At 36.1% G+C, this 576,716-nt stretch overlaps 4 protein-coding genes, 1 long non-coding RNA gene and 4 pseudogenes across 18 annotated transcripts; 6 read left to right on the top strand and 3 right to left on the bottom strand.

Annotated features, from left to right (window-relative positions):
* Window positions 1-32,343: 32,343 nt before the first annotated feature.
* Window positions 32,344-38,293, top strand: LOC100975844 (small ribosomal subunit protein eS4, X isoform-like; annotated as a pseudogene).
* Window positions 38,294-60,369: 22,076 nt separating this feature from the next.
* On the bottom strand, window positions 60,370-111,192 carry C10H12orf50 (chromosome 10 C12orf50 homolog). 8 transcript variants are annotated; one of them, XM_055095966.1, is made up of 13 exons: window positions 110,849-111,187; window positions 108,735-108,854; window positions 108,272-108,392; window positions 79,925-80,080; window positions 78,460-78,537; window positions 78,265-78,378; window positions 76,529-76,639; window positions 71,166-71,273; window positions 69,751-69,867; window positions 68,213-68,317; window positions 67,751-67,954; window positions 65,001-65,093; window positions 60,370-62,223 (listed from the first exon to the last, which is right to left on the bottom strand). In XM_055095966.1, the coding sequence occupies exons 1-13, from the start codon at window positions 110,900-110,902 to the stop codon at window positions 62,198-62,200; spliced, it is 1,407 nt and encodes a 468-aa protein (XP_054951941.1). In that variant the 5' UTR covers window positions 110,903-111,187; the 3' UTR covers window positions 60,370-62,197. The 8 variants fall into 8 exon arrangements, with proteins under 8 accessions (XP_054951941.1, XP_003828373.1, XP_054951942.1 ...); XM_003828325.6 differs by having other exon boundaries at window positions 111,120-111,180; XM_055095967.1 differs by having other exon boundaries at window positions 61,227-62,223; window positions 67,751-67,951; window positions 110,849-111,184.
* A 4,216-nt stretch (window positions 111,193-115,408) lies between these two features.
* On the top strand, window positions 115,409-131,469 carry RLIG1 (RNA 5'-phosphate and 3'-OH ligase 1). Its single transcript, XM_003828324.7, has 7 exons — window positions 115,409-116,955; window positions 121,425-121,542; window positions 124,108-124,203; window positions 124,877-124,993; window positions 126,865-127,062; window positions 128,095-128,264; window positions 129,540-131,469. Exons 1-7 carry the CDS (start codon window positions 116,866-116,868, stop codon window positions 129,726-129,728), a joined length of 978 nt encoding a protein of 325 aa, XP_003828372.1. The 5' UTR covers window positions 115,409-116,865; the 3' UTR covers window positions 129,729-131,469.
* CEP290 (centrosomal protein 290) lies at window positions 130,325-223,271 on the bottom strand. Of its 7 annotated transcripts, XM_008953703.4 has the most exons (56): window positions 223,020-223,271; window positions 222,326-222,454; window positions 222,076-222,153; window positions 220,601-220,670; window positions 220,252-220,298; window positions 217,753-217,896; window positions 212,262-212,315; window positions 211,642-211,662; window positions 211,365-211,517; window positions 210,793-210,975; window positions 210,045-210,134; window positions 207,351-207,473; window positions 206,286-206,409; window positions 202,033-202,202; window positions 201,150-201,312; window positions 199,678-199,778; window positions 199,518-199,605; window positions 198,072-198,184; window positions 196,824-196,916; window positions 196,440-196,524; window positions 195,762-195,904; window positions 193,032-193,196; window positions 192,539-192,688; window positions 190,393-190,508; window positions 188,327-188,429; window positions 188,006-188,236; window positions 184,169-184,342; window positions 178,232-178,343; window positions 175,073-175,278; window positions 173,980-174,131; window positions 172,031-172,142; window positions 170,704-170,785; window positions 170,330-170,595; window positions 169,083-169,247; window positions 167,677-167,784; window positions 167,325-167,459; window positions 165,880-166,146; window positions 165,134-165,241; window positions 164,318-164,517; window positions 161,465-161,678; window positions 160,379-160,516; window positions 158,985-159,206; window positions 158,510-158,632; window positions 153,072-153,217; window positions 152,585-152,740; window positions 149,807-149,930; window positions 145,282-145,416; window positions 143,991-144,077; window positions 142,128-142,292; window positions 141,199-141,321; window positions 140,153-140,325; window positions 136,881-137,022; window positions 135,648-135,721; window positions 134,958-135,052; window positions 131,668-131,747; window positions 130,325-130,721 (listed from the first exon to the last, which is right to left on the bottom strand). In XM_008953703.4, exons 2-56 carry the CDS (start codon window positions 222,425-222,427, stop codon window positions 130,494-130,496), a joined length of 7,422 nt encoding a protein of 2,473 aa, XP_008951951.3. In that variant the 5' UTR covers window positions 222,428-222,454; window positions 223,020-223,271; the 3' UTR covers window positions 130,325-130,493. The 7 variants fall into 7 exon arrangements, with proteins under 7 accessions (XP_008951951.3, XP_063449250.1, XP_008951950.3 ...); XM_063593180.1 differs by lacking the exon at window positions 196,824-196,916; XM_008953702.4 differs by having other exon boundaries at window positions 170,330-170,785.
* Window positions 223,272-223,403: 132 nt separating this feature from the next.
* TMTC3 (transmembrane O-mannosyltransferase targeting cadherins 3) lies at window positions 223,404-281,075 on the top strand. The gene is made up of 14 exons (XM_008953701.4): window positions 223,404-223,607; window positions 229,457-229,673; window positions 234,464-234,682; window positions 235,460-235,559; window positions 241,286-241,401; window positions 241,851-242,023; window positions 247,495-247,747; window positions 253,785-253,933; window positions 255,795-255,915; window positions 257,399-257,510; window positions 269,961-270,064; window positions 271,573-271,742; window positions 273,736-273,962; window positions 275,978-281,075. The coding sequence occupies exons 2-14, from the start codon at window positions 229,485-229,487 to the stop codon at window positions 276,787-276,789; spliced, it is 2,745 nt and encodes a 914-aa protein (XP_008951949.3). The 5' UTR covers window positions 223,404-223,607; window positions 229,457-229,484; the 3' UTR covers window positions 276,790-281,075.
* A 27,448-nt stretch (window positions 281,076-308,523) lies between these two features.
* On the top strand, window positions 308,524-314,398 carry LOC129393586 (uncharacterized; annotated as a pseudogene).
* A 15-nt stretch (window positions 314,399-314,413) lies between these two features.
* Window positions 314,414-314,913, top strand: LOC106635390 (suppressyn-like; annotated as a pseudogene).
* A 150,936-nt stretch (window positions 314,914-465,849) lies between these two features.
* On the bottom strand, window positions 465,850-466,972 carry LOC134728449 (uncharacterized). Its single transcript, XR_010108852.1, has 2 exons — window positions 466,355-466,972; window positions 465,850-466,016 (listed from the first exon to the last, which is right to left on the bottom strand). It is a non-coding gene; the product is annotated as an uncharacterized LOC134728449 (long non-coding RNA).
* Window positions 466,973-479,705: 12,733 nt separating this feature from the next.
* On the top strand, window positions 479,706-479,807 carry LOC112436849 (U2 spliceosomal RNA; annotated as a pseudogene).
* The last annotated feature ends 96,909 nt before the right edge of the window (window positions 479,808-576,716 follow it).

Genomic DNA, 576,716 nt, shown 5'->3' on the forward strand with positions numbered 1-576,716 from the left:
CAAACAGGCTTTGTGTGAGCAACAAGGCTGTTTATTTCACCTGGGTGCAGGCAGGCTGAGTCCGAAAAGAGAGTCAGTGAAGGGAGATAGGGGTGGGGCTGTTTTATAGGATTTGGGTAGGTAAAGGAAAATTACAGTCAAAGGGTGTTGTTCTCTGGTGGGCAGGGGTGGGGGTCACAGGGTGCTCAGCAGGGGAGCTTTTGAGCCAGGATGAGCCAGGAAAAGGAATGTCACAAGGTAATGCCATCAGTTAAGGCAGGAACAGGCCATTTTCACTTCTTTTGTGGTGGAATGTCATCAGTTAAGGCAGGAACCGGCCATCTGGATGTGTACATGCAGGTCACAGGGGATATAATGGCTTAGCTTTGGCTCAGAGGCCTGACAAAATACACGTCCTTTGCAGCAACATAGACATACATGGTGACCATTGTTCTAAACAAATTAACACAGGAACAGAAAATCAAGTACAGCATGTTCTCACTTATAAGTGGGAGCTAAACAATGGATACTCATGAGGCTGGGTGTGGTGGCTCATGCCTGTAGTCCTGGTACTTTCAGGTGCCAAGGAGAGGCCCAAGAGTTTTAGACCAGCATGGGCACCATAATGAGACCTCCTTTTTTTTTTCTTTTATTTATTTATTTATTTATTTATTATTATACTTTAAGTTTTAGGGTACATGTGCACATTGTACAGGTTAGTTACGTATGTATACGTGTGCCATGCTGGTGCGCTGCACCCACTAACTCGTCATCTAGCATTAGGTATATCTCCCAATGCTATCCCTCCCCCCTCCCCCCACCCCACCACAGTCCCCAGAGTGTGATATTCCCCTTCCTGTGTCCATGTGATCTCATTGTTCAATTCCCACCTATGAGTGAGAATATGCGGTGTTTGGTTTTTTGTTCTTGCGACAGTTTACTGAGAATGATGATTTCCAATTTCATCCATGTCCCCACAAAGGACATGAACTCATCATTTTTTATGGCTGCATAGTATTCCATGGTGTATATGTGCTACATATTCTTAATCCAGTCTATCATTGTTGGACATTTGGGTTGGTTCCAAGTCTTTGCTATTGTGAATAATGCCACGATAAACATACGTGTGCATGTGTCTTTATAGCAGCATGATTTATAGTCCTTTGGGTATATACCCAGTAATGGGATGGCTGGGTCAAATGGTATTTCTAGTTCTAGATCCCTGAGGAATCGCCACACTGACTTCCACAATGGTTGAACTAGTTTACAGTCCCACCAACAGTGTAAAAGTTTTCCTGTTTCTCCACATCCTCTCCAGCACCTGTTGTTTCCTGACTTTTTAATGATTGCCATTCTAACTGGTGTGAGATGGTATCTCGTTGTGGTTTTGATTTGCATTTCTCTGATGGCCAGTGATGATGAGCATTTTTTCATGTGTTTTTTGGCTGCATAAATGTCTTCTTTTGAGAAGTGTCTGTTCATGTCCTTCGCCCACTTTTTGATGGGGTTGTTTGTTTTTTTCTTGTAAATTTGTTGGAGTTCATTGTAGATTCTGGATATTAGCCCTTTGTCAGATAAGTAGGTTGCAAAAATTTTCTCCCATTTTGTAGGTTGCCTGTTCACTCTGATGGTGGTTTCTTTTGCTGTGCAGAAGCTCTTTAGTTTAATTAGATCCCATTTGTCAATTTTGGCTTTTGTTGCCATTGCTTTTGGTGTTTTAGACATGAAGTCCTTGCCCATGCCTATGTCCTGAATGGTAATGCCTAGATTTTCTTCTAGGGTTTTTATGGTTTTAGGTCTAACGTTTAAGTCTTTAATCCATCTTGAATTGATTTTTGTATAAGGTGTAAGGAAGGGATCCAGTTTCAGCTTTCTACATATGGCTAGCCAGTTTTCCCAGCACCATTTATTAAATATGGAATCCTTTCCCCATTGCTTGTTTTTCTGAGGTTTGTCAAAGATCAGATAGTTGTAGATATGCTGCATTATTTCTGAGGGCTCTGCTCTGTTCCATTGATCTATATCTCTGTTTCGGTACCAGTACCATGCTGTTTTGGTTACTGTAGCCTTGTAGTATAGTTTGAAGTCAGGTAGTGTGATGGCTCCAGCTTTGTTCTTTTGGCTTAGGATTGACTTGGCGATGCGGGCTCTTTTTTGGTTCCATATGAACTTTAAAGTAGTTTTTTCCAATTCTGTGAAGAAACTCATTGGTAGCTTGATGGGGATGGCATTGAGACCTCCTTTTTTTCACTTAAAAAATAAAAAAAAAAAGTACTCATGGGCATAAAGATGGCACCCATAGGCACCAGGAACTACTGGAGAGGTAAGGGAAGGAGGAGGTCAGGGTTGAAAAACTACCTGTTGGGAACTATGCTCAGTAACTGGGTGATGGGATCAATCATACCCCAAACCTCAGCATCATGCAATATAGCCTGTTAACTAACCTGCACATGTACCCTCTGAATCTAAAATAGAAGTAGAAATAATATAAAAAATAAAAAAACCAAGAAAGAGTTTATTTCTGGGATATGGGCCTGGAAAGAGAGGAGGGAACCTCTTATTTTTCTTAGCTCTACTGTAATATTTAATTTTTTACTATATGCATAATTTCCTTATAAAAAATACTAATAAAATGAGAAATTAAGTAAAAAAAGAAAAGATAAAATATGTATCCTGGAGAAGGTGAAAATTCATTAAGCCACTCACTTTTTAGACATCCTTTGTAAATCATAAGTCTTCATAGCTAAAGTAAAATCAAAGAGAAATGAATCTATGAGCTACTGAAGCTATGTGATGCACAAAAAGTTTGGGAAAATAAGAGCGACAGTGCCACTCAACATCTTGATATTCTTTATGGTTGATATGGTTTGGCTGTGTGTCCCCACCCAAATCTCACCTTGAATTGTGATAATCCCTGCATGTCGTGGGAGGGATGTGGTGGGAGGTAATTGAATCATGGGGATGGGTTTTTCCCCTGCTGTTCTCATGATAGTGAATAAGTCTCATGAGATTTAATGATTTTATAAAGGGGAGTTCCCACACACATGCCCTCTTGCCTACTGCCATGTAAGATATCCCTTTGCTCTTGCTTCATCCTCCACCGTGATTGTGAGGCCTCCCCAGTCATGTGGAACTGTGAGTCCATTAAATGTCTTTCCTTTATAAATTACCCAGTCTTGGGCATGTCTTTATTAGCAGCATGAGAACACACCAATACAATGGTGTTCACAGGTCATAAGACTGAAGCTATGCAAGAAGCCCCATGTAAGAATTCCCAGTGCTCTTGCTGACCTTTTTATAATGTGATCTCTTTCTACTTCTAACTTTGTAGTTCTTATTTTACTTCGCATTTCTACACACAGAAATTCAATCTTTGTGAAGACCATGAATTTGTAGGTCAGCTTGCAATCAGCTCAATTTATTTCTAACCTTAAAGTACAAAACATTTCTCTGGAATTTTATTTAAAACGTAATTTTTATACTAGGTCTTATGACGGTCTATTGTCTTATGAACTTTAGAATTGTTAATTATGTTGTTCTACCTCCCTAAACTTTTCTTTCTGGTTTTGCATTTAAATGGAAAGAACCTACCCTCTGAAACTCGGCGGGGCAGTAAATTTATTGAGTGTTTTGACAGGCATAAGGAATTTATTTAATTACAGTAATTTTATTGAAATTATTAGGAAATGGAAAATGAATAGGAATAGGGAAAATTGGCAAGATTTTATTATTTCTAGTTAGTCAAAAGATATTTTAAATTAAATAAATAACAAAACTGATGCACCACTAAATACAGTATGGCAACCCGGATTGGATATTGGCATAGAAAAAAAAGATTGGGATGGGGGAAAAAGTAGATGAAATCCCAATAAGTCAGAATTTTAGTTAATAATAATGTGCCAGTGTCAACTTCTTAGTTTTGAAAAATGTACCATATTTATATAAAATATTAACATTAGAGAAACTGGGTGAAAAGTGTTTAGAAACTGCACTATCTTTGCCAATACCTGGAGTCAGGGAAATGGGGGAAGGAACTAAGTATTGGTGTAACTTTGTAAAGAAAATATTTAATACAAGGGCAAAATAATTAGCCTATCAGATCCAACAGAAGCAAGAAACACAAAGCTTTTCGATTTGGCCCAACATTTACATCTGCCCCACTTAATGTGTACAATAAAAGAAAAACAAAATCACTTATATAGAAACATTTATTTTCCTATAGACCATAAGTGTCATGAACCTTCAAATCTTGCTCTATCATTGGTATTGCTGCTACATCATTGGTATTGGAAACATAGTAGGCATTCAGTTATTTTATAATAAAAATTAATTTCTCATTGCTATTGTCTTTATGTTCATGGTGTATTAAGCTTCTAACATATCCCAATGACTCAGAGTCAATTGACTAAATGGAATTGGTTCTGATTTGTATGGTCAAACCACAGAGACAGAGTTAGTTATTATGTATTATAATTATTAGTGAATTTCCATCTAGATAGGGTGGTATTATCAGGGTTTTTAATGATAACAAAAAGTCAATCTGCAGGAAAATATCTCTAAAGTTTTTCAGTTGCTACTTTCTCTATGAAAAATCAATAGCAAAAACAGTCTATGTCAGCCGGTGTGGTGGCTTATGTCTGTAATCCCAGCACTTTGGGAGGCCAAGGCAGGCAGAACACGAGGCCAGGAGTTTGAGACCAGCTTGGCCAACATGGCGAAACCCCGTCTCTACTAAAAATACAAATATTAGCTGGGTGTGGTGGTGCACTCCTGTAATCCCAGCCTACTCGGGAAGTAGGAGAATCGCTTGAACCTAGGAGGCAGAGGCTGCAGTGAGCCGGGATCACACCACTGCACTCCAGCCTGGGCTACAGAGCAAAAGCAAGACTCCATTTAAAAAAAAAAAAAGAAAAAGAAAAAAAAAAACTTTTCCTATGGTAATAAAGAAATATTACGTTTTTAAATATGAAAGGATTTAGCTTTGTACTATGCTGGTAATTTAGTGCCTTAGACTGAATATTTAACACATCTCTGAAAAGTAACTATACATGCTATTACCAAAAATAATATAACTATGATTTGATTACCTTTGTTAAGAAAGCTGACTTTAGATTGTGGAAAATCATTTCTCCATTAGGGTTAGACATTCATACACTTAAAATGACAACATTTAATTTAATATATCCATTTGGAAAAATAATAGAAAATATCTGGCTTTGCAACCGTTAAAGCAGTTGAATTATTCAGAAAATTTTTAACAGTACAATATATTTCAATGATATGGAGATTATTAAATGTTTTAATGGAATTCATTTGGAAGAAAGACTTTCATCTTACAATTAATTTTCCAGTTACCAAAATGTTAAATTAATAAAATGTTCAGATCTTTTTCATGTAATTAATCATGTAATTGAAATTCACAAAGCCCAATATCTAGTGCTTTTATTTTTGCATGGTTTACTTATTGATTGAACCAAGAATATATGGTTATATATGAGAAATTAAAAGGATACACTGTTCAATGGAGAGTGAGGACATATCTATGGTTCTTCATTTCTGGTATACTATATTTGTGTCCACTCTTTATCTTATTGCTGTCTTTATAAGCGATACTCCAAACTACTTGAAAGAAAGTGTTGCTACTACTAGGTACTTCCAACATTTGGAAAAAAAATAATAATTGGCACATAAAGGTTTTTGAGAAATATTTTATAAATGTCCTTTTTATTTCGTTCCTCTAAGTTAGAACAAAATTCTACATCTGGTAAAATGCCTTTAGACAATATTTTCTTGTTTGTTTTTGTTTTTACCAAACAACTAATTTTGATCGTTCAGACCTTTATCCACTAAAAATAGTACTTAAATACAATCACTCCTAGTCTTCCCTAAATATACTAAAACAATAAATCTCTACCTTTAATCATTGGGTGGCATAATTATATTTTTATGGTCCAAAAGTTAAAGAACACAGCAGGATACCTTATATTTTTAGAAATCTAAAGCATACAATGTGAGACCTAAAGACATGTACCAATTTCACTGGAGAAAAATAAGTGACTACAGATTGTCTAGGGAGTTTAAATTACTTCAGCATTGATAAAATGCAATAAGAACAATTCAAATGCAGCATTCTTCTTTAATCCTGAAAAGGAAAGCTCTTTCAAATAAGAAGATAAAGGTAAGGTATAAATACTGAATGGCAAACGGCTTCCAAAGCATCTTAAGGAAAAAGTAATGAAGAAAATTTAGATATAAGAGTCTCGTATTAATTTCCTAAGGTTGCCATAAGAAATTAACACAGATTGCATGACTTGAAAAACAGAAATTTATTTTCACAGTTCTAGAAGCTAGAAATCTGAAATCAATAAACATGTCATCAGTTCACACTCCCTCTGAAGACCATAGGGGAGAATCCTTCTTCTCCTCCTCCTAGTTTCTGGTGGTTGCCATCAATCTGTGGCTACATCCCTCCAGTCCCTCCCTCCATTATCTCATGGCTTTCTTTCCTATAAGTGTATCTGTCTCTGTTTCTCTGTTTCCATGTCTTTTCTTACAAGGACACCAGTGATTGGATTTAGGGCCCACTCAAATCCAGTATGACTTCATCTTAACTTACATCTTAATTATATCTGCAAAGACCCCATTTCCAAATGAAATCACAGTCACAGTCACAGGGTTAGAATTTGAACACATCTTTTGGGGGAATACAATTCAAACCATTATAGGCTCTGAAGGAAAGTAACATCTCAAAACTTTTTCTTAAGAAAGATGTGCCATGCCAAATAGAAATAAACTTAGGTATGAGAACCTTTCTGTGAGTATTATTCTTCTTTGGCCATTTAACTCAATGTGATCATCAAGAAAAGAACTGAAAATATTTGTTGGGCCACAGATCTCTCCAGGGAAAAACTGTAAGGCTATGGTAGATATGATGCATCCTGGAATGGTAGCATTCAAAGTGTGTGCCTCAATTTCAAATCCTTTACAGGAGCTAACAGATAATCTAAAGGAATAAATCAAGTCAATGATAGAGCAATAATGGGAGTGTTGGAGACTGGATAAAATTGGAATGTCCTGTCTAAAGGGACAGCGTTATTCAACTCCTTCCTACTACTTCCTACTATTGTCATGCAGAAATATGGTTCAGTGCTACCAGGCAACCCATTTTCAAAAAAGAGAAGTATAGGGCTAGGTGTGGTGGCTCCTGCCTATAACCCCAGCACTTTGGGAGACAGAGGCAGGAGGATTTCTTGGGGTCAAGAATTTGAGTCCAGCCTGGGCAATGTAGTGAGACTCCATCTCTACAAAATTAAAAAAAAAAAATAGTAGGATGTGGTGATGTGTGCCTGTAGTCCAGCTACTTAGAAGCCTGATTCAAGGCTGCAGTGAGCTGTTATCGAGCCACTGACTCCAACCTGGGTGACTCTAGAGAGACCCTGTCTCAAAAAAAAACCTTAAAATTAAAAAGTTTCAAGAGAAGTGTGAAATTTTATTTTAACATAAAATTCTCTGATATTTAAATAATAAAAATAAATTGTATAATGCTTAAACTACAGGATGACTTCAGATGCTGAGTCTCTAATTTGCAATCTCTGATCCAAGTATATCTTCCTCACATTATGGGAGTTTCTCATACTAACAATTCTGATCTTAAATGGGAAAAATTAAGAAGACTTTAACCCAAATGATGGCATAAGCTATAAACTTTCCACATAGGCATAAGTGTGCACTAATGACTTGCTTTTAATTTCACTGTGAAATGGAAGTAATCAGAAGAGAATTCCTCTAGTGCTTACCACAAAACTGCCATCTGTCCCTGTTTTCCTATTTCTTCTGCCTTCCCTCCGGTTACAATGGATGAATGATTTATGCTGCTCTCTAAGGCCATCCCCTCCACCTGTGTCATGTATCATATCCCCTTTTTACCACTCAAAGCCATTGCCTTTGCAATGCAAAGATACTTTTCTCTCTCTCTCCCCCCCTCTCTCTCTCTCAGCCAAATTCCTTAGAAGAGCTGTTCTTCCCTCTGTAAAGATTTTATTCCCAAAATTTACTGAAAATGCTAATATGCAAGGTCAACAATGACTTCTACTTTTCCAAGTTTTATCAATTCTATGGCTTCATTTTATTCAATCTATCAATACTTGTTTATCATCCCTTTTTAAACTCATTTTAACTCGACTTCGATATCACCTTGGTTATCCTCCCATTTCTTAATCTATTTTGACAGTTTCTCCATTTCATGTCACAGAATGTTCAGGGACATGAAAATAAATGTTCAGTCACATCTTTGACTTGCCTGGGGCCCGGGAGTCCTGTGGGTAAGAAACTTGAACACAGCTCATAAATAAAATGTAGGTACATAGAGACCTATTTAATGAACCAGAAACCCTAACGGAAGCTGATTTAGATAAAGAGGGGAAAAGAGAGCTCAGAAAATTACATATATAATTTAATTTCCCCTCTTACCCTGCATCTGAGCAAGACAATAAGAAGGCCCAGGAACTCTGTCTCCTGGTGCCAGTGGGGAAGTTCAAAACATATTGGGCTGGGCCTTGCGCAGAAATGCTCACAGCAGCCCCACTCTATAACCACAATAAAAAACAAAGCCATTAACTATCCCTTTGCTCGAGCCATTCCAAACTGGTTTGAGTGTCCACCCTGCTCTCCCCAGAAAGTCTCATTATGTGAGAAATAAATCTTTTCATACTGTCTTGGTACATGTGTGGCATCCTCAGTCTCTAGTTCAAAAGAAATTGTGAATGGGAAAGATTGACCCCCGCCCTCCACAGGTAACCACAAAACAGCAGTGATTTTGATAGAGCTACCAAAAAGTCCCATTAAAATATAATATCTAAAAATAACAGGTAAAAGACAGAAACTGAGAGAAAATAAAACAATATTTGGCAGAAAGTGAAATATAATGGTCAGTTCCTAAATTCCCCATCTCTTTCCATTTCTGAAGGATATCTTCTGAAGTTATACCTCCCTTATTAGTGTTAAGTTATAAATAAATAAACTCTTGGGAAGTTTCTCAATGAGCCCTTATAAAGCCGAAAGCATCTTTAGGAATTCACAGGATATTTTCACTCAAATGCCGTCGGTGTTCCTAATACACTTAGAAAGAAACAGTATGTAATGAAATAAACACTTTGAAATGACATTTTATTACCTCAAGAAGCATCTCCCTTTAATCTCTAGCACGTAATCATTCATCAGGTGCTATTCAACGTGAAGCACTCTGATTTCTGAGAGTGTTCACGACTCTTTGCATATGAGCACAATCTATACTTCCCAATTGACAATTGTTGCAGAAATCTTGCTGTCTCTAGGGCAGATAGAGTGAGCATGGCAAAACGATTAAGGGCTCCTTGCCTAAGGGAAGAGAGAATTCCATTGACAAATCCTTAGAGATCATTGATTTTAAGTGAAAAACCAAAAAGAAAAAGAAAAAAAAAAAACCAGAACGGGACAGAAAATTAAAGCCTGAAAACAGATGTGGAACATTGTTTGCATGTAAAAAAATACATGTTTTCACTCAGAGGATCAACCTCTCGAGGCTAAAATGTTACCGGCTTTTGGTAGATTCTTAGTTTCTTACAGAATGAAACCCAGCATTCTGCTTGCCGTGAGCTACATTCTGAATTTTATTGACTATTTTAAAGTTCTGACATGATTTTGATCTTTACTTAGATGTTTAAAAAGATGTCTGAGCAAATAGCAGGGTAAAATTCACTCTTTAACCTCTGAACTGAATTCAGATTTGGTAAGACATCAATTCAAGGGTAAAACAACTTTAAAAGTCCATTAACAATGGTTGCTAGTTAAAAGCATCTTTAGGGCTATGACAGGATGTATACTGTGTCTGGCAGAGAGAAAGGAAGTAAAATAAATAATTTATCTTCCCCAAAATTTTCATTCTGTATCACTGAGGAATTTTAAGAACTAGAAGACTTTTTGGAGATGGTATTTCACTCATACTTAAGCACTACAGTATTTACAACCCCTTACTTTTAGCCACGACGTGAGCTCTCAAGTACATTATATTTAATTAGAGTAATTTATACTATTATCAAAAGTCTTTCACACACGGTGCCCTTATTGGATACCAAATTACTCTACATACTTGATACTCTCCTAGAACAGCAATGTGGGAAAGTACTTCGCTTAGTGTTTTGAAAATACACAGATTGTTAATAATAATAGATAATAGACAGATCCTAGCAAGTGAAGAGTAAGATGGTGAACTGGTTAAGCTGCACTCCATTAACAACCCTTGAAAGACCGATACATTTTATGGTATTTTAATAAATGTGGCTATTGGAACAGCCTCTAGAAAGCTTCCCTTGGATTTTTTTTTCTTAGTTGAAGAGGAATGTATAAAAGCTTCTGAGGATTCAGCAAAAAGCTATTTCAGCTGCCTCTTTTCCTGGCTCAATACATCACTCCCCATAATTGTGTCAGCAAAACCAAATTGTAGTTGTGGGAATTAAGGAAGAGGAGTATAGGTTTTCACAAAAGACTAAGAGACTAAGACTGAGACTTTTCTGTGTCTCTGGACAACGTTTGATGGGAGCAGAGGTTTGCCTGCCATCTCCATCAATCAGGCATGGCAAAGAAGAAAAGAGGGAAACAGGAAACTATTATAGAAAAGATCTATTGTTCCAGGGTAAAAGTCTTCTTAATTATACAGAAGTATTTCTGGTTTTGTTTCATTTTTCCCACTTCAGCTACAGAGACAAAATTAAAAAGCTTTTCTAGGATTCTAAGAAGGAAGAATAGCAAACTAAATAGAACAAGAGCGAACACAGGCTATGGTACTGGGTCCTACAAAAAAAAAAAAAAAAAGGTCAGTATAAGGCTATTATTGGCCATAAAGCTTTAACTGATGATTTAGATGTCTGTTGGTGGCCTCTCCAGAAATCTTCCTATTCTACCATTTCCCAAATTATTCTAGGAAGTGAAGTAGAAGCAGGAAAATGGACTTCAATCCTCACATAATCTCATTGCCTCCTGCTGAGCTAGGATTTAGTTCACCATCAGGCATGTGACCGAACCCAGTGCCTAAAGCTATGATTCTCCTTGGTCTTGTTTCAAGAATTCTAGACCCAAACTTGCCCCTTTGTCCACTGGACATAAAAGAAGGATGTCCATAGTTCTGGTAGCTATTCAAAATCATTTCAAGACTGTGGGAGAACCATTACTGGGGATATGTTGACCGTGCAGAGGGCTGGACAGAGAGACAGGGAGAGAAACTGATCCTTGGTAACACCTAAAACCTGCTCTACTTTTCAGTTGGACTTTTCAGTTATATGAATCAACAAATTTCCTCTTTTAAGTGTGTTTCAGGTAGGTTTTCTGCTATGGGCACAGAAATGTAGTAAGAAACTGGCAACACAATAACTCCATTAAATTTTTCAAAAAATATCTCTTTACACAGCATTTACTTATTACATGTGCTAAAAATCTGTGCTAAGTCCAGAGGATGCCCGACATGATAAACAAGACAAACGTGGTCTTTGCCCTTCCAGAATTCAGAGCCCAGTGGAGTATTTACAGATATGGCAAGATAAAATGTTAAGTGCCAAGATGTGGAAAGCTTAGAGTACCATGGAACAATGAGAAGGTACAGCAATGTGGACATTTATAATTATAAAGGCTCTTACTTTATTTCCCCTTCCTAAAGCTTCTGGATTTTTTTAGAGAATTATTTTTCCACTGAGTATTGGTAGAATTGTAAATTCAGATGCCTGACTCATACTACATAAATGGAAAAGTTCAAGTTCTTTTTTTCCACAGCCCAATTAATTCATGGCATGGGTGTATTAGCTTAGCTCAGCTAATCAGCTGCTTTCTCCCAGAGCATACATCTTGAGTGAGTATCACAAATATAGAAGAAGCAGTTGGAATTCATTATTCATCCCCATGAAGCAGCCAAAACAAATGGTTCCTGTTACAAGATAGTTGCTGAGCTTCCTGCTTTCTTAGCCTCCAACACTTCTTTCCTATTGGTAAATTCTGAGAACCTTAATAGTCATCCCATAAACTCTGTAGTGCTTAAATTACTTAAATGTAGGTGTTCTTGTTTGTGACCAAGGAATGCTAACTGGTACTTTGGATGTTAAGGAAGGCTCTCTGATGAAAGTGACAACTTGGTTGATACCTTTTTGTTGAATATTAGATATTTATCAAATATTTATCTGTCTTTGAGGATGTGGCTGATTAAAGGGCAGATATGCCTAAGATTGGTTTGAAGTGATCCAGGTAGAAGAGTGTGTGCTTGTAACTTTGTGAATTTAAGCAAACAGAAAAGGGCAAAGGGAAACAAGACCCTATACAGAGTAAAGAAATGCAATATATACAGAGTTCAAGAAAAGGAAAGGCATCAGGAATAGTGAAGTTGTTATGGAATAATTTGGAACTATGAGAAACTGTGAGAAAATGCAAAAAGAATTCAGAGATCTATGGGACTCAGTTAAAGAGTAACAGAATATTCCACAAGTAACAGACAAAAACAAATGATGTAGAATAAAAAGGGAAAGGTGAAACTAAGTCACTGGCTCTAGCCATCAATAATCAGAAGAGTTTTTTAATCCCTTTGTGAAGGAGGACTCATGATGAATCAAGAGCATTTTTATTATTCAGATGGCCGAAAGAGTATGTGTACAAGGACATATTTAGCTACAATGTGTAACATATGGACATAGATTGGTTTTTAAATAAATATGCACATAGCCCATAGTTTGTTTGGGACTCTTCTCAACAAATGTATTCCCTTATGTTCCAGAGCTCCAAGTTTAAAAACCACAGTGTATCAGGATTGCATATACCTAAGATTTGGATCCAAAAAGCCAGCTAGTCGCAGTTTGGTGCCAAGATTAGAATAATTATGTTTGATTGACTCTACCAGGTCTCCTGTTATGGTGATGTTTGTAATGAACCTGGCAGATGTTACTATACAGTAGCACCATCCCTTGTCTCTCACTACTTCCAGTGAATTCTATTCAATCAGGTCAAAGCTGCCTGACTTTTAAATAATAATAAAAAGAATCACAATTGTTCATCCGAGCAGTTAAAATTTCTCTGGCACTGAATTCTAGGAACAATTTGTGTCAAGAATTCTTAACATAAGAGCCACAGAATGTGTCCCCAACAATAATTTTGTGATTAAGGATTAATACTAGAGGGAATGAAACCTTTTTCCTAAGGACATTTTTATGTCATATATGACTAAGATGTTTTTGTTGGTATTTCTAAATGTAAACTTCTTTTATATGTCCTAGTTTCTCTCATTTAAATCTTTAACCACTTACTAAGGATGTAATTTGTGCAAGGCATTATGCCAGGTGCTAAATGAGAGTAGCATCCCACTGTGGATCATCAACTTGGTGAAAGTTAACTGTATCTAAATAATTTTGGAAGGCTTTGGAAATACAGATTCCCAGGTCTTCATGAAGGCATTCTGATTCAGAAGTTCTAGTGTAAGTAGGGAGCATCGGCATTTTTAAAAATCTCCCAAAGTGATTTTCTTGCAGAGGTAGGTTTTTTTTTTCCTTTTTTTTTTTCCTGACAGTAAGTTTTAAGAGTAGTGCTGTAAGCCAGAGATATAGATGGCATGGTTCTCTCCTTTAAGAAGCTTACAATCTATTTTTCACAGTTTACTACATAGTTTCATATTCAGGTTATGGAAATACTTTAGTAAGTGCTTTAAGAAAATTACAACTGAATCTCTGAGCTTGTAATCCTTCATGTCATAGGTTTTTGTTGATTTCCTAAAACAGTCCCCTATGACAGTGATTTTTAATCTGGAGTCCAGAGAATCCCAAGATGCCTGTGGATAGAAATCAGTAGATTCATGGACTAAGATAGAGAAAATAATTACATCCTTATCTTTATTAATTTCTAACTGATATTTGTAACTTTTTTGAAATTATTAATGGAGGCAAAAATCCACAGTATCATTAGCAATGTCTGAAATAGAGACCTCAAACTATTGTTTACTCTTATCACTACTTCAAAGTTAAGAGTATTTATTTTTATATAACGTGTCACTAAAAACCACAAAGTTACTATACATAATATTTTGGTGTTTCAGTAACTACATGCTGAGAAGGCATTTTTACTTTGTAATTATTTGAGGTGTCCATAGGCTTTACCAGACTTCTAGAGAGTTGCTGAAAATGGTTGATAATCTCTGCTCTCTGAAAGAAAACCACAGAGTATAAGGGCTAGAAAAAAAAAATCAATCGTTTAATCCATCCTCATTTTATAATTGAGAAATGAATTATGTGGTGAATACTGTTGTCAACGTCCTAATATCCTCTCCCTTATGAGAAATAGCAGTGTAGTTTTTGTAATTGACCTCACATGAAAAGTAGAATCTGATTTCTTAAGAGAAAATCACTCCTCCTATCAGAGATTCTTCTGGAGTCTGCTAGTGGGCATTTCAGAAAAGAGGAATGTTAGCGTTTTCTGGAAAAAATCTATATTATTTCTGAAATAAAAGAGAGGGATTACCATGCTCCCTCTTCTTCTTAAATGAGTGTGGGAAAATGTTCTTTTGCTTTTGTTGGTAGTTAGTTTTCAATTATGATGGGAGCCATCCTAAAGACAAATCTACATATAAAACAAAACAGTAATACCAAGAGAGAAGAGAGAAAAGGAACTAGAACCCTGAACAAACTGAATGGTGCTGACTCAACTCCACTTTCAAATTCCCAGATACAAGTTAATGAACTCTATTTTGTTTTTTAAGCCACTGTGAGCTGATTTAAAATTGCCAACACAATTGGTGTAGCATCATTTTACTTGCATTTTTAATTCAATATTAACTGAGCTCTTACTGGGCACTAGATACTGTCTGTATTAGTCTGTTTTCATGCTGCTGATAAAGGCATATCTGAGACAGGGTAATTTATAAGGAAAAGAGGTTTAATGCATTCACAGTTCCATGTGGCTGGGGAGGCCTCATAATCATGGCAGAAGTTGAAAGACACATCTCACATGGCAGCAGACAAGAAAAGAGAACTTGTGCAGGGAAACTGCTCTTTATAAAACCATCAGATCTCGTGAGACTTATTCACTATCACTAGAACAGCATGGGAAAGACATGCCCCCATGATTCAATTATCTTCCACCGGGTCTCTCTCGTGACACATGGGAATTGTGGAAGCTACAATTCAAGATGCGATTTGGGAGAGGACACAGCCGAACCATATCACTGTTCCAAATAATTTTTTATGTCGAATCTTATTTTTTTCCCACAAAAAAACTATTATTATACCCATTGTTTACAGACAATGAAATCAAGATGTTGAACAGTTAAGTCACTGCTGAGGTGGCCAGTTAGGAAGGGATAGAATTGGGATCTGAAATTCCCTGAAGACGTCGGATCTATATTGGTTATGGAGCTTCCTGCTGTCCACCCAACATGACACTATACCGAGAATAAAATAGTATCATAATATGAAGAAAATGACAGTAATTATATTAATATAAATTTTCTGTCTCTCAAGGAACTTACTGTGATGTTATGTAGAACCATGGGGAAATATTCAGTTATTTTACTTATGCACTTAAATTCCCTGAGAGGAGACTATAATTGAAAGTGAGAAAAATCTTGCATTTACTTAAAATGCAATAGATGCTTTTATATAGTGCCAGCATCTATGCTCCCACACGAATTGCTGTTTTGTGACTCAGGAACAGCTGGACATGAAGTAAATTAAAAAGCTGCATTCTGCATTCTACATTCTGCATTCTGGAAAGTGAGGGGCTTCATTGAGTTGAGGTTTAATTTTGGAGTATTAGTAACAAGGGGGAAAAACAAATCAACACCAAGCAGGGTCAGCTTCAAAATGGTGATGTGGTGAGTCCAAGAAGGAGTCACCATGTGAACACATGAAAGAGTTCTGGAAACTGGGTTGTGAGAAAACAGAAAACAGAAAACAGACTGCTCAGCCATAAATAAGGCATCAGAGCTAGTTCTGGGCAATTCTAGCAACAGGGTCATTAATGTAGTTTGATTTAATTGGCTTTACAGGCAGACTAAAGCCAAGAGGTAGGATTCACGTGTGCCAAAGTCAATCCTATGTAATCATTTTAAACCACTGCTTCCAGACTTATTGAATCAAGAAACTCGCAAGAAGTATTGGTTAAAATAAAAGATTCCTAGGTCTTCCTCTGTAGAGCGTCACACAGTGAGTATCAGATAGGTAGAAACATTTGAATTTTAAACAAAAATCCATAATAATGAATTTTGAAGACTGGCAATTTAGGAAACACTGATTTTAGACAAATCGAATCACAGAAAAATCATGATCATAACTACAAAATGGAGGATAGAACATCAATCAGTTAAATGGAGATTTGTGTATTACTCCTTTTAGTTTGGAAACATACAACTTCCATTCATGAGATATTTATTGACTACTAACTACATGCTAGCCATTGTGCTATGTGTGGAAATTTAATAATGGAGAAATTGTGGCTGCTCTCCCCAGAAGTGTTTAGTCTATAGAAGAAATAAACAAGTCAATAGTCAATTACAATACCCTTTAATGAATACAATGTTAATTAAACAGTATCACAGTAGCAAATAGAACAAGCTTGTAACCTAAATTTAGGAAGCCATGACTAAATTGAGAATTGAAAGGCAACTGGGAAAAAATGGAGCATTGCACAAAAACTGAAGAAGTTGTACCATGGGGTAAAGCATCATTTGAGGTGGGGGCAAAGTCGTGAGCAGTAGGCAGGAGAGGTACATAGGAAAAAGGTGGTAAAGGCTCTGCACAAGGAGTATGCAGAGTCACTAAAGAGATTTAAGTAAGGCAGTGACATAATGAGATTTTTGTTCTAGAAGGAATAGTGACTACAAAGGGGAGGATGAGAGTAGCCAAAGAGGTCATTTAGGAAGCTAGAGCAGTAATTTAGCCTTTGATGATAGACACCTGTTGCATTAGCTTTCTTTTGCTATCTAATATTGCCACAAATGTAGTGGCTTTAAATAACACATAACTATTTCTGTGGTTTAGGAGTCTGAACATGGCTTAGCTGGCTTAGAGTCTTACATGGTTGCAATCAATGTGTCAACTAGGACTGTGTTGTCATTTGGAGGCTACGAAGGGAAGGATTTGCTTCCCCACTTTCATAGTTGTTGGCCACCCTTAGTTCCTTGTGGTTGTAGAGCCAAGAGCTTCAGTTTTTGCTGACTTTTGGCCGGAGGCCACCCTCAGCTCCCAGAAGCTACCAGCATGTCCTTGCTATGTAGAGATCCCCAATATAACTGGGGTGGTAGGAGCATCTTCAGATGTGTCCATCACACCTGAGTTAAGAAAAGGCCAGTAGGGATGAAGAAGTAGATGAGTTTTAGCTATACTAGACGGTGTTGGATAAGATTACATTGTTTGCATCAATTACCAGTACAACTGGGTCACTTAAGAACCTGCATCATATTTACTAAACTGAAAAACAAAAACATCAAGACCTTGCCTTTGGGGAAAAAATTGGCTCTGCAAATTCTGGTATTATATAGAATAATTGTTTTCGCTACCATGCAATGATTATAAATTAGGTGTTTGTTCTAAGTAGAGAAATAGTCTTGGGAGGAAAATTCCACCCTATGGACAGTGAGTTTGAAGATATTATTTAATTACCAAGAAAAAATACTCAAAGAATGACATCCTTTACCAGCAGCAGTAACAGCAGGCATGAGTCAGAGTCTTGGCACATGAGCAGATGCTCAAGCCCTGAAACTTCACTTGTAAGCAGTTGAAACCAAGCACATCATTTCAACATGTCACAGTTATTTGACATTTCAGGAGAAAGATTACCAATTAGTTTAAGTAATTTAGCCAAAACCTTAGGAAATTTTTTCACATTATTTCCACCTTGTAGCATTATCATGTGTCTCCAATTTCTACTTTTCCTATATACTTCCCAAGTGTGTTATTCAGAGAGATCCAAAGCCTGTTCAAATAGTTCACGGAAATCCCATAAGCTCCAGCAGTATCCTGGGTAGGTAATAGGACTAAATTAGGAATCTGTCATTTATCTTCAGTGCCGAAAGTTCAGATTCTCAAGTGTTGATCTGATTGCAAAATATTCCCTGCAAAATGTTCCTTGACAGTCACACAGGTCAAGTATTATTTTAAACTACAATCCCACATTATTGTTACTATACAAGAATACAAATGGTCATTTCTGGATATTGGCATTGCTGGATGATGTAAATTTGAACTTTAAATGTATTCTTGGTCACAATGTGTTCCATCAGACATGTAAATTGAATTGGCCCACATGAGCACCACCCCAGCAGGTGAGTTTAAACTGAAGACAGAATGCTGCCCACTGGCATGTTGGCACTATACAGAGCAGCTGCCAAATAGCTTTGTGCTTGCTTCTCTTGTTAGAGTTTTATTTTCTCCAGCTTGTTGTTCCCTCAGGCAAGACACATGGGCAAGGAAAGCAAGAGATGCTTTTAGTCTCCAAGAGTAAATTAAACTATAAAGTAATAATCGATACAACTAATCAAATAATTATAAGAATGTCATTAATTATAATACTAAATACTAATAATGATCAATATAATAATTGTAATTGTTATAATAATATAGCTAACAATAATAATAGCTAATGTTTTGATAGTATATATGGACAAGTCAGGATGTTGAGGTAGTTAGCCACTCTAAACTTTTTCTTATCCACATTTTAGAAAAGAAACTGAAGCTTGGACCTATTCAAATATTTTATCCAAAGGATCTCACTCCTGTCAGAGGCAGAATGCACATTCAATTGTATCTTCTTTGGAGTTCCTTGAAGTTATTAAAGATACATATATGCCCAATTTTATTCTAAAGGTGTGGGAAAAAATAAAACCATAACAATCTGAATATACTGCTGGTTAAAATAAAAGAGAATAATTTTGAAGAAAAATATATTTAAGATTCAGTTCTTATTGTTCATAATTTTATGCTATCACTAAAATATGGCATTGATGTAATAGAAATCACAATTAAAACAAGAGTGCTATCTCCCATTCTGTAACATGGACAAATGGATCTGGTGTCCTGTAACTAGTTTAGTTATTCATTCTTTTTATTTTTCTATGGTGTATTATTTCCTTTAAAGGTCTGAGATGATATATTTCCCAGGGTTTAAAAATAAGTTTCATCTATTGGGTTGATTTCACCTTACCCTTCTTTGTTTTCACCCCTAGTACACAGCGCACAATGGTCTCTTTATTCATATCTGTGGAAAAGAACACTTACTGGTAGAACTGATACCTCCTAATCTCAATGAAGTCTAAGCCAGCAGCACTCCAGCGATGATTTTCTTTTTCCTTTTTTTCTTTGCTTGAATTCTGGACACATAATCACGCCATTATAAATACTGCCTATGGGATATGAGAAAGCGAAGTCATTTGTGTGCTACACCAACTGACATACCAGATGACATCCAACTGCGTAACATTCAGGCCGGTAAAACAGAAACTATGTTGAAGCTTCCATGCATGCAGGAGAATTGCAAGCATATGCTTGCCATGCCTTTCTTAATCAAACATGCTCAGATTATTCTAAGTATTTTATGCATTATGTTCCACTCAGAACACTACAGTGAGTAGTGAGGCATAGGTAAATACACAGAAAGTGTATGATGTTGGGGAAGTGAGGACAACTTGCTCTGTGAAATGATCGCCTATCTTTCTTCTCTCTTTTTATCATTTTTTTCTCATTCCCTACATACTGAGAACTTGGCTAACTAATCTGCAATATTATCTCAAGTTGAAAGTGAAATCAATGCTTACCACATATCTACATCTCCCTCCAAAGACCTCTCCTCTTCTTTTCCTTTTCTCTTCTTCACTCTTGGATAATCTAATGGTCCACAGTACAGTGGGGAAATATTGTACCCATTATCATTTCAATACAGTTAATGAAAGAAGGACAGAGCACTGCAGAGAAAATGATGATGCCACTTATTAAGTTATTGTCTCTCACCTCCAAACCCACCTCTCCAGCTTTGCTTTGTGACGGGACTCTGCAAACAATGTTCTTATACACAATCTACTGCCATGCTTAGTTTGACAATGTGGAGTGCTAAAAAGGAAACTGCTGTGTGGAGGAGGAGAAAAAGATTTGCTCTTTCTTGGTTCTCTGTTGGCTCCTGATGGGCTTACTGAGTACTATGGTTCCTGGCAGAGGAAAATGGTTCCTGACTTCTTCACCCTGACAGAGGCAAATCCTTCTCATAGAAGGATAGAAGACTGAGAAGCTAGAGATAGAAAAGGAGACACGGTCCTTCCATGGGTCCCCTTTGTGCTTCTTGTGGGATTCCTGTCTGCTTTGGTGTTGGGGGAGCATCAATTCAGCAACACATCTCAACCCCGGCAGAGGCAGTTCCTTCCGATAACAGCAACTGAATCCAGTTTTCAGCTTTCCCAGCACAGAATCAGCTTCATTGATACCAACACCATCTGACTGGCACCCCCTCCCCAAAAGTCTGGGTTGCAGCCCCATGGGACCCTCTTCTCAGCTCAGAGATGGCAGCACCAGCTGAATAGCACCCTTTCTTCAGAGAGGTGTGGAATGTCAGATCCTATCTTGCCAAGGGCCATGAGAAATATGACTGAATGACAAGTTAACAGACTCTCTCCAAAAGCTCTAAGGAACTTCAAGCTTTTGTGGAGTGTTCTAATAGAGCAGATGGGAGATGTGGGTCATAGCTTTAGAACTGGATAATTAGTTTTTCAGATGCCCTTAGTTGAGCGTTTTTGGACTCTATTTTTAGAGCCTGTTTTATTGCTGCCTTCACTAATTTTAACTGCTTTTTTTCTAAGAGCTTATATATCTTTGAAGGTCAATATAGTAAGCTTGTAGAGGGTAGGGTACTTCTGTTTTGTATGCTCAGTACATTGACAGTACTTAATATGTCTGAAATGAAGACAACAAAGGGATAGCTTCTGATGTATTTCCTGATTTGTGTGTCGTGAACAGCAGGTTGCCAGAAAGGTTCTACGTACAGTGTATAGAGAGATAGGATTGTCCCAAAGGAATAGAATGGTAACTTAATAACAACCTTAATTTACAGTGTCAGCAGGGGAGAAAATGTAAGTAGCAGCAAGAAATGGCAAATTGCAGCTCTATAGGGCAAAGGGAAAAAAGAACCAAACAAAATTTTAAAAAACCAAGAAACTCAGGAGAGTTCTACTAAGATTGCTATAGTACAGCCTTCTTAAAACAGCACTCTCTAGGGCCTGCCTATTGGCATCATTAATATCATAAGCTTGGAATGGATGCTGTGAAACCCTATGAAGCTACCAAAGAATGAGGAAAACTGAAGGGATGAATAATACAATGAAAGCACAGAAGTCCTAAGCTTATGAGGCTATTTATTCTGCAGCAATTTCATCACAGAGCGAGCAGATCACTTTTCCAGTGCCTTAAATCAAACAGCAGGTATCTACGGCCTCAAAGTAAAAAGTATTAAGTATTAACCAACTTTCAGATTTGAGACATTGCAGAGGCAGAGATGGAAGATTTCTCAGGATGGTTTCTCTCCCACTTTTTTTTTTTTTTTGCTTTCTTTACCTTCATATCTTCAAACTTGATAGTAATAAAATTTGGTACCATATCTTTCCTATGTGGATGTCATTGTTATCTTTCCTGTGAAGAACAGAACAGTTCTCATATGAGTCATGGCCTAAGTTTTAGTCCAAACCAATGTAAGTATTTTGGAAATGTTTACGTTGAAGACACTTCTGTTGCTTTTTTTTTATTAATAGAAGTATAAAATAGAGACTCAAAATCAAGACAAAGGAGGCTAAGGTATTTTTAATTTCTCTTTATAAATCAAAATCTTAAGGAAGTGTTAGCATTAGTTCTGGAGAAGTCTCCAGAGGAAAGTATCCTGGACCTCAGATTCATAAGATCATAAAATCTCAGTATTGGAAGAGAACCAAAAGGTCATCTATACAAGAAAACAGCAAGCTTTTTCTATAAAGAGCCAGTTAATATTTTAGGCTTTGGGTGTCACAGTATCTGTCATAATATTCAACCCTACCATTGTAGCTTGAAAGCAGTGTATACAACATATGGAGCATGGTGAGGTTCCAATAAAATTTGATTTACAAATATAGGCAGAGAGATAGATTTGGCCAATGGGTTTTGGTTTTGCCACCGATGATCTAGACTATCCAGCTATGAGAAGGAAAAAAAAAAAAAACGAAGGAAAACTTCTTTAAGATGAAACTCAAAATATGTCTGCCAGTATTGAAAACAGCATGGAGGAACTTCAAAAAATTAAAAACAGAACTAAAATATGATCCAGCAATCCCACTACTGAGTATATGTCCAGAGGAAATGAAATCAGTATGTTCAGTATGTTAAAGAGATATCTGCACTCCCACATTCACTGCAGAAGTATTCACAGTAGCTAAGATAAAGAATCAACCTTAGTGTCCGTCAATGGATAAATGAGTAAAACAAATATTATATATATATACACACACACATAAGCACATATGTATATATATACACATACACACAACAAAATACTATTCAGCATTAAAAGAAAAAATCCTGTCATTTGTGACAACATGGATGAACCTATAAACATTACATTAAGTGAAATAAGCCAGACACAGAAAGACCAATAGCACATGATCTCACTTAAATGTGAAATCCAAAAAAGGGGAACTCATTGAAATAGAGAGTAGAATGGTATCTACTCTCTACTGGGGCTGGGTTAGGAAGTAGTGGGTTGCAAAGATGTTGGTCAGAATATATAAAATTTCAGTTATGCTAGATTAACAAGTTCAAGAGGTTGATTATGCAACATGGTGACCATAGTTAATAACAATGCATTTTGAAAACCACTTAGAGAATAGACTTTAAGGGTTCTCACTACAAAAAAAATTGTCCCCACCCAAATCTCACCTTGAATTGTAAACCCCATAATCATCATGGATCATGAGAGGTACGTGGTGGGAGGTAATTGAATCATGATGGTGGTTTCTGCCATGCCATTCTTGTGATAGCAAGTGAGTCTCATGATTTTATAAAGGTCTATCATTTTCCTTACTGACACTCATTCTCTGTCCTGCTGCCCTTTGAAGAGGTAAGTTCTGCCATGATTGTAAGTTTCCTGAGGCCTTCCCAGCCATGCAGAACTGCTAGTTAATTAAATCTCTTTTCTTTATACATTACCCAGTCTCAGGTATTTCTTCATAGCAGCATGAGAACAGACTAATATAGTAAATGGGTGTATTAGTCTTTTTTCACACTGCTAATAAAGACATACCTGAGACTGGGTAATTTAGAAAGAAAAAGAGGTTTAATTGACTCACAGTTCACATGGCTGAGGAGGCCTCACAATCATGGCGTAAGGCAAAGAAGGAGCAAAGTCATGTCTTACATGGTGACAGGCAAGAGAGAGCATGTGCAGGGGAACTCACTTTTATAAAACCATCAGATCTCATGAGACTTACTCACTATCACAAGAACAGCACAGGAAAGACCCACCCCATCATGATTCAGTTACCTCCTATCAGGTCCCTCCTATGATGTATGGGAATTATGGGAGCTACAATTCAGGATGAGATTTGGGTGGGAACACAACAAAACCACATCATTTGGTGCTGAGGTAGTGGGGTGCTGCTGTAAAGATACCCGAAAATATGGAAGTGACTTTGGAACTGGGTAATAGGCAGAGTTTGGAAGAGTGTGGAGGGCTCATAACAAGACAGAAAGGTGAGGGAATGTTTGGAATTTCCTAGAGACTTGATGAATGGTTTTGACCAAAATGCTGATAGTGATATGGAAAATGAAGTCCAGGCTGAAGTAATCTCAGATGGAGATGAGGAACTCTTGGAAACTAGAGCAAATGTGACACACACTATGCTTTAGTAAAGAGATTGGTGACATTCTGTCCCTTCCCCAGAGATCTGTGGAACTTTGAACTTGAGAGAGATGATTTAGGGTATCTGGTGGAAGAAATTTTTAAGCAGCAGGCATTCAAGAGGTGACAGAGGGCTGTGTGTGGTGGCTCACACCTGTAATCTCAGCACTCTGGGAGGCTGATGAGGCCAGATCACTTGAGGTCAGGAGTTTACTCAAGACCAGCTTGGCCAACATAGTGAAACCCCATCTCTACTAAAAATATAAAAATTTGCTGGGCATGGTGGCACACACCTGTAATCCCAGCTACTCAGGAGGCTGAGGTACAAGAATCGCTTGAACCCGGGAGACAAAGGTTGCAGTGAGCCAAGATCATACCACTGCACTCCAGCTTGGGTGACAGAGTGAGACTCTGTCTCAAAAAAAAAGGGGGTGGGGGTGACAGAGCATAAAAGTTTAGAAAATGTACAGTAGAAAAGAAAAGCAGTAGAAAATACAAACCCATTTTCTAGGGAGAAATTCAAGCCTGCTGCAGAAATTTGCATAAGTAACTATGAGCCAAATGCTATTCACCAGGACAATGGGGAAAATATTTCCAGGGCATGTCAGAGACCTTCAAGACAACCCCTCCCATCACAGACCTGGAGGCCTAGGAGGGAAAAATGATTTCCTAGGCGGGCCCTGGGCCTTCCTGCTATGCGCAGCCTCAGGACTTTGTGCCTTGCATCCTAGCCATTCCAGCTGTGGCTAAAAGGGGCCAAGATACACCTCAGGCCATTGCTTTAGAGGGTCCAAGCCCCAAGCCTTGGCAGCTTCCATGTGGTGTTGGCCCTGTGGGTGCACAGAAGACAAGAATTGAGGTTTGGAAACCTCTGTCTAAATTCCAGAGGATGTATGGAGATGCCTGGATGTCCAGGCAGAAGTTTGCTGCAGGGGCAGAGCCTTCATGGAGAACCTCTGCTAGGGCAGTGTGGAAGGGAAATGTGGAGCTGGAGCCCCCACAAAGAGTCCCCACTGGGGCACTGCCTAGTGGAGCTGTGAGAAGAGGGCCACCATTCTCCAGACCTCAGAATGGTAGATCGACTGACAGCTTGGACTGTGCTCCTGGAAAAGCAGCAAACTCTCAATGCCAGCCCATGACAGCAGACAGGAGGGGGGCTGTACCCTGCAAAGCCAAAGGGGTGGAGCTGCCCAGGGCTGTGGGAGCCCACCTCTTGAATCAGCATGCCCTGCATGTGAGACATGGAGTCAAAGGAGATCATTTTGGGACTTTATGGTTTAATGACTGCCCTGTTGGATTTTGGACTTGCATGGGGCCTTAGCCCCTTTGTCTTGGCCAATTTCTCCCATTTGGAACAGGTGTATTTACCCAATGCCTGTATCCCCATTGTATCTCAGAAGTAACTTACTTGCTTTTGATTTTACAGTCTCATAAGTGGAAGGTGTTTGCCTTGTCTCAGATGAGACTTCAGACTTGGACTTTTGGGTTAATGCTAGAACGAGTTAAGACTTTGAGGGACTGTAGGAAGGGCATGATTGTGTTTTAAATGTGAGGACATGAGATTTGTGTGGGGCCACGGGCAGAATGGTAGGGTTTGGCCATGTCCCCAACCAAATTTGATCTTGAATTGTAATCCCCATAATCCCCAAGTGTCATAAGAGGGACCTGGTGTAAGGTAATTGAATCATGAGGATGGTTCCCCCATGCTGTTCTTGTGATAGTGAGTGAGTTCTCACAAGATCTGATGGTTTTATGAGTGTCTGGCATTTCCCTTGCTGGCACTCATTCTCTCTCCAGCCACCCTGTAAAGAGGTGCCTTCTGCCATGATTGTAAGTTTCCTGATGCCTCACCAGCCATGCAGAACTGTGAGTGAACTAAACCTCTTTTCTTTATAAATTGCCCAGTCTTGGGTATTTCTTCACAGAAGTGTGAGAACAGACTAATACAGTATGTGAGACAGTGGATATGTTAATTTGCTCAATTTAGCCATTTCTTAATGTATACACATTTAAAAATATCACATACAGGATAAATATATACAATTTTTATTCATCAATTAGAAAACAAATAACTGTATAAATACATAAATGCATAAATAAGAGGTCTGAGATATCAGACCTCCATTTGATTATTCATCTTTTTATATTTTAAGTATAATAGTTCAACCGTTAAGGGCATAAGTCTTAAATGATACATTTCTACATATGTATATACCCCTGTAAACACCAACCAGATCAAGACAGAACACTTCCAATACTACCAAAACGCCCTCTTGTTCCCCTTCAGAATCAATTATACACAAAAATAATGCCTATTCTTACTTTATCCATATGAATAAATGTTGTTTCTTTTTTAACATTATATAAATGGAGTTGGGCAATTTCTCAATTGTTGTATGAGGTTTCTGTTGCCCAACATTATGACTGAGGAATTACATCATTTTATAAAACTCATATTCTAAAATGTGCAATTTCAAACGTTTATTAGAGCATTATCTATCATAATATACTAAATATTCAATGATAGCACAATGTTTTCTTAAGTGACGTAGATATTTTTGTGTCCACAGTATTTATTTATAACTTAAATTATATTAGAATTGTCTTGAGCCCCCATCTAACACACTGGCAAAATCCTTATTACTGAACTCTTGGGGCTCCTGCCCTTCCCATCATCCAGGCCCTTTACCCCTCATCTAAGATCCATAACTGCTTTATGAAGTACCAAAGAGGGGTAAGTCAGACATCCTTTCCCAGACTAGAAAGGAATCAAGTGTATACCAGTCTACAGCTGTCATCACTGCAGTTTGTCCTCCCCACCACAAAGGTGAGCTTTGCAGAATGTTTCACCCCAGCCCTGCTGACCCATGCCACAAGGAATTAACTGCCCAGGTCTGTCTAAGTCTCTATTGCTGAACTCCCTAATCATAATCCTTTGAAAAAGAGTCCCTCTGCAGGCAACTCCACACTCTACATTTTGAGCTGAGCCACAGGTGACCCTCACTTAAGGAGTAAAAGCTTTGTAGTGCTAAGTTTTTTAAGCATCCACACAATTACAGCATTTGCTTTCTCAGAACACCCACCTAGAGAAGAGTTGGGCCTCTGAGAGGTAGTTGGGTGTAATAGTTAACATGAACTCAAGGTTCAGATAGCTCAAATTCAATTTCCAACCCTTTAACTTACTAGCTGTGTGACTTTGGAAAGCCGTAATCTCTCTGTGCCTGTTTTTGCATGTGAAAAATGGTGAATTGTAGTAGCACCTACCTTATAGAATCAACGTTAGGATTAAATGAATTAATCAGGTAAAACTCTTGGAATAATGCCTGACATGTAATAAACTACACTATATAGTTATAGTAATTAATTCTGAAATGCAAAACCTTTCTACCCTACCCTAGACATTATTGTCTACCCTAGACATTATTATTCTAGTCCCCATAGGAATAAAACCTAATTGCCCAGAAAGTTCTAGTCAAATGTACCAAACTGGGCTGACACAGAAATGAAAAGACCGAAGACAAAATTGAATATATTTTATGATCTTTACTGAAAAAAAGATAGACATATGCATAGAAATCGTACTGGAAAGAAATATATAAACATGTTAGCAATCATTTCTAATCTGTGAAATTATGAATAACTAATTATCTTCTTTATAAATGTTTATAATTTCTATTACAACAAACAAGTGTAACTTTTTTTTTTTTTTTTGAGACGGAGTTTTTGCTCTTTCTTGCCCAGGCTGGAGTGCAGTGGCATAATCTCGGCTCACTGCAACCTCTGCCTCTCAGGTTCAAGCGATTCTCCTGTCTCAGCCTCCCAAGTAGCTGGGACCACAGGCACTCGCCACTATGCCTGGCTAATTTTTGTGTTTTTAGTAGGGACAGGGTTTCACCATGTTGGCCAGGCTGGTCTTGAACTCCTGACCTCACGTGATTGCCCACCACAGCCTCCCAAAATCCTGGGATTACAGGCATGAGCCACTGCGCCCAGCCAAGCAAGTGTAACTTTTAATATTAACTTTAACAATGAAATCACCTTTGTGTGTAGCTTATTTAAAATAATGAATAAAGCTTGTATATCTGTGCCAGAACTTCATCCAGTAGATTTATATCCACAGGATTTAGATGTCAGTACTTGACTGACATATCCAAACTATGTTTTGCTAGCGTCTAAAATAAGAATGATATCCCTAGTTAAATTGGTTGTCAAAATTAAATGAGAAATCGGATGATAAAGCCCTTTTATAATGTAATATACTACGCAAATGTAAGAAATTTCATTGATTTTATTATTAGATTTTAAAAAGGCATATAAGGTAATATTTTCAGAAACTCAAAGTGCTCATTTATACCAAAAACATTAGGGAAAAATGAACAAAACTTCCAGCTAAGTAAGTGATTTAAAACTTACTGAGACAGTGCCCCTTTGCTTGTATTGTGAATGAACACAGTGGGCTATTGGCTAGCTTGTATCTGCTCATATAAGAGACAACCTACATGAATATACACCAAGTGCTAGAAGATTCCATTACCACAAAAAATTATTAAAAGCTGGGTATTGTGCTAGCCATTCGGGACATAAAAATAAGTCACACAGACTGTTGTCCTCAAAAATTTCACAGTGTAGAAAATTTGGAGACAATGTCATGCACATTTATGCTAACTTAATCTAAGATCGTACATACTTTTTAATCTTCATGCAATATTATCTTATTATAATTACTTTTGTTTTTCACAAACGTAAAAAATTTACTTGGATGTTGTACACACACACACACACTCCTATTGTTTTTTATTATTAATATTGGTAGACAGATCAATGAATGTAGGCTCTGCTGCTTAATTCGATGTTCAGTTTCAGATCTTATGGACATCAGTTTGTTAAACAATAAGATAATGAGTCCGGAAAGTAGTTGAGTTGAAGTTGGAGTGAGCTAATAAAATAAATTTCCCAATTCCCTCTGCTCTATTTTTTTTTCTTTTGTTTTCTTTTTTCTTTTTTTTTTTTTTTTGTTTTTGACAGGGAGTCTTGCTCTGTCTCCCAGGCTGGAGAGTAGAGGCGCGATCTTGGTGCACTGCAACTTCTGCCTCCTTGGTTCAAGTGATTCTCCTGCCTCAGCCTTCAGGGTAGCTGAGATTACAGGGACCCACCACAACACCGTTCTATTTTTTGTATTTTAGTAGAGACAGAGTTTCACCATGTTGGTCAGGCTGGTCTCGAACTTCTGACCTCAAATGATCCACCCGCCTCAGCCTCCCAAAGTGCTGGGATTACAGGCATGAACAACTGCAACCAACCTTTACTGTAATTTTTTAACTCTTTCCAGAATTCTTCTTTCTTTGGTCTTTCTTTCATTTTTCCCACAAAGCCAAATGTAGAGACTACCACACCAAAATTTAAGACTGGAATTTCAAGGAGGAATTCAAATAATTCTTCTGTTTGTTTTACTTATCACCACACTACCTTTTGTTACAAACATATGATCAACAGAAGTAGATGACTCTCAGAAAAGTACAGTCAATGTGTAGCCAGAGGACTGCACTTCATTGACTGGGAAGACAGTAGGATTCAATAAAATAATTTTGGACACAGAGTCACAAGACACAGGTCCTGATGCCATCCAGTGGTCCCTAATTTCCTTAGTGCAAAGTTGAATGTTTAATAAATACAAGGCTGCTGAAATGCATTTTCTTTTACCCTTATCCAGATTAGTCATTGGTGATGCATATATAATACCTTTAATCTATCCATTTTCCTCATAATAGAGTTTAAAAATAGCAAAGAAGGAATTAAAAGAGCTGGGATGGAATACATTTACCTCCTTCATAAGGAAATACCCCTGAGGAAAAGGGAAGAAACAGGGGACCCAGTCAGTTTAAAACTTTTGTCAAGTGAACCTCTGGGTAAATAGACCATTAACATATATTAGAAAGAAGAGATTTTATCTCTGAAATGCCCTTATATTTCATTAATATCCCTGATATCACTGGGTTGATTATCTACAGTAAATAGGACCCAGGTTCTAGGAGGCATAACCCCCTGAGGGATATCATGTAAGCTATGCAATTCCCTGGGGTAGAGAGAAAAGACGTTTTGTAATTGCAGCACTCGCCACCATGTGAGGAGACAGTTAACCATACTTAAAGACCTCATCTGTTCTGGGCCAGGGGGATGTCCAAGGCGGAAAGGAAGGATTCTGAGAAACACACTTGATGTTACAAGCCTCTCTCTGCTTTCTCTGAGCCTTTTTCTGGGCCTTCATCTTCATAATTTTGTAGCAAATATTGATACCAGGTAAGATCTCTGAGTCCTTTGAATCTAATTTGGCAATGCAGTACTCTGTGTGAGCACATAAATATTTCAGAACTACTATATCAATAGCAATAATAGCAATTATTAAGAACTCAAACATCATTTCCTCTGAGAGAATACTCTGACTTCACCAGTATTTTGACATAATACCATAATCATGAATGTGTCCTTTGTTTTCATCAGGTTCTATATTAAGTAGTGCAATTGTGCCATAGTTAACAAAGAGGTTCCCCAAATTTAATAGTTTTAGGGACAGGAAATACATTTATTTCTCTCATAAAAGTCTCAAAGAGGTGTTTCCTGTTGGAATGGGGAGGAAAGGTCTGCTGCATATATTGATTTTAGGACTCAGACTTATGGAGGCTGTCCCATCTTCAAAATATGTGGCTTCCAGATTCACCCTGGGGCTTGTGATCCTGTTCAGCCAAAAAGCAGAGAGACCATGGAAGAGCAATTTGAGGTATTTTATGTGCCAGGCCTAGGAGTACATCCATCACTCTGGTCACTTCCTTGGCCTCAAGCTTAGTCACATGGCTTCACCTAACTGCAAAAGAGGCTATTAAATGTAGTCTAGCTTTATTCTAAGAAAGAAAGGGGAAATCGATTTCAGAGGACAGCTAATAGTCCCTGCCACAGGCCCCAGACATGGATTGATTCTTTTCTGAAAGTTTAAAAAAATAATCAGACAATTAAGAAAGGTCAGGCCAAGGATTTCTTGAGAAGTCTCTATTTTATATCAAATATAATATTAAGTAACAACCATATATTTATTTCACTGTTTGCTTAGCCCTCTGCTAATGAGGTTTCCTCATTTATTTAAATGGCTGAGGAGTGCAAACTTCTCCCCAACCTTATTCACCTTAGAAAAAGGAGAGATGACTATGGCTAAATAGTCATTTTCTACAGATATCACCTGGCAGCTGCATTCAAATAAAAAATATATCCTCAGTTCTTCTAATACTTGACTCTGTCTTTTATAAACAGATTGATAATTGGGTATAATGATTCAGGACAAGCAAGTCTCAAAAGTGTGGCTTAACTCAGGAGGGTTCTTGGCTTTGCCTAGGAAAGAATTCAAGGGCAAGCCAGTACTATTAAACAGCAATCTTTTTTGAATGCCACTGTTCTTTGCAGGGCGGGGCTAACTCACAGGCAGTGCGCCCAGAATGGGCAACATATGGGCTGTTGGCAACTGTATTTATGCCCACTTATACCTACTTTCAGTTACATGCAAATTAAGGGGCAAGCTAATGCAAATTGATGGGTGGGTTATTTAGAACTTTTTAGGAAAGGGGAAATAACTTCTGGGTCATTGCCATGGAAAGGGTTGGTAACGTCTATGTTACAAATGCCATGGCATTTGTAAACTGGCATGGCATTGGGTGGGAGTGTCTTATGCTAATGGACAATAAGGGCAGCTATGGATATCTTTCATTGCCATCTGCTGGTTCTTGCCAGTTTCTTCACTTCATCCTGTTGGAATTAAGAAATAAGTCCTGTTGATCCTCTACCTCAATAAGATCCAAGAACAACCTCTTTTTAATATTCGAGGCACTGTAAGGCAGTGGCATAGTTTATATTCTCTAATGGAAAAATAGAAAACTAGAAAATAGCAAAGGTAAATTCTGACTAGAGGGAGATATAGAAATTTAAAAGAAGATGACTCATTTCTTTTATCCTTTTGTTGTAACATGTACAAGTTAATTTTTAAGATGTAACAGCTGGAACCTATAGTACCTAACTCCAGGAACAATGGTGACTATTTTTTAATGTTGAAGGTAAAGGAAGAGCTATCACAAGGCAAAAATCCAAAAAGTTTCTCAGCACATGAGTAGCATCTTCCACGGACCCCTTGGGATCCAGAAGGGGTCAAATCCCTCAGTTATATGTTATAGCTCCACGTAGCTTGCTTTATGACAACCACAAACATGCAGTATATTTTGTGGTTATTTAATTTGTGCCTTTCACACCTCCTCAACAATAAGCTTCATAAGAGCAGGAACCTGTTTGTTTTGGCTTACCATTTAATCCCCAGTTTCTAGCAAAGGAATTGACATATAATAGAAACCCAATAGTAGTTGGTAAATAAATAAATGGAAAAAAAGAGATAATGGTAGTTAACATTTATTGACTCTTTCTATGCCTACAGCAACCATGGCTTATGGTCCCAAGAAGCATCTGACATTGGTTGCAGCTCCACCATGGGATTCTGGATAAACTGACTGGTGTGTTTGCTTCTTGTCCATTTACTAGTCCCCATAAGCTGAAACAGTCTCTCCCCGTCCTCACTTTTCCTAAGGAAGAGACTTACATATACCCTGACAATGCTCCAATTAAAAGACACAGATTGGCAAATTGGATACAGAGTCAAGACACATCAGTGTGCTGCATTCAAGAGACCCATCTCACATACAGAGACACATATAGGCTCAAAATAAAGTGATAGAGGAAGATCTACCAAGAAAATGGAAAGCAAAAAAAAAGCAGGGGTTGCAATCCTAGTCTCCGATAAAACAGACTTTAAGCCAACAAAGGACAAAAGAGACAAAGAAGGCCATTACATAATGGTAAAGGGATCAATTCAACAAGAAGTACTAACTATCCTAAATATATATGCACCCAATACAGGAGCACCCAGATTCATAAAGCAAGTCCTTAGAGACCTAAAAGGAGACTGAGATTCCCACACAATAATAATGGGATACTTTAACACCCCACTGTCAGTATTAGACAGATCAACAAGACAGAAGGTTAACAAGAATATCTAGGACTTGAACTCAGCTCGACACCAAGCAGACCTAATAAACATCTACAGAACTCTCGACCCCAAATCAACAGAGTATACATTCTTCTCAGCACCACATCACACTTATTCCAAAATTGACCATATAGTTGGAAATAAAGCACTCCTTAGCAAATTTAAAAGAACAGAAATCACAACAAACTGTCTTTCAGACCACAGTGCAATCAAATTAGAACTCAGGATTAAGAAACTCACTCAAAATTGCACAACTACATGGAAACTGAATAACCTGCTCCTGAATGACTACTGGGTAAATAATGAAATGAGGGCGAGCATGGTGGCTCATGCCTGTAATCCCAGCACTTTGGGAGGCCAAGGCAGTCAGATCACGAGGTCGGGAGATCGAGACCATCCTGGCTAACACAGTGAAACGCCGTCTCTACTGAAAATACGAAAACAATTAGCTGGGCGTGTACTCCCAGCTACTGGGGAGGCTGAGGCAGGAGAATGGTGTAAACCCAGGAGGCAGAGCTTGCAGTGAGTGAGCAGAGATTGTGCCAGTGCACTCCAGCCTGGGTGACAGAGTGAGACTCTGTCAAAAAAAAAAAAAAAAAAAAAGAAATGAAGGCAGAAAAAAGGATGTTCTTTGAAAACAATGAGAACAAAGACACAACGTACCGGAATCTCTGGGATACATTTAAAGCAGTATGTAGAGGGAAATTTATAGCACTAAATGCCCACAACAGAAAGCAGAAAAGATCTAAAATCGACACCCAACTTCACAATTAAAAAAACTAGAGAAGCAAGAGCAAACAAATTCAAAAGCTAGCAGAAGGCAAGAAATAACTAAGATCAGAGCAGAACTGAAGGAGATAGAGACACACACAGAAAAAAAACCCTTCCAAAAATCAATGAATACAGGAGCTGGTTTTTTGAAAAGATTAACAAAATAGATAGACTGCTAGCAAGACTAATAAAGAAGAAAAAAGAGAAGAATCAAATAGACACAATAAAAAAATGATAAAGGGGATATCACCACCGATCCCACAGAAATACAAACAACCATCAGAGAATACTGTAAACACCTCTACACAAATAAACCAGAAAATCTAGAACAAATGGATAAATTGCTGGACATATACACCCTCCCAAGACTAAGCCAGGAAGAAGTTGAATTGCTGAAGAGACCAATAACAGGCTCTGAAATTGAGGCAATAATTAATAGCCTACCAACCAAAAAAAGTCCAGGACCAGATGGATTCACAGCCGAATTCTATCAGAGGTACAAGGAGGAGCTGGTACCATTCCTTCTGAAACTATTCTAATCAGTAGAAGAAGAGGGAATCCTACCTAACTCATTTTATGAGGCCAGCATCATCCTGATACCAACGCTGGCAGAGACACAACAAAAAAAGAGAATTTTAGACCAATATCCCTGATGAACATTGATGCAAAAATCCACAATAAAATACTGGCAAACCGAATCCAGCAGCACAGCAAAAAGCTTATCCACCAAGATCAAGTTGGCTTCATACCTGGCATGCAAGTCTGGTTCAACTTATGCAAATGAGTAAACGTAATCCATCACATAAACAGAACCAAAGACAAAAACCACAGGATTATCTCAATAGATGCAGAAAAGGCCTTCGACAAAATTCAACAGCCCTTCATGCTAAAAACTCTCAATAAACTATCTATTGATAGAACATATCTCAAAATAATAAGAGCTATTTATGACAAACCCACAGCCAGTATCATACTGAATGGGCAAAAACTGGAAGCATTCCCTTTGAAAACTGGCACAAGACAGGGATGCCCTCTCTCACCACTTCTATTCAACACGGTGTTGGAAGTTCTGGCCAGGACAATCAGGCAAGAGAAAGAAATAAAGGATATTCAATTAGGAAAAGAGGAAGTCAAATTGTCCCTGTTTGCAGATGACATGATTATATATTTAGAAAACCCCATCATCTCAGCCCAAAATCTCCTTAAGCTGATAAGCAACTTCAGCAAAGTCTCAGGATACAAAATCAATGTGCAAAAATCACAAGCATTCTTATACACCAATAACAGACAAACAGAGAGCCAACTCATGAGCGAACTCCCATTCACAATTGCTTCAAAGAGAATAAAATACCTAGGAATCCAACTTACAAGGGATGTGTAGGACCTCTTCAAGGAGAACTACAAACCACTGGAATGAAATAAAAGAGGACACAAACAAATGGAAGAACATTCCAGGCTCATGGATAGGAAGAATCAATATCATGAAAATGCCCATACTGCCCAAGGTAATCTACAGATTCAATGCCATCCCCACCAAACTACCAATGACTTTCTTCACAGAATTGGAAAAAACTACTTTAAAGTTCATATGGAACCAAAATGGCCCACATTGCCAAGACAATCCTAAGCAAAAAAAACAAAGCTGGGGGTATCCTGCTACCTGGCTTCAAACTATACTACAAGGCTGCAGTAACCAAAATAGCATGGTACTGGTACCAAAACAGAGATATAGACCAATGGAACAGAACAGAGCCCTCAGAAATAACACCACAAATTTACAACCGTCTGATCTTTGACAAACCGGACAAAAACAAGAAATGAGGGAAGGATTCCCTATTTAATAAATGGTGCTGGGAAAACTGGCCAGCCATATGTAGAAAGCTGAAACTGGATCCCTTCCTTACACCTTATACAAAGATTAATTCAAGATGGATTAAAGACTTAAATGTTAGACCTAAAACTATAAAAACCCTAGAAGAAAACCTAGGCAATACCATTCAGGACATAGGCATGGGCAAGGATTTCATGTCTAAAACACCAAAAGCAATAGCAACAAAAGCCAAAATAGAAAAATGGGATCTAATTAAACTAAAGAGCTTCTGCACAGCAAAAGAAACTACCATCAGAGTGAACAGGCAACCTAGAGAATGGGAGAAAATTTTTGCAATCTACCCATCTGACAAAGGGCTAATATCCAGTATCTGCAAAGCACTTAAACAAATTTACAATAAAGAATCAAACAACCCCATCAAAAAGTGGGCAAAGGATATGAACAGACACTTTTCAAAAGAAGACATTTATGCAGCCAACAGACAAATGAAAAAATGCTCATCATCTCTGGCCATCAGAGAAATGCAAATCAAAACCACAATGAGATACCATCTCACACCAGTTAGAATGGTGACCATTAAAAAGTCAGGAAACAACAGGTTCTGGAGAGGATGTGGAGAAATAGGAATGCTTTTACACTGTTGGTGGGACTGTAAACTAGTTCAACCATTGTGGAAGGCAGTGTGGCGATTCCTCAAGGATCTAGAACTGGAAATACCATTTGACACAGCGATCCCATTAATGGGTATATACCCAAAGGATTGTAAATCATGCCACTATAAAGACACATGCACACATATGTTTATTGTGGCACTATTCACAATAGCAAAGACTTGGAACCAACCCAAATGTCCATCAGTGATAGACTGGATAAAGAAAATATGGCATATATACACCATGGAATACTCTGCAGCCAAAAAAAAAGGATGAGTTTATTTCCTTTGTAGGGACATGGATAAAGCTGGAAACCATCATTCTCAGCAAACTGTCACAAGGACAGAAAACCAAACACTGCATGTTCTCACTCACAGGTGGGAAATGAACAACGAGAACACTTGGACACAGGATGGGGAACACTACACACCGGGGCCTGTTGTGGGGTGGGGGAGTGGGAGAGGGTTAGCATTAGGAGAAATACCTAATGTAAATGATGAGTTAATGGGGGCAGCAAACCAACATGGCACATGTATACATATGTAACAAACCTGCACATTGTGCACATGTACCCTGGAACTTAAAGTATTATAAAATAAAATAAAATACTTAAACAAATTTACAAGAAAAAGAAACAACCCCATTAAAAAGTGAGGAAAGGACATGAAGAGACACTTCTCTAAAGAAGACATACATGTGGCCAACAAACATATGAAAAAAAGCTCAACATCACTGATCATCAGAGAAATGCAAATCAAAACCACAATGAGATACCATCTCACAGCAGTTGGAATGGCTAATTAAAAAGTCAAAAAACAACAGATACTGGCAAGGTTGTGGGGAAAAAGGAACACATTTACACTGTTGGTGGGAATGTAAATTAGTTCAACCATTGTGGAAGACAGTGTCGCGATTCCTCAAAGACCTAGAGGCAGAAATACCACTTGATGCAGCAATCCCATTACTGGATATATACCCAAAGGAATGTGAATCATTCTATTATAAAGGTACATTAACACATATGTTCATTGCAGGACTATTCACAATAGTAAAGGCATGGAATCCACCTAAATGCCCATCAATAATAGACTGGATAAAGAAAACATGGTACATATACACCATGGAATACTATGCAGCCATAAAAAGGAATGAGATCATGTCTTTTGCAGGGGCATGGATGGCACTGGAAGCCATCATTCTCAGCAAACTAATGCAGAAACAGAAAATCAAACACTGCATGTTCTCACTTATAAGTAGGAGTTAAATTATGAGAACACATGGACACACACTGGAGCATGTTGGAAGTTGCAGGATGAGAGAAAGGTGAGCTTCAGGAAGAATAGCTAATGGACGCCAGCTTAATACTTAGGTGATGAGATGATCTGTACAGCAAATCACCATGGCACATGTTTAACTGTGTAACAAACCTGCACATCCTGCACATGTACCCCTGAACTGAAATAAAAGTTGGAAAAAAAGAAAGATTTGCATGCAGTGGTTCATTAAGATCAATGGCAAGGTCTGAACTGATATAACCTATCCTGCTGGATTCATGAATGTCATCAGCATTGATAAGACTGAAAAGAATTTTTGTCTCTTGTATGACACCAAAGGTCACTCTGGTGTTCATCATACCACACCTGAGGAGGCCAAGTACAAGCTGTGCAAAGTGAGAAAAATATCTGTGGTCACAAAAGGAATCCGTCATCTGGTGATTCATGATGCTCACACCATCTGCTACTCGGATCCACTCATCAAGGTAAATGACACCATTCAAATTGATTTGGAGACTGGCAAGATTACAGATGCATCAAGTTGAACACTGGCAGCTTGTTGACACTGGTATCCTGTGACTGGAGATGCTACCTTGGGAAGAATTGGTGCGATCATGAACAGAGAGAAACATTCTAGATCTTTTGATATGGTGAATGTGAAAGATGCCAATGGAAACAGCTTTGCCACCCAGCTCTCGAACATTTTTGTTTTTGACAAGGGCAACAAACCATGGATTTCTCTTCCCCAACGAAAGGGTGTCCACCTCGCCATTGCTAAAGAGAGACAAAACTGATGGCCAAACAGAGCAGTGGCTGAAATGGTCTCTAGACATGTTAGAGAGATCTTAGTACTTAATTAAAGTTAATACAGCATGAATAAAAAAATTGAAAGTTTCCTACATACCAGACACTGTACTGAGAAGTTCACATGCAGCTGAATGATAAAACAGACACCTCATTATCCTCCTTACTTAGATGATGAGATAGGCTGGGTCACTTGCCCAAGGTCACTCAACTAGAAAGGAGCAGAGTTGGAGAGGTTCAAAAGTTAGTCTTGATTACTCTGGACACATGCTCTATGCACTCTGTTCTTTGTTCTTCTTGTTTTTAATCTCATCTTATTGGCTGAGTAGCCCCTCTTCTACTGTAATAGCACATTATAGAAAAGAATAATGGTTGGATTTCATAAGTTGTATTCACATCGAGAAAAGTGATTTCAAGCTGTAATGTTGGTTCTTACTTAATTATGACTTCAATCCTTAGGAGTGAGGGGAAAAGCTCAACCTATCTGACATTCTCTCTAAGAACCTAAGGCCACAGACACCTTGTAGAACACTGACACAGGAATTTCTGACGAAGAAAGGACATATGAGTGTGTCCATAAGTATTAACACCTAAGTGTAAAGAGTAAAAACAACATTCTGAAACCAAGAACCACTCCAAAAGGAGTAAAACTTGCAACTATAAAAGGGGAACATTGGGAAGGTTTTCTCTCTCTCCTGTAGTTTGTTTACCAGGTTCAGTGTTTATAGAAATACGATCATCCCAGGCCTAATAACACTTACATTATAGTTTTTTATTGTTTAAATAACACTTTGTGACAGGGGTTTTCAACTTTTGTAGTACTGACATTGGAGACTGGGCAACTCTGTTGTGGGGGATGGGGGCTGTCCTATGCATTGTAGGATGTTTAACAGCAACCTTTAGCCACTAGATGCCAGTAACACTCCCATAATTGAGACAATCAAAATGTTTCCAAACATTGCCAAATATTCCCTAGGGGAGCAAAATTGTTTCTGATTAAGAACAAATGCATCTGGGGAAATTTATACCAAAAATTTTTTTTTTTTTTTTGAGAGAGAGAGAGTCTCACTCTGTCACCCAGGCTGGAGTGCAGTGGTGCGATCTCAGCTCACTGCAACCTCTGCCTCCCAGGTTCAAGTGATTCTCGTGCCTCAGCCTCCTAAGTAGCTGAGATTACAGATGCCTGCCCCCACTCCCAGCTAATTTTTATATTTTAGTAGAGACAGGGTTTCACCATGTTGGTCAGGCTGGTCTCGAGCTCCTGACCTCAAATGATCCGCCCACCTCAGCCTCAAAATTCTGTGTCTAGAAGAGACAGGGAAATATGATTGAAGGGAGAAACAATGTGTAACTGATTATACAGATGAATAAAGTAAGGGAAAAATGGGGACCTTTGAGTGAGTGCGGATAATGTGTTTTAGTAGTTATGGTACTTTGTAAGTACATGTTCATAATTTGCCTTCACGGTTTTTTGGTCTATTTAGTCTATTGTCCTTCAAGATTTCAGGGCAGTAGATTATTATGTCCTAATATCCCTCTATAATGGTATAAATAAATATTTATATCCTTCTCTATTCCAAAGAGAAAGCAAGACAGTAATTTTTTACACATGACATCATCCTATGAACATTATATTTATAAATACCATTGTCAAGAAATATACCTTGATTGAATATATTTCTAGCTATAAATAGCAGTTTAATAGAGGATGAAGCTGAAGCAGTACTTGGAGAAACTGTTTCTCTCTCTCTCCCTCTCTCTCTCACACACACATGCAGGCAAACACACACACACACACACACACACACATACCTTTTCAACTTGCCAAAATAACTACATTTCTCCAATACATAATCCTCCTCATCTCAAATTTAAAACTAGTTAGTTAGCTCCTGACAATTTATCCATGTCAGTAGCTACCTAATTTTTTAACAAGAATCAATATATTACCAGTTTTACACAACTTTATGTGTCTCTTTCACTCATATTCAAATATGTAAACTTTTTTTCTCATCCTAAGGTTTTATTAGTTTTGCTTCAACTCTGCTCTTTCTTCCTTTGTGCCCTATTTCTTTTCTTGTTTTATTTCTTGCATCCTTCTTTATTCCCTGGACTAAAGGAAGATTATCATTCCTGACTCAAGCATTCATGACCTGCTGGCCCCAACAGCTACACTTGATTTAAGTAGGGCCTCGGGCAGCAATGTCACCTTTGTGAGGAGGCACACATACCAAAGCTGCAGCCTAGTCCTTGGGAGGAGTACCAAATTTGAACTGGGGCAACCTGGGCTGCTCTCCTCTCTACCCTAATGCAAATCATCGCCGCCAGCATGATTTCAACAAGGGCATCAAGAGAACAATATGCCTTGGAGTGTCCCCTGCTTCCTCTGGCTTTATGCTTTTATTTTCAAAAACTGTAGAAGCCCCCAGTGACAACAGAGCTTCTGTGGACCCTTATAAACTGAAATAAATTACTCTTTCTCTCTAAAACCTGTCTTTGATGAAAGGTTATGATTTGTTTATTTTCATTTCTGAAGACTCCTACTGCTAGCGTCAGTGAGTTAGAAGTAAATGTACCCAAATAAAATGTTTTACTGTGAATGCTTGCTAGATTCCTGTTCTATTCCTGTGATCATCTTGCCCTCTAGTGTTCAGCACACTGATATATTTCCTCACTTATTTGTTTGTATCTTCTTATCAAGATTTCTTCAGGGGTTTGCCTCTTCTATTAGTGAAATTTGATAAGACGTCTATGCTCAGCAATAAATAAATATTTGTATTTTAATTAAAGAACTGAATATAAGAATTAAGGTTTAGGAACTTTTAAATATATGAATACTTAAAATAGATATAAGCATTTTCAATTGTCATCATAGGAATTCCCTTTGAAGCATCTCAAACTGGACACAGGTCAAAACCAAACTCCACACTCCTCATCTCCAACCTTCCATTTGTTCAGACTAAAAGCCTTGAGTTAATCTTGACCTCTTTCTTTCTCTCATCCTACATATCTATGAGAAAACCTGTGGGTTCTCCTACTGAATAAATTGGAATACACCCTTGTCATCACTACCAAGACATGAGTTCTCTCACTAGTGTTATGGTGACAACCTTCTCACTGGTCTCCCTAAGGCCATGGCTCCCCTCCCACATGGAGTCTCTAAGCCTCACCAGCCACTGTAGTTCTTTAGAAATGGAAAGCAGATTGCGGCATGACTGCTCAAAACTTGAAATTGCTTTCCACACCTCTCAGAGAAAAGGTCTGTAATTTGGCCTACAATCCCTATCTGACCTGCCTCCACAACCCATTGCTCTGACTTCCTCTTTTACAACACACACACTCTCTCTTTTAGTTTTGTTTATTTGTTTGTTGGGGTTTTTTAATTGATTTTATTTATTTATTTATTTATTTATTTATTTATTTATTTATTTATTTATTTTGAGCCTGAGACTCACTCTATCACCCAGGCTGGAGTGCAGTGGCACAATCTCGGCTCACTGCAGCCTCCGCCTTCCGGGTTCAAGCGATTCTCCCACCTCAGCCTCCCGAGTAGCTGGGACTACAGGCGCCGGCCACCACACCTGGCTAAGTTTTGTATTTTTAGTAGAGACAGGGTTTCACCATATTGTTCAGGCTGGTCTCGAACTCCTGACCTCAGGTGATCCAACCACCTTGGCTTCCCAAAGTGCTGGGATTACAGGAGTGATCCACTGTGCTTGGCCTGCTGTTCCCTCTTGCTCAGAATGTGTTGACCCTAGGTATACCTAGGAATACTATACCTAGAAATACTACTAGGTATACCTGTATAACTTGCTTCCCCACTTCCTTCACAGGACTCCTTTCAAAATGTTATAAGTGAGCCCCCTTACCCATCATAAAACAGCAAACTGTACTCCATCCCCCCGATATGGTTTGGCTGTGTGCCCACCCAAATCTCATCTTGAATTGTAGTTCCCACAATCCCCACATGTCCTAGGAGGGACCCTGTGAGAAGTGATTGGATGATGGGGCGGTTTCCCCCATGCTGCTCTCATGATAGTGAATGGATTCTCACGAGATCTAACAGTTTTATGAGTGTAGGGCATTTCCCCTGCTTGTACTCATTCTCTCTCCTGCCACCTTGTGAAGAGGTGCCTTCTGCCATGGTTGTAAGCTTCCTGAGGCCTCGCCAGCCATGCAAAACTGTGAGTCAATTAAACCTCCTTCTTTTATAATCTCCCAGTCTCAGACAGTTCTTTATAGCAGTGTGAGAACAGACTAATACATCCTCTCTTGCTATCTAGCTAACATGCTTCATCCTTCCCCCTGAATTTGTCACAGTCCCCTGAATTTATCATGGTCTAAACTTATTATAATTAAATGTCTGGTTAATGCCTACTCACAGTTTGCCAGTGGATTCCTGAGAACCATGGGAATTAAGATGGTTTATGGTTCCCTTCTTATATTTATTTATTTATTTAATAATTTAAACTTTCATTTAAGATTCAGGGGGAACATGTGCAGATTTGTTACCTGGGTATATCGTGTGATGCTGAAGTTTGGGGTACAATTGCTCCCATAACCCAGGTACTGAGCATAATACTCAAAAGTTTTTCAATCCTTGTCCCCCTTCCCTCTTCACTCCTCTAGTAGTCCCCAGTATCTGTTATTGCCATGTTTATCTCCATGAAAACCCAATGTTTAGCTCCCACTTATTAGTGAGAACATATGGTATTTGGTTTTCTGTTTCTGCATTAATTCACTTAGGATAATGGCCTCCTGGTGAATCCATGTTGCTGCAAAGGACATGATTTCATTCTTTTTATGGCTATATAGTATTCAGTGGTGTATATGTACCACATTTTCTTTCTCCAATCCACAATTAATGGGTACCTAGGTTGATTTCATGTCTATGCTATTGCAAATAGTGCTGTGATGAACATAAGAGGGCATGTGTCTTTTTGGTAGAATGATTTATTTTCTTTTGGATATATACCCAGTAATGGGATTGCTGGGTTGAATGGTAGTTCTAAGTTCCTTGAGAAATCTCAACTATTTTGCATAGTATCTGGACTAACTTATATTCCCACCAACAGTGTATAAGAGCTCCCTTTTCTGTGTAACCTCACCAGCATTTGTTGTTTTTTGACTTTTTTTTTTTTTTTTTTTTTTTTTGAGACAGAGTCTCGCTCTTTCGCCCGGGCCGGAGTGCAACGGCGCTATCTCGGTTCACTGCAAGCTCTGCCTCCTGGGTTCACGCCATTCTCCTGCCTCCGCCTCCCGAGTAGCTACGGCTACAGGCACCCACCACCACGCCTGGCTAAATTTTTGTATTTTTTTTAGTAGAGACGGGGTTTCACCATGTTAGCCAGGATGGACTCTATCTCCTGACCTCGTGATCTGCCCGCCTCGGCCTCCCAAACTGACCTGAGATGATATCTCATAGGAGTTTTGATTTACATTTTCCTAATGATTACTGATGTGCAACATTTTTTCATATGTTTTTTGGCCCTTGTCTGTGTTCTTTTAAGAAATGTCTGTTCGTGTCTTTTGCCTACTTATCTTTGTCTACAATTTTAAATGGGGTTATTTGTTTTTTGCTTGTTGATTTAAGTTCTTTATGGATTCTGGATATTAGACCTTTGTTGGAGGCATAGTTTGCGAGCATTTCCTCCAATTCTGTTGATTGTCTGTTTACTCTGTTGATAGTTTGTTTTGCTGTGCAGAAGCTCTTTAGTGTAATCATCCCACTTGATTTTTGGTTTTGCTTCAATTGTTTTTGAGGACTTGGTCATAATTTCTTTCCTAAGGCCAATGTCCACAATGGTGTTTGCTAGGTTTTCTTCTAGGATTCTTATACTTTGAGGTCTTACATTTAAATCTTTCATCCATCTTTAGTTAATTTTTTACATGCTAAAAAGTAGAAGTCTAATTTCATTCTTCTGCATATGGCTAGCCAGCCACCCCAGTACCATTTATTGAATAGGGAGTCCTATCCCCATTGTTTATTTTTGTCAACTTTATCAAAGATTAGGTGTGTGACTTAATTTATGGATTCTCTATTCTTCTTCTTTGGTCTGTGTGTCTGTTTTTGTACCAGTACGATGCTGTTTTGGTTACTGTAGCCTTATAGTGTAGTTTGAAGTCAGGTAATGTTATGCCTCTGGCTTTGTTCTTTTTGCATAGGATTTCTTCAGCTGGTCAGGTTCCATGGCTCCATATGAATTTTAGAACAGTTTAGAACAGTTTTTTCTAGTTCTGTGAAAAATGACATTGGTAGCTTGATTAGGAATGGGGTTGAATGTGTAGATTGCTTTGGGTAGTATCGTCATTTTAATGATATTGATTCTTCCAATCCATGATCATGAAATGTTTTCCATTTTTTTCTGTCATTTATGATTTCTTTCAGCAGTGTTTTGTAGTTCTCCTTGTTGAGCCCTTTCACCTTCATGGTTAGATGTATTCCTAGGTGTTTTTTTGTTGTTGTTGTTTTGTTTTGTTTTGTTCTTGCAGTGATTGTAAATGGGATTGCATTCTTGAATTGGCACTCAGCTTGAACATTACTGGATGTATAGAAATGCTACTGATTTTTGTACGTTGATTTTGTATCCTGAAACTTTATGGAAGTTATTTATCAGTTCCCAGATATTTTTGTTGGAGTTTTTAGGGATTTCTACCTATAGAATCATATTGTCAGCAAGAGATCATTTAACTTCTTCTGTTCCTATTTGGATGCCTTTTCTTTCTTTGTCTTGCCTGAGTGCTCTGGCAAGGACTTTCACCATTATGTTGAATAGGAGTTATTCCAGTTCTCTGGGGTATTGTTTCCAGTTTTTGCTTGTCAATATCATGTTGGCTGTGGGTTTGTCAGAGATGGCTCTGATTATTTTGAGATATGTTTCTTTAATCCCTAGTTTCTTGAGGGTTTTTATCACAAACGGATGTTGGATTTTATCAAAAACTTTTTCTGCATCTATTTAGATAGTTGTATGGTTTTTGTTTTAAATTCTGTTTATGGAGTCAATCATATTTATTGATTTTTGTATGTTGAACCAACCTGGCATCCCAGGACTGAAGTCTAGTTGATCATGTTGAATTAACTTTGTAATGTGCTTCTGGATTCAGTTTGCTAGATTTTTTGAGGATGTTTCTGTCTATGTTCATTAGAGATATTGGCCTAATATAGTAGTTTTCTTTCTTCATTTGTCTTTGCTGGGGTTTGGTATCAAGGTGATGCTGGCTTCATAGAGTGAGCTCGGGAGGAGTCTTCCTCCTCAATTTTTAAGAATAGTTTCAGTAGAATTAGTACCAGCTCTTCTTTGTACAGCTGGTAGAATTCAGCTATGAATCCATCTATCTGGCCCAATTCCCTCCTTTTACAACCAACAGTAAACTCATACAAATCCTGTGACCAACTTGCCCACTTTAAAGAGATCCTGTTGTCAATGGTAGAGCATCTTTTACTTTGAAAAATAATCCTAATCACTCATCTTGCTTCTGTGAATTGCAAAGCATCAACATGGAAATGTGAACTCTCCATGATTTATACTATTTTGAAAAAACCGAGAAAATAATAAGTATTTAGGAGACTGATTAGGAGTTAAGAACTTACATTCAGTGAGAGGTTTAGGTTCAGAATGGAGCCTAGCACTTACCAGCAACTTACTTGAGCAAGTTTGTGAACAATTTGGAGCTGCAATTTTCTCATGTATAAAATGAGAAGGTAAAATTAGTGCATATTGGAAATGATATTATAAGAGGTAAATTCAATAATACTGTATATGTTATTCACTTAGCATATTCCCACTTTAGAATAAGCACTCCATAAAGGTTTGCTGATGCTACTGATATTGGCATTCTTATTCTTTGCAGAATCACAATCAACATATAACATGTTTTTCAATGAAATATAATGTTAGCTGGATGTATTACATTTTTATTAATATAGCATTATGGAATTTTTATGGTTTAACTTTAGGAAACACTGAGACTTAGTAATTATATGATTTAGTTTCCCTGTCTCCTTAAAAATCACCTGGTTTAATTTTCCGATAGACTGTGAGCTTGTTGACATTTGAGTCTCCTTTGACTCAAGAAATCTTTATTCATTGTCTGCTATGTGTTAGCCATTATTCTAGGTTTAGAGAAATCAAAAATGAACTAAACTAAAGTCTTTGCCTTCATGAGGCTATTACTCTTGAAGGTGAAAACTGACAATAAACAAATACATACACAATATATATAAATATAGTTGGAGGGGTAACCCCAATATCCTGAATGGAAATTGGTTCGGAATAAGCATTCAATTAATATAAATTAAATTTAAGTTGATCATTTTAAATTATGTCATTGTAATATGGAGAATATGCAAAGATGTGCTGGAGTGAGTTTTTCCAGCTCAGAAGAGCCAATTGTGTGCATTTATTCCCAATTTTGAGATCAGTGACTTCACCTTAGTAGCTTTAAATCAGTCACTGTAGGCGTTTTTACACTATGGAAATTAGCAATGCTACACACAGGGTCTGCTTTTTCTGAGAACCATTTTATTAAGCATTTACCAGCACATCACTGAATAAAGTCTGGCAAGGAGTAAATTCTGAATTTTATGCACTTCTGAAAATAAATAATCCTTAGCATATTATATTAGTAAATTAACACATATTAATATAATAGTACATGAAAATATTATATTAATAAATTTCAGAGAGCCAAATTAACAAATTATATACACAATGTTAGTATGGAGATGATCCAGAAAGTGCATACTTATGTAAATGAATGGTTTCTTCCAATTAATAGCCATCTCTTGATTATTTAGGCCCAGGAAAGAAGTGTAATGTGGATAATGCAGACCATTAACTAACTAAGAAATGTTTGTATTTAATTTAAAATATATTTTTTGATAAAAGTTTGTGTTTCTATTAGAATTTACTCAGTATGTTGTTAAGCAATTTATATCCTTTAAGTATAATAACCCACCAGCTGTGGAGGAAAAAGAGAAGCTTCTGGGTGTCAGGAGGAAGCAAATTTAAAATTATTTTCCTGTGGAAAAACCATGAAAATCATTTAGTTGACTATATGCAGAGCTACAATGCTCTGGGCTAGAAATTTCCCAAGGCTGCATGCCTGGAGGGTATACATTATTAAATCAGAATTTTTCGAAAAAGGAAAACATATTTTAAATTCTACAACCTGTGTTTTGTTGTTTAATTTTTGGTGGTGTATTAAATTTATTTTGTTCTTTTATGTTTTAGAAATGTGTTTCTATTAAAATATTAGATATAGATTTGATTCTGAATCAAAAATGTAAGAAAGGGAAAAATTCATGCATTCTCAGTCATCAGGGAATCCCATGTACAAGGAGCAAGCGAGTGTGAGAATTACTAATCTGTTCTCAAAAACATCTTCAAACTGTATTTCCAACCCATGCCCCAGCAGAAACATCCAAATCTTACTTATATTTAGTTCCTGTTTAATATCAGGCAAATGAAATATTAGATTATGTCCTAAAAGCACAATCATATTATTTCTATTATATTGATCAGTAAGTGATAATAACCTGTCAAATATTTTTCAATAATAATATATGGGTACCATTTACTGAAAACCACTCACTAGCTAGGCACAACTCCTGGTACTTAATATACTATCTCCAATCCCAGTGACAACATTATCAGAAAATTATTATTATAAATGAGGAAATTAATGTTCAGAGAGATTATTTCCTCCAAGGTCAAACAACTAGCAAATAGCAAAATGAGGACCCTTAAAAAGGCCATTTTGGCTCAAAAGCTCATGGAAGTTTACTGAATTTATTGGCAATTACCCAACCTTCCTGCTAATCGCCTTTAATTTGTTCTATGGCAATCTTTCCCCTGGGGGAAAAGAACATAAACATATCCTGGCAATAGGGGCAATTATCTTCATAAACAGGACCATCTAGCAAAGCCAATTCAAAGCACATTAAATTGGAACCCAGAGTTCTGCCTGCCTTGCTGTGTATAATCTGTTTTGATTAACTTACAAATGGCACAAATTGTCCTTTTGAGTTTATGCCAGGAGCGAAGTAGAAGTTGTGGCTTTTATTTTTGCCAGGCAGTTGAAGCTCCAATTTGTGGCAAACTAAGTGTAAGTAAAAGGAAACTGTTGAGCTAGAACTTTCATCTCCATGTCAAATGGCAGCTTATGGTAAAAGGAGCCAAAAAGCATTTTCAAATAAGTAGCTGTCTATAGTAAACTTTTCTTAAAGATAATGTAGACATATCCTAAAATTAGAGTTAAAAACAAGCTATTTGGGTCCCTCAAGTAAATTGAAGAAAAGAGAATTTAGGTACAAATTTATAATAGTTGTATTGATAGCTAAGTTTTATACAACCAAGAATAATGAATTAAGTAAGAAGATAAATATCACAAAAACACAGCCTGTAAGTGATAAATGCCAGAGGTCTAGTGCCTAATTTCTTAGAAACATGTCCTTGTTTATTTGGAAAGTGTATTTAAGGGGTTCTATGTGACTTTAGGACTGGAACATGTTGGCCTCTCTGTTGGCTTTCTTTTCTTTACTCAAATATTGGGAAGCATAACAATAATTTAATTCAGTGGTATGCTTGTAAATTTGCTATAACTCATGTATACATTCAATATATTGTTTTTGTAAATGTTAAAGTTCTGCCCGTGACATTTGAGTGCTTGATTTATCTGAAATTTACCTTCGTGTGAGATTTGAGATTCATTTTCACTTTTTTTCTATATGGATACCCATTTCCCCAACATATTTATTTATGTATTTATTTATTACTTTTAACCAACACATACTAATCATACATATTTATGGAGTACAGTGTAATGTTTTGATACATGTATACAATGTGTAATGATAAAAATCAGAGTAATTAGCATATTCAACACCTCAAACATTTATCGTTTCTTAGTGTTGAGAATAGTCAAAATCCATTATTTCAACTATTTGAAAAATCTACAATAAATCATTTATTGTAGTCACTCTACAGTGCAATAGAACATTAGAACTTAGTTCTCCTACCTAGCTGTACTTTTGTGTCCATTAACCAACCTCTGGCTGTCTCCCCTCTCCCCAGTCTTCCAACCCTCCAGTAACCACTATTCTACTTTCTACTTCCATGAGATCAACTTTTTGTGCCTCCCCGTAGAAGTGATAACATGCAATGTTTACCTTTCTGTGCCCTTATTTCACTTAATATAATGTCCTCCAAGCTCATCTATGATGCTGCAAATGACAGAATTTCTTTCCTTTTTACTGCTAAGTAGTATTATATTATGTATATATACCACATTTTCTTTATCCGTCTGTTGATGGACACTCAGGTTAATTCCATATCTTGGCTATTGTAAACACTGCTACAATGTACATGGAGTACAGATATCTATTCAATGTACTGACTTTTTCCATTTTTATATATATACCCTGTACTAGCTTTACTGGATCATATGGTAGTTTAGTTTTTAGGAACCTCCATAATGTTTTCCATAATGGCTGTACCAGCTTATATTCCCATCAACAGCATATAACAGTTCCTGTTTCTCTGAATCCTCACGAGCATTTGTTATTTTTTGTCTTTTTTATAATGGCCATTCTAAGATGAGATGATATCTCATTGTAGTTTTGACTTGCATTTCCCTGATGATTAGTGATGTTTAACATTTTTCCATACATCTGTTGGTCATGTGCATGTGTTCTTTAGCGAGATATTTATTCAGCTTATTTGCCCATTTTTAATTGGAATATTTGGGGTTTTTTTCCTGTTGAGCTGTTTGAGTTCCTTGTATATTCTCAATATTAATCCCTTGTTGGGTGAATAGTTTGCAAATATTTTCTACCACTCTGCAGGTTGGCTCTTCATTCTGTCATTGTTTCCTTTGCTCTGCAGAAGGCTTTTAGTTTGATATAATTCCAATTATTTGTTTTTCTACTTTTGTTTCCTGTGCTTTTAAGAATTTTTCCATAAAATGTTTGCCCAGACCAATTGCCTGAACTGTTTCTTCTACACTTTCTTCCAGTAGTTTCATCATTTCTGATCTAACATTTAAATCTTTACTCCACTTTGGTTTGATTTTCATATATAGTGAGAGATGGGGATCTAGTTTTATTTTTCTGTAGATAGATATTCAGTTTGCCCAGTTCCATTTATTGAAGACACTGTCCTCTACCCAGAGAATGTTTTTGGCAACTCTGTTGAAAATCAATTGGCTGTAAAAATATGGATTTATTTCTCGCTTCTCTATTCTATTCTATTGTTCTATGTCCAATATATTTATTTAATAATATTTCCATTTTTTACTGATCTGTAATACCACCTGTTGTATCAGTTTACATAGATACATAAGTTCATTTTCTGGGGTCTCTACTCTCTTCCATTTTGCCTCAAATATGATAACAATCCCAATACTATGCTGTAACAAATATTAAATATAGCTCTATAATATTAGATAGCTTTAGGATAAATATTGATATTTGACAGGGCAACTACACATCACTCTTCTTTGTTAGTTGTGTCTTGAATATTCTTGAGACTTTGGAAGTTTATATGAATTTTAGAATAAGCTCATCAAGCTTTGTGAACAGAAAAAAAACCTGTTAGAATTTTGATGGACATGACATTGAATAAGTCAAGTTGCAGATAATTGACATTTTTAATATATTGTGTCTGTCTATCCATGAACATGGTATGGCACTCCATTTATTTTTTTGTTAACTTTCATTAAAGTTTTATAGATTCCGCACAAAACTTTTGCAATTTTTTACTAGTTTTATTCTTAAATGTCTTATATTTTTGTTGCATTTATAAATGTATTCTTTTTTGCCTAAGTTGCTTGTTCTAAATGTATGTTAGTATATAAGAAATACAATTGACTTTTGTATATCAAGCTTATATGCAAAACTAGCTCATCACTCTTGATAAATCTAATTTGTCCATAAATATTTGGGGATTTCCATATAGACAATTATGTCACCTAAAAACAATGTCATTTCTTAATTCCAATTATTATAGGGTTTATTACTTCTTTCTCATCTTGATAGTAAGCCCCATTGTTTTGATCTTCAACTTATAGGAATTTTTTAGAATTCACGATTATTTGTTGTGGGATTTTATAGATGCCATTCATTAGTTTAAAGGAGATCAAGAGTTTAAGGGAGATGCCATTCATTAGTTTAAGGGAGATTATTTATATTCCTAGGTTGCTAGTTAGCTGCATTCCACAAATTTTGATATGTAGAACTTTTAACATTGATTACTAAAAATATTTTAATTTTTATTGCTTCCTTCTTTGACTCACAAACTATTTAGAAATATGCCTTTTAATTATTACATAAATGGCTATCTTTATTCATTTTTTGTTGATTCTAACAAAATTGTATTATCACAAAATATGTTGTGCATATAACAAAATTCTTTGAAATTTGTTGGGACTTGCTTTATGGTCAAATTTGTGGTCAGTTTTCATAAATGGCCCATCTGTGTTTTTGAAAAATGTAAGCTCTCCAGCTGTTGAACATAGTAGTTGTACAGTTTGCCATTGCTGTGTAACAGATTGCCATAAACTTACCTACTTAAAACAAAATTCATTTTTTAGCTCATAGTCTGGTTCTGGGCAGAGGTCTATGGTATGGCGAAATTGTCTGAGCAGTGTCTTAGCACACTTGCATTAATTTCTGGAGAATTTAGGGAAGAATCTGCTTCCACGTTCATTCTTATTGTTGACTGAATTCAATTCTTGTTGTAGGACTGAAGTCTCCATTTTTTTTTTTTGTTGGCTGTCAACTGGATGCCACTCTTAGCTCTGAAATATCACCTACATTACTTGCCACGTGGCCTCTTCCATCTTCAAAGCCAGCAACAGAATCTCCCTTGCACTGTTTCCCTTTCGTGATGATAGTTTCATTCTGCAGGATAAAAACTCAGAATCTCTTAAAGGCCTATTTGATTAGATTATATCCACTAAAAGGGTAATATCCCTTTCTTAAAGTCAAATGTGCTATATATCAGAGTGTAATCATGGAAAAGATATTCCATCATATTCACAGTCCTGGGGGCTTTACAGGTCATGTATACCATGAGTGGGAGCAGAAAGCCTGGGGAACATCTTAGAATTCTGCTTACAACAGTAGTCTATGTATTATTAGGTCAAGCTTGCTAATTGGTTGAAATCTTTTATATCTTTATTTATTGTGTACTTGATCAATCAGTTGCTGAGTGTGGTGCTTTAAGTCTTTCACTATGATAATGGTGAAAGGTTAATATCTACTTATAGTTCTGTCCTTCTATTTTTATATATGTTTAAACTTATTGTTAGGTACATATGAACAGCATTGTTTTTGCTTGATGAACAGAAACTTTTATGCTCCTAGTCTAGTCATTTTTTTCTGTCATAATGGTCTGCCATAATGGTCTTTTACATTACATTAATACAGCAATATTAGCTTTTTTCATTAGTATTCATCAATATATATTTTTCTATCACTTTTCTGTCAAACATTCTGTTTTGAAGTTTTACGTGGGTCTCTTTTGAATATCATACTGCTGGATATAAAAATATTTATCTATTAGAATTTGCCCCAGTTACATGATGGCTACTAATACATTTTATTTTTGCTACTTTATTTTGTGCTTTTTATACAACTTTTTATTTTTTATTTCTTTTTTATTCCATTTTCTTTCTACCAATTTAGCAGCAATATGATATGACTTATGTTTTCTTGCAGTTATCCCATAAATTTTGGCATGCATGGTAAATTTAACAACATCAAGATTATATCTTACCCCTTCAGGCTCACTGTGTATAGTTACACAGGTAGCACACTGTGTTTGATTATGATCTATTTCCCCTTGAATGCATACAGCACAATCCACACAACATTGCATGTTCAACTATACAAAGAACTCAAGTTGACTTAACTCTGGTCACCCATTGTTATAACTTGTATGTAAATGGTCTGAGATTTTAATTCTACCTTGTTTTTTTTTTAACTTACAAAGTATTATTATTGCTTTATACAAGTGTTGTTTTGTTAAATTAAACCACGTTACGTTCATTGGTAACTATTCCCTATGCCTCTCAGATTATTTTTGTAGATCACTTTTCTTTTTCCAGAAGAATATAATTCAGAAGTAACTTTAGATTTCGATTTGGGGGAAAAAAAATCTCAGTTTGGATTTTTCTAACAGGTTTTAATTTCTATCAAATTCTTGAAAAATGACTGGACATTTTTCTAGATTGCTAATTACTCTATTTAAGTGCATTGATTGTTCCATTACTGTCTGGCTCTGTTGCTTTTGAGAGTTTAAATATCAGCATAATATTTCTTTCTTTGTAGTTAAACTCTTTTCTTTCTGCTGAAGATGATATTTTTGATGTACTGCAGTTTAAAGATGGAGAGTAGAGGTGAGGGTTTCTTTTTTATTTTTTGATCCAGCAGCCTTCCTGTGTCTGAAGATGGTGTTTTTCAACAATTTTTACCACCATTTTCTTTAACGTATCTCTCCCGTTTTCTCTTTTGTCTTATCTAGAAGATACAGGTTGATAATCTTACTCCATTCTCCATCTCTCTTTACCTTTCTTTTGTATTTTCCATTTTTAGTCTGTGATACATGATGGCAAATTTATTCAAATATATTCTTCAACATGTACTCTCTTCAGCAGCATATCTAATCTTTTTACCCAATCTTTTATTATCACACCTATGTTATTCCTACTATTTTATTTTCACTTTCAAATGTTCTATATGGTTTCTTTTCAAATATTTCTGGTCAATGTTAATAGCCTTTTATCAATTCTTTATGTTTTCAATGCATTCTTTACCCTTTAGTTACTTTTTGCAGGTCTGATTCTGTCATTTGTTGCTACTCTTGACTCAATGGCTATTTCTACATGTTCAATACTGGGGAGTGGGTTATACATTTATGTTATTTGGAACTTTATCTTTGGTAATTCCTTGAGGCCTAAGATTAGAAGCCAGAGACTACAAATTATTTAACTTTGCTTCATCCAGGTACCTGGAGGCATGATCAATTTCAGAATACTTTATACTACATTTTAGGCTTGAAGTTTGTTAGGACATCCTGATCATGTGAATTAAGCTCAAAATTCACCTGAAAAAGTTAAAATCTTTAGAAATGCTAGGAGAAGAAGATATATACTAATACTGCCTCTGTCTGCAAAGTAAGGGTTCATTTTCTACTTCCCTCCTTTGTAGTTCACCATTAATGGGTCCTGGCATTTTGTGGGTTTTGCAATCCTTCCCCCAAGTCTGGTCATGCCCTAGACTTTGTCTCTTATTCCTCTATTCATGGACCATTGAAGTTCAAAATCTATGGCAGAGACGTACAAATACCTGAGGACAAACACCAGCTCTAATTCTTCCTTACTCTTCTGGATTCTCTGTTTGTCATTGTAGCCTCTGAGGTAATCAATCCCTTTTCTCCCCAACCTGTTCTGATATACACTGGAAAAAAGGCTTTTGTTTCATATTGTTTTGTTTCTAAATATGACATATTTGGGTGTGTTGTTCCAGAAAAAAAAAATCTCTGAATATATAGTTTACCATATTACTGGAAACTGAAGCCTCATATTTTCATTATTTACAGCTATTTTTTTCATATCATCTACAAGTTACCGGGTAGTTAGTTATTACGTGCCAGGCACTAAATTCTATCTATCTATCTATCTATCTATCTATCTATATATATGAGTGAGTGTCTGTGTGTGTATGTGTGTGTGAGAGACAGAGAAAGAGAGAGAGAGAGACCTTATTTTTACAACAAATAGTAATGTGATAAGAGGAAAGTAGCATGGAAATTATTGAGGAAAAAATAATCACTTAAGAGAATCTTATACTGTCCCTAGGTATAATTTATGAATTTATTCTAGATCTTAAGCCTATTTTTCTATAGATTTTCAATATTAGAGATTATAGACTAAACATGTTTGAATCACTTGTCCAAATCACTCTCTAGTTAATAGCAAAGAACAATGGTATGCGTTACTTTTAGCCGAATGGTACACAGACCTAAGGGTTTTGCCCAAGGCTTCCTTAATAACTACAACAGTTTCATATAAAAACAACCCCATAAATTACCTGGGATGTATAGAATAAAAAATAGAAATTATTTAGAAATTATACTTTTGTGTGGTCCATTCTCCATCTGAAATACTCTGGAAATGTAATTAACACAGCCTCTCTGCTCAGCCTAGCTTCTTTGCTATGATGACAAGTCCCTGGCAAAAAGCCAGACTCTTGTTACAGCCAGTCTTTCTCCTTCTGTCCATGGTTTGCATAATAAAAGAAACAAGAAACAACCCACGTGAAAATTGCAAGTGTTACAGAATTGACAGGAAAAAAATGATAATTAGACAGAAAATGTTGCTCTTTTGCCTGTGTGTGCTAAGTGGATTATTTGCAGAGCCTCAGGCAAGAGTAGATATGAAGACTTATATACCATATACCTAAATATTTTAAAGTTATAAATAAAGCTACCAAATATACCCACATAATGTTATAGAAAACCAGGTTTATATTTAGAATCCTGGGACAACTCAGAGTTCTACTCTAGGAAGTAAAACATGAAAAGCCTCAGGCTCCTGGGATGAATGGCATCCTGTTTCTCTTCCCATTCCCTGCCATAATATGTCCCAAGGCTCAAGAGACCCTGTGCACATGTATGGACAGAACAGCCCACATTCTCTGCCTCCTTTGACATCCTGCAAACAGTTTCTCCTTCTCCACCCATCTGATAGCAAGGTTTACACTTTGAAGCACTATTTTGGGGGAGAGGCTCATATAGCACTGCAAATGACCTCAGAGTAATTACAACAGAGGAATCCAGCATCCCTGGTTCTAGAGCATGCCCTAGAAGGAGGAGCATATCTCCATGGCCCTGAGGAGTTCTTAGCCAGTGCGAGTCACTCAAAACACAAGGTTCATGGCAATTATCCACATTTCTATTGACTGTTCTGGTTGATCCAAGGAAAAGAAACTTCAGTGACAGGTATTAGATCACTCAATAAATATTAAGTATCAATTATATGTCAGGTACGAGAAATATAAAGAGGGAAAGACATTGTTCTTTTCTTAAAAACACTCATAGACTAATGGAAGAATAAATAAGCTAATCACTATGCATAGTATAATCACATAATGGAATGCAGGTGGGTGTCCAAGTAGAAAGGTTCACTCTAAAACTAGTGTTCTTAGCAACATTTCTCTGAGGAACACATGAGCACAAGTTCTCTGTTTTAAAGCAGAAAGGAAGTGCTCCTTAAAATTTAACAATTCCTCCTTTATCCCACAGTAGTCCCAGTGTCCAGACAGGCCACCACCACATGCAGGACTATAAGTCGACACAACTCCTCATATAGAGGAATGCTAGCAGCAAGAAAATGTTTAAGAAATCTTGCAAACCACACAAAGCCAAGCAAGACTGTCAGGTGAAATATCTGTGAAACATGCCTTCTCTTATAGTCCCATAGCACCTATTCTGTGCTTCCACTATGGCACACAGTACATCACATAAATGATTAAATCACTTGTTTGCATCACTCATTATATTAGAAGCATTTAGAGAGAAAGATCTGATTTATCTTTGTGTCTGTAACATGTAGCCGAAGGCTTGATCTCAAAGGTGCTCTTTTAACATTTATTGAATGAATTTCAGTTAGGTCTACACAAAATGTGTTTCATTTCAAAAGTAGTACTATAAAAAAAGGCTTTTGTGGAGCATTAGTATAATTTTCTGATATAACTATGTTTTCTTTCTTGTCTTGGTTGCCAGAAAACTCAAAATTAAATGTAATATTCACAAGTTGTATATTTTGATGTGTGCTTGAGGAACAGATAGGAAGATAAACAGCATATCTACACTACTCTTACAGAAGCGAAAAAGGAAGGTAATGGGGAAGAAACCTTGATGAGGAAACTTACCATGATGGCTCCAAGATTGACATCTCTAGCACAGGTTGGCTTCTTCCTATCTCATTGTTTGTTTAGGTGAAGAAGAGATTTAATTTTTTAGTGAGTTATTTGATGTAGTATAGTTTCTGCTACATAGTAACAACTATTTTTTATTATGCATATGAAAGGTAGTCGTGTTAGGCAGAAAAAAATGGCTCCCCAAAGATGTCCACATCCTGATCCCCAGAACTTGTGAATATATTAGGTTATTTGGCAAAGGGAAACTAAGTTTGCTAACCACCTGCCCTTATATAGTGAAAATACCCTGGATTATCCAGGTCCAATGTGATGGTTAATTTTATATGCCAACTTGCCTGAGCCATGATGCCCATATATTTAGTCAAACATTATTCTGGATGTTTCTGTGAGGGTGATTTTGGATGTGATTTACATTTAAATTGGTGGGCTTTGAGTAAAGCAGCTCACCTTCCATAATGTGGGTAGGCCTCAACCAGTCAGTTGAAGGCCTGATTAGAATAAAAGACTTGACTTCTCCCCAGCAAGAAGGAAGTTTCCAGCAGACTGCCTTCAGACCTGGACTACAACTATCTTCTGATTCTCCAGCCTGTTGGCCTTCCCCATGAGATTTTAGACTCACTAAGCCTCCACAATCGCACAAGCCCATTTCTTAAAGTGAATTTCTTCCTATACATGTACACACATCCTATTGGTTGCATTTCTCTGGATAATGCTGACTAATACAGATTTTCGTACCAAGTGTAGTTCTAGAGGAGTATAATCCTAAGGATGAGTTTTCTGAATCGGTTCTAGGGTTTCTGGAATTGGCTCTATAATCTGATTAAACACACTAATAACTCTATTTCCAGTTGTAGAAAGAAGATTACTAGTTCATGACATGATGTGGCAATAGAAATAGGCAAAATATCACCACTGGAAACTCCTAATCAACCACTTATAAGACGCAAGGATCTGTTGACATGTTTACGATACCTTTGAATATTTTTGTCAAACTAACAAGTATAATGAGCTTTGCTGCTTGCCCCTAGTACCCCTGAAGACAGTGGAGAAAGAAAAAGATGAGCTCAAGGATTTGAATTTCCAGTTCAGGTCATTTCCATTCCATAAATGACCTGAAAGTTACATGCCTACCCTGAAAAGAGAGTGTTATTTCCTGTAGCCACAAGGCTGAAATTGCTGAAAACCAAACTCAGGATTTCCTCTTGCAAGTGGCTAACTTAAAATGTAAATAGAATTCCCAGGCTTGCAGGGGGTGTCAACTAGTGAGGACATTGATTGGGAAGGAATGTGATGCTGAAAGTTGAAATAGGGATATTTAGCAAGACTCTGATAAAGATGGGGACGTTCTGAGTCTTCTTCACCATTAAAAATAGTAGCTCCACTCCCAGTAGAAGCAACCTCTCCACCCCTATCTGAGATTAACCCTGACAGTTGCCTTAAAAGATGCTAATTCCCCTCAAGATCCACCCCACCATCCTTCTTTGATACTAGACCTATAACTAGACTCAGCACCCTAAAGATGAGGTACAAAGTGTGATCCATGAGGAGGTATGCTACACTCCAAAAGAACTACTTGAGTTTTCTAATTTATACAGATTGAAATACAGGGAATATGTCTGAGAATGGATACTAAAGGTGGTGAATAGTGATGGAAAGAAAATAAAGTTGGACCAAACCAAATTTGTTGACATAGACCCATTGTGCAAAGATTCTGCATTTAATGTGGCAGCTTGGGCAGTTATAAGGAACTCTAATTGGCTGGGCATGGTGGCCCATCCCTGTCATCCCAGCAGTCTGGGAGGACAAGGTGGGTAGATTTCTTGAGCCCAGAAGTTCAAGACCAGCTTGGACAACATGTTGAAAACCTGTCTCTACAGAAAATACCAAAATTAGCCAGATGTGGTGGCACATGTCTGTAGCCCCAGCTACTCAGGAGGTGCAGGTAGGAGGATCACTTGAGTCCAGAAGGCCAAGGCTGCAATGAGCCATGAACCTGCCACCGAATTCTAGCCTGAGTGGCAGAGCAAGATGCTGTCTCAAATTTTAAAAAAAGAAAAAGGTAGAAAGAAAGAAAGAGTTCTGTTTGGTTTGTTGGCTTAAACATGGGCCCAAAACATGGCCAAGAGTGAATGAGATAGAAATGCCAGATCTGCTTTGTTTACTGTAGATGAAAGGATTTAAAGGCATAGGGAGACTGGAATGTTAACAGTGAATTTGTCTAAGATCTACTCAAAACTATGTCCCCCTCAAAACTCATATGTTGAAGTTCTAATCCTTGTTACCTAAGAATGTGACATTTGGAGACAGGGTCTTTACAGAGACAAGTTCAAATGGGGTCATTAGGATGGGCCCTAATACAATATACTGGTGTCTCTATGACAAGGGGAAATTTGGACACAGAGACATATATAGAGGGATGATCATGTGAAGAGACACAGGGAAAAGACAGCAATCTACAAGCCAGGGAGAGAGGCCTGGAACAGATCCTTCCCTCACAGCCCTCAGAAAAGAACAACCCTACTAGCAACTTGATTTCAGACTTCTAGCCTCCAGAACTGTTGCTTAAGACACTCAATTTGTGGTACTTTGTTACAGTTGTCTTAGCCAATTAATATACTAAGCATTTAACAGATGCTACCTTTATTATCATTTTTATCAATGCTGCATGTTGAAGAGTAGAGTCATGGAACTCTAGTGAAATGTATCAAAAGCTTTTAGATGTGACACAAAAGCAATTATCCACCCACTGGCATTGTGAAACTTAACTTTAAATGCACTATTTGCATGTTCAGGAATCAGCAAGAATAGGTTTTTGCTAACTAATTTTTTGATTGTTCACTTATTTTGTTGTCTCCTATATATTCTTACTTTGGGGTTTGCTACCTTCTTCCTCCCTGGTTTGTAATTTACCCCCATTTAAACCAATTGCCTTTTTCCTAAATCACACATATAGAAACACAGTTCGCTAATGCTGTCATCTATATGTTCCTTTAGACAAAGCTTACCATAATGAACATTTCCATTTATTCAGGAACAACATGTGTACAATCACGTTCAGGACTTCCTTCAGATTTTTCTCATTCCCCATTGATTCTTCAGCATTTAATATACAATAAAGATACACACTAAGAATTTGTACTTCAGGAAGGTCTTTTGGATTATCTTCCTAAGAACTTTTCCTCTTCATAACTAGTTGAAGTTTTAGAAGGACAGAGATCTGTTCATTAAATAGAATTATGTCTCCCATCAGCTTCAATCTAGACAGCCTGTCAACTCAGCTATTTTCTTACATCCCTCTCAAATCTATCTCACAAAGATATTTTGCTGGCAAAGTTTTCATTTATTTTATTTATTTATTTATTTTGTTTTTTGAGACAGGGTCTCACTCTGTCACCTAGGCAGGAGTATAATGGCACAATCTTGGCTCACTGCAACCTCTGGCTGAAGTGATCCTCCCACCCCAGCCTCCCGAGTAGCTAGGGCCACAGGTGTGCACTAACACACCCAGCTAATTTTTGTATTTTTGGTAGAGACGGGGTTTCACCATGTTTCCAAGGTTGGTCTCAAACTCCTGAGCTCAAGCCATCCACCTGCCTCGGCCTCCCAAAGTGCTCTGATTGCAGGCATAAGCCGCTGCACCCAGCCCACAGTTTTCATTTCTATCTGCTCCCTTGTTAAAAAATAAATGACTATATCCCCATTTTCTTGAAAGTGTGTACACAGAGCACCATTAGAAGCCAAAACCTAGGCTTCATTACTCCACATATTATAAAGATACTGTAAAATAAAGTATTTCTAAGAACCCTGATTCCTTCCCCCCAATAAATATTGAAAAAGACGGTATCGATAACCACAAAATTCATGCAAATATAAATATGAGATATCCCAAAGTCTTAGTGAATTTCTAAGCTTTAATAAACTCAGAAGTATAAATACTACACTTACAAAAACATCATTTTAAATGTTACATCATTTTAAATATTAATTACTTATATTGCTTTCAAACATGTTTTTCAATTTAAAGAATAAATTTTTAAGTTTTTGTTTCAGTCACTGTGGGTGGTTCACTTTGATGAAGATTTTAAAAATTAATTTAAAAGTACTATTCAAAACACAATTCTAAAAAGGGCAAAAAGAAATCGAAATTAGTTTTCAAATGATGTCTCTCTTTCACTTGTAAATATTTATGCTTCTGGAGTTACTAATGCCTTAAAATATCACTAAGACATTTGGAACACAATGTTATTAATTCACTTTTTTCTTAAACATGTCCTTTTCTCCAATATAATCATGTAATTTTTATTTTCATGGTAGGAAAATGTTTATTTTTCAGTTTGAATCTAGCAAACCTCAGCAGACAGATTTTTTAGCTGCCAATTAAAACATTGTTCAACAGCTGCCCTGAATAATAAGCCAGTCTTTGTCTCTTTCTACCACGCATTAAAGTGTATTTCTATTGGAATTCCTCTAGCATATTCATCACCAAACTGTAACGCTGAAACTTCATTCAATGTATTTACATTTTATATGTTATCATTGCTGAGGGCCCAGCTTAAAATCCAGGTAAAGAAATAAGAAGTGAGGTTTCTTCCATAAGGAATATTGCAAAACAGAAATTAAAGGCACAATTTTACTTCTCAATCTGTGTAATCTAACTTGGTTTACAATTAAAGAATGATTTTAATTGTCAAACTTTTAAATTTTATTAAAATGTTTGGAGTAATGCACGGAATGAATTCCAGACCTACATAAATACACTGGCAGCTGTTGGTAATTTGCATTTTTATCAGTTTTGAAAGAGCACAATGTACTTCCTGCATCTTATTTTCAGAATTTGCATTTTTATCATCTTTGGCTATCCACTACATAGCATGGAGTACTTGAGTATCTCATTCTTTGAATTTTCATTTTTGATTGTAAATCAGATGATGTCTGGCAATTTTTTCTCATTTTTCTCTCTCTCAACCTCCAGGTTTACTTGCTCCCATTTCTTCTTGGCTCTAATAATAAAATACACAAAATATTTCAATTATTTTCTTGTTTAGCGCACTGATATTTTGTTCTTCTTTTGCTAATTACTTGCCGTAAATCTAAAGGCAAAGAAAAACTAATCTTACTGTTTTAATTTATAAATTTTCAAAATGCCATTCAAATAGTCCACTTCTTTTTGATTCTTACTATGTTTTGCATTTGGATGGAGGGGTGGAAAAGAATGGAAGTGACACCGTATATAAGGCTGTGCTATGGGACATGCAGAATGAACAGAACGAAGGCTCCATCATATGGAGACAAGCACCTTCACTCGCACCAGCAATATCCCTATTACAAAGGACATGTGGCCTCAAGAGAAGGTCACCAATGAGAATGACATCTCCAGTTGCCTTCAGCTTCTGCCCCTAATTCCCACAGACATGTGCATTCTCCTCTATTATTGCATTATCCCCACAGTATCCAACAACATTTTTCCAAAAGGCTTCTCCTGTCCGTTTACACTTCTGTGGTCCTGGCTGCCAGTGCCCTAGAGGAACAGACTCATGGCAGCTTGTGTTTTCTGCTTCCTTTCCTCCAGCAGTCCATCTGTCCACTGGGAAATGTTGAAAATGTTGCTCTGTGACCTAGCATGAATATGTGCAGGAAGAAACATAAGCTAATCTTTCTCTTCCTATTCTGGTGATGACAACAATTGGGAAGGATAAGCATTGTGAGGTTATGCATTTCCCAATCAAAAGAAAATAAGAAAACAAACTATTTCATTATAAAATCTAATTTCTTAAGTCCTCATTCTTCCTCTGCATGTAAATTTAGTCCAATTCAGTGATTTATTAGGCATCTCACTTTTACATTTCAGTCACATTCAGATTTAAAATTTTTTCTCAGGGTGTTCTCTGTACCCCACCTCCCTGCTACTGATCCTAATTTCTGGGAATTGGAACAGGAGAGAATGGTTGTGGTTGTGAGAGAGCTAGTAAGAGAATATAATTTCAACAGTCCTGACATGGATGGGTCCTGTGCTGGGCTCTTATTTTTCTTTAATGGTGGTCTAGATACCCAGTCTAAGGTTTCTTGAAATTTAATGTGTATCTTAATCACCTGGGAATGTTGTTAAAATGCAGATTCTGATTCAGCAGGTCTGAGATGGAGATTCTACATTTTTAAAAAGCTCCCAGGTGATGTCACTGCAGCTAGTCCTCAGACCATAGTTTAGTTAACAAGGATTTGGTCAGTGGATGCTGGCTCAGTTTCTCCTTGGCTCTCTGACAGAAGCAATCTGTCAAGATTACAGCTAAATACTGACCCACCCCAATATGGCTCAACAAAATCCTCTTTCTGGTGCTTATCCTTTTAATCCCAGCCAGAAGACTTCATTTGGACCCACTGGTCCTCTCTCCCATGAACTTTCTCCCACTTGAGGCTCACAGGAATGTGAGATGCCCTCCCACGCAACCTTAGCACTTGAAAAATCTCAAGAAGCTGTCTCCAGTCCTCTCATATTAGACATGGCTTGTCTTCCCCCTAACCCAGATAACAGCAAAAAATTTCTCTTCAAAGCTTTTCTCCCTAGATTGCATCTGGGAACTGCAACACAGCCATACCTCTATGCATTGATTCAGTGCTAGACATAGATGGTACCTGTATTATGTGCTGAAGTGACCCTTCCTTTCCTAAATGTCTTCTGTAATTCATATTTAACTATCTGGTATGGGAGGTGAGAAGGCTACTGAAATACAAGAGAAGTCATTAAGACAGGGATAAGGGAGAAGCACATCCCTTAATACTCCAAATATCACTTCACCCATAGGAGGGCCATAGGAGAAAAGGCTATAGAGCTCAACAATTTCAAGTTTCACCCAGGATTTTCATCAACTCTTCACCTCTTTCCCCACCCCCCAAATTCAGTGCTATCACATGTGCAAATTCACACAAAGTTAAAAGAAAGTATGATCAATTAAATAGCACTGCAGCAGGGTTCTCTTGCAGCACAGTATGATTTGGGAAAGATGGGGGGAAAATGGAAAACAGTTATCCCCAGTATATAAACATATAACACATATCTGTGCCTTGAGTCACAGTTGTAGTCAGTAGGAGTTCCCTAACTGGAAATTTTTCTGAAATGTTCAGTTGTCTGAGAAGTAATCGAAAGCATTTTATCCCCTGTAGATTTCCAAACCTACTGAACCAGCCCAGGAGAGTCTGGGAAAAGACACCAAGCTGTTTAGCAAAAGAAAAACCTGAGGTCAGGGATACAACAAACCTCTACCCTGAGGAGGTTCCAAGGAACCCCAGTCTCCCAGAGCACAGAGTTCCACAAGGAGGAGACCACAGTCCCTCAGAAACTACTGGCTGAGAAATTTCATCTTGGATGTCCTGTCAGCCTATACCAGCCAATATTTGTCTATGGTAGATATAGCAAAACTTTAATGTCTTGTGTTAAAATACAGTTTTACACATTTGCTTCGCAGCACAGCAAAAAAAAAAAAAAAAAAAAAATGCATCTTAACATATTACATGATTGCTGCAATTACTGTTTGTTGTCCAGGAAAGAACTATATAAAAACGTTTTTGGGTAACACATAAAAATAGGCAAAGAGGAACACAGTAAAACAGTAAAATTACATTACTAGTAGACAAGATATCTACTAAACTCCAAGTAATTAAGTGTGCATGTATATCTTGAAATTTTTATTTATCTTCATGTTTTCTAAAACACTCCTTGCACTTAAAAACTTATTCATTTTCAGAATTGCATGATACATTAAAACCACTTATAAATAGTTACCTGGATATATCTTTTCACTTTTTGAATATGTTTTTGAAAAAGGAATTCGTTTTCGCCAGGTTGAATCATTATATGATGTTGACGTATATTTGTCTGAGGGAAAAAAAATCCAGAATTAAATATTTTATAACTTTAAAATCATATTCCAAGGGTGTTTCAAAGTTATAAACATCTCAGGGGTGAAGCTATTCTCTAAGTAATTCATTTTACCATTTCAAAGCTAAGGCATCAGGGATACAAGTGAGTTTATTAAGACCATTTAAGTTATAAGTGAGCATGGTTTTTTTGTTTTTTTTATTATTATTATACTTTAAGTTTTAGGGTACATGTGCACAATGTGCAGGTTAGTTACATATGTATACATGTGCCATGCTGGTGTGCTGCACCCATTAACTCGTCATTTAGCATTAGGATATCTCCTAATGCTATCCCTCCCCCTTCCCCCACCCCACAACAGTCCCCAGAGTGTGATGTTCCCTTTCCTGTGTCCATGTGTTCTCATTGTTCAATTCCCATCTATGAGTGAGAACATGCGGTGTTTGGTTTTTTGTCCTTGCGATAGTTTACTGAGAATGATGATTTCCAATTTCATCCATGTCCCTACAAAGGACACGAACTCATCATTTTTTATGGCTGCATAGTATTCCATGGTGTATATGTGCCACATTTTCTTAATCCAGTCTATCATTGTTGGACATTTGGGTTGGTTCCAAGTCTTTGCTATTGTGAATAGTGCCGCAATAAACATACGTGTGCATGTGTCTTTATAACAGCATGATTTATAGTCCTTTGGTATATACCCAGTAATGGGATGGTTGGGTCAAATGGTATTTCTAGTTCTAGATCCCTGAGAAATCGCCACACTGACTTCCACAATGGTTGAACTAGTTTACAGTCCCACCAACAGTGTAAAAGCATTCCTATTTCTCCACATCCTCTCCAGCACCTGTTGTTTCCTGACTTTTTAATGATTGCCATTCTAACTGGTGTGAGATGGTATCTCGTTGTGGTTTTGATTTGCATTTCTCTGATGGCCAGTGATGATGAGCATTTTTTCATGTGTCTTTTGGGTGCATAAATGTCTTCTTTTGAGAAGTGTCTGTTCATATACTTTGCCCACTTTTTGATGGGGTTGTTTGTTTGTTTCTTGTAAATTTGTTGGAGTTCACTGTAGATTCTGGATATTAGCCCTTTGTCAGATGAGTAGGTTGCATGGTTACAGATTCTTAATTGGCTGTTCAATGCTTCAAATAAGGATAAGCTACAGGAGGGTATGATATCTAAATGTAATAAAAATTTTGACTGCATCACTTCATCATAGTTTTGCATAAATTCTGCTAATGTTTATTAGAGCTTTTATTTTAAAACTGTGAAACTATGAGGTACAGCCCAAGTCCCATGTCCTTCCATGAAGTGACTTCCATGTTCGCAGTAATTGGCGTAATGCAATAGCGACCTCACTGCCCCAGATAGCCGAAGCATTTATATCCTCACCTGGTCCTTAAATACTTATTTTTCTCTGACATATCTACATTTCTACTACTATCTAACAATGTTATATTTGTGTTTTCAAATATTACTATGCAGCTGTGTTCTCAAAGCATGATCCATAATACCAATAATTTGCATTTCTCTTGTGTTGACATTTGCACTAATGGTGCAAAAGCAATATAGAGTATGAATTCTGGCACCTTCACACAAACCTAGACATTGGCAGCTCTTCTAGTACTCATTGTATTCTTCACAGCCATCCAGTTGCAGTAAAACGATAATAACAATAACAATATCAGTAAATAAGATAATAGTAATAAATAAAATTAAAAGCACGTTTCACCTAAGAATATCCTTATTTACAAATACGCATCCATATATCATTCTATTTTAAAGCAAAAAGAAAAATAATTTAAATAAGCTAATGTATATTTAAATTGTAAAAGAAATATATATACCTACTGTGTACCCATAAACTTTTTAAAAAATTTATTAAATTATAAAAGAAACTAAGAAAGATATAGTCTTATGTTTCCATAAGTTCAAAATATTCAGAACTCCACTAACTAAACCGTGAACTTAGAAAAATACAAACATGAAATCATATAGAATTGAGCAGCATTTTGTTAAGTTTAGAGAACTGAAACCCAACTTCAAAAGAACAAAATCCATCTGAGACATAGGAAGAAAAAGAGATAAAGAGATTTGGTTCTCTTCTCCCCTGTAACCTTGTACTTCCTGACATATACTATGACTTTGCCTATTACATGATGAAATGATTTAGAAGCAATCTATCCATGGTGAGAGAGATGAGAGGTTGTCAAAAATATGGCAGTTAATCCCCAAACCAACCCTTTCAGAAAATAATCATGAAGGCCTACAGAAAAGTCAAGGCACTAGCCTGACAGTGAAAATTGAACAATGCAGTTAGTGGAACAAGAAAATGTCAGCCATTCAAAAACAGTCCTCCTGAGTGACATGAAGCTGTCCTGGAGGAACGAAGTGCAGTGCTCTGAGAAAAAAACTCCAGGGAGGTGCGATCTGAAGTCATCTGCACACAACATGAGTTTTCTTCCATATCCTTTAAATCATGTGCAGGACTGCACATGGAAGAAATCCTCTCACTAGTTTCTATGGTGGTGATGGCCAGGGAAAAGAAGAGAGGAGTAGGTAGTAGTGAAGATTAGCCAAGCTGTCGGGAAATTCCATGGGAATGCAAACCACAGACAAGAGTAAACCACATCAACAAAGGACCTCACCTGGACTGAGGTTGGGTTTGGGTTCCCTGTTAGCATGGACTTTATTGTAGGACCCATGCGTGGGCCTGCTGCGGGAAGGTGCATTCAACGTGACAGTCCTGACAGCATCTCTTTGAACGTGGATATAGGACGCATTCTCCGCATTTCGATTTTTATTATTGCGGTGATAACTCATTTTATTTTGGGGTCTTGGGGCCTGTACTGCTGTAAAGAAAGGTGGGAGGGAGTGAGGAATAAAACAGGCTGGTTTCACACCCATAAATAACATATTGCACTGTAAATACTTGATAGCATAATGGAAGCCAATAGAAGCCAAAATAATTAAGTTTAGAGAAGTTGAGTTGACCCCTAAAGTAACATTTACATCACATGACAGTAAATTGTTTTTCAGGTAGAAGATATTTGATATTTAATCTCTTTTAAAATTACAATTTAGAAATATCAAATATATAGACACCTTACCTCTCTGCATTCCAGAGTTAGGAAAGTTCTTTGGTTCATCATAAATCCATTTTCTTTTTTTCACACCTTTAAAATGAGGCTTCTTCACTGGCTGGACATCATTCACTTAGAAAAGATACAAATTTTACAAATTTTTAAGAGATGCTTTCATCTCTGAAATTACTGTAGGTGATAATTACATATCTGTGCATTCACATGTCAAGCAAGAGGAAAAAATAAATGCACCATCCTAACACTTTACTTTTTAGAACAAAAGGTGATTTATTTTTAAGTGCCAAAAAAATCTATCTTGGAAATAGATTGATGAAATAACTTTCAATAAGTAGCTTTCCTCAAAGAAAAACACTTTCCTCCAAAGGAATGTGTGGATTCTTTTAAAGGAACATAAAATTGCATTCAAAATATAATTATAAATCTCATTATAATGCTATTGTTAAATAGTTTTAGAACTCTTATTTTCAACATGAATTTTTTGTACTTTTTTAGCCAAAACTACTACTTCTTAAGAAGTTGGATTAATGTAAAATACTTTCAGTGAACTTTACCTTATTATTTTAAGCTCTTAAATTGGGTGTACAGACAGTTTGGTCAAGATTGAGCAATCAGAATTTATAAGTTCTAAGAATATTAAATTTTTCACTTTGTATATTTTTACATCAATATTTTATATGTATTCTCAATTTTTCAGGAATTTCTATGGTACATATCTCCAGAGAATCTTAAAACAATTTTTCAGAGGGGGCATTCTGTTACTTCACTGTGCAAGGCTCCTGAAAATTCACAAGTGACCGCTGCACAGAGAAACTGAACATCAAGTGTACAGTGTAGACTACATTAGTTCTCTACAGTAAACTAATTAATCTTTCTGTGCCCTAACTTTCAGCTTTAGCTTTAAGCCCTCAATAAAGCTCTGATTCAGTGTCTCCTCCTCAAACATCATGCCCCTGATCCACTCCCAAGCTCCCAGTGCAAGGATTTGGAATCCATATTTTTAACAAGTGCCACTAAACTGGGCTTCTTGAGGGCAAATCACAAGTATTCCCATCAGTGCCAGGCTGCGATCCAAGAATATTATAGGAGTTCAATAAATAAAACAAGGAACAGAAGGAAGAAGGGAAGGGATCAGGAAGATTCACAAGTCTTAACTGTATCAAGAGAAGTAGCTCACTGAACCGAATGTCAGTGAGAAGCCAAACTAATAAAAAATAATCCAAAACATAATAAAAAGCTGCCAATGTATTATTCCACTATGGGCGCAATTTAAAAGGTTATGCTAGTGAATCTTCCAAAAAGGTAGTGTATTATTCATTTTAATACCAAAAGTAAACTAGTGGGAGAGCATATAATTTACTAGGACCTACATCACAGCTCATTGTCAGAGTTAGTTAGTAGAGGATATTGTGTCTTTAATTCTTAGTTCCGAATAATTTTTAAACCTTTTTTCTTTCTTTTTTAAAATTCTATTTTAAATAAGCAAAACAAATCCATGGTAAGACAAATATATCTAAGGCCAAAAAGTGATAGAGCTAATGTCTCACTTGAAGAGGGGTCCTCTCTGCACTTCATACTGATATTCTCAGTAGCATTTAATACATGCGTTGTAGGTACTAGTCGGGTAGTTAGGGAATGCTTTGGATGAGGACTGTCCTTGTTATCTTTTAAAGCAAATTAAGAAAATAAAATGTCAATATTAGTTTTTAAAAAAAGCATTTCAGTTGTTATTTCACTATTCAAACATTACATAATGGGAACACCTCTTTAAAATAATATATATATTTATGAATTGAGAGAAAAGCATCATTAACATTCCCTAGTTGCCACGTGGATTTCGAAATGTCATGAGTAACAAAACAAAACTTGGAAACTATAGCCATTATTTTCAATATGTAAATAAAAAGTCGTGGCAGTATTTTTACTATCTCCATACAAAAGATTTAAAAGGTTTTACATTTTTACATTGAATGGTCCCATTTAAATTGGGGTTCTGAAAATATTTCAAATGTAACAACTTTAACTTGCTATATGCTTTGGAGCAGGACTCCTTAGCAGGGCTTTCCACAATGATGAAAATGTTCTAAATCTGTGCTGTTCAATATGGCAGCCACTAGCCTCCTGTGACTATTGAGCGCATGGAATGTGGCTAGTGCCAATGAAACACTGAATTTTTTATTTTATTCAGCTTTAACTTAAATTCAAAGAGTCATACATAGCTGGTGGCTACCATATTAGTATAGCTTTAAGAGTTTCTTTGATGGACTGGGGAAAACCTTTCCATCTCTGAGTGAGAAAATGAGAGAAAGATTTACAATTTTCCACGAAAATGATTTGATCACAGGCAACCTTTCCTATGCTTGGGAATATTTAATGGTAGAGATGGTAGATAAAATGGGTTTACATTTTGATTGAAAGTATGTGAAGCCCCCTAATTACAGGACAGCTGTACTTTTAGTCTGCGACTGAGAGGCACTCAGCAGAGAGATACCAGCTGGTGGATTTTAAGTACAGTTAAGGGCAGTGTAAAACTATAGAGGATGTATTTTATCATATCTCTTGATTATTCACAGACTAGTGTTAGCAACAATTATAAAATACAAAAGTCTTTTTGAGATTAAACTCTTCACAATGTTCACAAACAATTTTTTCTAACAAAATTCATTTATACTGATATTATAAATTAAATGACTTGGTATTGCCATTTAAAAGAACCAGTAACTTTAGAACTAGCAATACTAGAAATTATACAGTCCAACAGGCTATTTTTCAGGTAAGAAAACAAAAAAATGGTCATACAATTAGGGGCAGAGCCAGGAATGGAACCTTAGAGCTCTTGACTCCTATTCAGTGTATATTTTGATTTATTACCATTCCTCTATTGGTTTTTATAACAAGCAAGCTTGTCTTTAACTTGCCTAGCCAAATTACAAATGAATCAAAATTATATAATATTCATTACCTTTAGTATTTGAACATTTTGATATGGTGATTTCTTTCTCTTCAGTTAAAGCTTCACTTTCATCGACTCCAAGAAATATGACCCTCTGTGGAACATAACAGTCACCTCCTATGACAAAACCTTACTGTCAGTGGCAACAATGGCAGAAAGTGATACAAACTAGCTTTCAATACAGGAACATTTTCTACAATACCCCTTTTGTTCACCTTTCTTTGGACACTTCTCAGTGATACCATATCCATCTCCATACATTTATATGCTTAGATTAATACATGAGTATTAATATATATGTATATGAATATGCAGTATGTAAACTTACATATAGATAATTGCAAGAAAATTCAGAGTCAACAAAATTTTCCTTAATGTATAATAATATTTAGTCCCACCATTTAGAGATACTCAGAGTAAATGTAATTTATCTTCCATATAACATCTTCAGATATATTAAAGCAGTTTCCATATTTCCCCAAGAACTTCTATTTTCCAGGATAAATATCCATAGTCGCTTTAAACGTTACATACAAAATTCCAAAATTCTTCACCATACGTTACCTTTTCTTAACATATTTGTTTCAAATAACCTTATTTTAAAATGACACCCAAATGTGAACTAAGCTGTGGAGAAATCAGCAGAACTAGTAAAATAATACTTGCCATTCATGGAGTAATTTTCTAGGAATCTGACCCTTTACTGAGTACTTTAAATCACATTTAACTATCTTTCTATACTGCCTCTAATAATCCAATGTGACTTTACCATCGCTATTTGGTAGTGAAAACACACGCCTAAATTGTTGTAAAACATTGTGGCCAAAAAAACTCACTCTATTTTCCCCTCAAAAACGCCATCATACTGGGTTTTTCCCAAATTAAAGAAAAGCCACTATTTAATGTTTTGTACCTAAATGTAAGAATGTATGTTTATCATTGCTTGAAGTTACCCTGTAAGATTTGGCTCATTGTTCCAACAGATTAACCTCCAGTTAACTGTAAATTTTATAAACATGTCTACATTCACCCAGTCATTCAATGCATTTGAACATATCATCCTTTATTCTACAAGTATTTACTGAGTGCACATAATGTGCCAGGCATTCTACTACAGAGATTTATCTATAGTGATTGATTATACACAGTTCCTAGCCTCAAGGAGCTTACACAAAACCAGTGATAAAAATGTCAAAAAGATTTTTGGTTTCTACCATGACCAAAATGGCTTTTATTAGAATAACTTTCATCCCCAAAACAACTATAAAATACCAAAACAAACTGATTGGAAAACAACCCAATGCATGTGACTGCAATGCCTGAGAGCAATGGAAGGACACAAAGTCAATTGTATGTTCACATTCACCCTGGCTTTTTTCCCTGAAGGAGTTACGCTCCACACTTACTACAGATTTTTCCCTGAAAGCATGTCTAATTCATCATGTAAGGAAATAACAAGCAGAAAGCGACACCAAGGAGGTGAAAAAGAAAGAGCCGAGAGTCTGGGACTATCTAATTGGTTTGAAATTGAGGGGGAAATGAAAAAAGAAGAACAACAAAGAAGTTCCTCTGAAATAGGCATAAAACTCCCTTTAAACTGTTATCTGACTCCCATACTTTTCAGGTACACTGTGGAACCCTAGGAAATAAGCAAAAACTGCATCTGGGAGGCTAAAAACTGGTCAGAGATTTCAGCATCTACATACTGCTTGGGAGGTAAAATTTGGCATTCGAGCTTTACCAGAGTAGAGGTATCTTGGTGAACATCCCATGTCTCAGTTGATAACCCAGTAAAGCAATGCTTTAGGGGTAAGGGTCTTATCCGAGGAATAAGGACTATACCTTCAAAGAAAGGAAAAATAATGTATCATCTACGGCATCATCCCTAATAAAGCCCAAAGCTAGTCCTTCACAGAATCAAGGTGGTCTGCTGATAGTCTAGCTGCCTGCCAGGAGAAAAGTTTCTCTGTGGAGAAATAACATCATTCATACACTATGTAATTTTTATCCATATTGTTCAGCATCAAATAAAATATTAGAAGGCATAGTAAGACAGGACAATTGAGCAAAAACCTGAGGAAAATGAAAGATATCCAAGCGTAATCAAACAGGAAGTTGCAAAAAATAACAAGAACATTATCAAAATAGAGAACTGATGGAGAATTTAAGTAGAAAATCAATAAGAAGGTCAAATAGAAATTTAGAATTTAAAATACGGATTAAAGAGCAGAGAGGAAGAGAATTAGCGAACAGGACAATAGGTTGTCAGAAAGTATCCAGATTTATCTAGAGAAGTCAATAAGAAAAAAATATTTTAAATGGGCTAGAGACTTAAAAATGCACCAGACAAAAGAGAAAGTCAAAATGGCCAATAAGTTTATGAAAAGGTGCTAACATTATGAGTCATCAAGGAAATACAAGTTAAAACTACAATGATGTACCACTAGCCACTCACCAGAAAGGCTAAAGTTAAAGGACTGAAAATACTAATTGTGGGTAAGGATACAGAGCAAGCTAATCTCAAAGAAAAGGTGTGCATATGGCCTTTAGAAGACATGTACAAGAATGTTAATAATAGTCCCAAACTGGAAATATTGTCTGTCAAATCCCAATATCAATACTCATGGTGCTTTCATGCATTGTTTTTATGTTTGTTTGTTGTTTGCAAACGTATGCAGAGTGGTGAAAATTTTGAGTTGCTGGACCCGCACATTCCTAGCTGAAGTCTAACAATGGCAGTGCTCAGCATTCTCATTTCAATTCATACAGAGATGATCAGAGAATGGCTGGAGACAGGAGAGGGCAGCACAGCATGGTGGAAGAAGCTCTGGCTCTGGGGAGAGGTGGAAGGGGTTTGAGTCCCAGTTCTGAGGCTTGTTAGTGAGGCAACCTCAAGAGAGTCACTTAAGACTTCTGAACTTTGTTTTCTCTTTTGTAAAATAAGGAAAACAGAATATACCAGGATGAGTAATTTCTATGATTTAAGATTATAATCTGTGTGAGATGTAGGTATATGTGTGTGTGTACATAGTTCCCCGAGGAGCAATGGTTCAGTGTTTGCTAATTCAGTGTTCATGTCAACTTTATATATAGCAACCAGGAATAACAAGAATCAATTGTGTGTGTGTTTGTGTGTGTATCAACTGTGTGTATATATATACTATATACATAGAGAGAGAAATGCCCACGTTTGTTTTTATATATATGTACACATATACAGTATATGTCTTACATGTAGATATGTGTGTATATATGTGGTATATATCTATCTATCTATAGAGATTTACTGCTACAATCAACATCATGGATCAGTCTAATACAAAGAGCATTAAGTAAAAGAATCCAAACTAAAAGAGTTCAAACTGTATATTTCCACTTATATAAAGGTCAAAAAATGCAAAATTAGCCTATAGTAATAGCGACCAGAGTACTGGTTACCACTGGGAGAAGACTATTGACTTGGAGAGAAAGAGCCATCTGGAGTACCATAAATATGGTTATATTGATACATACACAAGTAAAATTTTAACAAGCTATTCACTTCAGATCTGTGAACTTTATTAAAGTGCAATAACACATTAAAATAATATTAAGACAAGACAATGCCTCAAGTATTTTTCTTGAAATGAATACTAATTCATTAATTATAATTTCAGTTTTGATCATCTTCATTTCAAAGATGTCTTATGAATGCAGGAGCCTAAATATGTTTAGATATATCTATCATATACACATACCCAGAAGATTATTTTATCTAGTGACACAGAGAACATTATGATGCCTGGAAAATCAATAAGCTTGACTATACCAGAACTTAGTATACCAGATAATGGAATTTTTAAAATATTCTTTTAGTATGGTTTTTCAAGTAGTTCATTACTCTAACAATATTATTAATATTAGGCTAATGACAGTATAATGACATTCTCACATTTTCTAACTCCCAACAAAGTAGGAAATATATTATTAATGTTACAACGTGAAGGATAGTTTATTTTTATATGAAACCATTAGTCTATCAATGGTTAAAAATAACCTTTTATTAACCAAAAAAGCTATCTGATTTAATGATATTTCAACAAACTGTTCAATTAGAACTGCTCGGGTTAAGTGGGTCCCACTTATATAGGTTAAATAGACAGTGGGAACTCCGTTGGGAGAGACTGCCAGTGTTTCTAATTTGTAGCTAAAACTTATTGCTTCAAGGCAACCAAACAATTACAGCTAGACTAAAACAATTACAGCTAGACTAAAACAGCTAGACTAAAACTGCTGCAGATGTAAGAAGGGAGAAAAAATAATCAAATTACCTTAGCACCAAAAAAAAAGGGCGGTGGGGGGCACACAGAAGAAAATGGCTGACACCAGGACAGCAGAAAGTATCACCAATATGCCTAAGAGATACTGGTACTTACTGATACCTGCTCTCAACCTCCTTCCTACTCTTCACACACATTCTTCCCATCAGCCACACCTTTCGACCTCCCCACAAAGTCTCTATATATTTTCAAAACAAACGCTTGGAATTTTCAGTCAAAAGACAGATTTTCCAAGATGTTTGTGCTAAAAAACAGTTCCAAAATATTTAAGCTATAATACACACTTAGAATGTGATGACAAATGATATATATTTGAATATAGCTCCTTTAAAGTAGACTTTAAGTCCACTGGGCTCGGTGGCTCAGGCCTGTAATCCCAGCACTTTGGGAGGCCAAGGTGGGCGAATCACCTGAGGTAAGGAGTTTGAGACCAGCCTGGCCAACATGGTGAAACCCCGTCTCTACTAAAAATACAAAAATTAGCCGGGTGTGGTGGCACGCACCTGTAGTGCCAGCTACTTAGGAGGCTGAGGCAGGAGAATAGCTTGAACTCGGGAGATGGAGGTTGCAGTGAGCCGAGATCGCACCACTGCACTCCAGCCTAGGTGACAAAGTGAGACTTCCATCTCATAAATAAATAAATAAATAAGTAGATAAATAAAAAGTAGACTTAATCAAATGATTTATTAAGTGCCTCCTTCATTTATAGCTCTGTTATAGTATATTACAGCACATACATAACACCTGAATTCATTATAGTCTGGAGTTGAGCCTACACACAGACACACACACACACACATACATGCACACACACACACAGGTTTCTCATTAAAATATGAAAAATGGAATGTCTTATACACTGAACACAAATTCGCACAAGGTATTTGGCAGAGATTTTGGTCTCTGAAAGCAACTGATTTTGTGATATACCTCCGAACTCTTGTGTTAAACATGACATGGACAAAAAAAGAAAATTAGTTGTAAAAGATAAAATTCAGACTCATTTATTATGTGGTGATATATTCAGAGTCAATCAGTAATAAATTAACTCACCTCCATTTTCAAAAGCAGCAATGTCAGTCTTTGGTTTCCCATGCAATGATGTTTTTATTTCACCTTGCCTTTCATATTGGCTAAGTTTTGTCAGAACTGTAAGACTATCTCCTAGAAATAAGAAGAAAAAAAAGTCACCCCAGAAATTATTAGATGCTTAAATAAGAAATTTATGATAGAATTCATGATGAAAGTAAAAAAGCTTTAAAGTTAATGCAAGTATTGTTTGCACAGTGATCTGATAATAAATTAATAAATACATGAGTTTTAAATTCTGTGTCAACAAAGAAGTAAGCAAGTATATTCTCCTATTTGGATTATTTATTCAATGGCAATTAAAAATTGTAAGCAATCTAACACTATTGTATATACATAATATATCTAGTTTGATATGTTTCTCATATAAGGAATTTTGTAATATTACTTTTGATTTTATCTGTTCACCATGAACAATCAGATAAAAAGTATTAGAGTCACTATTGACTACAAAATGCTAACTACACTGATAATTAAATAATACTCTCAGCTTTCCCCATGCATTTCTGGATAAATTTCTTCTAAAATAAACTATTAAAAGCAAAATAAAAGAGACATGACAACCTAATGCAATGTGTGATTCTGGATTGGATCCTAGACTAGGGGAAAAAATTTATTTTACTATAAAGCACATTAATGGCATAATTGGTAAAATTTGTGGGAAAAGAAGGTTATAAATGTATTCTATCAGCGGTTATTTTCTGATTTTTATATTTATACTACAGTTAATGTAAAAGCAAAGAGGTATCATGTCTGTAACTTATTCTCTCGAACAATTCAGAAGATTATAATAACAGTGTGTATATTTAGAGAGAGTGAAAATTCAAATGTGGTAAAATGCTAACGTTTGAAGGAAATCTAGGTGAAGGGTATATAGGAATTAACCAAAACTATTTAAAAATAAACAGCCTTTTAAAGCATAATATAAAGCAAAAGTACATATAATTGTCTTTATAATCTGCCCTTTTTAATGTTCATTGCTAACTTGTTTTCTTCTTTTGTTTTTGTTTCCTTTTGTTTTTTCTTCTCTGAGCAGTGCTGGCCTGCAATCTGTCCTTCCCTATATGGTTCCCAAGGTTTGCGGGCTCTTCTCCGTCTGATGGTGCGTTGCTGCCACCTATCGCCACGTTTGAATAGTTCGCTACAAAACAGACTTGCACAACATATTGCAGATGTTCATCCACAGTAAATCAGATTCTCCAAAGGTAAGCGCCATAAAAAGCAGAGCCTTCGATTTGTTCTCCAGCATGGCCCCTGAAATAGTCTGGTCCACAGAAGACTTTCATGCAATGACCAAATAATCTCTGTTCTGCCACTAGCGTCATTCTGTGATCTCTCTTTTGTTCTTCTTGGGCTAGGCTTACTTTTCTATTCAGAAAGAAAAATCTAGACCTCTTTGGCAGGGGGATTTATTTCAAAGACAAATAAAATGGTAAAAGCAAATTATTTACAGCATTACCCCATGGAGTGTGTAGTGTCATTACGTGTTAATGAAGTCTATTCATTCTGTCACTTCTCTAGGATAACATAATCCCATTAATAGCAGCTTTGGGTCATCCAATACAAACACTTTCTTCTAGTGCTCAATTACGATGTATTATTTATCACTTTATTCTTCTGTACATCATACTAAATAATTCAGTCTATCACACCAAGTATATGTTATAGATCACTATAAATGCTGCCTTTTCATTTCTTACCTTCTTGCAATTCACTGCCATTTTCCAAAGGCTTTTCTAACTGTTTTTCTGCTGTAGGGGTCATGCTTTTTGATGACAAAATATCTGGAGGAGTATGAAATCTGTAGTATTCCCCTAATCAACCATAAGAAAAGTAATGGTTACTATATGTATCACATCAAGTATTAGAAAATACAAAAATGTTTGATTTCTTACCAGATTTATAACAAATCTCCTTTATTGCTCTTTTTTCTTCAATTTCTTCAGGAGTCTTTGTCCATAAACTAGAAGCATCTATAGGATATAGATTTTTTAAATTAAATTGTCCCAAAGCCAATTAATCTGAAAATTTATAAACCAGAAAGGAAAACCCCAAATACTGTTCTCATGGATAGATTACTTTTTTATATTTCTAAAATCAATAATTTTACATACTAGTAAATGTTTCAAATTGCTACATTTTAAGTATTCAAAACAATGTCAAGAGAAAACAAAGGGCTATGTATTATGTACTTTGAAATGAGACGCTGAATGTACAGACTCAATGTTGAGATGGTGTATGTTTATTTCGAGGTTGATGTAGGCATGAGAGACATGGAGCTGCAGCACACAGAAATAGTAATAAATAGCTCAGTGTACTCCTAAGCACAGAAACTATGGTGGCCCGTAGTCCATAGAAGGACATATTCCAGCACAAAGACAGATCGAGAGTTTTTCTTCATGTTTATCTTGTATATACACACTTTCTGGCACCACTGTGCTGGGTTGATATGGGAGGCAAAGGATAAACTAAAATGCAAAGACATGGGTCCTAAGCCTGTTCATACTCTCGTGAGGATGACTTAGAATAATGCAGATGACAGTGATTTATAGATTATTAACTACTACATAGATCTCTATAACTTCCAGGATTAAATGTGAAACTGATATATTATTAATACATATGTAGATAAACAGATACACTTGTGCATCAATGTTTTAGAAACATATATAAGAAACATAGCTTATTAGTATCTCTGTAAGCATCTGTAGATATATAAATATCTATATATATACATTTATATAGATATACATTTTACTTTAAGTTCTGGGATACATGTACAGAACGTGCAGGTTTGTTACATAGGTAAACACGTGCCATGGTGGTTTGCTGCACCCATCAACCCGTCATCTACATTAGGTATCACTCCTGATGTTATCCCTCCCCTGGCCCTCCACCCCACAACAGGCCCTAGTGTGTGACATTCCCCTCCCTGTGTCCATGTGTTCTCATTGTTCAACTTCCACCTATGAGTGAGAACATGTGGTGTTTGGTTTTCTATTCTTGTGTTAGTTTGCTGAGAATGATGGTTTCCAGCTTCATCCATGTCCCTGCAAAGGACATGAACTCATCCTTTTTATGACTGCATAGTATTCCATGGTGTATATGAAGCACCTATATATACTTAAGCATCAGATCTGTCTCCCAGCCATCGTACAACAAAAACTTTCCAATCCAAAAGATCATAAATATGTAGCAAATTAGAACATAATGAATTAAATTAGTTTAATACAATTATAGTTATTTTCTCAGCAAAATCTGCCTTATATATTACATCATAAACCTTTACAGTTAAACACATATGTAGAAAATGTGAGGTTTTTGAATGTGCATTTTAAACCTGAAAAAAGTTCTACTAACCATTTTGTTCATCTACTTCCTCTTCTTCCTCAAAATTAGTTTTTAAAACTAAAGGATGGTGGATGGGTCGTGATATATTTTCCTGAGGTTTCAGAGGTTCTTGACTCTGGGACTGGAGTGGAATTCCTTCCTGAATTTCTTTCTGTAGTGTGATATCTGCAGAGAAAATGCAACATTTCAGTCTGTTCAAGATATATGTGATGATAAGTAGATGTAACAATCAATCATTGCCCTCCTAATTAACTATATATTATTTTAAAATGTGTACAATAATAATACATTAATGGATTGTGTGTCTACACACTAGCAATGATTAAACTGAAAATGAAATGAAAAATAATCCCACTTACAATAGCATCAAAGAGAAAAAAGTATTTAGGAATTAATTTTAACATAAGATGTGCAAAATTTATATTCTGAAAAAGATTCTGAAAATATATATAGAAAAAATTTTTATCTTATTTCAATAAAATAAAAATATTGTTGAAAGAAGTTAAAGAAATGTTGAAATGGAAAGATATCCTTGTTTATGGATTGATTTGTATTTGGTATGGCAATATTTTCTGAATTAATCTATAGGTATGATACAACTCTTATCAAAATCCCAATGGACTTATTTGCAAAAATGGAGAAGCTGATTCTAAAATTTATATGGACATTACTACAAAACTAAAGTAATCAAGACTATCTGGACTAGCATAAAAATAAAAGTAGATCGATGTATCATTGGAATAGGACTGCAAGACCAGAACTAAATCTTTATATGAATCAATTTATGCTCAACTGATTTTCAAAAAGGGTACATAGACCATTCAATGGGGGAAATAATAGTATTTTCAACAAATGTTGCTGGGACGACTAGATTGCCACATGCAAAGTAATTAAGTTGCACAACTTCATCACATTAGAAACAAAAATTCATGCAAAGTGGATCTAAGAACAAAATGAAAGATCTGAAGCTATAAAACTCATAGAAGAACCCTTAGGTCATGAAAAGTTTTTTAGATATGACACCAAAAGAAAAAGCAGTCAATGAAAAGTAGCCAGCCCCCTGGCACATGGGGGTGAGCCATGATAACACCTGCCAACAAGTCCCAGATTTTGCTGGAAAGCAGTTCCCAGCCCTCTCAGCCAGATAATGAAGAAACACTCAGAACCCCAAGGTGACACAGAAAGAATAAATAAGATCCAGCCTGGGCAACATGGCTAAACCATATCTCCACAAAAAAATACAAAAATTAGCCAAGTGTGATGGCGCACACCTGTAGTCCCAGCTACTCAGGAGGCTGAGGTGGAAGCATCACTTAAGCCTGAGAGGTTAAGGCTGCATTTAGCCGAGATCATGCCACTGCACTCTAGCCTGAGCAACAGAGCAAGACTCTGTTTCAAAACAAAAACAAAAACAAACAAAACCAAATGAGATATCACTTCATACTACAACGATTACAATGATTAATTTCTTTACTAAAAAGACAATAACAAGTGTTGTCAAGGATGTGAAGAAACTAGAATCTTTGTACACTGCAGATGGGAATGAAAAATGCTGCAGCTACTTTAGAAAACAATTAGGCAGTTCCTCAAAAGGTTAAATATGGAGTCATCACATGTCCCATCTATTCCATTTTTAGCTACATACCAAGAGGTGTGAAAATATATGTCTATATTATACAAATGTAATCATTTGTACACAAATGTTTATATCAACATTATTTATAATAGTCAAAAAGTGGAAACAACCTAAATTTCCATTGTCTGATAAATGGATAAATAAAATGTGGCATATCCATAGAATGGAGTGCTATCTGGCTATAAAAAGTAATAAAGTACTGTTGCATGTGAGAGCATGGATGAATTTTGAAAACATGCTAAGAGGAAAAAGTCATTCACAAAAAATAATATATTATATGATTCCATTTATACAAAATATCAAAAATAGATATATTTATAGAAACAAGAAGTAAAGTAGTGACTGTGTAGGTTTTGGGAATTGGAAAAAAATGAGGAGTAACTGTTAATGAGTGTGAGTTTGTTTTTTGGAGTGATCCAATGTTTCATTGGAAAGAAATGAGAGGTAACCGTTAATGGGTGTGGATTTCCTTTTTAAAGTGATCCAATGTTCCAAAATGGAATATTGTTCTTTGATCCATTTTGAGTTAATTTTTGTTTATGATGTGATGCAGTTGTGCTACTTAATTACTTTGCATGTGGCTATCTAGTTGTCTTAGCACCATTTGTCGAAAATACTATTCTTTTCCCCATTGAATGATCTATATGCCCTTGTTGAAAATCAATTGAGCATAAACTGATTGATATAAAAGTTTATTTCTGGTCTTACAATCCTGTCTCAATGACATATAGATCAATTTTTATGCTAGTCCAAATAGTCTTGATTACTTCAGTTTTGTAGTAACTTGTAGATTTTGAAATCAGGAAGTGTAAGTCCTCCAAATTTGGTTTCCATTTTCCTGATTTTTTTTTCACTATTCTGGGTCCCTTAAATTTCCATATAAATTTTAGAATCAGCTTCTCAATTTCTGCAAATAGGTCCATTGGGATTTTGATAAATTCTACATTAAACCTGTGGATCAATTTGGAGAATACTGGCATACCAACCACAAAGTCAGTCTATGAACAAGGATATCTCTGTTTTTCAAGGTTTTCTTTAATTTCTTTCAACAATCTTTTGTAGTTTTCGAATATAAACTTTGCACATCTTATGTTAAATTAATTCCTAAATATTTTTTCCTCTTTGATGCTATTGTAAGTGGGATTTTTTTCATTTCACTTTCAGTTTGTTCACTGCTACTGTAAAGAAACACAATCCATTACTGTATATTAATATTGTATCCTGCAATGTTGCTAAATTTATTTCTAATAATTTTTAGATTTCTAGAATTTTCTAAATAAAAGATCATGCCATATGCAAATAGAGATAATGTTGCTCTTTCTTTCCAATATAGAGCCTTTTAGCTGATGATGCTGCAACAATTTCCCTGTCTTGACTGCAAATGACAAGAATGAACAACCTTGTCTTCTTCCCAATCTTAGGGGTAAAGCTTTCAGTATTTCATCAAGTATGCTATCAGCTGTGGATTTTTCATATATATTCTTTATCAGGTTGAAGAAGTTTTCTTCTGTTTCTAGTTTGTGGAATATTTTTTATAACGTATGTGTGTCAAATTTTTATCAACTGTTTTTTATTCATCTGTTAAGATGATCATGTGTCTTTTGCTCTTTATTATATTATTGTGGGTATATTATTATTATTATTATTAATTACAGAAATTGATTTTGGGAAGTTAAACCAACCTTGTTTCTGAGTTAATCTCACTTAGTTATGGAATATAATCCCATTTTAAAGCTGTCAGATTTAGTGTAATCGAATTTTGTTGAGTATTTTTCAGTGTCTATATTCATAGGAAAAGTTTGGTCTGTAGTTTTCGTCTGATGTCATAGAACATCTCATAGACATGAGTTGGAAAGTGTTGCATCATCTTTTTTTTTTTTTTGGAAGAATTTGTGACAAATTAGTACTAATTTTTCTTTAAATGTTGGTTACAATTCAGTATTGGAGCCATCTGAGCCCAGATTTTAATTGTGGCAATGTTTTCAAATACCCAATCAATCTCTTTATTCCTATAGATGTATTCAATTTTTTTTTTCTAGAGTCAGTGATGGTAGTTTGTGTCTTTCTAGAAATTTGTCTATTTTATATAAGTTATCTAATTTGTTGAAATATAGTTGTCCACATTATTCCCTTTTAATTCTTTTTATTTTCATAATATTGGGAGTGATGGCTCATTTTTTATTTCTGATTTTAGTAATTTCAACCTATCTCTTTTTTTCTTGGTCAGTCAAGTTAAAGATTTTTAATTTTCCTGATTTTATCAAATAACCAACTTTTGATTTCCCTGATTTTCTCTATTGGTTTTCTTTATTCATACTCTCTAGTTCATTAATTCCTGCTTTAATTTTTATTATGTGCTTCATTCTGTTTGCTTTAGGTTTAATGTGTTTTTCTTTTTCCAGTGTCTTAAGGTATAAGTCTAGGTTATCTATTCGAGATTTTTAAAAAATATATAGGCATTTACAACTTATATTCTTCTAAGCACTGCTTTACTTCATGTCATGAGTTTTGGTATGCTATGTTTTACTTTTACTAAACACAAAGTATTGGCTGATTACCCTTGTAATTTTCTTGTGATTTCTTGGTTATTTACATGTGTGCTATTTAATTTCCATATATTTGTAAATGTCTCAATTTTTTTCTCTCAACTTTTAAAACCATTATATTCAGAAGACATACACGGCACAATTTCAATCATTTTAAATTTATTCAGGCTTACCTTATCACCTAGAATGTGATCTATACTGGAAAATGTTTCTTGTGCACTAGAGAAAAATGTGTATTTTACAATTGTTAAATGGAGTGTTTTGCTGATGTCTTTTAGGTCTAGTTGCTTTACAGTTGTTCGAGTCTTTTATTTTCTTGTTTATAATTGTTTGCATGGTATATATTTTCCATTCTTTTATTTTCAGCTTGTTTGGGCTATTGAATTTAAAAAGTGTTTTCTGCAGAGAGCATATAGTTTTATCTTTAATTTTATTCTCACAATCTCTGCCTTTTGATTGAATTTTTTACCCATTCACATTTAATATAATTATTGATATAGTTGGATTTAGGTACACTATTTTACTTTGTTTTCTATATGTTTCATGTTCTGCTGTTTCTCTTTCTTTTACACTGATGAATATTTTCTAGTATAATATTAAATTCCTTTAATCATTCTTCATTTTTATAGTATTTTCTTAGGTTGCTCTGTGGCTTACTATATGCTTCTTAACATCAGAATCTATTTCACTTTTATACTAATTTAACATCAGTGAGATAGATATAAGAGGTTACTCCTATATAGCTCTATGCCCTCTTCCTTTCTGTGCTACTATTGTAACATATATTACATTTCTATACATGACAAACCCAGTAATACATTGTTATAATTATTACTTAAGATAATTGTATGTTTCTTAAAGGAGCTAAGAGGGGAAAAAGATCAAGTAGGTATTTACAGTTTGTTCTATAAACAGAGACTATTAACCTTTTTATTTATAATTTCTAATTCTCATCATTTGTTCCTATGGATTTGTGTTACTATCTGGTGTCATTTCTTTGTCATCCTACAGTTTTGCTTCCATCTGCCTCTTTTGTGTGGCTATTATTAAATATATTACATTTCTAAAGGTAACAGACTAAAAAAAATTGTATGTATTGTTTTATAAAATTTTAAAATCAGATTATAGAAGGAAAAGAAATATGCCCTTATGATAGTTTTATACTTACACAACTACCTTTATCAGCATACTTTGTTTCTTCATATGGATTTGAAATACTGACTCAGGTCACTTGCTTTCCACCTGAAAGTTTTCCTTTAGTATTTCTTTTAAGGTAGACAAACTGGCAACAAATTCTCTCAGTTTTTGTTTTCTTTGAATGTCTTTGTTTGCCTTTTTATTTTTGAAATACAGCATTTAAAACTAGTTTTCTGGACAAAGATTCTCGATTGCCACAATTTTTTTTCTTTCAGTCTACAGTGATTACTGCCTGTATTGTTTCTGATGGGAAGGTAGCTGTTAATCATACTGGGGTTCTATTATATGCAATAAAACATTTTTATCTTGCTGTTCTCCAGAATTTGCCTTTATCACTGGTATTTATCTTTTTTCATATGATGTGTCTGGCTGCAGGTGTATTTGTGTATATCCAACTTAGAGTTTGTTGAGCTTCTTGTATATGCAGATTAATTTTTTAATTAAATCTGGGGAATTTCAGCCATTATTTTTTCTTTCCTTACATTTTGGTAAAATGCCTCATATTTCTCTTAGGCTTTGTTCATCTTTTTTTTCATTTATTTTTCTCTTGATTTTTCAGATTGTATAATCTCCGTTGATTTATCTTCAAATTTACTGGTTCTTTCTTTTGCAGTTCTCAAATCTACCCTTGATCCCTTATAGTATTTTTTTCCCATTTCAGATATTGTGTGTTCAACTCCAAAATTTCAATTTGTTAGGGTTTTTTCGTAGTTTTTACCCATTGATAGTCTCTATTGTTGAGATGTTGTCATAATACCGTTCTTTACTTCTTTATGCAGGAGTTTAGGTCTTTGGACATATTATAATTACTGCTTTAAGTCATTGTCTGCTCATGAACACTTTTCAAAAGAAGACATATACGCAGCCAACAAGCATATGAAAAAATGCTCATAGTCACTAATCATTAGAGAAATGCAACTCAAAACCACAATGAGATACTATCTCACACTAATCAGAATGGCTATTATTAAAAAGCTAAAAAAATAGCAGATGCTGGCTGGCAAGGCTGCAGAAACAAAGGAATGCTTATACACTACTAGTGGGAATGTAAAATTAGTTCAGCCATTGTGGAGAGCAGTTTGGCAATTTCTCAAAGAACTTAAAACAGAAATACCATTTGACCCAGCAATCCCATTATTGGGTATATACAGTCTACCATGAAGACACATGCATGTGTATGTTCATCACAGCACTATTCACAATAGCAAAGACATGGAGTCAACCTAAATGCCCAACAATGGTAGACTGGATAAAGAAAATGTGGCACATATACACCATGAAATACTACACAGCCATAAAAGAGAATGAGATAATGTCCTTTGCAGCAACATGAACGGAGCTGGAGGCCATTATCCTAAGCGAACTGACACAGTAATAGAAAACAAAACACCGCACCTTCTCACTTACAAGTGGGAGCTAAACATTGAGTACACATGGACACAAACAAGGGAAGAACAGACACTGGGTCCAACTTGAGGGTGGAGGGTGAGAGGAGGGTGAGGAATGAAAAACTACCTATCAGGTACTATGCTTATAACCTGGGTGACGAAATAATATGTACATCAAACCCCAGGACATGCAATTTATCTTTAGAACCAACTTGCACAAACAAACCTGTACCCCTGAAGTCAAAATAAAAGTTAAAAAAAAATCAATGCATAGTTGAACATCACAATCCCCTCATAAGCATTCTGTTGCCTCCTTTATTTCTGTATGTGGATTATAATTTTCTGTTTCTTTGCATGTCTTATAATTTTTATTGAAAGCTCAACATGTGTGATAATACATTGTAGCAACTCTGAATATTGACTTCTCATCCTAAACCTGAAGCTTGTTGTTTGCTTTTTAATTTTTGAGTGACTTTGTTGGAATATTTTAGTAAAATTTATTTTCTCCCACAATATGCAGCCTCTGTTGTCATTCCTCAGAGGATGTAGCCTTGGCATGTCCACAGTTAACAGGGATAACACGGACTTTAGCAGGGCTCATTTTGCTCCATTCCCTGGTTTCTCTGTTAAGCTGTCCACCTCTGTTGGTATCACACTGAGATGTTAGCTTCCATTCATTGCTGGTGTAATGCCCCATTGTTTTCATCAATGCACTAGGGCATAAATTGCTCCACAGTTTAACCCAAGTAAATTGACTCCTTTGCAGAGCTAAGCTTTGAGGCCAATCTTTCAAGTTTGTTCCAATCCCAAAAGAACTCTTTTTATTTTATTTTATTTATTTTATTTATTTATTTTTTTTTTTGAGACGGAGTCTCGCTCTGTCGCCCAGGCTGGAGTGCAGTGGCGCTATCTTGGCTCACTGCAAGCTCCGCCTCCCCGGTTCAAGCGAGAATCCATGTTTTTAAACACCAGGCGAAATTGCCTGCCCAGTAGTTACCTGCAAGGTGTTCCAGTATCCCCTTCTGGGATAACTAGAAATGGAAGGCCAGGAGCTGTTAATAGATCAGAAGTAGTAGACTAAAGATTGACAAAGGACTATGTTTTTTTGTTTTTTTGGTTTTTTTTTTTTTTTTTTTTTTTTTTTTTGAGACGGAGTCTTGCTCAGTCGCCCAGGCTGGAGTGCAGTGGCACAATCTCGGCTCACTGCAAGCTCCGCCTCCCGGGTTCACGCCATTCTCCTGCCTCAGCCTCCCTAGTAGTTGGGACTACAGGCGGCCGCCACCACGCCCCGCTAATTTTTTGTATTTTTAGTAGAGACAGGGTTTCACCGTGTTAGCTGGGATGGTCTCGATTTCCTGACCTCGTGATCCGCCCACATCGGCCTCCCAAAGTGCTGGGATTACAGGCGTGAGCCACCGCGCCCGGCCCAAAAGAACTCTTTTTAACTGTGTCTTTACCGGGTTGTCTTTGGTAAACTTCTAGCTGGTTTACAGTTTAGTTTGCTGCTCTCATGGAGCTACTAGCCTCCTCTTAATTGCTTATCCCCAATCACCATTGTTTTCAGAGCGTCCCTAATCTTAAACTTCCCCACACTATGTTCTATTCCAAATAAATTCAGTTCTCTTTCCGAGAGCTTCAGAGTTTTCTACTCTCTGCCTGCACAAAATCTTAGTGCTGATGCTAAGAGCAAGGACAGTCACTTAATTCTTTTGGAGTGACGCCCTGTTTTAAAATTAGGGCACAAAGCAGGGGTGGTAATTTCTGGTGTTTACAACTTGTGCCTCCTGGCATGGGACCTCTATCCATGCTCCAACTGAGGCAAAGGTAATTGAGGTCCTGTTATTCCTAGCCTGCTGCACGTGGGATAGAACTTTTGCTTTATGCTTGGGGCTGGATGAAAACAAGATTCAGGCCTGAAAAATAGAGCTCTAGCAACATGGAGTTGGGAATTGGAGAGGATGAGAAATGTTAGCAGCTTTCTCCCCCCAGAAAGGTACTATAGTTCTTGACTGGAAGCTGGACGTAGAAAGAGCTCTGTGTTCTTGGCTGTATCCATTCAGAGTAGAGCTTCTGTCACACTAAACAGAGAGGTGGTGAAAGGAGTGGGTGGTGGTTCCAATACAACTGACTTGCCATTTTTACTGGCTTTAGTAGATTTTATTGAATTAATACGATTTCATTTGCTGTATGCCCTTAGGACAATTTCTTAACACTTGGAAACATTTTTAACATATAATTTTCATCAACCATTGAAATCAATTGTTATTTCACTAGGGAACAGGTTCATGGAATTCTTCACAACATCATTCTGAAAGTAATCTAGTCATCACAATTTTTTAAATGCAAGTAGAATTATTTACAAGTTTGCCAAATTGTTCACAATATCTTAGAAAAAAACCCATAGATACAATTTTCAAATAAAATCTTCCAATTGAGATAGTTAAGACCTCTTTTATAATATTGTGAAATCTTCTAATTGAAGTGAGTCCTCATCTTATTTAAGTTTATAAAATGTTTACTATATTGTAACTGACTTAGCAAATATTAGAACAACCTGCTCGTTCTGAATATTAGTTTTTAGCAAGTGTCTTAGTCCATTTGTGCTGCTGTAACAAAATATCTGGGTAATTTATAAACAACAGAAATTTATTTATCACAGTACTGGAGGTTGAGAAGTCTAAGGTCAAGGCACTGGCAGGCTTGGTCTCTATTGAGGACTCCCTGCTTCCAAGATGGTGCCTCGTTACTGTGCCCTCTGGAGGGGATAAATGCTGTGTCCTCACATAGAAGAAGGCAGAAGGGCAAAAGGGCAAAAAGGGCCAAGCCCTGTGTGAAGCCTCTTTTATGAGGGCCTTAATCCTATTCATATTCAACATGGATTTTGGAGAAATACAAACAAGCCATGGCAGCAATATATACCTTTTTTTGTTTTATAAACAGATAAGAATAATTTTGATCATCAATTCACCTAATTAAGAGGTAATTTTCTTATATAATTGTACTTTGATATGCAATAATTATCAATATTTGTAATGTAATTGTTGTTTTAATAAATTAAATGCCAGTGATAATTGTAATAATAATTCAATCCTAAAGGCATGTTAAAGACCATATGGCTTTAAAAGTGGAACTTTATCATCGCTTAAAAAATGAAAATTTAAATTTATGTATATTTTTGTTATATTAATTTTAATAGGTGATCAATAAACTCAAGCATAAAAATATTAGGTTAGGGTAAAAATATGTGAAGAAAGTTAAACAGCAATAGCTTTTTTTTTATCTTTTCTTTTCAGTTCAGGGGTACACGTGCAGGTTTGTTATATAGGTAAACTTGTACCATGGGGGTTTGTTGTACAAATTATTTCCTCACCCAGGTATTAAGCCTAGTACTCATTAGTTATTTTTCCTGATCCCCTCCCTCCTCCAACCCTCTACCCTCTGGTAGACCCCAGTGTGTGTTGTTCTCCTCTATGTGTCCATTTTTCTCATCATTTAGCTCCCATTTGTAAGTCAGAACATGCAGTATTTGTTTTTCTGTTACTGCATTAGTTTGCTAAGGATGATGGCCTCCAGCTCCATCCGTGTCCCTGCAAAGAATATGATCTCATTCTTTTTTATGGCTGCATGGTATTCTATGGTGTATATGTATTAATACCACATTTTCTTTATCCAGTCTATCATTGTTGGGCATGTAGCTTGATTCCCATGTCTTTGCTATTGTGAATAGTCCTAAGTGGCAATAGTTTTAACAGAAGGAAATAAAGAATTGTTTCTTAATATAAAGAATTATTTATATAATTCTTAAATAAAGAATTGTTTGCTTAAGCATTTTTTACCTATTTAAAACTGTGAAATATAACACATACACAGAAAAGTACAGAAACTATAAAATATATATTGTAACAAGTATCACAAAGCCAACACCTAAGTCATGTAATAATAGCCTCCTAAACATCCTCTTCATTCACACAATTTTCTTTCCCCATACCCACAATAGGTATCTTCATCCTAACCTATTGTAATCACTTTTTGTTTGTCCTTATGATCTCACTACCAAGTATGCATCCCTAAACATAAAGTTTAATTTTGCTTATGTTTGAACATTTTATGAATAGAATTAAGCCATATCTATTCTTTCTTGCCTTCTTTCATTTAATTTTATCTGTTAAATACATCCTTACTCACCTGTTTCTCCTATTTTCATCACTGTCTAGTATTGAATGAATGTACCACACTTTATTTATGCATTCTACTGTTGTTGTACATTTGACTGTTTCTAGCCTTTGGCCATTACAAACTGCTGTTACGTGCATTCTTGTATTTAATACATGTATCCAGATGTACACAGTAATGAATTTCTCTAGGATATATGCTTCAAAAGTGGAATTGCTTGATCCTAAGTTATGCATAATTTTAACTGGACAAGATAATGTTAGGCTGTTTTCCAAAGTACTTGTATCCATTTATATATCCTTCTACAGTGCACAATAATTCCTAATGTTCTTTGTCTTCACCAACAATTGATAGAATTTTTGATATTTGCCAATAATATGGGTATATTATATCTCAAAGTGCTTTCTGTTTGGATTTCCCTATTAATAAGACTGATCATCTTGTTTGTTTACATTTTAATTTCTTCCTTTTCAAATGCCTGTTTATATGCTTTCTGTTTATTGTTCTATGATAGCAGTTCTCAAGCAGAGACAATTTTACTCCCTACCTACTAGGAAATATTTGACAATGTCTGGATATATTTTTGGTTGTTACAACGAGGAGATTTCTATTAGAATCTAGTAGGTAGAAGCTAAAGATGCTGCTAAACAATCCACAATACATAAGATAGGTTCCAACAACAAAGAACTATCCAGTCCAAAATCTCAATAGTGGTAAAACAGAAAAACCTATTCCATTAGGTTCTCTGGCCTTTCTTGTTGATTTGTATTCAAGTATTGACTTCAGATCTTTCCTTGGAGTCACATAAGCACACATGCTGCAAATATTATCTTATTTGGTGGTTTATCTTTTTACTTTTTTATGGTGTTTTTGATAAATATAAATTTTAATTTCAATGCAGTCAAATTTATTCATATTCTCTGAAATGGTCAATATTTTGTGACCTTATTATCTTTTGAAGTATTCAAATATTGGCCTTTTACATTTTGATCAATAATTGACTTAAATTGATTTGTATCTATTGTGTGAGAGAGAAGTCCATTTTTCCCTCATTAACTGAAAAGACCACCCATTACTCATCCATGCTACCTACTACAAATCAAGTGTCCAATCCGTTTCCATAATGTAGTGGTTATCACATTCACCTAACAAATCAAGTGTCCATCTATGGAAAGGTCTGTTTCCATCTACTCTGTCCCAGTCACCAATTTGTTTAGCCTGTGGCCAATGCTAGACTGTCCTAATCTCTATCACTTCATAGGCCTTGAAATCTGGTTGAACAAGTTCTATTATTTTGCTCTTCTTCAAGCATCTCTTGACTATTTCTGGCTCTTTGCACTTCCATGTAAGTCTTAGAACCTGTTTAGTTGTAATTGAGATTATTATTCTTGTATTTTTAAATAGATTATAAGATTAAAATTATTATAATCTTATAATAAGATTATAAGATTATTCCATTTATAAGATTATAAATGGAATCATTATGGTAAGATGTCATTAGATACATTTATAATGAGAAAATTTTTACTTTTAAAGTCAATATTGATAAAATGTTGAAAGTTACACCATTTCAACTAAACTTATAATGAAAAAATTTAATCAAAAATGTTGTAGTGGATATTTCATCAAAAATAAAGACCACTGCTCATCACACCTTTCTATTTAATGTGTTTAAATACATATCAGAAGGAGAAAGAGATAGGATGGGAAAGAGCACATATAGTTAACAGAAACTACCCAATTAGAAATATGAAATAAATAATTCAAGTGCATTACTTGACAACCAAGTAATGCAGTAAAACTTCAGACACTGGTTAAGTTTACCTCTCTACAATGGTTGAAACAAAAGTGTGCTGAATTTGACATGTATTATTATATCTTCATTGATTTGAGCAACTTTCCTATGAGATCACAAATACTAATGGTCTTTGCATTTTAAGAAACTACTATAATGTACTTTACATGAATTTACACATAGATAATTTTTGTCACCTTGATTTTTCTACCAAAAGCATAACTTCATGTCACTATGATCAACTTTGGGGTGATCACATATATTTCATATGATTCTTCTGAAAGACATATTTTTTATATATTATGTAGTGATTACCTATTATTTTTGCTTGTCCTGTAATCATTTTATTTCTCTTAGGTAAAGTATATCAGAGTTTTTTAAAGGGAATAACCTTTTTCCCATTTTCAATCAACTTAGTGTGAGTGAGGATGACCCCTGGGACCCAAAGATTAGCTCATCCCCTAGCTTGAACAACTATTAGGGATGAGCACATTTTCTACACCATTAGATGACATTCAATAATTGGGCTTTAGTTGCAGAAGGACTTACTTCTTCTGAGATTAATTTAGAATCATGATGATAATGATAACACTGATTACTCACTCTTTGCCAAGAATTCTAAACAATTGATAATGATAACACTGATTACTCACTCTTTGCCAAGAATTCTAAACAATTGAGTATTAATCTGTTAAATGTCTAAAACCCAATGCAGGTACTATTACTATCTCTACCATACAGATGAAGAAATTGGGCCAGAGAGACATTAAGTTGCCCATGTTTACAGTGGCAAATATGTGGTAGGTTGATATTTCAAGCTAATCTGAGCTAGAGCTACTATTCTTAATATTTGCCTATTCTGCTTCCAAAATCTAGTTCTGGAGCTTCTGGAGTAACTGTAGTACATAGAGAAGGACACCTAGCTCAGAACCAAGGGTTGGTGAAGGAAACACGGATCCAGCTGGGTCTGAGGTCAGTTCTGTCCCTAATCTCTTTAATTATATAAGCCAAGAATTCCAGTTTTCCCTTAAATCGAATTGAGTTGGGTTTCTCTCCTTAAAACTGGTAATATACTGGAGTGGGCTCAGATAAGCACGTAGAACTGGCAAATTTTCAGGAATTTTGCAAGAATACTGACGTCACATTTATAGCTTGAAATTGGCCGTAGAGAAAATATTTGCTTCATGGCAAATGGCAAATGTGAACCACCAGAGCTGTTTTGTTTTGCATTTTTTCCCATTTGTTTCTTGGGGTAGGGGAACAAGGTGGGGGAAAGGAGCCAGTTAAAACATTTAGCACTACTCCACTCTTTATGACCAAGGGAGTCTCTACAAGGGAGTACTTATGAGAGACTACTATATCGCATCATGCCAGGGCATTTCATACATGAACATCTACTTTCTATGCTTTGTCAATTTTCAAAACAAATTCAGTTTTTTTTTTAAACAGATGTCATAAATGCAATCATAATGCAGTATTTCCTACTCCCATAAATACCTCCATAGCTAGAACACACATGTAGTACAAAACACATAGGTTAAAAGAGCCTCTTGTATAAACGAATTATTTATAACTAAACAAATTATTTTTATTTAGACTCACAGGAATTGGGCACTGTTCTTCTCTTGTCCTTCAAAGAGTACAAGAAATGCTAATTTTTGTAAAATTCACAGAGCAGAGGTTCTTTGCAAATTATTTTTCTTCCCTTTTCACTAATTCTTTAAGAGCACCTCCATGGAATAGTTTGGTTAGGGCATTAGGGCAAATCTATACAACATTTGTGTAAATTTTAAAATAACTGACTGATCTTGTTTGTACTATTTTTGCAAAACAAAAGTTTAATCTAAAAGTAATTAGGAGGAAATAAATGAACAAATCCCCAATTTAAAAGATATCCTACAAAGCAACTAACCTGAACTCTTTTAAAATGTATATGACATGGGGAAGGGTGCAGTGGTTCATGCCTGTAATCCTAGCACTTTGGGAGGCCAAGGTGAGTGAATTGCTTGAATCCAGGAGTTGAGACCGGCCTAGATAATATGGTGAGATCCCATCTCTACCAAAAATTACAAAATTAGTCGGGCATGGTGTCATGAGCCTGTGGTCCCAGCTACTCAGGAGGCTGAGGTGAGAGGATCACTTGGGCCCAGGAGGAAAAGGAAGCAGTGAGCTGTGTTCACACCACTGCACTCTGGCCTGGGCAACAGAGCAAGATCCTGTCTCCAAAAAATACACATGTATACGACAAGGAAGAAAAAAAAAAATCCTGGGATTTTTTTTAAAGAGACATCAGATTTTTAAAAAGAGATTAAATAAAGAGACATGACAACCAATTGCAATGAATGATGCTTAATTGTAAATTGGATGGGGGAAAAAAAAATAAAAGTAACAATTTTAAGGCTGCTCTACCCAACGCTTGGTCCCAAGAACCTATGAGCTTATTAGAAATTCAGAACCTCAGGCTCCAGCCCAGATATACTGAAACAGACAGCAGTTTAAACAAGATTGTCAGGTGATTCCTATACGTACTAAATTTTGAGGAAGCATTGCTATTACAAGTATTATTGGACAATTAGGAAAATTTGATACAGATTGAATATTACACATTGTTGATTCTATCATGTTAAATTCCCTATGTATGATAGTCATGTGCAGTTATATAGGAGAATGCTCTTGAACTTAGAAGGTACATGCTGAAGTATTTAGCAATGAAGTGTGAGGATATTTGCAACTAACTCCCAAATGGTTCCAAAAAAACAAAAATAAAGAAATGTATATTTGTACCTTATATGCAGATATGTAAATACAGTAAAGAAAAAAGAGAAAGTAAATGTGACAAAATGTTAATTGGTGAAGATAGGTGAAGAATACATGGACAGCTGGTGTTCACTGAACTATTCTTGCAAATTTTCTGTAAGTTAACAAAATGTCTTAAAAAGTTGGGGGGAAAACAAAAGTATAATGAAGCATCAGTTTAATTGGTGGTCTAGGTGGTGGCTGAGAACTGTTTGGTTTTTGGTGGTTGTTGTTTTAAGCTCCCCAGGTAATTCTAACGTGGAGCCAGAACTGAGAGCCTGTGGGTGAGACAAACTTCAGATTGGGTATCCGGGCTTCTGAGCTTCACGTGATATAAGAGAACAAGTTTCAGAAAAGACAGGGAAATATAAATTGAGAAAGAGAAAAGAAGCCTTATTTAATGGAAGTACACGTAACTCAGAAGTGCTAGAATATCTCACTCTATACTGTAAATTAAAGGGGAAAGGCAGTCTTCTATAAAATATAAAAAACTTTAATAGCTTTGAAAAGAAGTCTATGGGGTAGAGTGGAATAGAATTAGCCCCTCAGAAGGCAGAAGACAGATCAGGAGGTCTGATGCATGGGTCATTCAAATGACAAAAAGCATTGGAGTATACTTTAAATGTTATGTCTGATTTTTGTGAGATACTTTTTTTTATTTTTATTTATTTATTTATTTATTTATTTTTTAGAGACGGAGTCTCGCTCTGTTGCCCAGGCTGGAGTGCAGTGGCGCGATTTCGGCTCACTGCAAGCTCTGCCTCCCAGGTTCACGCCATTCTCCTGCCTCAGCCTCCTGAGTAGCTGGCACTACAGCCATCTGCCACTACGTCCAGCTAATTTTTGTATTTTTAGTAGAGACGGGTTTCACCATATGAGCCAGGATGGTCTCGATCTCCTGACCTCATGATCCACCTGCCTCGGCCTCCCAAAGTGCTGGGATTACAGGCGTGAGCCACCATGCCTGGCTGAGATACTTTTAGAGTCAGACAGCACTATGTTTGAATTCAGAAACTGCCACTTATTGAGAGGTATTATCTTGCCTAAGATATCTGGCCTCTGTGGACCTCATTTTCTTCATCTGTAAAATCGGGAGATTAACTGTATCTATTCGGCCAGTTTTTAGGATGATTAAATAAAATTAGGCATGAAAATTATCCAGCATAGTGCTGCCACACGTAATACACTTAACAGATTATTCTAAAACACTGGGTATGCAATTTTCTAATCTCTTATAACTCCACTTCATTTTTAAAAGCCATAATTAAACTGCAAGTTTATAAGTCCTAAAAAGCAAAATGTGGAGGTCTTAAACATGACTAACAAATGTTAAGCCTGAAGAAGTAATATTTGAGTTCCTGCCTTTATTTTTTTGCATGTTTTGATGCTCTTTGGACCTTGGATGAGAACAGACGCAGTATGTAGTCAGGATAAAGAATCTGCCATCCAACACAAATTATCTCGGGGGCTACCATTTCATGTGCTATGGCATTTTCTTATCCCCTCTCTTCCTTCCCCAGAGAGGAAAGAACTAAGCTGAAGAACTTTTATCCTTATAACCATTATGAATTTTCTTCTTTTCTAAAACACACACGCACAAAAATTAGTCTGTGTGTACTGACTGAAATATTCAAGTCAAAGTGTTTATTAAATTATTTAAAAACAATTTATTAGCAAGTGGCTTTTCAAGACTTCAAATAAAAGGCAGATAATAAACACAGAGGCTAGACATTCTAAAGAAAGCTGACCAAAGTTTAATTTAAAGTGACCAAATCAGTTGTCCAAGGCATCACTGGACACTGACCTAGAATAAATAAAAATCAAATGATCCTATTCAATTGTTCATTACAGAATAAAGTGGCAACTAGCCAAGGAAACATGAGCAATTTCCATGTTCCAGCTAGCTACTGTGTTTGGAACAAATTTTTCTTCAGCAAAATATAAGAACTTTTTTAAAACAATAGTTTGTCTAAGAGATTACACTAACTTCTAGTGCATACCATAGGAGAAAGAATAAGTGCCTACCAGGCTTGCAAAAAAGTACGAACTGTACTCAGAAAATGTCTAGGGAATTTTTATGGTAAATATTAACAGAATTATGTTTTCTTAGCATTCTCAATTGGTTTAGCAGCTATTTGCTTTTAAACTTAGAAATGATAACCAGAGAGATTATGTCTTTTAAAATTCCATGGTTTATAAACATGTAAATAAAATATCTTTTAAAAGAGTCCAAAACCTTTTAAAATTCACTAGCAGGTTGAAGTTTAAATTGCAAAGAGAGTAACTGGCAGTTTTATACCCCTAGACAAAAAAATGTAGGACTCCTGATAATTGCACTTAGTGCTTAAAGATAACAACATACAATGGCAAATCATCTAATAGGAAATTGCCTTTGGCAAGTGCCTCATACTGGAAGAACACAGCCGGTGATTTAGATAGCACTGCTGTGGCTCCAACTCATCTACTTAATATGGACTATGTGACAGGTCTCAATTCATCAAGCAGAAGCCCTAAAGTTTCACAGGTTGCACATTTAAATATCTAAATTTTATCTTATTTTAACCTGAGACAAAATTACACACATTTGTACAATGCTCTGTATGAACCTGTACTTAGCCAGTTATAGTTTGCTATGAAATGGTTTGTAATAACCTCACCCTAAATTTATCAATTAATCATATGCATTTACTGACACTCATAAAGGTAGATATTCACAAAGGTATTACTTTATAATTTAATCTTTGTCTAAGGTGAAAAGATTTAGGGCCCCAGTTTTGGTTATTATGGGCATTGGTAGATAGAAGTTCCTGGAAATATCATAGGAAATATTAGGTCTGCCAGGAGTCAAATTATTACTTCTGAGGTATTGAAATATTTCCAAATAAAGAAGCAATGCAGTAGTTCAATACATATTTCAGCTGAGCTTGTTAGTTTATCTACAGTCTGGAAATTGAATCCTTTTTCCTAGAGTACAGAAATGTGTCAAGCAGCAGGAAAATAGTTAACAGATTTAACATAAATAAACGCTGTTCATGGATTCCCGGAGTAGAACTGGCCACTATGTGAGAGCCAGTACTATGTGGCTATGTTAGGTGCTTGAGATTCATTAGTGAACAAAATAAAGATTCTTGCTCTTATGGTACTTTCATTCTATAGGGAGGAGTCACACAACAAATAGACATATTAAACCAGTGAATTATATTGTATCTGAGAAATCATAGGGAGTATGGCAATAAGAAAGTAGAACAAGGCGAGGAAGTTTGGAAGTGTGTAAGGCATGCATGGGAAGGCTGACTACATCTCAAATACAGTGTTCAGAATAGTCTTATGTAAAACATATTTTAGCAAGGCTGTGAAGAAATAATGGAGTTAGCCATGAAGATATTGAGGGAAGAGTGTTTTGCACAAAGCCCCTAAAGCAGGAACATGCTAATATGCACTAGGAAAAGCAAGTATACAGTATGATTTGAGTAGAGCAAGCAAGCATACAGGTGTGTGATATAGTTTGACTATGTCCCTACCCAAATCTCATCTTGAATTGTAACTTCCCAAATTCCCACATATCATGGAAGGAACCTGGTGGGAGGTAATTGAATCATGGGGGCGGGTCTTTTCTGTGCTGTTCTCATGATAGTGAATAAGTCTCATGAGACCTGACAGTTTTAAAAACAAGAGTTTCCCTACACAAGCTCTCTCTCTTTGCCTGCTGCCATACATGTAAGATGTGACTTGCTCCTCCTTGCCCTCCACCATGATTGTGAGGCCTCCCCAGCCATGTGGAACTGTAAGTCCATTAAATCTCTTTCTTTTGTAAATTGCTCAGTCTCAAGTATGTCTTTATCTGCAGCATAAAAACAGACTAATACAGTAAACTGGTGCCAGTAGAGTGGAGCACTGCTGGAAAGATACCCAAAAATGTGGAAGCAACTTTAGAACTGGGTAACAGGCAGAGGTTGGAACAGTTTGAAGGGCTCAGAAGAACACAGAAAAATGTGGGAAAGTTTGGAACCTCCTAGATACTTGTTGAATGGCTTTGACCAAAATGCTGATAATGATATGGACAATGAAATCCAGGCTGAGGTATTCTCAGTTAGAGATGAGGAACTTGTTGGGAACTGGAGCAAAGGTGACTCTTATTAAGTTTTAGCAAAGAGACTGGCAGCACTTTGCTCCTTCCCTAGAGATTTGTGGAACTTTGAATTTAAGAGAGATAATTTAAGGTATCTGGCAGAAGAAATTTCTAAGCAGCAAAGCATTCAAGAGGTGACTTGGGTGCTGCTAAAGGCATTCAGTTCTAAAAAGAAAACAGAGCATAAAAGTTTGGAGAATTTGCAGCCTGACAATAAGATACAAAAGAAAATCCTATTTTCTGAGGGGAAATTCAAGCTGGCTGCAGAATTTTTCATAATTAACAATAAGCCGAATGTTAATCCCCAAGATAATGGGGAAAATGTCTCCAATGTATGTCAGGGACCTTCTTGGCGGCCCCTCCTATCACAGGCCCAGAGACCTAGGAGGACAAAATGGTTTCATGGGCTAGGCCCAGGGTTCCCATGCTGTGTGCAGCCTATGGACTTGGTGCCCTGTGTCCCAGTCACTCCAATCATGGCTGAAAGGGGCCAAGATACAGCTCAGGCCGTGGTTTCAGAGGGTGCAGACCCCAAGCCTTGGCAGCTTCCATGTGGCGTTGAGACTGCAAGAGCACAGAATTTAAGAATTGGGGTTTGGGAACCTCTGCCTAGATTTCAGAGGGCATGTGGAAATGCCTGGATGCCCAGGCAAAAGTTTGTTGCAGGGGCAGGGCCCTCATGAAGAACCTCTGCTAGGGCAGTGTGGAAGGGAAATGTGGGGCCAGAGCTGCTACACAAAGTCCCTACTGGAGCACTGCTTAGTGGAGCTGTGAGAAGAGGGCCACTGTCCTCTAGACCCCAGAATGGGTAGATTCACTGACAGCTTGCACCGTGTGCCTGGAAAAGCCACAGACACTTAACACCAGCCAATGAAAGCAGCCAGGAGCAGGGGCTATACCCTGCAAAGCCACAGGGGCAGAGCAACCCAAGACCATGGGACCCCACCTTTTGCTTCAGTGGGACCTGGATGTGAGACCTGGAGTCAAAGGAGATCATTTTGAGCTTTAAGATTTGTCTGCCCTGCTGGATTTTGGACTTGCATAGGGCCTGTAGCCCCTTTGTTTTGGCCAGTTTCTCTCATTTCGAATGGCTGTACCTACCCAATGCCTGTAACCCCATTGTATGTAGGAAGTAACTAACTTGTTTTTGATTTTACAGGATCACAGGCAGAAGGGACTTGCCTTGTCTCAGATGAGACTTTGGACTGTGGACTTTTAAGTTAATGTTAAAATGAGTTAAGACTTTTGGGGAATGTTGGAAAAGCATGATTGGTTTTAAATGTGAGGACATGAGATTTGGGAGGGGCCAAAGAGGGAATGATATGGTTTGTCTGTTTCCCCACCCAAATCTCATCTTGAATTGTAACTCTCACAATTCCCATATGTTGTGGGAGGAATTCGATGGGAGGTAATTGAATCATGGGGCAGGTATTTCCCATGCTGTTCTCGTGATAGTGAGTAAGTCTCATGAGATCTGACGATTTCAAAAAGGGGACTTTCCCTTCACAAACTCTCTTTCTTTGCTGCTGCCATCCATGTAAGATGTGACTTTCTCCTCCTAGCCTTCCTCCATGATTTGGAGGCCTCCCCAGACATGTGGAACTGTAAGTCCATTAAACTTCCTTCTTGTAAATTGCCCAGTCTTGGGTATGTCTTTTGTAAATTGCCCAGTCTTGGGTATCTCTTTATCAGCAGTGCAAAAGCAGTGTAAAAGCAGACTAATATAGTGTGGTAGAAAACCTCAGAGAGCTAACAGGGCACCAGATCAAATAGAGTCTCTTGTTACATTTGGGAGTCACTGACATGTGGATCATATTCAAAATCATAAGGCTAGATGAGACTACCAAGAAAGTAAACAGAGAAAAAAAAGAACCAAGAACTAACTCTGCACATGTAAGAGATTGGGGAAAAGAGGAAGAACAATCCGGGGAGAGTGATGATAAAGCACTAGGAAGGTAGAAGAAAAACAAACCAAGTTTGAAACAAAAGAAAACAAATGTTAAAGACAGCTGGAGAGAAGGGTAGGTCACCTACAAAGGGAAGTCCATCAGGCTAACAGTGAACCTTTCAGAAGAAACCCTACAAGCCAGAAAAGATTGGAAGCCTACATTCAGCATTCTTAGAGAAAAAAAATTCCAACCAAGAATATCACATCCAGGCAAACTAAACTGCATAAGTGAAGGATAAATAAGATCCTTTTCAGACAAGCAAGTGCTGAGGGAATTTTTTACCACCAGACATGCCTTACAAGAGGTCCTGAAAGATACACTAAATACGGAAAAGAAAGACAGTTACCAGTCACTACGAAAACACACTTAAGAATGCAGACCAGTGACACTATAAAGCAACCACACAAACAAGTGTGCACACAAACCAGCTAACAACATGATGACAGGATCAAATCCACACATATCAATGTAACCTTGAATGTAAAGGAGCTAAATGCACCAATTAAAAGGCACAGAGTTGCAAGCTCGATAAAGAAGCAAGACCCACTAACATGCTGTCTTCAAGACACACATTGCACATATTATACAATGATACCCATAGGCTCAAAATAAAGAAATTGTGAAAAATCTACCAAGCAAATGGAAAACAGAAAATATCAGGGGTTGCAATCCTAATTTCAGGCCAAAGAGACTTAAACCAACAAGATTAAAAAACATAAACACATTATACAATGGTAAAGGGTTCAATTCAACAAGAAGACCTTACTATCCTAAATATATACACATCCAACACAGGAGCACCCAGATCCATAAAGCAAGTTCTTAGAGACCTACAAAGAGACTTAGATTCCCATACCATAATAGTGGGAGACTTCAACACTCCACTGACAGCATTACACAGATTGTCAATGCAGAAAAGCAAAGATATTAAGGACCTAAACTCAAAACTTGACCAAATGGATTTAATAAACATCTACAGAACTCTCCACCCCAAAACAACAGAATATACATTCTTCTCATCATCACATGACACATACTCCAAAACTGACCATACATTTGGACATAAAACAATACTCAGCAAATTAAAAAAAAACACACATCATACCAACCATGCCCTCAGGCCACAGCACAATAAATATAGGAATCAATACTAAGAAAATCACTCACTACCATACAATTACATGGAAATTAAACAACCTGCTCCTGAATGACTTTTGGGTAAACAATGAAATTATGGCAGAAATCAAGAAATTCTTTGAAACTTTTGAGAACAGATACAACATACCAGATTCTCTGAGATACAGCTAACTCAGTGTTAAGAGGGAAATTTATAGCACTAAATGACCACATCAAAAAGAAAGATCTCAAATAACAACTTAACATCACAACTAGAAGAACTAGAGAAGCAAAAGAAAACCAACCCTAAAGCTGGCAGAAGACAAGAAATTACCAAAATTAGAGCTGAACTGAAGGAAATGGAGACACAAAAAGCCATACAAAAGACCAGCAAACCCAGGAGTTGATTTTTTGAAAAAATTAATAAGAAAGATAGACTGCTACCTAGACTAATAAAGACAAAAAAAAGAGAAGATCCAAGTAAACACAATTAGAAATGACAAAGGGAGGCCAGGTTCAGTGGCTGACACCTATAATCCCAGCACTTTGGGAGGGCCAAGGCAGGCAGATCACTTGAGGCCAGGAGTTTGAGACCAGCCTGGCCAATATGGCAAAACCCAGTCTCTACTAAAAATACAAAAATTAGCCAGGCATGGTGGCGCATGCCTGTTATCCCAGCTACTTGGGAGGCTGAAGGAGGAGAATCACTTGAACCCTGGAACCAGAGGTTGCAGTGAGCCAAGATCGCACCACTGCATTCCAGTCTGGGTGACAGAGTGAAACTCTGTTTCAAAAAAAAAAAAGACAAAAGGGACACTACCACTGACCCCACAGAAATACAAAAACCTATCAGACACTAGTATAAACACCTCTATGGGTACAAACTAGAAAATTTAGAAGAAATGAATATATTCCTAAACACATGCAACCTCCCAAGACTGAACAAGGAAGAAACTGAATCCCTGAAGAGACCAATACTGAGTTCTATAACTGTATAAGTAAGAAAAAGCCTACCAACCAAAAAAAACCCAGGGCCAGATAGATTCATAGCCGAGTTATATCAGATTTATAAAGAAGAGCTGGTGCCATTCCTACTGAGACTATTTCAAAAAATTGAGGATGAAGGACTCCTCCCTAACTCATTCTATGAGGCCAGCATCATTCTGATACCAAAATGTGGCAGAAAGAAAACCAAAAAAAAAAAAAATTTCAGGCCGATATTCTCAGTGAACACAGATGTCAAAATCCTCAACAAAATACTAGCAAATCAAATTCAGCAGCACATCAAAAAGCTAATCCATCATGATCAAGTATGCTATATCCCTGGGATGCAAGGTTGGTTCACCATATACAAATCAATAAATGTGACTGACTACATAAACAGAACTAAAAGTAAAAACCATATTGAGATATGATTACCTCAATAGATGCAGAAAAGGCTTTTAATAAAATTCAACATCCCTTCATGCTAAAAACCCTCAATAAGCTGGGAATTGAAGAAACATACTTCAAAATAATAAGAGCCATCTATATAAAACCCACAGCCTACATCGGACTGAAAAAGCAAAAACTGGAAGCATTCCCCCTTGAAAACTGGAAGAAGACAAGTATATCCTCTGTCACCACTCCTACTCACCATAGTATTGAAAAGTCCTGGCCAGAGCAACCAGGCAAGAGAAGGAAAGAAAAGGCATCCAAATAGGAATCAAGGAAGTCAAATTATCCCTGTTTGCAGATGACATAATTCTATATCTAGAAAACCTCATAATCTCTGCCCAAAAGTGCTTTGATCTGATAAACAATTTCAGCAAAGTTTCAGGATACAAAATTAACATACAAATATCAGTGGCATTCCTATACAACAACAACATCCAAGCCAAGAGTCAAATCAGGAATGCAATTCCATTAATAACTGCCACAAAAAGAATAATATATCTAGGAATACAGCTAACCAGAGAGGTGAAAGATCTTTACAATGAGAATTACAAAACACTGCCCAAAGAAAGCAGAGATGATGCAAACAAATGGAAAAACATTCCATGCTCATGGATAGGAAGAATCAACATCATTAAAATGGCAATGATGCCCAAAGAAATTCACAGATTCGAAGTTATTTCTATCAAACTACCAATAACATTCTTCACAGAATTAGAAAAATACATTTTAAAATTAATGTGGAACCCAAAAGGAGCCTAAAGAGCCAAGGCAATCTTAAAGCAAAAAGTTCAAAAAGGGAGGCATCATGCTACCCAACTTCAAACTATACTACAGGGCTACGGTAACCAAAACAGAAAGATACTGGCACAAAAAAAGACACATAGACCAATGGAATAGAATAGAAAGTCTAGAAATAAAAGCCTCATGCCTGCAATCATCTAATCTTTGACAAAGGTGACAAAAATAAGAAACAGGGAGAGGACTCCCCTTTCAATAAATGATGCTGGAATAACTGGCTTGCCATATGTAGAAAATGGAAACTGAACCCCTACCTTATACCACATACAAAAATTGACTCAAGATAGATTAAAGACTTGAATGTAGGCCAGGCACGGTGGCTCATGCCTATAATCCCAGCACTTTGGGAGGTTGAGGTGGGTGGATCACAAGGTCAGGAGATTGAGACCGTCCTGGCCAACATGGTGAAACTTCGTCTCTACTAAAAAAAAAAAAAAATTTAGCCTGGCATGGTGGCATGTGCCTGTGGTCTCAGCTACTTGGGAGGCTGGGGCAGGGGAATCACTTGAACCCAGGAGGCGGAGGTTGTAGTGGGCGGAGATCACACCGTTGCACTCCAGCCTGGCAACAGAGTGAGACTCCATCTCAAAAAAAAAAAGACTTAAAAAACCCTGGAAGATAACCTAGGAAATACCATTCTGGATATAGGACATGACAAAGATTTCATGACAAAGATGCCAAAAGCATACAACAAAAAAGTTAACAAAAAGGATTTAATTAAACTAAAGAGTTTCTGCACAGCAAAAGAAACTACCAACAGAGTAAACAGACAATCTACAGAATGAGAAAAAATATTTGCAAACTATATATCCAACAAAGGTCTAATATCCAGAATTTATAAGGGACTTAACAAGCAAAAACTAACAACTTCATTAAAAAGTGGGCAAAGCACGTGAACGCTTTTCAAAAGAAGACATAAATGTGGCCAAAGCATATGAAAAAATGCTCAACATCACTAATCATCACAGAACCACAAATCAAAACCATAATGAGATACAACCTCATACCAATAAGAATGGCTATTTATTAAAAAGTCAAAAAATAACAGATGCTGATGAGGTTACAGAGAAAAGGGAACACTTATATACTGCTGGTAGGAATGTAAATTGGTCCAGCCACTGTGCAAAGCAATGTAGCAATTATTTGAAGAACTTAGAAGAGAATTACCATTTGACCCAGCAACCCTATTATCGGGTATATACACACAGGAATATAAATCATTCTACCATAAAGACACATGTACATGCATGTTCATCACAGCACTATTCACGATAGCAAAGACATGAAATTAACCTAAATGCCCATCAATGGTAGAACGAATAAGGAAAATGTGGTATATATATGCCATGGATTACTACACAGCCATAAAACAAGAATGACATCATGTCCTTTGCAAGAACATTGATGGAGCTGGAGGCCATCACCCTTAGCAAACTAATGCAGGAACAAAATCCAAATGCCACATGTTCTAACTTATAAGTGAGACCTAAATGATAACCCAAAGCGAGGGACAACAGATACTGTGGCCTAATTGAGGGTGGAGGCTGGTAGGAGGGAGAGGATCAGAAAAAATATCTATCAGATACTATGCTTATTACCCAGGTGATGAAATTATCTGTCCACCAAATCTCCATGACACACAGTTTACCTATATAACAATCCTGCACATGTACCCCAGAACCTAAAATAAAAGTTAAAGAAAAAAAAGAAAGAGAAATGAAGAGAATGTGTCCTGCAAGCTAGATAGTAAAATTATGTCAAGAAGGAAGGGGTGATTAAATGTGTCAAATCCTGCTCATGGTTCAAGTTACATAAGGACTGGAAATTGGCCGCTGGATTTAATAATGTGTATGTGACAGGTGAAAGGAGTGAATAAGCCTGATTTGCATGGGATTAAGAAAGAATGGGGGAAGGATTTGGTGACAGCAATAATAAATAACCACTTTGAGGAGAATTATTGCAACGGGAAAAAAACATGGGGTGGTAGCTTGTGAGAGAATAAATCAAAATGGAGAATTCCATAAATAAATAAATACATGTTTGTATACTGATAGAAATGATTCAGTAAGAGTGAATAATGTTTATGTAGAAAAAGAGGGAAGAATCATTAAATCAATGTCTTAGAGTAGACAAGAGAAGGCAATGTCTAGTTACCAAGTGGAAGGATAGGCTTAGATAGGAGTATGGATGATTCATGGTAAGAGCAGGGAAGAAGTAAATACCGATGCTACTAGGTGGGTGGATGTGGTGACAGAAATATGCAGAAGTTCTCTTCTTATTAAAAGTTTCTCAGTTCGTAAGACATAAAGTCATCATCAAAGAGGAGGTGGCAATGGAGGTTTAAGGAGAGGGAAGGAGGTACAAAAAGCAGTCTGGGAGAATAGGAATGAACTGGGGGAGTACCATGTAGTGTTATTGGCAGTCAGCAGTAAGGGCTCATTTGAGATTTGTGATCATGAATTTAACCCAACCAGCATGGTTGTGTATTTTTCTGCAAATACAAAAATTAGCTGGGTGTGGCGGTGCGTGCCTGTAGTCCCAGCTACTCAGGAGGCTGAGGCATGAGAATTGCTTGAACCCGGGAGGTGGAGGCTGCAATGAGCTGAGAGCGCAGCACTGCACTCCAGCCTGGGTGACAGGGCGAGACTCCGTCTCAAAAAACAAACAAACAAAAAACCATTCCATCAGAGAAACTTGGTGGCCATAGAAGGAAAGTAGAGTAGTTACAAGCATCAGGGAAACCTAATAGCCCCACCTTCTTCAGCAAGGTTCTTACCATTCACTGGTTTACACTGTGGTGTCTTCTGTATCCATTTCCCAGAACCAACTTTAAGGTACACCACATGGTAGAGTCTCAGTACCATTTAGTTAGACTGAATTGTGCCACGGCTTTTGTAGCAATGGCATTGCATTTTTTCCACAATTAAAGTGTTAGAAAGAACCATCACACATAGCTGTTCTGCTAGAAACAGAAGTGTGTAACCCAGATCCTGCCCTTGCTCTCTCCACCTATGAGATAGCTTTCTGCACATTCACAGAGACCACCAGTGAAGGTATGACCTCTAAGCTTGGCTTCAGTTGTGCGATACTTTGCTGAGACACAGACTCGTTCTATTTAGTGAGGTCAGTAGCTGTCTTACTTTTCATATGAATAAAATCCATTTTAGATACACATAGAGAAAGTTTAACTTGCTCTTTGTTCATTTCATCTTGTTAGTTACTTAATGGTTCATTCTAAGCTTTCTCTCATCTCATGTAGAATCATTCCAAATTACCCATTGGCTATTAAATTGCATTGCTCACCTTGTCATACTTTTTAAATGTGTCATTCTATGCTGCTACTCCAAAACCAGATTAGAATATGGTAAGTCTATGTTACTCAAAAAATGTACTCACTGCTACTTGGTGGCAAAAATAATCCATTGATATTTCGAGGTTTGCTGTGATAAAAGATACAGCTGATCTTCACACAACCAAGAGGCTGAGTTTCCCAGAAGCATGAAATGCTGCAGTTTTGCTAGATAAAAGGAGATTGGGGGAAATGTAATGATTAGATGCCATATTTACAACAAATACAATGTGCTACAATACAGCACAAGGACACAAAAACAATTATAGTTAACTGATTTAAGATCATGTGTGTCTTCCAGCTTTCAGTGTTTCTAAGCCCTGCTATTCAAAAGATGGAATGGGTATTTCTAAAACATGTTCCTCCATTAAGTTGAAAAAATTGCAAAATGCCTAAAATCAAATAGTAGAAGGAAGAATGATTTCTTCCATATTGTTTTGTAAAAGTATAATTCAGCATTATTGAAGGGAAATACTTTTTAACAAAAATGATGACGCCAAGTAATTCTACCTGCATTTCCATGTGTCTAAATCTGCAAAGTGGATCTAAACATTTCCTCTCTCTCCATAATGAGCACACAGTGTCACTGCCAAGGGCTTCTTCACAGTGTCGGAATCGGCACTGGGAACCCTAAAAGAAAAAGTAAACAGTGTAGAAAGCTCAATATGTTGACATTAGTGTTCAACAACAATAGGTTGCTAATTAGTTAAACGAAATATGAGTAGATTACACTAGAATCACAAAGATATACACTATCAATTTTAGGCCATAAGTCTAAATTTTAGCAAATTAGTCTAACTTTAGTGAGAAAGCAACAAGATAGTCTAATGGTTACATAGTACAACATGCCACAAATCACTGATAAAATGCTACCTTTTGTTATTCGTTAATCCATATGGTTCACTAGGAATAGAGATGTAAGAATCCAGTGACACTTTGATCACAATTCAATGACAGAACAACTTAATTTCTCTTTCGGAAGAAAGCCAGATGAAATTTTTAAGAATCTCTACCTACATTCTAATTGTGAAAATGATTTCTATTAATCAATCCTTTTATTAGATAATCTGTTTTCTCAGTCTGTGGAGATACTGTTAAGTTTTTATGGAGCTTAAAATTTATGTTATTGTGGAATTTTAATTATTGTATTATGATATACTACATTAAATATATGTGCTTTGTGCCTTTGGCTTAGAAAGATAAACAATTGCCTATACATATACTCACTGACTTGTTAATATGCCAACAAAAGTAGATGTGGATTGTTTTAATGGGCCGCTATTACTTCTTAAAAATTCTATGTTCTTTTAAATGTAAACGCACATTTGGTAAAAACTACAAGCCCCTGTTGTGTGGGAAGAGAGGTGGATAACATTCTTCCCTCTTTTGACACATGTTCCATGGTCGTTCTTTATCTTTTATCTCTCTCCTACTTCCATCTTCACTCTCTCCCCCTTGTTAAAGTAGATCCATATACTCTCATAGCACGGGTTAGTAGGCAGGGGTTTTCAAGTCAATAAACTGGTATTTCAAACCCTGGGCGCCACCACTTGCCCATTGTCACAAAGTTAATACTTAACTCATACTCTGTGTGCTTCAGTTTTCTCATCTGTATACAGGAAATAAAAACTACTTTCCTTACAGGTTAGCTGTAAAAATGATGTGATATAAGGTATTGTGAGCTATTATTATTATTTATTCATTTAATTATTTACTGGTAACTTACTCATTAGCCACTGTACTAAGTACTTGGGGATACAGCAGTGAAATAGACAAAACACTCTGCCCACCTGGGACATGAAATCTGTTATTATTCTTTATTATCCTAGCATTTAATCTAACAGGTAATAGAAGTGAATCCAATTTCTGTGGTCAGAGAGGTTGACTCCATTCAGGTTTCCTAACAGAGAGGAAACACTTGAAACCAGACATATCATCTTTTTCACTGGATTATTTCTTGCATGAGCACAAAGCTCCAAATATTGAGTTTCTACCTTTATCTGGTTTTACTAAGATCTATACATCCTAATACATTGGAGGAATTCTCAGTTTTTCCCATTTAACTTTATAAAGTTTAATTTATATGTGGCCAATTTGTTTATATTAATTTTCTTTTTTAATGATATTTAAATATTTGTTATTACTTAGACTTTTGACAGAGGAAAATTCAGTAATTGGGTTAATAAATTTCAAATAGGAAAACATTTATTACACTAAGTTTGACACTTACCTGAATTCAACTATTTGAATTATAATGACTGGAATCATATTAACTAAAACAATATCTTGTAACATATGATGTTTTAATATTAGGAATTTAATGTCTCAAGGTGTCATAATATGGGCAAAAGTGCCACATGAAGATTCAAAAGCTATAGACATATAACTGGTATATATAAGGGTAGTTTCAAACAAATAATAATTTTAAATTATCTCAGATTTCTTCAGAGAAATTCAGTATGTCAAAAATACATGATAAGCTGTTACTCCAGATTTTACATATATAAGATATCTTGCAAGAAAATAGTAAATTTTTGTTCAGCAATACAAGTTATTGCCATATCTTCCTTCATTCTACTAAAAAGATTAAGCATGTGAAGTACTGTCAATTGTACAATATTTACCTTTATGCATGTGGAATTAAAAAAGAAATAGCAGTCATTCCCAACTTCTGCCATTTTCAACTCTCTTGCTGCTAATCCAATGGTTTTCTTTTTTGAAAAATATATATGAATTTCAGGAATGCAAATACAAGAACTATCAGTGTGTAAGGGGAAAAATAATTTCTTTTCCACAGTCTTTCAGGCTATCAGTAGTATTCCTTTAAAACTGACCTCCTGTTGACAGTATATTACGCAATAGATAATTCTTAAAGAAATTTAAATTAGAAGATACCTTCTCTAGCTTTGCAGAAACGCTGAAAGTGATTGCTAGTAAGCACACAAACTCAAACTCAAACTTCTAGAATTTTCCTCATTGTTACCTAATCCATTGTTTGCTCATCATAAATGACCTCACATGTAACTGTAGGCCAATGTTCACTCAGGTAAACTACAGTTTACCTGAGTGAACACTGTATTTCCCTTACTCAGTTTTAGCATATTAACTACAAAGGACTAGCAAAAATAAAATAGCATATTTTAATCTTTCAATGTTCTGGTTGAATATGGACTATAAACTAGTTTATACTTTTATAATAGAAAGTGATAAGTATTTCACAAGTAAACAGCTATTTCTAAATCTTCGTTTCTATAGAGGTTTTGGGAATAACACTAAAAATTTGCCATAGGTAAATGAGCTACTCATATTCTAAGATAATAAAAACAATTATTTAAATATGTACTCTCTACTATCCATTGATTTGGGAAAAATCATATTCAAATTGTGATATATTAATACGTACCTGAAAATATATTGGGCTACTTATTCATCTTGTGGCTATATTCCATTTATTTTTCATCCATCATAAAAAGAGGAATATCTTCTTCCTATAGCAGAAAGTTTCCAGAGTGCTTGAAGGCTTTGAGAATTTGTCGAAAACAAGGGAAATACTCTGATTTCCAAAATGAAACATTTCAATCAGCAGTTATTTATATCTTCCTCTTAGTATCTTTAATCAAATAATTAAAACCCAGCAGAAATTAATAAAAAATATTCCTCATAAATGTATTAGTCCGTTTTCATGCTGCTGATAAAAGCATACCCAACTGGGAAGAAAAAGAGGTTTAATTGGACTTACAGTTCCACATGGCTGGGGAGGCCTCAGAATCATGGCAGGAGGTGAAAGGCACTTCTTACACTGCGGTGGCAAGAGAAAATGAGGAGAAAGTAAAGGTAGAAACCCCTGATAAACTGATCAGATCTTATGAGACTTATTCACTATCATGAGATTAGCATGGGAAAAACCCCTACCCATGATTCAATTACTTCCCCCTGAATCCCTCCCACAACATGTGGGAATTCTGGGAGATACAATTCAAGTTGATATTTGGGTGGAGACAGAGCCAAACCATATCATTCCACCACTTGTCCCTCCAAACTTCATGTCCTCACATTTCAAAACCAATCATGCCTTTCCAATAGTCCCCCAAAGTCTTAACTCATTTCAGTATTAATCCAAAAGTCCACAGTCCAGTGTCTCATCTGAGAGAAGGCAAATCCCTTCCACCTATGAGTCTGTAAAATCAAAAACAAGCTAGTTACTTCCTAGATACAATGGGGATATTGGTATTGGGCAAAGCCACTGCAAGTGGGATAAGTTGGCAAAAACAAAGGAGTTACAGGCCCCCTGCATGTCCTAAATCCAGCAGGGCAGTCAAATTTTAAAGCTCCAAAATGATCTCCTTTGACTCCAGGTCTCACATCCAGGTCATGTGGATGCAAAAGGTGGGTTCCCATGGTCTTGGGCACTCTGACCCTGTGGCTTTGCAGGGTACAGCCTCCCTCCTGGCTGCTTTCACAGGCTGGCATTAAGTGTCTGTGGCTTTTCCAGGTGCATGGCACAAGCTGTCAGCAGAGCTACCATTCTGGGGTTTGGAGGATGGTGTCTCTCTTCTAAAAGCTCCACTAGGCAGTGCCCCAGGAGGGACTCTGTGTGGGGGCTCCAGCCCACATTTCCCTTCCACACTGCCCTAGCAGGGGTTCTCCATGAGGTCCTTACTTCTGCAGCAAACTTTTACCTGAGCATCCAGGTGTTTCCATACATCTTCTGAAATCTAAGTGGAGGTTTCCAAACCTCAATTCTTGCCTTCTGTGCTCCTGCAGGCTCAACAGCAATGTGGAAGCTGCCAAGGCTTGGGGCCTGCACCCTCTGAAGCCACAGCTCGAGCTCTATGTTGGCCCCTTTCAGTCATGGCTAGATTGGCTGAGACACAGGGCACCAAGTCCCTAGGCTACAGACTGCACAGGGACCCTGGGCCTAGCCCATAAAACCACTTTTTCCTCCTGGGCCTCTGGGCCTGTGATGGGAGGGGCTGCCGTGAAGGTCTCTGACATATCCTGGAGACATTTTCCCCATGGTCTTGGGGATCAACATTAGGCTCCTTGCTACTTATACAAATTTCTGCAGCTGGCTTGAATTTCTCCTCAAAAAATGGGTTTTTCTTTTCTACTGCATCATCAGGCTGCAAATTTCTAAACTTTCATGCTCTGTTTCCCTTTTAAAATGGAATGCTTTTAACAGCACCCAAGTCACCTTTTGAATGCTTTGCTAAGCATTCAATCTTCCAGATTCAGCAATACCAGATACCTGAAATCATCTCTCAGGTACTTTGTTCAAAGTTCCACAAATCTCTAGGGCAGGGGCAAAATGCTGCCAGTCTCTTTGCTAAAATATAATGAGAGTCACCTTTGCTCCAGTTCCCAACAAGTTCCCCAACTCCATCTGAGACCACCTCAGCCTGGACCTTATTGTTCATATCACTATCAGCATTTTTGTCAAAGCCATTCAATAAGTCTCTAGGAGGTTCAAACTTTCTCACATTTTCCTGTCTCTTCTGAGCCCTCCAAACTGTTCCAACCTCTGCCTGTTACCCAGTTCTGAAGTCACTTCCACATTTTTGGGTATCTTTTCAGCAACACCCCACTCTACTAGTACCAATTTACTGTATTAGTCTGCTTTCACACTGCTGATAAAGACTGGGAAGAAAAAGAGGTTTAATTGGACTTACAGTTCCACATGGCTGGAGAGGCCTCAGAATCATGGTGGGAGGTAAAAGGCACTTCTTACATGGTGGCAGCAAGATAAAATGAGGAGGAAGCAGAAGTGGAAACCCCTGATAAAACCATCAGATCTTGTGAGACTTATTCACTACCATGAGATTAGCATGGGAAAGACCCACCCCCATGATTCAATTACCTCCCCTTGGGTCCCTCCCACAACACATAGGAATTCTGGTGGATATGATTCAAGTTGAGATTTGGGTGGGGACACAGCCAAATCATATCAATAAATAACATAAAAGGTGCCATGAAAATCACAGATTACTCTAGATAAAAATATATTTTTAAATTGTCATGTATGTTTAATTAGAAATGTAAAAGACTAAGACAAATATGAATTCCCACTTCGGTTATGTAAAACAAGCTAAGCTGCTGGGAACTTTTTGAAGACAATGTTTTAGGATAAAAATCTGATATGTAAAATAAACTAAAATTTAGAAAAAAGTTTTTAAATGTAAATTGAACATAATTAAAAAAACGAGGTAGTGTGAGAGGTAAATGAAGTAGAGAATAAAGATTTGGCTAAACCCTTGAAAATATTGGCAAAGATACATAGAAAAATATAACTACATTTTGTTTTGCCCTATCTTCTAACTCTAGAACAAAGCACCCATGAAATAAGTACTTAAGCTACTGGGAGAAACATCCCTAAGAAATATTTTAAGTGGGTTTCGCCTCCAGATAAACACTGTCTACACCTGTGAACTTGTAGCTTCATTGGACTGTTTTCAAATATTCTTACCAAACACTATTATTGCATGTTACATGTAACATCATGATTAAAGTCATTGTGAGAATTTCTGTTTTACAAAAGCTTGGGTGATAGAGCGAGACTCCGTCTAAAAAAAAAAAAAAAAGCTATTACTGCCCTATGAGGATGATTACTCCTGTAATGAAGAATGATGGGAAATTTGTCTCCAGGGCTGGGAGTAGGCCTGAAAATTCTGTAAGTACTTTGTGTTGGCCAAAGCAGGCTCACATTGCGTGTCTTTCATCTTTGATGCTTACTAGAGCACTAACATATTAGTCAGAGAAGAAAGACTTTCTTCTATTTTGTAATCCTGTGACACCACTTTAAGTACAGTGGCTGGTAGCAACTCCTTGGTGACCCTTCAGAATTATGAGAATTGGGCAAAGGTGATGGCTGCTACCCGTCGGAGCAGGAGTCCAGTTTATAACCGTGAATTGATCCTGTGCCTCTCCCCTGATGAGGATTTGTGTTTCTGCCAGAAGCTTTGCTCCAGGTACTGATGAAACCAAAGTTTTGGAAATAGAAAGTGCTTCCTGAGAGATGACTAGCTTTGCAACTACTATTCAAAGAATAAGTAGAGTGTGTTTTAGAAGATGAGTATTTCCCACAAATGACAGAATGTTGGACTTAAAAGGTTCTGTGGCAGTTTGGGAGGTGACAGTTGATAGTTGTGAAAGTTGTTGTCTCTGAGATTCGTGAAACACGCCGCTTTTTAGAATGCCTCTGAAAGAACAAAGAAGTCACTGGCACTCGACTATAATATGCTAAAAAGTTTCTGGTTCCAACAGCACACAGCCAGCATCAGGTGTTTTCTTTTTTGATAAATGTAGGCGGGGTGTGATGTGGGAGAACATTTTGTGTTTTCCTGTGAGAAAAAGATAGTAGAAAAGAAAGTAAACACTTTGAAATGGCAAATCTCTTTCTTTCTCCCTCCCCTCTGAATCCAGTAATCAAAAAACTGTGAACTTTTTTTAAATTTTATTTTTTTCACTGTCAGTATTCAATATAACTTAACTTTTTAAAGGAAAATGTTTTATTCTTTGAGAACCCCCTTACTAGTTAGATACCTCTAAGTGAGATATAGTTGTTTAATTTTTCCAAGGGCTAAGTCAGTAACATGCTGGACAGTTGAGTACATGCAGATAAGACAAAGAAATGAGACCTGGGCCTAGTCCAAGCCCATAAAGGATGGCAGTAAAGTCAAAATTCCCCTACAACTTCAGGCTAGGAACTACTAGATTCAATGAGATGGAAAGGCTACTATTCCTAAATATTTAGTATTTATTTTATTTAGTCATTGACCATCTTATCACTTACCCTCAAAATATTCTTTTGAGCAGTAAGTTAAGGCTGTTTTTAGCTCGCAGTTGATTGACTACCATTCTCAAGCCATTTGGGCTTTTGGAGCTCACCTTTAATTAAACAAGATTCTTATGAAAAACTTGAGAATGAAATCTGGTTGTAGGTATTCCTGTACTTTTGGATTAGTCTAAGGCTGAAATTTCGCACTCACTCCGAAAAGAACATCAGTATCATTTCGACCATGCTATGCTGCACAATAAGGCGTAGTTCAAACGACAACTTTTTTTGATCCCAGGTGTTTTATTATAGGGTTTTCTGATAGTCTTACCGGAAAGAAAGTTTTCATTCTGCTTGGGAATCTGGGGATGTCTCTAGCCATTTCTAAACTTCTACAGTGCTTTCCCCACGAACTAAAGATAACAGGCAAGCAGTTTCCATTGGAACTGTGTTAAATCGACATCTGAAATGTTCATTGCTTATAATTTGATCTTATTTAATTTCCAAAAAAATCATTAGTTACTAGGTATTGCTAAGTACCCACGTTCGGGAAACGCATCTGTTTTTTTTTGTTGTTGTTGTTCACGGTTATTAAAACCGAGGGTGGGGGGCGGAGGACGCACGTGGGAACGCACCAGGCGCCTCAGCTTCTGCACTACAACTCCCAGAAGGCGCCGCAGCCAGGAAGCCGCTTCTGGCCGGGCGTTCCCGCCCCTCGCTGGGCTTGGTAGTTGGGGCGCAGCCGCGGTGGCTGGGCGCGGAGTGTGAGTGGCCTGAACCGTGCGGGTGACTGTTTCAGGGCTTCTCCGCGACTGCACCGGGCGCCGCTCGAAAGCGCGCCCTCCATTCGCACTGCTTGTTGGGCTCATCATGAAGCGCTTGGGCTCCGTGCAGCGGAAAATACCGTGTGTGTTTGTGACGGAGGTGAAAGAGGAGCCTTCCTCCAAAAGGGAGCATCAGGTACGAAGGAGCGCCGCGCAGGCTTGGCGGCCCGCGTGGGCTCCTCCCCGCGGCGCTGGCTCAGTGCGAACCCGGCGAGGGCGGCTGGGCGCTTTAGAACTGCCCTGCAGGCCAGGAGCCTCTGTAGGTTTCGCTGGGGAGGTCTGGGGTGGGAGTTCCGTACGCCCTGAGCTCCAGGTTCTTGTACTTTTCTTAGTTGTGAGGGAGGGAATTTGCGAAAGAATTTTCCTTATCGGGAGATTCAAACTTGTCCTCGCAGGGAAATGGATAACTCACATCCACAGCATGTCCCTTTCTTTTCAGGTCAGCACCTTTTGGGGAAACCCCCTAATCAGGTAATTGCCACAGTCCAAGCTTTACTACTTTTCAAGAGTGCAGTAAGAAAGGGTGGATATTAGAAGACTTGCTTTACCTGTTCTGTCCGAACCAGTGGCGGTGTTGACAGTAGCCTAATTAGGTCACTGAAGTTCACACCTCATATTACCAGTAATTACTTAATTTATTCTAACTTTGGTGTTCTCAAGGTTTTCTATTGCAGCAACGTGTTTTCCATAGTGTGCCCTCGGTAAATGCTAGTGAGTAACCTATATTTGGGTAATTTTTTCATATTGTACTATAAAACGTTGTAGTCTTTGATCAGTAGAATCCGCAGTGATTAGTTGGGTGCTTCCCAGCTTTGCTGATTTCAAACAAAGCCAACATGTCCATTGGAAATCCACCTCACTTGAGTTTCATCATTGGCACTGGCTTTCTCATCTTCTGGACTAAAACTTGTTTAAGGCAAAGATTGCCCTGTTATCTTTAGTCCCAGCTTCTAGGACCTGGCACGTGGTAGGCACTGGATAAATATTTGTTGAATTAAAGAATGAACCCTGGAATCATTTCATGCCAGTTTTCCATTCACCTTGATGCTTTTTACCTTATAGCATCTGATCTTTTCCTGCTTTCTATTGCTGTCACAGCTGTTACAGTTAATATTTCATGTCCTGCTCACTGCACCACCTAACTGGTCTTACTTGCCACTCAGACTGATCATCACCATGTTCTTTCCTCGTCAGAATACCACAGTTATTACTCAATGTTTGTAGCAGTAATTGGCTTTTTTTTTTTTTTAGCTGTAACAAATGTAATCCATATGAAACATTATCATCTGTTTTAGTATTTTTTTTTTTTAGCTGTAACAAATGTAATCCATATGAAACATTATCATCTGTTTTAGTATTTCACTCTACTGTGATTTTCAACTTTGTATGTTGGAGGGGAGTAGTTTGTGAAAGTATTCTCCACCAGGGAAAATAAGCAGCCCCTTCTCTTACCTCTCTGCAGTTAAGAACAGCTTACAGTATCGCTTATAGCATAGCATCCACATTCTTAATTATAATTCAGGGCCTCCCACTAATGAGGCTCAATCTACCTTCCATCGTCCTTAAAGTGGATTCTGTTTTAACCATCTATTTCATCCTGTGAACATATCAACCACAATCCTGTCTCATATTTTTGCTCAGACTGTTCACTCTGGATCACCTCTAGAGTGTTTTTAATTTTTCAAGTCAGTTCTTCTCCATAAAATCTTAAATCAACTTAGCCATTTCAGTGATTTCCCCTCCCCAGAAATTGTAGAGGGCCACTTAATTGATATTCACTATTTTAATACACGTACCTTGTTTTTCCGGTAATAGTCTAAAGCCTTTTTTGACAGGTGGAGAAGGAGAACTTTGTGTACCCCTCAGTGTCTCGTGCTGTCCTTTGGATATGTCGATAGCAAAGAGCAGATGATTGATTTTTATGGAAGGAATGTTTATACTCATCAGGAGCTCCATGGGGCAGAGTAATCTTCCCCCCCACATAGGATCTTTGATAAATTTAGATACACACACACTGCTATTGGACCAGACCCTGTGGCTCTACCACCCTGGGTTAAATTGATATCCTTTGAAACCAGCATCATAAGTTAGTGAAAACCAGTTGTATTTTTAAAGTACTGAATCCCTACTAGACGATTATATTTTAAAAGTATTGAATCAGTACTAGAAGGGGCTAATTTCTTAGTGTACCTGTTTGCAACAGTGCATAAGTCTTAAGCTCACACACAACAGTATGTTTATATTGTACAGTGTTGTTTCACTTTGTAAGATGATGCTACTTCAGATACAGACTATAGAAGTGGCATAAGTCTTTTTCAGAAATGAAAATGAATTATAGATAAAAAGTAGGAACCCAAGAAACTGTCTTTTCCTCATCCTTGGTGCCCTTCTTCTTCCTGACAGTAGAAAAACCATAAATTAAATATGTAAACAGCTCACTACTGATAAAGCTGAAAGGGACAAAAAGTGAGTACTCTCAAAGCTAGCAAACTCAAAGGAAAAAAGGCAAGTGATTCTTACTAGTTTTAACGGTAAAAATTGTTAGGGGAAAAACATGAAAAAAACAAAATCAACTTCAAATCTTGAGTACTCATAGTGCAAAGACATAGAAATAAAATGGTTCTGAAGTATACGGTATAATATCTCTAAGATGGCATAGTGGGCCAGCTTGTGCTATCAGTGGGGCTGTATTTACAGGAGTGCTAATATGAGATCTCGTCAAAGAGGTGATGCCAGCGGGTTTTACTCCTTTTTTATATTCTGCCTGCATAGTCTAGGACAAGGCCGTTCACAAACTAGATGCTCAAGCTTTGTTGAATGAGTTACCACAAAGATTTTTAGATCAACATAGACTCCTAAATACAACTTTCAAAGTAAACAATTCATCAGACTACATGGGGATGTCAGGTAACTGTGAAGAAAACTGTTGTCAAAGTGAAGCCTAACTCAAGAGTCAAGAGATTTGTTTTATAGAGGCAATTTTTCTTTTGCCATCTTGAACATTTTTTAAGTAAATAAACCATAGCTGATACAGCTCAGAAATTTAAGTTTGTAGTACTGTCATGTCTAATATAAATCACTATTAATGGTAGGAAACCATCAGGGGGTGAACTTTCCTTTCAGGCAGATAATATAGTTTCCTAAGAGTATTTGTTGAACTTTATGATGATACATCTGAAGATTTTTAGGATATAAAACTGAATCAAGGATAAAATAGTTCTGAAAATTAAGATGCTTTTAAAGTCTGTGATCTGTTGTGTTTAGACAGAGATGCAAGCTCTGTGACAATGAACGTATACTAATGATAATTGCTTCATGAAAAGGATGAAAATCATTAGTTTTTCAGCCTGTGCTTATAATAGCAGTTGTTTATCATGCAGTTGAGGAGGAAAAACATGAAAAAAGTAAATCCAGAAACCATTTGATTTTGGCTCTTAAAGAAACTTCTTGGTAGCAAATAGAAACTGATGTCAATTATATTGAGAAAAATGCACTGAAAAAGAGACAAGAAGTATGCCAAAAGGTTCTTTGTGATACATCTGAAGGGTGATGACGTGGGTGATTCATTTATGCCTTTGTATATTTCATTTACAAATTTTCTATAATGAGCATCTATTAGCTTTGCAAGGAAAAAAATGTTAAAAAAGGCAAAAACAAAGTATGAACTATCTTCCGTCTCTTTTGCCTGCTCCCTGAGAATGTGACCTGAGACAGGAGTACATTACCACATCCTTGCTAAGACTCCTTATGAACCAAGTCTTAATTAAAAAACAAGTTTTGTAAATCACAAAAATGTTTGTGCTTATAAAACAGGGGGAAAGTCTCATGTACTGAAGAGTAGATTGACTCTTGGGAAAACTGAAAATTACGATTGAAAGATACTTGTATTGAACTACCAGAAGCACTTATGAAGTTTAAGTTAATTAAGCATACAATCTAGTTTTACCTTCACGCAGATCCAGACTCAATGTCTGCCTTGCATTCTTCAGACACATAAAGAAACCTTACCTTTTGTTTTTTTCCTCAGATATTTACATGGTATTCCTTTGCTTCAAATTTGGTTAAAGGTTGCCTCCTCAAAGTTTCCCTTTCCACCGTATCCAAAATAGCACCTCATCCCTCTTTCCTTTACCCATTTGTTTTTAGCACTTGCTTGTCATAGCTAACATTATATTATGCATTGTGCTTCTTTTGTCTCCCTCATTAAAATGCAAGTTTCACCCAAGGCAGGTACTTTTTTGTTCACCTCTGTATTTCCAGTGCTGAAGACAATGCTTAATCTTAGGCATTTAGTAAATAATTGCAGGTATATGATTAAATATACTGAATGCCTGTGCTAGGGATGCAGCATTGCAAAGAACAAAGGTGGATAAAGAAACGTAAATAATTACAGAATTGTGTAGAAAATCAGGTGTTGCTGTGATAGCACAGAAGGGAGCAAACAATTCGGAACTTCACAGAATAAATATTTTTAAATCATTCTGAAAGATGAACCGGAGATCATCCCTTAAAACTAATGAAATTAAGAAGATTTCAGGTGAGCATGTGTGCAAAGACATAGAGGCTATCTATCTTAAACCGGTTTTCTCTCTCTCTTTTTTTAAGCCATTTAAAGTTTTGGCAACTGAAACTATAAGTCACAAGGCATTAGATGCAGATATATACAGTGCAATTCCAACAGAAAAAGTGGATGGAACATGTTGTTATGTTACTACCTATAAAGGTAAAATAAAACTATAATATTTACTACAAATATTACTTATTTTTCTTAATCACTTTACAGTCTATCTGAAATGAGGCATTTGCTCTTCATAAACCCTTGGAAACCTAAGTATAGTAGCAAAACAAAAAGGTCACAATTGTTATAGTTCACTTATGTTACTGTATTTTCTTCCTGGTGGAAAAAAGGAAGGTAACTAAAATATTTACTTAATACCCTTAAGGGCTCAGGCAGTATGGTGCTTGACATATATTATCTCCAATTTGTACAAGTAGCCTCTCCATTTCACAGACAATAAAAATGAGGTTTAGCAAACTTAAATAATTTGTCCAAGACCCAATAGTGACTGAATGGCTGAACTGGCAATGGGACCTATGTTTGTGTGACCCTTAAGCTTGTTCTTCCTGCACTGATTCCAGGGGCTTTATTCCTCTTGGCAGTGTCTCTAATTAATTTCACTTTAATGTAGTTTAAAAGGTAGAAATGCAAATAGAAATTGTCAGTCATTTTAAGAAGAAATGTATGGAAAAGAGATTTTTTTTTTGCAATTATTTTTGGACGGTGAGATTACCTCTCACTTCCAGAAAAAACTAGCATCTGGACACATTCCTGGGGCATTAAATGGACATCTGGACACATTCCTTGTATCAGGAAATTTATTCTGAAATGCAGTAAAATAACTGGGCTAAAGCGTACATAATATTTGCCATCTTAACCATTTTTAAGTATGCAGTTCAGTGGCATTAAGTATGTTTACATTGTTGTGCTACTATCATCACCTTCCATCTCAAGAATTGTTTTCATTTTATAAAACTGAAATGCTACCCATGAAACAACTCCTTATTCTCCCACCACCAGCCCCTTGTAACCAGCATTCTCCTGTCTCTATGAATTTGACTACTCTAGGTATTTCATATAAGTAGAATCATACAGTGTTTATTTTTTGTGACTGGCTTATTTCACTTAGCATAATGTCCTTAAGGTTCATTCATGTTGGTTGCATGTATCAGAATTTTATTCCTTTTTAAAGCTGAGTAATATTCCATTGTATGTATCTAGCACATTTGTTTATCCAGTCAACCATTGCTGGACAGTTGGGTTGCTTTCATCTTTTGACTATTGCGAATAATGCCACTGTAAACAGGCATGAACAGATATCTGAGGCTGTGCTTCCACAGAAGTGGAATTACTGGATGATATGGAAATTCTAATTTTTTGAGGAGCCACTATACTGTTTTGCATAGTGGCTGCAGACATTTACCTTTCTACCAACAGTGCACAAAGGTTCCAGTTTTTCAATTTCCTCACCAGCACTTATTTTCTGCTTTTTTCTGTTTGGATTTTTGTTTTTGTTTTTGGATAGTAGCCATTCTAATGGATGTAAATAAATTGCATTTTTTATGTTTACTGGTAAAAAAGAAACAAAAGGTCCATTGAACCAGAAACGATAATACAGTTTTAATCTGGTTCTTCATATTATTTATCTGGATAGCTAATAAGTAGTACAGAATATTTGGACCACTGTACAGCAGTTTCTTTATAAACCTTGGATTTGTATACTTGAGAAAACTGTAAAAGATTTTTCAGACTTTGATGTCTATTAAGAAACTATAGTGTGTATCATTATGCATGAGGACGGCAAACTGGATTAGAATTTAACTGCTAAAGTCAAGTCACAGAACCCAAAGTGACAATGCTTACAAATCCACATTTATTACTACTAAAGAATTACTACTAAATTATTACTACTAAGGCATTAAAAGTAAAGATGTGTATTATAGCCAAGGACTGTCTCACAGTAAGGAGTATGGAGAGGCCAAGTAAAAGCTACTATTGTTCCCTGCTTTAGAGCCTTGGCAGGACACATTTTCTTAGATCAGGAACCACTTATGTGTGCAGGCAAACAGCTTGGAACCAGGGAATGCAAAATGGACTCATAGCTGGAGATTTTTATATTTTTGCTGGTCACGTAGGTAGGCATCTTGATGCTAAGTAACCAGCTTCAACAGCAGAGCCCTCCAGGGTTCTCAGACCAAGCTATCAGTCTCACTCCTACCAATAAAGAATACTAGCACAGTGCCCTGCAACTCCTCAGATCCATGAGTACAAATCAACATTATTAGTATTTTCATGCCTTGATCAGGGGTCAGTGCCATGCAGAACAGCTCAGCCTGATTCCAGATGTGTCAGAATTAACCCTTACAGCACAGTGTTATGTTTGGGGGGAAGGGGTGGGGTAAATACAGTTATCTGGTTATGTTTCCATTTTGTAGAGGTAGCTTCAGTTGTCCATAAATGCTGCTAACTCATACAATATGACTATGCAGTGTCCTTATAAAAAAGATCATATATTTACTTTTTGTCTCATCCCCCTCATTCTTTAACCAGAGAAATAAGTCTTCTCATAGCATCAGGTACTGCTAGGAGGTATATATTCTTAGACTGCATATTTCCCTTTGTCTTCTTTGAGAAATTAGCCTCCTGTTTATTGACAAACTGTATTCTGAAATGTCTTTCAAGATAAGTTTTGTTTGCGTCATACTTTCCCTTTTGTTATTACTTTTTTAGATCAGCCATACCTTTGGGCTCGACTAGATAGAAAACCCAACAAACAAGCTGAAAAAAGATTTAAAAATTTTCTACATTCAAAAGAAAACCCAAAAGGTTAGTTTTTTTTTAACTTTTCATGTTTAAATAGCTGAAATTTGTGGCATATTTATTGCTGTGGTATTTCTGTACATTATATCCTTCTGTGTAATTTAAGCAATTTAGGAAAACTATAATTGAATACTTTTATATATAAAAGGATATTATTGAAAAATATTGTAAAATATTTTTGTAATATTTGTCACTCTTCTTTATAGTATGAGTCTATTAAAACATATAAATTACTGCATATTGAAATGAGTGACACATTTTGTGTAAGAGACAAATACGTAATTTTATAAATCAAGTACAAATCTCAGGAAATTAATGTTTTTAATTATTAAAATGCTTTTAAATATCTGTAGTAGATACTCATTGTATATCTATGCATTCATGTATTTATGTTTATATTTGTATTCATAGTATATTAAAAATTCATAAATCTAATACTTAATGGAATATGGTTACTTTAGTTTGACTGTTAAATACTGTATACAAATGGCGTATATGAAATTGAATATTTAAATTGTTAGTACCCTAATCTTAAGTACAGTCACGTTGTGGTGATAATGAATGGAGAATAATTGTATCACACCTGATATTATGAGGTTTTAGTAGCTGTTCCCATTTTGAGTCTGTTTAGTATTTTATGTATCACCACATACAATATTATCTTTTTAATATTTTTTAGAATTTTTTTGGAATGTTGAGGAGGACTTCAAACCAGCTCCAGAGTGCTGGATACCAGCAAAGGAGACAGAACAAATAAATGGGAACCCAGTGCCTGATGAAAATGGACACATTCCTGGTATCATGATATCTCTTCTAGTGCAGTTTTGTGTTTACTAGTAAAATGATCAAAATATCCATTCAATCAGAAATTACAGAATTTTAATCTGGGTCTTCATTAATATGTATAGCACAGAATTTCTGAATCAAATTTATGTAAAGTCCTACATACATTTTATATCAAAGATGTTTCATATCAAGAATGTCCTCTTAGGTTTAGAATCTTTTCTAAGATGGGCATTTTTTACTAGCTGTAGTCTGTGACAATAAAGCGTCAAAAGAGAATAGCCTTGAGGCCAGGTGCAGTGGTCACACCTGTAATCCCAGCACTTTGGGAGGCTGAGGTGGGTGGATTGCTTGAGCCTAGGAGTTTTAAGACTAACCTGGGCAACATGGCAAAACCCTGTCTCTACCAAAAATACAAAAAATTAGTTGGGCATGGCATTGTGCGCCTGTAGTCTCAGCTACTCGGGAGACTAATGTGGGAAACACCTAAGCCCCAGAAGTTGAGACTGCAGTGAACCATGATCGTGCCACTGCACTCTAGCCTGAGTGTTGGACTGTGACCTTGTCTCAAAAAAACAACAAAAGAAGAGGGAATAGCTTCCAAGTTCTTGTCAGGATAGATGAGATGATCTAGTCTGAAATGAGATTTCAAGAAGTGGCTATACCTTTAGATTAGGGATGGGAAAATTTTGCAAAGGTATGCTGAATAGGAAGATATCCCAGATTAAGGTTATAGGTTCTCAACTGGCATGTCTTGAGTGCCCATTATGTGCAAAGTCCTCTTAGTTTCTGGTAATACAAAAATGAAGATCAGAACCCTTGTCCTCAATGATCTTTAATTAGACATTGGGAGAAATTAACCAATAATAGTATGATTTAAGAACTAACAGGAATGAATACATCAGGTACCACTGGAGAAAAGAGGAATTCCTCATTCAGCTTGTGGTTAGTGGAGGCTCCCAAGAGGAGTAGACATCTTTACTGAAGCTTAAGGACCAGGAAGTCAGCTGACAAGGAAGAGGGAAGATCAGCTTAGGCAAACTCCCAGGAAGAGGGAATATCAGCTTAGGCAAACTCCCAGGAAGAGGAGAGGGCATGGGGTATTTTGGATATTTTATGTAACACTTTATTGCAGCTAGAATGTTCAGGGTATATGACATCATGAAGTGGCTGTAAAAGTTGAGGCTTAGAAGTGTGGTGGGCTCAGATCGGAAAGGCCCTTTTATTCCATCTAAAGAAGTTTGAAGTTTATCCTGAAGATAATGGTTTTTAATCAGTGGTACAGCAAAAGCAAATTTAAGTTTTAGAAATAGAACTATGATAAAAGTGGGTTGGATTTCACTGGAGGCTAGGTGACCAGCAAAGAAGTTATTACAGTAATCTAGTGTGAGTAATGAAGGGAGCCAGTTCTGGCAATAAGAATGAGAAGGGTAATAGCAATAACATTCAATAAACGTGGCATCAGTAAATTGTTTGGTATATATTGGAACATTTTAATACACTTGGAACACTTACTGCATTATGTCCATTGTCCCTGAAGCTTGAGAGAAGGTAGAGAGAAAACTTATTTTATATAAAAAATTTTGAGTGCTGTGTCTTAGAATAATGTTCAGTTCTTAATGAATAAGGGTGAATTTTCTAGTAAGAGAATGCTAGGTGCTGTGTAGTGAATAACAGGTTAATTCTACAGAATAAAAAATGAACCCTTATGATTTTTTAAAAAGTAATAAACTGTTAACTTTCCCACTGAATTTTAAAGTAATATCTCTTTGCGATAGACACCCAGGAAACATGGGAAATTTACAACAAAAATAGAAATTACCTGTAGTGTCAGTCCAAAGAAAAACGATCTAATAACAAATAATTTTCTTCTTTATATGATAGGTTGGGTACCAGTGGAGAAAAACAACAAACAGTATTGCTGGCATTCCTCTGTAGTTAATTATGAATTTGAAATTGCCCTGGTACTAAAACATCATCCTGATGATTCTGGACTTTTGGAAATTAGTGCAGTGCCACTTTCAGATCTCTTAGAACAAACACTGGAGCTCATAGGAACAAATATCAATGGAAACCCATATGGTGAGTGAAGACTTTTTCTTGTTCAGTTATTGTAACTGACATTTATAAAGAGAACTTTCTAGGTCAACTTAAAAAACATACACACACTAAAGAAATGACTAACAAATTTGAGTTAGTTTCCTAGGATTATATCCATTTCTGTTAACTTTACATTCACAGAGAAATGAAACCATTTTATTAATCCAAAAGGTTGATTTTTACCCTCATTCTTTCCTGTAATAACATTACACAACTATATATGAAAAGTAATGACTCAGTTGTAACCCCCTTGCTTTTAAAAATTCAGGTGAGTTGAGTCGATTGATGAAAATGCACTTTTCATGGTTATTATAGCATCAATTTAAATAGCCAACGGTATAAAGAATTGGCAATGAATAATACCATGTTAAGTATCAAAATATATATCATGATGAATTGAGTGCAAGTACTGAGAGCACTATGGGTTACACCTTGCTGACAAGGGGATGGGAAGACAGACCTAAGGATGCTAAAGCTATAATAGAAAAATCCTATATAGAGATCAAAAGGAGACTGCCAGGTGTAAAGAAGCTAAGATGGTAGTTAGACAAGTTATCAGAGATACAGTGCAGCTGTTTGGCAAATGTTGAAGAATAGTTGAATGTGGCCAGTGCCACACTGGTACCAAAGGTTGGTAGACTTTTTCTGCCAAATGCCAGAGTAGGTATTTTAAGTTTTGTAGGCCACTCTTCTGAAAGGAGCTACAGACAGTACTTACATGAGTGGGTGCGGCTGTGTTCATGGAAAACTATTTACAAAAAAAGCTATCTGTCCAGACTTGACCTGCAGGTCATAGTTTGCTGAACCGTGGTGGAGAGTACACCAAGGTGGAATTTAGAGTTATTGGAATAAGGTGCCAGTGCACTGGGTTATATTCTTTTTAAGGAAACCAACCAGCCTTTCTACCTTTATTCCTAAGTGTTTCAAAAGACTTTATTTGAAGAGGTACGTTTTCTAGTTCTTTCTGAAAGTTCCTTTAAATGAATATGGCTAATGGCAAATTTTCCCACTTAGGGTTAGGGAGCAAGAAACATCCATTACATCTTCTTATACCACATGGAGCATTTCAAATAAGAAATCTACCTTCATTGAAGCACAATGATCTCGTGTCCTGGTTTGAAGATTGCAAAGAGGGTAAAATTGAAGGAATAGTGTGGCATTGCAGTGATGGCTGTTTAATAAAGGTAATGGCAAAAATAGTTCCGGTGGGGTTATGTCATCTTATATTCCTACAATAGAGTAGAAGTGACACTAAAATTCTCTCTACAAATGGCAGCAATTCTTATTTGCAGTAAAGAAATTTAATTTTCTCATCCCATGTACCACCATTTTTTAAGAGGTAAAACAGTGCTTCCCAGTGTGTATTGTGTGGGGCATTGATCATAACAGGTGTGCTTCAGAATTAAAGTGATAACTATATATCCCCTGCATGGAAATTCATGTTGCACAGTAGTGCTCTCAGAGACATCTTGTACTAACTTAACTCAGCATCTCCCAGACTTGAGTGTAGAATCTGTTGAGTAAAAAGAGTGCCAAGGGAGCAGTTGATATATACAGAATGAATTATCTTATACTTTGTTCCCTTTCTGTCTCCTGGACTTGTCTATTTGATTTCTCACAAGTACCTGAAATTCATAATATTCAAAACTGGGCCTAGTTGTAACTCTCTGAGTCCACATAATTCACTGAAGTAAAAACTTGGATATTAATTTTAACCCCTCTTTTCATTACTTCATACATCCAGTTATCAATTCCTAACAGTTCTAATCTATGTACTTCTTCCCAACTGTTAATTTTAATTTAAGCCAAGATTCATGCTTTAACTATCATATCACCCTCCAAAAATAGTATCTTTCAGTTTTAGCCCTGTCCTCTCCATTCTTCACAAATGAATGAGCATATTACTTTCCTGCATAAATCTGTTCAGTTACATTAAATATTCATGATCTGGCCCCTACTTAATTTCCCAGAACTGCTCTCCACCTCTGCCCCCGCAAACACACTCACATTGTGTTTGCTGTAACCATATTTACATGATTGCAATTAGAGCAAAAAACTCCATTCTATCATATAACATTCCTTTCAATTAGAATGCCTCCTTGCCCACATTTTTCAGGTAGCTAGTCTGTACTCAGCAACAGGCTCTATGATTCATAACATTTAATGGAGCCCCTGATAATGTTCTTGGCATGTTTCCAGGTGCTGGACATACACAGTCAACAAAACAAGGTGTCTGCCTTCATGAAGCTCACATTCTAATGGGGAAGATAGATAGATAGATAGATAGACAATAAACAAATATGTAATATGTCAGGAGAAGAACAGCTATAAAAAAAAAAAAACAGTAAGATAAAGTGGAGTCTTACCCAGTACCTGGCAGACAGTGGGCACTCAAATATTTCTAAGTGAATGAAGATAGCATCTGTATGCTAAAGCTAATACCTTTTTTCTCTTTCCAGGTCCATCGCCATCATCTTGGCTTATGCTGGCCAATTCCAGATACTTACATGAATTCAAGACCAGTTATTATCAACATGAACCTGAACAAATGTGACTCTGCCTTTGATATTAAGTGTTTGTTTAATCATTTTTTAAAAATAGATAATCAGAAATTTGTTAGACTCAAAGATATAATATTTGATGTATAAAATGCAAATAAAATTAGTTTATCATTATATTCTAATCTTGAATATTCTACCATATTTAAAAATATCTCAAGGTTTCTGTTCATTATGAAACATCAATATGTTTTCTACCATTTGTGAAGAAATGAATTTTCCAGTTTCAAGTACCTATTCAAAATTTTATTAAAAACCAGCAAATTAATTTTAATCTCTAGCCATAAAAACATAAGTAATAGTAAGCTCCTAAGCTTGTACAAAGGCTGGATTCTCTCCACTATAACTGAGTGGTAATTTAAAGACAACAATTTAATGATGTCACTCATTTTCAAAATTAAATAGTTTAAGCTCAATTTAATTTTGCTAGATATTTAACAAAACATACGGCTCAACCTCATAACCTATATGTGTGTATGTCTACATCTGTATATATATCATAGGATTTGAGAATCTTAACACATGTATAAATAAGTATATATAAACTCCAATTTTAAATATTAAAATTGCTGAATTTACCCTCATATTCTTTAAAAAACTTAAAGCATTATGAATGTAGAGAAATTCACCATAGCTCACTGCCTATTTGATGGCCGTAACAAGTCTTCAAGTATATACTTTTATAATAAGTTAAAAATTTCATATAATTTTATTTATTAAGAATTCCAATCTAAGTATAAAGGTACAAGGTAGTGAGAAGGAAATACTACAGTTCAGAGAACTGCTTATTTCCAAGTATATTTTAATTTATAAAGTTAATAAATAGTTAAATGAAACAAAGTTTATAGGTGACCTTTAGTAAATGGGGAAATTAACAGGACTTTCTTCATCTTCAAACTCTTCAGAAGCAGCAACAGGGCTAGTTAATTCAACTCCCAATTGTTCTGAAAGTTTTTTTACCTTCTCTTCTAAGAGAATATTCTTCTTCACTTCTTCCTTGTAATTATACTTAAGATCTTCAATTTCTTCAAAAAATGAAGGATCAAAATTTTCCAGTTCTTTTTTCAGCTTCTTTATTTCCTCCTAATGGAAACATTATCTTTAAAAGTTGCATATAGGAAATATACATATTTTACGTTTGAACAAGGAGATTTAATTGTAAATATGAAAGCCAAAGTATTCCTGAATGGTCAAATACAGCAATAAAGGCAGAAGAATTAAGATTTTTCTTTGTTCCATTGTACAGTGTAAATAACTAAGTTGTTAACTGTCAAGTCCAGTTATGTATTCCGTAAGTTGTGTTCTAGTCTTTGACTAAAATTTATCATCTCTTATAATGGGACTTAATCTTTCTCTAAAAGCATATAAGAGCTTGTCAATAGAGCAATCAATCAAAAAGATTTTGATTCATAACATTGAAGTTAGTCTAGTTAAGAGTTTTGGTTTAGACTTCATTTATATTTTCCTTACGAATATCTAATATTTAATGAATAATGATCAACTTTTTATAAAGTTATTAATATGATCAGGGAAACCTTTGGGACTTCTGACAATTAGGCATCTGGTGAAGAGACAATTCAAGCCTTAGTGACTATTTAGAATAGCCAGTGATCACTAGCTAATTCTCATATCCATGCCTTTTTGTCCTGTTTACAGTCTTAAAAGAGGTAAAACAGCAAATATTTTTTTAAGGGAACTATAACCTTAGGATTCCTGAAAAGAATTTCAAAAAAAAAAAAAAGACACTGTTGCCAATGTGACCCAAAACTTAAGAACATACTAATGGCATATATTTGTTACAATTAAAAAATAAATTTACTACTTAATCCTATGTTGAGTCTGAATTTTTTGTTAACTCTTATTTAATATGTTAGGAATAGTCAGATGAACATAATTAACTTTGCAATATAAAGGTCAAATATAAGATGTTATTACTGAATTTTTTAGGATACGTAGTTAAAGATGGTAATGAAAATGGTTTTCAACAGCTGTTTTCACAAAACGATACTAAAATATAATTAAATATTACCTTCAAATGCTGCTTTTCTAGATCTGACATTTTGAGCTGTGTCTCTAGATCTTTTATTTTTTCCTTTAGTTGATCAGCATCTGTTGAAAAAGTCATACAAATTAGACTCAGCTTTTTCCCACTACAAATGAGTTCAAGGTAATGGATTTGTTCCAGAGAACAGAGATACGTTTTATGAAACCTAGAACCTGGAAAATACTGGATGTTATGGCTGAAATACTTCAGGATGTAAACACTTAATGCTGCCTCCCTCCATCAAGTATTATAATTTCATAGCAGGCAGAAAGAGGTATGTGCTAGGTATTAGAAGTGTAGGCCAAGTTATTTTTTCTTCACATGATAGAAATTTTACATGGAAAAAATCCTAAAGCCAGGGAAACTTGTTAGGTACTAAAAGTACAACAGAAGAAAAGCAGACTGTTGGGTAAGGGACTATAACCATAAGCTAGCCAAATGCTCCCGCTATCCAACACAACACTGGCTATTCCATGTAGGTTATTACACATTTACTGTGCAATTACTATGTGCAAAACGTGTCATGCAGGCTGTGTAATACAAAGATAAGTAAGACATAGCCCTGATACTTTGGTAGGAAAACAAGTCTCCAAATATAGCAAAAAAGTTCTAATTTATTGGATTCACCCTCCAAGTTAACACCTCTAACTTTATCAGCAGGCAAATAGGATTTTTGCTTTAATGCTATCTTTGCTAGATATCTCTTTTCTTTATATTATACTACATTTAATAAGTCATATTTTACAGCCATTGAAAAATAATAATATACTAAAAGTTTGCGAAAGTAAGGGGCAGCAAACATTTTCATGGCTGGGACAAGTATCTTTTTTTTTTTTTTTTTTTGAGACAGTCTCACTCTGTCGCCCAGGCTAGAGTGCAGTGGTGCAATCTTGGCTCACTGCAACCACTGCCTCCCAGGTTAAAGCGATTCTCCTGCCTTAGCCTCCCTTGTAGCTGGGATAACAGGCAAGTGCCACCATGCCTGGCTAATTTTTATATTTTTAGTAGAGACAGGGTTTCACCATATTGGCCAGAGTGGTCTCGAACTCCTGACCTCATGTGATCCGCCCACTTCAGCCTCCCAAAGTGCTGGGATTACAGGTGTGGTGTGCTACTGTGCTGGGCTTGGTATAAATATCTTAAAAGTTATCTTGCCATTTATATAGACAGTGATTTAGAATTTCCAAAACAGTTCTGGTTTATCTTAAGCCTTAATCTTTGAAAAATGACAGGTAATCTGTCTACGTAGGAAATAAGGAATTTTGAGGGTTCAGAAATTCCCTTAAGAAACTGAGGATTGGAAAGATTAGAGAACTATCTATGGCCATATGACCCTTAATGCACATGCACCTGATCTCTGATCTCAGAAGCTAAGCACTGTTGGGCCTGGTTAGTATATGGATGGAAGGAAAATTATAAAATTTTCCTCACATCAACAGCATTAATACTGTGTCTAGTGTACATACCAAGCTGGCTGCTATGAGACATATTTTGAGAGTATTTAATATGTACTTTTAGTTACCAAGACATAGCATAGCATAGCGGGTTAAGGACTAGGAATGCCAAGGAGCTGTGGAGTTTCATACATTTAGATTTTAATCCTGCCTCTGTTTCCTAGCTGGCTTAGGGAATGGTTACTTAACCACTTTGAATTTGTTTATCACATAAAATGGAGACAGTAATACCTATCATATACGGTTGTAAATATAGAATGCTTGTAAGGCAATTAGCATAGTGTCTAGTACAACTCACACACGATGGCTTTTATTACAAATTAGTAATAGGACTACATAGCATATTGAAAAAGCTACAAGAGATAGTCAAAGATAGTTCAGATATAAATTGGTATAATCCTTTGGAGAGAATGGCATCTCTATCATCCTATCACAATGGCATAATTAGGTCAATAGATTAATCATATTTTATAAAAGCAGAAACTTGGAAGCAAACTATCCATCAAAACATAAATGGTTCAATGTGCTTATACATGCAATAATACACTATGGAATTATTAAATGGATGAGATAGATTTATGAACAGACCTCAAAAGATGTCCATGATAAACTGTTAAAGGCAAATATGCTAGAAATGTGTATAGTATTAGTTCAATTTTATGTTACTTGCCAAGAAAATATATATATGTATATGCAAACAAAGTATTCTCTATCCATAGTAGTTTTGGTCTATAAAGTTAGCCCAATTAGTGAATATCAAACCACTGCTGCTAGGGGAAATATGTACAGACATGCATATATATACATACAGGCATATATATACATACACGCATATATATACATACACCTACATATCTCACACAGATGATAATCTTAAATCATAAAGATAACTCTTCCTGGTAAATTCTATTTATTTACATAAGAAAACAAGATTCAGAAGTGTTACGTGACTCTCCTAAGGCTAAAGCAGTAACAAGCCTCAGAATTGGGATTCAAATCCCTTCCACCAGGCCCCAGAGCCACAGCTTCTTGCACTATGCTGTGCTGCCCTCTACTGTCTCCATCCTCTGCTCATTTCTCTATGAAAACTGAAATGAGGATACTGAGCACTGCCTTGTTGGACTTCTGCTGGGGACATGTAGGTTGGATTATTCAAACTTTCCAAGGCTCTGTGGATGTTTGCAAATGTGCTGCGAGTGTTGATTTGGGATTACATACATACATGCTTTAGTGAGGAGGTGATTTAGAAAATATAGAATCCACAAATAATGAGGATATGTACATTGTACATATGAACATACAAACACATGTATGCATATGTGTGATATATATGTATACAAAATATGTGTATGTATATGCAGGAATGAGGAATGATTAGTAATCACTTTTGAATGGGAATGGAAGGGAGCAGAAAGATTTTCTTTTTACTTTGTAAAAGGAAAAAAATATAGGCAGTATTTACTTATTTGCAGTTTTTAAAAATGTTCAGAGGACTTGAAAGAGCCTATACTTAGAAACTGGAAGCAACAGATTTAGTATTCATTGCTTAGCACTGTATTGTGATTAAATCTGTAACACCCAGATGGAGAACAAAGAGAAGAACACTTGGGTACTTGCTACTCTATAGTATAAACAACACAAAGAGAAAAATGGGAATATTTTTATATTAATAGCACAGAGAGACAAAAGACCCAAAGCTTATCAGGAATTCAATTTTACAGGGAGACAATGATCAGAAATCTGAGCCAAAAAAAAAAAAAAAAAGGCAAACCCAAATTCAAAAACTTGGGGGTAGCTAACATGTTTTTTAAAATACATTACCAGGTATGGTGCTTTCAGCTCCACTTTGGTCCTTGTTAGCTTCTATCTGATGGATTAATTCTGCTTTCTCTTTATCCAGCTGATGATTAGCTAATCTAGAACACAATGATAATGTGTTAAAAAAATAAAGCAGATATTGCTTCATAAAATATATGGGCTTTTCTTATGAACTAGTGATGTACAGTAATCAGAACAAGCTAGTCTTTATCAAAGTAAACATTTACTCTCAATGCTACAATGTCACCATTCTCAAACAAAAAGCCTGGAATACAAAAGCCTTCACGTTTTTCTTAATATCTGACCTGATGGCATTTGCAAGTGTGGTTTTGTTATAAGAGGAGCTTAATGAAAGCAGGCTACAGAGACCCCTGAAAGTAAAAAAATTACTTGTTCTCTTTCATTAGTATTTTCCTCTGGGAAGCTAAGGTTTAACTCATTCTATGCTCTTAGAAAAGTTTAAACTAAATTACAAACTGGAAACTTAGAGTTGGGTTTATCCTTTTTTTCTAGTGTGTATTATGAAAAAGAGAGTGATTAGCATTAGAGGGAAGAAATAAGGACCTAATAAGCCTGTTAGGCAGTAAAGTCGAAAAATGCTTGTCTCTAGTTGTAGCAATTCGGAGTATATAAAAACTAATAATTTTTTTTTTAAAGAAAAAAACAAAGTAGTCATATGAACACATGATGTACCTAAGAACTTGAAGCTCCCGTTTAAGGCCTTGCTCTGTCTCAGCACCTTCAGGAACATGTTTAAGAATCTTAATCTTTGGGGACAATGAAAAGTTAGAAGATAAGGTTTGCCATGGAAATATGAGGATTTATAAAGATACACATTTTTAACAAAGCGTAATATTAAAATATGGTTTTCAAAAGCACGCATAGGCAAATTTCTATGTTCTATTCACCATTCATTCAACAAGTATTGAGTAACTACTGCATAACTGGCATTGTCCTAGGCACAGAGGCTAACAGCAGTGAACAAAATGGCAATGTTCCGTCTTGCATGGTCCTTGTTTAGTGGGGAAGCACAAAGAATGCATGTTTAATATGATATGATGTAATATAGTGCCAGATGGTAGGAAGAGCTATCAAGAAAAAATAATCCAGGGTAAGAGGATAAAGAGTGATGGCAAGTAGTATAGGGTTAGGGTTAGGGTTAGGGAAGGTCTCTCTAAGGAGCCTCTATTTCAGCAGAGACATGAAGTCTGGGAGCAAGCTATGAGAATATTTGGGTGAACAGTATTCTAAACAAAGGAAACAAGTGTAAGGACTTGACGCTTAAACGAGTTTGGATTGTTTAAAGTACTGAAAGAAGGTTAATGTGGTTAAAACATTGTGAGTGAAATGAAGGGAAAAGTAGTAGAAGATGAGACTGGGAAGAAAACTGGGTGCCAGACCTCATATGTTTTGGGATATGAAAAGAACTTTTAAGTTTTATTTTAGGGTGATGGAGAACCACTGGAAGATTCTGAGGATAGGATTTTGTGCTTTGTGATGTGCTTTATGTTTTAAAAGGGTTACCTGGCAACTGTGTGGAGACAGCCCAGAAATAGAAATAGGGTGAAATAATCCAAGAGTGGAAGCTGAGATACCAGCTTGGAAATTATTGCAGTTATTCAGGTATAAAACAATAGCTTGGACAAGACTGGTAGTGATGTCTCAAGATGCCAAGAAGTGGTCATATTTAGGACATAGTTTGAAAATAGAGCTGACATGATTTAATGATAAAAAATGTGGAGAATGAAAAGAATGAAGTCATTGATGATCCAAAGTTTCTGGCTTAAGCAAATGGGTGAATGGGGTGCCCTTCAGTTAGATGGGTCTTCTTAATAGAGTCCATTTTTATCTATATAAGACAATGCAAGGAACATCTTGCGATATTATGCATTATTTTATCATGTAAAGAAAAATTACGTTACTTACCTGTTGTTCAAGGTCTTCATTGTATTTGTTAACTTTTTGTTCTCTCTCTGTTGCTTCTTTTACAAGCTGTTTAAGGTCAGTAATGCTTTGATTTTTTTTGGCAATATCAGTTTCCAATTCTTTTAACTTGGTTTCATACATTCTAAAAGTATAAGGAAAAAAAGTATAGACATGGCAAATAATTTATGTCAGTGATTTAAAAGTCAGTTCAAATAACTGTACTAAAAATAAGCAAGAATATCTTATTTTACTGTTTCTTCTAGTCAAAGTTTTAGCTACATATTTATTTAGCATTAAAAAGTGGTGGCAAGAGATAAGGTATCCCTAATTAACAGATGGCCCAATCAAAATAAAGGATTTGGGTATTTTCCAAGGATGGAGCCTGATTTGACCATTTTAAAATTAATACCTTTTTTCAATCACAAAATAAGAAAATGCAAAGTAAAATTCTTCAGAATATAAAATTCTGTATTACTAGATATTCTTAGAAATATAAAGATGGCAAATAAAAAGCTTTTCTCACATACACAGACACACATAGGAGGTATCTAGGTAGGAAAACACTAAGGGAGAGGAAAAAATTGTGCAAAAGCATGGGTAAGAAAAATAGTGTATGATGGGAGAGGGATAAATCTTGTAAAAATCTGAATAGATTTATAATCATTAAAGAAACAATTAATAGTTCAAAAAAATACAGACTCCAGAAAAAAAAAAATTCATAATTGAACCAAACAGTTCTGCACGTTCATCATACCTAAAGAAAAATAATGCTTACAATATCCAAACTTTTCCAGAGAAATGAATAGAATGACTGCATTCTAAGTTAAAATGGCAAGTATAGCTTTGGCAACAAAATCTGCTAGGATAATACAAGAAAGGAAAATTATGATTGTCTAAATATATTCAAACAGCTTTTGATAGATCTTAGAAACTTAGATTAGAAGGGAATGTTTTTAACCTGACAGAGATTATCACAGATCTACCACAAGTAAACAGTGAAATATCAGAAGCTTACTCCTTCACTTCATCTAATTTTCTATTCAAAAGCCACCCAAACAGAGAGGCCTCCTCTGATCACCCTATCTGAAACAGCCCCCACATCACCCTGGTTTGTCCCAGTAGTCAGGAAAAGGCCTGACATAGAATATGTGTTACTAAGTTTGTTGAATAAATAATAAAGCAACTATAAAGATGTCAGCATGAGCAAGACCTGTGTCATGGGTCCCAAAAGAGATCTCTCTAAACTGCTTTATTGAGAAGGGTATATAATCCTCCCAGATTTAAACTTTAGTAACTTTTTTTCTTTTTCTTTCTCTTTTTTAATGGATTTAGGGAACCTAAATTTGAGGTCAAGGATCAAAACGAGCCTTCTCTCTGTCAAGAGATTTCTACTTAGACTTATGTCTTCTGCAATGTCTTCTGCAAATGATTTACTGAAGGCTTATGGTATGCTCAGTGACCTGTATCGTTCTCAGACGAAAAACACGTATATGATCTAAAATGCAAAGTCATCTTCAATTATGGTTAAATATCATCATCACCTCTACTAACCATGTATAAACCTTATAAACTCTTTTTGCACTAACAATTTCTTTTGTAGCCCCATAGAGCCCTCTTAGAAAGAACTTGAGCCCACAGAAAGGATATAATTTACTTAAGATCATAGTAAGAATTAGGGTCTTTCAAAACCAGGGAAGCCACCTGGTCCTTTGAGGAAACCTAGGCAAGGTGGGCTTTTAAAAAATAATATCCAACATAAAGCAGAGTCTGGCAATAGGAGGTACTAAGTAAATATCTGTTGAATAAATAGATTTCAGAGTAACTCAAAATTCATTCTGAGTCCACATGTGATTATAGAAGAAAACGAAGGAACGGCCAAGAAATCAACTGACAGGACTGCTGGCTCAGAGCCACTGCTAGGGTCCAATAAGACAGTAGAAGAGACCCCTTCTCCCACTCCATATCATCACATTTGTTATTTGTTCTCACCTTGACACTGGCTTTCTGACAGAATAATTTTTCCCAGTTTGTAGATGGGAAAAGTGAGAGCTAGAGTGGAGAAGTGTGGATTCTGGGTACTCTAGGTTTAGTATTAGGACAGGAACCAAGGACTCCTCCAGGACTTCATGTCCATCTGGGCTGTCCTTTAATATGCCTGCTTAATCTTTCTCCTTAGACTTGGTTGACAGGGGCAAGTACAGTGCAGCAGGCCCTCTGTGGGACTTGCTGTAGCCTCACGGTACTAAGACTCCCATCCTAGTTGTAGTGATCACTATCTTGCCTCCCATCAAGACCATTCAAATAGCAGACATGGAAGATGAAAACCTCAAAGACATCAAAGGGGACATTGGAGGTGCATGGACATAAGGAACTGTATGAGAATGTTGAGATAAAGATGAGTATGCCTTTTGAAATGGGGGCGGCAGATGTGCTAGATGGTAAAGGATACCACTTCATACAGGATGGCTTTAATGGGAAAAGACACAGGCAGGATCCCACTGGTCAATGACTTCCAGACTCCTTGAAGCAGCTGCTTAAAATTGGAAATGAGAATGACACAAAGAGCCTTTTACCTACTCATCACAGTCATGATGAACCACACATGATGATAGTGGCAACAGACTGAATGTTTACTCATAAACTACCACTACCTCTTTCATAGCCACAAAAATTAGTTTCACAGGTTGGAATCCCATGTGTTCAGGGTGGGAGAAAATCAAGTACCAGAAAGCAGAAGCTAGTAAAACATCAAAGCTGGTGCTGAATTCATCTCTTGGGGCTATCTGAAGAGAAAGTTGCCCAGGATATAACTCTAAAAGCATTGCAGCACAGCCTAGATCCAGTATGCCACACATTGTGACAAGACAGCTCAATTATTCCTGGCTCATACTTGAGGAAGCAAATTATACAATCAAGAAGCTGAAGCTGCAGTTGGAGAAAAATAGCACCCAGGAGAAGCTGAGCAGCCTCAGCCCAGGCTCATAGCTGATGACAGCTTCATGACGCACACACAGCTCCAACTCCTTCGCCCAGCCCCAGCTCTACACTGTTCCATGCCCTGCCACCCAAACAAGGTTAAACAAGTTAAACATTTCAAGGAAGAAAAAGTCTCCAACAATACTACAACAGAAAAAAAGTATTATGTTAAAACAACAACCAAACAAACTGTTCATCATGAAGAAACCAGGTTATCCAGAATAGTGTTGTCTTTTAAAACAATGCCAAAATTTGAAATGATTAAACTTTGTACAAGTTTAAAACTCTGTTCCTACCTTGTAACCACAATGGATTTCCAGCTCTTACTGTCAGCACCTTCAAGCTGTGGACCTCTGCTTTCTGCAAACTGCAATCTCTTACCAGTCTCTTCTAGTTGAACTGTCATCTTCTCATTTAATATCTCTAAATTATTCTTTGCTATCCGTAATTTCTCTGCAGCATCAGTTTCCTATCATTAAATGCTAATTAGTATTTTATGAGAAAACATAATACTGTTCTCATAGATTCAGTGTATTCAAAATTATCATTACAAATTGGAAAACAAAAATAACCTGGGGCTCTAAATGCTGATTAAAATTTCAACAAATTCAACATCTCTCCTTTAAAGCAGCAATATGGCCAATAATAATTAGAACAACAGATCACGAAAATGAGGTCAGAGAAATACATTTAGTTACTAGTGATTACTTTAAATTTGACACTTTGTTCCTCTATATTTTTAGAAAAATGGGATAGTTTATACCTTTACACATGTAAAAGATTCTTTGTTTTGACTTCCTAATGCTTACGAGACCTAGCTATAAGTATAAAGTATGTGTAAGTAACGTAGATCATTTCTTTTGTTTGTTTGAGATGGAGTCTCGCTCTGTTGCCCAGGCTGGAGTGTAGTGGTGCGATCTCGGCTCACTGCAACCTCTGCCTCCCGGGTTCAAGCGATTCTCCTGCCTCAGCTTCCCGAGTAGCTGGGACTACAGGCGCCCGCCACCACGCCCGGCTAATTTTTTGTATTTTTAGTAGAGACGGGGTTTCACCGTGTTAGCCAGGATGGTCTCGATCTCCTGACCTCGTGATCCACCCGCCTTGGCCTCCCAAAGTGCTGGGATTACAGGCGTGAGCCACCGTGCCCGGCCTAAATGTATTAACTTTTATTATCAATGTTTTTCATGGTGGAATGTGATGACAGCAGGCATAGAAACACAATTCCTCAATCTCTTAATATCTACCTTTACAGACACTCTCATCAAGGATCTACTTTCAGTTTTTCCAAGAGGTATTAAGTAAAATAAAAATCACAAGTTATAATCAGTCATAAAAGTCATACTTTTTTAAGTTCTTTACGAAGCCTTTCATTTTCAGCAATAATTTTTTCTGTGCCTTTGGTCTTGGATTCATAGTGCATGCTCAACTGATGCCCAAGATGAGCTTTAAGTTTTTCTAATTCAGCCTAGTAAAAAAGCAAACAAAATAAAAAGTATACATTATCAAAACAAGGAAATAAAAGATAATCTTATAAACTCATAAATCTTACTTCAAAGTAGTTTTAGAAACCATATTTGACATGATTAGAATTAAAGTCTTCATTTGAATATTAGTGAGAACGAAGTTCCCAACGTTGGCTACATATTAGAATAAATTGATGACTTAAAATAACAACAACATACATATCTGTGTCAGGACCCACCCTAAAATAATTAAATCAATTTCAGGGATGGGAGCTTGGGCATCTGTATTTTCACAAAGAGACACAGAGGCCGCAGTGGGCGGATCACGACGTCAGGAGATCCAGACAGTCCTGGTTAACATGGTGAAACCCCGTCTCTACTAAAAATATGAAGTTAGCCAGGTGTGGTGGTGGGCACCTGTAGTCCCAGCTACTGGGGGAGGCTGAGGCAAGAGAATGGCATGAACCCGGGAGGCAGAGCTTGCAGTGAGTCAAGATTGCACCACTGCATTCCAGCCTGGGTGACAAAGCAGTACTCCATCTCAAAAGAAAAAAAAAAGAGAGACACAGGTAATTATGCTGTCAGAGAGAAAAGTGAAAAGTATTGGTCTTGAAATAACAAGAAAGATCAGGTAGACCTACTCTATAACCCTTAGCCTTGCCTCTCATAAGTTTTTTTCTATATTTATAAAATATGTATTGTATTCATTAAAGGCATTTTATGTAGTAATGAGCATATTTGAAATTTTCCTAAATAGTAACAAAACGTAAAATATTCCCCTAAAAATGATCACATTAAAAAAAATTACCTTCAATTTTTCATTTTCCTGCTCAATATTAGCCATTTTTTCACTAGTCAGTATTCCTGATGCTTTTTTCAACTGTTCATTTTCTCTCTGGACTTTTTCAACTACTTTTTTCATTAAACCAATGGTTTTTTCCAGTTCTGGGATTGTCTTTCCACTTCTACCAGACTACGAAAGAATATGTTAAATCTTTAATCAAATATTTTAGTAAGTATAATACGAAGTACCAACAATACAACAGGCTTATTATACTCAATATTAATAATTCCTAATATTTGAAGTCAAAACTGTATTAATTCAATTCATTCTTAAAACAATTCTATGAGATAGGAATTATAATTTCCATTTTAAATACAAGAAAACCAAGACTTAGGAAATTTGACATTCCTAAAATCATGCAGCTAATAAGTAACAGCTTAAATAGTCTAGCCTTGATGTCTGATCAAAATGATTAAGTCTAAATATTCTATTTAGCTAATGTTCTCTCCAGTATATCAGAGTTTTTCTTTATATGAAATAAAACCACACAAGAGAAATTGTGTCTTTAAAGAGCTCATGAGTAATTAAATTTTAATTGCAACATAATAGAGGCAATTTTCTCTAAGAAATGCTATTGCTTAGAAATACAGTTTCTGTTTAATATAAGTAGAAGAGTTATCTGAAATAAAAAACCTTGCATAAATATATCAGCAGAGATGAGTCATCACTTAATAAGTTTAACTGCTTATCATTTAAAATAAAAATAATTTTTAACAGTTTAGCCAAACAGTATGCTTAATTTCTTTTTGCATTTTAGTTAATCATCCATGAATAAGAATAATCCTGAAATATAAACTTTTACATCATTTTAGTATGCACTTTCATAATTAACTTAGAAAAGGTCAAATTAACACATATTTTCATTGATGAAACAAATGTTGCTGTCAGCAAGATATTGTTCTGAATATTTTTCCTTTTTTTTTTTGTTTTAAAAGATGGAGTCTCGCTCTGTCGCCCAGGCTGGAGTACAGTTGTGTGACCAGGGCTCACTGTAACCTCCGCCTGCCAGGTTCAAGCAATTCTCCTGCCTCAACCTCCTGAGTAGCTAGGATTACAGGCATGAGCCACCATGCCCAGCTAATTTTCGTATTTTTAGTAGAGATGGGGTTTCACCATGTCGGCCAGGCTGGTCTTGAACTCCTGACTTCCAGTGATCTGCCCGCCTTGGCCTCCCAAATTGCTGGGATTACAGGTGTGAGCCACTGCCCCCGGCCTGTTCTGAATATTTTTCTAATAACACATAATATTTTCACTGAATCCATCATATATTTAATATTACTACCAGAATGACTCTGCATTATGATTGCTTCCATTTATGACACTCACCAACATGAAATCAACAGGAGCTTAAGTCTTTGGCCTTGACCTCATAAGCAACATTTATTCATTATATAAAATGAATACAAAATAACATAGGGAGAAAATTACAAGAACACAAAAAAAGAGGGGGAGGAACAATGTAATTATAAAACATTATACCAAGCTGGGAAGATATCATAATAAATGGTTACAAAATGGCAGCATTGGACCAAGGACCAGTTAGCAGTTACCTCCATAAACAAAAGGATTCCTGGAAGTTAAATGTTTTCAAGGTATGGAGGCATATTCAATAAAAAGAGAGATGAAAGTATGTAAGGTATAACAGATGATAAAATACTTTGAGACACATAGAAATGCTTACTGTTTTATATTACAGATGCAGAATAAACACTGAAACTACAGGGCACTTGTAGAGGCATATCAGTACTTTTACAACATATCTAAACTTTTCATTTCTGGCTTATCACTGCTGAAACCAAAACAAATGTATGGTAAATTCTCACATACCCCTCTAACATGGCCAAGTTTCCGCTGAATTTCTGCTTTTTCTTTCTTAAGAAATTCACACATTTCCTTCAAATCTCTGACTTGATTCTGAAAGATAACAAGCAAACATGTAATAATTTAACATAGCTACAGCCATTGAAAAGAAAAGGCAAACAATTCATGTGAACCATCAATCTCTTCAACTGTATTGCCAAACCAAATAATAGGGTCTCTATATTAACGAGGAAGATTTTGAACTAAGACGTTAAATTAATACAAGAATATTGTGTATATGAAATGTCAAGGTATTTCCCACATTATTGCCTGATGCAATAATACAAATTTAGAATTCTGATTTTAACTGTCCCATATATTGCACATATAGATCCTTACCCAAATATACACAGCAAAAGGCAAATGAACGTCTAACATTGGTTCTATCAATGTAAAAACCAGAATAAGAAGCAGTACCAAAAAAAAAAAAAGGAAAAAAAGTGCGAAAAAATGGCAGATTAGTGCCCTGAGTAAATAAATAAATAAATAAATAAAGTGTGAGAAGCAAGACATAGCTTAACTATATCATTACCAGTGGAATTAACAGATTGATAACATTCTAGATTAGAAAACAAAACTGAAGCAATTAGCTAGCCAAAAGAAAAAAAGATTCCCATAAATAGGGTAAGACTTGGAAAACCAAAGATTAAAAAATCATTATTAATATCAGAATAAAGTAAAATTTCTAAAAGAAACAAATTATTCTTATATTTTACAGTGTGATAATTTTTAATGAAATATACCACGCATCCTCCCACCTTAGGACATCTGAACTTGCTATTTCTGTTGTCTGTAATTATTTTTCTAGTATCTGTATGACTCACTTCCTTTACCCCTCCTTAGCTCTCTGTTCATATATCATCTTATTAAGGAAGACCTCCCTTACTACTCTATTTTCAGGTACACCCCTTCTCTCTCCCCATACTCTTTACACCAATCATGCTTTATTTCTCTCCTTAGCACTAACATCAGATGACATACTATTTAGTGACTTATTGTCAGTCTTCTCCACTAGAACGTAAGTCCTATGAGTATAAGGAATTTTTTGACTGCTGTTTCCCAGCATCTGGAGGAATGTTTAATACAAAGTAGGCCTTCAACAAATAAATGCTAAAGAGCAAATGTATAAAGTATACCATCACCATGATATATTAGGAATATGCATTTTTGACTTCTTAATAAGCTAATAAAAGTAAACATAACAACTAAGGAAGGAGTTTTAGGCATTAGATTTCCTAATAAAAAACATTAAATTCACCTTTAATCTTGGCAAATCTTTATTTGCTTGTTCAAGCTGAAATTTCAGTTCAATATTTTCAGATGACAACTTCAAGTTTTCCTTCTGAAGCTCCTGTTCTCTCTGACAATGATCATCTGACCCTATTCCTGAAATCTTCAGGGAAATGAAATTAGGAATATTTTTAAAATTTAATAAATAAAAGCCATAAAAGACATACTGGATAAGAAAATACTGTCAAAAGGTAACTTTTTTTCCTCAAAGGAATATGAGAAAATCGGAGTGTTCTGGTGAAAGCCAAAAATAAATAAGTTAGAATACAAAACTTGCAGAACAAAAGGTAATATGGTTTGTTTTAATTACAATGGAAGCAAAGCAAGTATGACTTAATAATGTCCATACATATAATGCCTTCATGTATAATTTCATAATGGTTAAACTGATCTATGGTGGTTTTACTAGTCCAAAATAAAGCACGATTGTTATCTAACCATTATGGGTTGAACTGTGTTCCCCTTATCCTCCACATTTATATATTAAAGTCATAATTTCCAGTACCTCAAAATGTGACTTTATTTGGAGACTGGGTCTTTACAGAGGTATTCAAGTTAAAATGAGATTTCAGGGTAAACCCTATTCGACTATGACTGGTATCCTTATGAAAAGAGAAAATTTGGGGATTTAGACACAGAGACATGTACAGAAGGAAGATGATATAAAGAAACAGGGAAAACATGGACATTTATAAGCCAAGGAGAGAGGATTGGGAAAGATCTTTCCCTCTGATTGTTCAGAGGAAATCAACCCTGCTGATGTCTTGATTTTGGACTTCTAGGTCTCCAGAACTAAGACCATAAATTTCTATTGTTTAAGCCACCAAATCTGTAGTAGTCTGTTACAGCCACCTTAGCAAATGAATACACTAGGCTACAAAAGAACTGCCATAATTCTTTACTCCTTCGGAAAGCCCTCCTTCATTCTTTGAGCTAAAGTAATGGTTCCCTCTTTGAAAACCATTAATATTATATTTTCATTTCTTTTGACCTGAATCTACATTGGGTCATTATTTATGTTCATTGTTACTTCTCATTCTAAACTTTATTTTTTTAAACTGTGCTTAATTATATTTTTCTATGCATTTTTTCTATAAATTAGAATACCACCTACCTCATAGGACTGTTATAAGCATCATAGGAAATAATTTTTTTTAATTATTCAGCACAACTTTCGTTTTTTTCTCCTTTCTCTCTCTATTGGCTTGATGCGCTGTAAAGTCAGTTACTCCACCGACATTATGGGTCTTAAAATATATTATTATAAAATACCTATTATACACAACTTTATAACATCTTTTAGATCCAATGACTGCATGTGTCCATCTGATTTTTGTTTGAGGAGATGTGTGTGCACATGCACATATGTAGTAGCAAAAAAAAGAAGACAAACATTTTTGTTGATATATGTAAATCACAGGAATACATTTCCACTTAATAAGAAAGCCCAAGTATACATTCAAATGCTACCACTATTAGGTTAATACTAGGCAAATTCTACCACTACAGTTTATAAGTGAAGGTATTAGACAGGATAACTTTTAAGGTTATTTCAGATATGGACATCTGTGATTTCCTGTCCCTGAGCTCTTCTATCTCCCAAACTTCCTGTCTTCTGTGGTACCTATTTGATTCAGCAAATGATAAACACCTATGAATATCACTGATTGGTAGATATAAAATATATTAAATATTACAGTAGAGGGTAATTCTATCTAATGAAGATCTCACATGAGGATATTTTTAACACATTTCTCACTAAAATATGATGCAGTTACTATTAGTGATTATGGATCATTTTTTCCCTTGCATTTTGAAATAATAAAACTAAAGGTATTCGTTGAGATAGTCCAAATTTCTGAAAAACAAATTCTAATGTAATGCTCTCTTGTAAACAGAATTCTTGTATAACAAACTTCACGAGACTTCCAAACTCTTACAGAAGAATAATCCGGTTAAAAGCCATCAACTACTTAAAATCAAATTCTTAGTGGATAGGAGTTAGAGATAATGCCTAGTGGAAGTCTCAAATTCTTATTTATTAGCATGTGAAAAAAAGTGTTATGAATTAAATCACTTTCAGCCATTTTCTCTTAACATAGATATTTAATTTTAGTTGATGTTTCCATGACTTAGGTGACTGGAATATCTCAGGTAGACAGTATAAAGAAAAAAACGATAAATGCTATGAACAAACTTTTATTCTGTATCTCAATGTAAGCTAGCCAAAAGTAGTACGTACATAAAAAGTCCATAAACTTTAGAGTTAGACTGATATTCTGCAAAGTGCTTTTCGTTTGTTTTTGTTTGAGACAGAGTCTTGTTCTGTTGCCCAGGCTGGAGTGCAGCCTCTATAACCTCAAACTCCTGGGCTCAAGTGATCTGCCCACCTCTGCCTCCCGAGTAGCTAGGACTACAGGTGTGCACAATCACACCCAGCTAATTGTTTTTTTTTTTTTTTTTTCTGGTAGAGATGGGGTCTCTCAAGGCTGGTCTTTGACTCCTGGCCTCAAGTGCTCCTGCTGCCTTGGCCTCCCAAAGTGCTGGGATTGCAGGCATGAGCCACTTTACCCAGCCTATGTGAAAAATATACTTAGGCACAGAGCCTAACACCATTTATCATTATCATTATTACTATTTTAGAGACAGGTCTCACTCTGTTGCCCAGTCTGGAGTGCAATAGGGCAATGTAACATCGAACTCCTGGGCTCAAATGATCCTCCCACCACAGCCTCCCTAATAGCTAGGACTACAAATGTGTTCCACCACATCTGTCTAAATTTTTTGTAGAGACAGGGTCTGGCTATGCTGCCCAAGCTGATCTCAAACTCTTGGCCTCAAGCAATCTTCCTGCCCCTGCCTCCCAAAGTGATTAAATGAGTAAGCCACAGCATCCTGCCTGAGCCTAACACAATATAGACAGCAACACATCCAAGTTTCCTTTTCTCATTATAACAAAATTATCTGTTATAAAACATGGCAAAAAAAGCCACTGAAGGAACTTAGTATACATCTTAGGACATTGCACAACACTGTAACAAAATTTTACTGATATAATTCACTGTAGTGAGATCTTACTTCTAAATACAGCTGGATGGATTAGAAGTTTGTAAGGCAAAACAATCAACTCTAAAGTACCTTATTTTTGCTATTCATTTATCTAATATAACATTAAGTGAACACCAATTGTAAAAAAAAAAAAAGCACCAAATTAGAAAATGCATATTCACTAATTTTTGTAGGAACTAATCAAAAGAGCTTAAGATAAAGTTTACTAATAGTTAATGCTTTTTCTAAATCTTACACACTTTCCCATTTGCACTATATATGTACGTAAGCTACTTACTATAAGAAAATTCAGTTAACAAAGAAATAAAGGACGGCCACGTATCCAAACCAGGGACACGTCCTTTCTTGGCTGGACTGACACATCAGTTTCATCGCCTGCCTGTGCATCACCCTCAGCTCACTGAGCCATGGCATCAGCAACTGTCACATAATCACAGTCCTCCATAGCAGATTCTACGGATCTATGTAGTTGTTGTGACTCACATTTTCAGCTATGTGTCTCTTTCCTTTCTCACTCTTGCCTATCTTATTCTCTTCCTCATTTTTATCTTTATCATTTTGACAACATTCTTGATTAATTTTACCAACCTTAGGATCATGGTTCATTTTCAAAAAGGGAGTTAAAACCTGCCAACTTACCATTTGTTGACGTAAATTGACTTTATTTATTGTTTGGTCTTGACTCTGATTTATTTAACTCAATAGGATCTAAAATGTGTTCTAATTTGTATTTTTCATCATTACTGTAATACCATAGAATATTTCTAGGTACCCAATTATGTAAGTCATCTGTGGCACCTAGTCTTTTACCATTTTTAATTCTGAGTGTTGCTATGATCTTTTTTGGTTCTGAACAAAGTGTTTCTTTTGTGAAAAATATCATGCCCTTGTATTTATTAATAATGGTAACAAGGATAGAAAACATAGTTGTGTCACACACCTGATTCTGCTTAAGGTGGAAGAATGAAGAAACATGAAAAGAAAAAAGAAACAAAAATAATGCACTAAATATTTAAAAAATCCAACAAATAATTTTACATTAATGATTAATGAGTTTTTATAAGCTAAAAATATAGCATAAATAGTTGAATGAAAACAGTCTTGGAACATGTTTTCCTATTTTATTTTACCGTATACTGCTGCTACAGCAAAATACATAATGATAACTACATATTTAAAATTTCTAGAAATCATTTATGAGCTTTATGAAAAGCTTAAGAATCTTAAGTTTACTGTTATTATGTTAAAAAGGATTAAATAAATTATTACACTTCACTACCTGTTAAAAATAAAAGTTGAATTTACTGTATTACTATTAATGAGAAAGATGTAATGCTTTTGGCCAGATTAAGAAAGAAGTTGATTTCACTTTCATGCATTTTAACATGGAAAAAAGAAAAAAATAATAAAAGATATACACTTACTGAAGGCTTAGAATACGTATCCTTTGAAAACTGTTTTTCTAAAGCATGAAGTTTTTCTTGGAGGTATCTATTTTGTAAATGTAAATCTTCTACAACAGAATCTCGAGGAAGAGCTTGGTGGGCCCTATGAACAACAATCACAGACTCTTTACTATTCACATTTCATCTTTTTTCTGTTGTACTATATAAAAATACAAGATAAAAAAAGAAAAGTTCAGTGTGTTTATTAACACTATATTTTAAATTCTTCAAACCTTCTAAACTTTATAACAAATAAATTAGGATATCAAAATTAGTATTATAAAATAATCCTCTACAGAGCATTCACTGAAGGCCTCCTTTAAATGATGAGTCAAAAAGTATATTTTGATTTACTGAAATACATTAACATTTTTAAAGAACATGCATCCATTTATATGGAATTACATAAGACAGTTAAACTAAAATACTTACTATTTTAAAACATTATATAATAACTGCATAATATCCATGGTCTTCTCAAGAAGCTCAAGGATCTAAAAAGACTCTTAATGATTTCAGATAATAATTTAACACTTCAAGTCTAAAAACATCCACTTGACCTACAAGACCCTCCATGGTTTGCCACCTCCACATCTATCCAACCTTATTGTCCAGGAGTCTACCTTTACTTAGGTAAATACAAATCCACTCTTACCCATACATGAAACATTTACTCTTGCCTCTTATCTCTGCTAGGGTTCTCCTCTTTGATATGCCCCTCCTCTTTAATATCTAGATGATTCATAAAATTTAGAAATTCAAACTAGAGTTCAGAGAGAAGACAAATTCAATCTTTTCTATAAAGTATTCTCCAATTACTTCAGCCCGCATGAACTCACATTATTAGAGAAAAAAAAAATGGCCTCTAAAAGTAATAGCAGGTTTCAAAACTAAAATTTGATCCTTGTAAAACCTGCAAAGAAGAATAAAAGTGTTTTGTTTTGAACATATGTTTAGACAAAGAAAAACATGGAGGGGAAATATCCACTGCTGGAATAAGAGAGTAACTATAAACAGATGTCAAGAGAAAGAAAAATTCCTCAATAATTTGTTTTTTCCCTATCAAGGAAACTTCTAAAAGATTTTTAAGAAATGGTAACTTAGAAGGAAAAGGAAGGAATGTGGATTAGAAGCTCATGAGAGTGTTCGTTTAAATAAGTTCAACTTCGTATGTTCACATCACATTCATAATGACACAATAGTAAACAGACATTAACACAGACTAATGAATGGTAATTTTTGAAGATAAATAGAAAATGTGTATTTACAAAGGGTAAATACTGTCATATCCAAATGTTGCAGGTAGATATTAGCCCTTTACAAAGATCAGTAATATGATCACAGATCATTTGTAAATGCAAAGAAGAAGAAATAGCAAATCACGTAAAACCAACTGAAGTTTACCTTGGAAGAAATGAGCGAAACAGAAGATTAAATAGTTTTAGCTGTTGTCAGAAGAAAATTAAAAAGTTTTAAATGTTAACACATGATTTTATTTTGCTTTTCACGACCATGACTGTATCAGAAGATATAACTTGGAAAGAGATTGCAAAGCACACACACACGAAAATCTCAAAGGCTCTGCTAAGAAATGACATGGGGTGATGCAGGGCAAGGGCATCTGGTTCCAGGTACAATGGAGTAAATACATTCAATCTTCTCTCTCCTAAATGCATGGAGCAACCATTTGAGGACTTTGCAAAGGAGTAGAAGGCAGATTACAATAGAATACCAGGACTTAAAGTAGCAGCAAACAGGTGATGAATTTACCTTTTCTTTTATTCTGTTACTGCCTGCCCTGAAGACAACATTATTTGAAACCTGAAAATGGGTGTCTGCACTGACGGAGAAAGCTCCAGGTAAACCTTCTAATTCTAGCTCAAGTAAAGAGAAAGGGAATCTTTTAACACTCAAGAGACAATATGAAAACACCTCACTTTTTTTTTCTTCTATCTGTTCTTTCATGCCCCAACCCTTAAGCCATCCCATAGCAGTGGTAATAGAGGCTGCAATGGGAACTCACAGAAGCGAATTATTTTTTGGGAGGGAAATCTCCAATTGGTAGAGCTATGATACTAAGAGGGTAAGGTAAAAGTCGTTTTTTTCTTCCTCTTTCTACTCTCCTCTTGCTTGCTTGGCTGCAGACGTGTGCAATTCCTGAAGTACATGGCATCACTGGGTAACTAAAGCCCCAAAAGGAAATCCCTAGGGAAACAAAGTATCAGAGAGATGGTAAAGAGGGAGGAGCTCAAGAAAGGGACCCTATAAAGTTGCTTATGAACTTCTGGGCTCACTCTTGAGCTGCAAATGTATGGATCGATCCTAATCAGAATACCAAAGTTTCTAAGAACTGAACTAATAGTACATAGCTCACATACCAGACCACCTATTGTGAGGTACACAGGCAGGACAGATCTGAAGAGTATTGAAAAGGCTTTGAAAAATGGAACCACAGCCCAAGAAATGAGGTTGGAACTTGTGGCCTGAACCTAATTAGACCGATTGCATGCTAAAACAAAAGTATCTACATTTTCCCATAGAATTTAAACAAGAACCAGAGTCTCACAATATAATATTCAAAAGATCAAAAATACAATCCAAAATTATGTGGCAAATGAAGAACCAGGAATATCACAATTCACATGGGAAAAGACAACATAACCCAAGCTTAAGACAACACACATTTATTATTTCAATTTCTAGGGGTCAACCAGTTTTTCATCACAATGGGTGGCACATTTCCACATAATAGCTTACCTCATATACAATATATCATTTTCTAAGTCAAGATTTCTCTTTTTTAATTCTTCCAATTCTTTTTCTGACTCCAAAGCTCGTATTCCCAAAACCTGATCAACAGTCATGCCAGTTGTTTTTAGTTTCCTCTGCAAAGTAAGTTTCTCTTTATCGGCTCTGTGGAATTTAATATAGAATCATGAAATATACCATTCAGTGTTTGGCTTTTCAATTGCATACTCATTACCAAACCAAATTACAATAATTGTAACATCCTATATTTGTCATAAGCTAATTTACAACGAGATCACAGGAAAATCCATCTATAATTGTTACAATATATTTAAAACAGATTTTAAAGAAAATAAAAAGTAAGTAAATCATAGATAATAAATGATCATTTAAACTAGACCATTTCTCATATTATCAACTATGATAAAGCTATATAATTTCCAGGTCACTAAAGGATTTTACACATAATTAGTTTTATAATGATATTTAAACTCACTTGGCAAAAAGATCCTTCAAAGTATTCAACTGCTTTGTTAAAGTAAAGACTTCCCCCTCTTTCTCTTTTAACTTGTTTCGAATTCCTTCTATTTTGGCTTGCCATTTTTTACCTTCTTCCCACCTAATTAATTCTTCTTTAGCATTCTGTAACAATAATGAAGGAGGTAGGTAAATTACCAGTGTTATTTTAAATTTTCTTTATGATTTCTCAATTATAATTTGCCTAGAAAAATTGTAAACTAATATTTCCTAGAGAATACGTAAATATGTTCATTTTGCTATACAGGTTGAATATCCCTTACGAAATGGTTGGAACCAGTAGTGTTTTAGAATTTGGATTTTTAAAAAAAATTTTTTGGAATATTTGCATATACATAATGAGATATCTTAGGGATGGCTCCCAAGTCCAAACACAAAATTCACTTATCTTTCACATACACCTTCTACACATAGCTTGGAGGTAGTATTATACAATATTTTTTAATAATTTTGTACATGAAACAAAGTTTTGACTGTGTTTTGACTGTGACTCATCATATGAGGTCACATCAGAATTTTCCACTTGTGGCATCATATTGGTGCTCAAAAAATTTTGTATCTTGGAGCATTTCAGATTTTTGGATTAGATGTTCAACCTGTATAACTCCTAGAATCTTTGGGCATGCCGAGCTATTAGGAAAACTGCTCTTTAGGCTAACTATGCTTTATTCTATCACAAGACAAATAAAATTCTGGGAGACAGTTCTGACTAATGCCAACACCCTTCAGGAGTCTTTAAATGAAGATTCTAATACAATCATGACTAGAGTAAGCTTCTAACAAGAATCCTCTGTACAAACGACCAACCTCATCTATTATCCCATGACAATTTCCCAGCATCAGAGCCCCTTCAAGTCTTCAATGTACATTACTTCACTCATTTGACAGGTACTTATTTAGTGCTAACCATGTGCCAAGTACTACTCTAGAGGCAATAGGAATAGAACAAATGAATAAAATCAGATAAAAAAGTGTATCTTCATGAATCTTACTATCTAGTTTATACTAGTTGGTTAGATAGATTGGGGAGAAGGGAGCAAACGATACAGATAACAAAATAAGAAATAAATCTAAATCTATTTTGTAGTAAGTTAGCTAGTTTTAAGTGCTAAAAAGAAAAAAGAAAAAGAAACGGAAGGGAATTAGGGCATTTCAGGGGTAGGTGTCATGGTTTATTATAACTATGATAAAGGAGCCAAAGAAAGCCTATCCAATGCAGAATAGTCTCATGCACTGAACAACTTTCAAATGTTCTACTGGATATTAATACAGTAAAAAATTCTGCTTACACTGGTCTGAGCTAAGAATTTATCTCCAACTAACATATTCACACTAAGTAATTTTTTAATGGTTTTACTATACACTAAGTTTTCTAGGAATACAACAGTCTTATAAAAGGTAAGATTATAGACATTGTTTTGCTGAGAACTGCACCAACAATTTGTTTACCATTTTGGAAATCAAATTACAAATGGCAATACCATCATGAACCATCAGTTGCCAATAGAACACATTTGTGTCAGTCTGCAATCGTAGCTTTGAATTCACATTAATGAAGGTGCAAGCACATGACTAGTTGATTATATTTTCCAATGGAGTCATGCCAAAGCATTTACATGTTGAAATATGAATATTCCTTTTGTGTCCCCCCTATATATTTCATTTAGGACATTCATAATGACATTTTTGAAATTATATAAGTAGGTAGAGTTTATGTTAACTATGCATTTCAATTATAATAGTAAAGGGGAAATTATGAAACATTATATTTTTTATTAAAGGGAATGTTGAATCTGAAAGGGTTGAGAACCATGGTTTAAAGTCAAATTCCTGGGGAGATGGCTCATGCTTATAATCTCAGCACTTTGGGAGGCCAAGGCAGGAAGATTGTTTGAGCCCAGAGTTCAAAGACCAGCCAGGGCAACATAGTAAGACGTCATCTCAAAAAATTAAAAATATGAAATAAAGCCAAATTCTCACTAAGATTAGTTGTCCTATCAAAACGACTTTCTCGAATACTAGAGAACTATATTTTCCAATTCTTGTTTCTAATACTAGTCAATTTTTTACCTTATTTAATTCAGCTAATACGTGCCCTTTAAAAAATGTAAAAACTTCAGTCTGGGTGTGGTGGCTCATACCTGTAATCCAGCACTTTGGGGGGCCAAGGCGGGCAGATCACCTGAGGTCAGGAGTTTGAGACTAGCCTGGCCAACATGGTGAAACCCCATCTTTACTAAAAATTCAAAAATTAGCCAGTTGTGGTGCCAGGCACCTGTAATCCCAGCTACTTGGGAGGTTGACGCAGGAGAATCACTTGAACCCAGGAGGCGGAGGTTGCAGTGAGCTGAGATTGCGCCATTGCACTCCAGCCTGGGTGACAAGAATAAAACTCCGTCTCAAAAAAAAAAGTAAAAACTTCACTAAGTGGTTGATAGTTATTAATTTCATTTTTTCTGAAATATGTACAAGAATTTTTCTGTACTCCCAGAAATGTAAATACTAGTGGGGGACATAAAGTATGTCATTAAATAATCCTGCAGCACACAGTACTTTGTTGGGTTTGGGCAATTTTATCCCACCTGGCATTACTTGCTAAATTAAGATTAAGGGAACCAAGACTGAAACAACAATTGAAAAACAGAAAAACAACAAACGTGAATGGTACCATGGGTATTGTGGTGTTATTACATATAGGCTTTTTTCCATGGTTCCTGCCTTATGACTCTCATAGCCCTTGTCCTCATCTTTAGTTATAATACTGAGCGTGTTAGGCCTTCCGAGCACACCTCAGAAAAGAGTCTCTCTGACCTTCTCCCATCCTCCTTTCACCTGCCCTAAGGCAGGACTGTAATCTTCCCCTGCCTTTCTAACTGTGGGTCTTAAAACCCTAATATGAGGGGGTCCTGCCCCATACCCTAGGAGAAGAAATACTGATGTCATGAAGCTTCCCTAAAAACCAAGAGACCTGGGTTCAGAGAGGTTCTGGAGAACTGAACATGTGGAGGTTTCTAGAGGAAGGTAGCACCCCAGAAAAGCATGGAAGGTCCACACCCCTTCCCCCATATCTCTTCTTACACATCTCTTAACCTGTATCCTTTGTAATAACCTTTATTATAAACTGGTAAATGTAAGTAAATGTTTCCCTGAGTTCTGTGAGCCACTCCAGGAAATTAATCAAACCCAAAGCTGGGGGCTGGGGATGTGGGAACTTCGAAAGTCACGGAGGCCTGGACTTGTGATTTGATCGGAAGATATCTGTGGGATCTGACACTATCTCCAGGTAGATGATGAATTGAATTGGATGACACCCAGTTGGTGTCTTCTACAAAACCAACTGCTTGCTTGCTGATGTGGAGAAATCCCCACATATTCTGGGGGTCAGAGAAGTCTTTTGCATTGATTGTTGTTATGGTTTGAGGGCAAGATAAACATATGGTTTGAGAACTTTTTCCAAAACAGGTATGTTCTAGACTGAATGAGAAGAGGGAAGAAGACTGGATGATAAGGCAGTAGTTCTCTTTTCATGTTTTCTGTACCAAAAGCTTCGTATGCATAGATTTCAGAATAATATTATTATAACATTTAAAAATTTATATTCATTCAACAAATACTGAGCATCTACTATGTGCCAGTGATTGTTCTAGGTGCTGGGAATACAATAATAAATAAAATAGGCAAAGTTCCTGCCATCAAAGTTTATGGTCTAATAAAAAAAGAAAAAAAAAAGATGAACAAAAGACAAGTACATGTCTAGTATGTTAAGATAGTAATAAATGTTAAGGAGAATGAAATGCAAGGCACAGGGGTGGGCTTTGTTACATAGGTAGACTACAAATGCTGTTTACAGAGAAAAGGGTACTAAAATTTCCAAACAATATGAAAGCATTTCTTGAGTATAAATTAGAAATGCCCAAGCAATGAACCTGAAAAAATATTCTCACTAGATTCCTGAATGCCAATTTTAATACTGGGCGTAGACCCCTGTTTTCTCTTTCTAGTTAGTAGTAATATCTTATACTGCTATGGACGTGATGGCTTACAAAAGACTTCCGCATATCATATCATTTTATGTAAAATAATCCTGAGAAACTGGCAATACAGATAGTATTATTCCCACTTTAAGGAGGAATAAACTGAATAAATAAACTAAATAAACTGTAGCATAGAAGAGTCCAGGCAAAGCCACAAGGCTCTTAAAACATTCTGATAGGAATCAGGTTAGAAACTGGTATAGAAACACACCAGTTAGGAACAAACATACCAGTTTCTAACCTATCCCCATTTAGGGATAAGATCAGGCCTATCCCCAATTAGGGAGTTAGAAAGATGGAAATCCAAAAGAGTAAGGACACTTTGATCTTACAGTTTTCACCAGCAAAGCTTCTGACAGCAAGCATGTTGTGACTCCACGCAAATAGTGTCAATAAATTACACTGACATTAATGAATTTTCATAGAAAATAATTTTTGGAGCATACTCTATTAAGAAATTTGAATTCCATTACCTATTTTCTATTCAATGCCTTTAAAGACAGAATTTTCTTTTCCATTTTCATGTGATTGAAATTATTTTATAGACATTAAATATTTTCTGGGTAAATTTTATAATAAAAATTTTCCTAACCATAGTTCCTCCATACTGATTTTCTTCAATGGCAAATATTACTGCTAACATCAACATTTCCCAGTTCACTTTCGATATTTTGAATGTTACCAACAAGTTATCTCCAATTTATTGTCCATAACAAATTTAATTACACGCATTTTAGCCAATTTTAGTTTTTTGGGGGGTTGATTATTTCAATCAGTAATTTTTATTACAAAACAGTTTACTATGAACTATAAAATTTTAAGCAATTTCTCCCACAGAATTAATCTATGAGCAGATTGGTTACTGATTATTACTGCAAATACTGAAGATATTCCAAATAACTTTGCTATCTGAAATAACAGCCTAGTCTCCTGAAGGATTAAAAAGGACCTATTTGGGTCAAAGTGGGGGATCTTAAAATGTCTATCTTTCTGTCCCAAAAGTCAAAAGCACCAACCTGTGTAAATGATTACTTTGGAGAGAAATGATACACAGTTGAATATGTTAAGGTGTGAAGGAACTTCAGAGGTACTCTAATGTCAGAAAGATGAATGAAATTGATGTAGTAATTTCCAAGTAAGAGTTACATTATAGGTATCTCCTCAAGTAGACTCTAAATTCCTACAGAACAGAAACTTAGACTTTTCTACGTTATCCAATACTGCTTATAGTCCTCAAAATTAATACAGAATTAATACAGCCAGGTCATCAAATTAAGGCAGTATATTAACTGTTAATCAGCTATGTATTTAACTTACTCTGTCACTACCTTAAGCATATAAGTCAGTATGTTTCTTCACATACCTTTTCTTTCATAGGTTTTAGGTCTACTTCATCCACCTTTCCTTCTAATTGGTTCTCTAGTTTTTTAACTTTCCTTTGGAGTTCTTCAATTAGACTTTGTTTATTTTCTGTCAGGGGTTTGCCCTAAAAAATAAAATGTATCTTTATATTTTTACAAATAAATGTAAAACAAAATAGACAGTAAATATTTCAATTATATAATAGCAACTTTCTGAAGCTATCATTGACCATACTTTCTAAATGACACTTAATACATAAGATAATCTGGTAGCTGCTTCTGCATTTTAATACAACATACTAATATGCTACTCTAGAACTATAAACACAATAGAAGTCACAAAAGAAATTAATTACATTAATCAAAGTGATTTGAAAGTCAGTTTTAACAAATACCATAGATAAAATGATAAAGTAGAAATAAACTACTACCTCTATATTGTAAATCAGACATTATCAGAGTTAAATATAAAATTACCTGTAATCCACTGGTTAGTCTTTTAATTTGCCTTTTCAGTTCATCATTCTCTTGATCAATTTCCTCTTTCTCTCTAAGTATTTTATTATAGGCTTTTTGTTTCTTTTGCAGTTCATTATTTAAGTCATTCAAATTATCAGTTAGTGAGTTTTCTCTGTTTTTACTTGTTTTAAGTGCTTCTTTCAAATTTAAAAGATTTTCATTTAAATCTTCAACTTGTGTCTAATAAGAGAAAAAGAAAGGTATTATTCATGAGTCTTCAAGAAGTATCAATGATAAAAGGAACATAAAACAGAAAATATACCATTATAAGAAAAATTCAGTCTGAATTTTTAAGTACACAAGAGAAAAAAAATAACCACAAACTACATATATTTTTCCATATTCATGTCAAGTCTACCGTGAGGAAAAAAGTCGACTTTGAGAAAAAAAAAAAAAAACTAGTGTAAAGCAATTCATCTTCAACAAACACCCACAAACAAAATTTTATCAAATATGCACGTTTCATTTTGGCTGAATTAATTAAATAAACAAGTATATAACAATATATATGACAATGTTTTAAACACTATGAAGCATAAGAGTAGTACAGAACAAATCTCTGACTTGAAGTAATTTCTAACCTAGTTTACAAAGATAAGATATAAAAGGGTAACTTACAATACTAGACAATATGTATGCCACTAGAAAGGAGTTCCTAGCTGTCCTATGGTGAGAATGATGGGGACACACTGTATGTTTCCATCTACAACGTATTCTGGAAAAGGTGAAACTATGGAGACAGTAAAAAGATCACTGGTTGCCAGGGGTTTGGTGAGGTGCAGAGGAAGGAATGAAGAAGAGAGGCACAGAAGATTTTTAGGGCAGTGAAAATACCCTGTATAATACTATAATGATGGATACATATCATTATACATTTGTCTAAACACACAGAGTGTAAAATACCAAGAGCTAAAATAGAGGTAAACTTGGACTTTGGGTGATTATGATGTATCAATATAGGTTCATCAATTGTAACAAATGTACCACTTTCAGGGTAGGAGATACACGGGAAATCTCTGTACCTTCCTCTCAATTTTGCTGTGAACCTAAAATTGCTCTAAAAAAATAATAAAGTCTTAAAAAAAATCCTAAGTAAAATATTTCTTAAATTTAATTTCATTAGAAACAGTAGTTCATAGTGGCCTATCCTTTCCTAATCCCCAAGATGATAATCAGTAAATGAGTATCATAAAGAGACTTATTGTTGAAAAATGCATGTGTGTGTCTATGTCTAGCCACCAACAGTGCATTATAAATTCCCTATTCATCAACAAAATTACTATATCATAGTGAATTCTCTTCCAATAGGAATTATCAGAAATTTTGTTACATTAACACGTGTTGATGTTCACCTTTAGCTCTCTAGTACGTCGATCAACGATTTGTTGAACATTGAGATGGGCCTCTTTTTGAGAAGTTGCAGAAATAATACGTTCTTCAGCAGCTGCTGTCATTTCTGCCCGGAGTTCTAAAAGTGCCCGACTAAGTGCCTAAAAATTAACCAAAAAAAAAATGTAATTTTTAAAGGAAAACTGACATTTTATATGAATATATGATATAAAAAATAAACAAGCTTTATTACTTCCTACTATTTTTCTAAAATATTATGAGTTTAATGGAACATATTTCACAAATTAACAACTTTTTCAAATAAATCTTTTGTAATTACACTCAATTCTTTCCACATTGAATGTGAAAGTTCAAAATCTTAATAATGATTTTGAGAACTCAGCATTAAATCAAGCTATTACAAAAATCAGGTATGTTTTGTTTTCAAACATCCAAGTTTAGATATTTATATTACTCACTTACTACATCCTTCCATATGAAATTAATTGAATTTAGGTAGACAACAAAAGGACTAGGAAAGGCTTAAAGTTTACCCATAAATTTCATAGCTAGCACAGAAAAACACCAGCATCTTCTAAAACAATTTAAATAGATCAAATCTGAGATAAACTAAAAAAAACCCTAATAAATCAGAATACACTGACCAACTCCTTCTCACAAAAACATCTCTATGACCCCCTTTTTTCATCCCTTTTTGTCATTATCATACTTCCCTCAATCCCTCAAATTGTTCAAAATTGTTCATTTGTTAAAAATAGCCTCAGTAGCATAAAATTCCAGTAGAAAAAAAGAAAATACAATGTAATGTATATTATATTTTTGTAATGTACATTAAGATTTTTCCTAACTTCATATAGATTAATTCACAAATCAGATTGACGACAACATAAAAAGATAAATTGGACTATATCTGCCCACAAAAACAGCATTGTCTAAAATACCCTGTTTAACAGCATAAGATAAAGCTCATACTTTTTATTACAACACGGAGATTTATACTACCATCTTTTATAAATTTACAAATCTTCTCTAAAAGCAATCTACCACATACTTTTCCTAAATGTTGATAATTTTCTGTTGTTACTTACTTTCTGTTGTTTCTCCTTCACGGCTAATTGGCTCTTTAGCCGTTCTACTAGATTTCTCATTGTAGTTGTTGGAGATCTTGAATTTGCTTCTTTTTGAGCCTGAAGTTCAGATTTTAAACACTGTGACTCCTTTTGTGACTGGTCCAGAAGATACTTTAAATCCTCTACTTCCGCTTTTACTTTTTTCACTTCATCTTCATGGTTTTCTTGAAGCCTGATGTAAATAAACATATGTGTGTGTGTGTTTTTTAATTTTTAATTTTTTTGAGACCCAGTCTCACTCTGTCACCCAGGCTGGAGTGCAGCGGCGCAATCTCGGCTGACTGCAACCTCCGCCTCCCAGATTCAAGTGATTTTTTTGCCTCAACTTCCTGAGTAGCTGGGACTACGGGCGTGCACCATCAGGCCCAGCTAATTTTTGTATTTTTAGTAGAGATGGGGTTTCACCATGTTGGCCAGGCCAGTTTGAACGCATGACCTCAGGTGATAAGCCCGCTTTGGCATCCCAAATTGCTGGGATTACAGGCGTGAGCCACCACACCTGGCCAAACATATGTAATTAATAGAGTGGTTGCTGCAATTCATACCTTGATTAATACAACAAATTTCATATAGAGCAAATGTTCAGTCCTAAGTATCCTTACAATCTAAATCTTGATGCAGGCATCCAAATCCAAAGAAGAATAATTCTTTATTTCATTTAACTACTCTTAAACTTAACAACACATTTTTCTCCTAGTTTCTAATATTTTTGGCAACAATCTTATCAAGTTATTTTGTGACTCTAGTCAAATATACAGAGAATGAACAAAAAGGCATTTTAAATATTATGGCTCTTGTAAAATGTGATTGCTTCCTCTATATGATAGTTTCCTAACCATACTACTAGTAACATTTTTGACTGGATAATTCTTTGTTGGTGGTGGGGCTGCCTTGTGCATGATAGGATGTTTAGCAGCATCTTTTGATTCTACCCACTGGATACCAGTAGCACCCCCAAGCCATGACAATCAAAAATGTCTCCAGACATCGCCAAATGTCCCCAAGAGGGACAATGGTGAAAAACTGATCCTCTATATTTGAGAAATACTGCCCTATATTGACATATTGAAAAGACTAATATAAATTTTCACAGAAATCACAGGTATTATTAATTTGTTTATGGTTCAAATTCACTAGCATTATATCTATAACTATATATATGGAAGTGGATACTATCAAAAGATTTAGTTAATTCAATTAATCTTATTGCTTATTCAGCATTAAGTCTGTTAAACTGAATTAATATATTGTTGTGCATATGGACACTGCATCCATACTGAGATTCTGACCAATAAGAGGGAGATAGTGTTAAGACATGAACAAATGTTACTCTTTGAGGCTTCTTGCTTTTGGCAAAACTTCAGTCTAACTTTAAAGAGTCATCATCAAATTGTGAAAATATCAGGATTTACTTAAGAAATCACACAGATCCATAATTTCCTAATATATATCAAAATATGCACACAGAGAACACAAGTATAATTTTGGGCTAAAATGACATAAGGTACACAACAATAACTTCAAGTATTTCCTGTGGCAAAAAAATGTATTATATAAGGTATTTCAAAAGATTATGATTTTCTACACCCACAAATTGGATGCAAAAGCACAAGTAATTTTATACTCCAAAACATGACAGAAATTTACTAGACCTAAAATAACATCTCTTGTACAAAATTTAATAGAGTGAGGAAAAGAGACTGAAAATACACATATGCTGTTGCCAATTTTCTTTCTTTTAGAGAGTAATTTCTTAACAGTGGCAGCTCCTTAGCAAAGCAAAAATAGTGTTAATTCTGTCAGAGGCATTTGAATAAGTGAGTAAAGAATCAAAGACTCTAGCAGGGGCTTGAGAGCTGAAATGGAATTATAAGTCAAGCAGTTCAATTTTCTCATGTTTTTTCAGATAATAAAATTTAGGCCCATAGAGATAATATTATAATGATTAGAAACTACCTAACTATAAACCTATTTTGAGTTTAAAATCTACGTTCTGATAAAGTGGTTGAACAATGTTTAGAATCTCTATTATATGACAGACACTCTTATAAGTGTGTAATCAAAAGTTTTCTATCTGTATGTTATTTTACAGTTTTCAAATTACTTTCATACACGGTATAATTTGACCTTCATATAACCACCCTGAAAGGGCCAGGGTAAGTACTATTATTTCCATTTTAAAGATGATGAGGCTGGGTGCAATGGCTCAGGCCTGTAATCCCAGCACTTTGGGAGGCCGAAGTGGGCGGATCACTTGAGCTCACGAGTTCAAGACCAGCCTGGGCAACATGGAGAAACCTTGTCTCTACAAAAATACAAAAAACTACCCAGGTGTGGTGGCACCTGCCTGTAGTGCCAGCTACTCTGCAGGCTGAGGTGGGAAGATGGTTTGAGCCTGGAAGGTCAAGGTTGCAGTGAGCCGAGATTATGTCACTGCACTCCAGCCTAGGAAATAGAGCCAGACCTTGTCTCAAAAATAAAAATAAATAAATAAGATGAAACTGAGGCTCAAAGAAGGTAAAAATGAGATTCTGGAAAAGAATTTGTATTGGCTTTTGAGTCAGACTGACTAGTTTCAAATTATGGCTTTCCCATCTACCCCCAGACATGCTATTAAGCATTCCTGAGGCCATATCCTCTCTTTAAAATGGGGAAAATGATAACATATGTAATCAGTAGTCCTGAGGATAAAAATGAGACAATATACTTAAAAGTCTTAGAACAGTGCCTGGCATAGCAAACACTTATGTTTATCTTCATTATATCACTATTATAATTTGCCTATTTTTACAATTCATTTCGAAGACTTACCGTAATTTGATATTTTCAAATTCTTTTACTTTTAATTCAGTGATTTCTCTTTGTCTCTCCAAATCTTGTGATACTTTCTTTAGTTTGACCAAGAGTGAGGAGAGAGAGTCATCTTGTTCTGCTACTGTCTGTTCCATCTCAGCCAGACGAATAAAATGCTTGTTGGTAGGAACTGGAGTGGGAGACTGTTTCATTAAATCCTATAAAATATGAATATATTAGCAATAGGCATGTATAATTCAATGCCATACTTATTCCATATTTTTAATTTGGTTCCTCAAATGATCAAAATATAATATCTAATCTAAAATGTAATGATTTAATAGGCAATGAAGGCTTAAAGAAGACAGGAAATGCAGACTTTATTATTTGTATTTACAATAGCTAGCAAAATGTCTGCACGTAGCAGGAGATCAATAAGTGTTGACTGAATTAACGAGGTAAGGCTCAAATATGCTAAGGTTACACATTAAAAGATGAAAGACATGTCATTTCATACATATGGAACAGAATGGTCAAAAGAGGCAAATATGAGCTGAATTCTGGAAGTTAGATATAGGTAAACTCACAGTGAGTAGAATTTGAAAAGAAAGGCAGGTAGGTTCATAGAAGATTGAGTATATGGCTAAGAATTAAAAATATAATTTTGTGAACAGCGGTGAGCTACAGGAGGAAGAATGATCAGAGCTATGTTTTCAGAAGATTATTTTGGCAACAAAAAGGGTAACTTCCATTCCAAAAAAGAAGAGAGCTGAATTTTAATTTACATGGTCACAAAAATCAATAAAGAACGGAACAAAGTTCTTAGAATCTTACCCAAGCCGTTTGTTTGAATTTATTTAGTGAACTATCAGCCTGTAGTTCTAATCTGTGATGAAGAATATGAAGGTCTTCCTCATGTTTCTTCACAATTTCTCTTTGCTCCTGTTTTACAGAAAATCGAAACTATATCTTAAATTGTGATTAAAACAAATTCACATTTTGAAGACCTTATATATTTTCTCTTCAATCTTCTAAAATTCCTTTGAGATGAGGAAGAAACAGTATCTCCATATATGTATGTATCTAGACTGGTATGCATGTCCCCTCAGACAATGTTCAAGTTGACAAGCCCAGCCTCAGTTCATAATTTATTCTTAACATTAGAATAACATGTATCTATCATCTTTTAACTTACTTCTAGAAAAAATTAAATGTTAGCTTTCCCCCACAAAGTTCTAACAAATCTGATTTCTACTGATTACCAGTGTGATATATTTCATTCCACCCTATTGCCTCAATCCTCACCTATAAACTCAATTAAAATATTTTTCAAAATCATGTGATTTCACCATGATAGCTACTCGTGGTTTAGTCAGTGTATAATAGAAAGATACATGTACACAAACTTCCCGTTTTACTGACAGAGGTGTAATCCAAAATCCAATCACATGCAAGTAACAATTCTTAAATAGAATCATTTGAAAGCAAGAAAAGAAATACCACTTTAGGGTAAAATAATATTTAGCATTTGCTTAAAAAAACTAATGCATAACAGCATAACTCATAATATAATAAAATACCTCTCTGGCTTTTTCTAGAAGACGTTGGTACTTCTTTAATACTTCTTCTTTTTGATTTAACCTTGCTTGCATGTTTGCAATGGTTTGATGAGCAATTTTCAATGTGTGGTGAGATTTTGGTTCCATCTCTTTTCTGCCTAGCTCAGCTATGAGCTTTTCTCTTTCTGCAGTGGCAGGCAATCGAAGCCTCAGTTCATTGATTACTTTGTCTCTTGACAGTATATTTTGTTCTGCTAACCTTAAAGCAGATTCTTTCTCTTTTAGTTTCTGCAATTATTAAATTATAATAAATCATTAAAGTATCTTTTTTTCCTTTAAAATGCTTCATCTGAATTTTAGATTAGTTATTAGCCAAAAAAAATTCACTTTATTTTTCACATCATATGTACAATAGCCATTTGATACTTAATAAGGTTAAACTGACTAATTTAATTGACAGCAGTTATTTGCATGCTTATTTATAAGACTATTACATATGTTAGAAACTTCATTGTTATGATGAAAATAAAATTTAATTAAGGTACTTTATTGAGATATTACAGTTTAGAATTATACATGTATGGTGGTACTAGATTCAGGAAGAATATGTAATAAATTATTTCTTTTATTTTGGTCCATTGACTAGCAGAGCATTAGGAGACTAATCTATAAGTTAAGTACAAAACTGGAATTTTAGAGGCCCAACTCAATAAATTACGATTATAAAATCCGCAGCTTATTAAAACAAAGAGAAAAAAACAGAAAAATTTTTACTCTTCAAGAGGATTAAGGTATTTTAAATTAAGTAATTCAATGGCAATTCACATAAATGACAAATCTTACAATTACTGAAGAAAATCTAAGTTTCCTGAAATGATTAAAAATGTACAGTTTTACTTGAAAAACTTCTTTATGTATATTTTAAATGTATTTGCAGTTTATTTAGATGAAAACTAAAATGAAAACACATTCAGTTTACATTATTTTCTGAATAATTTAATGAAGATGATAGATTTGATCACCTACTAATCAAATTCAAGATCTAGGTTAAAACAGAAAGTAATTTCTAATTTACCTTCAACCCTTTAACCATGCATTAAAGGCAATGAACTGAAAATTGATTCATAGATTATGTAACATGCACTTCAAAATAAAACCAAAAAAATAAGAATAAAGAGATCATATAAGAGAATATATTGCTCATAGAACTACAATTAAATGCTTTTTATTTCCTTTCATATTCAGTGTACCGAAAGGTACCAACTAGTAATTAAATAGTGAATTCAAATTAACTATATCTGCTGTTCATTATTGGCTATTAGAAATATTATAGGAGAATAGAAAAATAGTGAAATTAGCAACAGATTCATCATTCTATGCATTGCCCTCATAAAGAAATATTATTTAGAAAGCCCCCCAAACATACCAAATAATACACTAATCAAAATGCAAATTCTTCTAATTACCTCTTCTAGTGATTTGCAAGTTGCCCGTGTTTCTAGGATTATTCGAATGTTCTCCTTAATTTTCCTTAGAGCGATCTCAAGTTGATTTGGAAGGGGCAAACTAGGGTCAGGGATTGATCCTGTAGCTTCTTCAAACTATTAACAAATAGTATGTTTTTTAAAAAAGCAGTTGCAGCATTGAGAGTAACTATTAATTTTTACAGCTGTATGATAAAACATAGATTAAACCCCTCTTACATTTTAAATATACAATATAACATCAATTAAAATTACATCTGATACAGGAAATATTTCTGTGAGTTAACACTCTAGACTATGCTACAGAGTAACAAACAAGATTAATCATTCATACCTTTTGTGCCTCATTTAGTATTTCATTTTGCTGACGGTCAAAAATGTCTAGTTGGCGTTCCAGGTCAACTTCTCTTTGATCCCAGGCCATTTGTCTTTCTTCATGAAACTAAAAAAAGGACAATTTGTGTCAGACACATACACAAAGACATCAGGCACATAACAGGCATTTTATATATATTTTCTTATCTAATCCTCACAACACATTGAAGAAACTGTAATTATTTTCCTTTTATGGAAAAAAATACAAACTCAGAGAGGTGAAGTAACTTGTGTAAGATCACAGAGAAAGGCAGATATGAAGTAAGGATTTCAGTCTCTCCATCCATCCATCCATCCATCCATCCATCCATCCATCCATCCATCCATTCAGCTATACGAAAGATATTTGATGACATATATTATGTGCCAAGCATCATTCTAGGAAATACAAACATGGCAGTAAACAAAACCAAGTCCGTGTCACCATGGAACTTACATTCTGGCGAAGGAAAGACAGTCAATAATAAACCAGTAAGTATGTAATACGTCAGAAGGTTACAAGCGCTTTGGAGAAAAATTAAGTTAATTAATCTCTATTTAGGGAACCTGGATAGTAGGATTTACTGTTGTATATTAGGTGGCTGGTGAAGGATACACTGATAAGGTAAGACATTTGAGCTAAGACCCGCAGGCACTGACAGTGTAAATACCAAAGGTATCTAGGGTAAGAACAATTTAAGCAGGGGGAACAATCTCTGAGACAGTCATATGTTTGACGAATTTCATCTGTCTCTGAAGCATATACTTTATTCTATAAGAAGCTGCCTTCTTACTCTATCAGTGAGAGCCAGTAGAAACGTGGAACTGTGAAAAGTCAAATAACCAATATCAAAATAAAAATTAACTTACCAAATGAGGTTGCTTATGTATTGCTGTTTTTAAGATTAAGACTACTGTTATAAAAGCTAAATAAATATGAATTTTTAGAATAGTTTAGAAAATAAAAAACAAATTATTATATAATCAATTAGTAATGGAAGGTGCACTTAATTAGAAGGATAACATAGTCACTTGTGCAATATTCTTGTTTAAAATCTTAGGGGCTCACGCCTGTAATCCCAGCACTTTGGGAGGCCGAGGCGGGCGGATCACGAGGTCAGGAGATCAAGACCATCCTGGCTAATACGGTGAAACCCCGTCTCTACTAAAAATACAAAAAATTAGCCGGGCACGGTGGCGGGTGCCTGTAGTCCCAGCTACTTGGGAGGCTGAGGCAGGAGAATGGCGTGAACCCGGGAGGCAGAGCTTGCAGTAAGCCGAGATCACGCCACTGCACTCCAGTCTGGGTGACAGAGTGAGACTCCATCTCAAAAAAAAAAAAAAAAAAATCTTAGGGAAAAAAACGAAATAAATATAAAATAAAACCTTGTTCTGTTGCACAATTTCTTCTTCAAGACTGCTGATTGTACGTTCATATTCAGAAATTATGTTATTCAAATATTTTATTTCTTCTTTATCCTTGACTAATTCCCGATTTAGTTTAAGTTCTTGAAGATGAAGTTCTTCTATTTTCATATGCCAGTTGATTACCTAAGATTTACAATTTATATACACAAATATAAATGCTATATTAACAAATAACATTCCTCCATTGATGACAATGATTTTAATTGAAAGTAATGGACATTCTAAAATAAAATAAGACACAATGTTATCTTTTGTCAAACTACATGACAAAATTTTATTTAGGATTTCCATAGACTTTTCTACAAATATGTGGGATTTTACAATAAAAATCTTCAAATTATGTTGGAATGGACATCACTAATATTCACTTTCATTTGTTATACGTTTATTGAACACTGACTATAAGCAGGTCATTGGAACTTTGATATTACTTTCAAAAACAGAAATCCTAAATGTTTCTAGCCTAGAGAACAGGATGTAGTTGCAAGATAATTATTTTTCATTTAATTCTTTCTAAATGAAGATAAAACCATATTAAAAGTAAATGTGGGCCCACTACTTGTAGATCAAAGATAATTATGAACAGTAGAAATCAACTGATAACTACTACAATGTTTAAATATAATAATTAGTGTTTAATTAATATAAATTTTTCTATAGTAATTAAAATTCTTTGCTATTATACTGAACATTCCCACTAAAATCTTTGGTTAGAAAAGCCTAATTTTATTTTTACATATAATAGACATTCAAATAGCCAACACTGCTAAGTTATAAAATCTAAATTAATGAATCATAATTGGAATTTGTATCTTAAGCATTTTTCATATAGGCATATATTAAGAAATTATCATGTAACTCTTTTGAAGATAATGAATTTAAAATTGGCTGGGCACGGTGGCTCATGCCTGTAATCTCAGCACTTTTGAGAGACCAAAGCAGGAGGATTACTTGAAGCCAAGAGTTCAAGGCCAGCCTGGGTGACAAAGTGAGACCTTGTCTCTACAAAAAAATCTAAAAATTTTAAAAAATTAGGTAGGTATGGTGGTGTGCACCCATACTGCCAGCTACAACTACTCAAGAGGCTGAGGCTAGACAGTCACTTGAGCCCAGGAGTTCCAGCTAGGTTTGCACCACTGAACTCCAGCCTGGGAAACAGATCAAGACACTGTCTCTTAAAAAAAAAATCAAGTTTAAATGTTTACCTTCTGGGCTCCTTTGGTATCCTTTAAAGTGCTTATTAACTCTTCCAGGCCCTTTAATTTTAATTCCATCTCCAGTGTTTTGTTCTCCATATTTCTATGTTCTTGTTGAGAATTTTTCATTTCTTGCATTATCTTAAGTTTGTCATTTTGTAGCTGAATCATTGTTTTGGAGAACTTTTCCTGTTGTGCCAAGGGTAAAGCTCCACTAAACTGTCGTCGTAGAGACTGAATTGTTTGGCGCAGATGTTTTGCTCTGTTTCTTCCCTCTAAACGAGCATAATAGAGAGACTGTTCTTTTTCATCAAGTTTCTGCTCTAAGCGCAAATTGTAGGCCTCCATCTTCTGCAGTTTAGATGTAATTGACTCCAACTTACCAAGAGCAGTAGCCTCACTCAGTTGAAGAGAGACATTATGTTGGTGCAACTTGGCAATGAGCGCCTTTTCATCAGACTGTGCCTGATATTAAAAAAATATATATTTGTAGTAAGTTTCAAATTTTTCCAGTGAAAGTTATCACAGATTTAAAATTCACAATTTACTAAGCAAAGTTTTAACACAGTGGCACATGAGATCTACAAAAATGTAACTTTGCTTTAATATAAATAATTACCAAAGAATTGTAAAAGAAAAAACCTAGAACTAAACAAACTTAAAATCCAAATGTAACTGAATAACAGTGGGTATGTTACTGGTATTTTTTTTTTTTTTTTTTTTTTTTTGAGACAGAGTTTCACTCTGTCACCCAAGCTGGAGTGCAATGGTGTGATTTTGGCTCACTGCAACCTCTACCTCCCGGGTTCAAGCAATTCTGCTGCCTCAGCCTCCTGGGTAGCTGAGATTACAGGCACATGCCACCACGCCTGGCTAACTTTGGTATTTTTAGTAGGGATGGGGTTTCACCATATTGGTCAGGCTGGTCTCGAACTCCTGACCTCGTGATCCGCCTGCCTCGGCCTCCCAGAGTGCTGGGATTACAGGCGTGAGCCACCGTGCCTGACTGTTACTGTTTTTTTTTAACCTCCGTTGCAAGTAACATAATACTGATCAGGACAATGTGTATGTTTTTATAATTCCCAACATATGTAAGAATATGTAAAAAGTTACATATAAATACAAGAGAAAATATTGTTATTAAAGATTTACTAACTACAATTCTCAGTGTCCTAATTTTGATCAGCAGCATAATTCATCTATAGGCATTTAAATGCTGTACTGGATTACTGAACAATATTTCAAATTAAAGAGCTTTCTAATCAGGTTCCAACTAATAAGAATAACAGCCTCTGGTTGGTATATCTTTTGATTAAAAATGTAACAATGGCCCAGCATGGTGGCTCACACCTGTAATCCCAGCATTCTGGGAAGTCAAGGTGGGCAGATCATTTTAACCCAGGAGTTTGGGACCAGCCTAGGCAACATGGTGAAACCCTGTCTCTACAAAAAATGCAAAAAAATTAGGTGTGGTGGCACGTGCCTGTAGTCCCAGCTGTCTAAGAGGCTGAGGTGGGAGGATCACCTGAACCCAGGTGGTGAAGGCTGCAATAAGCCTTGAATGTACCACTGCACTCCACCCTGGGCAACAGAATGAGACCCTATCTCGAAACAAACAAACAAAAAGTATAACATATCCCACTCCCAACATCTAATGTAAATTTAGGGAAAAAAGTGGATTCTATATAGAAGAGCCAATACTGCACATACCTGATAGTCTAGCAGTTGCATTCTGAGGGACTCTACTTCGTTTTCCCTAGATTGTTGTTGTGCATTCAAAATTTCAACTTGTCTTCTGGCAATATCAGAAATCTCTCTCAGTCTAGGAAATGACAAGGTATTTCAGGAACAATTAAGTACACTTTCTAAGTAAATGCCAAAATTCAAAATTTCTAGACCCTTTTTCAAAAAGCCATTCGTTTTCAGCATCTATCTCTTCTTTGTATGAAATATTAAAACAGGATTTCCTAAACTGTTTCATGAAACATAATTCCATGAGAGGTTATCATGTTTGCTATATAAAAAAAACTTCATTCCCAACATCCCTCCTCCCTCTTGAATATTCCTAACATATATTCAGTGCTCCCAGAGGTTCTATCATATATAATTATCTCAAATCATACTTACTATATAGTATTTTCCAAATGTATATAGCCAAAGAACTTCTGTTCCCACACTTTTTTCCATAAAACATTTATTGTCATAATTTGGAATATGCTAGGATAAGGTATTTAGTACATTTATCTAAGACCATCACACAGTTAAGAACACAGAAATGTAAAATTTCTAGGATCCTTAGATGGATTAATGCATGTTTTGATTTGTTTTAATCTACAAGTTATCAGTAATGTGAAAAGAAACAAAACATGCATTTAATAAAATTACAAAAAAAAAAAAAAAGAGATAGCCTAATGGTAATAAGTCCTTCAAATTCCCTCATGAATACTGTGATAAGCTAATACAGGCAAAGCAAAATGTAAAGTTTCTTTGCTTTGGGTTAGAATAATTTTAGTTCAGTATTATAGATAAGGCAGGTTTCCTCATACTGATCAGAGGCTCTCATTGCCAGTTGCATGATTAACATGATTAAAATGAACTATTATAAGTTAGTTTATATCAAAAGAGGTCCATGAGAAGAAAGGATCAATTTTTTTTAAAAAAAAGGTCTTTCATAGTGAAAAAGATGTCAAAAACTGGTATTCCCAAGAGAACTATCAGGGCTCCAAAGGAATGGTTATATTTTTATGAGTAGGCCATAAAATATTTTTACTATTTATGCTTGACAGATTAACTAAGTGCTCCTTATACTTTTCTACTGAAATATCACCTAATTACAAAACAGAATGAAAATACAGCATATAGCTGGCACACGGTTTTTTTGTTTTGTTTTTGTTTGTTTGTTTGTTTGTTTGTTTGACAGAGTCTCGCTCTGTCACCAGGCAGGAGTGCAGTGGCGCGATCTCGGCTCACTGCAACCTCCACCTCCCAGGATCAAGCGATTCTCCTGCCTCTGCTTCCCGAGTAGCTGGGGCTACAGGCGCACGTCACCACGCCCAGCCAGCACGCAGTATTTACTCCTTATATATATTTTGTGTTCTAAACTAGCTGGGCATATTTCTTCATGTAAAATGAAAACAAAAATATAACCACAAGGTTAAGTATAATTGTACAAGTCAATATATGTTTAATACCTTGCACCGTGACTAGCACATAGTAGATGCCCGATAAATGTAAACTAAATCAAAATCTGAATTTTTTATTATATTCTTACAGCAACCTTATGAAACAGGTAGAAGAGGTACTATTAGTCCCTTATTAAAATGAAGAAACTTAAGTTTAAATACAATAAACAACCATTCCTCCTCCATCACCCCTTCCCCAAAAAATCAATATGTGGAGGAACTGGACCTTTCTGCAATAATATTCCTGAACTCTAATAAATGCAAATCTTGAGAGGTCACTTCCTCTTTAACAATATTATTCTCATCAATATTATTTAACCCTGTTAAAACCGATCTTAATATTACTTAATCCTGTTCTTATAAAAAGAAATCAGTATCAATTACTACTAAGAATTGTATACCTGTAATTGGGTTTCTTAAAGACAAATTAAAGAAGATACATCTAGTCAAACGGCTAAAATGCCTATATGCACTTACTTTGACACTTCAACTTTTAGTTCCATTTCATTCTTCTCTAATTCTAGAATCCGTTGCCTATCAGCATCACTTACTGCCTTGCTCACACTATCAGCTAATTCATCTCTTAACATCTGTTCCACCTTCTGTGCATCCAAATTGATTTTGGTAAGCTAAGGAAATGTAACAAAAAATGTTCAGATACATCAATTTTTGGTGAGGTTTTCTTTGTAATTTAGCTTTTAAAGTACTGCAATCCTCTTTACTTGGCCTTAGTTCACATATTATATTAAGTGTGAAGTGTTAAGAACAGACTGAAGGAGGGTAAAAAATATGAAAGAATCAGAAACAAACTATGGAAACTCTGGTTATATTCCAATCCACCAAAAGTCATTTTTATTAGGCAACTCATTATCTAATAATATCTGAACTTGCAATAGTCTTACTTTGCTTAGAGTGCAATCTGCTCATTATATTTTACTTCAATTGTATCATCTATAAATAAATCCAAATGAGTTAATAAAATCTTACTCATATAGATTTAGTGACATAGTTAAAACAAAAATGATATAAATGCTTTGAAAATATATTAAATCCCAAGGTAAGCAAACACTGTAAGAGTTGTGTTTAATCATAAATTGTTAAATACTTGCAAACTATATTTACTGCCACACAGTTTAATGATTCTGACCACATCAAAAATATATAAAACCACCAATTAGAATGTAAAGTCCCTGAAAGTAGAGATTATTGTCTATTTTGTTTCTTGCTATACTGCCAGTCCCAACACAGGGTCTGACATGTAATAGGCAATGAATAAATATTTGTTAAATGAAGGGATGGTGGTGAAAGGCAATTCCATTGTTTAGTAAATAACATTTCATAAATTAAATCTAATAATATAACATTGGTGAGAAACAAGAACTTACAGAAATATCTGCTTTCCTTTTAAACAATTCAGATTTAAATCTTTTAGTTATTTATTACACGAAACATAGGCACTATATTAATAAGATATTTCAGAGATCCAGACAAACCTCTTAACAATAATACAATGTCTACCAAAACTAATTCTTTATTCTATAATTGTATGATAAAACTTATAATATCAAACCTCAGCAAATTTGGTTTCCAATTCAAAATTACGTTCCTCCATTTGCTTTAACGAAGTCCGTAAGTGTTCATACATTTTTTGACAATGTTCAGCCCGCTGCCTTTCATTTAATTCCTTCATTTCCAGCATAGTTATTTTTTTTGAAATGGAAACAATGTCACTGTTGGTTATTGATTTCTTTGCCTTATCCATGCTAGATTCATTACCTACATGCAATAATATTTAAGTCAATCTCATGCTGTTTATATTAAAATTACCTCAGATATTTTAGATGCTGTATATTAGAAAGCATTATAGTTCCATGGAAAGCACATTAGCTTTCTGAATTCCATCAGACCTGGACTCTAATCTTAGCTCTGTTACTTCCTGCCTGTGTGATGCCTGTACCATTTAATCTCTGTGGAACTTAATGTTCTTCATCAATCAAATGATTAAAAAAAAAACCTATTCCTCACAGAATTGTGGAACTAACAACATAAAGGACTTAGTGTAGAAGTGTCACATATAAGAAATTTTAAAAATGGCAAGTAAACATTTTACTGAAAGGAGATAAACTGTATGAGAAGCAATGCAGTAAAGCAATGTGACTTTGTGAATATAAGTGCAATGACTTGATTTTTAAAGTCTCACAAAGCCAAGCTGAAAAGTAAAATCTGAAGCCATATGATGGATAGATTCTACCAAATATAATCTTGTCTAATCATGAGTATTATTTGGTCTTTGTACAGACCTAATATCAAATATTTTACATTCTTTTATTAGTGGTTATGCCTTAACCTTATATATGCAGTTATGCAGCTTGTCTTTGGACACAAAAGTCTGTGGCTAAATGGAAAGAGAACTAAAAGCCTCAATTTACCATAAAAAGGCATCGCATAGGAGTGTCATTAGTTAGTCATTTTTTGAGTGGGGGGAAGAAAACATACTTTTGCTTTGTAAACATGGTCTAGAAAAAAAACAAAATTTGGTAGAGTGTTTTGCTTTTCAGCAACTTAAAACTGATGTGTTTAGGGTAGCCAATTACTTAAAGGAACTAAGCAGCAACTCACTTTGTAAACAGCCTTTTACAATACCAATAATGCCCCCTCCTGTTTTTCCAGCTTCATAAGTTCAAGTTTTATAACTGAGTTTTCTCAAAGTAATATACATTTCCTGAAAAAAAAATTGGTCTCTATCTCAGTTTTAAAAAGTACTTCATTATGTTCTGTATTTATCTTTAAAATGTATTATTTTAGAATAGCTGTGGCAAGCAGTAATCAAGTAACTAACAATAATGGATCACTAACAGGTGCTAAAAGCATTAGTAAATCAGTTCATTATGGAATAAAGACTCATTCAAGTAACCTTAGGCACCATGTAGAAAAATACTGCAATAAATACCAATATATAAAGGAGTCCTTCTCCATTCTGTATTGTGCTAAACTCTGATTAGAAGAGAAAAGCACATCACAAAGGCTGAAGCAGACTAGCCATCTTCTATGTTTTTGGGTTTGGAGTTTTCTTAAAGAGAGGGTAGAGCACAACAGCCCAACACTAACAAATTCCTAGATGAAAAAAAGCTAATCATGTGACATTTTTAAACAAAGATATAAGGGCAACAGGGAATAGGGAAACACTCTTAAAACTTCGGTGATATAAATCCATATATGAAAAAGATCAAGATATGTAAAAATTAAAGAATTTCTGTAGGGAATTCAGCATTTATTAAAAATAAAGATGATAAAATAAAAAGAACCTACTAAAATTGTACATAATACTCTCATGTATTTAAATGGTACCTTTAAATGGTACTCTCTCATTTAAATGGTACCTTCTTCCATGTAAATACTACACAAAAGTCAATTCATATTTAATCTCTTATTGAGCTAAAAATTACATTTCTAAAAGTAGCTTATGTAAGATTTCCCAGTGTTAGGCTTCTCTAAACCAAGTATCTCATTACCAATTTAACAGAACAGCTCTATTTAGTAATAAAAACCTTGAATAGCTCTAACGTCTAGGAAACAAATACATGAAAACACATTATCGAAAGCAGCAAATTTATTTGAAAATTATGAAGCACAATATATGAGATAAAATTATGAAAATCTTATAAACTAGGATAACTGTTTGAAAAATTAATATGGAAAACTCTAATGAGAGCAACAAAGATTTCAATACCTTCTGAGACAGTAATATCTCTGTTAGATATACATGAAAATGTTCACTGTGGCACTATAAGCAATAGCAAAAATATACAAAGCTAGTGATTTAATCACTCAAACACATTAGGCTATTGTATAAGTATTTATAAGTATGATGAATAAAACAAATTTTTTTTTTTTTTTTTTTTTTTTGAGACGGAGTCTCACTCTTATCGCCTAGGCTGGAGTGCTGTGGCATGATCTTGGCTCATTGCAACCTCTGACTCCTAGGTTCAAGTAATTCTCCTGCCTCAGCCTCCTGAGTAGATGGGATTACAGGCAACTGCCACCACGCCTGGCTAATTTTTGTACTTTTAGTAGAGATGGGGTTTTGCCATGTTGGCCAGGCTGGTCTCGAACTCCTGACCCCAGGTGACCTGCTCTCCTCAGCCTCCAAAGTGCTGGGATTACAGGTGTGAGCCACTGCGCCCGGCCATAAAAATATTTTTGATATTACTATCTAAATACAGTATAAAACCATGTTTATAATAATTTAAAATATATAAAATACGTAAGCATATAGGAGCAAAAATATACAGTAATATAATAGTAAAACTATGAGAAATACAACTTCTTTTCACATTTTCTTTGCTGTTTCCTGGTATCTTTTAATTTAAAAATATCAAGTGATATATAACTAATATAACTTGCACTCAGTGAAAGAACTCATAATACCATTAATAAAATATCATCAGTTTTAATTGTTAAACGGTTCAAAGTAGCTAATACTTAGTCATAAATTTTTAACATATATGATTTCATTAGAAACAAATCTAACTTAAGGACTGAAAACTAAACTTTGGTGGGGTTAAGTACAGGATTATTCATCTGCCTAAGTTAAATTATTAGGCAGAAAGTTCTATCTTTTTTTAGTCAAAATACTTCCTTTTAATCCAGCATAAAAAAGGAACTTTAAATAAGAAATATTCATTATTAGATGTTAATCATTTTATATTATCAGAATCATAAAACTTACCTAATTTAGTTTCCTGTTCCCAGGCTTGTTCAATAGTGTGAAGTTTTTCCTTGGTAATCTCCAGTTCTTTATTTATAGACTCCACTTGTTCTTTTAAGGAGATGTTTTCACACTGAATAAAGGAAAAATATCACTAAGAAACTACATTGTAATTCAGACCAATACCACAAAATGACATTGTCTTAACTTCATATAACATCTTAAACCTCACAATCCAGTTTTTTACAAAATTAGAATTTCCTCCATATATAATATATGTATGCATACAAACACATACATATATATATAATACATGTATACATATACATACTGATATGGTTTGGCTGTGTCCCTACCCAAATCTCATCTTGAATCATAGTTCCCATAATCCTCATATGTCATGGGAGGGATTTGGTGGGAGGTAATTGAATCGTGGGGGTGGTTTCCCCCACGCTATTCTCATGATAGTAAGTTCTCACGAGGTCTGATGGTTTTATAAGGGGCTTTCCCCTTTGCTCGGCTCACATTCTTCTAATTCCAGCCACCATGTGAAGAAAAATGTGTTTGCTTCCCCTTCTACCATAACTGTTAAGTTTTCTGAGGCCTCCCCAGCTCTGTGGAACTGTGAGTCAATTAAACCTCTTTCCTTTATAAATTACCTGGTCTCAGGTATTTCTTCATAGCAGCATGAAAACGGACTAATACACATACATACACATATATATATATATACACACACACATATATACAATGTAAAATATTATTTTAAAATAATCATCCAAATCCTGTGTTATCCAATATAAATCCTGTGTTATCCAATATACAGCCTCAATTTCTGAGTATTAGCTTCTGCCACTAAAGCTGTACATTCATTTTGGCCAAAACTCTTAGAATACTCAAGAGTTTTGCAGCCTTCACAAACTAGTGCTTACTTCCTTTATGCACACAGTTGCTGAGCATCCTAGTGTGCCATCAGTGACAGATGATGATGTTTATAGTGAAAAGAAATATAAAATTCTGGCCTTCAGAGTTCTGCCCATTCAGTGCCTATGTGTGTGTGGGTGGGTGGCAGGATTTCGCCAGAGTGTGGAAAGCAGCAGATAATAAGCAAGTAAACAAACAAAAAGTCTATTAAAAATGTCAATGTTGGCCGATTATGGTGGCTCACACCTGTAATCCCAGCACTTTGGGAGGCTGAGGTGGGTGGATCACTTGAGGTCAGGAGTTCGAGACAAGCCTGGCCAACACAGTACTAAACATAGTGCTAAAAATACAAAAATTAGCCAGTCATGATGGTACTTGCCTGTAATCCCAGCTACTCAGGAGACTGAGGCAGAAGAATCCCTTTAACCTGGGAGGCGGAGGTTGCAGTGAGCTGAGATCACACCACTGCGCTCTAGCCTGGGCAACAGAGCAAGACTCCATCTCAAAAAAAAAAAAAAGTCAGTATCGGCCAGGTGCAGTGGCTCACACCTGTAATCTCAGCACTTTGGGAGGCTGAGGTGGGAGAATCACTTGAGTCCAGGAGTTTGAGACCAGCCTGGGCAACAAAGTGAGACCTCATCTCTACAAAAAAATACAAAAAATTAGCTGAGCATGGTGATGCATACCTGTAATCCCAGCTATTTTGGAGGCTGAGGTGGGAGAATTACTTGATCCCAGGAGGGCAAGGCTGCAATGAGCTATGATTGTGCAACTGCACTCGAGCCTGGGCAACAGTGAGACCCTGACTCAAAAAAAAAAAAGTTGACATGTAGAAAGAAAATAAAAACAGGGTACTGAGCCAGTGAATAATAGAAAGGAACATTTAGATAGAGTGGTTGAAGGATGTCTTAACCACCAAATAAGTGATATTTAAGCTGAACTGTGAGGTACGAAGTATTTATTAGTAAACCCAGATGCTCCAAAGGAAGAAAGCATTTGGAATACTATAAGATCTGAGAGGAAAAAATGATTGAAATGATTGGAGCAGGAAATGATTTGGAGGACTGGAGCACCCAAGCAGAGTAAGCAAAAAATAAGAATCAATAGTAGTAAAACATGAAGTTGGAGAGACCATCAGGGGCCACACCAGGCAGGGCATGGCATGCCAAGACAAGGAACTGGAATTTAACTTAATGTATAAAAGAAAACAATCTAAAGATTTTAAGGAGGAAGTTTTAAACAATCATTCTGGCTGCACTGTGGGGAATAAAGGGGTCAATAGAGAAATCAGGGAAACTAGCCAGAAAGACATTGTGGAACTCCAGATGAGTGATAATGCTGGTTTGGACAAGGGTTAGAGCTGCGAGGATGAAGAAGACACATATAAATTACATTTGGAAAACAAAAATGGTAGGGAAAAAGAATGACTACAGAATAACTCTAAAGTATCTGCCTTGACTAGCTGGTTAGGTAACTGAACATATATTGAAATAAGAATGACTAGGAGAGAAACAGACATCAGGAGTTCATTGTGGACACGTTAAATTTGAGATCCCCTTGAAACACAGGAATTGTAAAGTAGGTAATTCTGTACAACAGAATAGAGCTGTGAGGAAAAAGGCTGGAGATATAAATATATATCTTAAGTTCCTTTATTTTTTATTTGAAAAAACAGAATGCCTATTTACTACATGCCAGGTACTCTAAGCAATGGATTTCAGTGATAAATAAATTATATCCTAGAACTTATATTTGAGTGGAGTACCTGGAAAATAAGCCAATATATAATACAATGTCAGGTATTAAGTGTTATGAAGAATAATACAAACAGGGTAATGAGACTAAAAAGAGGACATGCTATGATTAAATAAACAGGATAAGGTAATAATAATATATTGTTTAAGTAAAGTACATAATTATAGTTTTATATACTATGAATACACAGGAGGGAAAACAGGAGGCTGAGGGTGTTTTAAATATCTTTCTATCCATTTTTTTCTTCCTTTCATCCTTTTTCACAGGATAATCCTATTGTTTGTTACAAATCTCTTTTTCTCCCACCTACCCTGATATTTTGCTATTTCCCTTATTACCACTTTCATCTCTTATCTTCATCACTCTCTCCCTAGTAACTCTAAATTTTCTTTCCCTCCTCCTGAAACTTCACCGGTCTCCTTTAAAAAAAAAAAAAAAAAAACAGGCTGGGCACAGTGGCTCATGCCTGTAATCCCAGCACTTTGGGAAGTTGAGGCTGGCGGATTACCTGAGATCCAAAGTTTGAGACCAGCCTGGCCAACATGGCAAAACCCTGTCTCTACTAAATTAGCCGGCCGTGCTGGTGGGCACCTGTAATTCCAGCTACTCGGGAGACTGAAGCAGAAGAATCGCTTGAACCTGGGAGGCAGAGATTGCAGTAAGCCAAGATCACTCCACTGCACTCCAGCCTGGGCAACACAGTGAGACTCTGTTTCAAAAAAAAAAACAACAAAAAAAGAATCCTCTTCTTGATTCTACCTCAATCTATATCTATTTCTTTTTTCTTCTACTATCAAATTTCCAGTTTTTCTTTTGCTTTATTACCCATCCAGTTTTTGTATTTCCTTATTATCTATTCCATTCTTCACACATGAAATCTGATTTTCGTGACCTCTAGTCTCATGAACCTTTACCTCTCAAAAAGCAGCAATGATTTCCTAAGCACCATATTTGACACCACGTGCACTGTGGCTCTCCACCACTAATCACTCTCATGTATTAGCTTGAACTCTGTGCCAAACAGGAGATACTCAACACACAGAAACAAATTAAATAGTTCCTTATATCAAAAGGCTTATATTCCATTAAGGAAGACAGATATGTAAACATATATAATTTGATGTGATATAAATATGTACTATATACAAAACCTATGTATAAGATGCAGAACTAGTGTAGACAGGAGTGACTTTGTTCCATTAAAAAAAGGATGCTTAAGAAAAAAAAGGTAATGCCCGAACAAGTTTTGAAACAGGAATAGAAATTCACTGAGCAAAACAACTGGAAGAGAGAAATGGTTCCCTATATATAGAAAAGAGCACGTACAAAAGAACATACATAAGAAAGAACACTGTGGTCAGAAAACTCAGCTAGTTCATCTCTTGCTCTAGATGACATGAGGTAAGTAGGGGACTTGACTTTTACCCTTCAGGTAACCGGTAGCTTTTGACAGTTTTTAAGGCGGGGAGTCACATGGGAGTCACAGGGTAGGATTCATGTTTAGAATGATCATTCTTGTGGCAGTAAGGAGGATGTAAGACTGGAGATAGAGACAGGAATAATGGCTGCCACAATAAAGATAATAAAAAATAAAACTAAGACACTGCCAATAGGGATAGGTATGAGATATGCACAATTACAACTGGGGCCAGGTGCAGTGGCTCACATCTGTAATCCCAGCACTTTAGGAGGCCGAGGCGGGTAGATCACGAGTTCAGGAGATCGAGACCATCCTGACTAACAAGGTGAAACCCCATCTCTACTAAAAATACAAAAAATTAGCCGGGTGTGATGGTGGGCGCCTGTGGTACCAGCTACTCAGGAGGCTGAGGCAGGAGAACGGCGTGAACCCGGGAGGTGGAGCTTGCAGTGAGCCAAGATGGCGCCACTGCACTCCAGCCTGGGTGACAGAGTGGGACTCTGCCTCAAAAAAAAAAAAAAAAAAAAAAAAAAATTAGCTGGTGTGGTGGTGCACACCTGTAATCCCAGCTACTCAGAGGCTGAGGCAGGAGAACTGCTTGAATCTGGGAGGCAGAGGATGCAGTAAGCGTAAGCCGAGATCGTGCCACTGCACTCAACCTGGGTGACAGAGTGAAACTCCATCTCAAAAAAAAAAAAAAAAAAATCTTTAGGAAAGATGAAAAATATTCTTTGGGAAAATGATAACGTTAAAAATCACTCATTGATACATTATCTACAAGATGTCTCTTGCCTAGGACTTTCTAATGCTGGAGAGGATAGGACAGAGGACATGGAGAATGGAAAAAAATAAATTATCACCACACTAAATAGGCATAATTTTCTATAAAAAGTAACATAATCACCTCTCTTTGGCAAAAGCAGCAGAAAGCAAACTGATTATGATTACTTCTAAATAATATTGATAAACATGACTCATAATTTAGTAGGAATCCTGAAAGCTACTCAGAACAATGTTTTCATTTACTGAATGTGTCTCTATGAGCCAGCAAAAGCTTTTGAGCTAATAGAATTAGATCTTATTCTACTCCTGTGAAAGGATCTTAGATAAGAATAATCCAAAATCCATAAGCCTCTATTTCTGATGAGGAAGATGAACAAATCAGGAGCTTGTTCTGTCCTCAGTAAAAGGTATGGAGTTCAAGTGTCTGTAAGATAACTACAAAGGGTCTGGTCCATATTCACAGATTGTAACTTGTGATATTCTACTCCAGTTTTTTTATTTTTTATTCAACATTAAATAAATTTATTCTACATTAAAATTCTACATTTATTCTACAATAAAAAATGATGAGAATTTATAGAGTGCATCCATGGTCCAGGAAGAGCCCTTAATATTTCAGCTACTGTTGGCTACATCCATTCCAAGGAACAAAAGCCAGGGACCATGGGAGAATAGTTTGTTCTGGGTACAGGGGTAAGAGAAAGGGATGGGCACTTAGTGAGTGCTTCCCTCCTTTGATTACAATATTCTACCTGTTTCATGCTCCTTTTTCTCTTAGATGTCTGGTTGAAAGAGGTTTGATTCAGCTAAATCATGCAAGTGACCTAAGGAGAATGATCTAGATAATCATTCAGAAGTCATTCAGCCACTATAAATAGATAATATGTTGTGTGTGTGTGTTATGTGGGACAAAATATTTATAACTAAACTGAATGAATAATATGGATAATTATATCTCTGTTAAATTTATATAAATGCAGGCAAACTTTAATTAAAATCTGCCAAATCCCCCCAAACACAAAAATATTGAAGAAAAATGGCTAATTTCACAAGGTTCAAGAATCACACAAACTTACCTCCAGGTGTTCCAAGTTACTTGTTCTTTGAACAAGCATATTATCTTTTTGCAAGATGTCCCTGTACTTAGCAGTCAGTTCATTGTATTGTTTATTAGCCAGTTCTAGTTCAGACAAAGAAACACTATTATCTACAACTTTTTGGAGAGCTGCAATCTTGAAAATGGCCATTTCCTATGTAAATAAAGATACACTGAGTTATGCTGGTGTCTTTTTTTCTAGTCAAGCACTAGCCACTTTTGAGAAAGATAATACAACTTAAAGTAAAAAGAATTTTAAAATCATTTTTAAAATATATGATTTCCCATGTAAGAAAAATATGCATTAACATAATTTCTTTCATATAAGAAATGTTACTTTGAAAATCTTAATCATAATAAAAATAAAATACTTTAATAACTCCTGTCATTGTAAAATAAAACTCAATTAATTTGAGAAAACATAACAAACAGCAGGAATATATCACTCGGAATGTATCTTTGGATGGCTTTTCTAAATTTCTTATGATCGGAAAACAACTTGCCTTTTAATAAATGGGAAAATTAGCATTATCACAGGTAACTTTCACAGCTTAGCTATTTATGCTTATTGTAAGTTAAACGGACTAGCTTTAATAACAAAAGAAAACTTTTTGTACACATGATGGAAACATTAGCGGGAGAGCTTCTATTATAATTCTCTGTAATAAATAACATCAAGGACTTTAAGTTACTTGGTTCATGGTTCTACTCATCAACTATAGAACTATTCAAAGATATTCTATTGTCAACACCAAAATGAAATGTCCGAACTTACAGTTCTCTTAAGTTGCTGTATAATAGGCAAACATTACATAGAAAAGTACAATAAAGAGTGATGAAAGCTGAGAAGTGGTATAAGGAATAATCAAATTTATGAATGAGGAAGTAAAAAAACTTACGGTTGTAATTCATTCTGAAGTACAGTAACGATGGAAATATTTGTAATAGCGCTTCAGATCTCATTTTGGCAGCCTTTCTTCTCCATCTAAGTTAAGTACACACTATTCTATCTTACCCTTAAGATTCAGTTTCACTGTTCTGGGGAAACAGGGGTAGATGAGATTCTATTTCCCATCTCTTAAGAATCTCCCTTTTTCTTGGCTCTTCAATTGTTGGGAGAAAAAAATCAAGTTCATGAGCAGGTAGAAGAGGAAGAAAACTAATTCTTTTCTCTTTCTATCTCAAACACTAACTGTATTTATAAAACTCTAAGAAAAGTAGATTCTAAAAAAATCTAACACAAAAATAAGACATGAACATTTCCTTATTACATGTCTGAATAAATATCACTTATATTTATTAAAGAATTTCTTGATGCTCAGTATTAAGCTTTAGATCAAGCTGAAAATAGGTTTATTAGCCTGACATCACCCATTACAACCTTTAAAGTGGAAAGTAAAGAACCCATGCCCATTTTAATTTCACTTTGAATTCTGTGTTCCTATGATCCTGTCTAAATTTAGTCATGTACATTGAACATTTACATGCTTAAAAATAAACTACAAGGTAAGGTATAAAACTAGGTGCAGAAGGGTATACATGTCATGTAACCTGTCTTGTCTTTGTTTATGTTTCCAAAAAGGAAACATGAGAAAGATAATAAGTTACCTACAGAGGGTAGAGCAGAATAATATGAAAGGCGTAAGACCAAAATTAAGATTTCTCTGATTAAATATTTTGCATATATAAATATTGTATATATTAAAATTCAATAAAGGAAAAAAATCCCTAAAATAAAAAAATGAAAAACAAATGAGCCTAACTATATATCAAATGTATAACATAACCGCATGAAGACAATTATTTCAAGTAAGTGTAGAATACTTTGCCTATACATTCTCAGCAAGATATATTCTGAAGAAAATAAGACCTGAAATAAAACTTTAAACTATGTTTGGCAGCAGTGCTGTTGTTGTTACTATTAATATCAATTCAAGTATTATTTTCCAAATTATTGTATGTATATTGTAGGATAAAACAAATATTTTAATGTTAATAATAAAGGTTTTCTATGTAAGAAAAAAATACAAGTGCAAAATCAAAGAAGCTTAGTAAAAATCCGATACTATTTACTTACCCCATAATGTTATAATTAAACTGGAAATAACAATATGAACTCATAGTTTAAATATATACATATTTTTCTAACTTGTCTACTGAGAGACTAGTGGCAATGATACTCTGAGAGCAATGATGCCCAGTGGCCAGTTTTTGGTATCTAAATGCCTTCTCCACTAAAAGGAACCTGGGCTCTTTAAAGAAATGGTTTATTCCAAGTATGGGCATGAAGTATGTAGGTAAGTCTAAGACATCTTATGCTAGAAAACAAGTCAAGCTTTGAGGCTTCGTTCAAAAGACTAATGAATTTTTGTCAAGACAATATAAGAGTCAACTTTAAAGGACTCTCTTTGGCTAAAGTTGAGACAAAAGAATATGACTCCAACTAAAACACATGGAATATTTAAAAATCTGTGAGTCTAATCTGATACTTAAAAAAGAGAAAGCGGAGGGGAGAAAAAAAAGCAGGTAGTGCAGAGCACACCAAGTGTGTATTCTGAAAACTGGTAATTAAAGAGAAAAGCATTTATCTTGCCTTTGTAGTAGGAGCTAAACTTCAAGATAAACAAATAGCCTGGGCTAATGAGGAAACGCTATTTATTTTACAAAAGCATGTCTGTTAATAAATGTAAGTGCATAATATAACTAGAAAATTATGATGTTTGCAACTTTTAATAATTGGGTTAGGCAACAATCATCAGCAGATGCTAAAATCATTAGGACTGACAATAATTTGTTATTTGTATGGTACCAAAATATCACCAGTTAGCTAAATTGCTTAATAACGGAGGTATATGGTTATCTTTTCTTCTTCTTCTTCTTCTTCTTTTTTTCTTTTAAGAGAGAGACTCGCTCTGTTATACAGGCACATAGGCTGGAGATCAGTGGCACATGATCACAGCTCACTGCAGCCCCCAACTTCCTGGGCTCAAGTGATCCTCCCACCTCAATGTCCCAGGTAGCTGGGATTACAAGCATGTGCCACTACACCAAGCTAATTAAAAAACAAACAAACAAAAAAACACATTTTTTGTAGAGACGGAGTCTCACTATATTGCCTAGGCTGGTCTGGGCTCAGGCAATTTTCCTGCCTGGGCCTTCCAAAATGTTGGAATTATAGGCATGAGCCACCACACTTGGTCTGCTTGTCTTTTCCTTAATAGAGTAATCAATTACAAAACATGGAACAACCAGATACTCTTGAAGTGATGCAATATAAAGTATAGAACATTACTTATGAAGTATTCTTGCCAAAAATGTTTAAACCTGAATGTAACTTAGGGTTCTGACCTAACTTTTAGTAATACAAGGGACACAGGAACAAGTAAAATGACACACACACACAAAAGTTAGATACATCTTCAAACATTTTTTGGAGAAAAAGAAAACCAAGGGGATTCTATATTAAAAAGATTTATGAGATGTAACATCCAAATGCTTATTCTTTGATCAAAAAATGTAAAAAATGTGACTATAATCAGGGTATTAGGCGATATTAGAAAATTACTGTCATTTTGTTAGGCATAATAAAGTTACTATTGTTAAAGAAAAAAGCCTTTTTCAAAAGGGTACATTAAATATTTAGGGGAGGAATGTCTGCAATTCAAACATCCCACAAAAATCAGAAGAAGCAATTATGACAAAATGTTAATAAATGTTAACTATTAATTCAGGTGATGAGCATTATTGATACCATCCTATCTTCTGCATATTTGAAATTTTTCATAGTCAGAAAAAGCAAAATAAGAATCAGATGTACCTTAAATCTTTGCAAACACCCAATTTTTTCACAAACTTCAGCCTCCATTGACAACAATTCATTCTTTTGTTTCTCATTTTCTTTTCTAAGTTGTCGCTCCAATTCTACTAAGGTTGTATATTGCCTTATAAGTGATTTTTCATTCACTTGCAAAACAGTAATTTTCCTACTATTTTCTGCAAGTATTTTTTTCATTTCATCCGAATCCATCTGAAGAGCATTGAGCAAATTCTGCACAAAGACACATCCATATTACTTGTTGAATCTAGCTATCCTAGTTTGTACAATATTGCATACTAATGTTAAAAATGTTTTACTTACATTATATTCTTTTACTTTTATAGCATCTTGTTGGACTTGATCCTCAAGTTTTCTCTTTTCCTCTTTTATTGTTTTAGATTCTGTTTTCCAGGTCTCCTTTTCACTAAAAACAAAACAAAACAAAAAGACAATACTGTAAACCTAATAAAATGTTTATAAGAAAAGATAACTTCAGATTATGCAAATTTAAAGTTTTCTCAACACAAGAGGTATCATAGCTATTCAGTATCTGAAAACACAAGAAGTTAAACTTTCATTTAAAAAGGGTTTAGCCTAGAATTAAAAATTTTTTAAATAAATGCAAGGCAACAAAGTTATCAAATTATTTTCATTCTTCCCTGATTCACCACTAAATGGGTTATAATATAATTGAAACTGAATCTTATAAACATTTTATTGAACACAGAAAAAAAGTAGGAAAATAATACCCTATACTAATTCTAGAAATCAAATTCCAACATTCTGACCCCACTCTCAAATTTGGGTGTTAAATGCTTACAAAATAATTTGAATACAAACACATCTTAAGTCTCATTAAAATAGTGACCAAAGTTAATAACAGTATATTATATACTTTAAAATTGCTAAGAGAGTAAATTTTAAGTGTTCTTACTACAAAAAAAAAAAAATAAGAAGAAGAAGTATGCTGCAATCCCAGCACTTTGGGAGGCCAAGATGGGCAGATTGCTTGAGGCTAGGAGCTTTGAGACTAGCGTGGACAATATGGCAAAACTCCGTCTTTACCAAAAATACAAAAATTAGCCAGGCGTGGTGGCACATGCCTGTAATCTCAGCTACTTGGGAGGCTGAGGCAAGAAAATAACTTGGACCCAGGAGGCAGAGGTTGCAGTGAGCCAAGATAGCGCCACTGCACTCCAGCCTGGGTGACAGAGCAAGACTCTGTCTCAAAGAAAAAAAAAAAAAAGTATGCGAGGTAATACATATGTTAAGTAGCTTGATTTAGCCATTCCACAGTATATACATATATAGAACACCATGTTGTATAGCATAGTATATACATATATAGAACACCATGTTGTATAGCATAGTATATACATATATAGAACACCATGTTGTATACCATAAATTCTTGTGAATTTAAAAAGTAATTTAAAACATATTTATATATAAATTATTTTTTTGAAGTTGTGTAAGACACTGTTGTCTACACATGAGCATTCCACAAACATCTGTAATGTTCTTGGCATAAACCCAGTATAGTGGTATCATTCTCTTTGCAACTGAATGGTTCAGACTTGGACATGTGATCCAATTCTAGCAAATGAGATCAGAGTCAATGTCTGCCAGGTATCACCAGAAAAAAATGTTTATTTAAAAATAAAAGCTATGTAGAAAAAAATGCTCCTCTTCTTCAATGGGCACATCATCTTTCTTGAATTCATGCAGCTATTTTACAACCATCATAGGCGATAACAACAACCTTCAAATATGACCTGCCCTACAACTAGCTTTGTGGTTCTGGTTAGGTCAGATAATAATTATTCTTAGTGTTTAAATCACCTTTGATTAGGTATTCTAATTCCTATTAAGGAAATCATTCTATTGATTTAGATGAGATGACAGAAATAAGGAGAAATATGTTAGTTCCCTAAAAACATATATGAACAATGATGATGATGATGATGAATGATGCTAACAACAGCTAACATTTACAAACTGTTCATATGTGCCACACACTAGTCCGAGCATTTTCATCTAATAATTCATTTATGTTTTACAATAATCCTATGAAAAGGGTATTACTTACAAAGTAACTTACAGATAAGGAAACTGAGACACAGATAGGTAAGATGACTTGCTCAAGCTCTTACAAAAAGCAAACGTTAAATGACTCAAACCCAGGCAGGATAATCCCAGGCTTAATGTAATCATTAAGCTACACTGTCTCCATAAATAAGTTCCTAACAGTAGTTACCAGAGTAAAAAAAAAATACAATTGCAAAGGAAGAGGAAGCGAAGAACAAAACATAAATTATTCTTACGTTACTTTCACAATTAACAAGAATATACTGCAATTATATTTATAGTTTTGCTAATACCTATACCTTAGGTATTCTTTATACAACAAACTTTGTTGATGACGAATTACAGCAAATTTTCTGTTGTAATCTTCAAGAGAATCTTCTAAATTCTTTAACTTTTTTTCTTTATTTTCTAGTTCCTGAAAAGTGGTTTAGAAATAAGAATGCAAAAAAAAAAAACACAATAGAATAAATGCTGAATTTGAAAGTATAAATTCATATTCTGACAACATTATAGAAAAGTTAAAAGTCACCAAATCTGTAAGCAACACAGATCATTTTTCCATGATATTTTGAACACTTTAGTTTAAGGCATAAAAAAAGAGTACTATACAACAGGTAAAGTTATTTTTAGCACACAAATTACCAGATTACAAAGTTTTATTAGATAGAATAGTTACAAACTCGCCTCTAGTCACTCGGCCACATACCCTCTCTTATGAACACATAATTTCATACCCTCACTCAAATTATCCTTTCCAATTATTTCATTTTAAAGATGAAATTGAAATTTAAATAACTTACTCAATATCCAAAAACTCATTAACACTACACTTGGCAATCATTTTTACCAAGTACATATGCTAGGCTTGTTGTCAGGTGCTTTCCATATACATGGATCCAACATTTGAGGTTGGGTCTGTCTGACTCCAAAGGTCTTGCCATGTTTATAGCTCTATACAGCCTTAGGATTGAGAGTCTAAGTACCTGTTTTGCCACTTTGGACAGCTTTTCAGACTCCCAGTTGGTACTCTCTAATCTACTACAAACTTCTGATATATTTCTTATACAAAGATGAAAAATCATGAATTTTATCTCAAAAAATACGACAATGCCATACTACCAATATTTGCTGATAGTGTTCCTACACCTCAGGTAAATAAGAGAAATAATAATGTTAAAATTATACATTTAAAAATAATAATATCACATATAAAGCAATATTCTAATAAGTAGTTAAGGCTGTCCTCAGACAACATAAAATAATAATAAAAATCCCAATATTGAGAAAAAGATGAATTACTGTAATTTCCAAAATAAAAATGAGTACTTAATAATTATAACTCAAGTATACTCACAAATGGATCACCTAGCAGAGAGAAATAGTGGCCCATATAATCAAAAACATATTTTCATTGATTCTGAACATATATTTGTAATTATATTTATAATGTATGTGATGTTATAGATAGTCAAATTTCAAATAAAATAATGAAAAGGATCTGTCATTAGGACATTCATAACGACCATTATATAGACAGCAAAACTGAGAAACCCAGGGCAAGTAGTATAGTAGAGTACCCTTTCCTCTTTGGTGGTAGATTAACTAACACTTTATTGCGTAAAGGGAAGACAAAGATGAAGAATAATTTGGTTTAGAAGTTTTTGCTTGTGGCTGGGTGCAGTGGCTCATGTCTGCAACCCTAGCACTTTGGGAGGCCAAGGCAGGCGAATCACTTGAGACCAGGAGTTTGAGACCAGCCTGGCCAATATGACGACACACCATCTCTACTAAAAAAAAATACAAAAATTAGCCAGGGATGCATGCCTGTAGTCCCAGCTACTCAGGAGGCTGAGGCATGAGAACCACTTAAACTCAGGAGGTGGAAGTTGCAGTGAGCCAAGATAGTGCAACTGCACTCCAGCCTGAGTGACAGAGTGAGGCTCTGTCTCAAAAAAAAAGTAGTTTTTACTTGTGAACGCAAAAAGGGGAACAATTCTATCATGACACTAAAAAGCCTTGACAGACTTTATTCTTTTGTTTTCCACCCAGCAAGAAATAAAAGTGCTCATTTACTTAACACTGCTTTATAATAGCTGCTTGTTGTTCTGCTTGTGAACCATATATTTCACATGAATGACAGGTGTGAGAACAAGATGTATGAACATGCTGCTCATGCAGATGAATGGAATGAATGGTATAAATTGCTTTTATTTATAATATTCCATCTAACATCAAAATCCATACAAAATATATTTCACTGTTACTATTTTGAGAACTCAGGAATACATGAAGACTAAATATTGAGAAAAGTACTATCTGCATGCTTTGGTGATGGAAAAATTAAAATAAAGTAAAATAAAAATAAAAACATAAAGAAACATACTACCAATGATTTTTGTTATTCACATGTAAAATTTTCAATACCTGTAACAAAATTTTCAATACCTGTAACAAATGTATTAAATATTCATTCTGAGAATTAATGATACTGGCACTAGATGGTGCTATCCCATCAGGTAAGTCAATTCTTTTAAAAACAACATTTGATCCTTCTGATTGTCGTAAAAGACTAGTTTCTTTTTCAAGATGGTCTATCTGGAAAAAAAAATCCAGCAATGAGAATCACAACTCTTACACCCAAAGAAAGACAAATTGACAGATATGTGAATGCCCTGCCAGAAATTTTACCTCAACCATACTTCAGTTTCTGCTTAGAAATGCCTAGGTATGAGATTTAGAATTTTTGTATTCTTTTTAATCTTATAAGGCACTTATTTTCCACTTATAATTTTATAAGAGAAATCCAGTTTCTTAATATTGAAAGAATTAATTCAAGGAGAATTTTCTCATAAAGCATTCTTTTAAAAAAAATTAAAAATTTCCTATTAAATCTACATTCTTATGTTTAGCATTTTCTTTTATTTAATAAAATTCTCACCTTTAAATTAGCTTTTGCCAACTGCTGTGAATAATTTATAGCCTCTTTCCGAGATTCCCTGAGCTCCTGTCTTAATTCTTCATTTCTTCCGGTAAGCTGATCAACTTGGGCTTTCAAATGCAGACTGGCATCAAAGATTCCTTCTGCATTCTTTGATTCTATAGCCTAGCAAATTTATATTATATATTAGAAATGTGGAGAAAAACAGTAAAATCATAGTAAAAAAGTCTGTCTTTAAATAAAATGGACATTTAAGCATTTTCCTATTTTCATTGCCAAGCATGATAATAAAGTATGCCAATTCAAATTCTTATTTATGAATCTATAAAACTTTCATTTACATTACCAAGCATAGTAATTACTTCATTAAAACAATTAAAAAACACCTAGCTAATCTTAATAGACTGGTAGACTAGAAAAGCAACCAGACAGGAATAAGATGACCAGGGTTCAAATTTTAATCAGTCACTTAACAGCTGGGCAAGTGACTTAAATTCTCTGTATCTTAGTTTTCTTGTCTCTAAAAAGGGGAAAACAATGTGAGCTCTGCTCCCTACACAGGGTTTTTGTACAGTCAAAATGAGGTATTTTTCTCTGAAATTATATAGCACCTGCATTCAAAGCATGCGCAAAGGAATGGAATACAATACAATATTGAACAATTGATCAATACAACATTCAATTAAGTGAATTTTTCAGTGCTTCCTCTCCACACAGTTGAAGCATAAATAAAAATAAAGGCAAGGTATCATAACATGATATTATCTAAGAATAATGAGTAAGCAAAAATAATATGTCAAATATTAAAATATTATCAGAGTGGCATTACTGGCCTGAAATCTCCAACAGTGGCATACCTAAGTATATACACACAATGCACACATCTAATAAATATATTTGGACTTTAGATGAACTGTATGGAAAAAACTGTTAAAGGCAAAGTAAGTCTTAAAAAATGAAGGTAGAAGCCAAATAAGGTAAAATGAATAGAACCAAATGCAATCTCCTACTCAGGAAGGTGATCTGGGGTTTAACTCTAGGTAGTAGATTTATAAAAGCCTTCCCCTGAAGGAGATTAGAGCAGGTCATGCAGAGTAATAACTTATACTAACTCAAAGAGGATATAAGGAAGATAAAAGTAGGTAGAGGAAGGTACTCTGACTGACAACAAGGTGGGCTAGTTAATTGTCTCATTGAGGAATAGTGCCTTGTCTACATGGACTTTGGTAAAATGAGAATGAGTTAAGATAGCTGTTGGGGGCACTGAAAAATACCTTGTAGTAACAAAAAGTGAACTGAAGTGCATAATCCAGCATTATCTGGTCTAAATTGTCATGGATTCTGAAGATTTCTTAGAGAAGTATTGCTAGGTGATTTGTGAATTTCAGATAGGGCCTATGAATCTGAAAAAACAATGACAATCCAGGATAAAAGTAAATGAAGTCTATGCAAACAGTGGCTTCAGGAAGGCCCAGAGATTGTCAACATAAATAGAAGTTAGGATTTCTTGGGCTATTCACTGTGTTTTCATTTGGTCACTAAGTAGAGCTGCCCTTGGAAAATTAAGTTTGATCTGGGACCCAGTATCAGTAGTGGGCATCATCACAGACAAAAGATGTTCACATAAAAAAAGCATAAAGAATCATTTTAGACATTCAAAGTGAAAGAGGCAAAACAAAATCACTGATCAGAGAAGGAAAGTCAGAATGAGAAAGATATAATGGGAATCAAATTATTTTCTTGCCTCAGGAAGTTTTTAACATACCAGTATCACTCTCATTCTCTGTTAACAATTATAGTGTTATTTTAAAAAGTATCCAATTACTGATTAATCATGATTTTTTAAAAAAAACAATTCAATAAATAATAAGAATTTTTTTCCTATTTGAAATAAAGCACAAATTTGGGAAATAATATGACAATGTATGCTAAATATGTTCAGATAACATAAATGACATATACTTAAATATTAACAATCTAAAATGTGTATATTATTCAAGTTTATGTACAGATACTGAATCCTGTGAAATTCTCAAGTCCCTATATGGTAAATATATATAGAATATTAGTGATGGCTAAATCTTTCTTGTAGCAATGAGTAAGTCTTTAAACATTTAGAATAAAGCCATTTCATAATACTTCTGATGGCATAAGTTCCTAAGAGATCTACACTCCCATAAATAAAAAATGAATGAAAAAAAACTACCTAGATGTTCTAGAAAATGAACAAAAGCAAGCAGATTTTGGGGAAAAAACCCTCAAATACTGAAGACAGGACCAGCAAAGATTGACTTTGCCATTTTTAAAGATTTAGTCATAGGGCAGGGTGCAATTGCAGTGATCTATCATCTTTCTCATCTAGAAAACCACAGGATACAGCCCAAAGCCATGGGATAAGTGAAAGGAAAATCCCAATAAGAAAAGAGTCAGCAAAAACGAGCTCCAAAGTCGGTGTAAAAAACTCCTCAAGGTCTCAAGCTGACCCTTGAACCAAAAGAACAGAGATAAAGAGGAAAATGTCAGTGAACTTGAAGACAGATTAATAACAATTATCCAATTGGTAGAAGAAAAGTATTGAAAGCAGCTCAAGAAAAACTACACTTTACATACAGGGAAACAATGATTCAAATGACTAAAAATATCTCATCAGAAACTATGGAGATCTGTACACAGCAGAAAATCTCTCTAAAGTGATAGGGGAAAAACATTAACATGAAAAAAATAACTTACATTAACTAGTCTTTCAAGGCTAGGGATAATTAGAGATGTTTCTTCTCCTTTAACATCAGGATCTTTCTGCATTTCCTTAATTGCCTGCAATATTTCTTTCATACCTTCTTCAAGTTGCTTATTTTCTTCAACTAATTCTTTTACTGTAATTACACAGTTTTCTCATTGGATGATCAGATCTTTTTCACAATTTACACTATTCTATACAGATGACAAATATTTCACATATACCAAAGACATCATTGGAAAAATGCAAATGTAAATAAACATACAAAAAAATTCAACTATAAATCCAACATGAATAGTTGAGTTAAATGACAGACCTATTTATAGCACATGCATATACACACGTATATAAGGCATACTTCTGCCTTAACTTAAACTATGCTTTATATTAAAGTATTTTAAATTTGGTGTTCTAACTTCATTTTGATTAAAGAACACACAAGAAAAAGGAGTTATATATTCTCACAAAAAATTCATATTAGTAACATTCTCTGACAATGAAAACAGCAAGGCAAACCAACTGGATAGTGACAGACTGAAGTATATACAGTACAGAGGTAATTAGGAGTAAAACAGATTAGAAAACAGAGAATGTGTTAACGTCCTTTTAGGCCCATGATTTTAAGTATAGGAAAAATAAGAATAGAAAAGTAAAAGATAATTGTAACTTACATTTATTCTGAAATTTGGCTATCACTATCCTACTTCTTTCTAAATCTCTTTCTTTTTCAATTAGTTCTCTTGAAAGAAATTCATTCTGAAAAAAGCAGAGAGAATAAAATTGATTTTTTTCAACAAAATATCACAAGTCTGTAATTTTCAAGTTAAGAAAAGTTTGATCAATTAAGTATAACAAAACAAAACAAAAAAAAAAAACGAGCTATGAAGACATAGCAGCAATCATAAAAATAAACTAAAATCTAAACAGTAAAGCAGATGGTGATCTTAATCCCACTTTCTCCCTCTCCCAACGTCCATGGTAAGAGGCAAAAAGATACAACGGTTTTTGTCTTTAGTACCACAATCATCTCTTTCAATGTTCTGCCTTTACACTACCTGTTCTGCCTGGCTTCTGTGATGTTCAAGCTCTATATCTGCATTTCTACTCTCTGCTTCTTTGATCAAGAATTCCTGTGCTATGATTTCATTCTAAAGAAAAATTTAATAAATTAGACAAGTCAATGAGTTCATATCAATGTACTGCATTTTAGATTTTAAAAAGTACAATGTGTATAACTGGTGTTAAAGTGCAAACAAAAATATTCTAACTATAATTGTTACAGAACTTTGTTAGAGACGTCATAAAAGAACAACCACAGAAATATAATTTGGAGAAAAACTCACCTGAGATCTAAGAAATACTAGCTCTCTCCGTAACTGTTCTATAAGATTTTCAAGAGGATTTATCTGAGATAATTTTGATTGTGCAGTAATAGACACAGGGTCTGGAAGATTAACCTCAAGCTTATTTTTCAATATCTCTGTCTGTAAGGGTACTTCACTTTTTATTATATCTTCTTTCAAATTGATATCAGCATACTTTATTTGGGAATGAACCTGTTCTTCTTCTAATGTTGCTACTTGTGATTTATCCATGTCAGCTCTATTTTCATGAATTTGTTGACAAAATATTGCAGATTTTTGCCTAAGTGATAACTTCTGCATTTTGTCTGAAGCTGTTGATAAGCCATGAAAAGATGAATTGCTTTTTTGTACAAAACTAGTCTTCTCTAGTGCTTGATGGCTTCTTGACACCTTCTTCATACAGTCATCAGAAAAAAGGCATATGTCATTTATTTCTTCATGGCTTTCCCTACTAAAGGAGCTGACTAACGTTTCTAGATTTCTTGAAGACTACAGACATGGTGCTTTAAAAATCTCTCTTATTGTAATAGTTTCTGGAGTTGAATTCTCTTTAACTTGCATGGATGAAGAAAGTCTAGTTAAAGGGACAAAAGGATGCATTCCACTTTCTACACTATGGTGAATTTCAGATAACATTCTTGATAATGATCCTATGGTCATATTCTCTTCTGTCTCATTCTGATCTGACTGTGGGGTATTGAATGATGATCTCCTATGCAGCAGCTCTGCTTTATCTGAACTCCTAATCTGTATTCAGAGTAAATAATGTCTCATTAATCAATCTTTGAATCAACAGGTTATTTAAATAAGCAAATATTTCCCTCTACTTATTTAACAACAATAATAAGATTAGATGTTCAAGAATGAGATAAAGGGGGAAGAAATGAAAACACAATAAAAATATTTTCCTTTACTCTCTTTGCAATACTTTACTGTTACCTTTGATTGTGCTTCACTCATATTTTTGAGGCTCAATAAATCCAATTTTCTTTCACTTATTCTATCTCCTTGAGAAATGTTTTCAGTTAGGTTCAGGTCCTCACTGGTTAATCCTATACATAAGAGAATTAATAAACTAAAAACATTAAAATAACCCTCCTACTATTCCAACACTTTAATTCTTAAAAACCTACAATCAAGTTTTAATGCAAAGGTAGAATAATTGTTTCCAAAATCCCTCCAAAATTCTACATAGCCAATACAACCTTCTCATTTAGCTCACTTTTAATGAACTATTAATAATGTGAGAACCTAATTTTTGAATTTCATCTTCTCTATCATTCTTTGCCTATTCTATATTAAAGTGCTACTTAATAAGCACCAGTTAAAAGACATATAAAGTAAATATAAATGATGAGTAATGAGTAAACTGATTATTGTACTAATAAATTATGAAGTTTTTTCTTCAGAAAGTTTTGGATGTATTATAGAAATCATAATGCTAAAAAGAACCACTCTGCTATTACTCATATATGTGCTTGGGGATTTGGGGCAAGTGAAAAAGACAGTCCTTCCGTGTGGTCTTCTTACAAAAAAGCACTGCAATGGCTATTATAAAACTTAACCAACTGTTCTCTTTAGCTCAAGTAAAATAAACCCAAGAAAGATGTTAATTTATATTCAATAAAACATTACTTTCACTTAGAAAAGAATAATTTAAGGCCAGGCATGGTGGCCCACGCCTATAATTCCAGCACTTTGGGGAGCCAAAGTGGATGGATCACTTGAGGTCAGGAGTTCAAGACCAGCCTGGGCCAACATGGTGAAACCCTGTTTCTACTAAAAATACAAAAATAAGCCAGGCGTGGTGGCTCATGCCTGTAGTCTCAACTACTCGGGAGGCTGAAGCACAAGAATCACTAGAACCCGGGAGGCAGAGGTTGCAATGAGCAAGATCGCACCAGTGCACTCCAGCCTGGGCAATAGAACAAGACAGACTCCATCTCAAATATTAATAATAATAATAATAATAATAATTTACAAGAAAAGCTTTTCAATGCATAGTCCTTAAGGGAAAATGTTGAGTAACATATATTAACATAAAAACTACTAAGTTTTATTATTATTAATAACATATTGGTGCTGTCTAGAAATTAGAATACTATACTATAAAACTTTTCAAAAATTCCATAATTCTAAGGTTTGTTTTTTATTTTTTGTTTGCTTGGTTTTTGTTATTTTGTTTTGTTTTGTTTTTGTCTATTTCAGATTCAGGACTGAACCCACTGACACTCACTTATCTCCTTCAGGTTATTATTGTCATTTATTAAATTTGTAGCAGATCCACAATAGAACGGCAAAAACAGCTAAGACACAAATAATTTCATATCCAGACAACTCACTTATCAATAATTCTTTTTAAAGGTTTAGAATAACTGAGTATACCTGAAGTTGCACTTCTTTTTCCTCTTTCTTGAGCCATTTGACGAATTTTTTTTTTCAGATCAAGTCGTTCTTCCTCTAGACTTTCAATCTGCAAAGTATAAATTATTAGTATTTCTCTATAGTTCAGCCAAGAAAATAATCAACTGACTACCACACTTGCCTCTTTCAAAAGAATCTGGTTTTCAGCTCTGTACTGCTGCTGTTTTAAGCGTTTGCTATTTCTAAATTCAGTTAAATCAATCATTGTCTTTGGTTCAAGGCCTAAAATAGAAAGCAATATAATTAAAAACTTAAAAACATTCAAATAAGCTGCAAAAATGTCATATACCATCAAGCAACTGGTTATAATTCACTTAGCCAATATCACTGAAGAATGAGGTAACTTTCTGTGAAAGAATTTTCCAGATATTTAAACTGTAACCCAAGTTAAAATTTTATCACAATTATTAATGGAAATCCTAACAAAAACCTAAAGGAAATTATAAACCAAGATTTGGAGCTTTTTAAGCACAGAAAATATGATGTCTATGACAGCTACCTAGACGGGCCAGAAGTCATCTTTAGGAACTTCCAGATTCTTGGCTGTGATCTGATAGTCCAAGTTGATCAGAAGGCTGTGATCTGATAGTCCAAGTTGATCAGAAGTCTAACTTGGGGTCCTAGCACAACTACGGATCCAAGTTAGATACTTTTCACACATATATATCTGTATAAAATATTTATTTGTCTATTTGTCTTTTCTTTAGATAATAGTTTTTACAAATGATCATTTTTAACTAAGAAAGCATTAAATGAAATTTAGCAATAATGAAATCGATATTTAGATATTTATTTTCATTTTAAAGCAGCAACTTAGTCTGCACTATCATAACACTCAAATTAGTAATATTAACTAACAGGCTATTTATTAAAATAAATATATAAACTCTCAAGCTATATTACTAATTACTCCTTAAAATACTCGAACAAAGTAAAACGTAAGCAGTCTGAATTATAAAAATCAAGTACTTAAAAATCTTAAAAAGATTTTAACAGGCCAGGCGCGGTGGCTCACGCCTATTATCCCAGCACTTTGGGAGGCCCAGGCAGGTGGATCACTTAAGGTCAGGAGTTGGAGACCAGCCTAGCCAACATAGTGAAATCCCATCTCTACCAAAAATACAAAAATTAGCTGGGCGTGGTGGTGCACATCTGTAATCCCAACTTCTCAGGAGGCAGAGGCAGGAGAATCACAACACAGGGCAAGAGGTTTAAACATCTCATCTGTTACAAGAGCATTTTGCAAACAAACATGGGTAATACAGACCCTACTTTTGTTGGGGAAAAAAAAGGTTAATCTCTGATATGTGGTATTAATAAACTTTCATCTTTTTAAACAAGCAGCTATTACTGAGGAGATGCTAGACCGAATAAAGCAATGTTCCAGCCCTGCCCACCCACCACTCCAACCCCATAAAATCTGATTCCACTTCAATCAGGTTAGCTCCACTTTTATTTGTATTAAATGTTTTATAAAAGTATTTGAAAAAAGCATTAAACTACTTAATAAATAATAATAAACGAAATTTAAATTAAAAAAAAAAGACTTGTAAATCAGGTTGCGCAAACTATGTAACTTAAAACATGGCTTACCCACACGCTCTCTAAGTGCCTCATTTTCATCAAGGAAATCATTGATCTTCAATTCAAGTTTATTGATTTCCTTTGTTAATATTTCAATCTCTCGATCTCTTATTTTAATTTGGTTTTTACAATTCTTTATTTCAACGACAGCATCTTCTAAACCATATACTCCCTGAAAAATATCCAATTTAATTTCAAATATAACATGGTTTACTTGAATAAATTTATCAAGTTCATGATTTTTTTTTTTACTAAGTCTAAAGGAAAATGTACATATGCCTATAATTTATATCATTACACTGGTTTTTTATTGTGCTTTTATAAACCAAATCCAGTAATAATAATGATGTAATATGCAACAGTTAAAACTTCCCAGTATAATATCCTAAAAGCAAAGTGACTCTGAATATGCATTACATATAAAACACTCACCAAAATACTAAAAGAATTAGTAAAAGCAACTCAGCAATACCAGTAGAATAAGTAAGTCATTAGTTGCTTGAATTAGTTGTAACCAATGAAAAAGTATAAAAAGTGGACAGCAGGTTGTACTGACACAGTATGTTCCTGTCATAAATTCTGTCAAATTGGCCAGTGGTGTCACATCTACATGGTGGCCCAATGAACACAGATAATAAAAAAAAAGTAATCCTGCTGCTTCACCAAAACTGATTATTTGGACAAATCACTGTGATCAAAAGTTTGAAAACAATTCTGGCAAAAAGGAAATGTTCAAAGGTTTCAATAGTTTAGTATAAATTAATGAGGATAACCTTTATCAAAAGATACTTATGGAATGTTTTTTAAATGGTATGCAGTAAATAGCACAGAATAGTCTGTGAATGGCAAGAATAATTCTAAGCTCCTTGAATGACAAGATAAAAATACATACCGATTCATAATCTTTTAACCTCTTCAGAGCCTCAACTAATTCTTTATCCTTTTCCCTAGCGTCAGCCTCAGCCAGTTCAGCTGTTCTCTCAGCCTCTTTAGTTCTCTCTTTTAAAATGTCTAACGTTGACTGAATTTTCATATGAGTCTGTTGAGAAAGGGTTGAAGCACCTACAGAGTAAAAACAAAAATCATGAATTGAATTGACTACTTATTCCTTCAAATCAGTGATCCCAACATGGTGGCAAGAAAAGTGGTATGCCATTAAAAAAAAATCCTTTACAGTTGTCATTTTATATTTGTAAGATGAAAGTTTTGTTTTGGTTTTACTAATACAATTTACTAAAAAACTGAAGTTCAGTAAAACCTTCTTAGCTGAAGGGGTATGGATTTTAAAAGGTTGCAAAATACTGCTTTACAAAAAATGATCATTGTGACACAGACTGCTAGCTGTTCCTAATATTTAACCTCCCTTTTGTCCACTGTACTAAAACTATGGATTTTTAGCTTGACACATGGCCATTTGAAATAAAGAACTAAATTTCCACTTACACACAAGCAGCTATGTGTGGTCACGTCAGTAATGGAATATAAATGCAAAGGTCATATGTGAATTTCAAAAAAAAAAAAGTTTTTAAAATAAAGCAGTAATCTCTCTTCTCTTTCCTCCTTCCTGCTAGCTGAAATCCACATGGATATGAGGGTGGCAACTTCACATGAGTTAGAAACCACATGTTGAGATAGGCACAGCAACAAGATACAGGGTCCCTGATAGGGGATATTTGAGCATCTGTCACACAAATCCTGCCCTAGTTGCTTCAACTTTGTCTATATTATAGAGAAATAAATTTCTATCTTGTTTAAATTATTGTATTATGCTTGATTTTTCTGTCACTTGCAGCTAAATTTAATCCAAACTAAGCTAAAAACTTCCTAAATGCCTACTTGTAATATCTTACTAAATTGTTAAAAGACCAAAACATAATATTGCTATCATTCCAAAATTGATTGACACAGATCATTCTCACACTCATTCATTATAAGCATTTACTAATATATAGGTTATATATTTAATATTGGACTTAGGCATAAGACTAGTACGTTTGAGATCACAAAAGTTTTTAAGAAATGAGCCCAGCTGTCTGGAGCTAACAGCTAAGCTGCGGAACATGACACAGGCTGAGTTGTCCCCCAGTATCTATTCTCCCTTCCGTCCACATATCTATTCTCCTATCATTCTTCCACATGGCCCTACACAATAAACACTATATTTACCTGCCTATCCTTCAGCACATGCTTTTAACTCTTGCCCCTCTTCCTCTATCTTGCTGTTTGGGACACAGACATGAGATAAAGCTGCATTCCATCCATTTTGGATGGGGCAGATGAAGGCAACACCCTGGAATGCTTAATTCTAGGCCATTACATAGATGAGAAATAAATGTCTATCTTGATTTTGCCATTATTCTTCAGCTCTCTGTTCCTGATAACTAAACCTAATCCTAATCTTATGAAGGAAGAATACCATTAGCCATTACGTTTTACAAGTTAAGTTCAAGATATAGAGTACAGTCTAGTACACACACCTTCTGCGAGCTTTAGGGATTATATAACTACGGACTGACTAAAGTGTTATCAGATAAGTCCTTTTCCTTATTTGACAGCAGAGATCAATTGCCACTTTTTCTCCTAGTAATTAGAATATGCACAATCCATACTATTAGTCATCCTTTTAAAGCAGTTTAAACTACTTTCAAAGTGTTCTGATACAAATATAATAAACACATATATAGAAATACATATATATATCGTGGGCTCTTGAAGTTACTCAACAGTCATACCACATTCTCCACGTCTTCAATCTTTCAGATGACCATTTTATACTTTCACTTCTCTTCTTTCTCCTCAAACTTATGAAACATCTTCTCCTATCCTCACCTTCAGCTAAGAACCTTGCTCCCTTGTTCACTGAGAAAAAAGCAGCAACCAGTTTAGAACTTCAACAAATTCCCATTACCAGGATGTCTACCAAGCCACCTACATCTATATCTATACACTCTACCTTCTTTTCTATAATTATGGATGAACTCTGTGTTCCTAGTTAAGGCCAACCTCTTCACTGGCACACTAGGATCCCATCCCATTGCATTCTTAAAAATATTATTGTTCCAGAAGTTCTTTCTCTCCACTTCATTGATTCATCAATGTTTCTTCTTTAATGGAGCTCTCCTATTAACCTAAAATCATGAGTTATTTCTTCCATCTTAAAGAGAAAAATGTTTTCTTAATCCCTCTTTCCCCTCAAGCTACCACCTTGTTTTCTCCTTCTCTTTATAGAAACAGTCCTGGAAAAGAGTTCCTATATTTCTTTATTACATTTCCTCTCTACCCATTTTCTCTTGAACCAAAAATGACCATTGCTAAGTCCAATAGTCAACTTTTAGTGATCATCTTGACCTATCAGCAGCAATGAACACAGCTCTGAAAGCAGTTGTTTCTTCTTCCTTGGTTACATTCCTCATGTGGTTTTCAGGGCTCTCCATACTCCTGCTTTTCCTCCTAGCTCTCTGGGCTTTCCTTTTCAGTCTCCTTTGGTAGCTCCTTTTTATCTCCCCAGCTGCTAAAGTAGAAGCTCTTTAGATTTTTCTTCTTAACCCACATTTACTCCCTTGGTGATCTTAGCCAGCCTCATTACTTCAATTACTTTTACAGAGACAGTTACCAAACATATCTTTAGCCTAGATTGTTGTCCTAAACCTTAAACTTTTATATACAAGTGCCTACTTAACACCTTCACTTGAATGTCTAATAAGCATCTCAAACCTAACATGTCTAAATTAAGTACCTGATTATCTCTCAACCTGCTCTTCCCACAACCCCACCATGACCAAAACTTTTGGTTCAGACCAAGAGTTCTCTCTCTCTCACATCCTACATGTGATCTGTTAGCAAATTCCATTTTTATCACTTTCAAAATATATCCAGAACTGCTGCATCCAGTAACTCCACTGCTACCACCATGCCCCAAACCACCATCACTTTTCTCCAGATTATTGCAATAGTCTTCTAACAGGTCTCCCTGATTCTTATTTACCACTCCTACAGTCTACTGCAAACACAGCCTAAGTCAAATTATATCATTTCTATCTTCAGAAACTTTCCCCGGTGTCCCTTCTCACTTAAAAGCCAAGTCTGCACAATGAACTATAAGGCCCCATATGATATGGCCTCTGTTTACCTCTCTGGTCTTATCACTGCCTCACTTGCTGACTCTACTCCAGCCAAAAAGACTTCTTTGTTGTTCTCAGACATGATTGGTACACTCCTGCTTTACTGCCTTTGAACTTATTCCCACTGCTTAGAGCCATCTGCATGTTTCACTCCTTTACTTCCTTTAAGTATTGGTTCAATTATCTCCTCAGCAAGGCTTTTGCTTCATTTTTGAAATTACAACCGTACCTGCAAACACCACATCACTACACTTATACACACATACGTGCACGGAATCACTATTTCTTCTTCATGTCATATATATAAATATATATATACACACACACATATGACATGTATATATATGTGTATATATGTATATATATATGACATGAAGAAGAAATAGTGATTCCGTGCGCGTGTGTATAAATGTAGTGTATACATATATATATATGTATATATAGTCACCAATTATAATAAACATGTCCATGAATTTCCCATGAACAGTTCGCACTAGTGTGCCCTGGCATAACTATAGTATGTAGTGCTATGGAAATATAACAACACAGATATTGTAAGAACTTATATTCATAGAATTTGATGTGTTAAAAAAGGTAATATGGCTCAGGGTAAGGAGAATATGATGAAACATTAATTTGGGTAAGATTAATGTGAAATTACCTCTGAAAACTATCTGCAATGCTGTTACACTGGTCAAAATTTTATTATCCTCCGTTCTTTGTTAATTATAAAAAGTTAAATAAAAATAATTGTATCACAATTTTTCATTTCTTTCATACCAGTGACCTGGTAATAAACGTTAATGTAATTTTCACCAGAGGAGAAAAATAATAGAAAATGCATCCATCATTTACAAATGTAAGCACCAGTAATATAAGTATAATAATAAATAATATCTTGTACAATTTTTTGAAAATATAAAATTCAAATGGAGAAAACTCAATATTGACTTGACATTTTATTTTAATAAAGTACGTTAAAAACATAATGGTATATAAAATAACTATATATTTATAAAAATACCTTTGTTTCTTTGGAGCTCATTTTTCAAATCTTCAATAATGCAAGTATTCTTTTCCATTTCTTTTGTATATTGTTCTACTTGTTCGGTGAGCATCTTAATTTGACTGTCTCGTTCCTGTATACCCTATAAAATATTTTAAAACAATATATATCCCTTCATGAATATTAACCTAAAAAGGTAAGGAAAAAAGTACATCTGATTTTTTTCAACAAGACTGTAGAACATATTTTCTTGTGGGTACAAGTATGTCTTTTACCATTTTGTACACTTCAACTGTAATACACAATGATAGGTACACTGCTGTTACTCCAATACTGAAAGATGGATATAATGGCAAACACTCTGGAAAATAGGATTTCCAGAACTCCCTAATGTTTGTGGCTTCTATACTTCCTTATATGTTACTTTCCTCATCCTCCATTCAATTCCATCTTTTTACCATTTTGTATGTTTCTGTTTTGCTGTGCTTTCTCTTTTATTCAACTTAGCTTTTTCCCCTTTCGTACTTTATTAAAAAATATTGTCCCCTGTAATTGTTCTTATTCAGCATACACTTTTCAAATCATCTTCTTACTTGTGGACTATAACTACAGCACAAATAATAAAAGTATTCCTTTTATTTGGGTTATTTTCACTAAAAATAAAATAGGTAGCACAGTCAAATTATAACCATGCTTTTAGCTTATTTCACATTGTATAGGGTATGTTAGGACCAAGATACAGTAAAATAAACCTTAAAAGAGTATAAAATTATTTTTAAATTTCTAAAAGTTTTCAATCATTTCTTGTTAAATAATTTCTAACCAAAACAATGTGTGTACTATCCACATAAACATAGAAAAATAAACACAGTAACTCTAGTTCTAAGTCTAATCCGGAATCTAAACTTAATTCTAATTTTTTATTGGGACCAGGTGGTAGAAGAAATTTCAAAAGACATTATTATACACTTGGTAGTACAAGCCGCTACATTAGGCACTGATGATATAATAAATAAAAGACATTGTTCAGAGTTCCAACTGTAATAAAACTGGTTGATAAACCAAATTCTGATAAGATTTTACCTGCTGTAGAGCCATAACATTACTTTTATCAGCATCAAGCTGAGTATTCTTAAGTTTCTCCCTTAGGTTATGTAACATTTGCTGATACTCAATAATTTCATCATCTTTAGAAGACAAAATTAGCTAGAAATAAACACAATAGAATCTGTTATGCAAAAGGAAAGTTAATAAAACATTCTTCATTATCATAAATAATAAACACCATTAGTAGATTTATGATACAGAAAATAAAAATTATTTGAAATGAGAAAGTATGAGCAACTACTGGCATTATCTCTGTTCCTTTTGTATATACAACCTGAAATTCAAATAGAAAATGATTTCAAAATATATACTGAATTTTCTTTTTTTATAATTCAATCTTTAAAAATATTTCAACCTTTCAAAACTCATTTATAAACAAGAAGTACTTCCATACAACTGTGAAAAGTTTTATACAATTGATCTTTATGAAGTATGCATTAAAATGCAACTAAGAGGCATAAAATATCTTGAATGAATGAAAGAAAAGGTATCTTGTGTTCCTTAGCTAGAAGGACCAAATAACATAAAAAGGTTTATCCTAAATCAATCTATAAAACAATTTATAACTTTAACACATACCCAATAAAAATCCACAAGATATTTTTTAAGAACTGGACAAGCCAGTTCTATAATTCACATTAAAAATATTCATAAAGAAGTCTAAAAGCAGAAAAATAATAACGTTTTTAGATATTAAAACATACACAAATTAAAACAAGTATACACTGCTAGGAAATAGATCAATCAATTCAATAAAAGAGACTCCAAAATTAAATTCAAATTCAAAAGGAGTATATAATAAAAATGAAATTTTATTTCAACAGGAGAAAGATGAAATAATCAATAAATGATGTTTGGACAACAGAGTAGCTCTGTTGCATCCATATTATACTCCTTACATCAAAATGAATTATATGTTTCGAAGATTTAAATGTAAAAAAAGGCCATGCAGAGTCACGCCTGTAATTCCAGCACTTTGGGAGGCCCAGGCAGGAGGATCACTTGAGGCCAGGGGTTCGAGACCAGCCTGGCCAACACAGTGTGACCCCATGTCTACTAAAAATACAAAAATTAGCTGCGCATGGTGGCACATGCCTGTAATCCCAGCTACTCAGGAGGCTGAGGCACAAGAACCACCTGAACCCAGAAGGTGGCATTTGCAGTGAGCTGAGATGATTGTACCATTGCACTCCAGCCTGAGCAATTGAGTGAGATTCTGTCTCAAAAAACAAAAACAAAAACAAAACAAGATATTAGGAGAAAAGATGAGAAAACAAGTTTATACTCAGAAGCCTTTCTCATTATAACAAATGTCAAAAGTCATTAAAAAATTATAAATTTAACTAAGCATAAAAAGAAATATTTCACAGCAAAAAATGCCATAAAGCAAAAAAAAAGTGACAAACTGTTAGAATGTATTTGCAACATACATGACAATTACAACACTTGCAGCAATTTATTCCACAGATATACTTGTACATTTGCAAAATAACATATATAAGGATATTCATTAAAACAGTTTACAACCCCAAAATTGGAAACTTCATAAACTTCACAAATTATCAAATTAACACCTGTATAAAAAGAAAAATTACATAGCCTTTAAAAAGAACAGCAATACTATATGTACTGATATAAAATAATTATGAAATGGTATTAAGTCAAAACAAAGTACAGAATACATATAACATGTCACCATTTACCCCGCCAACATTCAATCTGGTAAAGACAACTGTTTTTTCCAGGGGTTGGTAGACTATGGCCCACAGGTCAAATCTGGCCTCCCATCTGCTTTTGTAAATAAAATTTTACCGGAAAACCACCTTGCTCACTCATTTACGTATTGTCAATGGCTGCTTTCATGCTATAAGCAGAGTTTAGTTATAGCAGAGACCAGGTGGTCTAAAATATTCACTCTCTGGCCCTTTATATAAAGTTTATGGAGACATGACTGATTCTATAGGCCTTATTTCCATTGCTACTGCTTTTGTTTAAAATATAGGTTATCTGAGCTCCCTAGATGCTAACCAATTCCAAACTGCCCACAAGATTTATGTGAACCATACTAGAAAGCAATGACTCTAGAAGTGATAGTTTTTAAAATTAGAATTATTCATTCAGAATAATCTCTGATGTTTTTCAAGTATACAACCATCATAATCACAGCTTCTAATATGGTAAGGCCTGACAATTTGGTTAAGGTTGGAGAGTGGTGGTGAGGAAGAAAAGTGTATTTTGAAAAGGCTTCCCAAGTTATTCTGATCCCTTTGCTTATTCCCATTCCCACTGATGAACCTGACATTTAGTTAGAAAAACTAAAATTAAACCTGCAACTAGTTAACTAATGTATACAAGGTAACTATGAGTTAAGTAAAAAAATTTAAATTACATTTCGAATTATATATTTTAGATGCCAAATATATTTTGGAGTTAGACTTCTATCAAAAAGTTTAAAGTTAAACTCATTGATGTGAAAGAGGTCATTCAATAACAAATTAGCTAGAGATCAAAAAGGAGTTTTAGAGCTTTTCTAACCAATAAATAAAATAAACTTATGTTTAAAAACCCTAATAAAAGTGTTATAAACCAGTATAAGACATTTAAAGAAAAATAAGACTAAAATTTAAATCTAAAATACAAAAAGTTATTATGTCAATTGAAAAAAAATACCTTCCATTCTTCTACTTTTGCATTGACAGCTACCATAATTGGATCATCTTCTTCATTTTTTGATTTCAGAAGATCTGTAAGCTCCTGCACCTAAAAGACAACAGTTATTTCAAGAGTTGTTGCAAACTGATGTAACATATATTTACACCTGTGCATATTTACATATACATTATATATAAATATATCTACATACACACACATACATATTCATACTTATTATATACACATACATACGGATACATTACATTACATATGTGTATTTATCATTGAAGTCATCCTGGAATTATAGGTGACATTTAATAGTTTCTGCATCTTATAATTGCATAATTATCTTTCATTACTAGAAAATTTTATTTTTAAACATTATTCTACCTTTTAAACAAGTTTAATCCACATAAATACTGAACAATGTATTGGTTTCTAATATATTTATAATGTATTTATTTTAAGATAAAATGAAATGTTATGATCCACAGGATTTTCAAGAGTCTTTTATAGAAAACCCCATAATGACTGCTATCCACACATTCATTCAAGTATCATTTATATATCCTAAATTGCAAAAATTAGTGTTTGTGAGGTGATTGGAGAAACATATGGACAAATATACCAACATGACAAGATATTACACTATTAAAAAGACAGACAAAAATTCACATCCTAGAAAAAGTACTTTCTAGTGTCAAATAAATAGTAATGAGATAATATGAAGTCTGAATAAATAAGTTATTCTAAAAGTAATTCTTACTTGAAGTTGATAATGATTGTTTTCTTTTTTTAACTGATCTATTACATTATCTGTCTGATGTACAATAGCTTTCATTCTATTATATTCATCAGTCATCTTCTCCATTTCCTGTACAGACTCTTCTAAATTTTTTCTCATTTCTTGATTCTGAACTTCAATTTTCTCATTAGCTTCTGTTAAAGTCTAAAAAAGTTAGACACTATAATTAAAAAGTAATTTTAAAAAAACTGAAATTTAAACCAAATTAAAATTAAACGCAGCCATAAGTGTCCTCTAGAAAAAAAGAGAATTCTTTATAGACCTTTACTAATTGGCATTGACCAATTAAATCAAATTGAATCAAGAAAATAGTACATAAGGACCTCAATTGTTCTTAATGACCAAGACAGGCAAATATAAAAATGGCTAAAAAGTTGCAACTTCAAATATGTAATTTATTTCACATTTTACAAGTACCTAGTGACAGATTTATAGCAGGGAATTTACATGTAGAGCTAAATATTATATTTACATTATAATGAAATTAAAGTTTTTAGGAACCATTGCTCTGAATTGACTTCTAGCCATTTTACCTGAATTTCATCAAGATATTGGACAAGCTCATAGTTTTTTTTAGACAACTGTGATCGGTAGTCACTGTCTTCCCCTCTTCTTGATAAAAGTGTTTCTTTCTGTGAATCTATTTGTTTCTGGTAGTCAATAATATCCTGACAAAGTTGTTCATTCTGAAGGTAACCAAACACAACATTCAATTACAAACTATTCAGAATAACAAAATCATATCCTCTAAATAATGCTCTCACAACATATCTTTAAATTCCCAAGATTTCACCACACTTAAAGCCTCACCTTTTTCTTTAGACGTTTGTTCTACAGAAAAGGACAGGAAAACGGTAATTAGAAATGAGAAAGGCAATACATAATTAAAAATAATAATCAGAAACTAAAGAAAACAAAAAAATTTTAGGAAAATGATGCATATTATCTTGAATAACCAAAGAAAGAATACTAATTATCTACCAAAACAAATAATATTTCAATTATGTTAGAAACTTAAGAACTTCTATCAGAATAAACAATGTACAAACATTATTTGGCTCAGTAGAACCAAATGATAATCAGAATTTATAAGATTCCACAAGTAACAAAAAATTTTAAAGGATTCTGGGTAAGAGAAATAAGAATAGAAATCCAGTCATCTATTCAATTAGAAAACTAGCAAAGAATGGCTTATAAAACAACAAAAAAAGATTTACCCGCATAGACCTGAGATGAATGTAATACTTAATGGCCTCACATTTTGCTTTGTTTTCTATTTCCCTAAGACAAAGTCATACCATAAAATCAGTTTGAAAACATCAGTTACTTAGAAGACTCCAGTCCTGGTTAAAATATAAATTTATGTAAACTTAGGTACTTATTTTAATAAGTACCTTTGTTGAACCACCACAACTACTAAAATTTTTTACCTCTCTTCTTAATTTGCTGTTTTCATTTTCTGCCTCCTCATTTCGAAGAGCCAACTAAAATAGTAAAAAAAAAAAAAATAAGAAGAAGATAAAATTCAGCAGTAATTTTTTTTTTGAGACAAAGTCTTTGTCGCCTAGGTTCTAGTACAGTGGTGCGATCTCGGCTCACTGCAACCTCTGCCTCCCGGTTCAAGCAATTCTCCCACCTCAGCCTACCGAGTAGCTGGAGTTACTGGCATGCATTACCATAACTGGCTAATTTTTGTATTTTTAGTAGAGACGGGGCTTCACTGTGTTGGCCAGGCTGGTCTTGAACTCCTGGCCTCAAGTGATCCATCCGCCTCAACCTCCCAAAGTGCTAGGATTTCAGACATGAGCCACTGTGCCTGGCCATCAGCAGTAATTTAACATAAAGCCAGATATTCAGCTTATCTACTTAAATTTTAAATCCTCTCTAACAAAGTAGAAAATGTTAAAGCTATTAAGGATTTAATATCAACCTAACACATAAATAATAGGCCAAAATTTTCAAAACTTAAGGATTTAAGGATTAAACAGTTTCATTTTAAAGAATTAAAAAGAACATACACACAAACTCTAACCAAAGAATACAGAAACAAATTAATCTGCTCCTTCAAAAAAACCCCTAACAAAATGGTTTTCTGCCCAACATCTTTATTTCACTTTTCTAAGTCATAGCTAGACTATTATTTGCTCTCAGTGAACATAAATTACTTAGAAATATAAGGCAATACAACACAATGGTTAAAAGAAGCAATCTAAAAATCACACCAGCCTAGGTTTATGTCCCTCATCAACCAATTTCTAGTAAAGCATGAATGAGTTACTTAACATCTCTTTAACTCAGTCTTCTCATACATGTTGACATAAGAGTTAAACAAGATGCATACAGAGTTCTTAGAAAAATGATCAGTGAATAGAATAGCAAAAAGTAATACAGCATTCTCTTATCTACATATAAGTGACTTCATCTGTGATTCTTGTTTCTCCAAACAGGCAAACATTATTATAAACATTATGATGCCTTTTTTCACCTATTCTCCAAACCTCATTCCTCTTATGACCTTTCATTTTTCTGGTTCTCCTCTTTATTCAAGGAGATGATAGAATCACAATGGTATACAACGATATTTAAAAAGTCTATAATAAAGAACCAAATGTAGTATGTGATCCTTGACGGAACTTTGGATATTGGAGGTGGGGAGACTGAAGGATATTATTGGGCCATTAGAAGAAATCTCATTATGGACTACATAATGGTGCTGAATCAATATTAAATTTCCTGAGCATGACAATTATATTGTGTTCATTGTAGGAGAACATCTTTCTTTTTCAAACAGACAAGCTGAAATATTTAAGTGCAAAGTATCATATCTGCAATTAGCTCTTAAACGACTCAGCAAAAAATGTGATTGAACAAACAAGAGACAGAGAAATATATATGTGTGTAAAAATACTGACAAAAAGATAAAGCAAAGTTGGCACAACATTAACAACTGGTGAATCTATATGAAGGGTATGTGGGTGGTTACTGTTTTTCTTTCTCCCATCAACTTTTAAGTTCTGGGGTACATGTGTAAGATGTGCAGGTTTGTTACATAGGTAAATGTGTACAATGGTGGCTTGCTGCACAGATCAACCCATAACCTAGATATTAAGCCCAGCATCCATTAGCTATTCTTCCTGATGTTCTCCCACCCCGACCCCTTGACAGGTCCCAGTGTGTGTTGTACCCCACCATGTGTCCATGTGTTCTCATTGTTCAGCTCCCACTTATAAGTGAGAACATGCAGTGTTTGGTTTTCTGTTCCTGTGTGAGTTTGCTGAGGATAATGGCTTCCACCTCCATCCCATGTCCCTGCAAAGGACATGATCTTGTTCCGGTTTTTTTTTTTTTTTTTTTCTTGAGACAAACTCTAGTTTTGTTGCTAAGGCTAGAGTCCAGTGATGTGATCTCAGCTCACTGCAACCTCTGCCTTCTGGGTTCAAGTCATTCTCCTGCCTCAGCCTCCCAAGTAGCTGGGACTGCAGGCATACAGTACCATGACCAGTTAATTTTTGTTTGTTTTGTTTTGTTTTGTTTTGTTTTTGTACAGATGGGGTTTCACCATACTGGCCAGGCTGGTCTTGAACTCCTGACCTCAAGTGATCTGCCTGCCTCGGCCTCCCAAAGTGCTGGGACTGCAGGCATGAGTCACCACACTGGACCTCTCATTCTTTTTTGATGGCTGCATAGTATTCTATGATGTATATGTTCCACATTTTCATTATCCAGTCTATCATTGATGAGCATTTGGGTTGATTCCATGTCTTTGCTATTGTGAATAGTGCTGCAATGAACATATGTGTACATGTATCTTTATAAGAAAATGATTTATATTCTTTTGGGTATATACCCAGTAATGGGATTGCTGGGTCAAGTGGTATTTCTGCTTCTAGATCTTCGAGGAATTGCCACACTGTCTCCCACAATGGTTGAACTAATTTACATTACCACCAACAGTGTGTTTCTTCCAATCTTTATGAAGATATGACATTTTTCAAAATAAAAAATTTAAAGAAAGTTTATAATAAAATGCAAAGTACAATACAAATTTTAGAAGTTTGCCTATCATTATTATTATCAATTGAAAGTTAATAATCCCACTGTGTTCTGAATTGGGAAATTTTTACAAGAAGAGAAGCCAAGAACTTAATGCTAAAGCATTTAATGCTATTGATGCTTTTTTCCCTTGTCTTCTCAAACATCACACTCTGTTCTCCTTTCTTGAGCTTTTCCTTGAAGCACTCTTCCTATTTCATTGCTTTATTAGACATTTCTCAGAGATATGCCTTACAATCACTTTTCTGGCTTCAATAATGTCTACGCTGATGATTCATAAATCCTCATCATCTGTACAGGGTCTCTTGTGAATTCCATATCCACAGATACCCTTTTTGAATATGCCCAGAAGAACCTCAAACTCAACATCTACAAAACTGAAATAATCTCAAGCTTTCCAAATTCCTCTTGTGTTCCTCCTTAATGAATGGCACTATCTACCTATTTAGTGGCCCAACCCACAAAATTAGGCAGACTCTCCATCCTCCCTCTCCTCCAACAATCAATTACATTCACCACATCCAATTACATCTACTTCTCTCACACTTGTCTTTCTCAGGCAAATGCCATCATTAGCACTTCCCTGAATTAACACAAATGTTTCCTTACTAGTCTTGGCCCTTTTCAATCCACTCTCTACAAAGTACAGTAAACTTTTAAAGTATAGATCTGATCATGATATCCTGTGCTCAAAACTCTTCATTGGCTCCTTTCAGGAAAAGAACCAAATTCATTAGGAACTGGCCCTTGCTGATCTCTCCAGAGGATCATAAAAAATAAAACTGGGAAGGCAAGATAGCACAGACTCTTGAGTAAGACTGTTTTCAAATCCTACCTTTACCATTTATAAGCTGTGCAACCATGGGCAATTACTCTTTCTGTGTCTCCATTTCTTCATCTGTATCATGGCAGAAATGACAACTATCTCATATGACAAGTAACAAATAAGCAATAATGAATTAATGCATATGAAGTGCCTGGCACATAGTAAGGACTCTATGAAAGCTATTTTCACTTATATTTCAGTCAAAATGAATAACTGTAGTTTCCTAAATACTCCATAACATCTCCTACCTCTAGGTCTTAGCAAATGCTATATCTTCTACCCAGAATGTTCTTTTTTTAACCACCATATATATTCTCATTCCTCTTACCAGTCTAACTATACTTCAGGTCTCAGTTTACAGATCACATCCTGCACCTCAAGGCTGATTATGGTATCTCTCTCCAGAGTATGCCAGAATATGACCTTATGTATCTCCCTAAGTATCATATTATCACTATGTTAGGCTTATTATTGACTATGAATATTCTTGAGAGCCAGAACATAGTTGCCCACTATATCACTAGTAACTAGCAGTCTCTGGTATGCTGTAAAGACTCAATAAAACTGAATGACTGGTTAACGGCAAAGAAGTAATTGCCAAAGCAACCCATACCCCTATTTCATCTCAAGGAATTGAGCAGCCAAAAAGGAACACAGGCCATATATTCAAGTCTTCTCTGTGTGTGACTATGAAAAAAGACAATAGTCTAAGATATAAATGGACAAGGTAGTTCTGATTAGCTAAGGGTGTGTGGTATGAATGATAAGTCAACTGATACAGGTCTATATAGAAGAACAAAAGTCCAGAAAACCACAGACATCCCCCTAAGCAATTCTACCAGTGTATATTATAAGTTAGATCCTTCATGACTATTAAAAAATCCACAGGTCTGCTATGTTTTGCAGAGTTAGCTAAACAGATAACGCTCTAAGAGCTTGTTCCTAACATTTAGGTGGAATCGATCCATACTTTCTCTACCACATTGTTTTCATAGCTAACTTCTATATGATTCTTCAACATTTTAGAGTAAAATAGATACATGAAGAATGGGGATACTTTTCCTTACAAATCAATTTATGATACATTCTCTTAAATAGCATATCATTGTTTTCTTAAAATGTATGACCCTCAATTTCTGAGAGAACAATGGACAAAATAAAATAAATGGAATATAACACAACAATGACCTAAAGGACACAAAGTTGGAAAACGTTTCTCAGTATAAGGGACAGGACAGTTACCACATGTAGGCACCAAATTTTACTAAAGTTTACTAACAGTTCAGGTGAAATAAAAAACAAATAAATGTTAAGTAAATAAATAAATAATACATTAAATAGGAAGCTGAGGTAAAATAGGAAATTTTCTTCCAGGAAATACAAGTTGATCTGCAAAAAACTTTCTTCCTAAAACTAAATTCAAGTGAACAGTGCAAGAATTATTAGTTTATAACAAGGAATAACGAGGTAATAAAAACTATGCATTAAAAATGTTATTTTAAATATGTGATTTATAAACTGCTGACATGAACACAACTTTTCAAAAACTATACATATATATATATCTCACATAAAATAAGGTACAACTAAAAACAAGATATTTAATTAACCATTATTGAATATATCGAAAGATTCATTTGCGAATCTACTAATCATATAAATACATTGAAACGAACAAATATAACTTTTACCCAAAATAAACGATGGCACTAGAAAGATCACTTCTTTATCAAAATCTATTAGTTTCTTGATACCAATCTTCCAGACAAAAGCATTAATTTTAGGTAACAAGTTTGATGTCCTGAGAAAAATGTACTTCCAAATATAAAGAATTAATCTTCAAGTCATATTCACTAGAAGTACCTGTTCCATTATATTTTAAAATTGGTGATGACAAAATGAACAGTGATATAAAACCTTAGAGATAAGTGTACATCATTTTTCAAATATAACATACAATATAAAAATTGATATTGTTACCAATAATAATAAAAAGCCAGGTAACTTGAACAGTGAAGATTCATGGAAAAAAAGTGCTTTACTTGCTCATTAACTTTCTTCTCTTTCTCCAACTCCTTTTCCATGTCCTCCAATTCTCTATCTTTTTGTTCTAATTGTTTTTCAAGTTGGCAAATTTCATTACGTAAAAACCGAGTATCTCGTCCACCTGCAGACTGCTGAGCCATCTTAAAGTAATAAACCCAAAGTATAAATTAATCCCATTATATTTTGAGGTTCAAATGAGTCAACAACAAGCAAATAATTATGCTGACTTTAAATTTGCATTATACTTCAGTGCAGATATTTAAAATCATATTAGCTTAAGACCTTTTATTTTTTTTAATTTAACTTACTTAAGGTTAGTTCACAGTTAATAACTCCTTAAATTTTTCCTGAGCCACCCAGAGATGCAAAGAATTGACTGTTAATCATTCTGTTGTAACCACTGGGTCACAGGTAACCAGACTAAACTGCAAAGGTTCCTGAGCCTCAGGGATCTGGAACCTGAGTAAAAACCATCAGAATCTCCACCCCAGTCAGTGAAGCTGAGTGCCTTAACCTGCCCTTTCTCTCATACCATGCACTGTTTAGACCAGTGCTGTCCCATAGGACTTTCTAGCATAATGGACATGCTGTCAGTGCTGTCCAGTTCAATAGCCACTCGCTACATGTAGCTATGTTTGGGCATTTGAAGTGTGGCTAGTGCAACTGAAGAACTAAATTTTTCGTTTTAATTTTAACCAATGTAAATATAAATAGCTACAAGTGGTTAGTGCTAGTGCTACCATATTAAACAGCTCAGGTTTTGGTTATCTTAAGATTCGTAGCTGATTAAATCCATTTTACCTCACAGTCTTGTTAATTCAGGTCATGGCCAAGAACATCAAATCATTTGGTCATCTAATGTGTCTCACATTCATTTCTTCACCTTATAGTTCTGTTATTCCTCTACCTTAACCAAATTGTTCTTACTCTTTCTCTCCTCCAAAAAGCATTCCATTGTGCTAAAATTATCTTCCAAGATAAATTAATATTTCACATCCTCAGATTCTTTACTGAATCCTCCTTTCCATCTCCTTGGCTTAGCTGCAATTTGGATCCTTTAGTATACTAATGCCCTTGGAACTCTTTCAATTGGAAGGTGCTCATTCTTTCAGATCCCATATACATTAGGGTCAGAAGAAGGTGTTGGTACTTCTAGGTTTACCCCACCCTGCAACTTCAGGTGATCATTCCTATCATTCCTCCATCATCCTATAGAAACTTCAGCTGCTTTCTCACAAAATATCCTGCTCTCCATCTTTACCTACTCATGGTAGAAACAAGCCACCAACTTTCCAGTAACTCCGCAAAATGCACTGGGAATTTAAGCATGTGGCCCACAGACGTCTATCAAATGCCCACTAAGCAATCTCCACATAAGTTTTGTTCTAGTCTATTTTTTTCTTGAATTCACTATAGTCTCTCACTCCCACACCCACATCAGATCCTTGTCCAACCAGAACATTCTTTCAATTATTCCCACTATGCCTGTCCTTTGACCTCACAGGACACTCTAATCCCTCGACTTCTCCCTCCATATCCCTACCCTTCTGCCCACCCAACCCCAATCTTGATTTTCTTATCTATTCAGTTAAGACTTCATAATCATCACTTCAACCACTTTCCTACCAATATCTTCAACTGTCCTACCCTTCTATTCTACAGCAGCTACCTAGCTAAACACTAACACAGAATTGATCCAACACCATAATTCATTTAGTATTTATTGAAAGTGCTTGGCATTTTCCCAGGAGCTGGATATACAATAAAAAACAATAGGTCATCCAAGTTCAGAGAGTTAACGAGTAGAAGAATCAGGACTAGAACTCAAATCTGTCTGACTCCAGATCCCCAACTCTCCAGTCCTGTCTCCAATATATTTCAAATTTTACCTAATTTCCTTAAAATGTGACACCATTTCCCACTCTTTTTAACAGAAGATGTCATCACCAACCTCTCAACTTCCAAGCATTATGCCTACAAACATAAAAGCTTCTATACACATCCACTCTTCCCACGCTCATCCACTCATCCTCCTCTCCTAACACAAAGGAAAAGGGTATTCCTCCTTTCAAAGGCTGATCCATTTGTATTATATTCCTACCTTCTCAGGAATCTCTATGTATTTTGTTCTTCAACAATACATTCATATTTTGGCCCTCAGCTTTGTCAAAAATTACTTCTATAACACCCTTTGGTCACTATTCCTCAAATCCCCACCCACCCTCCACCTCAGTTACTAGTAATCTTTCTGTATATTTCCCAAGACTATAAGCTCCATCCAGCAGTTAACTTCTTATTTTGTTCACAAGTATATGCTCAGTCCTTAGTACTATATAAGGCACATAATAGGCATGTAGAACATATACAGAATAAACAAATAACCATGATTACGATTATCCTTATAATTTTTCCAGCCAACAATAATTTTAAAATTTGAAAACAATTCAAAATAAAATTAATGACAATTACATCCTAGGGAATACAAAAAGACATACCTCCAGTTCATTTTCCAGTTTCATTACTTTAGTTTTTAATTGATTTTCTATTTTTTTAAAAAAAAGAAAAATGTTTTAATTGATTAGTTACCACAAAACAAACTTTTAAATAAATTTCAATAACAAAATTAATTCTTTTAAAAGAGTCCATCATGATTATAAGGTAACAAAAAGTATTATATGGCAGATCCATAAAATAGGAGTCTAGAAATATTTATTATTAAATGTTATATATTAAAAATAAACTGAATATATATATTTTATAGAATATAATTTAATTTTCTACAGTTTAATGAACAAATGGAATTCATTATTTAATACCATAATAAACTTTTTCCAAGGTGCTTACCAAATTTTGCTTGTTCTTCTCCAGCTTTTTCTACTTCTTCCAAAGCCAGCTCCACTTCTTGAGCTTTCATCTAAATATTAAAAAAAGGTTATTTCAATATGCCTTTATACTGGAATGTAAGCACTGAAAATAAAAATTCTGTTTTATTTGTTATGATCCTTAGTGCCAGCAATGGCTGGCACATGGAGACGTTCAGTAAATATTTGCTGAATAAATAGTTTTTGGTTTTTTTTTGTTTTGTTTTGTTTTTGTTTTTTTTGCTTTTGAGATAGGGCCTCACTTTGTCACCCAGGCTGGAGTGCAGTGGCACAATCTCAGCTCACTGAAACCTCTTGCCTCCTGGGCTCAAGCAATCTTCCCATCTCAGTCTCCTGAGTAGCTGGGACTACAGGTGCATGCCATCATGCTTGGCGTGCCATCATGCTTGGTGTGCCATCATGCTCGGCAAATTTTTTCGTACAGGCAAGGTCTCACTATATTATCCAGGCTGGTCTTGAACTCCCAGGCTCAAGCAATCCTCCTGCCTTGGCCTCCCAAAGTGCTGGGATTACAGACGTGAGCCACCATGCCAGGCAATTTTCTTACTTAAGACTACAATTTCTAGATTTTTAATAGCATGAAACATTTTTGATTCTCCCTTTTACCTCAAGTCCTCGAGTCTTATATCCAGTAATGCAACATCTCCCTTTGTAATGTCTTTCCACTACTTTTTTTCTGTTCCAATTGCTATTATTCTAATCCATAATTTCAGGTTTAAACTCCGCTATAATGTGATGTCTACAAAGCTCCAATTTCCTTCAGTTTGTCCTACATAATATACTCAGTTTTGCCTTCTAAAGGCGTATTTTTGTACCTATCAATTGTGTTTCGAAAACCTTTACTGCCTTCTCAATTGCTGATAGCATAAAATACATCTTTAAGGCCCTCAGCAACCTATCTCAAAGTACTTACCCAAGATTTGTTTTCTCTACAGTCTGCTACAAACTTGCTGCACCTTGTTTCCTCAAATATAAAGAATAAACATATTTCCTGTTCTCAGTATTTATTTATGGTAACCAACAGCTCTAGAATTCCCTTACTATCTTACCACTGCATTGCCTTCCACTTATCTAACACTACTCTTCAGTATTGATCCTTTGTGAAGTCTTCTGACATCTCTTAAATCATTTCCCCTCTTAACAAATCCCTATAGCAGTCATTGTCTGCATTTGTCATTTGGACCTCAAGATATATTTCCTTATGTTATTTTTCAACATACTCATTCTATTTCCCCTACACACCCTTTTAGAAACTTTAAGTAGAAACTAGCAATGTTTTATACACTAAAATATTTAATTCACATTTAAATATATTGCATTTTTTAGTGGTGATGTAGATATTACCAGGTATTTTCACAAAGATTACCTTACATAAGAACAGATTTTTATAGTTCCACTAATAGCCAAACCTATAGTTAAAACCTACTACATACAAACCTTCATTAGTGACTGAGTAATTCTGAAAAGGTGTATCACATTTTCTTGCTTTTCACTTTTTAGCTCATTTACTTCCACCTAAGTAAACAGAAAAGCAACTGTTTTATATTTTATAACCTTCAAGCAAAATATAAGAACTCTTCCAGATTGTGACAATTATAGTTGTCCCTGAAAAAAATAAATTCATATTTTATTAATAAATTAATCATAAGTTAATGTATATATCTATTATTATTGACCAATTAAGCACCTTGGATAAGGAAATCAATAAATTATCTGCCAGTTCTTCTTGACGGGGCAGGTCATCTGGGTCAACTTTCATTATTTCTTTCCAGTTTATATTAGGTGGCATCTTGAATTCTTTCACTGTGCTCCACCTCTGTAACAAAACAGGTGGATATTAGCATTTTCAAGGTACACAGTATTATTGGTTTTCTAGCACCTTACTTTTTTGCAGATTATTTCATTATAACTTTCTGATGTTAGCAAAGCAGACAATTGGGCCACAAAACAGACAAGTGGGCAAAATAGCCTTGATCAAAAATAGCAGTCGGCACAAACTGTCAGAGTGTACCGGCTAAATAAAATGTGACGGCTTCCTTGCTAACACTAATCTAAGTTAATACTTAAGATTTCTGGATCCCTTCCTCCACACCCCTACCCACAATGCGCGCGAACACCCTAATCCTGGCAAGCGCGAGGGTCTGTGGAAGGCCGACAATCATCCCTGATTTGGAGAAACAGAATTGGGGCTGAAAAAAAACGCAGAAATTAACAATTGGAATGAGTGAAGTTGTGCGGCGGAAACTGGAACCGAAGCAAGGCAGTATTACCGACCCGAGGCTGGAAGGGGCGGGGTAGCTACGCTGTGGCACACGGGCCCTCAGGCTAAAGAACCTGAGCGTGGAGTGACTCGCTAATCCTGCTTACAAGGATCCACCCACCTAGACCAAGCCTGGCAACCAGCGGAGGTCTCTCACTACCGCAACCACCAAGCTGGACCCCGCCGCGGGCCCTGACAGATCCCTATCGCGGTTCCACGCGGACTCTGGGTCCAGCCAAATGGTCCCGAGCAAGCCAAAGCGGCAGCGGATGCTAGGCGACACCATCCCCAGCTCCGCCAAGGCCAGAATAAGATCCCGGATGCAGGGAGAGCCTACAGTTCACGACCGTGGGTGACGCTTTACGTTTAGATTCTCCGCCGGAGTCCCAGAGCTCGGTGTTCAGGATGATGAGAAGGCGTGGAACGAGGACTTCAAATCCCAGAGTGCAGTTCTGCCTGAGGCTTCTGCATGCTGGGAACTGAAGTCCCTGAGAAAAGGAGGTAAGGCGCTCCCGGCATGCAACGCGTAAGACTGCGACGGTACTGGGGCGGCGGGGAAGGACCGAGAGGCGGGAGGCGCAGCGGCTCAGGCGCCTACGAACTGGTGGCCTGAACGAGGTAGACCATGACTGTGGTTTCAGTGGCGTCACTCGCTGGGCCGCTCTTCCTGAGGTTTTCCTAAGCCATCCCCTAGAGGAACCGCTCCCAGGTGAGGTCGAGCTGTCGGTCAGCATATTGGGAGGAGTTGAGGGGAGCAGTCCTGGGTTAGAGAAGCTTCTGCTATTGGGGCCGTAGGGCCTGGTCCCATTCTGAAAAAGTGGGAACACCCTGCCTTCTCTTCAGGCGTTTGCAAGCGGCGTCCAGGGTAGTGCCTTCTGTAAGAAGGAAAAAACAAAAAGTTTTAGCCTTGTTTAGTATCAGAATCTGTCTTGGTAGTTAGAGTGAGAGCCGCGCAGCCGTGATCCTCGTTTGGGGGCGAGCGAAGAATTGACAAGAGGTCTCGGCATCCCGACCCCGCCCGCCTTACCTGTAGCACCATTCCCTTCGCGGATCGTGGGGCTTGATGGTTGTGGAGCTAGTATAAAGTCAAGGCTCTAGAAAGGAGAGGTTAGTACTTGTCCGGGCCACTGCCGGGGGTGGAGAGAGAAGGGACCCGAGGACTCACCTGTAGTATTGTTGCCACTTGCTTGGTTACCTAGGGTGCCCTTCCATGAAAGCGCCTTCTCTGGTGTTTACCACTCTTACTCGTGCAAGTTTTGCTCATCCTGCTCATCTGCTCACAATCATGCTGGAGTATGATACATCTCTACCTAACTTTCCTAAGAAGCTGTAGACTTAAATCTAAATGACATTTCCAACTATCTGGACCAGTGCTTTGTCTTTTTTTTTTTTTTTAAACGCTGCTTTAAAAAAAAATTACTGTACTTGACAGTAAATTTTCCTTTCGAAAATAAGTAATGAGTTTCTTTTTAAACCCCCAATTTGGGTAAAATAAGTAGCTCAGTACAAAATAAAAAGATACTGATTTTGTGAGATGAATTTTAAAGACATTAGTTAGATTTATAGGAATGACAATTTTACTACTTTTCTGAAAGATTATATGCCAAATACTATTCATTATCTTGTTTATTCTTCCTTACAATCCAGTGAAATAGGTGCTTACATTGTCCTCATTTTCCATCTGAGTTAAGAAACTGAGGCTTGGAGAAGCTAAGTACTTTAACTTAAATAGTGTGATTGAACACAGATCTCTGGCTGGAGGACATATTCTTAACTTCTATACACCTCCTCAGACATTCTGGGAAACCAATATTTGTGAAGTGCTTGTTCCTCAATCTTGCTATTTTTATTAAATGTTATATTTTAATTTTGTAAGTGTTGACTCAATAATTTGAATTAAATATTCTTCATGTTCAGTGTTCTTAATTCATAATTTAACATGGGATGGTGTTTCTGGAAAGGGGTTCTGATCTGGACCCCAGGAGAGGGCTCTTGGATCTCGCCAAGAAAGAATTGGAGGTGCATACACCCCCATTGGAGGTGGTAGACTAAGGATTGTTATAGTTATTTCTTGATTATATGCTAAACAAGGGGTGGGTTATTCATGAGTTTTCTGGGAAGAGGGTAGGCCATTCCTAGATCTGAGTGTTCCTCCCCTCTTTAGACCATATAGAGTAACTTTTTCACATTGCCATGGCATCTGTAAACTGTCATAGCACTGGTGGGAGTGTCTTTTAGGATGCTAATGCATTATAATTAGTGTATAATGAGCAGTGAGAACGAGCAGACGTCCCACCTTTCTTGCCATCTTGGATTTGGTGGGATTTGGCTGGCTTCTTTACTGCATGCTGTTTTATCAGCAAAGTCTTTATGATCAGTATCTTGTGCCCACCTCCTATCTCATCCTGTGACTTAGAATGACTGACAGACATCCTGAGAATGTAGCCCAGTAGGTCTCACCCTTATTTTACCCAGCCCTTATTCAAGATGGAGTTGTTGTGATTCAAATACCTCTGACAATGGTAGGAATGAAATTTAATAGTTACTGAGCACATGTTATGTCATACACTATGCTGACTACTGCGTGTTTGTTTTCATAATAGAAGTCTGTTTTCTGTAACACCTTTTCTTCTGGTTTTTTCATTCATTATAACTTATTTTTATGTATTCACTTACAAGTTTTGTTTGTCTGTATTACTCTTTTCTACCCTACTGCCACCACCCTCTTGCTCACATTCATAAACTCAAGGTGCCTGGTCTCTAATGGTAAATTTTATTCTAATTTTTCAGAAGTGAGAACAAGTTCATAGAAGTTAAGTAATAATTAATGAAGCTAAGATTGTAACCTAGATCTCAGTGACAATTGTAACTAAAAGCAAAATCTTACCTAAATTTTATTCTTTAACTCATTCTAACAGTATTTTTTATCCTGTTTCCTGTACTAGGCACTGGGGATACAGCAGTGAACAAGTCAGTTCTGGCTTGAACAAGTCAACTAAGTTTTTATGCATTGTAGTCTGTTTGTACCTAAGTGTGAGTCAGGACGTTTAACTCAAGTTCTAGTTCAGTAACTCACTGTATATTTTTGAGGAAAATTGGCAAAACTCTATTATTTTTCATCAGATTTTCTGCACCTGTCAGTTTTCATCAAGAAATGGGACTTATGTGACAATGTTGTAAGTGGCCTTGTTATAAGAACACTTGTCTGGACCTGCCTTCTTTCTGCCCTAGGCTTTTGTGAACAGTTTTATCTGACCAAAATCACTTCACAAGAAGGCCTCACCTTTTATTATTGCTTACCTTTGTTCTCTGTAGCAATGAATTTATATTCCTTAGATGTTACTTCTAGTTCCTTTTTGCTGACTTACCAAGAAAAGTCATAGTAGCTTACTTCTCCGAACTCTAAAACAAAGCATGGCCATTTTGTATCCATTGCGTGTCCTAAACATTTTGTTTTGCCTTATCTTCATGGCAAATTAAGCCATGGTTAATGGCTTAATTCACACTGACTCCCTACTAATCTTTCCAGTTTCCTCATGTTGAAGGAAGACAAGTGTCTACTTGCTGCACACTCATTCTTGTCCATGAAATTAAGGCAAAACAATTTGCCTTAATACAATTTACAATTTTATTGAAGGGATTGTATTTAGTTTTGTATATCTATAATGTAGCTCATGAGAAGTCTTTGTGAACCAAAAAGTGTCTAAGACAGGTCTCAATCAACTTAGAAGTTTATTTTGCCAAGGTTAGGGACATGCCGAAAAGAAATAAACACTGAATCACAGAAACAGTCTGTAGTCTCTTCCTTTCTCTAAGATGATTTTGAAGGCTTAAGTATTTAAAGGGGAAAAATCCATTGGAAGAGAAAAAGGGTAGATATGGTAATCTACGTGTTGCAAGAGAAAAAGAGCAGAGAGGGAAATAGATATTATGTATTCACGTGGGGTGGTAAATCAGCACTTTACGTGAGATAAGGTGAATGTCATAAAGTAGCTACCTGTGGAGATATTTAACATTTGATGTGTAGCTGTCTGCTAAGAACAAAAGGAGAGCAGTTTCTTGCATGACTCAGCTTTCACCCTAATTTTTTCTTATAGACATAATGAATTGAGATCCCAAGTTTTATTTTCCTTTCACATTTCCAATTGCACTTGGATTTTGTGCACATATATAGTAACACCCCATTTTTGTAAGCAAACAGAAATCAGTCATCCCATCCACTTAAACTGCATCTGTAAGTCTGCTTCTGTGCCTAGGAAAAATTAGAAGTTCTCACAACTAACAAGAATAGTGTGTTACATGTTTGCAATAATGGCCCCCAGTGAGTCATGTCCCCGTCTGTCTATGCCTTTGTGTAAATCTGTCCCTTCCCTGCAACCTCTACTTTGCAGGTGACTCTTGGAAGTAACCTAAGATGACTCCACAACTGAGCTCATAACATGCTGTCTCTCCCTTTCTCTCATACTATGCTCCCTTGGGGAATCTTAAAAATTCTGTCATCTTGGCCCTTTTATAACTTCTTCCCCATTGATTCAGGATGTACCTTGCTTGAATAATAATTTTTAAAATACGCACTAAGTAGAGCCTTATAAAGAGCTTGTGCATTGAACCTTGCCCTCCTGTTGTCCTGAGATCATCATTTAAGAAGTCCAAGATAACCTATTAGAGGATGTGTTAAAAAGTAGCAGAGACTAGTTTTCAAAGCTGAGAAATCTACCCTTTAAAAGCCATCCAGCCCTAATCAAGCCACTGGATAACTATAAGCACATGAGTGACCCCAGGCACAACTAACCGAAGAACCATAAACATACCTATATATTTGTGTGTGTGTGTGTATATATATATATAAAGATATATTGAAGAATTGAATTATTTTGAATGTATTCATTTTTAAGTACTTCAGATGCCTAACTTAACAAAGAAAACTTTCTCAGTACTTAAATAACTGATTAAATTTAGGAAATAAAACTTAAAACTACAGCAAATCCCAAGTTCTTATAAAAATTCCAATACTATTTGTGTATTTAGCTAATTATTATACTTTTCAACTACAGTTGTGAATCCAGAAACTACATAGTCAGTAGTTTAATATGTTTATTATGTTTAATATGTTTATTATACATATTATTATATATTTTAAAATTATAGTTATGCAGCTAATATATCAAAGTCTCCAGTATGTCAGATTCTCTTAAAGGTTGCAGTTACTCTAAAAAATCAGATGCATAATTTAATATTGTTTATTATGCATATTATTATATATTTTTATATATTTTTTAATTATTTAATTTATTTTAAATTATTTTATTTAACAATAATTTAACAGCTAATGTATCAAGTCTCCAGGATGTTAGATTCTCTTAAACATTGCAAGTACTCTAAAAATTAGATACATAAGTTGTTCCCAAGTATAACTTTAAAGCATTGAAACCACAGGTTTAATTTACTTTTTTCTTCTATTAATTTTAAACTTTCCTGTGGTTAGAACATTTAACCAAACAACAGTTTGTCACCCCAAGTGAACTGATGTTACCAAGCCAGTGGCCTGAGATTATTTATGGGAAGAGAGGTTTCTGACCTGTACACAAAACTTGATTTTTACCTACCCAAAGATAGATATCCTGAGTTGTTTCATTTGGTTTTTCTAAATTACAACATGTATATATAGCTGTCTTATATTGGATCCCATTTCCTGATTTCTGTATCTTTGTTTCTTAATATACTGTTTCATTTTACTAGTGTACCTTTTCTCCTAGTTTCTTGAAAAGGAACATCAGAGGTAAATTTTTTGAGACCTTTAATGACTTAGGTTTTTATTCTACTTTCCCACCTGGAAAACTTAGGTTTATTAATATAGAATTTTAGTTTAGAAATCAGTATTCCTCAGAAGTTTGAAGCATTACTCCTTTTTTATTTTGGAAGGGAATTTTTTGTTTTGTTTTGTTTCTAACAGCATTTTGGGTGAAAAAAAAAAGATTTTTGATTCCTGATCCTTACTCTGGAAACTTTTTTATTTCCAGAAGCTTTTAGAATCCTATTTGTTTTCAGTGTTGTAAAGTTTTACAGAATTTTGTGCCCAGTAGAAAAGGGATGGACGGTCTCAACCTAAAATATATGGACAGACTTTTTTTTACTTAGCCTTTATTTTCAATATGCTGCCTGTTCCCTGCTATCAGAGCCCCTATGTTTTAAATAATCCACAGAGGAAACCTCCAGTCTTCTGCCTTGGAATAGGAGAGAAGGTTACTTGGCTTTATCCCGTAAGAGAGGGGGCTGACATAATGTCCCTGTTATCAGAGACCGTATGTTTTAAATAATCTACAGAGGAACTCTCCAGTCTTCTGCCTTGGAATAGGAGAGAAGTTTACTTGGCTTTATCCAGTAAGAGATGGGGCTGAGTTTCAACAATGTGATTAGCTTATGCTTCTTAGAAGTGGATGGCATTTTAGCTGCGCTTTTCTCTGGAGAATTAATATGCAATTACTTACCCACCTACTAAAATTGAACTTACTTGGAATAAATATGTTCCTTATTTTATCTTCATGATTTTTTTTCCAGTTTTTGTCCAGAAGCGCTTATACAAAAGATGGCTAATATTAACCTAAAAGAAATAACCTTAATAGTAGGTGTGGTTACTGCCTGCTATTGGAACAGCCTCTTTTGTGGTTTTGTTTTTGATGATGTTTCAGCAATACTGGATAACAAAGACTTGCATCCATCTACACCTTTAAAAACTTTATTTCAAAATGACTTCTGGGGAACCCCTATGTCTGAGGTAAGTAATTACTTATATATTACTTGTACATGTCTCAGATTTTGAAATATTCTGGTATTTTATTACTTCTAATTCTTTATCAACATTATCATCACAGCAGTTACAGATTTTTAACCCTAAAATTTTTATATGAAACGTAACATGTTTGTAATAAATTGAACAGGAAGCTGAGGATGAGTACTTTAAAGCAGTACTTGATTATTTCTTTGCCTGTGTACCTTGGCTGCTGCTTTTTTTTTTTTTTTTAACTTTTATTTTAGATACAGGGCTATATATGCAGGTTTGTCACGTGGGTATATTGCGTTATGCTGATGTTTGGGGTACCGATCTGTCACCCAGACAGCGAGTATAGTACCCAATAGGTAGTTTTGGCTTAACTTCTTAAAAATAGTATATATTTATGTGAAAAACAAATGTATAGGGAGTGCAATAGGTGTAATACATGCCTATTTCTTGCTAATTGACTTTATTTCTCTTTTTTCTGTCTTGTGAGTAAGGCAAAAGAGATGTGATATATTTCAACATTTTAAAATATGGCAACTTCAATATAAATAGATAAGAATTTAAGAGTAAAAATAGTAAGTACACATATTGCCAATTTCTCTTGCAGAAAAAGTGGTTATTACAAATTTTGAATCTTTGTCCTATCTCTTACATAATAGTTATTTAGGTTATATATCGAGAACCCAAAAGTTTAGTTCAATAATTTAATATTTTATTCATCCATGTGGTTCATTTTTATGAGGGTATTTTTACTGTTTTGAAGGTCACTGTTAAACTGTTTGGGATTAAACCCTTATCAGCTTGATATCATATAGAATGGATTCTAATTTTAGTTATGTCATATATTAGCTGTGTGAAATAGGTGAGAATACATCTTTCAGATGGAAAGTCATTTTCCTGATCTGTAAAAGAGGATAATTCCTTTCCAAAATAAAAAAGAGAGTAATGCTTCAAATTTCTGGGGGATATTGATTTCTAAACTAAAATTCTATATTAATAAACCTAAATTTCCCAGGCGGAAAAGTAGAATAAAAACAAGTCATTTAAGGTCTCGAGTAATAAATGAATTACTTTATCTACACTACCTGGCACATAGATATTGAATAAATTGTTGAAACATAACATGTAACTCTCTGCAATGTTAACAGTACGTTTCTCGGTCATTGTGGCCTCTTTCCCCATTCCCCAAATTTGGAAGCCTCTCAAGGTTAGGGATGGAATCTTTCATTCCTCTGATCACAAGCACATATAATTATTTTGTCTTGTTTAGTAAGAAGACTTTATTCGCCTTTTTGTTCTCACCCAATTCTAGCTTTTGAAAAAAAATCTTTTGATAGTAAGGGGGAAACTATGGCCCTATTATACATTATTCTAGACAGCTTGTCCTCCTGTATACCTACCTTTGATCTCCAGAGACCCTCAGAACTATGTGTCCATTCCCTCAATTTATGCTAGTATCTGTTATGATTTTAATCGTAATGTTGAGGTTTTGAACTGATGGTTTAGCTGGCCATATTAAATGGTCTCATTTTCTAGATTAGGCTATTCTTGTATTGCTATAAAGAAATACCTGAGACAGGGTAATATATAAGAAAAGAGGTTTTATTGGCTCACAGTTCTATCAGCTGTACAAGAAGCATAGCAGCATCTGCTTCTGGGGAGGCCTCAAGAAGCTTGCAGTCATGGCAGAAGGGGAAGCGGGAGCAGGCACTTCACAGCAAAAGCAGGAGCAAGAGGAGTACGGTGGGAGGTGCTACACAGTTTTGAACAGCCAGCTCTCTCAAGAACTCATTGTAGCAAATACAGTACCAAGTGGGGTGGTGCTAAACCATTCATAGGAAATCCACCCTAATAATCCAATCATTTCCCACCAGGCCCCACTTCCAATATTGGGGATTACATTTTGATATAAGATTTGGGCAGGGACACACACATATCACATACCATGGTGTCAGTGATCTGTTCAGTGATTTTCTCAGCTTTGCAGATTGAAAATTTGGTTTTGTTCAGAAAGCCCGTAAGCAGATGGACTAAGAAAAAGACTCATATGTTCTGACAGAATGGATGAACAAACTAGAATAACAGTTTATTAAGAGTGAAGAGTGTAGTTGTGTAGTTTCCTTGTATTTTCTGATGGGCATATTCTCTCCCTGAAGGCAAATGTGACACTAGGGAAAATTATTCTAGGTAATTCTTAGGTGTCATAGGTTTCATGATAAGCCTGGAATTAGCATATTCAAAGATCTAATCATTGATATCATCAAGTTATGATAGCCTAGAATATACGTGTCCACACGTATCTTACAAGAATTTTTGTACCAATGTAGGTCTTAAAAACACATTTTGGGCTTAGGACATTCTCCTAAGCCATATAAATACTGCTGTATTAGGGGTCTTTGGACTCAGGTGAACCTCTCAGTGTTTAGATTATCTCTCTAGTAGGCTTATGCTATAGATATGTGCTGCTCTATTTATTGACAGTTCATTGGATCTCAACCCTGACTGCCGTATTAGAATTTGCCTGGGGCATTTAAAAGAATGAAAACATATTACCAAGGCTCTGTACAAACCTGTTATTTCATATAATCTCAGAGTGGGATATAGGTATCAATATTTTTGTCTTATTTTGTGTGTGTGTGTGTTTAGTTGTTGTTTTGTGTGGGAGGGAGGGTGGGGCTTTTGTTTAAGTCATCCAGGTGATTATTTGGTATAGCCGTGGCTGAGAGCGAGGGGGCTGTAATGAGCCACCTTCCTCTGGCATTTGGCCTATGAAGTACCTTGTGCTAAGGTAACTTCTGCAAATATTTTATCTCATTATGATTTTGCCATCCCTATATTGAGATTCACATTAACAGGGAACTGTTAGCTTAATCATTCATTATACTGTTGTGTATTTTTATTGCCAACTAATATGAGTAATTTTTTCTTTAATATGCCCAAAAGTAATAATGATCTGAATTGTTTTATTCATAATGGCCCTAGGTGTTTTCACAAAGTAAACTTAGTATCTAATAGGCTGATGATTATTTGTCACAGTGGAATCTGAAATAGATCCCTAATGAGTTATGTGAATAATTATGTTAATAATTGGTCTGTCTTGTTAGTTGGTCATCACCTATAGTATATGTATGTCTAATAGTCCTAACTGAACAATTATGTATACTGCAATTCAAAATACATATTCCCTTCTACTTTCTGAGTACATCCTTTCACCTAGAATATATGTTCCATTGTAGCCACAGTGACATTTCAGGTACTCAAAGGGTTTCTAGAGTCCTTTTCTACTTTCTAGTACAAATCATGTCAGTTCAATACAGTGCCTTAAAAATAGCTTTATATGCCTGAGATGAAATTTGAAGGATGTAAAGGAATGAGGCAAGCAGGAAAGAACATTCTAAGTAGATAGTACATTATGGAGTATATAGTCAGTACAGAGATACTAAAATGTTCCTAATTTCAAGATGAGAAAGATTTATTCTTTGTGTTTCCTAATGTTCCCTAGTAAGGATGAACAGGCTTAAGTCTACTTGTGTGCCAGAAAGTTACAGCAAAATATGATAGGAAGTAGAAGAGCAAAGAAGCTGAATATGGATGCGTATATTAGTCTGTTTTGCGTTAGTATAAAGGAATACCTGGTAATTTATAAGGAAAATATGTTTATTTGGCATATGGATCTGCACACTGTACAAGCATGGCAACAGCGTCTTCTTGGCTTCTGGTGAGGCCTTGAAAGTTTTACTACCTGTAGAAGGTGAAGGGGGAGCAGGTGTATCACATGGTGAGAGAGGGAGCAAGAGAGAGGGGAGGAGGTTCCAGGCTCTTTTAAGCAACCAGCTCTCACATGAACTCATTACAGTGGGGAAGACACCAAACCATTCATAAAGGACCCACCCCCAATGACCCAAACATCTCCCACCAGGCCCAACCTTCAACATTTCAACCTCCTCATATTTCAGCGTGAGATTTGGAGGGGACAGACATCCAAACTATGTCAATGCCCTTTGTATAAAACTACAAAAAATAACTTGATTAATATTTTATATATATTTGAACTGTGTGTTTTATTCTTAAATCTGGTTTGGTTTTGTGTTAGGGAAAGAAGTATTTCTGATTAAATGTAACTTATAATTTAAAAAGAGATTCAGTACTTTACATGAAATTTTATTTATTACCAAAGGAGAATACCACAAGAATGGTGTCTATTTTCATATTCTAAGAAAGTTTTTACTCTTGTATTACTCTCTGTAATTTGGGAATTCCTAGTTTAATATATTCAGATTTACACATTATGGAGATGTTTTTCATAAAACAGCTAGACAATACCTTTTTGAGTCATCACTATTTTAATTGAACTGGTAAGCATTCTGTTCTTACATTTCCTTTTGAAGATCTAGCCAGTAGTTACATGAACTTTTGTATTGCTAATAGATATGGAGGCGGGCTTTGGAGAGAATCCTGTGCTCTAACTTGACCAATGCCGGCATTGTCTTTTTTAAAAATTGTTATATTGAAGAGGAATTAATTGTCAAATGTCCTTTTACTGTTAGTTCTCTGACCACTGTATATCAAGGAGGAAATTAACCTTGTTTGTGGACTAAGGAAATAGAAAAACACAGATTATAAAACTGTATTTTATTTTTGTGTTACTCTTAGGACATTTCATATTTTATTGTTATTTCTCAGTAAAATGTAGATATTAATATCTTTAATGGTAAATGCAGTGATGAGCTTTTGTACCCTGTTGGACCAAGGTACTTTAATAATCACTGATTGTTTTTTCCTTGTAGGAGAGAAGCCACAAGTCTTACCGTCCCTTAACAGTATTGACATTTCGCTTAAATTATTTGTTAAGTGAACTAAAACCAATGTCATATCATCTCCTGAATATGATTTTTCATGCTGTGGTTAGTGTGATATTTCTCAAAGTATGCAAACTTTTTCTGGACAACAAGAGTAGTGTGATTGCTTCTTTACTTTTTGCAGTGCACCCAATACACACAGAAGCAGTAAGTAAAACTATGAACTGACTTTTTTTCTTTTTCCTTTTTTACAAATCCTGCACAGTGATTATAATGGTATATATTTTTAAGAAAAAAAAAATTAACCCTACTTTAATCCAAATATTTGAAGACTCTTAAATTTGTACAGTTAATTCTTAACTTTCTAGTATGCAAAGTCTAACTTCCTACTGTGTAAAATTTTTAAATTTTAACATTTTTGAAACATAAACATTTTTCATTCAATAATATAAAATATGTTTAGAAATATATACATGAATACAGTTCTTCGGTCACTTTTTTTAATGAACAAGATTTCTAAGGACTATTTAAAGTTTATTGTCTTTTTAAACTTTATTTTTCAGATTTATTATGAGATGTAACTTTCTGAATTTATGGTGCCTTTGTATATTAAGAACATTCATATTTTAAGAAAATATGTAAGAAGTACTTAAGTTCTAGATATTCTACCATATTTAAGTGGTTACCATTGGAGAAAGCTGGATAAAGAGTACACAAGATCTCTCTTTACTAGTTTTGAAACTTCCTATAAGTCTTATTATTATTTCAAAATAAATTTAAAAAATTATATACTGTTAAGAGTCACTAATAAATGTCTATTTATGTAAGATTCACAAATTCACCACCTGAGGGCACCCAAAGAATGTTTAAGAAACAAATGTGCACTTGAAAAGTTACGGAAATTAAAGTATTTTTACCATTATATATAGTAATTTTTCAAGATATTCTTTATTAATATGAACCCCCTTCGTTTTTCCTTTCTAGGTAACGGGAGTTGTTGGAAGAGCAGAACTTTTGTCATCTATCTTTTTTCTAGCAGCTTTTTTGTCATATACCAGATCAAAAGGACCAGACAATTCCATAAGTACATGTCTCACATTTGATTTTTTTTAATAGTGCTAAAACTTGATTAAGGAATTTTTATTTACTCCAAGTGCTTCTTATAACACATTATATACCACATTTGGGATTTATCTTTATGTATTATTTTACTTTAGCATATGTGAAAATATGAAATATGTAACATTGCTAGTATTTAGGAAGTATGTGTATAATTTATATTTTTATCTTGAGCTAATAGATTTTATATGATCTAATTTTAAAAACCAAATAACTTTAGAATAGAAGAGTTTTAGAGTTAGTCCTAGTTCCATCTTCTGTTATCTATTAATGATATAGATTCCAGTATTTCAATTGTCTTTGGATAAATAACACCTGGTAGACTGTCATATTGTTTAGGTAAGGTTAAAAGCCTCTTAGAATATAACTTTTATTGTGTGTTGATCATAGCTATTTATTGAGCTCCTACCTTGTGACCTACCCTGGAAAGTGCTTCGAATACATTAGCTCATTACTCTTAATGATTCCTGGCATTATCAGAAAACAAGTTCCAGGCAATAAAAATGATTTTTTTCAAGTGTGGGCACAGTGGGCAGAAACCTTTAAGTTCTTGGGGAAGGGGCAGATTATCTCACTGTAGTTCCAAGGTACTCATGACAAGAAGACTAGTTTTATGTGTGGAAACTGAGGTTCAAGAAACACATGATTTAGCCAAACATCTTAAGAGTGTTCTGGATTTGTAATAGTAGGTTTGCCTTTGCTGCTCTGCATAATGCCTTCTTAAAACAATTTGAGTGGCAGCATAGCATAGTACTTAAAAGCATGGACTAAAGAGTCTGGTTTCAAATTCTAGCTCCACTGTTTATTTACTAGTTCCATTCACCGTAATACATCAGGCAAATTAACCTCTCTGTGCTTAACATTTATTTATCTGTTAAATGTGCATAATAATAGTCCCCTACCTGTGCAGTGCATCATGTAGTAGGAGGTACTTTTGTAACTAATATGGAATTGCAGACCAGTATCCTCTTTAAGTACCATCCTCACCAAAGCCTGAATGGTAAAGTTAGAAAATACTGTGGCCTACAGGATTATAATCAGGCTCTCAATTACCTGTCTAATCATATCTTCTGCCATTCTTGCCCTAGCTGTCTTCACTATAGCTAGATAGACCTTCTTGCTGTTCCCAAACAGGCAGAGCACCCACCTTTATACCTGCGTTTCCCATTATTGAATTTTCTTCCCTTAGATCTTTATGTAGTAGTCTCATTTATACACTATTCTATATTATCAGGCCTCAGCTTAAGTATTTCTGTCTTAGAAAAGCCTTCCCTGTTCTAACTGAAATAGCTTTTCACCATATTATATCTTTTGTTCCAAATACTTGTACTTGGTGCTTTTTAATGATTTCTTATTCTTTACAATTCTAATATCTTGCCGTATTTCCTTAAGAATTACTTATTTGGGCTGGGTGCAGTGGTTCACGCCTGTAATCCCAGCACTTTGGGAGGCTGAGGTGGGCTGATCACATTGTCAGGAGTTTGAGACCAGCCTGGGCCAATGTGGTGAAATCCTGTCTCTACTAACAATACAAAAATTAGCCAGGCGTAGTGGCGGGCACCTGCAGTCCTAGCTACTCGGAAGAATGAGGCAGGAGAATCGCTTGAACCTGGGAGGCGGAGGTAGCAGTGAGTCGAGATCACGCCACCGCACTCCAGCCTGGGAGACAGAATCCATCTCAAAACAAAAAAAAAGAATTATTTGAAATTCTTGGTCTGTCTCTTTAAGTAATTCTGATTTAGTAGTATATGTTATTATGTTTGTTCTCTCTGTTTTATGATTGTTGTATCCTTCAGATATTTAGTTGTTTTGGCTTGTGAGCTCAAGCCACATGTTCTTCTAAAGTTATAAACTACTGTGCCTGTTAAAGGGAAAGGCCAGGGCCACTCTTTGTTCATCCTGTGAGTCTGAAGGGATGAAAGGAATTATAAACCAGGATATAAAGTTCCAGGTTCCGCAGAGCTGCTGTGGATCACTGTTGTTCCTACCAGTGCTACTAGGCACACTCCCTGTTTTCTTTAAGAGAATCAGCCTTAAGAGGCCAGTCCACCATCCCTCTGCATTTAAATGGTAGCTCTGTGGAAGTTACTGCCTAGGAGTGATTGGTTGGTTTGTACCTTTTAAAAAATATCTACCTCTTACCCCATCAAGACTTCTGAAGTGCTCTGCTTTTACCTCTGGAACACCCACTAGCCATTGTAGCTGTGGATTTCTGCAGTAACAGAGCAGAGAGTCATCTACCCAAAGCAGTCAGGAGAGGATAGAACAAAAGTTAAAAAAAAAAAATTCCCACTCTTGTCTTCTGCCTTAAATGTAATCCCTCATAACACTCACAGAACCACACATGCTTAAAATAACCTCGAAATGCTAAGGTTTTTTTTGTGTGTGTGTGTTTTGTTTGTTTTTACAAAAAATGCCTTAGAAACTATTTTTCCCTCTTACTTACCTTTTTCCAGGGTTGATTTTTGGGGAAAGGACCAACAGGTCCAGCTAGTTCACCATTTGACCAAAACAAAAACAGAGTAATGTTGTTTTCTATACCTTTAACTTGCATTTCTGAAAATACTCATTTCTAACCTGAAAATACGTAGTTTACATTTTTCTTTTGTTTATTGCTTTCTCACAATAGAACGTGACCTTCCTTAGGGTAGGTAACTTTTTCTCCATTTTTTGATCTTCATTTCCTAAAATGATTCCTAGTTTACAGTAGGTGTTTAGTATGAGTATATTGAAGAAATAAGTAAGTGAATGAATGTAATGTATTTTAAATTCTAATTGAAAAAATACAGAAATCTACCTTGGACCTCTCTTTATCCTCTTAACCACTGTGATACTTTGTACTCTTAGTAATTTTACCCTTGAAGCCACAGTTTCCATATCATCTTTGTATTCCCTATTGTATCTAGTATACACTGGCCTGTGCAAAGGTTTTCAAGTTGTAATTATTTATATTCATTTTAACTTCTATATTCATGTCCCATACCCCTTTTGTAAATATGGTGATCCAATTTCAGGGCTTTACACTTGATTTTTTATTACTTTGGGTTTCTGCTTAAATATCCACTTGTCATCAATATCACTACTCATCTTTCCCAGTGGTACTATTTTTATTTCCCTTCATCCTCTTTTTTTCTCTGTAACACTTACACTTTGTCACCATTTGACAGAGTATATTATTACTTGTCTCTCTTCCCTATACCCTTGAAATGTAGTAGATACTTAAAATAACTGTTTGAATAAGTGATTGCTGAAGATGTGTTTCTTTTACATATGTAGAGTCAGTTTAGAAGCCTGTATTTTGAAATGGGAATGGATTTAAGTGTCCTTAACTTATTTACCAGGTGTACTTGTTTTGGACAAAATCACATGTAACTTTTAACCACAGTGATCTGATTATAAAATCAAAGTGTTTATATAGTAATACAGTCACTAGAGGCTGAAGAACTGAAGTGATTGGTTTCAGTAAGACATTTGCATTTATTACTCTTAGTTGAGACGGAATTCAAGTTTGTAAAAGGTAACCATTTGCTTTTTCTTCCTTGAAGTAGAAATACAAATTACTGAGAAGCTCTGAATTTAAAATCAGAAGAACCATGTTAAAGTCTTGGTCTCCTTATTCTTTGTTACTTTTTAAAAAATACCTCTACAATTCTTTCCTCATCTTAAAAATGGGTATGATTACATCCATGTTCTTACTCCATAGAGTGATTTTAAGATTCAGTGAAATAATATATGCCAAACTGGCTATATAAACTGTTTAAAATATCTGCTTTCAATGCTATTAGTTCCTATGAGTTTTTATGTAGACATACACATCCATTCATACTATTCTCTATATCCTTCATTTGCCTAGCTTACTCTCACCCCTATTTATTTCTACATCCACCTTTCCCAGTTTTTCCATGTCCTGTATATCCTTCAAGGGCCAACATTAGGTCCAGCCTGTTTTGTAAATAACCATCTTCTGATTTCTTCCTCTATGAATTTCTTGTTGAATTTAGCATTGTAGTATAATATAATCTATTATATTAGTATTGATGTTTTGGCCTAATGAGATTATAGGATTTTTTTTAAGGAAAGAGTATTATTATACTTAGTATCTGCAACAGTTTCATGGGTTTGGTTTTTTTCATTGATTTCTTTGTTTTCGGTTATTTTTTCTTTCAGTAATTTTAGTCTATAGAGTACTTTGAAAACAATTTCAAAAATGTGTATTTCTATATTAAGCCCAATGACAAAAGAAAATGTATTCAATTCATGAATTCTGTTCTTGTTTATATTTAGATTTAAGTCAATTGTTTGAATTTTTGCTTTAGTTAATAGTCTTAATAAAAACCGAGGTCACGGCCGGGCACAGTGGCTCACGCCTGTAATCCCAGCACTTTGGGAGGCCGAGGTGGGCAGATCACCTGAGGTCGGGAGTTCAAGACCAGCCTGACCAACATGGAGAAATCCCGTCTCTACTAAAAAATACAAAATTAGCCAGGCATGGTGGTGCATGCCTGTAACCCCAGCTACTCGGGAGGCTGAGGCAGGAGAATCACTCAAACCTGGGAGGCAGAGGTTGCAGTGAACTGAGACCGTGCCATTGCACTGTAGCCTGGGCAACAAGAGCGAAACTCCGTCTCAAAAAAAAAAAAAAGGAAAAAAAAAAAAAGAAAAGCAAACTGAGATCACACAGTCATATACTACCAGATCTTTTTTTAAACTAGAAAAGAATTAGAGATTATAGTTTTTCATAGGAAAACTGAAGCCTGGAAAAGCTGCCCAAACTCACAAGTTCACAATGAACTTTCACAGTTCATTACTCTTTAGTCAAATTACTACTACATGGTAGACACTTACTTAAAGTCGATGAAGTATGTTTTTCATTTAAATAGAACTTATAGTCTGTTGCAAATTTTTTGAAGAATAGTATTTATTTAAGTGCCTATTGTTAACCACTTTCATTTTAGTTTTTATAAAAATGGGCTAGACACAATGGCTCGTGCCTGGAATCCCAGCATGGTGGGAGGATGGCTTGAGGCCAAGAGTTTGAGACCAGCCTGAGCAGCATAGCCACACCCTGTCTCTACAGAAATAAAGAAAAAAAAAATAGCCAGATGTGGTGGCACATGCCCGTAGTCCTATTTGGGAGGCTGAGGCAGATGGATTGCCTGAACTTCAGAATTCAAGGCAGTAGTGAGCTATGAGCACACCACTGCACTTACTCCAGCCTGAGTGACAGGGCCAGACCGTGTCTTAAAGAAAAAAAAAAAAAGTATAGTACCCTACTTTTCCCAATACTTCTAAATTGTAAGTTTTTAATAATTTATCAGTTTAATAAGGTATAAAGATATCTGTCATAATTTCAGGAATTTGTCTTCATTTCAGAATGATAGCTCATTAATTATGACACACAAACCTGTAAATTTCTCTTCTCCAAATTCACCACCCTACCTTTGTTTTAAAAGTTAGTATTTGATTAAATAATTTTTCTCTTTGTAAAAAATTTCAGTTCAAATTATACATGTTGATATTTTGCTTTGAATGTATAAAGTAAAAATTATTAAATTTAAGTATATTTTAAAATATGTACTACTAATGAGAAATAGCACTCACATGGATATGGAATCACAAAGTTTAAAATATTTTTTTTGATGTTATAAAATTGTTTTCTGAATTTTTATATTTTCTGTTCTCAAATTGCAGTATGGACTCCAATTGCCTTGACAGTGTTTTTAGTGGCTGTTGCAACATTATGTAAAGAACAAGGAATAACAGTTGTAGGAATTTGCTGTGTGTATGAAGTGTTTATTGCCCAGGGGGTAAGCCAAACTATAAATATATAAATTTTCTTATTGATATATTTTATCCTAGTTGAATCAAATTTTATTTATTTTTATTTTCTAAATGTATCATTATGTAAATTAATGTGTTTACCAATAATAATAACAGAAATCATGTTTTATCCTCATACCTACTGAAAATTACTTAACATTTTATGATACTTTAAGTGTTTTAAGAACTGTATTTTAAATTTCAATAATGGAATCATTAGGCAGCTTGGAAAAGTATGCAATAGTACTGTACAGTATAATTCATTATTAGGTAAGACTGTTGAGCTCAGTTTTATTCATTATTAGCTTCACACATTCTTCCACATTAATTTTATAATTATACTTGTATCTAATCTTGCAATTAGAAAGTACTACAGTATTGAAAACATTGAGATATGTTGTTATTTGTTGCTTAAAACATTTCTTTTCTTTTTCAGTATACTTTGCCATTACTATGTACTACTGCTGGACAGTTTCTCCGTGGAAAGGGTAGCATTCCATTTTCTATGCTGCAGACACTAGTAAAACTCATTGTCTTGATGTTCAGTACATTATTACTTGTTGTGGTTAGAGTCCAGGTTATTCAATCCCAACTTCCAGTATTCACCAGGTATGAAATTCTGGTTCTTTGTTTTCTCCATTCTTTTTTTTAACTTTAGATTTTAATGATCATAAATGTTGAAGAAAGTATTTTATTTTGTTTTTTAACAGTTTTATTAAGCTATAATTAACATATTTTTTAAACTGCATATATTTAAAATTTATGTACTGATAATTTTTGACATATATATACACCCTTAAAGCCCCCACAATAAAGATAATGAATGACCCATCCCAAACTGGTTAAGTGTCAAGGTTAGTGTTAATTTAGTCTCCTATATCCTCAGTGATTTTTGTCTACTCATTCTGTCAGTTACTGAGAGATGTTGAAATCTCTGACTATACTTGTAGATTTCGCTATTTCTCCTTGCACTTCTATCGGTTTTTGTTTTGTGTGTTTTTGAAGCTCTGCTATTAGGTGCATAAACAACTAGGATTGTCAAGTCATCTTGAGGAACTGATCCCTTTGTCATTATTAAATGAGCTTCATCCGTAGTAATAGTCTTTACTCAGAAATTCACTTTTTCTTATCACAGCTGTCTTTCGTTAGTGTTATGTGGTGTATCTTTTTCCATCTTTTTACTTTTTACCTGTCTATGCTTTTATTTATAAAGAGGATTTCTTGTAGCATACATACAATTTGGTCTTCTTTTGTTGTTTGGTCAGATAATCTGACTTTTAGATGGGATATATCATTGATTTATATTTAATTTGATAATTGATATAGTTTGATGGAAATCTTTCATCTTGCTAAAATTGTTTTCTCTTTGTCCCATCTATTCTTTGTTCCCTTTTTTCTCTCTTTCCACCTTCCTTTGGATTCTTTTTTTAATATTTCATTTTATCTCCTTGTTGGCTTATTAGCTATAAATCTTTGTTGTTTTAGTGTTGCTTTAGGGATTTTAGAACATCCTCTGCTTATCACAGTTTACCTTCAAGGAATATTCTAATTTCGAATATATATATAAAATAAAAAATATCAGTGTATATATAGTATAAATATATATAATATACATTTTATATATGTAAGAACTTAACTTTTGTGCAGTTTGCTTATGTTTTCCTTGAACATACATCGCTTTAAACAATTGTCTTGGAGGAATTTAAATAATAAAAAAGTATTTTACATTAACCATGAGTCACCATTTCCAGTGTTCTTTATTCCTTTGTTGGATAAGATTTTTATCTGGTACTATTTTTCCTTTTACCTGAAGGAATTTCTTTAGCACTTCTGATTAAAAATATCAGGTTTTGAAAGATATTTTCTCTGAGTGGAGAATTCTACACTGGCTTTTTCATTCAGTATTCTGAAAATGTAAATCTACTGTCTTCCGGCTTTTATTGTTTTCAGTGGGAAAACCTCTATCATCCTTATCTCTTTATGCTAGTGTATGTTATGTGTATTTTTTCTATGCCTGTTTTTAATATTTCCTGTTTACCATTGTTTCTTATGTATTTATGTTTCTTGTGCTTAGGTAAACTGAGCTTCTTGAAATCTGTAGATTTTAATTTTGTATAAATTTTGGAAAATGTTTAGCTAGTCTTCAAATATTTTTGCCATCTTTTCTTTTTCCTCTTTTTCTTGTATGTCAGTTAAGTAAGTTTCTTGAAGTTGTTGCACTGATTCTCTGTTTTTTTCCCTCAATCTTTTACCATTTTTAGTTTGGATAGTTTCTTTTGCTATATCAAGTTCACTAATCTTTTTTCTGCAATATCCAATCTACTCTTAATTTCATCTAGTTGTTTCTTACCTCTGAATCTGTTTTCATCTTCAGAAGGAAGTCTGATTTGAGTCTTCTTTTATATCTTCTATATCTCTACATGTTCTATTGCTTTAATGTCCTTGCCTACTAATTCTATCATCTGTGTCATTCCTTGGTCAGTTTTTATTGAATAAATTTTCTCTTCATTATAGGTTGTATTTCTCTGCTTCTTTGCATGTGTGGTAATTGTTGAACAGATACCATTTGTGAATTTTACCTTAATGTATTCTATAAATTTTGAGTTTTATTCTGGAATGCATTTAAGTTACTTGGAAAATGTTTTATCTTTCAGTCTTGCTTTTTTTCTTTCTTCTTTTTTTTTTTTTTTTTGAGATTAGAGTTTCGCTTTTGTTGCCCAGGGCTGGAGTGCAATGGCACAATCTCGGCTCACCGCAACCTCCACCTCCCAGGTTTAAACGATTCTCCTGCCTCAGCCTACTGAGTAGCTGAGACTACAGGCATGTGCCACCACGCCCAGCTGATTTTTGTATTTTTAGTAGAGATAGGGTTTCTCCGTATTGGTCAGGCTGATCTTGAACTCCTGACCTGAGGTGATCCGCCCGCCTCAGCCTCCCAAAGTGCTGAGATTACAAGCATGAGCCACTGCGCCCAGCCCAGTCTTGCTTTTAAGCTTTGTTTTGTGGGACCACAATAGCATTTAGGATAAGACTAATTTCACTTCACTACTGATGCAAGATCTTTTTGACTATTGGATGTGAACTGTAAATTACGAAGATTTCCACACTGTCTGCCGCGGAACTATTCCTGGCTCGGTATATTTGGGAATTTTTAACTCTAATGCATTCAGGAGGTTTTTGCCTGATTGTATTAGTTTTCTGAAGGCTGCTGTAACAAATAACTACAAACTGAATCGCTTAAAATAACAGAAATTTGTTCCCTCACAGTTCAAGAGGCCAGAAATACCAAATCAGTATGTCAGCACAATTGGTTCCTTCTGGAGGCTCTAAGGAAGAATTTGTTCCATAACTGTCTGCTGGTTTCTGGTGGTTGCTAGCAGTCTTTGGCATTCCTTGGCTTGTAACTCCATCACTTCAATCTACTTTGTCTTCACATTGCCTTCTTTTCCAGTGTATCTCTTTCTTCTCTTTTTATGAGGACCCCAGTCGTTGGATTTAGGTCCCACCCTAACCCAGTGTGACCTCATCTTAACTAATATTGGCAGAAACTATTTTCAAATAACACCACATTCTGAAGTTAGGGTAGACATGAATTTTTTAGAAATATGATTCAACCCACTACACCGACCATGGGTATTTCCTCACATATATGTGCTGATTTGAACTCATCAATATCGGGCCAGGTGTGGTGGCTCACGCCTGTAATCCCAGCACTTTGAGAGGCCGAGGTGATCACTTGAGGTCAGGAGTTTGAGACCAGCCTGGCCAATGTGGGGAAACCTCATCTCTACTAAAAATAGAAAAATTAGCCAGCGTGGTGGTGCACGTCTGATCCCACCTACTCGGGAGGCTGAGGCACAAGAATGGTTTGAACCTGGGAGGCAGAGGTTGCAGTGAGCCAAGACTGTGCCATGGCATTCCAGCCTGGGTGACAAAGCAAGACTTTGTCTCAAAAAAAAAAAAAAAAAAAAAAAAACTCATCAATATTGAAAACTGGAGAGAGACCCTCTACAGATGTCTCAGGTTCTCTTTCTCAGCAGCTTTCTTCTGTCTGGATTCTGCCTCACTAATTCTAGCCCCCCGCACTCCTAGGGCTCCCAACTTCGTACTCTCAATTCAGTATACCACTGGGCTCAGCCTGGGTTCCCTCTTGCTGTTTTACTGACTAAAAACTCTATCCAGGTACTAAACTCTTTCCAGAAAAAGCTCCCCTTATTTGTTTTTCTTCTCTCAGGTATTACAGTCCTTTTTCACCTTATGCTCAGTATGTTTAAAAAAAAATTATACCTCTTATACAGTTTTTTAGTTGTTTAAGGCTAGAAAGCAGAAGATATAGTGAATTTTAAGTCTGCATATCATATTTATCTACTTTAACATTTAGCCTTTTTTCATTTCACCTGACTTGGCTAAAATTTAAAATGAAATTTATACTATTTCCCTGTTCAATTTTAAGTTATTGCCATTACATGCAAGAACTTTTATTTTTAACAAAAGGCCAACATGTTATTCACATTATGTTACATGATCGTGCATTGCTGGCGCTGGGTAGAATAAATTTTATTCGGATAATTTTTAAACCCAAAACTGTGTGATATTTTCACATAACTATCCTCCCTAGCATTTTTTTTTCTTTAAAGAATAATTACCTGTTAATGTCCTGGATTTTTATCTCTGAGTCTAGCAACTCGTGCAGATATTACAGTATTGGAAATAGAGAAGATTGAATTGTTTATATAAGACTTCGGATTTCCTTCTTAGTTTCATTGGTTTTCTGTTATTCCTTTTAGAGAATTTGAATCAACTATTTTCTATTTCCCTATCTACAGTCTAAAAATATAGTTTATAGGTGTGAATTTATGTATGTGTTAGTAGGTATGAATATGCTGCTTATAGCATATAAATATTTTCCAAATAAAGCATTTCAACATTGTGTATATATGTTTGTGTATGTGTGTATAAATTCTATTACCCTCTGAAGTTGGATTTAATATAATTTGATTTATTTTGACATTAACTCTTTCTTTAAATCAGCTATCCTAAATAAACTGTAATTTTTAAAACTAAACTCCGAATAGTGAATTATAGGCAAAAAGATAACTTTTTATTCAGTTCTGCTGGTTATTTTGAGAATTCAAGTTCAGACTCAAGATTTATTATTTTATCTGAAAAATAATATGTAAGTTGTGAGATTCCGTATGAAAATTTTGAAATGATATTATTTGTTCAAATAGTATTTATTTTTATCAAATATTTGATATGTTTTCAGAAAATCAAGTCAAATAAGTGGCAGTAGTTGATTTTCCTTGGCTTACTCATCTTAAAATGAGAAAATGGGTCTTTTAAGTACTGTATATTATAACCAATATAATTTAGAACACAGACTAAACTAATGAAATGTATATATGTCGTGGCCTGGGAAAAGATAAACTATGATATAAGCTTATATTAGTATTTACTAAGAGAAAAAGTAGAACACAAATTCTTACATAGGCCTACACAGTTACTACTTTGTACTAGAAATTTGGTTTTTAGCTTCCTAGGAGTCAAAGAAAAGAGGGAAGAAAGCTAGGTGATATGGTTTTCTCTCTCCATGACAGAAGAAAAATATACGAATTTTTTCCAGGAAGCATAATTTTTAATTAGCATTTAGCTCTAAAAGAAATGTCTCATGTAGGAAAGCATTGGTGAGTGTTTTCAAAAGTGATTCATACAACACATACAACAATAAATCTTATACAACTTTTTGTTACTACTTTTAATCAAAAGGTTTAATGGAACACTTTTGCAGTATTGTAATATTATAGGATGCATGTCTGAATTATTCTAATAATAAACAGAAATGGATGACCTGCTTGCCTTTCAAACAGTCCTTCATACATATCACTTGTCTGAAGTAGATGTTTCATAAAGTTTTGATAGTTTGAACTCTAGCAAGAGTCTGAGGTACACATAACATTTGTCTGTGTCTTCTGTTTAATAAGATGATACATAAAATGTTTATTGTTTAGTGTTTTACTTATGTAAATAATTCTGTATTTTAAAAGTTTTATTTGTAATCTTTTTTTTAATCCTTTATACAGGTTTGATAACCCAGCTGCTGTAAGCCCAACTCCTACAAGGCAACTAACTTTTAACTACCTCCTTCCTGTGAATGCTTGGTTGTTATTAAATCCTTCAGAGCTCTGCTGTGATTGGACCATGGGAACAATACCACTTATAGAGTCATTACTAGATATTCGAAATCTGGCCACATTTACTTTCTTTTGTTTTCTGGGGACGTTGGGAGTATTCAGTATCAGATACTCTGGTGATTCCTCCAAGACTGTTTTAATGGTAAGAAACTTTTCTTAACTTCCAAATGATGTTACATTCAGTTGAATAAGTAAGAAACTACCTTTAATTCAGCAAAAGCGTCTTTTTAGAAGCATTCCTTTCTTTGTTCAACAGCATCACAATTTGTAAACGTATTTGAGTTTATCCCAAAATTCTCAGTTAATTTGCAGGCATAATTTGACATATGTTCAGCACATAAAATATTTCTTACCTTTATCCAACTAGATTATACACTTTTTGAAGAAATTGATTATATTGTATATTATTTGTTTTCTTGGCACAGAGAAGAACATCATATAAGATATACAACTAGAAATATAGAGCTTTTCAGTTCTCATGAGCAAGGTGGTCTTTATTACTCCCTTAGATAGCTTCCACTATGTTCAGAGAACTCTGATTATTTGAACAGTTTTTTTTTTTTTTTTTTTTGGTGGTGGTTTTTCTGTACTGTTTTTCTTCTTATTTTCTTACCCTGTGTCACTTCATACTCATAAGAGTTCTGTTTTCTCTTCCTTTTAATTATTGAAGACAGGCTGGGTGCGTTGGCTCTTGCCTGTAATCCCAGCATTTTGAGAGGCCAAGGCAGGTGGATCATTTGAGGCCAGGAGTTTGAGACCAGCCTGGTCAACCTGGTGAAACTCTCGTCTCTACTAAAAATACAAAAATTAGCTGGGTAGCTGGGTGTGGTAGTGGGTGCCTGTAATCCCAGCCACTCAGAAGGCAGAGGCACAAGAATCACTTGAACCAGGGAGGTGGAATTTGCAGTGAGCTGAGATTGCGCCACTGCACTCTAGTCTGGGCGACAGAGCAATACTCTTTCTCAAAAAAAACAAAAATAAAAATAAAAGTTTATTGAAGACAATAGTACATTTTCTCAGGCATTTATTATATGTCAGAAAGTATGTTTAATGAATTGCAGATACATAATTTTTTGCTGTAGCTGCTAGATTGATTTATTCATTCAATAAAAACTTAGACTTTACCCTTTGTACAGTGCAGCATTTTAGGTGCTAAAGGTTATGATAGTAAATACACAGTTCACGTTTCCAGAGAACTTACACAGTTCACGTTTCCAGAGAACTTACATTCTAGAGAAATTTGGATGTCTGAGATACAGAGTAGATTGAAAGATTGTGTTTTCTATTATCCTTGAACATGTTGAGTTTGCGATACTGTTGAAACATCCTGTTGGACATTTTGAACAGCACTTTATGTCTGGAGTTCATAGAAGATAGTTAAGTTACACATAGAAATCTTATTCATTAACATAGAGGTGGTAATTGAAACTAGGATGTAGATAAGGTGAAATGTAGATGAGGTTATAGAGCAGCCTTTCTCAACTGGGGTTTTGTCAATTCTGTCAAAGATGCTAGCTGTTAACATTCTAGATGCACAGAAGTTCACTCATACTCATAATGGAAGCCTTAGGGTATTTGGTCTTAATTCTCCCCAGAAAACAGTTGAGTGGGCTAAATACAGTGAAAAGAGAAGATACCTACTACTAGGTCTTGAGAAACTCCTATATTTAGATGTTGAAGAGAAGGATCCTAAATAGAAGACATATCGAATGAAGAGAAAAGTAGGAAAGTGTATTGAAAAAGACCAAATGGTTAACACTAACAGAGATGCTCTTGAGGGGGAAAGTGAGATCTAGAATCTGTTGGATTGGACTTCTTTTAGTCTGTAGTTACTTAAATGAAATTTGTTTATGTGCAGTGAGTGATTTGATGAGGAAGTGAAGAGAGCTAGTATAGACCTGTAGGAATAATTTAACTTTGACTGTTTCAAAGGATGGGATAAACTTGATTTATTTCCCCCCTAAGTAAGGGAAGACTATGCTGGTCAGGCAATGGTTTCAAGTATAACAAACTGCTAATCTTATGTAGGACCTGGGGAAGCATTGAGATCTGGCATTGGTAGACCTTCAGAGGTAGGAGGGAGCAATGTCAGGGAGAGACTATTGATTGGTTGGCATATAGAAGCATTTTTATTGGAGTACTCAGCTACTCAGCTGACTTTTTTGAATGCGGATATCCCTGATGGTTTGGCTTGCAGGAACATATTTATTAAGCTGAAATGTTGATTGGTTAAGTGGTAGACTTAAGTTGATTAGTTAAGTGGGCTACTTGATACTATGGCAACAAAATCTTTTCCTAAGATCATGGGAACTTGTTTTGTACCTGAGGTATGTAACGAATAGGGAAGGTAGCTTAAAAAATGTATTGTTAAAGATGTTTAAGGCTGGAGAGACAAGAGCATGTTTAAATATAGATAGGAAGAATACAGTTGATTGGAAAGTGGTTAATAAATTAGAGAAGGGATAATTGTTAGTGAAGTTTATGAGGAGCAGGAGATACGGAGCACAGGTTTGGCCTGAGATAGAAGAGACACCCCTTATGTTACAAGAAGAAAGGAAATGAATGTGGATGTTGGTAGGTTTAGTAGCAGGAAATTGAAGAAATTCTTGTTTTATGGCTTTAGCTTTCATTGTAAATTAGGAAATGTAGTTGCCTGCTAAAAGTGACATGGGTCAAAAATTTGAGAAAAGTAATGAAGATTCAAAGCAGTCAAGAAGAGTGGAAGGAACTTTCCAGAGAAACCTAGAAATCCTAAACAGTCTTAAGGATAAATTTGAACTTGGTGCTCATGCTTTTATGACAGTATTAATCTGTTCAGCTTTGGGACTTTCTCTAGCAGTGCGTTGCCACTCTGGTAAATACAGACAAAAGAAATAAATGGTAGAATACATCTAAAGCTGGAGTTTTGCTAAAAGAAAGGTTAAAAAAAAAAAAGGAGAGGTAGGGGAATTAAGGTTTCAGCAAATAAAATAATGGTGTATGTAATGTAAGCTGAATTTTAAATGTATATAAAAATGGAACAGCTGTGGCCTTAAGCATAACTCTACTTTCGGTGTAGTCCTAATAAATGTGCTATTTTTTTTATGGTGATATTTTCTGAAGATCTCTGGAAGGGATAAGTAGAACAAAGGAGTACCTACCAGATACCATGTTAAGCACTTATTAGATAAGATGTCATATATATGTCAACAGCATAATGTAAGTTGTTATTAATCCCCATTTTATTTGTAAAGAACTAACTGGGTTCAGTGGCTCATGCCTGAAATCCCAGTGCCTTGGGAGGCAGAAATGGGAAGATCACTGGAGGCCAGGAGTTTGGGACAAACCTGGGCAAGACAGTGAGATCCCATCTCTAAAAAAAATTTTTTAAATTAGCCAGGCATGGTAGTGCATACCTGTAGTCCTAGGTGTTTGGGAGGCTGAGGCAGGAGGATTGCTTGAGCCCAAGAGTTCAAGAATGCAGTAGACTATGATCATGCCACTATACTCTATCCTGGATGACAGACAAGACCCTGTCAAAAAAAAAAAAAGGAAGAAGAAAAAAAGAAAGAAAGACTCTGGAGGTGACTGAGTGGTTTGCCTTATGTAGGAAATGAGAAGTAAAGCAGATTTGTCTCGAACTCTTTGCTCTTTCTACTAATATCCTAACATTTAAGGACAGTTTATGTTACTGGAAGAAGGAAATTACAAGACAGTGATAGTTAACTAGGTTGGCATACATTATTAGAGAGCATATTAGGACCTGTGAATAAGTTAATCATTAGAGACATTTCTTATCCCAGAACGTATAGATTTTTCCTGATAGATTTTTTTTGTTTTGTATAGTTTATGCATCGGTCTACAATACACTTTTGAGTGAATTTAACACTTAATTCTCTCAAGTGAAATTGCCTTGGGGCGGCCATGAATTAATAGGTATAATTTTTTTTCAATGAACTACATACATATTCAGGAACTTTTCTTTATCTGTTTCACATTTTTTGCTGATTATTTTTGTCAAGCATCTCTGGGAAATGGAAAGTGAATTCTATGCACTCTTAGTTTTTCTTACCTTTTTGATTTAAAAAAACTGAAGTGTCAGACCTATAAATTGGTATGATGGTGACCAGTTTGATGGTAGTAATTTTCCTCAGATTCAGTGTTGCCTTATTACAAATCATTAATGTGTGAACATTTGTGGAGAGTATTCTTTTCAATGTATATACCTCTATATTTCACAAATTAAGTCAAATAGAAAAAAAGGACATTCTTTCACCTTAGCCCATTAGAAGAGTCTCAAACTTGTGAAGCTAAAGGTTTAACTTGTTTATTCAATTAAGTACTATAAAACAAATCGGGGTAACAAAATATGGAAGCAGATGTCCATAGAAACAGATTTCCTAATAACGACCAAACTTATTTCCTTCACAAGCTATTTATGTGCTAGTTTTTTGTGGGTGTATAATGTGGAAACCACATGTCACCCCATTTTCAAAATGGTAAGAAATCTAAACATTTTTATGGTGTTTCATTTCAATGTTCAGTGTTATATTAATAATTTTAGAAATTCTTGTAGAATGAAAGACTGTTGATTTAAAGGGGGGCAGTTTTATTTTTATGCATACACTAAGCTTCTAGTTAAATACATTTAACCTTTCAGGATGTTATGTGAAGTAATGCTAAGGTACAGTAGTCTGCTATCTTGTCTGAACGACACCTGATTTCATTCCTTCAGTTTCCAATATCATGTGGTTTCTTAAAGTAGTAAAGTTGTAAAAACTGACATGTTTAGCTTTTTTTTATCAGCATTTGTGGTTTTGTTTTGTTGAAAAACCTATTAGCATATTTCATTATCATCTTATTTTTACCACACGCACATAAGTTAGATGTGTAAAATTTTTATTTATTTAATTTGTATTCCTCCTAACTGAAGTTTTGTGCCTTTTGACCAACCTCTCCCCAACCTTCTCCCTCCAACCCTGGTGACCACCATGTACTGTACTTCTGTGAGTGCAACTTTTACAAATTCTACATACAAGTGAGATCATGCGTTGTTTTGTCTTTCTGTGGCTGGCTTATTTCTCTTAACATGGTGTCCTCCGGGTTTATCCATGTCAGAAATGACAGGATTTCCTTCTGTTTTAAGGCTAAATAGTATTCTAAAGTGTATATGTACCACATTTTTTTCATCCAGTAATCTGTTGATGGATACTTAGGTTGTTCCCATATCTTGGCTATTGTAAATTGAATAATGCTGCAATGAACAGGGGAGGTCAGATCTCTCTTCAACATACTGACTTCATTTCCTTTGGATCTATACCCAGTAGTGAGGATGCTGAGTCACATGGTAGTTCTATTTTTAATTTTTTGAGAAGCCTTCATACTGTTTGCTTAATGGCAATGCTAATTTACATCCCACCAACAGTGCGCAAGTGTTTCCTTTATGTTCTTGCCAACATTTGTTATCTTTTGCCTTTTTGATAATAGCCATTCTTACAGGTGTGCAATGACATCTCATTGTGGTTTTAATTTTCACTTCCTTAATGATAGTGATGTTGAACATTTATATACTTGATGGCCATTGGCATGTTGTCTTCTGAGGAATATCTATTTAGCTACTTTGCCCATTTTTTAAATTGGGTTGTTTTCTTATGATTGTTTGAGTGTGTTATTTTAGATACAATTTCAAAAAGTACTTCACCTTTTTATTTAACTGGATGAACCTTTATTGTTTAATTTTTGCTTAAAGATGTGAATATTTACATTTATTAAAGTTTTTATATTTTACTATGCAAGCATATTCTTTACAGAAAACCAGTGAGATATAGCTTATTATGCTTCTCAAATTTAAAATGCTGTAATGGTTTAGATTTTAATTTCAAGGGGTAATCACTCCCAAACACACCTAGAAATCTTGTTTTCAAAGTTCATAGATATCCTCTAATTTTAACTTTTAGAATTCAAGATTTCCATTTCACCTTGCTTACGTACATCCTGATGTTTGTTAATGTCTAAGTTGCCTTCTTTATGTTTAAATTAATATTCTTCACAGTATTATTAAAAATAGTTTACCAGTACGCTATCCAGGTTAAATGATAAAATATTTGGATTCAAGTATCAGATGCCCATATATTTCTTAATTTATTATAAATTATTATAAATTTATTATAAATTATTAAATCTTCTTTTTTTTTTTGTAGGCGCTTTGTTTAATGGCATTACCATTTATTCCTGCATCGAACCTTTTTTTTCCAGTTGGATTTGTTGTTGCCGAGCGAGTATTATATGTTCCCAGCATGGGATTCTGTATTTTGGTAGCCCATGGATGGCAGAAAATATCAACAAAAAGGTGAATTTAAATGTCAGTTCATGTAATGCTTACTATGGAATTAAGTGTGACACATTTTAAAATTTAAATATTTAGTTCAGTTTTCTAAGTCATGCTTTTGTATCTTTTGGTTTTTCATCTCCATAGTCTCCTCATTTGTCTTGTAAGTCAAGTTAGGAAAGCTCCATGGCACCTACTTATTCTGTGTTCTTCCCCATATTTATGTAATTTGATTTTACAGCCTGAGACAGAACAAACTTTGAGTCAGATCCAAATGAAAACAAGGATGTTACTGAGAATAAAGTCTCAAATGACCATTGCCACTTCCATATTCAGTGAACTAAGATAATAGTCATCCTACTTAAGTGAGTCATATTGAGTTAATATATATAAAATGCATATAGTAAGCAATCTGTAATTTCTTGCTATCATCACTATCTTCATTATAATCTTTGTATCCTAGTTGCCTCAAACTAACAGTTAAGGAACAGCATAGTCACACTGTATATATGCTTAGGAACTATAATTGTTATAGGTATTATCTCATTGTATACTTATGCTGTGGCACTAAAATTATCAAATCAAGCAAATTGTTAAAGGTCAAGTAATACTAATGTAATAATATTGAGTTTGCAGCTTGAAAAAGAAATAGTCACTTCTTTCACTTTCCTATTTTCCAGTCATCCCTCACCCCACAGAATTCTGACTTCTCTCCACTTCACCCTTAAGCATATAACAAAGTGCCTCCTAGTAGCTAAACTAAGTCAACTCCTTTAATTTAAAGTTTATTTCCCTAGTGTCTGTAAAAAGTATTTGTCCTGATTAATTCTTCTGGCTGCACCTGCTCTTTGAATATTTACATTTTTCAAAGTCTTATAGCCACTTTTTTCACACCGCATGTGTTCCACAGATAATCTCATCCCTGTCTGCAATATTTAACTGCCATCTACCAAACCTGTTCTCTTAGCTTTTACCCATATATCCATTTATAATCACTACCCATTTTTGAATGCCTGCCATGTACCAAGGGCCATGATAGATACTTTAGATTTCTTTTCTCATTTAATCTTGACACTTCTTAAGTCTGCTTTGCAGATGTGAACATTGAAGCCATATAGGTTACCCAAGATCACACAGCTAGTAAATAACAGTCTTGTTTCAGATTTACATCTGACTGCTTCCAATGACCATGTTCTTTCACATCCATACTTGTGTGTTCTAGTTAAGTGGATCTATCAAAATGAAATAAATTAAACCATGTTATAGGAACAAAAACACAGACTCAGAGACTATTAATACTAAACAAGATCATAAAGATTATAGGTGAGGAATTGAGCCCTCAAATAATTAACCTAAAGTTGTATAAGTAATTTGCCTCTGTTTAATGAAGAGTCACTTTTACTATGCCTTTTAATAGACAATTCTAGCTTTACAATAGAGAAATAAACCAAAAATATCATGATAGTCTTGGTATAAATTGTAAGTAAAACATTTTCAGATGTGATCAGTGATAAGGTTGACCCCTTTCTAAACTCAATTAAGAATACTCAGTTGTAGAAAATGGCACAAAGGACTGTAAGTGTAAAAAGTCACATTTAAAAATTGTTTTTTTCCATTTTTTATCATTTATTTTAAACAGAGCTTTTGAAATATAGCCAATATTAGGATATATAATGTAATTGACTGGAAGGTCATATTCACAGTATTTAATTTTTTTGGTGTTGTATCCTCTAAAGTTGGGTGTTCATTAGAATGAATTAGAATAAATTAACATATGGTATTTTAGGAGCATTTAAGATACTTCTTACCTCTGTTCTAAAAGGTAAAATACTTTTGGTGATGAAGACAATTTTTTTTGTTTTGCTTTTTTTCTCTTAAACAGTGTATTTAAAAAGCTATCCTGGATTTGTCTGTCTATGGTGATACTCACTCATTCCTTAAAAACATTCCACAGAAATTGGGATTGGGAGTCTGAATATACATTGTTTATGTCAGCCTTGAAGGTAAAGTGTTGTTCAGAATGACAGGAAAGTATGTCATCAGTGATTTCTTGGAACAATTTCTAAGCTGTTTTAACTTTGTTTTTAATTAGACATTTAACAGTCAATATTAAGTACTTTACTAAAAGATTAATGAAAATAATTTGTTGTTTAACATATGCCATAACCAAATGCTCTGAATAATACTTAGCTATATGTCCAAAGCATATATGATAATTCCCTAAATGCTATACAGTTATTGGAAGCTCAAATGACACAATGTTTAAATCAGAATACTATATTTCATTGGTTCTAAAGGTGCTCATATTTTTCCTTTTTTATATCTCTGAAATCAAATAAGTCTTACAGTGAAAAGCATCTTAAATTAGTGGCCTTTTTCTCTCTTAATGGTACTTAAAATAATGATGTTATAATCAATGGCATCAATTCAGTAAAATAAAATGTACAGCCAAAAAAAAAAAAAGGCACCCAATGATGTGGAAGATAACCAGTGGTTACAATACTATCAGAAAGATAAGAATTGGCAGAAAGGAAGGATACAGGATTTCTATAGAATGGACATTATAAATCGGAAAAAGGTCTTTTAAAAAACAAAAATTTGTTTTCTTTAAAGGTTATCAGCAAAGATTTTTTCAAGCTCTCCCTTACCAGTACCCCTCTTCAGATATCTGAATTTTTACTTCCTTTGGACTATTTCTTAACTCTTCATTACTTAGCTTTATTGGATTGCTGCTTCATTCCAGTGGTCTGTGTGATTTCTTGATTCCCCATCTGCCTAAGATCAGATGAGTCTCTTCTTATACAACTCAATAGCTCTACTCTCTCTCCCAACTCAGAAGTCTACCAACAAGTGAGACCTCATTACCATGCTTATTAATCCATACTCCTAGGATACCAGTGAAGCCCCATAATTTTCCAGAATTTTGCTTATACTCACTCCCAGGACAGTGGTTGGAACCTATAGCCACAACGACTGCAATTAGTTCCTTGGCTAGGTGTCATCTATCTGCAAGAACACTACGGCAATCTGCGAACTCTGAAAGCACAGATTGACTCAGAGCTTTAATCTCAGGGTTTCCGTTACCATAATGGACTACATAAATAATTTTAAATATGTCAAGTCTAAAAATAAGTCATCAGTGCAACATTTAAACATATTCTCATGTTCCAGTGCTTTTGCTCCTAAAAATACAAATGGCAGAGCAGAAGTTTTGAAACACCACTGTGCTTACATCAAATAACATTTTCAGTAAAATGTTAATATATAACGTGAATGAAATAAGACACTGCTATGGTTTTAGTATGTTGGTGTTCAGGTGCAGGGAGAGTAAATTTGGTGAAGCAGTCTTTATTTGACTCCTGTGTCATCCCCAGAGACATTTCCATAGAACATTATTTTCTTAATAGTATACCAAACAAATATCTGTATGAACTGGAGTCATATTTTTTTTAATTGTAACTTTTTCTATCTCTGCTTGTATTTAAGGTAAATAAAAATAATGCCAAACTTTGGAATAATGTGGGTCATGCTCTGGAAAATGAAAAGAACTTTGAGAGAGCTTTGAAATACTTCTTACAGGCTACCCATGTTCAGCCAGGTAAGCATTATTAACTAATAAAATCATGAATTTTATTTTTTAAAAAGTGTTGATTATCCTTGGGGGAAATAAGATAGTTTATTTACTAGCTTTATTCTAAGTGACTTGAATACTAGAGTTCAGTGCTTATTTTGAACTGGATTACATATAATAGCCACTTAATATCAGACTCTGATACCAGGCTGGTGGCTCACACATGTATTCCCAGCACTTTGGGAGGCTGACACAGAAGGGTCACACCAGGAGTTCATGACCAGCCTAGGCAACAAAGCAAGATCCTGTCTTTACAAAATTAAAATTAAAAAATTAGCCAGGCCTGGTGGTGTGGGCATGTAAACTCGGCTACTTGGGAGGCTCGGGAGGATTTCTTGAGCCCAGGAGTTCAAGGCTGCAGTGAGCTATGATCACATGATTATACCACTGTACTCCAGCCTGGGTGACAGAGTGAGACTGTGTCTCAAAAACAAACAAAAACATTTATGGATTTTTTCTTAACATAGAGTTGTTGGGTGGCATGGATATGGATAAGCAGTTTTGGTGGAATGATGGGTGCAAAAGCCTGATAGTAGTGAGCTTAAGAGAATGGGGAAAGAATACTTGGAGACAATTCGTATAGAAAACTGTTTTGAAGGGTGTTGATAAGAAATGGTGGCAGTGCTGGGTATGCAGTCAAGAAAGGATGGTAAGATAAGAGGGTTTTGGCTTTTTTAAACCAGTTTGGGCCAGACACAGTAGCTCAAGTCTGTAATCCCAGCACTTTCGGAGGCCAAGGTGGGCAGATCACTTGAGGTCAGGAGTTTGAGACCAGCCTGGGCAACATGGTGAAACCCCATCTCTACTAAAAATACAAAAATTAGCCAGGTATTGTGGTGGGCGCCTGTAATCCCAGCTACTTAGGTGGCTGAGGCACAAGAATCGCTGGAACCTGGGAGGCAGAGGTTGCAGTGAGCCAAGATCGCACCACTGCACTCCAGCCTGGGTGACAGAGTGATATACTCTGTCTCAAAAAAAAAAAAAAATAGTTACATGTTTTTCTCTTGCAACTGTTTAGCTATAATAGTGATGGCATAGACATGGAAAATTCTGTTAAATAGGATTAAAGTTTTTTCAGTTGTGTATTACTCATCAAGAAAGGGTTTAAGGAGTGAATAAATGATGAGCCACAGAATCTAAGCTGCTTAAGAAGGGATGTGAGAGAGGATGAGGGATGGAGGAAAGGTAAGAAGATCAGTGGATCTGAGGAATTGTTGGTTTCTGAGTAGGATGTAGCTAGAGCAGCAGTATTTTTCGACAGGAGTGCTATTGGCGTTTTGAGTGCAGAACTGTATTACAGGATATGTACTAGACATGGCCCCCATCCACCAAATGCCATCATTATTTTCCATTCAGAGTGATGACCAAAAAGAAACCCCTGCACATTACTAAATATCCTTGAAGGGGTGCAGAGTGTCAGACACTTGTTTTTTTCTAGTAAGTACAACTATGACCATTGCACTAACTGGCTAAGGTAGAAAGGAGGTGAAAATCATTTGTAAAAAAGGTCATCAAGACCACAGTATTCAAAGATTAATATCTATATGGATTATGAAATCACTAAATCATTAAGAATTTTGACAAAAGTAATGTTAGAGAAAGCAACAGGGAGCCAGGGTCTGTGATCCAGGAATCGACGACTACAACACTGATAGGAATAGTAGATAATAGAGTTAAATTACAATCAGACGTGAGTATGGTAAAAAGGAGAGAGAATTGTCCAAAAATGGCAACATGGATCAAGGAAGAAGATACCTGTTCTTCCTCCAGGCCCAGTGTGGCAAAGGATAGAAAAGAACACAGTCACCACTTGAAAGGGCTAAAGGTAACCATGTCTCCAAAACAAAGCTAAGTTTCAATTAGAGAAAGGTGAAGAAAAAGTTGGGAAAATATAACTGATGGTCTAGCCTTTCAGTTTTATCTCTCTTAGCCCTTCATGTAGTTTAGTTTTTCTTGGAATATGGGATTAATGTCCTGTACTTCCTTACTTCTTTGCCTTTATTTTCTTCCTTGAGACTAGAATTTCTCCCTTCTCCCTTTCCTCCCATTTTCCAGTGACTTCTCTTCTGAAAACTCTTCCTATCTTTCCAGCTATAAGCAAATAGTTTTCATCTGTAAAACCCCTTAACTTCCTCTGTATCTTTCCTATATTTGTAATTTTCTATTTAGTGCTATATTTTATTTATTTAAATACAAATTTATTTAAAATATTTATTTATTTAAACTGTGGAGCTTCCTTGGGGTAGCAGGAACATCTGATTCATTTTTGTACCCCTGCATCATCAAGTAGGGTCCTATACGCAGTCAGCAGTCTCTAAGTATTTTAATTAATTACTTTCTTAAGTCTTGAGATGTGCAATGCATGGATTAATTATATTCTGGCAGTTTTTAGAGAAGCAGCCATCTTTGATTGTCAGGCACACAAGGGCTTTGAGACTGAGATGTTACTTAGGCCCCTCAGACTTTTGTTTCTTGTTTCTAAAATGGGATAGTAATTTCTATCTCACAGTATTGTTGTAAATACTAAGTTAAGTGTGTGTGGGGTGTGTGTACACATTCAGTTTTGTCTAGTGAATAGTGTGCCTATCACAGGATGTTGCAGATATGGACACTCAGTTTTTAAATAATTTTCCCCCTCATTGTCAATTGTCACTAATTGCTGTTTTTGAGATATTTGCTGAACCTTTCTTCTTCAGTTTGACTTCACTATCACACTTTGAGAATTGCTGTTTCTATTAATCATAAGCCATGAGATAGGAATACAAGTAAACCAGTTTATTATATTATGAATAAAGCGTTTTAAACTTAGAAATATTGAATGTGGCATCTAGAGGTTTCTTGGCTTATTCCATGTTTTTTTAAGCTGTATTCTTCCTAGATGGGTTTGACAGATGAAATGACATGTTATTTTACTGTATCTTAGATAGTTTAGACGGGGCAAGACAGTGACCAGAATAAGGTTAAGAGGGACAACTAGTGTGATGGTTAGTTAAAAGTTTGGACTCTGGCATCAGACCTTTTCTCAAATTTAGTTCAATCACTCTAAGTTTTCTATCTATAAATTTGGAGTAATAATACCTCCATTCTTTTGTATGGGTTATGTTAAATACTGGTTATATAAGACTTAGGCCAGTTTCTAGGCAATAATGTATATTCAATAAATATGAGCTGGTAGGTATTAATGGCATTATTTTCACTGGAGCCAGGAAAGGAGGTTGCTGAGTCTATCCTGCAGACTCTGGCTGAGTGATGGATGAAAGAGGTATATGCTGACACAGGTATTTTGCCTGACAGTGTGGCTAGGAGACTGCACAGCTTAGCACCGCCAATGAGAGAGTGCAGCAGCCACCAAGAGAGTGCAGCCCCCGTAAGCAGGCCCCGGTCGCATTTATTTAATACAGATTTAATGATAAAGGCTTGGAGCAAACACAATTTGTGGGTAATAAACATTGTCAACCCCCGGAGTAGAGAGCAGTCCTGTGCGCGAATGTTCAAAGATTGGTTTCTGGAGACAGGAGTAAACAAATTTATCTAGATAAGTTCCTTTACATTCCCTTGTTATCTAACCTTTGCTCTCAGGCTCTGGATAAGAGAATCTGGCTGCCTTCAGCCATAATTCTCTTCTGAAGCTTTTGCAAAACCTCCTGGCCTTTCAAAAATATTTGCATCTTTCCCTATAACTTTTTCTTACAACTTTTCCCACTACCCTGACCGAACTCCTACATCTCACCCTTTTCTGTTTTTTGCATCTGGTTTTGTTGATTGAAGAGTACAGGTGTGTGCAGCAACAGGTTTGTCAGGCACAGCAGTTAACACTCGTATTCCAGCTTTGCATCCTAGAATTAGTAAATAACATAAGACAAACATGAGTATAATCAGTAATATTATTTTCCAATTAAGGAGTGACATGTAGTGTTACTTGGCACCTCAGTCCAGTGTGTGTCATTAGTAAGGAACCCCACTGGGGGTATGTTAATCCCTCCTAGCCAAGCAGTTACGTTATTAGAGGCCGGGAAGGGGGTGTCTGCCCAGGTAACAGGGTGAAAGAAAGGAGGATTTAGAAGATGGGCCTAATAGAAAGCAGCAGGTACAGATAGCAGGCAAAGTGAGAGAATAAGAAAAACCAATGTCCTACGAGAGTTGTAATGTACAACAGAAAGCATAGTAAGGAACAGATTATCTGGAGTGAATGGTGTCTGTGTCCAGAGCAGGATTCCCTCAGCCTCCTGAGTTATCTTCTTCAGCATCCCGCAGGTAATGTTTGGGGCTTGTGTCATTCAAGAAAACCGCATCTTCTGGGGCTGCAGGTCCTGCAGGGTCGTTTCCTTCATTTCTGGTACCAGGTTGGGTCCTAGCGACACCATAGTATGGTTTGATGCATCACGCTGGAATCCATAGAGGATTTGAGGGGGTGTGAACACAAGCATATTCTCTTCCCCATGTCAACAAATCATTTGGACCACACCATACATTACTATTTACATCTTTCCATAAAACCAGAGGTTTTATGTTTTGAAGGACTTTAGTGAAATGCTTTTCTATGGCTGATTGAAATTTATCATCTAAATTTTAAAAATTAAGGGTAAATAAGGCTTGTGCCAATAGTGTTGCAGGATCCTTACTCATATTCCCCCTTTTTTGTTTCTTGAGCATATTTTTAAGGGTAGAGTGGACACGTTCTACTATGGCCTGTCCTTGAGGGTTATAAGGGATACCTGTGGAATGTTGGATGTTCCACGTGTGACAAAATTGTTGACATTGTGAGCTGGCATAAGCCCGACCATTATCAGTTTTAATTTTTGTGGGCCATCTCATAAACACAAATGTTAAGAGAAAATGTTTAATAACATATTGGGAGGACTCTTCAGGAAGAGCATGTGTGCTAATTAGGTGAGAATTGGTATCAATGGATACATGTATATCTAAGTTTTCCAAATTCAAGGATGTGAATAACATTTGTTTGCCATAACCGATTAGATTCTTGTCCTCTAGGATTAACACCTGTTGAAGGAGGGGACATGCCTGTGAGTTGGCAGTGTGGGCATTGTAAATAATTTGTTTAGCTAGTCTTTGGGTAGGTTGAAATTGTTTAGTTAAGTTTCTTCAGTTTTGGTGGAAAAATTGATGCAATTGGGTGGTTTGGTCAAGCAGTGACGTCATAACTTGCAGGTCTGCTTGTTCATTGCCATAAGCCAGTGGGCCAGGCAGTGAGCTGTGGGCTCGAGTATGTGTGTTAAAAATAGGATATGTACGTTGATCCAGCAGTTGCTGAAGTTGAAGAAAAAGTGTACACAAGTGGGCTCGAGAGTAGACTTAATGAGGGCTGTCTTAAGCTTCTGTAATAAGTAGAGTAAGCAGAGTCATTAACAATATTGATAAGCTGAGCAGAAAAGGTCTCCAGGGCCAATATTAAGGCTCCAACCTCAGCTCTCTGAGTGCTGGTAAATCCAGAACAAGTGAGGGAATTATGCAGTTTCCACCAAGTAGCCACTTTTCCATTTTTACCAGAGCCATCAGTGAAAAGCGTTAAAGCACTGGGTATGGGGGAGTGAACTACTTGTGTAGACACAACTACAGGAGTACGAGAAAAGAACTGAAGTAGTTTGTCAGCAGGAAGGGCATGCTCTGCATGGCCTGCATAATCAGAGAGTGCTATCTGAAGATCTAGAGATAGGGGCAATATTGCTTCGAGTTGCTTTTTACTCAAAGGAATTCTTATGACATCAGGGTCATAACCTAGAAACTGATTGCATCATCTGCAGCCTGTATAGGTGGCTTTACTAACTAGCTGGATATAGGGAGATAAGTGTTTTAGTCCCAGTACGTGAGCAAAAAACCCATCCTAGGAAGCATAGCCCTGGGGCTGTCTGTCCTATTAATCCTGTTGGGGAATGTTTAGTAGGGAAAACAAACAATTGAACTGAATATTGCAGGTCTGTGCAATCTAGTTGCCTCTGAGAAACAGCTTGCTCTATTTCTTCAATTTCCCTTTTTGCTGCAGGAGTTAAATACCTGAGAGAGTCTAGGGCTGTATTGCCCTTTAGGATAGAAAACAGTTTATGTAACTTATCAGTAGTTATGCCCAAGATGGGGCAAAGCCAATTAATATCGCCCAGTAATTTTTGATAATCATTTAAGATATGCAAGTTGCTAGTATTTAATTTAACCTTTTGAGGTCTAACTGACCAGGAAGTTAGTATGTATCCAAGATATTTTCAAGGAGAAGACAATTGTACTTTTTCAGGTGCTATGACTAAACCTCTTAGCTGTGTATTCTTTATGACAGAGGCATATAAACGTAAAAGTACTGGCTCCGTTGGGGATGCTGGTAAAATATCATCTATAAAATGAATAATCTTGTATTTAGGAAATTCTTTTCTACTTGGGAGCAAAGCCTGATTTACATGATACTGACACACGGTAGGACTGTTCAGCATCCCTTGAGGAAGCACTTCCCAATGAAATCAGTGAGCTGGCCTTTCATTATTGATAGCTGGCATTGTAAACACAAATTTTTCTCTGTCCTGTTCTGCAAGGGGAATAGTACAAAAACAGTCCTTTAAGTTCATAATGACTACAGGCCAATCTTGAGGAATTGCCACAGGGGAAGGGAGACCCTGTTGAAGGGGCCCCATAGGTTGCAAATTAGCATTGATAGCCCGTAAGTCATGCAGAAGTCTCCATTTGCCAGACTTTTGGGAAATGATGAAAATGGGCAAATTCCAGGGGCTGTTTGACGGTTCTGTATGGCTGGCTTTTAATTGCTCCTCAACTAATTCATGGGCCAACTAATTCATGGGCTCTTTGTAATTTTTCTCCCTTTAAAGGCTACTGTTCTACCCAAATAGGATTTTGAGAGAGCTATGTCAGGGGTAGGAGAGGAATAACAGTGGCCATTATTAGAAAGAGGTCTGCAGAATGACCTCAGTTAACCCTCTCATAAATGGGCTAGCAGCTGTTTTCTTTAATGCTTTTCCTTATCTTTATAAGTGCCGAAAGTAATGAGTTCATATACCCCATTGCCTTGTTGATCTTGCATTGCCAGGCAGGCTAAGAGCTCCCTTTCTAATGCCGCTACCTAAGACAGGGTCCCATAGCTATAGTGTATCCCTTGTCTTTCTTCCAATTTATTGGAGGAGAGGCCTCAGGCAAAACCTCCGTTTCCTCTTTGGTATTTTTGCCCTTTACTGGCGGGGCTGAGGGAGAAGGAGGAGGCGGTAAGGTAGGTGACAGTTTCTCCTCCCTTCCCTTTTTAGGCTATTCTGTGTAGTGCGGGACCAAAGCAGCCCTAACTAAGGGCCATAACATTAGAGATGCTACTGGGACCCGATATCCTTGGGCATGATGTTAAGATTTCTCCACACTTGTTCTCAGAGCCCTATGTCTAGCATACCTTCTTCTGGGAACCATGGGTTATGGGAAACAGCAGTTTGCATTATGTCCCTTAATTGAGCCTGCGAAACTGGGGCTCCACTAGCTTTAAGCAGCTGTTTCAGTACTTTTATATACTGTTTCTGTTGAGCTGACAACCACTGTCCCATGATGAAACCCTAGCCTGAACAATTCCCTCGAACTTGGAAATCCCAAGCGGGCACCAATGACTTACCGTGCAGTCTCTTAACCTTCGTTTTTGAGGGTTCCATCGCAATCCATTGCAGCCTTCCTCACACAGGGCACCACCTGCCGAGTCTGTCCCACAGACTCTGTCCGAGTGATGGATGAAAGAAGTACACTGACACAGGTATTTTGCGTGACAGCATGGCTAGGGGACCGCATGGCTCAGCACCACCAACAAGAGAGTGCAGCAGCCACCAAGAGAGTGCAGTCCCCCTAAGCCAGCCCTGCTAGCATTTATTTAGTACAGATTTAATGATAAAGGCTTGGAGCAAACACAATTTGTGGGTAATGAACATTGTCGACCCCCCAACTAGAGAGCAGTCCTGTGCATGAATAATCAAAGGTTGATTTCTAGAGAAAGGAGTAAACAAATTTATCTAGATAAATTCCTTTACATTCCCTTATCTACTCTTTTCTCTCAGACTCCGGATAAGAGAATCTGGCGGCCTTCAGCCATAATTCCCTTCGGAAGCTATTGCAAAACCTCCTGGCCTTCCAAGAAGGTTTGCATCTTTCCCTATAACTTTTTCTTACAACTTTTCCCACCACCCTGACCAGACTCCTACAGGAGGTGGCAAAAAAGTGATGTATAATGCAGGGAAGAAGGCTGAAAGGGAATGGATAGCAAATGGCTCTGTAGGTGTATTTGTTCATTGGGCACGTATTTGAGAATTTACCATGTGTCAAGAGACTGTTTTAAGTGCTGGGGAATCCAGAAGAAATAAAACAAATTTCCTCCCTTCGTGGAGTTTCCATTCTAAATAAAGGCATAAACATAAGTAAACAAATACATACCACATGTAAATATATATATATACACACACACAAAATATATATATACACACACATATGCCTGCACATATGTATTTATTTATATGAAAGTGATAAAAGCTATAAAAAGGGCATAGAAATTAGAAATTTTCAGAGAAAGTCTCTTCGAGATGATAATAAACAGAGCAACCTTCGCACATATACTCTGGTGTAATTTTGAGTATCACTGGCTATGCAGAAAACAGTGAAGAAAAGCAGGAAAATCATTTAGAAGGCTTTTGCAGTAACCCAAAGACATGATTGAGTTTTAATTTTTTAATAGCAATCTTGAAGTACATGTGACATACAATAGACTATACATGTTTAAAATATATAATTTTATAAGTTTCGGCATATGTATATTATCAGTGAGACCATAATTACAATTAAGATACTGAAAATATCCATCAACCCCTCAAATTCCTTGGATCCTTTTCTGATACCTCCCTTTTACCCCTTTTCACCCCAGCCTTCTCTAAGCAAAAGCTTTCTATCACTACAGATAATGTGCTTTTTCTAAAATTGCGTTTGAATGGAATTATACTCTATGGACTCTCTCTTTTTTTTTTCTTGGCTTTTTTACTCTGCACAGTTATTTTGATACTCATTCATGTTGTTGCATGAATCAAAAACCCATACCTTGGTATGGCTGGGTAGTATTCCTTCACGTAGATATACCACAGTTTGTTTATCCATTTACCTGTTGATGGATGTTTGGATTGTTCACAGTTTGGAGCTTTTACAAACATGGCTGTTACGAACATTCATATACCAGTCTTTATGGATATATGTTTTCATTTCTCTTAGGTAAAAACCTGAGAGAAAAATGGCATGGTCATATGATTTCTGTATGTTTAACTTTTTAAAGGCTGCTAAATTATGTTCCAAAAAATGTATTTCCCACCAGCAGTGTAGGAGAGCTCTCCTGCCTTTCTTAATTCTTCATTTGCTGAGAATTTTTAACACAAGTAAATGTTGGATTCTGTCAAATGCTTTTGTGCACCATTTGAGATGATGATAAGGTTTTTATTTTTTTTGTCTGTTAATATAGTGGATATCATCAATTGATTTCATAATGTTAAAACAACCTTGCCTTCAGTAATACACAATTTGATTGTGACTTATTATCTTTATTATATTTTATTTGTTAAAATGCTATTAGTAATTTTTACATCTATATTTATGAAGGATAGAGAGTTCCTAGGAGATTCCAGATATTTATAAATTTATTTTTTTAAATAAATTGATAATTTTGTGGACAGGAAATACTGAAACTCTACATAATTGCCTAAGCCATCAATGTGAGAATACTTCACTGTTGGGCAGCTAATATTTCACTGTTGGGCAGCTGTGTATTAGTTATACACAGTTGCCTGAAAACTTCCCAGCCACATCACATTTGCATCCCTAGGCAGGATGACTGAGATCACATGTGAACCAGTGTCTAATAACTACTGTCATTTCAAACAAATGGTGACTGTAAACCTGTGTACACAGGTGTTTGTTACTATTAAAAACACATGCAAACATTCATGCAGGTAAGTTCATAACCTTTAGCAGTGAGGTAAGTTGCCTTCTAAACAAAGTTCCTTTGTTTTCCTAGTGAAAATATGATATTAGAGATGTGAGGAGAGATAAGAAATGAAAGAGACTCAACTAGGATTCTGGAAAAATTAACTGATTATAGAAACCTAGTATTGACAAACTGAGACTACATTTGAGATTTGTGAGGTCCTCATTTACCATTGAATTAAAAGCTAGATTGTTAACTCATGCTGCTGTTGTTTTGGATAGGTATTGGTAAGAGTGGGCTTGTTCTTTGAAGTTCCTTTAGTTTCTTTAGTCATTTAAATGTCATTGATTTTTTACATCTTGCCTTCTTTTCTTACCTTTTTTTAATACTTAAATTTACTTAAAAGTGATACTATTTTGCCCTCTAGAATCTTAAAACTTTGTAAATTATAAAGAATTGCTTAGAAATTATGTCTTTCATTTTATTAGCTGTATTGAGTGGCCTTTTTGATGCTAAACAATATCTAATTGCATCTCTGCTCTTTGAAAACATAGGGCTGCTATACTCTAGTGTCTGAAGTCTACATTAATGACAATATCTCCTGGCCTTAATTCTAAGAGCATGATTTCAATGGATAGTAATTCACCTCATTTTTTATCTAAGTATATAACCTCTTTCTTTTCTAACATTTGTTGGGGATAATTTCAATAACATTTTAAATACTCAGCTGGCATAATTACACTTTTATTTTAACAAATTTTCAGTTTATTCTTAAATTCTTAGTGTATAATTTTTTCAGGTTCTATGTACCTTAGCTTTTCCTAAATAACATTCTGAGCTCTATAAACATACGGTATGGATTTATCTGGTAAAAAAAAGAAAAAAGAAAAAGATATAAAAGCAAAGACTACTCCATATTTTTAATTGACAATAATAGTACATATTCATGGGCTATATAGTGATGTTTTGATACATATAATGCCAGCAAATACCCTGATCTAATCACTATACTGCATATTTTATATGCAATTGGTAATACAATGATTTTCAGCCCTGATTCTACATCAGAATTGCCTTTGACACTTTTTATGAACATATTTTTGCAGATTTCATTTCTGAACATTATGTTTTGATGGACCTAGGTGGGGCTGAAGTATCTGACTTTTTTTTAAACTACACAGGTATTCTGATTTGCAGCCAGAATTAAGAATGGCTAGCTTAAACGTTTTTTTTTTGCTTGACCCCTCTTGGCTCCATGAGACTCAGCAATACATCTAAAAAGAAAAAAGTCAACTTCCTTACTCCTAAACTTATCTGTAATCAAACCTGGGCCACATCTGCCAGTTTTTGTGCAGTGCACACAATTGCCAGCCTAAAACATTATATAGCAAGTTCTTAGGACTGTTACTCAGGGAATGCCCAAGATATATATGTTTGGCCCCTATGTGTCCTAGGAGTTGCAGGCAAAGAATTATTGCACAATTGCAAAATAATTGGTATCACAAGGCAAGTAGTAATCATAATGAACCTTTTCATGTCTATTAGTTCATGTTGAGTATAAACTGTCTAAGATCTTCTACCTTCCTTCTATCATTGTTCCAAACCTTTGAAATATTTACTGGCAAGTATATCTTTTTAAAAAGCTACTGTACAATGAATCCTCATCTCTTTCCTATTTCAACTACATTTTTTTTCCTATCCCTGAATAAATTTGCTGGGATTTTTACTTTCCACATCAGAAAATGAGACATAAGTTCCTGACATTCTAAAATTAACACAACCTTTTAAAAAAATCTAAAATTAATTTTAAGGAGTTTATTATCATTTAAAAGAGCTGGGCCACTGCATCTTAAGTAATACTATTATCATTATGTTCCATTATACTCTCATTCTAGCCACAGTCACAAAAATTTTTAAAAATCGAATGGCAAAGTTTTTTTTTCAGTCTCTTTGCCCCTCTTCCACCATGATGCACATTTGTTATAACACTTGAAATAATTCTAAAAATCCTGATGATTCATTTTACTTGTAGAGTTGAGCTGTACCTTTTGAGTGAATTCCTAAGCTATGAGATTAAGTAAATAGAAGCAAGCTTTAGTGTAGTAAAATACAATGAAGGAAGGTAATAAAAATTTCTTCATTACCTTTATCTCTCTTATGTCTCAACTCTTCAAAAATCCATTCAAATAGTTTTTTCATGCCATGTATGTATTTTCTGTCTTTATATGCTTTAAGTAATTTTGTGTATACCATTGGTTTTAAGTTATAACAAGTTAAATTACAAGAACTTTAAGGAAGAAGCAGGACCTGTTGCCTGCTTTTGCATTTTTGCCTAGTGTGTTTGTTTCTGGAAATATGTCTTCTCATTAGTTACATTGAATACTTGTTTATATATCGAATACATTTAATCATTTCATTGAGTATATTGAATATATCAGTTGTATACTTGCCAACAAATGATTGTTTTAAAATTTTAGATGATATTGGTGCCCATATGAATGTAGGAAGAACTTATAAAAATTTAAATAGAACCAAAGAAGCTGAAGAATCTTACATGATGGCTAAATCACTGATGCCTCAAGTAAGTTGCCATAATTTATCTATTGTGTCATATCTATTAGATGTCCATATTGAATAGAATTATCTAGAAGGAAAATCTTTATCTTTTCTTCAGTTAGTTGATATAAAAGTAAGTTTTATAAAGAATTACATTTTTCTAGCTTACTTAATTTTTTTTTTTTTTTTTGGAGACGGAGTCTTGCTGTATCGCCCAGACTGGAGTGCAGTGGCACGATCTCAGCTCACTGCAACCTCTGCCTCCCAGGTTTAAGTGATTCTTCTGCCTCAGCCTCCCGAGTAGCTGGGACTACAGGTGCATGCCACCAGACCCGGCTAATTTTTGTATTTTTAGTAGAGACGGGGTTTCACCATATTGGCCAGGCTGGTCTCGAACTCCAGACCTCGTGATCTGCCCACCTCAGCCTCCCAAAGTGCTGGGATTACAGGCATGAGCCACTGTGCCCGGCCGTAGCTCACTTAATTTTAAAAATTGTTTTTATAGTCCATTTGTAAAAACTAAATTCATAAAGTATGAATTTTAGATATTCTTGATGATGAGTTATCAGCAAGTTAATGACTTTAAATAAATATAATTTTATTTATGTATATTAAGCATACAATTCAACATTATTCCTATCAAAAAATAAATAAAAGTCATAAAATTAGTAGATACATCTCTTACTATATTGTGTCCATCAGTTGTTAGAATAAGATTCATTAAACATAAGGTAGTATCAAAATTGGAAGATCTTACCCTATGTCAATTTTCATGTTATCAGCAAAATATTTCTGGGTTGTGACAGTAGGATAGTTAATTTATTCCAGAATACTAAGGACTCACTTGTCTGGTGAAGTTTGGAAATTAAACAGTCTGATTATTAAATTAAGGTTTTTATAATACATAGTATATATGGATCCAGACTTCTAGTGAACACAATAAATTAGATATGATAAAAACCAATAACAAATACAATTTAACTGTTACAGTTAAGGATTAAAATAATCCTTAAAATGTCATACAGTTCAACTTTAAAAAAAATTAACTATCCTATCACTATTAATATTACTATAAATATTATTACAATTGAGAAAACTTCAGCCCAGCTTAAGCTATTTTTTCTGAGGACATAAGACTATGCCACTAATTTTACCACTTTGTTAAAAATAAATAATAAAAATGTAAAAGAAAACACAAAAATGTGAATAAAAATATTTTACTTACAGTATCCTCAAAAATGTAAATAAAATAGTACTTTGTGGCATTAAGGATATATTTTTTCATTCATGCCACCTCAGTGGATTATTAACTTTTTATTTGTATCTGTCTTTTTCTGAAGTCAAACAAATCAGAACTTTTAGAAATCAAGGTATCTTAGGTTTAGTCAAAACAGGAGTAGAACCCTGATCTCTCAGTCCAGTGTATTTTTTACACTATGTTCTGAGTTATTTTGAATTAGCCAATAGGAATATGTACTTTTGATTTTTGATACTGAAATATCAAATCATGAAAATGCCTTTTCTTCTAAACAGATTATTCCTGGTAAAAAATATGCAGCCAGAATTGCCCCTAACCACCTAAATGTTTATATCAATCTGGCTAACCTGATCCGAGCAAACGAGTCCCGACTGGAAGAAGCAGATCAGCTGTACCGTCAAGCAATAAGCATGAGGCCCGACTTCAAGCAGGCTTACATTAGCAGGTATCCCAGTTCAACTTTAAGCTATCATTATGGAATATTGAAACTGCATCTCTATGTACATTTTGAATGAATTGGCTTTTTTTGAAAAAAAATTATGTTTTTACTAATCTTACTTAGCAACCAAGTGCATAGAAGGGCATAACTTTTTAGACTGACAGTCAGATTTTATTGATTTGAAATTAACAAGGGGAATCCCTAACTTGTAATAGCCAACTTAGGTTTGTATTAAGGAAAGGGTAGAAGCAGCTCTGTCTTAGTTTCATTTTCTTCCCATCACCAAAATTGTTCTTTTCCTATTTAAATTAAAACTTGAAACTTACATTTTATAATAGTTACTTCTAATATCAAACTCTCAGGAACTTTCTTGTTTTTTAGAGTTGATTGGTTATTGATGCCTTTGACACAAAGAAAACATCTTGGTTCTCAGCCAAAAAAAAAGTTTTCTGGCACCACATGTTAAAACTTCATTTATTTTCTCATGTATGTGTTATCATTTGTATTACTTTTGAGGAAAAATGTGTTTTTAAACTTCGTTTTGTAGCCTGGTCCAGAAAACTAATAGTAATTTGTAACATTTTTTCCTTTGGGGAAAGTACATTCTGAATTTAAGTTTTTGAGATAAAATCTGTTTGTAAGTTGGGGTTGTCTTTGTTCCGCCTTGCCTATTGAGTTTATTAGCAGGGTTGTATCTATAAATAACACCTGTCATGTTTAATTCATAAAGAACTATTCAACAATCTCTACGTTAAAAAAATAATATTTTGGACATTCATTCTAGAAGTGGTTTTAATGAGAATATTAATTGTTGTTCCTTTTATTTTATTTCTGTGCTGATACTATAGGAAAGAGTAGTATTATAAGAACAACCCTCATATCACTACTTAAATATTATTTGTACATATGTAAAAATAATTCTTTAAGCAAAATTACTTTTTAAAATTTTCTAACAGAAAATAGAACCACACTAGAAAGATTTATACAATGGTTTCTTAACTGGTCCTCAATTCTAAGTGTGTTCCTCAAAGTTACCTACAGGTCAGATTAATCCCTCCCACTCTACCTGTTCAGCTTTTTTTTAGTCCTTTTTCTGTTTGTTTGTTTGTTTGTTTGTTTGTTTGTGACAGAGTCTCGCTTTGTTATCCAGGCCGGAGTGCAGTGGTGTGATCTCGGCTAACTGCTACCTCTGCCTCCTGGGTTCAAGTAATTCTTGTGCCTCAGCCTCACTATTAGCTGGGACTACAGGTGCGTGCCACCATGCCTGGCAAATTTCTGTATTTTTAGTAGAGACAGAGTTTTGCCATGTTGGTCAGCTGGTCTCCAACTCCTGACCTCAAGTGATCTGCCCACCTCAGCCTCCCAAAGTGCTGGGATTACAGGAACGAGCCACCATGCCCAGCTTTTTTCTTTTTTTTTTTTCTTTTTTTTTTTTTTTTAAGAATGGTCATATTATAAGAAGACATTGATGAGGACTAAATTAATATAAGAAGGGGTTACAGATTTTTAATATTTTGGTTTTTTGCATAGTGAGCCTTCTATTATACATTCAAATATTGGAATTTCTCTTACCACTACTATATGTCAGTTTTTTCTTCTAATGCTGTTATTTTGTCACCTGACAAATTCGTTAATCTCTCACTCTGGCTAGCTGCCCTTTTTCTGATGCAGTTTAGTCTGTCTCCTTTTAAGATAAAGTCAAAGAATATATTTGCTCTGTCCTCCTTCCTGGATTCCTCCTGATAGGTTGCCCTCTGAAATCAGGCATAATTTTTTTCTTCTTAAATAATATTTGAAAATATATCAAGCCAAATATACTGAACTAAGGAGTTCAGATTTGAGGACAGTTTCAAAGAGTTGTTTTCGAAAGAGAGTTTTTTAAGAGTCTGAGTTAAGAGAAAAAAAAAGCTGTATGTGGAAAGGCTTAAAACTTGGCAAAAATTGTATCTACAAACTGAGATGGTAATATAAGTAAAGCTTGTGTTTGATTTTTCCACAGAGGAGAATTGCTTTTAAAAATGAATAAACCTCTTAAAGCAAAGGAAGCATATCTTAAAGCACTAGAGCTGGACAGAAATAATGCAGATCTTTGGTACAACTTGGCAATTGTACATATTGAACTTAAAGAACCAAATGAAGCCCTAAAAAACTTTAATCGTGCTCTGGAACTAAATCCAAAGCATAAACTAGCATTATTCAACTCTGCTATAGTAATGCAAGAATCAGGTATGTTTTCTCAAAATATTTCTGTTTATACAAATTGTAGTTTATAATATAATAAGACCTTAATTTAACTTTATTACCCATGGCAAACACTTTGTGTATTGACAGTTTATAGCAATACTGTGCTTAACTGATTTATAGAAAGAATATTTAAAATACTTGAAGTAAACTATTTTCAAGTAACATGCATTCTAACATATGATAATACTGATTTTTAATTCTTCTGGCATGTGTTAAGACTAATTTTTCAGGCAGTCTATTAAGCAACATTAACTATTTTGTCATTTTATATACATAAACGTAATGTAACTTATATATAAACTCTCCAAATAATATGAACTTGTGAAATTTTTTACATAATTGGCTGTGAGGAGCCAAGAGCATATGTTTTCAAAAAAATAGCATTTTATTTTCTTTTGATTCATAAGAGCAAATACTTTTGGCACCATTTTATATCCAGTTTTACTACGTTTTCTGAGATATTGTTGTAATTTTTTATATTTCCTATAATTTAGCAAAACTAAATTATTAACCACAGTAAATCTGGATCCTTCATCCATATTTTATATAGGAATTTCAGTTCTGCCTCATAAGATAGTGTATATGATTTGTAATCTTTTTAATTTTTAAATTAGAAAAATCTCTTTATTATAATGTTTAGTTATTTTTTAGATACATTTCATAAAACTTTTGTAAAATATGAAAGAATCATAAAGTCATAGTATTTTAGAGCTAAAGAAGACCTTTGAGTTTGCATTTGCCAGTCTTCTATTTAGTAGAGTGAAAACCAAATAGATTTTATGACTGCCCCAAAGTCATATGGCTAAATAGGTAACCCAAGATAAGAACTGAAGCCTCCTGATTTATTTTCAAATTTTCTTTATCCATCGTGCTGCCAAATAAAAGAATAGAGAGAAGTCTTTATGCCTGGTGTCCAAAAAAGTATAAATTTGGAGAAAAGCTAATATTTTTGTAAGGTTTTCTACCTTGATAATCATGAAGGATACTCATTATTCGACACAAGATTGTACTATAAGGTTTGTAATTGTAGAACTTGAACTTTTTTTGGGGGGGGGGATTTTTTTTTGCAATAGAAATTATCTCAATGGAGATTTGTTTCCTGCCAGGCAGTGGCTGATGCCTGTAATCCCAACACTTAGGGAGGCCAGGGTGGGGAGGATCACTAGAGGCCAAGAGTTTGAGGATAGCCTGGGCAACATAGTAAAACTCTGTCTCCACAAACAATTTTAAAATCAGCCAGAAATGATGGCACATGCCTGTAGTCCCAGCTACTTGGGAAGCCAGGGTGGGAGGATTGCTTGAGCCCAGGAGTTTGAGGTTACAGTGACCTGTGGACACAGCACTGCCCTCCAGCCTGAGTGACATAGTGAGACCCTGTCTCAAAAAAAAGAAGATACATGTTTCCTAAATCCTAATTTTATAGCCCTATATTTAATGGTATGTTTTTGTCCTCGAAACATTCCTAAAACTTTGAAGTAACATTTTTAAAAATGTGATACAGTCATTCTGAAGCTTTTTTCTACCCAGCAATAGTTACTATTTGCTGAACATTTTTTCGATATACATCATATAATTATTAGAAAACTCAGTTAACCCAGAGAAGTTAAATAACATGTTCAGTGTATAAAGTCATAATGTTATCAGAATCAAGATTGAATACATGTCTTTGTTGGCAAATCCCATGCTTCTTTTTCTGAATTCTCTATTTTCCTTCTATTTCCAATTGAATTCTAAATTATAAGAGACATTTCTCTCCTTTTGGTTTCTGAAGCACTGTTACTGCTTTAAAGGAAAAGAAATAAGCTATCTTTTTACTGTTGCAAATATTTTGCTTTTCCTATGAAGACTTCGAGATTTTTGCTTTCTACTTTTTTTAACTATGGAAATTAGTTGTTTTGAAGCTGTCTTTTTGTAATCTAAGTATTTGAAAATGGCTTTGTTCCTCACATTTAATTATTTTATTAACAATATATTTTTTCTTTAAAAAAACTTTCTAGGTGAGGTTAAACTCAGACCTGAAGCTAGAAAACGACTTCTAAGTTATATAAATGAAGAGCCACTAGATGCTAATGGCTATTTCAATTTGGGAATGCTTGCCATGGATGACAAAAAGGACAGTGAAGCAGAGATTTGGATGAAGAAAGCCATAAAGTTACAAGCCGACTTCCGAAGTGCTTTGTTTAATCTGGCTCTCCTGTATTCCCAGACTGCAAAGGAATTAAAGGCTTTGCCAATTTTGGAGGAGTTACTCAGATACTACCCTGATCATATCAAGGGCCTCATTTTAAAAGGAGACATTCTGATGAATCAAAAGAAAGATATACTAGGAGCAAAAAAATGTTTTGAAAGGATTGTGGAGATGGATCCAAGCAATGTGCAAGGAAAACACAATCTTTGTGTTGTTTATTTTGAAGAAAAAGACTTATTAAAAGCTGAAAGATGCCTTCTTGAAACACTGGCATTAGCACCACATGAAGAATATATTCAGCGCCATTTGAATATAGTCAGGGATAAGATTTCCTCATCTAGTTTTATAGAGCCAATATTCCCAACCAGTAAGATTTCAAGTGTGGAAGGAAAGAAAATTCCAACTGAAAGTGTAAAAGAAATTAGAGGTGAATCCAGACAAACACAGATAGTAAAAACAAGTGATAATAAAAGTCAGTCTAAATCCAACAAACAATTAGGAAAAAATGGAGACGAAGAGACCCCCCACAAAACAACAAAAGACATCAAAGAAATTGAGAAGAAAAGAGTTGCTGCTTTAAAAAGACTAGAAGAGATTGAACGTATTTTAAATGGTGAATAACATTAATATTTATCGTGACAATGATATCAAAGAACATCAATCCATATCATGTGATTGCTTTTACTGGGAGCTTTGAAAAAAGGTTCAAGGGTTCCTAATGGTCAATCATGAGCTGCCTTGAAGTAGGATCAAAATAAGATTTTAATTAAAGACCTGTATTAGCCCAGGATGTATATTATATATCGCTGTTTTCACAGTGTGGGTGAATATAGCAGAAATATTACAGCGGAAGTGACAAATTTACAACTTTTATTATAGAAAGAAGGTGTTTCTGGCAATGTAATCTTTACTGCTCTCAATTAAAAATAATTTTGAGGCCTGAATGATAATCCCTTGAGGACAAATCCAACATGTGCTGGTTTATTCTGTTAATTCCCATTTATTTGCCTACTTCATTTTTCTTGCACCTCTTAGAATCTAACTATGAATTGAAAACACTTAAGTAATTCTGTTTAATCAAGGGATTTGCACTACAAAAGAATACTGGCTTTTTTTATGTTGTATTCCTTAGTTGAGTTTTAGAAGGAATGCTTGATGAAACATTTTAAAGTAAGTCATGACATGTTAGCTTGAGAAGGTATTTTCATAATTGTATACTTGTTTTTAACTTTAAATGCAATTTTTAATCAGGTAAAGTTTGACACATGTATAGCTACATACACACATTTTTAATGGTGCTCATATATACTGTATTTTTTGTTGTTTGATTTTACTTATTGAGAGTGTCACAACATGAATCACATAATCATGATTTTTTTTTTTTTACTTTTACTCCCCAAATTATTCATGTTTCTTAGATCGTAGTCATTGAGAAGTCCCAATAACTCTAAACTTTTGAGTTATAACGTAGTAAACTTCTCTTTCATCTTTGTGTTAGCTCTGTAGTCTTAACCTGGATTTTAATTTTTTTGTTTCCAAAGTCACAATTTAATTATGCTTAGATACCTTAAGCCACTGAATTCAGTTCTGTTTGACTGAAAGCAAAAATGTGACAGTTTATTTTGAAACACTAACTTCTTGATATTTTGTTATGGTATATCTTTTTATTAAATATTTATTTTGACTAAGCTTTCATAAAATATTTGAAGCTATTTTAATCATCAAGTATGGAAAACAAATTACTATTGCATTTTCCTATATATGCATATATTATGGATTAACCAGAATTGTATCATTTTTGGCCTAATGTCTGGATATAAAAGATAATTAGCCTACTATAGTATTAATAAATTTTTCAGTTGGTTTGGGCAAATTTAAACCTGAAAAATAGGTTAAAAATAGTTACAAATTAAACTTACTAATTTAAACCTGAAAAATAGGTTAAAAAATAGTTACAAATTAAACTTACTAATTTAAACCTGATTTTTTTTTCTTGAATTAAAGTACCTTTTAAATGAGCTTTATAATACCTTAAAAAGTTGGTTCTAATTTAAAATATGAAAGCTCTGGCTATCATCCTGGGATAGTAATTTCTAATTATGTAGTATTTCAAAACTATATATTTTTTAGTTCCTTTGAGATAACTAATTTCTAATTATATATGTTTCAAAAACCATATCCTGTAATTTTTTTAAGAATTGTTTTATAAATAGGTCATAAGATACAAGGTCTGCATTAGAAGACCCACTCTTACTAGGTTCCCTAAGGATCTGCCATAGATTTTTTTTTTTTTTTAGGTAGTTTAAAGCAAGCACTGATAACCAGTGGGAGTTGGTCTTGATCTAGGAGATTCTGTTAAGCATCCAAACAATGCCTAATTTCAGTTCTTAGGTTATGGCTTGTGACTCCAGATAAAAGATGGAGAATACCTCATGTACTGTGACTTGAAAATGAATTCTTAAAATTCTTATGCTCTCTCCATGTATCTTTCTTAAGGAAAAGTTTCTGAGTGTGATCTCTTTTGCCATAGTATCAAGTGGAGGGTAGTTCAGAAAAGTTAATAGGAAATCTTTTGTGACAGCAGACTATAATAGAAGTTTGAGTAATATTTTAATAAATTTATATAATTCAAATGATAAAATGTATCTATTAATGTTATCCAGTGATTTTTATTAAAAAATTACCTTATTATTAGAACTGTGCCTATTACATAAAAAGTGCTCATGTATTTGAATTTTAAATAATTTATTTAAATCAAGACCACCATAAGTAATTAATAATTTAATAATTGTTTTAAATCAGTGGTTTTCAACCCTCACTTCATATTAGAATCATCTGAGGACTTTTAATATGGAATCCACCTCATAACAATTAAGTCTAAATTTCTGGAAGATGGAGCCATGCTTGTTTTTCCAAAAGCTCTTTGAGTGATTCTAATTTGTAGTCAGAGTTGAAGACCACTGCTCTAAATTAGTGCAGGAAAATCCTTTTATTTCTCCCATGTTAACTTTTAAAACTAGTAATGTACCCAGTTAAGTTTTGATGGTTTAAATTCCACTAAAGAACATATTCTTCTAATAACTAGCATTTATTACATGAAATTTAAGAGTTTAAGTTCCATCAAACTAGCCCCTGTGTAAGACTATTATTTCTTCTCTATAACTTCAAAATAGATATTTCATTCAAACTGTTCAGGTAAGAAAAGATAATGGATTTTTTTTTTTTTTTCCTCTGGAGCTGCCTGTTCAGTGAGATGGAGGAGGTGGGCACATTTAAGGTCAATTCACTAACCTATGGTTCAGAGTTCTGATCATATGGAAGTTTGGAAAAGAGAGCTTATCACAGGTTTGTATGCTGGTGAATGGATAGAGTTTTAATTCTCACTGTCTCAAAAGAGAATCAGCTCTCCAGCAGTTCTAGAAAAGCTTTGACAATCCCCAAAGGGCAGTGTTACCTTACTCCTTCACTGCTTCTTAGAAGGTAGAATTAAGTTTCTGGAATTGCACCTACATGTTTTCTTATTAACATTCATAATTGGGAATATTAATTTTTCCAGTGAGTAGTTTTCTGAAATTGGTAACTTGGAGAGTAAAATAACGTATTTTGCTTTTCAATTTTGTGTTTGTTTACTTTTATGTAAAAATTTGGTATGTGAATTACACAGTTCTAATAAAACCTCATGCCTTTTCATTACATCTAATTTGAACTCTCAACTTCATGTTACAGAATGCTTTAAAGATGCTTTAATGAAAAGTAAAGTATTAAGAAAATATATAGATTTGTATGTCAGTTTATACTTCAGAAATCCATATATTTGTCATACTTATTTTTTTAGAAACCTCCTAATTGGATAACTAGATGGTATTTAAAATGAATGCCCAAAAATATCTTGTACCTTTGTCCAAAAGTTTATCTGTTGGAAGCCGTCAGCCATTCATGTAGAGAGTTTATAAGAAAATAATTTAAAATTGTATGCATTTTATATTACTATGGTATCTGTGTACCATATTTCTAAGTATTCATTATTAAATTGGTACTTCTTAAAACCATAACCTGGCTTGCCTTTTAGTGTTAAAAAAATACAACATTGTATATAGAGATTTCTTCTTTTATGAAGAAGAGCTGACGTAATTTATTAGGAGTGATCTGAGAAAGACATTAAATAAGTTTCTGAGAGTGATACATTTTCAAACATGAGTGACAACCACCAAATTAAGAAAAGGAAACAACTCAGACTTGGAATTTTATACGAATTTCATTTCTATATGTGCCTGGTATTGCCTCTGGCATAACTTAGAGGAAATTGTTCTACCTATATGTCCTCAGTTTCTTCATCTACAAGTTGGGAAAAACATTTTCCTCTTAAAGTTGTGAAGAGGATTTATATATTTATATGATATATTGTATATATTAATATATTTAAATTGCTTAGAGTTTCTAGCACATAGCAAATAATAAATATTAGTTATTAGTATAAACACAAGGCTTAAAGTCTTGGATTTGATGCATATGACTTAATTTGTATTTGTGCTAGTAGCTGTAATGTCAGTGACAGGATAACAAGCAAATGATTAGAAATCTAATAGTAATGCTTGTTCCTTAGCTATCTATGCTAACAAGTACATAGATAGCCTAAGATAAATTATACTTAGGATGAAGCTAAAATGCATAACTGAGACACCTTAAAATTGTACTACCTTGTGCTGTTCACTGCCATCAGGGAGGTAGCATAAAATGAAAGATAAAGTCTGAAGACTGGATCCAGGCAAATTCATGTTCTTTCTTTGTAACTCACTTTCTTCGTCAACATTTCTGTGACTCAATGGATAGCATATTTCCATCAAGTAGCACGTATAACGTGATGCTTTCATGTTTCTGCCTTAAATAAAATAACCCTCAAAAAACCATTCTAGTTTGCCCTTTCTTAAAGACGCATGGTCAAAATTTTGTCTTTATTGCTTGCCTCCATGGTTTAGTTTCACATATTGGGACCATACACTGACTAAACAAACCCATACTAAAGTATAAATGATGGGTGAATCTTCTTCTTAGCCATATCAAAGGTTAAGTCAAGTGAACCACTTTCTTTGTAAAGTTTCAGGCAGTAGAATGGGTTTCGTGGATGTGGTGTTTCTCTACCAGTCTTGCTTTCTAACTAAATTAAGTCTCAAAAAGCTTTCTAACTGCAACAAACACGTCTGACCAGGTAACTGTTTTGGATTGGCCCTGACAGGCCAGGTTACTGACCTTTGAGAGTGGAATTGAGTAACCAGATTGTTAGCAGAATCAGATCTAGTTTTAACAGTGATATGTGTAAAAGTCCTGGGCAGTGGACAGCATGGAAATTTTTAACATGATTTCCTTTATGACTATTTGCTTCAGTGATCTATAGTTTTCATTGCAGTCTTCTTTTTCTCTGCCTATCACTTAAATACTAGTGAATACTAGTGTTCTTTTTCCACTCTTCTTTTTCTCTTTCTGTGGAGCAGTAGTTTCAGCTGTATATATTCCAGATCTCTAGCCCAGATTTTCTCCAAGCCCCAGAACTGTGAACCCAATGGTTTACTAAGCATCATATTCTCAGGCATTCATTGCCCCCAACCTCTTCCAAATGCATGGCCAGTGGATAAAAAGTTTACTGTAAGAAAGAAAAAAAAGTATGTACAACGTGAAGCAGGGAAGAGACGTAGGGGAGAGAGACCAAAGGATTATAAAAGCTTGCCAATGGTTTACCTACTCAAAATAATGACAAAGTTTAAGGGCAAATAAGCATGATTATGGGCTTAGGTTAAAACAAATACTACAAAAATACATACATAAAGACTCTACACCTCGTGGCCTATAATCCCAGCACTTTGGGAGGTCGAGTGGGCAGATCACTTGAGCTCAGGAGTTCAAGACCAGCCTGGCCAACATGGTGAAATCCCACCTCTACTAAAAATACAAAAATTAGCTGGGCATGGTGGTGCATGCCTATAGTCCCAGCTACTTGGGAGGCTGACGCAGGATTATCACTTGAACCTGGGAGGTGGAAGTTGCAGTGAGCTGAGATCGCACCACTGCACTCTAGCCTGGGTGGCCAAGGGAGACTTCGTCTCAAAAAAAAAAAAAAAGGATCTAGAACTTTTAAACCATCAGAAGAAGATTCTGATGGAATATAATGGGAGAAGGGAAAATTTAAAAATGCAGTACTACAGAAGCTGTTAGACTTAATTAATATAGCAATAATTACAGTGAATAAACGGGTTAAATAACAAAAAGGGGCTCTTGATGTTTATGTTTGAATATTTAAATATATAACATTTAATTATAAATGTGTTATAAAGCTTCAACAATATGCTGTTTCAAAACACACGATATAGAGAAGTTAAAGAATAAAAGCATGACAGTCTAACAGGAAATATGAACCAAAAGCAAGCTAGTGTAGGAATTTTAATACCTGACAAGATAGAACTTAAAGCTAAAGGGAAGAAAAGGAATAAGGGAAAAATGAATAATGTGTACTGGTGGAATAATAGAACAAGAAGATATGTTTATCATAAATACATATGCCACCTAATGATACAATCTAAAAATAGATCAAGCAACAATAGACAATAGTACAAGACAGTAGATAAATCAAAAAATGTAGCTGGAGATTTTAACAAAACCCTTGAAGAAACTAATGGATCAAGCAGAAAAATCAGGTGTCCTAAGGCTTAAACAATAAATAATGGTAAGTTTGAACTATAAATTTGTATGTAATTTTACAATTGACGCAGAGATTATGCCTTATTTCTTAATACTTATAGGAGAAGTAGAGTAAGTATTAGACCACAAAAGAAACCTTAGTAAATTCCGGAATACTATGACCATAATACAACAAAATTAGAAATCAATACCAAAAGAGTGGAGGAGAACTTCCTCAGGGAGGATATAGTTGGTCATGGTATGCCAAAATTCTCACAGCTACAACTATTTTTTTAAAAGACACATTAAAGGGCATATTTTAAAATATATTGGAGAGTTACAGCCAGGTGCAGTGGCTCACATCTGTAATTCCAGCACTTTGGGAGGCTGGGGAAGGTGGATTGCTTGAGGTCAGGAATTCGAGATCAGCCTGCCCAACATAGTGAAACCCTGTCTCTACTAAAAATACAAAAATTAGCCAGGCGTGGTGATGCCTGCCTGTAGTCCCAGCTGCTCAGGAGGCTGAGGCACGAGAATCACTTGAACCTGGGAGGCGGAGGTTGCAGTGAGTCAAGATAGTGCCACTGCACTCCAGCCTAGGCGACAGAGTGAGACTCTGTCTCCAAAAATAATAATAATAAATAAAATGAAATAAAATAATATGTATTAGAGAGCTACGAATAAAAGCAATTAGAACCATGAAAATTAAAATCCAGAGAAAAGAGTCCTTCCAACAAGAGCCATTCGCCATTTCCAGCTAATTTCTTCTTTTGGAGCATTTCCAAATTCTGCATATGGAATGAAACTTTGGATTGTCCTGAGCAGAGGAAACTTACCAGGAGAAAGAGAAACTGGTAGAACTTTGGGTAATCACGTGGGAATGGCATTATATATTGAAAACTAGAAGAGACCAAACACAAGCCTGGTTCATCCCATGAGCTATATACTGAGTTCTCCATTGACACAGGAGATTGTTGGCCTTGACTGTAAAAGTACAGTAAAATCTCCCATATTTTTGCCTTGCTATGGTGACAAAATCCTGTAGAAGGGAGCCTGCATCAAACCTAAAACTGATCTCTCTTGTACCCCATATATACTTATCTGATTTTGAGTTACATATCCAAAAATGCAGAAAAATATGACTAATAAGACAAAAATAGCAGCAGACATACCAATTATCCAAATAAATACTAAGGTTACCAAATACTTTAAAATAACTATAGTAAAAAGAAAAGACTATTAGGGCATTCTTGCATTGGTGTGGAAAAAAAAACAGACTGAGTAATTTATTTTAAAAGAGAGGTTTCATTGGCTCACAATGTATAAGCATGGTGCTGGCATCTGCTTGGCTTCTATGGAGGGCTCAGGGAGCTTTTACTTATGGTAGAAGGTGAGGCAGGAGCAGGCACACCATATGGCAAGAGCAGGAGCAATAGGAGTGGGGGAAGCACCACACACTTTTTAAACAACTAAATCTCATGATAACTCACTCACTAGTGAGGAGATCACCAAGTGGATGGTGCTAAACCATTAATAAGAAATTCACCTTTATGGTCCAGTCACCTCCCACATTAGAGATTACAGTTGAACATGAGATTTGGGGGGACAAATATCAAAATTATGTCAATCCATCCCTGGCCCCCCAAATTTCACGTTCTTCTCACATTGCTAAATATAATCATGCCTCCCCAATAGTCTGCAAAAGTCTTAACTAATTCCAGCATTAACTCAAAAGTTCCAGGTCAAGTCCCTTCTACCTATGAGCCTGTAAAATCAAAACAAATTATTTACTTCCAAGATACAATGGAGATACAGACACTGGGTAAACTTTCCCATTCCAAAAGGGAGAAAATGCCCAAAAGAAAGGAGCTACAGGCCCCTCACAACTGCAAAATCCAGCAGGCCCATCATTAAATCATAAAACTCCAACATAATCTCCTTTGACTCCATGTCCCATATCCAGGGCACACTGATATGAGGGGTGGGCTCCCAAGACCTTGGGCACCTCTACCCAATGGAGCTTTGCAGGATTTAGCCCCTGAGGCTGCTCTCATGGGTTGGAGTCAAGTGTCTGTGGCTTTCCAAATGAAGGGTGAAAGCCTCCAGTGGATCAACCATTTTCAGGCCTGGAAGACACTGGTCTTCTTCCCTTCCCACAGTTTCACTAAGCAGTGTCCCAAGTGAAAATTCTGGGTGGGGCCTCCAACCCCACATTTCCCCTCTGCACTACCTTAGTAGAAGTTCTCTGTGAGGGCTCCACCCATGCAGCAGGCATCTGCCAGGACCCCATGGTTTTCCATACTGATATGGTTTGTCTGGGAGGTAATTGAATCATGGGGGCAGGTCTGTCCTGTGCTGTTCTCATCACAGTGAATACATTTCATGAGACCTAATGATTATATAAGGAGAAGTTTCCCTAAACAAGCTCTCTTCTCTTGTCTGCCACCATGTGAGATGTGCGTTTCATCTCCCGCCATGATTGTGAGGCCTCCCCAGCCACGTGGAACTAAGTCCATTAAACCTCTTTCTTTCGTAAATTGCCCAGTCTCGAGTATGTCTTTATCAGCAGTGTGAAAACAGACTAATACAGTAAATTGGTACCAGTAGAGTGGGGTGCTGCTAAAAAGATACCCAAAGATGTGGAAGCAACTTTGGAACTGAGTAACAGGCAGAGGTTGGAACACTTTGGAGGGCTCTGAAGACAGGAAAATGTGGGAAAGTTTGGAACTCCCTAGAGATTTGTTGAATGGCTTTGACCAAAATGCTGATAATGATATGAGCAATGAAATCCAGGCTGAAGTGGTCTCAGATGGAGATGAGGAACTCGTTGGGAACTGGAGCAAAGGTGACTCTTGTTATGTTTTAGCAAAGAGACTGGAGGCATTTTTCCCCTGTCCTAGAGATCCGTGGAACTTTGACGTTGAGAAAGATGATTTGGGGTATGTGGCAGAAGAAATTTCTAAGCAGCAAAGCATTCAAGAGGTGATTTGTGTGCTGTTAAAGGAATTTAGTTTTTAAAGTGAAAAAGAGCATACATGTTTGCAAAATTTGCAGCCTGACAATGTAGTAGAAAAGAAAATCCCATTTTCTAAGGAGAAATTCAACCCAGCTGCAGAAATTTACATAAGTAACTAGGAGCCAAATTAATCCCCAAGACAATGTGGAAAATGTCTCCAGGGCATGTCAGAGGTCTTCATGGCAGCCCTTCCCATCATGGGCCTGAAGGTCTAGGGGGAAAAAAAAATGGTTTAGTGGGCCAAGCCCAGAGTGTCTGTGCTGTGTGTAGCCTAGGGACTTGGTGTCCTGTGTTCCAGCCACTCCAGCCATGACTAAAAGGGACCAAGGTACAGCTTGGGCCATGGCTTCAGAGGCTACAAGCCCCAAGCCTTCGCAACTTTCACATGTTGCTCAGTCTGCAGGTACACAGAAGTCAAGAATTGAGGTTTGGGAACCTCCGAGTAGATTTCAGAAGACGTATGGAAATGCCTGGATGCCTAGGCAGGTTTTCTGCTGGGGCAGGGCCCTCGTGGAGAACCTCTGCTAGGGCAGGACAGAAGGGAAATGTGGGGTTGGAGCCTCCACACAGAGTCCCTACTGGGGCACTGCCTAGTGGAGCTGTGAGAAGCGGGCCACCATCCTCCAGAACCCAGAATGGTAGATCTACCAACAGCTTGCATTGTGCACCTGAAAAAGCTGTGGACACTCAACACCAGCCCATGAAAGCAGCCAGGAAGGAGGCTGTACCCCAAAAAGTCACAGAGGCAGAGCTGCCCAGGACCATGAGAACCCATCTCTTGAATCAGTGTGACCTGCATGTGAGACATGGAGTCAAAGGATATCATTTTGGAGCTTTAAGATTTGACTGCCCTGCTGGATTTTGGACTTGCATGGGGCCTTTAGCCCCTTTGTTTTGGCCAATTTCTCCCATTTGGAATGGCTGTATTTACCCAATGCCTGCAGCCCCATTGTATCTAAGAAGTAACTAACTTGCTTTTGATTTTACAGGCTCATAGGTGGAAGAGACTTGCCTTGTCACAGATAAGACTTTGGACTGCAGACTTTTGAGTTAATTCTGGAATGAGCTAAGACTTTGGAGGACTGTTGGGAGGGCATGATTACTTTTGAAATGTGAGAACAAGAGATTTGGGAGGGGCCAGGTTGGAATGATATGGTTTTACTGTCTCCCCACCCAAATCTCAGCTTGAATTCCCAAGTGTTGTGGGAGGGACCCTGTGGGAAGTAATTGAATCATGGGGGCAGGTTTTTCTTTTGCTGTTCTCATGATAGTGAATAAGTCTCATGAGATCTGATGATTATACAAGGGGAGTTTCCCTGCACAAGCTCTCTTCTCTCATCTGCTGCCATGTGAGATGTGCCTTTCACCTTCTGCCATGATTGTGAGGCCTCTCCCACCACGTGAAACTGTAAGTCCATTAAACCTCTTTGTTTTGTAAATTGCCCAGTCTTGTTGCTGCCCAGTATGTCTTCAGCAGCAACATGAAAACAGACTAATATATACATTCTCTGAAATCTAGGTGGATACTGCCAAGCATCCTCCTCCCTTGCACTCTGCATGCTCACAGGCTTAAATTAACACCACGTGAAAGCTACTAAAGCTTATGGCTTATGCCCTCCAGAGTGGTGACCGGAGCTATGGCTAGGCCCCCTTGAGCTGTGGCTGGAGCTGGAGCAGCTGAGATGTGAGGAGCAGTGCCCTGAAGCTGCACAGGACAGCAGGCCCTGGGCCTGTCCAGTAAATCATATCTTCCTCCTAGGCCTTTGGGCCTGTGATGGGAGGAGCTGCCTCGTATATCTCTGAAAAGTCTGCAATGCCTTTTTGGCTTTGATGGCTACAAGCACCATTTTCTTGGCTACCAGCACCTGCTTGTATGTTAGTCCTGCAAATCTCTCTAGCAAGTGGCTGCTCCTCAGCCCACTTGTATTACTCCTCTGATAATGCTTTTTCCTTCTCTGCCACATGTCCAGGCTGCAAATTTTCAAAACTTTTATGCTCTGCTCCACCTGTAAATGTAACTTCGAACTCTTAAGCCATTTCTTGGCTCCCTTATCTGAGCTAGGCTATTAGAAGCAACCAGGTCAATCTCGAACACATTGCTGTGTAGAAATTTCTTCTACCAGATACCCTAAATCCTCAATCTTAAATCCAAACTTCCACAGATTCCTAGGCCATGAACACAATGCAGTCAAACTCTTTGCTAAGGCATAACATGTGCGACCTTTGCCCCATTTCCCAATAAGTTCCTCATTTCCATCTGAGACTTTGTCAGCCTGAACTTCACAGTTCATATCACTATAAGCATTTTTTGTCACAGCCATTTAACCAGTCTCTAGGAGGTTCTAAACTTTCCCCCATCTTCCTGTCTTCTTCTGAGTCCTCCAAACACTGTTTGTTACCCAGTTCCAAAGTTGCCTCCACATTTTCAGGTATCTTTACAGCAATGTTCTGCTCCTTATACCAATGTTCTGTATTAGGCCATTCTTACATTGCTATTAGCAATACCTGAGACTTGGGTAATTTATTTTAAAAATAGGTTTAATTGGCTCATGGTTCCTCAGGCTGTGCAAACATGGTGGTGGCATCTCCTTGGCTTCTGTGGAGGCCTCAGGGGACTTTTACTCATGATGGAAAGTGAAGCAGGAACAGGCGTGTCACATGGTGACAGTAGGAGCAAGAAAGGGGGAGAAGCGCCAGACATTTTTAACATTCAGATCTCATGAGAACTCACTCACTCTCATGAGGAGAGCACCAAGAGGACTGTGCTAAAACTTTCACGAGAAATCCATCCCCTAGACCCAATCACCTTCCACCAGGCCCACCTCCAACATTGGGAATAATATTTCAACATGAGATATGGGGAACAAATATCCAAACTATATTATAAAACATGAACAAAATGGATTGAAATATATAGAATTTTAGTATAGAATTGAAATCTATAGGAATGAATCAAATGTACATTCTTGAACTGAAAAACATATGAAATTAGGCTGACTTAACAGAAGCCTGGACAGAGCAAAAAATAGAATTAGTAAACTCAAAAACACACCTATACAAACTCAACCAGCTGAAATATAAAGAGAAGAAACATAAAGAAAAGAATGTAAAACACACATGTGATAAGTAAAATAGGGTAACACTCATTTAAATGAAGTCCCAGAAGAAGAGAATAAGGCAAAAGCAGTATTTGGGTCAAAGGAGGGGCTTCAAGATTGCTGACTGGTAGCATTTCATGCTCACCTCCTCCACTTAGAAGACCAAAATGGTATATAGTCAGACTTCAAATACAGTATCCAAGAAAAAGCTCTGGAATTCAACAGAGAAGTGACAGGAAACACCAAAAGCAAGGAAGAAGGAAAGGAGGTAGCCTGTTTAGCCCAGATTAGCTGGGAATAACTTCCCAACTCAAAGGGTGAGTGAGAGATTTCCAGCAGCCCACATCCCCACCACAGAATAGTAAAATCCTGGCCACAGAATAGTCTCTTGACCCTCCCTATCCCTGAAACTAACATAGGGAGCTGCCAGGAGATGACTGTAGGATAGGATTGCTCCAGGGAGGGATTTCACACTGAGTACCACAACCTTTCTGTGACCTAAGCAGCTACAGCAAGGTGCCATTTTAAAACCTAGCATTTGGCAGACTGCACACTCTCCTGGGACAGCATACCGGGAATGAGGTGTTAGGGAAATTTAGGTTGTTGCTGCTGAGACTAGGGCATGATCTGGGAGTGCTTCTGCAGCCAGGGCTGAGAAGTGAGCAAGGGGTTGGCTGTAGCTGCTGGTGCCAGAAGTGAGTGCTTCCAGGACTGAGACTGTGATGCAATTTGGTGTGAGCTGCCGCTGAGACTTAGTCACAAGATGGATGTGGGTTTCTGCAGCCAGGGCTACGGTGCAAGCTTAACAGGAGCTGCCAGCCCCAGGGTTGGAGGGGTGAGCCCCTCTGGGAATGGGGCATGAGAGAGATGCATTTTTCTCACCTTGAGGCCCAGGCTGTGGCCATCAAGACCAACCACACCCTCTCTAGCATTTGCATGGTAGTGACTGCTTCCTCACTCAAACACTCCAGGAAGGGCCTGAGGATCATCAGGCCCCCACCAACTACAACGGGTGCCTGCTCTAACTATTGGGGGGACCTGAACACAAGCCCACCCAGCCCACATTCACCCCACCTCTGAGACAGAGCACATAGCCTGGGGTCCTGGAGATTGCACAATCCAATCCACCAACTTGGGCATCTGAGCACTTCTCCCAGGAACTGGAGGATGGGCCTAAACTCCTGGCCACTATCACTTCAGCTGTCACCTACCTGCAAATGCCACCTGCAGGCCTGGAGATGGGCCTGTGCAGCTCATTGCAGCCAACACCAACATCAATGCACACCATTCTGGATGCAGAGAATCATCCTACCACTGCTACTGTCATTGCTCATGCCACATTGGATGCCTCGGTGCCCAAGAACCTATCCACCTGCCCAGTCAACCACTGTCACTACAAGCATCTGAGAAAGACACCTGGAAGCCAAAGAATCAGCCTGCCAGTAACCACCAACACAGATGCCAGCATATGCCACCTTGGGGCACAAAGTTAATCATGCTCAGACCACCACTGCCACCACTAGGGCCTGAAGACTGGCGCAACTGGCATCCCAGTACCCAGGACAACTTCCACTAATAACTGCACCCTAAAAAACTGAGAAAAATCACAGACACCACTAATGCCCTTTGCAGCCAAAGAAAACATTCAGAGACTACACTAATACATGCACTTAAGATCAAAGCCAAAGTGTCTTACTGTATTAGTCTGTTTTCACATTGCTACAAATACCTGAGGCAGGGTAATTTATAAAGACAAGAGGTTTAATTGGCTTACAGTTCTACAGGTTGTACAGGAAATGTGCTGCCAGCATCTGCTCAGCTTCTGATGAAGCCTCGGAAAGATTTTAGTAATGGTAAAGGTAATACGTGAGCAGGCACATCATATGGCAAGAGCAGAAGCAAGAGAGAGAGGGGGAAGTGCCACACTTTTTTAAACAACCAGATCTCTCGTGAACTCGGAGCAAGAATTCATTCATTGTAGCAAGGGTAGCACCAAGTCATTCCCACCTCCAACACTGGGAATTACATTTTAATATGAGATTTGGAGAGGACAAGCAACCAAACTTTATCACCTACCTAACCAACATCATAGGATACAGGGCAGGAAAACATCCTCCTCCTATACACTAGTAAACTCAAATTTGCAAGAAGCAACTATTACACCTGTATTATTCTGGGTTCTCTAGAGGGACAGAATTACTAGGATATATGTATGTCAGAGCCAGTGTCCAGTAGTCCCTGAAATGTTTGATCATTTCCCTTTCCCCAGTGCATATTTACCCTGGGAAAAGGCCAAAGGTCTCCTTGGGGAAGAATGGGAGAAAGATTCACTGCATAAATTATCGGTAATGTAGTGGGGTCCTCCCTCAAGGGGACCTGGTTTTGCCTTCATTCAAGGAGTTCTGGGTCTGTAAACTGGCTCAAGTCTGGAAATTGATTGAGGGTCCGTGATTCTCTCTTTTTATAATTCAAAGTACTCTTTTGTTCATTCGACCTAGAAGTTTTCTGCTTGTATAAATTAAGTAGGAATGCAGTAGGCTTCCTATCTATTTCACTTCTAGGAACTCTGATTAATTCACCAATGCCAGAGCTCTACACAAGTCAGAATATTCTGATTGCCACTTTGCCTCTGCTGTCCATTGCAGTAGCTATGTCCACCTTGCCTTTGATGGTTGAGTGCCTCCACTTGGCCCCCGCCACCTATGGATCCAACTATTCTCATTGTATTTAAATTTTGTAGTTGAGTGACTGTGGTTCCCACCCTTAGATCTGACATACAGAGAAGAGTAATTACAGGGCTCTTCAAAGATGCAGGTGCTGCCCTCACAAATCTATTTCACAAGGCATTGGTCAAAGGTATATCTTCTGGACCCTCCCTGCTGGGATGAGCAGGTCTAAAGTGACTAATCCATTCCACCATCCTAATTTCCCTAAGCCTTTTGATTCCTTCCTCTACATTAAACCAAGGGAGATCAGGCATTTCCAGCTCACTTACAGTGGGCCATCATTTAATCCATATTTCAGTTAACCAAGCAAATAAACTATTAGAACCCTTTTTAACTCCCTGAACTGCAACATTAAAAGCAGAGTCCCTACTTAGTGGACCCAAATCAATATATTCAGCCTGATCCAACTCTATGTTCCTTTCTCCTTTATCCCATACTCTTAATATTCATTCCCATGCCTGTTCTCCAGGTTGATGTTTATATAAATTAGAGAACTCAAACAGTTCTTTTGAGTGCAACACACCTCCTCATGGGTCACACTTTCTACCTCACCTCCTGGGGCCTGCCAGGACTTTAGTTATAGGTCTAGAAGCAAACAGAGGTGTTGGGGGTGGCTCCTAAGGGGACTCAACATTACCTTGCCTGGCAACTGCATAAGGGGAGGTCATCACTGTTGCCTCAGGCAGCACAGGGTTTATCTCCTCAGACAGAGGTGGAAAGGCTGATAGCAGCATGGGTTGGGGAGGAGACGTTACCACTACTGGGGATGGGGAAGCTGTTTCTTCTGGCAAAAAAGTTCATCAGGGCTTATAAACTCAGTGTCCTCAGCTTCATCAGGGTCCTCCCACACATCTCCATTCCAAGTTCCAGGGTCCCATTCTTTTCCAATCAATGCCCTCACTTTAACAGTGGACACCTGGCAAGGCTGTGCATGCACCTTTCGCAGCAGGTCACCCACTCACATGATAAGAGCTTGTGTCTGTTTTTCTACAATTTCAGCTCTTTCACTACAAGAGATAAGACTCTCACTCAGGGCAATCTTAGCAGATTTGAGGCTCAGTATCTGCTTCTGAAGCTGGGAGACAGAATCCCTGAGTTCATCATTTTCTTTGATCCCTTTGTCCACCGAACTTAGGAGCAACCAACCAGCTTCATTATGTTCCTTGGTTCTCCACATATGGTTACAGATATTATGTATGTAGCCATTGAACTTCTTGCCTCTTGTGAGCAGTGAATCAGTAGTGTCAAGAGCATTTATTTTGCATAACTCTCTAAAGAGTTAATGCCAAGAACTATCTGTGTTCTCCGTACTCTTAGAAATAGAGTCCTTCGCATTTTTGAGTCTAATCATATTAAGCAGCCAACTCCTGAAACCCCAAAACCAATGAGAAAACTCTATCTTTAATATTCTGTTCTTCTAGAACCACTCCTGGTACCAAAATCTGTATTAGTCAGGGTTCTTTAGAGGGACAGAACTAATAGGATATATATATATATTATATATATATATATATAGTGTAAGTTAATATTTAATATATATAGATGTATATAAAGGGGAGTTTATTAAATATTAACTTACACTATTACAAGGTCCCACAATAGGCTGGCTGCATGCTGAGGAGCAAGGGGAGCCAGTCCAAGCCCCAAAGCTTAAGAACTTGGAATCTGATGTTCAAAGGCAGGAAGCATCCAGCATGGGAGAAAGATGTAGGCTGGGAGCCCAGGACAGTCTCTCCTTTTCACCTTTTTCTGCCTGCTTTGTATTTGCTGACAGCTGATTAGATTGTGCCCACCAGATTAAGGGTTGATCTGCCTTCACCAGCCCACTGACTCAAACATTATTCTTTCTTGCCTACACCCTCACAGACACACCCAAGATCAATACTTTGTATCCTTCAATCTAATCAAGTTGACACTCAATATTATCCATCACACACCAGATGCATAAATATCAACATAAGGACAAAGAAATCATGAAAAAGCAAGTAAATATGACTCCTCCAAAGGAACAGAATAATTTACCAGAAATATATATTTTTCTTTTAAAAAAATCTTTTTTTTTTACTGAGGATCATCTTGCTCTAATCAGAAATATATCTTAATTTTTAAAAATCAAAATCCCAAGTAAAGAATTCAAAATATTAATTTTACAGAAGTGCAGTGAGATGCAAGAGAATTCTAAAAAAACGATACAAAGAAATCAGGAAAACAATTCAGGATATAAATGACAAATTTATGAAAAAGATATATACTTTTAATAGAACCAAATAGAAAGTCTGGAACTGAGGAATTCATTAAAGGAAATGAAAAATACATTTGAAAGCTCCAAAAATAGAATAGATCAGGCAGAAGAAAGAATCCCAGAACTTAAAGACAGGTCTTTTGAAATAAATGAGTCAGACAAATATAAAGAAAAAAAAGTATAAACAATGTGAACAAAACCCTCATGACATTTGGAACAACATAAAGCAACCACATATTTGAATAATCAATATCCTTGAGGGCAAAAGACAAAGAATTATAAAACCTATTTAACAAAATAATAGATGAAAACTTCCTAATGTTAGCAAGAGATTTACACAAATACAAGAAGTTCAGCTATTGCCAAGAATATACAATGCAAAAATGTCTTCTCCACAGTACATTATAGTCAGACTGTCTAAAGTCAAAGATAGTGATTCCCAAAAACAACAAGAGAAAAGTGTGTCTACACATATATAAAAGGAATTGCATCAAACTAACAGCAGATTTCTCAACACAAACCTTATAGGTCAGAAGGAAATGGGATGATATATTCAAAGTGCTGAAAGAAAAAAAAAACCTGACAGTCAAGAATATTAGATCCAGCAAAATCATCCTTTATAAATGAGAAAAAAAATAATATTTCCCAGGCAAGCAAATGCTGAGGGAATTTGTTGCCACTAGACTGGCTCTACAAGAAATGATCAAGGGAGACCTAAATCTCGACGTGAAAGAACAACATTTACCTACATTAAAATACAAAAATGTATAAAACTCACTAGTTAATCAATACACAACTGAGGATGAGAAAGAACTCAACTGATAGCATTATAGAAATTCACCAAGCCACAAAGACAAACTATAAGAGAAGAAGAAAGGAAGAATAATATATAAAACAATCAATTAACAATATGAAAAACAAAGCCTCACATATCAATAATAACCTTGAACATAAACAGATTAAATTATTATATTAAAATATTTATAATAGCTGAAAGGATTTTAAAAATTATCCAACTCTATGGTGCTTACAAGAAACTCATGTTACCAGTAAAGACACATATGAAAAGTTAAAGCATCAAAAAAGGTATTCCATGTAATAGATAAAGGGGACATTACCACTAACCCCACAAAAATACAAAAAAAATCAGAGACTATTATGAACACCTATATGCACACTAACTACTACAAAACTTTAAATAAATGAATACATCCCTATAAACATACAACCTCCCAAGATTAAACCAGGAAGAAATTGAATCCCAGAACAGTCTAATAATGAGTTCCAAAATTAAATCAGTAATAAAAAGCCTACCAACCAGAAAAAGCCCAGGACCAGATGGATTCATAGCTTAGTTCTACCAGACGTATAAAGAGCTGTTAGCCTTTCTACTGAAACTATTCCAAAAAATTAAGGAGAAAGGAACTTCCTAACTCATTCTATGAGACCAGCATAATTCTAATATCAAAACCTGACACAGACACACACACATAAAAGGTGAAAACTTGATGTACATAGGTGCAAAACTCCTCAAGAAATTAGCAAACTGAATCCAACAGCACATCCCAAGCTATTCCACCATGATCAAGTAGGCTTTATCCCTGGGATGAAAAGTTGGTTCAACAATAGCAAAGACATGGAATCAACTTAAATGCCCATCAATGGTGACTGGATAAAGAAAATGTGTTACATATACACTGTGGAATACTATGCAGCTATAAAAAAGAATGAGATCATGTTTTTTGCAGAAACATGGATGGAGATGGAGGCCATTATCCTTAGCAAACTTATAGAAATGGAAAACCAAATATGGCATATTCTTATTTGTAAGTGGCAGCTAAAAAGTAAGAATACATGGACACACAGAGAGGAACAACACACACTGGGGCCTATCAGAGGGTGGAGGGTGGGAGGAGGGAGAGGATCGGTAAAAATAACTGATGGGTACTAGGCTTAATACCTGAGTGGCAAAATAATCTGTACAACGAACCCTCACAACACAAGTTTACCTATATAACAAACCTGCACATGTACCTGTGAACTGAAGGAAGGAAGGAAGGAAGGAAAGAAGGAAGGAAGGAAAAGATCTCATGTCCTTTGCAGCAACATGAATGGAGCTGGAGACCATTATCCTCAGCAAACTAATGCAGGAACAGGAAACAAAATAACACAGGTTCTCACTTATAAGTGGGAGCTAAACATTGAGCACACATAGACACATAGAAGGGAACAACAGACACTGGAGTCTACTTGAGGGTGGAGGATGGGAGGAGGGTGAGGACGAAAAACTACCTATCAGGTACCACGCTTATTACCTGGGTGATGGGATAATCTGTACACAAAACCCCCACAACACATAATTTACCTATATATTAAACTTGCATATATACCCCTGAAACTAAAATAAAATTTTAATAAATAAAAAAGATATTCCATGTAAATGGACACCAAAAGCAGTAAAAATAATGTAGACAATAAAAGTCATTATATAATGTTAATGGAATCAATCTGGCAAGAAGATATAACAGTTCTAAACACTGGATCACTCAGATTCATAAAGCAAATATTAGTAGATCTAAAGAGAGAAGTAGACTGCAATACGAAATAACATGGGTGACTTTAACACCCTACTCTCAGCATTAGACAGAATATCTAGACAGAAAATCAACAAAGAAACATTGGATTTTAACTGGACATTAGACCAAATGGGTATAACAGAAATTTACAGAACATTCCATCAAACAACTGAAGAATGTATACTCTTTTCATCAGCATATGAAGAATTCTCCAGGATAGACAATATGATAGGCTGAAAAGCAATTCTCAACAATTTTTAAAAAATCAAAATCATGTCAGCTATCTTCTGAGACTACAATGAAATAAAACTAGAAATCAGTACCAACAAAACCTCTGGAAACTGTACAAACACAGAAGAATTAAACATGCTCCTGAATGACCATTGGGTCAGTAGAAAAATTAAGATGGAAATAACAAACTTTGTTGAGGTTGTGCATGGAGGTTCATGCCTGTAATCCCAGCACTTTGGGAAGCCAAGATGGGCAGATCACCTGAGGTTAGGAGTTCGAGGTCAGCCTGGCCAAAATGGCGAAACCCTGTCTCTACCAAAAATATAAAAACTAGCTGGGTGTGGTTTTACACATCTGTAGTCCCAGCTACTAGGGAGGCAGAGGCAGGAGAATCGCTTGAACCCGGGAGGTGGAGGTTGCAGTGAGCCAAGATTGTGCCACTGAACTTCAGCCTAAGTGACTGAGACTCCATCTCAAAAAAAAAAAAAGAAAAACTTTATTGAAACAAATAAAAATGGAAACACAACATATCAAAACCTGTGAGATACAGCAAGAGCAGTGGTAAGAGGGAATTTCATAGCAATAAATGCTTACATAATAAAAGTAGTAAGATTACCAATTAACAATCTAACAATGTACCTCAAGGAACAAGAAAACTAAGAACAAGCAAAATCCCAAATTAGCAGAAGAAAAGAAATGAGAGCAGAACTAAATAAAATGGAGATTAAATAATAGAAATGATTAATGAAACAGAAAGTTAATTATTTGAAAAAATAAAGAAAATTGATAAACTGCTAGCTAGACTAACCAATAAAGTAGAGGAGATTCACTCAAATAAACAAAATCAGAAATGAAAAAGGAAATATTACAACTCGATCTCACAGAAATACAAAAGATCATCAGAGACTATCATGAACAACTATACACTGACAAATTGAAAAACCTAGAGGAAATGGGTAAATTCCTGGACAGATATAACTTACCAAGATTGAATCAGGAAGAAATAGAACTCCTGAACAGACCAATAATGAGTAGCAAGATCGAATCAGTAATACAAATTTTCCCACCAAAAAAAAAAGCCCAGGGCTGGATGCAGTCAAAGCCAAATTCTACCAAATCTATAAAAAAGAACTAATATCAATCCTCCGGAAACTATTCCAATAATTTGAAGACAGGAAAATTCTTCATAACTCATTCTACAAGGCCATCAACACACTGATACCAAAACCAGACAAGGAAAAAACAAGATTAAAAAAACCCACAGGGCGATATTCGTGATGACCATAGACGCAAAAATCCTCAACAAAATACTAGTAAACCATATTCAACAACACTTCCAAAAAATAATACACTACAATCAAGTGGGATTTATTCCAGGGATGCAAAGATGATTCAACATATGCAAATGAAGAAACATGATACATCACATCAACAGAATGAAGAAAAACCATATAATCATCTCAATAGATGCAGAAAAAGCATTTGATAAAATTCAAAATTATTTCATGATAAAAACCTCTTATCAAACTTTCTCTGCCATGTGAAGATACAATGAGAAGGCAATTGTCAGCAAGTCAGGAGGAGGGCACTCACCAAGAACCAAATCTGCCAGCACTTTGATTGTTGACTTCCCAGACTCCAGACTGTGAGAAAAAAAAAGTCTGTTTTTTTTAACTGTTATTTTAAGTTCAGGGGTACATGTGCAGGATGTGCAGTTTTGTTACATAGGTAAACATTTGTCACAGGGGTTTGTTATACAGATTATTTCATCACCAGGTATTAAGCCTAGTATCCATTAGGTATTTTTCCTGATCCTCTCCCTCCTCCCACCTCCACCCTCTGAAAGCTCCCAGTGTGTGCTGTTTCCTCTATGTGTCCATGTGTTCATCATTTAGCTACCACTTATAAGCAAGAACATGCCATATTTGGTTTTCTGTTTCTGAATAAGTTTACTAAGGATAATGGCCTCCAGCTCCATCCATGTCCCTGCAAAGAACATGATAACATTTTCTTTTTATGGCTTCATAGTACTTCATGATGTATATGTACTGCATTTTCCTTTTTTTAAGCCATTTAGTCTACGGTATTTTGTTACAGCAGCCAGAGATGGCTAAGACACACTCAGAATATTTTAGAGTTGAAAGGGAGGAACCAAGATGGCTGACTAGAAGCAGCTAGTGTGTGCCACTGTCACATAGAGGAGAAAGAGTGGTGAGTAAATACCAACTCTTTTACTGGAACATCCAGGTGGACACATTGGGATTCATCAAGGGAACAACTCAATCCATGAAGAATGGAGAAAAGAGAGACAGGACAACCACCCACTCAGGACTGGCACAGAGCTAGGAGAGGTCCCCCCACTGTGGGGAAATTATGAATGAGTGAGTAAGTGAGTGTCCCTGGGAACTCACACTTCTACCATGGAAATTTGCAATACTGAGCTCAGGAGACTCCCCCCATGAGGTCCCCACTGGAGCCTCCTGACTGACACAGAGAGCTATGTGAAGTCTGAGCAGAGCTTCTGCTTAGGCATGCATGGAGTCCTGGGAACCTTATATTCCTAGGAATCCTGGCATTAGCAACTGAAGCTCCAGCAACAGGAGAGGTAATGCTCCCTTACACACCTTCATGAAAGGGACCAAATCCAGGAGGCAGAGCAGCAATAAACAGCACACCTCACCTCCACTGCAACTCCCAGGACAAGGGCCTTTGGCCTGAGATCCTAGCATAGCCACACAAACCCCACCTACGTTCTTAGGCCAGTAGCAGCTCTGTACTTCCCTGGGATGGAGCTCCCAGAGGGAGAGGCAGGCCATCATTTTTGCTGCAGCCCTCACCACTGTTGCCTTCAGACTCTCCTCCTCGCCTGCTCATCACCAGGCAGGGACCCCATGGCTTAGGCTCACAGTGCAGCTGCCCCACCTCAGGCTGACTGCACTGATTGATGGTGCCTCTGAATTTCTCTGGTGTGAATCCCCAAGAGACAAGTGAAATGCTCTCTGCTACCACCACTGCCAAGGTCCCTTCCCTGCTGCCCCTAAGCTTGGGAGGGAACATTAAGCCTGAGCTTGCCCCAGAGCTGCAGTGTGCAGTCCAGGAGTGCCAAGCCAATATGTGAAGCCAGCACTTGAGCAGGCAAGGATTGCACACTTTCAGAAGATTGAAACAGATCATAGCTCCCCCGCCAATGCCCTGTGAAACCAAGGACAAGAATTCAGCTACAAAGAAAAATCCTGCACAAAGCCTTGGCCCTATGAAAACATCCAGAAAAGAAGTCTACTGACTGTATTCCAATTACACTGCAGCTAAATGTATATCAGTCCACACAGATAAGAAAGAACCAGTGCAAGAATATGGCAACTCAGAAAGCCATAGTGTCTTCTTTCCTCAAAACAACTGCACTAGTTCCCAAGCAAGCATTCTTAATCAGGCCTAAATGGCTAAAATGACAGAAATAAAACTCAGAATATGGCTAGCAACAAAGATAATCAAGATTCAGGAGAGAAAGTCAAAACCCAATTCAAGGGAGCTAAGGATTACAAATAAAACAATACAGAACCTGATAGATGAAATGGCCAATATAAGAAATATCTAAACTGATTTGAGAGAGCTGAAAAACACATTATAAGAATTTCATAATGCCATAACAAGTATTAATGGCAGAATAGACCAAACTGAGGAAAGAATCTCAGGGCTCAAAGACTGGTTCTCCAAATGAACTCAGATAAAAACAAAGATAAAATAATACAAAAGAATGAAAAAAAAACTGCCAGAAATAGGGGATTATGTAAAGTGACCAAATCTTTGACTCATTAGTATCCCTGAAAAAGATGGGGAGAAAGCAAGCATCTTGGAAAACATACTTCAGGATATCATCCATGAAAATTTCTCCAACCTTGCTAGAAAGGCCAATATTCAAATTCAGGAAATGTGAAGAACCCCTGCTATGTAATACACAAAGAGATCATCCCTAGGACACATACTCATCAAATTCTCCAAGATTGAAAAAAAAAATGTTAAAGGTAACTAAAGAAAAGGGTCAGGTCAGCTGAAAAGGGAACCCCATCAGGCTAACAGCAGACTTTTCAGCAGAAACCCTACACGTCAATATTCAGCATTCTTAAAGAAAAGAATTTTCAATCAAAAATTTTATATGCACCCAAACTAAGCTTCATAAGCAGAGGAGAATAAGATCCTTTTTAGACAAGCAAATGTTAAGGGATTTCATTACTACCAGACCTGCCATAAAAGAGGTCCTGAAGGAAATGCTAAACACAAAAGAGAAAGTCCATTACCAGCCACTAGAGAAACACACTTAAGAACATACACCAGTGAAACTATAAAGCAACTACCCAAACAAGTATGCTTAACAACCAGCTAACCTCATGATGACAGGAACAAATATGCACATATCAATACTAACTCTAAATGAAAATGACATAAATGACCCAATGAAAAGGCAAAGAGAGGCAAGTTGGATAAAAAAGCAAGATCCAACAGTATGCTGTCTTCAAGAGACCCAACTCACATGCAATGACACCCATAGTCTCAAAATAAAGGGATGAAGAAAAATCTACCAAGCAAATGGAAAACAGATAAAAATAGGTTTTGGTATTCTAATTTCAGATAAAACAGTCCTTAAACCAACAAATATCATAAAAGACAAAGAAGGGCATTACATATTTGTAAAGGGCTCAATTCAACAAGAAGACTTAACTATCCTAAATATGTACACAGCCAAAACGGGAGCACCTAGACTCATAAAGCAAGTTCTTAGAGAGCTACAAAGAGACGTAGAGAACCACACAATAATATTGAGGGACTTCATCACCCCACTGACAGTATTAGACCGATGAGGCTGAAAACTAACAAAGATATTCAGGACCTCAACTCAACACTTGATCAAATGGGCCTAATAGACATCTACATAACACTCCACCCAAAAACTTACCAGGGTGTGTTTCCAGTAGCTTAAAAGGGAGATGAAAGACCTCTACAAAAAGGATCACAAAACACTGCTCAAAGAAATTGGAGATGACACATGTAAATGGAAAAACATTCCATGCTCATGGATAGGAAGAATCTATATTGTTAAAATGGCTATACCACACAAAGCAATTTAAATATTCACTGCTATTCCTATCGAACTACCAAAGACATTCTTCACAGAGCCAGAAAAAACTATGCAAAATTCATATGGAACCAAAAAAGTACCCAAATGATCAAGGCAATCCTAAGAAAAAAGAACAGAGATGGGAACATCACATTATCAAACTTCAAACTATACTATGAAGCTACAGTAACAAAAACAACATGGTACTGGTACAAAAACAGACACATAGATCAATGAAACAGAATAGAAAGGCCAGAAATAATGCTGTACACCTACAGCCATCTGATCTTTGACAAAGCTAAGAAAAACAATCAAGGGGGAAAGACTCCTTGTTCAGTAGATGGTTCTGGAATAACTGGCTAGTCATATACAGAAGATTGAAACTGGATCAATTGAAACTTTTATTATGCCAAATACAAAAATCAACTCAAGATGGATTAAACACTTAAATGTAAAACCTAAAACTATAAAAATCCTGGAAGATAACCTTGGCAATACCATTCTGGACATAGGACTGGGAAAAGATTTCAATATGAACATGCCAAAAGCAATTGCAACCAGAAGAAAAATTGATGAATGGGACCTAATTAAACTAAATTGCTCCTGCACAGCAAAAGAAACTATTAACGTACTAAATAGACAACCTACAGAATTTGAGAAAATTTTTGCAAACTATGCTTCTGATGAAAATCTAATATCCAGAATCTGTAAGGAACTGAAACAATTTTACAAGCAAAAAGCAAATAACCCCATTAATAAGTGGGAAAAGGAACTGAACAGATGCTTTTCAAAAGAAGACATATATTTAGCTAACATCATATGAGAAAATGCTGAACATCACTAATCACAGAAATGCAAATCAAAACCGCAATGAGATACCATCTCACACCAGTCAGAATGGTTATTATTAAAAAGACATAAAATAACAGATTCTGGCCAGGTTGTGGAGAATAGGAAACACTTATACATTGTTGGTGGGAATGTAAATTACTTCAGCCAATGTGGAAAGTAGTTTGGCAATTTCTGAAAGAACTTAAAGCAGAATTACCATTTGACCCAGCAATCCCATCATTCAGTATATACCCAAAGGAATATAAGTCGTTCTACCATAATAACACATGCACTTGTATGTTCATTGCAGCACTATTCACAATAGTAAAGAGAGAATCAACCTAAGTGCCCATAAACAGTAGACTGAATAAAGAAAATGGGGGACATATAAACCATAGAATACTATGCAGCCATAAAAAAGAATAAGATCTTGTCCTTTGCAGCAGCATGGTTGGAGCTGGAGACCACTATCATAAGTGAACTAATTCAAGAACAGGTAACCAAATACGAAATACTGCATGCTCTTATAGTGGGAGATAAACTTTGAGTACAAAGAAGGGAATAACAAATACCAGGGCCTACTAACAGGAAACAGAGCATGAAAGTTTGAAAAATGTTCATCTTAGCCATGTTGCAGAGAAAGAAATAGCTTTTTTGGGAAACGGATTCAAGCATTCTGTGGAGAAAAGACTTACTGGAGATGTTTACATAATTAAAATGGAACCAAGTGCTGATAGCCAAGAGAAGGTGAAAAGGGTCTTGAAGGCCTTTCAGAGACCTTTGCAGTAGCCCCTCATATCATAGGCCCAGAGGCCCAAAAGGACTAAATAGTTTCAGAGGTGTCACTGCTCTGTGCCACCCCAGGAGGCTGCTTCCTACATCTCAGGTGCCGCAGCTCCAGCCCTACATCAAAGGTGCCCAGGTATAGCTTGGGCCTCTGCTCCAGAAGGTGCAAAAGTAAGCCTTGGCAGTTTCCACATGACGTTAAGCCTGCAGGTGTTCAGAGTGCAAGAATGAAGGAAGTTTGATGTCCTCAGCCTAGATTTCAGAGGATGTATAACAGAGCTTAGGTGCCCAGACAGAAGGCTGCCACAGGGGCAGAGGTCTTACAGAGAACTTTTACTAGGGCAGTGCAGGGGGAAATGTGGAGTTGGAGGCCCCATATAGAGTACCCACCTGGGCACTGCTTAGTGGAGCTGTGAGAATGGGGCCACTGTTCTCTAGACTCCAGAATGGTAGCTTCACTGGCAGCTTGCCTGAATGCCACAGGCATTCAACTCTAGTCCATAATGGCAGCCTCAGGGGCCGAACTCTGCAAACCCACAGGGGCAGAGCTGCCCTTGGGAGCCTACCCCATGCACCAGTGTGCCCTGCATGGGGGACATGGAGTCAAAAGAAATTATGGAATTTTAAGATTTAATGACGGCCCTGCTGGGCTTTTAACTTACACAGGGCCTGTAGCTCCTTTCTTTTGGCTGTTTTCTTTCTTTTGGTGCAGGAATATTCACACAATACTTATAGTCTCATTATATCTTGGAAGTAAATGACTTGTTTTGAAAGCTCATAGGTAAAAGCAAATGAGTCACAGATGAGACTTTGAACTTGGACTTGGAAATTTTAATTTAATGCTGGAATGAGTTAAGACTTTTGAGAGACTATTGAGAGAGACTATTGTATTTTGAAATATGAGAACAACATAAGAATTGGAGGAAAGGGGAAGAATTATATAATTTGGTTATTTGTCCTCACCCAAATCTCATGCTAAATTATAATCCCTAGTATTGGAGGTGGGGCCCAGCAGGAGGTGATTGGAATATGGGATTTGATCTCTCATGAACTGCTTGGACCAACCCCTTGGTGACAAGTGAGCTCTTGCTATGAGTTCACATGAGATCTGGTGTTTTGAAAGTGTGTGGCACCTCCCCTCCTCCACTGTCTCTCATCCCTGCCTTCATTATGTGAATTGCCTGCTCCTGTTTTGCTTTCCACCATAAGTAAAAGCTTCCTGAGGCTTCCTCAGAAGCAGATGCTGCTATGCTTCCTGTATAGCTTGTAGAACTATGAGTCATTTAAACTTCTTTTCTTGTATATATTTTTTAAAAGCATAATTATTTTGAAAATGTTTTTGAAAATTATCCTGTTGCTGCATGTATCAATAGTTCATTTTCTTTTATTACTAAGTGGTAGTCCATTGCATGGATATACCACAGTCTGTTTTTTCACCCATCTGTTGATGAACATCAAAATTGTCATTTTTATTTTTGTTTGGTGCAGTAACTTTTCTCTTTTATGTATTATGATTTTTATGTAGAATGTATTTTATGTATTACATAATTTTAAACTGACAGATAAAATTGTATGTATTTGTCATGTATAACATGTTTTACTGTATATATACATTGTGAAAAAATTAAATCTAGCTAATTAACCTATGCATTGCCTCACATAGTTTTGGTTGTGTGAATGCTTTATATTCACTGTGTTATTATTTTTCAAGAATACATTATTAATGTATTGTTGAATATATTATTTATATACATTAATATATATATTATTAGATGTAACAACCATATTGTACAATAGATTTCTTGAACTTATTTTTCTTATCTAACTGATATTTTTTATCTTTTGACAAACATCTTCCCAATGCCCACCTTCAGCCACCAAAACCCCAAGAACTGCTATTCTACTCTCTACTTCTATGACATCAGTTCTTTTGGAGTCCACATATGCACTACTTGTCTTTCTGTTCCTGGATTATTTCACTTAATATTCACTTGACAACCTCCAGGTTCATCCATACTGCCACAAGTGACACTACTTATTTTTTGTAAGGCTGTTCCATTGTGTGTGTGTGTGTGTGTGTATATATATATATATATATATATATATATATATATACACACACACTATATTTTCTTTATTCACCTATTAATTGTCACTTAGGTTGATTCCCTATCTATTGTAAATAACATTGCAATAAACACGGGAGTGCAGATATCTCTTCGGCATACTGATGTACTGTTATTTTTTATACCCCATAGTGGAACTGCTGGATCATATGATAGTTCTATTTTTAATTATTTTTGAAATTTAAAAAGTTGTTTATAATTGACACATAATAATTGTACATGTTTATGGTGGTATATGTAATGTTTCAATATATTATATGAATACATATGTAATGATCAAACCAGGGTAGCTGGCATATCCATCACCTCAAACCTTTATCACTTCTTTGTTGTGATAACTTGCAAGATTTTTATTTTAAATTTTTTGATAAATTTCTTTCTCTTTTCCATAATGATTGTTCTAGCTTACGTTTCTATCAACAGTGTGCAAGGGTTCCTTTTTCTCCACATCTTTGACAACAATTATCTTTGGTCTTTTTGTTAATAGAATTTGAGCAGATGTGAACTATTTCATTGTGGTTTTAATGTGTATTTCCCTGATGATTGGTGTTGTTGAGCATTTAAAAAATATACTTATTAGTCACTGTATGTTTTCTTTTGATAAATGTCTATTCAGGTATTTTGCCCATTTTTTCAACCAAGTTATTTTCTTCTTATCAAGTTGTTTGAGCTCGTTATATATTTTGGATATTAACTTCTTATCAAATGTACTGTTTGCAAATATTTTCTGCCATTCTGTAGGTTCTCTTCATTCTGTTGATTGTTTTCTTTGCTATACATAACCTTTTTCATTTGATATAACCCCATTTGTCTGTGTTTGCTTTTGTTCCCTGTGCCTTTAGGGTCATATTAAAAAGTCATTGCTCAGAGTAATGTCAAGGAGCTTTTCCTCTATGTTTTCTTCTTATAGTTTTATAGTTTTAGGTTTCAAATGTATGCCTTTAGTCCATTTTAATTGATTTTTATATATGGTGTGAAATGAGTCTAATTTTATTCTTCTGCATGTGAATATCTAATTTTGCCAATATCACTTATTGAAGAGACTGTTCTTTCTCCATTGTGTGTTCTTGGTAACTTTGTTGAGTGTTAGTTGGCTGTAAATATGTGTATTTATTTCTAGGCTCTCTGTTCTGCTCCATTGGTCTATGTGTCTGTTTTTATACCAGTACCATGCTGCTTTGGTTACCATAGTTATGTAATATATTTTGAAGTCAGGTAGTGTGATACCTCCGGCTTTGCTCTTTCTGCTTAACGTTGCTTTGGCTATATGATGTATTTTCTGGTTCTGCATAAATTTTAGGATTCTTTTTTCTATTTTTGTGAATAATATCATCTGTATGTTGATAAAAATTGCATTGACTCTTGTATTAGTCTATTCTTACACTGCTGGAAAGATACAACCTGAGACTGGATAATTCATAAATAAAAGATATTTAACTGGCTTACATTTCTGCATGGATGGGAGGCCTCAGAAAACTTAAAGTGATGGCAGAAGGGGAAGCAGGCACCTTCTTCACAAAGTGGCAGGAAAGACAAGAGCAAATGGGGAAGTGTCCCTTAAAAAGCCATCAGATCTCAAGAGACCTCACTCACTATATGAAAACAGCATGGGGAAAACTGCCTCCATGATACAGATCCCTCCTGTGATGACACATTGGGATTATAAGGATTAAAATTCAAGATGAGATTTAGGTGGGGACACAGCCAGACCATATCAACTCTTTAGATCACTTTGGGTAGTATGGACATTTTAATAAAAATAATTTTTCAAATCCATGAACGTGAGTTATCTTTCCTTTTGTTTGTGTCTATTTCAATTTCTTTTATTATGTTCAATAGGTTTCAGTGTGAAGATTTTTTAGCTCCTTGGCTAAATTTATCCTAAGTATTTATTATTTTTTGTAGCTATTTAAAATAAAACTATATTCTTGATTTCTTTTTCAGATCATTTGCTGTTAGTGCATAGAAACTCCACTGCTTTTGTGCGCTTATTATTTTTATCTTGAAACTACTGAATTCACTTACCAGTTCTAACAATTTTTTTCATTTTCTTTTGTTTTTGAGACAGGGTCTTGCTGGGATACATGTGTGTGCCACCACTCTTTTTTACAGGTGTGTGCCACCACTCAATTTTTCCTGCCTAAGCCTCTGAGTCTTGATGGGAGAGGATGCCATGAAGGTCTCTGACATGCCCTAGAGACATTTTCCCCATTGTCTTGGTGACTAACATTCTGCTCCTTGTTACTTATGCAAATTTCTGCAGTGGGTTTGTATTTATCCTCAGAAAATGGGTCTTTCTTTTCTAGTGCACCATCAAGTTGCAAATTTTTTGAATTTTTATGCTCTGCTTCCTCTTGAACACTTTGCTACTTAGAAATTTCTTCCACCTGATACCCTAAATCATCTCTCTCAAGTTCAAAGTTCAACAGATCTTTAGGGCAGGGGCAATATGCTGCCAGTCTCTTTCCTAAAGCATAGCAAGAATCACCTTTATTCCAGTTCCCAACAAGTTTCTCATCTCCATCTGAGACTACCTCACCCTAGACTTTATTGTTCATATCATTATCAGCATTTTGGTCAAAGCCATTCAATCAACAAGTCTCCAGGAAGTTCCAAACTGTGCCACATTTTCCTGTCTTCTGAGCCCTCTAAGTCTCTGGGATGTTTCAAACTCTGCCACATTTTTCTGTATTCTTCTGAGCCCTCCAAACTATTCCAACCTCTGCCTGTTACCTACTTCCAAAGTCACTTCCACATTTTCGAGTATCTTTACAGCAGCACCCTACTACTCCCGGTACCAATTTACTGTATTAGTTTATTCTCATGCTGCTATGAAGAAATACCTGAGGCTTGGTAATTTATAAAGAAAATGAAAGATTCTCCCTCAGGGCCTGAAAGTTCGGGGGAATGAATAACTCCTCCCTCCTTAGGCCCAGTCCCAATGTGCAAGGCCACTTGCACCAGCAGTGTGCATCAGCAAGATAGAAGAAGCAGGAAGAGAGCTGGCCGGAAGACGCTTACCCACTGGAGATCGAGAGAGAGAGGCCGTCTGGGTAACATGTAGCAGTTACATCAGACTGAGACACTTCCTGTTTACAAGAGACTATAAAACCCATGCCCCGTCCTCACTTGGGGCTGGTGCGATTTTAGGCCTCAGCCCATCTGCACCCAGGCGCTCATTAAAACAGTGTGTTGTTCCACCCACCTTGTGTTGTTTGTTGGTGCATTCTCGTGGTTCAAACCAATACAAGAGCCTTACATCAGGTGCTGAAACCTGAGACGGGCTCTGGTCCATGTGCCCTGTGGACCTACCCCTCCATCCCAGAAAGCAGGCCACAGCAGCTGGACAAAGGAAGCTCCTCAGCCCCCAGTCACCTCTCTGGGCATGCACATTGGTCACTGATCTCACCTACTGGTAAGTTTCCTGGGAGCCTGGTTAACAGAGATAAATCCACACGGCCTCTCTTGGTTTCTCTGGTCCAGAAATCCAACGTTGGTCCAAGAAGGCTCCGGCATGTGTGAAGCACTCGCTGATCATCTGGTCTTAGGGGGATGCCTCTAAGCCATTTGATCCCGTTCTAGGAACGAAAAAGGCAGCAGTGAGGATTGCTCCTTTTATCGTCTCCCTGCGGCCATCCAGGAAGGTCTCCTTTTCCTTGTTCTCCCGAGTGTACCCTTTGTTATGGGAAATTCCCTGTCTTCCACTCCAAAGGACAGCCCTCTAGGCTGCCTCATAAAAAACCTGCAAACCTTAGGCCTCGGGTAAGATATCCACCCTAAGTGACCTGTCTTTTATATTGCAATTCAGTTTGGCCACAGTACGAATCTAATGGGTCCAAATGGCCCCCAAATGGAACATTCAACTTTACAATTTTAATTGACTTAAGCAACTATTGCTGACGACTGGAAAAACGGGGAGAAATTCCTTATGTCCAGGCCTTTTTCACACTCAAATTACAACCTGACCTCTGCAATTCTTGCTCACCTATTCAAATCCTCCTTCTCCATCATCGCCACCCTGAACGCCTTTCTCCTCCCGACCCTACCTCTTTTTCCTGGTTTGATCCAGCAGACTGCTGTCCACCCCTCCCAGCCCCTACCTCTCCCTCTCAACCATCTTCTTTAATCCCCCAAGCCTTCTCTTTTTCTTCTCAGCTGCCATCTTCCCAGCTGCCATCTTCCCATCCAGCACCGCCTCCAAGAGTATCCACTTCTTTTCCTACACTGTCCTCTCCTCAGGACAATTCTAGCACTGCCTGTACCCATTCTTCTCCCTCATTGCCCTCTCCTGAGGCCCATAAACCCATCCCACCACCTTAAACCCCTATCTATTCTCCATTGCTTATTAACTCAACCCCCCTTCCCCCTTCAAACCCTCAACAGGAACCATTTCCAGGTTCTTCCTTCTCTCCCGTCACTCAGGTGCCATCTTTGACCCATGCCCCACCCTTACTTCAGCACCTGTGCTAGAGTGCCCCCTTTGGGAAGTAGCAGGAACTGAAGGTATTGTTAGAGTTCGTGTTCCCATCTCCCTCACTGATCTCTCTCAAATTAACGAAAGACTCGGTTCATATCCAGAAGATCCTACATCTTATATTAGAGAGTTTCAGTACTTCACCCAGTCTTATGAACTAACTTGGCATGACCTCTACATTATCCTCTCTTCCACCCTCACCCCAGAAGACTGGGACTGTATCTGGACCTTAGCTCAGGCACATGCTGATACAATTCCTCACCAGGCTCCTACCCAGCCTACTGGCACAGAAGCAGTCCCCAGTCAGGACCCCCACTGGGGTTATCAAGATGGGGCCCCTGGACACTGCTATTGAGACCACATGATTGTGTATCTCCTTGCAGGACTCAAAAAGGGTGCCCATAAAGCGGTAAACTATGAAAACTTTCAGAAATCACCCAAGGTCCTGATGAAAACCCAGCCCTTTTTCTCTCTCATTTAACTGAAGCTATGAGAAAATATACCAACCTAGACCCAGCCAGCCTAGAAGGAACCACTATCTTAAATGTTTGATTCCTCTCCCAATCCACCCTTGATATCCGGTGCAAGCTTCAGAAGCTTGATGACGGCCCTCAAACCACACAATGAGACCTTCTTAATTTAGCATTCAAAGTCTTTAACAATCATGATGAGGAAGATAAAAGGCAAAAACAGGCAGAATTTCAAATGCTTGCCTCTGCCATCAGGGGCCCTGCAGGCCCACGGGGCCACAGCTCCACACGGAAGCCTCCTAGTAATCCACCTCCACCTGGCACCTGTTTCAAGTGCAGCAATGAAGGCCAATGGTCTAGAAAATGCCCTAACCCAGGTAAGCCCATCAGGCCATGCCCCATCTGCGGAGGGCCCACTGGAAGTCGTACTGTGAGTGGCTTCTGCAAGGACCACCCCCATCTCTTCCTGAGCTGGCCAAAACCTCCTACTTGGATCTCATTGGCCTTGCCACTGAAGACTGATGTTGCCCTGGAATGGATGCCCTGGCAAGTACCATCTCTTCATCCAAGCCAAGGGTAACCCTGATGGTGGCAGGTAGGCCAGTATATCTTTTAATTGATACCAGGGCAACCTACTCTGCTTTACCTAATTTTTCAGGACCCACCCAGTCCTCCAAAGTCTCTGTTGTGGGTATTGATGGACAAGTCTCCAAACCCTGAGTCACCCCTCCACTCTTCTGCTCCCTTCACACCTTTTCCCTCACTCACTCTTTCTTAATCCTGCCCTCATGCCCAACTCCACTCCTAGGCAGAGACATCCTTTCAAAACTCCACACTACTCTCCACTTCCACATTCCCCATGGTAACCAACACATCCACCCAGACCCCTCTGGTGCTTCTAGCTTTCTTCTACTCCTCCAACCTCCCACCCTAAAATATGCAACCTTTGCTTATCCCCCATCCGTAGTTAACCCTGCTGTTTGGGATACTTCCACACCCTCAGTTGCAAAACACCACACCCCCATCCGCATTACCCTTAAAAACCCCACCCAGTTCCTTTCACAGAAGCAGTATCCAATCACCCAAGCAGCTCTTGCAGGCCTAAAGCCTATCATTTTCATCTCCTTCCAGTCGCCTATTCTGCCCAACAAACTTCCCTTTTAACACACCAATTCTACCTGTTAAAAAGCCAGATGGAACTTATCACTTAGTCTGGGACCTCAGGCTCATTAACCAAGCTGTGCTCCCAGTATGTCCAGTAGTTCCTAACCCATACATTTTACTTTCCACAGTTCCCTCCAGTACCACCCATTTTTCCATCCCAGACCTAAAGGATACTTTTTTTTACAATTCCTTTGCACCCCAATTCTCAAGACTTCTTTGCCTTTACGTGGGAAGACCCCTACACCCACCTTTCACATCAGCTCACCTGGTGCATACTACCTCAAGGTTTTAGAGACAGCCCCCACCTTTTTGGACAGGACCTTGCCCACGACCTCTGTACCTTATCCCTAAAACTGTCCACTTTCCTTCAATATGTTGATGATCTGCTCCTGTGTAGCCTCTCTCAAAGATTGCAACACCCATTTTATCTCTTTTTTAAACTTCCTGGCAGAGCAGGCGTATCGGGTCTCCCCTAAAAAAGCACAAATATGCACTCCCTCAGTCACCTACCTAGGCCTAGCCTTTACCCTGCAAACCCAAGGGCTCAAAACTGACTGCATATCCCTCCTCCAGTCCCTCTCACCTCTGCAAACTAAGGAAGAAATTCTCTTTTCAAGGATTAGTGGGATATTTTAGGCTTTGGGTTCCCTCCTTCGCTCTACTTGCCAAACCGTTATACCAAGCTGCTAAAGGCCCTCTCCATGAACCTTTAAACCCTGCACAGCCTATTATCCAACCTTTCTGTCTACTCCAAAAGCCTCTCGTCTCAACCCCCATCCTCACTCCCCCAGACCTCAACAAACCTTTCTCCTTCTATACTGACAAATGATGTGGAGTTGCACTAGGTGCTCTAATCCAGTATAAGGGACCTGCCCTCCGGGTTATCACCTACTCCCCCAGACCTCACCAAACCTTTCTCCTTCTATACCGATGAATGACGTGGAGTTGCACTAGGTGTTGTAACCCAGTCTAAGGGACCTACCCTCCAGGTTATCACTTACCTCTCCAAACAGCTTAAAACCGCAGTTCTCAGATGGCCTGCTTGCCTCCAAACACTGGTGGCAGATGCTGTCCTCACCCTTGAAAGCCTAAAACTATCTCTTCATGCCAACCTAACAGTTTATTCAACCCATAACATCAAAGACATGCTAGCTCACCGCAGTGTACTAAGTCTCATCTCTGCCCCATGGCTCCTCCAACTGTATGCTTTATTCATAGAAACTCCCCAAATCACTGTGCTAACCAGCTCCTGTTTAAACTGGCCATGCTCTTACCTGCCGCTACTGCCTCCCAAGACCCTGCACACTTCTGTGTAGACACTGTTCAAACCTTTCTTATACCTTTTCCAAACCTAACAGGCCAACACCTTCCAGATGCCTCCTTTATTTGGTTTGTAGATGGCAGCTCCTTCCTATATCAAGGATGCCAACATGCTGGCTATGCTATAGTGCTACGCCCCACACAGTATTGAAGCCAGTCTGCTCCCCCTAGGAACCACCTCCCAAAAAACTGAACTCATCACCCTCACTCAAGCACTCACGCTAGCTGGCGGACAACAAATTAACATATATTCAGATTCTCACTATATGTTCCACATAGTGCACTCACACTTGTCCATCTGGAAAGAATGGGGTTTCCTAATTGCAAAAAACACTCCTGTCATAAATGGCTCATCAGCAAACTCCTTCAAGCTGCCAGACTCCTGCAGAAAGTTGCCATCATTCATTGCAGGGGCCACCAAACCCCAGACAATCCTATATTGGCTAGAAATGCTCTAGCAGTTAATGTAGCCAAACAAGTAGCCCTACAACCTGTGTAAGGCCAGTTTCTGTCCCTGTCCTTGTTCTCTCCTCTTTACTCCTCAGAAGAAAAGGAGGACTTCCAAGCCCAAAACCTTCAAAAGCAAGGACCACGGTATGTCAAGGAAGGGTGTTTCATTCTTCCTCACTCTCAAATAATCCCTATCCTCCAAACCCTCCACAACTCTTTCCATGTTGGTTACAAACCTCTCTTGCAACTTCTCCACCCTATTCTCACTTGTACTCTCCTTTCCAGTCATGTTTGAGAAATTACTCAGTCCTGCTCTATCTGCCACTCAGTGTCACCCCAGGATTCCCTCTGGCTGCCGCCTTTTCATATCCACCAAGCCCAGGGCCTGGTGGGTAACTATATGTATGATGAGAGTTTCTGTTATGACATTTGCACCTTCTGAAGTTGTTGGGAATGCTTCTACCCACCAGGAGAAAGTACAAACAAAGACTAGAAGATAGCAGAGCCATTTATAGGGCAGCATGTGAGTGAAATCTACTTGCAAATCTTGCCCGGGTAATCCTCCCCTCCTTAATCCAGACATGATCTTTCATTCATGAAGCTGCAAATGAGGTCATGCCTCTCCCCGTTGACACCTCCTTGTCCTCTCAACATAACTGTCTTGCAGGCACAGGAGTATTTATTTGCCAACCTGACCCTCACAAAAAGCTACAACTGAAGTGGACAGGCCTCTACACTGTGATACTCAGCATGCCAACTGCAGTGAGAGTCCAAGAACTCCCTCGCTGGATCCATCGCACCAGGGTCAAGCTCACCCCCAAGGCTACTTCTTCCTCCAAAACATTAACAGGAAAGTGGTCATCCTGGCCAATTTCACCTACCAAGCTTAAATTAACCAAATTTTTTTTTTCTTAGAGCCAAAAGATGAGGAAGACTAATCACTTGCTTTAGAAATGGCCTATATCTACCCAACTGCCTGCTGTACCTCACTTCCAACCAAAAGTCTTAATACAGGAATATCTCTCATCACAATCCTAATATTGTCAGTAGCTGCCCTGCTGTCCACAGCAGCCCCTCCGAGCTGCCATGAGTGTTATCAGTCTTTCCACTGTGGAGGAAAAATGCAACAATCCTTTAGTTAACATACTCGTATAGAAAAATCCTGTTATGGAAACTTAATTGAGGAATGTGTTGAATCAGGGAAAGGTTATTGTAAAGTAAAAAATCCAGGAGTATCTGGCAGTTGTAATGGGACTATATGTCCAAAAGGTAAGCAGTGGCTTTGCTTCACCAAAATTGGACAATGGGGAGTAAATACTCAAGTGCTAGAGGACATAAAGAGAGAACAGATTATAGCCAAAGCAAAAGCCAAAACAAACAACTCCCCCCACCACCCACCCAAAATCACCCATGGTATTTTCATGCTTTTATACAAAACTACAAGCAGATGTAACCCTTCCCAAGTCAGGAAAAAGCTGTTTGTAGATCTAGGAGAAAGCATCACACTTACCATGAATGTGTCCAATTGCTGGGTAGGCAAGGGAGCTCGTATGAGTGAAGTGAACAGTGGCTGTGGTATGGGATAGACATTCCCCCTTAGTTACTAGCATCCCAAAACCCCAGCCTCATTTTCAGTCCTCAGGAACACCCACAGTCCTAGACACTTACCAACCCAGTAAGAGGGGTGGTGTGCATATTCCACAAGTGGACTGATGAAACCCATCACACTGTAGGCGAAAGCCCCTGTCACCAAACCCTAACAGTCAATGCCTCCACAGCAGAGTGGTGGCCAAGGTTACCCCAAGGAGCCTGGTCTCCTTCTAACTTAAGCTACCTCAATTGTGTCTTGTAAAAAAAGGCCTGGTACTATACAAACACCACTAACCCTTAAGCTGCATACCCCTGCCTAAGTGCACTATGGGACAATCCTATGAACACCAGCCTACAGTGGATTGCCCCTGAAGGATTCTTTTGGATATGTGGAACCCAGGCTTACTCATGGCTACCTTATCACTGGCAAGGTACTTGCTTCCTAGGCATAGTTAAACCTGGATTCTTTTTACTTCCAAAGCAGGTGGGCAACACCCTTGGAGTCCCTGTATGTGATAACCTAAACAGAGAAAAACAATCCTTAAAGGTAGGAGGAAGCCAAAGATGGCGAGAGGACAAGTGGCCTCTGCAATGGATCACTGAATATTATGGCCCTGCCACTTGGGCTGAGGATGGTTCATGGGGTTATCACACTCCCATATATAGGCTAAATAGAATAATTATACTGCAGGCTATTCTAAAGATAATCACTAACCAAACTGCCTCAGTCCTGGAAATGCTTGCACAACAACAAAACCAAATGCACACGACAACTTATCAAAACAGACTGACACTAGACTACTTATTAGCAGAAGAGGGTGGGGTCTGTGGTAAGTTTAATATCTCCAATTGTTGTCTTAACATAGAATATAATGGAAAAGTGGTTCTAGAGATTGCCTCAAACATCAGAAAAGTAGCCCATGTACCAGTCCAAACCTGGAAGGGATGGGACCCGACAAACCTTCTAGGAGGGTGGCTCTCTAATTTAGGAGGATTTAAAACGCTGGTAGAGACAGTAATCTTCATCATTGGGTTCCTCCTGTTTCTCCCCTATCCCACTGATAATGAAAGCCACTAAAACTTGTTGAAACTACAGTTAACTGCCAGACAATCCAGACGATGCTCCTGCTACAATGACACAATGGATACCAACCCGTCTCTCAAGAATACCCCAAAAATTAAGTTTTTCTTTATTCCGAGGTGCCCATGGCACCCCCTATGTCATACCTGAAGTAGTTATTGAGAAAGTTGTCCCTTTTCCCTTTTCTATAACCGAATAGACAGGAATTAAAGATTCTCCCCAGGGCCTGAAAGTTTGGGGGGATGAATAACTCCTCCCTCCTCAGGCCCAGTCCCAAGGCACAAAGCCACTTGCGTCTGCAGCGTGCATCAGCAAGATAGAAGAAGCAGGAAGAGAGCTGGCTGGAAGACATGTACCTGCTGGAGATCGAGAGAGGGAGCCATCAGGGTACCACGTAGCAGTTAGGTCAGACTGGGACACTTCTTGTTTACAGGAGACTATAAAACCCCTGCCTGCCCTCACCTGGGGCTGACACCATTTTAGGCCTCAGCCCATCTGCACCCAGGTGCTCACTAAAACAGCGTGTTTCTCCACACCACCTTGTGTTGTTTGTTGGCACGTTCTCAGAGTTTGAACCACTAAAAGAGCCTTTCAGAAAAGAGGTTTAATTGACTCACAGTTCTGCATGGCTGGAGATGCCTCAGGAAACTTAACAGTCATAGTGGAAGGCACTTTTACACAAGGCAGCAGGAGTGAATGAATGCCAAGCAAAGGGGGAAGCCCCTTATTAAACCATCAGCTCTTGTGAGAACTCACTCACTATTATGAGAACTGCATGGGGGAAACTGTTCCCATGATTCAATTATCTCCACCTGGTCTCACCCTTGACATGTGGAGATTATTACAATTCAAGGTGAGATTTGGGTTGAGACACAGAGCCAAATGATATCAGACCCATTGTTTGGTCAGGAGTATGTTGTTTAATTTCCATGTTCTTGTGAATTTTCTGAAGTTTTCTCTGTATTTATTTTTAGTTTTAATACCATTGCAACCAGAAAACTTACTTAATATCAGTCTTCTTAAATTTGTTTAAATTTGTTCTGTGTTATATCACATGACCTATCTTGGAGAATGTTTCATGTACTCTTGAGAAGAGTGTGTATTCTGTAGCTGTTAAATGGAGTGTTCTTTATGTGTGTCTGTTAGATCCATTTGATTTAGAGTGTAGTTTCAATTCAGTTTACCTTATTGATTTTTGTCTGAGTGATCTGTCTATTGATGAAAGTGTGGTGTTGACATCCCATACTATTAGGCATTGCAGTCAATGTCTCCCCTCAGATCTATTAATAATGCTTTACATATTTATGTGTCCCAATATTGAGTGCATGTATATTCGTAATTGCTATATCCTTCTACTGAATGGACTTCTTTATCATTATATAATAACCTTTTCTGTCTTTTAAAAAATTTTTTGACTTAAAGTCTATTTTATTGGATAAAAGTATTATTACTCCTTCTCTTTTTTGGTTTCTATTTTCATGGAATATCTTTTTCATCCCTTCACTTTAAGTCTATATTTGTCTTTACAGATGAAGTGAGTCTCTTATAGGCAGTATATAGTTGGGTCTTGTTTTTATCTCTAATCTATTCAGCCATTTTGTGTCTTCTGATGCTAGAATTTAATCCACTTACATTCAAGGTAATTATTGATAGGTAAGAACTTACTACTGCCATTTTGTTATCTTTTAGTTGTTTTATAGATCCTTTGTTCCTTCCTTTCTCTGTTGCTCTCTTCCTTTGTGTTTTAAGTAATTTTTCTGGTAGTATATTTTGATTTATTACTTTTCTGGGGTAAGTATCCTCTATAGATCTTCTACTTTGTGCTTACCTTATGGCATAAAGAAAAATCTCATAGCTATAATAGATTATTTTAAGCTGATAACAACTTAACTTTATTGCAAAAAAAGCCCACTTCAATTTTACTGTATTTTCTCCCCAATATTTTGAGTTTTGATGGTATAATTTAGATCTTTTTATACTGCTTATCACTTAACAAATTATTATAGCTATTATAAAATTATTAATAGCTTACATTATTGATTTTCATGCTAAAAATTTTAATGATTTATACACCATAGTTAAAATATTTTAATATTCTGAATTTGACTGTATACTTACTTTTATCAATGATTTTTAAACTTTCAGATATTTTTATCGTACTCATTAGAATTATTTTCTTTCTGCTTCAAGAATTCTCATTAGCTTTTTTTGTAAGACATGTCTTGTGGTGATGAACTTTCTTAGTTTCTGTTTGGGGAAATTTTTATCTCTCTTTCATTTCTTGAGGACAGCTTTCCTTAATATGTTAGGGTTGGTTGGCTGGTTTTTTCCTTTAGCACTTTGAATATATCATCTCCCTCTCTATTGGCCTGTAAGATTTTTGCTGAAAAGTCTGCTGCTAGCTATATTGAAATTTTCTTTTACGTTATTCATTTCTTAGCTCTTGCTGCTCCCAGAATCCTCTCTTTGTGCTTCATTTCTAACAGTTTGGTTATAATATGCCTTGGGGTAGTCTTATCTGAATTAAATCTGGTTGGAGACCCTTGACCTTCCTGTACCTAGATAATTACATCTTTCTTTAGGTTTTGAGCTCCTGTTTTTAAAAATAAGTTTTCTACCCCTTTATCTTTCCCTTCTCCTTATTGAACTCCTATGATTCAAAAACTTGCTCTTTTGATGTTGTCTCAAAAATCCTATAATCTTTATTTCTTTTTATGATTTTTTTTCTTCTGGCTGTCTATTTTCAAATAATCTATCTCCAAGTTCACTGATTCTTTCTTCTCCTTGATTAATTTTGCCATTGATGCTATTTTTTGCCTTTTTAATTTTGTTCATTGTATTTTTTTATCTCCAGGATTTCTGCTTGTTTTCTAAATTATTACTTTAATCTCTCTATTAAATTTCTCATTCTGGTCACATATTATTTTTCTAGTTTTATTATATTGTTTTTCTGTGTTTTCCTGACATTTACTGAGCTGCTGCTGCTGCTGCTGTTGCTGCTGCTTTTTCTCCTTATTCTTCTCCTTCTTCTTCCTCTTCCTCTTCTTCTTCTCCTTCCTCTTCTTTTTCTTTTTGAGACAGGATCTCACTCTGTCACCCAGGCTAAAGTGTAGTGATGTGATTATGACTCATTGCAACCTCAAACTCCTGTGCTCAAGCAGTCTTCCTGCCTCTGCTTGCTGAGTAGCTGGGACTACAGTTTCACACCACCATGTCCAGCTAATTTTTGTATTTATTGTAGAGACAAGGTTTAGCTATGGTGTCCAAGCTGGTCTCAAACTTTTGGGCTTAAGCAATCTGCTCACTTCAGCCTCCCAAAGTATTGAGCTTCTTTAAGATAGCTATTTTGAATTGCTTGGCAGCCATTTCATATATCTTCATTTCTTTAGGGTCAATCACTGGCAACTTAATCTGTCTGGCAATGTTATGTGTCCCTGATTGTTCTTGATCCTTGTATATAGATGTCTGTGCTTTCAAAGAAGTAGGTAGTTATTCTAGTCTTCACAGACTGACTTTGTCTGGGAAAGCCCTTCAGCAGGCACAGTATTGGGGTAGGTAGGCCAGAGGCCAGGGCATTTGCAGCTAGTGTACTGCTATTAGAAACCTGGGGCTTGCTATTGCAGGCATGGTGCTGGAGAATGCAAGAAGTTCAGGGCAGGTGCAGCCTGTGTGGCACTGGGGCATACCAGAAGCCTGGAGCCTCTGGGGGATGCCTGCCATTGAGACCTGCCTGAAGGTGACCTGGTGGGAAGTGGGCTGAAGATCGACTCTTCCACTCAATCCTGAATCCTGGAGATTTGTAGTTCTGCCTGACACCAGGTTGGGTCAGTAGAGGCTCAGTCTATGGATACTGGCTTGGAATATGGATCTATGGGGGTCTGTCTAGTGCTGGATTTTACTATGGTTAACCCAGTGTTGGAGTCTAAGGCAAAGTCCTGTGCTCACTTTCCTCTCTTTCTCCCAGGCAGATGGTATCTCTCTTTGCACTGTGTTGCCTGGGCTTGGGGAAGGGGCTATGAGGATAATGTATAACTGGCTTTCCTACCCCTTTAAAGGGGTCTTTTCTTATTATAGTGACACAATCAGGTACTATAGTCTCTGATTTGGCTTCCTTATCTCGAGGGAAATCATTTTCATGCATGGATATTTATTATTTGTTCAATAGATGTTGATGTTTCTGTGGTGGTACAGTCACTGGAAATTCCTTTTTAAAAATTATATTTAAACTTCTAGGGTACATGTGCACAACGTGCAGGTTTGTTACATATGTATACATGTGCCATGTTGGTGTGCTGCACCCATTAACTCATCATTTACATTAGGTATATCTCCTAATGCTATCCCTCTTCCCTCCCCCCACCCCACGACAGGTCCCGGTGTGTGATCTTCCCTTTCCTGTGTCCAAGTGTTCTCATTGTTCAATTCCCACCTATGAGTAAGAACATGCGGTGTTTGGTTTTTTGTCCTTGTGATAGTTTGCTGAGAATGATGGTTTCCAGCTTCATCCATGTCCCTACAAAGGACATGAATTCATCCTTTTTTATGGCTGCATAGTATTCCATGGAGTATATGTGCCATATTTTCTTAATCCAGTCTATCATTGATGGACATTTGGGTTGGTTTGAAGTCTTTGCTATTGTGAATAGTGCTGCAATAAACATCTGTGTGCATGTGTCTTTATAGCAGCATGACTTATAATTCTTTGGGTATATACCCAGTAATGGGATGGCTGGGTCAAATGGTATTTCTAGTTCTGGATCCTTGAGGAATTGCCACACTGTCTTCCATAATGGTTGAACTAGTTTACCGTCCCACCAACAGTGTAAAAATGTTCCTATTTCTCCACATCCTCTCCAGCACCTATTGTTTCCTGACTTTTTAATGATCGCCATTCTAACTGGTGTGAAATGGTATCTCATTGCGGTTTTGATTTGCATTTTTCTGATGGCTAGTGATGATGAGCATTTTTTCATGTGCCTTTTGGCTGCATAAATGTCTTCTTTGGAGAAGTGTCTGTTCATATCTTTGCCCACTCGGTGATGTTGTTTGTTTTTTTCTTGTAAGTTTGTTTGAGTTCTTTGTAGATTCTGGATATTAGCCCTTGGTCAGATGAGTAGATTTCAAAAATCTTGCCGCATTCTGTAGGTTGCCTGTTCACTCCGATGGTAGTTTCTTTTGCTGTGCAGAAGCTCTTTCATTTAATTAGATCCCATTTGTCAATTTTGGCTTTTGTTGCCATTGCTTTTGGTGTTTTAGACATGAAGTCCTTGCCCATGCCTATGTCCTGAATGGTATTGCCTAGGTTTTCTTCTAGGGCTTTTATGGTTTTAGGTCTAACGTTTAAGTCTATAATCCATCTTGAATTAATTTTTGTATAAGGTGAAAGGAAGGGATCCAGTTTCAGCTTTCTACATATGGCTAGCCAGTTTTCCCAGCACCATTTATTAAACAGGGAATCCTTTCCCTATTGCTTGTTTTTGTCAGGTTTGTCCAAGATCAGTTGGTTGTAGATGTGTGGTATTATTTCTGAGGGCTCTGTTCTGTTCCATTGGTCTATATCTCTGTTTTGGTACCAGTACCATGCTGTTTTGGTTACCGTAGCCTTGTAGTATAGTTTGAAGTCAAGTAGCGTGATGCCTCCAGCTTTGTTCTTTTGGCTTAGGATTGTCTTGGCAATGTGGGCTCCTTTTTGGTTCCATATGAACTTTCAAATAGTTTTTTCCAATTCTGTGAAGAAAGTCATTGGTAGCTTGATGGGGATGGCATTGAATCTACAAATTACCTTGGGAAGTATGGCCATTTTCACAATATTGATTCTTCCTATCCATGAGCATGGAATGTTCTTCCATTTGTTTGTGTCCTCTTTTATTTCATTGAGCAGTGGTTTGTAGTTCTCCTCGAAGAGGTCTTTCACATCCCTTGTAAGTTGGATTCCTAGGTATTTTATTCTCTTTGAAGCAATTGTGAATGGGAGTTCACTCATGATTTGGCTCTCTGTTTGTCTCTTATTGGTGTATAAGAATGCTTATGATTTTTGCACATTGATTTTGTATCCTGAGACTTTGCTGAAGTTGCTTATCAGCTTAAGGAGATTTTGGGCTGAGACGATGAGGTTTTCTAAATATACAATCATGTCATCTGCAAACAGGGACAATTTGGCTTTGTCTTTTCCTAATTGAATACCCTTTATTTCTTTCTCCTGCCTGATTGCCCTGGCCAGAACTTCCAACACTGTGTTGAATAGGAGTGGTGAGAGGGCATCCCTGTCTTGTGCCAGTTTTCAAAGGGAATGCTTCCAGTTTTTGCCCATTCAGTATGATATTGGCTGTGGGTTTGTCATAAATAGCTCTTATTATTTTGAGAGACATCCCATCGATACCGAATTTATTGAGAGTTTTTAGCATGAAGGGCTGTTGAATTTTGTCAGCACTGATCCCACAGAAATACAAACTACCATCAGAGAATACTATAAACACCTCTACACAAATAAACTAGAAAATCTAGAGGAAAGGGATAAATTCCTGGACACATACACCCTCCCAAGACTAAACCAGGACGAAGTTGAATCCCTGAATAGACCAACAACAGGCTTTGAAATTGAGACAATAATTAAGAGCCTTCCAACCAAAAAAAGTCCAGGACCAGACGGATTCACAGCCGAATTCTACCAGAGGTACAAGGAGGAGCTGGTACCATTCCTTCTGAAACTATTCCATTCAATAGAAAAAGAGGGAATCCTCCCTAACTCATTTTATGAAGTCAGCATCATCCTGATCCCAAAGCCTGGCAGAGACACAATAAAAAAAGAGAATTTATACCAATATCCCTGATGAACATCGATGCAAAAATCCTCAATAAAATACTGGCAAACCGAATCCAGCAGCACATCAAAAAGCTTATCCACCACAATCAAGTGGGCTTCATCCCTGGGATGCAAGGCTGATTCCAGATATGCAAATCAATAAACGTAATCCAGCATATAAACAGAACCAAAGACAAAGAACACATGATTATCTCAATAGATGCAGAAAAGGTCTTTGACAAAATTCTTAGCCCTTCATGGAAATTCTTACTCTGCTGTTTTACTCCACCCTTCCTTCTATTATGTTGACGCAAAAGTAATTGCGGTTTTTGCCATTGAAAGTGATGGTAAAACCTGCAACTACTTTTGCACCAACCTAATAATTCTATTATTTTAGTTTACATTTTCTGACTGGCTAGCTTCAATTTACTTCTACAAAGAGCCATTTGGAGGGTTAGTTCTTTCTCTTGATTAGCTCATGTGTTTCTGGAGGTGTGGGGACCAGAGCATATGACTCAGATCTAAGTCATTCTGCACATGGCACTGCTCCATTCACTGTGATTCACTTACAACTGGAAATCTGACTAAATAAAAGTCAGTGAAATGACCCAAGATTTTACTAACACTTCATTGACTCAAAATGAGAGAAAATGTACGTTTAAAATTGTGGCAACCATCTTTCCACTGTAAAGAGAGATTCTATATGTGAATAGATCCAGGACAGAGTAGGCATATGATAGAAGTAGGAAATTGGGTTGCAGTGATATTGTTTGAGGGCCTGGTTAAACTGTATGTGAAAAGACAATAACATAAGTTAAAGTAGAAACAACTCGAATCACAACTGAGTGGTTGGCCAACTTTTGAACAAGGACTAGACTTCATAGCTAGTCTGGCCAAGCTCAGGAGGTCACATGAAGAGCAATGTGGGCCTCAATTCCAGTCTTGGAAGTTGGCAGATTTTATTAAGTGTAAGCAAAACAACTGCTTAAACTGTTCTCTGTTTAAGCAATGGTTTAAGCAGCATGTCCTGTGGCCACACTGAATAAGACCACAAGATGAGAAACTTTGTTTTGAATTCAGCATTTAGAACATCAAATAAGGTCAAACAATGAGAAAGTTTTAAACCAGATCCATTTTATTTAAAAATAAAGAGATTAGAGAATATTGTTTTGGTGTAAGCTTCCACTTTGTTTTTTCTTTTCTTTTCTTCTTTCTCTCTCTCTTTCTCTCTTTCTCCTTCCTTCTTTCCTACATTTCCTTCCTTTTCTTTCTTTCCTTTTCTCTTTCTTTCTCTATCTCCTTCCTTCCTTTCTCTTTCTTTTCTTTCTTTCTCTCTCCCTTTCCTTCCTTTCTCTTCCTTTCTCTTTCTTTCTTTCCCTTCCTTTCTCTCTTTCCTTTCCTTCCCTTCTTTCTTTCTTTTCTTTCTCTCTCCTTCCTTCCCTTTCTTTCTCTCTCTTTCTCTTTCTTTCTTTCCTTCCTTCTCCCTCTCTCTTTCTTCCTCTCTCTTTTCCTTCCTTCCTTCCTCCCTTCCTTCCCTCTCTCTCTCTGTCTCTCCCTTTCTTTCTTTCTTTTCTTTTCTTTCTTTCTTTCCTTCTTTCTTTTTTTTCTTTCCTTTTTTTTTTTTTTTTTTTTTTTTTTTGAGATGGAGTCTCACTCTGTCACCCAGGCTGGAGTGCAGTGGTGCGATCTCTGCTCACTGCAACCTCCGCCTCCCGGGTTCAAGAGATTCTCCTGCTTCAGCCTCCCCAGTAGCTGGGACTATAGGCATGCACTACCACGCCTGGCTAATTTTTATATTTTTAGTAGAGATGGCGTTTCACCATGTTGGCCAGGCTGGTAACTCCTGACCTCATGTGATCCGCCCACCTCGGCCTCCCTAAGTGCTGGGATTACAGGTGTGAGCCACTGCAACCAGCCTCATTTCTACCTGTAATTTGAAGTCTGAGATAGCTGTAACTACAGTAGCAGGGTAGAAAAGCCAAAAATTCTCTGCCCTAAGCTAGTATTTCATTCAAGCAATATTAGAAGTGGGAAACTTAGCAAGAGATATGACTGGTAGTTAGAAAAATCATATCCTAGCTTCTCAAGCCCCTCCCATATTCTTCCAATTAAGTAGTCATTGCCTGACAATGGGATGAATTACTCCCATTGAGAAAATACACTCCAGAGGCATAGATACAAAGAAAAAGGAAATTCAGCTCAGGGCTAAAGAAATTGGCAGTGCAGTGCTGATGTACTAGTTTCCCAGGACTGCTGCAACCAAGTACCACAAATTTGGATGGCTTTGAAAAACATACATTTATCATCTCACAGTTCTGGAATCTAGACGTCTGAAATAACATGCCAGCAGACTTTCTTCCTCTGGAAGCACCCGAGAGAGAATCTGTTCCATGCCTCTCTCCTTGCTTCTGGAAGTTGTCGGCAATCCTTTGAGTTACTTGACATGTAGACACATCACTTTAATCATTCACATGGCTGTCTCCCTCTGTGTGTCTGTTTCTGCTCCTGTTATACACAGTCATATTAGATTAAGAGCTCACACTATTCCCATGTGATATCACCTTAACTAATCATTTGCAACTACCCTATTTGCAAATTAGGCCACATTCTTGAGGTACTGAGAGTTAGGATTTCAATCTATCTTTTAGGGGGCCACGACTAAAAGTACTATAGTAGTCATGGCCAACTTCTTGAAGACAGAAAATCCAGCCATGTTGTCCAGATTTAAATACTCTGATTCTTCATGATAGTTCCCTTTGTTTACTACCCCATGAAATAGAGAAAATGCAAATAGGTTAAAAATATACCAAGAGTTCAAGTAAGTTTTACTGTTAGACAAATCTCAAGCCTTACAAAAAAGAGGCTAAATTTTCTCAAGCTTTAAAATAATCCTCAGGCTCTAGAACCTGAGGTTAAATGAAGTACACTGATAAAGAATTACAGGATGCCCTTCGGATATGGTCATAGACAAGAATTGTGTAAACTCAACAGATTGAATTGTCAAAGCAGGTGCACATAAATTATAGATCTTACCTGGTATCAAATTTTATCAATTATTTAAAGGCTACTCACAAACAGCAGGTATAAGCAAAGTCCATAGATTTCAGATTTGCCTACAATAAGAAAAATAGACCAGAAATATCCTACTTTGTAGATAGGAAATCCCCGTGTACAAGGAGATCTGGTGGAAGTCATTCTTTTCCCCCGTTATCTCCACTAGGGAAGAAGTGGTCCACTAAACTGCCATTAACCATTTCCTTCTCAACAATAGAAGTCCTTAGAGAGCAGAACTATATTTCACTCCTAGGTCAAGGAGCCCTTTCTTTCCCTGTCATGCAAGACATTATATGAATTATGTATCAGCAACCACTTTAATGTTGTTTACCTTCCCAAAACAGCAGCTTAAAAGTGTGTATTGAATGTTTTGGGATTTATTAGACATAGTATATAGCATTAGTTCTCTAGGTGAAGAGGAGTTAGAGATGGATCTGACTGAGAGGACTGTACCTCGAATAGCCCTTTTGAACCCAGAACTCTGTGTGGTCAATGAATGAGATTTTTATTTCTCATTATTTATTTGGGAAAGCGAAGGAGGATGTGTTTTCTGTGGGATGTGACATAAGTTTATTATGTAGACAGATATTTTTGAGGGTTTATGAATGGGAAGATGAAGTAGCCAAATGATTGGACATTTCTTTGGTTGTTTGTGTATTGTTCAACATCAATTCACCCTAATTCCAGTACTGCCATTGTGGATTGATTCAGGGATGCTCTATTGATAGAAGCATATAATCCATGATGATAGAAATAAATATATTCCATCCCCTTGGCTAGTCATTTATAGCCAAGTTCAGGAATTTGAGTGTGACACAATCAATATTAGTAAGGTGTTAGCACAGGCCAGAAAAAGCATCTTGCTCTTTTCCCATTAGATTTGATTAGAGATGATCTAAGTCTGAATTAGAGCAGCCTTCTCCAAATAAACAAGACACAGAATCTGATAGTAGAGGAACATGATAGATGAACAGAAAAATATCGGTCCAATTGTCTTTGGAATTGGGTATCCTCTCAAACGAAATTGAATAAAATCTACTAGTACATAATTCTTAAAAATTTAAATATATTTTCAGTGGTTTGTAATCCAATAAAAACTTCTTTCAAAGCATCATATTTTTCTGGAGTCCATCTGAGATTAATTAAAGACAGATTAGAATGATAAGATTGCATAACGGGAGGAAATACCAGGGCTGTTATTTTGTATTCTTTTTTTCTTTTTTTTTGAGATGGAGCCTCACTCCATCACCCAGGCTGGAGTGCAGTGGCACAATCTTGGCTCACTGCAACCTCCACCTCCTGGGTTCAAGCAAGTCTCCTGCCTCAGCCTCCAGAGTAGCTGGAATTACAGGTGTAAGCCACCACACCTGGCTAATTTTTGTATTTTTAGTAGAGACAGGGTTTCATCATGTTGGTCAGGCTGATCTTGAACTCCTGACCTCAAGTGATCCTCCTGCCTTGACCTCCCAAAGTGCTGGGATTACAAGCATGAGCCACTGCTCCCGGCACTAGATTTTGTAATCTGTTTTGAATATATACAAAAAGTAATGTGCTTTAAAAGGTCTACCTGATTAATGTGCTTCAAAAGGTCTACATGATTCTTCTCCTGGCTGACCTCCTACCTCTCCCCTCCTCATCCATTTCACTCCAGCTCAATCAGCCTCCTTGCTGAACTCCCACCTCAGGGGAACTTTGCCCCTCCCAGCCTTTCTTCCTCAATGCTGTTCTCTCAGGTATCCACATGAGTTCCTAAACTCATTTAGATTTCTTTTCAAACAAAATCAAACATCAACTGCAATTTAAAAATTTAAGGAAATCATAAGGGTAAAATGCTGAAAAGGTAACAATTACCTATAGGTAAGAACATGATGCTAGATGGATAACCAGGTTTTCTTTAAAAAAAAAAAAACTTACTAAAAATGAAAAAGGAAATAGATTAATGGTCGTAAAGGCCATGTCTTCAAGTCCAATATATATGGTTCTGCCTTCCTAGAATTGATGTACTTAGTGTTGGCACATAGTGTGGCAATTGTGGTGGGTTGTGGAGATTTTGGAGAGTGGAATAAAGGATTGTAATTCTGCAAAATGTATTTTAAAAGTAATTCTCCCCTCTGTATGGTGCTTTTTTCTTTTTAGGGTGTTTACTCTTCATCATTATTTCTTTGTTCTTATCTTTCTTCCAAGATAGTTTACATACGTGATTGCATCTAATCACTCCTGAGGTCTTTGAAAGTCTTGAACAGCCAAGTATGAGCAAGGTATAGTTCAGAGGACAAGGTCATTACTTTAAAGCATAGCTGGCATGATGAGACATAGAAGTATAAGCCTGAGTTTCCACACAGAGGCCAGTGGGAAAAGAGCCCAAAGGAGCCCTCATGCCTATAAGCAGAAAAAGGCAAAGAAGGCCTTGAGACTTTTAGTGTAGTCTGGGTCAAAGATGTACTGGAGTCAGAGATAACTTGACAATGACTCAGCAAAAAGAAATCCAGACTTCTTTACTGTGGCTTGGCAAGTTGGCCAAATTAAATATTTGGTGAAATAGAGAAATTGATTTAATAAAACCACAGTTGTTAAATGAAAAAACATTAAGCCACTTATATGTAGACTTTATTGCATTTTCCAGTCTCAGAAGATCTGGAACGTGAAGATGACTATGTTGTTGCTAACACTAAGAACTGTGCCACTCCATATTCCCTTGAATTCTTACAATAAACTTCCATCACTGAAGGTACATTGGAAGTTTTACATCCATGTTTGTGTATGTGCACTTACATGTCATCATGAATAGCCTGACTAGGACACATACTGAAAATTTATTAGTAATAAGCAGTTTGTAAGGGACCACAGATCTTTATATGTTTCAGAAACCTAGGTGACAGAATTGTAAGAATTGTATTTTTTAATCTATGGTAACTATATTTATTATTCAGAAAGTTGTTTGCTAAATATATTTTAATTAAGAAAATATTTATTTAAATAATAATAATTACTATTTACTGACCAACAGTATTTGAGGAGCTCTAAGTATATTTTCTCATTTGATCCTCACATCTAAAGAGATATAATTTTAATTTCCTTTTTCAAAATGACAAAATTGATGTTTAGAGAGTTAAAGGAAAATTTTTAAGAATACAACTCATGGCAAATTCAGGATTTGAAGTTAGATGAAACTGACTCTGAAGTCTGTTCATTCCACTAGCCTGCTCTCTCTCATTATATGTTGTCAGTTTATTGGTGAACCCTCATTGTCTTTAAAGAAATACTTATTTGCATAATAATAACAGCTATCACATACCAAGCACCAACTACAAGGTATTGTGTTAGGCTAAGTTCTTGTCATACTGCCTTCACAGCATAGAAATAGGTATGTAAATGAATAAATACAATAATATCTGAAAGAATACGCTTATTTAAACAGTTGATCCCATAGGAAAAGTAGATTTAAGGAATACATTTCATAGTCACTTTCACATGCTCATTGGGTGGAATGACAAATGAAATGGCAGAGATTATTTACATTATTTCTCTTTCTCTCTTTAAGCATACAAATTAATTGAAGTAACTGTAATGTGACTAGAATGGAATGCCAATGTGCTGCACACATGCACAAAAGTATTTATTTTATCTTTTTTGCACTGAAAAGAGTCACTTTTTAGTGCAATGTCCACAGTGTTCTTGTATAACGGGGTGGTAACAGCTCTTTAAACTTCTTATTTAATCCTCAGAATATCCCTATATGTAAGTAGTTCTATTAGTTCTATTTTACAGGTGAAGAGGTTAACACGTGCCCAAAATGTGCACCTGCATAATAAACCCTCTTTATAAAAGTAGCAAGCTAGATGTCAGTAAATAAATTCATGAGTCATTTCAGTATCTTCCCCAGTTGTTATGAGTTCCTCTAGTACTATGATTTTGGTAGGCTAAATAATGGCTCCCAAAAGATGTCCACATACTAATTCCTGGAATTTGTGAATATGTTACCTTATATCAGGAGTCCCCAACCTCCAGGGAACCTGTTTAGGAACCAGGCAGCACAGCAGGAGGTGAGCAGTGGGCAAGTGAGTGAAGCTTCATCTGTATTTATAGCTGCTCCCTATTGCTTGCATTACTGCCTGAGCTCCACCTTCTGTCAGGTCAGCAGAGGCATTAGATTCTCATAGGAGCGCAAAACGCTATTGTGACCCATGCATGCAAGGGATCTAGGTTGCATGATCCTTATGAGACTATAACGCCTGATGATCTGTCACGGTGTCTCATCACCCCCAGATGGGACTGTCTAGTAGTAGAAAACAAGCTCAGGACTCCCACTGTATCTACATTATGGTGAGTTATATAATTATTTCATTACATATTACAATATAATAATAATGGAAATAAAGTGCACAATATATGTAATGCACTTGAGTCATCCGGAAGCTATCCCCCCAACCCCAGTCTGTGGAAAAATTGTCTTCCATGAAACCAGTTCCTGGTGCCAGAAAGGTTGGGGACCACTGCCTTATGTGGCAAAAAGGACTTTACTGATGTGATTAAGTTAGAAATTGTGAAAAGGGAAGATTGTCCTAGACTATACAGGTGGGCCAAATGTAATCACAAGGATCTTTATGAGACCCACACACACACAGATTGAGAGAGAGAGAGAAAGAGATAGAGAGAGAGAGAGAGAAGGAGACAGGAATGTCAGAAGCAGAAAGGAAACTGACAGTGAAAGAGGTTGTTACGTGCTTTTAAGATGGAGGAAGGGGGCATGAGTCAAGGAATGCAGTGGCCTTCAGAAGCTGGAAAAGGAAAGGAAACATTTCTAAGTCCTCCAGAAAAAATATAGCCCTAGGAATTGCTTGACTTTATATTTCTGATCTTTAGAACAGTGAAGAGAATACATTTGTTGTAGGATACTAAATTTGTGAGAATTTATTACAGCAGCAATAGGAAATTTACAATAATTTTGTCCTATTTACCTAGGGAATAAAGAGAACCAGGGTTCGAAATCCAGGTCTGTTTCATTCCGAGTCCATTTCTTTTCAAACATGAAGCATTTTTCCTGTTTATATTATCAGTCTCTCTTGGGTAGTCTGTATAAATATTGACAAATTTAAATGTTCAATTCCTCTTCTCAAAAATCTATTAGCAAACACATTTGCTTTGTGTGATGTGTCAAGTGATGTCATTTAAGTGTTTTTGTTTTTAAAGATCCAACAAGAGGACAGGATTCCAATCTTACAGGCTATACCGAAGAGTAATGGCATAACACTATGAAACACTTGCCCTTTGACACTGAAATTAATGCGCTTGATATAAAAATGGGTGAGACTAGCCATTAGTAGATAAAAACTAGATTTAATAATATGTTGCTAATGGCATGTTGCTATTAGACCAAGGTGTTTTCAGAATCTAACAAAAAGTAAATGATATTTTAAATACTTTGATGTTGACAACCTGGTTAAATCCTCAGTAAGATGTGATTGCATGTTTAATTGACTAGGAACTAGTACTGAATTGGTTATCCATATATCTTTATATCCTAACCATTTAAAGGTAAGGAAGAGATTAAACAAATATTTTTGAGTGATTGAATAAAACTGTTCTATCAGATAATCAAAAGTACTTAAAGTTACAAAATAACTAAATCTATGACTTGGGTACAAAAATAGACACAATAATCAATGAAGATAATTTAAAAAACCCAGAACAATAAACTAACATAAAAATAACAACAGTATCATGCACCGATGCTTATTGTGAGCTAAGCATTATGCTAAGTGCTTTAAATGAATTATCTTATTTAATATAATAATCTAGTACTATTTTCATCTCTCTCCCTTAAGGAAGTTAAGACTTGAGGAGATCAAAGTGGTAAAAAGAGGTTTTCTGTTATGCTAAGTGCAATGAATTTACCCACTCTGCTCTACTGACTTCTGCAATTTAAAACATGATAAAGGTAGCATTTTAATTTCATAAAGAAAAGCTAATTTTAAGTAGATGATGTTAAGATGGCTGTTTAAAGCTCTTTGTCACGTTATTCGTCAAAATTAATTTAAGACATAAAAGACAAAAATCACTAACATCTTGATGAACGTTACTATCTAAAAATTAAAAATTTGCATTTTAGGAACATTATAAATAAAATGAAACCCAGAAGAATATTTAAAATATATGTTGTACTTGAAAGTTTACTCACCTAATATTTAAAGCATTGTTGCAAATAAAAAAGAAAGAATAATTATTCCAACAGAAGAAATCAATAAACAATGTCCCCAAAGATGTAAAACAAATGACCCATAAGTATATAATATGTTTAGCTTCAGGAGTAATCAAAAAGTACAAAATAAAATTATAATGAGAACTTTCTCACAAATAGTCAAAAATTTTAAAATGGTAGCACAAAATATTGCAGACATGGGAGGAACATACATTCTCATAAATATTAATTGAGATGTAAATGGATATAGCCTTTTAGAGGGAATAATAAGAAAATGGAATCATAAGGTATAAAATATGAAAACTCATTGATCCACAGTTCCATCTTTGTGAATTCATTTTAGAAAAATAATGAAATAAATATGTAAAAATATGAATACCAAAAACATTATCTCAGCATTGTTTATGATACTGAAAAATTGACAATTATGTGAATTTACTGGAAAGAGGTTTACAGTATATTATCAGGTGAAAGAGGCAAAAAGATATGCATAAAAGAATTCATTAGAAGGTATAATTGCATATAAATACTATACATATATTATGTGTATGTTTATATTTATCCTAACTCATGAAAAAAGTAACAAAATATTAATCTCTGAATGAATGGGATTATGGGTGATTTTTAATTTCCATGGTATGACTTATCTATATTCTATAATTTCAAATATAAATAGGTATTTTCTGATAATCAAAAAAAGAAAAGCAGGAAAAACTAAAATTAAAAAAAGAATAAGGTTACACTCATCTACACTCCACATCTGATCCTGTACTCACTACCAGCTTAAAAAAACCTCTAATGAGTCATTTTTATTTATTTATAAAAATCCAAACACTTGAACTTGGCATCCAAAATCATTTCACATCTAGTCCTACCATACAATATTGATTTCATTATCCACTTCTGCATCCCATGGGCCTTATAAATACTTTTAAAAAATGCCAAACCCTTTTTTTCTCTTCTGCTGAAGAACCTCTAGCCATCTTTCATTGAAAACATAATCTCCTCCCTGAAGACTTTCCAGTTCCCTAAGAAAGTTAGTGCTCTCCAAGCTTTGTCTTGAAACATTTTTCTTTTCTTTTTCTTTTTTAAAAGAATTTTAGAGATGGGGTCTCACCCTGTTGCCCAGGTTGGTGTCATACTCCTGGGCTCAAGCGATCTGCCCCCGTTGGCCTCCAAAAATGCTGAGATTATAGGCGTGAGCCATGGTGCCTAGTCCTTGAAGCATATTTCTAAGTGATTTGTCCATTGTCTTCCTACCTTCTGCAACTGCAGACCATGTGCTTGCATTTATTCCAGATAAATACAAATAACATATATGGCAGCTATGTTTTCCCTATCTCTTAGGAGTTGAAGGATTTGGCACTGGAAGAAGTTGCGAGTTAAATGGAATAAAGGAGAGATTTGTAAAAGTTTGCAATAAAGTCAATATAAGATCAGCACAAGTGTAACCAGATATTCTTTGCATGTAATTAGGATTTACTGTAATTAATTATTTGAATGAAGTTCAAACTGACAATTTAAAGCTCTTTTAAGGCAATAGTTCATGGGACTCTGTGCTAAGAGATGTAACAAAAAATAGACGGATGGAAGGATGGATGGATATGGATGATAGATAATATTGTGTTGCTCTCTTTAATTATGGATTATGAACCTATGGTCGTATACTATTCTGAAAGTATGTTATAAAATTGCCTCTTTCAGGCCAGGCATGGTGGCTCATGCCTATAATCCCAGCACTTTCAGAGGCTGAGGTGGGCGGATCACTTTAGGCCAGGAGTTCGAGAATAACCTGGCCAACATGGTGAAAGCTTTTCTCTTCTAAAAATACAAAAATTAACCCGGTGTGGTGGCCACACCTGTAATCCCAGTTACTCTGGAGGCTGAGGCATGAGAATCACTGGAACCAGGGAGGCAGAGGCTGCAGTGAGCCGAGATTGTGCCACCACACTGCATCCTGGGTGACAGTGTCAGACTCCGTCTCAAAAAAAAAAAAAAAGCCTCTTTCAAACTCTTTTTCTGAAAAACTTTTGTATGTCTTAGAAATGGCACTTTGTTTTTGAATAACATGCTAACTTATCAATTGGTAGTAGCTGCTTGGAATTCTGTGTTGGCTTATCTTCATTCAGGAGAAAGGAAGACTATGATCAATTGGCAATTGGAAAGGGATAAAGGTTTGGCAGTATATGTCATCCCTGGGCATATGGACCTCTGAAACACTTATATAATAGGAAGTTAAGAGTTGGAAGACTGTATAAACTTTCTTCTTTTGCTTTTTCATTCTTTGCTTCCTGTCTCTTCATGTAGGATCTGTGTTCTTGGATAGCATCCCAAAATGATGTTTTTCTTCATAGTCAAGTTCTATATAAACTCATGTTGATAAATTAAAACACCTTTAGCCTTTAGCTACTTCAACATAAATAAAAAGATTGGATTATTATGGTTCATTTTAATGATTCAGTAGGTAAAATCACTTAAAGCAACTCAGTTTGTCCTAGTGGCTTAATAAGCAATGTTTCTTGGCTCATGCTATAGTTTGGCTACCAGCTTATACTTATGAGCTGTTTTAAGAGTAAGAAATTTGGGAAGTTATTTGGCTGGGGGTATGCAAAAACAAGATGTCATTCTAGGACTTGTTAAAAGTTCCTCTGTGACAAATTCAAACATATACAATATTATTAACTGTGTCTTGGCAGCTCATTTTCTTCTTTTATAAACAGTCAAAAAAGCAGCTCTGGTTTATTTAATTCCCAGAAAAGAAAAATTGGAACCATTTAGCCTGCTTAATATCAAAATCTACCTGATCCAAAGGAGAATCAGGAGGAATTTCACTGAACACTTTATTTTAGTTACATCATCCTGTACACAAATTCTTTGACTGCAAATAAAATATAACTTTTTAAGAAGCCCTTAAACACATTTTATAACATTCATTTCTTCTATTATTTCTCCCTTTAATCTTGTTTCTTCTTTTTTTAATATCTACCTTCAGGGATTTCCAGAAATTACTTCCTTGTTCCTTGCTCCTTTCCCTTAACATTTATCTTTCTCAGAAGCTCCTCCATTCTTTTTGTTTGTCTGTTTGTTTTTTGTTGTTTGTTTGTTTGTTTTAGATGGAGCTTCCCTCTTGTTGCCCGGGCTGGAGTACAATGGCACAATCTTGGCTCATGGCAACCTCTGTCTCCCGGATTAAAGTGATTCTCTTGCCTTAGCCTCCCAAGTAGTTGGGATTACAGGTGTGCACCACCACGCCTGGTTAATTTTTGTATTTTTACTAGAGATGGAGTTTCACCATGTCAGCCAGGCTGGTCTCGAACTCCTGACCTCAGGTGATCCACCTGCCTCGGCCTCCCAAAGTGCTGGAATTACAGGCATGAGCCACCACCCTCGGCCCCTCCATTCTTATGGTACGAATTTACCTACTTTGTATGAATTGATTGATGGATAAAAGTCTGTCTTTAGTTTTAAACTCTCCATAATTATCTGCAGATCAATCATACTCATATTAAATATTGAACTCTTATCTTTCTGCCCACAGGATGATACATTTCAAAGATATTCATCCACTCATTCTCCATCGTATCATTACCAATTATCTCATTTGAATCTTTTACCAGGACCTACAGACTTCATAATGTAATGAAGTTCTAGTCATTTCCTGAACTCCTCTCCTATTCTGTTGAAACTTTTCTTCATTTCACTCTTTTTTTAGAGCCCTGAAGAATTGGGTCACTGAACCAAGTAAATTTAGACTGGTGAATAGTAAGTAGAAGATAATGAGAATCATGATTTTAGAAGATTGCTCTGGCAATAGTGTATACAATAGATAGCTGGGAAGTATCTAAGGACAATTGTAATTATTTAGTAAAATTAGGGACGAGAGAAGAGAAAAAGGTGTGGCTCATAATTGCATGTTAGGATATGATAATGACTTTCTACCTAATGTCTTCCAGAAGACAATCATAGTTCAAGTGGCTCAACTAAAGGAAAGGAAGAAGAAAGAAAAATACTTATACTAGTGCCCATGCAACATGGTGTGTGATACTCAATAAATATTTTCTGGTTAAATGAGTAGTTGATGGGTTGGACTAATGGTGAAAATTAAAGTCGTTTTGGAGGACTGCCAAGGGATAAATTTTTCCTCTCAAAATTTTTCTCAGCACATCTCCATTTGTATTATGCACCTGGCAACCCAATTTATTTCTGGATATGGGTGCCCACCTCTTGTCTTTACTGATTAATCATAATTTACTCCTACTTTTTTCTACATCATTTTGATATTGTGCATTTTTTAGAAATTGTTACGTAATAATTCTATGCCATTTCATTTGCATTTGTCTTGGCTTCCCAGAGAGTCTGTAAACTCCTTAATGTCAGAGACATGGTTTCTGAATTATCTCACAATATCTAACAGAATGCTCTTCAGAATAAAGATCTAAATGTGTTTAATGCTTTATTTCTGAATTCTAGTTAAGTATGCTAACAAATACCTTGTTATAGAAAATATTCAGTTTATACTATGTTTTAAGCATTTCATATGGGATATGTTAGGTTGTTTTGTTTTATGTTTTTGTATTTAATTCACATTTCTCACTTTATAGGAAATTACCTTTGGTTTCCAGGAAGCAAACATTCCCACAAGATTAATCTCTTATGCTTTTGTTTTCATTACACTATCTTTCCCCATGATACGAACTTCCAGATGTTGATGTGTTATCTTCAATATCTGTTTGTGAATATTAATATTTGATTTTATTCATATACCAAAATCTTGGAATTAAAATGCACTCATTACATATCACAAACAGCTTTTATTCAAACACTACCTAAAGCCTTGTTAAGAATATTTTATCATTTGGGACATGGCTATGATTAGTAGAAAGATAAATTAATTTGGTGATAAATTTTTTGTGATGTCATAATTTTTAAGGATTATGCAATAACGTGTCACAATTATACAATATCTCACGTCACAAGGTGACATAATTCTTAAAAATTATAAGGGTTAGTCTTTGCTATGTAGAATTATTTTTTGGCCCAATAAACAACACTTTTTTTGTATTTTATTTTATATTATTAATTACTTTATTTAATTTTTAGAGACACAGTCTCCCTCTGTCACCCAAGCTAGAGTGCAGTGGCACAAGCATAGCTCACTGAAGCCTTGAACTCCTAGGTTTGAGTGATCCTCTTGCCTCAGTGTCCAAAGTAGCTGAAACTAAAGGTGCACTCCACCATGACCAAGTAATTTCTTTTAGTTTTTATTTTTTGTAGAGATGGAGTCTTGCTTTTTTGTCCATTTTGGTCTTGAACCCCTGGCCTCAAGCTATCCTGCCTGGGCCTCCAAAATGCTTGGATTACAGGCATGAGCAACCACCACCGTGCCAGGCCTTTTTTGAATTTTAGAGCTTACTGGTATGAAGATGGCTGTTTGCCTTCTTGGGAGTGAAGATTTCTTGTGTACAGAATTATTGATTCATAGACTGTCATATGAAAAACTGAGACATTTTAGTTACTTAACCCTTTCCATCGTGGAAAATATTTTCATCGGCATAATTTCTATTTTAACAAAGTTGGAACACTAAAGAAATGCAGAGATTATAAAATATACTAATGTTTGTGTGTTAGTTTTCTATTGCTATCATAAGAAATTATCATCAACGAGTGGAATAAAACAACACAAATGTATTCTCTTACAGTTTCACGGGTCAGAAGTTCAACACGTTTTTCAGAGGGCTAAAAAGCAAAGTGTGAGCAGGGATGCGTTCCTTTATGGAGGTTCTAGGGAAAAATATATTTTATTACCTTTTCCAGCTTTCAAAGGCTACCCACATTCTTTGACTTGTTTTCCTCTTCCTCCATCTCCAAACCCAGCAATGCTGGGTCAAGTCTTTGTCATGCTGCATCTCACTGATCCCCTTTCTGTCAGATCTATCTCTCTCTGACCATAGCCAGAAAAAGTTATCTCCTTTGAATGACTCATGATTATACTGGGCCCCCAAATCTACAAGCCACCAATAATATAGTCTTTGTCCTCGAGAAATTAAATTTTCACATGTGAAATTTTTAAAATTATGATTTAGTGTACTAAAAAGCCCCTGCCTTCAATATACATCAGGTATCAAGAAGATATTAAATTTAGTCTTAACCTAATCCCATTCCTTGAAATCTTTAAAGATTCCCTCCTATCTGTAACTGCCATTTGATATTAATAATATTCTCCTTGAAAATGACTGAGAAGAAAAAGTATATTAAAGCTAATGAGGTAGAAAATTTGTTTTCTCAGTATTTGAAGAGACAAAATATTATCTTTCGCCATGCCCAGAGGAAGTTTTCAGGCTATAAATCAGGATATTAGTTGGAGGTGTCAAATGAGTAAGTACAGATAAAGCAAACTGTTGAAAGTTGTTAAAATAACCCTACAACGTGTGTTTGTATTTGCATGCAGTATTATTTAGGTAGACTTTTATGCATATGCAGAGCTTTTCTTTTCTACCCATTGAAATTTTTAGTATAAATTTTTGAAAAAATTATTGTAACATTTGATCCTGTCTGTTGCCATGCTTAACTTAGAATTTAAAAAAAGCCTTTGTGTAAGAGAGTAACTTTGGTGACTCCATGATGTTATCAGTATATCTATATGCATACCCATACATAGATATGGATATAGGTACTACAGGCTGAGTTAAAGAGAGTTGGACTAGCCTGGAAAATGATTGAAATGTGGTTTTAATATTTATTTTCCTTTTGCTGTTCAAGTTTCAGAGTTAGAAATTAAGCATTTATTATCTAAATAGACAAATACATTCATTGTTCCCGGGTTTCTCTGCAGGGTTTGAGATACTGAGGAACCTCAAGCAAATACCAAAACAATATATTGCACATTTTATCCCTAATCAAGGACTCAGTGGTGGAAATTTGCCTGTAGTTGTGAAGATAAACTTACATGATAAGCCCAAAGAAGACCATAGGGAAGGAAATAATCAGGTCAATGGAGGAAACCAGGTAAAGTGCCAATTCATAACCTAATCTCTCCATGACAATCAAAAAGTCTATCATGGCAATAAATTTTACTCTTTTGTTTTTCCTGGCATAGATAAAATCTTTTTGACATCTACAGGAGAGCCCAGTGGATGACTTTGCATGTGAGCACCAGTAGAAATGTCTTTACAATGTGGAAGACGAGTAGACTAGGAATAGGGGACTTTAGAGATGGAACCTTAGAACATAGACCTCCCTTTTTGTGTTTCTTGTAGCCTCTTTCTTATGCCAGTGTGCCTTCAAATTGCTTACTTATACTACATACTATGAAATAAATTCATACTACATAGTATATATATATATATTTATATATATATTGCATGTACAATATAAATCCTATAAAACAATGATAAAAGTACTGGTGCTATAAAATATAGAACTATTCAGGAGTACAAAATCTTTGGTAAGCCAAATTTATTATAATAACTATCATAAAGCATCATGTTTGTGTGAGGTATTAAGGTTCTTGATATCAAATTTAGTCCTCACAAACACTTTATCAGGAAGGTATTAGTTGTCTTCATTTCATCAAAAAGGAAACCAAGGCAACTTCTTCCAGGCCATACAGACAAGTCGCAGAGCCCAAACTGAATCCAGGTTTATTTGACTCCAAACCCTTTCCTCTTACTCATTAATCAGTCTTATGCCATTTTACAAGAATTCCTAATAAACATTACTCCATGTTTCACTTTCAGGTAAGCTGGAACACTTCTTAAATCCTTTTGTTTTTGTTGTTTGTTACTTTAGTCTTTCACGTTTACTTTCTGGTTTATACTGAACTTTTAGCTCAAAATTAACAAGAAGCATGAACCAGTTTCCAGACAGTCTGAGAAAGACAATGAGATGGAAATTTCTAGTTAAATGTAAGTGAATTTACACTTGCTCTCTTTCTTTCCAAAACTGTCATTAGGGATTAGCAATGTATAAACTAGACAGGGAAAAAAAGATTGGGAGATGATGCTACATAAAAGATGTCAACAAATTTTGACATTAGAAAGCTGATGGATAAATGGCAACTGATTTAAGCGAATAAGAAAAAGAGGAAATCTAAATTTTTGTAAAGAGACATTCCAAATGGCACAAGACGACAAGTATCATAGATGGATAAAAATTAAGAAATTCAAGTCATCAGGTACCCAGAAAAGTAGAAAAACTGTTTGAAATTCTGTTTAAGAAGCAGTTAGGCATCATGATTCCATTCCTACATTTTGCTAGTGTCTATTCATTTTGGTAGAAAAAAATGAATTTGTTCTCTGGAGAAACTGAATCAGACTGGTATTAGACTTGGAGACACATACTGAAATTTGATGACCAAATGAAATAAGTGAAATATACAGAGTGAACCATAAGATCTCAACTCTGTTCCCATATTCAGCTTCCAGAATACTGACGGCAAAGCCTGTGCCATCGATTGAACACATTCTTCAATAAAATATTGGAATAGTACTTTTTCAGGAAGCAGAACATTCTAAAAGGAAAAACCCATAGCTTCTAAAATTTAAGGTTCCTAAAATAAGCATCTGTGTCCTCATTAATCACCCTGCAGTCGTAACTGCCAATCAATGCTCACTCCTGAATATAAGGGATCCAGCCAGCATTTTAGTGTCTCATTCTTAAATATAAATAAATAGCCAAGGAAAGGTCTTCGAACTAAAAGGCAGATCAGTATACATGTCTTTTTATTAAAAAAAAAAAAAAAAAAGACAGGGTCTTGCTCTGTCTCCCAGGCTGGAGTGCAGTGGCATGATCCTAGCTCACTGCAGCTTCAAACACCTGGGCTCAAGCAATTCTCCTGCCTCAGCCTCTCTAGCAGCTAGAACTACAGGCACGTACCTCCAGGCTTAGCTATTTTTTAGTTTTAGTTTTAGTTTAGTTTTGTTTTTTTCTTTGAAAGACAGAGTCTCGTCAAGTTGTTGAGGCTGTTCTCAAGTTCCTAGGCTCAAGTGATCCTCCTGCCTCAGACTCCCAAAATGCTGAGGTTACAGGTGTGACCCCCAGTATACATAACTGAGGAAACAGAGACAATGTAAGAAATAGAAGAATACTTCAAAATATCTGTAATATACTCCAACAAATAAGATATCACATTTTTGCAAAAGGACAGCATGCTATTAAAAAATATGTTAGATAAAAACAAAAATTAAACATTCAAAATAATTTATTGTTAATAGAAAGTTGAAAGAAAAAGTGGGGAGTTGTCATAGAAAATATTAAATAGGAAAGAAATCATGATAATATTAGAGTATTAATCTACAAGGGCCAATATTTAGTCAACTAGATTTCAATTGAAGAAAAAATAGATACAATAGAAGAAACAATTAGTGAAATCATTATTGCAAGATGTGCATTTCTAGATTAAGAGAGTTCATTAAATTCCAACCACAATGAAAGAAAGGAGACTCATATCGAGGCACATCATTATAAAATTTCAGATCCCTGGAGAAAATGAAAAGATTCTAAATACTTATGGGATGAAAAAGCAACAAAAAGGTCACACATAAGGAGGGAGATTTAGAATGTATTAACAGCAAGATAGAAGTTAGAAAACTATGAAGCAATTCCTATGAAGTTCTGAGGGAAAATGATTTCTAACATGGAATTTCTACTATTTCATTATAAATTAAATGTGACTATTGAGCCTTATCACTCATAAGTTCAGTTCATGGCTTTTTGCCATAGTGCTTGTGTAAAGTTATGACAAATTTTGGACAACTGCTTTACTTTCCTTATTCACTGTAAATCACACTATATAGAATATGCTTTACAAAGTGTTATTTCAATACAGTGGTTTCAGCCACTCACTCAAACCAACTTACCTGACAATAGTTTTTAGCTAGAAAATATAATGTGGAAAAAATGTATTTAATAGAAAATATGATGTGGAAAATATAATGTGGAAAAAAATCACACACAATAGTTGACAAACCCAAAACATTTTGTTTTACGTACAAATGTCAGTGAGACAGAGGAAGAGGTATAATTTTCTATCGCTTTTGAGTGGATATACATTATGCTCATGTATATCTAAGAGCTCTCACGTTTGGCTTTTATTTTGCCAAAGTCTCAAGGAAAACAAAATTATCATCAAGCATGCCTAATTTAGATACTGAATGCCTGTCTGAAAGATGAGCACCTAATTCTCCATCATCTTTCTAGGAATTGCTTCCTTGCACTGTCTTCCACCAACAGCCACCCACTGTCAAGTCCACTCTTTTCCCCTTGGTAAGTACAGTAAATATTTGTTATGCTTTACACAACAAACTGTACTTACCTATTTTCAGATTGTTTATTTTATTTATATAAACATATAAACATATTTCCCTTGCTCAATTGACATATATTCCTATCTGTGAAAATAACTTGCATATTTTGAGTTGGGGAAAATGCATCATAGATTTCCCCATTAAAATAGATTTTTTTTTCACTTAACAACTTCTCACTCAGCAATAGGAATTTAAGAAATAAATTACAACTATTAATTGAGGGTCAGATGTAAGTAACATAAGACATACCCAAGGTTTTAAAAATTTTCCTCCCAAACACCGCTTTTCAGGAAATGAGTGGAGGTTGGGTTCCAGAAAGTAATGAGGATGCAAGCAAAGAAATATGAGATTCAAGAAACAAGTGTTCCAACTCAGGAAGGGTGATAGGAATTCTCAAGATGATGTTGAAAAGGAAGTGCTAGAATAATTGTGGAGCAGGCCTGGCTAACATCTGGCCCAAATTAGAGCACTCTCCAAAACTGATGTCTTTAGGCTATGTTACTCATAAACTTATGTTTCTTGTCTTGGCCAGACTTTGCTGGCCTTAGTTAACTTCATTTCTTCCTGATTGCAGACTCAAGGGGCTCTTTCACATTCTCTGATTCTCTGTTGTCCCAGGAATCAATGCCTAACCTCTGCCGGGGGTCATCTTGCCCGTTTTAGTAGGCCCTATGGCAGGAGCTTTGCTCTCAACTCTCATCTATACCATTGAAATCTGGAAACCCGACTAAGAAAGTTAAGCCTAAGGGTCCCCTCTCTCCAGTCTCATAGAATATCAAGGAAATGTGTCCAAGCACTAGGTTGGTGCAAGAATAGCCCACAAGGTGAATTCTTTCTAGAGTCCTAAATAGGACATTGGGAACAGCCACATGCCCAGTGTAAGCTTCCTTTCTTAAATCACCTTTTCTTCTCTCTGAAACTATGCCTGGTAGGAAGTTGTCATACATGGAATCTTACACTATCCTTTCTCATTATCTCTTTGCATTCTCCCGTGGATCTAGAAAATGAACATTTCTCCTGCTTTTCTTATGTCATATTTTCCTTCTGCCATTGAATAGCAGTAAATTTGTCCAGAGTCTTGCAGAAATGAAAGAAAAAAAATACTTTTTTAATAAAGAAAAGTAATAGCACACTTGGCTGCTTTTTTGTTATGGGTAAAGTAGTAGCTCTGTACTATAGGGATCTCTGTGGACTGGCTTCTCCAAGCCTTTGATATTTTAGTGGAGGAAATGAAGCAATTTGGATAATCTTTCTTGACTTGCTCTCTCAACTGTAGTCTTGCTTCTTGGCTACTTACTGCATACTTCCCATTTGCATATTAGTAGCTGAATCTAACTTTTTATATTTCTCTAGTAATAAGTTCTGATCTCCTTCCTGTTAAATGGATACCTCACAATGACTTGAACAAATAAAAAGAGAAAATCTCAATAACTCTTCAGTTACTGCCCCATATTATTGGTTTATATGAAGATTTTTCTTAATTAGCCTACTATAACATACACATATACACACACAGAAAGCACATATTTTGAGAAACTGTTACACTTTTTTCTTGCTTCTGTCTTTGCCAAAGAACTTTTTTGTCTTTAATTTTTTTTTGCCAGCAACCTTTAACCATTTTAAAGAAGAACAAGATTATGTGACAAGAAACTAAAAATTATAGGACAATTAAAAAATATTTTATTTTCTAGTTTTAAAAAATGTGATATATAAGGAGAAAACTATAACAGCTTGAGTAAAACAAATTCAGTGTATGTATAAGAGGGGTGCTTGCCTAGCTGAATTATGTAGGGATAAGGCCCTTTGGGCATCAGGTGGGTAAGACACTGCTAGTTTGGCTGCCCACGTTAACTTGTATTACAGTGTGAGGTTAATGAATGATGTTATTTTGGCTAAGACTATCAGGTTTAAGGATATATACTAATAATGACAGCTACTATTGAGTATGGGCTAGACATTTTATGTACATCTATAATTAATTTTTTAACTTTTTAAACATTTCTAGATACATAGGTATTATTATCCCCATTTTTTGAATGAAGAAATAAAGTCTCAATGAAGTTGAGCACAAATTTCCATGGTTAGTGCTGGGCCTGGGCTGGAATTTGAGCCTAGTTTTCTTGGGTAGACTCCAAAGACTGTGTTCTTCCTTTTATATATTAGAAAGCCCTCCATGATCTCCTGGGAAGGTTTTCTTTTCTACTCTACAACACTCACAGCTTTACCACCCTTATATCTATATTTCTGAAAAGACTTCAAAATTCTGAAGGTAACTCAATAGAATATACTTAGCATAGTTTACGGATATTGACATAAGCAAAGTATCAAGGATTGTAACTTATGGGTACCTGTAAGGGTGAAGTATAGGCTAGATGGCATTGTGCAGGGTCAAGTTTCACGGAAGAGGATATTCTGGGCAGGAAGAAAAGTTTTTGAGATGGGGTCTTACTCTGTCGTCACCCATGCTGGAGTGCAGTGGTGCGATCTTGGCTCACTGCAGCCTCTGCCTCCCAGGCTCAAGCAATCCTCCTGCCTCAGCCTCCTGAGTAGCTAAGAACTACAGGCACATGCCACCACACCTGGCTAATTTTTAGTACAGACAGGGTTTCACTATGTTGCCCAGGCTGGTCTCAAACTTCTGGGCTTAAGCCATCCACCCACCTCAGCCTCCCAAAGTGCTGGGATTACAGGTGTGAGCCACTGTACCTGGTCAATTTAAAGACTTTCAAGACTGATAAGGGGTGGGAGGAGGGGGGAGGGATAGCTTTAGGAGATATACCTAATGCTAAATGACGAGTTAATGGGTGCAGCACACCAGCATGGCACATGTATACATATGTAACTAACCTGCACATTGTGCACATGTACCCTAAAACTTAAAGTATAAAAAAAAAAAAGACTGATAAGCCTCAATGGTGCACACGTTTATACAGTTAGTAAGCAAAAAACAAACAAACAAACAAAAAACACAGTTGGTGTCTTGATTGCTACTTTGGCAATAACTAGAATGTGGCTGCTTCCCCTTTATTTCCTCATTTAAGTATCTATTCATACAAGGCTGTGGCAGGTAGAAGAACTTGTACTGAAAGCTTGGGAGTCACGGAGGAAGGATCTCATTAACTAATACTTAAATAACTTAACGTTAAGTAAAAGATACCTCTGTTTTAAAAAGTCTTTGTGCCTACTCCACCTCATAAAACGTCTCAATGAGTTCCCCTCCATAGGTAATAGCCTGGCCCCTTAATATTTTCCAAACTCCATTTTCTCTTTTTCTCTTCTCATTCATCTCTTTTACTCACACCTCCTGTAGGAATGTGCCATTCACCCCATTGCATTTCAATTTCTTCTCTTTCTATCATGCAGAGCAATTAGAGCAATTTAGCTTTCTTCAGACTCTTCTCAATTCAACACTCTACAACCAATTTTTTGTATCCTATATCCCTTATGGATTTTGGACATGTGCATTTGTGGATTTGGATATATAAATCTCACAAGGGATTTAGCCATAAAAAGGGCATCAACTCTAGCAGTCTTCATACTCTTCTTCTTAAAATTTTATTTTAAAAATTATTTCATTATTTTAAAAATATTTTTAACTGACACATAATTGTACATATTTATGGGGTACATTATATGTATGATGTTTTGATACATATAATGCATAGTGATCAGATCAGGGTAATTAGCATATCCATCTCTGCAAACATTTGTCATTTCTTTGTGTTAGGAACATTCAATATCATCCTTCTAGCTATTTGAAACTATGTAATATATATACTATACTCATCCTGTAGTGGTATAGAACTATAGAACCTATACTTTTCATACTCTTGATCATGCATCACTACCAGCAAGAAAGTTTGGCGTATAAATTTTATACATATAATATCAACTCATGTTTTAAATATGAATAAACTTTCTTTCTTTCTTTTTGAAAGACATACAGTTAACAGAAGTGTAATTATTCCTCTATGATTATCATGTTTTGCAGACTACTGATTTACCAAAACTTTATCAACAGAAAGGGCCTGGAAAGACCTAAGATTATCTTTACTTTTTAATAAGAAAACAAAAAGACTTTTCACAAAGGAAGTACATACCTTTTATTCAGCAAATAACATTTTAGGTAAATAGTAAGCAATTGATAGAAAAGAACATAGGAAGAGATATTTTTCTTTTAATATTTATTAGAATGATATTCTTATCAGAAGGACTTATGAAAATGCTTAAGGATGCAATGCATTCTATCTATGTTACTAAGGGAAAATATATCCAGTTTTCTCACTAACAATAAAAACATTGACTTTTATCTAGTTTGGCTTGACTTGATATTGAAATACATATTTCAAAAGAAGAAATTGTGTTTTTCATTATTTGTCCTATGACAGAAAAATAGTTGGCTATGAAACATAATTTTTCCAGTTATTCTCAAGCATCTTTTTAATGAATACCTTTCTTCATTTTGCTCCTCTCAAGGATATCTAATCATGAGTCTGAGTCAGAGTCTATTTGAACCAAATTAAAGACTTATTTCTCTAAAATGTATCTTTAACATATTGATTCCAAAGAAATAACTATAACCCCAAACCTTACACTCAAAATATGATATACATTTTTTTCCAGATACCACCAAAATTTATTATTAAAATCTGTAGATTACATTTAGAAAAGTACATAAATTCAAATAACCTGTTAATTTTTAAAAAATTTTCCATAGCAACACCATCCTGAGAAACCAGTCAATTCTTTCAATTAATTTCCTTCAAAGATTATTTTATCCTCACCAATTGGTTGTTTTAATTTTATTACATCTTATTTGGTTTTATGGAGACAATCATAATCTTTATTTCAAAACATAATCTAAGACAAATTCTCATTCTATGGGCCACAAGGCAAAAATAATAGAGATAATTTTCAATAACAACACATCCTCAAAAATACTGGGAAAAATAATCTGTAAGCTGTGTTAAAATATGGCACTAAATATCAAATGATAAGTTTTAAAATAAATCATTGCTTTCCACACAATGTTTGAAAACTGCAAGAAAGTGTTGCAGTCATATTATGAACTCATAATAGAAAAATAGTTTTTCTTTCAAGCAAAATCATCAATTCTCAAAAGATAAAATCAAAAAATATTTTCCCAAGCCAAACACATGAAAGGAAAAAATTATTGTGCAATTAATGGACATCTTTTCACCAGACCTATTCTAATCAAATTATATCTGTAAAACTTACTTTTAAATAATGACTTTAAAACAGATGTTTTAGAAAATGTGGCACAATGATATTCATAGTAAATACAGCCAAAGGAGTTGGTTTATATCTTAGCCAACTTTATCAAAGTTACTGTTTGCTCAACCCTGTTGTCACTATAATTATCTGGGGAGCTTTTTAAAAAATTATAGACCAATCAAATAATAATCTCTGAGGGTGATTCTGGACTTTGTTATTTTGTTAATGATCCTCATGGGCATTAAGAATTGAGAACATTTAATCTAAATGAATAATAGTAACTGATTATAATAACCACTCTCATTTGTTGAATGCTCCGTGCCAGATACTGTGTTACGTGTTCAACATACATCATGTGACTTAACCCTTACAGTAAAAATTGTATTGCTTTACATGTTAGAAAACTTAAGCAAATCCCCTATTATTCAGCGGCAGTGCCAAGACTCAGACCCCAAGCTGTCTTTCTGTAAAACACCATTTTCCTCACAATGTCCCTCAAGCACCTTTTCCTCTCTTCCAACTGTAACTGAAGGCAAGTAAAGGATTAAGCAGACATGGGATCAGTCAGCAACCAGCTAGAGAAAAAGCATTTTCTTAGCTCTTCAGAGAAATTCTGGACAACAACCACCCTTCCCCCACAACCCACACAAATGTATTCGAATACTTTTGAAATATTTTGCATGCAGCCCTCAATTTGGATGTAGTAGGCAGAATAATAGTCCCCAAATATGTCCACATCCTAATCCCTATAATATGGATATACTTTACATGGTAAAAGAGACTTTGCAGATGTGATTGAGTTAAAATCTCGAAAAGGGAAATTATTCTGGATTACCTGAGTGGGCCAATCTAATCACAAAATTTCTTATAAGACGGAGTCAGAGAACACGTGATGGCAGAGGTAGAGTTTGGAGTGATTCAGAGATGTAACTCAAGCAATAAGCATAGCCTTTAAATGCTGGAAAAGGCAAGGAAATGAATTTGTCTATAGAGTTTTCAGAAGAAATGCAGCCCTGCTAGCTCATTTTGAACTTCTGATCTCCAGAATTGTAAGATAATACATTTGTGTTTTTTCTAGCCACTAAACTTGTGATAATTTTTTACAACAGCAATGGGAAAGTAATACAGAAGATATTCCATTTGCATTCAAAATCATAAAATTATGTAAAACTCTACCCACTGAGTCAGTCTGGTCATGGTAAAGGATACTCCAATTATAGCACTGTTTAATGATTGTTGCAAAACAGAAACTACAATTCATAGATCGCACTGATTGGCAAGATATTTGCAAAACAGAGGGAGAGAGATAAACCACAAAAATTCAGGAGTCTGCCACCTCAGCGATGTTTCTGGAGTCCAGTGGTTTGAAGCCTATGAACATATCTCTTCAAAGGTAAAAGACACATTGCTGCACCTTTCACCACCCCCACTAACAGAGGCTCAATGTTTGGTGGCCTTTATGGATTTTGGAGATAGCATATACCTTATATAACCCATGAGGCTTCTGGTTTTGATAGGGACCAAAGCAAGAGAAGGCTCTGCAGCAAGTTAAGTCTTCAGTACACACTTCTCTGCCAACTGGGCCTCATGATCTAGCAAATCCAATAGTACACAGTGCAGTGTTGATCCTCTTGTGAGCACCAACAGGAGAATCTCAGGCCTCTAGAATTTTGAGGTAAACTCATGCCTTCTTCTGCAGATAACTATTCCTCTCCAGAAAATCAATCCTGGAGTGATCCTGGGTCCTGGTAGAGACTATATGCCTAGTTGTGGGACATCAAGTGACCGTATGATGTGAGCTTTCCATTTTGTATTGGGTGTTTTTTGGCCCATTAGGACATGAGGTTGGGTGTGCACAGCAACACCCTATCATCAAATGGAAATTTTATGTGGGCTCAGGCTCCTTTGTCACTGACTCCAGCTGCATTGTCTTTTCTATCTCAGTACACCCCTGTGACCTTATAGGGTGTTCCTTATGACCAGTTGACTGAAAAGGGAAAAACTCTGATGGTTCTGCATAATTTTGCTAGCACCAACCACAAGTGGATGGCTGTAGCATGACAGTCTCTCTCAGGTGTGTCCCTGAGTGAAAGAGTAAATGGAAATCATCCCAGTTATATCTTCATCCTAGACAGGACATTGAGTGGAAGACTTTATTGTCCATCTTATCTGGACAAAGAGATGACCAGAAGAATGAATCTACATTGATTTCTGGGCAATCGCTGATGGTTTGGTTTTTCGGTCAGAGATAAGAAGAACAGCACTGGAAGGTTGCTGGCAAGGTAATCTGATAGAAGATATAAATGAATGGACTTATACAATTTGGCATCTAGTGTAAAAATAATTGTGTCTCATGTGAATGCTCACCAAATGGCACCTACTGTAGATGACATCTACTGTAGAAGAGTGTCAGTAATTAGGTGAATGAAATGACATGGTCTCCAAATGTTAAATGCCTCTTTCTCCAGCCACCCCAGTGCTTGCTCAAGGAACTCATCGCAAAGTGGCTATGGTGAATAGAGGCTAAACGTGGGCTCAATAACTTAAACTTCATTTCACAAATATTGACCTGACTACTGTTTCTGTTAGTTTCTACCTATCAACTACAAACAAAACTACCATGTTCTTGATATGGTCATATCTATATCTATAAGAAAGGATCTCAGTCTATTAGTAGATATTGGTTTTATAATTTTTTCACACTATGACTGGCCTAATAATTTTCTTTATGTTGTCTTTTTATATGTAGATATTTTTATTTTGATAAAATCTAAAGTAACTTTTTTTTTTTCTTAAAGCTATTCCTTTCTTTATCCAAGAAACATTTGGCTACCCTCAGGTCACAGAAATATTTATTTCTATATTACCTTATAGGAATTTTATAATTTTGGATTTTACATTTAGGTGTATGATTCACCTCCAAGTAATTTTTGTGTATGGTATAAGTTAGGGGTCAGAATTCATTGTTTTTATATGAATTTCTAGTGGTAGGACCACTTGCTAAAAAAAATTTAGTTTCTCATTGGATCGCTGTGGAGCCTTTATTGAAAACAAAACCAAACAAAAACCCTGAATAAATATCCGTTGATTACTGATCTATTTGTTGAACCTTATGCCAGGCTTACACTGACTCATTACTATAGTTGTAGAGTAAATCTTGAAATCAGATAGTATAAGCCCTCCAACTTTAGTCTTCTTTCTTATGACTGTGTTGGACATTCTGAGTTCTTCACATTTACATACATATTTTCAAATTAGATTGTCAATTTTGACAGAAAAAGCCTGCTGAAATTAAAATTGCAACTGATGTTATCTGTCCTTGATGTTTTGTTAGTGAATGAGGAGTGCCCTATTTTTCCCAATACGAGTAACTATTTCATTACTAAATGTTACAAGACTTTAACTGTTAAATTAAACTTCAATGCTGATTCAGTACCTTCCTTATATTGTCATCCTTTTTGTCTGCTGAGGATGTCACTGACGGTGTTGCCTTCTGTGTGTGGCCCAGGCTGAAAATATCAGTGTAATCCTAAAGTAATTCTTTATCTTCTGCTTCTTGCCAAAAATATCATAGTTTCCATGCAAACAAACACCAGGAAAAACACTACACAGAGGAAACTATAATAAATGTGCTAGAAACAAATGTTTATAAATACAGAAAAAGAAAACCTTGTTTCTGGCCAATCTAGTGGTCACCATGTGCTGATGATCATTGGCACTTGTCCATAAGTGAGTTAGGTTTTAATAAGCAGCTTCAATTAGGGCACTTCAGATTACAACCATGCCAGTAAAAGACTTCAGGACTCCCTGTGGTCAATTTGACATTGTTTAATCACAATATATTCTTTTATATTTACAAGGACTGTAAAGATGAACTCCTTTTACAATTTAGTCACAAGCCCTTTGAAACCCCTTATCAGGCACTCGGACCTTGATTTATCCAGCAAGGTGCTTCAGTAGCTGCTCACGGTTTTTTGTTTGTTTGTTTGTTTGTATCTTAAAGTTGATCTGTTTCCTAATGAATCATAGTGCTGTAAAATATAGTCTAAAAACTTGATCCAGACATATAATCTGCTTCATAAAACAATTCATAATTTATTACCAAAACTGTAGAAAGGCATCAAATTCTGAGAGTTGCTTAAAGAGCCCTTACAGAAGGGAAGTCTGTTTAATTTAAGTGAGTGGATATTTTGTGAGTTTTTTTGGCTCACCATAAGCTACAGAGGACTTTGAAAATAAAACGTACATGGAGCATGATCTAAGAGACCAAAAATAAATGAACTGAACGTAGAATTTTTATGGCTAAAAAATGTTGTCTGTTGCAGCTGCTGGTATATTCCATAGTCACTGTGTGGTGAAACTGGCTGTGTGTGCGTGGTTCCACCAAACCCATATTTAACCTGTGGCTACTCAGTTTTAGACTTGTATTAAGCCCTGGGGATGAGCATACTAATAAAAAGCTTTCCATGCCTTAGATAATTTCACAGCATAGTGGGAAAGGAATATGTAACAACTAATTCTAGTAATAAAATGTGACAGAGTTATGTACAAAGTGTTCTGAGAGTCCTTCTACAGAACAATGAGTACTGCTTGCCAGAGAAGCTGTGTATATTTGCAGGAAGAGGACAAAGAGGTGGTATTTGAAATAGATTTTAAAGAAATGAGTAGGAGTGGCTAGTAAGTCTAAAATAGGAGACAACATATGCACCTTAAGTCTAGAATAAATTTTAGGATGTGTAAGTTCTCAGTACTACCACTGACTTAGTTAATACCTTGTTAAAATACTTTTTAAAAATCTATATTCTGAATCTGTATGTTTTAGGATTATATTAAGTTGTGGTAATTAATATTGCCACTGATTATTCCTTCTGTTACAGTTTTGATCAGGAAATCAGAAATTCTGTCATTGATAAAGGAGGCAAATAAACATTTTAGCTTATTGGCAATCTGAATTATTGCAAAAGGTTTTCTTTTATCCACCAAATGGTAGTTGATTCTATGAAAGAATTGCTGCCCAGGAACTGTCTGCACATCTCAGTAGGAAATCAGTTATACTGAAGCACCGTTCTAAGAGACTCTGTGCTTCCCTAGCCAATCTATGCTCTGAATGTTGCTAGAGGTGGTTTTGCATGTTTTGAATTACATAATTGTCCTTCATGAAAGTTAAAAGAGCTATTTTACTTGACGCTTATAATCCAAGCACTGTAGGAGGCTGGGACAGGCGGGCTGCTTGAGCCCAGGAGTTCAAGACCAGCCTAGGCAGCATGATGAAACCCCATCTCCATGAAAAAACACATAACTTAGCCAGGTGTGATGGTGCACACCTGTAGTCCCAGCTACTTGGAGGCTGAGGTGGGAGGATCACTTGAGCACAGGAGGTCAAGACTGTAGTAAACTGTGATCACATCACTGCACTCCATCCTGGGTGACAGAGCAAGACACTGTCTTAAAAAAAAAAAGAAAAAAAGAAGAATATCTTACGAATAACTAAATACACAATAAAACTTAAAAAAAAATACATTACTATATAATAACCTTAAGAATAACTATTAATAGAACCTGCTCTAGGAGCCTCTGTCCTGGATTCTCTGGTGAAACCCTTAGGCGTGTGTGACCAGGAAAAATCTCTAAAGAGATTGGCCTAGTTCTATTTGGTTTTCCTTTTTATACTATCATTTAATTCTCTTCTTTGCCTTTTGAGTTTGGGCCCTTCCTTGTCTAAAGTGGAATAGCCACTCTCCTTGTAGCAAGGCTTTAAATACGATTATTCAGTACTCTCAATGTCCCTATCAGGAATTGTTTAGCATTCAGACCAAAACAGAGAGTTGGCATTATGTGTTCCTCAGCAACATTTATCGCAGCAACAAAGACAAAATCAAGATTCTCTCTATTCTGTAAAACCTTGACGGTATCTTTCATCAACCAAAAATTTCTTTTGAGGATGTCTACCCTATCTCTTTTTTATTTTGGTTCAAAAAGCCATGGCTAAGATTTTCTCAAACACTTTCGATTTCCTATTACTTTCATACCGTCATCAAGGAGAGGTAAAATATATGAAGTGGGTGCTTAATGGAACACAATGAGGCCACCATAGTGGGTAGAGTTTTAGAATGAAAGAAAAGGAAGTCATAATTTCCTTTCTCCTTATGGTTTATCTCTCCTGATGGAATATTATGATTGGATAGGTAAGGTCTTCTTGAGAAAACTTATGTGACAGAGAACCAGTACCTCCACACAGGGTGAACAACAGTCTGGCAGATCCTCAGCTCTAGATGGCCATTTGGAACCAGAAGGAAAAGGGATCAAGGAGAGTTAGGCTAACTGTGAACTAGAATTTAAGGAATAGATATTAAAATGAGAGGGATCTTTGATGTCTATGACTTTTCTATCCAAGTTTATTATGGTAGGAATTTGGAGGATAAGCCCTAGTGTGAAACACTGTACACACGGTATCTCAAAGAAATGATCCTTTGTCAACTTGTTTACATAAATTATTTTCTGTCTCCACCCCTGCTCCCCCAATCATTTTATAGACAATAGATACATAGTTTGTATTCATTGACAATATTCCAAATATAGAGAATGCCTCCTCAGGACAAGCTAAATGGATTCCATTTCTGTCTTTTCCTACTAGTGCCCTTTCTTAAGGCTTTGGAAATCTATTAGCACATTTTGGAGCTATGTTGATATGGTTTGGCTGTGTCCCCACCTAAATCTTATCTTGAATTGTAGCTCCTATAATTCTCATGTGTTGAGAGGGGGACCTGGTGGGAGATAATTGAATCATATGGGTGGATTACCCCATACTGTTCTAGTGGTAGTGAATAAGTCTCAGGAGATTTCCTGGTTTTATAAGGGTTTCCCCTTCCTCTTGTCTCTCATTCTCTCTTGCCTGCTGCCATGTAAGATGTGCCTTCTGCCATGATTGTGAGGCCTCCCCAGCCACATGGAACTGTGAGTCCATTAAACCTCTTTTTCTTTATAAATTATCCAGTCTCAAGTATGTCAGTATCAGCAGCATGAAAACGGACTAATACAGTTATAGAAACAGATAAGGTAGATTACAGATTGATCTTTTCTGAAGACATACTCCAGTATGAAGATATTTTAAGATTTGTTAACATAATGAGGAAGTTTCTCTAGCTTACTTCTGTATGTTAGTATTTAATACAATATTTGTTGAATGAACACATGAATGAATGAATAAAAAGAGTTTAGAAGTTTGGACTTGCTCAATATAAACAAAAAGGCACCATAATGCTTTTTTAAAAAAGGAAACTTTTAAGCCTATAGTTCTTCATTATTTTACTAACAGAGAGTTCTCTTGACTCCCAAAAGGTCCTGCCAGGTTGCTTCTGATTTAGAAATAAAGAAATCTCTCTTTTTAATGCCTGTAGTCCCTTACCTGAGTGTTTGGAGGTTCTCTGACCCAAATCACAAGAGTACAACTTCCAATGGAGATTCATAATTACGGAATATTGGTATCAACATAAGTATTTTAGTAAATTCAATGTCTTCTCTTCAATCAGCTGTTGACTTACTACTGTATTTATCACTGAAGTAAAGAATATGTGCAGCTTAATAAAAATAAACAAGAACACTGAATTAAATGGTGTGGGGTGTTGCAAGGGGGTGTAAACAGTGAGTGAAGGGTAAGGATAGAGCCCTCCCAGTAAGGCACAGAAAATGCCTTTTTTCTCATCTCAAGCGTTAAAATGATTTCAAAATTGGGAAATGTTGCAATTTTTTAATTTTACAGATGAAAAAGGTGGAAGATAAAATAATTTAAGAAGTCCTATTTTGCTAGCATAGGCTAAAAGAGAACACAGCTTTGTGAATTTTTAATGAACCGTCTATTAAGGTAGAAGTCAAACTATTCCTATGTTAAAGCTTTAGTTTAATCAAAATGAAATGATCAGGAAACAGATTTTTATTTTAGCTGATTCTTATACTGTTATTTTACTTTACTCTTTAGTTACGAGGAAGAGGACATAAAAAATCTTGAATTTCACTCCTGTTGCTCAGTGACAATGTTCAGAGAAATGTGGCATTTTAACCATCATTTTGGTAAACTCGGTTATTTTTGCATGGCCATCTGTCCCTAAACTACATTATTAAGGATGTTCTTAACTCTGTTCTTTCAATGTAAAAATAGAAAAAAGCAAAACAAAACAAAACAAAAAAACAAAAAACCAATAACAAAAAACTCCAAAGCACTGAAATGTTTTTCTATGCTCTACCTGGGCTGGTGGAAGGGGGAGGATGAGGAGAGAAAACACAAAGGGATATGCCTTAAATATTATGGAATTTTAAAATAGGAATTAAGAATTTAACTTTTACCAATTTGTTGCTACTTAAAGGACATAACACTCTCAGAAATGTTCTGTCAAATCTTCTAAAACTATGTGTAGAGTTCATGTGATTTGCTCTCTCTGTATTGCCTTATTTTTAACTGGTATATAGGGAATGCTAATTTCCTAATAATAATTATCGAGTAATATCTTGCCATAAAAGCAATATATATCCACTAGAGTGTGAGACATGACAGATGAAAAACAAAAAAAGAAAAGAAAAATCATTAGCAACTCCACCATCTGGAGACATTTCTCTTTTTATTTAGAATATATTCTTATTGTTAAAAAGGGTAACAATTGAAAAGTCAGCGTAACAACATTTGAAAATGTTAACAACGTATGAAGTGAAAAATAATCAGATTAAAAAAAAAAAAAACAGTTCTGGCCAGGTATGGGGGCTCATTCCTGCAACCCCAGTGCTTTGGGAAGCCGAGACGGGGCAGATGACTTGAGGTCAGGAAATTGAGACCAGCCTGGCCAACATGGTGAAACCCCATCTCTACTAAAAATACAAAAATTAGCCGGGTGTGGTAGTACACAACTGTAATCTCAGCTACTTGAGAGACTGAGGCAGGAGAATTGCTTGAACGCAGGAGGCTGAGGTTGCAGTGAGCTGAGATCGAGATCGTACTACTGCACTTCAGCATGGGTAAGAGAGCAAGACTCACTCTCAGAAACAAAACAAAACAAATAAATAAAAACAGTTCTGGATCAAGTACACATACCTCTTTCTATTCCTCCTACTTAATACATCAATCTTCTGCTCTCTCTGGCCAAAGGACCAGGAAAAAAGTAATCTAGCAAAATAGAAAACTTTGAGACAATAACTACCCTGTTCTAACCAAATGTCACAGAAAAAAGCACTGCTCTGTCTTCGTCCCAGTGAGAAAGGCCCATCAGGGAATTCAGATATCCACTCCTATCGATGTGTAATGAGGTGCCCCAACCTCTCCAGTAGGGTGGTGTTAGAGAAGGCTGAGTCAGGAGCTGGGACTTTTAATTTCTCCCTGGTGATTATCAGACACTACTCCCCCATATATTCAGTGGAGGCATGTGAGGATGCTGGACTACCATCGCCATCCAGTCATAAAAAAGCACTCTCTCTTCCCACAGGTGTCAGAGAAGACTAAGTGGGGAGTAAGGAGGCTTCCCTGACTGCAGTGTCAGTGGAAGTTATGTGGGAAGCATTAATGAAGTGCTGTTCTCACTCCAGGCAGGGTGGTGTCACCAGATGGCTAGTGAGGAGCATGAAATACCATCTCTGCTCAGCAGTAACAAAGTACTCCTCCCATTTGGGGTGCCAAAGAAGGACAAGTGGAGAACTGGGACTTTCGCTCCCACATATCAAAGAAGGTTTGCTAAAACAGAGATTTAAATAAGGCCCAGAGTTGCAAACACAATACAGAAGATGTGCAAAGCACAATAAAAAAATCACAGAAAAATCTCACCTTGAGTGAGAGAAAACAATAGATAGATGAAAATGCCAGGATGACACAAGTGTTGGGATTAACTGATAAGGATTTTAAAACAGCCATCCTAAAAATGCTTTTGTGGGCAATTAGAAATAGATTTGAAACAAAAAACAAAAGTAGTCCTCAGCTAAGGAACAGAAGACACTAAACGAAAACTTCAGAACTGAAAATACAATAACTGAAATAAGAAACCCAATGAAGAGGCTCAACAGCAAAATGGAGAGGACAGAGGAAAGAATCCAAGAATTTGAAGATATAACAATAGAAATTACCCAATCTGAACAATAACAAATGTAGACTGAAAAAAAAAAAAGAACAGAAACCTAGAGACCTGTGGGACTCTAATAAAAGATATAACATTTGTGCCATTGGAGGGTTAGAAGGAGAGGAGAAAGGGGATAGGACTGAAAAAAGTATTTGAAGAAATAATGGCTCAACATTTCCCAAATTTGGAAAAAGACATAAATCTACAGATTCAAGAAGCTGAGTCAACCAAACAGGCTCAACCCAAAACGTTGCACAGGTGTGGCTGAGCCTTAATTATAACAGCGCTTTTTCTTTTGTTGAATGATTTTAGCAGAGATAGTCTAACTTTGACTAAATTATGATGCATATACAAGTAAAAGTTCTCTAGCTAGTCTGGTGGATTAAAGATGGGTCTTAATCTCTCATTTTCTTCATTAAAGAGTGGAGTCTATTTTGCCTCCATTTAATAAAGGCCTATGGCTGCTTTTTCTAGAAAATGCAATGGTTGTGACACTGTTTCAATTCCAGATCTAGCCTTTAAGAGTAGCAGCTTCCAGTTCCTCTCAATTGGAATATCAGCTATTGGAACACTCTCTCAGAACCCAGTCACCACGCTGTGAGAAGCTCAAGCCCCATGGAGAGGACACAGCTGTTAACCAACGACCTGCATATTCTGCCAGCCATATGAGTGGTCCCCTTGGATTTTTCTAGCCAAGTTGAATTTCTGATGACTGAATCCCCAGTCAATGTGATGTGTTACAGCAGAACTGCCAAGCTGAGCCAGTCAACATACAATAATAAGACATAATGAAGGAATTATTCTAATGCAAAGCTTTGAGTTCCTCTACTATTAGAATAAAAACTATTTCGAACAGATTTTGATGGCATGGGAAAATGTTGATTTTAATGTTAAGTTAAAACAGATGACAAAAGTAACAACCTGTGACTGATATTGTTTAAAAACATGTGGTAAATGCAGTATAATTTAGCACTTCATTTATACATGTAGGACCTCAAATAATCATCTCATATTTTCATAATTGTATGATTAGAAGAGTATACAATATGTTACCAGTAGTTGAATAATTTATTTCCTCAAATTTCTTTATTTTTCACAAATAACAGGTGATGCTAGTTGTAGAGAAAACATTTTAAATATTTGTCCTATCATTAACAATACACAGAATAAATCTGGTAGTTTAAATATAAATAGTAAGTATAATAATAACTCTCAGTTTGGAAGATAAATTCAGAATATTGAATTATATAATACAGTAATGTAATTTTTATTGACAAATAACAATTACTAGAAGAGTCAATAATGTGGGAAAAATGTTGATTTTAATGTTAAGTTAAAACAGATGCCAAAAGTAACAACAGGTGATTGATGTTGTTTAAAAACATGTGGTAAATGCAATATAATTTAGCATTTCATTTATACATGTAGGACCTCAAATAATCATCTCATGTTTTCATAGTTATAAAGTTGTAAATAACATTAATTCTAATTAAGTTTTGCTATATGCTAATTCTGATTCTAATTTAGTTTTGCTATAGTAACCAAGTAATTTTTAAATATTGAAAGTGCCAATCAATAAATATTGCTCTTAGTGCCAAATCATATTTCTTGTTTTAATCCATGATTAAATGACTTCTGTTTTTAAGTTAAAATTGTTTTAGAAATAGATGTTTTAAATGAAATTTGTTTTTATTATCCCTGTTATAGACTCAGAATTTCTAAGAGATGTATTGCGTGGAATAATAGATAGAGACTCAGAAGGGACTATAGTGTTTATCTAGTTAACCTCTTAACTATGGAGATAATAATTTAATGTACAATAATTTAATCTCTTCTGCTATCTGGAATTAATCAAATAGCAGAAGAGATTAAATTTGATCATTGAAGTTGGATCATGGAACAGTATCTGGCCTTCTCGAAATCGTGAAGTGGTGGTAGGGGGTTGGCTGGGGGGCTTGAGGTTAGAGGCAGATAATCCCACTACAGAGGAGGTTCAGTTTAGAGACAAAGTAAAACATTGAGAAAATAGCAAGATGGATAATTTTCCTTACAAAGTAGATTATCATTAGGAAAACCACTTTATCTACTTTTGGAGGAGATTTTTGAACATTAAATCGCTTTATACAGCATAACCAAATTAAATGTATAGCTTTTTAGGGGTGAGAACTCTAAATATTTTCCCCATATGCCACATTATCTTCTTGAATACTCCAGGGATTTTTCTAGCGTTAAAGTAAAATTCGTTAATTCTCTGTTATAAACCCATAATTTACAAGGCACAAGATTTTTATTGAATGGTGAGAATATTCTGGCTCTCAACAACTACTTCTACTAGGAAAGACTAACAATTATTTACTCATTTATCCAACAAATATTTTTTACTGAGCACTTTCGTGTTATAGTCACTTTAATAGGTTCTGAGGATACACCAATATATAAAGCAGGCCAATTCCCTACTCTCATGGAATTTATATTTTAGAAAGAAAAAAAGATAAAAATACAAATAAATACAGTCATTCACCACCTAACAATATTTTGGTCAATATACAATGTGGTCTCACAAGATTACAATACCATATCTTTACTGTGCCTTCTCTGTGTTTAGATATTTTATTTTACTTACTTATTTATTTATTTTTGAAACAGAGTCTTGCTCTGTTACCCAGGCTGGAGTGCAGTGGCGCAATTTCGGCTCACTGCAAGCTCCGCCTCCTGGGCTCACGCCATTCTCTTGCCTCAGCCTCCCGAGTAGCTGGGACTACAGGTTCCCACCACCTCGCCCGGCTAATTTTTTTTTGTATTTTTAGTAGAAACGGGGTTTCACTGCGTTAGCCAGGATGGTCTCGATCTCCTGACCTCGTGATCCGCCCGCCTCTGTCTCCCAAAGTGCTGGGATTACAGGCATGAGCCACGGCGCCCGGCCGTTAGATATTTTAAAATACACAAATACTTACCACTGTGTTACAATTGCCTACAGTATTTAATAAGTAACATGATGTACATGTTTGTAGCCTAGGAGCAATAGGCTATACCATATAGCCTAGGTGTGTAGAAGGCTGTACCACATAGATTTGAGTAAGTACACTCTATGATGTTCACACAATGATGAAATCGCCTGACAACACATTTTTCAGAACGTATCCCCATCATTAAGTCATGCATGACTGTATATAAAAAATATCAGACAGAGATAAATGCTAAAAACAAAAATAAATTAAAGGGACTATTTTAAATAGAATTATTTAGAATAATCTTTATAAGATGTTTACATTTGAGCAAAAGCCAAGATGAAAGGAAAAACATATAATGAATAAATAACTAAAGGGCTATTACATTTTTTTTGAAAAGGAAAGTGATAAGACCTGTAGTTTATATTAGGAACATGCTTTTCAAGTAAAGATAAATAAATATTGAAGAGTTATAAGTTAGGAGGTTATTACAAGAGATGAGTAAGTGCTAATATTGGTTACATCCAGGTCAATGGAAGAAGAAACAGATATAGTGGGCCTTGCAGAGGTAAAATTGGTTAACTTTTCATGCTAATGAGTTAAATGTTGATTCATCATTCCCATCTTCATCATCATTAATATCATGAGCAGCATAATTTTAATAGGTGGTTATCATTGTGCTAGGCACTTCACATGTGGTACTTCAACTAATCCAAAACTGATTATTGAACAATAGCTATTTTAAAAATTATTTTTATTTTTAAAATAAGGAAACTGAGATTTAGAAAAGTGTAGAAACTCTCTGTGAGTCACACAACCAACAAGTGATATGGTGGGATTCAGCCTCCAGAGTTTACACCACTAACATTTTGCATTGCTGCCCCCTTTACTATGCCAAATTCTTACCATTCTAAGTATTCCTCAGACTCACAAGGAACACTAAAACTCACTTTTTATCTGTGTCTTTCTGCCTTAAAAATATTTCATAGATAATATCTTGTTTCATGAATCAATTCTGTGATCTTGGGTATTTTTACTAAAATAATGTAAGTAAAATATATTTTTATTATAATTATTATGTGAAGCCTAATTTAATTTTTAATGTTTATAAAGGGTCCTATTTGGGAGAGTTCTTCTATTTTTCTTCTTAATAATTGTTTCATTTTCTCTAAGCTCCTACAATATCTTCTGTTTAGTTATTAACCTTTTTATTTGTCACCATCTTTCATATTTCTTCATATCATTCATATTTCTTTTTTTGGTTCTCATACATTTTTTATTTATTTATATATATTTTTATTATACTTTAAGTTCTAGGGTACATGTGTACAATGTGCAGATTTGTTATATATGTATACATGTACCATGTTAGTGTGCTGCACCCATTAACTCATCATTTACATTAGGTATATCTCCTAATGCTATCCCTCCTCACTCCCCCCACCCAGTGTGTGATATTCCCCTTCCTGTGTCCAAGTGTTCTCATTGTTCAATTCCCACCTATGAGTGAGAACATGCGGTGTTTGGTTTTTTTGTCCTTGCGATAGTTTGCTGAGAATGATGGTTTCCAGCTTCATCAATGTCCCTACAAAGGATGTGAACTCATCCTTTTTTATGGCTGCATAGTATTCCATGGTGTATATGTGCCACATTTTCTTAATCCAGTCTGTCATTGATAGACATTTGGGTTGGTTTGAAATCTTTGCTATTGTGAATAGTGCCGCAATAAACATCTGTGTGCATGTGTCTTTATAGCAGCATGATTTATCCTTTGGGTACATACCCAGTAATGGGATGGCTGGGTCAAATGGTATTTCTAGTTCTAGATCCTTGAGGAATTGCCACACTGTCTTCCACTATGGTTGAACTAGTTTACAGCCCCACCAACAGTGTAAAAGTGTTCCTATTTCTCCACATCCTCTCTAGCACCTGTTGTTACCTGACTTTTTAATGATTGCCATTCTAACTGGTGTGAGATGGTATCTCATTGCGGTTTTGATTTGCATTTCTCTGATGGCCAGTGATGATGAGCATTTTTTCATGTGTCTGTTGGCTGCATAAATGTCTTCTTTTGAGAAGTGTCTGTTCATATCCTTCACCCACTTTTTGATGGGGTTGTTTGTTTTTTTCTTGTAAATTTGTTTGAATTCTTTGTAGATTCTGGATATTAGCCCTTTGTCAGATGAGTAGATTGCAAAAATTTTGCCCCATTCTGTAGGTTGCCTGCCTGTTCACATATCATTCACATTTCTTCTTATATCTCTGTTATTTTCTTTTGCATTGTTTCCTTGAGTAGATCTTGCATTGCCTAACTTGATTTTATGCGACATTATCTATATTATTTACTCTATCTAATGTGTATTTGTAATTTTCTCTGGTGGAATTAAGCCCGTTTAACTTTTAACAACCACTTAGTCTTTCACTTTTAATTTTTTTTTTTTTTAGATGGAATCTTGCTCTGTCACCCAGGCTGGAGTGCAGTGGTGCAATCTCGGCTCACTGCAACCTCCACCTTCTGGGTTCAAGCAATTATCCTGCCTCAGCCTCCCGAGTAGCTGGGATTACAGGCACCTGCCACTACGCTCAGCTATTTTTTTGTATTTTTAGGAGAGACAGGGTTGCACTATGTTGGCCAGGCTGGTCTCAAACTCCTGACCTCAGGTGATCCACCTGCCTTGACCTCCCAAAGTGATAGGATTACAGGTGTGAGCCACCACGTCTGGCCTCACTTTTAATTTTTTATAAATGGCTTATATTTTCTGAAATTTTCATCTATATGTTTGAAGGAATCTACTTTATTGATAATTTATCTTTATGATTTTGTGTGATTAAGTTAAGCCTTAATTTGACCAAAATCTAATTATTATTATATAGCTCCCAGGCATGAATGAGTGTATTAATGTCTTTATAATCTCCTCTCTTCCCATCCTCTGCTTCTTTCTCTTTCTCTCTGTCTCATTGTTTCATTTGGAGCAAGGATACTTTCTTCAATGGAATATATATAATAATATAAACTAAAAATAAAATCCTAAATCCCCAACAAATGAATGGATCCCCTGTTGGCCAAGGAGAACCCAGAAAAATCTTAAAAGCAGAGTTCCAGGCCATGACAGGACAGGAGGTCAGTCATGGCTTATACCACCTCACTTTTGTAATTTAGACACAACTGACCAGCATTAATGTTAAAGTAAAGGTCATAAGGCTGACAGAACAGACTCTGCCATAGTAAGATACCAAATCATTAAGAGTACCCAAGGTCATGCCAGGTAAGAGTTAAGTCACACACCCCTACACTTAAAGAATAAACTATGTTCTAACTGCTAAGGTTTTTCGATAAGCAATATTAAAAGAGTTAGAGCTCGCCACCAGACACTGAGTGAACTCTCCTGTTCCACACACCGTAACTACAGCTTTAGTTGGACAAAAGACTGATTTCAGTAACTTTCTCCTGATAAGACCACCGACCACGGACTGGTTCTAGCCAGTTTACAGAGGCTGTGCACAGTTTACAGAAGCTGTGCCTTTGTGTCTCTGCTTCACATTTTGATGTCTTGGGCCTAATTATACTACATTTAAATGTTGTGTCTCCACCCCAACACATTTTGATGTCTTGGGCCTAATTATACTACATTTAAATGTTGTGTCTCCACCCCAAGGTGAACACGAGTCATATCTTGCATGCGTGTTTGTTCAATATGCATCATCAGGACTACCTTCATGAATATGCATAGTCTCTCCTGTACTCCTATAACCTGTTGAATATGTATATATAACCAACCCGTTCAGCATAAAGCTCCTACCCTAAACCCTTCTCGTGCTAAGTGTCTGTCTCTGGTCTTTGCCAGAAGCCGTGCTTCTCAGCATGCATGATGGCGACCTTGCAGGCTGTAACACTTTATAAGAAATAAAGCTCTTCTTTTCTAAATTTACATTGTGTGATTTTTTTTTTTTTAGTTAACAATAATAATAGCATTGAAGAAATTTCAAGAAGTCATGTAAGCCCACAGGAATACTTCTTGGATATACAAATCGTATGATCATTTATTTTGACATAATATTTCCAAAGATTTATTTTCCAAAGATTTATATTCTGTAGCCAATCTCTGTAAGTTAGTTGAGTGCCAATTCTCTTTCAGTAGAGAAAAATCTTTGTAAGGTTTAGCCAATTTCTCATGTGAGATGAATTAATTTTCTTGTACTTGCTAGTTGATATATACCTCACTTAATAAAATATTTATGTTATTCCGAAGTTACTTACAAATTCAATCAAAATTAAGATATTCTCGCTGACAAAAAATAGAGAATGAGAAATATGTCACCACTAAGAAAAATTCACCCAACTCAGTAAAATAATATTTAAAGGTGTGGTATAATTTTATAAATCATAAACAAATGTTTTGTGATAAAAATTATCCCTTTCAATGCCCTCTCTCACCACTCCTCTTCAACACAGTATTATTAGTCCTGGCCACAGCAATTAGGCAAGAGAAAGGAAAAAAAGCGCATCCAAATAGGAAGAGAGGAAGTCAAACTATCACTGTTTGCAGATGACATGATTCTATATTTAGAAAACCCCACAGTCTTGGCCCAAAAGCTCCTTCAGATGATAAACAACTTCAGCAAAGGTTCAGGATACAAAATCAACGTACAAAAATCACTAGCATTCCTATACACCAACAACAGCCAAGCCAAGAGCCAAATCAGGAACACAATCCCATTCACAATTGCCACAAAGAGAATAAAATACCTAGGAATACAGATAACCAGCCATATGAAAGAGCTCTAAAATGAGCATTAGAAAACACTGCACAAAAAAATCAGAGATGACACTAACAAATGGAAAAAAATTCCATGCTCATGAATAGGAAGAGTCAATATTGTTAAAATGGCTATACTGCCCAAAGCAATTTATAGATGCAATGCTATTCCTATCAAACTACCAACTATGTTTTTTACAGAACTAGAAAAAACTACTCTAAAATTGATATGGAACCCAAAAGAGCCCTAATAGCCCAGGCAATACTAAGAAAAAAGAACAAAGCAAGAGGCATTACACTACCCAGTTTCAAACTATACTATAGGGCTACAGTAACCAAAATAGCATGGTACTGACACAAAAACAGGCACATAGACCAATGGAACAGAATACAGAGCCCAGAAATAAGGTTGCACACCTAAAACCATCTGATATTCAACAAAAGCTGACAACAAACAAGCAATGGTGAAAGGATTCCCTATTCAACAAGTGGTGCTGGGATAACTGGATTGCTACACGCAGAATGAAGATTGAAACTGGACCCCTTCCTTACACCATATACAAAAACTCACTCAAGGTGGATCAAAGACTTAAATGTGAAATCTAAAACTATAAAAACTCTGGAAGACAACTTAGGGAATACTATTCTGGACTGTGGGGTTTTCTAGATATAGAATCATGTCATCTGCAAAGAGTGATAGTTTGACTTTCTCTCTTCCTATTTGGATGCCCTTTATTTCTTTCTCTTGCCTAGTTGCTCTGGCCAGCACTTCTAATACTAATGCTATTCTTATATTTCCTAGGAACTGGAAAAGATTTCATGACAAAGATGCCAAAAGGAATTATAAAAAAAGCAAACATTGACAAATGGGACCTAATTAAACTAAAGAGCTTCTGCACAGTAAAAGAGACTATCAACACACTAAACAGGCAACCTACAGAATGGGAGAAAATATTTGCAAACTATGAATCTGACAAAAGGTATAATACCCTACATCTATAAGGAATTTAAACAAATGTATAAGCAAAAAACAAACAATCCCATTAAAAAGTTGGCAAAGGACATGAACAGACACTTTTCAAAAGAAGACATACATATCACCAACAAACATGATAAAAAAGCTCAATATCACTGATTATTAGAGAAATGTAAATCAAAACTACAATGAGATACCATCTCACACAAGTCAGAATGGCTATTATTAAAGGTCAAAAAATAACAGATGCTGTCCAGGTGGCAGAGAAGGGAACACTTATACATCATTGTTAGGAGTGTAAATTAGTTCAGCCATTGTGAAAAGCAGTGGTGATTCCTCAAAGAACTAAAAACAGAACTATTATTCTATCCAGCAATCCCATTATTGGTTATATACCCAAAGGAATATAAATTGTTCTATTATAAAGACACATGCATATGTATGTTCATTGCAGCACTATTCACAATAGCAAAGACAAGGAATCAACCCTAAATGCCCATCAATGGTAGACTGGATAAAGAAAATGTGGTATATACATACTATGGAATACTATGCAGCCATAAAAAATGTGATACTGTCCTTTGCAGGAACATGCATGGAGCTAGAGGTCATTATCCTGAACAAACTAAAGCAGGAACAGAAAACCAAATACCGCATGTTCTCACTTATAAGAGGGAGCTAGATGATGAGAACACATGGACACAAAGGGGAACGACAGACACTGGGGCCTACCTGAGGATGGAGGGTAGGAGTAGGGAGAGGAGTAGGAAAAGTAACTAATGGGTACTATGCTTAATACATGTGTGATAAAATAATCTGTACAACAAACCCCTGTGACATGAATTTACATGTATGATAAACCTGCACATGTACCCCTGAATCTAAAATAAAACTTTAAAGAAAAATTTAAAAAATCCTTTTCTAATTTTTCATGTTTCCATTTATTTTGTGTTTATTTTTCTTTTCCTTTGAAAATAATAATAGTGGTAATAATTTTAAAATTTTCATATAAAACAGCATTCTTTAACTGCCTTCCCATGAAGGGTACTTCACATTGGAAGAAGAAACCCTATAAGATATGAATATTTCTTTGAATATTTTATAAGACATTAGATTATCTTTCCTCATAAATTTTATTCTACATCACAATTAAGTGTACATTTAAAAACCCAAAGCCATATCCCTCAATTTTTGTCTATCAGCTTTCAGTTTGTATTTAGTTCACATTTAAAAAAAAATTTGATCTAGGTTTGTCTGAGGCAATGTTACATATTGTTTGTTTTCCTGTCGTTTTTCAAGTTGAATTTTTTTTCTTAAGATAGAGTATATATCTTCAAGTGTTTCTGAGAGCAGATATACCTGTTCAAATAATTTAGTGGTTCCTAATCTGTGAGTTATGGTATTTTCATTAAAACAGTAAAGATTTTAAGAGGAAGTTCTCCGAAAACAATTGTTTCTATCAAATTTTACAAAAAAAATACTCTAAACATTCTCAAAGAGTAGGCCAAGAAAATGTGAAAACGAGTTTTAATTTTGACCATGTGTGCAAACTACTAAAAACTGCATGAATCAACTCGTGCCAAATAAGGTTCAAATACTTTCAGATGTTATTTTCTGGTTCTCTTTTTTCAGACCTAATAGTTTCCAGAAGATATTTTTTCAAATCTACTTTATCTTTCAATTATGGAAGAAAGTAAAATTCTTATCATCTGACATAATTTTTTGCTTTAAAGACATAACTGGCTATTAATTTTATATTTGGTAAAAACAGTGTAATGTATTTGTATCTTAGCATATGACAAAATTCAGTTCAAGTGACTGCATTGATGCAACTCTGCTAGATAGAAAATGATACAAACTTGGAAAGCAATTTTCTTACTCCTAGGTTTGTTTTTTCTACTATATTATCAGGTGAATTAGAAAACTATACAGGAAATGAAATTATCATCACCATTCACCTTTTGTTGAGGGCATTCTTTGTTGCAGACCTTGACCTCACAACAATATTTTCATTATATCATTTAATCCTCACAAGGATTCCATAAGGTAGGTTGCTGTCATTATCCCGGTCTTGAGAGGAGATAGCTGAGGCTTCAAAAGATTAGTTCCCAGTGCCCAAGAGACAGAGCTGATAGCTAATTGCCTGGAAACACTGGAAGTCAGACTTCTAATTAGAATAGTTTATATACAATACTTTTTACTCCCTCTTGTTTTTCTTTTTAAATCCAAAATGGTTGGATTTATCATTTCAATCATACTTAGTTTTTTGCATTTGCTTACCTTGTTTTGTCTTCTTTTTGATGCCAAAAGGGTCAGGGCTCAGTATTTAACTTTTTTTCTGTTTGATTGTTTTGGTCAATTTTTATTTTGAGATAAAAATTGGCTCATGTAGAAAATTCATCCAACACATTTAGAAAAAATTAAGCTATGTTTTACATGTTCTAAATGAGTTTTAATACTCTCTACCAACTCTATAAATTCCTCAAATCACACTTTTTTTCTCTTATTTTTCTCTTCCAATTCAAACTTTTAGAGAGAATAGGTTATACCCATTCTTTCCAATGTTCGTTCATTCTTTCATTCACTGCTACTAAACAACTACTATCGGACTTCAGCTTCTAATACACTGCAACTTTTGGCATCACGAACAATCTTAGAACAGCCAAATCCAGCTAGACCATCACTGTCATTCACTTTTTTTCTTTGTGACCTTTGACATGGTTAAACATTCTAATCTTTGAAACACCCAAATCCTGCTTATCTTCATTTTCCTTTACAACCTTTTCTCCACATTACTACTAGAAAGAGCTTTCTAAAATAGACATATGACCAACTTTTTAAAATCATTCAGCTGCTCCTCATAGTTGTCAAAATAAAGATTTCATTCTTTTGAAGTCTGTGATATCATTCTTTCCTGGATTTCCCTCCATGAAGCTCTCCTGTGTTCACTGTAGTCTTCCTTTTTGCTTACCCTGTGACTATTCATGTTTCACACAGCAGCATCCTAAGCTTTTATTCTTTTTTCCATTCTACACTCTCCTTGTGGAAACTCATCCATATCCCTACATTTTATTAAAGTTTATGAGCCAGTAACTACCACATCTGTGTCTTTAATGCAGATCTACCTGCTGAGCTCAAAATGATTAGTGGATTTCTCCATTTCAAACTCATCTTAAACTCAATATTTTCAAACCAGAATTTAGCTCTTCTAAATCTTCTCTTCCTCTGAATTAACTATCTTGATGAATGACTCCCACATAGACATGGCTATTCAACTCACATACAGAAAATCCCTAGAGGATTTTCTTATCTTTATATATACCCAACATATTCATAATAGTTTTCATGTTTTAAAAATTCTCCCAATTTAATATATTTTACAGCTGCTTTAAACTGTCCGTCACTACTAATACTATCCTAATTCAGAATTTCCAGAGTTTATAAAATTCTTTAAGACCAGTAGAATATTTTTGAAAACAAAATGGCCCAAAGAAACCCACATATAACAGATAAAAGCACGTTTGTTCTGATCAAGCAGAAGTGAAAGAAAATTCAAAGTTCTATTTATTTTACATTCCTCTTGCCTCCTGATGGGACTTCTGAGATACCCCTGTGGAGTTTTGGGATACAGAAAAAAAAATTTTAATTTTTCTAAATAAAAATATATTCTTGTATATAATAATAATTTTTTTTATTATTATTATTTTCCTAAGTGAAAGAAGCCAGACCCCAAAGACTACAAAGTCTGTGTTTCCTTTATATGACATTCTAGGGAAGCAAAACTATAGGAATGAACAACAGATGATTGGTTTCCAGGCATTAGACAAGAAGAGACTAGTTGATTACAAAAGTGCCACACAACAGAATTCTTAGGGTGATGGAACTGTTGTGTATGGTACTATGGCAGTGGATACCACTTTTCTTATTATCAGAGAAAGAATTTACAAATAAGCAAGGGGAAGACTAGAATGAACCTTGTGGTACTAGAGTAGAGTTGGAGGTAACAGCGTGAACTCATGTTAATGTTAATGTACAGATAGACACAGAGTAAGTATATAGATATGTATGTATAAGCAGTTAGTATACAAACACTTACTTCCAAGTTCTGTCTGCTGAGAGAACCTAGAAGCAGTGATATCCTGGTATCAATGAGCACATCTAATCTAGATCTTATTTTTAAATACCATTCTCCAAAAAATAGTACCTATGCTCCTTGGAGAAATGGTTGATACCAGAGCTGAGCAGGAAAAATATAAAATGATCCTAGAGCACAGTCTAGAGCCAGAAAGTAAGGAAATGATAAAAGGAAAGAATGAAAAGAAAAAGACAAGGATATAGATAGAGGCATATCAAAAGGACACAAGAGCCTACCTGAAAGAGTTCCCAATAGCCAAAGCTGAAAAAATTTAAACACAATAAATAACAACACGATTGGCTTATAACCCAAAGAAAAAATAAGTGTCTATTTCTTATCTTGCCCTTATTAACTTATATACTCAATTATTCACTTTTATCAGTATGAATAAGAATAAGGGAAGAAATAAATTTTCCTTACAGATGAATTCCAAATAGTGGATATGGAAGAAATGAGAGATGGAAAATTACCACTAAAACATCATATTAATACTTAGTAAAAACAATATCCACTGATGAATGCTATACTTTGTGGGTAAAACTTTAAAGAGAAACAGGATATTTGCACAGCCTCAAAGAATTTCTTCAAAAATAATAATTACTGTGGTGGTTTTAACTACCTAAAAATTAATTGATATCTCTCCCTTTAGGAGGGGGAGCTTACTTGTCCTTCCCTTGGGTTTGGGCTGTCAAACTGATCTACTTCTAATACACAGAGTATAATAACAGAGATATCACTTTGACCAGGTGATCAAATTTAATATAATCACTTATGTCATGTTGATATCATGTATGCCCTGACATGATAAGAAGGGCACTTCACATATGTAGTATTTCCACAGTTGAACCATTTAAAAAAGTCTCAAGTCTAATAATGAACAAATATTAACCTAATCCAAATTGAGAGACATTGTATAAAATTCCTGACCAATGCATGTAACCCCAGCACTTTGGGAGGACGAAGCAAGAGGATCACTTGAGTCCAGGAGCTTGAGACCAGCCTGAGCAACATAGTGAGATTCATCTCTACAAAAAAATAAAAATAAAAAATTAGCCGTGTATGGTGGCATGCCCCTGTAGTACCAGCTATTTGGAAGGCTGAGGTGAGAGGATCACTTGAGCTCCAGAGGGAGGTCGACATTGCAGTGAGCCATGATTACACCACTGCACTCCAGCCTGGGTGACAGAGCAAGAGCCTGTCTCAAGGAAAAGAGAAGAAAAGAAGAAAAAAAGAAAGAAAAGAAAAAAAGAAAAAGAAAAATTCCTGACCAGTATATTTTAAAAGTGTCAAGGTAATGAGAAACGAGAAAAATCTGAGAAGCTGTCACAGATTGCAGGGGACTAAGGAGACATGAGGACTAATGAAGTATCAGAGGTTGGATCCTGGACCAGAAGAGAAACATTGGTGGAAAAATTGATGAAATGCACATAAAAGTCTGTATTAGTCTGTCTTAGTTAATGGGTGGTGCACCAATGTTAATCTCTTCATTTTGATAAATGTATCATGGTTCTGTAGGATGTTAATATTAGGGAAAGCTGAGCAAAGGGTATATGGAAACTCTTTATTCTATCGTTGTAAGTCGTCATAATTTAAAGAATTTAAAAATAAAAAGTTAAAAAATACCCAAAAACATTGGTTTAAATTATTGCTTCCTAGTTTACAGTAATAACCTCTTTATTGGTCTGTGTATGTTCATTTTTCCTTACAATCCATTCTCCACTTTACCACCAGAAAGATCTTTCTAAAATGAAAAAATGACCATCTTTTAAACAACATTCAGTTGCTCCTCATAGCTTTCAAAATAAAGGTCAAATTTATTAGTTTATCCTTTTCTGTAGGATAACTCCCTTTCTTTAAAATATCACTATCATTCCCAAGCACACACTTTGCTATAGTCTTTAAGAATTACCAGAAGTTCCCCAAATATGTCAGGATGCTCCATAGCTTCGTATTACCACACATGCTGTTTCTTTTAAGGAGAATGTCCATCTCCTTTTATTCGTTCATTGCTTGTTCTTAGAAACTCTGCACAAACTTGACTGCTTCTTTAAAAGGTTTTCTTATATCAGTCTAAATAGTTTGTTCCCTTATCTGTACTCCCTTTGCAGATAGTCCAAAGTTGTATCATAAAATGTTTGCACTCTACTGTAATTATTCATTTACTTTTCTGTCTCTCTCCCTGAAGTCAAGGACCACGTATTTTTTAAAGTCAGTTTTATTGAGATATAGTTTATATACTGCAAAATTCACCCTTTTGTGCATTGTTTTATTAATTTAGACAAAAGTATATTGTGCTGTAACCACCACTATAATCAAGATATAGAAGAGCCCCATTATCCTCCAAAATTTTCTCACGCTGCTTTGTAGTCAACCCCTTTCCTCACTCCCTTAACTATTGATTTTTATTTGGTGTCTATAGTATTGGCTTTTTAGGATGTCATACATAGCTAGCCTTTGGAGTGGAGCTTCTTTTGCTCAATATAATGCATTTGAGATTCATCCATGTTGATTGGCACATCAATAGATTGCTACTTTTTGTTTTTTGTTTTTGTTTTTTTTTTTGAGACAAAGTCTCACTCTGTCACCCAGGCTGGATTGCAGTGGCTCGATCTCAGCTCACTGCAACCTCCAACTCCTGGGTTCAAGTGATTCTCCTGCCTCAGCCTCCCAAGTAGCTGGGATTACAGGCGCCCACCACCACGCTCAGCTAATTTTTGTATTTTTAGTAGAGACGGGGTTTCACCATGTTGGACCAGGCTGGCCTCAGGTGATCCACCTCCTCAGCCTCCCAAAGTACTGGGATTACAGGCGTGAGCCACCACACCCGGCCACTTTGTTACTTTTATTGCTGAATAACATTTCATCATATTAATGTTAATAGTTGTTTATTTACTCATCAGTGGAAGAACGTTTGGGTTGTTTTCAATTTTTGGCAATTATAAATATAACTGCTATAAACATTTATGTATTGACTATTGTGTGAATATAAGGTTTTACTTCTCTTGGGTAAATAGCTAACAGAAGGATTTCTGGGTCACATAGGAAGTTTGTTATCTTTATAAGAAATTGCCAAACTGTCAAAGTGCTTATAGCTTTATTTTTTTTTTTTTTGCATTCTGCTCAGCACTATATTGCTGTGCATCCTCACCACCTCTTCATATTGCCAGTCTTTTACATTTGCATTTCCCTAATAACTAATATTAAACATATTTTCGTGTGTTTGTTTGGCATCTGTACATCTTTTTGGTTGTCTATTGAAAGCTTTAGCTGTTAAACATTGACTTGTTTTCTTATGATTGGGTCTTGAGAGTTCTTTACATATTCTGCAAAAATTTACACTCTCAGATATGTACTTTACAAATATTTTCTCAATATTGGATGAGTTTCAGACATGCCAAAGTTCACACGTTGATAATCTGTAGTTAGGAATTTATATATAGCACAGGATTCCATTGAGACTCAATCTGGGATTCAATTGGGAATTTGACAAAGGCTAAGGAAGGAAAAGTGGTTTATTTACTGTAAAATAAACAACAGGATCCATTAATGAAGTTTAGAGCATAGACCCCTGGTAGCTGGATATGAGGTGGGTATACTTCAGCCTCTCAAGTCCACAATAACTGAGGTTCCAGTTTATAAGAAAAGTTTTTAAATCCCAGTCAGAGTACCATATAGCTCAAGATTCATGTTGGAATCTGGAATGATTAGAGGTTTTATCAGAAATTTGCAGTAGCCTGTGAATGGGCTTCCTAAGAATGGTTTCCAAGATGAGTACTTAGAATTTGCATTTTTGTAGTTATATTTGGCTTTATATCTATATTTCCTTGAAAGTGACTTGCACATGGACAACTGGATATTATTAGAGTTTCCTGTACAATAGTGAAAAATTTTTAAATGACATAAATCATGGAATCAACCTAAACGCCCATCAGTAACAGACTAGGTAAAGAAAATACGGTACATATACACCATGGGATACTATGCAGCCATGAAAAAGAATGAGATTATGTCTTTTGCATGAACACAGATGGAGCTGGAGACTATTATTCTTAGCAAATGAATGCAGGAACAGAAAACCTAATACCACATGTTCTCACTTATAAGTGAGAGCTAGATGACGAGAGCATGTGAACACAAAGAAGGAAACAACAGACACTAGAATCGACTTGAGCATAGAGGGTGGAATGAGGGAGAGGAGCAGAAAAAATAACTATTGGGTACTGGACTTAATACCTGGGTGATGAAATAATCTGTGCAACAAACCCTGTGACATGCGTTTACCTACATAACAAACCTTCACACATACCCCTGAACCTAAAATAAAAGTTAAACATAAATAAAATGACATAAATTCTTAATAATAGAGTTCTATCATATTATATTTATATGTTGAAATGTGCAGCCGGCTATTCAAAAACATTTTTATCTAAGACTACTAAATTATACTGGAAAAAATCGTGAAAAAATAAAGATGCAAAAATAGAATACAAACTGTATATGCACTGTGAAAGCAATTTTATTTTTTAAAATGCGTGTATAAATACATATATATAAAGAAGACTGGAAAGTAAGTTAATAATGTTTATCTTGAGTGATAGTTTATCTTGAATTGCAGGTGATTTTTCTTCCCTATAATCTGTTTTTCCCAAATCTCCTTCAATCCATGTGTATCTGTTTTGTCGGCATAAAAAAATAAAATAGCAATAAAACAAAAATAGCTTCAGTGGTTCAAATTGTCTAAATTCTTCCCCATCTGGGTCTGTGTTGGGCTACCCTGTGTACCAACCAAGTCTGGTGCTGGAAATGAATCCAAAGGTCCAAAACCAACAAATACCATTCTACAAGAGAAAGTCTAGAATGGGAAGTGTCACAGGATTGAGTATCACTCAAGCGTCAGAAAAAAACTTTGAGGAGAATTGATAACTAAAAATCACTGATGAATGTAGATGTCCAAATCTAAAAGGTTAAAAATGTAGCTTTAAATAGCAGACAGGGATAAGAGTCAGAACCAGTGAAATAAAGGATGAGAATAGGAGCAAGTTAGGAAGAAATTGGTGGGACCCTTGAGGATTGCCATGAATTCTCCAAAGTGGGCCTGGGGCTAATTTTTATTTTGGTTACTAGTTCTTGGGAGGTGAGGTTGACTTAAACCCAGTGTTAAGTATCAAGGAGAGAGAGAAAACAGTTTTCAAAATACCCAGTTTCACTTTACCAAGTTTAATGTACTTTGGCAAACACCTATATTACCAGTCCTTTCTGTCACATCCTCATTTATCAAGACTTTTGAAGGTCTAGCTCAAGTTTGACCTCCCCTCTGAAACCTTCCCCAGTCCCCCAGTTGGATGTGATTTCTCACTACCTCCTTTAAAGTCCTGCGGATTTTATTTATGCTATTTGTAAGGAACACAAGTTTGTCAGCACTATGAAATATCAAACTGTCTTTTCAGGTTTGATAACTTACAGAAGCTTGGCTTGACATATATTAGGCTGCTTTATGTGACACATTGTGTAACTTTTAGTGAACTAGCTAAGTGACAAAGTGCTACAGACATACACACAATTATTAAGAGGAAAATGATAAGGAAGTGTGTCACCAATTACAAATATACTCCTCTTGGAAGCTATACTTCATCTTAGTAGCTAATACTTTCACATACCAACTAGGTCCTCTCCTGCTTGCTTTTGAGTCATAAATTATTTTGTAAAAACTGGCATGCCTCCCATTGTCAAAGTTTACACATTAAATTATAATCTAGAACATTTCCTTTACTTAGACTGGTAAAATTTAATTTAGGCCACTAGGCCACTGACATTTCCCAGTTAATCATGTAACAATAATGCTGTTGAGGTGAGGGCAGAGGAGAGACAGGATAGGCTGTCACACTTTCATTTTAAAGAAACAGATATATCAGCAAATTATGGTAATTGCTGCTTTTTCTCACCCTGTATTTTTTTTTTTTTTTTTTTGAGACGGAGTCTCACTGTGTCGTCCAGGCTCGAGCGCAGTGGCGCGATCTCGGCTCACTGCAACTCTGCCTCCCTGGTTCACGCCATTCTCCTGCCTCAGCCTCCTGATACGTTTTTAAATTAATGGAATGACTCTAATATTTTTGATTCCTAGAATTTTTTCTTCTGGCATTTGGTGGCCTTTTGAAGTGGTGCCACGGTTTGATTACGTTGTGTTGTCTCGATTATCTTGCAAATTGACTTTCCATTCTTTTGTATTTCTAATCAACTGTGTGCTTTGAAATGAAATTTTGACTCCTCCCATAACAAAGGCTTTAATTCTTTTAATAATGTTTTTACTTGACTTTCATTAGGAAGTCCTACAGACACCTTAAACTCAAATAAACAGAATCATTGGATTTTCTTCATTCTGCTGCTTCTCCTATAACGTCTCTTTTGTAGACACTAGGAATTATTCCAATTCTCTCTTTCTCACCTCCCACACACAATCAATCACCAAATCTTCTCATGCCAAACCAAAAATTAATTACAAATAAAATACAAACGGCAGAGATTTTAGATAGTCAATACATAATACCTCCTTTTCCTTTTCTAGTGCAGAATCAATTGAGAAATAGAATGCCAGAAAGAGGAGACTATAGCATTATCTTAATTGCTACCCAACTCTTAAAGTAGTGTGAGGGCTAAATGGACCAATTAGAATGTCTTGGTAGCCCGTGTCCCCTCTTGTACCTCCCATCTGTGTCTGAGGAAAGTTCTCCTGTGAGCGAACTTGGTATTCAATAGTTAACCTAAGCTCTTTGCTTCCCTGCCTGTCTGGTGGAGAAAGGAGAAAAGATTAAAATCCTCAGTGATCATGGATGATTGACATAATATATGAACCAATGACTTTCAATCATCAATAGAACGTTACATATTCTTCATGGGGAAGAGTGAATAAGAGATCAGGCAAAAGACCAGGATCGCATGCTAGGGAAGTCTGTCAGCTAGAAACAGGAAAAACTGAAAATACCTTAACTTTTCTGTAATGAGAGATTGGAGGAAAACAGGGAGTGATGGTAATAAAGAGTGGAGATTATTTCAAGGAGAAAATCATTAAACAGAGTGCTAATGCCACCCTTACACATGACACTCTGCCTAGAATTCTCTGAGATCATAGTTTTGTTTTTTTTTTTATTTCAATTGTTTTTGAGAAACACATGGTGTTTGGCTGCATGGATAAGTTCTTTAGTGGTGTTTTCTGAGATTTTGGTGCACCCATCACTTGAGCAGTGTACACTGCATTCAGTGTCTAGTCTTTTATCCCTCACCCCTTCCCACACTTTCCCCCAAGTTCCCAAAGTCCATTGTATCATTCTTACGCCTTTTTGTCCTCATACTTTAGCTCCCACTTATAAGTGAGAATGTATGATGTTTGGTTTTCCATTCCTGAGTTACTTCACTAAGAATAATGATCTCCAACTCCATCCAGGTTGCTGAAAATGATATTATTTTGTTCCTTTTTATGTTGAGTAGTATCCCATGGTGTGTGTGTGTGTTTGTGTGCATGTGTGTATCACATTTTATTTATCTCCTCATTGATTGATGGGCATTTGGGCTTGTTCCATATTTTTTGCGATTGCGAATTGTGCTGCTATAAACATGCATGTGCAAGTGTCTTTTTCATGTAATGACTTCTTTTCCTCTGGTGGATACCCAATAGTGGGGTTGATGGATCAAATGGTAGATCTACTTTTAGTTCATTAAGGAATCTCCATACTGTTTTCTGTAGTGGTTGTACTAGTCTACATTACCACAAACATTGTAAAAGTGTTCCATTTCCACTGTGTTCCCTGTGTCTACACCTATTTTTTTTTTATTTTTAGTTATAGCCATTCTTTCAGGAGTAAGGTGGTATCTTATGGTTTTGATTTGCATTTCCCTGATAACTAGTCATGTTGAGCATTTTTAAATGTCTGTTGGCCATTTGTATAACTTCTTTTGAGAATTGTCTATCCATGTCCTTAGCTCACCTTCTGATGGGATTATGAATTAAAAACAAAAATCATATGATCATCTCAATAGATGCAGAAAAAGCACTTGAGAAAATCCAACATCTCTTATGATTAAAACCCTCAGCAAAATAGGCATAGAAGGGACATACCTTAAGGTAATAAAAGCCATCTGTGACAAACCTACAGCCAACATTATACTGAAAGGGAAAAGGTTGAAAGCATTCCCCCTGAGAATGGGAACAACACAAGGATGCCCACTTTTACCACTTCTATTCAACACAGTACTGGAAGTCCTAGCCAGAGAAATCAGACAAGAGAAAGAAATCAAGGGCATCCAAATCAGTAAAGAGGAAGTCAAACTGTCACTGTCCATCGTTGGTATGATCATATACCTAGAAAACCCTAAAGACTCATCCAAAAAGCTCCTAGATTAGATAAATAAATTCAGTAAAGTTTCAGGATACAAAATCAAAGTTAACATATCAGTAGCACTGCTATATACCAACAATGACCAAGTTGAAAATTAAATCAAGAACTCAACCCCTTTTATAATAGCTGCAAAAAAAAATATTTAGGAACAAACCTAACCAAGGAGGTGAAAGACCTCTACAACAAAAACTACAAAACACTGCTGAAAGAAATCATGGATGACCCAAACAAATGGAAACACATGCCATGCTCATGGATGGGTGGAATCAATATTGTGAAAATGACAATATTGCGAAAAGCAGTCTATAAATTCAATACAATTCTCATCAAAATACCACCATCACTCATCGCAGAACTAGAAAAAACAATCTTAATATTCACAGGGAACCAAAAAAGAGCCTGCATAGCCAAAGCAAGACTAAGCAAAAAGAACAAATCTGGAGGTGTCACATTACCTGACTTTAAATTATATTACGAGGCTATAGTCACCAAAACAGCATGGTACTGATATCAAAATAGGCACATAGACCAAAGGAACAAAATAAAGAATCCACATATAACACCAAATACTTACAGCTATCTGATCGTCGACAAAACAAACAAAAACATAAAATGAGGAAAGGACACCCTATTCTACAAATGGTGCTGTGATATTGGCAACCCACAGGTAGAAGAATGAAACTGGGTCCTCATCTCTCACTCTACACAAAAATGAACTCAAGATGGATCAAAGCTTTGAGTCTAAGACCTGAAACCATAAAAATTCTAGAAGATACCATCGGAAAAACACTTCTAGACGTGGGCTTAGGCAAAGACTTTATTACCAAGAACCCAAAATCAAATGAAACAAAAACAAAGATAAATAGATGGGAGTTAAGTGAACTAAAAATCTTCTGCAAAGCAAAAGGAAAATCAGTAAACAGACAACCCACAGAGTGGGAGAAAATATTTGCATACTATGCATCTGACAAAGGACTAATGTCCAGAATCTACAATGAACTCAGACTAACCAGTGGCATCATGCTCTTTCTAACAAGCTCATATTTCTCCTTGAAGGCTCAGATAAATGACATCTCTGTGAGAGCTCTGATTTGTGTAGGGAGAAGGCAGTTAGTTCTCTATCACCTACCTTTGCAATTGCAATTGATACCTGTCTTTTAGAATTTACACTATTTCAATGTAATGTTTTATATTTCTTTTATTCATACCACAATAGGAATTTTTTCTAAAACAGAGATAATACACTGCACTATAAATGACCAGTACACTTTTTGCTTAAGAATGTTTATCACCACATAAATAGCAAAAATAAACAAAATAAATATCTACAATTGGAAATGACCTAATATCCATTTTATGAACAAATGTAATGGATTATGCTACAACCACAAATGGAATACAAAACAGCTTCTAAAAGTTATATTTTAAAAAATATATTGGCCAGCGTGTTGGCTCACGCCTGTAATCCCAGCACTTTGGGAGGCTGGGGCGGGTGGATCACCTGACGTCAGGAGTTTGAGACCAGCCTGATCAACATGGTGAAACCCCGTTTCTACTAAAAATACAAAAATTAGCTGAGCATGGTGGCGCATGCCTGTAATCCCAGGTACTCGGGAGGCTGCGGCAGAAGAATCGCCTGAACCTGGGAGGCAGAGGTTGTAGTGAGTCGAGATCGTGCCATTGTACTACAGCCTGGGCAACAAGAGCCAAACTCCATCTCGAAGAAAAAAAAAAAAGTTAATAATGTGAGAAAAAAGAACGCAAACTCTGATAACATAGGTGGGAGAAAAGAAATTGTTTATAAAATTACATATCAATATTTAAAATTTACATACATACATGTAAAATATACACATATATGTATGTATTTATTCCCTCATCTTTTTTGAGATTTGACAAAAATTGTACATATTTAAGATGTACAATGTAGTATTTTGATACAATGTATGGTGATTATCACAATCAAGATAATTAACATATCCATCAATTCATACAGTTACTATTGTGTATTTGTGTGTTTGTGTGTGTGTGTGTGTGTGTATGGTGAGAGCACTTAAAACCTACTATCTTAGCAAATATCAAGTATATAATTCATTATTAAATACATTATTACATTATTATTATTAACTATAATCACCATGCTGTACAACTAATCTCATTTTATCTTGTAATTAACAGTGCGTACCTTGACCTTGTTTGATTTGGGTCAAAGGGTACAAACACATTTTTTATAGAAAACATACCATAATTTTAGCCATGTTTGTTATGAGTATTATTTCCTTCTTCACACTTTTCAATTTTTTCCAAATAATAAACATTAGAAAAACAATGAATATTATCGTAAAGCTAAATGACTATCTAAATCAGCATTCATTGGTTTCCTTTCTTGATTGCATACTGCTCCTCACACTGCAGGCATTCAATGAATTTTGGTGAATTGTGAGGAATACTGGGGCCGTTGGCTTGTTGAGAACTTCTTAAAACTTTCAGCCATTCTATTCCTATAAATTCTCTGGTGAGTTGATTTGAAAATTTTTGACATACTAATTTTTTTTTTCATATTTCCAAGATAGGGCACCAGAATATCATTGTTGGCTTTACCTATCTGTTCTTCCCCTTTAAGTAAAAAACACTAAACTGCTTCCTGTCATCTGAGAGATGAAACTTCAGGATAACTAGTAGTGTAGACAGACAGACAGACTATCTGCCAATTTTTTTTTTTTTTTTGAGACAGTCTCACTCTGTCGTCCAGGCTGGAGTGCAGTGGCGCGATTTTGGCTCACTGCTACCTCCACCTCCCGGGTTCAAGCAGTTCTCCTGCCTCAGCCTCCTGAGTAGCTGGAATTATAGGCGCGTGCCACCATACCCGGCTAATTTTTGTATTTTTAGTAGAGATGGGGTTTCACCATGTTGATCAGGGTGGTCTCAAACTCCTGCCTCATGATCCGCCTGCCTCGGACTTCCAAAGTGCTGGGATTACAGGCGTGAGCCACTGCGCCTGGTGACTATCTGCCAATTCTTAAGTAAAACATATCTTTTTGACTTTTACATATCCAAATGGGATATTTTGAGTTGGCCTTCCAGTGTCTGTTCATTTTCTTTTTCTATGTTTATTTCTCAGCTATACCACCCATCCCATACAGCTTTCATTTTGGGTATCCATATCAGAGTATAGATGCTCCTTGACTTATGTTGCGGTTATGTCCTGATAAACTCATTGCAAGTTGAAAATATGTAAGATGAAAATGCATCGAATACACCTAACCTAGCAAACATCATAATTTAGCCTACCCTACCTTAAATGTGTTCAGAACACTTATATTGGCCTACATTTGGGCAAAATCATATGACATCAAGCCTATTTTCTAATAAAGTGTTGAATATCTCCTGTAATTTATTGAATAGTTCACTGAAAGTGAAAAACAGAATGGTTGTATAAGTATTGGAAGTCTAGTTTCTCCTGAATGTGTATTGCTTTTGAACCACCATAAAGTAAAAAAAAAAAAAAATCATTTAATTCAGGGACTGTCTGTAGTTCATTAAGAAGGTTAATGTATCTAAATACAATCTATCCAGGCTTATCTTCATGGGACTTGGTTATCTTTGTTTTTCATATGAAGAGGTATAATTGGCCAGTTTCCTGTAAAGCTGAAAAAGCCCAGTATCTCTTGAAATAAAATACTTTGCTTTTGTACAGTGTAAGTTGATTAAATTGTTGCCTTTTTTCCCTATGTATCTTTCTTATAAACTTGCTTTGTTAAAAATGTTTAATTTTTTCACATTTTCCTTGTATTTTTCATTTTGAGTTTCTTTTACAAGGCTTCTCTTTATTGACAGTATATTTACTTAACTCTTTTTGTTGATCAGCACAAGTCATTTTGGGCAGCTGCCCATTATAGAGGGCAGCTGAGCACACTCTTCAAATTAATACAAAAATCTGTGGCCAAGTGAATATTTGATGTAAATGTGAAATTCTTCATGCTTGCCAATGAAAATCTGTCTTTTTAATCAAACTACTTTTCTTCTTGGTTAATAGAATCATAATAGTAAACTCCTTTCATTTTTTTTCTCAGTCTCCTCGATTTGAATGTTGTTACCTTATTCTTTATCTCATGATTTTCTTTTTTTCTTAAATGTCAGAATATACCTGTAATTCCAGTTCCCTGGTGTGGTTGGCAGCCTCTAACAGAACTCTCAATGATTTCTGCTTCCTGGAGTTCCCCTCCTTTTGAGTGTGGGTTGAATTTAGTGACTCACTTCTAATGAATAGAATGTGGCAGAAGTAAGTGATGAGATGTCACTTACAAGATTATGATAAAAAGACATTGTGGCTTCTGTCCTGGCACCCTCTTGCTTTCTCACTTGCTCACTCTAAGAAAAGCCAACTAGCATGGAGATTTTTTTCATAGCTTCCCTAAGAAGATAATCATTTAACAAGGGACAGGGGGAGGCTTCTAGCCAATAGCCAGTAAAGAGCTGAGGTCATCAGTTCAATACCCCATGAGAAACTGAATCCTATCAACAACCATGTGAGGGAGCTAGGAAATATTTCCCCTCTCAGCTGAGCCTTCAAATGAGACCATAGTGTCAGCTGACACCATCGCTACAACCTCATGTAAGCTTACTTGCATTCCTGATCCACAGAGTGAGATAATAAATGGAATGAGATAATAAATGTGTGAGTTTTTTGAGACAATTCTGAAATGAAATATTATGAATCAATAGATAACTAAAACACTTTGCCACATATATTTTCTGATATTCATGTATAAGGGAAGTTTTACAAGTATATTATTATGATCATTTCACCTTACAAATGGGAAAGATTTGAAAATTACAAGATGTTGGAATGTAAGTTCAGAAGATACCATTTTGAGTAAAAGATATAGATATGATTGTGCATTGTCCAGCAAGTAATTGCTGAAAATTTCTAATTCCTAATGAAAACATTGAACCAACAAGATGTAGACTTCCTGCACCTAATGAGCTAAATATGGAAATGCATGAGTCAATGGGAAATCAGCTCTCACTTCTTATGAAGTAACCCTGAGAAATGTGAAGAAAAGAAAATATGATGGCTGTTTCTATCAACACAAGCTTAAGAGGGTGGAAAGAACTCTAATACTGAAACCTAGTCATAGGTCAAGCCTGCAGAATTCGCCCCATTTCCATTTTGCTGATTCATATCAGTCAGATATGACTATGCCACTTGATTTTGCCATAGAGCAAACCCAACAGTGGTTAAGCCACGTTCCAAGAATAATTTAACACTATCTCCTTCTACCCCCGCAAACACATGCACTGACCACGTGGTCATCCCCCTGCAGTAATATGTACTGGGGCAATGACTCAGCTCACAGTTCTACCCTATAGCTATGTCTGTGCCACTACCACCTCCTGCCTCAAAGAAACTCTTGCCAGGGTGATTTACCAAGGATAAAGATGTCTAATTTAAGTTGGACCAACCCAATTCTCTTTCTTGGAAATTTGAAACTAGAAGAGAGCCACATGGAGAATGAAGGTAATTGAAGCGAGGATAGCTAATATTGATACTTCAGAGAACATCCAAGAGCTTCTTTCTGATGCCAAAGACCCAGAACAGCCTTTGTCCCTAGCCTTTGTCAAAGTAGAATGATGGCTCCAAGCCTTTCACTTCTTAGTAATGTGTTATCTTAGTAATCTAATCTTAGTAAGTGTTATCTTAGTAATCTAATCAATGTAACTTTCTTACATTAGAGTAATTTTTGGTTGTTTAACAGGTAGGCCAGACCTACTATTATTTATCCACTACATCCGTATCAAATAGGCTTCTGCTTGAAGATCTTGGCTGACACAAGACTCTAATTTAGTTTTCCCACACAGATAAGGTAATAAAATAAAGACAAATGAATTGATTTTATTGTTAAATGAGTCATGAATTTTGATGAGCTTGGATCTTGACAACAAGTATAGAATTTAAGATGTGGAAAAATATTCTTGGAAGGCAAGGTCATCAGATCCGGAGTCCATTCTAAATCCCAGTGGAACTCTGTGACTGCTTAATGCATAAGACACAGTTGGGTTCAGATCTTTATAATGTTCCACACTGACGTCCTGACTGTCTCAAGTAGCTATTTCACAGTCTCTTAAGAGGTAACCTGTATCACCAATTTTTTATTAAACCTGTGGATTTTGCATCAGAAAAGTTATTCTGATTAATTTGGGGCCATTTAGAAGAGCAAAACAGTGTTTTAGTAAAATGTTACCTTCAACAAGTATGTTATTGTAATTTAGTCATTGGGAAGATTAATTCATCTTCTTTAGAAAATATTGCAGCCTAACACAATGAATTAAAAGCATGAGATTTAGTAATTTCAAACCTTAACTCTCCCAGAGTTTGGCTACTCCTTCATTTTAGAGGGATTAGTTCAGGTCATCCTGGCAGGTTCCCATATCAGTGTTGTGCTCTTAGGTTCATAGTTTTGTTTTATGGATAAATATTTACTTATGTCTGTTTGGCTAACTTTGCTTTGTGGCTGAGCAGTTGTTTCTTACTAGTTGTGAAACTAGATTGGGTTAAATTAAAATGACATGGCCATTTCATTTCTCCTTCCACTTTTGCCATTATGCGGGAGGGGAAACAACTCCAGGCATTTGTTCAACAAATATTTATTCAGCCTTTACTATGTACCAGAAACTGGGGATAAAGTTGTTAACAAAAACATTATGGTTCCTGACCTCACCGAGCTGATGGTCTAAGGAATCCAAAATGGTGACCCACATTACTCCTGAAACTCATTCAAATTGCAAAAGACCCTATCTCCAAGTAAAGAATTTTTAGGAGTATTCCTTACTTTCTTCCCAAACAGCATCTTACTCTTGATTAGGGAAGCTATATGCCAAAGCTGAGCCCCTTCCTTTTATTTTGAGGAAGTATTATTGTAATTGGTAAATATGTTTCAGATTCTTTAGTAAGGGATTTTGGTGATTTACTAATTTACTTATGAATGAAGATTCCTTTATTATTTTCTGTTGCTCTTATTATTTTGGTTAGTGTGCTATGTAAACATGCAGTCATATCATAATCTTTCCTAGAAGTCTAATTTGATTCAAGTTTGCACATTTAAAAAGCCAATGACAAACTCTACCCCCTAATCTTTGTCATCTATATAGGTCTTATTTCAACTTTTGTTCAGGAATGATCCAAACAAATTCAGAAGCAGATTTAAATGTTATAGGTAAGCTTATTTTTTTAAATCAAACTTAAAAAAAATTGAAATGTCCTCATAGGTTTTACACCCAAATACATAATAAACATATGTTTTTAAAATATTAGATAATGACAAAAATAAACAATTTAAAAATACTATTGTTAATCCTATCATACAAAAATGACCAGTATTAACACTTTGATGTATATTTCTGAAATTTTTAATAGACATACACACACATAAAGACATATACATTCTTGCTCTCTCCTTTTAATTTTAATAATTAAAAGTCTTTAATACTGTAAAACTACTTTACAACTGCTTTAATCATAGAACTTCTAAACATATACATATACATAAACATATTTAGATTTCAAAAAGCATAGATTTACAGCATCATTTTAATGGCTGCATCATACTCCATTTAATGTTATAATGTATTTGCTCATTTCCGCTTACATTTAGTTTACCTTCAGTTTTTGGTTCTTAGGAGCTCTCAGGTACTCCCTAGCCCCTTGCAAGACTTGATCTTGGTTACAAATTTTTCGTCTGTTTATGCCTTTAAAATACTTAATAGAAACTCATTTTGCTCATGAGTATTTGATTAAGCATGCATACAATTAGAAATAATTACACATCAGTATTATGTCATGAAGTAACATTGGTTTTGTACTTTTCTTTTTCTTGTCCTTTTGTAGCAAACACTGGTAATCTGGATTTTTCAGTTTTCTCTGGTACTTCCCACTGGTTTCAAACTGCTCTCCTTCCAAATTTAGTAATGTTTATTCCAGAATGAATGTATTAAATCTGAACTGTTTAATAAGAGTAGCCAACCCCCAAAGTTAGAATAAAGGGAAAGGCGAAACATGCCACCCATTAAGAAGCCAAGGCATTACCAAGGTAATTCTATCATCTATCTCTTTCTCATACAATGTGAGATTTGGCATTCTTGTCTACTCCTTTCCCGGGCTGCAGGCAGGAGAAGAAAAGAAGATAGATATTCTCCTCACAACCCCCCATACTCATGCAAACACACACAAAGGCAAAAGTATTGATAATTTATCACAGAACCACATCTACTCCTTGTTCTTACTGCCTTGTTACTTTCATTATGGTCTTCTCAATTTAGGAAAACAGATCTCATAAACTCTCTTTGGTAAAGCAGATAATAATAATTTATTTAATTTTTACATAGTGCCAAAATTGATCTAAGTCTTATGCATGTGCTAACTGATTTAACAATTATATTGACTCCATGAGGAAGTTACTATAATTATTTGCAGTTTGTAGAGGAGGAAATTGAGGCACAGAGAAAATTAGCAACTAAGGTCATAGGGCTAGTGAATGGCAGAACAGTATTTAAATCTTGAAAATCTGATTTAGAGTTTGCCCTCCCAACCAATTTGTTATGCCTTTGTCTAATTTTATCGAGTCAATTAAATGAAATGAATGCTTGGCAGCCCTTGTGTCTAAATTTGTGACAGAATTTATCTACTTACCTTGTATTAGGATTGTTAGACTCAGACAACATAAGGGAAATCTATTGTCATTAGCCCACATAGACACTATTCCAAGTCCATAACCTCAAATTAAATTGTCAATGCTGCCATGCATGGCAGGAGTCAAGAGAATCTTTCTAGACCTTGATCTTTATCTTTTATAATAAAACTCTTAGCTGGTGGTCCTGCTGCTGCCAATTCCATTTCACACTGTGGTAGATCCTCCACAGCTGCTATTTTGATCTCACTGATGTAAATGTTGTCATTACCTCCACCATATCTTGCAACAGATTCCATGCTCCAGGCACCAGGTGGGCACAATGAATCTAGAATCTGACTTCCACACTTCCTGAGGCAAAGTTTTCTTTTTCTTTGGAGCTGGGGTTCTATGTTGGGGCCAATTCTCTGCCCTCGAGTGCTCATGACACTCTTCCCTTGGAGAGAATTTCACCTTCAGCCACGAAAAACTTCATCTTCATTTCTCTTAGTTTTAGTCCCTGAGAGTTAACTTCATTTCCTCTCTCAAATCCCACCATTAGCCTTTTCTATTTTACTTTGATATTTGCATTTACTAATCATCTATCATTATAATAACACTACATAACAAACTCAAATCTCAGTGGCTCATAATCACATATACAGTTGGCCCTCTGTATCTGTGGGTTCTGCATCCAAAGATTAAACCACAAATCAAAAATATAGTGTTCACAGGATGCAGAACCTATGAATTTTGAAGGTTGACAGAGGGCTGACTTTTATGTGTTGGTTCTACAGGGACAACTGTGGGACTTGAGCATCTGTGGCTTTTGGTATCCATAGAGGGTCCTGGAACAAATCCCTCATGGATATCAAGGGAGAAATATTCAAATATATATATATGTCACACTCATGGGTTTGTGGGTGAGGCGAACCTTGTCTCAGTTTATTTGGGCTTGGCTGGATGCTATAATTTGATTTCAAGTATACACTACATGTCTTATATTTGGACCGTGGTCTTCTTGGGGGTATTCTGTTGTTATGACAATAGCAGGATTGCAAGTATAGAAGCTGGTGGTAGTTAATTTTATCTGTCAACTAAACTAGACTAAGGGATGCCCATATAACTGGTAAAATATTACTTTTTGGTATACCTGTGAGAGTGTTTCTGGAAGAGATTAGTATTTGGACCAATAGAATGGGTAAAGAAGATCCACCCTAGCCAATGTGGGTGAGCAGCATCCAATCGACTGAAAACCCTAATAGAAAAAAAAAAAAAAAAGGAGGAGGAAGGGCAAGTGTGCTCACTGTCTTTTTGAGCTGGGGTATTTGCCTTTTCTAGTATTTGGACATCTGAGAGCTCCTGGTTCTCAGGCAATCAAACTGTAGAACATACACAGGTACCTCTCTCTTCCCCCTCCCATTTCTCAGGTCTTGGCCTCAGACTGGGGGTTACACCACCAGCTTTCCTGGTTCTCCAGCTTGCAGACAGCAGATGGCAAGACTTCTTGGCCTTTAGAATTACGTGAGGCAATTCCCATGAGAAATATACTTTTTATATCTATATAAATCCTATTGGTTCTACTTCTCTAGAGAACACTGACCAACGCAAAGCCAAACCACACAGGCTCATTTAAAATTTCTGCTCACATTATGTCCACTGGCCAAAGCAAGTTGCTTGCTTGACTCAGCTGTATATCAATAAAGCAAGAAAATATATTCTACTTGCTCTAATGGAGGTACTCCCATACCATGTGACAAAGGTTATGGATGGTTCTACCACAGGGAAGAAATAAAGAATTGGGAAAAATAATTCTATGTATTACTAAAATAAACGGAATTAATGTGTTCTAAAGTCCTAAAATTACCAGGTAAGTATAAAAGATGGTATTTTTGTACTAGGTGAGTCCAAGATAGTTGTAGTAACATCTAGAATAGTCAAGAAAAGAATAGTAAAATTATGTGTATGGCATTAAAGGTTGAAACAAAGCTCCTCTAAAAATCTATGAATCTTTAAATCTTAAAACCTTTAACTTTAAACCCTAAACTCTATGTATAAATTTGAGGTAAGACAGAGCATACAGTCAAGACAGAGGTGATCTGGAATCTGGGTGACTGCAAAGATAGATTCATTAAGTTAAATTTCATACGATATCTGTATTATGCAACTCCACTTTAGGCCTCCAGGTTTGAGCATTATTACCTGAAATCTTCTTGTTGGCAGAACATTTTTTTTTTCACCTTTTAAAGGAGAGAATCCTGTTTCAAAAGAAAACTAAACATAATTTTTTATGATGTAAGACGATCCGTGTGCTTAGACAAGCTAGAGCATGAATATTTTGCCCTAGTAATTCAAGCAATTCCTTTTGTGCCATTCAGAAAAAGGTCACACATAGCTAACAAGATAAGCCTGCGCATATCAAACAGTGAATATTTGTGCTCTGCTACATTTATGTTGGCACTTCTCTCGGCCTTAAGAGTCAAAGGGCAAAGGAATAAAATAGCTGCCTGTGTGTTCTGCTATTCATTACAGATTTTCCATCTGTATTTAATATTCATTGGAGCCAGGTCAGCAAAGAGGTCAAAGATCAGCAAGAACACATCATATTAGCTACGACTCAGGGTGCTGATTAAGAATCAAGAGTAACAAAATTTTGGCTACATTCAATCAGAAGTCATAATCAGAATGTATTTTTAAAAATACATTTTATTGTGTATATTTGAGGTTTACAATTATTATGGGATACATATAGGTAGTAAAATGGCTACTACTATAGCGAAGCAGATCAACATATCTATAATCTCACATAGTGAAGTTTTTTTAATAAAGAAATAAAGCAGCTAAAACCTAATTATTTAACAAAAATCCTTAATACAAGTTTAGTATCTTCAGTTCTTATGTTGTACATTAGATTTCTAAACATGTTCACCATAAAAATCTGCTATGTGTTTTTATTTAAAGAATGACTAAAAACAGAACCCTCTTTAAGACTATCATTGCAGTTGAAAAGTAAAGAATGGCTTAAACGTAATGAAATATTAGACCATAAGCTGCTTTGTATCTTTAAAGAAATATACTGAGGTAACTTTGGACTGGCTAAAACAGCACAAGATGATCTAGTACAGCAGTTTGCTACCTGTTACTAATGATATTTTAATGACCACTATAGCTCATTTAATCTGTCTGGTTCCTTCCAGCCAAGAATGCACCTCAGTTATCTTTCATACGTATGTGTTCAATCAAATCAAACACATTTCTGACTCTCAAACATATTAGTACATATATTATTGTGTATTAGTAGCTCATGCCAAAATTTTACAAACTCCCTTTCCAACTGTGGCTTTTTATCGAGGAACTGAATTCCACCTTTGAGAGTAACTTGTTTGCTTTCTCCTATCTTGCTTTTAGAGAGTAGAACATCATGGAATTATAAATTTAAGATTTCTAATCTTATCTTGACTTTAGCTCCATGGAAAACCTTTCACTTGTATTTTGTAAATTTTCCTTCTGATTAGTCTCTCCAATCCAATCCAAACCTATTTACTTTCCTTAACCTCAGCCTGACCTCACCCTAAACTCAGCAGATAACAATGCCTCTTCTTATCAGAGAAAGCAGTAACTCCTTCATCGTCCTCACTCTCTTACTGTAGGCTTACGTGTATACCACTTTCACTCTTAGAGCAAGAAAGAGCTTTCTGTTCACTGCCTCATGCACCGGACGATCAACCATTTAAAATGTCCTCTTTCATTTATTTAAATGAAGAAATCTCTGACTATACCTGGAATTTAAGTTTTCTTGCTCCTAAAACTACTCTGTCTCCTGAATTGTCCAAGTCAATGATGTTGCCTAGGCTTCTAGCTGAAAATCTTCTGGGCCTTCCTGACTTCTATGTTGCATGACTTGCCCCCGTTATTCCATCCTCCTCCCATCCTAGAGGGATGATATAAACTCACCCATCTAGTAACTAAACACTATGAGTTCTATCTAAGAAATGCTTTTCAATTTTGTCCATTTCTTCATTTCCACTGTCACTGCTTTCTTCTAGATTGCTTATAGTTGCTCAGTTGAGCTTCAGCAACTATTTCCTAACTGGATATTCCTCATTAGTGTCTCTTTTTAGTCCAGGTCACTTTCTTCATGGCAGTGTAAGTTCATTTTGAAGAAAGGAAGAAGAAGAGAGAGGGAAAGGGGAGAGAGAGCACACATGCACGACAGAGAGAGAGAGAAAGAGAGAGAGAGAGAGAGAAAGAGAAAGAGAGAAAATTAATCACATTCTTCTGCTTAAAAAGTTTTTCTGGTATCTTGTCTTCAGGAAAACATGTAATTTTTTTGGCTTACTCCAGATTGTCTTTCACATTCTCTAGTGAATTTCTCATTATGCTGTCATGATCCTATTCCTTGATATGTACCCTACTGCTCTTCTCAAGAAAAGTCTTGGTGTTTTTTGGCCAAGCCAGGTGTGTTGACAAATTTATGGCCTCTGCTATGTTCCCTCTGCCACTATGACCTGCACTTTTTCATCAGACATATTCTGCTCAGCTTTTCCATTTCCAGCTGTATTAGTCCATTCTCACACTGCTGTAAAGACATAATTACAACACTGGGTAATTTATAAAGAAAAGAAGTTTAATTGGCTCACAGTTCCACGTGGTTGGGGAGACCTCAGGAAACTTATAATCATGGTGGAAATAAAAGGGGAAGCAAAGACCTTTCTCACATGGTGGTAGGAGAGAGAGAGAGCGTGTGTGAGGGTGCAGGAAAAACTGTCATTTATAAAATCATCAGATCTCATGAGAATTCACTCACTATCATGAAAACAGCACGGGGGAAACCACCCCCATAATCCAGTCACTTCCCACCAGGTCTCTCCCTCAACACCCAGGCATTACAATTCAAGATGAGATTTGGGTGGGAACACAAAGCCTAACCACATCACCAGCTCAAATGCTGCATTCTTAGGGAAGCCTTTTCTAACATCTTCAGGCAGCATTTTGAAACCCTTTATGCTCTCATACCACGTATTCATATCTCTATTTTACTTAATTTTGAATTGCAATGTATCTGTTTCAATAATCAGCTGTTTTTTATAGCATCCTGTTTATACCTGTGCCTTAAAGTTTGTTAATACTGTAATCACTTCTTTATATTCTAAATCGCCACTAGAGTGTGAGCAGTTTTAGGCAGGGTCTGTATCTGTCTTCTTTATTTCTTTATCCCCAGAAACTATCATAAATTTAGTACATAGCAAATGTTCATATGTATTTGTGGAATAAAAGAATCCATTCATTTCTCTCCATTCTTTTCTACAGAGAGAAGGGGTCTTTTCTCCCTATTTTTGCTTTTTCTTAGTATCTATGCCTGTCACATAAGATGCATTCATACATGTTTATTGAATGAATTATCTGTGGCTGCATTGCAAATTTATTTCTTTGAACTGGTTTTTGAGAAAGAATAATACTTAATTTAAGAGCTAAAGACATGAAAAAAATTTACATTGATGTAACTTGGTCAACTACATTCTTTATACATCTCAATTTTTCTGAGTCTCTTCTTAAGGACAATCTTTGAATTTTAGAGCCATTGAGATGACTAAATCAGTAATTGTGAGATCATTACTTTACTCCCCATTACATTTTTAAACCTATTTTAAGTACAATAAATTCTACAGGCACTTAATTTTGGAAGTAATGCATGGCAAGAGGTTAAATAATCAGTGAAAAGAGAGGACAATGCTCTGACTCACTAATACCATTCCTTTTTATCAATTATTCTGGCTCCTGGAGGTCTCCTCTTTATAGTTTGACCTATGAGTTGTGTAAGTTTGGCAGAATAACAATGTGCTGATGCACATACAACATCAAGTGAAATCATCTCATGGGAAGAACATGATATTTTGTTGTATAGCTTATGGAATTTTGTAAGAAGTACATTTTGTTTCTTTGTCATAGCTTCAAAACATTTTTTTCTTCTTATATAGGTTGATTCCTCCAAACTAAAATAAAAAGATTTTCTTTATATCTTGTATATTGTCAGGCTAATTATTTCTAACAACCAACATATATTTATTGAATATTTACCATGTACCCATTACTGCAGAAGACTTAAAAGCAATGTCATATAAATCCAAGTTTCTGACCTCCTCCAGGAGCTGATAGTTTTCTTAGAGACACAATATCTTGCCATAACATCACCCTTCCTTCCTTCCTTCTTTCCTTTCTTCCTTCCTTCTTTCCTTCCTTCCCTCCTTCCTCCCTTACTTTCTCCCTTCCTTCCTTCTTTCCCTCCTCCTTCTCTTTCTCCTCTTCCTTTTTCCTAATTAGAGGATTCTATTTGTGTTTTAGTATATATTTATATTTAGGACATTGGAGTATAATATTTACTTTAACTCCTTCAATCTTTATCTAACACTCAGCTATTTTTGAGTTCTGCAGAAGGAAATGAATCATCATCTGGAAAAACTGATTTCCTTCCCACGGTCCTAGAGACAAATCGAAATGACCAGTCCCAATAAAAAATTGACTATTTTTCCATCTAACATTAAATTATGGTCTAAAATTGGGAGATAAGAGTATGACACATAAATATAAATAAACAAAAGTGTATATTCATTTTGCATGGAACTACTCAAATTTGCAACTCAATCTTTAGAAATAAAAATGGTTTAAGAAAAGTTTAGGTTTTCTCAGAAAGAGTGTCAGTAATTTTGGCCTTAGGGTGAATTGACCTAATCAAAATTACTTCCTCTAATTTACCACTATTAACAGCACTGCCTTCACAAACTGACATACTACATCAGTTGAGAGGTATGTGACAGCTTTGTTACTGGTGATACTGCTACTAATGCTAGTAATAATTATACTTTAAAAATTAGAGATAATTCATGTTTTAGGCCAATATCCCTTTTCATCTTCTGCATCCTGAAATAGTTTCTTGAGAGAAGAGGAAAGAGTTGTAGCTCTCATGCTTGGAATGCCCATGGGAGTGTGAGGCAGACTCAAATTTCAGCTGGTACATGTGTCACAGTTGAAAATGTTGCAAGTCATAAGTGAACATCCTGAAACTTTGAAAAGAAAGTATGAGAGTAATTTTGGAGAATGGGATAGTGACTAAATGAGGCAAACATGGGAGAAGACAGCAAATAGAGAGTATAAGGGTGGATGCCTTGATAAAGAGACCAAAAGCAAAGAAAGGAATACCAAAAGAAGAGTTAGAAAACCATTGAAACAAATAGACTACTTAATAATTTTAATTGAAGCAGGACTTGCCATTTTTTGGAAGATGACTTTTGACTACTCCTTCCTTTTCTTTCATGATATTAGTTGTTTTTTACTTGGATAAGTTTTGATCACTTTTTTTCAAAAAATTTTCTAGATTTCAACATGCACATACCAGGTTGTAGGTAGTCAGTAGGATGGATAGAGAAATCTCTGGCATTTCCAGACAAGAGATTTGCAGAGCAGCTCAGTAAGGTCCTGCACAAAGGCTATGCCTTCTGTGGCATTGCAAGCAAAGCCTGTTGGACACTTAAAAAGCAACTCTTGGCGCACTGCTGGGCTCTAGTAGAGAGTGCGCTGGCCCATGGGATATCAGGTCATGATACAACTTGTTATGATCTGACCCACAGAATCATGAGGTTGCGCAGGTGCAGTAGTGATTCATTAGACTATGGAAATAGTTCTTTTGAGGTCAGTCCTGGCCAAACAAGCGGCCCAGACCTGCATGTCACCTATGTCACAGCAATGAGACCTTCGTCTTTTTCTGAATTTCATAACAATGTTTTCAGAATTTTAGTGTTATGATGGCTTTTTCATTTTGATACATAGCTAAACATAAGGTCAAGAATACTTCCTGCAAGACCTATTATAATAAGATGTAAAAAACAGTAATGGTTGGCAGATTATCAAATGCCTTTTTGACCTGGGTGAAGATGACGCAAATGTTTCCTTTTGACCCAATATTAAGGAAAAGATATTAATAGATTTCTTAAAATTAAATCTTTCTATTATCCCTGAAATTAATTCCCCTTTATATACAATATTATTCCTTTAATAGGCAGGTGAATTCTATTTGCTAATATGTTATTTAAAAGTTTTGGAGTGATATGGTGTTTGAACTGTAGTTTTCTTTTTTCATACTCTTTGTTATGCAGATTTTAGAATTTTTCTTTCTTTCTCTATCATCTGAAATATTTAAAATAGTATCAAACCTCTGTTCCTTAAAGCTTTGATAGAATTTGCTAGGGATGAGTTGAAATATTTGCATTTTGACTATTAATAAACTTTCTGAATGCATTAAGTAGATCCTTTCACTGTAACGAATACTTTTATTAGAAACACAATTAGTTTCTTTAGGAATTTAAACAAAATTGAACAAAATCTTTACTTTCAGAAAACATTATTATAAAAGTTTATAATAATGGCATAATAACTGAGATTAAATAAAATACATCCTACTAAATTGGAAAAAAATCTTAAAAATCAGAACTCCAACACTATGTATGATTCCTAGAACAAAACTATGAGGCAGATAAGTCTAGAGCTTCAGAACCATATGTAGTTTTCAGCATGGTGGTTACATGGGCTTGTCCAAGACTATAAAGAAATCACCATCACTGAAATTTTCTAAATATTAGGAGGCAATAATACATACTTGCTGTATGCTGTAAGTATTTTGTTCTTTTCCCTGACAGAGATACTATGAATAAAGGAGTTCTGGTCAGGGTCAGATAAACCTATCTTCAGGTTTCTCTGTTAGCCTGTGTTTACCACTAAACTTTGAGAATTTGCTTTGAAATATGGAAAGTATTATAACTAAAGTGGCAAGAGTAATTTAGTATAGAAATAAAAAGTTTAATACTTATGCCTCTACTTTGTAAATGTGTGTTCTCGAGCACTCCATTCACGAGTTTCCGCATAAAAATGGGAAAGTACTGGCTAAACATACATTACAGTTTTTGTGAGGATTGTGTGAAGTAGATATGAAAAAATTTTATTATGATGCTCTTTTCACCATCTATTTATTAATTTAAACAATAATATTTAGAATAATAAAACAATAATTTTTAGAGTAAGTTAATTAAAACAATAGATATAACAATAAAACATTTACTAAAATCTGTGACATTTTACTCAGCTATGATTAGAAGAGAAAAATGAAAAGCAAAAATGGAAAAAATAAAGGCTCAGAAAAGAAACAAGATATGCTATATTTACCTCTCCCAGAAGAGACTGAAGCTGAAGTGGGCTCACCTGTTGTGTCTGGACACAAATTATATTTATATTGTATATTTTGTGTGCCTGAACCTTGCACATACCAGTATGTATACACAGACACATCTATTATATAACCTCAACTTCATTGGTTATAGGATTTTTTTGTAAACATTTTTTGCTTTAAACAAAGAATTCACAAATCTATTCATCAGTGCCTTTCCCCCTCATTTCTTTTCTTCCTTTAAAATTTCATTTTTATTTTTGTGATAAATTGTACATTAGACATATGAATTATTAAAGAATAATAATAATGTGAATATTAAGAAATAGGACCCTGTTAATAGTATGGAAACTCTGATGTGCTCCTCTCAACCATACTTTCCGCTCTCACTTGCCAGAGGTAACCAAGAGAAGAATTCTGTTACTTCCTTGTTTGTTTTTGTTGTTTTTTTAAACAGATTTATTGCATGTTAATGTAATCTCAAAACAACACATTATTGAAATTGGGCTACTTTAAACTTTATATTAAAATTGTAATGCATACATTTCTATTTTATCTTTTATCTTGCTCAATTCTATAGATTTTAAAGTCATTCATGTGACAGCAACAAAAAAGCAATCCAGGTAAAAAATGGGCAAAGAACTTAATTAGCTATTTCTTTAGAGAAGTTATACAAATGACCAACAAGCATATGAAAAGATGTTCAACATCTCTAATCATTAGGGAAATGCAAATCAAAGACAAAATGAGATATCACCTCATGCCTATCAGGATGGCTACTATCAAAAAACAAACAAACAAATCCCGGAAAATAACAAGTGTTGTCAATCAAATTAAAGAAGTTAGATGATTTGTGCACTGTTGGTGGGAATGTAAAAAATTAGGCAGCTGCTATAGGGAACAGTATGGCAGTTCCTCAAAAAATTAAAAATATAATTATCATATGATTCAGCAATTCCACTTCTGGATATATGCCCAAAATAATTCAAACCAAGTTCTTGAAGAGATATTTGGACACACATGTTCATAGCAGCGTTATTCACAATAGCCAAAAGATGGAAGCAGCCCAAGTGTCCATCAATGGATGAACGGATTTGAAAAATGTGGCATATACATACAATGGAATATTATTCAGCCTTTTTTTAAAGAAAGGAAATTATGAAACATGCTTCATGTATGAACCTTGAGTATATTATGCTGAGTGAAATAAGCCAGTCACCAAAACACAAATACTATATGATTTTACTCATATGAGGTACCTAAAGTAGTCAAATTCATACAGATAGAAAGTAGAAAGGTGATTGCCAGGCACTGGGGGGAAGGGGAAATGGAGAACTGTTTAATGGGTTATAGAGTTTCAGTTTTGCAAGATGAGAAGAATTCTAGAGATTGGTTACATAACACTATGAATGTATTTAATATTACTGAACTGGGATGATTAAAAATGGTTAAGATGAGAAACTTTATGTGATATATATTTTACCATAATTTTAAAAAGTCATACATATATATGTGTATGCAATACCATCATTATATTTCTGCAAATGTAATTATTTATTCTTGGGACTATTTTGCTTGTTTTGAGATCTCGTTGTTGTCTTTTTACTCTCTTTATAAGTTTTTGTTGAAATAAATTATTAATTTCAATATAGCCAAATTTACCAAACTTTTCTTTTATGATTGCCACTTAAAAATCTTTCCTCAATAAATATTTCCCTGCCTTGAAGTCATAAAACATTTTCCTTATTATTAAGTATATTAAAGTTTTTTTTAAAAATTCTATTTAAGTCTTTGATCTATCTAAAATTCATTTTTTGTGAAGCAGGATATTTATTTCTTTATTTTTCCTATATAAATAACTAAATGTCTCTGCAGCATTTATTGAACAGCCCCTCCTTTCCCATTGATTCGCATTTCCAATTCTGTCATGTATCCCATTTCTATGAGTGTATTTTTGGAACTTTCATTTCTCTTCCATTGATCAAATTTCTATCTCTATATCCCATCCATCTTCTTAATTCCTTTGATTTTTTAAATCTCAAAAGTTACATTTTCTAATGTGTGTTGCTGGTGTATATAAACTTAGTTGGATTTGTATATTGATTTAGTGTAAGACAGCATGACTAAACTCTTTAATTAATTTGGTAATTTTTTCATAGATTATTTGAGGTCTTATATTTACAGAATGAGATCACTTGGTAATAATGATAACTTTTCCTCCCTTCATAAAGCTTATACTATTTTCATATTTTTTCATCTCTTATAGTGCAGAGGCTTCAATTTAATATTGAATAGATGATGGCATCTTGGTCTTGTTTCTATTTTCTTCTTTCCTTTAAAGAAAATATTTTAGATTCAGGGGTACATGTAGAAGTTTCTTATACGTGTAAACTCATGACTCAGGGGTTTGGTATACAGATTATTTCATCACCTGGGTACAAAGCGCAGTACCTCACAGTTTTTTTTTTCCCCGAACCTCTCCCTCCTCCCACTCTTCTCCCTCAAGTAGGCCCCAGGATCTGTTGTTCCCCTCTTTCTGTCCATGTGTTTTCATCATTTAGCTGCCACTTACAAATAAGAACGTGCAGTATTTTGTTTCTGTTCCTGTGTTAGTTTGTTAAGGATAATGGCCTTCAGTTACATCCATGTTCCTGCAAAGGACGTAATCTCATTCTTTTTAATGGCTGCATAGTATTCTGTGGTATATATGTACTCCATTTTCTTTATCCAGTCTATTGTTGATGGGCATTTAGGTTGATTCCTTGTCTTTGCTATTGTGAATAGTGCTACGATGCACATACACGTGCATGTGTCTTTATAACTGAACAATTTATATTCCTTTGGGCATGTACCCAATAATGGGATTGCTGGGTCAAATGGTAATTCTGTTTTAAGTTCTTTGAGGAATCACTACACTGTTTTCCACAATGGCTGAACTAATTTACACTCCCACCAGCAGTGTATAAGCATTCCCTTTTCTCTGAAGCCTCACCAACATCTGCTATTTTTATGACTTTTTAACAAAAGCCATTCTGACTGGTGTGAAATGTTATCTCATTGTGGTTTTAATTTGTATTTCCTAATGTTATCTCATTGTGGTTTTAATTTGTATTTCCTAATGATTAGTGAGATTGAGCCCTCTTTCATACGCTTGTTGGCCACACGTATGTCTTCTTTTGAAAAGTGTGTGTTCATGTCCTTTGCCCGTTTTTTAACTGGGTTCTTTGTTTTTTGTTTGTACAGTTGTTTAAGTTCTTTGTAGATTCTGGATATTAGGCATTTAGCATGTGTTAATTTGCAAATATTTTCTCTCATTCTGTAGACTGCCTGTTTACTCTGTTGATAGTTTCTTTTGCTGTGCAGAAGCTCTTTAGTTTAATTAGGTCGCATTTGTCAATTTTTGCTTTTATTGCAATTGGTTTTGACATTTTCATCATGAAATCTTTGCTAGTTCCTGTGTCTAAAATGGTATTTCCTAGGTTGTCTTCCATGGTTTTTATAGCTTTCAGTTTTATATTTAGGTCTTTAATCCATCTTGAGTTGATTTTTATATAAGGTGTAAAAAGGGGTCTAGCTTCAATCTTCTGTATATAGCTAGCCATTCATCCCAGCATCATTAATTGAATAAGCATTCCTTTCCTCATGGCTTTTTGTAAGCTTTGTCAAAGCTCAGATGGATTCAGGTGTGTGGCTTTATTTCTGAGCTCTGTATTCTATTCCGTTGGTCTATTGATCTGTTTTTGTACCAGCAACATGCTGTTTTGGTTTCTGTAGCCTTGTAGTACAGTTTGAAGTTGGGCAGTACGATTCCTCCAGCTTTGATCTTTTTGCTTAGGATTGCCTTGGGTATTCAGGCTCTTTTTTGGTTCCATATGAATTTACAGTTTTTTTCTAGTTCTGTGAAGAATGCTATTGGTAGTTTGATAGGAATAACATTGCGTCTGTAAATTACTTTGGACAGTATGACCATTTTAATGATAGTGACTTTTCCTATTCATGAACATGAAATATTCATCTATTTGTCTGTGTCATTTCTGATTTCTTTGAGCAGTGTTCTGTAATTCTCATTGTAGAGATCTTTCACTTCCCTAGTTAGCTGTATTCCCAGATATTTTATTCTTTTCATGGCAATAGTCAGTGTGATTGTGTTCCTGATTTGGCTCTCAGCTTGGGTGCTGTTGGTGTACGTGAATGCTACTGATTTTTGCACATTGATTTTGTATCCTGAGATTTTGCTGAAGTTGTTTATCAGCTCAAGGAGCTTTTGGGCAGAAACTATGGGGTTTTATAGTTACAGAATTATGTCTTCTGCAAACAGTGATAGTTTGACTTCTTCTCTTCAAATTTAGATGTCTTTTATTTCTTTCTCTTGTCTGATTGCTCTGGCCAGGACTTCCTCTTGTTCCTAATTTTTAAGAAAATGCGTTAACATTTTATTATTATATATGATGTTTGCTGTAGCTATTTTTACATATACCTTCTATTATATTAAAACAGTTTTCTCTATTCATTGTTTGCTAAGAATTATTCTCGGCCAGGCATGGTGGCTCATGCCTGTAATCCCAGCACTTTGGGAGGCCGAGGCAGGTGGATCACCTGAGGTCAGGAGCTCGAGACCAACATGGTCAACACGGTGAAACCCCGTCTCTACTAAAAATATAAAAATTAGCTGAGCATGGTGGTGGGCACCTGTAATCTCATCTACTCAGGAGACAGACTCAGGAGAATTGCTGGAACCCGGGAGGCAGAGGTTGCAGTGAGCCGAGATCGAGCCATAGCACTCCAGCCTGAGCTGACAACAGTGAGACTCTGTCAAAAAAAAAAGAATTATTCTCATCTGTGTATGTTGATTGATATTTAATGCTAATTTTTTAGTTGACAATTATATAATTTTCTCATTTAATCTGTTAAAGGAGATTATGGTGAATTATATTAATTCTCTAATGTTAAGAAAACTTGGTCATTATATATTATCTTTTATATACATTTCTGGATTTGATTTTTTACATTTTTCTTAGGACACTTCACTAATTACATTGGTCTTTTTTTGTAGTGTCTTTGGTTATTCTGTCAAAGTTCCGGTAGCCATCTAAAATGAGTTGTGATGTTTTCTCTATCTATTCTCTGGAAAAATTTCTTTAAAATTCAGATCAATCATTCTGTATTTTCTGCGAAGGAAAATTTCAAATAATGAATTCATTTTCTTTTATATTTACAGTTGATTTTTCTAACCATTTGTGCAATGGCTTTGAAGTTTATTTTGACTGAAATTAGCATAGGCTTCTTTTGGTTAATATTTGCAATTTTCATGCTTCATTCTTTCAAATGTTTTCCAAACTAAAGTTCCCTTTCATATATATTATTGTTTATTTGTACTGTTTTTACTTTTTCTGAATTAATATTACCAGAAATTATTTATTTTATTAGTCTTCTCAGTCTCTTTATGTAATCTTTTGTCGAAATAAATGCTCAGCCATATTTCTGGTTTTTATTTTGTTTTGTTTTAGGTGCAAGAAAGGCTTATACCCATACCCTAGAAGTTAAGTATGGCCATGTGATTCACATTGGCCAATGAAACATAAGAATATGTGACTGTATCACCCCCAGATGTGCAAATTTCCATGTTCTCTTTCCTTGCTATGGCAAATGCTGAACTCCTTGTTGAGACTGAAAGTGATAGTAGGGCCTCTGGCAGCCTGAAACCCTCAGTGACTTCAATGAGTAGAACCTCCCTGATAACTCCTGGTGCTATGAAATATAAGTTAGAAATAAAGCTTTTGTTACTTTTAGGCACTGATATCTTGGTGGTATTTGTGTCATAGCATAACTAGCCTATCCTGACTCTGGAATAACATATTAACATTTATTATGACTTAGGGTGGGATATGGATTTTATTATATTATTTAATATACTTTTCCATATGTTTGGACAATTTCAATATTTAAAATTAAATTAAAAATAGTATTTTAAAATGTTTTCATAGCTACATATATTTGGTCTATTTTAAAGCATAGGAAATTTTAGGCTTGGGTCAAACAACTTGTTTCTGAGCCAAATGGCAAAGTGAATCCCTAAGTATTTAATTCAAAATTCCTATGATTATAGCCCATTAAACAGACCTTTATTTTCTTTACTTGAATTCAAATTCTTTGTGTCCCTTAACACAGAAGTTTACTAATTAGTGGCCTTTCCTGGTTTCTGGTCTCAGGATCCTGGCCCTGGATCAAATACTGAGAGAGACACTGTTAACCTGCTATAATCCCTGCAATAAAACATGTGGGAAAGGATCAGGGATCACTGCTCTGAACTACATTTCATATTATATTCATCTGATAGTTGATTTTCAAGGCCATCAGAAAGCTTAGAAGTCAGCACGCTACAGACCTTCGGCAGTATTATCTGTGCATTTCACAGCCTCATTCACTCTAGATTGGTTTTTATGTTATTCTCTAAGCTTTGAGAATTTCCATGGTAAGTAGGTGCTAGAAATGCTAGAAATGTGGACTGACAGAAATTCCTCACAGAAAGCTTTCCCAAAGTCCAATCGGAAATAAGCTTATCAGAAACAATCAGAAATTCTTGTGTCTTTTCTGAACTAGTAGGTAGAGTTTTAGAGGTCATTTCTTTTTTTGACCCATTTGCTAAGAATCATCTTTTGTAGAGCACAGGCTTTATGTAGTACTTTATGTTCTTTGTGAAATAGGAAAACACCAGTGTCTAGATCCCAGATCGCCAACTCCCAAGCCACAGACTGGTACCAGTCCATGGCCTGGTAGGAACTGGGCCACACAACAGGAGGTGAGTGACAGGTAAGATAGCAAAGCTTAAGCTGTATTTACAGCCCCTCTCAATTGCTCACATTATTGCCCAAGCTCCGCCTTCTGTCAGATCAGTGGCAGCATTAGATTCCCATAGGAGCACAAAACCTATTGTGAACTGTGCATGCGAGGGGTCTAGGTTGCATGCCCTTTATGCACGTCTAATACCTGATGATCTGTCACCGTCTTTCATCACCTCCAGATGGGACCGTTTAGTTGGAGGAAAACAAGCTCAGGGCACCCACTGATTCTATATGATGGGGAGTTGTGTAATTATTAGATGGTGTAATTATTAGATGGTAAGTTGTATTATACATTACAATGTAATACTAATAGAAATAGATAAAGTGCAAAATTAATGTAATGCACTTGAATCATCCCAAATAATTCTCTCCCCAACACCCCCACCAGTGTGTGAAAAAATTGTCTTCCATGAGACTGGTCCCTGGTGCCAAAAAGGTTAAGGACTGCTGCTCTAGATCATTTCTTTTACATACCAAGTGTTCCAAGAATACTATAACAAAAAACATCAAAAGTTCAGTAGAAAATGGGCAAAGGGCATAAGCAAACTGGTCAGAGTAAAAAAATATATATATGAAGGGTCGTTAGTTGCATGAAAAGATACTCATCTTGAAAGTCCAAAAGTTTGACCTGCCCTTTGTGTGCCAGTCTTCAGAGGAAAAGACATTTCCTTACAATGCTTGTCAGACTGTCAAACGATATTAAATACAACCTCTGTGGAAGGCAATCTGACAATAACTCTCAAAATAAAACATGAATTCCATTTTTAGGAATTCATCCTACAGGTAGATCTACACATGTACATGATGTTTGTAATTATAAGTTTTTATACTTCAGAATCTTGTGTCCATCAATAAACAATTGGTTTTTACGTAAGGCAATATTATGCAGTTTTTAAAAAGAACAAAGAGGTCTCCATGTACTTATGTGGAAATAATCAAGATATAGTATTAACTGAAAAAAAAGCAAGTCTCATAAGATTGCATACAAAAGGTAGGTCACGTTTTGTTTATTAAAAGAGGAACAAATTTTCAGTGACATATGCTTATTGTTGCCTAGGAAACAGTGGATGGATAAATAATAAACTAATAAAATACATTATTTACAGGGAGAAGGAGAACTGTTGGATGGGGGCAAAAGTAAAGCTTATTATATAGTTTTTATTTTTGAACCATGTGAATGCATTATCCATTCAAAAGTAAAATAAGCCAGTTTGATGGCTCATGCTCGTAACTCCCAACATGTTGAGAGTTAGAGGCCAGGAGTTTGAGTTCAGCCTGGGAAACATAGAGAAACCTTGTCTCTACTAAAAACAAACAAAAAATTAGCTGGGCATGGTGGTATGTGACTGTAGTCCTAGCTAATTGGGAGACAGGTAGGAAGATGCTTTAAGCCCAGGAGGTTGAGGCTGCAGCAAGTCATAATCACACCACTGCACTCCAGCCTGAGCAACAGAGCAAGACCCTGTCTCAAAAAATAAAAAATAAAAAATAAAAAAAAAACATAAAACCCATAGCAACAAACTCCCAGCCCCTGGCTGTCAAAATGTCTGTAGGGTCAGACATTTCTCTGGGCCACTCAGAAACTTATTACTTTAGCTCTAAATTTTCTCTTGATTTCTGACACCTCAGTTTCCTCCCTTTTTTTCTTGTGAATTCAGCTATGTATTTAAAACTTTAAAAAATTATCTAATATTATTATGAATTTTCAGTAGGAGAGGTGTTCCGGTTGGTTTTGTTTTTGAAATTGCTGGAGCCCCAGTATATTCATAGAATTAAGCAGCCAAAATGATTTCTCAAAGTTAAAGAATGGAAAGATTTTAACTCAGCAAACTCACTGTAATGGTTAATACTGAGTGTCAACTTGACTGGATTGAGGGATGCCAAGTATTGATCCTGGGTGTGTCTGTGATGGTATTGCCAAAGGAGATTAACATTCGAGTCAGTGGGCTGGGAAAGGCAGACCTGCCCTTAATCTGGGTGGCCACAATCTAATCAGCTGCCAGCACAGCCAGAATAAAAGCAGGTGGAAGAACAAGAAAAGACTAGGTTGACTTAGCCTCCCAGCCTACATCTTTTTCCTGTGCTGGATGCTTTCTGCCTTCAAACATCGGACTCCAAGTTCTTCAGCTTTGGAACTCTGGCTGGCTACCTGGCTCCTCAGCTTGCAGATGGCCTATTGTGGGACTTTGTGATCATGTGAGTTAATACTCCTTAATAAACTCACATATATAAATATATATATTCTATTAGTTCTGTCTCTCTAGAGAACCCTGACTAATACACTCACATAAGAGACAAACTTTATAGGGCTCACTTATGTGGTGTGTACTTAAATGGCCCTTTGTGATCATCCCTTCTTGAAGGAGATATACCTAATGTAAATGATGAGTTAATGGGTGCAGCACACCAACATGGCACATGTATACATACGTAACAAACCCGCACATTGTGCACATGTACCCCAGAACTTAAAGTATAATAAAAAAATTTTTTTAAAGTCAATATTGGCTTGTATATATCATGAAATTTCTAAGCTATGATGTTATGACTCTTTGCTCTTGTTAACAGAGAAGTAAGAGTTCTGATCTGTGTATTTAGTTTCATATATGAGTATATTTAACACTACATCAGAGATCACCTGTTCTCTTTAGCATATTTTAGATTTAAAAATGTTTTAGTCTCTGAGTATTACTAAATACTTTTGTCTTAAATTATATAAAGTGATTGAGCCAGACTAATAAACTCTTTCATTCTTCTGAATGGGCAGAAACATTAGGCCTTATAAAAAATAAGCCTTTTTTTTTAGATATTAATAAATACATTGTGAGATAAACATCCATGAGGAGGATGGAGAGTACAGTTGTAAAAGGCTTTGAGCCCTGTATTAGTCTGTTCTCACATTGCTATAAATAAATACCTGGGACTGGGTAATTTATAAAGAAAAGAGGTTTAATTGGCTCATGGTTCGACAGGCTGTACAGGAAACATGGTGAGGAGGCCTCAAGAAACTTACAATCATGGTCAAAAGCAAAGGGGAAGCACACATGTCTTACATGGGCAGAGCAGGAGGAAGAGAGAGTGTGGGGAAGTGCTACACACTTTTAAACAATCAGATTGCGTGAGAACTCGCTCACTATCACAAGAACAGCAAGGGGGACATCTGCTCCCATGATCCAATCACCTCCCAGCAGGTCCTCCTCCAACATTGGAGATTACAATCCGACATGAGATTGGGGGAGGACACAGATGCAAACCATATCAAGCCCCATCAGAAATTGAGATAGTTGTGGAAACAACACTGCTAATTCAGCTGCTACACTTACCCCTATACAATCCCTTATAATTCATTCCATGGAATAAACAACTTAAAATGAAGAATCTAAAACAATTAAGTTGTAGCAGTTGAATGGTGTCTCCCAAATATATATATATGTTTATGGCCTAAACACCAATTCCTGTGAATGTGACCTTATTTAGTCACAGGGTTTTGTATCATGGGATTACATCAAGCTAAAACATGGTCATATTAGGTTAGTATGGGCCTTAATTTAATCTGACTGTTGTTCCAATAAGAAGAAAAGAGACACAGTGACAGACATGGGGGAGAAGGCCATGTGAAGACAGAGGCAGAGATTGTAATAATGCAACTGCAAGCCAAGGAATGCTAAGGATTACCAGTAATCACCAGAGGCTTGGAAGAGGCAAGAAAAGACTCTCACCTAGAGCCTTCAGAGAGAGCATGGTCTTGCCAATACCTGAATTATGGACTCTCAATTTCCAGAACTGGGGGGGGGAATAAATTTCTGTTGTAAGCCATTTGGTGTGTGCTAATTTGTTATGGCAGCCCTAGGAAACTAAGGCACAAGTCAAGGTCTAAAAAGTGTAATTGACACAATCTGCATTTTCAATCATAGCCATCTCTTGAAGGATGTCTAAAACTTGAGAAGATCATTCATGAATTCAAAATTGGGAGAAGGTAGCATGGAAAATTGGTTCCACTATTTCTGTCTTGGATCACTTCAACCATAAAAAAACTTTTTTTTCCCTCTCTTTAAGGGTTTTGGTATTAGGAGTGCTTACTTTTGTCAACCTCTTTGGTCAGTAGGATGGAAAATATATATTAAACTTTTAATAAAAATAATATAAAATTAACAATGTCAAACAATAAAGATGTTTATGCAGCAAAATCATCCTTTCCTCCTTTCACCTTTAAGATATTCTCCAGAGATAAGCACTACAAACCATATCTTTTATATCATTCTAGAAATGTTTTATATATATACAAGCATTTTCATAGACATGTATGTTTAAACATAACTGTGATTGTAGTTTACATGGGAATTTAGGCTTTGTTTTCTCTGTTTAATATATTTTGGTTGTCTTTTTATATTGACTCTTACAGAATCTACCTTATTCTTTTAAAAATTGCTAATATTTTATTGCAAGGTTCCTGTAATTAATATGCCAAATCTCTATTATAGGCATTTAGATGAATTTCAACTTATCAATTATACTGCAATACATGTGCTTATATGTAATCTTTAAGAATTTGTATATACAGTCATGTAGTGTGGGAAATTAAAAAAAATAAAAACAAATAATTTGTATGTATATATTTGAGGAAAAATTTTATGAAAACAGAAATGTCAGGGCATGTACACTTAAAAATTTGAAAGCTATTATCGAATAACTCTGAAGGGGAAATATTAATACATTTCCATGTCACCTAATTCCTACAGCTAATTCAGTATGCATAGAACTATTAAACAGCAAAATCACAAGATTGATTTGGATAACATTTACTCTCAAAGATATATTCAATTTTTAATTAAATTAAATAACCATGGAGCAAAGTGTTTTAGGGATGAAGAAGAGAGAGTCTGTTTTAAAGATCTTGGCCTTAATGGTTTCTTTTCATCAACAGTCAGAAAGATCTGTGGACAACATTCTAAGAAAGCATTAAGAAATTGTTTTATTACAGGTATTTTCTAGGAAGCGACTCAAAAGAAAGTGAACCTTGTATTTGCAGGAATCTGTGTTGTAGCCAATAGAAAGGCATGGCTAAATCAAGAGAACCACCACTGGTGACATTAGTTCTTACGCTTTTAATTTTTTGGACCCTTATGTTTAACTTAGAGACATAGAAACAGCTGTAATTTGTATATCACCTCTAGTAATAGTCCAGAATGAATTGTCACAGAGGCAACTAATGTGAGAAGTAAAAGAGGAATAATGAATGGCTAATAAGTTTCACCAATTATCTTTATCAGGAGGGATTGACAGTTAACATCAGAATCACGTTATTACGTGATTCTAAGTTACCAGTATTTTGAAATTTATTTATGCCTAAGTTTTAGCTGTCTATTAGATGACATATCTTATTTATACGTAATTGCATGACCACCCTACATATAATAGACCATGAATACATATCAGCGTCTCTCTTATTTTTCTAAAATTAATCATGTTAATTATGGGTTGTACTTTTAAGTCAGAAAACTTTCTGCATCTTTTTTAAGCCTATAGAGAAAGGTCCCCTTTTTCCTATTGTGTAGGGGAAATACTCAAATAAGAAGATCCAGTGAGTACTGACTATCAGCATCCAAGCTGCTGCAAGAAGCTTGATTTTCTTATTTAAAAAATGCCTGAACAAGATGAATAGTAGTAAGACCTGTCCTGTTTTGTCCATCTCCTAACATTGTAAAAGAACAAGCATGTTTCTGCAAAATCTGTTTGCCTGTAATGTGTGTGTGTGTGTGTGTGTGTGTGTGTGTGTGTGATGAAAATAATGAGATTGCGGATGGAGAGAGTGATATAAGTTCCCTTGCTTTGCATCTTACTACCCAAAGTTTCTTTGCTTTTCCAATCCTGAGCACTTGTGGTGGGAAGACATGACTCTCACTGACTCAGCCAGCTGGGTTGAGTCTGTGTCTATTGATACTTGTCCTATGTTTATTTCCCTGTAGCTGAACCATATCCTTGTTCTCTCCTGTCTCATTTTCAGGCAGAATTCCTGGAATGACTCAGCTCTGCAGCTCACTTAATTCCCATAAGTTATCTCTATTTGGCCCGTAACTAGCCTGTATTTTCTTGAGTTTCTTTGGTGACTGTTTGTCATTGTTGCTTCCTATCCACCATTAGGGCTACAGCTTTAATCCATGTTTTGCCCATGTACTCCTGTTAATTCTATTCCAGCTTCCCTGAAAAATAGGACTTGAGCCCAATTCCTTGCAGGCTTCATGGCCAGCAGAGCACAGTGGTGTATCACCCTGCTGGAAGCTATAGTTGATGATTTTATGGCTTGTGTAATAAGGAGGTAGAATCCTTAGCATTTCTAGAGGGTAGGCATAGGCCCATAAACTTACATTCCTTCAAATTCCTTCCATTTAGAAACCTCTGTTTTCTCAAAATGATTAATAATAGATTCCAGCTATCAAAACAACTATTTTCAAACAGTAGATTATTACACAACAAGCAGGAAGTTGTGACTCAAATGTTTTAATTTTATAAACAGTTTATGATGTATTATGAGAGAGCAGAGAGATTTTCAAAAGTATTTTATTGTAACTATTTGCTTTACCGAACTTTCCGCAAAAGGCAGAATAACAAAAATCTTAAAATGCTGGCATCAGTGTAACCCATTTGTTGTTTGTGTCTGGTTAAGAATTTGTTTAAAGACAGCATACAAAATATAAATATGTCAGTTGTTTTCACCCTGATACTAAACGTTTATCATGGTGTGCTGGAGCCAGGGACTCAGCAGCCACTGAGATTTGAGCTAGGCTGCAAATTTAGCTGGACACTGACCAACAGTATAACATTGAACAGCTCACTTGACTTCTCTGAGGCTCATTTTATCTCATCTGTAATAATGATAGTTAGATATCCTCTCTTTTAAAGACTTAAATAGGGAATGATACATGAAGGCACTTAGCACAATGCTGATCAGACGAATTGTCTAAAATGCATTCATTACTTTTCCAACTTTTTTTCAAAAATAAAAAAACTATTAATTCAACTGGAAAACTATACAAAAGTGAGCCTATCAGATGCTGTGAAATTTCTGATGTATTTTTCTTCTTTGTTATTTCTGCAATATGATTCTTGACAGTAACATGTGATAAGAACACCAGAATGACATCAAAGAAATTTAGGAACTTCAAGACCACCAAGTATCAAAGATGCTTTTAAATAACATAATTTGAATAAATTGAATGCATTTGAATAAGGTGTCTAACCAGAGATTGAACTAATCCTTAATACATTTAACAAGAAATTAAAAAATCAATCAAAAAATGATCTCATCTGGAATTTTTAGTTACATGGCATTTGTCTGATAGTCTCCAATGTCTTTTCCCTTACTTTCCACTAAAACATTTACGAAGGTAATGGGAGAAAATGTTACAAAGCAATATTAAACACTAAGGTCCATAGACTACCTAGAGTCAGATTTGGGGAGGAATCTTTGTCAAATATATGAAAGTTGAAGTGATTAGAAAAAAAAAATTTACTTCAGTAAATACAATGGGGGTACAGGCATTGGCTAACTACCCCTGTTCCAAAAGGGATAAATTGGCCAAAACCAAGGGGCTACAGGCCCTGTGCAAGTTTGAAACCCAGAAAGGCAGTCATTAAATCTTAAAGTCCCAAAATAATCTCCTTTGACTCCATGTGTCACATCCAGGCAACACTGATGCAAGGGGTGGGCTCTACCCATTATCCAGTTCCAAAGCTGCTTCCACATTTTCAGGTATCTTTACAGCAATGCCCCACTTTCTGGTACCAGTTTTCTGTATTAGTCCATTCTCTCATTGCTATAAAGAACAACCAGAGACTGGGTAGTTTATAAAGAAAAGGGGTTTAATTGACTCAGTTCCACAGACTGTACAGGAAGCATGTCTGGGGAGGCCTCAGGAAACTTAGAATCATGGAGGAGGGTGAATGGGAAGTAGGCACGACTTACGTGGCTGGAGAAGGAGGAAGAGAGAGAAGAAATTGCTACACACTTTTAAACAACCAGATCTTGTGAGAACTCACTCACTATAACAAGAATAGTAAGGGAAAATCCACCCTCATGATCCAATCCCCTCCTACCAGGCCTCTCCTCCAACACTGGGGACTACAACTTAACATGGGATATGGGCAGGGGCACAAATCCAAACCATATCAAGGATAAGTAGCAGTCCCAATGGTACATAGCTGAACAAGGAATATTCTCGCAAAAAACTGAGAATTTATCCAAGAGCTTTTTATATTAACTTTCTCTCCAGCTGTAGATTTGAGAAATAGATTTAATCATTATCCAAGAATGTATGAATTGAACCAGAGGCAATCCACATAACCTGTCTGTTGACAAATACAAATCTGAAAAGATTTGGTTTGAAGAAACAGTATCCAAAACCATGGGGAAAGAGTATTTCAAACACAACCTAACATACAGTCTATCATATGGGTTAGAAAATGAGTGTACATCCTTAATAGAATGCAAGAAGTCTTGGCCTTTTTGAAATAGTAGCAGAAAATCATAAAGGGAAAACATGACGCATTAAAAGGACATTACCAAGAGGTAAAAAAGAGATAAAAAGAGAGAAGACTAAGTAAGGATTTCTAAAAAATAAGAAAAAAATAGCATAGATAAAATCCACTGCAGAGTTAAAGAAGCAGTAAAAGATATTGTAGAAAATTAAAATCAGTGTATAAACTTCCAAAGCTCTCACAGAACATATATAGAGAGAACAAAGATAAGAAAATTGTGATAGTGAAGATAAAAGACATGGTGTACAAAGAATATAGAGTCAGTATACAGAGAGTACATTTAGCTGCAAAAAAATCTCAAAAATAAAAACCAGTTGTACCAGTCTGTTTTTGCACTGCTATAATGACTGGTTAATTTATAAAGGAAAAAAGTTTAATTGATTCACAGTTCCACATGGCTGGCGAGGCCTCAGGAAAGTTACAATCATAGGTGAAGGGGAAGCAAGTCCCAACTTACATTGCAGCAGGAGAGAGAGAGCAAAACGGGGAAGCACTACACTTTTAAACCACCAGATCTCATGAGAATTCCATCACAAGACAACACTAGGAGGATGGTGCTAAACTGTTAGAAACCAGCCCCATGATCCAATCCCCTCCCGCCAGGTCCCTCCCTTGACAAGTGGGGATTACATTTTGAGATGAGTTTGGATGGGGACACAGAGCCAAACCATATCACCAGTAAAATCAGAATAAGCAATTAAAAGAAGCATAAATAAAAAACAATTTTCTGTGCTGAAAAAGGATCTTGGTATCTGTTCAAAGAGCTCACTACATTCTAGAAAAAAATCCATTAAAATATATACATTTAGATATATTATTTTTTGAGGTGCAGTCATAAGTTAAAAGTCCTCTTTTTATCCAGCATAGAAACAATGACTAAAAGAACAAGCAACCAAAATCTTACCCTCAGAACAGGAATTAGAGTATACTCAGACTGCTTGTACAGCCCTAAGTACCAGAATAACAAGAAACATCTAATAATAAAAATATTTATCATTTATTTGAATGCCTGCTGCATTTAACATACTTACATATTTTATCTCTTTATTTCAAACAACAACCCTATGAGGTAGGTAATATATCCTCATTTGTAGAAACTGAGATTCAGACACAGAGCATGACCAAAATCTCATAGCCATAAAGTTATAGAAATAAAATCTAACGTAAGTTTACTTGATTCCAAAACATGTGCTTTTTAAATTGTGGTATGCAGCCCCTATGATACTTGAGAGGAAATGTCTTTGATCTAGATTTTAGCACCCTGCTAAGTTGTTTTTAACAACGGTATTAGTCTGTTCTCACGCTGCTAATAAAGATATACCTGAGACTGGGTAATTTGTAAAGAAAAGAGGTTTCGTTTACTCAGAGTTCCACATGGCTTGGGGGGTCTCATAATTATGGTGGAGGGCAAGGAGGGGCAAAGTCACGTCTTACATGGTGGCAAGCAAAAGGAGAGCATGTGCAGGGGAACTCCTCTTTATAGAACCATCAAATCTCATGAGACTTATTCACTATCATGAGAACAGCATGTGAAAGACTTGCCCCCATGATTCAATTACCTCCCACTGGGTCCCTCCCATAACACATGGGAATTATGGGAGCTATAATTCAAGATGAAATGTGGGTGAGTACACAGCCAAACCATATCAACAACAAACAAAAGAAAAGCATGGTCAGATAAGCAAAGTCTCAGAAAATATGCTTTTTAAAAAACAAATATGCTTTTTGAAAGCTGCTCATATGATTTTTAAAAAAATTAGTACAGACTGACTTTAGTTATGTAAGAAAATCATACAAATTAAGACATATAAAAGTCAATTCTATTGGAAAGGGATTGGGGCTGAGTTTTGGAACCTTTTATGAAGTTACAGAAAATAATTATAATGAATCAAATTAGGGTTATGGTGTCAGAGATGAAAATGAGAAAATGGGTTTGCAAGAATTAATGAGGCATTGACCACGGGTGGGGAGTGATGAAATAGAGACACTCTTGGACAACTTTTAGATATACAGACTTTAGTGAGTAGATGAATCTTAGTGATGACTAGCATACAGTAGGAAGAACAGAATTTCATTAAAAAATCATTAATCTTTGAATATGCAGAGCTTGTTTCTTTTGTCATATACCTACAGGCAAGCAATTAAACAGGACTAATATTCATGAGAAAGGTTTTGGGTGGAGCTGCAGACTTGGAAAGGGATATTAAAGACTGAGAAGTGAGTGAGATCACTTAAGGAGAGCATGACAGATGTGAATAAGACAGGCATTAGAGAATGTGGCATGCAGGAGTTAAGAAGTAGAAAGATGCAATAATAAATAGTCAATGAAAGAAAGTTTTAAGAAGAAAGTAATTATAAACAATGCCAAGGGCTATGCAGAGAGGTCAGTAAAATGAAGATACAAGGCATGCCCAATGAATAGAGCACTGGAAGAAGCATTGGAAGATACACAGCATATCCATTGAATTGACAGCTGTGGAAGAAGCACTTTGCATAAAATTGTGATACTGAGAGTCTGACTAATGAGTTGAGGTAGTAGGGAAGTGAAGATAGTGAATGAGAGAAGGAACAGTTGAAGGAACTGTTTGGTTTTGAAAGACTACAGATATCTGAGCATATTTACAGTCTGGATGGAAGGATCTCAAAGAGAAAGGGGATGGAGGAGGGAGAGAGATTGCATCATTGGTAGAGCTTGAAACAAAGCCCTGAATGAGGTATGAAAGAGCAGAGCTGGAAAAATTGTCTTAGGAAAGGAGAATGAACACCTTGTACCTGAATGATGGCAAATATGAATGCTTTTGTAATGAGAAGTTGAGGCATTTTTCTTCTGATACCTCTGTTTTCTCTGAGATGTTAGAGATAAGGTCATGTGTTAAAATTGCATGAAGTAGGGAATATGCAGAGGATTTGAGGAGAGTTTCTTTTTAAAACTAATATGCTATTTTATAAACAAAGTTATATGTGTAATATGTATGTAAGTTATGATGTAGAATAAGAAGGTGAACACCAGGAATCCGCCATCCAGCGTATGCTCTAGAAGACTATATGTTTATTCCCCATCTTATCACCCAGCCTCTATTACAGGCAAAATAAAGGTTTGCGATGCCAGTGGAAAGGAATGGAAAAGAAAGATAACCAAGCACAATGGGATAATTGTCAAGCAACCCTGTGGGTCCACCTATGACTTGCTACAGTAAATTTGTAGTGGCACAGATATTCATGGTTGTCAGATTTTGTTAAGCTACATTGATAATTCTAGTAAGAAGCCAGCTTGCAGGATTGCAGCAGAATAAGGAGGCTAGGAAGCTGATGGTACATTGAGAGAATACTTCAAATAATTTTCCATGGATTTGCATTCAATAAAAAAAGAAAGTTTGGTGAGAAATTGGTCAAGAAACTCTAGGATAGTGGAGATTTAATAGACTATTTCAGTTCAATAATAAAATGAAAGGGTAGGTTTAGTGAAAAGGAGGAGGTAAGACAGGAGAATGGTAGGAGTGTTTGGTTGAGGACAGGATATTGAAGACTAACAGTTTATAGGTAGAATAGTCCTGAATGCTGACCAACATCTCAGGTGTGGTCATTTATTTGTGTTCCTGATATAACATGCAGGTACAGTTTATTCATTTTAAAGGCAAATAACTGTGAAATTACAATGTTGGATGCATTTTTCATATGCATGCTGAAATCATCCAGTATGATTCCAAAATTATGTTTAAGAGACAGACTCTGAACCAAATGTCTAAATTCTCAATGACTGGGAGTGTCCAAGAGACTCAAATTGCTATCACTTTTAGAAGTGCACCATGCCCTCACTGGGTGTCAAGAGCTTTGGAGAAAGAGAGTTTAAAATGAGTGTGACTCCTTTGGAATTTTTAATAGAGGTTAAGAGGGCTTTATTCCATTGCATGGTTGAGGAAAGATGGAGAGAAAAAAAATAGTCTTGTTTAAGAAGATTTACAGAGAAGTGAGTGTAGAATAATAGAAAGATGAGAATAGCGGGGAGAGGTGATCAAAAGAAACTGATGCAGGACAGGCAAGCCCCCAAATTGGGGCTTAGCCTGTGAGGGTTCTTTGCTTCACTCAGAAAAAATTCAAGGATGAACCGGTGGTGTTAAACAGCAAGTTTTTTTCAAATGGCAGTGTACAGCAGCAACAGAAGCACTGCTTTTTGCAGAGCAGTGCTACCCCATAGGCAATGTGCCCAGAATAGCACCTCAGAGGCAGTGCTGTACTTATATTTGTACCCACTTTTAATTATATGCAAACTAACGGGAGGTTTATGCAGAAATTTATAGGATGATGGAGGTAACTTGCAGGTCATTGGGTCATTGCTACGGAAAGGGGTGGTAATTTCCAAGTGTTGCTGTGGTCACCTGACATGGCACACTGGTGGGCGTGTCTTATGGAAAGCCACTTCCGCACTGACCTGTTTTAGCTAGTCCTTAATTTTTGTCTGATGTCTGAGCCCTGCCTCTGAAGATTCCTGCCTCCTACCTCAAAACCATACTTTGAAAATGGTCTTCATATTTCAGGAGCAAGAGTCATGGATATGGTTAACACAGTAATTTGATTGCAAATTAGCTTTGGGGCCAGAACTGGATGAGAATCTGCAGTGATACTGTTGTGACCTTCCTGCAGAATTTGTCTCTGTTGTACTGGTTTGGATGGTTATCTTCTCAATGGAAACTGAAAGAGGGGAAAATTCTTATTGCATAGATGAAAGTAGTCTTAAATGTGTTCATCCCATAATATGGATTAGATGGTGGATGAAGTGGTCAAGAAGTGATAATTTCCAGAAACAGACTATAATGACACTCAGGAAACCAGTGATATACAAAGTAACCATGCTGGAGGCAGCATCTGAAATATCTGGAACCTCAGGCAGGCTCTCCTTCTCCATAACATATTTGTAAGAAAAAGGAGTCTATTTAACCTCATGGGAGGAAATCTAAACTGGATAAATCTTTTCAAAAAAATCTCACCATGGCTTTTGTATTGCTAAACCCAGGACTGCTTTTTAGGTGCAAAAAGATCCTTGGGATTTCCTGTCTCTGAGATAGACTAGGAATAGAGTCAGGTCATACCCTTTCTACCTATTGCTCACTTCCCCAGAAACCAGCCTGCAGAGCAGGAACAGCTTTCCATCCTTTGTTGCTCTTTTCAAAAGAGCATAGAATCACTTCTTTCCTTGAATATATAGAGCTTTGTATATATAAATGCAAGTAATCATTATTAAATATTTGTGAAACAGATATAAAGATTCATCAGATCACTGTACATTCACATTTTGATGACCCAAGAAAGAAAGAATCTGGTGATAGATCAGTGGAATCTGCCATGAGCAAGTATCTGTGATTGAATGAAACGTTCTAAATGAACACATCTATGTTCTGTGTCATTGAACAAAAGATTCAAAATACTCTGCAATGTTAAAAAATAATTAAACAAAAATGATTTTGTAAGATTGCTTTTGAAGAGGCATTTGTTTGGGTTTGTAGTTTTCTTGGCTATTTATTCATTCATTTCTGGTAAACAATACTTTTAGATTCACTTTAATGAAGTCAGTCTCTACAAACTTCACATTTCTCTCCTCTGAGATAATTTAATTGACAAATTATTTTCCCTGTGTTATATATTTCAGCCTGACAAAGAACAGAAAAGCAACACAAGTTAATGTCGTAACAAGTGAGGCTCTGCAGCTGAGTAGAATCTCATTCCCTGGCTCTCAAGGTGGAAGAGATAGGGTAGGGAGGCTACAGTTGAATATAAGAAATGAAGTAAGTAAAAGCATAGCTGAGAAAACACTACAGCTCTCTCAGAGAAGAGGTCTCTGGTTATCAAGAAGATGACTTAAAAAAATGAAAAATAATCAAAATGCTGTTAAAACTGCGGTAAAAACAAGGATTGAAGAAAAGTGATAAAGGATAGAGGGTAATTCAAAGAATATTGAGAGGAATATACTGAGTATAATGATTTAAAAACAGAACCATTACAATTGTGTTCTAGTCAGTTTTTCAGCTCATTTCTAAGACATAGCTTAGAACATTTTGGGATAGAAGAGGGAGATGGAAATATACATGCAAATAATAGCACTATACAGGAAATACGTTCTTAGCGTCTGGACATTTACACATATAATTGATTGGAGGGGAATGATTTGCAGAAACTTCAAGTTTCGGGGACAGTTCTCATTTTTAATATTTTGTTTCACTGATAAATTGTTTAATTGATCAATGTGTTAAGATTTTTCAGAAAAAAAGATTATCATAATTGTGATAGCTATACATTACTGCAATGGAGGAAAAGGAAAATGTTAGAGAACAACTGAAGAAACAAAGGCCAGATTATTTAAAGCTCACTCAGATTTCTGTAACACATAGCCATTCACAAAAGACCATGATATCTTTGGAGAAAAAAGGGAGAGTTTTATTTTCTATTAAACTCAGACTGAAGACTGGGGAGATGCGTCATTCAGTGCACAAGGAGGTGGGGTTGGAGAGTCAGCGTTTATAGAGGCAAAAACCGCAGGGCAGGGAGAGGATTCTGAGGAACAGTCCTTAAGCCCCAAATCACTAGTCTCTCTTACATGGCTGGTTCCAGGTGGTCAGTACAATAGTGCCAGGTGTTCTGTTGAAGTCAGCTGGGGAATTTCCAGCTGCAGTTGTTTCCAGTAACTGTTCTTTGACTTGCTTGTAGAAAAACAGGTTTTGTAATACTTTCTAAAGACCTAGAGTGTGTGACTGCTCCCTCACACTGCCTTGGTGTCTTGGGTCTGCTTTTACTCCCAGATGAGTCAGGGAGTTCATCTTGCCTGTTAACTGGGGGCATTGTTTGACATAGCATAATTCTATTTTCCTTTTACCATCACCATTTAAAAACGTTTTAAAAAGTTGTTATGAAAATTTTCTAAGGACTTGAAATATATGTAGATGGTTCAGTTGAGTAAATGGCTACTTTTAACAAAATTAGCTGGCTTTCATTAATTCACCGAGTGTTGTCAGTCACAACAGGATATTTGCAATAAAAATATTGACATAATTGCTTAAACGATTGACATCACTAAATATGATAACTCTATACATTTGATGACAGAAGAACTGATCGGAAAAGACTGAGTTGGTTTCATTTTCTTTGTTCAGCAAGGCTAGCATTTAATGTGCAAAATGAACACCTTTGCCAGGGGCCTATTTTTCCTTGTGAAAGAAACTCACAGTGACAATATGTGTTGCAAAGCTCATAAAAATCATCTAGCTGATTTTTATAAGACCATATTAATCAATAATAGAAGATCAAACAGAGTGGAATCTTTCCATCAGATTTTTCTATATTCTTTTGACATAGATTGAGTATTGAGTAGTTATTAATATTTTATATTATGAAGTCCATCAATGTTTTGATAATAGTGATGGATCCTCTACTGAGGAAAAATAAATGTATCTGTGAAACATTTTTTACATTTCTTTGAGCCCATTCCTGGACTTCTTCGGGGTTCTTGAATGACAGGTTAAGAATTTTTATTATAGAGTAACATCTGAAATATTACCTTTTTGTGCTTATAAGTAAACTTCACTGTTAATTGTCTCTTCCTACCCTCATGAACTCCTCTTTCTTGATCTTCTTAGCAACAGATCTATTATTTTTGTTTATTAAATTTTAAAGCAGTCAATAAATGCGCTCAGGCATGAGAGATTCTAATGTCTAAGAATCCTCAAATAATAAGCACATGGATCTGAGCACTTCTTTAAGTGTCACTAAGTTAAACTTGTTTCAGATTTGTTTCAGATTCATCTTTCAAAAATACCATGAGTATTTACGTTTTGTGGAATCTAATCCATGGTTAACATCTGGTAGCATGACTTTTGAGGTCAAAAAAATCCTGGATATAAATCTAAATTCTCATGTACAAGACAAACAAGCACAATTACTATTTATTTTAGCATGACTTTTAGTTTTTGGAATAAGAGAGGTTAAAAAAAACTGTTAAAAGAGTTTAGTTTATTTGGTTTAAAATAGCTTTATTGAGGTATAATTGACATACAATCAACTCATGTATTTAAGTGTACAATTTAATATTTTCTCATATGTATATACCCATGAAACCACAACCACAATCACAATAATAAGCATATTTATTGCCTCTGAAAGTGTTACCATGCCCTTTTGTAATATATCCCTCTATCTCCACCTGCATCATCACCAGGCAATTGCAGATTTGATTTCTATCATTATAGATTAGTTGATATTTTGCAGAATTTTTAGTAAATGAAATAATGTGCGCATTTTATTTTTTTGTCACTCTGCAAAATTATTTTAGAATTCACCCACGATTTTATTTATATAAATTGTTCATCTGTTTTTTATTATTGTGTGGTAATCCATTGTCTGGCTACATCAGAACATATTTATCCACTCACCCATTGATGTGTAATCAAGCACAGGCTCAGCGGCTCGCAGCTTGAAAAGCTAATGACAAGGATGAAGTTCCATGAAAGGAAAGTGACTTTGTTTTCCAAAGCTAGCAGTGAGGAGGAAGCTGGATTACACCTCTAGAAACTGCTTCAAAAGGTTAGACTGAGGGCAGGTGTTTAAAAAAAGAAGGCTTGATATGAGAGGCATGCAGGAGATTTGCAGGATTCAGGGGCCATGTGTCTTGTTCCAACACCTATCTTAAGTTATGGTCACCCTGGAGCAACGGGCTGATACCATCTCGACAGCATCTGGATTGTAGATTATACATCTTGGGGCAATCTTTAAGAGGGGGAGAGTTCCACAGCTGGGCCTTTATGCTTGGTTCATTTTAAATTGGCCTCTGGAACTTAACAAGCATATAGTGGGATAAGTGTGCACGGTGTGAGTTTAACAAGCATACAATTAGATGAATGTGCATAAGACAAGAGAGCATAAGGTAGAAAGGGAAGGGAGTAGAATTTTGAAGTACATTTCAAGGCTATATTAAAGACTAAGGAAAAGGCTTCTGCAGGTTCCTTCAAGTTTACATCTTGAGATTGGCGAAAAAGGAGAAAAATGAGAAAGGAAAAATTTTAAAAAATATTTTTTGAAGCTAAATTACTTGGTTACAATTGGACATATGGGCTGTTTCCTATTTGGACTATTACAAATAAGCTACTATGAACATTCATTTACAAGTCTGTTTGTGTACATATGGTTTCATTGATCATGAAGTAAATACCTCAGAGTACAATGTCTGGATAATATAGTAAGTGTATGGTTAACTTAAAAAAAAAAACCTGCCAAACTGCTTTCCAAAGTGCCAGTACCATTTTACATTTCCAATATCAATGTGTGTCCTGGTTGCTCCACAAGTTTATTAACATTTGGTATGATCAGTCTTTTCCATTTCATATATTCTAATAGGTGTTTCATAGTATATCAACATTGTTTTAATTTGTACTTTCCTAATGAGTGGTGATGAATATTTTTTCATGTGTTTGTTATGTTTGTCATCTGTTTATCTTTTTGGTGAGTTTCTTTTCAAGGCTTTCTCTAGTTTTGATAATGTATTTGTTTATTTTCATCTTACTGAGTTTTGAGAGTTCTTTATATATTCTGAATATAAACTGATTTTCACATATGTGATTAACAAATATTTTCTCCCAGTCTGTGCTTATATTTTCATTCTTTAATTAACATTGTTTTTGAAGAGCAACATTTTTAATTTTGGGAAAGTCAAGTTTGTCAATTTTTACTTTAATGAGTCATGTTTTTGCTAATATATTTATAAAATTTTTACTTCACCAAAGGTCACAAAGATTTTCCTCTATGATTACTTCCAAAATGTTTATAGTTTTAGATTTTACTTTCAGTCTGTGATCCATTTTAAGTTACCTTTTGTATATGATGAAGGTCATGGAACAAAATTTATTTTTCATATTTATTCCAGTACACTTGTTGAAAATGCTCTCCTTTATCTATTACATTGCTTTAGAAACTGTGGAAAATCAATTGATTGTATGGATGTGGGTCTATTTATGTACTCTATTGTATTCCTTTAATCTATTTCTCTGTCTGGATGCAAATAACACACTATTTTGATTACTGTAATTTTATTATAAATCTTGAAATCAAGTAGTGTTAGTGTCTTAGCTTTACTTTCTTATCAGAGTTGTTTTGGCTATTCTAGGCGCTCTGCATTTCCAGATAAATGTTAGAATCAGTTTATAAAGTTTTACCAAAAAGTCCTGCTGGTATTTTAACTTGAACTGTTTTGAATCTATACTTTGTTTTTAGAAAAGTTAACATCCTCATAATAGTGAGCCTTCCAATTTGCGAACACTGTGTTTCTTCCCATTTTTCTAGGTATTCTTTAATTCCTCTCAACAGTATTTTGTAGTTTTTAGTATGTAGTTCTTCCACATCTTTTGTTAGTTTTATTCCTGTGTATAGTTTTGATTCTATTTTCCAAAAATATTATTTCTTTTTTATTTTAGTTTTCAATTGTTTGTTGTTAGTATATATAAATACAATTTTTTTATATTGTTCTTATGTTCTCCAAACCTTCTAAACTCACTCATAATTGTGGCAGCATTTTTGTAGGTTCCATTAGATTTTCTACACAGACAATTATGTTAATTGCAAAGAGAGCTTAACTTATCTCTTTCCAATCTGGATGCCTTTTATTTCCATTTCATGTAATATTGCAATGGCTAGAAACTCTGCTACAATTTGAATATAAGTGATAAAGGCAGACATCTTCACCTTCTCCTGGTCTTAGGGGAAAATCACCCAGTATTTCAACATAAAAATGTTATTAGTTTTAGGCTTTTCGTAGATGCCTGTGGTAGACTGAATAATGCTCCTCCACTTCCCCACAAGTGTCCATGTCCTAATTCTTGGCACCTATGACTATGTTACCCTACATAACAAAAGGGAATTTACAGATGTGACTAACTTAAGGATTTTGAGTTGGGAAGATTATAATGCATTATCAAGTTAGGCCTAATATAATCAGAGGCCTTTTTAAGTAGGAAGGAGTAGTGGTGTAGTTAGAGAATGAAATGTGATGATGGAAGAAGTACTAAGAGATCATAAGCCAAGGAGTGAGGGAACCTCTAAAGCCTGGAAAAGGTAAGAAAATGGACTTTTCCCTGGAACCTCTAGAAGGAGCACAGCCCTGCCCACCTCTTTTAAACTTTGGGCCTCCAGAACTATGAATTTGTATTATTCTAAGCCACTAAATTTTTGGTATGTTATGGTAGCAGAAGAAATGAATACGATGCCTTTTATCAGGTTGAGGAAGTTCTCTTGTATCTCTAGTTTGCTGACAGCTTTTATAGAAATTGCTATGAGATTTTGTCAAATGCTTTGTCTGCATCTATTGAGATAATTATATAATTTTCCTTTTTATTTTTTTAATATGGTGAAGTATGTTGATTAATGTCCAATGTTAAGTCAAACATGCATTTATAGGATTGATCCTGTTTGGTCATGGGTTATTTAGAGTTCTGTTGTTTAGTTTATAATATCTTGAGATTTTCTAAGGAACTTTCTGTAATTAACTTCAAATGTAATACAATTGTGGTCAGAGAACATACTTTGACTTGAGTCATTTTAAACTTGTTGAGACCTCCTTTATGACTCAGAATAGGAGTTAGCTTCCATGTGCACTTAAAAAGAGTATGTATTACGCTCTTGTTGGCTGTAGTGTTCTGTAAATTTCAATGGGTAATGTTATTCAAGTCTTGATAATTGCTTGATAATGTTATTCAAGTCTTCTACGTCATTGGTAATTATCTCTCTACTTGTTTAATTACTGAGAATGAGGTGTTAAAATTACAGAGATTTCTTGTCTTACAGTCCTGGAGGCCAGAAGTCTTAAACTAAGATGTCAGAAATGCTACATTCTCTTGTAATGTGCTAGAGAAGAAACTGTTCCTTGCTGGCTTCTGGTAGCCTCAGGCACTCCTTGGTTTGCAGATGTATCACTCTGTCCTCATTTTCAGATGACATTCTCCCTGTATCTTCACATCATCTTTCCTCTGTGTTTGTCTGTGCCTTCATCCAAATTTCCTTCTTTAAGAATGCCACCCATCATTTTGGATGAAGGTTTACCCAAATGGCTTCATTTTCACTTGATTACCTCTCAAAGAACCTATTTCCAAATAAGATCACATTTTGAGGTACTGGGAGTTAGGACTTCAATATATGGTAGTCCTCCCTTGTCCATGGTTTTGCTTTCCATGGTTTCAGCTATCCACAGTCAACCATGGTTCCAAAATAGTACATGGGAAATTCCAGAAACAAACAATTCATAAATTTTAAATTGTGCTCTGCTCTGAGTAGCATGATGAAATGTCATGCTGTCCAAATCCATCCGACCCAGGTAATGAATCATCCACACCATCTAAGCTACACAAATCACTTAGTAGCCTGCCTCGTTATTGGATTCACTGTCCTGGATCACAGTGTTTGTGTTCAAATAACCCCTTATTTGACTTAATAATTGCTCCAAACTCAAGTAGTGATGCTGGCAATTTGCATATGCCAAAAAGAAGCTCTAAACTGCTTTAAGTGAAAAGGTAAAAGTTCTTGACTTAAGGAAAGAAAACATTTTATGCGGAAGTTGCTAAGGTCTATGAAAAGAACCAATCATGTATCCATGAAATTGTGAAGAGGAGAAAAGAAATTTGTGATAGTTTCTTTGCGGTTGCACTGCTAACTGCACAAGTTATAGCCACAGTGCATGATAAGTGTTTATATAGGCCTTGGTACTAAATAAACTATATAGTGGCCACTATATAGTGGCTTCAGGCTTCAGGCAACTATGGCAGGTCTTGGAGTGTATCCCCTGAGGATAACGGGAGCTGCTGTATCTTTTCGGAAGGACACAGTTCAACTCATAAGGTGTGTCATGCTTTTTTTTTTTAAATTCCAATCTGACAATTTACCTTTTATTTAATTATGATTTGACCATTTACAATGTGATTATTGATATGACTGAGTTTAAATCTATAATTTTGCTGTGTGTTTTCTATTTATTCCATGTGTTTTTCCCCCAAGTATCTGCATTCCTTTGAATTAATCTAGTATCAACTAATTATTTTTATCTTCTTTGTTGTCATGTTATTTACAACTCTTTGTTGTGTTATTTAATGAGTGCTCTATGGCTCATCTTTCATTTAGTATAGCTTACTTTTAAGTAGTAAAAGCCTTATAGTATATTTCCATTTCCCTCCTCTGGGTCTTTGTGTTATTGCTATCATATGCTTTAATCTTCATTTATTAGAAACCCCACACTACGTTGTTACTATTTTAGATTTAAACAGTTGATTATCTTTTAAAGTAATTTACATAATAAAAAGTATCTTATATTTGTTTATGTATTTATTCTTTATTCCTTTCTGTAGATCAATATTTTATTTATAAGAAATTAATTTGATAAATAAGGTATCTCTGGCCAACTAGTAATAAGAATTATAAAATAGAATATATCTCTCAGGCCTATGTGTAGCATTATTATATTTTAATATCAATATTTATTGAATTATATAAATTTTTTTGGAATTTATATATACCAGCAGTACACTTACTTCAAAAATAATTATAATAGTCTGCCAGGCATGGTGGCTTATGCCTGTAATCCCAGCACTTTGGGAGGCTGAGGCAGGAAAATCACATGAACCAGGGAGGTGGAGGTTGCTGTGAGTCGAGATCATGCCATTGCACTCCAGCCTAGGTGACAGTGAGACTCCGTTTCAAAAAATATTACTATTATTATTATTATTATAGTCAATTAATAACAATGAAAGCTAATAACAACTTAGGAATGTAAATTTAATTTATTAAGAAAGTTTTTTGGATTAATTCTATTACATTAGGCCAGAGCTTTACAATCATTTTCATATAAGGACACATAGAGAATATGGTTATATCAGTGTGACATACTGAAGTAAATTTGATGAAGTTGCTTGATGTCTAAGGTCTGACTACCTCAGCTCTTCAAAATCCCCCAACAGGAATAAATGTCAACATCTTAGACCCACTGAGAAACTCCACATTAAGTGACAATACTTTATTGCGGTTATTCCAATGACCACCAGTCTTATTTCAGCTCTATATAACATGTCCGTACCATTTCTTGTCATGTTGTATGGTAAGGAACTACAACAAGGTCTAATCTGTGACACACTTTTATTTAACTTGGCAGGTTTGATGCTCTAACCATCAATACCATGAAAAGTAGTAAGCAAACATAAATAAGGACCAAAGGAAGAAAATAAACTATTTGTCATCGGCTCACTACCTGATAGTTTCTGAGACTCACATGTATTTTTATGTCCATAATTATACCTGGCAAAAAATACATGTATAGCTGAAAAAGAATAAGTATTCCAAGCCTAATATTGTCTTTTCCCACCCCTCAATTCGTTGAAAGCAAAAAAATTATCTTTCTAAAAGAAGCAGAACAAAATAATATGGTATCACTGGATAACCACATCTGAAAAGAAGACTGGAAATATTTAATAGATAAACGTGCCTAACTTTTATGTTTAGGTTGAAAAAATTTTCCTGAGACTTTAGACCTCTTAGTAATATTGGGCAATGGTTCCAGTTGCTGGATTTAAATTGTAGCTCATTATTTCTCCTCTGAACTTTTTATAAGACTTTATCTAAAGACTCAATAGCCATTGTTGGCAAAGACTTGTGCTCCTTGCTGAGAAGCGCTTTCATCAACAATAATGTCAGAGAGGATATTAGTCTTCCTTTTCTAAATTCATTCCATTACAGTTTCCTAAAAGTGATAAAAATAAAGCATGATCCTTGGGTTTGCACAATGAAGCTGTTGTGTTTGAATGCTGAGACTAACCAGAATGCTGTTGAGAGAAAACTTAAACTAGTAAATCATTGGCCTCTATTCCAAGTGTAAACTCCTTCTTAAATGAAAAAGAGAAATGTTTGAGCTTGGGTAGCATTCTTTTCTTTTTTCTTTTTTTATTTTGAAGACTAATCTTTCTTGCATCAGATTTGACTTCTCAGCATCGATTTTAGTGCCAGCCGTCTGTCAGTTTTCAACTAACCCTATAAAATTATTTATTTAAGTGATATGTAATTTCTGTAATTTTTTGGACTGGATATAAAAATCAGCACTTGAATGCTATGTAATTGAATCCTAAAAATGAGAAGATTATTCTTTGAGTAAATATTTATTTTAATGCTACATGTTATAATTTCAAAATGGAAGACATTGAGTCCAACAAGTGAAGGGCCTATGCACAATTGCATCTAGTACAGGAGTCTCTAATCTCTGCCTTTTAATAGTTTTTCTAATAATTAGTCTTAAAATCTTAGTAATAAATCAGTTCTTTTTTTTAACTGAAGCACAAATTGTTTTATTGATACAAACATTTTTTCAGTTCTTTTTTTAGTTGTTGATTAAATGTTCACTTATTAAATATCTACCATGTATCTTGCCTTTTGCTAGATGACAAAACTGATGAAGAATCACAGTCTCTGCTCTCTAGAAGTTTTTGATTTAGTTAATCCTGGATATTGAAATCTCTAATTATGATTCTATATTAAGTATTCTCATAAAGGAAATAAATGAACTATGTGAATGAAGTTTAGAATCATAATGTTGAGTGAAAAAACAAATTTCATGAGATTACTTAAACTATCAAAATATTTTTATTTTATTTTATTTTTTTAATTTGTGAGACAGGGTCTCATTCTGTTGCCCATGCTGAGTGCAGTGGTGCAGTCATGGCTCACTGCAGCCTCAACCTTCTGGGCTCAAGCAATCCTCCCACCTCAGCCTCCCGCATAGCCAGGCTTCAGGCACGCACCACCTATCCCAGCTAATTTTGTATTTTTTATAGAGATAGGGTCTTGCCATGTTCCTCAGACTGGTTTTGAACTCCTGGCCTCAAGCGATCCTCCCACTTTGGCCTCCCGATGTGCTGGAATTACAGATGTGAGCCCTTGTGCCTGCTGAAAATATTTTTATGAAGCTCAAAAATAACAATAAAATAATAATGATGATGATGATGGAAACTTTAAGTAATCACAAAAAACTCAGGATAATAGTTATCACTTGGGATGGAGCTAAAGGGAAAGAGATCAGAGAGAAACACCAGCTGGGTGTAACAGTATTGGTTTGATAAAATGGGTAGCAGAATCAAGTGTGTTTATTTTATTATTATAAGTTATAGCTTAATATGTATTGTGTGTGTGTGTATTTTTGTTTAATGGTTTCACTTTTTATTGGTGGAAAATTTCAATTATACAAAAGTAGACTACTATAATATACCTCATAATTCTATCACCCAAGTTCAAAGAGCATCAGTTTATGGGCAATTTCATTTAATCTAATACCCCATCCATTTTATTCCCCTGCTAATTTATTTTTTTATTCAGGATTCAAATAAGGAGTGACCTTTATTTAATTTCTAGATTCCTTTTTATATTTTAATAGACTGTTTTTTATAACAGTTTTATGTTCATGGCAAAATTGAGCAGAAGGTACTGAGATTTCCCACATACTCCCCACCCAACATATGCATGTCTTCTCCCAGGATAACGTATTATTTCTTTTTTGCACTGAATAATATTTCATTATTTGGATGTGCCATTGTTTATTTATCGAATCACTTACTGAAGGACATCTTGGTTGCTTATAAGTTTTGGCAATTATGAATAAAACTCCTATAAACATCTGCGTGCAGGCTTTGTGTGAACATAAGTTGTTAACCACTTTGTGTAAATAGCATGGAGTGTAATTATTGGATCATATGGTAAGAGTATGTTCGGTTTTGTAAGAAACTACCAAACTGACTTTCAAAGTGGCTGTATCATTTTGCATTCCGACCAGCAACGAATGACAGTTCCTGTTGTTCCACATCATTACTAGCATCTGGTATTGTCAGTATTCTGGATTTTGGCCATTCTAATAGATGTGCAATGTTTCTCACTGTTTTAATTTGCATTTCCCTGATGACATATGACAGGGAGCATCTTTTCATATGCTTATGTGCCTTCTGTATATCTTTCCTGTTGAGGTATCTCTTAAGGTTTTTGGCACATTTTTTAATCAAATTGTTTGTTTTCTTATTGTTGAATTTTAATAATTCTTTGTATATTTTAATAACAATGCTTTATCAGCTATATATGTTGCAAATATCTTCTTTCAGTCTGTTGTTTGCCTTTCATTCTTTTGACAGTGTCTTTTCCAGAGCAGAAATTTTTAATTTTAACAAAGTCCAGTGTATTAATTATTTGTTTCATGGATTGTGCCTGTGTTGTTGTATTTTAGAAAATCATCTCCAAACCCAAGGTCATCTTGATTTTTTTCTTAATTATCTTCTAGGAGTTTTCTGGTTTTGCATTTTACACTTAGATGTGTTACTCATCTTGAGTTAAATTTTGTGAAGGGTGTAAGGTCTAAGTGCAGATTCATTTTTTTTTTTTTTTTTTTTGCAGGTGGATGTCCAGTCATTCAAGTCCCATTTGTTGAATAGGTTATCTTTTCTCCATTGTACTGCCTTTGCTCCTTTGTCAAAGATCAGTTGACTATATCTAATTTCTCAGGTTGGTTAGGCTCTGATAAAGCCTCAGCATGTTAGGCTCTGGTTAAATAGTTCTCCCTGCCTGATATTCACTATGAGCAACTTTTCACACTCTTGTAAGTAAAATTCACAAAAGGTAGGGTCACACCTATGACTGGGTCCCCCTGGAATTTTATCTCTCACATCTATCCACACTAAGCCTCCAGCAATTCATCAATTACAGTTCAGGTTTCCCCACTTTTGCACTGGTTTCTGAGGAGGTTTGTGTTCATGGGTTTCTGTTTTGATGTGTTCTAACTCTCTTTATTTGCCTGTTGGTCTTTCAATTTTTGGGGGCAGCAGTTTGCCTTATGACCTCATTCCTCTGAATATTCTCAGAAAGTTTGTTGATTTTTCAGTTTGCTCAGCTTTTCACTTGTGAGACAGTGGTGACTTCCAGCTTCTTACATTCCAAGGCCAGAAAATGGAGGTTCCTTTTTTTAACGTAACCATACTTTTTGTAAGAAACCTAATGCATGTTGTGTAATGTCTTTTGCTCTCTGCCCAAATTTTGTTCATCCATCCATATAATAGTTTCATTTAATATATTTCTCTGCACTTTGCAAATAGGTAATTAGATATCGAGGCTTGATCTGATTGCTTTATGTTTTTGACAAGATTGTTTACAGATGGTGTGATATACTTCTCTAAGGAGGTATACAATATCTGGATAGCTCTCTTTTTGTGATATTAGCAGTCATTGGTAACTGCATGGATCTATTACTTGATTGGTGTTGCAAATGGTGATATTCTGATAAGTTCTGCATTGGTTACCTGATTCACTTCTCTAAAAAGAAACTTCCTTTCATCAGCTATTTGTTTACTATATATAACAAAGGAAAGACACTATTGATATGACAAACTATTGATACTATAGTATTGATATAACAAAGGAAAGACAGACTACTGGCTCAATTGTTTCCCTTATTTTATCAGTTTTCAAGAAAATGAACTGTCTCTCAAGCAATCTTCAAGGATGCACAATATTTTACCTGTTATTTTGAAAATAAGGGTTAAGCACATTTGATGTATTTTATTTTATTTTATTTTTATTTTTGGAGACAGGGTCTCTCTCTCTGTCACCCAGGCTAGAGTGTAGTGGCATGATCTTGGCTCACTGCAACCTCCGCCTCCTGGTCTCAGGCGATCCTCTCACCTCAGCCTCCTGAGTAGCTGGGACTACAGGCTCTTGAAACCACGACTGGCTAATTTTTTTTATGTGTGTGTGTGTGTGTGTGTGTGTGTGTGTGTGTATTTTTGGTAGAGGCAGGATTTCACCATGTTGCCCGGGCTGGTATTGAACTCCTGAGATCAAGCCCTTCACCTGCCTTGGCCTCCCAAAGTGCCAGGACTACAGGTGTGAGCCACCCTGACCAGCCATTTGACATATTTTAATCTATTGCAATTATTATCCTTCTTGAAGCTCAATTTTCCCATCTTTGGCTGAGGGGTTTGGGCTTTCTTTTGACATGATGTAGAGCCTTTGAGAATATCCTTACTATCTGGTAGTCAAGTTATTTCACATTCATTGTACATGTTTTCTGACACAAACCTGGAATCAAGAGTCGCCCATTTTTCTAAGCCCAGTTTCTTTTCATGAGAAGTGGTATTTTTTATTTATTATTATTATACTTTAAGTTCTAGGGTACATGTGCACAACGTGCAGGTTTGTTACATAGGTATACATGTGCCATGTTGGTTTGCTGCACCCATTAACTCATCATTTACATTAGGTATTTCTCCTAATGCTATCCCTCCCCCTGCCCTCCACCCCATGACAGGCGCCTGTGTGTGATGTTCCCTGTCCTGTGTCCAAGTGATCTCATTGTTCAATTACCGCCTATGAGTGAGAACATGTGGTGTTTGGTTTTCCTTGTGATGGTTTGCTGAGAATGATGGTTTCCAGCTTCATCTATGTCCCTACAAAGGACGTGAACTCATCCTTTTTTATGGCTGCATAGTATTCCATGGTGTATATGTGCCACATTTTCTTAATCCAGCCTATCATTGATGGACATTTGGGTTTGTTCCAAGTCTTTGCTATTGTGAATAGTGCCGCGATAAACATATGTGTGCATCTGTCTTTATAGTAGCATGATTTATAATCCTTTGGGTATATACCCAGTAATGGAATCACTGGGTCAAATGGTATTTCTAGTTCTAGATCCTTGAGGAATTGCCACACTGTCTTCCACAATGGTTGAACTAGTTTACAGTCCCACCAACAGTGTGAAAGTGTTCCTGTTTCTCCACATCCTCTCCAGCATCTGTTGTTTCCTGACTTTTTAATGATCGCCATTCTAACTGTGAGATGGTATCTCACTGTGGTTTTGATCTGCATTTCTCTGATGACCAGTGATGATGAGCATTTTTTCATGTGTCTTTTGGCTGCATAAATGTCTTCTTTTTGGAAGTGTCTGTTCATATCCTTTGCCAATTTTTTGATGGGGTTGTCTGTTTTTTTCTTGTAAATTTGTTTAAGTTCTTTGTAGATTCTGGATATTAGCCCTTTGTCGATTCTGGATATCAGCCCTTTGTCAGATGGATGGATTGCAAAAATTTTCTCCCATTCTGTAAGTTGCCTGTTCACTCCGATGGTAGTTTCTTTTGCTGTGCAGAAGTTCTTTAGTTTAATTAGATCCCATTTGTCTATTTTGGCTTTTGTTGTCACCACTTTTGGTGTTTTAGTCATGAAGTCCTTGCCCATGTCTATGTCCTGAATGGTATTGCATAGGTTTTCTTCTAGGGTTTTTATGGTTTTAGGTCTAACATTTAAGTCTTTAATCCATCTTGAATTAGCTTTTGTATAAGGTGTAAGGAAAGGATCCAGTTCCAGCTTTCTACATAAGGCTAGCCAGTTTTCCCAGCACCATTTATTAAATAAGGAATCCTTTCCCTATTGCTTGTTTTTGTCAGGTTTGTCAAAGATCAGATGGTTGTAGACATGTGGTGTTATTTCTGAGGCCTCTGTTCTGTTCCATTGGTTTATCTCTCTGTTTTGGTACCAGTGCATTGCTGTTTTGGTTACTGTAGCATTGTAGTGTAGTTTGAAGTCAGGTAGCATGATGCCTCCAACTTTTTTCTTTTTGCTTAGGATTGTCTTGGCAATGTGGGTTATTTTTCAGTTGGGCAAACCGAATACAGCAGCACATCAAAAAGCTTATCCACCATGATCAAGTAGGCTTCATCCCTGGGATGCAAGGCTGGTTCAACATAAGTAAATCAGTAAACGTAGTCCATCACATAAACAGAACCAACGACAAAAACCACATAATTATCTCAGTAGATGCAGAAAAGGCCTTTGACAAAATTCAACAGCCCTTCATGCTAAAACCTCTCAATAAACTAGGTATTGATACAACATATTGCAAAATAATAAGAGCTATTTATGACAAACCCACAGCCAATATCATACTGAGTGGGCAAAAACTGGAAGCATTCCCTTTGAAAACTGGCACAAGACAGGGATGCCCTCTCTCACCACTCCTATTCAACATAGTGTTGGAAGTTCTGGCCAGGGCAATCAGGCAAGAGAAAGAAATAAAATGTATTCAATTAGGAAAAGAGGAAGTCATATTGTCCCTGTTTGCAGATGACATGATTGTATATTTAGAAAACCCCATCGTCTCAGCCCAAAATCTCCTCAACCTGATAAGCAACTTCAGCAAAGTCTCAGGATACCAAATCAATGTGCAAAAATCACAAGCATTCCTATACACAAATAGCAGAAAAACAAAGAGCCAAATCATGAGTGAACTCCCATTCACAGTTGCTACAAAGAGAATAAAATACCTAGGAATCCAACTTACAAGGGATGTGAAGGACCTCTTCAAGGAGAACTACAAACCACTGCTCAAGGAAATAAAAGAGGATACAAACAAATGGAAGAACATTCCATGCTCATGGGTGGGAAGAATCAATATCGTGAAAATGGCCATACTGCTCAAGGTAAGTTATAGATTCGATGCCATCCCCATCAAGCTACCAATGACTTTCTTCACAGAATTGGAAAAAAAACTACTTTACAGTTCATATGGAGAAATGGTATTTTAAGAGCACAATCTGAGTACTAGAAATAGTAATCATTCTTAAGCAGGTTGGTTGATAATTGTTTCTGGTCTTTTTTTGCTGGAAAAGCTATACTATCTATCTATTTTTTCTATTTATCTACATACAGATAAACAGTATAATTACTTTGGTTTCTTGCCATCTTTTGCTACCATTACTTCCTGTCTTAAGGCAGCAACTATCCAGAAGTTGAGCTACATCCAATACACATTTTCAAATTGGGTTTAATTCCTAGCTTTGTCATGTAACCATGTGGTCTTGGGCAAGTACTTGACCTTTATTTGCATCAAGTTTATCCTTTATATCAAAAAGTATTGTTGTACTAGTGTACTAAACCCAGAAGTTTCAATAATTATAGAGTTAGTATACAAAATGTGCTTAGAAGAGGGCAAGACATAGAAGAGTTACATGTATTAGTTATTATTAATTGTGCAAAAGCAATGTGTAGATTTAATATATTTAAAATTTATAGGCTGGGTGCAGTGGCTTGCACCTGTAAGCGGTGGCCCTTTGGGAGGCCAAGGCAGGTGGATTGCTTCAGTTCGAGACCAGCCTGGGCAACATGGCAAAACCCTGTCTCTACAGAAAATACAAAAATTAGTCAGCCCTGGTGGTGGGTGCCTGTAGTCCCAGCTACTTGGGAGGCTGAGGTGGGAGGATCATCTGAGCCCGGGAGGCTGAGGCTGCGGTGAGCCATGATCATGCCACTTCAGCCAGGGTGACAGAGTGAGACCCTGTCTGAAAAAAGAAATTATATATATACTCTCATATTTGCATAAAATTCTGACTTTGTGACTCAATATTATGCTTTCATAATCTACTTCTGTTGATATTTAATGAGGTTTTTTCCATCATAAAATATGTGATATAAATATATTTTATATATGTTATATATATATAGAGAGAGAGAAAGACACATGGAGACAAACAAATATTTCTATGTGTATTTAGTTTTCCCAAAAAATCTTATTCATTCTCATAATTTTAGTTATAATACATATACTGATAGCTATTAATACATGATATATATTTTTTTACTTCAGCTTTCTTCTAAACTCCAAATTCCTATGCCTCCCTATGGCAGATGCAAAATATGGCCACAATATTCTTCAGCTCCCACCATCAAGAAGCTGAATCTGTTTCCCCTATCATTTTAAACTGGGCCAGCTTTGTGCCTCATGTTGACCAATAAAACATGGCAGAAATTATGTTGTGCAACTATGACAACACTCCTTAGGAGGCCAAGTAGTTAACATTTTTACTCTCTTGGAACATTACCTTGTAAGAAAACCAATCTAGCCTATTGAAGGATGGGAAAACACATAGAGGAATACCAGGTGCTGAAGATAAAAGCCAGCATAACTCCTAGTTTTATAAATGAGGCCATTTTATACCTCTCCTCCCAGGTGAGCTGATAGAATGACTGTAGTGACATGGGATGGCAACGCACAGCCCCTGCCTGTTCTTGCAGTGCTGTTGGTTGCTTTTGTGCTATAGAAGCAGAGATGAATAGTTGTGATAGGGACCGTATGGCTCACAGAGCCTAAAATAGTTTCTATCTGATCCTTTACAGAAAAAGTGTGCTGATCCCTGTTTTAAGCCATTAGGTTTTTTTGTTTTTTTATAAAGCAATATATAATCTATGTACTCTACTATTCCCACGCCCAGATCTGTCCCTATTCCTGGGTTGTCTTACTCTAACAATATTACCTCTACCTAGTCATTTACTTAAAGAAAAACATTAGAAAGCATGTAAGCATTTCTGCATTTATTATCTTCCATACCTCCCTAATTTATCATCAAATTTTGTTAAACTTGTATTTTACATCTCTACTGGATACATCTCTTGCACAATGTTCTTCAAGATTCCATAAATATTTCCTGGATAATTACAGTTGACTCATTTATGTTTTTATAAAATAAAATCATGTTTTTGTTAGATACTGGACATAAGCAGATTAATAATCACAGTACTTGTAAACAATAATGAAATAGTATAGTTAAAACATACAAGGTGACAAGTGTTGATAGAGATGAATGGTTAATATTGCGGAAGCACAGAGGAGGGACATTTAATTACATTCAGTTAAGTAAGACAGGGAAAAGCTTTCTAGTTAAGGTGATTCCTAAAATGAGATATAAAGGGATGAGCAATAGCTAACTATATGATATGGAATGTATGTTAGGCCCTTCTTGCCTTGCTATAAAGAAATACCTGAGACTATGTAATTTGAAAAGAAAAGCAGTTCAATTGGCTCCTGGTTCTGCAAGCTGTACAAGCATGGCACCAGCATCTGCTCACCTTCTGAAAAGGCCTTTGGGAATTTTTACTCGTGGTGGAAGGGTGCAGGCACTTCACATGGCAAGAACAGGAGCAAGAGAGAGAATTTCCATAATTACTCTTTCTATAGAGTTGATCAGCCTGAGAACATACCTGGGGTCAAACCATTCGTGCTGGCTCAATTTTCTACCTCCTTTCATAATTCCACTGAGGGTGGTGGGGGAACAAAAGAAGGAAAGAAAGAAACAATGGCATGATTCATTTACATTATTGTTTCTTAACTCCAAATTCACCCTTCATTGCCCCGATGGTGATATTGGAGCTGAATCTTATAGACATTTTTCCTTTGCCAGTAGAGTGAGGTGGAATAACAGTGCAGGAGGGTTTCTTCTCTGGATTAGGTGTACCTATTCTCAGTTTGCTATTGCAGCCAGCAGCATGCAGATACATAGTGGTGTTATATTTGAGCATGCCAGTCCCAGGCTGTATTTTCCTCTCTGTCAGCCTTGGCCCAGTGATTGTGGACCAGCTCTGACTTAGGACAGCCCTGCTAACTTTCCCCCAATCCAGTATGCTGCAACCAGAACTTCTCCAGTGAGGTCTGAATCCTAGCTTAGGGAAGGGGCCACTTTTCAAGTTTATTGCTTTCTTTGATATTCTTCCTCAGCCCCATGGTATTCTTTAACATTCACTGTCATTTCTTTTTAATAGCTGATTCCCTGTAAATAGTTAATATTTCTTTTCTCATACAATACCTATTCAAATTACCTTCTTTCTCCTGATTGGACCCTGAGTAATACAAAATATTATTTACACATCCAAATATTTAAATGGTACATCTTATCAAAAATAAAACCTTCAGGATGCCAAAATATAGAAAATTTAAAGTATTGGAATATAGAAAGCCTTGTTCAGATAATAATATCAAACCATGGTACTGACTCATATATTTGACTGTCTTATATACATTTTTGCTAAGAATGATACATGAGATTAGAAGCAGGGTGTTTTGGCCTGTGTTGAGATTTTCTGAATTGAGATGCACTCAAGAATAGGAAGTGATACTTCCATGTCCAGTTATGATAAAACTGCAGGAAGTAGAATGCCCTCCCATCCCTGCCCTGTAATTTAAACAAACTAAAAAAAAAAAAGAAATGTATGAAACAATTGTTTTCACACATTGGAAAACAGGCAGTACAGAAGAGTAATTCCTTAGAAGAGGAAGCAAATTAGTTGAATCATAGAATTGCCCCATCTTATTGCCTTGAGTGTTTCCAGGCCACAGGACAAGTAGGACCACAATCACTAGGCCCAAACCGAGCCTTTTACCATATGGGGTATTGAATGATATCCTCAGAAGGGCATTGCCCAGGTAATGAGGCCAAGTCAGCCCTAGACTGACTTGTTCAGTCCCTGTTGGGGAACACCTAGCAAAGCTTAAAAGCAAGTCTTGAAAGGATCAAACCATTTTTAGGTAACTTGTGTCCACCAAACCAAAAAAGGCCCCATAATATTTAAAGAATTACTAAAACAAAACAAAATCCAACACTAACAGCATAATATTCACAATGACTAGAATCTCATGAAAAAAATTGAAAAACATGCAAAAGCAAGAAATTATAGACCATAACAAGGTGAATACGAAGTCAATATAGACATGAAATGACACAGATAATAGAACTACTAGACAGGCGGATGTTGTAAGAAGGCATATTACATTATTTATTGTAGTAAAAAATGAAGTTAGACATTTTCTAGGAAATGTAGGTCTGAATTGGTTGGTTGGCTTGACCATTAGGATTGATTTTGCCTATTCATTTATATGGTGACCATTTTTCAAAAAATGAATGAAATCTATAGTTCCAATGTTTTGACAAAAATGGCATTTTAAAACGTGACGTGATAAACTTATGTAGTGTTGGCAAATATATATTTATATTAATAATATTTAGATTTCTCCTACTGCTTTTCAATGTATTAGGTTAAGTAAGGTGCCTCTTACTGGAAGCATAATGGATAAAATTAAGTTATTTGAAAAGTTTTTGTAAAGTCTTTTTGATAGAATTCCTCCAAACTCAGAAATTGAGTGACTCTAACAACTGGGTAAAAAATAATTTTGATGTCAGATGGTTTAAAAATTTTGGCTTTCAATTAAATTAAGAAAGAAATAATTTAGTTGTCAAATGTTAGATGATTATAAATTATTTTTGACGATAGATTGGCATGTGATTTCTTTTGCATGTTACTTGGAAGTTTTAAAGCATTAAGTTAAATTGCTTTAACAAAGTTTTATTTCATTCCCATTTATTCATGCAACTGATGTTTCTTAGGATTTATGCTCATAAAAATGAAAAATAGAATATAACTGGATTTGAATACTAGCTCATTCTAACAATAAGATAAATAATATTATCAAATATATAAACAAATTGAGAAGAGGCAGCCTTGTCTATCTCATCAATATATGCATTCCAATAACATTTGCTTTTTGTTTTGAAATTATCAAAACTTCTAGTACAGAAGTTTGGCCAATTGTTTACTAATAACTGTAATAATAATTAAACCAGAAGACATATTTGACACAGGTCTTTTGACCACAAGAATTAAAAAATAACTTCTATAATTTTTTGTTACAGAGAAGACCCTTGAGATAATCAAAAAGTCCTTGATACTTAAAAATATATTTTACCTAAAATCTCTTATCGAAAGAGATAAAAATACAAATTTAAGAAGCAAAAGGAATTGTATAAAATTTCTGACTCAAATAAAAGTCTGTCTATAAATTTTTAGTGTATGAATTTTGGTGTCGAATCACCATGCTATTTAACTCTATTGATATTTTTAAATGAGTGATGTATCAGTTTTCAATATTTTAGAAATTATATCTTTACAGCCATAAAGATAAAAAATGTAGATGTCAGCTTTGAAATGTGAAAGGGTTACAATGCTTTTCAAAATTCTTCTAGGAAATAAACCAAGCAAACACGTTTCAAACCTAATTCCGTAGGTGACAAAACTGTTTGGAATTTTAATTAGATAAAGGGCATGGTCACGTTATATTTTAGACAAAAATCTGCAGATGCATTAATACTGTGTTAATGCCCTCCTCCAAAGATAGATTTGAGGGGGTCAAGAACATAGGCAGAAAAAATCCTGTAGAAGATGCTTGAGAACTTTTAGGTAATTGATGAGGAAATTGCACAGAGATAATGGCAATAGCATTTACAAATTCTGAAATATTTAGGAGATACAATCATCAAGGGTTGGCCTTCTATCTGGTTCCCTGCTTTGGTCTCTCCTTCTTCTAAGCCATCCTCCATGTGGCTACCCAAATAAGTCTTCTAAAACATCCAATTATGTCCTTGTCTTTGCTGAAGTTCTTTGACAGAGTTCCATTATATTAGTCAAGGTAATAGTTAAGATGTTGTAATAAGGATATCCCCAAATTAAATGGCTTAATAAGAGAGACTATTTTTTCCTGTAACAATCCCACAGGCATAAGCAGGTAGGGCAGCTCCTTTTTTACAAGGTCATTCACACACCCAGGTTTCTTTCATTTGGTTAACTCTCATCCTCTAGGGTGTGTCCTCAGCTAGATGGTCAAGACTGACTTGCCACCATGATATCCACATTATTTGAGGCCATTGGAAGGAGAAAATTAGTGTATTAGTCAGGGTCCTCCAGAGAAACAGAAGTAGGGGTGTGTGTGTGTGTGTGTGTGTTGTGTGTGTGTGTGTGTGTGTGTAAAATAAGGAACTGGCTCAGCAGTTATGGAGACTGACAAAGCCCAAGATTGTCAGTCAGCAGGCTGGAGACCCAGAAGAGTCTATGTATAGTTCCAGTCTGAGTCCAAAGGCCTGAGTTCCCACTTATTTGCGATAGGGCTGAGCTTTTTGTTCCATTCATGCTTTCAATAGATTGGTTGGGGCTCACTCACATTGGGAAAGGCAATCTGCTTTATTCAGTGTATTGATTCATTGTTAATCTCATCCAAAACACCCCCACAGACACATCCAGAATAATGTTTGACCTAATATCTCGGCACCCCATGGCTCAGTCAATTTGACACATAAAATTAAGCATTGCAATTAGTAAATTCATATTAGCAATTTTTTAAAATCAAGTTTTCATATTGTACACATTACTTCTACCTACATTCCATTCGTGAGAACTCACTCATGTGACTGCACCTGGGTGTGTGGGAGGCTGAAGAATACAGTCTCTAGCTAACTGGCCATGTGCTGATGAAAGAGAGAAGCACAGATTTAGGGAGACAACTATCAGTCTGCCCGTCATATATAAAGAATTGTGTTCAAAGCACATCACTTCTTCATCCAATCAACAAGTATCTGGCTCCTACTTAGTCCTTACCCTACCCAACTACCTCTGCATTTAATTATTTAATTGCACTTGACTATATTTTCATGCACTCTTATAGTGTCATGCTTTTGTTCATAAAACTACAATTGACTAGAATGCTCTCTTCCCAATTTTGTTTCTTTTCTGCAAATTGTGCATTTCTTTTTCTCTAATAATAGGTTTAGCTGGGTCCTCTTATGCTGAGTAAAGTGTAGCAGATTACCAGAATGAAGTTGCTGAGGGATGATTCTTAGTAGGGGAAATGTGAGTAGAATTTACACTCAATATAGGCTTATATCAGGGGTTCCCAACCCCTGGGCCAAGGACCAGTACCAGTCTGTGGCCTATTAGGAGCTGGTCTACACAGTTCTCATAGGAGTGCAAACCCTATTGTGAACTGCGTATGTGAGGTATCTAGGTTAAGTGCTCCTTATGAGAGTCTAATGCCTGATGAACTAAGGTGTAACAGTTTCACCCCAAAACCATCTCTCCCCCACACCGGTCCATGGAGAAATTGTCTTCCACGAAATGGTCCCTGGTGCCAAAAAGTTTGGGGACCGCAGGCTTAGATTACCTTCTATATACCTGGTGCTTAAATGGATGACAGTTCTGCCCAATAGCAAAAAAAGTGGGTGTGATTCAGAACTTGTATATATAGGAATTTGTGCGTGGTGGGGAGGTTTCTGTCTTCTCTTTTCAGTCTCTTTGGTCAGTCATATACTGAAACTGATATTTGATTGTTATATTGCTCCTTTTTTTTTCTTATTCTTTAGTTTCACTGTTGTTGAGAATTGCTTTAAGAAAGGGAAAAGACTAGTAAATAAACATGTATGCTTGTATTTGATTTTCTAAAAACCACTAAAATTACTTTCTAAGAAATTTCTAAATTTGTATTTCTCTTATAGGTCAGTGCCCTTGGGAGATAAGAGGTAAAATTACAGTAAATGTTTTAGATTTTTACTTCCTCGCTTTATATAAACTTTCTATGCTAGTTAACATCACTTTTATGGCATTCATCTCTTATTTACTGGCAACATGATTTTCAAAGTATAATATTATTTCAAAAACCTTTCTCAGTTGAGAAGAGTTTTTCAATGAGCATTCTGTAAGATAATTAAATGCTACACCAATGTTTGAGCAACTATCTTCAATTCTCCTAGAGGTGGCACATAGTTTGGACAATTCTAGATGCATAGAAGATAAGTTAATTCATGATACGTGATGAAAAATCTTACGGCACGGAGGCTTAATTGTCCTGGAAACTTAGTCCTAGATAGAGACTAGCCAAGGGATTCCAAACTCTTAAACAAAAGGCCGGTCCTTCTGAAATAGAAATGTGAGATTTCTATCTTATTTTTATAGTGATAGAAGTAGGCATATTTGAAGTGTAAAGTGAAAAGTGTAATCTTATGATTTAAAATGCATGAGGTTTACTATTTTCTATTTATATCATAAGTAACAGTTTTACATTACTCTAAGAAGTGTTTAATACCAATAAAGAGAACTGGTTTTATAAAACTACTACTATGAGAAAGTTAAAAATAACAAAACCTTGGGACTAAGAATACAAATATATTTTAAAATATTTGTAGCTAAAAGAGTTTGTAATTAAACAATTACATATTATTATAGGCGTTTGGGACTTCCCTATCTTTTCTTTTAACTTCTAAGAGCAGATGCGTACTAATATTATAGATTTGGTATAAATTTGAATTGGATGTAATCATAACATTTTGAAATGTTTTTATCAAGTACTAGCATAGTTTTCTGTTACATAGAAGACAATAAATATTAGCTGCTGTCTTCTTCTTCTCCCTCCTCCTCTTCCTCCTTTTGACCCACCTCTTTCTTTTCCTCTCTTCCTTCCTCTTTCCTTCTCTTCCTCCTTTTTTTCTTTCTTTTGCTTTCCTTCTCTCTCTCCTTTACTCAGGAACAAAGTTATCAGAGTGTACTGTTATGTATGAAAATTTTTTAAGGCAGAAGACAAGAGAATGTGCCTTTTTTAGAATCACTGGGAAAATATCTTACAGAATCAAACTATTTGAATCTATATATTTTTTTCCAGCAACTGGAACATATTACCTCATTTCAAGGTTATACCTGTCATAATTGTATTGGGCTTTGTATGTTATATTTGAGTTGTTTTGTTTAGGTTTGTTCTAATAGTCCCAGCTGCTATTATACTTCAGTTAATGCTTGATAGCTGGAGGAAGACACTAGGAGAGGTGTGACATTTTCCCTGAATTATAGAGAATGAAGAAAATATTAAGAATAGACAGAATCATCTATTTAATTTACCTTTAAAAATTGAAAAAGAAGGGATTATATTTACCAAGTCCCTAATTTATGTAATTGTTTTGCTTATACCAGTGTTCTCATGGGACCCTCATGATACTTTGAAGTGAATCCCATTATCCACTGTTATATAGAGTCCTGGAAGAACTACATAACATCCTTCAAGTCTACCAATCAGTCATTGGCAGTGTTAGAATTAAAACCTTGATTTGCCTAATTTCAGCATCTCTTTTCTACAAAGTTCCCTTACAAACAACGAAGAAAGAGGAAGATAGAACAAAACACTTCTTGAGCATCTATAATAGACTAGGCCTTGTGAAAGATGCTTTATATACACATTTTCTCAATACTTCCTGATATGGTTTGGTTCTGTGTCCCTGCCCAAATCTCATCTTGAATTGTAGTTCCCATAATCCCCACGTGTCATGGGAGGGACCCAGTGGGAGGTAATTGAATCATAGGGGCATTTCCCCCATGCTAGTCTTGTGGATAGTGAGTAAGTTCTCACGAGATCTGATGGTTTTTTAAGAGGCTTCCCCTTCACTCAGCTCTCATACTTCTCCCTCCTGCCATCATGTGAAGAAGGACATGTTTGCTTCCCCTTCATCCATGATTGTAAGTTTCCTAAGGCCTCCCCAACCATGCAGAACTGTGGGTCAATTAAACCTCTTTCTTTTATAAATTACCGAGTCTCAGGCAGTTCTTTATAGTAGCATGAGAATGAACTAATACACTTCCCAAACCCCAGTCTCTCATCTACTATCACGAACATTTTTGTCACTAAAACTAATGTTTTTTCTAGATTGCCTTAAAAAAAGGAAAAACAAAACAAAATCTAAAGGAAATTCAAACAATGTAAATGGAAATTGAGTACATGAAAATCTTCACCAGTGACACACATCATATCCATTATCAACACTTCTGAATAGTTATTCTAAAAGTTCAGTTTTTAAAGGCTTAAAATATTTACAGGCGTGCCCAAACACTGTGCCTATTACTCATGTTGTTGTCTAAATTGGATACACAGGGGTCTATCCACTTTGTCCCTAATTTACATAATAATAACTGGCACGTTTCATGTGTAAAACCCTATTTTAAAATAAACATATTCATAAGCATATATAATTATTAAAATTTAAAAGATTCCCATAAAATTTATCTCACATGTAAATAAGGTAACCAGCCATTCCAACTTGTCTCAGGCAGTGGGACTTTCTACGCTAAAAGTGGGACAATTCCACAGACAAGCCAGGAAGTATGTACTATATTGGGAAAATATGGCATTATCTCATGTAATATTTATCCAGCCATTCAGTTAGATATAATTATCCCTCTTATATACTTGAGAATCCAGGCACAAGGTATCTTCTAAAACAACTACTATTTTTTTCTCAGGTAGAGTCTCAGTGTGTCACCCAGGCAGTGACACGATCAATGCTCACTGCCACCTTGACGTCCTGGGCTCAAGTGATCCTACTACCTCAGTCTCCCAAGCAGCTGGGATCACAAGTGTGCACTGCCACACCTGGCTAATTTTTTTTCAATCTATTTTTTGTAGAGATAGTGTTCTCACTATGTTCCCCAGTCTTAAAACAGAGACTATCAAATCACATATTCAAAACTAGGTCTTAAAATAGATAGATTTTAAAATAGATGGATTTTAAAAACACTACACTTTTTTTTTTTGTCCAGCACATTTTCTTAGGGAAAAATAACATTAACAAATAATATGCTAAATTCTGACTCAATTAAGAAACTTTTGAGCTTTCTAACCATCCCTCAGATCCCTCTCAGCCTGTTCAGGATGTCCAGCATACCACCCTGTCCTCCCCCATTTATTCTGCTCTTTGTCAGAGCTGTTGCTATAGCCTCTCCATTTTAGCCCTCTCCCCATGGCCCTCTTCTACTTTATCTCTTCTCGTGTGGCACTCTCAAATTCCAGGAAAAAAACTTTTTTTTTTTTTTTTTAAAAACCTCCTCCCCTTTTACCCAAACCAATCTTGAATCAGTGTTTTCAACTCTCCCTTGCAATGAATTCTGCCTTACTCTCTAGGATCTTTCTTTATGCACATAAACTTCTGGCAGTTCTGCTTCACTGGACTTTGCCAGGTCATGTGGCTATTGTCAGGTCATGTGGCTATTGAGAATTTGGAATGCAGCCAGTCCAAATTGAGTAGGCCAGGAACTATAGAATATACATAGGATTTTTTAGATTTAATATTTTACAAAGTAAAATAGATCATTAAAATATTTTATATTGATTACACAAGGGAATTATAACCTTTTGAATCTCTTAGGTTAATGAAAATATAATATTGAAATCAATTTCACCTGTTTCTTCTTTTTTTTTAAAAAAAAATGTTGCTACTAGAAAGTTTAAAATGACATCTATGGCTCATGTTTCTATTGAAAAATGTTGTCCTACAGTATCATGATACCTTCACATAGCTGAGACTAGAGAATGCATCTAGCAGGGGAGTTCCCATCCATTCTTATTTTATTTATCCATCCATCCATTCAGCTATGTAACATATATTAATTAGGTTTTATGGGTATACCCACTATACCCACTATATGGATATAGTGATGGAAAAATGAACACAGTCATTCTCTTCATTTATCTTATAGTTTAGTGAAGGAAAAAAATCATTAACCAAATATTTCACAAGTAAATGTATAATTAGAAGCTATGTTAAACACTAAGTTGGAAAGACATACAGTAATCCCCCTTATCTGCAGGGGATACGTTGTAAGATCCCCAGTGGATGCCTGAAACCAAGGATAGTGCTGAAACTGACTGCCGTCAATCAGAACACATTTCTGTTTATGTCTCCCATCCACAAATTCAATGCCTTTTCCATCTTAACAAAGCACTTACTATGGGCTGTGGCTGTAAGTCTTGTAGTTGAGGTTCCACAGCAAAACTAGCATACATTCCTTTTTCCCTTCTTAATTTCGTGGACATAAGATTTGTTCTTACTGTAGATCTTAGCAGTCTCAGTATACAATTTTTTTTTGTTTTCTTAAGTCAAGAGCTTTCACCTTTTTAATTAAAAGGAAGCACTTTGCAGCTTCTCTTTGACATATCCAAATTGCCAGCATCACTACCCTTGCACTTTAGGGTCACTACTAAGTAAAATAAGGGTTACTTGAACACAAGCACTGTGATACTGTGACAATTGTTCTAATAACCAAGAGGGTTACTGAGTGACTAAGGGACAGGTAGCACAGACAGTGTGGATATGCTGGATGATTCATGTCCCAGGCAGGGTAGAGTGGGACACTGCAAGATTTCATCACATAACTCAGAAAGGCATGCAATCTAAAACTTATGAATTGTTGAGTTCTGGAATTTGCCATTTATTTTTTTTTTTAATGGCAGTTGACTGTGGGTAACTGAAATTTTAGAAATCTAAACTGTGGATTGGGAACAGAGTGTTGGGGGGACCTATTGCTATAAAGGAATACCTGAGACTGGGTAAGTTATAAAGAAAATACTTTATTCAGCTCAAGGTTTTGCAGGTTGTACAAGAAGCATGGTACCAGAATTTTGTTCTGATGAGGAAGCTTGCCCTCATGGTGGAAAGTGAAGTGGAGGGAGCAATTGTGATTCAACATGCGTGAAGGGGATAGATATCCAAACTATGTTAATGACTATATGGATTATAAGAGCCAGACAGAAGGTTACCTAGTGTAGACTATGTTCATGGAGTATAAAGAAATGCCTCTCTGAGGGACTGGGCATTTGGCCTCATAGCTAAAGTATGAGCAGTGGTTAAACTAGGGCAGAGTGGGATAAAAAGAGAGAAAGTATCATTTCAGATGAGCCTTTTCAGGGCATTGGAGCAAGAGGGCTTATGGCACCAAAACAGAACAAGATAAAAGCAGTTATCCAAATGAAGTTAGAGAGGTAAAGGCCAAATCACAAAATCTTGAGGAGACAAGGGGCTGGAGGGAGACATCAGCAATGGCTTTTGCAAAGTTGTATTGACATGGTTGAAGCTCGTGGGCAATTTTTGTTAGGGTAAGGGGCTCTATCAAGGTCATTTGTTGTTGTTTGTTATATTGTTTGCTTTTCTTCCTTTGGCACAGCTTTGAAAATGTGCCATGAAAATGTGGAAATGCCAGGTATTTTTTTTCTTTAGAGTTTAATTTCAGAGCTCTTTTTGGCAAGGTTATTTGGACTTAGTCATGCCAAAGTAAACATTCAATAAGGATAGAAAATAAGAGGACTTTCTGGAATTTATATGTAACCTTCACACCTCTTCCCACCCTGACAGCCAGGCAGGAATCCAACTGAAAGAACCAAAAAAGAAAAAAAAAAGAGAGAAAAGAAAAAGAAAAAAGTTTCTTAAGGGGAAAGAACGGATCTTTTTTGTTATTCATTCTCATCTGAAGATTATTTTCTTTATGAGCTCTTCTCTATACAAATCTTGGTAGATTTGTTTTGTTGCTATTTTTATTTCTTGTTTTGTTTTATTTTTTGTAAGACAGATTCTTTACTTGATTATTACTAAACATTGGCATCAGTTCTAAGAATGGTTGTGGTAATACGTGCAAAAGCATAATTTGTTATCAAGTGCTGCATAAAAATTATTTCTGTGATGCTTAATCAGTGAAGATCACAGCTTCCCGCTCAAATGCTATCTGCATTACTTATACATATCCTCTTTTATTCAAATGAGTGAAGAAAGAAAAGGAAAAGACTTCACAGTGAAAGATACAGCAAGTCATTTCCCATAGCTATAAACTTCATCCACTTAAACTACTAATTATTCTGGGAAAAGATCTAAAAATAACCATAAATCTGTAGGAATGCATGGGAAATTATCATTCATGCAGAATTGCTGTTTGTATTTTTTTGTCTCTCAAATAGACTACTTTCTGTTTTACTTTTTGGACAACACATGGTTAACTGGTTTAGGACATTATAAAACATTAGGGAGACTGACCTATTTCCTGACATGCTATGCAGATCACATTCAAAATATGCTTTATCATACCTGCAGCAAAAATAAGTATGCACTGGAAACTTGTCACTGCAGCTTTTTTTTTTTTTTGAGAAAACCAAATGTATTTACTAATTTATAAGACTTTTCAGAAAAACCTTTCCAAATAACATAAAAAGAAAACTTGGAGACAGATTAAAATTTTCCACGTGGAATCAAAGTTTAAAACTAATTAGATTATGAATAAGAATACATAACTGAAAAACTATTTAATGATGCTGATTTTAGATTGGAATGGATTATCCACTTTATGTGTATGCAAGTTTCACTATCCCTTGTCCTTTTTTCTCTTATTTTCTGATACCAACAGCTTTGTTTCTTACAATTGCTCAATCATCTTCAGCTTGTTTTCTTTCCCTTTCTTTCTGGAAGAAAAGCAGAGGAGCCCAGTGACTCCCCACTCTTTTTATTGCATAGAAAAACAAGTTACTACCTTCAAGAGTGACAAATTAACTATACTAAATTATAATATAGTATCATTCATGGCCAGAATCATTCATCCATGCTCATTCAAGCATTTCCATGAGTTAGTAAATGCCCGGGATGCTCTATATGAGAAGTTTAACTTGAATGTTTAACAAGAACATCTTTTGCCACATTATTTTCTCTAACCATCTCCTTATTCATACTGGATACTGAAGAATCTCACCACTATTTTAAGAATTATGTCAAAGTCTAAAATCTTCATAATTCCAGGTTGTGTGATAAATTTTAAATTCTTGTGATGAAGATGTTGGGAGACAGAGAGTCTGAGCTTTCTTTCTGAGTGTCTCCTTCCTAATGACTTCAGAATCCTGGAATAATCTTAACAGGACCAGAGCCGGGCACCTGCCTTTCTATTCTGGGTTGTAAAAATTTTGCATTTGGGATTGTTGAACAAACACGGTTTTGATTTTTTAAAAATTCTTTTTTAATTTTGGTGGGTACATAGTAGGTGTATATATTTATGGGGTACATGAGATATTTTAATAAAGGCAAACAATGTATAATAATCACATCAAGGTAAATAAGATATCCGTCACCTCAAGCGTTTATCCTTTGTGCTACAAACAATCCAATTATACTCTGTTATTTTAAAATGAATAATAAGTTATTATTGACGGTAGTCATTGTGTTGTGCTATAAAAGACTAGATGTTATTTATTCTATCTAACTGTATTTTTATACCCATTAACCATTCCTACTTCCCCTATCACCCCCGACTACCTACTTCCCAGCCTCTGGTAACCATCATTCTACTCTCTATCTTCATGAGTTCAATTGTTTTAATTCTTAGCTCTCACAAATGAATGAGAACATGTAAAATTTGTCTTTCAATGCCTGGCTTATTTCACTTAACATGAATTCTGGTTCCTTCCATGTTGATGCAAATGACAGAATCTTATTCTTTTGGATGGCTGAATAGTACTCCACTGTATATATATACCACATTTTCTTTATCCATTTATATGTTGACAGACACTTCAGTTTCTTCCAAATCTTGGATATTGTGAATAGTGCTGCAATAAACATGGAAGTATATTATCTCTTTGATTTACTGATTTCTTTCTTTTGAGTATATATACCTAGCAGCGGGACTGCTGAATTATATGATTTAGTTTTTTGAGGAGCGTCCAACTGTTTCCATAGTGGTTGTACAAATTTACATTTCCACCAACAGTGTACAAGAGTTCTCTTTTCTCCACATCCTTGCCAGCGTTTGTTATTGCCTATCTTTTGGATAAAAGCCATTGTAACCGGGATGAGATGATTTATGGTTGTAGTTTTGATTTGCGTTTCTCTGATGATCAATGATTTTGAGCATGTTTTCATATGCCTGTTTGCCATTTGGATGTCTTTTTTTGAGAAATGCCTATTCAGATTTTTTGACCATTTTTTAAATGGGATGATTAGATTTTTTCCTATAGAGCTGTTTGAACTCTACATATTCTGGTTATTATTCCCTAGTCAAGTGCGTAGTTTTTAAATATTTTCTCTCATTCTGTAGGTTGTCTCTTCACTTCGTTTATTGCATCCTTTGTTGTGCAGAAGCTTTTTAACTTGATGTGATCCCATTAAGCACAGTTATGATTTATAAAAGTAAATATTTATCACCAAATAGAGTGCCGATTACAGTACTAGGCTGAGAAACAGCACGACCAAACCCCTGAGATAAGAGAGAGCTTGGCTTGTTCAGAGGAATGCAAATGCTATTGTTTATTATGATTGGAGCTTAGAACACAGAAAGTTGGCACCATGACCTAGGGAGGTGAAAAGGGGCCCAATCATTATAGGCCCTGAATGCCATATTAAGGAGTTTCCAAGTCACTGTTTCTTGCCACTGAGGCTCCTTCTCCCTCTAGGGAAGGCAAATACATTCTTTCCCATGCTTCCACCATTCAGACCCACTCTGGTGGATAAGCTTTGCTAACTGTCACAATCTCAACTTTAGTTAGACCAAAATCCAAGCTCCAAGTCACCCATTGCATTATTCCCTGCATCAACAGAAGGAACTCAATGAGCTGTTAACTATAGCTAACCAAGCCACGTGCAATTCTCCAAAGATTTCAAATATCCAGCCATGAACAAATAAATGGCTATGAAAATGTTTTTTGGTATACTGCATTGTCCATTCTGAATGAGTACTTGATAGTTCATAATGTTAATTAGGAGAAACAAGATGAAAAGAGGGTTCCACATTCAATCACTATTTACCAACACTCCATTTTGTGCAAGGCTAGGGGTTCTACTACACGCTAAAGGATATAAAGGTAAATAAAGCTCAGCTTCTGCTTAGAGAGAACTTATAATCTTGCAGAGTAACAACCCAGGCTTACTATGGAGGGAAATAGCTGGGATTTGGAGGCAATTAGAAAAAGAATTTAACAAGTGTAGCTTGCACAATGCCTGGCTCAAAGTAGGTGCCTGAAAAATGCTGCTGCCGTTGATGAAGATGTTATACAGGAAAGTGCCAGGAAAATTATTTCTAACAGTGAGGAATATGGGGCATTTATTCTTTATGCAGAACATTGAAGGCTGAATAAGATTTCAATAAGTAAAGATTTAGGACATGATTATTCCCAGCTGATCTAACCTGATTAAATGAAATAGCAGGATTAGAAAGTTCAAGACAAGGTTTGAGGAGGAAGCTCTGAAAGAAGCACAGTTCTCAGGGAAAGTGAAAAGCTCCTTAGGAAGCAGTTGCAACAGGCTAGGTGAGAGACAAGGAGGACCTGACCCAGAACTTTGGCACATTCACCTTTTGTGCTTAGATGTCTGACTATCCCTTTATTTAAATCTAGGTATGAAGTCTGAGGTTGTGCTTTTCTAGGACATGACCCCAGCAGTATGTCTTTGACATTTACTTCATTTTAAAAATAAAAGTGGCATTTTTCAAATGAAAATCCCTTGTCTCTTTCTCTAGTCACAGTGTTCCTTCAAATATAGGGTCTAATTGTCTACAAATTGAGATGTCTTAATTTTGTCAATTCAGCTAAATCTTCTCTTGTTTTAAAAGATAAGCCAATTCAAGAGAAAGATCTACCAAGATGATCCACCCAAATGTACTACTTTTAAAAGAACTTTGTTTTCACTCATACATTCTGATTTGTTCTTTTTTTGAACTTTCACAGCTTGAGGATGTTTACAACACATACAAGTCCTTCATATTTCTAGTCTTGTGTTAGGTATAAGAGAAGGTCATGATCCAGATAACTTATTAGTTGAGATGATGCTCCATTTTGTATTTTCATGAGTTCAAATCCTTTTGTAAAACTCTAAGTTTTGTTTTATTTATCTTTTACTGCATGCCTTTCTTCAGATTTCCATGAAAGAGTACTTAGAAGCTTTAACTAATCTATGATATTTAATCCTGTTGGTAATACATATGTGCTATGCTGAACACACATTGTTCTCCAATTTACTGTGTTTCTTTGTCTTTTCTCTGTGCATAATTGGATGTTAATATGACAAATGTAGTAGGAGGTTTTCTACCCTATGAGATTTCCTGGCTGCAAATGTTTGGAAACATCTAAAATTTTCTGCCTAACACTTCCTCAAAATTACATGTAGGGCTCTGTCTGGAAGTACTCTTGAGAAACATGGAAAGGTTTTTATTGACATTAAACAGTTGAAGATAGTAATTAACATAATAGTCTTCATGTTCAGCAATAATACTTTAACTTTCTAAATAAACTCTTTTAACCTAAGGAATTCTCTTCCAATATCTTATTTTCTCATGCTCTAAAAGTAAAGTCTTTCCTGTAGCTTAATAGCCTTACAGAGCCAGAAAACAAAGCCACTGCTGTTAATCTGAAAAGGAAAATTTAACATCTTATTTATGCATGATAAATAATTAATTTGAGTTGGCTATCATGGTAAATTATCATTTACTCCCCAGTGTGTCAACTCCTTAAATGCACTAATTTCTAGAAAATCTTTTGGAATTTCCTAAGTGACATTGACATCCATGGAAAAGGAAGTATTTGTGCTTAAATAAGCTTTCTTGTCAAGGTCAAAACAGATTATACTCTTCTGCTTCATTCTAATTTTTTGGTTTAACTTATCAGAATTATATTAAAATGCATTGTAAATTGTCTTCTCTTCCCTGGAAATTTAGAAAGGTTTGTGTCAGGCCTCTGAGCCCAAGCTAAGCCATCATATCCCCTGTGACCTGCATGTACACATCCAGATGGCTGGTTCCTGCCTTAACTGATGACATTCCACCACAAAAGAAGTGAAAATGGCCTGTTCCTGCCTTAACTGATGACATTATCTTGTGAAATTCCTTCTCCTGGCTCATCCTGGCTCTAAAGCTCCCCTACTGAGCACCTTGTAACCTCCACTCCTGCCCACCAGAGAACAACCCCCCTTTTTCGTTTACCTACCCAAATCCTATAAAACGGCCCCACCCCTATCTCCCCTTGCTGACTCCCTTTTCAGACTCAGCCGGCCTGCACCCAGGTGAAATAAACAGCCCTGTTGCTCACACAAAGCCTGTTTGGTGGTCTCTTCACACGGATGTGCATGAAATTTGGTGCCACGACTTGGATTGGGGGACCTCCCTTGGGAGATCAATCCCCTGTCCTCCTGCTCTTTGCTCCGTGAGAAAGATCCACCTACGAACTTCCACCCTCCATTCCTCCTTCCTCTCCCTTAGCCTGTGTTCTTAAGAACTTAAAACCTCTTCAACTCTCTTCTGACCTAAAATCTGAGCATCTTATTTTCTTCTGCAACACTGCTTGGCCCCAATACAAACTTGACAATGGCTCTAAATGGCCAGAAAACAGCACTTTCGATTTCTCCATCCTACAAGACCTAAATAATTTTTGTCAAAAAATGGGCAAATGGTCTGAGGTGCCTTACATCCAGGCATTTTTCCCACTTCATTCCCTCCCTAGTCTCTGTTCCCAATGCGATTCCTCCCAAATCCTCCTTCTTTCCCTCCCGCCTGTCCCCTCTGTCCCAACCCCAAGCATCGCTGAGTCTTTCCAGTCTTCCTTTTCTACAGACCCATCTGACCTCTCCCCTTCTCCCCAGGCTGCTCATTGCCAGGCCGAGCTAAGTCCCAATTCTCCCTCAGCTTCCGCTCCTCCACCCTATAATCCTTCTATCACTTCCCCTCCTCACACCCGGTCCAGCTTACAGTTTAGTTCCGTGACTAGCTCTTCCCCACCTGCCCAACAATTTCCTCTTAGAGAGGTGGCTAGAGCTGAAGGCATAGTCAGGGTACATGTACCTTTTTCTCTATCAGACCTCTCTCAGATCAGTCAGCGTTTAGGCCCTTTCTCATCAGACCCCACTAAATATATACAGGAATTCCAATATCTAACTCTGTCCTACAATTTAACCTGGAGTGACTTAAATGTTATCCTGATTTCTACCCTCTCCCCAGATGAACAGGAAAGAGTTTTTTCTCTAGCCCAATCTCATGCTGATAACCGCTGGCTTCAAGAACCAGACCTCCAGGAAGGCATTAGAGCAGTTCCCTGAGAGGATCCCCAATGGAACTATCAGGCAGATTCCACAGGTATAGCTAGGTGAGATTACATGATTTCCTGCCTAGCTGAAGGGCTTAAAAGGGCAGCTTACAATGCTGTTAATTATGACAAGCTTAAAGAAACTACCCAAGGTAAAAACAAAAACCCAGCCCAGTTCATGGCCCACTTAGCAGCAACCCTTAGACGCTTTACCGCCCTAGACCCAGAAGGGCCAGAAGGCGGTCTTATTCTTAATATGCATTTTATCACCCAATCCACTCCTGACATTGGGAAAAAACTTCAAAAGTTAGAATCTCGCCCTCAAACCCCACAACAGGAATTAACCTCGCCTTCAAGGTGTACAATAATGGAGAGGAGGTAGCCAGACAGTAATGCATTTCTGAGTTATAGCTGCTTGCCTCCGCTGTAAGACAGCCCACAACCACGTCTCCAGCATACAAGAACTTCAGAACATCCAAGTCACAGCTCCCAGGGGCTCCTTCAAAACATCCTCGTGGGCCTTGCTTCAAATGCCAAAAGCATAGCCACTAGGCCAAGGAGTGCCTGCAGCCTGGAATTCCTCCTAGGCTGTGCCCTGTCTGTGCGGGCCCCCACTGGAGGTCCGACTGTCTGACTCACATCGCCGCCACTCCTAAAGCCCCTGGAGCCCAAACCCAACGTTCTTTGGCTGACTCCTTTCCAGATCTCCTCGGCTTTGTGGCTGAAGACTGACGCTGCCCGATCGCCTTGGAAGCCCCCTGGACCATCACGGACACCGAGCTTCGGGTAACTCTTACAGTGGAGGGTAAGTCTGTCCCCTGTTTAATTGATATGGGGGCTACCCACTCCACATTACCTTCTTTTCAAGGGCCTGTTTCCCTTGCCCCCATAACTGTTGTGGGTATTGACGGCCAAGCTTCAAAACACCTTAAAGCTCCCCTACTTTGGTGCCAACTTGGACAACCTTCTTTTAAGCACTCTTTTTTAGTTATCCCCACCTGCCCAGTTCCTTTATTAGGCCGAGACATTTTAACCAAATTATCTGCTTCCCTGACTATTCCTGGACTACAGCCACATCTCATTGCCACTCTTCTTCCCAACCCAAAGCTTCCTTTGCGTCTTCCTCTTGTATCCCCCTACCTTGACCCACAAGTATGGGACATCTTTACTCCCTCCCTGGCAACCGATCACATGCCCATTACCATCCCATTAAAACCTAATCACCCTTACCCTGCTCAACGCCAATATCCCATCCCACAGCACGCTTTAAAGGGATTAAAGCCTGTTATCACTCGCCTGTTACAGCATGGGCTTCTAAAACCTATAAACTCTCCTTACAATTCCCCCATTTCACCTCTCCAAAAACCTCACAAGTCTTACAGATTAGTTGAGGATCTGTGCCTTATCAACCAAATTGTTTTGCTTATCTACCCTGTGGTGCCCAACCCATACACTCTTTTGTCCTCAATACATTCCTCCACAACTCACTATTCCATTCTTGATCTTAAAGATGCTTTTTTCACTATTCTCCTGTACCCCTCATCCCAGCCTCTCTTTGCTTTCACTTGGACTGACCCTGACACCCATCAGTCCCAGCAGCTTACCTGGGCTGTGCTGCCGCAAGGTTTCAGGGACAGCTCTCATTACTTCAGCCAAGCTCTTTCTCATGATTTACTTTCTTTCCACCCCTCCGCTTCTCACCTTATTCAATATATTGATGACCTTCTTCTTTGTAGCCCCTCCTTTGAATCTTCTCAACAAGACACCCTTCTGCTCCTTCAGCATTTATTCTCCAAAGGATATTGGGTATCCCCCTCCAAAGCTCAAATTTCTTCTCCATCCGTAATCTACCTCAGCATAATTCTTCATAAAAACGCACATGCTCTCCCTGCCAATCGTGTCCGACTGATCTCTCAAACCCCAACACCTTCTACAAAACAACAACTCCTTTCCTTCCTAGGCATGGTTGGATACTTTCGATTTTGGATGCCTGGTTTCGCCATCTTAACAAAACCATTATATAAACTCACAAAAGGAAACCTAGCTGACCCCATAGATCCTAAATCCTTTCTCCATTCCTCTTTCCATTCCTTGAAGACAGCTTTAGAGACTGAAGCCACCCTAGCTCTCCCTGACTCATCCCAACCCTTTTCATTACCCACAGCTGGGCTGGAAGTGCAGGGCTGTGCAGTCAGAATTGTTACACAAGGACCGGGACCACGCCCTGTAGCCTTTTGTTCCAAACAACTTGACCTTACTGTTTTGCCTAGCCCTCAAGTCTGCATGCAGCAGCCACCACTGCCCTAATACTTTTAGAGACCCTTAAAATCACAAACTATGCTCAACTCACTCTTCTACAGTTCTCATAACTTCCAAAATCTATTTTCTTCCTCACACCTGACACATATACTTTCTGTTCCCGTGCTCCTTCAGCTATACTCACTCTTTGTTAAGTCTCCCACCATTACCATTGTTCCTGGCACAGACTTCAATCTGCCTTCCACATTATTCTGGATACCACACCTGATCCTCATGACTGTATCTCTCTGATCCACCTGACAGTTTGTATATGGTTTGTTGACATTCCAAACACACTCCTTTTTCTCCTCCTTATATACCTCCTTTTAAGTGATCTCATCAACACTTGTGACTGTAAATATCACATTTATGTCAAGACTCTCAGATTTAGAATCTCCAGCTAGAATCTTGTTTGTCCTCTAGGCCAGTATGTCTTAATGCCATCCTGAAATCTGAACATAAAGTCTCAAAAAGGTCTCAAACTTAACATTTCCCAAGCCAAACCCAGGCCAAACCCCTTTTTTTCCACCCCTGAATACTTCAACTTCTCTCCCAGCCTAACTTTCTCAGTGAATGCCTCTGTCATGGAACTCATTGCAGTGAATGGCAGTATCATTGGCCAAATAAAAATATGGAAATCATTTTTCTCCTAACCAACTCACCCAACCCTGGTGCTAGGTCAATTTTATCTCCAGAGCATATGTTTCCATCTCCCTGATCACTACCATAGTCCAAGTCTTTATCACCTCTTGATTATACCACTACAGGAGTGTCCAAATTTGCCCTCTGAGAAGGCCAACTCACTTGCCCTCTTAAACTTCTTCCTTTTCATTCTTCTCACAGCAACCAGAACGATCATTTTAAACCATTTCTCTAATCACATTACTTCTCTGCTTAAAATTCTTTAAAATCTTCTTCTTGTACAGAGAATAAAGACCAAAATGTTTAGCATGACTTGTAAGTCCCTGCAAAATTCAGACTTTGTGTAATTTTCACCTACCTCCCATGCCACTGTGCCCCTTGTTCACTGTTCTCTAGTTACATTGATCTCTGTCTGTTAAGGTCTTCGGCGTGCCAAGCTCCTTCCTGCCACAGCTCTTGCCTCTACTGGCACATCTTTCCCCCTCACTCTACATCACTGGTGCCATTGCATCCTTAGATATCCATGGGTGCCACCTCCTATTCTAAAGCATGTCCTCCTCCTTAATCTCTCCCATGATCTCCTCTTCTTTTCTTTCAAAGCACTAATATAAGCTATTTACTTGTTACTTATATTTTTTCTATTAACCTTAAGCACAATGAAAGTAGGAGACATGGCTGGTTTGTTTATTACTATCCCCTAACAATGAGCATACATCTTGAAAAATGTGTCTTTAGGTGATTTCATCATTGTGTGACATCATAGAATGAACAGTATTTACACAAACCTAGATGATATAGCCTATTACACAGCTAGGGTATGTGGTATAGCCTATTGCTTCTAGGCCATAAACCTGTACAGCATATTACTGTACTACATACTGTAGGCAAGTGTAACACATTGGTAAGTATTTGTTACTGTGTGTGTGTATATATATACATACATATATATATACACATACATATATATATACACACATACATATATATATATATTTATATATGAGACAAAAGGGGGCCAAACTCATCCTTTTATAAGGAATTCACCTTTGTGATTAAAAAACTCATATATATATATATACACACACACACAAATATATATGTACACACACGAAGACATATATGTACACACACAAATATGTGGTATTATAATCTTATAGAACCACCGTCATATATGTGGTCCATTGTTGACTGAAACATTGTTTTGTGGTGCATGATTGTATATAGCCAGTACCAAATAGCATGCCTAATACATAGTAAGTACTCAATAAGTAATTTTGAATGAGTAAACAGATGAATATGTAGACAAATAAATCAAGTAAAATCTTACTTCGTGATATCAAGTATGCAAGGAATATCACATTTCCATGTATTGAGTAAAATCTGTTGCTGAGATCTCAATTCATTCTGTAGAGTGAGGAAATTCAAACTCATATTTTTTGGAGGAGGACTCTCCTCTCTAGAGGCACATCAGGACTGTGGAGGCTTATGCAGTGCCCATAAAATAAGGAAAAGGCTCTCATCTTCATCTCTTAATTTAATTAACCCATTTATGGCTAGTGTTCCATTATTGCAATGCTAAGCTTGTGAGAGCTATTTATAGCCTACTGCTCAAGGTCATGGCCAAGGTCTGATTTTTTACACACACACAAAAATTGCAACCTCTCATATAAATGGGTAAAGAGGTTTTTACTGTCATGCTGCCTAGCCCCTTAAAGAGAGGTTGCTCTGCTTCTCTCAGGTGATGCTTGAGCAAATAAATCTTTGCTAATTGAGGCCATGAGCCTCAATGTCTAAGATCCACCCTTTTCTTGGATTCACAGCCACTTCTTTCTAAAGCTTGCCATTTCCCAGGACACTGCCAAGGGCCAGGGCTCAGATCTCTCTCTTTGTCCTTGTTGTCATATTCTGAGCTGTAAGCTTTGGCTATAAGTGTACATTTGAGTTCAGCTGATGCAAAGTATAACATGTAACAATATCTAGATGAGATTTGTTAATTTATGCTTTTGCCAAAGATAACAAATTATTGTAAATGATGAAGCCAACTTTGCGGAATTAGAATTATTGACATTTTACTATACTGTTAATGGAAACATAAATGTTTACAGACTACTATAATTAACAAGTAACAGAGGTCTGATATAACATCTAATCCCACTCCACTAAGGGACTTTGTGAAAACTCTTGTTTGGATAAAGAAATTCTCCCTCTGTATCTCTCTCTCCAAATTCTACAGACTCTTCTCTGTGTCTTTCTTAGTCTGTTTTGTGCTGATATAACAGAATATCACAGACTGGATAATTTATAATGAGCATAAATTCATTCACTCATAGTTCTGGAGGCTGGGAAGCCCAAGAGCAGGGGGCCAGTGTCTGGTGAGGGTCTTCTTGCTACATCATCTCATGGAAGAACAGCAAAGAGAGGGAAAAAATGAGAGACAAAAGGGGGCCAAACTCATCCTTTTATCAGGAATTCACTCCTGTGATCAAAAAAACTCACTCCCATAATAATGGCATTAATTTATTCATGAGACAGAGCCCTCATAGCCTAATCACCTTTTAAAGTCCTCACCTCTCAACACTGCCACATGGGGGAATCAAGTTTCCAACACGTGAACTTTGGAAGACACAGTCAAACCAGAGCATACTTCCCCTGGCCCCTGAAATTTATGGCCTTCTCACATGCAAAATACACTCAATTCATTCCAATAGCTCCCCAAATCTTAACTCATTCCAGCATCAGCTCAACAGTTCAAAATCTAAAATCTCATCTAAATCAGATATGAGACTCAAGACACAATTCATCTTGAGGCAAATGTCCCTCAAGCTGTAAACCTGTGAAATCAAAACAAGTTATCTACATCTAAAATACAGTGACCCCCGCCCCCTTATTCTTGGAGGATACTTTCCAAGACCTCCAGTTGATGCCTATACATATTATGTTTTTCCTATAAATACATATATACGATAAAGTTTAATTTATAAATCAGACAGTGAGAGATTAACAATTATAACAATAAAATAGACTTAACAATATACTGTAATAAAAGTTATGTCAATAGGGTGTCTCTCTCTATCTCTCTCAAGATCTTATTACATTGTCCTCACCTATTTTTGTACCATGAGTAACTGAAACTGCATGAAGCATAACCAGGGATTAGGGGAGACTCTATTATGCAATGGTGGGACAGGCATAAAATAGACATTCTCATTCCAAAAGAAATAAATAAACAAGAAAAAAGAGGTACCTGATCCCAGTGAGTCTAAAATCCAACAGGATGAACAACATTAAATCTTGTCTCAGGAATAATCTTCCTTGACTCCATGTACCACCTTCTGGACACATTGTTGTAGGAATTGGGTCCTAAAGACCTTGGGAAACCCTGTCTCTGTGGTCTTGCTGGGTGTAGCGACAGTTCTTATGAGTTGCAGTTGAGTGCCTGCAGCTGTCTCCGACTGGTTTTGCATGCTGATAGCGCTATAGTTTTTGAGTATCGTGGGTGGCCCCACTTGCATGGCTCCACTAGGAATTGCCCTGGTGGGCACTCTCTGTAGTGGCTACAACTTTTGCATCAAGTTTCTGCCTGGGGACCCAGTTGTTTACAATATCCTTTGAAATCTAGGTGGAGAGACCCACGCTCACCCAGCTTCTGCATTCTGCATACCTGCAGAATTAGCACCACGTGGACATCACTGGTTTACAGCTTAAGCCTTCCAGAAAAGCAGAACAAGCCACACCTGGGGCCATTTGAGTCACAGCTGAGGTAGTCAAGGAACTTGTGCCAGAATATGTGGAGCAGAGTCCTGAGGTGGCTCTGGGCAGTGAGCTCATGGTGGGCAACCAGGATACAAGCCCTGAAGCATCTTGCTCTCCTAGAGCTCTGGGCCTGTGATAGGAGGCACAGCCTTGAAGTTCTCTAAAATGCCTTTGGAATCTTCCTCCCATTATCTTAATAAATAGCACCTGGCTTTCTTCTGTCCATGCTAATCCTTTTAATCACAGGATTGCTTGGCTGCACCCTTGTATGTGTTCTTTTTCTCTACATGACCAGGCTGAGAATTTTCCAGATTTTTACATTTTGCTTTCCTTTTTTTTTGAGATGGAGTCTTGCTCTGTCACCCAGGCTGGAGTGCAGTGGTGTGATCTCAGCTCACTGCAAGCTCTGCCTCCCAGGTTCACGCCATTCTCCTGCCTCAGCCTCCTGAGTAGCTGGGACTACAGGTGCCTTGCTTTCCTTTTAATTATTAATTATGTGTTTAAATAATTTCTCTCCACTATCATCTTACTGAATGCAGCTAAAATAAGCCACATAGCTCCTTCAATATTTTGCTTAGAAATTTCTTCTGCCAGATATTCTAGTTCATTGCTCTTAAATTCTCTCTTCCATAAAGCCCTAGGACACAATTCAGCCAAGTCCTTTCTAACTTTGTAATAAGGATGTCCTTGATTCCAGTGTCCGATAAAATATTCCTCAATCCTGTCTGAGACTTCATTGGAATGACATTTACTGTCCATATTTCTAATAGCATTCTGATCATGACCATTTAAATAATTTCTAAGAAGTTCTATACTTCCCCTACAATTCTCTTCTTCAGACTCTTCACTAGGATTGTCCTTAAAGCTCTGTTCACAGCAATACAGGCTTTTCCCAGACTGCTCCTCCAAACTCTTCTAGCCTCTGCTCATTATACAGTTCCAAAGCCGTGTCTACATTTTCAGGTATTTGTTTAGCAATACCCTACTTCTCTGGTATGAATTTTCTGTCTTACTCTGTTTCATACTGCTATGCTAAATACCACAGTTTGGGTAATTTATAATAAACATAAATTTATTGGCTAACAATTGTATAGACTTGGAAGTCCAAAATTAGGGGCTGGCAGCTGGTGAGGACCTTCTTGCTGCATCCTCCCATGACAGAAAGTGGAAAGGGCAAAGAGAGGGCAACAGAGAGAGAGAGAGAGAAAAAAAGGCCAAACTTTTTTTTTTTTTTTTAAATAAGGAATCCACTCCTACAATAATGAACCCACTCCCACAATATCAGCATACATTCATGCAAAGCCGTCATGGCCTAAACACCTCTCAAAACGGCTGCATTGAGGATCAAGTTTCTGACATGCGAACTTTGGGGGACACATTCAAACCATAGAAATGCCTCAACACATTTTGTATTTAAATTGTCATTTCTTTATATCAAGACCCTTAAGAGGCATTACAAATTTTAAAAAAGAGGGCCTATCAATTGGTTATTTCATTTTTTCTAAGAAAATACATTTTAATTTTAGAATGCTTGAAAAATACCAAAAGATATAAAGAAGAAATTAACAATCACCCATAATCCTACCCTCAGCAATAACCAATGCCATCAAATCTTTATTATGACAGCTTAATCTCACCTGCTGTGTGAAATGCTTTCAGTCAATTACCCATTAACTAGGAATGATCTTGTCATCTGAATATGTAGAATTTTGCTACTTTATGACCCTTTCTGAGCACCTTCTGATCACTGCCTCTAATTTCTACTTGACCTTAGGTAGTGGACTGGATTCTATCTCAAGTCCTTTTGGAGAGGAGACCAGCTTTTAGTTTAATTTTCACCAACAAAAGGACTTCCTATTGGAGAATATCAAATATGTCTTCATACTTCATCATCAATATTATTAAATACTGCTTCTGACTATAATAGTTACATGACTATTTAACCATTTTATCTCTACTGTCATGTAGGCCGTCACTTTAAATATAGAATTATAGTCATAATAAAGAAATTCTGCACATCAACATGTATACTAAGTGGCTCAAAGTCCTGAGTATGTAACTCTAAGTGGCTCTGATGTTGCCATCTACTTCAATTGCCACAGTCACAGAGCTCAAAGAAGTAATTTACTTATTCTCTGAAAGAATGATTATAGTAGTTGTCAGATGTATTTGTGAAATAGTTGAAACTTTTCATCTTCTGGGTTCAGGATAGGAGGGCACTTTCTCCCCATTTTTGAACCTAGGAACAGGCATGTGACTTGTTTTGGCCAGTGAAATGTAAATCGACATACGCCACTTTCAGGAAGCAATTTTAAAACTTAATGCATGAATTACCACATTGTTTTCTATGATTACAGAGCATGTATTCAGATGGTGGCAGCTCCATCAGTCTGTGTTGCAGAATTAGAGAAACAAACAGAGCCTCCAAATGACCTGCACTGGACATGTAGTGTGAGTGAGAAACACATATTTGTTGTTTAAGCGACTGAAACTGGGATTATTTTTACTACTATGTTGTAACGAAGACTTTCCTGATTAAACCACCCTGCCATTAAAAGTCACATGTGCACAAATGAGAGCATATGTCAAATCCAGGAGAAAGCTATCCCTAAGGTTATCTTACTTTATCTCATGAGATCATCTGAAAGTTTCATGTCTGCATGCCAAAATTTAGCTTGCTAACATTTAACTTGACATAGCTCCCTAGACATAGGAAAAACTAAAATACTCTAAAACCTGATCTGTCATAGTGACACTGTTCCTCACAGGAATTTCATGAAGGGACAGGAAAGGAAGGGGTAGAATAGAGCTGTAATTCCCTCCTGCACATCCAGCAGAGCTTATGCTTAATAAAAAAGCACAAAATATATATTCAATGACACTAAGTACCAACCATCAAAGGATGGAAATATGCTAGTACTGTTACATCAAAGTTTGGTTGTCATGCTTTATCTGAAAGGACTAAATCAAATTATAAATTGGAAGGAAATGATAAAAGGTGTTTTTTTAAATGTAAGAAATCTTAGGAAAACAAAAATACATGTCAATTTTTCAAACACTAGGACTGCAGAAACTCTATTATTGTGATTTTCTGGATATTCAAGATTGCCTTGTAGGGCCTGATGTGGAATTTAAAACTATATTACACATTCCACCTAGATAAACCTTAGGAAAAAATTCTCATGACTTGTAAATCATTGAAGGCTTTTATTTTTCCCATTAAATAGTCTTGTTGACATATTAAAATCTATAAGATACTCAGATTTTACCAATCATCTTCAAAATATAAAATGGTATGCTGGCAATACATTCAAGATTACCTGAATATTTTGGTAAAATATGACAGTATTTCTTTACAGCAGTGCAAGAATGGACTAATATAAATTGAATCTTGGTGCACCAAATACATTTGTAGCATTCAGATTACTTTACAGCCTTGGTTGAAAGTGCATATTATGGAATCATATACTTGGAAGTTATTTTACAACTATGCATTAAAATGAATTTTCAATATCATTTAACATTTTATGGTATGATTTTAATGGCTGTTCTCCTAAATACCACCACTATTCAAATTTACTTTTGAAGACAAATGTAGTGTTTTTAACTTTTTATCAGCCTTTCAGATGCAGAAACTTTAATTCTGTTCTGTGTGGCTCTTGCTTGGAGATAGAGTCTATAAAATATTTTCATAGGTTGGCAATCATTAAATACATATTTATTCATTGGGTTGCTGTGGTTGTATTTTTGCAAAATTTCTATTGAGTTTTTTTAAGGACTTTAAATGGTGCCTATGTTTTTCTGTCATTTTCTTTCAGTTTCCACTTCATTAAAGTTTCTTAAGTACTTTACTTAGCATGGTCTGCAAGTTATCCTTCAAAAAACAAAAGTTACAATAACCCTGCTTCTAAGACACTGATCCAATCTTTCAGTTCTGTAACTTTAGCCTTTTATGTCCTTGTATATCTTTTGTAACAAAATTTAACACACCAAGATTTCCACAAGATCTAGTAGTATTTGGCAGATAATAATGCATGTGTATGTTTGAATATCTTCTGGAGCCAGGTTTCCTAAGATTTCTTTCAATAATGGCATATAGTCTGTCTTTAGTGGACTAAACAAACTGCAACATTTGAGAGTGTAACTATTTATAAGCAAATATATTACACGATTGACATTTTACAATCCAACATTTCATACTAGCTAAGCAGCAACGAAACTGCAATGCTTACCCAGCAAAGGATCATAGCACTGCATATATTTAGTAATCTTCAAGGAAGCTGCAATCAGATGTTATTACAATTCCAATAGAAACAATTACCTTGAAATGTCATTACAAATTTTTATACAAATTACTCATAATTCTGAGGACTTTTAATGTGTTTTTTCTATGCTGTTCTGTATAAGAAAACTACTTAGAATATATTTATAGATGTATATACAACAGTTACAAAAGTCAAAAATTGGCCAGTTTGTAGATTGTGCCTAGGTTAACACTTTTCAAACAAACAAACAAAAAATCTAACTTTTTTTTTTGTTGACAGGGTCTTGCTTTATTACCCAAGCTGGAGTATGGTGGTGCAAACACAGCTCACTGCAGCCTTGACCTCCCAGGCTCAAGTGATCCTCCTACCTCGGCCTCCAGAGTAGCTGGGACCACAGGCGCATGCCACCATGCCTAATTAACTTTTTTATTTTTTGTAGAGATGTGGTCTCACTGTGTTGCTCAGACTGCTCTCAAACTTCTGGCCTCAGGTAATCCTCCTGCTTCAGCCCTCCAAAATGCTGGGATTACAGACATAAGCCACCATGCCTGAGCAAACACATAAATTATTCTTCATTAGGAATTTGTTAAACCTGTCAAAGTGATAAAGTGGGTATGTTCATTTATTCTTTGGGCTAGTTCTCTTTCCTTGACCTTTTAATAAAGTCAACTTAAGAAATAAACTGTCAGTAAGGCTAGGTTTCTTATTCCCCTTGTTACCAAAATGCCAGGGGGTTTGGTCTAGATCCTGTTCCTTGCTGTACAGAAAGCCAGTCACTGAGACAATGAGTATTGCCATGAAAGAAAGGCTTTAATCAGGTGATATCAGCTGAGGAGATGAGAGATAAGTCTCAAGTCCTCTCCAATCAATTAAAATTGGGAGTTTATATAAAAGGGAAGGAATGGAGCTACATGTGGGAAAACAGGAATAACGGAGGGGGAAGGAAGTTATCATGATGAATAAGGGGTCTGTTGTCTCATTGTCTGGATGTGGTGACCTGGTGAGTTTCAGTTCCTTGATACTCAGAGCCCTGAGTTTTTGTTTTCTGAGGAAGGAACTCAGGCAATGTACATTTCAATCTGTAAGATCACGAGGGTCAATATCTATGTTTATTCCAAAAGATCATAAACATCAATTCTACGGGACAATTGGGGTGGTTTCAGTCCCCTCTTTCCACTTATCAGTTCCTCAATCCTGGGGAAGCTGGTCATCAATCTTTCTGGCTGCTTTATGCTGAAGAGGAGGCATCCTGGAATAATGATGAGAAATGAAAATTTCACACCTGTAATTGTCAGTACTCATGAGTACCTGGCTGCCATCCAGCTTGTTGGAGCACCATGATCTTTGTACCTTTATTTGGTTTCAGAAGAACATTTTAAGCCACATTGAGATTGGATGATTAATAAGATAGATAAACCAAATTTTAAAATACCAAAGAATATGGAACAGATCTCCTGGGGAATCCAAGAGAACAATCCTAAGCCTATGAAAAAGTCTTCCTAATTCATTATATCTTGCATGCAAAGAACCAGGGTTTGGGAGAGAAGAATAACCTGAAAAGTGCATGTTCCCTTTCTGAAGTCTTACCTAGGGTCTTGACTGGACTTTGAATGTTAACTTAAGCCGGTCCGAGGGTTCACAAGAAAATCACTGTTTTCCTTGGAGGGATCCCAAAGGGACTGGTTTTCTCTAAGTATGAAGAATCCATGGCTTAACACCAGCTAACTTGACAGATTAGTATGAATGGTCGGCAGCACCTCAAAAGGGCTAACCCATTGTGGTTGCAGCTGGTCTTCAGACTGGTGGGATTTCTAGGTCTTCAGCATGATTTTGCCCTCGGCTTCAAAGAGTGGAGGGACACATCTGTAGGAAACGGGTGCCTGTTGGAAGCAAATTCAGAGAGACTAGTTAATATATTTCCCAATCATTTTACATATGATTTAGTTTCTGTTTCAGGGGAGGAAAAAATCTTCAGGGGTCAGAGAAATGGTCTTCCATACAACATATCAAAGGAGCTAAGACCCAACCTACTTCTGGAGGCTATTCATATCGTCGGCAGGGCAGGGGGCAAGAATTTTTCCCAGGTATGATTTATCTCTTGGAAACTGGGGTCCCCTTAGCAAGTAGGTCTGTTCAGTTGATAGGGTGCTTAGAACTTTATTTTTAGGTTAGCCCCTTTTGGTCAAGATATGCCAGAGGCAGCAATGATGTCCAGTCTCTTATTTTGCTCCATTTCTTTGCTGGGTTGGTGTGGCTACCTACTTGGGGTCTATTCTGTCCCTTGCTGGGACCCCTATAGCCAGAAGACTTAGAGTCAAAAGACTTATAGCCAATTCAATGTTCTAGGCAAGACAGGAAAGGAGGTGGTCAGGCACTCATTACCCCTTAAAATGCTTTAAAAAACATGAGAGCAAAAAACCAAAAGCCAAAAGGAAAGGTTAATACTGCTGTCATCATAAAGCCAGTTCCCAATGGCTTGCATATGAAGCATATCAACTGCTTCATCTGGGGTGCTCCACTTGGCATTGATAGGTGGAACTGGACAGTTTCTTTTCTCAGAGTAAACAGATCTTGCAGTGCCTTTCTATCCAGTCCACCAGGCTGGCTGTTCTCTTGAGAATAACGTCCTCTGTGTCTGGATTATATACACCCATCTGCAATTGTTCAATTGTGAGCTGTGGGTCCTGCACAAATATACTCCTTCATTCTGTAGCATTTAAAACCAAAGACATTGCTCTTAAGTTAGTAACTTTCACAATACATTTTAGTAAAGGTTCCTCAGAATGTCGATGATAGCAATCTACAAAATGGAACAATTCCTTCGTGTTATACCTTCTGGTTTCAGTAGTTACCTGGTTTTGCCCTTCCCCTACATGGCTATCTTGTTAGAAACCACATGTCTCAGAGTTACTTTCTGGCATAATTTCCTCTTTTGTGGGTAATTTTGAGGCTAGTGATCTGAGCTCAGACAGGCCCATATCTGAGCTTGGTCCAGCCTCAAGGCCATCCCAACACTCTCTTACTTTTGTTTTAGCTATCATAGATAACAATAAACAAGGGAATAATATTTTACCTTTTCCTTATTAGTTTGAGTTTTCTTATGCATCCATGCATCTCTAAATCCTACTGGTAACTTTTACCTTTAATAACTGAATGCAGAACATTTGCAGATCCATACCATGGGTGACCATATGGCCACCCATGAGTCAAAGGTTAATATAATACTTTTCTTCTGAAACATAATTGTTGTCTCTCCAGTCCCTCACTTTTACCAAAGACAAATCATAGTAGAACCAATTTATTTGCAAAAATATGTTTTAGGACTGGGCGAGGTGGCTCACGCCTGTAATCCTAGCACTTTGGGAGGCTAAGGCGGGCAGATCACTTGAGGTCAGGAGTTCGAGACCAGCCTGGCCAACATGGTGAAACCCCGTGTCTACTAAAAATACAAAAATTAGTCAGGTCCAGTGGCATGCACCTGTAATCCTAGCTACTCAGGAGGCTGAGGCAAGAGAATTGCTTGAAACCATGAGGCAGAGGTTGCAGTGAGCCAAGATGGTGCCACTGTACTCCGGCCTGGCTGACAGAGTAAGACTCTGTCTCAAAAAATATATATATGTTTTAGTCTTATTGTATTTGTTCTGATTATTTGCATAAAGTTTAGCAAGAATTATTGTTTACATAGGTTCTTTTCAATCAACTTTGCAGGAACTTTTTCATAAGGAATCTTAGAATTGACTTTTAAAGGCTTCTTGAGCCCAGCCCAGCCAAGGATTTATCTGTGTCTGAAAATACCTGTATGAATTCCTTTCTTCTCTAAGTCCCAAAGTAACTTGAGATTCCTGGGCCTGTCAGAAAGTGACATACTTTACATACCACAGGTCAGGAACCCTGTGAGGAACTACATAGACAAGGTACAAGGTCAGTCTTTCCAAGGGACATTTATTACTTTATATAGTCAAATTTGATTTCTCAAAACAGTCTGCCTATATGTGAAAATATGTCATTTCAGTAAAAGCCTTGGTAAAAAATAACCAGTGTCTCCAATTTTGTTCTGTTATTAAAAAAAGGTTTTCATTTAACTTATGCAAATAACTATGTTGCCATAAATTAGGAATATTCACAAATAGTTTCTGAATTCTGTAGAAATCAGGTAGAGAGATAAATATGCTTCAAATTTTGTTTACAAGAGTATACTCTACCCAATTGTTAAAGGCTATAAATAGCTTGAAAGAAAAAAGTTTTCTTGACTCTGAAAAACAAAACAAATAATCAGCAATGTTTCCCATAAAAAAGTCATAAAAATTTCAGTTCCATATTAGTTCAGTCCATGTAATTAACTCCTATTTTACTTAATATTGGATCAGCAATTCTCCTGAATACATCACCTCTTCAATGAGAGTCCTGGAAGTTTTCTCTCTAGTCCAATGGCGCAATCTTCAGAAGTTGTCAGCAACCTGCATTCAGGAGTCATTTTTATGAACTCCCCTAAAGAAGCAAGTTTTGGACTTCAGCTGATTATAAACTGCTTTTTAAGAGGAATCAGAGTAAAACAATAATTTGGATGACAGAAGTCTTAGGACAGCCATGGTTAAAGATATAATTGACAAGAAAATTTGATTATTTCTGTGGCATACAACAGTTTAATATAACATTCATAATTACTACTGATGACATATACTATGACATATCAGAATTTTAGGAGTCTCATAGAATTTCAGAATACATACCAAACATATGGAAATTTATATATTTATATAAATACAATGCAAAGAAAATTAAGCAGTTTTGGACCCCAGGGACCCCAGCGTCCAAAAAGTTAGTCTGAGATTTAAAAGAAGATGGAATTCAGAATTTGGAATTTTGATATTGGAAAGTTTGGCAAATGTCAAAACTTTTATCTAAGTGTTTCAAGTTTTATCTAAGTGTTTCAAACACTTAATGTCATAAAATAGCATTACAGGTCACCATAAAATAGTAATCCACTTAGCCAGAATGATAATGCAAAGATTTCAAAAAAAACAAAAACCATTACTCTTTGATAGAGAGTAGACTGAGTTTTCCCCCGGAAAAAAACCTAATAAAGACAGCATAAGACCAATTAAATCTGTTTCTCTCTCTGCTCTTTTATTTTTTGGACGTTTACTCAGAAGTTAATCAAAAATATTTTATTATCTCTTACTAATATTACACAAAAACATTGCTCATAAGAGAAAAAATTTACCTCTGTATTGTGTATATGCTAAAGCTAATTTTAATGAGGGCTTGTAAATAAATCTAATTTTAATCAATTTGACCATAAGATAAGATCTCCATAAACCTCTTATAACCTTTTACAATTGTCTTTCCTTCTTTTTCTTTTCTTTTTTTTTTTTGAGACTGAGTTTTGCTGTGTCACTCATGTTGGAGTGCAGTTGCGGGATTTCAGCTCACTGCAGCCTCTGCCTCCCAGGTTCAAGCGATTTTCCTGCCTCAGCCTCCCGAGTAGCTGGCATTACAGGTGCACACCACCATTCTCAGCTAATTTTTTTTGTATTTTTAGTAGAATTGGGGTTTCATTTATTTAAAAAAATCTGTACTAATTTCATCCCTCAAAATTGGCCCTTATAATCTCATGCACCTACCACTTCTATGATAGTCCCTGGGTCTACAGGGATTGGATTGTTTTAATTTATGGCCTGTGTCTCATGAAAGCAGTTCATTTTGATGTTCCCTTTCTCCATATTTGAAGACAAGGCTTTAACTGATGTCAATTTCAAGATTTAGCAGGTGTCAGTGCTCTTTTCAGACCCAGGATTCAAAGCTCTATAACATATTAATAACAGCACAAGGACTTTAAAAGCAATAAAGTAAGTTACATGAATGTAAAAAAACCTTAATTCTTTTAAATCTCAGTTTTCCTAAGCATTCAAAAACCTAATAACAATGACATAGACATTCTCTCCATAAAATGTAATATCTGTTGGTTAGGCCAGCAGCCAGAAGGGAAAGAAGGACCTGCTACAGTGTGATTGCATCTCCTCATGGGAAGTCCATTTGGATAACCTGGAAGTCAAATCTGATGAAAGGGTACTTGAATTAATGAAACACAGGAAGAATGTGTTCAGGGCCATGAGTGAACACAATATCAATATTATAGAGGAAACAAGAAACTAGAAAAATAGCACCTTAAGCAGGGAAATCAAGTTATGCTAGAGGAAAACACTGCTTTTATAGACTTTTCAGATAAACATTTTAACATCAGGCCACAACAGCAGTTAGAACTTGAGGAAAAAAATACAAGAGCTGATGAAAAAGTTGGAGGAGAGAGTTACTTCAGGCCTTTTCAAGAGGAGCAAAAAAAGCTGAAAGCAGCAAGACACAATCAAGTTGCACTTCTGAGATACAAATATGAGAAGTTTTCAAAAAGAAAGATTATAGAATCAAAATAGAAGTCTCTTTTATTTACATCAAATCAATATTTTAAGAAAATAATGTTTTAACGTAGAGAACCAATCTTTAGAAAACTATTTTAAATAATTCCCCTTTAATTATAGCCAACTTAATCACATATGAAATTCCTTTCATAAATTCTCTTTTCATGAACCATATCATGATTTACACAGATCATCTATGACATGCTTGCACTTTCTGATTTGACACACTTTATATGTAGAATTCTTATTTTTAGTAAACTTAAATTTTAGTAACTTATATTTTAGTGAAACTGCGGGAACCAAGATATCCTGAACTATCAGGTTTACTAGCATTTTATAAATAAAATCATTCCACAATTTTTATAAATGTTTTCCCATATTATAACCCTTTCTTATTTAGAAATGACCCAGACATCCAGCAAACATCTATTATTCAATCAAAATAACTTTAAGATTTTAAATTCCACAAAAAGTTTACCTATAAGCATTTATCCCATTTACATGTATTCAGTTCTTTCATCTTCAACAGTTTATATGAATTACTTCTGAAAATTAGATATTAGACAAAACTACTCATCATTTCAAGTTATCTCCTCATTAATCATTTTTTATAGTCTGTGAATATCAGGTGTTCACACCTGATATTCAGGTGTAAGAACGTTAACACATGGGTATTTTTCTGATAACTCAGAAGATTCAGCTGTTGTTTTCATTGAACCAACAATATTAAATTAGTCTTACTTGTCAAAAAATCACACAAAGGTAATTCTGTTTTTGTTTGTGTTTATAATTTTATAAAAACAGTGGCACATTAAAATATCTAGGAGAGACAAATATAAAATCTGGACAAAAATGTATGCTGACAATTCTGAAGACATTTTTATTTTTATCTTACCAATAACTTTAAAGCCAGCTTATTTAACAAAAATGTACTTAGGAGACATGAACTGGAAAAATGCTTGAACTTATTTACTTAATTTATGAGTGCTCTATTATTTACAAACCAATTTGGTACTCTGTAAAAACAACACATAACATCCAGACATGTATACTCACATAAAAACAAAGACCCAATAGCTTTCATCTTGGAAGTATAGCCATGAGAGAGCAATATAATCTCATAAGTTTATAAACATGTTCACATGGCTGAATTTGGTTTGCCCTAATAGGTAATTCAATAGAGGCTGTGAACATAAGTTTAGGGTAAAGCAGTTTCCAAAGCAGTTTGATTTTTAAAGGCCAAACCTCCCCATCCTCCAAAGAACACTGAGACTAATCAGCACCATAGAACAAGATACTAATCAATCAGGCTCGATCCTGCTTAGAACAGCAGCATAAAAGCCTAGATACACAGACCTCCATCCCACTTTCCCATTCAACAGCAAAATTAATCCAATTGTAAGCTCTGCAATTCAAAGACCTTGTGAGATGAGATTAGGCATGTTCAGAGTAGTATGGCTGAAGACTTTCCCTTACTCCATCAACCCTCAACTACATTCTGGCCAACTCTGAAGAATGCACCCCAATGGGCTGCTCTCTGGGATCAAACCCCAACCTCCCATGAATATGATGACACACACACACACAAACTGTCACAAAAACACAATCCAATCTGTAGCAATGAACAAACCACAAGAGTGTCAAAACTGAAATAGTCAAGGTGCTTCCTCTTTCCATTGGTCGGGCTTGTTCAACCTGCAAATGGTAACTCCTTTGGAATTTCCCAGACTGAGAGAAGGCAATCCTTTGTCTGGTACCCACAAAAGACACCTATCCAAATATAGATGTCAAATTTCAATAGCTGTTCTTCCTAGGCAATCAGGAGTGTGGTTGGGGCTGGCAGTGGTGGATCCAAAGAGAGAGAAACCAAACCCACTTCTGACCAAAAATGGGCAGGCAGCTGCTTAGGAGAACTTCTGAAACTCTCCCAGCACATAGAAGCTGAGCCATGAGCAATGCATTCACAGTCAAGGAACAACAAAATTTTTTATCAAAATGCCAGGGGATCAGTGTAGGTCACATTGCTTGCTGTGCACAAAGCCAATGACTGAGACAATGAGTATTGCCAGGAAAGAAAAGCTGTAATTGGGTGATGTCAGCTGAGGAGATGGGAAGTAAATCTCAAAGGCTCCTCAACCCAACTAAATTCGGGGCTTTATATAACAGAGAAGGAATGTAGCTACATGTGGGGAAACAGGAATTAGAGAGGGGTAAGGAAGCAATCATGATGAATACAGGGTTTGATGTCTCATCTGGATGTGGTGATCTGGTAAGTTTTAGTTCCTTGATACAGTTTCAGAGGCCTGAGTTTCAATTTCCTGAGGAAGAAACTTGGACAATGTAAGTTTCAGGTTTTAAGACCAGGAGAATCCATTTCTATGTTTATTGAAAAAGACCGTAAACTTCATTCTATGGGACAATTGGGCCAATTTTACTTTCTCACACAAGAGAATATTTGAATACAAAATGGTCTAGTTTCTGTTGTGTAGTACTATTAAGCATTGACTTTCAAATTCAAAGCTGAACATTATTATATTCCTAATGGGAGTTCTTTGCAAGAGTAAAAAAATTGGGGATATAGCTTGACTTCTGTCACAAACAAGTTTTATAAATTGGAGAATCTCACCTAGTCTATCTGAGGCTGTTTGAACATCTGCAGAAGAAATGGGCTTAATTAGGGGTTGTGAAGTTTGCTCCAGCTTTTCATTCTGTAATACATAATAAAGCTTCCTTTGTTACAGTTACTCATAGGGGTTCTTAGCATTCTTAAACATAAGATTTGTTATATGTGAAGATAAGTTGGTTTCTTAGAGTTACCAGACAGTTTTAATCCTAAAATCCATGCTCCCGAATCTGAGCATGGTAAAACATTATATATTACAATTATTGAATATAATCATGCAACTGATACTTTCTTCACCTGTAAGCCAATCATTAGCCTGTTTGCACTTAAATCTGTTCCTTTTCTCCTCCTGCTTTGCTGAGTGTTGCAGAGGCTGACCATAGTGATCTGTGTTTTCTAGGCTTCCCTGCTGTGGCAGCCACAGAGGGTAAGATGCCCTAAATGCCCATACCCACTTCAAGAGTGACTCTGCCACAGGAAGGTCAGGACACCAATAGTACCCAGCTGTGGTGCCTTCAGGATCTGCCTTAGCTTTGAAGCTGAGGTCCCTTGCTACTTAGGATGCCCCCAACCTCAATGACTGAGCATGGAGGAATACAAGACCCCTCAATTGTAATCTATGTTCCAGAGTAAACTATTGGGCTGATCAAGTCTTTCTCAGAACTCTATCACAGTTGGGGCTCTCACTACCCAGTCCTTTGATCTGCCCCCATTCCTTTCATAAGCCTCATTTCAGTATCAGCTCTCAAGTCCTTCCCTACATACTCTTTTTCCTTCTCCACTTTATCTTTCATAGGCACTACCTCTATTAAACCTCTTGTACATCTAAATTCATCTTGGCATCTACTTCCCAGAGGACATGAATTATACATCTGTCAGTTGCTTCTGACTACCTTCAGCCAATGAGATACACTGTATGGGGCTTGCAGGGAGGAACCAAGAGTGACACTGGGGAACAATTTCTCTCTCTGCTACAGGAGGCATCCCAGTTGTGGCTGTACGTTCACCATGATGCCAGCTGCTGCCCCATAACCACTCTCTCTGTGAATCTCTGTTTCTGTCAAACTAATTAGCTTCTAGTATCCAATAATATTACCTTCTCCCAATGTATTCATGGGTATGAGTGGCTTCTTGCTATTGTTATCTTGTTTACCTCACTAGTTTCACTGCCCTCAATCTGGAAGATAAACATCTGGCAAAATAGGGTTCTTAAAAAGCACTGTTTTACAGAATACTTCGGCATCCTCCTGTTGCCGACCTTGGATCTGAGTCACTTGAAGGAAAGTCTGTTCTCTCTCTGTTCTCTAGCTTTCTAGTAATTTTCTTTCAAATTGTCTCTTGGAATTGGCTTTTCTAAGCCCAGCATTGTTGCTCTTCTGATAACAAATTCCCTCCCTCTTTTCTTTTACAAGACGTTCCTTCTCTCCCTAGTAGTGACCCAAATTGAAGGTATGACATGAAACCTAACCTTGACCAACCAGAATCCTTTTCCAGGAACTGCTAGGGATGCAGAGGAGAGAGCAATCACCATTTGCCTTTGCCATCAGGTATGTACCGGGGTCTATTTTGTAAACAAAGCCTATGAATGGGGCCAACACCAATGGAGGCTGACCTAAAAAATGCCTGATAACATTTTTTATACTAAACTCCTGGATAAATTTGGAAGAGAACAATATTAATACAAAGTACAACCCAACTCATAAAACTCTCAAGTTGTAAAAGTCTTTTCTGACTGATTGAAAGGAAGTTTTGAGTAGAGTGGGAGGAAGGGATGAGTAGGGGTTTGTTGGAGATAAAGTTAATTTGGGTCACAGATATAAAGAATGAGAACACATCTTAGTGTCTGGATGGTTGCTGAAGATGGAGGGAACTTGGAAAACTGAAACCCAGCATATGTTATCTCCACATTTTCATTTCTGAGTTTCTGGCTCTTTCTGACACTTATGATGTCTGTGGCATCTATTCTTTTTATTACATTGTTACAAGTCTTTCCTAACCCTTTGAAGTCAGAACGCTTTGCTTTCACTACCACTTCATGCTGACATCTATGACTAAGCTCCCTGGCTGCTTGGGGATTTTTTTTAACCAGATGTCATAAATTACAGAAATGGAGGTTGCCAAAGATTAAACTGTTTATCAAACAAATAATGAAACACATTATTTGTGTTAGGAAATAAAATATATCTTAAATGTCTATGAAAGAATTGCTGAAAATGACATCTAAAAATCATCCCTGTTTTTCTTAATTTTTGAATGCGTTGCCTTAGGAGATGTTTTCTTTAACAACAGAGTCATATGGTTTAATGTCATTGAACAATTTTTTTTTTTTTTTTTTTTTTTTGAGACAGAGTCTCGCTCTGTCACACAGGCTGGAGTGCAGTGGCGCTATCTCGGCTCACTGCAAGCTCTGCCTCCCGGGTTCATGCCATTCTCCTGCCTCGGCCTCCTGAGTAGCTGGGACTACAGAAGCCTGTCACCATGCCCGGCTAATTTTTTGTATTTTTAGTAGAGACATGTTAGCCAGGATGGTCTTGATCTCCTGACCTCGTGATCCACCCGCCTTGGCCTCCCAGAGTGCTGGGATTACAGGCGTGAGCCACCACGCCCGGCCGTCATTGAACAATTTACTCCATACCATGAACAGATAAATTTCTGACAGAATCTCAGCATCAACTGGAAATTCAGATCAGTAATTTTGTTTCCCAGGTTGCATAAACTTAAGTTAGGCTAGAAACATTCTTGTTCAGGTGCTCTCAGTATTCAGTACTGGGCTGGTCACCTATTATGCCTTAATTTTCTGTATGAATCCCTCATAAACTGTCATCTTTGTCCTAGACATAGTCAGAAAACTAACATTTGTGCTACCAAGTAGAGTTCTATTTGAATCAACTAGGACTTTTAAAAGTTTCAGCCACTATTCTGCCCGGAGAATATCAGCTGTTATGTCTTCCCATCCTAGAACCCCTGCAAACATTCCCTAGAGCCCACTTTGACTGTGGCAACCAGGGAGACGGGCAAGACTGGGGAGCTGAGGTATCCCCAAAGATCTGGCTCTTAGCATGAGCTACCCATAGGGCAAGGGGCAATGCAGCCTGCCAAAGTGCCCCTTAGGACAAAGGAAACCTGATTGTGTGTTCTCCCCATCTGATAGCCCTCTCATGCTTGTGAGCAGAAGGTAACTGTGCCCATCCCAGTGAAGATGAGTGCATAGTGCTGATCTCTGAAAGGGAGGAATGTTGTTCTACTTTAGTAGACAGGCAGCACCAGTGGCCAGGAACAGATGTGAAGGTGGGGGGTCTTCTCTTGTCCCCCCATCCACTGCTGTGGATGCAGCCACAGGTTTTCCTACTGGGTATTGGAGTGGGTATACCTGGAGATAGCTTCTCCAGGACTATCTGGGGTTAATACACCCCTACTGAAAGTGTGCCCACGAGCCCAGGCTTGCACAAAGGGCAGGATTCAACATCCTCTTCCTATGTGGAGTAATGACATCCCTACAGCCGAATGCTGGCCAGCCACAGAGTTGTTTGGGGCTGAGGGAAGAGGTTCCACTCCAGGCCAATTCAGGGTAGCCACAGGATGTGCATTTTCTGCAGAATTCAGTTCCATTTAGCCTGGAGATAAAGGGCAGGGTCTATCTGAACTGAAGGCTGCAAGCTCTGGGACAGTGGTGTGATAGGGAATTGGATGGGGAACTGATACAGCCCCCTTCTTGCCACCTCTGAGGATACCTCAGAGCATTGTACCATGTGCTCTCTCAACCACCCCAGTCAGGGTAGGTGCTTCCACTGATCATTGGGGTATCTGGGAATGAGCCAGCTCTTACTTGTAAGTGCCACCTACAGGACTGAAAGTTGAACTGCATAACCAAAAAAAAAAAAAAAAAAAAAAAAAAAACCCCACTTACAGAAAGGCATAGTGCTAGGGAATGAGATAAGCTTCCTGAGATCTCAGCTCTTAGCCCCACAGAACATAGTGAGCCAGTTCATATACCCAATGCATTGTTACAACAATCAGCACTTGAGAAAGCCACCACACATAGAAAAGCTATCTATAACCAAGGAATTTATACCAGAACCTTGGCCCCCTGAAAGCATCCAGAATTGAAACCAAGTGATCATATACAACATACATTACAGTCACACCTCAAGGGGAAAAATAAATAAAAATTCCCATCCAAACAAAAGCAAATTCAAAAATAAGAAGAGCAAGCTTCTCCAGATGAGAAATAATCATCATAGAACTCCTGCAGTACAAACAAACAAACAAAAAACAACATTTCAACATCCCCAAAGAATCACATTAGATGCCTAGCAATGGATCCTAATCAAAAATGAATTTGGATCCTAATCAAAATAAAAACTCTGAAATAAGAGAAAAAGTTCAAAATATGGATTGTAGGAAATCTCAATGAGTTCCAAGAAAAAGTTGAAAATCAACACAAAAAATCAGGAAAACAATTCAGGATATGAATGAAAAATTTACTAAAGACATGGATAGTTTTTTTAAAAAAACAGAACTTTGGGAAATAAAAAAATTATTGATGATATTACAAAAAATAGTTGGAAGCTTTATGAGTAGACTAAACTGAGCAGAAGAGTTTCTGAACTTGAAGACTGGTCATTCAAATCAGCCCAGTCAGATGAAAATAAAGATAAAGAAATGTTTAATAATGAGCAAAGCCTTCAAGAAATATGGAATTATGTAAAACAACCAAACCTATGAGTAAAAGGCATTTCTGAGGGAGAAGAAAAAGTAAAAACTTTGGAAAACATATTTGACAGAATAATTCAAGAAAACTCTCCTGGCCTAGCTAGAGAATTAGACATTAAGATACAAAAGCTCAAAGAACACTTGGAAGATTCTCTGCAGGAAGAATCTCATGAAGGCATATAGCCATCAGACTATCCAAAGTCAAGGTGAAAGAAAAAAAAATCCTAAAAGCAGCTAGAGGGGAGCCTCTAATAATCTATAAAGGAAATCTCATTAGACTAACAGTGGACTTCTCAGCAGAAGCTTTATAAGGCAAAAGAGATTGAGGGCCTATTTTCAGCCTTCTCAAAGAAAAAAAAATGCCGTCAAGAATTTATATAATGCCAAACTAAGCTTCATAAATGAAGGAGAAATAAAGTCTTTCTCAGACAAGCAAATGCTAAGGAAATTCATCACCACTAGACCAGCCCTACAAGAAATGCTCAAAAGAGTTCTAAACATGGAAATGAAAGGTCAATACTTGCCATAATAAAAGCACATGTAAGTACAAAGTTTACAGATCCTATAAAGGAATTACACAATTGAGATTACAAAGCCAACTAGGTAACAACATTATGACAGGAAGAAAACCTTACATATTAATATGAATCTTAAACATAAATGACTTAAATTTTCCACTTAAAGATATAGATAGGTCAATTGTATTTAAAAAAACAAGATACAACTGCTTGCTGTCCACAAGAAACCCGCAAAATAAGTGAAGGCCCATAAACTCAAAATGAAGGGGTGGACAAAGATATACCATGTAAACAGAAAACAAACAAACAGAAAAAAGCAGGAATAGCTACAGTTACAACAGTTAAAACAGACTTTAAATAATCAATAGTGAAATAAAGCAAAGAAAGTTGTTACGTAATGATAAAGGGTTCAATTCAACAAGAAGATATAATTATTCTAAATATGTATGAGCCAACTACCAGAGCACTCAGATTTATAAAACAAACACTACTAGACCTGAGAAAAGAGATGGAGAGAAATAAAATAGTATTAGCGGACTTCAACACCTCAGTGGTAGCACTAGACAGATGACTGAGGCATCTGGACTTCAACGGGACACTAGATCAAATGGACCTAATAGACAGTTACAGAACATTGCACCCAACAACCACAGAATATACATTTTTCTATTACTTCCCAGCCTTTTGGCTAAGATCAAGTGTAGTATTTGTTCTTATCAGAATATACATTTTTCTTATCCATGTGTGAAATATTCTCCAAAATAATCTATATGCTTAGTCATAATACAAGCCTCAATAAATTCAAAAAATAAAAATTATTTGAAGTATCTTGGATGACATCAGAATAAAATTAAAACTATACAAATACATGGAAATTAAGCAACTTGCTCCTGAATAAGCTTTGGGTAAATGATGAGATTTAGGTAGAAATAAAAAAAAAATTGATATGAGTGAAAATAGAGACACAATATACCAAAACCTATAGGATACAGCAAAAGCAGTACTATGAGAAAAGTTTATAGCATTGAATGCCTACATCAAAAAAGATTAAAAGGATGTCAAATTTACAACCTAATGTCATACCTCAAGGAACTAGAGAAACAAGAACAAACAAAACCTAAAGCTAGCAGAAGGAATGAGAAAACAAGGATGCAATGAATCATTAAATTAAAAAATTAGTTCTTTGAAAATTTAAACAAAGAACATGTAAAGAAAAGCAATCAGTAATCTTAAAAAATCTTCCAACAACAAAAGGTCCAGAAGCAGAGAGATTCACAGTCAAACCTTACCAGACAAACAAAGATGAGCTGGTACCAATCTTACTAAAACTATTCTAAAAACAAAACAAAAAAAATTTGAGGAGAAAGGATTGCTCCCTAAATCATCTACAAAACCACTATCACCCTGGTACCAAAATCAGGAAAAGACACAACAAAAAAGGAAAACTACAGGCCAATATCCCTGATGAGCATAGGTGCAAAAGTCCTTAACAAAATACTAGCAAACTGAATCCAACATCACATAAATAAGATAACATATCATGATCAAGTCAGTATTATTATAGGGATGCAAAGATGGTTCAATATACAAAAATCAATAAATGTGTAAAAAAATCAATATGTGTAAATTCACGTAAACAGAATTAAAAACAGAAAACATGATCTTCTTAGTAGAGGCAGAAAAATCATTCAATAGAATACTTTCTTTATGATAAAAACTTGCAACCAACTAGGTATCAACAGAACATACCTCAAAGTAATCAGAGCCATCTATGACAAACCTATAGCCAACATCTTACTGAAAGTGGAAAGGTTGCATGCATTCTCCCTAAGAACTGGAATAAGGCAAGGATGTCGACTCTCACCACTCCTATTCAGCATGGTACCAGAAGTTCTTGCCAGAGCAATCAGAGAAGTGAGAGAAATAAAAAGCACCCAAATAGGAAAAGGGGAAATCAAATTATCTCTGTTCGCTGATGGCATGATCTTATACTTAAAAACTCAAAAGACTCTAGTATTTGTTAACTGACTCCAGTAAAGTTTCAGGATACAAAATTAACACACAAAAATCAGGGCATTTTTATACTCCAATAATATTCAAGCTGAGAAACAAATCCAGACTCAATCCCATTTACAACAAACAGCACACACGCAAAATACCTAGGAATACATTTAACCAAGAAGATGAAAGGTCTTTTCAAGGAGAACTACAGAATACTGATGAAATAAGTCATAGATGACACAAACAGAAAAATATCCAATACTTAAGGTTTAGAAAAATTAGTATCATTAAAATGACTATATGGCTCAAAGCAATCTACAAACTCAACACAATTCCTACCAAATCATTAATGTTACTTTTAACAAAATTAGAAAAAAAATTCCTAAAATTCATATGGAACCAAAGTAGAGCCTGAATAGCCAAAGCAATACTAAGCAAAAAGAACAAAGCTGCAGGCATCCCATTACCTGATTTAAATTATACTGTAAGACTATAGTAACCAAGGTAGCATGGTACTGGTTTAAAAATAGACACATAGGTCAATGGAAGAGAATAGAAAACCCCGAAATAAAGCCACAAACAGCTAATTGATCTTCAACAAAGTTGACCCAAATATACTATGCTTAAAGGACATCCAATTCAATAAATGTTGCTAGAAAAATTGGATAGCCATATGCAGAAGAATGAAGCTGGACCCATATCTCTCACCATATATAAAAATTATCTCAAGATGGATTGAGACTTAAACATAAGATCTGAAACTACAAAAATCCCAGTTAAAAACCTACTAAAGAGAAGAAGAAAGAAGAAAACCTAGTGACAACTCTTCTGGACATTGGCATTTATGACTAAGATCTCAAAAGCAAACGCAACTGAAACAAAAATAGGCAAATGGAACTTAATTAAAATAAAATGCTTCTCCACAGTAAAAGAAATAATCAACAGTGAAACAAGCAGCCTATAGAAAGGTAGAAAATATTTGCAAACTACTCATCCAGCGAATGTCTAATATACAGAATCTACAAGGAACTCAAACAACTCAACACGAAAAACAACAAACCTCATTAAAAATTAAGCAAACGACACAAACAGACATTTCTCAAAAGAGCATATTCAAGTAGCCAATGAACATATGAAAAAATGCTCAACATTACTAATCATCAGAGAAATGCAAATTAAAATCACATTGAAATATCATCTCACACCCATCAGGATATTATTAAGAAGTCAACAAATAACAGATGTTGGCAAAGATGTGGCATAAAAGGAATGCTTCTACACTGCTGGTGGGAATGTAAATTAGTACAAACTATATGGAAAACAGTATGGAGATTTCTTAAAGAACTAAAATTAGAATTACCGTTAGACCCAGCAATTCTACTACTGAGTATCTACCTGAAGGAAAATAAATAATTATATCAAAAACACATCTGCACTCTTAATGTTTATGACAGCACTATTCACAATAGCAAAGTATTGATATCAATCTAAGTGTCCATCAATGGATAATTGGATAAAGAAAATGTTATATAGATACACAATGGAATACTACTCAACAATAAAAAAGGATGAAATCCTCTCTTATGCAGCAACATGGATGGAGTTGGAAGCCATATCCAAGTAACATAACTCAGAAACAGAAAATCAAACACCACATGTGCTCACTTGTTAGTGAGAGCTAAACAATGAGTACACATGAATATACAGAAGGAAATCATGGGGACTTCAAAAGCAGGGAGGGAAGAAGGTGAGTTAGAGTTGAAAAATTACCTATTGGGTACAACACTATTATGTTTTTGTTGTTGTTGTTGTTGTTTGTTGTTTGTTTGTTTTGAAACAGAGTCTCGCTCTGTTGCCCAGGCTGGAGTGCAGTGGCACAATTTCAGCTCACCACAACCTCCACCTCTCCTGCCTCAGCCTCTCGAGTAACTGGGACTACAGGTGTGTGCCACCACCCCCAGCTAATTTTTATATAAATATTTTATATAGATAATAGATAGCTAATTTTTATATAGATAATTTTTAGTAGAGATGGGGTTTTGCCATGTTTGCCAGGCTAGTCTCGAACTCTTGGCATCAGGTGATCTGCCCGCCTCAGCCTCCCAAAGTGCTGGGATTACAGGCGTGAGCCACCGCGCCCAGCCACTGTTATGTATTATATCCATGCAACGAACATGAATATGTATTCCCCGAATCTACAAAAATTAAAAATATATATATTTGAAGCAATATTTGAAAAATAATTTAAGATAATAGAAGTAAGAAACAGTAATTTTATTATGTGTCACATAACAATGTAAAGACATTTAAAATCTAGTTCACATGGGATAACCAATAGAGAAAATACTTTTTTTCTAGTAAAATACATACACATACACTTACACAGAACTAGTCTACTTTTGCTGAGTATATATTCTATCCCAGATACTGCACCTGAGGTTTTGTATAAGTATAGTAATAAGAAGCTCAACTTTTGGTCTCACAAAGGCATGGGTTCAATAATCCCATATGGTCAACTAATAATGGTGATACCTTGACTAGTTTTTTAAAATGTCCTTGAATGTTATTTGCCTTGTGTAAGTTTGGGATAGTAAAAGCTACTTAATGGGGTTGTTGAGAGATTTAAATGTGTATGTGTAGCCCTTGATGCAGTGCCTGTCACATAGTTCATAATAATAGCCTTTATCATCATCATCATGTTTGGCTATTCTATCTCTGGATCTGCTTTAATTTTCATTTCATCTCCCATGCATCTTCATGTCACTCCTATATGATACAAATTATTATCCCAATTTAGATCAGGGAATTGAGGTTCAAGGTAATTCCGCTAAAAATTGGCCAGGGAGGAAGTTGAACCCATGTATGTCTAGCTATGGTGCTCCTACTCATTTTACAGTACTATACATATGTAATGTAATTTTTCCTGGTATAGAGAATTGACTTATTTTTTTTCCAGAGCAACTTTAACACACCTTTGATGACACAAATTCCTGATTTACTGAGTCATTCGAACAAAACAATAATTTTACGTGCCAATGGACTAGAGATGTGTGTGTCAAGGTTTCAACTTGAATGATGACTAACCAAAAAACAAAATTCAAAAAATATCTACTAGTACTTCATTAAGAAACAAGCTACTAACATGCATATATATATATATATATATATATAAATGAATATACTCCCATATCTGTGGCATTAATTCCATATTAAAGTATATATATTTTAGCCTTAATAATAAACAATATAAACCCAAGCAACAACTACTATGTATAATTACAAAAGTGAGAAGAAAGATATATTACTCTAAATTATTTACTTTCCTGTAATCCTTTTTGAGGTTCTAGTTCTTAATCTTCTGTGCAATCTTAAATTTCCCACAGTAATTTCATCTGTAGTATAAGGATGTTGTGCTTTGTTGAAAAATAAAGAACCTTATATAACTGTGGCATCATTTATACAACTGGAGCTGCTGGAGCTTGCTTCTAATACAGGACAAAGCCTCAAGAAAGTCTTTCGAAATGTGCAACAGATGGTATTAGGTTGGTGCAGTTTTTGCGGTTAAACTAATGGCAAAACCACAATGCCTTTTGCACCTAATATTCTTAATAAAGAAATAAAGAAATAAAGCTATGCATATAATACCTTCTTGCCAGGGATGAGTTAGAATGATCACACTTCTCCTGAGCAATATAGGTTAAGTTCTACAAGATAGTATTTAATGTCACTTAAAATTGTAACCACAAGTTACTGCATGCATAATCTTGTCAACAGTCCAAAAGTTACTAACCTTTTCTAAGGGAATACATATGTTTTCATATATATGTTCATCCTGTATAATCTGTAATATTAGTGGATGGATAAGAAATAAAAAATACTTATGTTTATTTCATGTCTGGAGAATCTGTGTTAACATCTGAATTTTACTGGTACGTTGGTTTAATAAAAATTTCAATGTATGACATTTTTTCTGTGCTAAGGCAAACTTTTTCAAACAATATTGACAACATAGGCATATGTAGACAAGACAAAAAGAGTCTTCTGCTAAGCAATACCAAAATCTACCCTTGCAATGCAACTGGTAAACATACGGCAAAAATGACTTCTTTTCAGCCCTCTCAAAGATATTCTTAATTACACGTTTAAGCTCTCTGCAACTTCACCATTTCATTTCTTGCCTAGACCTCAAAAATCATCAAAGAGTAAGTGATGTTTTGCAAATCGAACATAGAAAATGAAGGCATGTTACATAAAATCAAACTGCCTTGCAGCGAACTGTTTTGGAAAGGTAAACTTCCTATCTTTCGTATTAAAATACTTAACCAGTCTCTGACTTGCTGTGAAAATGCATGCTTGGCAAAAATGTCTGAGACAGGCTTCTGAGATTTATGAGCTGACTCATACCTTCTACATGTATATAAAAACATTGATCTTGTTATCAAACTTTGATGCACTTTGCACACAACTAAGAGACAGTGTTGTTTAATTTGTTAGAATACAGAATCTGTAGCTAACTTGATGAAGCTCAACTCCCCCACTACCTACTTGTGCGAACTTGAACAAACTTCTTGCCATCTCTAAATCTTAATTTCTCTTAGCATTTTTTTTGTTTAATGGAGAAAAATTATAATATGATTTATCTCCTAAGGCTATTATAAAGAATACAAGATTATTTATTGAATCTTAACAAAGTGTCCAATTGTAAGTGCTCAGTAAATGTTTGTTGAAAGGAATAAAAGGAGAGAATTGGAGAGAAGGAAGGGAGAAAAAGGAAATTGGGGCTTCAGCTTTCTAAGTTTAAGCATAACCAGAGTTTGTAAGAGGTTGGAGAAAGGATTGTTTATAAGGGGTGGAATCCTAAGAAACAGTAGGCAAACACAAAATGACTATCTAAATATTTCATACTCTCATAAAAATTACACAGCTCCTGTAAAGTATTTTACTTCTCCTTCACTTATGAAGCTTAGTTTGGCTGGATATGAAATTCTGTGTTGAAAATTCTTTCCTTTAAGAATGTTGAATATTAGCCCCCACTCTCTTCTGGCTTGTAGAGTTTCTGCCAAGAGATCAGCAGTTCGTCTGATGAGCTTCCCCTTGTGGGTAACTCAGCCTTTCTCTCTGGCTGCCCTTAACATTTTTTCCTTCATTTCAACTTTGGTGAATCTGACAATTATGTGTCTTGGAGTTGCTCTTCTCGAGGAGTATCTTTGTGGTGTTCTCTGTATTTCCTGAAATTTAATGTTGGCCTGCCTTGCTAGATTGGGAAAGTTCTCCTGGATAATATCCTGCGGAGTGTTATCCAACTTGCTTCCATTCTCCCTGTCACTTTCAGGTACACCAATCAGATGTAGATTTGGTCTTTTCACATAGTCCCGTATTTCTTGGAGGCTTTGTTTGTTTCTTTTTATTCTTTTTTCTCTAAACTTCTCTTCTCGCTTCGTTTCATTCATTTGATCTTCCATCACTGATACACTTTCTTCCTGATCGAATCGGCTACTGAGGCTTGTGCATTCATCACGTAGCAAATGCTGAGAGATTTTGTCACCACCAGGCCTGCCCTAAAAGAGCTCCTGAAGGAAGCACTAAACATGGAAAGGAACAACCGGTACCAGCCACTTCAAAAACATGCCAAATTGTAAAGACATCAGGCTAGGAAGAAAATGCATCAACTAATGAGCAAAATAACCAGCTTACATCATAATGACAGGATCAAATTCACACACAACAATATTAACCTTAAATGTAAATGGGCAAAATGCTCCAATTAAAAGACACAGACTGGCAAATTGGATAAAGAGTCAAGACCCATCAGGGTGCTGTATTCAGGAAACCCATCTCACGTGCAGAGACACACATAGGCTCAAAATAAAGGGATGGAGGAAGATCTACCAAGCAAATGGAAAACAAAAAAAGGCAGGGGTTGCAATCCTAGTCTCTGATAAAACAGACTTTAAACCAACAAAGATCAAAAGAGACAAAGAAGGCCATTACACAATGGTAAAGGGATGAATTTCACAGGAAGAGTTAACTATCCTAAATATATATGCACCCAATACAGGAGCACCCAGATTCATAAAGCAAGTCCTTACAGACCTACAAAGAGACTTAGACTCCCACACAATAATAATGGGAGACTTTAACACCCCACTGTCAACATTAGACAGAACAATGAGACAGAAAGTTAAAAAGGATATCCAGGAATTGAACTCAACTCTGCACCAAGTGGACCTAATAGACATCTACAGAACTCTCCACCCCAAATCAACAGAATATACATTCTTCTCAGCACCACACCACACCTGTTCCAAAATTGACCACATAGTTGGAAGTAAAGCTCTCCTCAGCAAATGTAAAAAAACAGAAATTATAACAAACTGTCTCTCAGACCACAGTGCAATCAAACTAGAACTCAGGATTAAGAAACTCCCTCAAAACTGCTCAACTACATGGAAACTGAACAACCTGCTCCTGAATGACTACTGAGTACATAACGAAATGAAGGCAGAAATAAAGATGTTCTTTGAAACCAACGAGAACAAAGACACAACATACCAGAATCTCTGGGACACATTCAAAGCAGTGTGTAGAGGGAAATTTATAGCACTAAATGCCCACAAGAGAAAGAAGGAAAGATCTAAAATTGACACCCTAACATCACAATTAAAAGAACTAGAGAAGCAAGAGCAAACACATTCAAAAGCTAGCAGAAGGCAAATAATAACCAAGATCAGAGCAGAACTGAAGGAAATAGAGACACAAAAAACCCTTCAAAAAATCAATGAATCCAGGAGCTGGTTTTTTGAAAAGATCAACAAAATTGATAAACCGCTAGCAAGACTAATAAAGAAGAAAAGAGAGAAGAATCAAATAGACGTGACAAAAAATGATAAAGGGGAAATCACCACCGATGCTACAGAAATAAAAACTACCATCAGAGAATACTATAAACACCTCTGTGCAAATAAACTAGAAAATCTAGAAGAAATGGATAAATTCCTCGACACATACACCCTCCCAAGACTAAACCAAGAAGAAGTTGAATCTCTGAATAGACCAGTAACAGGCTCTGAAATTGAGGCAATAATTAATAGCTTACCAACCAAAAAAAGTCCAGGACCAGATGGATTCACAGCCGAATTCTACCAGAGACACAAGGAGGAGCTGGTATCATTCCTTCTGAAACTATTCCACTCAATAGAAAAAGAGGGAATCCTCCCTAACTCATTTTATGAGGCCAGCATCATCCTGATCCCAAAGCCTGGCAGAGACACAACAAAAAAAGAGAATTTTAGACCAATATCCCTGATGAACATTGATGCAAAAATCCTCAATAAAATACTGGCAAACCGAATCCAGCAGCATATCAAAAAGCTTATCCACCATGATCAAGTGGGCTTCATCCCTGGGATGCAAGACTGGTTCAACATACAAAAATCAATAAACATAATCCAGCGTATAAACAGAACCAATGACAAAAACCACCTGATCATCTCAATAGATGCAGAAAAGGCGTTTGACAAAATTCAACAATGCTTCATGCTAAAAACTCTCAATAAATTAGGTATTGATGGGACGTATCTCAAAATAATAAGAGCTATCTATGACAAACCCACAGCCAATATCATACTGAACGGGCAAAAACTGGAAGCATTCCCTTTGAAAACTGGCACAAGACAGGGATGCCCTCTCTCACCACTCCTATTCAACATAGTGTTGGAAGTTCTGGCCAGGGCAATTAGGCAGGAGAAGGAAATAAAGTGTATTCAATTAGGAAAAGAGGAAGTCAAATTGTCCCTATTTGCAGATGACATGATTGTATATCTAGAAAACCCCATCGTCTCAGCCCAAAATCTCCTTAAGCTGATAGGCAACTTCAGCAAAGTCTCAGGATATAAAATCAATGTGCAAAAATCACAAGCATTCTTATACACCAATAACAGACAAACAGAGAGCCAAATCATGAGTGAACTCCCATTCACAATTGCTTCAAAGAGAATGAAATACCTAGGAATCCAACTTACAAGGGATGTGAAGGACCTCTTCAAGGAGAACTACAAACCACTGCTCAAGGAAATAAAAGAGGATACAAACAAATGGAAGAACATTCCATGCTCATGGGTAGGAAGAATCAGTATCGTGAAAATGGCCATACTGCCCAAGGTAATTTACAGATTCAATGCCATCCCCATCAAGCTACCAATGACTTTCTTCACAGAATTGGAAAAAACTACTTTAAGGTTCATATGGAACCAAAAAAGAGCCCACATCACCAAGTCAATCCTAAGCCAAAAGAACAAAGCTGGAGGCATCACACTACTTGACTTCAAACTATACTATAACGTTACAGTAACCAAAACAGCATGGTACTGGTACCAAAACAGAGATATAGATCAATGGAACAGAACAGAGCCCTCAGAAATAATGCTGCATATCTACAACCATCTGATCTTTGACAAACCTGACAAAAACAAGCAATGGGGAAAGGATTCCCTATTTAATAAATGGTGCTGGGAAAACTGGCTAGCCATATGTAGAAAGCTGAAACTGGATCCCTTCCTTACCCTTTATACAAAAATTAATTCAAGATGGATGAAAGACTTACATGTTAGACCTAAAACCATAAAAACCCTAGAAGAAAACCTAGGCAATGCCATTCAGGACATAGGCATGGGCAAGGACTTCATGTCTAAAACACCAAAAGCAATGGCAACAAAAGACAGAATTGACAAATGGGATCTAATTAAACTAAAGAGCTTCTGCACAGCAAAAGAAACTACCATCAGAGTGAACAGGCAACCTGCAGAATGGGAGAAAATTTTTGCAATCTACTCATCTGACCAAGGGCTAATATCCAGAATCTACAATGAACTCAAACAAATTTGCAAGAAAAAAACAAACAACCCCATCAAAAAGTTGGCAAAGGATATGAACAGACACTTCTCAAAAGAAGACATTTATGCAGCCAAAAGACACATGAAAAAATGCTCATCATCACTGGCCATCAGAGAAATGCAAATCAAAACCACAATGAGATATCATCTCACACCAGTTAGAATGGCGATCATTAAAAAGTCAGGCAACAACAGGTGCTGGAGAGGATGTGGAGAAATAGGAACACTTTTACACCATTGGTGGGACTGTAAACTAGTTCAACCATTGTGGAAGCCAGTGTGGCGATTCCTCCAGGATCTGGAACTAGAATTACCATTTGACCCCGCCATCCCATTACTGGGTATATACCCAAAGGATTATAAATCATGCTCCTATAAAGACACATGCACACAGATGTTTATTGCAGCACTATTCATAATAGCAAAGACTTGGAACCAACCCAAATGTCCAACAATGATAGACTGGATTAAGAAAATGTGGCACATATACACCATGGAATACTATGCAGCCATAAAAAATGATGAGTTCATGTCTTTTGTAGGGACATGGATGAAGCTGGAAACCATCATTCTCAGCAAACTATCACAAGGACAAAAAACCAAACACCGCATGTTCTCACTCATAGGTGGGAATTGAACAATGAGAACACATGGACACAGAAAGGGGAACATCACACACCGGGGCCTGTTGTGGGGTGGGGGGAGCGGGGAGGGATAGCATTAGGAGATATACCTAATGTTAAATGACGAGTTAATGGGTGCAGCACCAACATGGCACATGTATACATATGTAACAAACCTGCACGTTGTGCACATGTACCCTGAAACTTAAAGTATAATTTTAAAAAATTACACAGCTCCACCATGAAGTTTTAGCTGCTGGATGATTAAAGCTTTTAAAACTTGTTTTGTTGATGGAGTTTTTTTCATTTAATAAGCAGGTCTAAGAGATCCTAATTAATTTTGAACTTGTAGAAAGTAAGCAGGAAAGAGTGGGGCTACATTTAAAAAGAACACACCTAACACCATGTTAAATTTTTCCTTTGGCGGACAAAATTATAACAATATGTTTGGCATTAGTCTCTTACACCTCCTCATTACAGAGCAGTGCCAAAGGATCCCCCAAACATCCAGGTACTGTTTTACTTTGCTCTGATGACAGTTAAAGTTTTGGTGCCTCCTGTTTCTTCTCAACTAGAAAGGACATTCATTCTGCCCAGCTTAAAGTTTATCTCCCTTGTACTAGAATGTGCATTCTACCATTAAATCTAAAATTGCCTTGACATGTTGTTATAATACCTCGTGGATGTGGAAAGTTTATTGCAACCTAATGTGAAACATAGGAAAAGGTGCAATCTGGCCGTTGCTTGATGTGTTTCTCTACTGCCACAACAAATCCCGCTTTCTGTGTGGGGAATGCAATAGCCAGTGCATTTATTGAAGCCTTTCCTCTTATTATCCTTAAATTGTATTGCCACTTTTGTTTAGAAGTAGTTGGGATTAGGTGCTAGCTTGTCTTCCCATACAGCTAAATTCTATAGTGAAATTACAACTATGAGAGAATGCCTAAAGATCTCATTTAATAGGAAAAAGCTAGCTTTTTTAAAGACAGGTTTTATGATATTTCAATAGTACTGCAAGAGAACTCTGATATGGAACTATTGGGACTTACTAGATGGCAAGTTCCATGCCTGGTATTTTACTTAATACATTTGATCCTCAGGACAACCTTATCGTTATAAGATATTACAATAGGAAAAATGAGTTTCAGAGAGTAACTTACTCAAAGTCATGGAGAAAGCAGGAAGTAATCGCAGGTTTTGAATCTGGTCAGAATAAAATGTTTGAGGAATGCATTTATTCAATAATATTTTCATGGCTAAATTCCATATATTGCCAGACAGGTTTAGGGCAACAGTGCTGAGCAAGGTGTGGTCCTAGCACTGGGAATACACCAAAAAAAAAAAAAAAAAAAAAAAGACCAGACACAATCCCTGAATTCATAGAGCTCCCAATCAACTAGGAAGAAAGACATTTAAAAATTGTATTTATCAGAACAAAGATATTCCATGCATAAGTGTTCATTGATAGCCAAATGGGGAAATAAGAGCTCAATCTCCCATTCTATCCTCCCTTCCAAATAAGAGAAAGAGAATCATGCTGGAGGAGAAGGAAAGTCAGTCTACATAAAAATGTATACTTTTAATTTTTATTATCAAGTGTAGCATTGTTATAAAATGTAATGTATAAAAACATAAGTGTAAAGGTTAACAAACAATACTAAACCAAACATCCATGCACCCACCCCTCTGGCTAAGAAATGCCCTTTAAGATTCAATCTCCTCCTTGTTGATGTGCTACAAAAGTCAGTTGGTTGAAATTCTGAGATAAAAATTTGCAGAATCATGCTGTCTACTAGTAAGAATTAATACTTACTTATACTTGGCTATAATTAATAACATTTATATTTAACTTATATTTAAGTAATAACTTGTATTTTGCTTATTCTATTAATTACTATTCTTATAATAATTTTATTTAGACTTCTTTATATTTTTATTGTTTCTAATAAAGATGTTTGAAAAGCTACAAGAGAAAAAAATGTGGAAGAGTTTGTGTCAATTTTTTAAAAATATATAGATATAATAATTTAGTAAATAACTTTCTGTGTAATAATATAATAAATAATTTCTTCTTCCTCTTATGAAAAATATGATTAAAAGTATTATAAAAGCATGAATTAGAAGTGGTGCCAAATTGTTTGTCAGGCTGTCATACCCTCATGTCTCAGTACATGTGTAAAACTTCCAATTATAATTGTCAACTAGAGAATTTGCTGTGTCTGTGATGCTCAGAGAAGTCCAGGCTGAATATTTAACTTTGAAAGCCATTGATACAAAGATGAAAATCCAAGTCACGGAAGTTGTTGAAGTTACTTAAGCAGAGAGTATAGATTAGGACATGAATGGTGTCTAAAACTAAGCTTTGTGGAACTCATCTATCTAATTGTCAAGTAAATGAGACTGAAATGGACTAGGAGACAAAGAAGGAGTGGGCAAAGAAGTGGGAGGGGTTTCTCAGAAGATTAAGGACATAGGTATGTATTTTAGAAACAAGGGAGTGGCCAACTGAGAGGCTAAGTAAGAGGAAGACAAAATATTATTAGACTTAGCAACAGGTAAATCATTAAGATAAGAGAGCTCATGTCCCAGTTTGCCCAATACTGTCCTAATTGAAGCCTGCTGTCCTACTGAAAGTGTTTCAATGATGTGGCTGTTCTAGTTATCAGTAACTTTAGCAAAGATCATTTCAGTAGAGTGATACAGACAGAAGTCAAAGTAGAATGGTTTTAAAAATGCATAAGAAATGAGAACATGGAGGCATTAAGGTGGATAATTTTTTAAGAGAATTATGAGTATAGAAAGAAGGAGAATGGATCATGAATGGAATGAAATGTGAGGTTAAGGGACTTTTGTCTCTTAAGGAAGAGGAAATATCTGGCCTGGCAGGAGAGGTTGAAGAGATTCAAGTGAGGAGAAGTATGCAAAGGGTAAGACTTCTGAAAGGTGGCAGAGCGGGATCCTGAGCAGGAGAGCAAGGCAGGGACTTAAAGGGGAGGAAGGACACAACATCTGCAATGGGAGAGGAAGCACGAATGGAGAGCAATTATTATACTAGTAGTTGTGGATGTTTGCAAATGGAAAGTTAAGGTAATTTCAATCTTTTGACATATTTTCTTTGAAGAAAGAGGTTAGAATATTTACTGAGAATGAGAAGGTGTGGGGGAGAGTAAAGAAGGTGTGAAAAGCTAATGTGTACACAGTGTGGGAGTATGAACAGAATAAAATCCTGTGATAGAATTGCTTGACAGCATTCAGGGCATAGTTGAGAGAGATGACCATTACTTTATAAGGATACCAATTTGTACATTGTATGATTTGCTCCAGCAAACTATCTTAGAATTCCTTTTTTGAAAGTGCTTTCGTAGTCTGCCTTTCCATGTGGGAAAAAATCAGTTCCATACTTTAGTCACATTTCATGTTTAACCTGATGCCATATTTTTCAGCTTGATTACAAACCTTATTTACCAGCCTTAGCTTCACATGACCTTTGGCTATTTACATAAAATGCTATTTTTTAGCATATGATATTTTGCTTTCATTTGGAACATTTGTAAGGATATGTTCAGATTCTTTTTTTTTTTATTATACTTTAAGTTCTAGGGTACATGCGCACAACGTGCAGGTTTGTTACATATACATACATGTGCCATGTTGGTGTGCTGCACCCATTAAGTCGTCATTTACATTAGATATATCCCCTAATGCTATCCCTCCCCCCTCCCCCAACCCCACGACAGGCCCGTGTGTGATGTTCCCCTTCCTGTGTCCAAGTGTTCTCATTGTTCATTTCCCATCTATGAGTGAGAACATGCGGTGTTTGGTTTTTTGTCCATTGTAAGGATATGTTCAGATTCGTAAGGTGACACCGCTCACAAACCTCAGAGACCCTTTGAGCCACAATAAAATCATTGGGATTATTGGAATGAGCGTTTCAATTCCTAAAATGAGTATGTGTCCCATACCCATATATACTGTCATTCTTAGTGCAACCTCCTTTAAGAGAGACTTTGGCACTTAAAGATGCACAATAAAGTAATAGGGATAGTGGTAGGGGGAAAATAGGTATGGGAATGGAGAGACAGTAGACATTTTAATTGTAGGAACAAAGGAACAAAGTGTAAAAATCCTATTTAAAAGTGTTGCTAATAATCAATACTTCACAGTAAACAAAGTGCTTTTCATAGATTATAATTGACTAAATTCTCCAAAATAACTCTGAAATAGGTATTATGATTCCCCTGTCACACATTGTTTAACTGAAGTCAGATAAATGAAATTAAGACTAATGACTCAGATAGCCAAGTGAATGCAAAACCCCAAATCCAAACCTCAGCCCTTTATTATTTAAAACAATATCCTTTAATTTTACAATGCTTTTTTAGTGTATAACATCTATTTTGATAGTAATTTAAAATTAGCGGTTAGGGAAATATTTTGTGTGGTTGTTTTGTCATAAAATTAAAAGTCTGTTTAAATTGTTTCTTTAATATTTATTTGGTTGACCATCCGTGGAAAGCCATGAAATGCCTACAAACACTTTAATACTAATTAATACAGACTGGTGTTTGTGTCATAAAGCTTTTTAATTTATTCTTATAGTATTTTGAAATTTGTTTCCATGACTACAGCTTTCTTGTTAGATTACTTTTTGTCCCAATTATTCAAACTCGCTTAGATTTAAGCAAAAATAAAAATACTATTACATTGTCTGAGTCCCTCAAACTAAATGTTTTAAAACTTAGTTGCTTAAAATAACATAAAGAAGTTGTTAAAATTCAGATCCCAGGCATAAAATAACATAAAGAAGTTGTGAAAATTCAGATCCCAGGGTACCAGGTGGGAAATGATTGTTTAAGGAGCCTAGAATGGGTACCAGGAAGTCAGCTTCTAGGCACCCTGATTGATCTGATACAGGTGATCCTCAGACCACATGTTGAGAAATATTGCTCTTGAATTTTTATTTTTCTTTTTAATAGCTATTCTTTACTTTTGGATGCTGAAAACTTAGTTCTATAGCAAACCATATTATTCAGTAATAGTAATTATATAACTGAAATTTAGATCTCTTAACTGTGTATTTTCAGGTGGTTCTTGTCTTTAAAAATTATTTATGATACAATTACTTTAGGATCTCTGGCTTCTACTTTTAAGAGAAAATCAGAAGATAATTATTCTGAATTGAGAAATTGTCAACATATTTTAAGTAACAAACATTAAAACATATTTATTCTTATCAGTGGTTAGTGAAATGCAAATTAAAACTTAATTGACATATGTTTTTTGACTTCAGATTGGCAAAAAATAAATAGCCTAATAACATCTAGCTCTGGCCAGAGTGTGAGGAAATCACACTCCACAAATTCATTACTCATGGGAATGTGCATTATTGCAATATGTTTGGAAAGATTTTGTTAGAAATGTAGTGATAGCTATTGGAATTAAAACTGTACATGCCTTTGACAAGATATGTTTATACAATCATACGCACAAAAATAAGACTTTGTACCATTATATGTGCAAGACTGGGCTCTTAAAGCATTTTGAATGGGCCAAACAACAGCAATAATCAAAGAAAACCTTTTAATCAAAAGGAGAATTGCTGAATAAATTGTGGATTTAAAAGTTATTCATCTATTTAAAAAGAATAAGTTAGACATAGTGAATTGGATGAACGTTTATGACATATTTTAAGTAAAACAAAATTAGGTCACAGAGCAATTTGTGTAATGTGCTTCGTTTTTTATAAAATGACAAGAAACCTTAATATATTTTTACAAACTCTAGCTCCTGTGTTGTCCAACGTGGTAGCTACAAGACATATGTGAATAATTAAATTTACATTAACTAAAACTGAGTAAATATTTATAAATTATAACGTCGCTTTTTACCCTATAAATATATACAAGTATAATTTGTCAATTTACAACTAAATAAAAAATAAATTTGTAAAGCTAAATACAATAGAAAATATAACTTCTCAGTCTCATCAGCTACATTTTCAGTGCTTGATAATTGCATATGACTAATGGTACCTTACTGAGTGGTAGGGACAGAACGTTTCCACCGCCATAGAAATTCTCAGACAGACATGCCCTAGAAAATTCTAGAAGGGTATACACTGAATTCATGAAGATGAGGAGCGGGAGAAGATTATTAGCATTTTATTTTACATTGCATATGATTGACTTGTTAAAAATATGCGTTCTTAATGATACAATTTTTAAATCCAGTTAAGTAAAAGCAAAATAAGATATTTTGTTTACTTTATTCATTTGGGATGTGTTTTTAGAAGCCTCCACAGTGCTCATTAGAACAATGTATACTATTTCTCTTTGTGATTAAATATTTGGCAATTCACTCAAGGTCTACTCTAAAGTTTAATTTGCTGTCTTTTTAAAGTGACAGGACATGCATATGACAGAGCATTAGAAACACTTGGAGGACAAGAAAATATATAATCAAATTCTAACCTTTTCTTCTAGACTCAACTTTCTTCTTTCTCTGTCTCTCATGTAGCCAAGGACAGAGCTTTGCAAACTGTAAGCATTCAATATTTTTTTTCTGAGTTTTCGTATGTATTTAGTTGACAAAGATAATTGGGCTCATATGTCTTATTTTTCTTTCAAAAATGCTGATGGAAAGCATAACTTGAGGGCATTTATTTTTGCTATTCTGCTCTTCACTTTCATTGTCTTCCTATCTAAGCTGTTAACTGATATTTATGAAGAGGTGCTCCCTACAAGTGTAGATTAATGGGTATAAAAGATAAAATGATGCATTCAGAAAAGGGCCCTGCCCCCACTACTTTGCTGTTGCCTCCTGACCACAGGATTCCCAACAAGGGCTCTCATTCCACTGACATTGCCTTTACATGACATGGATCAGTGCATTCTGTCTGTAAAACTTTTCCCTTTTAAAGCACAATGCAGTATATATAGGAATGGAAAGTTAGCTGTGATACTAGAGTTTAATCACTTCCTTATTACATTCATTCATGAAAAATAGAACATGTGTATTGCCACAAAGGAAAGGACGTGTATGTTGAGGCATGAATATATCTAATACTAATGCACAACTCCTGTGCAGAATCAGGCCTTTTTTTTTTTTTTTTTTTTTTTTTTTTGGAGCAGATGAAAACCAAAGGACAATGGTTCTATTGCATTTGAATGAGAAACAGCCAACAAACCCTCAGCTGATATCCATGCTAGACAGAAGAGGAAAACAAACAAATTTCATTTCATTTTGCAATCATCGTATATGTGTTTTTTAACAGAAAACAAACTCATGAAACAGTGCCCAATTTTATGCATGTTGCTGCTTTAGTTACTATAAACACTGGTGAACTTAGAGTAGTTATCTGGAGTTTGCTTGTCTAAATATTGATCTATACGATTTGTGGATTGTTTGTCCATTTAAAGTAGACTGTACAAAGTGTAAGGTGTGAAGGCTGATGTGGACCAGGATCTGTGAATTAGTTGCAGTGTATGCCAGTAGGGGCTGTTAGTGGTTTTGTTTCTTTTGAATTCCTGCATGCTGATTTAGAACAGGTTAAAATGAGGACATGTTCCAAATACAGGGCTAATAATAATAATAATAATAATAAAACTCTGCCCATACAGTTTCTATACTGAAATGAGAATTCCAGAAAAGGACCTATTGAAATCATCTCCTGAAGTCTATGATTGATTAATACCCAAATCTTCTCCAAATCCTGTATCAAGGGCTATTTATTCCAAATCTGGAATCAGGAAACAAATAACAAAGCAATGTTCACACCTAATCACATTTAAGCAAAAATAATACTACAGATTCTATTTCTGTGGAGTCATAGAAAACCTATTTTGTTCTTTTGAGTGCATTCCCTAAGGAGTATCTTTGGGAAAAACTAGAACAAACCTTCTCCCACCATTGTATTTTGGATGTACATAGCAAAGGAGTAAACAAACAAAGCTCTTCCTCTTTTTCTAAACTCTTTTTAGCTGTTAACGAACTCTGTGGTTACTGAGTTGATGAACACATTGATAAAAGTTTTAACAGGAGTTCTCCATGTTTAAACCCTGTGTCTCTCATCATATGGTTGTGGTGTAATGTGGTACCTAGCCCTGAGATATCCTAAGTGATTGGAGTGAATGGATGACTCTCAGCATGTCATATCCTACAGGTTTGGATGATCACCACTAGCATTCCAAGGCTTCAGCCTAATATGAAACGGATCTATGAATGAATGCCCAGCTAGGTATATAATCCTCTGCAGGCAAAATTTATGTTCACTTTAGGAGAATAAAAACCTAGAAACACAAATAGACACATACACATGTGTGCACACTCACTGTCTCTCTCTCTCACACACACACACAAAGTAATGAGGAAAAGACATGTAAGAATCACGAAGGTTTTATTTTTTGTCTCTGTTTAGATATAGCATCTAACATACCATAAATCATGGCCATTGGTTTTTTACTTAAAAGGTCATTGGATGTCCAAAGTTGCTAACAATGGGCTTTAAGGCAACATGGTTGATGGACAAGCTAATTAACACATTTTCAAAGAACTGAATATCCATAAGACATATAGCAGGAAGCTAATTTTGTAGTGTCTGAAATAATGTAAAACCAATGTAAACACACACAGTAATACATTATTCTTGCACGTACTGAAGAGAAGGAATGAGTTAACCATCGTACCAGAGTGATAATAAGCAGTCCAAAAATGTATTAAGCAAATTTTGTATGGAGCCTGTTTTAACGAGTGCTTTATGGAATTGAAATAACAAATAGGAATCATTTTCTAACCTAAGATATTTATAATGTACTTGAAGGAACAAACTAAATATGCAGAAAGCATTTTGAAAATAATCACCAAATAATGTGGACTTTTTCCTTGCTACCAATAAATTCAAGTTTCCCAATCCTAAAAATAAAAACTATATCTTCTTTGACACCATAAATTCCTCATGTTATTAGAAAAAGGAGCACACTAAAACAGAATTTAGCCTGATTAAAACAAAATTCTTAAGGTACTTCTTTTCTTCTCATATTAGTTTTCAGAAATTTGACTCCTATAGTTAAGCAATGTCCTTCAATGCAAATATAACAATGGCTAAGAGATTCATTATGTATATACACACACATACATTTACATTTATTTATTTTAGTGTTTTGATTCATGTGCAACTAACTATAATAGTGTTACAGCAGGTCCTGTTGAGTAATCTCCAGTTTTTTCTCACTAAAGAATTAATAGTTAGATAGAAGAAATAAGTTCTAATGTATGACAGCAGACTAGGGTGACTATAGTTAGCAAAAACATATTGTATATTTCAAACTAGCTAGAAGAGAGGACTTGAAATGTTACCAACACACAGAAATGATAAATATTAAAGGTGATGAATACCCCAAATGCCCTGACTTCATCATTACACATGCTATGCATGTCACCAAATACATGTACCCCATAAATATGTAAAATATTATGTATCAATAAATTAACAATAAAATATAGACTCTCCCATAAATAAAAAAAGAATTGGTGAGAATCCTGAAGTATTGAAGCACTATTACCTTGACCTGAAGTCAAAGTAATAGTCTTTGTCCCCATTCTGGTCTGTATTATTTTCTCACTCTCTCCGAATATACTTACACGTGCTGTTTGTGTTGGTATGTCCACATCTTACTTTTTGGTTTTACTTTTAAAAGTGTCCATGTACTTTTATAAGTACAGATTCTAAGACATGCATTTCCATCAATTGGTTTTAATGAGTACCTTCCTTTCTTTTTAGGATCTTTGCAAAATACTAGTAGTTTCATTTTCTAAATACAGTGACTGGCTCTAGCTTACTATTTCTGAAGTCTAACTGTTCCTTGATGCTTTCTCTTTAATAGCTCTGTTCTTCCTCCCAGATCACTATTCTCCATTATCTTGCCCTTCCACATGGCAACTGGGAAAGGGCATTTATTTAAAAATATTTAATATCCTTTTTTTAAACAACAGAAATATCACTTTTCATGTGAAATAGATGCAGCAAAAGAATATGGCTGGCATGAGCAGTAAATAACACATCACATATCAAAGAAAAGTCCATCTGGGAAATATATCAAAATAGCCATGCACTTTTATTGACATTTCAAGACAAAAAAATAACATGGAACCCCAGCTCTTCTTTCATGTCTGTACATTTGTTTAACTATAGCTTGTGCCTACAGAGGTAAGCCTGGGAAGAAAAGCAAGGAGTTTTCTTTGTTGTTGTTTTTTTATTGCTATTGTTGCTTTTAATATTAGGTAGCTTAGTTATATTTCAGAAATAGAAATCTAGGTAATAAGTCAGGAAGAAAGCTTGGTATTAAAGGATGCAATCTAGCACACTGCTATATTGACAGAAGGTAGAGCAGTCTGGAAGTGTCTGCCAGCACCTGATATATTGCACTGCCAATAGAAATGGGAAAGGAATTAACATTTTTCAGTGCTTACTAAGTGAAGCACCATGAAGCGGTCATCATTACCTTTCAACCCAACTGCCACGTCCTGCCCAGTTTTTCTTTTGCCCTCCCCACACAAAGAAGAAAAATGCTTAATATTAATTTACCCAGTTTTGCCTCCAACCCAGACATAGTTTTGTAACCAAGTGAAGGCTATTGGTGTCAGAAGGGATACTACTGGCCATCTGGGAAGGATTCTCCCTGATAAGAGACATTCAAAGATAAATGCCCACACTTCTGCTTTGGACATTATCATATAAGGCTGTTACAGCTGGAGCTACTGCAGTCAAGAGAATCCCAGAGAAATTGACCTACACCTCTGATGCCATCCAGCTCTTGCACCAACCCAGGGAATCCCTGCCTCTGCATTTATTGTTCTTGGAGAAAAATAAACTCCTCGAGTTGAAGTCATTTGCTGTTGAAAATTTTGTTTCTGGCGGTCACATGCATCCTAACTGAACAACATTGTGCCAGGTACTTGTGATATGATCCCTTTTGATGCTTATAATCATCCTGTTAGCTAAGCATTATTCTTTTATTTTAGAAATGAGGAGACTGAGGCTTAAAAAGATGGAGGGACTTGTCCAGTGTCCCAAAGTTCTTATGTACAGGAGTCAGAGTTTGAATCCCTGCGCCTGTGCCTGAAGCACCTGTGCATCTCCACTTACTCATTTTCTGCCATTCTATCACATTACACTGCCTCTCTGTACAGCAAATATTGACTGACTGAGTTAGTATTTGAATCTGGCGGGGAGAGTGTAGGCAGGTATGTCTGTTCTGAGACCGTGGAAAGCACCATAAGAAGTAAGGATTGATCACAAAGACAATTTTTGTTGCGAGACATTCAAAAAACTGAGAATAATTTTAGATATGTTTCTTTTAGGGTAAGAAGGCCGAGACATACGTATTATCAGCTATAATTAAATGTGGGTTCACAAATAGAAACTTAGCTTTGCAAATATTATTTGGAGACTACATGACTGCAAGACTTTCCACCACACATTCCATCTTCATTAGGGCTCTCTTGCCTGGTCCTCAATCCTCTAGTTTCTCACAGGTTCCACTTTGGCTGGAATGATTTTGAAATCTGCCTCTAGTAAATGCTGAATGTTTTCAAGTCCTCCCAATTTGAAATGCTACAGGATCCCTGTAAAATGGGAGGGAGAGTATGAAAGAAGGGCAGAGGATATAATATTTCTTTTTCAATACTGGTTGAATTTTTGAAGGGATTTGTTTCAGCAAATTCTGAGATCCTGGCAAGTAACATTGGTTTATTTGTGTGTGATAGCCCTTTTCTTGATGATATTTTGGAAGATGTAAGATTTTCCTGGTGGTTTCTCTTTCTCTTTGCTCTCCCAAATGAGGGGACCGCTTTCTCATTAGCCTGAATATTGAAAATTTCAAAATGCCTGTTGGGCCTCTTTTATTTGCACCAGCCATATTCTTACTGCATAGAAGTCCTCCTTTGGAAATTTTTCTTTTCTCCCCTTTTCTCCTAAACCTCATCTGTAATGCCCTCTTGGTAAACTAATTTGAACTAATGTGTTACTAGTGACTCAAATATAAATTATCAGATCATGTACATGTACAAAGTTATACATTCTCAAGACCTTACTCCAGAGTAATAACTTCCTTGTTTTGGCAATTTCAGCCCAAGTCAGAGAGTTTCTCTAAGGGAGCCAAAATGATGCCACTTGGGCATTTGCTTTCTATACCAGCCAGCCCTAGAGTTTGGCGGTGTGTCCAGGAGCCTTAAGACAAAAACCAGAAAGTGAACAGGAAAATATATTACTATAGTGTATTCTTTAATAAGAAATCGAATCTTGGGAAAACATTGGCTTAAGAAAGGCTTTATAAACTAAGCTAGCCACTGTTAATTTCCTGAACTCACTAAATTAACACTAAAAGCAACCAGAGTGGAAAAAACAAATAAACAAATCCGATTCTCACTGTTTCTAGACCAAGTCCCCAATATCTGTTAATCGGAAGTATTGAGGTAATTTAGTGGTCTCTCCACTTTTACACTTACCAGTACACACCTCCTCTCTGTCGAGTCTCAAAATAGCAGCCTGAATTATCTATACCTCTAAAAATGAAATGAAATCAAGACATGCCTCTGCTCAAAATCCTTCAGTGTTTCTCCTGCTCAGTCAGGATAAAGGATAAATTTCTGACAATGGCTTCAGGACCTTCCTTTGCTCTCACCCGATTCCTTCTTCATCCCCATCTTCTAGTCTTTTCTGCTACTCCAATCACACTGGCTTCCTTCTCTTCACAGAAACTTCAGGCACACTTCTGATTCAGCCCTTAGTTACGTCCCTTGCTCAACTGCTATCTTCTCAGTGAAGGCCCTGTAATCACGCTATTTAAAATGTCAAAACCCCCATTGACTGAATGCCCCTCCCCAACACTCTGTCCCCCTTCCCTGCTTCATTTTCTCCAGAGCATTCCATAGTAAATATCACATACTGTACATTTGACTTGTTTATTTGCTATTTGTTTTCTTCCTGTTGTGTTGTCCCAGATCCCTGACTAGAACGCAGCTCTGTGAGGGGAGAAGTTTTTGTCTATTTATTTATTTATTTTAATGCTGTATGTACAGTGCCTGTTACATATTAATTCTTCAATAACTATTTGTAAAATAAATAAACTTTCCACCTGCCTAGTTAGTCAGGTGGAACAATTTATAGTTGTAAAACTACAATATTACTTGGTTCTAAATAACTTAAGCAGAGAAATAATTTATTGAAATGAGACTGGAAGGCCAAACAACCAGACTCAGAAAACCCCTGAGGCTAAAAAAACTTCTCAGGAATTAAAGAAGCTGGGCAGCAGGACACCTAGGCATGGTACGGGGGCATCCTCACCCTGGATCATCCTCATTCATCTTCAGCTAAGGACATGCCCAGGGTTTCTGCACTTTATCCTCCTCACCATGAGCAATTTCTAAGTGAAAGTATGCATCTTTGCATACTTCCTCTAGAGCTGGTGTGTCTGTGCCAGGCCTAGGTCATGTGCCAACAATCCAGCCATTAATGGCCAGGAGAGATAATATGTAAACCTTGTCAGCTGCCAAGGGGAAGGCTGAGTTCCGTTCCCCACCAAAATGTGAATAATGAGGGATTCTTTGACATAGGAACAGATTTAGATCATGAACAGCCAAAAAACAAAACACATACAAAAATGCACCTAATTTTAATCTATAATTATACATAAAAAGTGCCTTTTATTTGCTTTATTTTGTTTTTCTAGTTATTGATTTAAAATTTTCCTAGTGATACAAAATAGGTATATTAGCTCATTTAATGACTTTGGCTAGAGAAAATTAACACTAAGCCATACCAAGGTAATAAAAATTTTAGCCAGACCTCGATTTTTCCCTTGACACAGCCTATACTTTGTGGTCTATCAGTATTTACTCATTAGAAGAAGAAATGAGTGAATTGAGGGCCTTCAATGACCTATCTGATCTCTTCAGAGTAAACTTTTATGCAAAGGCTAAGAAGATATCTTTTGTATTCACTGAATTTGCATAATAAAATGAACTGCATCAATGGAAAGCAGATGCTCATCTGACTAAATCATTACTCATCCTATTCCCCACAGGGAAACAGTCACGCATAGTATTGAACTAGAGTTCAGATTTATTGCACAACTACTTTTATTTGGTATGGGAGTGTTCCAAAGATGAAAGCAACAAGCCCTCCCATCCTACAAGTCCTTTTTCAATATGACTTCTCTACTGATCTCATCAGACTCACTGAGTCTGAGTTGGCCCTGGTGACTTGCCTTAACTCATAGAATGTTGTAGAGGGGACATATGTAACTCTCAGGCCTAGTCCTTAAGATGCTGTGCAGTTCCTCATCTTGACCTCTCTCAGAAGCCAGCTGCCATGTAAGGAAGCCTGGGTTATGCACTTGGGGAAGTAACATGGGAAGAAAGGCCCTGGAGGATGAGAGGCACCACACACAGCAGTCAGCATCAACCGCCATACAGTGTGAGTGGGGCCATCTTGGTGTTCCATCCTCATTTGAGCCACCAGTGGAGTTTAGTCACATGATCAGCTCAGTTGATACCTTGGGGAGTAGAGGAACCAACTCTCTGACCCAGCCCTTGTGCAAAATCATAACAAATAATAAATTGTAGTCTCAAGCCAATATGTTTTGGAATGGTTGGTTATACAACAATAAATAGCTGAAATATTTAGAATATAAAACTTTTGTGAATTTAATGACATTAAACTTTTTTTGAAAAACCATTAGGAAATATCTACTTTCCTTTGGGCTAAGTAAGAATGCAGTAGGTAAAAACTGGCTCCAGTTGAGCTATACTTATCAACACATCCCAAGCCATTTCTATCCCAGTTCCAACATCCTGGGCAGGAGTGATATCATCTACTTCCCCCAAGGTCCACAGTAACTTATCTGACCAGTAGATCCTTCTCTAATGTCTGAAGGTGTCTTTTAGCTTCTATGATGAATCAATGCTCTAACAGAAAAGGCAGACAGGACTGCTCTCTGATGATGTAGATGTTTTGACTGCTCTTAAGAGATACTGATTCCTTTTTTCTCAGCCTGCATTCTTCCCTCTCCTTCCACTCCTTAACTCTACAATGGAATCTTTTAGTTATGTATACAGTGAGAATTTTAGTCTAATTTGATGGCATATGCATGGCAACAGTAGGATGGTGGAGAAGAGATTTGGGCACAAATGATTCTACCATGTTGGAAGTATTTTTTTTAAAACATTATACTTTATAGCAAATTTCACAACAGCCCCAAATTTCAGAACTATTCCAGGTAGCCATTTCAATGAAGTTTGGATATCAGACATTTCATTTAGATTCAGTCAATATTATAATAAAATAATAATGCTTAGTTTTTAATTTTTATTTTTTTAACTTATTTTGAATTACTTAAAATATTTAGTCTCTGATGTTTTGCTGTATTTCTTTTTGTTTGTTTTTATTGTGATCAAAACACTTAACATGAGATCTATCTTCTTTACTATATTTCTTAAAGCAAGTTTTATATCCATTGTTTCCAGAAAGTTTCTGGTGCAGCTACACTTTCAAAGATCTTTGTTAAAGCACCCAATAGTTATGCTAAAGAGATAAACTTAAGTAACATTATACATTTCAGTGAGGCCATTTTTTAGAAATTGAACTATGATCTTCATAGTGAGTTTTTGCTTATGTACCTAGATGATGCTAATATCAATTAAGAAACAAATTATTATTGCACATCTACAAGGCACCAGTTCTAGGAAAGGCAATTTGAAAAATATGTTAGAAACATTAGATGTGGTTCCTCCCGTAAAAGAGTTAACATTCCATTCAACGTAGAAAAGCCTTAAACAAGATATGATGACTGTTAAGAATAAGAAAGTGCCTGGGTTCAGGCTCCACTCTACCACTTTAGGAAAGTACTACTCAGTGCCTCAATTTCCTCCTCTGTAAAATGAGGTAATACTGTTACTTATACCATAGATAATCCATGTAAAGTGCTTAGGGACATAATAAATATTCATTCATGTAAACCCTTATTGCTGTCAGATACTCTCCTGCCACTGAGAAGTGTATGTCTCCTTGGTCATGTTGTTTTGGCTCCGTATTCTACATCTCACTGTCCACATCTGTGAAAAGGCATGTTTCTAATTATATTCTTCGGTGCAGAAATTCAATTTTATATATCACTTTTAGAAAAAAAACAAAGAATTACATACTAAAATGGGAAAATTTGTTGGCATGACTTGTGATCCTTATGATTACAATAATTAACATTTTAAAATCATGTAAATATATAAAGATGCTTATTTTAAAAATAATTTTGTTTTCTACCTTTAAAATAAAATGTTATTCAAAAACCTTAAAAACTGAAGGAATTGGAACTTTTTTTCATTTAATTTACGTTGTCATTAAATCTGGATGTCATGAATTAACTTCTAAATATATCAAGATCAATAATTGTACTGATAGTTCAATCAGTAACATAGTTACTTGTTTATTTAACTAACAGGTTTTTATTTCTCTTGATTAAAGCACCTATTACATTTAAACTTCATTTTTTGAGAACATAAAATGATACGTTATGTATTTCACTCTTAGTTCTCCAAAATACTAGTTTTTGTTTTGTCTTATATTAGTATATTAGATGAACTTGGTGAAGCCATCAGTCATCAGTCAAATGAAAGTCTTAAAAATTGACCTATCAAAACAGTTATACATGCCTAATAGCTTATTGGTAGAAGTTAATGAGTGGCAAACTCATCTTAAAGGAGGAGTTATAAGTTTGCATACTTTATTAATTATATATCATTAAGAAGTTGTTTTTCTATACTTTCTGGGGTTTTTCATGTTATTAATCCTGGTTCTATTAAAGGAATAAGCATTTCCTCCCAGTGCCTGTTTTGTTACAAATATGTTAAACTGAACAAAGGGTCACTGTTAATAACCATTTGATAAAACGGTTGCATTTATTTTTTACTCAACATCATTTGCTTTTAGAGGACAAATAATCTACCTTCCCTGATAATTAAGCAATTTGAAGAATGGGGAGGAGGAGGTGGGTAATAATTTTTTAAATCTTGTCTCTAAATTTAACAATAGTATGTTTCTATTGCAATTTATCACAGAATTTTCAGAAAACAATTTGACCAAATAACAGGTTGATGAATTAACAACTCTTGTGAGCTCACAGCCACAGAGGTTTACAGCCTGCCATTCTAAATTAAAAGCATACAAGACTGTCTTTGAAGATTTTCTTTACTGGTAAGTTGCCTAATCAAATTTTGCCACATCACTGGTATGTTTTTATCATGTGTTTTGAAAAAAAAAAGTAAGAATTATTAAAAACTATATATAATGAATTTAGACAAATTATATTAAAATTAAAATTAAAACATTTTATATAAAAAACTATAGTTCCTTACAACATAGTGCAAAATAACTTACCTATCTTTTAAAAAAAGCAAGTAAACTCAAAGTAAATCCTTGGGGAAAAAGTTAAAAATATTATTTATGGAAGTCAAACATTTTTTTTTTGTCCAAAAAGCCCTAGGACAGAAGCATTACATTCCCACAATTTAAACCGTTCCCTATTTAAAAAAACTACTTTAAATAGCATAGTACTTTATGCATTAGTATGATTAGTATATATGAGTATTATTAGTAGTATTTTTTGCTATTTTTGGATAACAAAACCTATGAAAATATTGGTGACCAGTAAAATCTGGACATGTTTTAAGTGATGGAACAGTAACTTTAAAATCCTTCTGAAATTTATGATTAAAATGAACTATGTTTCTTAAAGGTATGATGGACTATAAGAAGAGACAAGACTTTAAAATGTTTGAGTTACTAAGATTCTGTTCTCTAATTCCAGTTTTTAAAGCTGTGCTGAAATAACATCATATCCATTCTATAGTCTGCAAGGAAACAAAAATAAACTAATGTAACCATATTTTATTTATGTAGACTGTATATGAGTGCATCCATGCTAAGATACTATTCATTAGGTAAATATTTGAAAAAATATATTAATTAAGATGGGGAAAGTAATCTGATTATAATAATCTAAAACATCTTTAAAACCACTTGAGTTTCATAGAAATTAAAGTAAAGGCATTTTCTAATTCCGTCAATAAGCAAAAAAGAAAAAGAAAAAAATTAGCATTCAGATCAATATATGCTACCTACATGAGAAAATTATATCAATGCTTGCTGAAGAATAAAACTTTTCTATTAAATTATTTTTTTAGATTGTTTCAATTTGCTGGGCTTTTTGAATGGCTTTTCTGGTCCAACTTTTCTGAAACGTTTCCCCTACTTTACTGGAGTAAAGTGCAGCTCATGTCTGTCTTGAATGTACAGTAATACCCTTTACCTTGTCAAAAAAAAATCAATAGATTTGAATCTGTTAAACTTGGGAGCAGCTGTTCTGAAAATGCAGCCTCTCTGCTATGGTGGAGATTTAAGGCTATCACACAATAATAAAACAACTCCAGGTTAACTCAATGGAAAATTGTGTGGGAACATCAGTGCAACAGTAAGCATTGTGACTCCATTATTTATTAAATATGTTTCTAGAAAAACCACTACTTATGTGCAGAAGCCGGTGAACACTACCAAGATCTATAAAGCATTTCTAACTATGGTGCTTTGCACTAATTTAGTCTCAAGAAAGACTCCAGGTTTCAATTCAATTCTGCAAATATTTGTTGAGCAAGAGCATTCAATATTTGTTGTACAAGTGAACCCAGCACTCTGCCAAATGCCCTGCTTTGACAAAAATCTGAAATCTATAATTAACCTTAGGCAAAACTTTTAACCTAGCTGGGGCTCAATTTCTTCATAAGTAAAATGAAGAGATTGGATTAAACAATATCTAAGATTTTAAAATTCTATGATTATGGGATTGGCTTGGACATAGTGATATCATATTATCCTTTGCTTTTAATCTTTGCCTTTACCTCACCAATAGGATAGACACAGTGAGGCTGCCCATTCCATTTGATGCAAGGTACAACAGTCATTAGAGGAAGGAGGGAACGTGCTCAGGGAGGCAGGCAAGCACTGTGGTGGAGAGCACGGCCTAGGGAGTGGGACTGTCTGGACTGGGGTTCTGCCCTTCTCAATCATATGATTTGGGACAGTTACTTTACCTCTTGGAGCTTCAGTGTCCTCATTCGTAAAATGGGGATAATGTTTGTATTTACCTTATAGAGCTGTTGTAAAGATTAAATGAGTTAATGTACGTAAAGCACTTGGAACAGCGCCTAACACAAAGTACATATTCAACAGGACTAGCCATTATTATTCTGGTCCAAGGCACAGATATCAATGGCCTAGTTCAAATCTAAGCACTAACATTGACTAGGACATCGCTTAGTTACTTTAATTAATAGTAGCCACCTCACATGATTACTCACAGAATTATATATAAATGAATATCTATATGTCATCAGCAACAGTATCTGACACAAAACACATAAATTAATAAGCAATGGAGCCAGGATTACATATAACTACACTCTTTCCTAACACATAGCAACACCCGGAACTCAAACATTGGGAAATGAGTTAAAAATGGATGCATGTACAGAAGTCTTCGGGCATTGGATTTTTATATATAACAGGTTTATAAATGTAATTGTAGTGAGTTTTTGCAAAATAAGTATTCAGAACAAGAATGTACAGCCTTTAATAACATGCAGAGTGTATAGTGAATGCTCAATAAATATTACCATTGATTGTTATTAAATCCTCTTTCTACAGAGCTGAAACAGTCTTCCTTGGCTTTAATTTAAAAGTTAACTTTAATATGTAATAAAAGTATATTCAATAATGGAATAAATTTTTACATAATAAAGTTTAAGGAGAAAATAGTTTTCTCATGACATAGTTAAACCTATGTCACAAATATGATACAGTAGCTTGAAGAATTACAGGAAAATTAACAATTATGGCTTAATAAAATAGGATTCATTGAAATGAAAGATATTCTGCTTCAATTAAGTCCATTGAATCAAATGAATCCCTTGTAGTGTATAAAAGAATAACTGACAAGTGCTTTGGCTGCTAAGCTTCTCTGTACTCTTTGCAGAAACCACTAGTTTTTAAAAAGGAGTTCCCTTTCACTTAGCTAAAAATCGAAGTTACAAGTGCATCAAAATATTGTCTAAAGACACTGTTGCCCATGAATTGACACAAGGTGTAATGAAGGAGGATGTATGTCAAACCCCATTAGTAAATCTTTAGAGAATGTACATGCTATTGAATTAGGTTAATAATATATACAGTCAGTAATAAAGACTTTCTACAAAATTATTTTATAGAAAGATATTATGTGACATCTACACGAAAGAATTTGTATAACCAAATATGAATGCCGGTTAGGGCAAAATGTCAGGATAAATATTACAACTTATGGTTGGAAGTAAGGCCCTGATAGTGTTAGACTCTATAGTTAGATGCACGATGCTCAAAGAGATAACAAAACAACCATTGACTCCAGCGGCTAACTTTTATTTTTTCGCCTCTCTGCATATGCTGCAACAAGTTCATTTGTGCAATATATAGCACATGCATAGTTAAAATTGGGAGTATTTCATCTGCATGTAACATCTTTCCTTTCCCATTGGTAAGGACTAAAATGGATTAGAAGTGGCATTATTGGGGAGGATTTTTGCTTTCAGCTAAGGTGGAATAAAAGATATTGAATTTACTCTCTTACTGGAAACTACTAACAACCCAGCAAAAAATAAAACATTTATGTTCAGGCATTGGACACCAAGTAATGCAGAACAATGATCCCCAACTTACAGCCTAGAGAGAGTTTTCATGATGCCATGAAGAGAGAGAAAACCCAAGTGGAGCTTGGAGCTCTCCCAGAGTTGAGGAGACAGAGGCAGGAGTATGGGGAAGGCAAGTTGGTTAGGGTTTTGAGGACAAAGTCCCAGAAAGGAGAAAATTGTAGAGAGTAAGAAAGCTCCAGTGATCTGCAGAGGGTCACCCTCCAGTCTTCAGCTCATTACTAATCAGCACATGTAAGAAGGAAATTCTTCAAATTTGTGGAGGCACCACCCAACAAAAAGGAGCAGGGGAACAACTCTTGGAACTTGCAAAGGCCCAGGAAAAGCTTGTCTTCCCAACAGCCAGTGTGGAAAATGTCGCAATTCACAGCACATCAGGAAATCAGAAGTGTATTGCCTTAATGGTGGGACAGGATCAGCCCTAGACTATAGGCTATTCTGTTCCTGCCTAACAAAGCTTTAAAGCAAGGCTCAGAAGATTCAAACTAATTTTTTCTGGTTTTTAATTTTTAATTTTGGCTTTAACTTAATTATACATATTTATGGGGTACAGAGTGATATTTCAATACATGTATATAAAATATAATAACCAGTTAGAGTAATTAGCTTATCCATTTGTCATTTGTTTGGAGACACTCAAAATCCTTTCCTCTAGCTATTTAAAAATATACAATGTATTATCATTAACTATAGTCACCCTACAGTGCGATAAAACACTAGAATTTATTTATAAATAACTGAATCTCAGATGAAGACTCAGATAATATGTATAGAAATATAAAAATATCCAGTACCCCCAAAGGTAAAATTTACTACCATGTCTAGCATTCAATAAAAAATTACCAGCAATGCAAATAAATGGAAATGATTCACAATGTGGATGAAAACCTACCAATAGAAACATATCCAGAAGTTGCACAAATGATATGATTATTAAGCAAGGGCATTACAACTGTTATTATAACTATTTTATATAATTATAGACATTTTATGTGTTTAAGAAGCTAGAGGAAAGATTGAACATGTAAACAAGACACAGATTGAAGTCCTAAAAATATCTGAGGTGAAAATAACATTTAATGAGATTAACAGCAAATTAGACACTCCACAAGAAAAGATGAGTAACCTGAAGACATAACAATTAAACATGTCCAAAATTAAAGAGAGGAAAAAAGACTAGAAAACAAATGGACAGAGCATCAGAGAGTTGTGAGACAACTTCCAGTGGCTAACATATGTGAAATTGGAGTCCCTCAATGAGAAGGGAAAGAAGAGGAACAGAAAAATATTTGAAAAATTATGGTCTAAAATTCTCCAATTTTGATAAACACTATAAACTGATAGATCCAAGAAGGTCAATGCATGCTGAGTACAAGAAATAAGAAGAAAACTTTGCTAAGGTACACTGTAATCAAATAGTTTAAAAGTGGTGATAAAAAGAAAATCTTAAAAGCAGCCAGAGGGTCTGGACACAGTGGCTGACCTATCATCTCGGCACTTTGGGAGGTTGAGGCGAGCACATGAGTTCAGGCCAGGAGTTCGAGACCAGCCTGGCCAACATGGTGAAACCCCATCTCTGCTAAAAATACAAAAGTTAGTTGGGCCTGGTGGCACATGCCTGTAGTCCCAGCTACTCAGGAGGCTAAGGCAGGAGAATCACTTGAACCCAGGAGGTGGAGGTTGCAGTGAGCCAAGATCACACCACTGCACTTCAAACAGGTTGACAGAGTGAGACTCTGTCTCAAAATAAATAAATAAATAAAATAAAATAAAATAAACAAATAAATAAAAGCAGCCAGAAGGGGAAAATACATTATGTACAGAGTGGGAAGAAAGATGAAAGACAACAGATTTCTTCTTGGAAACAATGTGAGCCAGAAGATAGTGAAACATCTTTAAACTATTGAAAGAAAAAAGAAATCCCATGAACATAAAATTCTATACACAGCACAAATACATTTGAAAAAGGAAAGCAAAAGACATCCTTCGATATAGAAAACAATAAAATGATTAATCATCAGCAGAAATGTCAACAGTGGTTCCTCTGGGAGAAGAAAAATGATATGAGATGGAAAGCTGCATTCAATTGATGAGCACAGGAAATGGTAAATATATGAGTAAACATAGATGACATTTTTTCCTTTTGTTTTAAAAGTCTCTTTAAAAGCTAATTGTTTAAAGCAAAAGTAGTAACAATGTATCGTAAGGGTTAAAACACATGCAGAAGTAACATGTAAGTATGCTGTTATATGATACTTATACCGGGAACGGTAGCTCATACCTGTAATCCCAGCACTTTCGGAGGCCGAGGCAGGTGGATCATGAGGTCAAGAGATTGAGACTGTCCTGGCCAACATGGTGAAACCCCGTCTCTACTAAAAATATAAAAATTAGCTGAGTATGGTGGTGCACGCCTATAGTCCCAGCTACTTGGGAGGCTGAGGCAGGAGAATCGCTTGAACCCGGGAGGCGGAGGTTGCAGTGAGCCAAGATCACGCCACTGCACTCCAGCCTGGAGACAGAGTTAGACTCTGTCAAAAAAAAAAAAAAAGAATAGTATCACTTGAAGGTAGACCATAATAACTTAAAGATACATACTATAAACCCTAAAGTCACAACTAAAAAATATAATAAAGTAGGGAGTCATACATAATAAGACAGCAAATGAGATAAAATGAGAAAAAAATAACATTATAGGTATAGCAAGTGTGAACTTTCACAGTCAAGAATTAGGTTTTCCAAAAATATGGTACTCTTGTCTGCTACTTAGCTCATGGGCCCATCTTACCTTTTCAAGGAACCTTAGCCACATGTAACTTAAAATGCATACTCTTTTAAGCAAATTCAGTCCATCCAAGTCTTTTTCATTCTTTCTTCCCTGATGTGTCCCTGAATTATCCTTGTTCCTGGGGATATTGTTCTGATGTTATTGAGAGCAAGTTCCTGAACCACACCCTTGTGTCTGATGTTAACTCTATGTTAACTCTGTTATTACTTATCTGCCACAGGCTGGTTGCGTAACCTTTTTATTTTTTGGTGCTTTTTCACCTGTAAAAAAAGGGGGTAATAGCAGCTACTTTGAAGGATTACTGTGAAGAGTCAATAGATAAAATATGCAGATGGTCCAAAGGTAGTCAGTTATCTCAATTGATTATTCAGTCAATTACAGATCAAACTCCTTGTCCTACTCTTTCCCCATTCTCACTACTGCACTTGATGTCTTAACTTAAAAAAATAACATGTGAAATCACTTAGTACAATGCTCTTTGCTTGTCAAGCCCTAAATGAGTGACATTTTTATTCTTATCTGTATATAATATTCTCTGCTCTGCTGCAGCCACATAACTGTTGATTTTGCCTTTTGTCTTCATGAGATGCCACCAGCTCAGTCAGTAACTGCACACTTCCTTTGTAGGTTTCAGAAATATTTTTGCAGTATTTACAGGCTGGGATGTTCCAGGATTCAGTGGCACAGACTTCCAGTCCAGCTTCCTGGACATTTCACTCCACCACTGCTTCTCTATCGCTCTGTCAGAAACATCCACTCTTCCCAGGCCAAACTCTACAAAGCAGGATGGGAATTCTAACCATGTTTTTCTGGGCCACCAGGACCTGACTTTCTAACTTTCAAACTAATATTTTCGATTGGAGCTTTTTATTTTTATTTTTTATTTATTTTATTTATTTTTTTTGAGATGGAGTCTCGCTCTGTTACCCCGCCTGGAGTGCAGTGGCACGATCTCATCTCACTGCAATCTCTGCCTCCTGGGACTACAGGCACCCACCACCACGCCTGGTTAACTTTTTTTTTTTATTTTGTTGTAGAGATGGAGTTTCTCTGTGTTAGCGAGGCTAGTCTCGATCTCCTGACCTCGTGATCCACCTGCCTCGGCCTCCCAAAGTGCTGGGATTACAGGCGTGAGCCATGGCGCCCTGCTTGATTAGAGCTTTTTAAAACTTCTGTTTGGAAATTCAGTTCTAACTAGCGACTTCTGTTACTGTAGCTATCCTGTACACGGCAGTCACTGTATGTGGCCAGTGACACTCTGCCTACATGCTGAGGGCTATAATAGTGGTAAGAAGGGTGGCAGAAAGAAACCTAGTAATATGGTCAAGGACTGTCTGCTCCCTAGTGGCGGCAGAAAAGTTAATCATTTACTTAACTTTAACTGTTACTAGCAACAGATTAATTACAATGTATTGGGAAGTAATTGGTATCCACCATAGTGCCTTGTTGCCACAGTGAGCTGCTGCCTGTGACACTGGAGCTGCTTGTTACCAAACACAGGCAGAGATATGGAAACATCTGGAAGATCCCTGAGGTACCATAGCTATTGAGGTGGCCCTGGATATCTCTGGAAGCTGCAGCTGTCTCTTGATTCAGTCTAGAAAAACAGAAGTCCATGAGACAACAGGTTATCAGTTGAGTTTCGGCTCTGTTATGAACAACTCCATGGAACAATTTCTGAGTATTAGAGACGTAAACATCTTCCTGCATCTTCCTTTTATGGTGATTATCTCCTCTGCTAGTCCAGGAGCCTTTTGAGCAGTGGGACTTACTTACACCTTGACATTCCCTATAGGCCCTCGCAGAATCTTAAAGGAAGCTGCTACAGACACCACCACCACTATATATGAAGAAACTATCCCAGACACTGCTCCAGGGGCTCCACAGTCATAATTCTATTTAATCCCCATAGGCCACTCTAAGTTATATATTGCTTTCCTATTGATGGATAGAATGATTGAAGTTCTAAGTAGTTGTAAGATTTGTGCAAGGGCACAAAGCATGGGGCCAACATTCTACCCAAACCTGTGTTACTCTCACACCTTATTTTCTGTCACTGCAATAAAATATCTCCTTCACATAACACCTCTCAGTGGTGACTGTTTCTGAGCTTGTCTGCTTGCACTGTATCCATACACAAACCTGGTGGTTAGACTGTCTTTGGAGGGAATTTGAACACAAGAGAGTGGAAACAAGATTTGTGGCTATCAAGATAATAGAGGCAAGTAGTATTACCAAATATACAGTCCATTGCTTTAGAAATTTTGCAGAGAACAGTCAATAATAATTAGTTTTTACATACATCTAGTGAAAATATGATAAAATGTTGTTCAAAATTTTATAGCTAGAGGTGAAAAGAATTCAGAGGAAGTTGTCTGAGTATTCCTAATGTTTTCAATCTACAGTAGCCAAAGCCATATTTGTTGTTTTCATAGAAAGTAAGAAGTTTGGGATCATAGTTACTAACTTTGGTCTGGAACTTCTGGCCTACGGCCTGTGTTTTAGAACTGCTAGATTGCATTGTACTCCAAAGAGGCATGTGACCAGTGAGCAAACCAGATGGTGAAGTATGCAAGGCCTACCTTCTGCTGAACTCACTTCTCTCTTATGAAGCCCTCTGACCTCCCTGCCTGCCCCAGTTCTCAGTGCTCCGCTCCACACATCCAGGAGAAAACAAATCATTGGTGTTTTCAGAAAAATTTGTCTGTTAGACGTCTCTGAAACTTTATAACTACCCCAAAGGCAGAAACTCAAAATAATCTTTGGTGATACTGATGACTAATAGTGGTATTTCAACTTCTGTGTCTTCTGATTAAGGGAATTATTTTGGTGCCAAATTATACTCTGTAAGGAGCAAATTGTATTACTAAATCTGCCACTTGCCCTCTCCTCTCAGGTGGCTTTGCTTAGCACTACAAAGATGGTAGAAAAACAGTTTTCCAGTAGCCACATAAGAGACTATGCACAATTCCAGATTTGATTCCACACTAATATAGAGGTGGAAGAGTTGCTAATAGTAGAGCTCGATGAATGGAAAATTGCAAGGTGGTTTTTTGTTTAGGATGGGCTGCTGTTGACCTCGCTGCTGACCTTGCTGCTGACCTCACTGCTGACCTTGCTGCTGACTTCACCGCTTCTCCCAATATATGTCAGCTGAGTGGACTTTTGGCTGCCGGACATGAAGAAATCATATAATCAATTAAGCAATCAATCAACAAATATATAGTGGACTTCTGCAATTTGCAAGGCTCTGTGGCAAATTGTACAAGGTATGCAAAGATGACTTATAAGCAATATTCCTGTTTTTAAGTAGTATGTGACAACTACCAAATGAAGAGTGTACATGATATATATTACAGGAGTCAGAGGAGAAAGCTACTCCTGTGGCTGAAGTTATAGGGAAAGTTTTGTTTTTTAGCAGCATTTGCCATATAGAGTAATATTATAGGAAAATAACATAAGTTTTAAACTGAATACTTTCTTCATGCCAGGCACTGTGTTAAGCTGTTTACACAAATAGTATGCGGAATACTTAGATGAATACATGGCACATAGTAAATGCTCAATAAGTATTACTTTTTGTTTTTAATCATTGCATTAATCCTTCCATACCCTTTTAGTAGGAGCTATTATTTCCCACATACTATAGTTGACAAAATGGAGGCAAATTAAGGTTATATGACTTGTATAAGCTAGTAAGTGTGAACATAGATACTGACTCCAGAGTCAATAAGGTTGGTAAGTAAGGCAGAAGCTGGGGGCTGGGGTTGGGGTTTACACCCAAGGAGCACCAGGGGCATATGAATAGAAGTCATAACGTTCTAATCCTGTTCAGGAGGTCAGAAAGTTAACTAGGGTAGAGAACTTAGGATGAAAAGCTATGAGAGGTCTGCTTAGAAAAATAATTGAGAATGAATTATGATGGATTTCAATATTGACTGGGAAGGATATTTTCAAAATCTGTTTATCTTACACGTACTAGAGAGCCGATGGTATTTATACACACACACGCACCTGTGTGCAGGCACATGCGCTGACATAAAGGAAAGGAAGTTTTTGTGAAGATTAAGCTAGGGATATTATCAGAGCTAAGTTATCCATTAAGCACAGTAGGCACAGTCTCTAGAGCCCAAAGTACATTTAGCACATTTCAAATGTTTTATAATATTTTAAGTGAGAAGGACAAATGAATATAATCGTAATAATTAATACTTAATAATGAATACAGACTAGATTATGTTTATCTTTATACCAATAGAATCATAAAATCTAATTTTTAATTTTTTTCCTGGACAGGGGAAAAGTGTTTGTGGCCCACAGAAATCATGCTGCAGCCCTGGGTGATATGCTGAGACATCTGGGGGAGGAAATGACTAGGCATAAGTAAAACAGGGAACTACTAAAATCCTTATGCATGCAGGCTTTGACTAAGTTTGTGACCATGACAGTGTAAAATGAAAGCCAAAAGCACTGCAAATAAAAAGCGTAGAAAAGTTAACTGCCTCTGTATGTATGGGCGTTTGGTGGAATGTGAGATTATGAGTTACATCTGGGGACACAAAATGTAAATTTGATTCAAGATAGTGGGCAACTATATGCATTTACTTTCTTTGCATTTCAATGAGGCAGGCAGTTAGCAAATGGGCATGATTATTTGCAGGCGGCTAAAAGCAATACAAGTGGGCCTAGACAGGTTAGCATAAGGACCCATCTCCCCAGTAGGAAGAAACTGTTACAACAGGCTATAACAATGAAGAGATTGCAGACATCCTGCTTTAGGCACAGATAAGAATATAACAAAAAATAAACTGGGTGGCAACTGGTTAAATCCAAGGTGGCCGAAAATTACTCACTGTTGATCCTTGGCTTCACTATGCCCCATTACCATAACATTTCTGTGGGGAAGCCTCCCACTCCTATCATGCACCTGATGCCATGACAGTTTCTAATTAACCATATTTAGTTAAGAAAAGGGTGGTACCCCCATTCCAGGTGTTGCTCACCCATTTCCTGGAAAGCCCCTCCCCTAATTATAGGATATTCTGTGCCTTCATCATGCTTATCCATATAATACGTGAGCCCTGACCACATGGCATGTGGCTCATTCTTTTGAGCATGCATGCACTCCTCTCTTGAGTGTGTACTTGCTTTCACTCTGCAATAGAGTTTCTATACTTTCACTGTGGTCTTGCTTCCAAATTATTTTGTGTGGTGAACACAAGAAACTGAAATAGACTTCTGGCAGCACCAACATTTCTTGAAACAACAGAAGAGATATATTTTTCAAAATCTACCATAGTGCTTAAAAGTAAAAGGCTGAAGCAGCTGACTAGAGAAAGTTCAGGACTCTGACTGACAAAGAAAAAATCAAAGCTGAGAAACCTGACATAAGCACAGGGAGAGTTGCAGAATTCATGTCAGACTAAAGGAGCCTAAGAATAGAAACTCGTCATAGGACGAGGAGTGTAATAATTCGTTTAAAGGATTGTGGAAAACTAGATCAGTTCTATGTAGGGCAGCTGGCTGAAATGTTTGCCTCTGAGTATAAACCTAATGATAGCTTTCAAAACAAAGCAGAAAATCTGCTTGGCTAAGACAGTTGGTAAAATCTCAACATGACCTTGGTGCTAAAAACAAAATGATGCAGATCCTGGGTGACTTTAAACCCACACAGATATGGAATAAGTGTGGGAGAGAATAAATGGCTCAACACTGCAGTGAAATACACTGTAATGTTCTATTTCCTTTCATATCTCAGCATATGAGAGAAGTCCTGCCTTCCTTGCCAGCTTTCTGCCCATGAGCCCATCAGCCAGCATAATATTGCCCTTTCAACTTCAGAGTCTAACCAGATTTCTCATTATTTTGGGGGATGGACTGGTAAAGAATCAGACATATAAAACTTCTAAGAAAACCCATGTAGGTAACTAATCAACCCAGTCTTCCATTTGCAAATCTATAAGAACAAAATAACTTAGGAAAAGGCAACAGCATTAAAGAAAATCCAATAGAACAGCTCAGCTATAGAAAATTTAAACATTTTAATTCATTCTTAGACAGACTGAAGAGGCTTTAAAAGCCATGAGTCAAGTACAAGCTGCCAGGAAAAAAAGACACAATAAGAGAATTTAAAGTAGAGTTCTTAGAAAATAAAATATGATTGCCAAAAAAAAAAAATAAGTACACAACACATACATATACATATAGGTGAAAAAACAACTGATAGAGAATTCTCAGGCAAGATGGCCGAATAGGAACAGCTTTGGTCTGCAGCTCCCAGTGAAAACCAATGCAGAAGGCAGGTGATTTCTGCATTTCCAACTGAGGTACCTGGTTCATTTCACTGGGACTGGTTAGACAGTGGGTGCAGCCCACAGAGGGCGAGCAGAAGCCAGGTAGGGCATTGACTCACCTGGGAAGCACAAAAGGTTGGTGAACCCCCTCCCCTAGCCAAGGGAAATCATGAGGGATCATGCCATGAGGAACTGTGCTATCTGGCCCAGACACTGTGCTTTTTCCATGGTCTTTGCAACCCACACACCAGGAGATTCCCTCAGGTGCCTACACCACCATGGCCTTGGGTTTCAAGCACAAAACTGATGGCTGTTTGGGCAGACACCGAGCTAGCTGCAGGAGGTTTTTTTTATATCCCAGTGGTTCCTGAAATGCCAGTGAAACAGAACCATTCACTCCCCCTGGAAATGGGGCTAAAGCCAGGGAGCCAAGTGGTCTTGCTCAGTGGATCCCACCCCCACGGACCCCACGAAGCTAAGATCCACTGGCTTGAAATTCTCACTGACAGCACAGCAGTCTGAAGTCGACCTGGGATGCATGAGCTTGGTGGGGGTAGGGGCATCCACCATTATTGAGGCTTGAGTATGTGGTTTTCCCCTCAAAGTGTAGACAAAGCCACCAGAAAGTTCAAACTGGGTGGAGCACACTCTAGTACCTCAAAGCCACTGTAGCCAGACTGCCTCTCTAGATTGCTCCTCTCTGGGCAGGGCATCTCTGAAAGAAAGGGAGTAGCCCCAGTCAGAGGCTTATAGATAAAACTCCCATCTCCCTGGGACAGAGCACCTAGGGAAAGGGGCGGCTGTGGGCACAGCTTCAGCAGGCTAAACGTTCCTGCCTGCCAGCTCTGAAGAGGGCAGCGGATCTCCCAGCACAGTGCTTGAGCTCTGCTAAGAGACAGACTGCCTTCTCAAGGCAGTCTTGACCCCCAGGCTTCCTGACTGGGAGACACCTCCCGGGAGGGGTCAACAGACACCTCATACAGGAGAGCTCCGGCTGGCATCTGGGCAGGTGTCCCTCTGGGACAAAGCTTCCAAAGGAAGGAGCAGGCAGCAATCTTTGCTGTTCTGCAGCCTCTGCTGGTGATACCCAGGCAAACAGGGTCTGGAGTGGACCTTCTGCAAACTCCAGCAGACCTGCAAAAGAGAGTCCTGTTAGAAAGAAAACTAACAAACAGAAAGCAATAGAATCAACATCAACGAAAAGGATGACCATGCAAAAACTCCATCTGAACATCACCAACAGCAAAGACCACAGGTAGATAAATCCAGGAAGATGAGGAAAAACCAGCACAAAAAGGCTGAAAATTCCAAAAACCAGAGTATGCCTATTTTCCTCCAAAAGATCACAACTCCTTGCCAGCAAGGGAACAAAACTGAATGGAGAATGAGTTTGACAAATTGACAGAAGTAGGCTTCAGAAGGTGGGTAATAACAAACTCAGAGTTAAAGGAGCCTGTTCTAACCAAAGGCAAGGAAGCTAAGAACCTTTGTAAAAGGTTAGAGGAATTCCTAACTAGAATAACCAGTTTAGAGAAGAACATAAATGACCTGATGGAGCTGAAAAACACAGCACAAGAACTTGGTGAAACATACACAAGTATCAATAGCTGAATCAATCAAACAGAAGAAAGGATATCAAAGATTGAAGATCAACTTAATGAAATAAATCAGGAAGACAAGATTAGAGAAAAAAGAATGAAAAGGAATGAACAAAGCCTCCAAGAAATATGACATTATGTGAAAAGACCAAACCTACGTTTGGTTGGTGTACCTGAAAGTGACAGGGAGAATGGAACCAAGTTGGAAAACACTCTTCAGGATATTATCCAGGAGAACTTCCCCAACCTAGCAAGACAGGCCAACATTCAAATTCAGGAAATACAGAGAACACCAGAAAGATACTCCTCAAGAAGAGCAACCCCAAGACACATAATTCTCAGATTCACCAAGGTTGAAATGAAGAAAAAAATGTTAAGGGCAGCCAAAGAGAAAGGTTGAATTACCCACAAAGGGAAGCCCATCAGACTAGCAGCAGATCTCTCTGCAGAAACCCTACAAGCCAGAAGAGAGTGGGGCCAATATTCAACATTCTTAAAGAAAATAATTTTCAGCCCAAAATTTCATATCCAGACAAACTAAGCTTCATAAGTGAAGGAGAAATGAAATCCTTTACAGAAAAGCAAATGCTGAGAGATTTTGTCACCACCAGGCCTGACTTACAAGAGCTCCTGAAGGAAGTACTAAACATGGAAAGGAACAACCGTTACCAGCCACTGCAAAAACATACCAAATTGTAAAGACAATCCACACTATGAAGAAACTGCATCAACTAATGGGCAAAATAACCTGCTAACACGACAGGATCAAATTCACACATAACAATATTAACCTTAAATGTAAACAGGCTGAATGCCCCAATTAAAAGACACACACTTGTAAATTGGCTAAAGAGTCAAGACCCATTGGTGTGCTGTATTCAAGAGACCCATCTCACGTGCAAAGACAAACGTAGGCTCAAAATAAAGGGATGGAGGAAGATTTACCAAGCAAATGGAAAAGAACAACAAAAAAAGGGGTTGCAATCCTTGTCTCTGATAAAACAGACTTAAACCAACAAAGATGAAAAAAGACAAAGAAGGGCATTACATAATGGTAAAGGGATCAATGCAATAAGAAGAACTAACTATTCTAAATATATATGCACCCAATACAGGAGCACCCAGATTCATAAAGCAAGTTCTTAGAGACCTAAAAACAGACTTAGACTCCCACACAATAATAGTGGGAGACTTTAACACCCCACTGTCAATATTAGACAGAACAACGAAATGGAAAATTAACAAGGATATTCAGGACCTGATCTCAGCTCTGGACCATGCAAACCTAATAGACATATGCAGAACTCTCCACCCCAAATCAACAGACTATACATTCTTCTCAGTAAACATTGCACTTATTCTGAAATTGACCACATAATTGGAAGTAAAACACTCTTCAGCAAATGCAAAAGAACAGAAATCATAACAGTCTTTCAGGCCACAGTGCAATCAAATTAGAGCTCAGGATTAAGAAACTCACTCAAAACTGCACAACTACATAGAAACTGAACAACCTGCTCCTGAATGACTACTGGGTAAATAAAAAAATTAAGGCAGAAATAAATAAGTTATTTGAACCCAGTGAGAACAAAGACACAACGTACCAAAATCTCTGGGACACATCTAAAGCAGTGCTTAGAGAGAAATTTATAGCACTAAATGCCCATAGGAGAAACTGGAAAAGACCTAAAATCGACACCCTAACATCACGATTAAAAGAACTAGAGAAGCAACAGCAAACAAATTCAAAAGCTAGCAGAAGACAAGAAATAATTAAGATCAGAGCAGAACTGAAGGAGATAGAGACACAAAAAAACCTTTAAAAAGTCAATAAATCCAGGAGGTGGTTTTTTGAACAGCTTAACAAAATAGATAGACCACTATCCAGACTACTAAAGAAGAAATGAAAAAAGAATCAAATAGACACAATAAAAGGGGAGATCACCACTGATCCCACAGAAATAAAAACTACCATCAGGTGCTATAAACACCTCTATGCAAATAAACTAGAAAATCTAGAAGAAATGAATAAATTCCTGGACACATACACCTTCCCAAGACTAAACTAGGAAGAAGTCAAATCCATGAATAGACCAATAACAAGTTCTGAAATTGAGGCAGTAATTAATAGCCTACCAACCAAGAAAACCCCAGACCAGACGGATTGACAGCCGAATCCTACCAGAGGTACAAAGAGGAGCTTGCACTATTCCTTCTAAATCTATTCCAAACAATAGAAAAAGAACGTCTCCTTCCTAACTCATTTTATGAGGTCAGCATTATCCTGATAACAAAGCCTAGCACGGACACAATGACAACAACAAAATTTCAGGCCAATATACCTGATGAATATTGATGCAAAAACCCTCTCAATAAAATACTGGCAAACCAAATCCAGCAGCACATCAAAAAGCTTATCCATGATGATCAAGTTGGCTTCATCCCTGGGATGCAAGGCTGGTTCAACATAAGCAAATCAATAATCATAATCCATCATCACATAAACAGAACCAATGATAAAAACCACATGATTATCTCAATAGATGCAGAAAAGGCCTTTGATAGAATTCAACACCCCTTCATGCAAAAAACACTCAATAAGCTAAGCATTGATGTAACATATCTCAAATTAATCAGAGTTATTTATGACAAACCCACAGCCAATATCATACTGAATGGGCAAAAGCTGGAAGCATTCCCTTTGAAAATTGGCACAAGATAAGGATGCCCTCTCTCACTACTCCTATTCAACATAGTATTGGAAGTTCTGGCCAGGGCAATCAGGCAAGAAAAAAAAATAAAGAGTGTTCAAATAGGAAGAGAAGAAGTCAAATTGTCTGTTTGCAGATGACATGATTGTATATTTAGAAAACCCCATTGTCTCAACCCAAAAACTCCTTAAGCTGATAAGCAACTTCAGCAAAGTATCAGGACACAAAATCAATGTGCAAAATTCACACATATTCCTAAACACCAATAATAGACAGACAGAGAGCCAAATCATGAGTGAACTCCCGTTCACAATTGCTACAATGAGAACAAAATACCTGGGAATACAACTTAGAAGGGATGTGAAGTACCCCTTCGAGGAGAACTACAAACCACTGCTCAAGGAAATAAGAGAGGACACAAACAAGTGGAAAAACATTCCATGCTCGTGGATAGGAAGAATCAACATCATGAAAATGGCCATACTGCACAAAGTAATTTATAGATTCAATGCTATTTCCATCAAGCTACCATTGACTTTCTTCACAGAATTTGAAAAAAACTACTTTAAATTTCATATGGAACCAAAAAAGAGCCTGTATAGCCAAGACAATCCTAAGCAAAAACAACAAAGCTGGAGGCATCACGCTACCTGACTTCAAACTATACTACAAGGCTACAGTAACCAAAACAGCATGGTACTGGTACCAAAAAATATATGTATAGACCAAAAAAACAGAACAGAGGCCTCAGGAATAACACCACACATCTACAACCATCTGTTCTTTGACAAACCTGACAGAAATAATTAATGGGGAAACATTCTCTATTTAATAAATGGTGTTGGGAAAACTGGCTAGCCGTATGCAGAAAACTGAAACTGGACCCCTTCCTTACACCTTATACAAAAATTAATTCAAGATGGATTAAAGACTTGAACATAAGACCTAAAACCATAACAACCCTAGAAGAAAACCTAGGCAATATCATTCAGGACATAGGCATAGGCAAAGACTTCATGACTAAAACACCAAAAGCAATGGCAACAAAAGTCAAAATCAGCAAATGGGATCTAATTAAACTAAAGAACTTCTGCACAGCAAAAGAAACTATCATCAGAGTGAACAGGCAACCTGCAGAATGGGAGACTATTTTTGCAATCTGTGCATCTGACAAAGGACTAATATCCAGAATCTACAAGGAAATTAAACAAATTTACAAGAAAAAAAAACCCCATCAGAAAGTGGACAAAGTATATTAACAGACACTTTTCAAAAGAAGACATTTATGCAACCAACAAACATATTTTAAAAAGCTCATCATCACTGGTCATTTGAGAAATGCAAATCAAAACCGCAATGGGATACCATCTCACACCAGTTAGAATGGTGATCATTAAAAAGTCAGAAAACAACAGATGCTGGAGAAGATGTGGAGAAATAGGAATGCTTTTACACTGTTGGTGGGAGTATAAATTAGTTCAATCATTGTAGAAGACAGTGTAGCAATTCCTTAAGTATCTAGGCCTGAAATACCATTTGACCTGGCAATCCCATTACTTGGTATATATCCAAATGATTATAAATTATTGTGCTATAAAGACACATGCACACATGTGTTTATTGTGGCACTATTCACAATAGCAAAGACTTGGAACCAATCCAAATGCCCATCAATCTTAGACTGGATAAAGAAAATGTGACACATATACACCATGGAATGCTATGCAGCCATAAGAAAGGATGAGTTCCTGTCCTTTGCAGGGGCATGGATGAAGCTGTAAACCATTATTCTCAGCAAACTAACACAGGAACAGAAAACCAAACACCGCATATTCACACTCATAAGTGGGAGCTGAACAATGAGAACACATGGGCACATGGAGGGAAACATCACACACTGGGGCCTGTCGGGGGGTGGAAGACAAGGGGAGGGATAGCATTAGGAGAAATATCTAATGTAGATGACCGGTTGATGGGTGCAGCAAACCACCATGGCACATGTATACCTATGTAACAATCCTGTCTGTTCTTCACATGTATCCCAGAACTTAAAGTATAATTTAAAAAAAGAAAACCTTATATCAAAGGCAAAAACAAACAAACAAACAAACAAACAAACAAAAACCAAAAACAAAACTGATAGAGCTGAAGGTCATATTAATAATGTGGATGATAAAGTCCAGAACCTATAGAAGGCAAAGAGATAGAAAATATTAAAAATAAATAAATTAAGAGCCATGGAGAACAGTGCCAGGAAATTTAATAAGCATCTAAAAGAATGGAAAAAATGAGGAAAGAATAAAACATGGAGGTAGAAATAACTAATGAAAAAAAATTTCCTGAGCTGAAGAAAGATCCAAGTATTGAAATGGAAATTCTTTGATGTACTCAACAGGAATATGGAAATACATGTATATTCAGACACATCCTGGCGAAACCTTTGAATTTCAAGAATAAGCGTTACATTTTTAAAGATTCCACAGTAAAAGAAATAAAGCAAATAGCTAAGAATCAGTACTTTTCATTCTTCGCAATAATTTCTAGAAGAAATGCAATAACGGCATCAATATCCTGAAGGAAAAAAAGATTTATAACTATGACACTATACCCAGCCAATTTCTCTGCAGATATTTGGGTAACATAAGAATTTTATTGGGCATGAAAAGCCACAGATTTTTCACGTGCATTTTCAAGAAAAAAATTAGTCAAGATGTATTTGATGAACTCAAAATCAGTTTCAAAATTAATCCAAAAAGAAGACATGGTATATATTGTATACATTCCTGCATATGAATTTCAAAAAATCAGTGGATTTTATTATTAACCCTAAGCAATTATTGACAATTTGGACATCAATTTCAGTGTAGTTTATTACAAAATGAATTCCTAGAAAAAGGGCATTTCATAAAATAAATAATGAATAAGTATAATTACAAAATGATACATGGAAACTGTGGGGGGTGGTTTAGTTGATATATGGGAACAAAATTTTTTGTAAAGCTAAAACTGCTCTTAAACATAAAGTCTAGTAATTAAAAAAAAAGTGAGAGATGGGAGAAGAGGCAAAATAAAGGCATGTTAATGATGTTTCTTTTTCAGAAGAGGGAAAATAGTTATTATGTGTCTATTTCACTGAAAAACAAAGTTTGCGTTTATATCTTAAGAAATTAAGACACACAATGAAAATAATTTGAATTATTTAAGCATTTAGAACTTCCAAACCACTAAAAGTGAAAAAGGAGCATGTAAAATGTGTTTCAGTCAGCAGAAGTTAGGAATAAAAAAAGAAGGCCCAAAAAAATACAAAAGAAAAAAAAAAAAAAGGATGAGGATGGGGAGAAAAAAAGAAATTGTGTAAAATGTGAAGTGTAAGATGGTAGGATAAAAAGTATAGTATTAGGGACTACAATAAATGTGAATAAATGAAATTCCCAAGTAAAAAATGACTCTCAAAGTAAATTAAACAAAATTTAAAAAGTAAAAAATTCAATTATATGCTGTATACAGGAGACCCATTCAGAATATAATTCTTTTCCACTCAGTGGAACTTCCTTCTTCTTGAGACATTTGATTATGGACTCTGTGTTGAAAGGCAGAGGTCTGGGAGGCAGGATCTAAGGGGCTGTAGATTATGTGTCTGATAGTGACACTGAGAGGAAAACTGATAGCTTCCAAGATAGCTTGTCTTCATAGGAAGACAAGAAACACTGGACAAAATTGGCAATAAATTATATTCAACTACAAAAAAATTAATTAACTGAAACAATATAGCATCAGAATACATAAAAAGGGAGCAAGCTCAGAGTCTTATGAGTAGATTCACTGAAACCTTCAAAAAACAGATAATTCTTGTGTTAAATTGTCCAGATCAGTCAGAAATAATAAAAATTCTCAAGTTAATAACAAACCAAATGCAGCACAATTTCATACACCAGAGTCAAGTAGAGTTTATGTAAGGAATGCAACTACGTGAGTGAGGGGATTAGAAGATGCAGTGGAAAAAGGGTAGAAGTGAGAGGAGGAAAATAAGCAATTGCTTTGGGGGGCTATGGCCAAGAATTTGAGGAGTGATTTAATAAACTGGCTACAGATTTTCTAACAAAGCTCTAATATAAAGTGTCTTTCAATACTGACATTCCTAGGCAGGGTTTGATATGTGAGGACAATTCCTCGGTCTTTGTCAAAATATTATTTTCCAATGACCGAAATGGAGTTCGCTTTCCAAAGCAATTATCAGTGGCCTTTGGTACTGGGGACATATGCCACAAGGATAGGTCAATACATGATTCAGGGGGTATGGTTAAATATGCTCCCAAATTTTTGCAGACATTTTGAGAGGGTCACATTTCTTTACTGTAAATTTTAAGAAGTAGAAAAAAGATATACTATAATTACAAATCTCTAATTCTAAACACATAGGGCCACACGCAAAATATTCCTAAATCAAATGCTATCAAACGCCAAGGTAAGGAGGTTTCCAAGGTTTAGAGCTTAGGTTACTAGGATTGTGGTAGTACTCAAGACTATAAAAGGGAATTTAGCAGATCAACAAATTTTAGGGAGATATTAAAGGGTCAGGTTGAAGTGATCACAGAACTCCCACATGTAAATATCCATTGCAAACAGTTTCATATGTGGGACTGAGGTTTAGAAAGAGGGATCAGTCTGTGTTTATAGGTTTGGAAACTATAACAAGGAAGCATACTGGTCTAACTTGTGAGTATAGATGACCTGAAATAGAAAAAGACAATCAAGAGATGCCAAAAGATACAAAATGAACTTGGAATAAAGACAAACTTTATAGTGGTTAAATTAAGATGAAGGCAGGGAAACAGAAAGATCAAGAAACAAAGACTGTTGCAGACAAAGGAATGAGAAATATGCAAGCAGAGATCTTGAGATTCTAATCTACAGATTGTTTTAATCTTGAAGTTACAGAAACATTAGAAATAAATTAGATACCATTTATTTATTCTACAAACATATATTGAGCACTTCCTATATGTAAAATAGACTAAATGTCCTCACCTTTCTGATGCTTTTAATTTGACTTACAGAGCAGCAGACAAATTGGGTATGAAAAGATAATTTGTTTATTTTGAAGTAATAAGGGTAAATTCCTTCCATAATCATCCCCACATTTCTTTGATTCCCCTCTATGTCTCCTTAACAGTTTTCATCTTTTGGCTCACAATTCAGGCTTTTTTGTGCCAGGAAAAAAAATTCTTGTGTAGTGTATTAGTCCTTTTTCCTGCTGCTGATAAAGACATACCTGAGACTGGTTAATTTATAAAGAAAAAGAGGTTTAATGGACTCACAGTTTTTATTTTTATTTTAAAATTTTTAAAATCAGGCCCCATTTACAGATAAATGGACTTTCTATTTTTAAAGAACTAAATTTGTGTTTGAGTCCGAGCTAAATTCATGGGTGATATAGTAATCAATTTGTAGTCTATGTTATGCTACAGACACTGCTAGTTGTCCCCCAAAACCTGTCCCTCTTCCTTAGAATATTATTTTGCTAGTGTTGCCATTCAAAGTACCATGGACATCGTCTTATAGCTATAGTCACAGTACAATTTAAACTTAAAAGTACAATTATAATATTCAACAACTCATAGAATTTTTAATTTGGTTTAAAATTCAAAGATACAATAATATGCTTGTGGCAATTAATTTTGTTTTTAAAATTTAATGATATTTATAAGCCAGTAATTCAGTACTGTATATATACCAACTGAAATGTGTACATGTGTTCACATACCTGTGCAAAAGTATTCATAACAGCACCATATGTGGTAGTTCCAAACTGAAGACTACTCAAATGTTCATCAATAGTACAACTCATAAATAAATTATAAGTTATACAATGGAATGCTATACAGCTACAAGACTAAACAAACTACAACTACACACAACAATATAGACGAATCTCACAAACAAAGTGTTAAGAGTAGGAAGCCAGACACAAGTGAGTATGCATTGTGTGATTTATTTATGCAAAGTTCAGAAAGAGACAAAATTCATCTATGGCATTAGAAGTCATGATAGTGGCTATCCGCTGGTTGGGAGTGGAGGGACTTAAGGGAGCACCACAGGATAATCTGAGATTCTGCTAATTTTCTACTGGGAGCTGGCTAAATGAATATGTTCAGTTTGTGGAACTTGTGAAAATTTACATGGTGTATCATTATGATCTGTGCACTTTTCAACATATACCTTGTACTTTGGTAAAATTTCCAAGATATATAATGATACATAATACGGAGTATTTATACATATGTAAATATTCCTCTTAGGAAAACTGGCATTACTCACCATATGGAGACCAGGCTATTAATAGACCAATAGCGGGAACAGAAATTTTAAAAGATTGGAAACACTGATAGCAATAGTCAACAAATTCTTGAAGGGAGCCCTTTCAAAATAAAATAATACAAAATTAAAAATACAAAATTAGGCACACAATGAATATTTAGAACAAGAAAGAAATTACAAAATATAACAAATATTTTTATTAATTACCTGTAACAGCTATAAAACTTATTTCTCTACATGTTATAATTATAAATTCTTTGTTTCTTCACATGATATGCTTTATAATATTTGATAGGGAGATATTAGAAAGATTTGTTTCCCTGTATAGTATGGTTGATGCAATTTTTTAACTAAAAAAACCTGAGATTTTATAAACAGACATATTGTTTGATATTGTTAGTACATGCTTGGGCTTTAAAATCACAGGAATTCTGATAAAGTCTACTTCTTGCAATTCTCGTAAAAGTGTATAATGCTTTTATAATTTTATTCCTTACATTTTTAAATATAATCCCCAAACCACAGAACTTCCATTTTGATTGGAAATTTTAAAGAAGCGAATCTTCCATTTAAAATTATGCATATCTAACAAACAGGAAGAATTTTCAAGAGAACTAGTCTCCTTTCCCTCCACTACCTACATTCTTCCACTCTCTGTGGAAGGAACATGTTTATAATGGAAACACCTTTATGTTAAGACTCTGGGTAAGTCTACCCAACAGCAAGTAGGAGTATTCCTGGTTTTCCTGCACCAGGACAGATAGGGAGAACTTAACTATAGACAGAAGTGACAAATACATCTCGCTAAAGCCAAACTAAATGTATCTGTAACTCAGCTTCCCCGTACTTGGATCTCAGAAATGCCCATGACTACTCTCACACTCTCCACACAAGGCGAAATGTGAGGAAGGCTAAAGTGGATTGGAAAGAGACTGTGATCCCAACCAATTGCTGTTAAAATATTATAATTTTGAAAATGTTACAAAAACAAATGACCATATGAACCCAGTGCTAGCTCCCTTGCTGGTGCCTTGAAAGATGCCAGCGCAAGCTTCATTTGCTTCTCTATAAATTCACCTCTGCTGTTTTTCTTGCCTCGCTGGTTGCATACAGCTTCTCCTGGAAGTGAGCTCTTCATCTCTAATTACTGTCAAAACACTACACGCACCTATGGTTGGCTCTTACGTCAGCTGTGATTGTCTCCCTACAGTCAACAACAATCTGTGTGGCACTATTGAAGTTTCTCCTTCAGTGACTTTTTATAGAATTTCATCTGACTGCTTCATAGACAGCCCTTTTTAGCTTAGTGGACAGTAGCTGGTGAGGTATCTGGGTTTTGTTATCGACCATTGTTAGGAGATGACCAGCTGAGCACAGTGGGAAGGCGGCCATTAAGCTTTGATGCAGCAGCACTGGCTGTACTTCAAGTTCTTAATGTTTTTCTCTTGCCATCTGATGTAGATTTGATACCAGCACATAGGGTGGAGCCTCTATGGATACACATACAACAGCAGTATTATCAGTGTTCACTTTGATTACACGGTTCTTGATTCAATTCATCACTTGCCCAGACAGGAACTGCTTTTACTTACTTGTGCTGACACCTGACTCTGTTTTACACCTTGAAAAAGTACTCAGAGCTTTTATTTCCTTTCACCCATAATGTAGATTTGCTCAGCAATATGATATACATTTGTGCTTACCATGGATTTTGCAAGCACTTAGATCAGAAGAATACTTCTATAAGGAAAATGTTTACCTAACAAAGGAATTTTTGCAGTCTAATGTTATTCTGTGTTGAGTATCTTCTCTTTCACCTAAAAAAGTAGTTCATTATTCTAAGTTAATTAAATTATTCTAAAGCTTTTGTATGCAGCACAGAAATTTATTTAAACTGGCAATATTGGATTAAATAACATGAATTTATTTTATACTAGCACTCAGAGAATCTTTAGATTATCCAATAGGTTGACAATAACCATTGAAAGAAGCTTTTAAATTTATAATTAAATTAATTATTCTTCCTCTTTAGTTGCACTAACCAAGTGCTTGTACTAAGTATTTCACAGGTATTATTTCATTTAATTCTCAAAGCAAAACTGTAAGGAAAGCAATGTTAGCCTTGTTTTGAGGAAACTAAGCCTCAGATAAGGGATAAATATGCCCAAATTCAAACAAATCTGTGATTTAAATATGGGTCTGCTAATACCAAAGCTAGTGTTTATAACCACTTTCTATCTTCTGTAGTTAGTAATTTGGCCAGCAAGAAAGGATAAATGTTTCTAACTATCTCTTTAAATATTGAATAAGTCAGAATTATTTCCCTATCTGAATGTATGATCGGTTTGGATAATTGAAAAAACTAATTTTTCATCTCACAATCTTGAAAGCAACTAAATCTTCATCATATTAAAAATGCCTTGAATTAGTATTTGGTTTGGTCTGCATTTTTCAGTTAATTAATTTTAGCTGTTCTAATTCCTATTAGGCAGTTTTACTCAAAGTGGGTTAAGCACCTGAGGATCTGTAGGCATGTTTGTTAAAGGAAGAGTTCTAGGCCACATTCCAAACCAACAGAATCAGACTCACTTGAGCTAATGTCAAGAAATATGCATTTTAAACTAATAATTAGATAGTGATTCTGAAGAGCCTATTTTGCCTTTGGATGATTTCCCCCTGCCTTTACCGTGATTATTTCCTGGGTAGTCATTTATATGTTCCTTTAAAATCTGGATTCATAATTTTAGTTAACTGGTTCTCTAAGGAAGTTCTCTCTGGTAGTCAATAGGCTTGTTCACAGATATTCTGGTTCTTCTCCATCGAAGCACATGATGAGATTGCATTTCCCTGTCCCCTTAAAATTAGATGTGGCCATGTGACTACCAGGGGCCAGTGGAAATGTGTAGAAGTAACTTGTGCTCTGTTCTCTAGCCCCAGGAACCATCTACATTCCAGATAGTGGAGACTTTGCCAGCCTGCATTCTTGCGTGAAGCTTGGAGGGAGGAGAACCCTCAGCTGATCCCCACTGGATCTAATAGAGCAGGAAGATAGAAGGAGCCTGGGTCCCTAACAATGTGAAGCTTCTATCCTTCCCTGAAAAGCCTACCACTGGATTTGTTTTACATGAATGAGAAATAAACCACTATTTTTCAGATTTTTATTTTCTACTACCCCATATATCCACAGCACTATATCTGACCATAATTATTTACAAACCAGGACTTTTTCGCTAACTAATTGTATCAATTGATGGTGACATCCTTCATAAATCTGGGCATTTTTCTTCACTTGCCAACAAAAAGGTAGTTGTGGGTACTACGGCTCCAATGAAGATGAGATAACTGAGATGATACAGGCATCATACATTACATGCCTTCTGGAAGTGAGATGTGACTCTCATACATGTAAGCCAGTCTTCTAAAATGATATTCTGCATTTTCTGGATCACTCTGCCTGCTCATCTACTATCAGTGCAGCATCGGTCAGCACCCTACCAGGATAAATGGAGTTTATAAAGGATTGCTGGCCTCACTCAGAAACAGCTGGACAAATGAGTTTTACGAACTCATCAAAGATCCGTAAGCAATTTATATAGGAACTTCAAATTAGCTGATAAGCACTTTTATTTTTGGTCCTCGTTTATTTATTGCCACTTCACACTGATCAACTTCAACTAAAATGTTGCTGTTTTGTGGCAATCTTCTAATCATCATTTGTGTAGTATTCTGAAGTTGGCAGGGTATCGAGGACTCAGAGTTCAATACTTGAATTTTACATTTGAGGAATGTAAATGGCTAATCAAGAGCCATCCGCTAAGTTCAAGTTAGAACTGAGAGCCCCGGACTCTCAGCTCATCGCTCTTTTCTCTCAGCTAGGCTTCCCTAGAAGGCCATTTCAGATTCCTTTCCTCTACTTGAAATTTAATCTTAACTCGTAGCATATACTCACTCAGCATTTAGCTGAGTGAGATCTTTCAAGCTGGGTCCAACTTGTGCATTTCTTCCATTCTTATCTCAATATCTCTCTGGCATTTTGTGTGTGTGTGTGTGTGTGTGTGTGTGTGGCCCTTCTTAATGTTTTCTTCTGAATTCCTGAAGCAAATGCCTCTTTAATCATTCTCCTTCTCTTGGGGCATCTGTACTCTCTCTCAGCCAGTTTCTTCTCTCCTGCTTGCAAATATACCTAGGTCTTTCCTATTTTTATATAGTGGACATATTTTAATGTTTTAAATAAAATTTATTGTACTGTCTGAGCTTTCAAATTCTTTTTCATTCTCTGGGCAGCTTTGCTCAGAAATGGTTATTGCAGATCATTTATTACTCACTGCTTTTCTTTTTCTTGTTTTAAAATTTTAGATTCAGGGGTATATGTACAGGTTTACTACATGGGTATATTATGTTATGCTGAGGTTTGGGGTATGGACCCCATCACCCAGGTAGTGAACATAGTACCCAATAGTTAGTTTTTCAGCCTACATCCCTCTCCCACTCTCCCTGCTCTGACTGTCTCCAGTTTCTATGGTTTCTATCTTTATGTCCTTGTATACTCAATCTTTGGTTCCCACTTATAAGTGAGAACACGTAGTATTTGATTTCCTGTTTTTACTTTTCACTTGTTTATGGGATTTTTTTTTTGTCATTCTGTGACACTCTTTTTCTCTTTACCCCTTTTCCTGTTGTTGATAAGAAATATCCTTGTATTCTTAATAGCTAGCATAGTGCCTGGCATATGCTGAGTGTTCTGTAAATTTTTTAAATAAATAAATGATTAAAATAGTAGAAAAATTATGATAACCCTTAGGAAACCTGACTCTTCATTAAACATGCTTAAATAGGAACCAGGCTATGTGTACAAATATAAACATAAACATACATACAAAGGAGGAGCTCAGAAGCTTTTTATGTGCTCACTATGCATTCATCTGTTCAAAGCCCCTTACATGTTATTGTCTCATTTGATAATAATAATAGTTATTATTATTTTAATGGTGACTGCAGATAGTGCTCAGAATGGGTTAGGTACCATTTAGATCACATTACTGTGTATTCACAAGAACTCTATGTGGTAGGCACTTTTTTATCTTAACAGAGACACAGAGAGAAATAGCTTTTGCATTTACACAGCTAGTGAGTAGGAGAGTGAGGACTTGAACTTATGCATTCTGACTCTAGAGTCTATACTCTAATCACTCTTATCACCCAAGGTCTCACAAGTAGAGTGGGTGTTCCAAAGAAAGCATACTCTGTATCCTACTCCAAGGACCATTTCCCTAAAACATCTTCCTTTCCAGCTTGCATGGTAAGTGACTAAATTTTTTTATTATTCAGTCATAATCTTTACAGAAGGGACTTAAAGAACTGAAAAATAAACCCTACAAAGGTATCATGCAAGATAAAAATGACATAAAGCTGTAATCAATCATTGACATTTTAGCATAAAATTATTTATCAGATAAACATTATTGGTCCTTGACTCTTAAGGAAATTGGACATGAGACAGACAGTAAGTCAAGTTTTGAAATTTGGACAAATTAAAAAGCCTTTGAATCTGCTACCATCAAAGTACTCTATACTGTGTGATTACTTCTATCTTGCCTGATTATGCCTAATTTTGAATATATTCATTTTATTTTAGATTATATATTTCACTTTGCATCATATCATTGGGACCAATGATTTCTTTCTTTAGCTCAAGCTGCATATCTTAAGAAGTATTATTAATAAGCATAATTTAGACATATTTCTCTCACCTGAAGAAATAATCTCCAATTTTATAGTATAAGTCTAGTGGGAAAGCTGTGTCTAATATAGAATTTTGCTTTAGCAATTACTTTTATTTACATGTTGTTTCAAGACACAGCCGTTGAGCTAGGTATTCCTGGGTGACAGCCAACCTCTCATTTTTATTTATTGCCTGCACCAACTTTGTGCTTTTTAAGCTTCTAATAAAGAATACTTGGTTTAAGCAATTTTGTAGTCATCCCTCATGTATGGGACCTCATGTAACATGTTTTGTAATGACATACATCATCTTTTATAATAAAATTTCATCTTATGAGTCTTTCAAGTAGTAAATCCCTTTTGATTTCTCAGCAGGATAAAGTTCTACATGTATATTATACATGAATCATCTGTTTTCTTTAGCAATTCACTGATCTCATAAATCATGCATCTGGGTAAAGAACTACTGAAGATTTAAACCTCCTTTATTTGGATGAGATATGTATTGAAAATGAAAAATTGTTAAGCTAACAGTAGCAAATTCCATGTATTTGGAAGAGTGATTTTATCAAGCTTTTCTCTAATCCATTGGATTAAAACAATTCATAGTTACTTAAGAGTTTACTTAAATAGTTACCCTCAGACAGCAGAACTTTCTCTGGAAGCCTCCCTCAGGAAATAGTCTTGTGTGTTCTCTTCCTTGAATAAAACTAAATGGCAAGATTAGGCAATGGATGGATACTTTCTAATTGTTCACTTTTAGAATGCTAGAACTCACGTTAATTTCAGAGGAACTTCAACTTTCATTTTTCAAGACATTATTATAGAAACAGAGCATTTGGTGAAATGTTAACAGGATATCAAATTATGGATCTTCCCATCTGGAAGTGTTATTAGCCAGAGTTCTCAAGAAAGAAAGAACCAATAGGATGGGTGAATAGATAGATAGATCAATGAGAGGGGATTTATTGGGGGAATTCATTCATGCAATTATGGAGCCAGAAATGTTCCACAATAGGCCCTCTGCAAGCTGGAGATCCACGATGCTGGTAGCGTGGCTCAGTCCAAGTCTGAATGCCCTGGAACAAGCAATGCTGTAACTCAGTTTGAGGCCAAAGACCCAAGAACCCGAGTATGGAGAAGCGCTGAAGTCCAAAGGTCAGAGAGCCTCAGGTTCTGGTGATGTCCAAGAGTAGGAGGAGAAGGATGTCTCAGCTCCAGGAGACAAAAAGAGAGAAAAATCATATTTCCTCTGCCTTTTTTGTTCTATCAGGCCCCTAGCTGATTGGATGGTGCCTCCCCACATTAAGGTTGAATCTTCCCTACTCAGTTTACAATCACACACAACTATCTCCTCTGGAAACACCCTCACAGACATATCCAGAAATAATGCTTCAACAGTTCTCTAGGTATTCCTTAATCCAGTCGAGTTGACATCTAAAATTAACTGTCACAGGGAAGTTAGGCCAAGATCCCAAAGCTGAGAATAGTAAGTGCCAAGTACTCCCACGGTTAAGGCAAGATGGGCCATTTATAAAGGAAGTGGCAAAAAAAAAAATGTTCTGCCAGTGTTGGTTCAGATTGTATCAAAGAATAATTCAGTAGGAGGTAAGGGATGGGAGGGTATCTTAGATCTGGCTGTTACAACACATTACAATAGACTGCGTGACTTAAGTAACAAACATTTATTTCTCATGGTTCTGAAGGCTGGAAGCCGGAGATCAGGGTGCCACCACAGTTAGGTTCTTGATGAGGGTCTTCTTCCTAGTTATGTTTTTGCATGGCCTTTCCCTGGTGTGTGCATGCAGGAAGAGCTCTCTCTTTCTTCTTCTTCTTCTTTTTTTTTTTTTTTTTTTTTTTGAGATGGAGTCTTGCTCCATCACCAGGCTGGGGTGCAGTGGCACAATCTCGGCTCACTGCAACCTCTGCTACCCAGGTTCAAGCAATTCTCCTGCATCAGCCTCCCGAGTAGTTGGGATTACAGGTGTGTGCCACCACGCCCAAATAACTTTTGTATTTTTAGTAGAGACGGGGTTTCACCATGTTGGTCAGGCTGGTCTCGATCTCATGACCTCGTGATCTGCCCGCCTCGGCCTCCCAAAGTGCTGGGATTACAGGCATGAGCCACTGTGTCCGGCCTCTTTCTTCTTTTTATAATGGCATTCACCTCATCATGGAGGTCTCACCTATGTGACCTCATCTACACCCTCAAAAGACCCCCACCTCCAAATACCATTATATTGGGAATTAGGGCTTCAACATATAAAGTTTGCAGTGACCCACACATTCAGTCCGTAACAGAGAGTAACGGTTATTTCAAGAAAGAGTTGCCCATGTTCTTGGATATTTGAATTTCATCCATTAAGAAGGTCAAAGTAGGCAGACTTCAAGAGGGCCACTCAAAGTCTTAGCCCATGAGCTCTGAAGTTCAGAAAAAACATAGAGACTAGAGCTTGACTTCCATCTGGAAAAGTTGAACAATTGGCAAGTTTTGCCAAAAATTAATGGAAGGGGAAGAATTTGAGTAGGAGCAAGGTGAGCCTCCCTGCATGGTGGAGCACAGGTATGTCTTTTTTATGGCCCAGAGATGACCCGTGGTAGGTAGACTGCCATAAGCCCTCTTGACAGGTTTTACCCAAGAAGACCACCTAGAGGGCTGAACCCTAGCGGAATAGAATACATTGCCAGAGTCCGGAGGTTTGAGAGCAATCATATCTGGATAGCTAAAGGAAATACGAGTGGTATAGTATAGCAACTGAACATGTGAGAGAGAAGATCTCTAAGGGACCCACGGAGGCACCCCATAAAAGAAGCATTTGGTCATCTAGCTCACCCAGAAGGTACCAATATCTGATTACATTAGGGGAAAAAAAAGGAAATTATGCTTTCACATATGACAGTGTTTTTAAAAGCTATGGCAGCTTCTGGAGAGTTTACCCATGAGTGCAAAAGAATAAACCAACAGAGCGACTTTAATGGGGATGGTAAGAAACAATAAAGTTGCCTTCTGCTTGAGCCCTAGTGAGTGCAGCTCGATGAACTAGTTGAAATCATACAGATTTTAAGGGAAGAGAGTTGGAACTCTGTGATTATCCAAAAATGAGTCTCAGAAACATTGCAATGTTTCTTTTCACAAAGGTCCTTAAGATAAGATAAAGAAAATTAATTTTAAGAAAGCCCCATTGAGTTTTAGAAGCTCAAGTAAAGTATTCAACCAGAATATTAGAGCTGAAAAGGAAGAGATAATTTTTATTGGATATTAACTAGAAAGGAGTAGATATCAAATAATATTTCTTACCCTGAATGTTGTCTTGAAATAGTCAAGCATGAAACCAAAAACATAGGCGATAGAATTAAGTGTTTATTTCCTATTACTACCATAACAAATTTAGTGGCTTAGGCAATACAAACATGTTATCTCACAGTTCTGTGGGTCAGAAATCCAATGGGCTCATCTGGTTCCCCTGCTCCAATTTCACAGGTCCAAAATCAAGGTGTTGGCAGGGCTGTGTTTCTCTCTTGAGACCCTAGGACAGAATCCTCTCTTACTTATTCGGAGTGTTAGCAGAATTCAGTCTTGCAGTTCTATGACTGAAGTAATGGTTTTCTTCCTGGCTGTCAGCTGAGAATCAACCCCAGCTTCTGAAGAATGTTGTATTTCTTGCCTTGTGGCCCCCTTCTTTCAGCTTCAAAGTCATAAATGGCAGGGCAAGTACTTATTATGCTTCAGATCTCTTCTACATCTTCTATTGTGGCATTTCTCTGGCTGCCTCCAGGAAAGGTCTCCTTTTAAAGACTCAGTGGTTTGATTGAGCCCACCTAGATAATCCAGGATAATCTCTCCATATCAGGGTTTACACCCTTAATCACATCTGCAAAACTCCTTTTGCTGCCATTTGAGACAACATATGCACCAGTTCTAGGGATTAAGCTATGGACATCTCTGGGGAGACATTTTTCTGCCTACCATGGTGTTAATGCCTGACAGCCTCTATTTTCAAGATGAAGTAAGAAATTAAGTCTTTAGGTGATAGTGAGGTAGGGAGTGGTGTAATTGAAGGATTGAAAGAAGGAATAAGATCCAGAATAGCTATAGGGATTAGTGAGAATAGAAATAAATTAAGAGTTAAAAGCAAAAACAAAAACAAAAGTTCCTGTGTTGGAAATAAGAGATTGTGAGAGATTTAGGCACCCTCTGGCAAACCAAGTATAAATAAGAGTCATGTAATTATTACACTTGCTGATCTGAGAAAGCACTGGTAATTTAAGATTGTATATATATATATGTATAATAGTATATGTGTATACTATTATACATATAGCTCTTAGATATATAATTATATATATACGTGTATGTACATATAGCTCTTAAATATATATTTATAAATATATATTTATAGCTCCCTTGGAAGTTCACATGTGGTTAAATAATTTGCATTTGAAATTCTTCACTTCTTTCTTAAATAATCCTAATCATTAACTTTCAATTAATATGCAAATATCATTGCTGAAGAATATAAGTAATTTGATACAGTTTTCCACTTGATAACCAGAGCATTGATTTTCAGCAGATGGAGAAACTACCAGGGGTTATGGAGCGTGTAAGGTGGGATAGAAGTCTCATAACCAAGAGGCTTATGAGATTAGAAAAAAATATATTTAATACATAGTTTAATATTACATTTTAGAAAAGAAAAAATGCTTATACATTTTGAAATATAGACTGAGTATTAGTTGAGATACATTTTTTAAAAAGTTTTTAAAAAGACTGAAAACACTGATTTAGAGAAGAACCTCTAGATTTCTTTAAGTTTTATTTGTTTGGCTTGGAATATATAGGCCTCTCTGTGTGAAGTCTGTGTCATAAGGCTAGGATGATCCTTTCCTAAAGTTTGTGTGTGTGTGTGTGTGTGTGTGTGTATACGCATATGTGTGTATGTGTTTGTTTTTGCTCATCGCTTATTGCTTTTTTTTTAAATTTTTGGGAACCATAGTCTTTGTTCTGCCACTGGATCATGGTTGGGTACAATTAATGATTGCTTTTGCCTACCCTAACAGATCTCCCTCAATTCAAGTTGGCATAGTATATAGCTAATGTTGGAAGTTTCTTTGATCTCAGCCACTCCAGACCAATGGTTATGGTTTGGCCTACAATGGCTGACTATAGAAACATAAACTAAAAAGAGCTATGAAGTCAGTGTTCAATATGGTACACCATTGAGAACTGAACAGGACCCTGAGCATCAAGTGCATGTCTGTGGCAAAGAAAAGTAAAAAGTAGAACTATCTAAAATAGCAATATTATGGGGTATAGAGAAATAATGGCTTTACCAAACAGTTCTCTTTTATTATTCTTGATTAAATAGAAACTGGCTGGGCATGGTGGCATATGCCTGTAGTCCCAGCTGTGGCATTCAGGAGGCTGTGGCCGGAGGATTGTTTGAGCCCAGGAGTTCAAGGCCGCAGTGAGCTATGCCTGGGTGACAGAGCAAGACTCTGTGTCTAAAAAAAAAATTTTTTTAAGTACTGTAAATATATAGACTCCAAAGTGTAAATATGCTGAGGAATCCCTAGCCTCTTTGCACCCCACACAAAGACATTGCAATCATGGTAGGGGAACAAAATGCAGATTCCCAAGTGCTCTTCTAAACTCCCTTTACTTCCCAGATAAATAATGGAAAAGAAGATTAAAATGATCACCTTTCATTCTATTACACTTATCTCAACATTTCAAATTGAATTTCTAGGTTTTTAATCTTTAACAGAGCAGACTCTCCTTCTTCTTCATCTTCTCCTTCCCTTATCCTTCCTTCATGGTAAGTTCAGTCCCAAAGCCATTAGTGGGGTTGCTCAAGGCAGACATCTATGCCAGAGTTGGGGTAGCTGCAATGGCCCAACATTGCAGAGGGCAAGTGGGTGAGGAGGGCTTCCCTGTGGAGGGACAACCTGTGCAAGTTGTAGAGCCCTAGCAGGCTGAGGAGGGCATCACCCAGGAAGGCAGCCCAGAACAGGGTATCAGAGTGTGAGCAATTTAAGGTGGTGTCTATAGGGGGAGTGCCTGGACACACAGTGCCAGAGTTTGCACAGAAGTGTTATGCTTGATGGGAATGGTCAGTCCCCAGGTGGGGTAAGGAAGGCATTCTCATGGTGAGGCAACTCAATACAGGTATGTCAAAACTCTGGTAGTGTAAAGACGAGGTCCATACATAGAGGTGAGCTGATATGGGGTATTGAAGTCTGGGGAGACTATGGAGGGTATCTATGCAAGAGATCAGGGCAGGCTGACCTGAAATGTCAGGACCCAGGCAGGGTAAGGGAGTGTCCTTGCAAGAGAGCAGCCCAGCCCAAACAAGGTGAGGAGATCAAGGTGAGAAGGTTCCCCAATAAGGAATGTCAGAGCCCAGGCAGATGAGCAGAGTGTCCACACAGGGTGGAAGGGGGTCTGGTACAGGAAAGCAGTGAAGAGTATATACATGGGGGAAGAGAGTGACAGCAGTTGTGGGAGATTAGTTACTAAAAGATTGAGCAAATAAGTGAATGTATGAAGATAATAGAAACTATATCTCTCAACATTGGAAAAGGAAATTCCAAGTATGGAAAAGAAAAATAAAAACAACTAGAAGGTAAAAGGAGCTTTGCTTTGTTAGATTGGAATTAGAGATATCAGTGCAAACTCATGGTTTTCAATCTATATAAATAGATGAAGATACCTCTGTAGTATATAGTATAAATATAAATGTTAATGTGAGTGTGTGTGCACGTGTGTGTTGGGAGGGCCCAGGAGTAGCTCTACATCAATAACCTCAAGGATTCCTAGAACTCAGATCCCTATACCATTCTCCATCATTTGGCTGATTCCAAGGCTAGGGTAGGGAATCAGCAAAATGATTCTGGAACATCTTTTTTGTGCCAGAAAGAAAGTGCTGATAGCACCATGTGGACACATTAAAAGGAAAGAGAAGCCAGTATTAAGGGCCTCACACTGGCCAAATGGAAGACAATTTGAACATAAAATAACAGTCATGGATTATGAATCTTGAATAAAATAGGAAACCATGAGTATATATTCTTTAATGGGGGACAGGGTATCTATAGACTTAAAGTAATTCTCTATAGAATACTTATTAATGACAAAGGGAAAATCAGTAATTTTACTAATTTTGGAGAACTCTGGCAGAAACCCTCTTAACCAAGTGATTAGAGAACAAGATTGTACATAGTACAAATTGAATTGTGCGTTATCCAATAGGATGTAATGAGAAGAGCACAACCTTTCTGTAACATTCTTGCCAAAGATGCATAAGCTGAATGTAATAAGGAAACACTGGAAACCCCAAATTTAGGGTTATTCTACAAAACACCTAGCCTGCAATCTTCAAAAGTGTCAAGGTCATTAAAGTCAAAGAAAGGCTGAGGAACTGTTCTAGATTTAGGAGCCTCAGGAGACACATCACTGAAATGCAGAGTGTGATTCTGAACTGGATTCTTTACCCTTGAGGATATTTTTGGGATGACTGGTGAAATTTGAATGGATTAGATAATAATGGTGTGCATCAATGTTAATTTCCTGATTTTGATGGTTATCTTATGGTTTTGTAGAATAATTTCCTTGTTTGTAGAAATTACAAACTGTTATCTGGTAGTGATATCCCCTTAAAAAAAAAGAAACCACCCACTGTATTAGTTTCCTAGAGCTGCTGTAACAAATTACCTAAAACTGCGTGAAGTAAAATAACAAAAATTTATTCTCACAGTTTGGGAGGTCAAACGTCTAAAATCAAGACATCAGTGGAGTTGGTTCCCTCTGAAAGGTCCAAGGGAGAATCTATTCCCTGCACCTCTCCTAGCTTCTGGTGGTTCTGGCAATTCCTCACATTCTTTGGCTTACAGACATATCACTCAAACCCCTGCCTCCATCTTCACTTGGCTCTCCCCTGTGTCTGTGTATCTCACATCTTTCTTTTCTCTTATAATGATACCAGCAATCGTATTTTTTATTACACTTTAAGTTCTGGTGTACATGTGCAGAACATGTAGGTTTGTTACATAGGTATACATGTGCCATGGTGGTTTGCTGCACCCATCAACCCATCATCTCATTAGGTATTTTTCCTAATGCTATCCCCCACTAGCCCCCAATCCCCCGACAGGCCCCTGTGTGTGATGTTCCCCTCACTGTGTCCTGTTCTCATTGTTCAACTCCCACTTATGAGTGAGAACACGTGGTGTTTGGTTCTCTGTTATGTGTTAGTTTGTTGAGAATGATGGTTTCCAGCTTCATCCATGTCCCTGCAAAGGACATGAACTCATCCTATTTTATGGCTGCATAGCATTCCATGGTGTATATGTGCCACATCTTCTTTATCCAGTCTGTCTTTGATGGGCATTTGGGTGGTTCCCAGTCTTTGCTATTGTGAATAGTGTTGCAATAGACATACGTGGGCATGTGCCTTTATAGCAGAAAAATTTATAATCCTTTGGGTATATATCCAGTAATGGGTTTGCTGGGTCAAATGGTATTTCTGGTTCTAGATCCTTGAGGAATCGTCACACTGTCTTCCACAATGGTTGAACTAATTTACACTCCCACCAAAAATGTGAAAGCATTCCCATTTCTCCACATCCCTTTCAGCGTAAAAGCATTCCCATTTCTCCACATCCTTTTCAGCGTAAAAGCATTCCCATTTCTCCACATCCTCTCCAGCATCTATTGTTTCCTGACTTTTTAATGATCACCATTCTAACTGGTGTGAGATGGGATCTCATTGTGGTTTTGGTTTGCATTTCTGTAATGACCAGTGATGAAGAGCTTTTTTTTTTTTTCATAATTTCGTTGGCCACATAAATGTCTTCTTTTGAGAAGTGTCTGTTTATATCCTTTGCCCACTTTTTGATGGGGTTGTTTGTTTTTTTCTTGTAAATTTGTTCAAGTTCCTTGTAGATTCTGGATATTAGCCCTTTGTCATATGGATAGATTGCAAAAATTTTCTCCCATTTTGTAGGTTGCCTGTTCACTCTGATGACAGTTTCTTTTGCTGTGCAGAAGCTCTTTAGTTTAATTAGCTCTCATTTGTCAATTTTGGCTTCTGTTGCCATTGCTTTTAGTGTTTTAGCCATGAAGTCTTTGCCCATGCCTATGTCCTGAATGGTATTGCCTAGGTTTTCTTTTAGGGTTTGTAAGGTTTTAGGTCTTATGTTTAAGTCTTTAATCCATCTTACATTTAAGTCTTTAATACACTCAGGATAGATTATGCATCTTTTGTATAAGGTGTAAGGAAGGGTCCAGTTTCAGTTTTCTGCATTTGGCTAGCCAGTTTTCCTAACACCATTTATTAATAGATAATCCTTTCCTCATTGCTTATTTTTGTCAGGTTTGTCAAAAATTAGATGGTTTTAGATGTGTGGCATTATTCCTGAGGCCTCTGTTCTGTTCCATTGGTCTATATATCTGTTTTGGTACCAGTACCAGGATGTTTTGGCTACTGTAACCTTGTAGTATAGTTTGAAGTCAGACAGTGTGATGTCTCCAGCTTTGCTCTTTTTGCTTAGGCTACACAGGCTCTTTTTTGGTTCTATATGAAATTTAAGGTAGTTTTTACAAATTCTTGAAGAAAGTCAATGGTAGCTTGATGCAGATAGCATTGAATCTATAAATTACTTTGGGTAGTATGGCCATTTTCATGATATTGAGTCTTCCTATCTATGAGCATAGAATATTTTTTCCATTTGTTTGTGCCCTCTCTTATTTCTTTGAGCAGTGGTTTGTAGTTCTCCTTAAAGAGGTCCTTCACATCCCTTGTAAGTTGTATTCCTAGGTATTTTATTCTCATTGTAGCAATTGTGAATGGGAGTTCACTCATGATTTAGCTCTCCGTTTGTCTATTATTGGTGTATAGGAATGCTTGCGATTTTTGCACATTGATTTTTTATCCTGATACTTTGCTTTCAGCTTAGTAATCAGAAGTTGCATATCAGCTTAATAAGATTTGGGGCTGAGAAGATGAGGTTTTCTAAATATACAATCATGTCATCTGCAAACAGAGAAAATTTGACTTCCTCTCTTCCTATTTGAATACCCTTTATTTCTTTCTCTTGCCTGACTGCCCTGGCCAGAACTTTCAATGCTATGTTGAATAGCAGTGGTGAGTGAGGGCATCCTTGTCTTGTCCCAATTTTCAAAGGGAATGCTTCCAGCTTTTGCCCATTCAGTATGATATTGGCTGTGGGTTTGTCATAAATAGCTCTTAATATTTTGAGATACATTCCATCAGTACCTAGTTGATTGAGAGTTTTCAGCATGAAGGGGTGTTGAATTTTGTCAAAGGCCTTTTCTGCATTTATTGGGATAACCATGTAGTTTTTGTCACTGGTTCTGTTTATGTGATGGATTACATTTATTGATTTGCATATGTTGAAACATCCTTGCATCCCAGGGATGAAGCTGACTTGATTGTAGTGGATAAGCTTTTTGACATGCTACTGGATTCAGTTTGCCAGTATTTTATTGAGGATATTCACATCGATGTTCATCAGGGATATTGGCCTGATTTTTTTTTTAATGAGTTAGGGAGAAGTACCTCTTTTTCTATTGTTTGAAATAGTTTCAGAAGGAATGGTACCAGCTGCTCTTTGTACCTCTGGTAGAATTTGGCTGTGAATTCATCTGCTCCCGGGCTTTTTTTGGTTGGTAGTCTACTAATTACTGCCTCAATTTCAGAACTTGTTATTAGTCTGTTCAGGGATTCAAGTTCTTTCTAGTTTAGTCTTGGGAGGGTGCATGTGTCCAGGAATTTATTCATTTCTTCTAGATATTCTAGTTTACTTGCATAGAGGTGTTTACAGTATTCTCTGATGGTAGTTTGTATTTCCGTGGCATCACTGGTGATCTCCCCTTTATCATTTTTTATTGTGTCTATTTGATCCTTTTCTCTTTTCTTCTTCAGTAGTCTGGCTAGTGGTCAATCTATTTTGTTAATATTTTCAAGAAACAAGCTCCTGGATTCATTGATTTTTGAAGGGTGTTTTGTGTATCTATCTCCTTCAGTTCTGCTCTGATCTTAGTTATTTCTTGTCTTCTGCTAGCTTTTGAATTTGTTTGCTCTTGCTTCTCTAGTTCTTATTATTGTGATATTAGGGTATTGATTTTTGATCTTTCCTGCTTTCTCCTATGGGCATTTAGTGTTATAAATTTCCCTCTAAACACTGCTTTAGCTGTGTCCCAGAGATTCTAGCATGTTGTGTCTTTGTTCTCATTGGGTTCAAAGAACTTCTTTATTTCTGCCTTAACTTTGTTATTTACCCAGAAGTCATTCAGGAGCTGGTTGTTCAGTTTCCATGTAGTTGTGCAGTTTTGAGTGAGTTTCTTAATCCTGAATTCTAATTTGATTGCACTGTGGCCTGAGAGACTGTTTGTTATGATTTCTGTTCTTTTGCATTTGCTGAAGAGTGTTTTACTTCCAATTATGTGGTCAATTTTAAAATAAGTGTGATGTAGTGCTGAGAAGAATGTATATTCTGTTGATTTGGGGTGGAGTGTTCTGTAGATGTCTATTTGGTCCACTTGGTCCAGAGCTGAGTTCAAGTCCTGAATACCCTTGTTAATTATCTGACTGGTTGATCTGTCTAATATTGACACTGGGGTGTTAAAGGGGTTATTAGGTCCACTTGGTCCAGAACTGAGTTCAAGTCCTGAATATCCTTGTTATTTTTCTGTTTCATTGATCTGTCTAATATTGAAAGTGGGGTTTTAAAGTTTAAGTCTCTTTGTAGGTCTCTAAGAACTTGCTTTATGAATCTGGGTGCTCCTGTATTGGGTGCATATAGTTGGCTCTTCTCGTTGCATTGATCCCTTTACCATTAGGTAATGGCCTTTTTTGTCTCTTTTGATCTTTGTTCATATAAAGTCTGTTTTATCGAGACTAGAAGTGCAACATCTGTTTTTTGTTTGTTTGTTTGTTTTGCTTTCCATTTGCTTGGTAAATCTTCCTCCATCCCTTTATCTTGAGCCTATGTGAGTCTTTCCATGTGAGATGGGTCTCCTGAATACAGCACACCGATGGGTCTTGGCTCTTTATCCAATCTGCCAGTCCATGTCTTTTAATTGGAGCATTTAAACCGTTTACATTTAAAGCTAATATTGTTGGGGGTGAATTCGATCCCATCATTATGATGCTAGCTGGTTATTTTGCCCATTAGTTTATGTAATTTCTTCATAGAGTTAATGGTCTTCACAATTTTGTATGTTTTTGCAGTGACTGGTACCAGTTTTTCCTTTCCGTATTTAGTGCTTCCTTCAGGAGCTCTTGTAAGGCAGGCCTGGTGGTGACAAAATCTCTCAGCATTTGCTTATCTGTAAAGGATTTTATTTCTCCTTCGCTTATGAAGCTTAGTTTGGCTGGATATGAAATTCTGGGTTGAAAATTGTTTTCTTTAAGAATGTTGAATATTGGCCCCACTCTCTTCTGGCTTGTAGAGTTTCTGCCGAGATATCCGCTGTTAGTCTGACCGGCTTCCCTTTGTGGGTAACCCGACCTTTCTCTCTGGCTGCCCTTAACATTTTTTCCTTCATTTCAACTTTGGTGAATCTGACAATTATGTGTCTTGGAGTTGCTCTTCTCAAGGAGTATCTTTGTGGCGTTCTCTGTATTTCCTGAATCTGAATGTTGGCCTGCCTTGCTAGATTGGGGAAGTTCTCCTGGATAATATCCTGCAGAGTGTTTTCCAACTTGGTTCCATTCTCCCTGTCACTTTCAGGTACACCAATCAGATGTAGATTTGGTCTTTTCACATAGTCCCATATTTCTTGGAGGCTTTGTTCGTTTCTTTTTATTCTTTTTTCTCTAAACTTCCCTTCTCACTTCATTTCATTCATTTCATCTTCCATCACTGATACCCTTTCTTCCAGTTGATCGCATCGGCTCCTGAGGCTTCTACATTCTACATGCAGTTCTCGAGCCTTGGCTTTCAGCTCCATCAGCTCCCTTAAGCACTTCTCTGTGTTGGTTATTCTAGTTACATATACGTCTAAATTTTTTTCAAAGTTTTTAACTTCGTTGCCTTTGGTTTGAATTTCCTCCTGTAGCTCAGAGTAATTTGATTGTCTGAAGCCTTCTTCTCTCAACCTGTCAAAGTCATTCTTCGTCCAGCTTTGTTCCGTTGCTGGTGAGGAACTGCGTTCCTTTGGAGGATGAGAGGCGCTCTGCTTTTTAGAGTTTCCAGTTTATCTGCTCTGTTTTTTCCCCATCTTTGTGGTTTTATCTACTTTTGGTCTTTGATGATGGTGATGTACAGATGGGTTTTTGGTGTGGATGTCTTTTCTGTTTGTTGGTTTTCCTTCTAACAGACAGGACCCTCAGCTGTAGGTCTATTGGAGTTTGCTAGAGGTCCACGCCAGACCCTGTTTGCCTGGGTATCAGCAGCGGTGGCTGCAGAACAGTGGATTTTCGTGAACCGCAAATGCTGCTGTCTGATCGTTCCTCTGGAAGTTTTGTCTCAGAGGAGTACCCGGTCATGTGAGATGTCAGTCTGCCCCTACTTGGGGGTGTCTCCCAGTTAGGCTGCTCGGGAGTCAGGGGTCAGGTACCCACTTGAGGAGGCAGTCTGCTCATTCTCAGATCTCTATCTGTGTGCTGGGAGAACCACTGCTCTCTTCAAAGCTGTCAGACAGGGACATTTAAGTCTGCAGAGGTTACTGCTGTCTTTTTGTTTGTCTGTGCCCTGCCCCCAGAGGTGGAGCCTACAGAGGCAGGCAGGCCTCCTTGAGCTGTGGTCAGCTCCACCCAGTTTGAGCTTCCCGCCTGCTTTGTTTACCTAAGCAAGCCTGGGCAATGGCGGACGCCCCTCCCCCAGCCTCGCTGCCGCCTTGCAGTTTGATCTCAGACTGCTGTGCTAGCAATCAGCGAGACTCTGTGGGCATAGGACCCTCCGAGCCATGTGCGGGATATAATCTCCTGGTGCGCCGTTTTTTAAGCCTGTCAGAAAAGCGCAGTATTAGGGTGGGAGTGACCTAATTTTCCAGGTGCCATCTGTCACCCCTTTGACTCAGAAAGGGAACTTCCTGACCCCTTGCACTTGCCGAATAAGGCAATGCCTCGCCCTGCTTCGGCTCACGCACAGTGTGCTGCACCCACTGTCCTGCGCCCACTGTCTGGCACTCCCAAGTGAGATGAACCCGGTACCTCAGATGGAAATGCAGAAATCACCCGTCTTCTGTGTCGCTCATGCTGGGAGCTGTAGACCGGAGCTGTTCCTATTCAGCCATCTTGGCTCAAGCCAATATTTTAATCAAGATTTGTCTGATTTCAAAGTCCATGTTCAGGTTTACTATGAGTCATCTTAATAATTTATCTATCTGAAGCATCTTTTCCCCATGAAGCATGTGTGTAATGCCCTGAAGATGCCATTTATCCTTGTCCCACATATCATACCCAAGGTTCTTGTCTCCCTCATGCAGCTACAGTGCCCAACACTTTTGCTGCACCTGTCATAGGACTTTACTGCCTCCTTTTGTGGTCATCTCTTAAGACAGGGAGCTCAATATCTTCTCACCATCTCCTAAGCTCTTTGGGGAAAACTTGTGATGAGGAAAATAATGCTGCAGAAGAAGCTTGTCTGTAGATGGTAATGTGATTCTAAAATCAGCAGGAAATTATTTCATTTCAGGCAGACAGGCTGATCTGAAGATCAAGGGAATGGGAGGGGAGGGGAGGGGAGGGGACGGGAGGGGAGGGCAGACCCAGTTACAAAACCAAGGTTCTTTTTAGAACAATCTTTTCTCAGTTGTAGTCTACACTTACTCTAGCCGGTCTCAATCATTCCCTCCTGGCTATTACCTGTCAGTCCAGCCTTTCATCACTGACTCATCTCTCAGACTCTTTTTTCACCAAGGATGTTGATACTTTTCCTCCCCACCCTTCCTTTTCATAATTTTTCAATAACTCTAATTAATTTCTATATTTATGACACATTCAATGCTCCAAGTCCATTTTCTTGATCTACTTTACAGTAATAAACTTCACTTCTAACCCACTCACATAGCCGTCCACACCTCTAATGCCTTCAACCCTGAGATTTCTCTCTTGAACCCTCCTCTCTTCCCAGCTCTTCTACTCCCTCAATTTTAATAAGTTTGCTTTTTGCTTTTGTTGTGACCTTACCTATTGTCCAATTTATGTATTCTTAGTTTCAAGTATACTAGAGTCTCAGCATCATTTTCTGCTTATCACACCTCCTTTCAACAAGCAGGTATGACCTTATGCATTGATGCTATAAGTATGCTCCAGGTCACTTGATTGACAGCATAAATCAATCTGCTCCAACTTCTCCAAATTTCTGAGTTTGTCATTAATTTTTCACTTTTTTTTTTTTTTTTTGCATTTCACTAGTCTCAGGGCTTGACTCACAACACTGAATTTATGGTTATTACATTATTTTTTCTTTCTGGGTAATAGACTTAGTCTGTGCTATCTATAGACATCTGGATAAATATCTTTCCTGGAATTGTTCAATCCTGTATCTTATCCTTGCTACAGCATTTACAAGTTAAGATAGTACTAATTCTACCCACCCCCATATATAACATCTAGATAGTTATCTACCCAGGCAGAATCCCAGGGCTCATGATGTCAAGTACATACCAACCTATTTCCTTCTTTCAGTCTTTTGACTGCTTAGTGGAAAGTATACTCCATGAATCCATCAATCTGATTTGCATTATTAAATCCCTACTGATTTGCATTCTCTAATCCCATTTCAAAATTTCAAAATACTATGAAAGAAAATTGCATAATTATGTTGGTTGGAAGCCATTAAAAATTTATGTTTTCCAGGCTCAATGAGATAAGCAACTCTTTTAATCATTCTTACTCAGTTTCTAACACATTCCTTTCAGTGACAGTTAAAAAAATAAAGCAGACAAAAGACTTAATGATTCTTCTCAAGTCCCTGATGCTCAAAAAAGAAATGACAACCTACTTTATATATAACCTACAATTTGTATATCTTGTAAGAAAACCCTCAATATCTATTATTTCCAACATGTTATTTCTTCATCATCTTTCTCTCTTCTGTATTAAGCTTCTTTGGCAGGGATGACAAAAATAAACTCTTCCCCCTTTGAAAAATTGAATTTATCAGAAGGGAATTTATCAGAAGGTCATGGTATCAACAAGAAGCCTAGAGATGTGGACTTGAAAATGTGTGGGAAGCGAGGAAGCCCCAGAGAGGATTAGAAAATAGTCTCTTTGATGACAAAAACAGCTTGGTATTGCAGGCCTGATTTCTTTGATGAATACAGCTATTTCTGGTCTCTTGTCATTCTGCTTTCTGGAAAGAGAGCATCTAAGTGACTTACATTGTGTTACAGAAGTTGCTTCTCAGCTAAGTGGAAGCAGGGCCTCCAATTATCCATCAAGCTGTAACTTATGGAGAGGCAGTACTTCCCCAAGAGGTAATGAAGAAGGGCAAATGAATATTATGAAATCAAAACACAGCAGAATTCCACCATACTTCCTGTCTCTGAGAAAGAATTGGTACTACTCTTTCTCAATTTTCACACAGGTTTCTTGGTTTATTCCTCATAAGACTTTTTTTTTATAACCTTCCTCTGCAGTATACTCCTTCTAATAGTGGATTTTCTTTTTATCAGGTTGAAAACCATAATATCTTTTCAGGTCTCCAAATTAGAAGCCTCAGAGTCATCGTTGACTCTCTAATCTATTTTCCATAGCTATTTCACTGATTTTAAAGTTTTGTCGATATTATGCAAAAAATGTCTCTTCAATTAAACTCCTTTATCTTTGCCTCAGGTGAGGCTGTCCTGGACAATTGCAATAACATCCTAGATGATTTTCTTTCCCTCAAATTTTCCCAATCTAGAATTATTTTTCCAGTTGTCAAAATACCAAAAAGCAATCAATAATCTTATCATGTTATTTACTTGCTTGAAAAGACTGTATATGGGAAGTTGTGCATAGGTTATATACAAATACTACATCATTTTATATAAGGGATTTTAGCATCTATGGATTTTGGTATATGCAGGGCTGGGTCCTAGAACCAATCCCCCACAGATCCTGAGGGACTATTGCATATGTGCACTATATACTAACACACAAACACACACACACACAAATACACACGCACACACGTATGTGTCTATATACTATTCTTTTTCACTAGAGAACTCTGGCTAATGCATACTTCATTCATTTGGCAAATATTTATTGAACACTTTGTATGTACTAGGTTCTCTTACAGGCACTGGATAAACCAGAAATAAGCAAATAGACAAAAATCCAAGCCCTCATAGAATTTATATTCTAGAAGGCAACACAGAAATTGAACATGAACAAAAAAGTATGATGTGGGAGATATAAAGCGTTATGGAGATAAATAAATCTTGGAAAAGGGGATAAGGAATGCTGGTGAGAGGTTGCAATGTAAAATTGGTGTTCAGGGAAGGTCTCACTAAGAAGACAGAATTTTGAGCAAAGACTTAAAAGAGGCAGGAAAGCTGGTGGCAATCTGGGCGGAAACTGAGGCAAGAGTATAGTTATCATATTCAATATCAGTATGTCATTGAAGAACAAGTAAACTAGTATGAAGGAACAGGGAGAAGAGAGGGAAAGAATGATAGGAGAGGGGAGCAAATTAAAAACAGAGGCCATGCCAGGCCCCTGTATAAATGAACATACAAATATATATATATTTATTTATATATAAATCAAAAAATAAAAACAGGAGCCAGATTATACAGGACTTTGTAAGCCATTGACTCTGAATAAAGAATTTGGGCAGAGAACTGACAAGATCTGACTTATTTTTCTAAAGTTTCACTCTGGTTGCTGGGCTGAGCATAGACTTTGGGGGAACTCTTATTACACTATAGTTATTAGTTGATTTATCTCTAGCATCTCTCCCTCTTCGAGCACAAATCCTGCATTTTGTTTATCTTAAAGTGTTTGTTACTTGCAGGTGTTTGGGAGACTTACTAAGTAATCTGCGTTTGTTGAATTAATTCCATTTCTTCATCAGGCATAAGAGAAATATATGTATTAAATGAAATCAGAAAAGATTACATTAAGTTTAATTCCGCAGACAAGCAAAACTAAATTGATAAAGACGGTAGACCGTAGAAGGGGAAAAACAGAAGAAAGTTAAATAAACTCAAATATAGTTAGGTAAAGAATATAGTTTTAAAATAAAAAATGAAATACAATATTTTTCCTAGGGTTCAAAAATGAATTAAGACCTAATAGAGTACAGAATTCTAGCATAATAACGGTATAAACTAAACAAATAAAATGATGCCAACTATATCGTAATGCAGTATGTCCCTACTAAAATTAAATATGCTGCAACTCTGAAAAATTGGCCATTTTTCATAGGGCTGTGTCAAACAGCAGCATAGACAAATCACCAAATAAGTATCCCACAGTTAAATAAATGTGTATCCCGAATCTAACTCAAATTATGTGTTTGGGTCTTGTATGTTACTTCCAAATACAAACTGCGACTTCATTGATTTTTCAGACAATTCACAGGTTTCACTGAACTTATTCTTTTGCACCAATTTTCTGGCATTTGAAAGGCTGTATTCATAAGTTTAGCTAGAAAATATTTATAAGCCCTATGGTGCCAGGCACTGGCAAATGTCCTCCCCTGGACATGTACTGAAGGGAACAAGCCACACAACTCCTTTCCCTCCCACATAATCCCTATGATTCACTGGAATTGGATGACCTTCCTGGGAACTCTTTACTGTGGCCTCTATGGGTGCCAAAAGCCCAAGAAAGCTTGCTGAGTTGTTCTCATTCAAATACTGCGCTTGCTGGGTTCTTATTCAGGCCTCTTTAGACACACTTCCTTCTTGCTCAGCAAAACTGCTAATTGGCACAGAAAATATCCTAGCTTTGTCCATTTTCTATAGAAGTTGAAAATGCTTCTACCTGACTGTGCTGACAGAATTATATTTTCAATGGTATGAATACTCCAGACATTTCAATGACAACTTTGGGAACAAAATAATACATATAATACAGTTGGTTGGTCTTAAACAGCCTCATGCCTCAGTATAAGTGACCAGAAGCAAAAATCCTCCAAAATTAGGGGCTAAGACATGAGCGTTTGGGATATAATCATTTACATTTGACAAAGGCTGCACATAGTGCCTTTCTGTTTCTGTGATTTTTACCTTAATTGGTTCATTTTCACTATTATACATTTAATCTGTTTGTCACTAGTAATAAATAAGCAGGGCTGTTGTGATTGGTTGCCAATAATTATTTTTCCATCAGCTCAAGAAAGCATGTTGCAATGCCAGGAGTAAAGAAAATTCTCCTTGTATTTGTCATTGGCCAGGAGCCCAAGTCTCATATATGTCTTGGTGAGGGTGCTGTGGGGAGACCCTTTAATTCATATTTTTAGGTCCTGCCTCCTTCTCACGGACTTGTGTAGAGGGAAAAAAGAGCTATAATTACTTGTAAGAGCACTTGGATCAGGTGACAAAATTATTGAAAACCTTTTAAGCCATGATTAGCCATTTGAATGTTTACTTATGTCCACTTCCAAGAACTACCTTAAATTATTTGCATATGTTTGTATGTATGCAACTTGTTTGAATTTATGGAGATGTATGAAGGTTTTGTTGAGTCTTCAGAAGACAGAGGATAATGATGCTCTTTAGCTGTGATATTTTATGCTCGTCAGATATATTGATACATACTGCATTCAGAAATATCATTAAAAACAGGAAAGTATTAATATTTTGCCTTGTATTTCTAATTGCATATTGTTAGGTTTTGGGCTATTCACTGACAAGATTGTAATTCATGACATCATTATCCTTGTGTTTAAAAGATCATGCCAACACAATGACTAACCAGGTAGATGGTTATATACGGAAAAATCCAGTCATTGGTATTCATTTCTGTACTCCATGTAAAAGAAGTTCATTTATTCTGTCCTGTTTTCAGTGCTAGAAGTTATTTGATTCCATGAAATTCTATGTGCTCACAATATGCCCGGAACTGTGGTATAAATACTTGAATGGACAAAAAAGAAGTCTCCCAGAGAACTTTTGTTTAGATCCTGTTTGAATTGTGATTCCTAATTCTTGGCAAGTTGTTTGTTGAAATTAACTTTTAAAGAACAGTTTCAAAGGGTAATAGTTTATTCTCTCCCCAACTTCCCCCAAATTAAAGAACCATTACTTTGTGAAGCAAAATTAAAAACAATTTTCAATAACACAGTGAGTCAAATGGATGGGTGCTTGAGTAGGAAAAAAGAGCCAGATAAAATAGAATTGACAGTTCTAGAAATAAACGCAAAATACACATGGGAATTTAGTGTGTGGCAGATCCGTTATTTCAAGTCAGTGGGGAAAGATCAATTAGTTAACAGGCATTGTTGAGACAGCTGGCTAGTCACTTGGATGAAGAGGAAGCTGGATCTGTATTTTAGAACCCAAATAAATTCCTGGTAAAGCAATGATTTAAAATAATAATAACAGTAATAATAATAATGCTAAAAGGAACCATAAAATTAGAAAAAATATTATTATAAAAAGAGCAAGGTCTTTTTAAAAAATATATTACCTATAGGATATAGAAAAAAGAAATGGCACAGTTGACAAAACTATTTTAAAATTCCATACAGAAAAATTATACAAAACACAGCAGAAAAAAGTCCATATAGCAAAAATTACCAGAAAATGTCAAAAGAAAAATCAGAAAATATTTGGTGAACATATAATAAGCAAAAGCAATAATTTTCTAGACATACAAAAACTTTCATAGACCTGTAAAAACATACCAGCTGAAAGAAAAATTGGCAAAAATGTAAAACAAAGAGTTCACAGAAAAAGAAACATAAATAGTTAATAACCACTGATTTTACAAATATACCCTGAAAACCTACATATCCCAGGATTATTGAAGGTGCTTAGCATATATCAGAGAAAAAAACAGATAGAAATTTCTGTGCTTCAATACATTCTATTATAAGGGTGATGGTGGAGAAGACAATAAATAATGTACCTAATAAGTAACTAATTATACAATATGTTAGAACCGTGGTTCCCAAACTGTGTGCCAAAGCACCCTGGGATGTTACAGCAAAATTATAGATTCACTGCAGTTTATTTACATTTTTAAGGGAAACATAGTGCTATGGTCTAAATGTTGGTGTCATCCCAAAACGTATTTTGGAATTTAATCTGCAATGTGATAGTATTAACAGGTGCAGCCTTTTGGGAAGTGATAAAGTCATAAGTGTCCTGCCCTTAAGAATGGGATTAGTACCCTTATAAAAGCAGGTGAAGGGAGTGTGTTTGTCGTCTTCCCTATTTCTTTCTGCCATGTGAGGACAGAGCGAGAAGACATTGTCTACAAGCAATGGGCCTTTAACAGACACCAAATCTGCTGGCATGTTGATCTTGGACTTCCCACCCACTAGAACAATAAGCAATAGATTTATTTTGTTTACAAGCTACTCAGTCTAAGGTATTTTGTTATAGCAGCAGGGACATACTAAGTCACACAGCAGTATCTGTCAGACAATACACAAATTACTAGCTGAGAAATCTCACATTTTCAACATTAGATTATACTAAATTTCTTTTAGTGACATCATATCTTTTCAAAGCCAGCTTTTTGGTGGTTGTGACAACAAGCAAGTAAATGCACAAAAAGCAATGTGCATTGGGAGATGAGGGCAGTGTTGTCCATTATGACTCCAAGCATTGACAAGCCATTTAGGGTTCAATAGGCATACACATCCCATTAATGAGTAATTGTTGTTATTTTCAAACAGCATATACATATCATTTTCTTTCAATTTATGTATATTATTTTTTTCAAATGACTATTAATTTGTTAGTACATAAATACTTATTGTTTGAACCTATGTAATAAATGAAATTATTAGATGTTTCTTTTGGCCAAAGGTGCTGTGAAAAATTATTGAAGGCATCATGAATTGATAAAGGGCATCATGAATTGATAAACTGGGGACCTCTGTGTTAGAGGGTGATAAACGCTACCAAAAAAAAAGCGTGGAACACATTAAATTGGTCTGCGAATGCTGAGGGTAAGAATAGGGTGGGTGGCTATTTTAAATAGGGTGTATAGGTTGTGTTTCACTGAGAAAGAGACATTTAAGCAAAGCCTGGAGGAAAGCGAGAATGTTCCAAGCAGAGGGCACAGCCAGTGTAAGAGCCCAAAGATGACAGTGTGCTTCAAACATCCAAGGAGGCCAGTGTCACTGGAACATAGTTGATATGGTTTGGCTCTGTGTCCCCACCCAATTCTCACCTCAAATTGTAATTCCCATAATCCCCACATGTCAAGGGTGAGACCAGGTGGCAATAATTGGATCATGGGGGCAGTTCCCCCATGTTGTTCTCATGATAGTGAGTGAGTTCTCACTAGATCTGATGGTTTTATGAGCATCTGGCATTTCCCCTGCTTGCACTCACTCCATCCTGCTGCCCTATGCAGAAGGTACCTGCTTCTCCTTTGCCTTTGCCATGATTGCAAGTTTTCCTGAGGCCCTCTAAGCAATGAGGAACTGTGAGTCCATTAAATCTCTTTCCTTTATAAATTACCCAGTCTCAAGTATTTCTTTATAGCACTGTGAGAACGGAATAATACAATAGTGATTCAAAAGGAAAGTGAGAGGAAGTAAAGTCAAGCAGGGGCCAGGGGGGCAAGTCACACATAGGCGAGTAAATAACTTTGGTTTTTGCTCTGGGAGACATACAGAATCATGGCATTTAAAAATAAGCTTTTATGAGGCTAGCATCACCCCAATACCAAAACCTGGCAGAGACACAACAAAAAAAGAAACTTTCAGGCCGATATCCCTGATGAATATTGATGCGAAAACCCTCAATAAAATACTGGCAAACTGAATCCAACAGCACATCAAAAAGCTTATCCACCATGATCAAGTTGGCTTCATCCCTGGGATGGAAGGCTGGTTCAACATACAATAATCAATAAACATAAATCCATCACATAAACAGAACCAATGACAAAAATCACATGATTATGTCAATAGATGCAGAAAAGACCTTCAATAAAATTTAACATCCCTTCTTGCTAAAAACGCTCAATAAACTAGGTATTGATGGAACGTATCTCAAAATAGTAAGAGCTATTTATGACAAACCCACAGCCAATATCATACTGAATGGGCAAAAGCTGGAAGCATTCCCTTTGAAAACTGGCACAAGACAAGGATGTCCTCTCTCACCACTACTATTCAACATAGCATTGGAAGTTCTGGCCAGAGCAATCAGGCAAGAGTAAGAAATAAAAGGTATCAAACAGGAAGAGACGAAGTCAAATTGTCTCTGTTTGCAGATGACATGATTGTATATTTAGAAAACCCCATCGTCTCAGCCCGTAATCTTAAGCTGATAGCCACTTCTGCAAAGTCTCAGGATACAAAATCAATGTGCAAAAATCACAAGCATTCCTACACACCAATAACAGAGAGCCAAATCATGAGTGAACTCCCATTCACATTGCTACAAAGATAATAAAATACCTAGAAATACAACTTACAAGAAATGTGAAGGATCTCTTCAAGGAGAACCACAAACCACTGCTCAAGGAAATAGGAGAGGACACAAACAAATGGAAAAACATTCCATGCTCATGGATAGGAAGAATCAATATCATAAAAATGGCCATACTGCTGAAAGTAATTTATAGATTCAATGTTATCCCCATTAAGCTACCATTGGCTTTCTTCACAGAATTAGAAAAAACTACTTTAAATTTCATATAAAGCCAAAAAAGAGCCCATATAGCCAAGACAATTTTAAGCAAAAAGAACAAAGCTGGAAGTATCATGCTACCTGACTTCACACTATACTACAAGGCTACAGTAACCAAAACAGCATGGTACTGGTACCAAAACAGATATGCAGACCAATGGAACAGAACAGAGGCCCCAGAAATAATGCCACACATCTATAACCATCTGATATTTGAAAAACCTGACAAAAACAAGCAATGGGGAAAGGATTCCCTATTTAATAAATGGTGTTGGAAAAACTGGCTAGCCATAGGCAAAAAACTGAAACAGGACTGCTTCCCTACACGTTATACAAAAATTAACTCAAGATGGATTAAACGCAAGACCTAAAACCATAAAAACCCTAGAAGAAAACCTAGGCAATACCATTCAGGACATAGGCATGGGCAAAGACTTCATGACTAAAATGCCAAAAGCAATTGCAACAAAAGCCAAAATTGACAAATGGGATTTAATTAAACTAAAGAGCTCCTGCACAGCAAAAGAAACTGTCATCAGAGTGAACAGGCAACCTACAGAATGGGAGAAAATTTTTGCAATCTATCCATCTGACAAAGAGCTAATATCCAGAATCTACAAAGAACTTAAACAAATTTACAAGAAAAAAAAACCAAACAACCCCATCAAAAAGTGGGCGAAGGATATGAGCAGACACTTCTCAAAAGAAGACATTTATGCAGCCAACAGACATAAGAAAAAATGCCCATCATCACTGGTCATTAGAGAAATGCAAATCAAAACCACAATGAGATACCATCTCCTGCCAGTTAGAATAGCAATCATTAAAAAGTCAGGAAACAACAGATGATGGAGAGGATGTGGAGAAATAGGAATGCTTTTACACTGTTGATGGGAGTGTGAATTAGTTCAGTCATTGTGGGAGACAGTGTGGTGATTCCTCAAGGATCTAGAACCAGAAATACCATTTGACCCAGTGATCCCATTACTGGGTACATACCCAAAGGATTATAAATCATTCTACCGTAAAGACACATGCACATGTATGTTTATTGCAGCACTGTTCACAATAGCAAAGACTTGGAACCAACCCAAATGCCCATCAACAATAGACTGGATAAAGAAAATGTGTCACATATACACCATGGAATACTATGCAGCCATAAAAAGGATCAGTTCATGTTCTTTGCAGGGACATGGATGAAGCTGGAAACCATCCTTCTTAGCAAACTAACACAGGAACGGGAGACCAAACAATGCATGTTCTTAGTCATAAGTGGGAGTTGAACAATGAGAACACATGGATACAGGGAGGGGAACATCACACACTGGGGCCTGTCTGGGGATGGGGGGCCAGGGGAGGGAAGGCATTAGGAGAAATACCTAATGTAGATGACGAGTTGATGAGTGCAGCAAACCCACCATGGCACGTGTATACCTATGTAACAAACCTGTACGTTCTGCACATGTATCCCAGAACTTAAAGTATATTAAAAAAAGATAACTTAAAAAAATAAGCTTTTTAATATACATAAATTCCAAAATAAATATTTTAGTTTAGTCTAAAAACACACTTATATTTGAATTTTCTCATATTTCAATAAACTCTACACCATGTAGAGTTGAAATACATAAAATTCCAACTACTATTATGTATGTTTCCAAATTCATATATATTTTAAAATAAATAAATGTAGCTATTATCTCAGAAAACAGCTTTCTACCTTAGAAGTGGATCATTTAATGACATCATTGCTTAAGATATAAAGTGGTCATACAGAATATAACAGGCTACAAACAAACGATTTGCTTGCCATTCCATTTTCACCTACAGAAAAAACCCTTCGGGTAATTTAGCAAAGTAGTGCTCAATCTTAAATTTAAAAACAATTGTGTGTATAGAATAGAGGGAGATAATATTATTTTACAATAGTTTTTCACCATCAAACATCTAAAGAATTATAAATAGTGAGCAAATTATTTTTAAACAGTAATCTTTAAGGTTACATTTTCTGAAAACTTTTGGAGGAATGTTATGCTAACACATTTTAAAATATTTTAAATGTCAAATATTCTATATTATATAAATATTCTCAATTACATACATGATCTCCTTTTGCCTGAGATTAAAATTTGATAGTCTTTGTGACCCCACATAAATACTATAACTTGAGTTCATTTCAGAATGAGAACTAGGCAAATTAGTATAGAGACAAATTAGTATTAATTATAGACAAATTAGTATTAAAGTTACTGTTTATATCCTGAAAAGAGCAATATACCATCAGATACACTTAAGTCACAGAACAAGTATTATTTGTGTAAATATTATTTTGTTGAATAATTTTTAATGTAGTAAACAATACTGGTAACTGAACATTTTTCAATTAATAGAAGCAGAGGAGCTGAGTGGAGCAAGATGGCCAAATAAAAACCTTCACCAATCACCTGCCCTGTAGGAACACCAAATTTGACAAGTATCTACACAAAAAGCACCTTCATAAGAAACAAAAATCAAGTGAGCAATCACAGTACCTGGTTTTAACTTCATATCTTTGAAAGACATACTAAACAGGGTAGGAAAGACAGTCTTCAGTTGTTGACGCCATCCTTCCCCCATTTGCTGGTAGCACCCACATGGCATAGAGAGAGAATCTAAGCGCTTGGGGAAAGGAAAATTCAGTGCCTATGGGACTGTGCATTGAATTCAGAGTTGCCTTGTCAGAGCAGAAAGCAAAACTAACCTGGCTGAACTCAGCAGATACCTGCCCACAGAAGGACCATTTAGACTAGCTCTAGCTAGAGGGGAATAACCCATCCCCGTGGTCAGAACTTGAGTTCCAGCAAGCCTCGCAACCACGGGCTAAAGTGATCTGGGGTCCGAAATAAAATTGAAAAGCTATCTGAGCCACAGGGACTGCAATTCTATTTTTTTTTTTTTTTTTGACGGAGTCTCGCTCTGTTGCCCAGGCTGGAGTGCAGTGGTGTGGTCTTGGCTCACTGCAAGCTCCACTTCCTGGGTTCACGCCATTCTCCTGCCTCAGCCTCCTGAGTAGCTGGGACTACAGGCACCTGCCACCACACCCGGCTAATTTTTTGTATTTTTAGTAGAGACAGGGTTTCACCATGTTAGCAAGGATGGTCTCGATCTCCTGACCTCATGATCTGCCTGCCTCGGTCCCCCAAAGTGCTGGGATTACAGGTGTGAGCCACTGCGCCCGGCCAGGGACTGCAATTCTTAGGCAAGTCCTTGTGCTTTGCTGGGCTCCAAGCCAGTGGACATAGGGGACACATGACCTAGTGAGACATCTGCTGGGGTGGCTAAGGGAATGTTTGTGCCACCCCTCCCTCAACCCCAGGCAGTACAACTCACAGCAACAAAAGTAATTCCTTCCTTCTGCTTGAGGAGAGGAGAAAGAAGAGTAAAGAGGATTTTGTCTTGCATCTTGTACCCACAGTAAGACAGGGCTACATCATCAGGCCCCCATTCCAGACTGTAGCTCTTGGACGATGTTTCCAGACACACCTTAGGCCATATGGGAACCCACTGTCTTGAAGGAAAGAACCTATTCCTGGCAGGTTTCATTACCTGCTGACTAAAGAGGCCTCGAGCCCTGAATAACCAGTGGTGATACCCAGGTAGCATGCCGTGGGCCTTGGGTACGACTCTGAGATATGCTGGCTTCAGGTGAGATCCAGCATGTTTGTTGGGGTGGTGGCTGTGGTGAGAGACTCCTTCTGCTTGAGAATAGCAGAGGGAAAAGAAAAAGGGACTTTGTCTTGCACCTTAGGTACGAGCTTGGTCACAGTGGGGTAGAGCACCAAGTAGGCTCTTGGGGATCCACTTTCAAGCCTTGGCTTTTGGATGGCATTTCTAGACCCACTGTGGGCCATAGGGGACCCCATGACCCTGAAAGGTGAGTCTCAGGCCTGGCAGCATTCACCACAAGCTGACTGAAGAGCCCTTGGGACTTAAATGAACACTGACAGTAGCCTGGCAGTACTTCCCTTGGGCCTTTGGTGGTGGTGGTCATGGGAAGAGGCTCCTCTGTCTGTGGAAAAGGGAGGAAAAAGTGGGAAGGACTCTGCCTTGTGATTTAAGCGCCAACTTAGCTTCAGTAGTACAGAGCAGCAAGTAGATTTCTAAGGTTTTTGATTCTAGCCCCTGGCTCCTGAACAACATCTCTGGATCGACCTGGGGCCTCAGAAAACTCACTGCCCTGAAGGAAAAGACACAAGCCTGGCTGGTTTCACTACCTGCAGATTGTAGATTCCTAGCACCTTGAACAAACATAGGCAGTAGCCAGATAGTGGTTATAGTGGACCTTGAACAAGACCTAGTGTTTTGCTGGATTCAGGTATGACCCAGTACAGTCTCAGTGGTGGTGACCACTGAATTGCCTGTGTCATCCCACCCACAGCTCCAGGTGGCTCAGCACAGACAGAGAGGGAGACAGAGAGAGAGAGAGAGAGAGAGAGAGAGAGAGAGAGAGAGAGAGAGAGAGAGAGACTACATTTGTTTTGGAGAAAGTGAAGAGAGTGAGAGTTTCTGCCTGGTAGTTCAGATAATTCTTCCAGATTTTATCCAAGACCACAAAGGCAATACCTTTACAATGCTGTAAGCACAACAGCATTACTGGGCTTGGGGTAATTAGGGGTGCTCCCTAATGCAGATATATCTTCGATCACAACACCCAAGTTCCTTCAAATACCTGGAAAGCCTTCCCAAGAGAGACAGGTACAAAGAAGCCCACACTGTGAAGACTACAAGAAATACCTGACTCTTCAATCCAGAGACACCAACATATATCCACAAGTATCAAGACTATCCAGGAAAACATGTCCTCACCAAATGAACTAAGCAGGGCACCAGGGATCAATCCTGGAGAAACACAGATACGTGACCTTTCAGACAAGAATGCAAAATAGCTGTTTTGAGGAAACCTAAAGAAATTCAAGATAACACAGAGAAGGAATTTAGTAATCTGTCAGATAAATTTAACAGAGATTTAAATAATCAGAAAGAATCAAGTAGAAATTCTGGAGCTGAAAAATGCAATTGACGTGTTTAAGAATGCATCAAAGTTTCCTAATAGCAGAATTGATCAATCAGAAGGAAGAATTAGTGAGCTGGAAGACAGGCTATTTGAAAATACACAGTCAGAGGAGATAAAATAAAAAACAATGAGAGAGAAAGAGAGAGAGAGGTAGAAAGTTTCTTGAAAGAGACAATAACAAAGAACTTCCCAAACATAGAGAAAGATATTAATATCCAAGTACGAGAAGGGTATTGAATATCAAGAAGATTTAACCCAAAGAAGACTTCCTCAAGGCATTTAACAATCAAACTCTCAAAGGTCAAGGATAAAGAAAGGATCCTAAAAGCAGCAAGAGAAAAGAAACAAATAACAAACAACGGGGCTCCAATCTGTCTGGCAGCAGACATTTTAGTGGAAACCTTACAGGCCAGGAGAGAGTGGCAAGACATATTTAAAGTGCTGAAAGAAAAAAAAACTTTTACCCTAGAATAGTCGTTCAGGAAAAATATCCTTCAAACATGAAAAAGAAATAAAGACTTTCCCAGACAAACAAAAGCTGAGGAATTTCATCAACACCAGATCTGCCTTATAAGAAATGCTGAAGAGAATTCTTCAGTCTGAAAGAAAAGGAAGTTAATAAGCAGAAAGAAATCATCTGAAGGTATAAAACTCACTGGTAATAGTAATTACACAGACAAACACAGAATATTACAACACTGTAATTGTGGTGTATAAAATACTCATATCTTAAGTAGAAAGACACAAAGATGAACCAATCAAAAATAACAACTACAACTTTTCAAGAAATAAACAGCACAATAAGATATAAATAGAGACAACAAAAGTTAAAAAGCTCAGAGACCAAGTTAAAGTGTAGATTTTCATTAGTTTTTTTCTTGCTTGTTTGTTTATGAGATCAGTGTTAAATTGTCATCAATTTAAAATCATGGGTTGTAAGATATTATTCGCAAACATCATGATAACATCAAATCTAAAAACATACAATGGATATCCAAAAAATAAAAGGGAAGAAATTAAGTTATACCAACAGAGAAAATCACCTTCAACAAAAGGAAGACAGAAAGGAAGTAAAGAAGTAAGAGAAGATCAGAAAACAACAAAATGACAGGAGTAAGTTCTTACTTATCAATAATAACATAGAGTGTAAATGAACTAAATTCTCCAATAATAAAAAATAGAGTGACTGAATAGATTTTAAAAAAATAGAGTGGCTGAATGGATAAAAAAGAAAACAGACCAAATGATCTGTTTCCTACAATAAACACACTCTACCTATAAAGATACATATTGACTGAAATTAAAGGGATGTAAATAGATATTCCATGCCAATGGAAATGGATAAAGGGCAGAAGTAGCTATACTTATATCAGACAAAATGGATTTCAAGACAACAATGGTAAGAAAAGACAAAGAAGGTCATTATAGAATAATAAGGGGGTCAACTCAGCAAGAGGATATGACAGTTGTAAATACATATGCACCCAACACTGGATCACCCAGATATATAAAGCAAATATTATAAGAGCTAAAGAGAGAGGCCCCAATGCAATAATAGCTGGAGATTTCAACACCCCTCTTTCAGCATTGGATAGATCTCTGAGACAGAAAATCAAGAACACAATGTTGGACTTAATCTGCACTATAGAACAAGTAAACCTAATAGATACTTACAGAAAATTTTATCCAATGGCTGCAGAATACACATTTTTCTTAGCACACGGATCATTCTCAAAAATACACCATATGTTAGGTCACAAAACAAGTCTTAAAAGATTTAAAAAATTGAAATAATATCAAGCATCTTCTATGACCATGCTGGAATAAAACTACAAATCAATAACAAGAGGAATTTTGGAGACTATACAAGCACATGGAAATTAAACAATGTGCTCCTGAATGACCAGTGGGTCAATGAAGAAATTAAGAAGGAAATAAAAAAAATTTCTTGAAACAAATGATAACAGGAACACAACATACCAAAACCTATGGGATACAGCAAAAGCAGTAGTAAGGGGGAAGTTTATAGCTATAAGTGCTTACATCAAAAAGGAAGAAAAACTTCAAATAAATAATCTAAAAATGCATTTTTAAAGAATTGGAAAAGAAGAGCAAACCAAACCCAAAATAAGTAGAAGAAAAGAAATAATAAAAGTCGGAGCAGAAATAAATGAAATTGAAATGACAAAAACAATACAAAAGATCATCGAAATGAAAAGTGGGGTTTTTTTTGAAAAGATAAACAAAATTGACAAACCTTTAGCCAGATTAAAAAAAAGAGAAGACCTAAATAAATAAAATCATAGATGAAAAAGGAGACATTACTGATATCACAGAAATTCAAAGGATCATTAATGACTACTGTGAGCAACTATATGCCCCAAATTGACAAATCTAGAATAAATGGGTAAATTTCTAGACACAACCTACTAAGATTGAACCATAAAGAAATCCAAAACCTGAACAGACCAATAAAATGTAACAAGATTTAAGCTGTAAAAAAAAAAACCTCCCAGCAAGAGAAACCTGGGACCTGATGGCTTCACTGCTGAATTCTACCAAACATTTAAAGAAAAGCTAATACCAATCCTACTCAAACTATTTTGAAAAATAGAAGAGGAGGAAATAATTCAAAACTCATTCTACAAGGCTGGTATCACCCTTATACCAAAACCAGACAAAGGCACACACACAAAAAGAAAACTACAGACCAATATCCCTAATGAATGATAACGCAAAAATCCTCAACAAAATCTTGCAAACTGAATTTATCAACACATTAAAAAGATCATTCATCATGACCAAGTAGGATTTACCCCAGTGATGCAAGGATGGTTCAAGGTTCAACATACACAAATCAATCAGTGTGATACATCATATCAACATACACAAATCAATCAGTGTGATACATCATATCATATCAGAATGAAGGATAAAAACCATATGATCATTTCAACTGATGCTGGAAGATGCATTTGCTAAAAGTCAACTTCTTTTCATAATAAAATCCTCAAAAAACTGACTTTAAAAGGAACATGCTTCAACATAAGAAAAGCCATACATGACAGACCCACAGTTAGTATTATACTAAATGATGAAAAACTGAAAGCATTTCTTCTAACATATAGAACACGACAAGGATGCCTACTGTCACCACTGTTACTCAACAGTACTGGAAGTCCTAGCTTCAGCAATCAGAGAAGAGATGGATATAAAGGGCATCCAAATTGGAAAGGAATAAGTAAAATTATCCTTGTTTGCTGATGATATGATCTCATATTTGGAAAATCCTAAGGACTCCACAAGATAACCATTAGAACTAATAAACAAAGTCAATAAAGTTGCAGGATACAAAATCAACATCCAAAAATCAGTGGCATTTCTATAGGCCAACAGTGAACAATCTAAAAAAGAAATTAAGAAAGTAATCCTATTTACAATAGATAAAAATAAAATACAAATCTTAGGAATTAACTAAAGAAGTGAAAGATCTCTACAATAAAAACTATAAAAACATTGATGAAAGAAATTGAAGAAGACACACAAAAATAATGGAAAGATATTTCATATTATGTATTGGAAGAATTGTTATTGTTAAAATGTTCATGCTACCTGAAGCAAGCTACAGAGTCAATGCAATCCCTATGAAAATACCAATGACATTCTCCACAGAAGTAGAAAAAAGAATCCTAAAACTTATAGGGAACCACAAAAGACCCAGAATCGCCAAACCTGTCATGAACACAAAGAACAAAACTGGAGTAATCACATTACCTGACTTCAAATTAAACTACAGAGCTATAGTAACCAAAACAACATGATAATGGCATAGAAACAGACACATAGACCAATGGAACAGAATACAGGACCAAGAAGCAAATCCATACATCTATAGTAAACTCATTTTCAACAAAGCAAGAACATACATTGAGGGAAGGACAGTGTCTCTAAAGGTGCTGGGAAAATGACATCTATATGCAGAACAATGAAACTAGACCCCTATCTCTCATAATATACAAAAATCAAATCAAAATGGATTAAAGACAAATCTAAGACCTCAAACTATGAAACTACTCAAAGAAAATATTGGAGAAACCTTCCAGGATATTGGAGTGCGTAAAGATTTCTTGAGTAATACCCCTTAAGCACAGGAAACCAAAGCAAAAATGAACAAGTGGGATCACGTCAAGTTAAAAAACTTCTGCACAAGAAAAGAAACAGACAATCAACGAAGTGAAGAGACAATCCACAGAATGGGAGAAAATATTTGCAAACTACTTTTCTGACAAGGGATTAAAAAACAGAATATATAAGGCACTCAACAACTCAATAGGAAAATATTTAATAATTTGATTTAAAACTGGGCAAAAGATATGAATGGACATTTCTCGAATGAGGACATAGAAATGGCAAACAGGCATATGAAAAGGTGCTCAATATCATTGATCATCAGAGAAATGCAAATCAAAACTACAGTGAGATATCTATCATCTCCTCCCAGTTAAAATGGCTTGTATCGAAAAGACAGGCAATAACAAATGCTGGTGAGGTTGCAGGGAAAAGGGAACCCTCGTACACTGTTGGTGGGAATGTAAATTAATAAAATATATGATCTAGAAATCACACTGCTAGGTATGTACCCAAAAGAAAGCAAGTCAGTATATTGAAGAGATATCTGTACTCCCATGTTTATTGCAGCACTATTTGCAATAGCCAAGATTTAATAATCCATTTTAGTGGATCCAGTTTTTTGGGGGACTCAAAACTGATACATTTGGTGGATTCTTTAAGAAAAATAATATAGATATTATGACTATAGAAGTAGGTAGGAAAATAAATATTTTAAGAATGAAAGGATATAACAAAAACTGTGTTATAAGAAGTTGACAAATACAAACATTATGATAATTTTAAAAATAGTATTTTGATTAGTTAACTGCCATACATATACCTATAACAATTATTTTCCCTTTTGTGGTTACATACGTTTTTATCACTTCTTCATATGGAAATATGGGAATATGTTTTATAGAAATAATTTAGGATTCCTACCACTATCACACTACCATGATTGATATGATTGATCAATTTTATTTACTTATTTTTTTACTATTGGTAATGTAGAAGTTTTCTTTCATCTTTACAGCTCATTTTGGCAATATCATGTAAATTTTTAGAATTGTCAAATTTGGTAAAAACTCTGTAAATTTTTTTTCTTATACATGAGCTCTGTAAGATTTGAGGACATTTTACATTTCTCTTTTGGTGTGATTAATTTTTAATGTTTTAGAAATTGATGACATTCATTAACCAGTTTATATCTGATACCCTTGTTGTGAAGATGTATTGTGTTTTAAGTTATTTTCATCAATATAGTATTTTGTATTAAATCAGCAAAAAATTAAAATCATTTGCCATTGTGTTCTAGTGACCCACTTTCTTTATTAATTTGATTGTAAAGCAGTCTAAGGGCCTATTTATAACTCCTATTGGAAAGTTATATTTTCCTGTTAACACATTACTGCTTTTGATGTGATACTGTTTTGTTACAGTTTGCTTCTCAAAATTAGAATAATTTAAATTTATTTTATAAATTATTTATATTGATTTTTGTTTCATATCAGTTTATTTTGTATTTAAACATTCTCTCAGTTCTTTAACAAAATAAATACAAAGATGTCAGAAAGAGATCCTTTATGTTCATTTTATATGTTTGAATCAGGAGCCCATAATTTCATATTTGTTTTTATAAAACTTTTAAAGCATCTTTTAAAATCGGAGTTAAATGTACATGAATTCCACTAACTTTTTCCTTCTCATGTGTTGGAGCTTTTTAAGTCTTTAAAAATATAGTTCTAGCCTAGGTGACAATGAAACCCAGTCTCTAAAAACATAAGAAATAAAGATGAAAATATATTTTAGAAGTATATTGTTAATTATGTTGCAAGGTCTTATAATAAGAGAGCATTTCACTACACAAAAACTCTTAAAAATCCAAGTTTGCATGTATTTAAAATACTCCGTCAAAAAGAGAAACTTGAAAAGAAAATATGATATGTGCAAAATATCAAAGTAATCAACTTCAGGTACTGTGGAGACTGCTTTTTCTCTGTGATATTAGGGAATAAATCAATCAAGATACATATTCTGTTCTTACATTTTAAAAAAATGCTTGCAGCTGGTCTGTGACAAACAGGAGAATGAAAAGACAAACCATAGACTGGAATAAAATATGTGCAAAACACATACCTAACTTGTATAAAAATATACAAAGAACTCTTAAAACCCAACAATAAGTAAAAGAACAACCCAATTTAAAAATGGACAAAAGATTTGGACAGAAATCTCATCAAACAAGATACACAGATGGCAAATAAGCATATGAAAAGATGCTCAACATCATTTGTCATTAGGGACTTGCAAATTGAAACAATAATGATATAACATTACCCTCCTATTAGAATGGCTAAAATCCAAAAAACTGACAATAGCAATTGCTAGCCAAGATGAAGGACAGCGGGAACTCTCACTTATAGCTGCTGGAAATGCAAAATAGTAAAGTCACTTGGGAAAACAGGTTTGCAATTTCTTATAAATCTAAACATAGTCTTACCATATAATCTGGCAATGGTGCTCCTAGGTAGTTATCAAAATGAATTGAAAACATGTTCACACAAAAGGTTGCACACTAATGTTTACAGTAGCTTTATTAATAATCATCAAAAAGTGAAAGCAACAAAGATGTCTTTTCTTTTAGGTGAATCGATAAACAAACTGTGATACATCCTTACAATGAAACATTATTCATTGACAAAAAGAAATGAGCTATCAAGGCACAGACTACATAGATGAATCTTAAATGCATGTTGTTAAATGACAGAAGCCAGCCTGAAAATGTTCATACTGTAGGATTTTAATTATATGACATTCTGTAAAAGGTAAAAGACATTAAAACACCAGTGGTTCATGGAAGTTCAGGGAGAGGGAAGAATCACTGAATACATGAAGAACGAGGGATTTTTTTAAAGGGTATTTAAATAATTATGTATGATAATATAATGGTGGATACATGACATTATGCATTTGTCAAAATATGTATGTGAGGTCACTTGTTTTATGCTTCCAGTGTACTTTCAGGAGCATAAAACATGTGACCTGATGTACATATTTTTTAGCTTTGTAACTAAAACAGTTTTGTTAAATTCTATTGTGTTTCTTCATTATTAACAACCAAAAAAAGGTTTTTTATGGTTTGTTTATAACTGTATAGTCTACATTACTATTTTCCTGACAGGAGAAAATTTCTGTTTTTGTGAAGCACTAATAAAAGCTGAATTTCTACTTAGAATTTCACCCATCAGGGGACTGTTATGATTGTGAGAATTTTCCACAATGGGCTGCCGGGTCCATTCATTTCAAACCTTGTTTCTCCTCCATTACACACATACTTTTGATGCCAGGTCTATAGGACATGTTCACATCATGATACAGCCTCTGGCCACACACCTTTGGGTCATGATGCCCTGGTGAGCTGTTGCCATGATCAGTAGGAGTGTCGCTGAAAGCCATTCCCACACCAGAACAGCCACTGATAAATAGAAGTCGCTGCAAATTTTACAAAAACGTATTACAATGTGAACACATTCCTAGGTCCCCTCCTGGAACTTATAAATAACCTGGATAAGTAAGAGTTTTTGAAATGTAAGCTTCAGAAAATCAGCCTTTAGCTTCTAGGAGTCTTTGAAAGTTATCTTTTTTTTTTTCTTCAATATTCAAGGTGCCATAGTAGTCAAGATAATAAGCTAAGAGTGAGAATGGGAACAAGGTGCATGCTTTGGAAGAGAAAATAATGTATGAAATAGTCTGTTTTGAGAATAGAAAAGCAAATGGACTAGGGAAATATAGTACCTACTTGAAGTTCATGGGAAGGAATTTACAGAGAGACCAGTAGACCTGAAGGTGCATTGTGCTCTAGCCATGTTAGCCATACAAGTATAGACAAAGAGTGAGTAGAGAATGGGATTTGAGCCGGGCTATGGTTTACCAAACAAATACTAGAAAGTGAGAGGGACCAAGGGTGAAGAAGGTGTATGCAGGAGGACAATGATAATGCCGGACCACAGATTTTAATAACTGCCTAGGAAGGGAAGAGAGGGCATCAGAGATTGACAGTAGTAAAAAATGGTAGACTCAATAGGTTGACAGGCCCAGTGAGTTAAAGGATTGTTAGGATTGGGGTATATGAGGGAGCAAACTGGAAAGATACAAAGTCGTGCTCAGAGATGGAATGAATGCAATTGACATACGAATGGGTTGCAGTTAATGGCAACAGCAAGGTGTGTAGGAAGACCATGAGACCGATCGGTTAGAATAGTGTTGAAGGCAAGTTTCCTAGGAGGACAGAAATTCAATAACCTGAAAGTGAAGAATGTTTAAAGGCCCATTTATGGTTATAGTAACACCCTCAAGAATTAAAGCAATAGTATTATACAAATGAATCCAGTGACAGTTATCCACCTAGGTGCTAAACCCATCAAGAAACCAGGTGTAAAAACCTGGGAGTTAGTACATGAAAGCAGAAATGAGTGGCAGTGGGTATATAATCTGATAGCAGGAGATTCTAATCTACAAGGGTCTAAGGATGAGAAAAGAATGACCCAGAAGCTGCAATGAGGAGCAGGGAACCCACCTCCAGACCCAGTAACACCTGTAGGGGGAATAAAGCCACCAATTGAGAGTGCTGCTGAGGCTGATATGTCCTTGGAAGAGAGCTTCATTTTAATTTTGAGTTAGGTAATTAACAAAAAGTTCTGATAGTATGTTAGATTTTGCTGAGTACTGAAATTCCAAAGGGCACACATTATATTATAATCATAATGCCTATCTATAATTTCCTGGTTATTATGGTGCAGTGGGTAAAGATTTATCTAGGCTGATGTAGTGTTCTGCGTTCTCCTAATAAATGAAAGAGATAAGGTTAGAGACTAGTATTGCATATACATGTATATATAGTTTGTACATGCCAAAAAATTCTAGAAGTTAATGAGGAATAATTAGCAGTGTTTACCTCCAGGGAAACTAACTTTAACGTTCAAGGGGGACTTTTAACTGTATTTTATACCCTACTCTAGTGCAATACTGCAGTGTACAGTGTAAAAGAGTTAAAATGTAAATACTTGTTGGCTCCTTGGTATTAAGAAATTATTAATAACTTTTCTTAGGTATAACAAGGGTATCAGGGTTACGCTTTCTGAAAGTTAACAGAGATATACATAGAAATGTTTCCAGATCAAATACTTTTAAGTACTTTCCTGAAAATGATACAAAATGCGGAGTGGATAGGGAGGTTAGATAAAACAAGATTATTCAGGAGTTAAGTAAGGTTGAAGTAGGGTTATGGTTATATGAATTTATTACACTATCTTATCGACTTTTGCATATATTTCAAATTGTCCATAATAAAAATCTTAAAAAATAACTTCTCAATACAACAGATGATAGCTATTTAGATCACATTTTGTTTCAATTCCACTAATAATTTGCACTAAATTTTAGGACTGCAGTTATATTAGTATTTATGGGCCCAACCTTCATGTTGTTTATGGATTAAAGGCAAAAACAATCAGCAATCCAAAACAAAACAAAACAAAAAAGATGAGATGGCTCAAGTAGAGCCTTGTAGGCTGTGTTGAAGAGTTTGGGCTTTATCTAAAAAATAATGAGAAGCCATCCAAGTGTTTTAGCCAGAAACACACACACACACACCCACACACACACACACACACCCACCCACCCACCAGATGTCTCCCTATTATTGACTATAATGTGATGAACTGATTGAAAAAGGGTGAAAGTAGAATCATGTGATCAGTTAGGAGGCTATTCTAGTTATCTAGTCATATATTGGTCGAAGTTGGCAATATAAAAGGTAAACAGAGGAGAGAGAATCAGCAAATTCTGAAAAGAAATGGTGGGTGAATAAGTGTGGTGTCATATAGCAAGGGTATGTGCTTGAGAGTCAAATAGCAACCAGTGGTTAAGCAGGATGATTATCTACTGCCTAAATCACAGGATCCGTAGTGCGTTTTGATCTTGTCATTCCTCTTCTCAGAAACAAGCAAAGGAGTCTAGGCTTCTCAGGGACGCTAAGAATAGTGTCTGCACTCACTGTTACATTGAAGGGTCTGGTCTTATCTCTCTGTGTGTCTTTTTATTTGGTGTATGCTAAGGACATACCTGTTTGATTTGGTAAAATAAGCTTAGAAATTTTATAACTTCTTTCTATGGAAAATGCTGCCCTGACTGGGCATAATTCTCACTATAAAAATTTGTCTCATCCTTCTAAGTATTAGCCCAAACATCAATTCCTCCACAGTCTCCCTTATTCTGTATCCATTTCTCCTTCCTGCATGCCCTAAGCACATTAACTGGACCTCTGTTTTGCATGTAGGTATTTACTTCAGGGACTATACATATTATACTGCTTTTCTATATCTGTATCTATTTTCTGTATCTATATCTATTATAGTGCTTTTCTATATATCTATTGCATTTCTTTTCTCCAAACAAGTTATAAACCTCTTGAAAGCAAACGTCGTGTTAATTCATTTTTTATTTTCCTTGATTACTTATTTTAGTAATCAATAAATATTTATTGAATTTAAATAATTTCTTATCCCCTTGTGTCCATATTTCAACAAAATCTAGATTAATGACAAAAGTTTCCATAGAAAATTTTGACTGTAGCTTAATAACATCTAGATTAATGACAAAAGTTTCCACAGAAAATTTTGACTGTAGCTTAATAAATGTTCAACCATGTTGTAGACATATGTGATAACCTTAAGATATAAAATGACAGGGTAAATTTATGAGAGTGCATAAAATTCTTTATTTAGAACAATAAAGTATATGTATATATAATGTAATTTTAAATTCAAACCTGTATAAAAAAGGGTTGGGACATACACCTATTTTAAAAAGTACACATACAGTATATACACATACACATCACATTTTACAACCTTTTTATTTAATTAAATTTCAGTCATAATAGAACTATTTAGAATAGTGTTGACATACATTTACATTATTATATGCAAACTCCAAT

Source organism: Pan paniscus, chromosome 10 (assembly GCF_029289425.2).
Source record: "Pan paniscus chromosome 10, NHGRI_mPanPan1-v2.0_pri, whole genome shotgun sequence".
NCBI lineage: Eukaryota > Metazoa > Chordata > Mammalia > Primates > Hominidae > Pan > Pan paniscus.

Bases quoted from the DNA above. Each gene is read 5' to 3' on its own strand.
- C10H12orf50 (XM_055095966.1), bottom strand. From the start codon at position 110,902: ATGGCAGAAGTTGGGAATGACTGCTATTTCTTTTTTAATTCCACATGC. The intron at 80,081-108,271 runs GTGAGTACATTT...TTTTCTCTGCAG, and splicing joins ATTTTTGCCACCAAGTAGCA to ATATCACACTACAGAAAGAA. The intron at 67,955-68,212 runs GTAAGGTGTCTA...CTTTCTTTACAG, and splicing joins TAACTCTGGAATGCAGAGAG to CAGTACAGGCCCCAAGACCC.
- RLIG1 (XM_003828324.7), top strand. From the start codon at position 116,866: ATGAAGCGCTTGGGCTCCGTGCAGCGGAAAATACCGTGTGTGTTTGTG. The intron at 116,956-121,424 runs GTACGAAGGAGC...TCTTTTTTTAAG, and splicing joins CCTCCAAAAGGGAGCATCAG to CCATTTAAAGTTTTGGCAAC. The intron at 124,204-124,876 runs GTTAGTTTTTTT...AATATTTTTTAG, and splicing joins TTCAAAAGAAAACCCAAAAG to AATTTTTTTGGAATGTTGAG.
- CEP290 (XM_008953702.4), bottom strand. From the start codon at position 222,427: ATGCCACCTAATATAAACTGGAAAGAAATAATGAAAGTTGACCCAGAT. The intron at 145,417-149,806 runs GTAAGTGTATAT...ATTTCCCTGAAG, and splicing joins ATACGTATTCTAAGCCTTCA to ATTTCAGGAATAGGGTCAGA. The intron at 140,326-141,198 runs GTATGACTTTTA...ATTTAATGATAG, and splicing joins TTCGTAAAGAACTTAAAAAA to GAAACTGATGCTGCAGAGAA.
- TMTC3 (XM_008953701.4), top strand. From the start codon at position 229,485: ATGGCTAATATTAACCTAAAAGAAATAACCTTAATAGTAGGTGTGGTT. The intron at 229,674-234,463 runs GTAAGTAATTAC...TTTTCCTTGTAG, and splicing joins GGGGAACCCCTATGTCTGAG to GAGAGAAGCCACAAGTCTTA. The intron at 255,916-257,398 runs GTAAAGTGTTGT...CTTGTATTTAAG, and splicing joins TGTTTATGTCAGCCTTGAAG to GTAAATAAAAATAATGCCAA.